Source organism: Ovis canadensis, chromosome 14, assembly GCF_042477335.2.
Source record: "Ovis canadensis isolate MfBH-ARS-UI-01 breed Bighorn chromosome 14, ARS-UI_OviCan_v2, whole genome shotgun sequence".
NCBI classification, from domain to species: domain Eukaryota; kingdom Metazoa; phylum Chordata; class Mammalia; order Artiodactyla; family Bovidae; genus Ovis; species Ovis canadensis.
In genome coordinates this window covers 57334711-57793174 of record NC_091258.1, presented here as the reverse complement: position 1 = coordinate 57793174, position 458464 = coordinate 57334711, and the positions used below count along the sequence as shown (strand labels likewise).

Genomic DNA, 458464 nt, shown 5'->3' with positions numbered 1-458464 from the left:
TCCCCCAACCCTTCAGCCAAAAAACAAGTGACCTTAGCTAGCAGGATCACAAAGGTGGTTTTCCCAGGGTGAGGCTTTTCTGGATGTGCTACTCCTGTGATTTCCCCAAATGTGGGAAAGTCCACTGAATAATTTGTGGTAGTATGTGTATGTGTTGGGGGGAAGACAGGGAGTGGCAGGGAGAATAGAAAAAAAGCTAAAGTCGAACCCTGAGGAACACTACTATTTCAAAATGGGGTGACTGTAGAATCAGAATTAGGCAGACTGAGGAGCAGCAGCTAGAGGGGTGGAAAGAAAACCAGGTGAGTATGGCAGCCAGGAAGACAAGAGTATTTTCAGAAGAAAGAGGTGGATGGTATGGAATGGTTCTGCAAAGCAAGTAAGAGAGGAAAACCTCGAAAGGCTCACTGGAGATCATTAGTGACCTTACCAAGAACTGTTTTAGTGGTGCACCGGAGTGGAACAAGGTGGGTTAAGAAGTGAAAGGGAGATGAGGTGTCAGACAGTTAAGAGCTCTAAGTAGGAACTGGTAGGATGTAGGATTCAAGGATAATTTTCTTAACAAAGAAGCTTGTAACATAAATGCTACATAGTTACTATATGTATACTTTGTTTTATTGTTTTGCAGATATTGCCTTTTCTACAAATTGAAAGTTCTGTGGCAATCTTGCACCTAGAGAATCTATCAGGGCCATTTTTCCAACTCTTTTAAAAATAAAGGTAATGTACATTGTTTTTTAGGCACAATGCTATTACCGCACGTTTCATAGACAAAAGTACAGTGTAAATCTAACTTTATATATACTAGGAAAGAACAAATATTTGTCTATCTCACTTTATTGTAATATTTGCTTTACTGGGGTGTCCATCTGAGCCCATATCTCCATTATGCCTGTATATAGAATAGGGCTTCCCTGGTGGCTCAGACGGTCTACAATGCTCTGTCTACAATGCGGGAGACCCGGGTTCGATCCCTGGGTCGGGAAGATCTGCTGGAGAAGGAAATGGCAGTCCACTCCAGTACTATTGCCTGGACAATCCCATGGACAGAGGAGCCTGGTGGGCTACAGTCCATGGGGTCGCCAAGAGTCGGACACGACTGAGCCATTTCACTTGCTTATGCCACAGAATATGCTGGCATAATTATTAAATGTGAGTGGGAAGGATCCTTAAGGAAGAAGTTGAATACAGGCAGAGAGGTAACTCAATAATATTAAGTCTGGGAATGGGAATGGTGGGAGTTAGGGAGACAGAACATGAGCAGTTTTTTGATCCGTGGTCTTTTCTGTTTTTACAGGACAACCAGGATAAGGCTGGGTGCACATGAGCTTAGCATATAGCATGGTTTAAGTGCCTGAGGCAGTTTCCTTCCAGTGTCTTCTAGTTTTTTGAAATGCATAACAGGGCCATTTGCAGAGTAGCAGTATGTTTTACTGGCAGTGTTGAGGGCCCAGGAGAGAGCAGTCAGGTTTATAGCGGTACTAACACATTCACCTGCGATTCTCTTCCACAGGACACAACCCTCTCAGTGAATACTGACCATGTGGGCTGGTGGCTGTTTTCGGGGTTGAAGTTTCTCTAGGCAGGAACACAGAAAGTTCAGAAGAGCACAAGGGTTTAAGGTTTTTAAGAGAATGATGGTTCAAGGAGTCTAGGCTAGATGGAAATGGGAAACGGGAAAGCAAAAGATGGAAGCAAGGTAGAAAGATTCCGGACCTGGAGGTCTGCACCAATCAAGCTGAAAGCAGTTACTGAGCAAAGGAGTGGTTAGGTCACTCTGTGTGTAATTATTATTTCTTAAGCAAGTCAGTTGGAAGAGCCAAGTGTGAGGTGTCTAAATCCATGATTCAGAGATTGATGCAGTTGAGGCTGATGGACAAGGTCCAGGTGTGTGTACAGGTTTCGATGGGAGGAGATGAGAAGAAAAGGTCACGGGATAAGGAACAGGAACTAGGGTGTGGGGTGGCTCCACAAGAATTAACACAGCAAAGCTGACTACTTTCCTTTATAAAGACAGCTTATAAGTTCGGCCCTGGCTGACACTTGGAAACTTAGGATTTGAGGAGGGTTTCCATCGTTCCCAACACTTAAGATAAGAGTGGCTCTTATTTCCAGAATTCTAGGAGGTGGATCATAGAGGATCCTGCTGTGATTTATGTCTGAGAGTGTTTTGCCTATGTTCTCCTCTAGGAGTTTTATAGTTTCTGATCTTACATTTAGATCTTTAATCCATTTTGAGTTTATTTTTGTGTGCGGTGTTAGAAAGTGATCTAGTTTCATTCTTTTACAAGTGGTTGACCAGTTTTCCCAGCACCACTTGTTAAAGAGATTGTCTTTACTCCATTGTATATTCTTGCCTCCTTTGTCAAAGATAAGGTGTCCATATGTGTGTGGATTTATCTCTGGGCTTTCTATTTTGTTCCATTGATCTATATGTCTGTCTTTGTGCCAGTACCATACTGTCTTGATGACTGTGGCTTTGTAGTAGAGCCTGAAGTCAGGCAAGTTGATTCCTCCAGTTCTTTCTTTCTCAAGATTGCTTTGGCTATTCGAGGTTTTTTGTATTTCCATACAAATTTTGAAATTATTTGTTCTAGTTCTGTGAAAAATGTGGCTGGTAGCTTGATAGGGATTGCATTGAATTGAATAAATCACAGCAGGATCCTCTATGATCCACCTCCCAGAATTCTGGAAATAAAAGCAAAAATAAACAAATGGGATCTAATTAAAATTAAAAGCTTCTGCACAACAAAGGAAAATATAAGCAAGGTGAAAAGACAGCCTTCAGAATGGGAGAAAATAATAGCAAATGAAGCAACTGACAAACAACTAATCTCAAAAATATACAAGCAACTTATGCAGCTCAATTCCAGAAAAATAAACGACCCAATCAAAAAATGGGCCAAAGAACTAAATAGACATTTCTCCAAAGAAGACATACGGATGGCTAACAAACACATGAAAAGATGCTCAACATCACTCATTATTAGAGAAATGCAAATCAAAACCACAATGAGGTACCACTTCACACCAGTCAGAATGGCTGCGATCCAAAAATCTGCAAGCAATAAATGCTGGAGAGGGTGTGGAGAAAAGGGAACCCTCCTACACTGTTGGTGGGAATGCAAACTAGTACAGCCACCATGGAGAACAGTGTGGAGATTCCTTAAAAAATTGCAAATAGAACTACCTTATGACCCAGCAATCCCACTGCTGGGCATACACACCGAGGAAACCAGAATTGAAAGAGACACATGTACCCCAATGTTCATCGCAGCACTGTTTATAATAGCCAGGACATGGAAACAACCTAGATGTCCATCAGCAGATGAATGGATAAGAAAGCTGTGGTACATATACACAATGGAGTGTTACTCAGCTGTAAAAAAGAATTCATTTGAATCAGTTCTGATGAGATGGATGAAACTGGAGCCGATTATACAGAGTGAAGTAAGCCAGAAAGAAAAACACCAATACAGTATACTAACACATATATATGGAATTTAGGAAGAGGGCAATGACGACCCTGTATGCAAGACAGGGAAAGAGACACAGATGTGTATAACGGACCTTTGGACTCAGAGGGAGAGGGAGAGGGTGGGATGATTTGGGAGAATGACATTCTAACATGTATACTATCATGTAAGAATTGAATCGCCAGTCTATGTCTGACGCAGGATACAGCATGCTTGGGGCTGGTGCATGGGGATGACCCAGAGAGATGTTATGGGGAGGGAGGTGGGAGGGGGGTTCATGTTTGGGAATGCATGTAAGAATTAAAGATATTAAAATTTAAAAAATAAAAAACTAAAAAAAAAAAAAAAAGAGTGGCTCAAGATGCCTAAACTGTTTGCACAATCAAGGTGGTTTACTTATGCTTTCGAGTCTTGGATTTTAGTATGTGCCACACAGAAGGTGCCTACATAACCAGACCCCAGTCAAAACCCTGGGCCCTCAGTTGCTGAGGGGGTTTCCTTGATAAAAAAACATTCCATCCAGGTTTGTTGCTTGGGGAATCAAGTATTGATACATCCTTTGTGACACCCTCCGAAAGCCTGAGCCTGGTTTGCTCTAGACTTTGCCCACATAACTTTTCCTTTTCTTAATTTTGCGTTGCACCTTTTAAATTTTGCCCTAAGAATGACAGTCCTTGAGTAGGATGATCCTGGGGACTCCCAACATAGATGGGTAAACCACACAGATGAATTCACTTGGAAGGATGCAAGTGTAGAGGAAGAGAAAGACAGGAATAATTTTTTTTTTTAGATGGTAGTTATCAGGTAACCAGGAGAGTGAGAGGATCACATAAACCACAACAGAGTAAGTAGGGGTTTTGCCAGGAAGGGAGGGAGGAAGGACATGGAGCCCACGTCCTGAACACTGGTTTGCAGGGCAAGGAATACTCTGGTGCTGCCACTGGGAAGGGTGGTGGGTAGAGCAGTGTCCTTGGGGAACAAAGGCTAGGCCCGTAGAGGAGTAACCCTCCATCTGCTCTAATGGACACACCTATGTCTACAACTGCAGCACACCAGGGTTTCTGGTACTTTATTCTTAAGTTACAAACAGGAGGGCACTTGTGGAGCAGCACCATAGCTGGGCACTACTATCCTTCACAGCAGTCCAAGTCCTTAAGTGGTGTAAGTCAGTGTTCCTCTCACCCACTCCAACTTCAGCTTCTCTTGAGGAGGAAAAAAACAGTGCCAGCATTATTTTAACATCCAAAAGCTAGAAATGACCCAAATATGGTATCAACAGTAGAATGGATAAAACCATTGTTCTGTAACACAATGGAATATTATATTGCAACGAAAATGAAGCGTGCACAGCCAAACACAACCTGGACGAATGTCACAAATACAATGTTGAGCTAAGGATAAGAGTATATGCTGTATAATTCCATTTTTATAAATAACAGGCACAAGTAAAAGCAATCTATGTTGTTAAAATTTAGGTTAGTGGTTACCCTTGAGGGGGTGGGAGCTACTGGAAGGGAGTTGTAATGCGCTTCTGGGTAGTGTTTACATAGGTAATTATGACATGTGTACTTGTCTGTGTACATACCATACTTTAAAACAAAGCAGTGCTACTTAATACACCACGTTAAAAAAAACAAGTATCACAATAGTATGTATACTATGAATCTATTTTTGCTGAGAAGTACATGCCTGCATAGAACAATGCCACCTGGAATATATAGCCAAATAGTGTTATCAATGGTCAGCACTGAATGATGGAACTGTAGATTTTCTTTCTTCTATCTTTTTATAAACCATCTTCCATACGCCCCACATCCTTCTTACAATGTATTACTTTTACAAAAATGAAACACCTCATTCTTTTGTAGACCGCAATCTGCAAAGCTCCAATACCATTTGGGGACAAAGAAATGCTATTTACTTAAACACTGGGGAACGAAGAAAGGGATAACTGCCACCCAACTAACCCATTAAAATTTTTTTTCAAAACAATTTCAGCACAAGCAAAATCCTGGACTGCAATGCAGGGATTTGCATTCTCATCAACAATCCTGTGTAGGGCTAGCTCCGGAGGATTATCAGGATTAAATGAGAACCAGGATTACAGAAGCGCACTCCAGACATCCAGTAAACATGTTTCTGTCCTCTGTCCTGCAGTGACTGTAAATCATTCATTGGAATTCCTTTCAATCTCGCCTGAGCCCCGGCTTCTCCCACTTCCTCAAGCTGGAATTCTCTCCTCTGCCCTTCCACTCCCAAACTGCTCTTCAAGTCTGGAGGCGAACGCAAGACTTTCTGGGACATGAGCTCCTTGCTGGCCGCTCTCAGTTGTTTCTGTGTGCCTAGGCTATGAGTCACTCTAAGAAAGCCTTATTATTGAACTGAAATGTGCTTTGGCCTCACAGGGCTGCTTTCTTTACAAACCACAATATGCACACCAGTGTGTTCAGGTTGATTTTGATATGTTTACGAGCTAAACCTGAAATCATTTTCATCAGTCAGCCAAATGTGTTAAATATGAACCAAGCTGGAATTTAAAGAACACCCATATCACTGGCTCATAGCTCAGCACCATCATGGAGAACAGAAACCACATTAGATCCATAGTCTCACTACATGCTCTTGGGGTCAGATTTATGAATGTCTCAAAACCCACAAACTTGCTTTTACCAACCCTGGCCCTGAAAAACAGGATACAAACCTCTGCATCACTCCTCCTCAGGAGGCTGGGAAGCCCCAAGAGCAGGGCCTGGGTCCTCCATCTGTAGCTTCCCAGTGTACACAGGAGCTGACCGACTGGTGGCTGCTGGTCTCTGAGACTGCCACTCAGAGGTACACTCTCCTTTGGGTCTCCTGCCTGACTAGTTCCTAGGCCAAGTTGTCCCAGTGTCTATCCTGGGAGAAGCTAAGGCAGCCTGCTCTGTGCAAAGCCCCATTGGCACATCCAGATTCAGAGATTAATGGTGCTACTTTACTTCCCTAAGTTGGATTCTCATTGTATTAATACCTGTCATCTTCTAAAATCAGTCAAAACAGGTAAATTAAGCAAATTTGTGGCATTTGAGCTCCTCTAAAAGTTCACTCACATTCATTACTTTATACTGTGACACTCTCTCCACTGTCACGGTTTAAACCAGCTTACAGTCTCCAAACTAACAGGGCAGAGAGATCCCGCAACACTGAATCCAGACACGATTAGATAGATGTGAGCTGCAACTGCAGGCTTTTGCGCAAAGAGCAGCTTTTCTTTCAGCTGGACAATCCATGGAGACAGGGATGAAAGCCATGTAAAATTTGACACACAAGACCACCACCACACACTCATTTCCTACATGCTGGGAACTGAGCCTCAGTACTCAAAGCAGCTGAACAATGGAGGAAACAAGTCTCCATCTTTGTTTCCCCCTAGATTCTGTCCTGCAGACATGCATCCCCTCTACCACTTACTTCTTTCCCATTCTTCAGGATGGAGCCACAATTCAGATATACTGAATCTGGAACGGTAGAGAAATTTAAAAAAAAATAGTTCTATGTGGAAACCTCACCAAGGCCCCTAACATGGAGGGGGCTAGATGAGCCAGCTGTGATGTTTTAAAATTGGCTTTCTAAACCTGGCTCATCAGAAGTACCGTGGGATTTAAGGTTGCCAGTTTTCACAGCAGAACTTTACAATCAGACACACTAAGTGTGGGGCATGGGAATTTGCACTTTAAAAAATGCTCCTCAGCTGATTCTGGTAAGCGATTTATGAACAACTGATGGAGAACAGGATGAATCGCTAATTCCTATGTGATAATCAGTTTCCAACATGCCGGCAGTATTCCTGGAAGTAAGGTTCTTTTCCTTTCACATACCATATAGCTTCTTTAGTGAAGCTTTTTTTTTTTTAAATCCTGGGGGCGGGGGGATTCCCCACTCATCGCCTTTCCATGCAGAGGGACTTTAGTATTTCTCTAAATGGAAGGGACACTGCTGCACTTTGGACTGGATAATTAAGGGGCACTGTTCAGCAGAGCACAGGACATTTACCATCCTAGCCCTTACTCTTTAATGTCAGTGGTGTCTCAAATCATTCAAATCATTGTGATAACCAGAACATCTGCTTTCACATTTCTAAATGCTCCCCAATGTCAGATCACCCCTGATTTAAGAGCCAGTGAGCTGAATGAACATTCCTGACCTCTCTTGCTAGCCCTCACACCAAGTTGTGCTTTTGGAGGGAGAAATGGTCTCTCCAAAGACAAGTTTGGAGGAATCAGCCCTCCCCTTTTCCCTCTTTTGCACCTGCCTGTCTGTAGAGCATGCATTCTAGCCTGAGGTTGCCAGTTTGGCCTGTATCTGGCTGGCTTAATCTCCTCATGTCATGGATTGTAACTAAGAAGCTGGCTGCATGCTAGGAGCGGGGAGAAAGGGTTTCTAGCTTTACCTAAACACCTACAACAATATATAAATCCTAGGAAAAGAGAAATTAATTTTGCTAATTTTAAGGAATATAAACCCTTACGTATTAAAGAGGCCTTGTACTGTATTTCTTTCTATTGTAAGGAGAATATTAGTGTTTAAAGAGAAAGAACTTTGACGAACATTTTTTATTGAATCATTTTATTCTGTCTCATAATAAAAATCTGCTTTAATATTGTAAGGTGCACTGGAGGTATGTCATGCTGCCAGTTATTGGGGTACCAAATGCCCTAGTCAATGACCCAGAGGGCTTGGGAAAATGCATGAATTCATACTTTCAGAGCATGTAGAATTGGTATTTACAGTTTTTCTTTTTTCTTCAAAGTAGCCCAGGATATCTCCAACAGTCTACACAGGTATTGTCATAGCACTTGATGTTCCGAATGTCTCAGAAATGTGTTCAATATCATGATTTGTGGGTCCTCCAAAAGATTTTGTCATTAACATGCAAGGAAACAGTATTAAACAATATCATCTAAACTATGGCTGCCAAGTACTGGACCTCAATACTGAAACTGAATTACAAAACATTTTCTTGTAGAGCCATACAAAAGATATAAAATTAAAATTATCAACCACCTTTAAATATTTCAATTCTCCTACAGTGCAGTTTTTTGTACCTTTACCACTACTGATTATTTTAAGGAGAAAGTTAACAAAAATCAAAATAGATAAAAATGTTTAAATCTTTGGATCCCTTTATTCCACGGCCTTCATAAAAACACGAAAGTGGCCAGATTTCCTCCCCCCCCACCACTACAGCTTAAAATAGCAAAAAGATTCACTAATAATTTATCATTAGCAAAGAACTCTATACTGAGTCATCTGTGGGTCACAGGCCTAAGGACCAGTGTTATGGTATTTCATAGGCTGCCAAAATAATTTCTAACACTCTGAATCCTCTTGAAATATAATGGAATGAGTCAAGGTATCACAACAAAATTCCAGGCATATCAGGAAGAACAGGTTAACTGACACCTAGTTTTATTGTCTTAAAAAAGGGGGGATACTTATTTGAAAATACAGCTAATACATTCTTATCTATGATTATTTACACTTGTATACTGAAAATATCTATTATTTGGATAAATCCTGTGATATGCCATTTGCTACAAAATAAAGTTCTTACAACAAGCATGAGTAATTTATCCTTTTTAGATAATGAATGTATCAAATCTTCATTTATGTTCCAAACATTAAAAAAAAAAAAGTCAAATCAACAATCTTAAGCCTGAAAAGCTACGAAAAAAAGACCCACCCACAGTTCTTCTTCTCAACACATCAACTTCTGCAAGGACACAGTATGTTTGCTGACTTTAAAATGTTTATTCTTTAAAAAATTAGTTGCTTTTTATACAGCTATACAAAGTTCTTAATGTTTCTTTGGCAATGGAATATAATGGAATTTTACAACTATATAAAAAAGTTACCTTTGCCTAAGAAACAGTATTTACTGTGTGTACATAGTTGACTGACAAAATTCTCTACCATCCAGCACCCTAATTAATTGACTAAATAAGCTATCTCAAAAAGGATATTACAGGATTTCCAAAAAAGAAAGAAAGAAAAAAAGAAAAAAGGAAAGAAAAGATATAGACAGACAGACAGACACACACACACATACACACACACACCCTTCTGTGGCTCAAAACACAGTATCACGGCCCTATCTGCAGGTAACTTGCAGGAATTGCCAAATACAATTTAGTGATAAGAAAAATCATTTCAGTGATGAAAAAATACTTATAAGTTTCACTGGAGTACTGCTTTAGTTTAACTATACATAAGAAATTACTTAACCTTCTGCTATTCCAAATATAATTAATGCTCATTTTTTAAGATGAGCCTTCCCCCCACCCCCAAAAGTAACTGCATTGTATCTGAAATTAAGCAGAAAAACAAACAAACAAAATCCCAGTGCTGGTGACAAATATACAGCAAAGTCACGTCTTCATTCTTCCAAAGACTGAGACCAATTCTCAGGACCACGAAGAACTAGGAACCCATCTATTTCCAAAGACTTGTTTGTAGACTATGCAGCAACTTTGTTGTCTTTCTAAAAAGTAAAAAAAAAAAATTAGTTGTTTCAAACTACTGGGGTTTATTAATAAGTATTTCTAATTTGCTTAAGTATATTTTTTATTACCTTTAAATTCACCCTCCTCTTAACTTTCATATATAAATTTGTTTCACTGATTTCCAGGAAACACTTTTTATACCTTACACACTCAGCAGTAGCTCATTATTGTAACTGTATTTTCCAGTTAATAGAGGTTAAAGCAGTGGCAAGAAGGCTCCCCAGTTAAAACAGAGGTATGCCCTACTACCTTTGGTGCTGTCCTAATAATTTCAAAAAATAATTAAGCCTTGAACATAGTGATCAAACTCATCAAATACCACTGACAACATATATTGGAAGAAGATTAATAAAATCCCTAAGTCTCTGATATCTTTACTAAGCAATAAAATATCAGGTGGCAAAATAACATTTCTCTTCAAAGTTTCATGCCAGGAGAAAGCAATGATTTGAAAAATTCATTTTAAAAGGACAACTTTTATGAAAATATGAAATATTAAATATGATTAAAATAAATATTAATGATTTAAAATATGAAATCAAGTTATGAAAACCAGAGCACTGTTTGTGAATTAAAAAAAAAAGAAAAACTAACCAGGGAGAAGAAAGCAATAAAAATCTCAAGGAGCCTCTAGTTTTCCAGTGAGATTAATTCTAAACCAAAGGCCTGTACACAGAGCCAAGTGAAGGGCTTCTCTTTTCCTCAGGAATAGCTGCTACCACGTGTCTGATTTTTACTGCCGATTCTTACCCTGACAGTTAGAAACACACACTTTGTGAAAAACTTTATCTGCATATACAAAAATCATTTGTACAATGTTATTAAGTTAGAATACAAACAGCATGGCATTAGTTGATGCAGAAAGCAAGCTGCTAAAGACGATCCTGTTGTCCCCACCAAAGCCAAATTTCACATGCCCCCCCCCCCTTTTTTTTTTACCTTTCAGAAAGCTGTATGATCAATCCAGACCTTTTAGGGTTGAAATGCTGTGGTCTTCTGAAAGGTAAAAAAAAAAAAAGAAAGAAAGAAAGAGAAGAAAAAAAAGAGGGAGGGAGGAGGCAGAAGGAGGGGGAGACAGAGAGGTAGCAGGAAGGAAAGGAGAAAATAAAAGGGGCAAGGGAGAGAGAAAGTACTATGCTGAGTCATTTCAGATACTTGTCTCTGGACCCTCTGTGAAGAACATAAGACTCAAGTGGAAGGCAACCTATCTCACCCACCATGGCAGCTCAACCTCCCTAGCAGCAGCATATAAAATAATAGTGGGCTACTCTCTCATTATGCCCAGCCTCATCTTCCATTCCCAAAAAATAAAGAAAAGAAAAAGCACTACAGGACCAAGCTCACCATAAGTTTATGTTTCTAACACTATCCTTAAGGAAAACTCAGAAGTCAAGGAGTGAATTTTGGCTTGCTTAGCTTGCATTTAGATCAAGGAAGCTAACTCCTCCGGGTTCCTGGCTTCCTAACTATCTACTGGGAGGAGGGTGGGAGAGAGGTTCTAGTTTGACTGATATTTCTGAGGAATCCTTAAAAAACAAAAAACCTACGATTCCATCTTTATCCATGTTTGCATTAAACAACCAGACCTACTTATAACGTTTATGTCAGTGAAGCATAAAGAGAAAAGCTAACCCATTACATGAAGGCTGCCGCAAATGTCACTGCACTTCATCTCTGAGAAGTACTAGACATTTCAGAACAAGTTTAATCCTTTGAAGATAAGTCTCCTTTATGTAATACTGGTCTCTCACTATTTTCACTTTTAAAGGTGCCAGATGGTATGATTTGGAATGAATACGCTGCTGAGAAGGTCTAGGATCTAGTGGTAGACAGAAGAAGGATCATTTAACTTTGGAACAATCAATCAATGGGAACCCACACTGATGGACCTTCAGCCTCACTGAAAGCTGGTGTAACTTATTCCTAATAAAGGAATCACACTAATCACGCTAAGTACTTACTTCAAGCTCACTATGGCTCCACGCTGGCATAGGTGTTCTGGTGGAAAGAAAAGTAAAATACATATTCACTAATGCCAAGAGGTCCCATCTACCTGGTGATGCAGAACGAAACAAAACACCTGAAACAGGGAATATGGGTATATATAAAATGTGTGGTGATGAAAGCAGATGCCACAGGAGGTCAGAAAAGAAAGAAATCAGAGGTGGAGGGAAGATAAATTTCTAGGGAGACAGCAAACCTTGGGCAAGCCTGAAAAGAAACCCTTGACTTTCAGCTATGTCTGTCTTTCCACTGGAATATAATATCAAGAAGGCTCCAAGTGTTTTGTTACCACCAATGTCTAGCACAGAGCTTGGCATATACTAGAAATTCAAAATATTTGGTCAATGAAAGAAGTTTAGTTGTAATCAAGCAACTGTTTAAGAGATGATCAAGGTTCAACCTATTTGAATTAGATAGTTTAAAGGGTAATAAGAAATGGAGCTGGATATATCAAGTGGGACTCTCATAGGGTAAAAAGAGAAAGCTGTGCAACGTCATGTTAGAACCTTCTAATCATCAGCCTAAGGTCCACTCAGGTTTCACTCCTTGAAACACCTAAGCAGAGGTTGAACTATCCGTCAGGGATATCCTGGCATGGATAAAGACAAATGCAGGACTTCCCTGGTGGCCCAGTGGTTAAGAATATGTCTGCCAATGCAGGGGACAAGGGTCCAGTCCCTGTCTGGGAAGACCCCACATGCTGCGGGACAACTAAGTCTGTGAGCTGCAACTACTGCAGTCCGTGAGCTCTATAGTCTGGGTTCTGCAGCAGGAGAAACCACGGCGATGAGAAACCTGCACAGCACAGCACCACAACTAGTGAGCAGCCCCCTCCTTGCCCCAACTGGAGAAGGCCCATGTGCGGCAACCAAGACCCAGCAGAGCCAAAAAAAGAAGACTGATGCAGACAACCCCTATAATGCATTCTAATTCTGCAATATATATGACAGAAGTTTAACTAAAGCTCAAGAGAGCTGAACAGTGAGACTCGGCCTTAAAAAGAAGGTTGGCATCAGTAAACCATGCACACAGTTGTTACTGTTCAGATAAAGGGAAGTAATGGTCCAGTCTTAAAGATAACATGACAGCTATTTTATTTCAAATATATGAAAAATCATCATGAAGAAGAGTATATATTGTGTGTATAGAATTAAACTAATACGTTGACGATAGAGGGAAAAAGATTTTCATTCAAATTCCATGTGTCTGTGAAATTCTAATAATTAAGAGCACCTTTGGGGTGGAATGGATGCTCTGAGAAACAGTAGTAAGTTCCCAGTCCCTACAGGGGATACCAACAGAAGAGGCGTTTGGGTTGGCCAGGAGGTCACATCTCTCAGATGTTTTCCAACTCTTGAGACTTTAATGGTCTTTAAAAAGCCTATCTAAAATAAATCTGTTCAACTCTCTACCCACAAATGTCAAAAGTGAGGGCCTGATAGGGTTAACAGCTTAAATTGATGCCATACTGGCAAAGATTACAAAAATTCTCATCAGGATCACAGTATGATTTAAATGCATTTTTTTCTCAAACCATGGACTTCCCTGGTGGCTCAGACGGTAAAGCACCTTGCTTACAATGCGGGAGACCTGGGTTCGATCCCTGGGTCAGAAAGATCCTCTGGAGAAGGAAATGGCAATACACTCCAGTACTCTTGCCTGGAAAATCCCATGGACAGAGGAACATGGTGGGCTATAGTCCACTGGGTCGCAAAGAGTCGGACACGACTGAGCGACTTCACTTTCATTTTTCTCAAACCAAGCTGACTCAATGTGGTCTTCGACAAGGAGCTGCCACAGGTTCTTCAACAGGTAGCTGATATGCTTCAAGTGAGGTAAAGACAGACTGAAGGTCTGAAGAGCCATCAGTGGGTTACTATGGTAACTGGCAGAAATATCTCAAAGGAATGAATATGGTGACGTGGACAGGGATACTCCACCACCAGGGTGACCAAAAGAATACCAAACTGATATGGGAAAGTGAGAAGATGATGAGGTCATTCTGAGGAAGGTTAAGTTTAAGCTGATCACAGGACAATGCAAGTAAACACAGAAATATGTAGGCCAAGGTCCAAGTTGAAAAACTGATTAGAAGCTATGAATAGATCAGCTCAGAGAGGGGAGGGGGAAATCTCTGCAGGAGAGGAGAGAGGGACGAAGACAGACAGAGAGGAAGATCAAACCTACACAAGAGTACAAATAAGAACACAACAGAGCAAACTGAACACTGCAGGCAGAAGGAATGGGTAAAAAGGTTGTGAGGCAGGAACAAGCTTGGCGTTAAGCAAGAACAAGGTCTCTGTATCTGTAGCGGAATGGATGACAGAAACGGCTTGCAGTCCCACTAGCAATAAGATCTAGAGAAAGTACTAGATTTCTGACGTGGAGAAGCAAGCAGATCATGAAGTACCTTATAGGCTGTGGTGAGGAACATACTTAATTTGTATAATGAGAAAAATATCAAAAGTATTTATGGAAGGAAAAAAAACCCAGGAAGAAGAATCCAGGTTGGGTGAGTAGTTATTAGTGTCAAATATTGCAGAGTAATGAAAGGCAAATATTTGCAAAAAAGCTATTGAATTTGGTAAGCAAAAGGTCACTGACAACCTCAAGAGGAGGAACAGTGGCAAGTAAGAAGCATTCCATGGTTCCTAAGACAGTCTCCAAGTTGGAATGGCTATTTTGGAAGTCAAAAGTCCTGCAGATGTATCAGGCTATGTCTACCATGGCTGGATATCTTGACCTAATGATCTGAGGCTAATTTTCAGCAGTTTTGGCTGTGATGACACAGTATCAAAGGCATTAAAAATAACAGAACAGATCCAAAGGCCACAATTAATGATCCTTCAAGAGGGATCTCAACAATGACCAGTTTTAAATATAGAAGAGTGAAATTCCTGATAGTGGATCTTTACGTTTCTAGCTGCTTTCTGTAATTCCTAATAGACTTCTTTATGATGGGATTTTGATCCTTTCTTTGATTATATACTTTCCTTTCCACTATCCCTAAAGTCAATAACTAGGATAGTAACATTGATTTAAAGACTCCTTTAAATACATTATACATATATTTTTTTATACAAGGTCCTACTGTATAGCACAGGAAACTATATTCAATGTTCTATAATAAACCATAATGGAAAATATGAAAAAGACTGTATATGTGTGTGTGTGTGTAACTGAATGACTTTGCTATACACCAGAAACTAAGATTGTAAATTGGAAATTGCAAGCAGCAGTTTCCATATGCCAATATGATATTTTTAAGACCATGGTAAAATAAAAAACCAGGGAAAATGTAGTTGAGTTTTCCACAAAACTAATTAAGACCATGGACTGAGGAACAAATGTACTAGGTTCAAGATCCAGCATCATCACTTACTAGCTAACCTTGGGCAAGTTATCTAATATTTCTTTACCCATTTCCTCACTTGTACACAAAATACTGCATCAGCTATATTAAATGCACAGGCTTGCCCTCCATTCTGGAATATGTTCTTCCTAGATTCTTCTGGCATTAAAGCACACTTTGTAACATGGAATAAAGCTGAAATAATATGGTCCTTTTTTGTATTGTGTAGTATCTTTCAGTGATTCCCTGTGCCTCCAATGACAAAACTTTTTAAGAAAAAGAAATTAAGTCCGTCTCGAATAGTTTTTTAGAAGAAATTTTACCAGTCCATGAAATCTGAAACAATGGTTCTATAACAGAAGATAGAAATATATTTCTCTCACTTCCTCCAATTGTAAAAGAAAATAGTTTAAAAAATTAGATACCTTAGCCAAGAAGTTACTGCTCCTTAAAATTATATAAATATCATAATCAAGTATGTCCTCCATTGAAGTCAAACGGAAGTTACACAGATGTCCTAGAAATACTCACTCCCAACAGATAAAAAATTTAAAACATTTTGAGTTTCATACAACTGCAAGCCAACCCCAAAACAAGTAATAACACTTACCCTATACTCAAAATCTGCAAACTCCCTGCCCCCACGACCTCCTCTGAATCCACCACGAAATCCTCGAGGAGTGGTGAAGGCACTGCCTCGGCCACTGCCACGCCCTCGGCCACCACGGAAACCAAGACCCCCTCTGCCTCTGTACCCTCCACGGCCACGGTTTGGACGAAGCGGGATTCCAAATGTTTCTGCATTTAATCTTCTCTCTTCAGCCCAGGTTGGTCTCCGCTCTCTATTATGAGGACAAATAATCTTTAGTGTATCAAGTTTTTTTTTTTTTTGGTAGTGTATCAACTTTTAAAGAACATTTGCCAGCAAGACTATGAGGCACTTAATTTCCAAACTGAGGCTAAATAATTCCTAAGCATCAAAAAAAATCACAAAAAACAACAAAAAAACCTACAAAAGTACCTCATCTAAGTCATCACAAGCTATCCATGGCAATATGTTCCTACTATATTCTGTTACACTGCATGTGAAAGTCTGACTGGTACTGTTTATTGCAAATGCAGCTGATGATACAAAGAAACTGGATAGCTTCAATAAATGGGATTGGTAGTTGACTCTACCCTCCAATCAGCCTCAAAGGAAGAAAGGGAAAGGAAACCCTGCCTCAGGATGGGAGGGGATAAAGGGTTGATTCCCTAGATCCTACTAGGCTCCTGGTCCAACCTCTGGACCTGATGCCTAAAGCTTCTGAATCACTGCTGCTGGCCGACAGCCCAATCAGATTCAGCACCATCGCCATCCATGTTTAAACTGAAGCAGACAACCACCACTGGGTGGCACCAAAATGCAACAGAAGGCAGGCCTGAGCCAGGCAGCAGAAACTGCAACTTCGTTATGCTGAGTCCTCTAATCAACCAGTTTTCTGGATTCATATTTACTGCAATAGAGCAGAGTTTTACTACATCAGCAAACTTCAACTGACCTACACTGTAGAGGGGTAAAGTAAAAGGTATTTAGATGTTAGACGAATGCTTCTATTTTTTTAATTACTAATTTTCGAATGTGAATGCACCCCCAAACAAAAATAGATGATTATTTCTTCTTTTCCAAAAGTAATATCATTTAAAATTTTAGTATTAGTTATCTTCTTTTATCAAAATATTAAAAAATTGTAGTCATTAGATTTTTTTGGGGGGTTGCACCACACAGCAAGTGGGATCTTATCCAGGGATCAAATCCATGCCCACTGGGAAGCATGGATCCTTAACCACTGGACCATCAGGGAAGTCCCTAGGGACTTTTAAGTATTCATTACACTTTGTGAATTTATCAGGAATCACTTCACACTTCAACCTCCTAATTGCATAAGAGCAGCTTAAAAGACTGTACCTATTATCATCACAAGAAATATTATCAAAGAAGGATTTAGTTTTGTCATAATAGCAATTAGGTCCAAGTGGATCTTCTTCATCTGCATTTCCTTCACTGTTCTGGGTATCAACTCCTGAGTCTCCTTTATCTTCACCATTGACAGGCTTCTCCTGCTTCTCAAGTTTATCTTCTAATGAAAAAAAAAAAAAGGTACATACCATATAAGTCAAGATTTGGCCTAAATATCCATAATTCACATGGTCAGAAAAGAGTATTCTCTGAGGAGAAAAATAAAAACTCACCTTTCAATTTAAGTTTATTATGAAACTCTCTGTCAATTTCCTCCTTGTTAAATTGTGCATTTGCACTTTCAAAGTCAAAATCTTTCTCAAATTTCATTGGACCATCTCGTCGAATACCAAATCTTCCTCTGCCACCTCGATGACCCCCACGCCCTCTCCTTGGAGCTGAAGGAGCACCTGGAACTATATTAATAAAGAATAAGCTGGTTTAAAGCAGAAGCTATTATTATGGTCTTTATGGTCAACAACAGAAATGCTTATAAGTCTCTATATACCTGACTATATTTGTATTTTTTTAATATAAAAAAGAGATGAAGTTTCACAAATAATTAATACGTAGTAGACTGAGAAGAAAGTGAAAGTCGCTCACTCGCAGCCAACACTGTAGACTATACTGTCATGGAATTCTCCAGGCCAGAATAATGGAGCGGGTAGTCGCTCCCTTCTCCAGGGGATCTTCCCAACCCAAGGATCAAACACAGGTCTCCCGCACTGCAGGCGAATTCTTTACCAGCTGAGCTACCAGGGAAGCCCAAGAATACTGGAGTGGGAAGCCTATCCCTTCTCCAGGGGATTTTCCCGATCCAGGAATCAAACCGGGGTCTCCTACACTGCTGGCGGATTCTTTACCAGCTGAGCTACCAGGGGAGCCTCCCGAGACTGAAAAAAGTGCACATAAAATTTATAAATATGAAATTTATAAATGTCCTTAATGAAATTTATTCCTATGGGGTCTGTATTCAAACATGCTGCTGATACAGTATGGTAGTAGTGGTTTAGTTGCTAAGTCGTGTCCGGCTCCTGCGACCCCATGGACTGTAGTCCGCCAGGCTCCTCTGTCCATGGGGTTCTCAAGGCAAGAATACTGGAGTGGGTTGACATTTCCTTCTTGAGAGGATCTTCCCAACCCAGTGATTGAACCTGTGTCTCCCTCATTATAGGTAGATTCCCCACCAATTAAGTTAGGGCTGATACTGTATACAATCAAACAATTTGGGAGATTTCTGCACTACATTACTTTGTTCTGCTTATATCCCTAATACCTATGAAGTGTCAAATGTATACTGGGTTCTCAAAATTTAAGAAGCCTTTTATGGAAAAAAATCATAGAAACCAAGATTTACAGGGAGAAAAATAAATGAGCACATTAGCACAAACTGCAAGAGACCTCAAAAGACAAGAAGCACCAGATCTCAACCCCTCCAACCACTTCCTGCTTCACCTTTACGGTCTCTCTCTAAATAGATCCATATTATTCAAGTCTTCCTGTATCTATCCTTTCTTTACAATTTAATACAATAACAAGATTTATGAGGCATGGTAAAGCAATACCAAAGTAGCATAAATTACAGTAAAAACCTGAGACTCCAAATAAGAGGAACAGTTAAGAAAACAAAATTATAAGAGAAACATGGAATAGTATTTGACGAGTTGACAGAAAAATATGGGCTCCCCTGGTGGCTTAGAAGGTAAAGACTCTGCCTGCAGTGCAGAAAACCTGGGTTTGATCCCTGGGTTGGGAAGATCCCCTGGAGAAGGGAATGACTACCCATTTCAGTATTCTTGCCTGGAAAATACCGAGGACAGAGGAGTCTGGTGGGCTACAGTCCACGGTGCCACAAAGAGTTGGACAGGGCTGAGTGACTTTTTTTCACTTTCAACAGAAAACTATAAAAGCAGGATGAATTCAATGATTATAATTATGTGAAATGTATAACACATAAAGACTGCACAGTAATAGACATCTCTGTGCTCACTAGTCTCTAAATAAAACTTTGCAATTGTCCAAGTTTGAGAAAACAAACCACAAATATCCTCAGCAGTATAGCCAGACACTTAAATGTGGACAGGCAGGATGCTTAAATATTCAGCTTTACTACTGAAAATGTCTTGGCCACAAGCCAGCAAGTACAGCATGATATTTATGTTTTAAATTTTGAAAGGCAGCGAAAGATACTTTTATTTATTGTTTGACATGATTTATTTATTTGCTTGCTTATTTGGCTGTGCTGCATAGCTTGTGGGACCAGTCCCCTGAGCAGGGATTGAACCTGCGTCTGTGGCGGTCAGAGTGCAGAGTCCTAACCACTGGACTGCCAGGGAACTCCCTATTTATTTTTGTAACTGAAGTATAGTTGATTCACAATGTTGTTAGTTTCTGGTATATAGCAAAGTGATTCAGATAGACACACACATTCCTTTTATATTAAAATATGAAATTTTCATGATTTATCATGCATGTTATCCTTGTGCAGAAGCCATGCTAATTGTTCCAATATTAGTATATGTGTTCCCAAAGTGAACACTACTTTACATGATTTTTGAATGATGGAAGCATAGCAATTATTTTATCTTGAGAAGAGAGGAGTTCTTTCATTTTTTGCAAATTAAAAAAAAAAGTGAAACACAGTAAAACCAAACCCTAACTTCCGTTAATTCTATGGCACACAGCATAAATAAAAACACATATGAAAATGTACAGAAGAAATAGTGTTTTCTAGCTTTCTAAACTTGAAGATCATCTCCCAACTATTATGTAATTAAGTTGATTACACACTGCCTTTCTTTTTTAACTTGGAAGAGTTTTAAATCATAATTTATTCTCTGCTAATGAATATGAAAATAATAAAATAGATGGATTTGGGGTATGTTACAGATTACCAAAAAGATCAAGTATACAAGTATTAAGTCAATAATTATGAAAGAAAGTTAAACTTCTTGAACAATTACTTCAAAAAAAAAAAAGGACTTAATTTTAATGAGAAAACTCAAATTTTTAAGGTACAGATAATTTCATTTTTTAAAAAATGTATTTTATTGAAGTATAGTTGATTTACAATGCTATGTTCACTTCTGCTAGTGATTCAGAGATATATATATAAAATATATATAGTCTTTTTCATATCCTTTTCCATTATGGTTTACCACAGGATATTGAACACAGTTTCCAATGATTCCATTCTTTTCTCTTTTCTTTTTGGCTGCACCATGTGGCTTGTAGGATTTTAGTTCCCAGAAGAGGGACTGAATCTAGGCCATGGCAGTGAAAGCGCCAAGTCCTAACCCATGGACCACCAGTGAATTCTCGATTCCATTTTTAAAAACACAGAAAACAAAGAAAGCAATTTTATAATGCTAACATGACACAAAAACATAAAAAAATACAAAAGACAGTACAAAAGAGAAAGCCATTAAACAATATAAAATATAAAAATAAAAGTACACCAATCTCACTAGCAAATATTTAAGATTAAAAGACAATTGCTTACCAACAAGCAGGTTTTATTCCAGACATATAATGATGATTAAAAATATATATTTTGAAACAATTAGATTAAAAAATGAAAAAAGTAGTACAGTGTCCATCACCCAGCTTCCCCTCCAACAGTAACACCTTGATTATCTATTGTACATTATTAAAAACTGGGAAAAATGAGGACATGGGCACAATATAATTAACTACACTAAGATCTCATAGTCAGATCTCAACAGTTTTGCATGTACTCATTTTCTGGTATGTCTTTATGTACAGTTTTATGACCTTTTGCTACATACACAGATCCACAGCATCAGCACCATAATCAAGATAACACAATGAAACTCTCCTGTGCTACTCCTGTATAGCTACCAAACCCTGCTGTTCTTTTTTAAAAATAGTAACTACACATCATACATTTCAAATGTTTAATTGATAAGCATAGGATTAGACTTTCAGATCCAAGTAACTACTTACCTATTTGTCTCTTGCTATCATTTCTGAGTTGCTCATTTTCTGGTCTTGAGACTTTATGTACTTCAGCTATAGAATATACAGAAAGTGACAGTCAACTTGGGACACATAATCAAAAACTTCTGGAAAGTCAGAAATGGAAAAACAAACAAACCCAGAACAAAACCAAAAATCCATATAACCCCACCACCATCACTACTTTGTAGAATTTGAAAGACTGAATGAACATTCTCTCAAGTTCAGTTTAAACCTTCTAGGATCATTTCACATAAAGTAAATCTTTTTAATGAAAATAAGTTGAATGGAAGATGCTGACCGGTCAATCAAGAAATAGTAAACAGCTAAAGTTCTACCTCGCCTGTGCTCTTGATTCTCTATTGGTTTTTGGCTGGTAGATGGTAAAGGCCTGGTTGATACAGGGCTCCTTCTCCCAACAGGTGCTGGAGCAGGTAAGTGAGCCGAGGCGGTCTGTACTGCTTGTTCCATGGTTGGGCTTTTTCTCAAAGGGTCTAACTGAGGGCTTGAACGACCTAAAACGTAACCAAAAGATAAGAAACTACCCTAACCTTTGGGCGTTTCAAAATAATCTAGACCCTAAAAAACCATCTAGAGCTTTATTTCCATCAATTCAAATCCTTTGCATACTTTGGATCCATCTACTCATTAGACCAGAGCTTAAAATTGTTTATCTTTTAGTGGGCTGGTCACTTAACAACTGTAAAAAAAAAAAGAAGAAAAAAAAAGTAAAAATAAATCCCACCCAAACAAACAAAAAACTGTGAAAACTGAATCTGTATTTCTACTTAGTAGAATAAGGTTTAACTTTTGGGGATGGAACAAAATTCCCCATGTATATTATCAAAGAGCATTTAGGCAGATCAGATGTAGGCTTTCCCCAACAACCACAATCACAAGATTATATTGACACTTTAGTCATTATTTTCAGAGGCTTTAACATTTTTAGTGTTTTCTGAAGATGTATCTAAAGTGATACACTTTAAGTATTATAAAGGAAGTAAAGAAGTAGAAAGTGCAGCGAAGTTCTTCAATACCTTAGGGGCTTGGGTAATCAATACTAAACGACCAGCAACAAATAAAACCTTCAGATAATTATACAATAACTATACTCAATCTTCACTATTTGAATGATCTCTAGGCAAGTTTTTGCTTAATATAGGTTTTGTACTTACAAATTCCATTTTTCCTTTTATGAGGTCAGAGCTTGGTCACAGTACGAATAGAAGAATGTAACACTGGGTGCTCCCATCATGCTTTTTGTCCCCTATGTTTGCTGTAAATCTCTGCTCAAGGTGCTCTCACATTCCATGATATTGTACCAAAATAGCTTTTGCTTTAAAAAATTATGCTCACTTTTATGTAAAAGAAAAAAAACCAAAACATCCCAAATGTGCTGCAAATGTTACTATCCACCTGTGCTATATGCACAGGCTCCAAACTGGGGACCTGGCTGAGTGCTGATAGCACACTGGCTGCTGTGCACCAGGTGCTTCAGGTATTATTTATCAGTACCCTCCCCTGGTTTATGGTTACCTAAAGTATGCAACGACAAATGTGTGTCACTATTTCCAGCATGACATTAATGTCACAGTTCAGTCTGCCGTTAACAGAAACACTGTAATTTTCCCATTAATTATAATGGGAAATCATGGTACAAGTTTATGTAAGTTTGGACCTAAGAGGAAAATTTCTGTAATTATTTATCACCTTATAGAAGTATTTATTTGTTAAAATAAAGGTGATTTATTTATTGAACAAATGTTATGTTTTTGAAAAGCTTGTTATTTAGGTAATTCTATCTTTAATCTCTATTTGTTTACTTAGTCACATCAGGTCTTAGCTGCGACATGCAGGATCTTCAACGTGTCACGTGGGACCTTGTGGCACAGACTCTTGTAGCGCACGGGCTTAGCTGCTCCACAGCATGCGGGATCCTAGTTTCCTGACCAGGGATTGAACCTGTGTGCCCTGCAATGTTATATGGATCCTTAACCACTGGACCACCAGGGAAGTCCCTGTTTATAGGTAATTTTATGACAGTACATTAAATGATCTTATATAGAGGCTTCTCAGGTGGTGCTAGTGATAAAGGACCCACCTGCCAATGCAGGAGATGTAAGAGACATAGGGTTCAATCCCTAGGTTGGGAAGATCCCCTAAGGAAGGACATGGCAATCCAGTCTAGTATCATTATCTGGAGAATCCCATAGACACAGGAGCCTGGCAGGCTATACAGTCCATAGGGTCGCAGACTTAGATACAACTGAAGTGACTTAGCATACATGCAAACATAAAACTCAAAAGCTCTTATTATAAACACACTCTCTCAAGTTACCTTCATTCTTATCTTCCCAGTTACAAGAAAATTCTAGGTGTTAAAATTTGATAAATTTCAGAAATTTAGTTGGTGAAATTAAAATGCAGAACCCCAGGCCTCCTTTCTCATTGTTTCTTGTAAAAATTTTTTAAAAAAACATTTTAACCTATTTAAGACCTATTTTAGGCTGAAGTATGAGGGAAGAATTCTGGAGTTAACATTCCAAATGATCGGACAGTTATCTGCTAACAACATCATTTACGGGACAACAAGTCTTTCTCTACTAATTTAAAAACAGCATCCTTATCATATATTAATTACTTATTTATACTTGGATCTATTTCTGACTTTTGCTCCATTCATCTCTAAATTTATTCCTGCACTGCTTTATTTTATGTATACTTTATTAAGAGGTAAGCCCTATCTCATTACTTTTAAAACATGTCTAGGTATATTTGCATGCTTTTAAGACAGTCTGTGTATGTGTTTTATTAGGTTCTCTTACAAAGTACAGTAAAGTTATTACGCGAAGTAAAGTCTTCCTAAGACTAAATCTTTGTATTTAGAGATAAGATATGCTTTTCTGATTATAGGCAACTTCTTTTATGTCCCTCTATTACATTTTCTTTCATCAGAGGCTGGTCATATTTATTATATATTTTCTATATAATTTCTATTTCTCATCATTGTGAACATCTTCTTTTATCCCCATTAATAATCAGTGGGTTAGGTTTTAGGACATCTATTGATTTTTGCACTTATTCTCTACATTTTAGCTCTAATTTAAGTCCCTTATTAGTTTTAGGTTTTTCAGTGAATCTCAATTCCAAGAAGAAAGTTAGCATTGACAAATAATGCTAATTCTAGTATTCATTCTTCTTTTTTCTGACATAGCTAAAAATTCCGGAACAATGCTGAGTAGCAATGAGATCCAGAGTTCTTTATTATGATTTTAATAAGAATCTTTCTGGTGCTTCAATATTAAGGTTAATGCTAGTTATTAATTAAGACAGCTAACATCTACTGAGCATGTTCCCTGTCAGGTACTATGCGAAGGGCACTACACACATTTTAAAAAAATTAACCCTTACAATAAGTCTGTTAGTTTATCAGTAAGGTCCTATTTTATAGTACAGAAAATTAATGCTTAAAAAAATTAAGTATTCTCTCTCAGAAGGAAATCTTATGTTAAAATCTGCAAATAAATATGTTATTCCTGGGTAGTGAAATTGAGTATTTTAATTTTCTTCCTATGCTGAGTGTACTTCTTTCTTTAAAGATTTATTTTATTGAAGTACTCGCAAAGTTGTGTAATTTCTACTGTAAAGCAAAATGATTCAGTTATATACATACACACACACACACATTCTTTTCTCATGCTTTTTTCCTATTATGGTTTATCACGGGATATTAAATATAGTTCCCTGTGGTATACAGTACACTTAGTCTATTTCTAATTTATTAATACTTACAAGAAATCTTCAGATTGTTAACAAATTAAAAATTAAGTTATTTTAAGTTAATATGAATAAAAGTACCTACAACTATTTCAAAATATCTAAAGTGAGATACACAGGACTATGTTTAGCACTGGCTTGATTTTACCCTGAAGAGTTCTTGAAAATATTGTCCTGATTACAGCATATTTCTGAAATGACTTTATACTGTTTTATTTGAAAGTAAATATCCATATAAAGCTATGGGCCAGTATCAGCTATTTTAGCAGATAAAGAAAAGGAATCTTAGAATCACTGAAGGTTATGAGACTGGCTGGTAGAAAAACAAAATTAAAAACAAACGAAACAGGATCCTCTAAGAAGTTTATTAAAATGCACATCTCCAAGCTCCCAGGATTCTTATGTAGCAGTTCTCAGGATCTACACTTTAAAGAAGCATTCCAGATGAGATGATTTGGTTCTAGGTGGCCACACTGAGAGCCACTGCTCTAGATTACGAGGACGACAGGAAAGATGCCACAGCCTAAGGAAGAGCTTGTTTCCTCAGCTACTATTTCAGATTCACAGAGAATTCATCCTCAGTGGTGAGTCTGAGACTAACCTATAATATTTAAGTATTATATACAAGTACATATTATATATGGCTCAGCCAGTAAAGAATCTGCCTGCTATGCAGGAGACTCGGGTTAGACCCTGGGTCAGGAGGATCCCATAAAGAAGGAAATGGCAACCCATTCCAGTATTCATGCCTGGAAAATCCCATGGATAGAGTCTGGTGGGTTACAGTCCATGGGATCACAAGAGTCAGACATGACTTAGTGACTCAACCACCATATACAAACAATATAATTGCTTCGTTAGGAAAAAAAAAAATTCAAACAGTGTTCACCATTTTCATTTTATGATCTAAGAATTATGAAAAGTCTAGGCAGTGGAAGTCATTCAATAATATACTTATTGGGATAACAATTTTAAAAGAGCTAAATAGAAATTATACACATGATTTACAAGCTGCAAAAGCTCTTCCATTCAAAGAAAGACAAAAACCACCACAGAAACTTAGAATGGAAATTTTTGAAGGAAAAACCAGCTTACCTTGAGATAGCTGTGTTTTTAGAGCTCTTGTATCCTGTGTAAAGGCAGAACCAACTGCACTGCTTTGGGAGAGGGCACTGCTGCTTGATGCTTCTGTTCCAAAGGATGTCAAGGAGCTTCCAGCTTTAAGAAAAAAAAATTTTAATGACAATAAAAAAATTTTTTAAACCTTTCTATTATATAAAGTAATATACCATGTTAGTGATGATAACTGTCCTTCCCCATAACACTTGAGCAAATTAATAACACTAGAAATCAATGAAACTCAATCAAAAAATAATTTTGAGAAAATTTTGGCAGTATATACAAATAAAAGCAGGACCATATGTACTCCAGCTTCTCTGGAAGCAAATGATTTTGGTAACATGCAATACTGTCTTGAGCAGTTATGCAGGTAGCACAGCAGAATGCACATCAGATAGAGAACCTTCAACACTAACATGAAGGTTCAATTCTTTTAAAACCAAGTATCTGTATAAACAGCCAAATCAGCAGACAGGTCTACAAAGAGCTTTTCCAGCATTTCCAATGGGAGTCCATTTTAATGCTTCTCCTCAGGACAGCATTGTGGGGCTATGTTCTGCCTAAAGCAACCACAAAAAGTTCTGACAATGGGAAGAAAAAAATCCCTCAAAAGGACTCAATTCTTTGCTATATTAGGTTATGTCAATCTTCTCTACATTTCTTCAGAATTTATGAATCAATCACTTTCCACATGCTGTGATCTCTTAATATTTAATCTACATAGGTTTCCAACAGTCTTCCTTCCCCACCTCTAAATTAAATCTAAAAGTGGTACTCAGAATAATCTTTTATGAAATAGAAACATCATCACATCACTACAGTGCTTAGGACCCTCTGGTGGCTTCCCACCATCCTCAAGATAAAAAGTTCAAATTATCTGCCTTAGTTTATAAGCAATCACCCCCACCCCCCGCCAATCTGCCTACCTCTTCCCTCATTATTTTCATGTCTACTCCACAACAGTTTAACCATCTGCTTTTAAATTACTTGAACATTATGAACATGTCCCTCACATCTTATTTTCAAGCTAAGCAACTCTAGTTCCTTCAACCATTACTTACCTTCACATATTCTTTAAGCCTTGCCTCTTTGACTTCTCCCTAATTTAATGAATTCTAGTTGTTCAAATCCCTCTTAAAATGGGGCTGCAGAATTTATCACAGCACCTCAGATGGTAACAATGAATGGATTCCTTAAGAGTTGTAATCCATTCAGGCTGTGGTCGCAGTCAGCTAAGGAGAGGCCTAACATAATCTCCCACATGCCCAGAAATGTTGAGACGAGTGCTCTCGATAATTCTGTAGAACGCTGAACCCATTTTTATTACCCCTAGTATCTCTAGGTACTGACCAAGATATAGACTACTCTGATGATGCGTATTCAACCTCTATCCAGCTCTGTGTTTTCTCACCTGACTCAACCTCCCACTGCTTGCCCTCTGGTTAGAAAACTCTTCTATATTTTCCATCTCTTTTCTGAGTTCTTGGTCATATAACACCCACCTCCTTCATGCCAATTTTGCTACTGATTTATCTCTAATTACCTTTTATGTATAGGGTGAGGGAGGGATCAATGTTAATTTTTTCCAAATAGATACCCAGCTGCTGCAACATTATTTGCTGGAAAACTTTCCTCCTTTCCACTGAACTGTATTGGCATCTTTGTCTTAAGTCAGCACTTAAACAGGTCTATTTCTAAATCCTCTATTCTCTACCTGTGTTTGTCTATTGTTGTGTTATCACTCCCTGTCCTCAATCTTGAAACAGCATATACTTCAATCTTCCTCTTTCTTCAAGAGTGTATCGGTTATTATAGAGTTTGTATTTTCATACAAATATTAGGATCAATGTGTTAATTTCTATTTTTTAAAGTGTGATGGGATTTTTACTAAGATTATGTTCAACCTGTAAATTTGTAATTTGGGGGAAAAGTGTCACCATAAAAATACTGAATCTTTTAACCCATAAGCATGTATTTATGTAGATTTTTAATCTCTCTCAGCAATGTTTTGTCATTTTTATTGAAGAGCAGTTTTCCCAGCGTCAGCACTACTGACACGGTGGGCTAGACAATTCTTTGTTTTGAGGGGTGGTCCCATGCATTGTAGGATGTTAAGTAGTAACCCTGGCCTCTATCTACTACCTAGTACTAGTACCCAAGTTGTGACAGAAAAAAATGTCATCAAACATTATCAAACGTCCCCTGAGGGAGGGGGATGAAATGATCTTCCCTCTTCTCAGAACCACTATTACAGAGGCTTTTAAATATCTTTTAAAATATTCATTCCTAGGTATCTGATGTTACTGATGCTATTATAAGCTGCAATGCATTTTATATTTCATTTACCAATAATCTGTTCTCGATCAGCAAATTTTATAATTTGTCAGATGGTAAATAAAATATTCTAGGCTTTTCAGGCCACATGATCTGTTACAACTATACAACTCTGCACCTGTAGTGTAAAAGTAGCCACAACATGCAAATAAATGGGTATGGCTGTAGTCTAATAAAACAGGAGGCTGGCAAGATTTGGTCCACAGGCCACAGTTTGTCAACCTGCCTATTCCGAATATAAAAATTTGGTTGATTTTTGTGTGTTTACCGTGTGTCCCTTACCATGTTAAATTCACTTATTCATTCTAGTGGTTTTAATATTCCTTCGCATTTTCTCTACATACAATCATGTCACCTTCAGATAATGACACTTCTAGTTCTGCCTTTCCAATCTCTGAATCTTTTTTCTTGCCTTGTTGGACTGACTAGGACCTCTAGAAGAATACTACATGAAATGAGATACAATTCTGCTTTCACTTTATTCCTTACCTTAAGGGAACAGCCTTCATTATCCCACCATTACGTATGCAAGCTTTTCATTTCACTGATCAAATTAGGAAATTCCTTCCTATTCCTTAGTTGTTGATAAAATGAGTATCAAATTTTATTGAACACTTCCTCTATATCTTTTGGGATTGCAGCTTTTCTGCTTCATTCTGTTAATGTGGTAAATTACCAATGATTTTCAAATGTTATAACATCTTTGCATTCCGGAGATAAACTTTGTCATTATGTACTAACCTTCTTATGAACTGCTGACTTCCACTGATAAGACTACGTTGAGGATTTTTATATGTATGTTCATGGAAATTAGCTGTAATTTTATTTTCCTGTAATAATTTCACTTACATTTTGGTATCTTATCTTGCCTTCATAACCTGGTGAGGAAGTGTTCTTCTCCTTTATTCTCTCAAAGAGTTTGTGAGATTGGTAAAATTATTTCTTCCCTAAATGGTAGAATTTACCAGTAAAGCAAACAGTCTAGAATTTTCTTTATGGAAGATTTTAAATTGCAGTTTCAACTTCTTTTAACTTTATGAAATTTTTTTAAAAGCCAATTTCTGGCTTTATTGATATTATATATATAGGATTAGTTTCTATTTCCTTTCTGTTTTACATTTTTTCTTCTTTCTAGTACTTTTCGGCTAATTTTCTTTCCTTTTTTTTTTACCTTTAATAAACTGGTAGCTTAGAGCACTGATTTTAAAATATTTTTGTTTTCTTATATATGTGTTTAAAGGTATAAGCTAAGCAATGCTTAAGCTCCACTCAAAAATTTTGATATGTTGTGGTTTATGATCATTATATTTTAAAATATCTTCTAATTTCTCCTATGATTTCTGCTTTAATTCATTAATGATTTTTGTAAGTTTGTTCAACTTCTAATTGTTTGTACATTTTTTCAAGTTATCTTTATTACTAATTCCAAACTTAACTTCTTGGTGGTTTGAGAAAATATCATGATTTCAATCTTTCTGAATTTAATGTAACTTCTTTTATAGACCAAGACTTGATCTATCCCATTGATTGATCCATATTTACTTTAAAAGAATCTGCTGCTGCTGCTAAGTTGCTTCAGTCGTGTCCAACTCTGCGATCCCATAGACAGCAGCCCACCAGGATCCTCCATCCCTGGGATCCTCCAGGCAAGAATACTGGAGTGGGTTGCCATTTCCTTTTCCATGAAAAGAATCTATATTCGGCAAGTGTTGGTGTTGGTGTACTATTTTATAAAAGTTACATTCACATTTAGGATTGTTACAGCTTTCTGATGAACTGCCCGCTGTACTGTTATAAAGAATCCTTCTGTATCTTTGGCAGTACTTCTGACTTTTAAGCAGTGTTGTCTGACGTTAACTTTTCTAACATAGTTTTCTTGTTACTAGTGTTTATATAGTATGCCATGCCTTTTTCTATTCTTTTACTTTCTTTTAATTCCTCTTTTATAAATATCATATAACTGGGTCTTTTAAAAAATTTTTATTTTAATTCGAGGCTAATTACTTTATAATATTGTGGTGGGTTTTGCCATACATTCACACGAATCAGCTATGGGTGTACAGGGGTTCCCCATCCTGACCCTCCCTCTCCCCATCCCATCCTTTAGGGTCGTCCCAGTGCACCAGCCCTGAGCACCCTGTCTCATGCATCGAACCTGGACTGGCGATCTATTTCACATATGGTAATATACATGTTTCAATGCTATTCTCTCAAATCATCCCACCCTTGCCTTCTCCCCCAGAGTCCAAAAGTCTGTTCTTTACATCTGTGTCTCTTTTGCTATCTCGCATAGGGTCATTGTTACTATCTTTCTAAATTCCATATATATTCGTTAATATACTGTACTGGTGTTTTTCTTTCTGACTTACTTCGCTCTGTATAATAGGCTCCAGTTTCATCTACCTCATTAAAACATAACATGGTCTTTTTTAAAAAATTCAGTTTGATGATCTCTGCCTTTTAACCAGAATGTTCAACTCCTTTACACATTACTGAAGTAGGTCTTTTATTTATTTTTGGCCACATCACATGTCATGTGGGATCTTAGTTTCCCCCAACCATGGGCACCCTGCAGTAGAAACACAAAGTCCTAACTACTGGACTGCCAGGGAATTCCAAAGTAGATCTTTAATAATCCTTAGTCTGTCATTCTTAATGCATGAAACACTCTCCTGGTTTATACTAACTTTATAAAGTTCATAAGCAAGTTAAGTGTTCATTAAACTCAGTGATTAAAAATTAATCTGTACAAAACACTAGAGACCTAAGAGAATCACTGTCTAATATGATTTGATTATTTAAGCAGCTAAAATGTATTCATTTGCCTGACTGTTCAGGCAATATACCTCCTCTTGCCCACAAGAGTAGTATGAGAGAGAGCATGCCATGGCTGTTTGCTGCTTCAGTTTATTGAGATAATTAATTTTTCCTAAAGGCCTATGAATTAAAGGCAGTAGTGACCTAATCTTTGCACATAAGAACTATCTGAGTGTCAGCTTAAAAAAACAACGTTTTAATTCTACACACTGTATCATTCCATTCAAAGTATGAGTATCTGTTTCCTCACAGTGGTGACAAAACAGAATATATTCAAACTTCTGGGTTTCTGTCAAATTGATAACGAGAAATGGTGTTGTGGTGCTGATTTAATTATCTCACCATAAGCAAGATTTAAGCATCTTTCCGTGTGTAAGGGCCATCTGTATTTTTTTTCTGAAAAAGGCAAAGTTAGTTTCTAACCTTAATCTATTTTTCAGTTGGGTTGTAGATCTTTATTTTCAGAAGCTCTTTAGATATTAAAGATACTAATCCTTCATGATACAAACTGCAAATAAAACTATAAAAAGATAATATATGAAAATTAAAATGGAAAAAATTCCCCCAAACAGCAGTAGAGTAATCCCAATTTATTTAAACCTCCTCTTTACATCAGAATACTAGGCACAGAAAATGAAAACAAGAGGCTTAGATTAAAATCTGGCTTAATTTGTATAAACACAAACTGTATCTGAGTTAATTCTGTTTCTAAAGAACATCTGCCACCTTAATCAATGCTACAGTTTTCCTCGTCCTCATTTAACTACTTCTAAATACTATATATAGTTCTTTAATTAGCCCCTCCACAAATTATTCTACCAGTATTGAAATCAAACAATCAAAAATAATTTGCTATTGCAAAAACTAGTCTACTCATATGGAAAACACAAGTAAAACCTACATTTTGACATTCAAAGAACACTAAACCAGCAAACCCCAATATAAAAATTAGATTAAAGTATTTATAAGGAATATATTAATGTATGTCACCACCACAAAATACTCTGATCAGAGGAGCAGGATGTGAGCAAGAGCAAAAGCAGCATTTGCTATGCAGACATTTTGTGCTAGACTCTGTTTCAAACACTTTTATAAATACTGTCAAGCAACTTCACAGTAATGTAGAAGGTAAGTACAATAATCCAGATGTTGGCTAACTATTCAACTTAGTGAAAGGAATCTCAAAAGGATAAAATAATTTGCAGCTGTCTCTTATTCTGAATCCTCAGAATAGGATTCTAATAGTCGTAACTAAAATAGGGTATACCTTGATTTAACATGGATAAGTTAACATTGATCTTTCCTTGAGTAGGATTAGGAGGTACATGGACCAAAGTTATTTCACCTATCCAAGAAGTAATTAAATATTTAAATTTTGATTAGAGATGAAAGAACTACCACCCCCAACAAAAATATATAAATTTGAAAAATGTCAATATTGTGTCAAAAAAAGGGAGTAGACTGAATATCAATATATTCCTCACCTAGCTCACCAACTAACTTCTCAACCACGCCTATCCCATTTTTTCATTTCTTCATATTGTGATATACAGACTTCTCTTTTCACCTACATATGCCATAATCAATCTGACTCTTCACCCTTCAGTACTAAAGTCATCTCCCTAAAACATATTCTCCTATATGGTTAACCACAATACCATTACCACATCTAAGAAAATGAACATCATCCTACATTTAGTCCTTACTCAAAGTTCCTCAATAGTCCCTAAAACATTCTTTATTATCAGCTTTTCCTAAAACTTGGGATCTGATCATACATTACATTTGGATGCTATGTTTCTTCAGTCTTCCCAAGTCTATAACAGCCCTGCTCCCTCTCCTCTTCACAACAGTGAATCCTTTGAAAAACTTGACCTTCTGAAAATATGTCAGTTTCTTCAAGGTTAGAATCTGCAGTTTTAGCAAGAATGCCCAGAAGTGAAGTTGTTTACACCTCTCCCCTGTATCATCACACCAGAAGACATATAATCAATAATTATGGCAATACCAAGCTTGATGAATTAATTAAGATGGTGATTAACCATCAGATTTCTCCACTATAAAGGTACATCTTATCCCTTTGTAATTAACAAGTAAACTGTGCTATGATACTTTAAGATTATTTTAACATCCTGTTTCAACCTCATTCACCCAATGATTTTAGCATCCACTGCTAATCCCTGCTAATTATTTCACTAGAGATTAACAATGGTGATTTTCTATGTTCACCATTCCTTATATTTCTTAACTAGCGTTATTTTACTTAAAAAAAAAAAAGTTTCCTTTTCCTTCTTTTTAAAAGGGGCCTAGATTCTGTTTAGTGGGGAAAAGTATTTAGAAAGCAAGAACTGGGTCTACACGTGTCCTTTGCTACTGGGTATCATTGCTTCTAAGCCTTTTCTATGAACAGAATCAGGAAATCATCAGTTTTTAAAAAATGAGTTCACACCTATACCTTCAATTCACATTTACTACCACAACACTGTTCTTTACCTTTCCCCATTCAATATGTGTATCTCCCTTCTCCAAGATAAAAATACCGTTTATCAACATCAATATATTATTCATATGCCTTATCCTATTATACATACAAAAAATAGTTTCGAGATGAACACCACCAATACCACTACCAATTATAAATCCTAAATCACATTTTCTAAGAGTTGTATTTCTTCTTGTAAGAGTGTAAAATATCAGTTAAAAGTTTACTTAATTAACAAAACTATTAACATACTAATGAGTTTCAAGATAAACTTGAAAACTGGATTTGTGATTCAGTGAAATAAACTGATAAGTGATTATATCAATGAAATCAATAAAGGTATACTTAAAAGGTAAAATGCACAGCTACAAAAAAACAAAAAAGTTAATCTAACTATATCTGGTTGTACAGGAGAGCCTTTGTCTTCTAGTCACAAGCAGGACTGTTATTAGCCTGTCTGCATTTTCTTATAGTGTTGTGTACGTTAGTTGCTCAGTTGTGTTCAACTCTATGCAAAGGACTGTTGCCCGCCAGGCTCTTCTGTCCATGAAATCCTCTAGGCAAGAATACTGGAGTGGGTATTCCAGGGGATCTTCCCAATCCAGGGATTGAACCCGCGTGTCCTGCACTGCAGGCGGACTCTTTTACTACTAAGCCACCAGGGAAGCCCACAGTGTTGTTTACTATTCCTTAACAATAGGATTATCTCCATTTCCCTTTTTGAAAACCCATCCTATTGGAAAAAAATGTTTATTTTAAATGGCTATATCTTGTGTAAATTTAAAATAATGCTCAATAAAATTTGGTAATTGGATATACCTAGATTTTAAAAAGCTACAATTCTAAGAGATGGCCTTTATGGAACCACTAATCATTAAGGACTGAAGTCTTCAAAATAACAGGTTACAAAAGGAAGATCAAACAATGTCTGAAAACTTGTGGAAGGTTTTATATATCTTTATGATAAAGACAGGAAAATTACGAAAAAGAAAGAAAGGAAAAAAGCACAACATACCAACACCAACAGCCCCAAACTGCTGGCCAACTAATGAGCTTGGACTGAACTGACTGTACGTTGGCATCCTGCCAAAAGGTCCATAGGAGCCCACTGACTGGAATGAAGAAGTAGATGAACCTAGTGAAGACTGAAGAAAAGATTATGGGTTAATTTATCAGGCTCTGAACAATACGTACATAATGGAAATAAATCTGCATATTTATATTTTAAAGAAAACTATTAAATTATAATTACTAGACAGAAGCAATTACAACTACTTGCAACATGCCTTTAATGTTATAACAGCTAAATAATCTGACTGCAATATTTGATTATATTTGTCAATTATACTGTGATTTATAAACACTTTTTTCTACAATGAACTCCTCTTTTAGGTTTCATTTTAGAGCAGATTTAGGAAAGAACCAAAGAAAAGTTACCTGCGTAAATAAACTGTTTAAAGAAAAATCAAATTTGGTTATATCAACAGTACTAAGTTTCAGTCTTGTGCTGACACACGTAAGATATCTCACTTTTGATTTTACTCTTTTCAATCGTTAGAGGTATACTATTACATTTACAGGCAAGAGATGCAGAAACAAACTATCCCATACAAAATCATTTACTATCTATACTTTAAATATAGTTATCGTTATGCTGGGGCTTCCCTGGTGGCTCAGACAGTAAAGAACCTGCCTGCAACGCAGGAGACCCAGACTTGATCCCTGAGTTGGGAAGAGCGCCTGGAGAAGATCCCCTGTTCAGTGCAGGCAACTATTTCTACGAGAACGTGTCTTTTCTCCCTTCATTTAAGAAGTGTACATTTTCTCAGGGATCCTCAGTTGTGGCATGCGGGATCTTTAATTGCGATATGTAGGATCTAGTTCCCTGACCAGGGATCGAACTCAAGCTCCCTGCACTGGGAGTGTGAAGTCTCAGCCACTGGACCACCATGGGAGTCCCAGCCATTTCTTAATAAAAAGCTTATCTTGTATTCAGAAGAAACAGTAAATAAACGTTAAAAGGTACTTTTTCTCCTCCTCCCCCAACCATTTTAATTTTACACAGCACTTCATATTTTCTTTAGGAGCGTTCATTAGGTATTTCCTTTTAAAAGCTGGAAGGCACATTCTATGCAAGATAATGCCTATATATTCTGCGTATTTTTAACAATCAGTTTTGTGAGAAACTAAGACTTTTATCACTCACAGCATAAAAGAGTAAGTTAAAAAAGACAACAAGCGTAATTTAGTGCAAATTACCAAAGACTTCTGATAAGAAAAAAAGTTGGTAAGAAAATGGATTCAGGAGGAAAGTCACATGGGGGCAACAAAGCTTTTAATCAGTTATGCCCTATATAAAATGCCCATGAAATACTCTTATGTTAACCTGTCTCCTGTGCTGCTGCTATAGTAGAAATCCAGAGTTTCTATGTATTTCCAGTTAACATATAAACGGGTACTATAATGAACATCCTCTTTAACTCATAATTTGCAATCTATTAGACATCACATGTTTCTGTTTTTAATAAAATACACAAATTTTCAAATTTCTCTTAATAAGAAGCCTTAGGCTCTTCTTTTTAATACTTTATTAAAGAATCAAATAATATATCTGTATATGTTAAAATCTTTTTGTGTTTGTGCTGACTATATAACACTCCATGTACACTATACAAACATATAACGTGATTCAGCATTTTTCTCATTAAACCTAGTAATCATACCTAAGAGTAGCCACCATCATCCTGGTTTGTAAAATGAACCATGTGTGAATAAAATAATAATAGAATATACGTGAATAATATAGTGGAATGGATCTTGGATTCTGGAGCCAAAATGCCTGGGTCGGTTCAAATTATGGCTCTATTTCAATTTCCTCACTTATAAAAAAGAATAACTATAGTACCAAGCTCAGAGAGTGTTGTGAGGTTTGCCTTATTATATGTGCAGTGCTTTTGACAGCGCTTCTCATAAACTCAGAACTCAATACACACTAGCTACTTTGTTGCTGCAATCAGAAAATTCTTATGATAAAAATTAATTCCTGGTTTTCTCTGGTGATCCAATGGTTAAGATTTCAGGCTTCCACATGGGAACTAAGATTCCACATGCTGTGTGGCGGAGCCAAAGGAAAAAAAAAAATCCCTCAGCTATTTCTTACTCTATTTAGTTCTGATTTATCATCTAAAGAGAGAAACCTGGATGAGAACATTACCCAGTTATTCTGGGTATCTAGGTAACTAGAAAATGGTAATAAGTTCCATGAATATTCAATAGAGAAAATTTAAAAGACTAAAACAAGGAGGTAAAATCCAAGGCTAGTTATGTGTATGAAATTTATTTGTACTCCAAGACAGATTTACAACGTTACCTGAACAATAGCTGGGTCCTGAGGCAAAGAACATTGTGGTTTTGGTGGCTCACAAACAGTAAGGTCTTTAATATCACTCCCACGGAATATTATGTATTCAAAGACTTCATCTCGAGGTGGTATTGGACGATCTGTTGGTCTGTCTTCTGTACCAAAGGACCGAACTGGTAAGAAAACAGAGGATATGAGCCAGGCGTCTACTCACTGTATTCAGATAGTGCCTTTTACAGTGCACTGTTTCAATAATACTAAGGGGCACTTAAATGCCCTCCATGAGAAAGCATTCATTAATTTGTAGCTAAAGTAAATCTTTTTTAAAGTGGAAAAGAAAGTGGGTTTTGCATAGAGTTACATGTGTTCAATTTAAAAGACTATCAGTATTATGAATACTGTATTAGAAAGTATTGTGTTCTTTCTACATTGTCACTTACTTACATCTTTGGTGGTTGTGGTAAGAGGTGCTAAAAAAAGCCCTTTCATTATTGATTTATTTTTAATGTTCCCATTCAGCAAAATAAAAAACTGGCAACTCGTATGAGTGAGTGAGTGAGTGAGTGAGTGAGTGAGTGAGTGAGAGAGTGTGTGTGTGTGTGTGTCTGTGGTGAAGATTTTCCCAATCTACAAAAATCCCAAAGTCGGGAAATTGAGCTTCAGGTTTAAGATAAGACAATGAAAAGAATATCTTCCTTGGTTAGTAGTACATCCTCTAGAAACCAAGTAAAGCCTCTGTGAGTTACTCGGCTCCATGGGACAGCCTGAAATGCCCTAGTTACCTAAAATATCTACCTCGTAATTAAATCTGACTATTCTAACACTCAGGATGGCATTATTCAAAGTTGAACTGTGACCAGCTGTTTCAGAGTAAACTAGCTAAAAAAAAAGATTCTGGAATCCACTGACTCAGATTTTCTGTGAAGAGGATACAGAAATCTATATCTATATTTTAAATCAATTCCTCAAGAGTTTCTTATTAATACTAAAGCTTCAGGTTCACTATCTTAGGAGACTTCTGAAAATGTTGACATCCCCATAGACACTCCAAATAAGAAAGCCTGCCATATCAGATATTATTCATTTAAAGAGTACCCTAGAGGAAGCAAATCCCTTAACACTGTGCAAAGTTTTATATTTTTCTGCAGAACTTATCCACAGCTAGACTGAAGATAATATTTCAGCTTAAATGCCTTTTTCTTAATCCTAAAAATTTTTTGAGGTACTTATGAGACTTTCAGGAAAAGATAATGGCATAGTTGTAGGTTTGCAGATGACTATTCCACCCTATAACTAAAGAAAATTAAAAAGTTAAAATACCCCTAAACCAAGAAAATACCTCAAACCTATACCATAAAACTTTATTAAAAAGCATCATGCAGATATTTTTTGAGTTAGTCCACTCTGGAAGGCCAACTCCAGAATCCACATATAGCATGCTAAGAATTTCCCAGGCATACTCCAGCTTGATGGATGGGGACACAGATGTGATAAAGGAAAAGATGTAGAATGTCAGAGCTGAAGCTCCTCTCTCTCTCTGGTGGCCAAACAATACTGTATCAGGGCAGAAGTAACAGACATGGTTTTATGTTTTGTCCTTTAACCAAAAAGCAAGCTAGGAAAATTACAAATGGATCAATCCCACTCCTAAACTCAGCACCAGCACTATTACCACCATACAAAGTTTTATTAAGTTCCAGACCTCCAAAGGAACAAATCAGCTCATCCTGAAGCTGCGGGCAGGTGGGGTGGGGTTAAAGGTCTTCCATCTATAAAACCAAAGAGAAGCTCTATTAGGCTATCCAAGGCATAACAAAACCATTCAAATGATATCCATGTATCCAAAAGAAGGATGAAACAAGAAAATTTCAGAAAGAACTGCTTTATATTCTCAAGAAAAGTAAAACTCACATACTGAAAACACAGAGTTAAAGAAAGAAAAAAAAGAGGTAAGACAAACATAGCTGCAGAATAAACATAATAAGAATAGTTTCTCAGAAAGACAACAGAACAAGTAAGACAAAATGCAACTAAAGATATAACAAATTTCCTGACATAAGGACCTAAATATGATCAGAAGGTTTCACTGTATTTCCAGGAAAAAAAAAAAAATAAAGAACTTTAGTGCAATATAAGCCATACAGACTTATCCTTTGCTACATCAAAATAAAGAACTCACAGAGACAATGGCATTGAAAAATAAGAGATGGACAATAAAATCATTTAAACACATTAATGTATGTGACAATTTACCCAGGTGCAAGTGTGCATGCATGTTCACTCACTCAGTCGTGTCCAACACTTTGTGACCCCATGCCTCCCAGGCTCCTCTGTCCATGGAATTTTCCAAGAAAGAATACTGGAGTGGCTGGCATTTCCTACTGCATTCCCCACCCAGGGACTGAACCCATGACTCCTGCATAGGCAGGCGGATTCTTTACCATTGAAGGTGCTAGGATAGGATGCAAATTTAATAGTTCTGAAAGACTACAAAGTTACCAAGTGTTAGAAAAGTGAAGTGAAGCTGCTCAGTCCTGTCTGACTCTTTGCGACGCCATGGACTGTAGACTACCAGGCTTCTCCAACTGTGGGCTGTTAAGATGGTATCTATTTCACACTCTATTCTCAGAAAAGTTGGGAGATGAAAATAAGAAGCAAAGGAAACATGAAAGGAAATTCATAAATGAATACTCCCAGCTTTTACAGTGAGGAGTTACCTAATAAAAGTTTGGGGGAAGTTGATAAATTCACATACATTGGCTTAAAAATTTGTTATCTTCGGTCGTAAAGATAACCCACAGTAGAGCTGAAAATTAAAAGCATACTTTCCAACATATGGTATGAAGAAAATCTCTATCATCAGCAAGAGAGTCAAAGTAAAAAATCATGGCAACAGACACCATGAAGAATCATTTGCACACACTAAGAGTTTGAGAAACAGGTTCTAATGATAGAGACTATTTGACCAGATTTAATGCTTTCAGGACAGTTCTTCTAGTATTATAAAAAATAACTTAATTAGAACAGCAATAAGAAGGGTATAAATGTCCGGAAGATAACAGAACAAATGAGAGGTAGTGAAGGCTGGAACCTGGATGCTAACAGCAGAAAGAGAAAGCAGGACAAGAACAGACAAAGTAGAAAATTACCAGTACTATTCTGCTACAAATAATTTTAATACATGAATTAGCTCATGTGCAACTGGCTAATAAGGGAATTATGTCAGTACAGTCAGAAATCACATTGTTTCATCCCTAATTTATTTTAACCTGCTATTTTATTTTATTTATTGTATTTTAGGGAGCAGTGGCTAAACATAGAAAACCGTGTAGGAACAGTGTATGATTCCCACTCACCCCAAGTTTCCTCCTGGCTCAGTAACCAGTCCTTACTGTGTGGTTCTTCCTGATCCTGATGCACTCTGTCCTTGCCTCCAAGTAGCAGACTAGCTCTGTTATACTTTCTTCCATCATGCTACCTTACTTTTTTTCCCTTTCAAGCTGGCAGACAACTCCATTGTTAGGTATACTTCACCAGCGATTTTGTTACTGTTATCTATTAATGCTTTTTCTTTTTGGTCACATCACCCGGCTTGCAGCAACTTAGTTCTCTACCCAGTGTTGAACGCAGGCCTCAGCATTGAAAGCGCCAAGTCCTAACCACTGGACTACCAGAGAATTCTTGATTTTTCTTAATTGCATTGTTGTTGTTTAGTTGCTAAGTCATGTCTGACTCTTTTGCAACCCCGTAAACTCTCGCCCATCAGATTCACTGTTGTAAGAATACACCACATGAGATCTACCCTCTTAACAAAATTTTAAATGTACATCACAGTATTGTTAATTACAAACAAAATTACAGCAGAGCTCTACAACTTTATCACCTTGCTTAAATGAAACTTTCTGCCCACCGAACGACCATGCATCTTTTTCCCCTACCCCTAGCAACTACTATTCTCCAGTATTTTTTCTTCTGTGACTTGGAAGATACAATGAAAAAGGAAGCAGAGGGTCAGTTTGGAAGTTACTGGACAAGTGATGGTGAAAAGGTACTTAAAGAGGTCAAAATATAATATGATTTATTAAATGTAATTTCTTACTCAGAATCTACAACTCTGTCCACATTTTTCTTCCCCAAAATAGACTGCTATATTATTTGTAACATCAAAAAGTTAGGTGAACATACAACAACATTAAACATACTATGCATGAGGCAGATTATAAAACTATTAATTTCAGAAGATTACAACTATTTAAAATAAATACATAGGTGTAAGGGGCATCATGCAAGATGGTGGAGTAAGAAGATCCAGGAATGGTCCCTCCACCCAAACAACTACTGGGCTGGCAAATGATCTGAAGAAACCATTTTGGCATTATGGAGTCTAACCAGATGCCTGTAGAATCCAAGTGAGCATCTAACGAAGAAAGAGGTTGCTAACTTTTGGTGAATTCTGGCATTTTGCACAGCGGCTGGCTATTACCATTCATCATCTCCCATCTCTGTAAAAGGCAGCTATGGGGACAGTAGCCCATGTTTCTGGCTAGCTTGCTGGTGCCATGTGGGGAACAGGGATAGTGTCCTACAAAAATTTAGGGTTGTATGCTATGATCTACCTAAAAATTCACTGAGAAGCCAGCCAGAGAGGCTGACCATTGTTTTAACCCTCAAGGGCAGGGCAAAACTGGCTTCCTCAGTAGTACTGGAGAAAGCATTTAGAAGATTTAGAATATCTTTTCTCCCCCTCAACAACAGCAGAATGCACATTACATTACGCATAGAACATTCTTCACAACAGACCAAATTTTAGGCCAAACCAACCCTCAATAAATGAAAAAAATTGAATTTTATCAAGTATCCTCTCTGACTAAAATGGAAATGAGGCTAGAACTCAGTAATAGAAGAGACCTTAGAAAATCACAAGTATTTGGCAATTAAACAACTGACTCATAAAGAGCCAATAAGACAAAAAAGATACCGCTAGGGAAAGTAAGAAAAATTTTGTATGGCTGATTCATGTTGAGGTTTGACAGAAAACAACAAAATTCTGTAAAGGAATCAACCTTCAACTAAAAAAATAAATTTTTTTAAAAAATAAAGAAAAAACTTGAAGACAAATGAAAAAGAAAACACCACCTGCCAATATTAGGGGATATAAAGAATGCCATACTCAAGAAAGAAATTTATAATTATAAATGCTATATTTTAAAAATCTCAAATCATCTATTAAGAAACTAGAGGAATCTGCCTGTGGTCCAGTGGCTAAGACTCTGTGCCCTCAACGCAGGGGGCCCAGGTCTGATCCCTGGTCAGGGAACTAGAACCCACAGGCCACCACAACTAATAGTCTGCACGCCGCAACTAATGAGCGAAGAAACCGAGGGTTGCAACTAAACCCGGTGCACTCCAAGAAAGAGAGAACAAAAAGATGAAAGAAATCAGAAAAAGAGCAGACTAAGCCCAAACTCAGCAGAAGGAAGGAAGGAAATAATAAGACTGAATTCAAGCCAAGATAAACAACACAGCAAACAGAGACACAGAACCATTAAAACCACAAGTTGGTTCTTTGAAAAGATCAACAAAATAGACAAACTTTCGCTAGTCTGCTGCTGCTAAGTCGCTTCAGTCGTGTCCGACTCTGTGCGACCCCAAAGACGGCAGCCCACCAGGCTCCCCCATCCCTGGGGTTCTAGTCTAGACTACAGAAAAAGATGGGGAAATGTAAACAACTAAAGTCAAATGAAAGCAAGAACATTCCTACCAACCTTACACAGATTAAAAAACTTACAGGAGAATACTACTAACAATTGTATGCCAACAAAATAGATAATCTAGACAAAAAAGAAAAATTTCCAGAAATATACAAATAACCAAAACTGACTCAAGAAGAAACAGAAAATCTCAACAGATCTTTAACAAGTCCAACAAAAGACTGGGCTGGTAGTCAAACCCTCCAAAGAACCAGGACCAGACTTCACTGGTGATATCAAATTTCACTGGTGAATTTTACTAAACATTTTAAGAATTAACATCAATCCTATTCAAACTCCTCCAAAAAAAAACAGAAGAAAAAGGAATATTTCCTAACACATTCTATGAGGCCAGCATTATCTTGATACCAAAGCCAGACAAAGTTACCATAAGAAAACTACATGAAAATCTCTTAAGAATACAGACACAAAAATCCTCAACAAAATACTGGCAGGCTGAATCAAAGAGTACATCAAAGGGACTATACTTCATGACAGTACAGTCCCTCTGACTAACTGTGCTGGCTAGGCCTTCTAATACACTGCTGTGTAACAGTGCTGGATGTGGACAACCTTGTCCTGTTTCTGTTCCTAGGGGAATGTTTTCTGTCTTTCACCACTGAATATGATGCTGGCTATCATGGAGTAAACTTCTGAAAGTCCCTTGGACTGCAAGGAGATCAAACCTCTATCCATGCAATTCTCCAGGCAAGAATTTACTGGAGTGGGTAGCCATTCTCTTCTCCAGGGAACCTTCCCAACCCAGGGATTGAAGCTGGGTCTCCTGCACTGCAGGCAGATTTTTAACCATCTGAGCCACCAGAGTGAAAGTGAAAGTGAAGTCACTCAGTCGTGTCCGACTCTTAGTGACCCCAGGGACTATAGCCTACCAGGCTCCTCTGTCCATGGGATTTTCCAGGCAAGACTACTGGAGTGGGCTGCCATTTCTTTCTCCAGGGGGGTCTTCCCAACCCAGGGATCAAACCCAGGTCTCCCACATTGCAGACATGTGCTTTACCATCTGACCCACCAAGGAAGCCCATATAAATAGGTTCTCATCTCTAGCTTCTGACCAGAGCTCCAAAACTTCTGTTAATTTTTTAAAAGATAAATGTTCTAATGTTTGGTCTTTGACCCTGGTTTGTGACACACAGCTCCTAGGTGATATCAGAGCATCACCCAGGAACTATGGATGGAGGTTTGTAACACTGTACAGGAGGCGGTGACCAAAACCGTCCCCAAGAAGAAGAAATGCAAAAAGGTAAAATGATTGTCTGAAGAGGCCTTACAAATAGCTGAGAAAAGAAAAGCGAAAGGCAAAGGAGAAAAGGAAAGATAGAACCATCTGAATACAGATTTCCAAAGAACAGCAAGGAGAGATAACAAAGGCTTCCTCAGCAATCAATGCAAAGAAATAGAGGAAAATACTTCAGATCTCTTCAAGAAAATAAGGGATAACAAGGCAACATTTAATGCAAAGATGGGCACAATAAAGGACAGAAATGGTATGGATCTAACAGAAACAGAAGATATTAAGAGGTGGCAAGAATACACAGAGTGTGTTAGTCGCTCAGTTGTGTCCAACACTTTGTGACCACAGGGACTGTCGACCACCAGGTTCCTCTGTCCATGGACATCTCCAGGCTAGAATACTGGAGTGGGTTGCCATATCCTTCTCCAGGGGACCTACCCGACGCAGGGGTTGAACCCAGCTCTCCTGCATTGCAGGCACATTCTATACCATCTGAGCCACCAGGGAAGCCCCCAATGTATCTGGTATAATGGAAGACTATTTAGCCATAAAAAGGAATTAAATTCTGAAATATACTACAATATGATGAATTTTAAAAGCACACTAAGTGAAAGAAGTCCATCACAAAAGATCTCATATTAGGATTCCATTTATCTGGAGTCAGAAAATCTACTGAAATAGAAAGCAGATTAGTAGCCACCAGGGGCTGGGGAAGGGGAAATGAGAAATTAAAGTAAGTGTCCTTCAAACTGTGGGCAGCACACAGAAGAAGTACACAAAAAGATCTTCATGAGCCAGATAACCAAGATGGAGTGATCACTCACCTAGAGCCAGACATCCTGGAATGTGAAGTCAAGTGGGCCTTAGGAAGCATTCCTACGAACAAAGCTAGTGGGAGTGATGGAATTCCAGCTGAGCTATTTCAAATTCTAAAAGATGATGTTGTGAAGGTACTGCACTCAATTTGCCAGCAAATTTGGAAAATTCAGCAGTGGCCACAGGACTGGAAAAGGTCAGTTTTCACTCCAATCCCAAAGAAAGGCAATGTCAAAGAGTGCTCAAACTATAGTATAATGAACTTTCAGATGTTCAAGCTGGATTTAGAAAAGGGAGAGGAAAAGGCCAACATCCGTTGGATCAGAGAAAAAGCAAGAGAATTCCAGAAAAATATCTACTCCTGCTTTATTGACTACGCCAAAGCCTTTGACTATGTGGATCACAACAAACTGTGGAAAATTCTTAAAGAGATGGGAACACCAAACCACCTGACCTGCTTCCTGAGAAATCTGTATGCAGGTCAAGAAGCAACAGTTAGAACTGGATGTGAAACAATGGACTGGTTCCAAATTAGGAAAGGAGTCTGTTAAGGTTGTATACTGTCACCTTGTTTATTTAACTTATATGCAGAGTACATCATGAGAAACACTGGACTGGATGAAGCACATGCTGGAATCAAGACTGTAGGGAAAAATAATCAATAACCTCAGATATACAGATTACACCACCCTTATAGCAGAAAGTGAAGAGGAACTAAAGAGCCTCTAAATCAAAGTGAAAGAGTAAGTGAAAAAGCTGGCTTAAAACTCAACATTCAAAAAATGAAGATCATGGCATCCAGTCCCATCACTTCACGGCAAATAGATGGGGAAACAGTGACAGAGTTTATTTTCTTGGGCTCCAAAATCACTGCAGATGGTGACTGCAGCCATGAAATTAAAAGATGCTTGCTCCTTGGAAGAAAAGCATGATCAACCTAGTCAGCATACTAAAAAATAGAGACATTACTTTGCCAACAAAGGTCCATCTAGTCAAAGGTATTATTTTTCCAGTAGTCACATATGGATGTGAGAGTTGGACCATAAAGAAAGCTGAGCACCGAAGAATTGATGCTTTTGAACTATGGGGTTGGAGAAGACTCCTGAGAGTCCCCTGGACAGCAAGAAGATCAAACTATTCAATCCTAAAGGAAATCAGCCCTCAATATTCATTAGAAGAACTGATGTTGAAGCTCCAATACTTTGGCCACCTGATGAGAAGAGCTGACTTGTCTTCTGGAAAAGACCCTGATGCTGGGAAAGACTGAAGGCAGGAGAAGGGGATGACAGAGGATGAGATGGTTGGATGTCATCACTGACTCAATGGACATGAGTTTGAGTAAACTCTGGGAGTTGGCAATGGACAGGGAGGCCTGGTGTGCTGCAGTCCATTGGGTCTCAAAGAGTCGGACACAACTGAGCGACTCAACTGATGGTTACACAACACTGTGACTAGATTAACTCATACATTTTATGGTGGCTAATTTTATGTTATTTGAATTTTACTTCAATAACACACACAGGGACTTCCTTGGCAGTCCTGCCCTTCCACTGCAGGGGTGTAGGTTCCATTCCTGGTCTCCTAGGTAGAGGAACTAAGGTCCCACATGCCTTGAGGTGAGGCAAAAAACAAAAATGAAACACACAGACACACCCCTACAAATATAGCAGTAAGAAAATACACAAAATGACAGTAATAGTTGGAATAGAATGCTGAAACTAGGAGAAGTTGTCCTCTATATGCTTAACTTCACGTTGTTACACTGCTTTAGTAAGTAGTCTAGTTTTTATTTCCCAAAATAGAAAAGTACACATTTTAAGCTAATGTTAAAAAGAGTGGGAAGTAGGGAAAGTATTTTTTTCCTGCATTAATTTTTAAAGAATATAATCAATTCCCTACTTCTGGCTACAAATAGCAAAGATTTATTAATAGAAATGTATCCCATGATACTTTTTTTTAAATAAAGAAATAGGGTCAAAGTTCTGGCAAAATCATTTATCTAAAATATCTCTATCTCTGAAGCTGAAGTGAATTTGCTCAGTCGTGTCCGACTCTTTGCAACCCCATGGACTATAGCCTACCAGGCTCCTCCATCCATGGGATTTTTCAGGCGAGAATACTGGAGTGGGTAGCCATTTCCTTCTTCAGGGGATCTTCCCGACCCAGTGATTGAACCCAGGTCTCCCACATTGTAGGCAGACTCTTTACCGTCTGAGCCACTCTATCTCTAGATCATGGCAAACTCAAACATACACTAATGTCAAACTTGGTTCACAGTGTATTAATACCCACGTGTGTGCATACTCAGTCGCTGAATCGTGTCCCCATGGACTGCAGCTGGCCAGGCTCCTTTGTCCACGGGATTTCCTAGGCAAGAATTCTAGAATGGGATGCCATATTCCTTTTCCAGGGGATCTTCCAGACGCAAAGATAGAACTCACTTCTCCTGCATTAGTAGGCGGGTTCTTTACCACTTGGCCACCAGGGGAAGACCCTTAATACCTATACATATAGTCAAAGTACACAACAAGAGGGAAGAGCTGTAGTGACCAAATTCCCAATACAGTATCTCCGTTATAAAATACCAAAGCTTTGTTAAGTTTAAATACAATAAATATATCCACAGTTAAATGTAGTTGGCACCATCAAAATGACATTAATATTTTCCAAAAGCCTTAACTTTTGGACACAAACTAAAAATTATAAATTAGGCTCTGATACTGATTGATAAACAAGAAAAACAAGTCTCCTGAATACTAAAAGGTGAGAGCAATAAACAAAAGGTTGATTACTCAAGAAATGTCCAAAAGTAAGTTGGAAAACTAAGTTCAAGTGGAAATCCATAATAACATTTATGAAGCAATCTTAAAATTAAAACTCCTCTCAAGTATCAATTGCAAGACCTGGTCCCAATCACTTATCCGAACGTAAGTTCGAACCAAGCTCATCATTCTCCATACACAGACCAAGTTTTCTGTCCTCCACCAAAGCGCCTCTCTACACGTGACCTATCCTAAAGTTCAGTTTAGATACTACTTATATTCATCATAGTTCTGTAGAGAAACAGAACCAACAGAATGCACATATATAGACACAGAGAGATTTAAGAAATTGGCTCATCTGAAAATCCAAAATGTGCAGAGTAGGCCAGCAGGCTGGAGACCTGAAGAAGAGTTGCAGTTTGAGTCCAAAGGTGGTTTCCTGGTAGCATTCTTTCCTTCTGGCTCAGAAGAGGTCAGTCTTTGTTCTATTACCTTCAACCTGACTGGATGAGGCCCACCCACATCCCACATCATGGGGGAGCAAATATGCTTTACTTAAAAGTACAATAATTTAAATATTAATCTGGTTAAAAAAAAAAAAAAACCCTTCAGAAACATCCAAAATATCTGACCAAATATCTGGGCACTGTGGCCTGGCTATGAGTGGGCATCCCTCATGGCTCAGAGGGTAAAGAATCCATCTGCAATGCGGGAGACCTGGGTTCAATCCCTGGGTTGGGAAGATCCCCTGGAGGAGGGCATGGCAACCCACTCTAGTATTCTTGCCTGGAGAATCCCCATGGACAGAGGAGCCTGGCAGGCTATAGTCCATGAGGTTGCAAAAAGTTGGACATGACTGCACAACTAAGCTCACAATGGCCCAGGCAAAGTGCCATAACAGTAGCCATCATCCAACTCTACCAGTAATATTCCCAGATGCTGGTAACATATTCTTCCTTTAAAAATCATATAGCATTCTACCACTGTATATAGTGACCTTTTTTAAAATCGAAAGATCTTCAGGACAAAGATTTGTATCCTTGCAATTAACACAAGTAGCTAACACAGTGCCCTAAATAGTGCTGACATTTGAATATTTCTTGAATAAATTTCACAGTGGAAAAAGCTATTAAGTAAGCTATTTCCAAAATTACTGAGCACTGTTTAATACCAAAGGAACTGAATTAAACTACACAATAAACCTACTTAGAATAAAATGGGAAAATGACTATTTACAGCAAAAAGAAATAACAGCTGGACATCAACAGAATGGGAAAACAGAAAGTATAGCACATGGATTAAAAAAAAAAAAAACAGCATATAAGCATCAAGTGGGGGTTAGGGAGAAGTGCTGAAAAGCTACATTTGGGGGCTTTGCTTGTGGTCCAGTGGTTATGAATCTGCCTTACAATGCAAGGGACACCGGTTCAATCCCTGATCCGGGAAGATCCCACATGCCGTGGAACAACTAAGCCCACATGCCCAGAGTCCATGCTCCACAAGAGAGTAGCCTTTGCTCTTCGGAACTAGAGAAAGTCCATGAGCAACAACAAAGACCCATCACGACAGCTAAGGTAAAATAAATAAATCTAAAAACAAACAAAAAGCTCCACTTGGTATTTTTATTTTCCTTACATTTATCTTTAAGTACAGTTCTTAGTGCATATCCAGTATGCTATACAAACTCTTGCTGAAACTATTTGAGATTCTACATATTTGGAATAAGCTGTTATATAGGGTTTAACACAAGGTTTAATTAAATACTAAAAGATCTTCATTTATCAACTCTCTCTTCTACAACACAGTATCCACAGACCCTGAGAGCAGGATAGTGGTAAGTGGGCTCCAGATTTTTTTTTACTTGGGTGGGGAGATTTAAAACATAAGATTCCACAGGGCTGCTCTTTGAAATCACATCCCAGCTTTTAACTGCAAACCTCTACTTCTGGCACACCTTGTACGCCCTGCTTTGGTCCATTCTTCACCCTTATCCACATTGCTTTCTGTTAGGGTCTAATACTGCGCTAAATAAAACCATCTGTCTCCAGCCTCCGTAATCCTTTCCTGTACGTACCTCAGACCTGTCCTCCCCAACAGTGACTTTACTACTGACCTCTCTGCAGTATTCTCAATCTCCTCAAGTCACAGGCCAGTCACTGGTGACTCTACGATAACAGAGTTCATGGCCCAGATAACTTTCTCTCACCTTTTCAAACATATTCTTAAAACCAACTCTTTATCACTTAATTCTAAAAGTGAAAGTAAACTCCTCTTTGACTAGAAAGACTTCAAATGATCTCGTCCTTCTCATTAATACATTTCATATCTTCACTCATTTTCTCCCCTCTTCCTCACAGTTTTGGGGGAAGAAAGACTTCTACATTTCTTTCAGCCCAAAGTCATCTTCCATGATTATAGACTTAAGACCCTGCAACTTCACTTGCTTCCTCCCAGTGGATTATTAATATGTGCAGATTTACTCAAGACATACCTTTCTTTGTTCAACCATTAGCATTTCAGATTGAGTAAAAGGAAATAATGACTAGCCTAAGAATTTAGAAAGAGTGCCAAGAAGAGAGAATTATAAAACCAAAAGGCACTTTGATAATTTAGACGGTGATACAAAACAGCAGCAGCGGTAATGCAAAACACAAAAACTAGGGCTTTTCTGAAATGGCAAACAGGAGAGATCCTGAAACAGTTCTGTGAAGCACAGGACAGCAACAGTAAATGCTTACTTACTAATTGTTAATGCTTATTATCACTTCCTAATCTGAGAGAATAAAATATCCTCAATACCATCTTCATTTATCATAGTGTCCTTTCCTATAAAATGTCAAGTTCAACCACTCATTTTCTGATGAAGAAGACTTTTCAGAAATAATAATCCTGCATGTTATCAACAGTTAATTTGTTAAGCACAAAGGACACAAGGAGGGAAAGATGTTGAAAACTAGTCTATAGTGAAAAATAAGAAAAGGTTGCTAAGCACAAAAAGAAAACAGAAGATAAACTGCAAACACAGAAGATGCAACATACAGTTTCTGACCAGGGTAACTGGGGAAGGCTTTGAAGGGGTGAGGATGCTCAAGTAGCATCTAGAAGGATAAACCTGATTCCCTCTTGCTCCTTTCCTAATTTTGGTGGATAGGAATCATTATAGGTACTATCATTCAATACTGTCAGCTCCAATTGTCCCTCACTCGCAATTTTTGCACAATGCTGTCAGCATAAATATCCTACAGCTGGACTCTGACAAATCACTTCATTGGCTAAAAACTTTCCAGGGATCCTTACAATCCACCTGATAGCTCAGTTGGTAAAGAATCCACCTGCAATGCAGGAGACATGGGTTTGATCCTTGGGTTGGGAAGATCCCCTGGAGGAGGGAACAGCTACCCGCTCCAGTATTCTGGCCTGGAGAATTTCATGGACTATACAGTCCATGGGGTCACAGAGCTGGACATGCCTGAGCGACTTTCACGTTCACTTTACAACCCACCAAGAAAACTGACTTGTTAGTGTGCTATTCAAATGACAAACTGAATGAACTAAGATAAATGTAGCAGGGGAAGAAAAATAAAAGGGGAGGAAGGGGCCTGCGTCTGTTATTTGATACATTTTCATTGGGACCTTCCAGAGCTGTTGGTTCTCTTTCCTTTGTGACTTTGTGTTCACTTTCCTGACAGACTGCAAAACTCCCCGTGACCTAGGACTGGACACTTCTTCCTAGACATCCTCTTCCTGCGGCTAACTGTGACTATCTGTCAGGCCCTACCTCAGCTGCTGGGTCCTCAAGAACCCTGTCTCTGGCTCTTTGGTTTCCTAGAATATAGCACAGTGTCTAACACAGAGTCATAAAAGGTGCTCAGCAATTCTCCTGAATGGATGTAATAAGCCCCAGGCATGTACAAGCTGCTCTTATGCTCCCTGTGCTCCGTGCTGTCTTTGGTGTGGTAGGTACCTCTGCTCCTAAATGTGCTGAGGTTTCTCCAGAATCTCTAGTTTAACCTCACCAGAGTACCAGGATCGGAGAGAAGTAGCTATCCACCTAGATGTGGGAAATGCAAAGGGGGCTTTGGAAATCTGGCCACTGTTGAAACAAATTTCAAGTTAATCTTCCAGTTCTGACCTCTATCTTCACCCAATTACTACAGCCCTTGTTTTCATTGCATATGATGATGCCAATTCCTGAGACTTTTAGGAGTTTGGGTACAAATCAGGTTTACTTCTTGGCTTTACCCACTGCCTCCTTAGTCTGCAGCTAAATTCTGCTAAGAAGACATTTAAACTCAAAAGACAAAAACTTTTTTTTCACCCTTCAAAATTTTGTTGCTGTTGTCCCCTTTCCAATTCTACTTTCTCTTTTATGGATTTATGTGTTTTTTAAAAAATGCCTTCTCATGTAGTTTGAGTTAAGACTTATAAACAGGAAGAAAAAGGAAAAGCAAGTCCAATTTGCAGTCTAAATTTAGCCTCAACCCTCTAAGCTGCTTTGTTGGGTATTCTTTCTTATGGTTGGATTTTTATTTTAATCTCCCAAAGATATAACCAATAGGGATATAAAAATATTTTTAAAAGCAAATTGATTAATTAAAAATAACTTTATCCAATAGGAGTTAAAAAATAAAACAAAAAACACCGGCGTGAAAGAGAAACTAATCTGAGAGTTGGACAAAGACAGCAAATTTACTAGGTTAAAGAAACCTGAGTCTTCAGATTTACAAGACCCACTGAAATCACTCAGGAAAAACACACTCCAGTGTGGCAATATTTCAAAACTCCAAGAACTTCAAAACTCCAAGAGAGAAAAGTGAGAATCAAATTGGTATCAGCAACACCAGAATGTTAGAATACAATAATCCAATAATTTAAAATGTCCATATGAAAAAACAATCTGATTCATAATAATATAGCCAGTCAATCAAGCAATCAAGAAAAACATAGATTCACCAAGAAAATCTGCCACCCACACATGCCACCTTTTTTTTTTTAATGACAAAGATGTACTTATGCAAAACTGAGGGGAAAAGAACCAGCTAAGAAGTCAACATGGTAAACAAGAAACAGGAACCCCTGCATGTCTCTGAACAGACTGGACAGAGATAATGCAAAGTAGTAAAGTAGCAGAGGTGGTAAGAAGTAAAATTCTGCATATATCTTGGAATTAGTTGACGAGATCCGAAACACGTACTGTGAGAGAAATTTAAGGATGACTCAAAGATTTTTTTATCTTAACCAACTAAAAGAATAAATTGTCTTCAATTAGAAGGAAACAACTAGATGAAGAAATAGGTTTGGGACATATTGAACGGGAGGTGCCTAGCAGACATCCTTCCAGGTGGAAATATCAAGGAAGCCGATGGATACACAAATCAGGAGTCTGCGGGGCGGGGGGCGGGGGGCGGGGGGGCAGGTGGTGCAGGATGGAGACAATAATCTATAGACAGCATCTGAAGTCATGAAATTCAGAATGAAATCAAGAGAAGAGTGCACATGATAAAACAAGGAAATAATCTGTAACCAACATGAAAGAAAAAAGAGAAAGAGAAAAAGACAGTGAAGATGTGAACTAAGCCCTGGTCCCCTCCAACAATGGGAGGAGTAGGAGTTGAATCACAAAGGAGACAGTGAGGTCTAAGAGAAAACTAGGATGACATCAAGTGAAAAAACAGCCAGAAGCAGAAGAGACAGATTGTGCAGTACACTGCTGATCAGTCAAGTAGACTGAGGATAAGAACCAGCCACTGAATTTGGCAACATGGAAATCTTTGGCAACCTTCATATAGACAACTTCTTCAACGAGTTTTGGTGTAAAGGGAAGGAGAGAGATGGGGCAGTAGATAGAAAAGAGTAACTGCATTAAGAATAACAGTGTTTTTGTTGTTGCTGCTGCTGCTGTTTTTAAGATGGATGAAATAACAGCATATCTGTGAGTAGACAGGAAAGGTCTGGTAGAGAAGGAGAAACTGAATATGCAGGAGAGGCTGTTGGGGCAATGTCCTTGAATCATCAAGAGGGGATGAAACCTACTGCACAAATGCATGGGTGACCTTAGGAGAGAACAGTTTACCTAAACAGAGAAAAGGAGAGGTTTGGGACAGATGCAGGTTACTGGGTACATGTGGGATGAGTTGAGCAAAATTCTCTTCTGTTTGCTATTCTCTCCTCAAATAAAGAAGCAGCAAGGTTCACAGGCTGAAAGTGAAGATGCGGGAAGAGATGACAGAAGTCTGAGGAAAACAAGGAATGGAATGGTCATGTACAAAACCGGAATGAATGGAGTAAGGACATACAATATATACAATATATGGGAAGTAACCATGACTTCTGGGCTCAGTGAACATAAAGGCACAGTGAAACTGGCCAGCATGTCTGTGCTGATATAATCAGGGCTGTGAGGTTTGTACAAGAAAGTGGGAGGGGGAAGGGGGTTGACAGTATAAGCTCTGTTCTGACTGTAACAACTCCTCATGGAATTAAAACAGGTGGCAAAGTTATAAGGAGAGTGCGGGTCAATGAAAGGTAGTAGGATCAACAGGCTGTAGGCTACAGTGGATCTGAATGACTGACGGAGATGGGTTACCTAGACAAAGATGGAGACAGTGGTTGGAAATAACAATGAGAAAGCTACTCTATTAAGCACTGTAACAAACTAGTTCACTTCTGGTATTATCTCATTTAATTCTGAGAATGACTCTGAAAGATGCACGTCACTATCCTTACTTAAAATATAAAGTTAAAGCTGAGATTAAATTACTTGTCCAAGGACACTACTAAGTTTTCCAACTGGCCTTTTAGGTCACATTTGCTTAGAAAAGCAAACACTGCACAACACTAGAATAAATCTTTGTGAGTAAAATACTTTACAGACTAACTCACACTTGATCCATTAAAAATTTTACTTCACTGATATCCAGTTCTTAAAATAGCTAACTGAAGTACTACTTTAAAGTATTACAGAGAAAATAAAAGGTAAATTGCTTCCATAGAGATCACCTTTTATCATGGAGTAATAAATTCAAGTTAAACCATCTACAGTTACTGCTATTACTACTTCAGCACTGAGTTAAATACAAAACTCTTGCTATGTGTCACACAGGTAAGATCTCTTTACTATTATTTTCCTCAGGCTTTATGCTGTTTTCTTTACTTCCAATTCAGACAGTCATGTCTTGGGACATCCCTGATGGTCCAGTGGCTTCCCTGAGCGCCCAATGCAGGGGGCCTGGGTTTGACTCCTGGTTAGGGAACCAGATCCCACATGCCACACCTAAAGACCCCCACCGACCGCAAAGAAGACTGAAGATCCTGGTGGTGCAACCAAACAAAAGAAATAAATATTTAAAAAAAGAAAGAAAGAAAAAGAAAGCCATGGCTTTTCTTACTGTATTGGAAAATGTACAGTTAATTTCTGGCACCTGACCTGAGACTCTCAGAATTACCAAGAATTTCTGTGGACTATGCAACAACAACAAACTGTTTCCAAGGCTCCAACTTCTGGCAATCTCACTAAATAGGGCAACCAAAAGAAACTGCAGCACTAAGTTTCACTAGATCTTTGTTGTTCCTAAGTAGTGATTTTGTGAATTGCTAGATTCAGATCCCCCAAATCAGAGAGAAGGCTAGAAATCAATAAAGCACATCACAGGCATTTCACCCAATAAAAGCTCTCCCACTCTCTCTGGAGTTTATGACTATGTGGATAATTAACAATCAAGAGGTGAGTAAGCTATGCCAATGGGCAATATCATTACCCACTTACCCACCAATTTACCCACTTTTATATTCCTCCACCAATCACCTGATTCTTTAAGAACAAACTGTTTGTTTTAAAAGCAGCTGGCTTATATAATCATTCTTCCTCACAAAGTCTCTCTTACTAATTCAATGGCAACATGATTTTCATTTTAAGGGTTTATTAACCAGGTACAGTTAACTAAATGCATGTTAGATAAGAATTTTGCTCACTTTTGTCTATTTAGTTTATTTTGGCCACTTGATTCGAAGAACTGACTCATTGGAAAAGACCCTGACGCTGGGAAAGACTGAAGGCAGGAGAAGGGGACGACAGAGGATGAGATGGTTGGATGGCATCACCAACTCAATGGACATTAGTCTGAGCAAGCTCCAGGAGTGGGTGATGGACAGGGAACTGGCATGCTGCAGTCCATGGGGTCGCAGAGTCACGACTGAGTGACTGAATTGAGTCTATTTTACTTAAATACTTTTAAAATCCACACATATAATGCTTATAGGATATGTGAGTTTCCTCCAACTTTGAGATTCCCACAATGAGAAACCTTCAAAAGCTAGGTTTCCTTTCATTTATTCAAATATTTACCAAGGGTCTACTCTGTGCCTGGCACTATTCCAGCTGCTAAGGACAGAGCAATGAATGAGACAAAACCCTTGCCTCTACAAAGTTTCCATTCTGTGGGGAATCTCTTGGTATCCAGGATCTATTATGTGTTTGGGTGTCATATTCACAAATACAAGTGCATATACAATTGGAAGTATCCTACAAACTACATCATCACTTTGCAGCTCCCTCAAACATTCTGAATTGATTCTTCCTTTCAATTTTAAATGAAAATTATAACTAAGCTTGAGCCATAAGGTGAAAAACTCTGTCTCCCCAACAATGTCATTTATATCACGCATGTCTTAAGATTTTATCCTGGACTTCTCTGGTGGTACAGGGGATAAGAATCTGCCTGGTGTGGGAAGACTGCACATGTCACAGAGCAACCAAGCCCATATGCCACAACTGCTGAGCCTGTGCTCTGGAGCCTGTGAGCTGCAGCTACTGAAGCCCAGGCACCGAGAGCCTGTGCTCTGCAGCAAGAGAAGCTACTGCAATGAGAAGCCCGTGCAGTACAGTTCGCAGTAACTAGAGAAAGCCTGTGCACAGAAAGACCCAGCACAGCCAAAAAAAAAAAAAAAGATTTTATTCTCTTATATTCCCATTCTCCAAAATTTCTTACTCTTGGTGGAGGGAACATACTTTAAGTATTTTAATTTTAAAGAGATACAACTGCAAACATTTGGAGATATCCCCAAGAGACTTCTATAAGATTAATAAACTAAAATGCTAAATAATTCTCATTTATTCTTCATTTAATAAATATCTGTTCGTCCCAGGAGCTCAGACAATAAACACATGCAAATAAAGATGATTACATGTAGGTCATGAGCAGTACTAGAAGAAAAAAAACTCAGACCCGTGATAAAGACCTCAAGAAACAAACAACAATCCAGATTATCTATTAACATACTTATACTGACATTAAATTCTTCCTTACTTCCCCTTAAAACTTCCTGACATTGATTTAGAAGATTCCAATGTATCAAAGTTCATCAAACTTACCTCAATTTCACTTTTACAGAACTAAAGCTAGTCTGTGAAATCTCTAGCAGAAAATAAAAGATAACACCTATTTGGCAGTACCTCTGGCATTGGGCTTTTGACTACATACAGTGGGACCATACAATTTATTATCCAAACTGCAAGATTTTCAAGAGAGAAAAAGGATGTTTCAACAATTTCACCAAAATAACAGGCACAAACAAGGACTTTTCACCAGGGCGAAACAGGCCATATGGTCACCCTAATTATATACTACATCAAACAGAGCTAGCCCCCAATATTAAGAGTATTCTATAGTTTCAGATGGATTTAAATTTTAAGTAATATCCAAGTAAAGAAACTAAATTATAACCTGGACCATATAAGCCAAGGGACTTCCTTACTAAATGTAAATATTTACATACCTCACAACATACACAAAATCAATTACAGGGGCATCATAGTTGAAAAGATAATCAAAGTAAGTCCATGACCCTTGGGTAGGGAAAAGCTCCTTTAAAAAAAAAAAGGACAAGAAACACTAGTCACAATTGAAAAGAGTGGTAACATATTTACAATAAAAGCAAGAACTTCTATTCACCAAAAGAAACCATTAAATGGGAAAAGATACTTGCAACAGATATATCCAGCAAAGGATTCATATTCTGATACTGAACTCAAGAAAAACAACGACAACAACAACAACATGCATTTCAACAGGAAAATGGGCAAAAGATTTCAAAGGCACTTCATGGAAGATGAAATCCAAATGACCAAGATATGAAAAGGTGTTTACCTCACTAGTAATCAGGAAGATTAAAAACCAGGTACAAATACACACCCACCAGATTGGACAGAACTAAAACACCTGATACTAACTAAAATACCTGATTGGATAGAACTAAAATACCTGATAAAAGTGGTGGTTACAAGTATTACTGTTGGTGAGAGATGTGGAACAACTGTAACTCTCATATACTTTACTAATAACTAAAATAAAAATTAGTAAACAACTACTTCGGAAAACAGTTTTTCATGATCTAATAAAGACATACTCCCCAGGATCCTGCAATTCAAAGTACACAGCATAAAGAAAATTATATAAACATGTATCAGTAAACTCAAAGTTATTGTTCATAATTGCTCAAAACTAAACAATTTGAATAGCTTCAGAATATCCAAAGCAACTGTAGAAATAAACAAGTTATATGCATGAGGGAATGCTATGTCACAACAAAAGCCAAAATAAGTATATGCAACATGATTCCATTTATATAAAGTTCAAAAAGGAACAAAACTCTTATCATTCAGAGATGTAACTTAAGTGATAAAATGATCAATGTCAGAATAATATTTATATCTAGCTTAAGAAGGCAGCAGTTGTTGATGAGAAGATACAGGAGTGGGAGACTTGTGGGATGTTGGCAAAGCCTGTCTTTCCCTGGGTGGTAGTTACAAGGACCTTTGTTTAAAAATATTTCATTTTTATCCACATATCTTTACAACGTATGTGGTTATATTTCACACTGAGGGGAAAAAAAAACACCTCTCTCTAAAGGGGAAAAGAATTAAGGTCCTAAATAGAATTTTAAGAATGTTAAAGAGATAACTCAATTCATAGTTTAAAAAGAGTTAGCAAGGATCTCTAAATCCAAATACATACTGTATTCTAAATACACTGTATTCTAAAATCCATGAATGAACTTTTGGCTTCATCAGGTAGACTGCCACTCTTCATCCAAATTTTGAAAAAGGTGGAATTTCAGATTATCAAATTACTCAACAAATCATGTAAATTCTAAAATCTTAACACCAAACATCCCACTTCTAATTCTGAAATCTGAAATAAGTACCTGGTTGTTGACTGCACAGTTACAAAGCAGTTTTAGATTAGAAACTGCCAAGTAGAATAATATCCACATTTGGTAACTCCAATTTTTGCAAACACAATTCCCAAACCTCTGTTATACATTCAACAACTCAAATTTCTTTAGAAGAAAAGAATATATTATGTACGTGGGATTACATATCAAAGCCATGAGAACAGACATAAAGTAAATCAATGATTAAAAAAGACTTCATTGCTATATAGATGTTTTTAGGTTCTTGCATAAAAGAATATATTTATAGGTTTTTGTTTTTAAAAAGACAAATGAATACATTAGAAACCTTAAAAATGCACAGGTTCTTTTCTTTGTAAGAAGTAAAGGTACCACAGGAAACTCACTGATAAGTCACTAACCTGGCAAGAAACCTTCAAAGTCAGATTGGCCCAAACAATGCTTTTAAAAAAAAAAGAAAAAACTATTAAACCACTTTAATGAGAAATACTATTTTCAGCTTGTATGTGGCTCTCATCAAAAACTTTAGAGGGCCCTTTTCACAATTCCACAGAACTATAAAAATTAAAACTATACAGCTAAATATGCACGCGGGTGGGGGGAGGGACGGGTGGGAGAGGAAAGAAAATTTAGAGAAAATAATTTTAAGACTCCCTACCTAGATAGAAAATTTGTCCCAACAAGAGTGTTTTAAAAAGGATGTACGAGGGAATCCAAAAAGTATCTTTAAATATTTGCGTGATACCGTGAAATGACTCTCCTATCGGTCAAAGACTAATCTTTTTCTTAAGAAAGATTTAGAAAATTTTCTTCCTATCGCCGGACTTCTCTCCTTACCATGCTATTCTTTCTGTAACTCTTCCAGATGTGCTGCGAAAATGACCTTAGTTATCTTGCTTCCCTCTCCTATATGTTCCCAAAACTTGTGAGGCTTCTTTTAAGATCAGGAGCTAAAGTTTATATTTTTCCTGGTTTCCTGGCGGAACAAAAACCCAGACTTGTGAACGGAAACAAAACCCACAAGACTGGGCAATGGTATGTACTTTGGGGTGGACACCTTCCTCCCCGACCCCAGAACTCTCGGACCCAGAGAGCCTCCACCGGGGTCGGTCAGCGCCCACTGACCACTTAGATCTGCCCTGGGAAAAAGGGACACGGAAAAAGCTGGCACCCTTCTTCCCACCGGATTTCCAAAAACAAGGCCGAAAGGAGAGCAGCAAACATCTGAAAGAGATGGTTGCACAACAGGTTTGGAGAAGGATTCCGGTTTAACAGGTAAATACCACACAGGAGACAAGTGGGATGTGATCTGCTCCAGGTACCAATGGCATTTCGAGGCCGTCTGCGTCGCAGGGGAAACCCAAAGTTTGGGTACATTACTTAAAGTTCACCTGAGGAATATGCAACGAATTGAAATTAAAAACGCGAGAAGACGGGTGCTGGAAAATCAGCAAATCAGCGCTTTAAACTCAAGCTGGGCGGAAAAATTCTTTGAATACTCAGGCTTTGTTTGGTGATTAAGAAGACAGAACCACCGAATTTCGGAGTTGGAAGACGCGTATCTCCGTGTTCTTCGGCCCGTTCTCGGACTTCAGGGCTGCCCCGCCCGGCCCGGCCGCGGTCCTTAGTCCCCGGATCGAAGGCGGAAGCCTGGGAGCCCCGGGGAGGCCGCGGCCCGGCCCGGCCCGCGACGCTGGGGCCCGGACGGAGGGAAGGGAGCGGCCCCCCAAGGAGGACGGTGGAGCGGGGAGGGAGCGAGGAGGTCGCGAGCCGAGAGCTCGGCGCAGCCCCGAGCGCTCGGCCCGGCTTCCCACCCCGAGGCCCGCCCCGGCATACCTTTGGCGAGAGCTACGGTAGAGTTCTCGGTGTCGATGGTGTAGAGGATGCCCTCGTAGCGGATCTCCGCCTTGGAGATAAGGCTGATCTTGCTGCCGATGTAAGGGGTGCCCCCGCTCATGGCGCCGCCGCCGCCGCCGCTCGCGGCCGCTCGCAGAGAGGCAGATCCCACGCCGCTGTGGCCGTTCTGCTCGCCCACTTGCTCGGTCGGCGCCTACAGCAGCCGCCTCAGACCCAACATGGCGGCGGCGCCGGCTGCGCTACCCTCCCCCAGCCTCCCGCCCTCAAGCCGCGGCGCGGCGGCGGCGGCGGCGGCAGCAGCGGCGGCGGCGCGGGGCATGCTGGACGGGGAGGCCGAGGTCTCGCGAGACTCGCCTGGCGGCCGGTGGCACAGGGCTCCTTCGCTGCCTCGGAAGTCCTAGCAGTGCCGCTTGGCCTGGTCTGTCGCTGTCGTTCCCCGAGGCCTGAGAGGAGATCCAGGGAGAGGCCAGGAGCCTCGGAATGTAAGGATACTGTGGGCTGGCGTGGCGCCGCGCGCGGTCCTCTTGCTCTCCGCTGTGGCCCACGCCATTTCCAGACCCTTTGTAACCTGTCCTGAGTCCAGTTTCATTGCAAAGGCGGATCCCTCTAGCTAGAAAGTTCCAACGTGCCTCGAAGCTCTTGGTGAGCACCTCTGAGACCTGGTCATTTTCCTTTGGAAGCAACTGCGCCCCTCATGGAGCCATCATTACAGCATCTGTCACCGAGCGAGTCTCCCCTCTACTCCCCTTCGCTGCTTCTAGACGTGGGATTCTGTCCAAAGCTTTCAAATGGTTCTCCTTGCTTTCAGTGCCATTGCACACAGGCCAAACCCTACTGTCTGCAGTTTTGTTCAGTTCTGTGAACTCCGGATTCATTTAAGCCATAGCATTGTCAACTTAAGAAAAAAGCTCAACTTAAGCTTGAGAATTGTGCTTTCTTCCGGTGTGGGGGGTGGGGGGTCGTTTGCTGAGGACTTAAGTCTGGAGATAGCCTCTCAGCTCTGAGGGACTGCTCGGAAGAAGTAAGGGAGGAGCACAGGATATATAGGAGTTTTTGAAAAACAGCAAAAACAACAAACCCAGGTAGTTTAACATCAAAAGATTACTCTTAAACCATACATCTCAAGCTAATAAATTCAACACTTTTCTGGGTATGGGAAGAAGTTAGAGTCTGGGCTCATTGAAATCATTTCCTTAACTATCTAACGTTAGTAAACCGTTTCTCCATCCTGAATCCCCTCAGGGTTCACAGTTGGGTGTGACTACAGTGGCTGATGGCTTGATAGCTGCCAAATCGTTTGTTTACTTATATGTCAGGGAACATCCACAGCCTCTTCAGCATCTTTAGTTGAATTTCTAATTGGCAAGGTTGTGTGTCTGAAGATTTCACCTCTAAACCTAATGTTGCCACTCAACTGTTCATCCTTATAATAGTGGGACTTCTCACTCAGGCCTGTATCTGTTCTGACTGCAAAATTCTGTCCTTTTCAAGTATAGACTGTATCCTGAATCTCATCATTTCTCACCATCTCCACCCCTGCCCTTCAACAAACCACCCAGAATTATTGAAACATCCTCCTAGAAGACCCTTCTACCTCTGCTTTTGTCCCCCTAATTCTCAACACAGCCAGAGGGATCTTGTTAAGATCGAAGTTAGATTGTATCCCTCCTCTACTCAATACTCCTCTCCCCAGTGAACTCATGTCACACAGAATGAAAGCTAGCTAGACTCCTTACTTTGCCCTATAGAGACATACATGATTTAGTCCCTTGTTTCCTTGCTTCACCATTCTGTTCTAGCCATCCCCTTTTCACCTCAAACTTGCCCACTTCATTCAGATCTCTACTCAGATGTTGCTTCTGCAGATGACTCTTTATTGTCCTGTTTATTGTGATACCACCTGAATCACTCTACATACCCTTGCTCTGCTTTATTTTTATTCATAGCGTTTATCTTCCTCTAATTGTTTAGTCGCTCAGTGTGTCTGATCTTTTGTGTCCCTGTGAACTATAGCTCACCAGGCTCCTCTGTCCATGAAATTTCCCAGGCAAGAATAATGGAGTCAGTTGCCATTTTCTTCTTCAAAGGATCTTCCTGACCCAGGGATTGAACCCATGTCTCCTGCATTGCAGATGGGTTCTTTACGGCTGAGCCACCAGGCAAGTCCCATCTCTCTCGAGTATGTTTAATTGGGTCTCTCTATCCCCTTCACTAGAATCTAAACATTTTGAGATAGGGATGTTACTCTGGTCACTACTATATGATCAGAACCTAGAACAGAGCCTAGAACAGAGCAGCTTTTCAGTAAGTTGGATGAAGGTGGATGAAGGCAGAGCATAGGTCGATGTGTGGGGAGCTGAGTGAACAAATGGTGAGAAGTCTGGCAAGGAACAGAGAGGGAAGCAGTGCAGAAGACTAACAGCTGTGTTGGGTCTGGTTCACAGTAGCTTCAAGGAAGACTGAAATACCTGCTTCAGTACAAGATTCCTCCCAAGGAGCTGAACTCTTATTTCCTCCCGCTTCCAGGCCTGGGACCTAGATTATCTTCCATGCGTCCTGAGTGATCTCATCCTTTTTCATATAGTAATGAATTCCCAAATTTACATCTTCATTCCAGATCTCTTGACTTCCAGGGTCACACTAGTACCTACTTACTGGACACAGTTGCTTGGGTGTCCCTCAGGCACTTCCAACTCCACATGTTCAAAAATATATGCATCTACTCCACTCCCCCAAATAAACCTGCCCTTTATCCATGCTCTCTGTCCATATCACCGGCCCCAGGACTCACTCAGGTGTCCAGTCTTGAAATCAGAATCCTTATCTGACTGTACCCAGTCAATCACCAATCTTGCTGATTCTATTTTATGTTTGCAGTTCATGGCTTCCTGCACCCTAGGGCACCAGGAACTGTGCATAAGTGCAGCTGATCAGTGTGATAGCCCATAGTGTATTACGCATGTGAATCTCTAACTTAGGTACAAGAAAAAGACTGAGAAAGTAGCACCTTTCACTACCATTGTTTCTGAAAACCCAAGTCCCATGTCGCTCCCCTGCTTAAGAGCCATCAATTATGTCTGCTGGCCTATGGGAAATAAATAAATAAATAACTACCTCTCCATTGAATGTTTTCAACAATAGAAAGTCTAGAATTTCTGCATTGGAGAGGCAGTCAGTTTGGAAGAGGAGATGAAAAGCATGGGAGGCTTGTCCAAAGTTATGTTTCTAGGTGGCACACTGTTTTTTTAACTTATATTTGTGTTTGCTTTGTGATGCTGGGGATTGGGTAATGGAGAATATGGGAGAAACAAGGTTCCTGCACCTCACTGTCTTTGGGTGTGCCCACGGTTATTCTTTGCACCTCCCAACATATTCTCTGTGTGCCTTAGGCTCTGGCCATGCTGAATTCAGTGCTTCTCAGAATATACGTGTCACTCTCCCACCTCTAAGCATTCCTTTGTCTCCTGTTTGACACGAAAGCATCTTTATTCCATCTCCATGTGACAAACAAGACTCAAAATCACTTTCACAGTATATATAAAAATTAGAATAAATCAAAGACCTAAATGTAAGAGCTAAAACTATAAAATTCTTAAAACAGGGGTCCCCAACCTCTGGATTGTGGACGGGTACATCCTGTCAGATCAGTGGCAGCATTAGATTGGAAATAAGAGCACAATAAATGTAATGCACTCGAACCATCCCCAAACCATCTCTTCCCCCCACCCTGGTCTATGAAAAGTCGTCTTCCAGGAACTAATCCATGGTGCCAAAAGGGTTGAAGACGACTGTCATAGAAGAAAACATTGGGGTAAATCTTCTTGACCTGGATTAGGCAGTGATTTCTTGGCTATGCCATAAAAAGCTCAAACTGTTAAAGAAAAATAGGTAAATTAGATTTCATAAAAATTAACTTTTGTGCTTTAAAGGACATTATCAAGAAAGTGAAGAGACAGCTCACAGAATGGGAGAGACTTTGCAAATCATAGATCTGATAAGAGATTCAGGATATATAAAGAATATGTAAACAGCTCTTACAACTAACAGAAATTATAACACATTCAATTGAAAAACAAATTTCCAGATTAAACTTTGTAAACTATCATGGAATACAATATTAAAAAGAATGTATATATATGTATGTATTACTTGGCTATACAGCTGAAATTAGCACAACATTGTAAATCAACTATACTTCAATAAAAAGTAAATTTTAAAAAATGGGTAAAGGATTTGTATAGACATTTCTCCAAAGAAGATATACAAATGGGCAAAAAAAAAAGAAAAAGCACAGAAAAAGATGTTTAACATCATTGATCTTTCAGTTCAGTTCAGTTCAGTTCATTCGCTCTGTCGTGTACGACTCTTTGCGACCCCATGAATCACAGCATGCCAGGCCTCCCTGTCCTGGAGTTCACTCAGACTTGCTTCCGTCAAGTCAGTGATGCCATCCAGCCATCTCATCCTCTGTCGTCCCCTTCTCCTCCTGCCTCCAATCCCTCCCAGCATCAGAGTCTTTTCCAATGAGTCAGCTCTTTGCATGAGGTGGCCAAAGTACTGGAGTTTCAGCTTTAGCATCATTCCTTCCAAAGAAATCCCAGGGCTGATCTCCTTCAGAATGGACTGGTTGGATTTCCTTGCAGTCCAAGGGACTCTCAAGAGTCTTCTCCAACACCACAGTTCAAAAGCATCAATTCTTTGGTGCTCAGCTTTCTTCACAGTCCAACTCTCACATCCATACATGACTACTGGAAAAACCATAGCCTTGACTAGCCAGACCTTAGTCGGCAAAGTAATGTCTCTGCTTTCGAATATGCTATCTAGGTTGGTCATAACTTTTAGGGAAATGCAAATCAAAGCCGCAATGAGATGCCAATTCATACCTTCTAGGATGGCTAGTGATTATAAAGGTAGACAAGAACAAATGTTAGTGAGGTTGTGGAAAAATTAAACCCCTCATACAGTGCTGATGGGAATGTTAAGTAGTGCATCCTGTTTGGGAAAGTTTGACAGTACCTCAAAAAGTTGAACAGAAAGTTACCATATGATGCCACTGTTCCAATCCTGGGTATATAACCATGATAATTGAAAATACCTATCCCACAAAAAACTTATATGTAGATGTTTATAGTAGTGTTATTTATAATAGAGTGAAAACAACCTAAATGTCTATTAGCTAATAAGTGGGCAAACAAAATATATATACCCATTCAATAGGATATTATAGCCATAAAAAGGAATGAAGTACTGCTACATGCTACAACATGGGTGAACGTTGAAACTGTTATGCTAAATGAAAGAAATCAGACACAAAAGCTACATATCATATGATTCCATTGATGTGAAATGTTCAGAGTAGGAAAACCCATAGAGACATAAAACAGATTAATGGATTAGTGGTTGCCAGGGGCTGGGGGTTATGGCTGGGCTCTAGGAATGGGGAGTGACTGCTAATAGTTTCTCTTTGGGGTGATGAAAATGTCTGGAATTATTAGACAGTGGTGGTAGTTACACTACATTGTGAAGATTCTAACTTATACACTTGAAAAAGTGAATTTTATGGTATGTGAATTGTATCATAATAAAACGTATATCTCCTCATTTTATGACTCTAAAGTTACATGGCAAATGGGCACAGGTGTATAAGAGAATATATATATATATAATTCCATATAGTTGATTTGCAAAACTAACCTGTTAGTTTCAGGTATACAGTAAAGTGAATCAGTTACACATAAGAGGATATTTAAGATAAAAAGCTAGATACAAACTTGTATGAAGACTTCTTTAAAAGAAAAACACCAGGCAGCGTGTTAAAGCAAGAGAGTAACAATTTCCAGATGCTACTGTGTCAAGGTATTACATATAAGATTTTATGGTAATTTTTTCCCCTCTATTAGTTAGGCGATTCAGAGGAGGCAATGGCAACCCACTCCAGTACTCTTGCCTGGAAAATCCCATGAACGGAGGAGCCTGGTAGGCTACAGTGCACGGGGTTGCTAAGAGTCAAACACAACTGAGCGACTTCAATTTCACATTTCACTTTCATGCATTGGAGAAGGAAATGGCAACCCACTCCAGTGTTCTTGCCTGGAGAATCCCAGGGACAGCGGAGCCTGGTGGGCTGCTGTCTATGGGGTCTCACAGAGCCGGACACAACTGAAGTGACAGCAACAGCAGCAGCAGTTAGGAGATGTGCTCTGGCTATCTATTGCTATATAACAAACCACTCTAAAATTCAGTAATTTAAAACAATTTACCTTTTGTTATGTTTCACAAGTTTTTGGAAGAGGCATGACTAAATAATTCTGTTTCATGTAGCATCATCTAGGGTTATTGAGTGGCCACTTGCCTGGTCTAGCCGGTCCAAGATTGTTTCATTCACTTGATTGGCAGGAATGCCTAGAAGGCTGGGACTTTCATGACACTGTGGAGCCACTTTACCAACTTGGCCTGTCAATTATCTTACTTGTGTCAGACTTATTTTAAGTCTCTCTTAACTAGCAGTCAAATGCATTTCCTGAATGATGCAAAAAGACAAATGCCTGGGGCAGTCATTTGACATCCTTTGGAGGAGCCGCATCTTAGGAGTTCTAAACTCAGCGTGTGTGTCACTTCATCCCTCTCAGAAATAGATATTGAGTCAGGAGCGAAAGAGGTTTATTGGAGGTAATTCCTGTGAAAGGTAAAAGGGAGTGGAAGCAGGATGGAGCAAGTAGAATTTGCAGATCTGACCAAGTCTCAAGTCAGTTTAACAGGAGGCCTGGAGCAAAGATTACTTTTTAGAATAGACCCACATCAGACAGAAACTGTCAGGCCTTAGGACGCCTGCTGTCACTGGCCTTGGCTACCCAGGAAAAGCATGGACTTCAGAGCATGGACTTGGGTTGAAAGCTGTCCACTAAACACACTCTTTGAAGCAGTCTTGTAAATCCTTTCTTTCTTTCCTTTTAAAATTTTTATTGGATTACAGTTGTTTTACAATGTTATGTTAGTTTCTGCTGTACAGCAAAGCGAATCAGCTATATGTATATGTATATCCCCCCTTTTTTGGGTTTTCTTCCTATTTAGGCCATCCCAGAGCATTGAGTTGGGAGAAGGCAATGGCACCCCACTCCAGTACTCTTGCCTGGAAAATTCCATGGACAGAGGAGCCTGGTAGGCTGCAGTCCATGGGGTCACGAAGAGTCGGACACGACTGAGTGACTTCACTTTCACTTCTCACTTTCATGCATTGGAGAAGGAAATGGCAACCCACTCCAGTGTTCTTGCCTGGAGAATCCCAGAGCCTGGTGGACTGCCGTCTATGGGGTCGCACAGAGTCTGACACGACTGAAGCGACTTAGCAGCAGCAGCAAAGCATTGAGTAGAGCCCCCTGTGCTACACAGTAGGTTCTCATATGTTGTTGTTCAGTCACCAAGTCATGTCCAGCTCTTTGCAGCCCCATGGACTGTAGCATGCCAGGCTTCCCTGTTCTTCACTATCTCCTGGAGTTTGCTCAAATTCATGTCCATGGAGTTGGTCATGCTATCTAATCATCTCATCCTCTGCTGCCCTTGCCTCCTTTTGCCTTCAATGTTTCCCAGCATCATGGTCTTTTCTAATGAGTCAGCTCTTTGCATCAGGTGGCCAAAGTGTTGGAGCTTCAGTTTCAGTATCAGTCCTTCCAATGAATAATCAGGGTTGATTTCCTTTAGGATTGACTGGTTTGATCTTGCCATCAAAGGAACTCCCCAGAGTCCTCTCCAGCACCACAGTTTGAAAGCATCAGTTCTGGGTGCTCAGCCTTCTTTATGGTCCCACTCTCATATACATACATGACTACTGGAAAAACAGTAGCCTTGATTATATGAATCTTTGTCAGCAAAATGGTGCCTCTGCTTTTTAATATACTGTCTAGGTTTGTCATAGCTTTTCTTCCAAGGAGCAAGGAGCTTTTCTTTCATGGCTGCAGTTGCCATCCTGCAGTGATTTTGGAGCCCCCCAAATAAAATCTGTCACTGCTTCTTCTTTTCCCTTTCTATTATCCATGAAATGGTGGCACCAGATGCCATGATCTTAGTTTTTTGAATGTTGAGTTTTAAGCCAGCATTTTTTCTTTCCTCATTCATCCTCATCAAAAAGCTCTTTTTTAGTTCCTCTTCACTTTCTACCTTTAAAGTGGTATCATCTTCATACTTAAGACTGTTGATATTTCTCCTGGCAATCTTGATTCCGCCTTGTGGTTTATCCAGCCTGGCATTTCGTGTGGTATACTCTGCATATAAGTTAAATCAGCAGGATGACAATTTACAGCCTTGTTGTACTCCTTTCAAAATTTTGAACTAATTAGTTGCTCCATGTAAGGTTCTAACTGTTGCTTCTCCACCTATGTTCAGATTTCTCAGGAGGCAGGTAAGGTGGTCTGGTATTCCTATCTGTTTAAGAATTCTCCACAGTTTGTTGTGATCCACACAGTCAAAGTCTTTGGCACAGTCAGTGAAGAGAAGTAGATGTTTTTCTGAAATTCCCTTGCTTTCTCTGTGATCCAACAGATGTCAGCAATTTGATCTCTGGTTCCTCTGCTTTTTCTAAACCCAGCTTGTACATCTGGTTCTCATTAGTTATCTGTTTTATACATAGATCTGTAAATATGTCATTCCCAATCTCCACAAATCCTTTCTTGAAGCAAGTAAAAAATTAGGTAGAGTCAACAGTTCCCTGGGCTGCCCTGGTGGCTCAGCAGTAAAGAATCCACCTGTATTGCAGGAGACTCAGGAGACGTAGGCTCAGTCCCTGGGTGGGGAAGATTCCCTGGAGGAGGGCATGGCAACCTACTCCAGTATTCTTGCCTGACTAATCCCATGAACAGAACATGGGGTCTCAAAGAGTCACATACGATTGAAAGGAGTGAGCACGAGCAAGCTGAAACAATTTCCTGAAGCCTTTTTCTGTGATCACATCTTACTTTAGCAAGTGTTAGTGAATTTGATCCCCATTTAATAAGTTTCTCTTCTATAAAACTTTATATTTATACAGTAGAACTTCTGAGATTTTGTATTCTATCAATTTCCCTGTTTTTTTAAAAAAGAAATGTGATCTAACTTGTGGAATGTATTGGCATTAACTTATTCATAATATCCTGTTAACAAACTTTTAACGTTTGTAGGCTCTGTAGTGATGTTTTCCCTATAATTTGAGTCTTCTTTCTTTTTTCCCCTCTATCAGTCTTGCTAGAGGTTTATTAGTTTTATTAATCTTTTACAAAGAACCAGATTGGGTTTTGTTAATTTTATCTATTGTTTGTTTTGCATTTTATTGACTTGTTATCTTCATTATTTCTTTCCTTCTAGTTATTTTGGTTTTAATTTGCTGTTATTTTCTCAGCTTTTTAAGGTAGAAGCTTAAATTATGGGTGTTAAAGAATTCTTCTTTTCTAGCATAAGCATTTAAACCTGTAAGTTTCCTTCTAACAACTACCTTGGCTGTATCCCACATGATTGATATATATTGTTTTTATTACTGTTCAGTTAGAAATGTTTTCTAATTTCCCATTATCATTTCTTCTTTGACCCATAAATTATTTCCAAGTGTGTGGGATAATTTCCAGACATTGGAGAATATCTTAGTTGTCTTTTGATAATAATTTCTCATTTATTCCCATCATGGTCAGAGATTATGCTCTGCATGCAGTCCTTTTAATTTATTGACACTTGTTTTACAGCTCGACTTCTTAATGAATGTTCTATAGGCACTTAAAAAGAATGTGTATTCTGCAGTTATTGAGTGTAGTATTTTATAAATGTTAAATTGGTTGAGAATGTTCTTCAAATATTTTGATTTTTTTTTGTCTGCTTGTTCTATCAATTACTGAGAAGGGTATGTTAAAAACCTCTATGAGTATATATTTATCTATTTTTCTGTTATATCTATTGGTTTTGTTATTTAGTGAATGCAGTTTGGATTGTTACTCTCTGCTGATGAAGCAACCCTTTTGAAATGTCTATGAAAACAATCACTATGAAATACTTTCAGGTGATTTACCTGATACTAATAGAGCTTTCTCATGACTAGTGTTGCTTGGCATATCTTTTTAATCTTTTGACTTTCATCTATCTGTATCCTTTTATTTATAATGTGTGCATTGTAATAGCATACTAAATGTTCTATTTATATTTGATTTGACAAGTCCTAACTTTTACTTGGAATATTTAGTCCATTTATATTTAATGTAATTATTGATATGATTGCATTTAAGTTTGCTATTTGTTTTCTTTTGTTTTGTTCTACTTTTTGTCTATTTGTTCTTTTCTGCTTTCTTTGGTATTAATCAGATAATTTTTATTGTTCATTTTTACCTCCTCTACTGGAAATCTAGCTCTACTTTTTTGCATTTATATTAGTGGTTGCCCTGGAAATTATAAAATGCATCCATAACTTACTATAGTCTAGGCTGAATTATCTTTTTTACTTTATAAACAATGTAAGGACCTTAATATAATTCTATTTACATCCTCTCTTTGTATTATTATTGTCATGTATTTTACTTCTATGTGTATGCTCCCACAAGACATTATTGCTTTTGCTTTAAAGAACCAATGTATTTTAAAACTTAATTTAGTCTAATTAAATTGATTAATTAATTTTTGGATGTCTTTGTTGGTATCTTGGGCTTTCTTAGTTGTGGCAAGCAGGGTCTGCTCTCTAGCTGCCATGCAAGGGCTTCTGACTGCGATGGCTTCTCTTATTGCAAAGCATGGGCTCGAGGCCCCCAGGCTTCAGTAGTTGCAGCACAGGCTTAGTTGCCCCATGGCATATGGGATCTTAGTTCCCCTTCCAGGGATCAAACCCGTGCCCCCTGCATTGGAAGGCAGATTCTTAACCACTGGATGACCAAGGAAGTCCTTAGCTCTGTGCTTTAAGTTCTTTTATGTATTCTTCTCTGCTTCTCTAGCCCACAGAGATGTTTAATCTATCAGCGGTGTCTTCTTAGCCAAGCAGAGACTTCTGACTATGGCAGTTCCCATCATCTGCCAGGCTGTGCCCAGATTTGGCCAATGCCCTGCCATGGCCACTAATCCCTTCTCATCTCTGAAGTCTTGTCCTCCTTCTCTGGCATTTACATCCTTTAGACTAATTTGTAATAACTGTAAAGTACTTTATCAATTTTTTCCCCTATATTTACAGTAGAAGAGATACTCTGTTGTGACTTTATACAGCTTAACTGGAAGTAGAATTTGGAAGATTCGTGAAAATGAAAAGTGTTACTGGCTCAATCGTGTCTGATGCTTTGCGACCTCATAGACTGTAGCCTGCCAGGCTCCTCTGTCCATGGAATTCTCCAGGCAAGAATATTGGAGTGGGTTGCCATTTCCTTCTGCAGGGGATCATTCTGACCCAGGGAATGAACCCAGGTCTCCTGCATTGCAGTCTGATTCTTTACTATCAGAGCCACCAGGGAAGCCCTTGAAAGATTTGGGGGCCATATTTATATCCATTAGGAATATGTCTATTATATCCTCATAGCAGTTTTTGCTCCAGAACTGGGATGGGCTGCTAGGCCTTCAGTTAACATATGGCATTTTTGACTGGCCTTTAAGGGCTACGATTTTCTTTCAAAATATGTCCCTTCAAATACCTGAGCCACTTTCAGCACAGTGAGATGCTCATTTTACGAGAAATGCACTGAAACTGAGACTAATTAATGCTGATGCGGAGGATGGTTTCCATCCCATACTTGCTCTGGGTGCATGGACATGAGTGGGATTGTTGCTGATACCTGTCTTTATAGCTATCTCTTTTCAGAGCATGTTTTTAAACTCATATAGCTAAATGCACAGAAGACATGATTTCATTGTTTCAATTTATAGTAGCCCTCTGAGTTATGTATCTCCCATTACACAAGGTCAGAGTGATAAGATCAGGACCAAATTTCCATCTATAACCTAAGTATATGCAGTGGCAGTACATATGGTAAAGCACTTTATAAACTTAATAACACTCTAGACTGTATAGCACAGGGAACTCTACTCAACGCTCTGTGGTGGCCTACATGGCAAGGAAATCCACCCCCCGTGAAAAAAGAGAGGATATGTGTATATGTATAGCTGGCTTACTATGCTGTGCAGCAGAAACTAACACAATATTGTAAAGCAGCAATACTCCAATAAAATCTTAAAAAATTGAGTACTCTAGAGTTAATTACATGTTCTTAGCATTATTCAAATGATTATCCCTTGATCTTAACAACAAGCAATAGAAATGGGTAAGAAGTGGGTTTGATTGGAAAGTCTTATCTTTCCAAAATAATGAAAATTAATTTATAATGAGTTTATCTGAGGAAAATGTTTCTAAAATGCAAATCTGATGATGCCAGAACTGGCCTGCAAGCCTCTCCCCTCAACCTTACTTATTCTTAGAGTAAGCCATTATGTTGTTTACAAAACCCTGTAGAAGTTGGCTCCTGCTTAACTCTCCCATCTCACTGTCCCCGTTCTCTCCACTTCTCAGACTTTGTCCTCTGTTCCACAAGCCATGTTAAACTTCTATCAGATTCTCTCCCTGAGCCTTCCCACTGCAGCTTTCAGCCTAGGTACCATGTCAGTTCAGCAGCTCCCTCACTGATATCCTGAGAGCAGCATCTGAAACAGTTGCTCCTCTCACACGATCCTATCCAACCTGTACTAAGGCCTTTATGCTAATCACATGGTGGTGAAATTGCTTGTTTCCATATGCACATTCTACCCTAGTCTGTAAGTTGTGCCTGGTTCAGTTCAGTTCAGTTCACTCACTCAGTCGTGTCCGACTCTTTGCGACCCCATGAACCACAGCACGCCAGGCCTCCCTGTCCATCACCAACTCCCAGAGTCCACCCAAATCCATGCCTATTGTGTCGGTGATTCCATTCACAGGGACTATATGTGCTTTTCCACCATTGCATTCTTAGCACCAACTCAGAGCCTTGCATAGAGCAGACATGCAAAATATCTGTCAAATGAATTAATAGTTGTTGTTTCCCCCTGCCCCTACCCTACCCCCCCTTTCCCCCGCCGCCCCTCCATGGGGCTTCCTCTGTGGCTCAGACAGCAGAAATTTGGCTGCAGTGCAGGAGACCTGGGATCAATCCCTGGGTTGGGAAGATACCCTGAAGAAGGGAATGGCTACCCACTCCAGTATTCTTGCCTGGAGAATTCTATGGACAGAGGAGCCTGGTGGGCTACAGCCCATAGTTTCTCTCTCTTTTTTTTTTCTTATATTTTGTGAATTTACAACAAAGATACTCACAGTGGGATGTGACCTTTAAAAAAAAAAACCCAAAAGATATAGAAGGAACTACTTGTAGTTTTGAAGATTGTGTTCATACATGAAGGCTTAAATGAGTTGTGTGGGACATCCATTACTGCACCTATGTTCTAAGTTTGGCTTTTAAAATAAAATGTTTTGCCCCAAATCCAAGCATTTTTATTCATTTCTTGTTGGGTACTAAGTTAACATGCAAATTTCAATTGCCAGTTGAGTGGTTCTCTATGGCAGACACCCACAGCTTTCTCATTCACCCCATCTGGGCCTCCAGTGTGGTCTAATTATCCTGAAAAGCCAAGATGTGTTAGAGCCGAGCTTGATTACTCTAATGGCGCACGATGTTTTTACAAATCTCCCAGTTTCCAGAATAATTATCATTATCATATGTATGTGTTTAGCCAAAAGCTTAATTGGAAAATTCCAGAACGAAACAATACTACATGAGAAAAAAAATCTTCTAGTCATTTTCTTTGAAAAAAATTTAAAAAAATCAAAGTGCCGCTAGTACATGCATAAGGTTAAACCATCATATCGTGCAGAAGGGCTTATGAAGCATAGCGATTATTCCTAGCCTACCTCTCCCCAGCCATGGACCTATGGAGGCCACCACTTCTAATTCTTTTTAGCTGCTTATCCTGGTAGTTATCTGCATCTCTAAATAATATGCTTATAGCATCAGTTCTTGATTCATCCATTGTAGACATTCACTATTAATTTCCAGCTATAATATAAATGAAGATTTATCTCACAGAACAAATACTTAGAGATATTTAAAAATCATTTTCCTGAATTGATTTTATTTCCTTCATGAAGGACAGAAGTCCAAGGCTATATGCATTGTAAGGTAGGCCTGACGTGTCCTGGTGGTGTCTATTTTTGACTGTATATTCTTTGCTGTATTAACAGTTCCCCTTGCTTCTTGAGGACTTCCCGTGGGCTTCCCTGCTGGCTCAAATGGTAAAGAATCTGCTGGGAATATAGGAGGCCTGGGTTTGATTCTTGAGTCAGGAAGATCCCCTGGAGAAGGAAATAGCTACCCATTCTAGCATTCTTGCCTGGAGAATTCCATGGACAGAGGAGCCTGGTAGGCTACAGTCCACAGGGTCCCAAAGAGTCAGACACAACTGAGGGACTAACACTTGCTTCTTGGCCGTGATTTTGTATGCTTATTTTAGAGTGAGTCTTTCATGTTGGAGGCTTTCACTGAAGTCTGGTGACCACTGGAGCATATGTAAGAATGAGATCATGAATCATCCTTGTGATTGGGCCTTTGTGTTTGTACTGGACTCACTGATGGAAGGACTTCACTGCTGATGATCAGGTGGGAAGCCACTCTTTTATTTAGTTAAAATTTTTAAAAAATGAAAAAAAGTTTTAAAGGTTAGTTTTCCGCTTACAGTTATTACAGAATATTGGCTATGTGCCCCATGTTGCACGATACATCCTTGAGCCTATCTTACAGCCATTGGTTTCTGCCTCCTTTGCCCTCCCCTTATGTTGCCCCTCCCCCTCCCCCACTGGCAACCACTAGTTTGTTCTCTTTATCGGTGAGTCTGCTTCTCTACGGTTTTATTCACCAGTTTTTTATTTTATTGTTTTAGATTCCTCATAACAATGTTGTGATAGTTTCAGGTGGGCAGTGAAGGGACTCAGCCACACACACACACACACAAGTATCCATTCTCCCCCAAACCCCTCTCCCATCCAGTCTCCCACTCAACGCTGAGCAGAGTTCCTTGTGCTATACAGTAGGTTCTGTTGAGTCCTGCCCCAAGGCCACAGGTATGAGACATTGTACCAAGGCCACAGAAGGGCCCAGAAACCTGGTCACCTCTGGAGCTGACTGAGCCCCTTTGTAAACCATTGCCAAAAGGCCCCCTGATCATCACCAGGAGGCTTCCTGACTGCAATCTGTTGAAAGTTCTTTTCTCTCGGTGGATTCCTTGCTCACTGTGAATGGTCATTTCCCATCCCTTGTTGCACCTATTACCTCCTTTACAATTAATTTAGTGGGGCATGGGGAGGGCATGAGGATAAAAGTGTGGGTTAAATAGTCATCTTTAGGGACTTCCCTGGTGGTCCAGTGGCTGCAACTCCAAACACCTAATGCAGGGGGCAGGGATTCAATCCTTGGTCAAGCAACTAGATTCCACATGCCACAACTAAAGATCCCACCTGCCACAAGGAAAATCAAAGATCCCCTGTACTGTAACTAAGATTTGGTGTGGTCAAATCAATCAATCAGTCAATAGGAAAAACAAACAAAAGATCCCAGCTATCTTTAACCAGGAGTTCACTCATTTTGAAAAGGAAGTGTTCTAACAAAAGGACAAATACTGTATGATACCATTTGTATGAAGAACTAGAACAGTCAAATTCATGGAGACAGAAAGTAGAATGGTGGTTACTAGGAGCTGGGGGCAGGCAGGGGTTTCTGTGGTTGTTGTTTAGCTGCTAAGTCATGTTGTACTCTTTAGTGACCTCATGGACTGTAGCCCACCAGGCTCCTCTTTCCATGGGATTTCTCAGGCAAGAATACTGGCATGGATTGCCATTTCCTTCTCCAGGGCAATCTTCTCAACTCAGGGATTAACCCATGTCACATGTATTTCAAACAGATTCTTTGCTGGTGAGCCACTGGGGAAGCCCTAGGCAGACAGGGTTTCCTATTTTGTTTCAAGGATATGGAATTTCATTTTGGGATGATGAAAAAGTGCTGGAGGTGGATGATGGTGATGGTTATACAGCAATATAAGTATATTTAATACCACTTTAAAATGGTGAAAACAGTAAATTTCTCAGTTATGTATATTTTACACAATAAAGACTAGAAAGATTTATCTTCACTGTATATAATTTTACTACAATTAAGTATCTAAGGAAGAATCAGTTCAGTTCAGTTGCTCAGTTGTGTCTGACTCTTTGCGACCCCATGAATCGCGGCACGCCAGGCTTCCCTGTCCATCACCAACTCCCGGAGTTCACTCAGACTCATGTCCATCAAGTCAATGATGCCGTCCAGCCATCTCATCCTCTGTCGTCCCCTTCTCCTCCTGCCCCTGATCCCTCCCAACATCAGAGTCTTTTCCAATGAGTCAGCTCTTCGCATGAGGTGGCCAAAGTACTGGAGTTTCAGCTTTAGCATCATTCCTTCCAAAGAAATCCCAGGGCTGATCTCCTTCAGAATGGACTGGTTGGATCTCCTTGCAGTCCAAGGGACTCTCAAGAGTCTTCTCCAACACCACAGTTCAAAAGCATCAATTCTTCGGTGCTCAGCTTTCTTCACAGTCCAGTTCTCACATCCATACACGACCATTGGAAAAACCATAACCTTGACTAGACAGACCTTTGTTGGCAAAGTAATGTCTCTGCTTTTGAATATGCTATCTAGGTTGGTCATAACTTTCCTTCCAAGGAGTAAGCGTCTTTTAATTTCATGGCTGCAATCACCATCTGCAGTGATTTTGGAGACCCCCATAATAAAGTCTGACACTGTTTCCACTGTTTCCCCATCTATTTCCCATGAAGTGATGGGACCGGATGCCATGATCTTCGTTTTCTGAATGTTGAGCTTTAAGCCAACTTTTTCACTCTCCACTTTCACTTTCATCAAGAGGTTTTTAGTTCCTCTTCACTTTCTGCCATGAGGGTGGTATCATCTGCATATTGAGGTTATTGATATTTCTCCCGGCAATCTTGATTCCAGCCTATGCTTCTTCCAGCCCAGCGTTTCTCATGATGTATTCTGCATAGAAGTTAAATAAGCAGGGTGACAATATACAGCCTTGGTGTTCTCCTTTTCCTATTTGGAACCAGTCTGTTGTTCCATGTCCAGTTCTAACTGCTGCTTCCTGACCTGCATATAGGTTTCTCAAGAGGCAGATCAGGTGGTCTGGTATTCCCATCTCTTTCAGAATTTTCCACAGTTCATTGTGATCCACACAGTCAAAGGCTTTGGCATAGTCAATAAAGCAGAAAGAGATGTTTTGCTGTAACTCTGTTGCTTTTTTGATGATCCAGCGCATGTTGGCAATTCGATCTCTGGTTCCTCTGCATTTTCTAAAACAAGCTTGAACATTTGGAAGTTCGCGGTTCATGTATTGCTGAAGCCTGGCTTGGAGAATTTTGAGCATTACTTTACTAGTGTGTGAGATGAGTGGAATTGTGTGGTAGTCTGAGCATTCTTTGGCATTGCCTTTCTTTGGGACTGGAATGAAAACTGACCTTGTCCAGTCCTGTGGCCACTGCTGAGTTTTCCAAATTTGCTGGCATATTGAGTGCAGCACTTTCACAGCATCATCTTTCAGGATTTGAAATAGCTCAACTGGAATTCCATCACCTCCACTAGCTTTGTTCATAGTGATGCTTTCTAAGGCCCACTTGACTTCACATTCCAGGATGTCTGGCTCTAGGTGAGTGATCACACCATTGTGATTATCTTGGTCGTGAAGATCTTTTTTTGTATAGTTCTTCTGTGTATTCTTGCCACCTTTTCTTAATATCTTCTGCTTCTGTTAGGTCCATACCATTTCTGTCCTTTATCAAGCCATATACAGGAGACAGGGCTCAAGACCATCCCCAATGAAAGGAAATGCAAAAAAGCAAAATGGCTCTCTGGGGTGGCCTTACAAATAGCTGTTAAAAGAAGAGAAGTGAAAAGCAAAGGAGAAAAGGAAAGATAACCATCTGAATGCAGAGTTCCAAAGAATAGCAAGGAGAGATAAGAAAGCCTTCCTCAGCGATCAATGCAAAGAAATAGAGGAAAACGACAGAATGGGAAAGACTAGAGATCTCTCCAAGAAAATTAGAGATACCAAGGGAACTCAATATCTTATAGTATCTATAATGGAAAAGAATCTAAAACAATAACTGAATCACTTTCACACCTGAAACTAACACAGCAGTATAAATCAGCTATATTTCAATAAAAATTATTATTATTATTTCATTTTTTAACCTTTTAAAAAAATTTTTATTTTTACTTTATTTTACTTTACAATACTGCATTGGTTTTGCCATACATTAACATGAATCCACCACGGGTGTACATGAGTTCCCAAACATGAACCCCGCTCCCACCTGCCTCCCCATACCATCTCTCTCGGTCATCCCAGTGCACCAGCCCCAAGCATCCTGTATCCTGCATCGAACATAGACTGGCGAGTTGTTTCTTACATGATAGTACACATGTTTCAATGCCATTCTCCTGAATCATCCCACCCTCTCCCTCTCCCACAGAGTCCAAAAGTCTGCTCTACACATCTGTGTCTCTTTTGCTGTCTCGCATACAAGGTCATCATTACCATCTTTCTAAATTCCATATATATGTGTTAGTATACTGTATTGGTGTTTTTCTTTCTGGCTTACTTCATTCTGTATAATAGGCTCCAGTTTCATCCATCTCATTAGAACTGATTCCAATGTATTCTTTTTAATGGCTGAGTAATACTCCATTGTGTATATGTACCACAGCTTTCTGATCCATTCATCTGCTGATGGACATCTAGGTTGTTTCCATGTCCTGGTTATTATAAACAGTGCTGTGATGAACATTGGGGTACATGTGTCTCTTTCTATTCTGGTTTCCTTGGTGTGTATGCCCAGCAGTGGGATTTCTGGGTCATAAGGCAGTTCTATTTACAATTTTTTAAGGAATCTCCATACTGTTCTCCATAGTGGCTGTACTAGTTTGCATTCCCACCAATAGTGTAAGAGGGTTCCCTTTTCTCCACACCCTCTCTAGCATTTATTGCTTGCAGACTTTTGGATCACAGCCATTCTGACTGGTGTGAAGTGGTACCTCATTGTGGTCTTGATTTGCATTTCTCTAATAATGAGTGATGTTGAGCATCTTTTCATGTGTTTGTTAGCCATCGTATGTCTTCTTTGGAGAAATGTCTATTTAGTTCTTTGGCCCATTTTTTGACTGGGTCATTTATTTTTCTGGAATTGAGCTGCATAAGTTGCTTGTATATTTTTGAGATTAGTTGTCAGTTGCTTCATTTGCTATTATTTTCTCCCATTCTGAAGGCTGTCTTTTCACCTTGCTTATATTTTCCTTTGTTGTGCAGAAGCTTTTAATTTTAATTAGATCCCATTTGTTTATTTTTGCTTTTATTTCCAGAATTCTGGGAGGTGGCTCATAGAGGATCCTGCTGTGATTTATGTCAGAGAGTGTTTTGCCAATGTCCTCCTCTAGGAGTTTTATAGTTTCTGGTCTTACGTTTAGATCTTTAATCCATTTTGAGTTTATTTTTGTGTGTGGTGTTAGAAAGTGATCTTCCCAGCACCACTTGTTAAAGAGATTGTCTTTACTCCATTGTATATTCTTGCCTCCTTTGTCAATAAGAATTATTTTTTGAAGTGGTGGTCTTACTAGCTGAAGACTGAGATGAGATTTTAGGACTGTCAAAACTGCCCTAAAATTGAAAACTGATGGAGGACATCCTAGAAGGGAGTGAGTCATGGAGAATAACTGCAAAATGTGCATATAAATTCCCCTCAAAGCTCTGGTTGACTTCTAACAGGAATACATGCAGGGCGAGACGTCAGGGAACCCAGCTGAAAGTTTTAGCTATTAACAGAATTTTAGGCAGAAATTTCTGTACTAATTTTGAAGTTTGGTTCTTGCAACTAAGATGGGCTTGTGGAACTTGTAAAGTTTTCTTGTTGTTGTTCATTCATTCAGTCATGTCTGACTCCATGACCCCATGGACTGCAGCACGACAGGTTACCCTGTCCTTCACTATCTCCTGCAGTTTGCTCAAACTCATGTCCTTTGAGTTAGTGATGCCATCCAACCATCTCATCCTCTGTTGCCCTCTTCTCCAGCTTTCAATCTTCCCCAGCATCAGGGGAACTCATGTTCCAATGAGTCAGCTCTTCACATCAGGTGGCCAAAGTATTGGAGATTCAGCTTCAGCCTCAGTCCTTCCAATGAATATCCAGAGTTGATTTCCTTTAGGATTGACTGGTTTGATGTCCTTGCTGTCCAAGGGGCTCTCAGAGTCTTCTCCAGCACCACAGTTCAAAAGCATCTATTCTTTGGTGCTCTGCCTTCTTTATGGTCCAACTCTCACATCCATACACAACTACTGGAAAAACCATAAATAAGTATAGCTTTCTATTAAAATCCAAAATAAATAAATAAAGCTTTCTGTTGAAATCCAAAAGGGCATGGCCATGTCTTACAAATAAGCTCAGGATTAAGGATTATCAAATGCATCCATGGATCCATGGTTTAGACCTAATGCAGAATGGAGCTGCAGAACACAGGAGAGTCAAATTGAAGACAGGTTGGTGGAAATTATTCAAACGAAGTACAGGGAGAAAATGGTTAAAGATGAACAGAATCTCAGTGACTTGTGAAACAATATCAAGTTGTATAATATATGTGTAGTTGGAGTTCCAAAAATGGAGGAAAAATATATCAAAGACCAGTGGTCCAGAATCCCCCAAATTTGGGGGGATACTTGAACCCACAAGTTCAAAGTTCCAAAGAGAATCTACAGCAGAGGTTCACGAGTGCTCTTACACTTTTTTCCCCCTGAAATGTATGTGCAGATGTAAAGTTTGCAGAGAGCAAAAACTTAAGACAAGATGGGACATTAAGTTAAAATTCAATGACTTTGAGGCCCACACTGTGAGCCCAATACAGAGGATCGCAGGGGAATGTAGACGGTCAGTCCCTCGAGGATGGAACTTCAGCACCAGGGCACACTAGACCAGGAAACAATTACACTGGCTTATTCCTACAGCTGCAGGCTTTGGGTCTCCCTCCAAGGAATCAGGGCCAGGGCTGGTGTGAGACAAGGTAGGCATCAAGGTAGGGTGCAAAATTTAAGGAGGTAGTTATTCTCAATGTACAATTTAAGTAAAGAGAGAGGACCCCTCCTGCAGGCTGCCACACCACTGCAGCATGAGGGATCATGATCCAATGAACAGACTTTGCACGCTGTGGGATGATCACAAATAGCACATTAATATACTGTTAACAAAGAATTTTATCAGTCAATCTTCATATGACTTCATGTGTGGTAGAGCAGAGAATCAGTATTAGCACACTCCTCTCTTTACACTGGGAAAATCAAGGGCCAGAGTAGGTTTTGACCTCAGGTGGACGATGGTGGAGTCAAGACTTGTTCTCACGTATTTTCAGTCCAAACCTCAGTTCTTTCTATTACAGCACCCAGCTAGAAGAGAAAGTGGCCTACTTAGGAACTGGTTCTGCTTTACTTCTTTGAGGGAAAAATTCCTGGTTTTGCTCTATTGTGTATCTTAACTGATCTTGTGTTCTGATAGTTGACCAGGGTTATTGAAGATATAAATAAGTAAATTGTGGTAAGTAACAGGAATAACTATTGGCAAATAAAAATGATGGAGTAACTAATCAATGCATTGTTGCAAAACACTTTCATAAAAATTCCTTTTTTCTGGAGATTCAAAGCATCATAAAAAGAAACAAATTACAACGGAACAACTTTTAGAGTTTATGTGGATATAACCTGGCTTCCCAGATGGCTCAGTGTGAAGAATCCACTTGACAATGCAGGAGCTGCAGGAGATGGCGATTCAATCCCTGGGCAGGGATGATCCCCTGGAGGAGGAAATGGCAACTCACCCCAATACTCAAAATTCCATGGACAGAGGAGCCTGGAAGGCTACAGCCTATGGGGTCACAAAGAGTCAGACATGACTGAGCAACTGAGCGTGCGTGAATATATATAACACACACAGACACACACACACACACACTGGCCATACCGCAGCAGTCTGTGGGATCTTAGTTCCCCAACCAGGGACTGAACTTGGGCCCACATCAGTGAAAGCACCGAGTCCTAACTATTGGGCTGCCAGGGAACTCCTTAGAGTTTATATGATATTTATAGAAAGTAATTTTAGGACAAAAGTTAAAAAAAACTGAGCAAAATAATGAAAAAAAAAGTAAATTACATAACAATAAATTATATATTCCTATATTATGAGAAGGAAATGGCAACCCACTCCAGTAATCTTGCCTGGAGAATTCCAGGGACAGAGGAGCCTGGCAGGCTACAGTCCATGGGGTTGCAAAGAGTCAGGCATGACTGAGCAACTATCACTCACTCATATTATTAGTAACTGTGTAAAACATGTGGCAGTAATTACATTTGGATGTTTTTGGCTGTCTTACTGAAAGTATTACATTATCGAAAGTGACATTTACACACTTACCTCTAAACAACATTAAAAGTTAGAGGTACTTCATGGGGTAATATTTTATTTTTTTAATTTAAATTTATTTATTTTAATTGGAGGCTAATTACTTTACAACATTGTATTGGTTTTGCCATACATCAACATGAATCTGCCACGGGTGTGCACGTGTTCCCCATGCTGAACCCCCCTCCCACCTCCCTCCCCGTACCACCCTTCTGGGTCATCCCAGTAATATTTTAAAGAATTGCTCATTTTTCCAGATACACCTCACTTCTAAGATCTGGGCACCATATTGGTGTTATTTACTTAGTTGAAATTCCGAAGTATCTTGGACTTGAGTGTACATTAGTGTTGGTAAGATGCACCCCTTACAATATCTTTTGGATTTAGAGTGTTCTGGAAAAAGAAAATGAGCCTTAGGACCCTGTGCTGACCAGGGGCAGTTGTGGCAGTGTGGATGCGGTGTTGAAACAGAGCAGGACTGCATGGTCCTTGGCCCGCCACCCCCATCATGTTCTCTGCCTTCCTTTTGCCTGTGGAAAACTTCAATCAAAGGAAAAGTTTAATCAGAGAAGTGAAAAATGCTGAAACAAAGCAAAACAGTCTAAGGAGACTAAATAATAATAATGTAGTCATTAAGAACAGCCAAGGACGTTCAGTTCTTTTTCAAGGGCTATAGATAATATTCTGAGCCGTGTCTTGTGAGCTGTTTTGTAGATACCAAAACACCAGGTGGAGGAGTTAACTCCATGATGACCAGACTGTACCTGGACTTGAGCTGCCACAATTCTGAGAACTGACTGCAAAGAAATGGGAACAAATGCACCCCCGAACTGAAGATTAACTGTACCTAGAACAAGCAACATCATGCTAGTCAGACCACTGATGACCGATTGAAGATGACTGTCAGAGATGACTGTACTGTTTCTGCATGTGACCCCAATCCCCACTCTTACCCTCTCTTACCCTCTGCTTGTCAGCAGGGGGAATAAGCCTTTGGACAGATGTCCACCCTACCACCCCCCGCCAGTTGCCAGCATCTGAAATAAAGCAAACTTTCCTTTCCACCAACCTGGCCTGCTTTTTGACTTTTGAGAGGTGAGCATCCAGACCCCCCCATGCATACCTTTCAGTAACAGTAGCTGTGGTGGTGGTAGTAGTGTGTTAAATAAATAAGAGGGAGAAAAACTTCCAAGGACTCTTCCCTGGCAGTCCACTGGTTAAGACTCTGAGCTTTCACTGCATGAGGTGAAGGGTTGATCTCTGATGGGGGAACTAAGATCCCATATGCTGTGTGGTGTGGCCAAAAAAAAAAAAAAAAAAGAAAGAAACGTCTGGAGGTCTTAAGTCCATCAGAGGGGATTTTTTGGTCAAATATCAAGCTGTTCAAAGAAATTAGATAAACTAGAAAGAAAAGATATTCCAGAGGTAGAGAGTGGATAGAATGAGGAACTGGCCAGTTTGGATTCTGCACTGTTGTTGTTGAAAATGCTGAGCACTAAGCCTGGGGCTTGTCACCAAACTGAGTGGTTGCAGGCAAGGGAGGCTGGGAGGCATTGCCACTGACATTCCTGATTCTCCCAGGGGCAATGTGGAGACAGGAGTCAGCTTTCAGATTACCTTCTCAGGTGAACACCTGTGGGGACCAGTTCACCCTAAGACCATTCTGAGATATGTTTGTTCTTTTACACAGGGTATTCCATGGTGGAGCAGGGTCAAATTACAAATGGGTCATGTATCATATGTCGAAATGTTTAACAGTTATAATCCAAGCAATAAGAGGTGAAATAAAATGTTACTTTATTTTTCTAGATAAACTGGATAACAGCACCAATTCAGTGGACATGAATCTGCGCAAACTCTGGGAGATGGGGAAGGACAGGGAAGCCTGGCGTGCTGCAGTCCATGGAGTTGCAGAGTCAGACATGACCTAGAAACTGAACAATGGCAGCAGATAAACTGCACCTTCAAACTGACTGGTCAAATGTAGACTTCCCTGACTCCTTGGAGTTCCATGTCAGAACATGGCGAAGGGGGAGAACCATCCCTGACCATGACCCAGGCCCTCTTCTCTTCCCACTCTCACCTCTTTCCAGCAGTGTGAAGGCCCCATCTGTGCCTCTTGAAGTCACACTCAAGCCTAAGGAAAAACATCCTGTAAGTGGCAATCTGTCATGCTTCAAGATGGTGGACATAGGAAGAGAGGCCTATGGAGGCCTATTTAGAAACAGGCTTGAGGTGGGACTCCCCTGGTGGTCCACTGGCTAAGACTTTGTGCTTCCAGTGCAGAGGACCCAGGTTTGATCCCTCGTCAGGGAACATGTCACAGCTAAAGATCTTACGTGCCAAATAAGTAAATAAATATTAAAAGAAGAAGAAATAGGCCGGAGGCTCTTTGGGCATGGAATTCTGGGCCACTGGGATCTACGGAAATTTTCATAGGTCTGTTAATTAGGTAATAGCATTGTATTGATATTAATTTCCAGCTTGAAAATTGTACCACAATTATGCACATAGATTTTTTTAAAAAATATGGACTATTTTTAAAGTCATTATTAACTTTGTTACATTATTGTTTCTATTTTATGTTTTGAGTGGGATCTTAGTTCCCAGGCCAGGGATCAAAACAGCACCCCCTACATTGGAAGGTGAAGTCTTAACTACTGGACCACTGGGGAAATCTTCATAGATGTTTTGTTTTTAGGAAGTACACAATAAAATAATTAAGAATAAAGGGGTATGATGGCTGCAACTTACTCTCAAATAAAAATAATGATAATAAATATATATATATATATGTAGAGAGAGAAAAAACATAAAGCAATGTGGTGAAATGTTAACAATTAGTCAATCTTCCGTGAATCTTTCTAGAAGTTCTTTATATTCTTTTTGCAACTTTTCTATGTTTAAATATAGAAAATATGCTTTTCATAATAAAAAGTGAAACAGTAAGACATAGGGACACGGCATCCCTTCCCCTAGTCACCACTGGACTCCTCTCCCTCCCCTCAGCATTATGCTGACTGTAATTCAACAAATTATAACAAATAACAAATGAAAAGGAAATGAATATAGTTACAGAAAACAAAAGGGAAAAAAAAAGTCATTTTGGGCAGCTGATGTAAGTACCTATGCAAGGCCTACTAGTGGTCTCTTAGACTTATTTAGGAGTTCAATCTTTGGGTCAGAAAGATCCCCTTGGAGAAGGGAATGGTTACCCACTCTAGTCTTATTATCTGGAGAATTCCTTGGACAGAGGAGCCTGGTGGGCTACAGTCCATAGGGTTGCAGAGTCAGACACTACTGAGCGACTAACAGTTTCACTTTCAGGCTTATTTAGACTCACAAGATGACCGCAAGCCACACTCAGTCTGTTTAGAGGGAGATAGGTTAGGGGAGCTTCAGACATTCTTTGCCACAGTTCACTGGGTAGGTACAAAGATGCTAGATGCACATTGGACCTCAATGAGAGCTGCTTTGGTTTAAATGTCTCATGCCTCATGGCAACCCACTCCAGTATCCTTGCCTGGAAAATTCCACGGACAGAAGAGCCTGGCAGGCTACAGTCCATGGGGTCTCAAAGGGTCAGACACGACTGAGTGACTTCACCTCACTTCACTCTCTGCCTCACAAGAGACAATCTCATAATTCCACAGGCACAGTTTCCAGGGTTTCTGCAAGGGATATGCCTAGTTATAAGAGTCCAGTACTCACAAAGCCCCAAACAACGGCTTCCCCGTTAGGTAGTTGCAGATCTGTCAGTCCAGTTTACCAATGATGAAAAATTTTTTTTTAATTAAAAATTTTTTTGGCTATACCGTGCAGCATGTGGGATCTTAGTTGCCAAACCAGGGACTGAACTGGCACTCCTTACATTGGAAGTGTGGAGTCTTACCATTGGACCATCAGGGAAGTCTCATCAATGATCATTTTAGGATTAGCTTTTTAAAAAAATTTATTTGTTTTAATTGGAGGTTAATTATAAGATTGTACTGGTTTTGCCATACATCAACATGAATCCGCCACAGGTATACACATGTTCCCCATCCTGAACCCCCCTCCCTCCTCCCTCCCCGTACCATCCCTCCGGGTTGTCTCATTTAGTTTTTATTTTTGACTGCACTGGGTCTTCATTGCTGTGTGCAGCCTTTCTCTAGTTGTGGCGCCTGGGGCCTACTCTGTTGTGGTACATGGACTTCTCATTGAGGTGGCTTCACTTGTTGCAGAGCACAGGTTCTAGCCAAGACGGCTTCAGAACTTGGGCTCACTCTTTGAGGCTTTTGGGCTTAGTTGCTCTGCAGCATGTGGAATTCTCCCAGATCAGGGATTGAACCCAGGCCCCCTGCATTGGCAGGTGGATTCTTAACCACTGGACCACTAGGGAAGTCTCTACCAATGATCATTTTTACTGTAAGCAATGCAGCCTTTCTTTCCTGGTGGCTCAGTAGTAAAGAATCCACCTGCAGTGCAGGAGACACAAGTTTGGTCCCTGGATCGGGAAGATCCCCTTGAGAAGAAATGGCGATCCACTCCAGTATCCTTGCCTGGAAAACCTTGCGGGCAGAGGAACCTGATGGGCTAGACGGAAGAACATGGGGTCGCAAAGAGTCAGACACAACTTAGCAACTGAATGACAGTAACAACAATAGCCTAGCAAAATACTTGACATAATTTTAGGGAAATAAACCTAAGGTTAGGTTATCATGCAGAAGTGTTTTTTTTTTTTTTAATCTTTGCCATGGCTTTGATTAGAACTTTAAAAAAAATTAATTTATTTGTTTTAATTGGAGGCTAATTACTTTACAATATTGTAGTGGCTTTAGCCACCTCATCGACACAAATCAGCCATGGGTGTACATGTGTCCACCATCCTGAACCCCCTTCCCACCTCCCTCCCCATCCCACCCCTCAGGTCATCCCAGTGCATTAGCCCTGAACGCCCTGTCTCATGCATCAAACCTGGACTGGTGATCTATTTCACATATGCTAATATACATGTTTCAATGTTATTCTCTCAAATCATCCCACCCTCGCCGTCTCCCACAGAGTCCAAAAGTCTGTTCTTTACATCTGTGTCTCTTTTGCTGTCTCACATATAGGGTTATCGCTACCATCTTTCTAAATTCCATATATATGCATTAGTATACTAATGCATTAGTATTGGTGTTTTTCTGACTTACTTCACTCTGTATGATAGGCTCCAGTTTCATCCACCTCATTAGAATTGATTCAAATGCACTCTTTTTAATAGCTGAGTAATATTCCATTGTGTATATGTACCACAGCTTTCTTATCCGTTCATCTGCCGAGGGACATCTAGACTGCTTCCATGTCTTAGCTATTGTAAACAGTGCTTCAGTGAACACTGGGGTACATGTGTCTCTTTCTATTCTGATTTCCTCAGTGTGTATGCCCAGCAGTGGGATTGCTGGGTTGTATGGCAGTTCTATTTCCAGTTTTTTAAAGGAATCTCCACACTGTTCTCCATAGTGGCTGTACTAGTTTGCATTCTCACCAACAGTGCAAGAGGGTTCCCTTTTTTCCGCACCCTCTCCAGCACTTATTGTCTGTAGACTATTTGATAGCAGCCATTCTGACTGGCGTGAAATGGTACCTCTTGGTGGTTTTGATTTGCATTTCTCTGATAATGAGTGATGTTGAGCATTTTTTCATGTGTTTGTTAGCCATCTGTATGCCTTCTTTGGAGAAATGTCTGTTTAGTTCTTTGGTCCATTTTTTGATTGGGTAGTTTATTTTTCTGGAATTGAGTTGCAGGAGGTGCTTGTATATTTTTGAGATTAATTCTTTGTCAGTTGCTTCGTTTGCTATTATTTTCTCCTATTCTGAAGGCTGTCTTTTCACCTTGCTTATAGTTTCCTTCGTTGTGAAAAATCTTTTAAGTTTAATTAGGTCCCATTTGTTTATTTTTGCTTTTATTTCTGTTACTCTGGGAGGTTTGTCATAGAGGATCCTGCTGTGATTTATGTCAGAGAGTGTTTTGCCCATGTTTTCCTCTAGGAGTTTTATAATTTCTGGTTTTACATTTAGATCTTTAATCCATTTTGAGTTTAGTTTTGTGTATGGTATTGGAAAGTGTTCTAGTTTCATTCTTTTACAAGTGGTTAGCCAGTTTTTCCAGCACCACTTGTTAAAGAGATTGTCTTTTCTCCATTGTATATTCTTGCCTCCTTTGTCAAAGATAAAGTGTCCATAGGTGCGTGGATTTATCTCTGGGCTTTCTATTTTGTTCCATTGTTCTATATTTCTTTCTTTGTGCCAGTACCATACTTTCTTGATGACTGCAACTTTGTAGTATAGTCTGAAGTCAGGCAGGTTGATTCCTCCAGTTCCATTCTTCTTTCCCAAGATTGTGATTATCACTTTTAACATAAAGGACAAGATTGAATATTTTGCCATCACCAGGATTTGTATTACAGTAAGGATGTTCCCTTCATATCCTATGAATCTAGAATGATCTGATCATCTGTATTTATAGTGCCTACAATACCTTCTTTATTTTGGGATTTCTAGGTATTTTACAGCTAACAATGGAGCTTCCCTGGTGGCTCAGACGGTAAAGCATCTGTCTACAATGCGGGAGACCCGGGTTCGATCTCTGGGCTTGGAAGATCCCCTGAAGAAGGAAATGGCAACCCACTCCAGGACTATTGCCTGGAAAATCCCATGGATGGAGGAGCCTGGTAGGCTACAGTCCATGGGGTCGCAAAGAGTCGGACACGACTGAGTGACTTCACTTTCACTACAGCTAACAATATTACCTGATTAGTTTTTAGCAGACAGAACATACTACACTGAAATTTAACTTTTTAAGAAAAATAATCTGTTCTCCCTATATACCATTTGTATATCAAAGGTTTTATCCAGTCTGAAAGTGTACAGTGCAGGCCTTTAAAATAACCAATTATTGCTTTAACAACCTCTTCTCACTTTAGAAAGTGTTTGCATTCCCACCAAGTCTTCACTAGATGGCAGCAGAGGCCATTGGTCAGGCTCTTGTGTAGCCTTAAGTGGCCTCAAGCATTCTCAGTCCACAGCTTTTTATCAGAATTATGGAAGATGTTTAGGGCTGAGCCAGGGCTATCCCTTAGCATTTTCTTTAATCTTTTATTGGTGACCCCACATGCTATTATACTGTTGTAGCTCTGCTTGGACCTGATGGCCATCATGCAGCCTGCTGTCTGCTTTTGCCTTCCACTCTCTTGGGCACTCTCAAACATCTCTCTGTAGATTCAAGTTTGCATGCAATCAGTCTACCTGGCAGTCACGCCTGCTTTATCAGGTGGCAGTCCCATCACAGGCATGGTGTCTTGTGAATCATTCTTTTGTCTTTGCCACCCCTGTCCAACACCCAACCAACCAATGTTTGTTAATAAGTTTCTGTGGCCCAGATGCAGTGGGTCCCACAGTGAACAGTGAGAAATTTCTTCTTTCAGTGTGCAGTTGGTTTTACTTCAACCCAAATCTGCTCCCCACAAGGGGATTATTTATCATCTTTTATATAAAGCAGAGTTTTCAACATCAGAGAATGGGTAGATGGCTTCTCTCTCACATTTAGTAACTTGTCAGCAGTTTCTTCCTCATTCCCTTATCTCACAGTCCATTGGTCAAATTGAATGGAGGGTCTAAAAGTCTAGCCTACTGCTGCTGCCACTCTGCAATGCCCATGAGGCTCTTTCTTAGATTAGACTAAATATCTTCAGACTCACAAGACTATTGCACGCCACACATGATATAGGACAGGCCTATGCAAGGCGGGAGACACCGATTTGATCCTTGGGTCAGGAAGATCCCTTGGAGAAGGAAATGGCAAACTACCTAGGTATTCTTGCTGGGGAAATTTCATGGACAGAAGAGCATGGTGGGCTGCACTCCATGGAGTCACAAACGAGTCAGACACGACTGAGCAACTAAACAACGGCAACAATGTTCAGGGCGTAGGACAGGAACCACACATGCAACCAAGCACTGCCAGATATTCCTAGCAGTGGGAATCTTTGCATCAGTCCACTCAGCAGATGGCCAAGTGTCCCTACAAGGTACTTGCAGTTAAAAATGAACTACAGTGACTCCAAAGATGGAGAAGCTCTATATGGTCAGCAAAAACAAGACTGGGCGCTGACTTGCTCAGATCATGAACTCCTTATTGCCAAACTCAGACTTAAACTGAAGAAAGTAGGGAAAACCACTAGACTATTCAGCTATGACCTAAATCAAATCCCTTACAATTATACAGTGGAAGTGACAAATAGATTCAAGGGATTAGATCCGACAGAGTGCCTGAAGAACTATGGATGGAGGTTCATGACATTGTACAGGAGGCAGTGATCAAGGCCATCCCAAGAAAAAGAAATGCAAAAAGGCACAATGGTTGTCTGACAAGCTCTTAAAAATAGCTGTGAAAAGAAGAGAAGCTAAAGGCAAAGGAGAAAAGGAAAGATATACACATTTGAATGCAGAGTTCCAAATAGTAGCAAGGAGAGATAAGAAAGCCTTCCTCAGCGATCAATGCAAAGAAATGGAGGAAAAGAATAGAATGGGAAAGACTAGAGAGCTCTTCAAGAAAATTTGAGATACCAAGGGAAACTTTCATGCAAAGATGGGCTCAATAAAGGGCAGAAATGGTATGGACCTAACAGAAGCAGAAGATATTAAGAAGAGGTGGCAAGAATACACAGAAGAACTGTACAAAAAAGATCTTCATGACCCAGATAACCACAATGGTGTGATCACTCACCTAAAGCCAGACATCCTAGAATACAAAGTCAAGTGGGCCTTAGGAAGCATCACTATGAACAAGGCTAGGGGAGATGATGGAATTCCAGTTGAGCTATTTCAAATCCTGAAAGATGATGCTGTGAAAGTGCTGCACTCAATATGCCAGCAAATTTGGAAAACTCAGCAGTGGCCACAGGACTGGACAAGGTCAATTTTCATTCCAATCTCAAAGAAAGGCAATGCCAAAGAATGCTCAACCTACTGCACAATTGCACTCATCTCACATGCTAGTAAAGTAATGATCAAAATTCTCCAAGCCAGGCTTTAACAGTACATGAATCGTGAACTTCCAGATGTTCAAGCTGGTTTTAGAAAATCCAGAGGAACCAGAGATCAAATTGCCAACATCTGCTGGATCATAGAAAAAGCAAGGGAGTTTCAGAAAAGCATATACTTCTACTTTAATAAATACACCAAAGCCTTTGACTGTGTGGATCACAACAAACTGTGGAAAATTCTTGAAGAGATGGGAATACTAGACCACCTGACCTGCCTCCTGAGAAATCTGCCTGCAGGTCAAGAAGCAATAATTAGAACTGGACATGGAACAACAGACTGGTCCCAAATTGGGAAAGGAGTACATCAAGGCAGTATATTGTCACCCTGCTTATTTAACTTCTATGCAGAATACATCATGAGAAACGCTGGGCTGGATGAAGCACAAGCTGGAATCAAGATTGCTGGGAGAAATATCAATAACCTCAATATGCAGATGACAACACCCTTATGGCAGAAAGCAAAGAACTAAAGAGCATCTTGATGAAAGTGAAAGAAGAGAGTGAAAAAGTTGGGTTAAAACTCAACATTCAGAATACTAAGATCATGGTATCTTGTCCCATCACTTCATGGTAAATAGATGGGGAAACAACGGAAACAGTGACAGACTTTATTTTTCTGGGCTCCAAAATCACTGCAGATGGTGACTGTAGTCATGAAATGAAAAGATGCTTGCTCCTTGGAAGAAAAGTTATGACCAACCTAGTTCAGTTCCGTCGCTCAGTCGTTTCCGACTCTGCGACCCCATGAATTGCGGCACGCCAGGCCTCCCTGTCCATCACCAACTCCCGGAGTTCACTCAAACTCATGTCCATCGAGTCGGTGATGCCATCCAGCCGTCTCATCCTCTGTTGTCCCCTTCTCCTCCTGCCCCCAGTCCCTCCCAGCATCAGAGTCTTTTCCAATGAGTCAACTCTTCGCATGAGGTGGCCAAAGTATTGGAGTTTCAGCTTCAGCATCAGTCCTTCCAATGAACACCCAGGACTGATCTCCTTTAGGATGGACTGGTTGGATCTCCTTGGAGTCCAGGGACTCTCAAGTGTCTTCTTCAACACCAGAGTTCAAAAGCGTCAATTCTTCAGCACTCAGCTTTCTTCACAGTTCAACTCTCACATCCATACATGACCACTGGAAAAACCATAGTCTTGACTAGATGGACCTTTGTTGGCAAAGTAATATCTCTGCTTTTCAATATGCTATCTAGGTTGGTCATAACTTTCCTTCCAATGAGTAAGCATCTTTTAATTTCATGGCTGCAATCACCATCTGCAGTGATTTTGGAGCCCCCCAAAATAAACTCTGACACTGTTTCCTAGACAGCATATTAGAAAGCAGAGACATTACTTTGCCAACCAAGGTCTGTTTAGTCAAAGCTGTTTTTTCCAGTAGGCATGTATGGATGTGAGAATTGGACTACAAATAAAGCTGAGCACTGAAGAATTGATGCTTTTGAACTGTGGTGATGAAGAAGACTCTTGATAATCCCTTGGACTGCAAGGAGAACCAACCTAAGGGAGATCAGTCTTTGGATGTTCATTGGAAGCACTGATGCTGAAGCTGAAACTCCAATACCTTGGCCACCTGATGCGAAGAACTGACTCACTGGAAAAGACCCTGATGCTCGGAGGGATTGGGGGCAGGAGGAGAAGGGGACAACAGAGGATGAGATGGTTGGATGGCATCACCGACTCCATAGACATGAGTTTGAGTTATGAGTTGGTTATAGACATGGAAGCCTGGTGTGCTGCAGTCCATGGGGTTGCAAAAAATCCAACAGGACTGAGGGACTGAACTATCTAACTAATGGTGTGATTCCCAGTCCAGGTAAAAGTTACAAACCATGGGCATCATTGTTACTATAAACAATGTTGCCTAGTGGGCACTTACCATCTTCATCTATTTCCAGGAAAATATTGTTAGAAAATTAACAAAAAGTCAGATCCTCATACAAAGGGGAAAAAGTTTTAACATTTTACACATGACCTAGAAATGAAAATAATCAAATGAAAAACTACTAAAATGAATGAAGGAGTTCAATAAGGTGGCCAGATATTTTAAAAAAAGAAAATAGCTTTTTAATATACCAACAGTGATTACAGAATGTAATGAGATAGATATTTCTTTATAATATAATAGAAATCATAATTATGTAATTATATCATATACATATATACCAAAAAAATGTTCAAGTCCTACAAGTCAACCTTAAAAGTTGATTGAAAATTCCATGAATTTTCGATTGAATGGAGTCAATATTGTAGAAAGGGTTCCCAGGTGGCACTAGTGGTAAAGAATCCACCTGCCAGTGCAGGAGATGTAAGAGACATGGGTTCGATCCCTGGGTTGGAAAGATGCCCTGGTGGATGGCATGGCAACACACTCCAGTATTCTTGCTCATGGACAGAGGAGCCTGGTGGGTTAGAGTCCACAGGGTCTCAAAGAGTTGGAAATGAATGAATGCACACACACACAGTATTGTAGAAATGTAATTGCTTTACAAATTAACTATATAACACAATCCCAATTAAAATCACAATAGAAAATTTCTAAGGAATTTGAAAAATTGATCCTAAAATTCACTTGAAAACATACATTTGCAAGAAATTTTTTAAAGAAAAGAGCTAAACTTATTTTGTAGATATCAAACTTACTAGAAAGTTATAGTGATCAAAAGAGCAGTTTTGGCCCAGAAATAGGCATACATATCAGAAGAATTGAATAATTATGTTCAGAAACAGACACTTTAGTTTTCCTTTATGTTGATATAACTTGCATACATAAGATGCATACATTATACATGTAGAGAATAGCGAATTTTTACATGTGTGTATGTAGCAGCTTAGACACTACTCAGACCAAGATATAGAGCATTTCTGGTACCCCAGTAGGTTTGTCTGTACTCTCTTCCATTCACTATCACTTCCTCCAACAAAAGTAACTTTTTGGTGGGTTAGTTTTGCCTGTTTATGAACTTCACACAAATAGAATCATACAGATGTAATCTTTTGTACTCAGCTTATTTTGGTCAATGTTATATTCGTGACGCTTTCCAGGTGGTGCTAGTGGTAATGGGCCGGCTTGCCAATGTAGGAGATACAAGCGATGAGGGTTCGATCCCTGAGTTGGGAAGATCCCCTGGAGAAGGGCATGGCAACCATTCCAGTATTCTTACCTGGAGAATCCCATGGACAGAGGAGCCTGATAGGCTATGGTCCATAGGGTCACACAGAGTTGGACCCAACCGAAACAACTCAGCACACAGCATGTATTTGTGATATTCATTCGCATGCTTGCACATAGCAGTGATTTGTTCTTTTTCACCATTGTAGTATTCCATTCCATACAGTAGCATTCCACCATGTGAATATAATACAATATAGCCAGTTATCCATCCTACTGGTGATGGACATTTGAGTTATTCCCAGATTTTGGTCATTATGAATAAAACTACTATGAACATTCTTGTACATGTCTTTTGGTGGACCAGAAGCATTCATTTATGTTGGCTATACCCAGAGATGTAACTGCTGGGTCACAGGATGAACATGTACGTTTAGCTTTTGTAGATACTGCCAGTTCTCCAAAGTGGGTGCAGCATGGTGGAGGTTAGTATGTTGGTTTGTAGTGATATCCCAATTGTGGTTTTAATTTGCATGTTCTTGCATGACTATTGATGTTGAATGCTTTTTCATCTGCTTATTGGCCATTTGGATATCTTCTTTTGTAAATATCAGTGCAAGTCTTCTGTCCCTCTGCTCTCTTAAAGTTGATTCAGATTTAAAAAAAAAATCAATTTATAGGAGTCCCCTGTCAGATACATGTTTTGCAAATCTCTTTTCCTGGCCTGTCACTAACCTTTCCGCTTTCTTCATGGCAACTTTTTTTTAAAAATAAACATTTCATACCTTTTTTTAAAAAAGAAAGTTTATCTGAGGCAGGTCTTAATTGTGGCATATAGAATCTTTAGTTGCATTATGTGGGATCTTTAACTGAGACATGCAAACTGTTAGCTGCAGCATTTGGGATCCAGTTCCCTGACCAGGGATCGAATCCAGGCCCCTGTGTTGGGAGTACAGAGTCTTAGCCAGTGGTCCACCAGAGAAGTCCCCTTCATGACATCTTTTGATGAACAGAAGTTTTAGTAATTAAGTTAATATGTAAATTAAACTTATTTAATTCATACATTAAATGGAATTAATTTATTAATCTTTTTTTGTCCCATTTAATAAATTTTTGCCTGCTCTTAGCCCTTAACATAATCTCTTATGTTTTCTTTAATAGTATTATTCTCTTACCTTTCAAACTTAGCTCTATAATACTTCTCCAATTAATTTTTGTGTGTTGTTTGAGGTAGGGGTCAAGTTTCATGTTTTCTTACATGATTATCCAGTTGACCCAGCTTCACTTATTGAAAAGACAATCCATTTCTCATTGAACTATACTGGAGGTTATAGCCAGTGCAATAGGTAAGAAAAAGAAGTCATCCAGATTGAAAAAAAAAAGAAATTCATCTTTATTTACTGATAACTGATACTATGATTGTATCTATAGAAAATCCTATAGAATTTATAAAAAGCTACTCAGACTATTGAGGTTAGCAAGTTTTCAGGATATAAGATATATATATATATAAATCCATTATATTTCTATTTATTAGCAATAAATTATTAAAAATGTAGAAACAGGGCTCCCCTAGTGGTCCAGTGGTTAAGAATCTGCCTGCCAATGCACAGGACACAGGTTTAATCCCTATCTGGGAAGATCCCGTGGGGCAATTGAGCCCACAATCTAGAGCCCAACTACTGATTCCACATGCAGCAACCACTAAAGCCCACGAGCCCTAGAGCCCGTGGTCCATGACAAGAGAAGCCACTGCAATGAGAAGCTGCTGCTGCTAAGTTGCTTCAGTCGTGTCCGACTCCGTGCGACCCCATAAATGGCAGCCCACCAGGCTCCCCCGTCCCTGGGATTTTCCAGGCAAGAACACTGGAGTGTGTTGCCATTTCCTTCTCCAATGCATGAAAGTGAAAAGTGAAAGTGAAGTTGTGCCCTGTAATAAAGAGTAGCCTATGCTTTACACAACTAGAGAAAGCCCTCATACACCAACGAAGATCCAGTGCAACCAATGAAGACCTGGTGCAGCCAAAAATGAATCAATGAAAAAGTCTTTTAAAAATGTAGAAACAATAGTGTTTATACTAGCATACAAAATATGAAATAGGCATAAATCTGACAAAACACTTGCAAAGTGTGTACACTGAAAACTACAAAACAATTCTGAGAGAAATTATAGAATACTTCAGTATTATAGAATACTTAACTATTAAATGGAGATATGTACCATATTCATAGACTAGAAGACTCATTATTTTTAAGTCATCAATGTGCCATAGATTAATCTACAGATTTACTGAAAGACTAATCTAAACCCCAGCAGGCTCTTTTTTGTTGTTGAAATTGATAAATTGATTCTAACATTCATTTAGAAATGCAAAGGATATAGAATAGCCAAGACAATTTTGAGACCAAAAAACAAAGTTGGAAGATGTAAATAACCTGATTTCAAGGTTTTTTACAAAGTTATGGTAACCAAGGGCTTCCCTGGTAGCTCAGCTGGTAAAGAATCACCTGCAATGCAGGAGACCCTGGTTCGATTCCTGGGTTGGGAAGTTCCCCTGGAGAGGGGATAGGCTCCCTACTCCGATATTCTTGAGTTTCCCTGGTGGCTCAGAGGGCAAAGAATCCACTTGTAATGAGGGAAACCTGGTTTCGATCCCTGGGTTGGGATGATACCTTAGAGGAGAGCATGGCAACCCACTCCAGTATTCTTGCCTGGAGAATCCCCATGGACAGAGGAGCCTGGCCATCTACAGTCCATAGGGTAGCAAAGAGTGGAACACGACTGAGTCACTAAGACCACACATGGTAATCAACTTCAAGACAGAAAATAGATCAATGAATGGAATAGTTTCCATAATTAAACCCACATTCATTTGATCAGTTGCTTCTTAATGAAGTGGCAAATACAATTCAATGGAGAAAGGATAATCTTTTCAACAAATAATTGAAACAACTAGACTTCTATATGTGAAAAAATTAACTTCAACTCATATCTTTTGCTGTATATTAAAATTAATATAGCATAAGAGAAAAAAGGTGAAAGGTGCATAGTCATGTCCGACTCTTTGTGACCTCATGGACTGTTCAGCCTGCCAGGCTCCTCTGTCAATGGAATTCTCCAGGCAAGAATACTGGAGTGGATAGCCATTCCCTTCTCCAACAGATCTTCCCCACCCAGGGATCAAACCCCAGTCTCCTGCGTTGCAGGCAGGTTCTTTACTGTCTGAGCCACCAGGGAAGCCCATAATGCACTACTACTCAGGAGTAAAAAGGAATGAACTGTAGATATACTCAACAACATTGATTAACCTCAAAATAATTAAGGCTGACTCACCCCCAACCTCTCCCAAAGCTCGTAGCATATAATTCCATTTATGGTCAATTCTATAAAATGTAAACTAATCTACAGTGACCAAAAGCAGTTCTCTGAGGAGTAAGTATAGTAAGTTGTGACTGGCAATACAGATTACAAACGAGCAGAAGGAGATTTTGGGGGATGATGTGTATGCTTACTCTCTTGACTTTGATTATGGTCTCAGGGGTGTATACATACACATGTAAAAATAAAATTGTACACTTCAACTATGTGCAGATTTTAAGTATCACCTCAATAAAGTCGTTTAAAAAAACTATGGAGAAACACAGAGGCCACGTGTGACCCAGATTGTGTGACCAAAATTGGGCTGGTGTCCCTTGGCCGGTCACTCAAGAATCCTCAGCTGTAGAGATAATACCGCCCTTGTGGCGCTTGAGAGACAGTGAAAACTTATATGATGCATATGACCCTTGGCTAGACATTCTGTTGTTCTGCCATTCAAAGTGGAAGGGTAGTAGGCAGTCTGTAATCTATTTGACGTTCTAGTACATCTTGGATCTCTGACTTTAAGCAAGTTCTTTAATTGTTTCAGTGTCAGTTGCAGAGGGTATTAAAATGACATAATACATGGAACTGGAGAAGACAATGGCAACCCACTCCAGTACTCTTGCCTGGAAAATCCTATGGATGGAGGAGACTGGTAGGCTGCAGTCCATGGGGTCGCTAAGTCGGACACGACTGAGCGACTTCCCTTTCACTTTTCGCTTTCACGCATTGGAGAAGGAAATGGCAACCCACTCCAGTGTTCTTGCCTGGAGGATCCCAGGGACGGGGGAGCCTGTTGGGCTGCAGTCTATGGGGCCACACAGAGTCGGACACGACTGAAGTGACATAGCAATACATGGAATTAGTGTAGTGCCAGCTGTACAGGTGGGGAGGAGGTGTCAGTAGCTTTAGACCCTGGCTGGTTGCTGGGATCTCGGCGTGGGTCGCGCGGAAGTAACTTTCTGGGTGAGGGGTTGGTAAGCCTGGGAGGTAAAGACGGCTGGGACAGTAGCAGTGGCAAAAGCGATACCCAGAGGCCGCGGCGAACACCTGAGCAGAGGAACAGGTAACCAACCTACGCACCATACAACAAGCCACAGACACCTCCCAGCCTGCCTCGCGCCTTCGGGCGCAGGCGCAGTGAGATAGGCGGTGGTGGGGGCCCAGTGAGGTCCGGCCCCGAGGTTGGGTGGGCGTGGCTTGGACCCTCGCCCCGCCTCTCGACCTGGGCGGTGGTCGGAGGCGCGGCTGCGGGTCTCTGAGCTACAGTACCCCCTCAGGTGAGAGCGGCGGGGCGATTGCGGGAGCGCGGGGTTATTCGCACCAGCTGGGTTGCTGAAGGGAGGGCAGGATGTTGCCGCTGCTAAGTGGGATGATATTTCCCAGTTCCGTCACCTCACTTGGGACCGAGCCCCTGAGTCCGGAGGCAAGTGGGACCAGCTGTCCAGGAGACGCTCTCCTCGTCCTCGAGCCGGCTTCAAGAGCGCTTTTGAAAAAGAGACGAAGCATTTGGGTGGTTTGTTTCTTCCTAGGTGGGGAGTTTTAGGCTTAAATATAGTTGTTCCTTCCCATGCTGATATAGTATGAGAGTGCATGAGGAAACTGAGGTACGGAGAAGCAAAGTTGCCGCCCAAAGATTTCACACCTGTTAGTGTGAGATCTTGACTGCAAGGTCGAAATCTCCACATACTGGCCTCAGAAATTATGCTCTTCTTGACTATTCAGTATTGCCTCCAGGTTAATTCCTTGTCAGACTGTTAGACGTTTACTTAAATTTATTTAAAAAAAAGAGAGAAAGAATAAAATGGCTGAATTCTGGATACTAATTTGCTTCACTCATAGATGAAGCAAAAGTTACCCAGGGTAACCTGATGTGTTCCATTCATACTTGAATTAAAAACACATGGTTTAGGAAGTTGTTATTTTACATACCATCAAGTTAGCAAAAAAGTTCAGGTGGCCCAGTGGTAAAAAGAACCTGCCTGCCAATGCAGGAGACATAAGGGAGTGGGTTGGATCCTTGGGTTGGGCAGATCCTCTGGAGGAGGAAATGGCAACCCACTTCAGTATTCTTGCCTGGGAGAATTCCTTGGACAGAGGAGCCTAGTGGGCTACAGGGGTCGCAAAGAGTGGCAACAAGTCATGTCCACAGCGTTGCAGAGTCGAACATGACTGTGTGACTGTCATACATAAGGAGTCTGTGGTGGTTTTAAGATATGTCCACAAATTATTTCATACTCCTCTCTTTAAGAGATGGAGCCTAATTCCTCTCTTTTTGAATGTGGGCAAGACTTGGCTACTTACTTCTCACAAATAGAATAAAGTGGGGGTAATATACTTTGGCCACCGCATGCAAAGAGTTGACTCATTGGAAAAAACTCTGATGCTGGGAGGGATTGAGGGGAGGAGGAGAAGGGGACGACAGAGGATGAGATGGCTGGATGGCATCACTGACTCGATGGACATGAGTCTGAGTGAATTCTGGGAGTTGGTGATGGACAGGGAGGCCTGGTGTGCTGCGATTCATGGGGTCGCAGAGTCAGACATGACTGAGCGACTGAACTGAACTGAATGTACATTTCAGAAACTAGGTCATAAGAGGCACAGACTGTCTTCCTTGTTCTTTTTCTTGACTTGCTTGCTTTGGAGGAAGTCAGCTAAGGAGTCATGAGGAAACGCAAGTGACAGATTAAGATATCCTTGAGATGAGAAACTGAGGCTTTGTATCAACAATCACATGAGTGAACTTGGAAACTGGTCTTTCACCCCAAGTCAGATCTTAGATAACTATGGCCACATCTGATATCTTTTATTGTGTGTGTGTGTGTTTTGGTTGTGAGGTATTGGTTGGAAGGAGGCTCATTTTATTTATATAGGCAACTTTAAAGAAAATTGTTTTGATGTACAGATAAAAGAAGGGCATGATGGAAGAATAAGGAAAAACAGTAAATTAAAAGTAGAGTTTGAAATACTGATCACCAAAAGGTGTTCTAGAATGAGAAATTCAAAGATAATGGTTAAACAGGGATCAGCAAACCATGGCCTGTGGGGTGACAGTCTGGTTTTTTTCTTTAAATAACTTCAGATATTGTGATTTTATTACAGTGGTATAATTTTTGATTTACAGCTCTTGGAGATATATTTCATGTACCATGCAATTCACCCATTAAAAGTATAAAGTACAGTGATTTTTTAGCATATTTACAGAGTTGTAAACCATCACTACAGTTTAATATTTCCAATACCCCAAAATAAAACTGCATACATATTAGCAGTCACTCTCCATTCCTGCTCTATTGTTTTTCGTTTCTAGGGGTTTACCTATTCCAGATCTCTGCTCACTGAGTTCTGCAAATCTTCCAAATGTTGGCATATTTCATTATACAAAAACAAAACAAAAAAGCCTCATAATGATTACTTCTACCACTAACCTATCAGTGAAGAGTCTTTCTTTTAAAAAAATATTTGTTTGGCTGTGTCTGGTCTTGGTTGCCGCATGCGGGCTCAGTAGTTGCTTGCGCCAGCTTGTGTGCCCCATGGCATGTGGGATCTTAGTTCCCCTACCAGAGATGGAACCCGTGTCCCCTGGATTGGAAGGTGGATTCTTAACCACAGGAGCATCAGGGAAGCCCCCAAGAAGAGTCTTAAGTAGTGTGAAATTGTCAAGCTCTTTGTGTCAGGTATAAGTTTTCCAAAATAATTTTTGTTGAAAGCTTGAATTTTTTTTATTGCCAACAAATACTAAGTTGTTTTCCTTGAAGTAATAGGCTCAGTTACAATAGTTCATTTTAGAGGAAATGTGTGCCAGATACTCAAGACTGAATAGCCTCAGCTTGTCAATCATTCTTTTAAGTAAAAATGACATTCTATCAAAAGAATGGCTATATCAGTTTACAACTCAAATTTTCACACAAGTGCTTTTCTTCATGACAACCATTGGACTTAAGTATGGGACAGAAGTGCCTCATGTATACTTCCCATTTCATCACATATTATACATTATATTAAAGTATTAAAAAGATGTATGTTGAAAAGCAAGATTTAATAAAGTTAATGATATTTACTGTTCATCAAGAACATTGTTTATTGAAGCAGGCTTTTTTTTTCCCTTTCTCAACTTGAGGGCATGGCTGTGAAGAATACAGTGACTAATAGTTTAGTGCCAGTGCTTTGATTTGTGTTAAGGCATCGACTCCCTTCCAGTCGTATCTGCTCCCCCCAACCTGGGGGCTGAGAACCCTTATCCTAATGTCTTTTTTGTTTTTAATTACTTATTTATCTGGCTGCACTAGGTCTCAGTTGCAGCATGTGAGATCTTCCATCTTGGTTGTGGCATATGGGATCTTCAGTTGTGGCATGCAAACTCTTAGTTGCAGCATACATGCAGCATACATCAGGATCTAGTTCCCTGACCAGGGACCAAAGCGGGGCCACCTGCATTGGGAGCTCAGAGTCTTAGCCACTGAATGACCAGGAAAGTTCCCCTAACTTCCTTTTTTAAAAATACTTCTTTCAAAAAGTCTGTTTGTTGGGCTGTGCTGGGTCTTTGTTGTTGTTTGAAGGGTTTTCTCTAGTTGCAGTGCATGGGCTTCTTGTTGCAGTGTCTTCTCTTGTTGCAGAGGCTTCTCTTGTTGTGGAGCGTGGGCTCTAGGCATGCGGGCTTCAGTGGATGTGGTGAATGGGCCCAGTAGTTGTGGCTAGAGGGCTCTAGAGTGCAGGCTTAGTAGTTGTGGTACACGGGCTTAGTTGCTCTGTGGTATGTGGTATCCGCCCGTCCTAGAGATTGAACTGGTGTCCCCTGTGTTGCAAGGCAGATTCTTAACCACTGGACCACCAGGTAAACCCCTCTTCCTAATTTCTAATATGTAGGTTTTGAGCTTCATGTAAATGGAATCATAGAGTCTGTACTTTTTCGTGCCCAGCTTCTTCACTCAGCATTGTGTTAGTAAGATTCACACGTATATGTGTTGTTGTAGTTTGTTTATTCTCATTGCAATTTTATATTTTCTGTGTATATATATTTTATTTTCTGTTATAGATAGACATTTGGGTTATGACCTTTTTTTTTGTTGTTGGTTTTTGGCTTGTGTAGGTTGTGCTACTGTGAATATTGAACTTGTCTTTTGATGAACTTTTGTACATGTTCCTGTTGGCATTTACTAAGAGTAGAATTTCTAGGCTGTGTTGATCTTTAGGGTAAAACAGCCAGTATTTTACAAGCAAAATGGGTTTATTAATATTTGAGAATAGTAGAGGAATTGCAATTCAGGATGCACAAGCTGTGGCAAAACCATAGGCAAGTCTGGCGAAAGGAGAGGAATGTTACTTTCTAGAGAAGAAAGAAGTTGGAGGGGGCTGTTTTGAAAGAAAGTCCATTGGAGGAAAGAGAGAGTTCAGGGTGATGATGGTTTCTTTTGGCTGAATAGTTTTTCAGCCTGAGGCTGTTGCTGGGCAAGGAGAAATCTTTCTTTTTTGGAGTAAGGAAAGTAATAATCTTCCTGTTGGAGATCCAAGTTAGATCTCTTCCTGTTTGGGATCTGCAGACAGTAGTGAGGGATAGTGCAGGAGATCTTCCCCCTTCATGACTTCTGCCTTCTTTTTATTTATTTATGTATCTTTTGGCCACGCTGCATGGCATATGGGATCCTAGTTCCCCCACCAGGGATTAAACCTGCTCTCCCTGCATTGGCAGTGTAGAGTCTTAACCACTGAACCATCAGAGATGTCCCTCGGCTTTGTTTTAAATGGGATTTTCCTTCTACTTTTCAGTCATAGAATATGTGTATATTCAGGTTAGGCAACTACTAATAACAGAAATCAATAGATTTTCTATGATTGTTTTGAAATAATGAAATTATTGAATTAATGAAACCACTTTGATTTATAATCATGCCCCAGTATTCATGGGGGATTGGTTCCAGGACCCCCTGCTGCTGCTGCTGCTAAGTCGCTTCAGTCATGTCCGACTCTGTGCAACCCCATAGACAGCAGCCCACCAGGCTCCCCCATCCCTGGGATTCTCTAGGCAAGAACACTGGAGTGGGTTGCCATTTCCTTCTCCAGTGCATGAAAGTGAAAAGTCAAAGTGAAGTCGTTCAGTCATGTCCGACTCTTAGTGACCCCATGGACTGCAGCCTACCAGGCTCCTCCATCCATGGGATTTTCCAGGCAAGAGTACCAGGACCCCCTTCTGATACTCAAATCCATGCTACTGAAGTCCCTTATATAAAATGATGTAGTATTTGCATATGGAGAAGGCAATGGCACCCCACTCCAGGACTCTTACCTGGAAAATCCTATGGACAGAGGAGACTGGTGGGCCGCAGTCCATGGGGTCGCTAAGAGTCAGACACAACTGAGCGACTTCACTTTCACTTTTCACTTTCATGCATTGGAGAAGGAAATGGCAACCCACTCCAGTGTTCTTGTCTGGAGAATCCCAGGGACGGGGGAGCCTGGTGGGCTGCCGTCTATGGGGTCGCACAGAATTGGACCCGACTGAAGCGACTTAGCAGCAGCAGCAGCAGTATTTGCATATAACCTATATTCATCCTCCTGAGTACTTTAAATCATCTCTAGATTACTTGAAATACCTAATATAGTATATATACTACGTGGTGTGGTGTGGTGTTTAGTCACTAAGTCGTGTCTGACTCTTTGTGATCCTATGGACTGTAGCCCGCTAGGCTCCTCTGTCCATGGGATTCTCCAGGCAAGAATACTGGAGTGAGTTGCCATTCCCTTCTCCAGGGGATCTTCCTGACCCAGGGATTGAACCTGTGTCTTCTGCTTGGCAGGTGGGTTCTTTACCCCTGAACCACCAGGGAAGGCCCAAATACTATGTAAATAGTTGCAAATACAATGTAAATACTGTGTAAATAGTACTAACATGCAGCAGGTTCTCGTTTTGCCTCTTGGAACATTCTGGAATTTTTTATGTGTTCTTGAATGTTTTCAGTCTGTAGTTGATTGAATCTGTGGATTTGGAACCCGTGGATACAGAAGGCTAACTGTATATATACAAAATAAAAGATGTAAACATTTTGCTAGACTGGAGAGGCAGTTTGGAGCTATACTGTTAAGGGCCTGAATGCCATGTGAAGGTAAGGTAGGCTGTGTAGTACAGTGAAGATGAGGCTAGGTGACTCTTGCACTCACTACTTACATTCTGTGTTACCTTGGCTAAGTCACTTCACATTCTTTTATTTTTTTTAATATATTAAAAAAATTTATTTATATATGGCTGCACTAGGTCCTCATTGCTGATCACAGGCTTTCTCTAGTTGTGGTGAATGGGGGCCACTCTTTGTTGTGGGGCATGGGCTTCTCATTGTGGTGGCTTCTCTTGTTGTGGAGCACAGCCTCTAGGGGGCATGGGCTTCAGTAGTTGCAGCATGTAGGCTCAGTAGGTGCTGTGTTCAGGCTTAGTTGCCCCAGATCTTAGTTCCCCAACCAGGACTGAACCTGGGCCCCCTGCCTCGGGAGTGCAGAGACTCAGCCACTGGACCACCAGGGAGGGGCCTGTGACTTTTCTCCTTTAGCTTTATCATAAAGTAGAGCTTGAAGATTGGAGTTGGAAATGGAAACCCACTCCAGTATTCTTGCCTAGAAAATTCCATGAATAGAGGAGCCTGATGGGCTACAGTCCATGGTGGTCACAAAGAGTCGAACATGACTTTGCAATTAAACAGCAACAGCAGCAGAGCTTGAAGGTGTCAGCCTGTGATGTGGTTATTTGTGATCTCTTCCAAATACTGTGTTTGCAGCAGTGAACATCCTGGAAATGTTCATCCAGAAACTGTTTTTTGGGGGATAACTGTTCTCAAAGCTGGAGTGAATAAAAAGGAAAGCTCCTTACAGAGAGGCCAAGTAGATTAGTGACAACTTCCTCTCATCCATCTGTCTCACTCCATGTCAGAATAATTTTCCTAAAATACCACATTGATCATGGGAAAGTCCTACATTAAACTGTTAAGTGGCTCTCATTGCCTATAAATTTCAGACTTCTCATCCTGGCATTAATGGTCTTTACTTGAATTGGTCTCATTCTTTCGTGAGCTTTTTTCTGATTACCTTCTAAACCATACTGTCTTCTTTAGCAAAGCAAGTTTCCTTGAGTTTTCATGATGTTTTCAGTCTTTGTACTTTTATAAATCCTACTTGTCCTTCAAGGGCTAATTAAAATTCATTCCCTGTCTTTCTTGAAGTTTTTTCTTTGCGGTTCAGCTTCAGGTATCCTTCCTGTGAATTTCCGTAGCAAGTAATTTGTTCATATTTAATTTGGCAACTAATCTTATGCCACTCTATCATGATATTTTATATTAATGTTATTTATATCTTTTTCTCTTTGCTTCAGTTCAATTCAGTTCAGTCGCTCAGTCATGTCCGACGCTGCGACCCCATGAATTGCAGCACGCCAGGCCTTCCTGTCTATCACCAACTCCCGGAGTTCACTCAAACTCACGTCCATTGAGTCGGTGATGCCATCCAGCCATCTCATCCTCTGTCGTCCCCTTCTCCTCCTGCCCCCAATCCCTCCCAGCATCAGCTTACCTCTTCAGTTTTTCTTTTTTACTCCAGCCAATTTGTGAACTCCTTAAACCAGATCCCTGCTATCTAGTTACTATTTTTAAAAAGTCAACTTACTTTTTTTGTGTAATTATATCAAGCTAATGATTTGCAAGTAATAGACCCATAATAAGAGTATGTATATGTGTTAATTTGACAGTAGAAATAAAGATAAGTAAAACTATATGCCAGAAAACATGAAGGATATCTTACAAAACTAGATTTTCATAAGAAATGAGAACTAAATATTCCTGGAGCCAGACATGGTGTGATGATGCATAGAATAGAGGATGCCATGTATCCTGGAAGATGAGTCTTACTGGAAGACAGTCACATTGGGTGGATTCTTAATCCAGCCAGGAGTCTCAAAAGTGTATTACTTTATAACACTCCACGTGACTGTAAGTCCTAGGCATGCTGTAGATTTTAAGACTGTTGGATAAGTCTTTTTGCCCCAGAAATACTTCACTATTCATTTATTTATTTCATTTTTATTGCTACCTGCTATGTTTCAGGTACTGCTGTAGGTGTTGGTGATTCAGCAGTGAAGAAGACGGACAAAGTCCCCACTTTGTTGGAACACATGTTCTAGAGGATATGTTCAAAATGAGGGAGGAAGAAAGAGACAGACAATATATAAAATACTTTTGGAAGTGTTACTGAATCAAACTGGGGTCTGCTTGCCTGTGTGCAGTGAAGCCAATTAAATGACACTGGGTTGTGATGAAGGAAAGTGCAGCATTTACTGTAAAGGTTCTCATACAAGGAGAATGAGTGGCTTGTGCTTTAAACCCCAAGCTGCCCAAAGAGTTTTAGCAAAGCATTTGTAAAGGCCAGGTAAATGGGGAGTGGTCCCAGAGTGTATGATCAACTCGTGTATAGTTCTCTGATTGGTTGATGGTGAGGTAACAAGATGGTGTCACAGGGGTTAACATTATCAATCCTTAGGTGCCAGTATGTCTGGAGGTTCATAATCATCAAGTAATTAATTTCATCCAATTGATGGTGGTCTTAGCATCTGTATAACCACCCAGTCAGTGTGCATCAGACACTATGATCTAGGTACTTCAGAAAGCTGCCATAGCAGAGAATATAAGGGAGGAGTCTGTCCCAGGAAGGCCTCACAGGGTCCTCCTTGGTTATAGAAGTAAAAACTAGGGTGATTGAATAGTAACTGGGTGGGGTGGAATAGGGAGTGGCTATGGGTCTACTTTAGGGATAGGGTGATCAACTGCTTTTGTCAAATATTGTGAAGGGAAGAGCCACCTGAATTTAGAGCTAAGAAGACTTGGACTCTATTCAGCTCTGCCAGTGTGAGCTCAGGTAATATACTTAGTATCTATGAACTTTAGTGCCTCATATGTAGCATGAAGATATTGATAATTGCGTTACAATATTGTGAAAATTAAATGAGCTGATGCATATGAAAGGATATTTTTTTTTGCTGCTCTGCTTCTTGTTGGATCTTAGTTCTCCAACCAGGGATCAAACCCATGTCCTCAGTAGTGAGAGCTCAGAGTCCTAACTGCTGGCAAGCATGAGTGCTAAGTCACTTCAGTCATGTCCAACTCTTTGCAACCCTATGGACTGTAGCCCACCCGGCTCCTCTGACCATGGGATTCTCCAGGCAAGAATATTGGAGTGGGTTGCCATCCTGTCCTCCAGAGGATCTTCTCAACCCAAGGATCGAACCCACATCTTCTGCATTGTAGGTGGATTCTTTACTAGTGGGCCACTGAGGAAGCCGCATTAACCACTGGATTGTTAGGGAATTCCCTGAAAGGAAATGTCTGTTAACTAAAAAGAACTATAGAAATACGATGTTATTTCATTTCTCTGTTGACTCTGTGAATTTCATGCAGCAATGATGATTGTTGACCGGCCCTTTGGTGGGACTTTGAAACAAAGACCTGAGCTTCTGGATCACTGGTATTCTCAGGAGAGCACAGGGTATATGCTCCTGAGAATGTGGCTGCCTGCCTGGCTGCAGGAAAACAGAGGTCAAGGCTAGGGGGACTGCCACAGTAGGAACAGAGTAGCCACCAACTTTTTATTTACTGTCTGCATCCTGCCCTGGATCCTTGTGGGAACCATACTGGTTTTAATAAAAATCCTTTTGACCTTGTGGATCTTTTTCTTCACTCATACTAAATAAGTATAGCTGTTAAGAGGTCATGAACTTGAACTTGTTTTAGGCAAACTGAGTAGTAAGAAAAATATACGGATGTTTAGGCTGTTTGGAATTTATAAACAAAATTAAACTAACAATTCATAGAATTTCTGTTTTGATTCCTAATTATTTTTGATGTTAAAAGATGACAGCAGTGTGACTGCCATTTGTGTCCTAAAAAGGCAGGCAAGTGCTGCCATCTAGTTTTATATGTTTGATTGTTGTTGTTCAGTTGCTCAATTGTGTCTGACTCTTTGTGACCCCATGGACTGCAGCAGGCCAGGCTTCCCTGTCCTTCACCATCTCCCAGAGCTTGTTCAAACTCATGTCCATTGAGTCGGTGATCCCATCCAACCATCTTGTCCTCTGTCTCCTGCCTTCAATCTTTCCCAGCATCAGGGTCTTTTCTCATGAATCACCTCTTCGCATCAGGTGGCCAAAGTATTGGAGCTTCAGCTTCAGCATCAGTCTTTTCAATGAATATTCAGGGTTGATTTCCTTTAGGATTGACTGGTTTGATCTCCTTGCAGTCCAAGAGACTATTATCTTTGCTGACATTTGGAATGAAGTTGCTGGAGAAACTTTGAAATACTAAACAGAGTTTTATGTATAAGGACCAAGCTGATTTTTCATTTGCAGCTTGTTGGAGTTGATTTAGCACTATTTTAATTATGAGACATATTTAATATCTTTTGTGTGATGTTTTTACTAAAACTATCCTAGAACATAAGGAGAGCTTTTTTTTGTTAATAGGATGGAAAGGTAATGTAACTGACTGACGGACAAAGTTGTCTGTGAAGTTCACTGCTTTGACCATGGTGGTGTGCAGACGACTCTGAACACTTAATTTTTTGGCATTTATTCATTTTACAAAAAACTTCAAAAAATTTATTTATTTACTTTTTGGTTGTGCTTGGTCCTTGTTGCTGCAAGTGAGCTTTCCCCAGTTGCAGTGAGCAGGGTCTGCTTTTCATTGCAGTGCACAGGCGTCTTAGTAGTGCAGTGGCTTCTTGTGTTATGGAGCACAGGCTCTAGGCACGCAGGCTTCAGTAGCTGCATCATGTGGGCTCAGTAGTTGTGGCTCCTGGGCCCTAGAGCTCTCTTGTTGTGGGCCTCGTTACCTTGAGGCATGTGGAATCTTCCCCAACCAGGGATCGAATCCATGTCCCCTGCATTGGCAGGTGGATTCCCATCCACTGTACCACCAGGCAAGTCCAATTTTTCAGTATTTAAAAACTATTTTTAGTTGTGGGCTGAGAGTGGAAAGTGAGGTTTTTGGAATAGATTAAATTTTGATCAGCGGCAAGCTTTTGTATGACTTTCTGAGTCTCCTGTGTGGCCTGCAAGCTCTGCTGGTGGTTTTCCCACCCATCTGCCTCACCATGTGTGACTTTCTTTTCCACACGGTCCTGTTCTTAGTTCCTGGATGATACCATCTCCTTCTTCTTCTAACTAGGTTCATGGCAGTTCTTTCACCAGGAAGTTTTTTGTCTCTGCTCCTATTTATTTACTTGTTAATTTTTAGAAATTAAAAGATGCACAGCAAAGAAGAAAGCAATCATCCATGTTCCTTCCACTTAGGACAACACCACTGCTAACATCTTTGCATATTTGCTTTAAATCTTTTTTTTTTTTTTAAAGAAAAATCACCCATCAGTTTGTGAAATACTGTGATTGGTAAGAAATATATATTTTGTCATTCAGATGATCAAATGGTGTCTGTGGTTCCTGGCTCACAGCTCCCCAAACCCTTGGAGTGTCCCAGGTGGTGAGAATTTAAAGGTATTTCTTATGTTAATCAACTGGTTTTTGGAGAGCCCTAGAATGAAGATTGGTTACTAGGAGAACCAACCTGGTGATTAGACAGTTGGAACCTTTAGCCCCACCCTCCAACCGCCTCTGCTATGCCTTCCTGCTAGCATTGAGGATTATGTAAGAATTCAACAGAGAAATGGCAGAAAGAGCTTTACTACTGTCAAGGGATTGCTGATGATTATGATAAAGAGGAACTAGTGAAGGTGTTTAAGAAAGAAGTTTGCCTGCACTGGTACTGCAATTGAACAGCCAGAATATGGAGGAGTAATTCAGCTGCAGGGTGACCAGCACAAGGACACATGCCAGTTCTTCACAGAGACTGGCTAGCACGACCAGATCAAAGTGCATGGGTTTTAAATGCTTTGGGTTCACTGAAGCTTAAATGAGGATTTTTTTTTTTTTTTTGCAATGAGTAGAATTTCCTTTCTGTCCCTTGTCACAAGTTTAAAAACCTCACAGCTTGTATAATGTAACCATTTGGGGTCTGCTTTTAACTTGAACTAGTCCCATGGACAGAGGAGCCTGGTAGGCTGCAGTCCATGGGGTCGCCAAGAGTCGGACACTACTGAGCGACTTCCCTTTCACTTTTCACTTTTATGCATTGGAGAAGGAAATGGCAACCCACTCCAGTGTTCTTGCCTGGAGAATCCCAGTTGCACAGAGTTGGACACGACTGAAGTGACTTAGCAGCAGCAGCAGCAGCAGCAGTGTAACTCTTTCATGCAATAAACTGAAAAGAGGCCCCCCCCCCCAAAAAAAAAAAAGAAAAGAGAGAGAAAAGGAGAATGGCTGGAAAAAGAGGAGAGAGGAGAGCTGGAGGATGAGACAGTAGCTAAAGATCATTGATCTAAGCAATCATACTTATGTAATGAAACTTTCGTAAAAATCCAAGAGGATGGAGTTCAGAGAGCTTTTAGGTTGGCTGACGTGGAGATTTGGAGAGAGGCACTCCTGGAGCAGGTATAAGTTCTGTGCTCCTTTCTCCCCATTTTGCCTGATGCTTCCCTTCCATCTGACTCTTCCTGAGTTACATCTTTTTATAGTAAACAGGTAATCTAGTAAGTAAAATATTTCTTTGAGTTCTGTGAGCTGCTTTAGGACATTAATCCAACCTAAGGCAGGGGTCATTGGAACTCTAGTCTATAGCTGGTTGGTCAGAAACCAGGTGATAATTTGTGCTTGTGACTGGCATCTGAAGTAAGGCAAGGAGACAGAGTGCTGCTGGACTGAGCCCTTAACTTGTGGATCTGGTGCTGTCTCCAGGCAGAGAGCATCAGAATTGAGTTGATTTGTAGGCCATTTTGCTGGTGTCCTGAGAATTGGTGCTGTGGGGAATCTTTGCTCTACCTCACCACCTGTACTGTTGCAGGAAGGGGGACCCCTTCCAGGGCCCAAAAGTGGGCTCCTGTCTAACACTCTTAAATGAATTATCTGAGGGGACACACCTGCTGACAAAGCAAGAAAGGGTATTTTATTGGCCAAGGTACCCGGGTGAAGAGTAGTAGGGTAAGGGAACCCAGGAGAACTGCTCTGCCATGTGGCTCGCAGTCTTGGGTTTTGTGGTGATGGGATTAGTTTCCAGGTTCTTTGGCCAATCATTCTGACTCAGTCCTTCCTGGTGGCACATGCATTGCTTAGCCAAGATAGAAGCCAGCGAGAAGGATTCTGGGAGGTGATCGAACATGTGGTGTCTTCTTTTGACCTTTGGTTGGTGGTGGCCTATTAGTTCTGTGTTCCTTACCAGGACCTCCTGCTGTAAACCAGCTCATGCAAATGGTTTCTGTGGTGCCTGGCTAGGGTGGGCAGTTTCAGTCAGTGTGCTTCCCTTAACAGTACCACAATGAAAACTGGGATCCAGAGTCCTTTTAGTTTGATAACAGTGATATTTGTTTATTCTAAAGAGTTCAAATAATGCGTTAAAAAAAACCCATCCTAAATCCCACCACCTGGAAATAACATTAAATGGACATCATAATGGCACACACACAGAACTATCACATATTCGTTGCTGCAGCACACATTTCTGTGTGGTCTTCTGGCTTTTTTTAAAATTTTTTTAATGGTGCAATCATTTTTAAAAATTTTCAAAATATTTATATACTCGTTTGACTGCACCTAGTCTTAGTTGCAGCATGTGGGATCTTTAGTTGTGTCATACAGACTGTTAGCTGTGGCCTGTGGGCTCTAGATCCTGAACCAGAAATCGAACCTAGGACCCCTGTGTTGGAAGCATGGAGCCTTAGCCACTAGACCACCAGGGAAATCCCCATCTTCTGGCTTTGAATGCTGCCATGGGGCATTCAGCATTCATCTGAATGCTGAGGCCATCTAGATTCTGCTACCTGGTGCTGAAGAAATCGTTATGATGGAAGTTTGGTGGCTTTGATAGGAAGATGAGCTTTTTGTATCCAATTTCTTGTCATGTAGTGTGGATAAAATTTGTTGCTTGCCATTCTAGTAAACAGCGAGTGTTGCCTACTGTCAACTGCTGTAGCCACCCTGATGGTGTGTCCTGAGGGGAATTCAGGATGGTGAAAAAAAAAAAAGGATTACTGGCCCTAGATAGTTAAGATGTATATCAAAGGAATAATTTCAGTGAACCCAGACTCTTACATCTTCCCCAATACAGAAAAGCACTAAAATCATTAACATGAGACGTCTGTTTTTTTTGTTTACCAGTAATCTTTTGATGTTCTTTTGATTTTTTTTTTTGTTTTAGCAAAATCTCCTATACACACTGGCTCTTCTATTACCTCTTTGGGACAGTTTCTCGGCAGTATCTGAGAAGCTTATTCCTGGGCTAGAGTCCTCAAGTAATAGCCCCTGAGTAAAATATAATTCTCAACTTTCAGATTGACAGTGATATGACCTTTCAATTTCCAGACTTCCCCCTCTCCCCAGTTCAGGGAATCAAGATTGCTGGGAGAAATATCAACCTCAGATATACAGATAATACCACCCTAATGGCAGAAAGTGAAGAGGAACTAAACAGCCTCTTGATGAGGCTGGGAGAGGAGAGTGAAATAGATGGCTTAAAACTCAACATTCAAAAACCTAAGATCATGGCATCTGGTCCCATCACTTCATGGCAAGTAGAAGGGGGAAAAGTGGGAATAATGACAGATTTTCTTTTTTGGGACTCCAAAATCACTGCGGATGGTGACTGCATCCATGAAATTAAAAGATGCTTGCTCCTTGGAAGAAAGCTATGACAAGCCTAGACAGCACGTTAAAAAGCAGATACATCACTTTGCTGACAAAGGTTCATATAGTCAAAACTGTGGTTTTTCCAGTAGTCATGTATGGATTTGAGAGTCAGACCATAAAGAAGCCTGAGCATTGAAGAATCGATGCTTTCAAATTGTGGAGCTGGAGAAGACTCTTGAGAGTCCTTTGGACAGCAAGATCAAACCAGTCAATCCTAAAAGAAATCTGTCCTGAATATTCATTGGAAGGTCTGATGTGAAGCTGAACTGCCAATACTTTGGCCACCTGATACAAAGAGCTGACTCATTGGAAAAGACCCCGATGCTAGGAAAGATTGAGGGCAGAGGAGAAGAATGAGACAGAGGATGAGTTGGTTGGTTGGTATCACCGACTCAGTGGACAAGAGCAAACTCCAGGAGATAGTGAAGGGCAGGGAAGGCTGACATGCTGCAGTCCATGGGGTCGCAAAGAGTCGGACCCAACTTAGCAACTGAACAAAAACTCAGGGAAATTATCCTGTGTTTCATCATTGAAAATTTCTATTCTACTTGTTGGTTTTTTCACTATAGGCACACCAATCATTGTAATACAGAATCATCTTCACCTGACCTCCATAGCAATGTTTCCCTCCAGTTGCTTTAATTTTTTTGACTTTTGAATCTTTGTTCACTGCCATTTCTGTAACGCCCTTTCCCCCATCTGTCTTTAATTTAATCATCAGCTGTGGTAGAGTCTGTTTCTTGCCATTTCCAACATGCTGATTTGTTTTGTAATGTTTTGATCCTCAGTTTCATTAAGTCTGCAGTCTTCCTTTTCATACCATTTTGTTGTTTTCCATCTTGTCCTTGAGCTTTATTGAATTCACGTTCTTTTTGACTTGTTATCATGAAAAGTCACTGTAGGGAAGTGTTCCTCTGTTTTTTGAGTTAATTATCTTCAGGGTTAGTTTTGTGTGCTAAATTCTTGGGAGGTGTTTGCATAGTGCATGCTTTTTCCCTTGAACCTGCTCATGCTTGGGTGGCTCTGCATGTATGTTAACCTCCCTGTCTGCTCAGTGAGGTGCCTCAGTGGGGTGACTTCTTGGCAGTCTTTCTATAATACCTGGGAAATTTATTTTCCTTCAGGAGCCACAGAGTGAGGAATGGATATTTTTCTGTGTTATCCATTTCTCTGTGCCCTGAAGTAGTGGCAGATGAGGGTGGTGTGGAAATGTGAGTTGGAACGATTGCTCAGTTAAACAAGGTCAGCTGCACAATTTCTGGGACCCAGTGCAAAAGAAGATATGACACATAGGTCAATGGAACAGAATAGATAACCCAGAAATAGACCTCACAGATATACCCAGCTTAATATTGACAAAGCGTAAAGGCAATTCAATGGAGGAAGCATAGCTTTGTAACAAGCAGCGTTGGAACAATTGGGCATCCATAGACAAAAAAGTTAATCTTGACCTATAACTCAAAATGTAAGATACAAGAACTATAAATCTTTTATGAAAAAACCAAAGGGGAAAATCTTCATAATCTGCTGCTGCTGCTGCTAAGTCACTTCAGTCGTGTCTGACTCTGTGCGACCCCATAGACAGCAGCCCACCAGGCTCCCCTGTCCCTGGGATTCTCCAGGCAAGAACATTGGAGTGGGTTGCCATTTCCTTCTCCAACACATGAAAGTGAAAAGTGAAAGTGAAGTCCCTCAGTCATGTCTGACTCTTCACGACCCCATGGACTGCAGCCTACCAGGCTCCTCCACCCATGGGATTTCCCAGGCAAGAGTACTGGAGTGGGGTGCCATTGCTTTCTCTGCTTTATAATCTAGAACTATGCAAAGTGTTCTTAGCCTTGATATCAAAAGCATGATCCGCAGCTGGAAAAACTGATAAACTGGATCTCATCAGAATTAAAAACATCTGCTCTTCTAAAGCCCATGTGAATAGGATAAAAAATAAGTTATAGACTGGGGAGAAAGTATTTGCAAACTATATATTCAACAAAAAACTAGTATTTATAATATATAAAGAACCTTCTAAACTGAACTTTAAGGAAGACATCTCTGTTATTTTTTGTAACTACATGTAAGTCTATAATTACCTCAAAATAAAAAAGTTAATTAAAAAACCCCACATCTTCAGAATATCCTTTTTTCTGGCCCTCCAGACTAACATTCTTGTTGAACTCTGAGCTTTTCCTTTGGAACATTTGTCATGATTTTGTTATTAGTTGAGTGGTTGTTAGTTTAATGTCCATCTCACCTACTATGCTGCAAGTTTTCTCCTACTGTATCTTCAGTGCTGAAACAATGCCCAATAAATATTTATTGAATGTGTTATATGGAAGAGCCAATATTGACTCCATGTTGGATCTGATTCTTTGACTTTTAACATTTGCTTTTCATTGCTTTTGCTATTATAGTTATATATAATGGCCTGCCTCAGGGAACCCTGACCCTCTGCCTGAATGTTAAACCAAAATACCTTTGCTCAGGACCCTGTCCATCTCTGGATGCCTACAGGAAGGAAGAAATTAACACATCTCTTCTGGTCATTCCAGAAGATATTTGTAAGATTAATGGCCTTTTTTTACTTTACTTCTTCACCTCCCCTTCTATAAACAAACTGGATATCCAAACCCTGATAGGATGGTTATTTTGAGACATTAGTCTGCCATCTTCTCTGTCAGCTGGCTTTCTAAATAAAGTCATATTCCTTGCCTCAACATCTCATCTCTTGGTTAACTGGTTGTTACGTGGTAAGCAGAGTAAGCTTGGACTTGGTAACAAATGTATAAAAGTTAGTACCTTGAAGAATTATTGAAGTGTTTGAAATTTATATTTGGTAAATACTTTCAATCCTCCTCCACTTTAATGCCTCCTCCACTTTAAAAACATTTAAATTTATGTTTAGCTGTGCTGGGTCTTCATTGCTGCACGTGGTCTTTCTCTAGTTGCAGTGCATGGGCTTCTCATTGCGGTGGCTTCTCTTGTTGCAGAGCACAGGCTGGCTCTAGGGTGTGTGGGTTTCAGAAGTTGTGGCACATGGGCTCAGTAGTTGTGGTTCCTGGGCTCTGGAGCACAGGCACAGTAGTTGTGTTGCACAGGCTTAGTTGTTGAGTGGCATGTGGGATCATCCTGCACTGGGGATGAAACCTGTGTCCCCTGCATTGGCAGTAGGATTCCTAACCACTGGACTACCAGTCCACTTTCTTTTTTTGAACAAATGAGCACCTCATCCTCTTCCCAGGATGCCCCTCATCCTTTGATCCTCTTGGCTGAGCCTCACATCATCAGCAGCCTCTGTACAACATCTGCTGTTTCTCCAGACTCCAACTTGGACAGCTGCCGAGAATATCTGCCCCCTTGGCCTCCTCAGGGCTGAGTTTACCCAGTAATTAGTCTCATTATTCTGTGTTGGAATTTTAGAAAGACAGCATGGTGCTGTTATTATTCAGTGAATAATAGCATTTAAATTGATCCAATGCTCAGTGAAAATGACATTTCTAGGTCTGTTTATAAACAACCTGTTCAAACATTTTGACTTATTACTAAAAGCAATTCAAATGCCTTCAAATTCTCAAATGACAAATTATTTTCAGAAAATATATGGAGGGGAATCCCTGTGATGGGTAAGATCTTGTAACATAATGATTTGACAGGAAAAGTTAGTTTTAGAATTCTGTGTGAATTTCAAGCAGTGTTTGCATGAGAAAGAAGAGATGGTTTGGGAGGTTACAGGTGGCCAGCATTTGTGTTTGCTGTTTTGAACCAATCTGGTTGTCAAAGAAATCAGTATGCTTCTCTTAGGCAGGCTGACTTTGCACAGCATTATTATTATTATTTAGTATTTATTTTATTTGACCATGTCAGGTCTTCTTAGTTGCGGCACATAGGATCTTCACTGTGGCAAGTGAAATCTTTAGTAGCGGCATGTGGGATCCAGTTCCCTGACCAGAGATCAAACACAGGTCCCCTGCATTGGGAGTATGGAGTCTTAGCCACTTGAACTCTAGGGAAGTCCCTTGCACAGCATTATTGAAGAATATATATATATAATCTCTTTGTATATCTTGAGAATATAAAACATTATATTAAGACAAGACAACAGAAAAATCCCACTTTATGATTACAGAAATATTAATCAATGCAGAGGACCTATAAAATAGTAAAAAAACAAATCCCCCCAAATATTAACACCAAGAGATAATCACTGTTTTAAATTTAAAATGTTGAACTAATTTTAGTCTTTGAGAAAAGTTGCAAATATAGTTGTGATAGGAAAATGGTCCCCCAAAGATATCCATGCCCTAATCTCAGATGCCGCTGAATATATTATGTTGGATGGCAAGGAGACTTTGCAGATGTAGTTAATGGTGCAAATAAAATAGGGAGACTAGCCTGGAATATCCAGGTGGGTTCAATCTAATCACGTGAGCCTTTAACAGAAGAAAATTTTTTTCTGGCTGAAGTCAGAGAGATTCAAAGCATGAGGACTCAACACACTTCTGCTAACTGTAAGATTCAGAGGGCCAAGGGCAGGGACTAGAAAGAAGCCTATAGGAGATAAGGATGGCCCCCAGCTGACAACCAGCTAGGAAGTGCAACCTTCTTCCTGTGACTTTGAGGAACTGAATCCTGTCAACAACCTGAGTGAGTTTGCAAGAGGACCCTGTGTCCCATATGAGAAACCAGCCTCTATGGATTCCTTGATTTTGAGCTGGTGAGACCCTCAGCAGAGAATCTAACCATGCATGCCAGACTTCTGACCTATGGAACTGTGAGATAATAACTGGGTATTGTTTTAAGCAGCTAAATGTGTGATTATTTGTTATGTAGCAGTAGAAAATTAATATAACAGTACAAAGAGGTTCTGTATAGCTTTCCCTCAGCTTCCCCTAATGTTAACATTTGTCTTGCCATTATACAGTGAACAAAACCAGGACATTACATCAATAAATGGATGGATAAGGAAGCTGTGGTATATATTAATATATGCAATGGAATACTATGATGAAATAATGCCACTGGCAGCAAATGGATGCAACTAGAGATTATCATACTGAGTGAAGTAAGACAGAAAGAGGAAGCAAATACTATATGATCTCACTGATATGTGAAATATAAAATAGAACAGGAATGAACAGAAACAGACTCACAGACATAGAGAATAGACTTGTGGTTACCAAGGGAGAGGGATGGTGGGGTAGTTTGGGGTTAGCAGATGCAAACTATTATATATAGGATGGATAAACAACAAGGTCCTGCTGTATAGCACAGGGAACTTTGTTTATTGTGATAAAACATAGTAGAAAATATATTAAAAATATATATGTGTATAACTGAACTTAAAAATATATATGTGTATAACTGTCATGGAGGTTCATGACATTGTATGGGAGACAGGGATCAAGACCATACCCAAAAAAGAAATGCAAAAAAGCAAAATGGCTGTCTGAGGAGGCCTTACAAATAGCTGTGAAAAGAATAGAGGCGAAAAGCAAAGGAGAAAAAGAAAGATATACCCATTTGAATGCAGAGTTCCAAAGAATAGCAAGGAGAGATAGAAAGCCTTTCTCAATGATCAATGCAAAGAAATAGAGGAAAACAATAGAATGGGAAAGACTAGAGATTGCTTCTGGAGAAGGCAGTGGCACCCCACTCCACTACTCTTGCCTGGAAAATCCCATGGACGGAGGAGACTGGTAGGCTGCAGTCCATGGGGTTGCTAGGAGTCGGACATGACTGAGCGACTTCACTTTCATTTTTCACTTTCATGTATTGGAGAAGGAAATGGCAACCCACTCCAGTGTTCTTGCCTGGAGAATCCCAGGGATGGGGGAGCCTGGTGGGCTGCCATCTCTGGGGTCGCACAGAGTCGGACACGACTGAAGTGACTTGGCAGCAGCAGAGATCTCTTAAAGAAAATTAGAGATCCCAAGGAAACATTTCATGCAAAGATGGGTACAATAAAGGACAGAAATGGTATGGACCTAACAGAATCAGAAGATATTAAGAAGAAGTGGCAAGAATACACAGAAGAACTATACAAAAAAGATCTTCATGACCCAGATAACCACAATGGTGTGATCACTCACCTAGAGCCAGACACCCTGGAATGTGAAGTCAAGTGAGCCTTAGGAAGCATCACTACGAACAAGACTAGGGGAGGTGATGGAATTCCAGTTGAGCTATTTCAAATCCTGAAAGATGATGCTGTGAAAGAGGTGCACTCAATATGCCAGCTAATTTGGAAACTCAGCAGTGGCCACAGGACTGGAAAAGGTTAGTTTTCATTCCAATCACAAAGAAAGGCAATACCAAAGAATGCTCAAACTATCACACAGTTGCACTCATCTCACATGCTAGTAAAGTAATGCTCAAAATTCTCGAAGCCAGGCAATAGTACATGAACCATGAACTTCCAGATTTCAAGTTGGATTTAGAAAAGGCAGAGGAACCAGAGATCAAATTGCCAACATCCACTGGATCATAGAAAAAGCAAAAGAGTTTCAGAAAAACATCTCTTCACTGACTATGCCAAAGCCTTTGATTGTGTGAACCACAACAAACTGTGGGAAATTCTTCAAGAGATGGGAATTCCAGACCACTTGACCTGTCTCTTGAGAAATCTGTATGCAGGTCAGGAAGCAACAGTTAGAACTGGACATGGAACAACAGACTGGTTCCAAATAGGGAAAGGCTATATATTGTCACCCTGCTTATTTAACTTACATGAGAGTACATCATGAGAAACCCTGGGCTGGATGAAGCACAAACTAGAATCAAGATTGCCGGGAGAAATATCAATAACCTCAGACATGCAGATGACACTACCCTTATGGCAGAAAGCAAAGAAGAACTAAAGAGCCTGTTGATGAAAGTGAAAGAGGAGAGTGAAAAAGTTGGCCTAAAGCTCAACATTCAGAAAGCTAAGATCATGGCATCTGGTCCCATCACTTCATGGCAAATAGATGGGGTAACAGTGGAAACAGTGACAGACTTTGCTTTTTGGGCCTCCAAAATCAATGCAGATGGTGACTGCAGCCATGAAATTAAAAGATGCTTACTCCTTGGAAGGAAAGTTATGCCCAATCTAGACAGCATATTAAAAAGCAGAGACATTACTTTGCTAACAAAGATCTGTCTGGTCAAAGCTACGGTTTTTCCAGTACTCATGTGTGGATGTGAGAGTTGGACTATAAAGAAAGCTGAGTGTGGAAGAATTAATGCTTTTAAACTGTGGTGTTGAAGAAGACTCTTGAGAGTCCCTTGGACTGCAAGGAAATAAAATCAGTCAATCCTTTAAGGGATTTCCTTAAATCCTTAAAGGAAATTAACTAATCCTTAAGGAAATTAGTCCTGAATGTTTGTTGGAAGGACTGATGCTGAAGCTGAAACTCCAATACTTTGGCCACCTGTTGCAAAGAATTGACTCATTTGAAAAGATCCTGATGCTGCGAAAGATTGAAGGCAGGAGAAAAAGGGGACAATAGAGGATGAGGTGGTTGGATGGCATCACCAACTCTATGGACATGAGTTTGAGTAAGCTCCAGGAGTTGGTGATAGACAGGGCATCTGGTATGCTGCAGTCCATAGGGTCGCAAAGAATCGGACACGACTAAGCGACTGAACTGAACTGAACTGATAAATGAACCACTTTTCTGTAAAGCAGAAATTATAGCAATTATAGAAATTATAGCAGAAATATAGCAAACACAGCATTGTAAATCAACTATACTTTAATAAAAAATACTGTAAAACTCAACATATAAGAAATTAAACATCAAAGTAAAAACAGATGAAACAACAACATCTACAAAACCTCCCAGGACACTGGCATTGGTACAATGGTACTAACTAAACTACAGACTTTAATTGATTTTTACCAGTGTTTCTAATTTTTTTTTTTTTTGCTGTTCTAGGATCCAGTCTCAGATTGAACAGTGCATTTAAGCATCATGTCTCCTCAGTCACTTTCAATCTGTGACTTTCAATCTCCACTTTCATGGCCGTGAGACTACTGGAGTACTGACTAGTTATTTTGTGGAATATAAGTTCATTTGAGTTTATTAGATGTTCCTCAGTTCAGTTGTCACTCAGTCGTGTCTGACTCTTTGTGACCCCATGGACTGCAGCACTCCAGGCCTCCCTGTCCATCACCAACTCCTGGAGTTTACCCAAACTCTTGTCTGTTGAGTTGGTGATGCCATCCAACCATCTCATCCTGTTGTCCCCTTCTCCTCCTGCCTTCAATCTTTCACAGCATCAGAGTCTTTTCAAATGAGTCAATTCTTTGCATCAGGTGGCCAAAGTATTGGAGTTTTAGCTTCAGCATCAATCCTTCCAATGAACATTCAGGACTAATTTCCTTGAAGATTGACTGATTTTATCTCCTTGCAGTCCAAGGGACTCTCAAGAGTCTTCTCCAACACCACAGTTTAAAGCATTAATTCTTCCACACTCAGCTTTCTTTATAGTCCAACTCTCACATCCACATATGACTACTGGAAAAACCGTAGCTTTGACCAGATGGACCTTTGTTGGCAATGTCTCTGCTTTTTAATATGCTGTCTAGATTGGGCATAACTTTCCTTCCAAGGAGTGAGTGTCTTAATTTCATGGCTACAGTCACCATCTGCAGTGATTTTGGAGCCCCCCCAAAATAAAATCAGCCACTGTTTCCCCATCTATTTGTCATGAAGTGATGGGACCAAATGCCATGATCTTAGCTTTCTGAATGTTGAGCTTTAGGCCAACTTTTCCATTATACTCTTTCACTTTCATCAAGAGGCCCTTTAGTTCCTCTTTGCTTTCTACCATTAGGGTGGTGTCATCTGCATATCTGAGGTTATTGATATTTCTCCCAGCAATCTTGATTCCAGCTTGTGCTTCATCCAGCCCAGCATTTCTCATGATGTACTCTACATATAAGTTAAATAAGCAGGTTGACAATATACAGCCTTGACATACTCCTTTTCCTGTAGGTGTTCCTACTTGATTGCGATAAAGGTAAGTACTGTTGGCAGAAGTACCTCAGAAGTATGGTTTTCTCAGTGCATCATATCCAAGGGTTAATGGTCTTTGTGTATCTTATTAATGACTTTGTTAACCTTGGTCACTTGGTTATGGTGGTATCTGCTGGGCTTTTCCACTATAAAATTACTGTCTTTCCTTTTGTATTAATAATTATCTTTGAATCTGTGCAAATTCTTGTTTCTCTTTAAACATCTATCTGCTAATTTTAGCATCCATTGATGGATTTTGTCAGTAATGAGAGGAGGGTGGAAGGACTCTTAATAGTTTAATTAGAATCCTTCTATCTCCCTCCCATGTTTGGTGAATATGTGTTTGTATCATATGTTGTTCAGTCATTTATTTCTGTCCAGCTCTTTGCGACCCCATGGTCTGCAGCATGCTGGGCTCCTCTGTCCTCTGCTATCTCCTGGAGTTTGCTCAAATTCATTGAGCCGGTGATGTTATTTAACCATCTCTTCCTCTGCCACCCCCATCTCCTTTTGCCTTCAGTCTTTCTCAGCATTCGGGTCTTTCAATGAGTTAGCTCTTCGAACCAGGTGGCCGAAGTACTGGAGCTTCAGCTTCAACATCAGACCTTCTAATGAATATTCAGGGTTGATTTCCTTTAGGATTGACTGGTTTGATCTCTGCTGTTCAAGAGATTCTCAAGTCTTCTCTAGCACCACAATTTGAAAGCATCAGTTCTTCAGTGCTCAACCTTCTTTATGGTTCAACTCTCACATCCATATGTGACTACTGGAAAAACCATAACTTTGACTATACGGACCTTTGTTGCCAGAGTCTAAGTTTGTCATAGCTTTCCTTCCAAGTAGCAAACATCTTTTAGTAAAATGGCTGCAGTCACTATCTGCAGTGATTTTGGAGCCCAAGAAAATAAAACTCGTCACTATTTCTGTTGTAGGAAGGGGGATCCTTCCCAGGGCCCAGATGGGGCTCTTGTCTAACACTCAGAAATGAATTTTCTGAGGAGACACATGTGCTGACAAAGCAAGAGATTTTATTGGGAAGGGGCTCTGGGGCAGAGAACAATAGGGTAAGGAAACCTAGGAGAACTGCCTGGCCACATGGGTCAGTCTTGGGTTTTATGGTGATGGGATTAGTTTCCGGGTTGTCTTTGGCCAGTCATTCTGACTCACAGTCCTTCCTGGTGGTGTACGCATTGCTCACCCAATATGGATGCCAGTAAGAACAATTCTGGGAGTTGGTCAGACACGTGGTGTCTCCTTTTGACCTTTCCTGAACTCTTCCGGTTGGTGGTGGCTTATTAGTTCCATGTTCCTTACCAGGACCTGGCCAGGCACCATAGTAACTACAATAAAAGTAAAACATGAGTAAAACATGAGTTGTAAAACAACTCATGCAGATGGTTACTATGGTGCCTGGTCAGGGTGGGCAGTATTAGTCAGTGTGCTTCCCCTAACACTTCCCCCTTTTTCGCCTTCTGTTTGCCATGGGGTGATGCGACCAGATACGATGACCTTAGTGTTTTGATTGTTGAGTTTCAAGCCAGCTTTTTCACTCTTCTCTTTCACTCTCATCAAGAAGCTTTTTAATTCTTCACTTTCTGCCATTAGAGTGGTATCATCTGAGTATCTGAAGTTGTTGATATTTCTCCTGGGAATCTTGATTCCAGCTTGTGATTCATCTATCCTGGTGTTTCACATGATGTACTTACTCTGCATATAAGTTAAATAGCAGGATAGAATTTTGTTGTATTCCTTTCCCAATTTTGAACCAGTCAGTTGTTCCATGTCAAGTTCTAACTGTTGCTTCTTGACCTGGATGCAGGTTTCTCAGGAGCCAGGTAAGGTGGTCTGATATTGCCATCTCTTTAAGAATTTTTCCACAGTTTGTTGTGATCCACACAGTCAAAGGCTTTATTGTAGTCAATGAAGTAGAAGTAGATGTTTTTCTGGAACTCCCTTGCTTTCTCCATGATCCAACAAATATTGGCAATTTGATCTCTGGTTCCCCTGCCTCTTTGAAACTCAGCTTGTACATCTGCAAGTTCTCAGTTCATGTATTGCTGAAGCATACCTTTAAGGATTTTGAGCAAAATCTTGCTAGCATGTGAAATAAGTTCAATTGTACGGTAGTTAAAAAAATTTTTTTTTAAATTTTTGATATGGTAGTTTGAAACTTCTTTGGCATTACCCTTCTTTGGGATTGAAATGAAAACTGATCTTTTCCATCCTGTGGCCACTGTTGAGTTTTCCAAATTTGCTGACACATTGAGTGCAGCCCTTTAACAGCATTATCTTTTAGGATCTTAAATAGCTCAGCTGAAACTCCATCATCTCCACTAGCTTTGTTTGTAGTAATGCTTCCTAAGGCTTACTTGACTTCACACTGCAGGATGTCTGGCTCTAGGTGAGTGACCACACTATCGTGGTTTTCCAGCTCATTAAGATCTTTCTTGTATATTTCTTCTATATATATAAAATAGACAGGGTATGCTGAAGATATGTGGAGAAAAAGGAAACATCCTACATTATTGTATGTAAATTGGGAATGTAATTTGGTGTAGCCACTATGGAGAACAGTTTGTTTGAGATTCCTTAAAAATAAAGTTACCACATGAGTCTGCAGTCCTGCTGCTGCTGCTGCTAAGTCGCTTCAGTCATGTCCGACTCTGTGTGACCCCATAGATGGCAGCCCACCAGGCTCTGCCAACCCTGGGATTCTCCAGGCAAGGACACTGGAGTGGGTTGCCATTTCCTTCTCTGGTGCATGAACGTGAAAAGTGAAAGTGAAGTCGCTCAGTCGTGTCTGACTCTCAGCAACCCCATGGACTGCAGCCTACCAGTCTCCTCTGTCCATGGGATTTTCCAGGCAAGAGTACTGGAGTGGGTTGCCACTGCCTTTTCCATCTGCAGTCCTACTCCTGAGCATATATTTGGAGAAAACTCTTAACTCAAAAAGATACATGCACACCACTGTTTATTGCAGCACTATCCACAATAGCCAAGACATGGAAGCAGTCTAAATGCCCACTGACTGATGAATGGATAAAGAAGACATGGTGTATATATAATGGCATGTTACTCAGCCATGAAATAGAATGAAATATTACTCCACCATAAAAAAGAATGAAATAATGCTTTTTGCAGCAATGTGGGTGGACCTAGAAATTATCATATTAAGTAAAGTATGTTAAGGTAAATTTCATATGATGACTTATACAAATGAACTTATTTAAAAAGCAGAAATAGACTCACAGACAAAAAGAAACAAGCTTATGGTTACCAAAGGGGATAGAGGAGGTGGGGAGCATGGAGAGATAAATTAGGAGTTTGAGATTAACATATACACACTACTATAAAATAGGTAAACAACAAGGATCTACTGTATAGCATAGGAAACTATCTTCAATAACTTAGAATAACCTATAGTGGAAAAAATCTGAAAAACAATGTGCGTGTATATAATTGAATCACTTTGCTGTACCTTTGAAACTAACCATATTATAAATTAACTACTCTTAAATAAATAGGATATATTTGTTAGATATAATAATAGCTCCATTTTGTGACTAGCTGTTTACCAAGCAATGTATCATGAACATTTTATTTATCACTGAATATTTTTTTTTATATAACCAACATATTTTCAAGTGCAGTGCCATTTACCAAGAGAGAGATCTTCTACTTAGCCATCAATAGCCTCAATAAACTTTAGACTGAAAAAAATATAGAGGGTGATTACAGAGAAGAAAGCATTTAAGTGAGAAATTAGTATCAAAATGAGAAACTAATATTAAAGTTACTTTAAACAAAATCCCATGTATTTGGAAATTAAATGTCCACTTTTGAATGGTGGGTGTATCTAAGAAGCCATATCAAGGAAAATTAGAAAATATTTGTAATAGAAATAAAATTGAAGAGAGAATTTACCAAAATTTATTTCATGCAGCTGATGCTACTCAATGCAATTAAATGCACTATGGAGTCTTGAATAAGGTATGAAAACAAATAATGGACACTAGCATAAAATTTTGTGAAATTTGAACAAAATCTGTACTTTAGTTAATAATACTATATCACTTGTTAATTTCCATTTTTTTTAAAAAAATAACACGGTATTTCCTTATATCCTCAGAATTAGATGGGAAATTTCAAGCCTTGTTCAAAAATTTTTTAAAAATCACCAAGATAATACATTTTCTAGACTTTTAGCAGTAATACTAGATGTCAAAATACATAGAACCGTATAAAAGTTTTGAGTGAACATAAATTAGAAATCTAGCTTTCTATTCATACTAAGTCAAACAAGTGGAATCAAAATGTCATAGTATTTTTAGCTATAAAATTAATCAACTTTATAATATATATATTATATTATGCATGCTATATGTATACAAAAACTTTTCTACTATGCTTGATAAAGGCTTGATAAAGAACAACAACAACAAAAAAGAGGGAAATTTGAAAACATAAACAAAGTGGGAGCACTGAATATGAACTAGAAAGTGTATCACTGAACATTTTTTAGAACATCAGTTCTAAAAGAGTTAATAGCACTAGTTAGTAGCATTTTATGATTTCATTATTTTTCTAGCCAGTTTATGATTTTTGGATGATTGGTTTGAATTATTTTCTGTTATATATGGGGCACAGTGAATATCTCTATACATACATGTTTGCACTTGCCTTTGTTTTTCCTAAAGGATAGTTTTCTTGAAGCCAAACTGCTCGCTCAAAAGGTTTGCACATTTTAAAAACATTTGAAAAAAAAAAAACATTTGATACACACTGTAAACTTCCCTCTCTCTGACCAAAAATGCAGATGAATGGCATATTTTCCCATTTACCCTGCTTTTGGCAGTGTTTTATGTCAGGATTTACAGCATTTTTGCTTGTAGTATAAGCATTTAATAATAATTATATTCCCACAAAGTCAGCTCCTCATTTTCAGAATCAGTGACTGTGGGTGGAGATAAAGGTCACTGCACACATCAGCCTGTGGACTACATGAAGTGCTGGAGGTGAGCTGGTGAGGCTCAGTTTAGTCTGAAGTTAGTATTAGGAGTCTTTCCTGGTGGCTCAGATGGTAAAGAATCTGCCTGTAATATGGGAGACATGGATTTGATCCCTGTGTGGGAAAGATCCCCTGGAGAAGGGAATGGCAACCCATGCCAGTATTCTTGCATGAAAAATCCCACGGACAGAGGAGCCACAGTTCATGGGATTGCAAAGAGCTGGATATGACTGAGTGACTGACACTTTCACACTTTTACTTTCACTGAGTACACTGGAGCTCACCATCAGTGGACTACCTGTTGGGAAAGGCTGGCCTGGTCCCCAGTATCTGGTTCAGAATCACCTGGGAGCCTTATTAAAACATAGACATGTGGGTTCAAATCCAGATCTAAAGATCAGAATCCTCTGGGTAGGGTCCCAGGATCCCATCAGTGATGTCAAAAGAAGGTGATCCTGCACAACAAAGGAAACTATAAGCAAGGTGAAAAGACAGCCTTCAGAACGGGAGAAAATAATAGCAAATGAAGAAACTGACAAAGAATTAATCTCAAAAATATATAAGCAACTCCTGCAACTCAATTCCAGAAAAATAAACGATCCAATCAAAAAATGGGTCAAAGAACTAAACAGGCATTTCTCCAAAGAAGACATACAGATGGCTAACAAACACATGAAAAGATGCTTAACATCACTCATTATCAGAGAAACGCAAATCAAAACCACAATGAGGTACCATTTCACACCAGTCAGAATGGCTGCTATCCAAAAGTCTACAAGCAATAAATGCTAGAGGGTGTGGAGAAAAGGGAACCCTCTTACACTCTTGGTGGGAATGCAAACTAGTACAGCCTTTATGGAGAACAGTGTGGAGATGCCTTAAAAATCTGGAAATAGAACTGCCATATGACGCAACAATCCCACTGCTGGGCATACCCACTGAGGAAACCAGAATTGAAAGAAACACGTGTACCCCAATGTTCATCACAGCACTGTTTATGATAGCCAGGACATAGAAGCAACCTAGATGTCCATCAGCAGACGAATGGATAAGAAAGCTGTGGTACATATACACAATGGAGTATTACTCAGCCATTAGAAAGAATAATTTGAATTAGTTCTAATGAGGTGGATGAAACTGAAGCCTATTATACAGAGTGAAGTAAGTCAGGAAGAAAAACACCAATACAGTGTACTAATGCATATATATGGAATTTAGAAAGATGGTAACGATAACCCTGTATGCGAGACAGCAAAAGAGACACAGATGTATAGAACAGTCTTATGGATTCTGTGGGAGAGGGCGAGGGTGGGATGATTTGGGAGAATGGGATTTAAACATGTATAATATCATATGTGAAACAAATCACCAGTCCAGGTTTGATGCATGATACAGGATGCTCGGGGCTAGTGTACTGGGATGACCCAGAGGGATGGTATGGGGAGGGAAGTGGGAGGGGAGTTCAGGATGGGGAACATGTGTATACCTGTGGTGGATTCATGTTGATATATGGCAAAACCAATACAATATTGTAAAGTAATTAGCCTCCAATTAACATAACTAAATTTATATTAAAAAATAAAATTAAAAAAAAGAAAAAGTAAAAAAAAAAAAAAGCTTCAGGGTCAAAAACAAACAACAAAAGAAGATGATCCTTGGGGCCATACTTTGAGAAACACTACTTTTGGCTAAAAGCAACCTTAAGAGATTATTCTTTGGAGACTCTAAGAAAAATAAACAACATATGAATTTATGCCTTCATTTTCACCATGTGCTAGGGCATGCCTTCTCTAGACTTCCTTTCATAAATATCCACTTTTCAGTTAGTCTTCTTTTCTGTTTTTTTTGGTCCAGGCTTTTTTTTTTTTTTTTGAGACAGTATACTTTCCCCAAATAGAAACAATTTCTTTGTTTCAAATAAATAATCATATTACTCCTACCATTTCATTTCTCCTTCAGCCTGTTCTGCTTTGATGCTCATATTTCTTCTGTGTGATTCCACGGGATGCTCACAGTGGCCCTTCAGGCTACGGGGAACTGATCTAGTTACCCATTGCATTTGCAAAGATGAGGAAACAGGCTAAGACAGATGAAGGAATAATAATAATTACATTCGCTGAGCCTCTGTTGTGTCCTAGCACCCCTGCAGAGTGGAAATTAATATCCTTAGGCCTCAAAAGTTCATGAGACTGACCTAAGTGAGCTGATTAGAAACTGAGCTGAAGTTAATATCATAGCCTGGTTCAGACTGGATTCTCACTGTAGTTTATCAAGCCCACTGCTCCTTGATGGCAGAACTGGGATGAAAGCTCAGGGTGCTGCTTTTGGTTGCTGAACCACAGCTCCTTCAAGTATACTTAACATGATCCTAGGGTGTGAGTGTGTGTAGTGGGGGTCAGGATCCTCAGAGTTCTGGATTCTTGACTCTTGGTCTGGTGTAGTGTCTACTGAATCTACTTACAATCTTGCTACTGCTAAAGCTGCTAAATCACTCCAGTCGTGTCCAACTCTGTGCGATCCCATAGACGGCAGCCCGCCAGGCTCCCCCGTCCCTGGGATTCTCCAGGCAAAAACACTGGGGTGGGTTGCCATTTCCTTCTCCAGGGCATAAAGTGAAAAGTGAAGGTGAAGTCGCTCAGTCATATCCGACTCTTAGGGACCCCATAGACTGCAGCCTACCAGGCTCCTCCATCCATGGGATTCTCCAGGCAAGAGTACTGGAGTGGGGTGCCATTGCTTCTCCACTTACAATCTTAGTGTATATATATTTGGTGAAGGAGGATTTGTTGCAAAACTCAGGCTTAAATTGAAGAAAGTAGGGAAAACCACTAAGTCATTCAGGTATGACCTAAATCAAATCCCTTATGATTATACAGTGGAGTTGTTGAACAGATTCAAGGGATTAGATCTGGTAGACAGAGTACCTGAAGAATATGGACAAGAGGCAGTGACCAAAACCATCCCAAAGAAAACAAAATGCAAGAAGACAAAGTGGTTGTCTGAGGAGGCTTTACAAATAGTTGAGAAAAGAAGAGAAGCGAAGGGCAAGAGAGAAAGGGAAGGATATACCCAACTGAATGCAGAGTTCCAGAGAATAGCAGGGAGAGATAAGAAGGGCTTCTTAAATGAACAATGCAAACAAATAGAGGAAAACAACAGAACAGGAAAGACTAGAGATCGCCTCAGGAAAATTGGAGATATCAAGGGACCATTTCATGCAAAGATGGGCTCGATAAAGGACAGAAATGTCGAGGACCTAACAGAAGCAGAAGAGATTTTAAAAAGGTGGCAAAAATACACAGAACTATACGAAAAAGGTCTTAATGAGCCAGATAACCATGATGGTGTCATCACTCATCTAGAGTTGGCCATCCTGGAGTGTGACGTCAAGTGGACCTTAGGAAGCATTACTATGAAGAAAGCCTTTGATTATTTATATACTTATATATTTTTGGCTGTGCTGGGTCTTCATTGCTTTGCTCAGACTTTCTCTAGTTGCAGGAAGCAGAGGCTACCCTTCGTTGCAGTGAGCAGGCTCCTCATTGCAGTAGCTTCTCTTGTTGTGGGGCATAGGCTCTAGGCCCATGGAGTTCAGTAATAGCAGCATGTGGGCTGAGTAGTTGTGGCACATGGGCTTAGTTGTCCATAGCGTGTGGAATATTCTCAGACCAAGGATTGAATTTATGTCTCCTGCACAGGCAGGCAGATTCTTTTTTACTGTTCCACCAGGTACATCTCTTCCTTGGATTTTAGAATGCCTTGGTTCCCTAACCGCAACACCATCCAGGAAGGAGAAAATCTACTCAGTACATCCAGTTTATGAAAGCTGTTCTTACCTCATACATGGGTGGGCTATAGAGCCCAGGCTGGTGTGGAGGAAATGAACCTTCATGAGTGATGGTGAAACCTGCATTCCTGCTCCTGAATCTGCAGGCTGTTACATAATTTTAAAAGTGAACATGAAGCATTTTAAGGTATAATATCTAAAATGTACTTGGCATTAAATCATAGTTCTGTGTTTAATGTACTTTATGGAGAATATGGAACATGCTTTCATTCATAGGTTATTAGGCTCAGTTTCCTAAGAGACTAGCTTAAAGTAATGGGTTTGATGTATACAAGGATCATTTGTAACTACCTCCTACATTGTGCAGCTGAGAGCAGGGAGAGTGAGAACTATGTTGAACTTACTTTATGTAAAGGATGTGCATCCTTCTTTTATCTCAAGGTGAAGGTTATGTGTCTGTGTTAAGTTTAACAGAACACATAAGAACCCTTTTCCTTAGATAGTGTCCTGAGAGCAGCAGATCCTCAGAATAGCTCACTTTCTCTGGCTACAGAGTTGAGGAAAGAAAGCATTTGATTTCTTTTAGATGACTGACAACTTCTCTCTTTTCCTGAAACTTCATATACCTTCTCTCTCATTCTCACTTTTGAAAATTTTTTAAAAATTTATTTTAAATTTTTTAGCTGTGCTGGGTCTTCGTTGTGGCCTGTGGGCTCTTTGTTGCTGTGTGCGGGGGTTTCTCTATTTGCGACTAGGCTTCTCTTGTTGTGGATTGTGGTCCTCTGTTTAGTTTGTTAGTTGCCCCTCAGCATGTGGGCTTCCCTATAGCTCAGATGGTAAAGAATTTGCCTGCATTGCAAGAGATCCAGGTTTGATCCCTGGGTCAGGAAGATACTCTGGAGAAGGAAATGGCAATCCACTCCAGTGTTCTTGCCTGGAGAATCCCTTGGACAGAGGAGCCTGGCGGGCTACAGTCCATGGGGTCACAGAGTTGGATGCAACTAAGTGACTAACACACACAGTGTGTGAGATCTTAGTTCTCGGATCAGGGATCAAACCCACGTCTCTTGCATTGGCAGGCGGATTCTTTACCACTGAGCCATTGGGGAAGTCTGTCATATTCTTTCTTGAAGAGGAAGATTTGTGCTCCTCTGTCCATGGGATTTTTTAGGCAAGAATACTGGAGTGGGTTGCCATTTCTTTTTCCGAGGGATTTTCCCCACCCAGGGATTGAACCTGAGTCTTCTGTCTCTTGCATTGCAGGTGGAATCTTTTTCTGTAGAGCCATTGGGGAAGCATCTTTCTTGACTAGAAGCCAAGTCAGATCACTCCTGTATTCAAAAACCCACCAGTGATTTCCTGTTTTTGAATAAAGCCAGTCTCTACAAGATCCTACATGATCTGTCTGTCTCTCCTATTTCTCTGAACCTCATCTCTTCTCCCTTTTTCTTACATCAGAACTGATCTTGGGCTTAGTAAAATGAATATGGTCTTATGGTGGTGTACTGCCATGGAGTGGGAAGGTGAAGGCAGGGGCTGAAGATCTCTAGCCAAGTTGCTAATGGTCTTGTTTCATCACTGCTCATCCCTGTAAGCCCCAGCATTGCATGGTGTGAAGCATTAAAAAAAACCCAACCCAACACTGTTTGCTTTTCCCCCTCAATTGTAATTTCTAGGTAATATCTTGTAGAAACCTAGGGTCCCACAAATCCCTAGTTGAGAAACCTGATTTACCCTTCCTTTCTTGTCTTCTTTGGATTAATCAATTTCTTAATTATTTGTTCCTCTGTTGTCTTTAGAGATAAACATTCTTGTAGTAATCTTTTCATGGTTACTTTAGAAATTACTGTGTGCATGCTTACTTACTATGGTTATTGTAGATTTCTTTAAATTAGTGCTTTTACCACTTTATAAACAATACAAGACCCTTTCCTCAGTTTTTAAAACCTTCTGGCCTTTTTGCTTTTGCTGTTGTTGTCATATGTTTTACCTCTGCATGTATTACACATTATATAAAACATTATCCTTATTGTTTTTAAAATAAGAAATGTGCCTTTATATTTATGCCATATTTGTTCTGTCTGGTGCTTTTCATTCTTTCCTGCAGTGTTGCTTCCATCTGAGGCCATTTTCCTTTAGCCTGAGGAATTCCCTTTATTTCAGTTCTGTTTTTGAAGGATCTCTTTACTAGATGAATAATATGTTTCAATTTTTTTCCCCCACCTCTATAAAGATGTTATCCATTGTCTTTGCTTCCTTAGTTTCTGTTGAAAAACAAGCAGTCATCCCAGGGATTTCTATGTATTGGATATTGGCCTGACCTGTGTCAAGTGGTCACTTTGGTGTCAAGGCTGGGAACTCAAGTATGTGTATATACCTAGCCTCTACTGCAGAGCAAGATAAGGGAGAAGCGAGTTGGATTTGGTATTGTTGAAGTAAATGACAATATGTGAGTATTGTACTAGGTGGTAACAAAAGGGATGTAGTCAAGAGGTGTTGGGATACTTCCCTGGTGAAAAGCGAAAGTGGAAGTTGCTCAATGTGTCTGACTGTTTGTGATTCCATGGACTGTAGCCCTCTAGGCTCCTCTGTCCATGGAATTCTTAGTGCAAGAATATTGGAGTGGGTTGCCATTTCTTACTCCAGGGGATCTTCCCAACCCAGGGATCAAACCTGTGTCTTTCGAGTCTTTTGCATTGACAGATGGCTTCTTTACCACTAGCGCCACCTGGGAAACTCTCCCTTATAGCTCAGTGGTTAAGAATCCACCTGTCAATGCAGAGGATGTGGGTTCAATCCCTAGTCAGGGAACTAAGATCCCACATGGCATGGGGAAACTATAGAGCCTGTGTACCGCAACTAGAAAAAGCCCACATACCACAACACAGACCCAGCACAGCCAAAATTAAAAAAAAAAAAAGAGGCATTATTGGGAATAATTCATAAAATATGGTGGCTGTTTGGATGTGGAAGGAAAATTACAGGATAACTTTAAGATGTGTGGACTGAGTAACTAAGTGCATGCTCAGTCACTTCAGTTGTGTCCAACTCTTGTGAGCCCATGGACTGTAGCTCGATGCACTCCCTTGTCCATGAGATTTTTCAGGCAAGAATACTGGATTGGGTTGCCATTTTCTCCTCCAAGGGATCTTCCTGACCCAGAGATCAAACCCATGTCTCCTGCATTGCAGGTGGATTCTTTATTCCTGAGTCACCAGAGAAGCCTAACTAAGAGAGTAATGATAAAATTCACGGAAATAGAAATATCTACAATATTGCCTTCTTTTTGTATCTAAAAGATGAGTTTGGTTGAAACCTATTGAGTTTGTGAAGTTGGCAGGTATAAAATAGCTACTGATGTTTTTATGTTGATGTTGTATCCAGACATCTTACTAGTTCTTTTGGTTAGTTTTTCAGTTACTTGTATGGGTTTTTTTTTTTTCAGGTAAGACGATCATAGGATCTTCAAATAGTAATAGTTTTTTCGCTTTCATGTCAATATTTTCATATTAAAATTTTTTAAGGCATTTCTTTTTCTACTTTATAGTATTGTGGTAAGAAGTCATTTTGATCCTTAATCCTTTTGTATGTTATTTTTGCCTCTCTGCAATTCATTATAATTTTTTCTTTATCCATGGAAGTCTAAAATTATATGACAGTGTGCGTTTTTAAATTATTCATTGAGGTGAGTACTCAGATGGGGCCTTTCAATTTAGAGATTTACGTTTCCTGATTAATGAATTCCTTCTTCAGCTTTCTCTAAGTTCATTGTCTGGAACTTTTCTTATTTGAATGCTAAACCTCATGAGTTAATTTTCAGCCTTTTGCTAATTCTCAGTGTCTGTCTTCCTATTTGTCTGTCTCTCTCTTCCGTCTTCTGAAAAGTTTTCTCTAGCTTATGTTTTTAAAAATCTCTTCTACTGAGTCTTTGGATTGTTGATTTCCAGAAACTATTCTTATTTTTTTTCAGTGTCTTTTCTCTAGAGTCCCTTGTCTTCTCTCCCAGGTTAAATATCATTTCTGTCTAAGGACATTAATTATAATAATTTTTTTTCCTCCTCCATGGGTTTTCTCTTTTTCCTGGGTTTCATTTTTTACAATTTTTATTCAGAGTTTATAATCCCTCCCTAACTGTAAGGCCAGATACCATAAAACTCTTAGAGGAAAACATAGGCAGGATACTCTCTGACATAAGCTGCAGCAATATCTTTTTTGATCTACCTCCTAGAGTATGAAAATGAAAACAAAAATAAACAAATTATTTATTAATTTGGACCTAATTAAACAGAAAAGCTTTTGCACAGCAAAGGAAACAATAAACAAAAAGACAACCCAAGGAATGGGAGAAAATATTTGCAAATGAAGCCAATGACAAGGGATTAATCTCCAAAATATACAAACAGCTCTTGCAGCTTAATATCAAAGCAAGAAACAACCTAACCAAAAAACGGGTGGCAGATCTAAACAGATGCTTCTTCAAAGAAGACATACAGATAGCCAAGAGGCACATGAAAAGATTCTCAATATTTCTAATTATTAGAGAAATACAAATCAAAACTACAATGAGGTATTATCTCACACTGGTCAGAATGGCTATTATCAAAAAAATGTACAAACAACTGTCCCCAAATTACATATTCCTTTCCAGTTGTATCAGGGATTCTATTTACTTGAAGACTTCCATTTTGCCTTACCACTTTCTTTAACGTAAGTAGGATCCACTATTCCCTGCCAAAGACCTCTGGTTAAACTAGTGCAAAATAGGGAAGACAAAAAATACACTTTAGTTGAAACCTTCTCCCCATCCCCAAAGATAATGGTTAAAATACATGAAGGTCGTTATTTCATTATATCTTCTAAAAGAGATGGAAGAAAAGGAATGCTTTCAGAAAATTGCCATTCTATGGGGATTTGATAATGATGGACACGTGAGTGATCATTGATCAGCTTCCGGAGTCCATGGGTCTGACTTGATATACCTGTTGCAGTTTTAGACTCAGCTTGGTGATATTTTTAAAAAGGCCATGCTGCTAACTGAAATTCCTGAGTATGTAGCGGTGATTTTATCTGGATTTCTCATGACAATTGACCCTCTGCTGCCATGCCTTTTGGTTTAGCTGTCCTTGAAATCCTAGCTAAATCAGATGCATGGGTTCCCCTGACTGTGAGAAATATAGGAAGTCGTTGCCTACATTGAGTGTGTTTCTCAGGATGTTCTTAGGATGCATCAGGAAGGTTCACTTTCACGAGCCTGCCCAGGTTAGTTTACTTCTGACCACTAATTGCACTTTGTCTAGATCTTTCAAATCAGTAGATCAACAAACCACAATACCTCCTAGGTCCTGCAGTACTTGATTTGAGCTATAGGTTCTTAGCTTTTCCTAATGGTGGTGGCTATGGTATATTGAGTTCAAGTTACTATATTTACTCTCCTGGTTTTAAGTGTACTTTCATGACCTCTCAATAAGGCATAACCATGGAGAAGGCAATGGCACCCCACTCAAGTACTCTTGGCTGGAAACTCCCATGGAGGGAGGAGCCTGGTAGGCTGCTGTCCATGGGGTCTCCAAGAGTCGGACACAACTGAGCGACTTTACTTTCACTTTTCACTTTCATGCACTGGAGAAGAAAATGGCAACCCACTCCAGTGTTCTTGCCTGGAGAATCCCAGGGATGGGGGAGCCTGGTGGGCTGCCGTCTATGGGGTCACACAGAGTTGGACACAACTGAAGAGACTTAGCAGCAGCAGCATGCTCAGATTGCATATGTTAATATATATATATTATATATATTTCATAGAATCAAGCCTTAAAAACCACATACTCAGCAAACTAACCAAATACATTTGGTATAGTTTGTATTTAGAAATAATATGGTTAATGTTTAGTCCAGTAATTATGTAGTAGTCATGGTTCTTATTTCAGGAGACTGAAATGACAACAAAGATAATATTGATGTTTGTTAAAACAGTGGAAATATTTGAAATGTATATGTGTTTATTTGACCTTTAGAGGTTTTTTCTTATCTTTAAAGGTGGTTAAATGTTTCTATTTTATTTCTTTTTTAATGGCATTATAGAATTTTTTAATGAAACAAAATTTAGTTGAAATAAATGTTTTCACCTCAAAAAAGAAAATCTACAAACAATAAATGCTGGAGAGGGTGTGGAGAAAAGGGAGCCCTCCTACACCATTGGTGGGAATGTAAACTGGTACAGCCACCAAGGAGAACAGTATGGAGGTTCCTTAAAAAACTAAAAGTAGAGCTACCATATGATCCAGCAATCCCACTCCTGGGCATATATCCACAGAAAGCCATAATTTGAAAGATACATGCACCGAAGTGTTCATTGCAGCACTATTTACAATAGCCAGAACATGAAAGCAACCTAAATGTCCATCAATAGAAGAATGATAAAGAAGCTGTGATACAATGGCATATTACTCAGCCATAAAAAATAACGAATTCATTTGCAGTGACATGGATAGACCTAGAGATTATCATACTGAGTAAGGTAAGTCAGATAAAGACAAATATCAAATGATATTGCTTGTATGTCTAGAAAAACAGAAATAGAGTCACAGATGTAGAAAAGAAACATGGTTACCAAGAGGGAGGGTGGGTGGGGATAAATTGGGAGATTGGGACTGGCATGTACCCACTGTGTGCATGCTGAGTCACTTCAGTTGTGTCTGACTTTTTGTGACCCCATGGACTGTAGGCCCACCAGGGTCCCTTGTCCATGGGATTGTCCAGGCAAGAATACTGGAGTGTGTTGCTATGCCCTTCTTTAGTGATCCTCCCAACCCAGGGATCTAGCCCACATCTTTTATGTCTCCTGCTTTGGCAGGCAGGTTTTTTACCACTAGCACCACCCGGGAAGCCCAACATATACCCACTAAGAAGTGAGACACAGGGAAAAGTGTCAGAAGACTGTTTTCTACAAAGAGCCCACAGGAATTATTAACTTCATTTTTTTTCTTTCTTTTTTCCAATGAATTTTTATTGGAGTATAGTTGATTTATAATGTTGTGTTAGTTTCAGGTGTACAGCAAAGTGAATCAACTATACATAAATGTATATCCACTTTTTAAGATTCTTTTCCCATATAGATCATTACAGAGAATTGAGTAGAAGTCCCTGTGCTATACAGTGAAATAGATAACTAATAAGGACCTACGTATATGCTTCCCCAGTGGCTCAGATGGTAAAGAATCTACCTGCAATGCAGGAGGCCTGGGTTCGATCCCTGGGTTGGGAAGATCCCCTGTAGAAGAGAATGGCAATTCCCTTCAGTATTCCCTTCTCACTCCAGTATTCTTGCCTGGAAAATCCCTTGGACAAAGGAGCTTGGTAAGGTACAGTCTGTGGGGTCGCAAAGAGTCAGACATGACTGAGCAATGAACACTTTTACTTTCCTTCTATGCCTTCTGGAAAACCAAATTATTAATTCCGATAAGTACTGCTCCCAATAAGACCAACTGAAAGCAGCACTCCACAAAAAGTGTCTGGAGTTAGTTAACAGAAAACACAGTCTTCCATCAGGATATCACAAGACTGAGTATTTCTTTGATGAGCAGACAACAATTGTTACAGCTTGGCTGGGAAGTTCTGACTCACCTGCTATATTCACCAGACATTGTTCCTTTGGATTTCCATTTATTTTGATCTTTACAAAATTCTCTTAATGGAAAAAAATTTCCGTTACCTGGATGACTGCAAAAAGCACCTGTAACAAGGAAGATGGAAAATTATGAAGTTGCCTGGAAAATGGCAGAAGGCAGTGGAACAAAAGGGTGAATACATTGTTCAATAAAGTTCTTGGTGAAAAGGAAAAATGTGTCTGTTATATTTACTTAAAAAACTGAAGGAATTAGCTATACCTCAATACAAAATAAAAAGTTAAAAGAAGGGGGAAAAAACCCCCAAAGGAATGTCAATCCCAGTCTCCCAGTTCATCCCACCCCAACCACCTTCCCTCCTTTGTAACCATAAATTTGTTTTCTACGTCTGTGACTCTATTTCTGCTTTGCGAATGAGTGCATCTGTGCCATTATTTTTTTGATTCCACTAGTTGGTTTCTTTTTTAAAAACTGTATTCTGGATTTGGTTTGCTAGTTTTTTATAAAGTTGACCTATGAATATAATTTTCCTTTCTCTTATTGCCTTCTTTTGTGTTGGTATCCAGTTTTATTATTACAGTTTCAGAAAATGAGTTGAGTGGTTCCTCAGTTTTTATTTTTTAACTGAAGAGGTATATAAAGTTGGAATAATTAATCCCTTGACTGGTAGGATTTACCTTCAAAACTATTTTGGACAATGTTTTCTTTTTCTTTGTCCTTTATGGGCTTGATTTTAATAACTGATTAAATTTCTGCAATAGTTACAGGGCTATTATAAAAACTTTTTCCTGGGTAAATTATATTTCCCTGTGAAGTTATCTATTTCATGTAATTTCCAGATATATTGGTATTCAATTGTAGAAAATAGTTTCTTTGGATTTTTTGAATTTCTACTTTTTTCTTAATATTATTTGTGCACTTTTTTTTGTTGTTCTTAGCTGTTAGAATTTTACCCATTTTATCAGCATGTGACAGAACCAAGTTAAGGCCTCCATATAAACTTTTAAGATTACGATGAATGAGTGTGGGGTTCTATTGATCTTGCGGCTGCTCAAGACAAATCTTGTATGTAAGTTCCCTTGCTTGTTAAATCTGCCACCTACCAGTCTGAAGTGGCCTACCTCTTTTTCTTGTTTCTCCTTGCCCTCCATGTACAGGGACCAACTTGTGAACCTACACTATTTAATTCTCTTGCCCATCTTTTTTTAAAATTGGGTTTTGCCTTTTTATTATTATTTTAAAAAATATTTATTTATTTGGCTGCATCAGGTCTTAGTGTAGATGTAGGGTCTTTCATTGTGGCACATAGACTCCAGAGAGCTCAGGCTTCAGTAGTTGTGGTGTGTGGGTTTAGTTGCTCCATGGCATGTGAGATCTTCCCTGACCAGTGATTAAACCTGTGTCCCCTGTACTGCAAGGCATATTCTTAGCCACTGGACCACCATAGAAGTCCATGCCTTTTATTATTGATTTGTTGTTTCATATATCTCCTGGTAATGAGTCCTTTGTCAGGTATTATGTGCTGTGAAATTTTTATTCTAATCTGTGGCTTGCCTTTTCTTTCTTTTAATGATGACTTTTGAAGAGCAGAAGTTATTAATTTTAATGATATCCAGTTTATCAGTTATTTTATGTTCACTGTTTTCTGTGGCCTTTTAAGAAATCTTTGCCTATACCAAGTTTCCCCAATATTCTATTTCTCCTAAAAGCTATATAGTTATAACTTAAATTTTGCTCTATAGTCAACCCATTTTATCTTAAAAAATCTTTATTTCAACTATATTCTTTAAGGACATTTTCTCTGGATATTAAATTCTGGGTTGGCAGGGTTTTTTCCCCTTTCTTTCAGCACTTTAAAGGTGTTATCTCTCTGTCTTCTGAGCTCTGTAGTTTCTGATGAGAAGTGAGTGGTAATTTGAATTATTGTTCCACTCTTTTTCTAGCTGCTTTCAAGATTCTTTCTTATTAGTGGTTTCACCAGTTTGACCATAATATGTGTAAGGGTGTTTTTTTTGTTTTGTTTTGTATTTACTCTACTTTTGAGCTCTTTGAATATGTGAATTTATCTCCTTTACTAAATTTGGGAGCTTCAACCATTATTTCTTCAAATATTTATTCTGACTCTTTCTCTCTACCTCTGGTACTCCAGTTACATATACACTAGACATTTTTTAATTGTTCCACAGACTGTTAGGCCCCACACGTGTGCCTCAGAGAGTACGTCTGGCAGTTTTTCTGTCCTGTCTCACATATACTTAATAAATGCCCAAGAAGCAAAGTTGGCCAGATGTACAGACTCTGCATACGATTGCTGTTAGGGATTCTAAACTGTCATGCTAACTTTTGTTTAACTTCTAGAAATTCATTAAAAGGTCAGTGCATTTCTTACCCATCTGTGGCAGTCTCCTCTGCATCCCTCTGCTGTACCAAAGATGAAGGCAGCCATGTTTATTTGTTTTGGATTTTACTTGATTAGGCTTCATTGCATCCTCAGCTCTCTGATGGACCTAAAAAGACTGTGAACTCTACTCAGTGCTCTCTGGTGACCTAAATGGAAAGGAAATCTAAAAGATAGGGGATATACATACATGTGTAACTGATTCACTTTGCTGCAGAGCAGAAGCTAACACAACATTGTAAAGCAATTAAAGTTCAATAAAATTTTTTAAAAAGATTGATTTTGTGGTTAACCACCTTTTGTTGTTATAGTAGGAGCAGCATTCTCTTGCAGTTCTTTACATCCTAAGTGGAAGTAGAATTATCCTATTGGTTTGACATGCTATATTTAAAGTAAGAAGATTATTTTTTCATCCTAAGCACATTCTAATTTCTATGATTTTTTTCTCTGACTATTCTGGTATCTTTACATTTGCAAATATACAGTTTTAAAAACGTTCATTTTTTATTATTAACGCCTAACTTAATTACATTTGATTAGATAAAGCCAGGTATGCTTTGGAATGTTTAATATTTATTATGATTTGCTTTATATCTTTGAATGGTCAGTTTTTGTAAATATTGCATGTGAATGAAAATAGTAAGTATTCTTTAGTTATTAGTTCATTTACTCAAGCTGTTGTTCAAACTTCTTTCTAAACTTTATTAATTTTTGTCCTCTTGATTATACATTGCTGAGAGAGGCATGTTAAAATCTCCTACATGAATGTGGATTCACCAGTTGATCCTTGTAATTCTTTAATTTTTGTCTTAGATCTTTTAAGCCACATAATTAGGTGTGTACAACTTTAAAATGGCACTTTATTTTGTTGCATGGTGTTTATTTTGTTGCATGGTGTAATGTCATAGTGTTTCCTGCCTTCAAGGTTGTTTAACTTTAGTTCGTGCTCCTCATTCTGGTTTCCTCTGTTTCTGGAATGTAGGAATTTCCCTTTATTTTCTGTCAAATTTGATTATATGTTTTAAATTTCCCTACTTCCATTTTGTCTAGTATGTCAGTGTGTGTGTGTGTGTGTGTGTGTGTGTGTTTGTGTGTGTGTGTGTGGTTGCTGCATTAAGTGTTTTTACTCTTTAGCCCCACTCTCCATCAGGGCCTCTCCAGCCTCTTTGTTGGTCATAATATTTAACCTTCTCCTATCTGGAAATGTTTTGTTTTCATGTCCCCATTCACATCCCCCAGCAACAGACTCTGATTGGCCTAGCTTTTTCTTATCCTTTTCCTCCAGGTCTACCATAGGAGGCCTGGTCCACTTATAAGTTAACAGCCCTTGGGACATATGTCCGTCCCCAGTCCAACTGGGTCTGTTAACTGGGCAGTTTCAGGTACAGAGGGCTGTGGAATGGCACACTGGCCAGTTTGGCCCTTCTGCCTGTGTGCTGTGTGTGAACTGGGCTTCCTTTGGTTGTCAGCCTCAGCTTCTTTTTAAAAAAACTTTATTTATTTATTTTTGGCCTCGCCATGCAGCATGCAGGATCTTAGCTCCCTGACCAGGATCTGAACCTGTGCCTCTTGGAGTGGAAGTTCAGAGTCCTAGCCACTGGACTGCTGGGGAGTTCCCCTAGTCTCAGCTTCTGTAGCAAGGATTGTTCTGTCTAGGACACTGAAATTCAATCTTTTGCCACCCTGAAGATTGAATTGTACAGCTCTATCTTGAAGCCAGGGCCTTCTGAGAGGCCCTGAGGAAGGCTGGAGATATATATCTAGAGATACGATTAGTGTCCTTGCCCCTCAAGCCAGCTTAATGTTCATTGTCAGTCCTTCTCCCCACTCACTCCAGTCCTCTGCCCCAAAGTCCCTTTTATCAGAGATAAAAGGTCATGTTGGGAGAACAGTTCTGAAACTGGCTGCTGGGCAAAGTCTTATAAAACAGAGCATGGAAAACAACCTCTTATGATTTTTACATGGAAGAGTAGTTTAACCTATCTGGGATCAGTCTTTGGTTATGGCTATTCTGATCTTGAGGACCTGTCCAAGTATGGGAAATTTTCTTCATTGAAGTAATAAGAACTAGTATTTATTTCAACTCTAAGACCCTCTGGGAGGTAGCCTTGTATATTCAGCTCCTTGGCCTGTTCATCAACTTCCTTGGTGAGTGATACAGGAGAATCACTGACCTCACAGAGCACCAGGTTGAGCTCCCTGTGTTATATGGCAGCTTCCCACTAGTTATCTATTTCACACATAAAATTCAATGCTACTCTCAATTTGTCCCACCCTCTCCTTCTCCGGCTGTGTCCATAAGTCTATTCTCTGTGTCTGAGTCTCTACTTCTGCCATGCAAATAGGTTCAGCGGTACCATTTTTTTCTAGATTCCGTATATATGCATTAATAATGCTTGTAGTTTTAATATTTTGACAGAATTGACTTAGAATCTGCAGTGACAGGAATGTTCAGAAATTAAGGCATAGGCAGAGCTGTGGTCCCTTGATGTGTAACTGTATGTGGGGGTAAATGAGAGAGTGGTGGTGTCGGGGGGAAGGTTTGTGAGTCTGCACACAGGGCCTGTGGGCTGTGCAAGAAATTATAAATGCTGCTGAAAGCCTTGTGTTGTGTCACACTGCTCAGAGGAGAGACAGTGTTATCCCTCATCTTGTTTTCAGTGTTCTGAGTTTCCCCCTTTCCTTCTTTTTTTTAATCCATTCCTGCCTTCCTCTCTTCTTCCACCGCTTTCTTATATACCATTAACCCCTCGTTTCTGTAATCTTTGTTTCTTTCTCTACTAACCTCTGACATAAAGTATTAATTTTTGGCATTTTTTTCCCCTTTCTTTGAAGTGCTCCTTCTGGCTACAAAAACTTCCAATTAAGTTTTTTAAATAAAAGATAGAAGTTAAAAGCAACTGCTGCCTGGGGTTAGCAGGATGGAAACTTGTAGTTGCTTGAAGCTGCACTTCAAAAAGAGAAAACTCAATTTTTAAAGTGTAGAATTTTATTCATATAATACATTGTGCTCAAAAAAATGACTCTTGTGAATACTATAGGCTGTAGAGGAGTCAGGCAGGCAGGTCAACTTGTTATGTTGTGTTTATTTACAGGATATTCTTTTTCTGTGTAATGTTTTCCTTCTAAATAAAGGGAAATTTTTGAGCATTTGGATGGATTCTTGTTTATTATGTTCTCAGTACCATTAATTAATGTAATATTGAGATTCTCATCTTTATTAACTAAAGAACTTTCACAGAGTTCTTACATAAATTTCCTTTTATGTGCTGTTGCATACATACAAAGAATGTATGAATGTATTTCAAACTTCTTTAGCAATTTTTCAATTAGTCTTATAATAGACTCCCTAGAAAGTATAGGTATATTTTGAAAGAAATCACAGGAATGAGGAGTCAGTTTTTCAGTTTTACGAGGGCAGCTTCCCTCATGGGCAGGTGTCCAGGGTGCTGTGCACACTCCTGGTTGCCAGGAGGAAACACCCATCCAGGCCTCTCTTTCCCTCTGGCTCAGGGCTATTCTAGTTAGAAAGTTCTAGCTATGCCTTTAATTCAGCATTCAGAGGCCCCAGCAAATCAAAGTGCAGCTTCTGAGAAAAACTGGTGCTGACCAGCAACATGGACAAAAGGGAAACTTCTGAGAAAGCACTTTACCTGCCGCCCCGCCCCCCCCAATCTTCATCCTAAATCCAAGGAAGGTGAGAGAAGAGAAAAATAAACAATCATCACTGAATGTAGTGGTTTTCAAACTGCAGTCTGTTTTCTGTTGATGGGTCATGAAATCAATTTAAAGGCTCATGACATGCATTTGAAAAAAAAGAAGAGTGAATAGAAAATAAAAATACCTGGCACAGTGAAGGTAAGTATTGTTTCAATGAATCTTTACATATGTGTTTCTGTGGCCACAGACACACAGACAGTCACACAGGAACATGATACAGAATGTATTTTATAAAATTAATTTATTTTTTAATTGAAGGATAATTGCTTTACAGAATTTTGTTGTTTTCTGTCAAACCTCAACATGAATCAGCCATAGGTAAACATATATCCCTTCCCTTTTAAACCAAAAAAATATATATATATATATATTTCTTTTGGCTTTTCTGGGTCTTTGTTGTGATGGTGGAATGTGGGATCTTTGTTTCCCGAGGGATCAAATCTATGTCCCCTGCATTGGAAGGTGGATTCTTAACCAGTGGATGGCCAGGGAAGCCCCCACAAAATGTATTTCTTACCAGAAGTTGACAGGAAACAAGCTGAGAAAACAGACTGGCTTCCTCAGGAGTGCAGAATTTCTCCTGTGTGCCAAGCCTTCCCTCTGGGCAGAAGTCCATATTTTCCATGGAAACCCCATTTTTCACCTGTGATCTCTGGTCCTACTGACATTGTGCTTTTTGAGGGTTACTAACATCTTTTCCTTCCTTACCATTACCAATGGTGTCGCCATTACCATTCTTCCCTAGATCTTGGCTTTGGAGCTCCAAGTCCACCCACCTTTTTCCACATCCCATATCCACCCTCTCTAGTCTAGCCTTTGTTGTTTGTCATCTGGGAGACTGCCTCCTATAGGGGACTGGGCGCTGTGGGGGCCTAATCAAGGAAAATGATATGACAGTGAGGTCACAGTAGCACACCTAAGTTTTATTGGGTGATGCTTTGACAGTTCTCTGCTGAGGAAGTCCCTCTCAGTGAAAATCTGTCCAGAGGCTACAGCATGGGAGTTGCTGCTCAGAAGGGGCGAGGGCAAGGGGCCTGTTGGCAGGGAGAGGGCATTTCTGTGTCCAGGTGGTGTCCCTCTGCAGCACAGTGGGAGTCTCTGGGTTAGGGTGCTCCAAAGGACTTGTAACCACAAGTCTTTGCTTTAGCAATGGACTTCAGATGCTGGGTGTGGTTTTGTGGACTGTGCAAGGCAAGGAAGCCCTGAATAGCTAAAAATTTGCTTCTTTGGGCTATTTCCACACAATTCATATGTAAAAATTTGAGTTTGGTGTCTGTGAGCTCTTGAGCTAACAGTGAAGAAACAGAAGTAGACAACCTGCAGTTAAGAAATAGATAACCAAGGGGCCAGTATACAGAGGCCGTTTCTCGCTTGTTTATGGAACACTCCCTCAGTTCATTCTCCTCACAGATATTGGAGCCATCTTTTAAAAATGCAGATCAAGCCTTGACACTTCACTGCTTACTTATTGTTTCCATTTGCCTGTTAACCTTTGCTGATCCCTTTATTTTCACCCTTTCTTAATCATTTATGTTCAGTGTGTCTCTTGTATCAGCATATAGGTGAGTCTTGCTTTATGAGCCAAATTGGAAATCTTGTTTTAATAAACTAGTTAATCCTCTGAATGGGCTTAATCGCATCCACATCAATTATCAGTCTCCACTCTGTCATTTTATAATTACCGTAAATTATATTTGCTATATTTCCTTCTCTACTTTATATTTTCTTTGTTTACTTTTATTTGGATATTAAGTAAGGTTTATATTTTTGTTCTAGTAATTACCTCTGTACTTAATCTTATTTAACCTAATATCAGGTTTGTTAGTTTTTAAAAAGTTTTATTGATGTGCAGTTTACATGCCATAAGATCCATTCATTTAACATGTATAATATCATATATGAAATGAATCGCCAGTATCCAGGTTCGATGCATGATACTGGATGCTTGGGGCTGGTGCACTGGGATGACTCAGAGGGATGGTACAGAGAGGGAGGAGGGAGGGGGGTTCAGGATGGGGAACACGTGTATACCTGTGGCGTATTCATGTTGATGTATGGCAAAACCAGTACAATAATGTAAAGTAATTAACCTCCAATTAAATAAATAAATGTATATTTAAAAAATAAAGTATGTAATCCATGGATTCTTATATATATTTACAGATATGTGCAACCATCACCACAGTCCATTTTATATTTTGTAATAAAAATTTTTTAAAAAGACTTTTTTGATGTGGACCATTTTAAAAGTCTTTATTGAATGTGTTACAATATTGTTTCAGCTGTTTATGTTCTGGTTTTCTGGCTGCGAGGCATGTGGGATCTTAGCTCCCTGCCCAGGAATTGAACTTGCACCTTCTGTATTGGAAGGTGGAGTCTTAACCACTAGGGTTGCCAGGGAAGTCCCACCACAGTCCGTTTTAAAACATTTCCAGCATCTCAACTCTCACATCCATACATGACTACTGGAAAAACCATAGCCTTGACTAGACCTTTGTTAGCAAAGTAATGTCTCTGCTTTTTAATATGCTGTCATAGCCTTTCTTCCAAGGAGCAAGCATCTTTTGATTTCATGTCCACAGTCACCACCTACAGTGATTCTGGAGCCCAAGAAAATAAAGTTGGCCACTGTTTCCACTGTTTCCCCATCTATTTGCCATGAAGTGATGGGACCAGATGCCATGATCTTAGTTTTCTGAATGTTGAGTTTTAAGCCAACTTTTTCACTCTCCTTTTTCACTTTCATCAAGAGACTCTTTAGTTCTTTGCTTTCTGCCATAAGGGTGGTATTTCTCCCAGCAATCTTGATTCCAGCTAGTGCTTCATTCAGCCCAACGTTTCTCATGATGTATTCTGCATGTAAGTTAAATAAGCAAGGTGACAATATACAGCCTTGACGTACTCCTTTCCCTATTTGGAACCAGTCCGTTGTTCCATGTCTGTTCTAACTATTGCTTCCTGACCTGCATACAGATTTCTCAAAAGGCAGATCAGGTGGCCTGATATTCCCATCTCTTTAAGAACTTTCCACAGTTTGTGGTAATCTACACAGTCAAAGGAGAGTTGGACTATAAGGAAGGCTGAATGTCGAAGAACTGATGCTTTTGAACTGTGTTGTTGGAGAAGACTCTTGAGAGTCCCTTGGACTGCAAGGAGATCAAACCAGACCATCCTAAAGGAAATCAGTCCTGAATATTCATTGGAAGGACTGATATTGAAGCTGAAACTCCAATACTTTGGCCACCTGATGCGAAGAACTGACTCACTGGAAAAGACCCTGATGCTGGGAAAGATTGAAGGTGGGAGGAGAAGGGGATGACAGAGGATGAAATGGTTGGATGGCATCACCACCTCAATGGACATGAGTTTGAGTAAACTCCGGGAGTTGGTGATGGACAGGGAGGCCTGCAGTCCATGGGGTTGCAAAGAGTCAGACATGACTGAGCAATTGAACTCAGCTGAACTGATCATCTCAAAAATGAAGCCCCATATCCTTTACCTATCACCTCTACCCCTTCAGCCTTCTCTCCCAGTCACAGGTAACCCCTAATCTACTTTCTGTCTCTATAGATTTTTCTTCTCCATTCACATGAATGGAATCATAGAAAATGTAGTCCTTGTAACACTGACTTCTTTCACTTAACATAATGTTTTTGATGTTTATCCATGTTATAGCATGTGTCATTATGTCCTTCCCATTTGTGGTCAAATAATATTCTATTGTATGGATACAGGATATTTTATTTGTCAGTTGATGGAAATTTGGGTTATTTCTACCTTTTGGCTATTATGAATAATTCTGTTATAAGCATTCATGTACAAGTTTTTGTGATATATATTTTCTTTTCTTTTGAGTGTGTGCTCAGGAATTGCTAGGTCATGTGATGGGTGGGTGATCTAACATTAAATGCTTTGAGAATTAGCAACCACTGTTTGCCAAGGTGGCTGCACCATTTTACATTCCCACCAGCAGTGTAAGAAGGTTCTGATTTCCTCATATCTTCACAAATGCTTGGTTTTATTGAATGTCTTTTCCCCCCGCTTTGGCTGTGCTGCATGGCATGTGGGATCTTAGTCCTCTGACCAGGGATCAAACCTGCACCCCCTGCAGTGGAAGCATGAGCTTTCAACCCCTGGACCACTATGGAAGACCTTTGGATGCCTTTTTGATTACAGTCATCCTAGTGAGTGTAAAGTGGTATTTTACTGAGGTTTTGATTTGCGTTTTCCTGATTGCTAATGATGTTAAGCATTTTTTCTTGTGCTTATTAGTCATTTATATATCTTTTTTGAACAAATTACAATATAAGTCTGCTCATTTTTAAATTTGCTTGTCCCCTTATTGTTGAGTTTTAAGAGTTCTTTATATATTCTGGATGCAAGTCCTTTATCAGGTTTTCAAATATTTTTTCCTATTTCATGGGTAAGTGGTCTTTTTACTTTCCTGATTGTGTTCTTTGAAACATAAAAGTTTAAAATTTTTATGAAATTCAGTTTATCTATTTCCTCCACTTGTTTGCTTATAGTTTTTATATCATATTTAAGTAAGATTTGCCTAACCTTAAATAATGAAGGTTTATGCTTATGGTTTCTCCTGGGAATTTTATAGTTTTAGCTTTTATATTTTGGTCAATGATGCATTTAATTAATTAATTTATTTGGCTGTGCCAGGTCTTAGTTCTAGCACTCCAGATCTTCAGTCTTCATTGCAGCATGTGGGATCTTTAGCTGAGGCATGTGGGATCTAGTTCTCTGACCAGGGATTGAATCCAGGCCCCCTGCATTGGGAGCTTGGAGTCTTAGTCATTGGACCACCAGAAAGTTCTCAATGATGCATTTTAAATTAATTGTTGTGTATGGTGTAAAGGAAGGGGACAATCCCTATGCATTTGTTGAAAATAATGTTTTTTCCCTTTTAACTGACTTGGCACCTTTGTCAAATATCAATTGACTACAAATATGAGGATTTATTTCTGGACTCTCAGTTGGTCTATATGTCTATCCTAGGTCAACATCCCACTGTCCTGATTATTCTAGATTACAGTAAATTTTGAAATGGCAAAATGTGAGTATTCTAACTTTGTTATTTTTCAAGATTTTTTTGGGTATTTTAGATCTTTCCACTTCCACATGTGGATACTTTAGGATAGCTAGTGAATTTCTGCAAAAAGACAGCAGCTGGAGTTTTGATAGGGATTGCATTGAATCTGTAGACTGATTTGAGAAGTATTGCCATCTTAACAATCTTAAGTTTTCTGATTCATGAACATGGGTGTCTTTTCATTTATTTTAGGCCTTCTTTAATTTCTTTCAATGTGTTTTATATTTATATTTTTATGTATCGATCTTTTCAGAATAAGAATATTAAACATCTTTTGTTAAATTTATTCCTAAACACTTTATTATTTTGATGGTATTATAAATGAAGTTATTTTCTTAATTTCAATTTTAGATTACTGGTTAATAGTGCAGAGAAATATGCTTAATTTTCTATATTGATCTTATATCCTGCAACCTTGCTATATATGTGTATTAGTTCTAGTAGTTTTTTAGTAGATTTTAAAGGATTTTTCTATATGTATTATCATGTCATCTGTCAATAGAGACAGTTTTACTTCTTCCTTTCCAGTCTGGTTATTTATTTCCTTTTCTTTTCTAATTGCCCTGGCACACCCTCCAGTACAACGTAGAATAGTAGTGGTAAGAATAGACATTCTTGTCTTGGTCTCAATTTTAGGGGGAAAGCATTTTGTTTTTCACCATGTTAGCTATGGGTTTTTCATAGATACCTTTCATCAGTTAAAGAAAGTTACTTTCTATTCCTACTTTTTTAATGTTTTTAATTATGAAAAGGTATTATATTTTGTTAAATAAAGTTTATGCATTTATCAAGATGATCATGTATATGTTCTTTGTTCAATTGATAAGGTATATTACATTGATTGATTCTGAATGTTAAACCAACCTTTCATTCCTGGGATACATTGGATTTTGACTGGTAGTATTTTTTGAGGATTTGTGTATATATATTTATAAGAGATTTTTCTTTTTTTTGTGATGTCTTTCTCTGGGTTTGATATAAGTGTAATACTGGCATCATATAATGAGTTGGAAAGGATTTTCCTTTCTGCTATTTGTTTTGAATAGTTATGAAGAATTTATATTAATTCTTTAGATCTTGGGTAGAATTCATCAGTGAAGTGTTCTAATCCTAGGCTTTTCTTTGTGGAAAGTTTAAAACTGCTAATTCAGCCTTTTTTTTCCTCAATAATTAGATTTAATGTATATGCTATAAAAGTGAAAGTATTAGTTTCTCAGTCATGTCTGACTCTTTGTGATCCCATGGACTGTAGTCTGCCAAGCTCCTCTGTCCGTGGAATTCTCCAAGCAAGAAGAATATTGGAGTGGATAGCCATTCCCTCCTCCAGGGGATCTTCCCGACCCACGGATCAAACCTGGGTCTACCGAATTGCAGGCAGATTCTTTACTGTCTGAGCCACCAGGGAAGCCCATATCGGATATATGCACCATAATTAAAAGGCAGAGATTTTCAGATTAGATAAAAAGTAAAACTGAACTATATATTGTCTACAATAAACACATTTTAAATTTAAAGACATAAATAGGTTATAAGTAAAATGATGGGGAAAGATATTCCATGTGACACCAGTCAAAAGAAAGCTAAAATGGTTCTATCACATGATTCCATGCAGGCCTCCTGCTTTTCACACCATGCTGTGAGTTGATACATGGCAGACCTGAACCTGTCATTGAACTCTTTGGTTCAAAATGCCTCTTGTTGATTCAGTGGACTTTTTCCCTTTCCTAGAGCTGTTTTAGATGGTCAACACCGAAATCAGATTGATTATATTCTTTGCAGCCAAGGATGGAGAAGCTCTATACAGTCAGCAAAAACAAGACTGGGAGCTGACTGTGGCTCAGATCATGAACTCCTTATTGCCAAATTCAGACTTAAATTGAAGAAAGTAGGGAAAACTGCTAAACCATTCAGGTATGACCTAAATCAAATCCCGTATGATTATACAGTGGAAGTGAGAAATAGATTTAAGGGCCTAGATCTGATAGATAGAGTGCCTGATAAACTATGGAATGAGGCTCGTGACATTGTACAGGAGACAGGGATCAAGACCATCCCCAAGGAAAAGAAATGCAAAAAAGCAAAATGGCTGTCTAAGGAGGCCTTACAAATAGCTGTGAAAAGAAGAGAAGCAAAAAAACAAAGGAGAAAAGGAAAGATATAAGCATCTGAATGCAGAGTTACAAAGAATAGCAAGGAGAGATAAGAAAGCCTTCCTCAGCGATCAATGCCAAGAAACAGGAAAATAACAGAATGGGAAAGATTAGCGATCTCTTCAAGAAAATTAGAGATACCAAGGGAACATTTCATGCAAAGATGGGCTCAATAAAGGACAGAAATGCTCTGGACCTAACAGAAGCAGAAGATATTAAGAAGAGGTGGCAAGAATACACAGAAGAAGTGTACAAAAAAGATCTTCATGACCCAGATAACCACAATGGTGTGATCACTCACCTAGAGCCAGACACCCTGGAATGTGAAGTCAAGTGGGCCTTAGAAAGCATCACTGCGAACAAAGCTAGTGGAGGTGATGGAATTCCAGTTGAGCTATTTCAAATCCTGAAAGATGATTCTGTGAAAGTGCTGCACTCAATATACCAGCAAATTTGGAAAACTCAGCAGTGGCCACAGGACTGGAAAAGGTCAGTTTTCATTCCAACCCCAAAGAAAGGCAATGCCAAAGAATGCTCAAACTACCACACAATTGCACTCATCTCACACACTAGTAATACTCAAATTCTCCAAGCCAGGCTTCAGCAATACGTGAACCGTGAACTTCCTGATGTTCAAGCTGGATTTAGAAAAGGCAGAGGAACCGGAGATCAAATTGCCAACATCCGCTGGATCATTGAAAAAGCAAGAGAGTTCCAGAAGAACATCTATTTCTGCTCTATTGACTATGCCAAAGCCTTTGACTGTGTGGATCACAACAAACTGTGGAAAATTCTGAAAGAGATGGGAATACCAGACCACCTGACCTGCCTCTTGAGAAACCTATATGCAGGTCAAGAAGCAACAGTTAGAACTAGACATGAAACAACAGACTGGTTCCAAATAGGAAAAGGAGTACATCAAGGCTGTATATTGTCATCCTGCTTATTTAACTTATATGCAGAATGCATCATGAGAAACGCTGGGCTGGAAGAAACACAAGCTGGAATCAAGACTGCCAGGAGAAATATCAATAACCTCAGATATGCAGATGACACCACCCTTATGGCAGAAAGTGAAGAGGAACGAAAAAGCCTCTTGATGAAAGTGAAAGTGGAGAGTGAAAAAGTTGGCTTAAAGCTCAACATTCAGAAAACGAAGATCATGGCATCTGGTCCCATCACTTCATGGGAAATAGATGGGGAAACAATGTAAACAGTGTCAGATTTTATTTTTGGGGGCTCCAAAATCACTGCAGATGGTGATTGCAACCATGAATTAAAAGACGGTTACTCCTTGGAAGGAAAGTTACGACCAACTTAGATAGCATATTCAAAAGCAGAGACATTACTTTGCCAACAAAGGTCCGTCTAGTCAAGGCTATGGTTTTTCCAGTGGTCATGTATGGATGTGAGAGTTGGACTGTGAAGAAAGCTGAGTGCCGAAGAATTGATGCTTTTGAAGTGTGATATTGGAGAAGACTCTTGAGAGTCCCTTGGACTGCAAGGAGATCCAACCAGTCCATCCCAAAGGAGATCAGTCGTGGGTGTTGATTGGAAGGACTGATGCTAAAGCTGAAACTTCAATTCTTTGACCACCTCATGAGAAGAGTTGACTCATTGGAAAAGACTCTGATGCTGGGAGGGATTGGGGGCAGGAGGAAAAGGGGACGACAGAGGATGAGATGGCTGGATGGCGTCACCGACTCGATGGATATGAGTTTGAGTAAACTCCGGGAGCTGGTGATGGACATGGAGGCCTGGCGTGCTGCGATTCATGGGGTCGCAAAGAGTCAGACACGACTGAGTGACTGAACTGAACTGAGAGCTGTTTTAATGGATATTGACTCTCAGTCACTGATATATGATTTTCAAGTTTATTCTCAAACTATTAATCAGGATCACGTGATAACAGAACTGAATTTTTAGAATATCTGCAGCTAGATGTGTATATGAGTATATTTTTAGCAAATATTTTTTCTCTTTAGATGTAACTGGATTCTTAGGAGTTATTAATATTTGGTAGTTTTGGCTCACAAAATTTCAAAATTAATTTTTAAACATTTGTTCTTCAAATATGAACTGGGGACATGTTACATGCTGGGCAATGTGTTCAGGCTTTGGGTCACAGAGATGTGAATTCAAATTCTGATTCTTCATTTGCCAGCTATTGTGCCTTTGGGCAAATCACTTAACCATTCTGAGTCATGGTATATAAAATAGGCTTCATAATATGTAGCTTGTATGATGTTGTAAGGGTTAAGTAAAACACTACACATAAAACAGTGCTGGATTTGAGACACTTCGTAAATGTTAGTTTTTCCTTCCACTGAAGGATTTCAAACTTTACAAATGACTCATTTTAGAAATTTAAAAGAGACTAGTTAGTAGTATTTTAAGAAATTAGTTATGTAAAATTAGTTAGCTCTGAAGAATTCCCTGGTGTTTCAGTGGTTAAGATGCCATACTTTGACTGCTGAGGGCCGAGGTTCAATCTCTGATTGGGGAACTAAGGTCACACATACACATGTGGTGCATAGCATAACTGAGATTTTCTAATTGATTCTAATTTAGAAAATCCCTTGGATATAAAAAATATGGTTGCAGGTATTCATTCTTCTAAATATACGTTGTGTTTGTGACGTGTAAGTATAATATAAAGTGCAGATTAGGCAATATTTACTTAGTATGTGAAAGGAAAAACTGTCCTTTGACCTTAGAAACAATTGAGAATTAGACTACAAGGTGTCAGGTTTAATATTCCAGTAAGCTTAACACAGGCCTCACTAGGAATTTTGTTGTCATTTTCAATTGTAGCACAGGGGAGATCTTGACAAAATGATGACAAACTTCATGGTTTTTGCAATTGTTGCCTGAGAAGACAGGATTTCTCCTACCTTCATCACCATTTCATACTTTCTAATTTACCAAACCTGCCCTCTTTCTGTAAATCCATGTAAATGTCATGTGATACATTCCTGATAAACTCTATATTTGCTTACTTATTAATTGAGCCACCTGAGTCCCTCTTTTCTTTCTGCAATTAAAAAAAAAAAAGCCCTCTTTTTTTGTGTTTATCTCTTACCTTCCTTCTGTGGATGACCTCTCCAGATGCTGAAGTCTGGATGCTGTCCAAGGGGATTCCTGCAGTTCTGGAAGTCCCCAGGAAGCTTTTTGAGAGCTTGGAGGTGCTGTGTGCTGTGCAATTCCTGATAAAATGGAAGTCTAATTCAGGTAGTGTCTTTCAGTCTGGAGAGGGAGGAGACTCTAAGCAAGTGAGACACTGAGTTAGGAGTTTTTACTTCAGGCTAATGCTAAATTAGAAACCCAACAGTTAGGTCTAAACATGGAATATCCTTGATAATTCTCTATGTGAGTTGCTTTTGAGACATTTTTCTTTTGCCCAAAGGAAGGACTTACAATTTCATAATTTCACTCAAAGTTACATGAAGTATAACTTGGAATATTTTTCAGTATGTCACAGTTCAGGACAGGAAGCTGGTAAACAATGGAAAAATAAGAACATTATGGGCTTTGTTTGGAAGCCTACTTCAGAATTAAAGCTTTTGGGGGAAAAGTATACAAATCATATATTTTGAAGCTATGTTGACAGGTACTTACAAGATCGTGATATTTTCCCTGGTGAATTGTAAAGTAATGACTATCTTTATTGTTAGTAATGCTTTTTGCCTTAAGCATTTTTTTGCCTCCCATTTTATCTTATGTTATACTAGCTCTAAGTGGGTGAATATTTGTTTGGCATTTGTTTTTCTGTCTCTACTTTCATTCTCTCTTTATCGCTCTCTCTCTTTTTTAAAAAATAACCTTTGTCTTTTTTTTAGTGCAGCTTTAGATGTACAGAAAAACTTCAAAGAGAGTTGCCAAATACTTTGTACCCAGTTTCCCCTAATAACATCTTACATTAGTATGCTACCTTTGTTATAATTAGCAAACCAATGTTGATACATTATTATTAACCAAAGTTAATTCTTTGGTTATTTAACTCTTCTCAGTTTTTTAAAAAGTATTATTTAGTTTATTTATTTAGCTGTGCAGAGTCTTAGCTGCAGCATGTGTGATCTTCGATCTTCATTGCATCTTGAAGAATCTTCAGGTGGGAATGTGAGATCTACCTCCCTGACCAGGGATCAAACCTGGGCCCCCTGCGTTGGGAGTGCAGAGTTTCAGCCACTGGACTACCAGGGAAGTCCCTAGCTTTCCCCAGTTTTTGCCTGATACCCTTTTTCTGTCTCAGAATCTGATCTAGGATACCACATTAGACTTAGCTGTCATGTCGTCTTGCTTTTATTGGTTGTGACAGTGTCTCAGACTTTCCTTTTTTAAAAATGACTTTGGCAGTTTTGAGTAGCTCTGGTCAGGTTTTTTGTAGACTACCCATTAATTGGGGTTTTCCTGATATTTATCTCATTATTAGAGATAATTGTGGGATTTAGGGAGAAAGATCACACTGGTGAAGTGTCATTTTCATCACCTTCTATCAAAGGTATGTACTACCAATATGACTTATCACTGTTGATGCTGACCTTGATCACCTGCAGAGGTACTGTTTGTCAGGATTCTTCACTACCCCACCCCTCCATCCTTCTCATACTTGGAAGTATGTCCCAATGTTCTGTCCACACCTAAGTAGTGGAGTTATGCTCCACCTCCTTGAGGGTGTAGTATCTACATAAATTATTTTAACTTCTAATGTCTGGATATTTGTCTCTTCTCCCCCATCTATTTATTTAATCTTTTATCTATTCAGGGGACTTCCCAGGTGATGCAGTGGTAAAGAATACACTTGCCAATGCAGAAGATGAAAGAGATGCAGGTTTGACCCCTGGGTCAAGAAAATCCCTGGAGTAGGAAATGTCAACCCACTCCAGTATTCTTGCCTGGAAAACTCCATGAACATAGGTACCTGGCGGGCTATAGTCCATGGGGTTGCCAGGAGTCAGTTATGACTGAGACTGAACCCACATACACATACACATGGACTCCTGGATATTTACTTTATACTTTAGGTTATAATACAATCTACTTCATTTTTTCCCTCAAATTGTTCCAGCTTTGGACATCGGCAGCTCTCTTCAGTTGTCTCCTGTGCTTTTTTGACATACTTTCTTTAATGTGGGATTTTTTTCCTGCCCAGCCCTTGGTACCTTTTGTTGGAGGATGGTATTAGAAACCAAGATCTGGGTGCTAGGAGTGCTATTTACTACAGCAATATCATTGCTTCTAAGTCCTCTCAGAGCAAGGAAATATGTAAGTATAATATATGCCTCCTTTTAAATAGCATATATATGTGATTTTCTTCTTTTAAAAATCCAATCTTAAAAAAAATCCAATCTGAGGACTCTGCTTTTGTAGGCAATTTAAATGATTTAGTTTATTATGTACACTGCTTACATTGGAAGCTCTGGGATCCCCTGCTTCATCATAGGTATCTATCAGTTCAATTCAGTTGCTCAGTCATGTCCGACTCTTTGTGACCCCATGGACTGCAGTACGCCAGGTTTCTCTGTCCATCACCAGCTCCCAGAGCTTGCTCAGACTCATGTCCATCGAGTCAGCGATGGCATCCAACCATCTCTTTCTCTGTCATCCCCTTCTCCCATTTTCAATCTTTCCCAACATCAGGGTCTTTTCCAATGAGTCAGTTCTTCAATCAGGTCCCCAAAGCACTGGAGTTTCAGCTTCAGCATCAGTCTTTCCAATGAATGTCTAGGGATGATTTCCTTTAGGATTGACTGGTTTGATCTCCTTGCAGTCCAAGGGACTCTCAAGAGTCTTCTCCAACATCATAGTTCAAAAGCATCAGTTCAGTGCTCAGCTTTCTTTATGGTCCAACTCTCATATTCATACATGGCTACTGGAAAGCTTTGACTAGACAGATCTTTATTGACAAAGTAATGCCTCTGCTTTTTAAGATGCTGTCTAGGTTGGTCATAGCTTTTCTTCCACGGAGCAAGCATCTTTTAATTTCATGGCTGCAGTCACCATCTGCAGTGATTTTGAAACCCAAGAAAATAAAGTCTGGCATTGTTTCCATTTTTTCCCCCATCTATTTGTCATGAAGTGATGGGACCAGATGCCATGATCTTAGTTTTCTGAATGTTGAATTTTAAGCCAGCTTTTTTGCTCTCCTCTTTCACTTTTATCAAGAGGCTCTTTAGTTTTTCTTTACTTTCTGCCATAAGGGTGGTGTCATCTGCATGTCTGAGGTTATTGATATTTCTCCTGGCAATCTTGATTTCAGCTTGTGCTTCATCCTGCCTGGCATTTCGCCTGATGCACTCTGCATAGAAGTTAAATAAGCAGGGTGACAATATACCGCTGTAACGTACTCCTTTCCCAATTTGGAATCAGTCCATTTTTCCAGGTCTAGTTCTAACTGTTGCTTCTTGACCTGCATACAGATTTCTCAGGAGGCAGATCAGGTGGTCTGGTATTCCCAACTCTGCAAGAATTTTCCACAGTTTGTTTTGATCTACACAGTCAAAGGCTTTAATGTCATCAATGAAGCAGAAGTAGATGTTTTTCTGGAATTCTCTTGCTTTTTCTATGATCCGGTGGATGTTGGCAATTTGATCTCTGGTTCCTCTGCCTTTTCTAAGTCCAGCTTGAACAGTTTTAAGTTCTCAGTTCATGTACTGTTGAAGCCTGGCTTGGAGAAGTTTCAGCATTGCTTTGCTAGCGTGTGAGATGAGTTGCAACTGTGCAGTAGTTTGAACATTCTTTGGCATTGCCTTTCTTTGAGATTGGAATGAAAACTGACCTTTTCCAGTCCTGTGGCCACTGCTGAGTTTTCCAGATTTGCTGGCATATTGAGTGTGTACATAGCTATCCATGAGAGCATCTATATCTCCTTGCCTGAAATTTTCCCTAACTGCTGGAGTCTGAGCTTCCCTGGTGGCTCAGGAGACCCAGGTTCGACCCCTGGGTTGGGAAGTTCCCCTGGAGATGGGAATGGTAACCGACTCCACTATTCTTGCCCAGAGAATGCCTTTGACAGAGGAGCCTGGTGGGCTACATTCCATGGGGTTGCAAAGAGTTGGACATGATTCACGACTAAAGTAGCAGCTGGAGTCTACTCAGCCACAAGCAGTCTAGGGTGAAAATGTCTGAGAGCTTATATGCAGCAGCATCTCTCAACCACTGACTGATAAATATACACCCCAACCTCTTCTCCCCTTTTCACTCTGGGCTCGTTCTGCAGGGACTTGATGCAGTGCTCAAAAATCTCCAATAGGACTACGCTGCAGTTATCCACAATGAGAACGTGTTTCATAACATAGCCTTTTGTGACTGCCTTCCCTTCCTTGTCTCACTTTTCCATTCCCCAACCATTGCTTCTGGGGATCACTTCCCAAATAAACGATTTGCACTTGGATCTTTGTTTCAGGTTGTGCTTCTGGGGAACCTAACTTAATACACTGACATATGTGAATACTGACTTCCCTGGTGGCTCAGACGGTAAAGCATCTGCTTGCAATGCAGGAGCCCCAGGTTTGATCCCTGGGTTGGGAAGATCCCCTGGAGAAGGGACTGGCATGAGGTAATGCTTTTTCTATATAACTATGATTCTCCTACTCCTTCTCCTTTCCTGTCTTCTCTTCCTATTCTTTATTTTCTCTTGACTCTGCAATAGTTTAGAAGTTTTACACTCTATTTCTCTTCTTTTTGAGGTTACTTTTATGTTTTTAATATGCTTAGTGAGCAATATCTCCACTTTCCTACAGAATAATGGAAGGACTTTAGGAAACTTTTAAGTTGATCTGTCTTATCATTCAGACCATCAATGAGTAGTTTTAAATTCCACCTTTTTCTTCTCTCTGGCCAGGCTGCATGGCTTGAGGGATCTTATTTCCCCCAATCAGGGACTGAACCCAGGACTTTGACAGTGAACGAGTAGAGTCCCAACCACTGGATCACCAGGGAATTCCCAAATTCTGCCTTCTTCTAATTACTTGTTCTTCCTGTCAGTTGGACATTACTTTTTAGAAATATGTTTTTTAGTAGTCAGTACTTATTTAAATACATTTATGAATTTCTATGCTGTTTTTCTTGCTTATACCTGCAAGCAAGAGTGTTCTTTTCTTCTCAAAGTATAACCATTTGTAATTCTTCAGCAACATTTGTCTGTCAGTAATATACCCTCTCAATATTAAAAAAAAATCCATTCATTTTTGGCTGCGCTGGGTCTTTGCTACTGCTCAAGGGCTTTCTCTAGTTGCAATGAGTGGGGGCTACTGTCTAGTTTTGGTGTGTGGGCTTCTCGTTGTGATGGCTTCTCTTGTTGTAGACCACGGGCTCTAGGGTGTGTGGCTTCAGAAGCTGCAGCACATGGATTTCAGTCGTTGTGACTCACGGGCTCAGTAGTTGCAGGGCACAGGCTCTGGAATCTGGGATCAGTAGTATTGATGTGAGGACCTAGTTGCTCCACGGCATGTGGGATCTTCCTGGACCAGGGATCAAACCCGTGTCCACTGCATTGGCAGGTGAACGCTTAACCATTGGACACCAGGAAAATCCTCACAATATGTATTTTTTAATGTCTGTATTTCATTCTTACTCTTGATAATTTCACAATTATCTCACTGATTATTTAGTATAGAGTTCTAGATTGACAATTTCCCTAAATTCTGTATACTACTGTCCTTTAATTTTTATATCCAGAGTTTTTGATAAGAAATGTGCTGGCAGGCAAATCTCATTATGTGTGTGTGTGTATTAGGCAATCTGACTTTTCTTTCTGGTAGCTTTAAAGATTACATTCTTACATTTCATATGTTTTTGTATTTTACTAGGTCGGACATGACTGAATGAGTGAACTGAACTGAACTGAACTGAACTGAGGGTTTCTTTGATGGTTTTTTTTTAACTTATCCTACTCAGCAGTGAGGATCCCTAATTTCATAATTTCAGCTATTGTATCTTAAAATATTACCTTCTCCTATCTCTGTGAATTCTTAATTTGTGATCTTATGATATATAATATCATGTCATCTGCAAATAGTAACAGTTTTACTTATTCCTTTTCAATTTAGATGCTTTTATTTCTTTTTTTTTTAATGCCTAATTACTCTGGCTAGGATTTCCAACACTGTTAAATAAAAGTGGTGAGAGCGATCCTCTTTGTCTTGTGTCTGATCTTAGAGGAACAGTTTTCAGCTTTTAACTATTGAATATGGTATTAGCTCTGGGTTTGTCACATGTGGCGTTTATTATGTTGAGATACGTTCCCTCTTATAACATTCTCTTTTATACCCACTTGTTGAGAGCTTTTACCACAAATGGATGTCGATTTCTGTCAAATGCTTTTTCTACATCTATTGAGAAGGTCATATGATTTTTATCCTTCATTTTGTTAGTGCGATGTATCACTTTGATTGATTTGTGGGTGTTGAATACTTTGTTCATCCATGGAATAAATCCCACTTGATCATGGTGTATGATCCTTTAAATGTATTGTTGAATTTGGTTTGCTAATATTTTGTTGAGGATTTTTGCATCTATGTTCATTGGGGGTATTGGACTCTAATATTCTTTCCTTGTGATGTCTAGTTTTGGAGTCAGGAATGCTGGCCTCATGAAATGAGTTTGGAAGTGTTCCCTTCTCCTCTGTTATTTTTTAAGAGTTTGAGAAGGATTGGTATTAGTATTTTGAATGTTTGATAGAGTTTGCCAGTGAAGTCATCTGGTCCTGGACTTCTTTTTTTGTTGGGAGGTTTTTCATTACTGATTCAATATCCTTATTTTTTAATTGATCTGCTCAGATTTTCTGTTTCTTTGTGATTCAGTCTTGGTTGTTTATGTTTCTAGAAATTTATCCATTTCTTCTAGGTTGTCCAATTTGTTGATGTGTAATGTTCACAGTAGTCTCTTAAGATCCTTTGCATTTCGTAGCATCAGTTGTAATGTTTTCTCTTCCTGATTTTATTTGTGTCCTCTGTCTTGTTTTTCTTGAGGAGTCTAGCTAAAAGTTTGTCAGTTTTATCTTTTCAAAGAATGATCTCTTAGTTTCAGTGATCTTTTCTATTTTATTTTGTTTGTTTCTAATTTATTTTCACATTCCTTCTACTAACTTTGGGCCTCATTTATTCTTCTTTTCCTAGTTCCTTAAGGTGTAAAGTAAGATTGTTTGAGATTTTTTTTGTTTATTGATGTAGGCATTTATTACTATGAACTTCTCTCTCACAACTGCTTTTGCTGCATCCCATAAGTTTTGTTATATCATATTTCTATTTGTATTTATCTCAAGGCATTTTTAAATTTCTCTTTTGGTTTATTCTTTGACCCACTGGTTATACATGAATCCATGGTTAGATAAATGTTGAATCTTATTTTATTTTTTATGTGTTCTAATTACCTTTCTTCGGAGAGGGCAATGGCACCCCACTCCAGTACTCTTGCCTGGAAAATCCCATGGATGGAGGGGCCTGGTAGGCTCCAGTCCATGCGGTCGCTAAGTCGGACATGACTAAGTGACTTCACTTTCACCTTTCACTTTCGTGCATTGGAGAAGGAAATGGCAACCCACTCCAGTGTTCTTGCCTGGAGAATCCCAGGGATAGGGGAGCCTGGTGGGCTGCCGTCTATGGGGTTGCACAGAGTCGGACACGACTGAAGTGACTTAGCAAGAGCAATTACTTTTCTTACTCTCTGTATCTTTATCTCCATCTACCATATTCTAGATGAGTTTTTTTGGTATAGTTTCCAGTTTGTTTATTCTTTCTTCAGCTTTGTCTAATCAGTTTAATCTAATTATCAACTTAAAATTTTTTAATGACTATATTTATTATATATAGAAATTCTGTTAAAAATATCTCATTTTGTTAAAAAATGGATTTCTCTTTTAAAGAATCTCCTTAAATATGTTTAAACATATTTATTTTTATAGGATCTACTTATTTTCCCTTTTGGTGACTGGTTTTCTTGTATAGTATGTAATTTTTTACTGTGAGTTCATCTTATTCAACACTATGAATTCCAGTAATTTTTCAGTTTATATCTCTCTGGTAGCTGTTTTTCTCCCCCCCCCCCCACCGCCCCCGCAAGAACCTTTTCTTTGCCCTACCTGTGATGTCTTTTTCTATGTCTGCATGGCTTGCAATTCAGTCAAAATTTCAAGATGACCAGTTTGCAGATATCTGGAGGTCTTTCTCTGTATAACTCCTTCCTCTTTGGACATGACTGAGCAACTAACAAGTCTCTGGTACTCTGCCCCATAAATTCCAGCGACCATATGCTTTCCAAACTGGTATCGTTCTCTACAGTTCATCAGAGTTGCTATAAGCTATTAAGGATCTCCCTACTTGTGCCAGGGTGTTGGTAAATGTCTCTGCACAGAAAATTGAGGTAATTGTAAGGCTCTCTTTGTTGCATTTCTCTCTGGGGTCATAGTTTTGTCTTGTCTATTGCTCAGTGTCTGAAAACAATTGGTTTACATATTTTGTCCAATTTTTTAGTTATTTATAGTGGGAGGGCAAGTCTAATTCTAGTTACTCTGTTGTGTCTATATGTGGAACTCCCATGTTGCTTTTTTCTATTTTGAAGAAAAAAGTCATTTGGCCAGAGAATTTGGTACTTTAAATAATCTTCCAGGAAGTTTTTATTGTTAAGAAAGGTTTTTAGTAATGTATGGATAAAAATAACTTTAAAACATGTATAATATTTAAGTATTCTAGAGCTTGTCCTTTATAGAAATCACTCATATATATATGTGTGTATGTATTTATTGATGTATACCTATGTATTGAGCTTCCCAGGTGGCACTAGTGGTAAAGAACCCACCTGCGAGTGTAGGAGACATTAGAGTTATGTGTTAGATACCTGGTCAGGAAGATCCCCTGGAGGAGGGCATGGCAGCCCACTCCAGTATTCTTGCCTAGAAAATCCCCACGGACAGAGGAGCCTGGGGACCCACAGTCCATAGGGTTGCACAGAGTTGGTAAGTGACTTAGTATGCACACATGCACTTATGTATTATATATATGCAAACATATTTAAATTTATATGTTTGAGATCTATAAACACACACAACACACACAGAGCCCACTGGTGGAAGTCTGGATTGAATTGTGTCCTCCCAAAAGGTATGGTTAAGTCCTAACCCCTGATACCTGTGAATGTGACCTTATTTGAAAATAGCGTCTTTGCTAATGTAATTAAATTAAGATGAAGTCATACTGGATTAAGGTGGGCCCTGATCAGTGGCTAGTGTCCTAATAAGACGGAAATTTGGATTCAGACAGACAGGTAGAGTGAAGAAAGCTATGTATGGATGGAAGCAGAAAGTGGAGTGTGCTGTTCCCACCAAAGACCCCCAGGGATTGCCAGCAACCACCAAGGTGGTGCCACTGGTAAAGAACCTGCCTGCCAATGCAGAAGACTTACGAGATGCGGGTTTGATCCTAGGAAGACCCCCTGGAACACAGCAACCCACTCCAGTATTCTTGTCTGGAGAATCCCATGGACAGAGGAGCCTGATGGGCTACAGTCCATAGGGTCTCAGAGAGTTGGACACGAATGAAGCAACTTAGCACCCACACACGTGCTAGAAGATACAAGAGACAAAGGACTCTTCTCAAGACTTTGGTGGAATATGGCCCTGCTGACACCTTGAATTTGAACTTCTCACCCTCAGAACTATGACAGAATAAAAACTTATGTTGATTTTAGCTACCCAGTTTGTGATACTGTGTTATAGAAGCCCTCAGAAATTAGTATAGACACCTTACACAAGTCGTTGGCCCCTGTACCAAAGATATTCAAGTAGAGAAAGTCAGTAGAAAAGAGAATGTAGACACTTGGAATTTAGGGGACAGGTAAAGACAAGTAATGTATATTTGATAACTGCATAATTTTTCCTTATTTTTCTAATGGATTGTGTTTCACATTTATTTGTAGGAACTCTACAAATTTTGGATATTAATCTTTGGTTATGATAAGTATAGACAGTTACCCCATTTTGTTTTGTATCTACACTAGGATAACCAGTTTGTACTGGTACATTCCCTAGTGACCAGTGTAGTAGTAGATTAAGATCATGGCTTCTGGAGTCAGAATCCCTGTGTATTAATGTCACTTTTTAACTGTATGATCTTGGAAAAATTATTAGAGTGACCTCTGTAAATGTCACTTTCCTCTGCTATAAAATAAAGATATACCTACCTTATGGACTCTGGGATAATTAAATGGGATAATTCTGGCAAAGTACTTGTTAGTGCCTGATACAAATTATACATTAGATAAATGTTGCCTATAATTAAAATTGCTCTAATTTCTCTCACAAATTTATGGTAAATATTCTTTTGGTAAAATATTATTGGTAAATAGTATTCTTTGTTAATTTCAGTAAGTATTTTGTTTGTTAAACATTAAAAAGTTGTAAATTAAAAATAAGTAATTTTTTAACTTATTTTAACCGTCCAGTGGTTAGGACTCTGTGCTTCTATTGCAGAGGACCATGTTCCATCCCTAGTAGGAGCTAAGATCCCACAAGCTGCACAGTGTGGACAAAAAAAAAAGAGAGTAGAATACAGGAACAATTTGTGAAAAAGCTCCTTCAAAAATGAGGAAATTTAGGTAAATTGTAAGTATTACAATACCTATAAATTCTAAGTCTCAGATATGACAAATATCATAGCTATTGGAACATATATATATATATATTTCAGACTGAGAAGTGTGCAGTGTAAACTCTGTTCATGTGAGAAAACATTATTTCCCTCTTTCAGATTTTGTTTTTAGCTCAGTGGTAACACATTCTGATGACTTTGCACCTGTAATTCCTATATTTGTAACCATCAGAGCTTCCTTCCCAAATTTTTTCCTTGAAGTAACTTTTGTATGGATAAGGTGATCACTATATAAGGAAGTTATTGCCAGCTTCTTAGTTAATGTTGCCATTTGTTATTCATAAAAATCATCTCAGATTTTTAAAGATGTATATAATATATAGCATATGTAGTATCATTCCTACTTTTTTCTTCTTATCAAAACTAATAGAAATTTTCCTGTGAAAAAATCTTTGGTTTATTTTACCAGAAACCCCTTTTCAGCAAAACTCTTTAAAATCTTATTTATTTATACATTTTTTCAGAGACTGTTGACTGCAGTTCCTGAAGAGGTCCTGTGGCAGGAATTGGCTAAGACAGCTTTTAATAACATTACTTAGTATTTTTCTAGCATAGTAGGAAAGGGGTCCACAACATATTCCTGTGAAATCCTGTGGGATTTTATGTTCAGATTTTTGCAAGCCAGAAGCACAAGTCCCTGAAGGTAGTGGTTTTTACGCTCAAGAAAGGCTTTTCTTTTTGTGTGTCATATTAATAAATATGGAACGACCTCAACACCAGAGGGCAGTGTTTTATAGTAGTTGCCAAAACGTCCTCATAGTCTGTGTAATTATCTAATGGATTAAAAAAGATGTCTTATGTATATTTAGTGTTTTTCTCCATTTTGCTATAAAATGCACTGGTTCTGAGAGTCATAATTAATATAGAATTTCATAAACTGCATGCTTAAAAAAAACAACATTCTGTTTTGAGGAGTTAAACCTCTCAGAATTAATTTTCACATTAAGCTGTGGGGCTTCCCGGGGTTAGTCTGGTTGGCAGGGCTGAGTGGCTTTCTCACAACACCACATGCCCCCAGCCCATGCCCACAGGAGCTCCTGCCCTTTTAGGGAGAAAAAGTCAGATTCATTTGCAGCTAGCAGAGTTGGTTTGGCTTAAGAGGTGATCAGAATTTGTAAATTTATTTCCAGAAGAGTATCCTGATCTTATCGCGAAGAAAATAAGCTTTAAATAAATGTGGAAGTTAGTTAACTCAGTCATTTCCAACTCTGCGATCCCGTGGACTGTAGTCCACCAGGCTTCTCTGTCCATGGAATTGTCTAGGCAAGAATACTGGAGTGGATAGCTATTTCCTTCTGTGGGGGATCTTCCCAACCCAGGGATTGAACCTGGGTCTCCTGCATTGCACACAGATTCTTTACCATCTGAGCCAACATAGAAACCCTTAATAAATGTATTTAATGCATATTTGTACTTTTTTTTACATTTAACTTTTTTATTATTCGTTTTTAAGTGGTTGGTATGACGTTTTAAAAAAATAACACTAATTCTCAACTTTGTTTCTTTATAGACTAATGATTGTAATTTTTGGCTGCGCTGGGTCTTTGTTGAGGCTCACAGGCTTTCTCTAGTTGCTCTGCGTGGGCTTCTTGTTGCAGTGGTTTATCTTGTTGTGGAGCATGGGCTCTAGAGTTCGTGGACTTCAGTTGTTGCCATGTGCAGAGTTGGTGCTCCACGCCATGCGGGATCTCAGTCTCTGGTCCAGGGATTGGCAGGAGAATGCTTAACCACTGGACCGCCAGGGAAGTCCTTAACTTTTATTTTATATAGGAAAGCATTTCTAGTACTACAGGCCTCAATATATTAATATTTAAAAGGTATCAAAATTTGGTGCTTAGCAACTCTGGATCATAGAAGCCTTTATTCTTGAGGGCAGCAGAGCAACCCCAAAAAGGTCTTACAAGGGGATCACTTTCAAGAACCCCATATGAGGCAGCTATACCAGTGGCTAGAAGGTGGAAGCAAGTCTGACCAGCTGTCTGTAACTTCATCTCAAGAGGGGCCAGGCCCTCAAAGCTTCCGAAAGAAGCTGTGGGCTTCCAGCTTAGGCCCTGAAGCACATTTCACTATCTACCGTCTGTGACACAAAACTCAGTTTCAGAGAAAAACACATTTATACTTTTTGCAGTTTAAAAACAATGAACGGTAATGGGAACATTTCAGTATACTATGATTGGTTCCCCGTCTCTTTTTGTTTTCTAGTTTCCATTTAGTATAACCAAATATTGAATCTTAAAGTACTTAGTCTTCTAGTATCCTTGCTAAAACAGGGAAGCATATTCGCAATGAGCAGGTAATTCCTATTTTCACTCTTTAAAAAAAGATTTTCCCTGCTTGCTATACATTATTATAGAAAATAAATATAGCAAAAAAAGAAAGTGAAAAAATAATCTCATCTCATAAATAAGATTTTGTTGTATATATTCTCTGCTGTTTTCAGTTTTTTTCTTAAAAATATAGAAGAAATCCATACATGCTATCTTATAATTTGTATTTTTACCACATGACAATGCAGTAGGCGTCTTCACTTATCATGATTATTTAGTATTTTATAGGTGAATATATATGATTCGTTAAATCACTTTACCCTCCTATCAGCAGTATATGTGAGAGTCTGGGTTATTCACACTCTCGCCTACTGTGAATATTCTTACTATTTATAAACCCCCCAGGGAACTTCCCTGGCAGTCTAGTGGTTAAGACTCCTCACTTCCACTTCATGGTGGGGGGTTTGAGGCCTGGTGGGGCTTCCCTGGTGGCTCAGCGATAAAGAATCTGCCTGCAGTGCAGGAGAAGCAGGAGACATGCGTTGGATCCCTGGGTCAGAAAGATCCCCTGGAGCAGGAAATAGCAACCCACTCCAGTATTCTTGCCTGGGAAATCCTGGGGACAGAGGAACCTGGCAGGCTACAGTCCATGGGGTCGTAAGAGTCAGATACGACTTAGTGACTAAACCACCGCAACCACCACCAAGGCTAAATATTCTTTCATATGTTGATTTTTATGTGCATGGTGTGTTCATGTCCTGTGCTCATTTTTCTGATTGGGATGTTAGTTTTTTTTGTTGTGATTTTAAAGAAAAATGTTTCTTTTGGAAATAATTTCATACTTTAAAAAAGTTGCAAAGAGCTAGTATAAAGAACACCTATATACGCTTTACCCAGATGTACATACTATTAACATTTTGTCCATTTTTCTTTATTACCAATTCTCCATATACCTAATTTTTTCTTCTGAGCCATTTGAGAGTAAAGTAGCATATATCATGGCATCTTACCTCTAAATACTTTTATGTATATTTCCTAAGAATAAAAATGTCCTTTTATAGTATCATAGTGCAATAATCAACTTCAGTACATTTGCATAATATTGTACTTTAATATAATGTCAGCATTCCACTTTTGTCAACTGACCCAATAACCTTGTTTTCCTCCAAAACAAGATCCAGTTTAGATCAGGTCTTGCATTTGGTTGTTCTGTTTCTTTAAGCCCTGGAGGAGTAAACGACAATCCACTCCAGTATTCTTGCCTGGAAAATCCTATGGACAGAGGAGCCTCGGTGGGCAGGCAATAGTTCATGGGGTCACAAAGAGTTGGACATGACTAAGTGACTGAACACACGCACACACAAGCTCCTCTAACCTGGGAAATTCACAGCTTTTGTTTTTTATAAGATTGACATTTAAAAAAGAATATTATTGGGACTGCCTTGCCAAGACTCTATACTTCCAATGCAGGGGGGCTGGGTTCAATCTATGACTGGGGAACTAGATCCCATATACCACAACTAAGTGTTCACATTTCACAGTGAAGACAGAACATCTCACATGCTGCAACTAAGACCTGGTGCAGTCAAATAAATAAAAATATTTTTTAAAAGGATATTATTGTCTTAGTCCATTTGGGCTGCTATGACAAAATACCGTAGACTGGATGCTTATAAACAACAGAAATTTATTTCTCACAGTTCTGGAGATTGCAAATCCAATCCCAGGGTGCCAGCATGGTTGGATTCAGATGAAGGCTCTCTTCTGAGTTGCTGATTGAAGACTTCTTTGCTGGCTCCTCACCTAGCAAGAGGGTAGGATAGTATCGGTTCTCTTTTATAAGGACACCAATTCCATTCATGAGAGCTCTGCCCTCATAACCTAGTCACTTCCCAAAGGCCCTACCTCCTTATTCCTAACACAGGAATTTGGTGGGGGGCATAAACATTCAGACCATAGCACATATGATCCCTAGTTTTTAAAATTAGAATGTCCCTCATTTGGGGTATCTCTGATGTTTTTTTCATGACTAGATTTAGGAAATGCATTCTTGGCTGGAATACCATTTATATGGTGTGTGTCCTTAGCACATCCAACTTGAGGCTCTCCATATCCATCTGTCCCACATGGTGGCATTCATTCAACTCATTCAGTCTGATCATCTAATCAAGTTCTATTTCTCCAGTGGATAGTGACTATTTCTCCCTTAAAAATAATACCCCATCTATTATGAGGAGGTACTTTAAGTCTCTGCAAGTATCCTATCCCTTATCAAAATTTCCCTCTAGGTTTTGTACCCATTGGTGATCCTTGCCTACAGTCTTTACTGTAGTTGCTGTAGGGAAGGAAGAGTTTTCCTTGATCCTCTTAGGGTTCGTGGCTGGATCTGAAAATTAAACTGACAGAAACAGAGGAGAAAAACATGCAAATTGTATTGAATTTTTTCTTCCAGTTCTCCTCCCATTCTCTTATGAAACCATTCCAGTCAGCTGTTCATCTTCACCACTACCACTCATGGCAAGGTCACCAGTGTCCAGGAACCTCTGTTTAGCTAGATCCAGTGGTCAGTTCACACCCTGATATTACTTGACCAGCCAACAGCATCTGATGGCTCATTACTTTCCTGATGCTCTTTCTTCATTGGCTTCTGGAACACCACTCACTTGGTTTTCCTTCTGCCTTATCAGCTACTTCTCAGAGTCCTTTGCTGCTTTCCCTTTTCTTCCCCCCATCTCTGAGTGCTAGAGTCTCCCAAGACTTAAACCTTGGCCAGTTCTTTATCTGGTCTTACTCCTTTGGTGATCACATCATTCATTCTTAAGATTAACATATTGTCTCTTTAATTGGAACTCTAAGTTTATATCCCGTTTAGATTTCTCCTCTGAGCTCTAAACTTGTGTATCTACCTGCTTCCTTACATCTAATTCACTTCCAGCTAACATACCCCGTTATTATTATTATTGCCTATTTCATATTTGCTTTTTTCCACTAGTCTGCAAGTTTCATAAAGGCAGATTTTTTTAAATTGCAGTCAAGGTTGTTTACACAGCTCCTGGAACAGTGCCTAGTGCATAGCAATTACAGCTTAAATATTTGTTGAATGAATGAATGAATGAATAAATGTCAAGTATTCAAATTGATATTTTTGATGTTTCTCCAATTTCTTACAATGAGTTTATTTAAAACGGAGTAATTGCCCTTATGTCATGGTATTGAATTTCTTATTCTCTGACATTTTTTTGGCTCATCCCTATAGAGGGAATCATGTTTGGCCAATGCTTTAATACTAATAGATTTGATCAGTTATTTATTATGGGTTTCTGTTTCAGTTATTTCAGATCAAGGTGAGAGGAGAAGAGAATAGTTTGGATTTGCTGGGGGTTTATTTTTTCAGATAGAGTTACAATTGCCTGTGTAGAGTAAAAAGAGCTCACCTGGAAGCAGCCAAGGGCTGGAAACTTCCCTGTGGTGCTGAAGAGGTTTTTTTGGCTTTGTTTTCCCCTTTAGTTACAGTTATGGAAGTAGCAGCAATAGGAATAACAGCAGTGAAACAATGAGGTTGATGACAATTGCTGGCATTTATAGAGTGTTTCACTACAACGCTGGAGATGCAGGAGACTCCGTTTGATTCCTGGGTGGGGAAGATCCCCTGGAGGAGGAAATGGCAACCCACTCCAGTGTTCTTGCTTGGAAAATCGCATGGACAGAGAAGCCTGGCGGGCTACAGTCTGTGGGGTTGCAATGAATTGGACACGACTGAGCACGTATGCCTTCACTGAGTACCAAGCACTGTGATGAGGTTTTACATGCAGTCTTTCACTTAAACCTCATAATGACCTTCTGAACCAAGTACTATTATGACTCCAACTTTGTACATGATAGATCTGAAACTTGGATAAATTAGGTAATGCAATAGCCACCCTCCAAGGTGGTTCCGAATGATCCTGACCTCCTGATCTTTGCATTCTTGTGTGTCCTCTCCCACATTGTACCAGGGCTGGCTGGTCTGTGGGACCAATAGCACACAGAAGAAATGAGGATATGTTTCTTCTGAGATTAGGTCAGAAAAGACAGTGGACGTTGTTTTGTTCTCTTTTTCTCTCTCATTCTAATCACTTGTTATAGGGAAGGTGTTGTAGGGATGTCAGGCAGCCTCTAGGGAGGCCTGTGGGATAAAGAATACTGCCAAACAAGTAACAAGGAATTGAGACCTGGCAACAACCACAGGACTGAGCTTGAAAGTGGATTCTCCAGCCCATTCAAGCTTTCAGATGGCTATATCCCTGGCTGGCAGCTTGCCTGCAACCCCGTGAGGGCTCTAGAACCCAAACCACCTAGCTAAGGGGCTTCTGGATTCCTGGTCTTCAGAAACTGTTTGATATAATGAATGATAATTATCTTAAGCTGCCAAGTTTTGGCATAACATGTTATGCAACAGTAGATAATCAATATATATAAACTTGATCAAGAACACACTATTGGTAAGTAGTAGAACAAGAACTTGGGTCTGTCAAACTTTAGAGCCTGAGTTCTAAACCACTGGGCTCCATTGCTGTGGGGATAGCTATGGTATGTATCTAGCCCTCTTATCCTGGGCCTATTGTGAACCACAACTGAGTCTTTGGATTTGCTGTGGCCTGTGAGACTAAGAACTGACCCTATGACTTCTAAGAGCATCTTTCCCTCATTCCTAGTATGGATTAAGCTTTCAACTTAGTTAAAATTCCATCAATGATTTCCATAAGCACTTATAGAGAGCACGTTTAAGATAACCTCTACTTAAATTGAATGCCCAGACTTCCTACTTAGACCAGGAGTCAGGAAACTTTTCTGTAAATGGGCACATAGCAAACATTTTAGGCTTTGTGGGAACAGTGGAGTTTAGAAAAATGTTGTATTGACTGATTTTGAGGCTCTGGCTAGGGGCTGGTCAGCTCCTCTTCTTCAGTAGCCATTTAAATCCATGTCCCCCATTTACCTCTTTGAAGAGGCTCTCATACTCTGCTGCTAAGTCACTTCAGTCGTGTCCAACTCTGTGCAACCCCATAGATGGCAGCCCACCAGGCTCCTCCGTCCCTGGGATTCTCCAGGCAAGAACACTGCAGTAGGTTGCCATTTCCTTCTCCAATATGTACTCTGAGTGACTACATATTCACCTAGGGCTGGATACTTGACAACCAAGGATAGCCCCAATGCCCCAGAGCCCCCTGAAATGATTCAGATTAGCAAACCTTAAACCTGCCTACCCTGTATCATCCTTTCCTTTCTGTGGAAACTCTATTAAAGATGCTTGATCACAGTTCCCTGTGAAATTAAATATTTCCTGGTGTATCTCTAAACAAGAATGTCACAGCTATAAAGGATTCAAATCTTTCAAATGGGGCAGGGTTTGAGCATGAACGTGCAAGAGGCAGCCATCTGCTACATCCACCACTGCTTATGGTAAACGAGAATTTAAGAATGTGAACAATCAAAAGTAGGAGGTCAAGTGGGCCTTAGGAAGCATAACTGTGACCAAAGCTAGCGGAGGTGATGGAATTCCAGCTGAGCTATTTCAAATCCTAAAAGATGATGCTGTTAAAGTGCTGCACGCAATATGTCAGCAAATTTGGAAAACTCAGGAGTACCCGCAGGACTGGAAGAGGTCAGTTTTCATTCCAATACCAAGGAAGGCAATGCCAAATAATGTTCAAACTGCCACCCAGTTGTGCTCATGTCACATGCTAGCAAAGTAATGCTCAAAATCCTTTAAGCTAGACTTCAACAGTATGTGAACTGAGAACTTCCAGATGTACAAGCTGGATTTAGAAAAGGCAGAGGAACCAGAGATCAAATTGCCAACATCTGTTGGATCATAGAAAAAGCAAGAGAATTCCAGAGAAACATCTACTTCTGCTTCTTTGACCACATTAAAGACTCTGACTATGTGGATCACAACAAACTGTGGAAAATTCTTAAAGAGATGGGAATACCAGGCCATCTTAGCTGTCTCCTGAGAAACCTGTATGCAGGTCAAGAAGCAACAGTTAGAAGTGGACATGGAACTGGTTCCAAATTGGGAAAGGAGTATGTAAATGCTGTATATTGTCACTCTGCTTATTTAACTTCTGTGCAGAGTACATCATGTGAAATGCCCTACTGCATGAAATCAAGATTGCTGAGAGAAATGTCAATAACGTCAGTTATACAGATGATACCACCCTTACAGCAGAAAGTGAAGAGGAACTAAAGAGCCTCTTGATGAAAGTGAAAGAGGAGAGTGAAAAAACTGGTTTAGTTTTAGCTTAGATGCATAAGCCTAAGATCATGGCATCCGATCCCATCACTTCATGGCTAATAGATGGGGCAAAATAGAAATAGTGACAGACTATTTTCTTGGGCTCCAAAATCACTGCAGATGGTAACTCCAGCCATGAAATTAAAAGATGCTTGCTCTGTGGAAGAAAAGCTATGACCAACCTAGATAGCATATTAAAAAGCAGAGATACCACTTTGCTGATGACAAAAATGCATATGGTCAAAGCTATGGTTTTTCCAGTAGTCATGTCTAGGTATGAGAGTTGGACCATAAAGAAGGCTCAGTCAGTCAGTCAGTCAGTCAGTTCAGTTGCTCAGGCCTGTCTGACTCTGCAACACCATGAATCTCAGCACCCCAGGCCTCCCTGTCCATCACCAATTCCTGGAGTTCACCCAGACTCATGTCCATCGAGTCAGTGATGCCATCCAGCCATCTCATCCTCTGTTGTCCCCTTCTCCTCCTGCCCCCAATAGCTCCCAGCCTCAGGGTCTTTTCCAATGAATCAACTCCTCGCATGAGGTGGCCAAAGTACTGGAGTTTCAGCTTCAGCATCATTCCCTGCAGAGAAATCCCAGGGCTGATCTTCAGAATGGACTGGTTGGATCTCCTTGCAGTCCAAGGGACTCTTAAGAGTCTTCTCCAACACCACAGTTCAAAAGCATCAATTCTTCAGTGCTCAGCTTTCTTCACAGTCCAACTCTCACATCCATACATGACCACTGGAAAAACCATAGCCTTGACTAGACGGACCTTTGTTGGCAAAGTAATGTCTCTGCTTTTGAATCTGCTATCTAGGTTGGTCATAACTTTACTTCCAAGGAGTAAGCGTCTTTTAATTTCATGGCTGCAGTCACCATCTGCAGTGATTTTGGAGCCCCCCGAAATAAAGTCTGACACTGTTTCCACTGTTTCCCCATCTACTTCCCATGAAGTGATGGGACTGGATGCCATGATCTTCATTTTCTGAATGTTGAGTTTAAGCCAGCTTTTTCACTCTCCACTTTCACTTTCATCAAGAGGCTTTTTAGTTCCTCTTCACTTTCTGCCATAAGGGTGGTGTCATCTGCATATCTGAGGTTATTGATATTTCTCCTGGCAATCTTGATTCCAGCTTGTGCTTCTTCCAGCCCAGCGTTTCTCATGATGTACTCTGCATTTAAGTTAAATAAGCAAGGTGACAATATACAGCCTTGATATACTCCGTTTCCTATTTGGAACCAGTCTGTTGTTTCATGTCCAGTTCTAACTGTTGCTTCTTGACCTGCATATAGGTTTCTCAAGAGGCAGGTCAGGTGGTCTGATATTCCCATCTCTTTCAGAATTTTCCACAGTTTATTGTGATCCACACAGTCAAAGGCTTTGGCATAGTCAATAAGCACCAAAGAATTGATGCTTTCTAACTATGGTGTTGGAGAAGACTCTTGAGAGTTCCTTGGACTACAAGAAGATCAAACCAGTCAACACTAAAGGAAATCAACCCTGAATGTTCATTGGAAGGACTGATGCTGACGCTGAAGCTCCTATATTCTGGCCACCTTTTGTGAAGAGCCGACTCATTGGGAAAGACCCTGATGCTGGGAAAGATTGAGGGCAGGAGGAGAAAGGGCGACAAAGGATGAGATGGTTGGATGAGATTACTGACTCAATGGACATGAGTTTGAGCAAATTGCGGGAGATAGTGAAAGACAGGGAAGCCTGGCTTGTTGCAGTCCGTGGGATCACAAAAAGTCGGACATGACTTGAGTGACTGAAAGGCAACAACGATAATAATCAAGAAGAAGGATTTGGTCCCAGGTAGCTGAGATGCATATAAAAGGAATGAATTCAGTGAGTTCAGACACTTGCATCTTCCCCTACATAGAAGAATGTTCGATTCCTTGAGATCTGGTTTTCTTTAATGAAGAGACTGCCTGCCCCTTCTTGATACAAACTTCTATATATCCTGACTCCTTTCCCCACCTCCTCGGAGCAGTCTCTCAGGTCCCTTCAGATGCTGTCTCCCAGGCTGGAAGTCCTCATAATTACCATCAATTAAGATAACTCTCTACTTTCAGGTTTGACTACTTTTTTTAGTTGACATCCCTTAGTCCCTCTGCCTTGCAGCTGACCCTGGTGCTTCTCCTGAGTGACTTTACGTGGTGTGCTGTGTCCCGCCTAGGGAACTATGAGTAACAAAGTTGTAAAACTCTTTTCAGTTTCTCTCTTGATCTGCATCTGGCTTCACCACCTCAACAAAGATAACTTGGTTAAAACAGCAAGACATTCGGTTTTAGTCACAGGTAATGTGTCAGGTGCCAAAATAGCTGGGACAATATATAAATGATGAGTGTGATTGTGTTCCAGTAAAACTTTATTTATAAAAATAGGTTGTGGGCCAGATTTGGCCCCCTGGCTGTGGTTTGCTGATCCCTTCTTTAAAGCATCCTTATGGATGTTAATTTTTCTGATCAATGGGTAACACTAAATAAAGTTTCATATATAAGTTAATTAGTAAAGCTTTTTAAACTGTCGGTTAGATGACACTGAATGACTCCTGCAGAAACTTGAAGGCCTGTGTACTGTTTTAGTTCTGATGCTTATCTGTGTTGAGGTCTATTTGTGTGTGTGTGTGAGTTAAATAGTTTTTGGCTGCACTGGGTCTTTGTTGTTGTGCTCGTGCTTGTCTAGTTGTGGCATGTGGGCCTATGCACAGTGTTAGTTAAGGTCACGGATCTCGCCGAGGCAGCAGAGTGCGGTGGCCTGAAGTGAGATCTTAATTCCCTGCCCAGGAAGTGAACCTGGGAAGCCTGGATGAGAATCAGGAATCCTAGCCACCAGACAAGCAAGCACGTGAGGCAAGAAGCTATTTTTCCCTGGATCTTTGCTCCCTGCAAAAAATGCATCTATCACGGAGGCAGAAACTGTAAATGCAGATACAAGGTTTATTATTAGAGACAGAGCACACAACAAGTGGGAGAGCACGTAGAAAAACAATTTGTTAATACAGAAGCAAGGCAGAGATGCGCACCCTGAGAGGAAAGGTATGGGCATGCCTGCTAGTGAGGAGGAGCACAGTAAAGAGACAGTCAAGTCATTTTTATAGGTCAGTTCTTGCGGGTCTTTGTCTTCCTTCAGGCCAAGTGTTTGGTTTCTTTTTCCACACCTCACCTACCCTGAGACCCTCCCCTGGGGTGTGCAAAAGTCCCACAGCCAAGAGGGATCTCGAAGTGAAGTCTTCTGAGAGGAGCAGGGGTCATGATGGCCTTGAATTAGCTCCTGACTTTTGAGCCACAAGGAGTTTTCTGTGCATGTGTAGTGTCTCCCTTCTCCCAAAAGAGGGGAGAAGGGAGATCCCTTAATCCTTTATTCAAACAGGTTTTGCCCCTCTTTGTCCTTGCCATAACTATTACCTCAAGGCATTTACAAGAGACAAACACTGGCTGTTTACCCTGTTTCTGTTGTTACTTCCACTTCCTAGAGCAGACAGGAGGCTGATTGTGAATATCTAACCTGGAGCCCATCTCTCTCCTACATCACCATGACTGTGGGATCTTAGTTCCCTGAGCAAGGACCATACCCATGTCCCTTGCCTTAGAAGGCAGATTCTTAACCACTGGGCCGCCAGGGAAGTCCCAAGTCTATTGCTGACTTAAATAAAAACACACAATATAAGAGCTGTGAATTTAAGTTTTGTTCAGGGTCTTACTGAGGACTATAGCCTGGGAGATAGCTCGGAGGAACTGCTTTGGAGAATTAGGGGAGAAACCAGTCTAATAATGTGTAGTCAGGCATTCATCTTGGTAAAAGATTACTGCTAATCATGAAGAACAGATATCTCAGGTTAATGATTTTAGTACCTTTTTAGATATGGGAAGATGCTAGAATCTGGAGTCACTGAAATTCTTCCTGAAATGTACATCTGACTGTCTAGGGGCCCCTTTGTCCCAAGCATAGAGTGCCTCATCCTGTTTTATCATCCTGAATTCTTTTCAGGGTTCACTGTTACTGGGAGACTGCAGTGGGTTGCAGTTTAACCCTTGCATAACTGATGACTGATGCTCTTTGTTCCTTTTTTGTTCACATGATCATCATAGTATTATACTTCATATGCTTTTAGAATGACAATAATAAAAATGGAATCACTTCACAGAAAGCTGATTGTATGCCAGCTACTGTGCCAAATGCATTTATATTCATTATCATTATTCATTTTCCTAAGGAAAACGGTTCAGTTCAGTTTAGTTGCTCAGTTGTGTCCGACTTTTTGTGACCCCATGGACTGCAGCACACCAGTCTTCCCTGTCCATCACCAGCTCCTGGAACTTGCTCCTATTCATGTCCATCAAGTTGGTGATGCCATCCAACCACCTCATCCTCTGTTGTCCCCTTCTCCTCCTGCCTTCAATCTTTCCCAGCATCAGGGTCTTTCCCAATGAGTCAGTTCTTCGCATCAGGTGGCCAAAGTATTGGAGTTTCAGCTTCAGCATCAGTCCTTCCAATAAATATTCATGATTTCCTTTAGGATTGACTGGTTTTATCTCCTTGCAGTCCAAGAGACTCTCAAGAGTCTTCTCCAACATCACGGTTCAAAAGCATCAATTCTTCGGTGCTCAGCTTTCTTTATGGTCCAACTCTCACATCCATACGTGACTACTGGAAATGCCATAGCTTTGACTAGATGGACTTTTGTTGACAAAGTAATGTCTCTGCTTTTTAATATGCTGTCTAGGTTGGTCATAGCTTTTCTTCCAAGGAGTAAACATCTTTTAATTTCATGTCTGCAGTCACCATCTGCAGTGATTTTGGAACCCAGGAAAATAAAGTCTGCCACTGTTTCTATTGTTTCCCCATCTATTTGCCATGAAGTGATGGGACTGGATGCCATGATCTTAGTTTTTTGAATATTGAGTTTATGGGGACAACTGTGTCTCCCCCATTTTTCAGGGGACAAAACTGAAGTTTAGAGAAGCCCAGGAGATTGTTTCTACTAAATGGTAGACGGAGCAGTCAATTCAGGTAGTCTGACTTTAAAAAATCATGTTCTTGACCCAGTCATGCAATTACATTTCTGAGATTCCCTCATCTCCTTTAAAGCATGTCAAAGCCATCCTTTAAAAATGTCAATTGGCTTCAATTATGATTATTTAATATATTATTTCTTTCATTAAATAACTTTTAATTTTAGGTATCCCCCAAAGGATAGACATACTTTTTTCATAATTGGATGTTGTACAAAGTGACAGGATTGATTCTTGCGTTCATTTTAGTTCATAATAGAATATATTAGTTTAGTTGGAATTGTTAATATTCCCTCGGGGAGAATCCAGTGCCCAAGGCACTGATTGATAAATCAAAATCTTTAGTGAGTCTAGTAAATCAACTGTCACACATATGTCAACCTTTTCTCCAGAGTATAGATTTTATCCAGGACAAGGGTGTTTATTCCTTTCTATTGTTTTCTCCTTCAAAATTGTATTATACTGAGGTATTTAAACAAATCCCTGAGACTGCAAGCTTTTTTCCCTTAAAAAAATCGCAATAGGGATCTTGCTTTTTCCAGCTATTTTAGGGAAAGAACTCAGTTGTTTGCATATTTGCATTTTAACCCCTAACCTCTCCTGAGGACAAATAGCTGTCTGACTATTAAGCCCACAGGCACAGCACTGGGACTGTGGATTAAGCCTCTGAATGCTGACTAGTTTTCTGCAGCATCCCCAGCATGTGTGAAGAATGTGTTTGTAGCTGGGAGGCAAACAGAACATCCAAAGCTGAGCAAGAATTTTGAAAAATAGTTGTCTTATGTATAAATTTATTTTGCTTGTGGTGTTTTATTCTTGTTGGTTTCATTATTCCTTATTTCTACTTTCTTTTAAAATAGCTTGGTTTTGTTTGATATTCTCATGACTGAAGTTTTGGTCACTTGTTGTGGAATGCTGCAGTCTTGATTGTTAAATGTTCTTTGTTTCTTTATCATTTAAATACCAAGCCATTGATGGGTGGCTCAGAAATTTTACCCCCTGGTAGAGAAGGCCTGGTGACTTCCAATAGGATGTCTGTGTGGCCTTCCCTCTAAACAAATAAGGGCCCATTTGGAAGTGTTGGCAGGTACTGTACTGGAAGGCAATAGCTTAGGTTTGTAGTGCACATAATAGAAGAGCACGACTTTGGGCTGTGGATTTATTTCTCTAGGTTTAAGTTATTATTGTGCTTGCTTTCAGGTTAAAAACCCAAATGTAGTCTCTCAACTGGCTCTTTATTCTTTAACATGCATAGAAGTGTGAATTATATTTGGGTAGAACAACCAAACTAAACTGATGAATTGGCACATTAATCTAGAGTCACTGACAGTGATTTATAGAGTCTCTTTTGGCAAGGCATGGAGGGCTTGAGGGTGGAGTGGGCCAGGTGAAGTCTGATCCAGGATGAAGTAAAATCTAGCCTCTGCCCTCAGGAGCTCAAGATACAGGACAGAGTAAAGAGAATGCCAGAGAGTTTACCCATCAGAGAAAGAATCCTGTTTGAGAGGCTGTGGACAATGGAGCATTGGAGGTGAACTTTGAAAGACTGATGGTATTTCAACAATGTAGCTACATTTATCCTGACGGTAAAAGCACAGGGGAGAGGGGGGTGGGGTGAGGAGAGACTCTGTGTGTGTGTGTGTGTGTGTGTGTGTGTGTGTGTGTGTCTTGTCTCTTTGGAGAATGGCTCTTCACTTCAGTTGGCACAAGTGTAAAGGAGCAATGGGATATAAGTCTCATCAGCAATGTATATTTTCCTTTCATATACAGTAAAATTGCATCCTTATCTGTAGGGATGATGATTCTATTTACTATATAGTCAAATGCTAAATCCATTGTTAGCTATTTTGTAAATCATAATGTTACTGACACATGATGAGCTGTATGTACTAATTCTTAAAAATAGTTATAATAATGCTGCCTCCTGGCTCAGGGTCATGGTGTAAATTCTATCACACAGCCTGTGCTTTCTGGATATCTTTATTGATTATCTGCCTGTATGTTTAAACTGGGAATTGATCCCTAACCTAGGCCAGATGTTAGGATGAGCAGCAACTGTTATGCCCAAGTCACGAAATCTCCCAATGACCACCAGGGAGCCGATATCCGATGCAAAAGCAAGAGAGTTTTTATTACCAAGCTCGAGCTGGGGCTCCCACCAATACCGACGCAGCAGCTATAGGGAGGAGCCCTGAGCTCTCAATTACATTGCTTATATAGGGTATTACCGTTGGAAAAATTCAAAAAACGGGAGTCTCCGGGTCTGATTGGTCACCTTCTGGTGAAGGGTTAGGTGTTGAGTTCTGATTGGTTCTCCTTTCCCCGGCTTGCCTCGAATTTCCCGGGCTGGTCAAGGGTTCTGATTGGTTCGCAGGTGGTGGGGTGAGGTCAGGGGATTTCCAAAGGCTCTTTTCCCGGAACCTTACAAAATGGAGTAGCTTTGATTCTTCACAACTGAGCGACTTCACTTTCACTTTTCACTTTCATACACTGGAGAAGGAAATGGCAACCCACTCCAGTGTTCTTGCCTGGAGAATCCCAGGGACGGGGGAGCCTGGTGGGCTGCCGTCTATGGGGTCGCACATAACTGAAGAGTCGGACACGACTGAAGTGACGCAGCAGCAGCAGCAGCAGTTTTAACTATATTGTGGTTTTTGAGGGGCAACCTTCACTTTACTGTTGGGATGAGCTAAAATATTTCACTTATTGAATAAGAGATGATATTAAATTGCCCTTCTACTAAAACTATACTGTTCATTGGAATTTCTTTTTGTTATGTTATTGTTGGGGGAGTTTGTAATTTCCTCGGTTCTGTCTTGCCGCAGCAAAAATTTGAAGCGACGGACAAATTGGTGTTACAGCCCTGTGTAATTTCCTCAGACAGACCAATGTTACAGCTCTATGTTACAGCTTGGTTTTATTTAGAAAGCGGCCAACCCAAAAAATGCAAAGAGAAGAGAAGCCCCCAGCTCAATTTTGGCTCCTCTTTTTATATGTTTTTTCTCCTCCCACTGAGTCTGTTCTATGTAAATTGGGCTAGCCAGGAGAGCTGTTTGTTTTACCTGGGGTCCTCACTCTGGTCCTCAGACTTTCCTTTGTTCTGTTTTTGAGGGGTTTTCCCTTCTTTGTCTTTTAGCCACTGCAATTTTGGACTCCTTTTTCCTGTTCTAACTACCTAACATTATATTATTAGAAAACACAATAAACTACATTGCATACTCTATTTTTTGTATGTTTTGAGGTTGTTTTTGTTTAGTTGCTAAGTCATGTGCGACTCTTTGCGACCCCATGGACTGCAGTATGCCAGGCTTCCGTGTCCTACACTCTCTACTGGAGTTTGCTCAAACTCTTGTCTGTTGAGTCGGTGATGCCATCGGTGATTGGTCAGTGATTGGCACCTCATCCTGTGTCACCCCCTTTTCCTCCTGCCCTCAATCTTTCCCAGCATGAGGGTCTTTTCCAATGAACTGGCTCTTCACATCAGGTGGCCAAAGTATAGGAGCTTCACCTTCAGTATCAGTTCTCCCAATGAATATTCAGGGTTGATCTCCCTTAGGATTGACTGGTTTAATCTCCTTGCTGTCCAAGGGACTCGTAAGTCTTCTCCAGCACCAAAGTTCGAAAGCATCAGTTCTTTGGTGCTCAGCCTTCTTTATGGTCCAGCTCTCACAACCGTACATGACTACTGGTAAAACCATAGCTTTGACCACACAGCCCTTTGTGTACAAAGTGATGTCTCTACTTTTTAATATGCTGTCTAGATTTGTCATAGCTTTCCTTTCAAGGAACAAGTGTCTTTTTCTTTTAATTTCATGACTTGCAGTCACCATCTGCAGTGATTTTGGAGCCCAATAATATAAAATCTGTCACTGTTTCCACTTTTCCCCTTTCTAGGAAGTAATGGAACCGGATGCCATCATGATCTTTGTTCTTTGAATGTTGAGTTTTAAGCCAGCTTTCTCACTCTCCTCTTTCACTCTCATCAAGAGGTTCTTTGGTTCCTCTACATTTTCTGTCATTAGAGTGGTATCATCTGCATATCTGAGATTGTTGCTGTTTCTCCCAGCAATCTTGATTCCAGCTTGTGATTTGTTCAGCCCAGTATTTCACGTGGTGTTCAGTTCAGTTCAGTTCAGTCGCTCAATCATGTCCAACCATGAATTGCAGCACGCCAGGCCTCCCTGCCCATCACCAACTCCTGGAATTCACTCAAACTCACGTCCATTGAGTTGGTGATGCCATCCAGCCTGCAATCCTCTGTCGTCCCCTTTCCTCCTGCCCTCAATCCCTCCCAACATCAGAGTCTTTTTCAATGAGTCAACTCTTCACATGAGGTGGCCAAAGTATTGGAGTTTCAGCTTTAGAATTATTCCTTCCAAAGAACACCCAGGACTGATCTCCTTTAGAATGGACTGGTTAGATCTCCTTGCAGTCATATGGTGTACTCTGCATGTAAGTTAAATAAGCAGGGTGACAATATACAGCCTTGACATACTCCTTTCCCATTTTGAACCAGTCTGTTGTTATTTGTCTGGTTCTAACTGTTGCTTCTGGATCTACATATAGGTTTCTCAGGAGACAGGTAAGGTGGTCTGGTATTCCCATCTCTTTAAGAATTTTCTACAGTTTGTCGTGATCCACACAGTCAAAGACTTTGGCCTAGTCAGTAAAGCAGAAGTAAATGTTTGTCTGGAATTCACTTGCTTTCTCTATGGTCCAACAGATGTTGGCAATTTGCTCTCTGGTTCCTCTGCCTTTTCTAAATCTAGCTTGTACATCAGAAAGTTCTTGAAGCCTAACTTGAGGGATTTTGAGCATTACCTTGCTAACATGTGAAATGAGTGCAATTGTGCAGTAGTTTGAGCATTCTTTGGCATTGTCTCTCTTTGGGATTGGAATAAAACTGATCTTTTCCATCCTGTGGCCTCTGCTAAGTTTTCCAAATTTGCTGACCTACAGAGTGCAACACTTTAGCAGCATTATCTTTTAGGATTTGAAAGAGCTCAGCATCATCTTTTAAGATTTGAAATGTCTTCTACTAGGTTTGTTCTTGGTAAAGCTTCCTATGGCCCAGTTCACTTCACACTCCAGGATGTCTGGCTCTAGGTCACTGACCACACCATCATGGTTATCCAGGTCATTATGATCTTTTTTGTATAATTTTTCTCTTTGGAGGTAAGAAACTAGTATTTTTTTTAACATACACTTTGTAGACATTCTGCTGTGATAACATGAGAGGGGCCAGGGCAATTAACTGAACAAGAAGGAAATTTCAAAATTGATGGATTAAAATATGCTATTTGTAAATGAAATCGCTTAGGGTTTGAAGGAAGGATCTTACTGGGTTATAACTGACCAATTTTTAGTAGCATTCCTAGGAAATTAGTAGTAACAGGATTGTAGCACACCTCTGAAATCCACTGTAATGGTTTAGTATACAAATGAATCACTTGGAAAATTTAAAGAGTAAAGACTCCCAGGTCTAAACTGTAGATGTTTTGATTCCATAACTCTGGGGTGGGACCCATAAATCTGCTTTTAATCATTGTCTCAGGCGATTGAGAAATGCTTCACTGCAACACAGGTGCTTTAACAAAAACCCATGTTTAGTGTTGGGGACCTGCTCAACGAACATGTGAAAGTGAAAGTGTTAGCTGCTCAGTCGTGTCTGACTTTTTGTGACCACATGGACTGTAGCCTGCCAGACTCCTCTGCCCATGGAGTTCTCCAGGCAAGAATACTGGAGTGGGTTGCACTTCCCTTCTCCAGGAGATCTTCCCTACTCAGGCATTGAACCCAGGTCTCCTGCATTGTAGGCAAATTCTTTACCATCTGGACCACTGGAGAAGCCCCAAGGAACATGTATAGAGCTTAAAATTAACAATGGTGATGGGCAGTGTCAAGTGACGGTATAAACTGCCGTAGAGCTAGAAGCTAAAATTCTTGATGTTCATGCTTTTGAATGAAATATAGATCATCTGTGATTAATGATGATTTTGTTTTTTTCCTTTCAACTCTTTGTTACTCCCCTCAACCCCTTTTCTCTGCCGGATAGAGTACAGTACTGAGCAGCACTGGTAATAATGGACACCAATGATTTATTCTCTCTTTTTTTTCAATTTTTTTGATGTGGACCATTTAAAAAGCTTTTATGGAATTTGTTACAATATTCTGCTTTACATTTTGGTTTTTTGGCCATGAGGCATGTGGAATTTTTACCTCCCTGGCCATGGATTTTTCCTGTACCTCCTGTATTGGAAGGCAAAGTTTTAACCACGGTACCATCAGGGAAGTCCCTTTCTTTCAGTTTTATTGAGCTATAGTTGATATACATCACTGTCTAAAGTGTGCTTGCATGTATTGATTTGACTTATATATTTTGTAAAATAATTACCACATAAGTTTAGTTAGTATTCATTATCTGAGATAGATATGATAAAAAGTTTTCAATTTTTCACTGTTGAGTATGATAACTGTGGATTTTTCACATATGTCCTTTATTATTTTGAGAAAAATTCCTTTTATCCCTAGTTTGTTGACTATTTTTATTACAAAAGAATGTTGAATTTTGTCAAATGCTTTTCTGCATCAAGATGGTCGTGTATTTTTTCCTTCATTCTGTTAATACTGTGTATTATATTGATTTGCATATGTTAAATCATCTGTGTATGCTGAGAATAAACCTTACTTGGTCATAATCCTTTCTTATAGTTCATATAATCCACTTGTATAATTCTTTTAATATGCTGCTGAATTCAGTTTACTATATTTTGTTGAGGATTTTTGCATCAATACACATAAGGAATATTGGTTGGTAGTTTTCTTGTAGTGTCTTTTTTTAGAATTACAAAGTGTTCCTTCTTCTTTAATTTTTTTTTGAAGAATTTAGAAGGATTGATGTTATTTTTCTCATCTGTAAGAGTCCTTTATATATTAAGAATATTATTCCTTTATCTGTGATATATTGCAAGTGTTCTTACCCCCAACCCAGTTTGTTTTCTTGACTTTCTTGATGATAAAACTATGCAGTAGTTTTTAAAATTTTTCCTTATGTAGTCAAATTTATCAATTTCTTTTCTTCCATGGATTCTGAATTTGGGGCCATAGTTAGAAAGCCTTTTCCTAAACTCAAGTTCAAGCAAAATTCACCTTCATTTTTTCTAGTACTTGCATGGTTTCACTTTTATATTTAGATGCCTGATTCATTCAGAGTTTATTCTTATGTATTGTGTAGGGCATAGATCTAATTTAATTTTTCCAAAGTGGTTAATTAAAAAACCAAGGTCCTAGCATGAGGTCTCATCACTTCATGGACAATAGGTGGGGGAAAAATGGAAGCACTGACAGATTTTATTTTTGGGGGCCCCCAAAATCACTGTGGACAGTGATTGCAGCCATGAAATTAAAAGATGCTTTCTCATTGCAAGAAAAGCTATGAGAAACCTAGACAGTGTATTAAGAAGAAGAGATATCATTTTACTGACAAAGGTCCATCTAGTCAAAGCTATGGTTTTTCCAGTAGTCATGTATGGACGTGAGATTTGGACCATAAAAAAAAACTGGGGACCAAAGTATTGATACTTTTGAACTGTGGAGTTGGGAAAGACTCTTGTGAGTCCCTTGGACAGCAAGGAGATCAAACCAGTCAATCCTAAAGGAAATCAACCCTGAATATTCATTGGAAGGACCGATGTTGCAGCTGAAGCTCTGATACTTTGGCCACCTGATGGGAAGAGCCAACTATTTGGAAAAGACCCTGATGCTGGGAAAGATTGAGGGCAAGAGGAGAAGGGGGTGACAGAGGATGACATGGTTAGATAGCATCACTGACTCAGTGGACATGAATTTGAGCAAACTCTGGGAGGTAGGAAGATGTGATAGAATTTACACCATGACCCTGACCTAGGAGTCAGCATTATCATAACTATTTTTAAGGTAAGTACAGGGAAGCCTGGTGTGCTGTAGTCCATGGGGTCCCAAAGAGTTGGATACGACTTAGTGACTGAAAATAACAAGTGGTTAATCAGTTGTCTCAGCACCATTTATTAAAAACTCTATTTACTCCCCTGTGACTTGAAATTCAATCCTTATTATATAAAAATTTTTTGTTGTACCTGGGTCTCTTTCCAAACTATTCTGTTATGCTGGTCTGTCTCTTCATATGTACCATATTGTTTTAAGTACAGAATTGTTATACTATGTATTTTTTAAAGTTTTTAATTAATTAATTTATTTTTGGCTGTGCTGGGCCTTCATTGCTACATAAGCTTTTTGCTAGTTGTGGTGAGTGGGGGCTACTCTCTAGTTGCAGTGCATGGGCTTCTCACTGTGGTGGCTTCTCTTGTTGCAGAGCACAGGCTCTAAGATGCAGGCTTCAGTAATTGCGGCTCTTGGGCTCTAGAGCACAAGCTCAATAGTTGTGGCGCATGGGCTTAGTTGCTGTGCAGCATGTGGGATCTTCCTGAATCAGGGATAGATCCTGTGTCTCCTGCATTGGCAGGTGGATTCTTTACCATTGAGCCACCAGGGAAACCCAACAACAAGACTAATCCTTGTAGCATTTTGTTCCTCCTTGCTTCCTTCTCCCTCTTTTTTTCTTTTTCTCTCTTTACATATTTTTAAAGACTTAATTTTTTTTTTAAGAGCAGTTTTAGGTTCACAGCAAAATGGAGAGGAAGTGCAGAGATTTCCTTTATATCCCGTGGTCTCACACTTGTACAGCCTGCCTTATTACCAACATCCCTCACCCGAGAAGTTGTATATTTGTTATAATTCATGAATCTACGCTGACATATTATAGTCAACCAAAGTCCACAGTTTACATTAGGGTTCACTCTTGGTGTTGCATAGTCTGTAAATTTGGATACAATGTACATATTGTATTCTTTATTATTGTATCATACAGAATATTTTCACTGTCTTGAAAATATTTTTTTACCTATAGCATTTTTTTTAGTATTTTTGTAATCTTTTTACATTTTTATTTTTTCATATCAAGTTTAGTGTCATCTTGCTTAGTTCCATAAAAAAAATCTTGTTGGTTTTTTAGAATTGAGACTAGTTTAATTTTAAATTAACTTAGGGGAGAACTGACATCTTTATGAATGTATCCATCTTTTCCAAGAACAAGGGATATTGCTAGAAAGAATATCTTTCCATCTGTTCTAGTCTCCTTTTACATCTTTCAGGAGTGTTTTTTTATAAATTTCCTTACATAGGCTTTACCTATTTCTTGTTTAATATATTCCTAAGTATTTTATTTTTGTTATTGCTGTAAATGGAGTTTTCTCTACTGCTCACTTTTACTCTTTTTAAAAATTATTTACTTTTACTTACCTTTATTCTTAAAGGCTATTTTCTTTTGCTGGGTATAAACAAAGGCAATATATGAAGATATCATGGCTTTATACCATTGTTGTAAGTTGTTATTTTCCTTCAGCATGTTGATGATATTTTATAATATCCTAGTATTTTCTAGCATCCATATTTTCTCTTGAGATATTAGCAGTCAGGCTAGCTGTGGCTCCTTTGAAGATCATGTCTCTTTTTCTGTGACTCCTTTTCAGATTTTCTCCTGTTTGATTCCCTGTAGTTTCACTGTGATGTGTCTAGGTGTGGATTAAAAAAATTGTTTATCCTCTTTGGGATTTGTTAAGCTTTGTGAAGCTGTGGGTTGGTGCATTTTGTAAGTTCTGGAAAATTCTCATTCATTATATCTTTATGTATAGCCTCTGTTTATTCTCTTATCTGGAATTCTGATTAAATGTATATTAGACTTTTTCACTGTGTTCTCTGGCCTTGTTCTTTTTCATCTATATTTTATGTATATTTTCTTCACGCTCCATTCTGGATAGCTGCTTCTGACTTTTCTCTTGGTTTGTCAGTGACCTCTTCAACTGTGTCTGATTTGCTATTAAATCTGTCCATTGAACTTTTTATTTACTGTTTTTTTAGATGTACAACTGCTATTTGACTCCTTTTCACTTCTGCAATGCCGCATTTAAAAGTATACAGTTCTCTGATGACATTTGCAACTTTTTCGTTTATTTCTTTGATCATAGTGAAAATAGTGATTTTATAATCTGGATCAGAAAAGTCTAATATCTAAGGTGTTGAAGTCTTTCTGTTGTATCTTTTCCCCTGCTGGTTCTTGATGAAAGAGTACCCCCTCTGTGCCCCCACCTTGAATGCTTAGTTCTCTTTGACTGTATTCTGGTCATTGTACTTGAAAACATATTTGTGGGAAAAAATTGAGACATAGGACAATTGAACCTTCTTTCAGAGAGAATTTTTGCTTGCTTTACCAGTTGTTTGCAGCTGCTTCTAGTTTAGGGCTATCTTATAGTGAGTTCAAGTCTGATGTTCTCAGAATTATCCAGAAAGAGCAAAGTCTTGGAGTCTTCAGTTCACTCAGTTCAGTTGCTCAGTTGTGTCCGACTCTTTGCGACCCCATGGACTGCAGCACATGAGGCCTCCTTGTTTATCAACAACCCAGAGTCCACCCAAACCCATGGCCATTGAGTCGGTGATGTCATCCAACCACCTCATCCTCTGTCGTCCCCTTCTCCTCCTGCCTTCAGTCTTTCCCAGTATCAGGGTCTTTTCCAATAAGTCAGCTGTTCCCATCAGGTGGCCAAAATATTGGAGTTTCAGCTTCAGCATCAGTCCTTCTAATGAACACCCAGGACTGATTTCCTTTAGGATGGACTGGTTATATCTCTTTGTAGTCCAAGGGACTCTCAAGAGTCTTCTCCAACACCACAGTTCAAAAGCATCAATTCTTCAGCGCTCAGCTTTCTTCACAGTCCAACTCTCCCATCCATACATGACCACTGGAAAAACTATAGCCTTGACTAGATGGACCTTTGTTGTCAAAGTAATGTCTATGCTTTTTAATATGCTGTCTAGGTTGGTCATACAGAGAAGGCAATGGCAGCCCACTCCAATACTCTTGCCTGGAAGATCCCATGGACTGAGGAGCCTGGTAGGCTGCAGGCCATGGGGTTGATAGGAGTTGGACACGATTGAGCGACTTCACTTTCACTTTTCACTTTCATGCATTGGAAAAGGCAATGGCAACCCACTCCAGTATTCTTGCCTGGAAAATCCTAGGGATGGGGGAGCCTGGTGGGCTGCTGTCTCTGGAGTCGCACAGAGTCGGACACGACTGAAGCGACTTAGCAACAGCAGCAGCAGCAGCAGGTTGGTCATAACTTTTCTTCCAAGGAGCAAGCATCTTTTCATTTCATGGCTGCAGTCACCATCTGCAGTGATTTTGGAGCCCCCCCCCCAAAATAAAGTCTGTTGCTGTTTCTGTTTCCCCATCTATTTCCCATGAAGTGATGGGACCAGATGCCATGATCTTAGTTTTCTGAATGTTGAACTTTAAGCCAACTTTTTCACTCTCCTCTATTCACTTTCATCAAGAGGCTCTTTAGTTCTTCTTCACTTTCTGCCATAAGGGTGGTGTCATCTGCATATCTGAGGTTATTGATATTTCTCCTGGCAACTTGATTCCAGCTGTGCTTCATCCAGCCCAGTGTTTCTCATGATGTACTCTGCATTTAAGTTAAATAAGCAGGGTGACAATATACAGCCTTGACGTACTCCTTTTCCTATTTGGAAACAGTCTGTTGTTCCATGTCCAGTTATAACTGTTGCTTCCTGACTTGCATACAGATTTCTCAAGAGGCAGGTCACGTGGTCTGGTATTCCCATCGCTTTCAGAATTTTCCACACTTTGTTGTGATCCACACAGTCAAAGGCTTTGGCATAGTCAATAAAGCAGAAATAGATATTTTTCTGGAACTCTCTTGATTTTTCAGTGATCCAACGGATATTGGCAATTTGATCTCTGGTTCCTCTGCTTTTTCTAAATCCAGCTTGAACATCTGGAAGTTCACAGTTCACGTACTGTTGAAGCCTGGCTTGGAGAATTTTGAGCATTACTTTACTCGCGTGTGAGATGAGTACAATTGTGCAGTAGTTTGAACATTCTTTGGCATTGCCTTTCTTTGGGATTGGAATGAAAACTGACCTTTTCTAGTCCTGGGGCCACTGCCGAGTTTTCCAAATTTGCTGGCATATTGAGTGCAGTACTTTCACAGCATCATCTTTTAGGATTTGAAACAGCTCAACTGGAATTCCATCACCTCCCTAGCTTTGTTCATAGTGATGCTTCCTAAGGCCCACTTGACTTTGCATTCCAGGATGTCTGGCTCTAGGTGGGTGATCACACCATTGTGATTATCTGCATCATGAAGATCTTTTTTGTATAGTTCTTCTGTGTATTCTTGCCACCTCTTCTTTACACCTTCTGCTTCTGTTAGGTCCATACCATTTCTGTCCTTTATTTTGCCCATCTTTGCATGAAATGTTTTCTTGGTATCTCTAATTTTCTTTATGAGATCTCTAGACTTTCCCATTCTATTATTTTCCTCTATTTCTTTGCATTGATCCCGAGGAAGGCTTTCTTATCTCTCCTTGCAATTCTTTGTAACTCTGCATTCAAATGGTTATATCTTTCCTTTTCTCCTTTGCCTTTTGCTTCTCTTCTATTATAAGACTCTCTTCTCTTCTGTATAAGACTCTATACTTGGAGTCTTATCCAAGCTTAAATGGAGGAGTGTTTGTCAGACTTTCTGCTTTGTATGAATCTTGCAGTTTCAGTTTTCTCTCCCTTACTTTGTAATTATAACTCAGTTTTTAAAAAATTTTTGCATTCTGAATTGTTAAATGCCATTCAGATAGAAGGCATATTGAATGCTAGGTTATTTCTCTGTGTTCTAACCGCCTAGATTTTGGTTCAGTAATTGTTCATTCTCTTTTTAGCTGGCCTCTGCTTTTAAGAGGATTTTTAAAAATCATGTTTAATTCAGTGTTATTAGTTGTCCTTAGAGGATTGTTTTGAATTGCCAAACCTATGAGTACTTCATGGGTCACTTTTGGGGACTATCTTTGTGTTGTGAACATCCAATTTTATTGCATTGTGGTTTTGGAATGTTCTTTATATGATATCAATTCGTTTTTCCCTCCTAGCCTTTCTCTGTGAAAACGTATATATTCTTCTTTTTGTTATCTGTTTCATGTTGGTAGAAAATAATGTGTATTCCATAATTGTCATGTGTGGGGATTCTATATTTTTCTATTATTTCAAGCTTTTTATTTATAATATTTAAGTCTTCTGTCATCACAGAATTTTAAGAGATCTTTTTGATCTGCCAGTTTCTGCAAGTGGGGATTTAAATCTTTCACTGTAATATTTTTTATACATGTTATGCATTCATATATGTATTTTGTTAGATATGAATGAATTATGGATTGTTATGCCTTCCTAGTGAAGTTTTCCTTTTATTATTATTTGATACCACTTTATCACTTTTTCTTTTAACATCTGTTTTGTCTGTTTAGAATACTGTTTGTTGTTTTAGGTTTCTTTTGACTTTTCTTTTTTTCTGCTCTATTTTTTTCTTTTTATGTTCTTCTGTTATAGTTATGTCTCTGGGAAACAGAATATAACTGGCTTTTAATTTTTACTATTGTGGTAAAATATAGATAGCTTTAAACCATTTTCAGCATACATTTCAGGGACATTAAATACATTCACATTGTTGTTCAACCATCACCATCACCCATCTTCAAAAATTAATCTTTCCAAATTGCTGTAATGGTTCTCCATTCTTTCCTCCTCCCAGCCCTGACAACCAGTGTTCGACTTTCTGCCTCTATAAGCTGAGTACTCTAGGCTCCTCCTGTAAGTGGAATCACCCAATATTTCTCCTTTTATACTTAGTTAATTTCACTTACCATAATGGCTTCAAGGTTCACCCATGTTTTAGCATGGGTCAGAATTTTGGATTGAAAAAAATTTTTTTCTGGCACTCTAATGAAACAGAAGAACTGAATCGCCAGTCTATGTCTGACGCAGGGTGCAGCATGCTTGGGGCTGGTGCATGGGGATGACCCAGAAAGATGTTATGGGGAGGGAGGTGGGAGGGGGGTTCATGTTTGGGAACGCATGTAAGAATTAAAGATTTTAAGATTTAAAAAATAAAAAACTAAAAAAAAAAAAAGAAAAAAGAAAAATCCTGCAGTCTTCAAAAGAAAACCATTAGCTGGGACCCAGCAAGGGTCAAATGATGTCACAGAGGTCCTACTTTTGTGGGTGAGAGGAATAGGTTAACTGGTCCTTCATGCTGGAGATAGTCTCTCAGTTAGACGTCATGACTAGGGCCTCAGTTCGTGTCATATGAACTGAGAACCACATGGAAGCTCCCAGATCCACCACTTCATCCTTCTGCTGGAATGCCAGACCACCCACTGCATTGGCTTGCTTTTTTAATTAGCTAATTAATCAATTAATGAATTGAATTTTACCCATTCACTTTATGTGCTCAAAAAAGTTTTCAAATTTTCAGATGTCATCCTTTCTGTTTTAATGTTTTATTTAGCTTGTTATTTTCCTTCTATCATAGCCAGAAGAGTATAACATTTCTAGACAGAAAAATGTATGGCTGACTCCCTTCATTGTTTACCTGTCACAATACTGTTAATCGGCTATACCCCAATACAAAATAGAAAGTTTATAAAGACAAAAGAATATATTCATGTGGAATCTAACTCATTATCATGAACCGGGAGTTCCTTTGGGGGTATTTCTATGACTTTTATTTTCTCTTTAAAGTGGTTTAAATTCAGATATTAATTATATAAAAATATTTTTTGTATATCTTTGCTACTTCAGTGATGTGTTCTGAATGTTTATTAGTATTATGAATATTACACAAACACTGTTGATAGAAAATATAAATATTTCTTTTTTCCTCTTCATGAGTGTTTTAAAAATTGTGGTAAAATATACATAACATGAATTTGATGATGTCAGCCATTTTTAAGTGTATGGCTCTGTGGCACTAAGTACATTCACATTGTTCTGCAGTCATCACCGCCATCCTTCTCTGGAACGTTTTTTACATTTATAAATTGAACTGTGTATCCATTAGTACTAATTCCCCATCTTCATGAGTTTTTAGGTGTATACTTTGAGTGCTTTCTTGAATGTACTACAATTTTATATCCTGCCAAACTTAGCCTTATAACTGTGACTTCCCATTTTTAAAATCAAACTAAAGCTAGACAACACTGGGCACAGAGCTTTCAAAGAAATACATACAGGAAGAACTAAAACAAAATAAATAACATTAACTTTACTACACAAAATAAAATCTAATGTTTTCAATCTTAGTATTCAATTTTGCTGAAAAATGCTATTTGTGACCCCTTATATCCATTCCAGTATTCTTGCCTGGAGATTTCCATGGACAGAAGAGCCTGGTGGGCTATAGTCCTTGGGGTCACAAAAAGTTAGACATAACTGAGTGACTAACACATACACATACATTTTCATTTAATATTCTATTCAAAAGGTTACTTCTTGCAAATTAAAAACAGTGCATTACATGATACTGTTGAAAAGGGAAGTTCAGTTCAGTTCAGTTGCTCAGTTGTGTCCGACTCTTTGGGACCCCACCGACTGCAGCATGCCAGGCTTCCCTGTCCATCACCAACTCCTGGAGCTTGCTCAAACTCATGTCCATCGAGTCGGTGATGCCATCCAACCATTTCATCCTTTGTCATCCCCTTCTCCTGCTTTCAATCCTTTCCAGCATCAGGGTCTTTTCCAATAAGTCAGTTCTTTGCATCAGGTGGCCAAGGTATTGGAGTTTCAGCTTCAGCATCAGTCCTTCCAATGCATATTTAGGACTGATTTCCTTTAGGATGGACTGGTTAGGTCTCTTTGCAGTCTAAGGGATTCTCTAGTGTCTTCTCCAACACTACAGTTCAAAAGCATCAATCCATCAGTGCTCAGCTTTCTTTATAGTCCAACTCTCACATCCACACATGACTACTGGAAAAACCAGAGCTTTGACTAGATGGACCTTTGTTGGCAAAGTAATGTCTCTACTTTTTAATATGCTGTCTAGGTTGGTCATAGCTTTTCTTCCAAGGAGCAAGCATCTCTTAATTTAATGGCTGCAGTCATCATCTGCAGTGATTTTGGAGTCCCCCCAATATAAAGTCTGTCATTGTTTCCACTGTTTCCCCATCTATTTCCCATGGAGTGATGGGACCAGATACCATGATCTTAGTTTTGTGAATGTTGAACTTTAAGCCAAGTTTTTCCACTCTCCTCTTTCACTTTCATCAAGAGGCTTTTTAGTTCTTCACTTTCTGCCATAAGGGTGGTGTCATCTGCATATCTGAGGTTATTGATATTTCTCCCGGCAATCTTGATTCCAGCTTGTGCTTCATCCAGCCCAGTGTTTCTCATGATGTACTCTGCATGTAAGTTAAATAAGCAGAGTAACAGCTTTGACGTACTCCTTTTCCTATTTGGAACCAGTCTGTTGTTCCATGTTCAGTTCTGACCGTTGCTTCCTGACTTGCATACAGATTTCTCAAGAGGTAGGTCATGTGGTCTGGTATTCCCATCTCTTTCAGAATTTTCCACAGTTCGTTGTGATCCAACAGTCAAAGGCTTTGGCATAGTCAATAAAGCAGAAATAGATGTTTTTCTGGAACTCTCTTGATTTTTCAATGATCCAACAGATGTTGGCAATTTGATCTCTGTTTCCTCTGCTTTTTCTAAATCCAGCTTGAACATCTGGAAGTTCACAGTTTACATACTGTTGAAGCCTGGCTTGGAGAATTTTGAGCATTACTTTACTCGCGTGTGAGATGAGTACAATTGTGCAGTAGTTTGAACATTCTTTGGCATTGCCTTTCTTTGGGATTGGAATGAAAACTGACCTTTTCTAGTCCTGGGGCCACTGCCGAGTTTTCCAAATTTGCTGGCATATTGAGTGCAGTACTTTCACAGCATCATCTTTTAGGATTTGAAACATCTCAACTGGAATTCCATCACCTCCCTAGCTTTGTTCGTAGTGATGCTTCCTAAGGCCCACTTGACTTTGCATTCCAGGATGTGTGGCTCTAGGTGGATGATCACACCATCGTGATTATCTGGGTCATGAAGATCTTTTTTGTATAGTTCTTCTGTGTATTCTTGCCACCTCTTCTTAATATCTTCTGCTTCTGTTAGGTCCATACCATTTCTGTCCTTTATTTTGCCCATCTTTGCATGAAAGTTTCCCTTGCTATCTCTAATTTTCCTGACGAGATCTCTAGACTTTCCCATTGTGTTATTTTCCTCTATTTCTTTGCATTGATCGCTAAGGAAGGCTTTCTTATCTCTCCTTGTAATTCTTTGTAACTCTGCATTCAAATGGTTATATCTTTCCTTTTCTCCTTTGCTTTTCACTTTTCTTCTTTTCACAGCTATTTGTAAGGCCTCCTCAGAGAGCCATTTTTCTTTTTTGCATTTCTTTTTCTTGGGAATGGTCTTGATCCCTGTCTCCTGTACAGTGTCATGAACCTCCATCCATAGTTCTTCAGGCACTCTATCAGATCTAATCCCTATTTTGTCACTTCCACTGTATAATCGTAAAGGATTTGATTTAGGTCATACCTGAATGGTCTAGTGGTTTTCCCTATTTTTTTCAATTTAAGTCTGAATTTGACTAGATTAACCTTTTTCAGCAAAATAATGTCTTTCTGCTTTTTAATATGCCATCTAGGTTTGTCATAGCTTTTCTTCCAAGAGCAGTGTTTTTTAATTTCAAGGCTATAGTCACCATCTGCAGTGATTTTGGAGCCCAAGAAAATACAGTCTGTTACTGTTTCAATTTTTTCCCCATCTATTTGCCATGAAGTGATGGGACCAGATGCCCTGACCTTTGTTTTTTGTTTTTTATTTTATGTGGAGTTTTTTTTTTAATTCCTATAATTTGAGATTATGGCATATACTGTCAATCCATGACAGGTCTGGTAGGCAGAAGGCCAATATTAAGTTTTAAGCCAGCTTTTTCACTGCCCTCTTTCACTTTCATCAGTAGTGTAAATAAAGGTGAATCTTAGTTGATTTTGTTGGTTGTTGTTGTTCAGTCACTAAGTTGTTTCTGACTCTTTGCAACCCCATGGACTGCAGCATGCCAGGCCTCCTTGTCCCTCACCATCTTCTGGAGTTTGCACAGATTCTTATCCACTGAATCAGTGATGCCATCCAGACATCTCATCTTCTGCCATCCTCTTCTTTTGCTTTTGATCTTTCCCAGCATCAGGTTCTTGAAAGAGGAAGCTCTGAGTTGTGGTGTTTGATGATTTCCATGGGGTAAATAATCCCACCATGGCTAATTCCAATGGCTTAATTAATGGCTAATACCAGTGGCTTAACTTACAAAATTTATGATATTTAACAATCTGCTATTGTGAGTTGGTACAAGCTGGCTCTAGCTCAGTAATGATCCTAAAGCTTTAGTTCTGATGTCAGAGAGTTGTCTCTGAAAGTCTGAGGAATGTCCAAAGATTATTATAACATCTGTACAATAGGAAATACAGCATATAAACCATAAAAGAAGTACCTCAGTTGTCAGGTTATCCTGAATCCTTCAGAATTCAGTATTAACTGTGTTTACACACAGCTGCCTGTTAATATTGCAACTTTCTAAGAGAATCCTTTTATATCTTGGTAATTGAAGCATACTAATTTGTTAGCAATGACAAAATAATCTTTGAGGAAAGATAACTGTTAGATGATTTGTTTTTGCTAAGAAAAACTGCATCAAGTCAAACATTTATCATGAGATATTTTTGTTGTATTAAGATTAATTTTACTTGTTTCTTTAAAGGTTTTAAAAATTTAAAGTCACACATGGGCTCACATTATGTGTCTGTTGGACGACACTGGTCTAAAGGATATAGTTTAGACAGAAGTGATTCCAGATGAAAGTCTGAGATAGAACAAGAAAAAAAGAATGAATAAATATATGGTTAAACGTGGACATATATGATTGCATAAACAACAATAACACAGGTTTGGGGGTCAAAAAACAAGTTAGAATAAAAATATATGGCAGCAATAGCTTGTTAAGTCTGGGGCAGCAGTAATGAGGATTACAGTGATCTGAAGTCCTGCGTTCTTCTGGAGAATAGCCAAATTAGCTTTGGATAAGTAACTTATGCATGTTAAAATGTCTAGACTATAGAGTATACGATTGCCTAAGTGGTAGAGGAAAACAGAATAGAAATTAGAAAGCAGTTCCTTAAAAAAGCCAAGAAGAGAGAGCAAAAGCATGGGACTGATCGCATAAACTAAGGTTTTGGAATTAAATTTATCTCTATAAAAATTATAGAGGGGGACGCTTCCCTGATGGCTTTGCAGATAAAGAATCTGCCTGCAGTACAGGAGACACAGGAGATGTGGGTTCGATCCCTGGGTCGGGAAGATCCACTGGAGAAGGAAATGGCAACCTGCTCCAATATTCTTGCCTGGAGAATTCTTTGGACAGAGGAGCCTGGAGGGCTATAGTCCATGGGGTTGTAAAAAGTTGGACAGTGATGAAGCACGCACACACACACACACACACACACACACACAGAGTAACTATAAATGTTCCAATTGAAAGACAGAGATTATCTGACTAGATTTTTTAAATTATTTAAAAAATTAACCATTTATAAGAGGCACATCTAAAGCCTAAGCATATAGAAAGACTGAAAATGAAAGAATTGCAAAAGATATATTAACATAATGTATACACCTAAAAATTTCAATAGCAGATAAGATAGACTTTAAAACAACAAAAAATTACTAGAAATAGATCAGATTATTACATAAATTAAACAGTATCAATTCTGTCACAACGTTTCTCCCCACCTCAACATTATACTTTCAAGGTTTACCTACTGGTTCATGTTTTATTTGGATACCAAGAATCCCTGCTAGGGGCTTCCTGGTGGCTCAGTGGTTAAGGGTCTGCCTGCCAGTGCAGCAGACAGCTAGCTGTTCGATCCTTGGGTCAGGATGATCCCCTGGTGGAGGGCATGGCAACCCACTCCAGTATTCTTGCTTGGAGAAGCCCATGGACGGAGGAGCCTGGTGGGCTACTCTACTGTCCATAGGGTCCATAGTGTCGCAAAGAGTCAGACACGACTGAAGCAACTTAGCAGGCAGGCAGGCAGGCAATCCTTGCTAGATGCATGGAAGCCCTTCCCTCCCCCTTCAGGAATTTATGGATATTGGGATGCCTACATTGACTTGTAGGTTCTAATGTATATGAGATAGTTACTCATATTGTCAGCCTCAAAAATATTCCCTGAAAGGAAAAAGCTCCTTGACATTGGTCTTGGCAGTGGTTTCCTGGATATGACAACAAGAACACACGGAACAAGAGCAAAAACCAAGTTGGACTGTATAAAACTAAAAGCTTATACACATCATAGGAAACAATGAAATAAAAAGGCGACCTTTGGAAAGGGAGAAACTACTTGCAAATCGTATCTGGTAAGTTAATATCCAAAATGTACTTAGCGAAAAATCACATATTCAATTAAAAAGTGGGCAGAGGAACTGAATAGACATTTTTCCAAAAGAAGATGCACAAATGACCAACAGGTACATGAAAAGATGCTCAACATCACTAATCACCAGGGAAATCCAAATCAAAACCACAATGAGATATCACCTGACAGATATCACCTGTTAGAATGACTGTTACCAGAAAGATAAGAAATAACAAGTGTTGGTGAAGATGTGGAGGAAAGGAAGTCTTTTTGCACTGTTGGGAGTGTAAACTTCTTTAAAAATTAAAAGCAGATCTACCATATGATCCAACAATCCCATTTCTGGGTGTATATCCAAAAGAAATTAGCACAGGATCACAAAAAAGATATCTGTACCCCCATGCTCTTTTCAGCACGATTTATGATAGCTAAGATAGGAAACAATAAAACAAATGGATAAAGATGTAGTGTGTGGGACTTCCCTGGTGGCCCAATGGTTAAGAATCCACCTTGTAATGCAAGGGACACAGGTTTGATCCCTGATGAAGAACCTAGATCCCACTCGCCAAGGAGCAACTAAGCCCACCCACCACAACTGCTGAACCTGTGTACTCCGGAGCCCATGTGCCACAGCTAGAGAGTCCATGTGCTGCAGTGGCAGATCCCACACAGTACAGAGACCCAGTGAAGCCAAACAAATAAATTAATTTGAAAAAGAGAAGATATAGTGTTTATGTATACACACACACACACACGTACACACACACACACACACACACACACACACACTGTGGACTATTATTATTCAGTCAGAAAAAGAAGGAAATCCTGCTATTTCTGACAGCTTGGATAAAGCTAAGTAAAATCAGTCAGAGAAAGACAAATACTGTATGGTATCACTTACATGTGGAATCTAAAAAAGCTGAAACTTGGAAAAACCAAGGGTAGAGTCATGGTCCCAAGTGCTGGAGGTTGGGGGCAATGGGGAGATATTGGATCAAGGGTATAAACATTCAGATTTAGGATGAGTAATGTCTAGGAAGTTAATGTACAGCATGGTGATTATAGCTAACACTCTTGTTTTATATACTTGAAAATTACTAAAAGAGAAATTCTTAAATGTTTTCACCACTAAAAAGAAATGGTAGTTATGTGATAGGATGGAGGTGTTAGCTAAAGCCATGGTGGTAATCATATTGCAATATATAAAGGCATCAAGTCAACACATTGCACACCTTGAACTCATGCAATGTTATATGTCTACTCTATCTTAGTAAAGCTGGGAGAAAAGTAAGACATTGAAATGATAAAAGCAAAACAAAAAATCCCAGCAGGTGAAGAACTTGGATTTCATCTGGAGCAAAAGAGAGTAAAGATAGGGGTGGTGGCTCTGGTCTGTATTATGGTCAGGAAGTGAGATGGTTGGAGTGTTCCACCAAAGGGCCGATTTAAACTTATCTGCCAACACCAAGGGAGAGTGCCTGGACTTTCTTATGGGTTAGCCTAGACGTGGGGCAAAAGGGAAAGGGAGAATAGTGGGACTTGAATACTGTCAGTGGTCAAATATCAAAAATAGTCAAACTCGGAATTCTCAGGTTATCCAGTGGTTAGGACTCAATGCTGTCACTGCCAGGGCCTTGGGTTCCATCCCTGGTCAGGGAACTAAAATCCCATAAGCTGAGGGCCATGGTCAAAAAGAGTCAGACTTCTTATTATGTCCATCAATCTAATTTATTTATTTTAACTAGTATATAGCATTCTGTCGTTGATGTAGTTTTATCATGTCTTGAAGCAGTTAAGTTTGCATTTTGTTCAAAGGGTGAGGGGAGGCCATTAGAAGGCTTAAGTGTGACAGTGATATGATCTGATTAATAGAAAAGTAACTCTGGCTGTTTGTGGGGACTTGGGGGTGGTAAATAAGAGTGGAAACAAGGGGACAGTTATTACTGTAATCATTAGGATGAGAGACATTGGATAGGGTGGTACTGGTGGAGATGCTGATGAATGGTTAGAATTCAGGATATACTCTGGAGACAGAGTTCATAGAATCTATGATGGATTGGATATGGGCTGTGACAGAATGATTCCTAGTTTTTATTCTCACTAATGAAATGGAGAAGATTTGAATATTGGGACTTACCTGGTGGTTCAGGGGTTAAGAATTCACTATCAATGCAGGGACGTGGGTTTGATCCCTGGTCCAGAAAGACTGCATGTGCCTCGGGGTAACTACGCCCCTGCGCCACAACTACTGAATCCTGTGCACCCTAGAGCCCATCCTCCGCAATAAGAGATGCAACTGCCATGAGCAGCTTGAGCACTGCAGCCAGAGAGTAGCCCCTGCTTGCTAAAACTAGAGAAAGCCCAAGCACAGTTAAAAAAAAAAGAAAGAATAATAATAAAACAAATAAATAATTGAAATACCTTTTAGACTTGCAAGTAGACATGTGGAATGTGCAGCTTCTTGTGCATACTGGGAGCTCAGGAAAGAGGTCAGAGCTGGAGAGCTACATTTAGGATCCTATTTAAAGCCACAGGCTGGATGAGATTACCTGGGTATATAGAGAGAGATGAGAAGAAATTTTCAGACCTCCAACAGTTAGATATTGGGAAGAGAAGAGGACCTTGCAAGGGAAACAGAAGTAGTGGAGGCCAATGAAAACATAAGTGACATCAGGAGAGTATGGTGGGTGAGTCAGGAGCCACATGAAAACAATACTTTAAGAAGTAGGGAGCAACTTCCCTGGTGATCCAGTGGTTAACAATCTGCCTGTCAATGCAGAGGACATGGGTTCGATCCCTGGTCCGGGAAGATCCCATATGCAATGGGGCAACTAAACGCACACGTCCCGCTACTAAAGCCCTCATGTGCTCTAGAGCCTGTACTCCACAAGAGAAGCCACTGAAATGAGAAGCCAGCTCATCAGATGAGGAGTATTCCCTGCTCACTGCCAACTAGAGAAAGCCTGAGGAACAACGAAGACCCAGTGCAGCCAGAAAGAATAAACCAATAAATTTTTTTTTAAGTAAGGAAAATCACTATGTCAAATGCTGATAGATTAAGATGAACTCTATGTTTGGTGGTTTCTTACAAAACTAAGTGTACTCTAACCAAATGATCCTATAATTGCACTCCTTAGTGTTTACCCAAAGGACTTGAATTTTTATGTCCAGACAGAAATCTGCACACAGATGTTTGTAGTAGCTTTATTCATAATTGCCAAAATTTGGAGGCAACCAAGATCCCCTTCAGTAGGTGAGAGGATAAATAAACCATGACACATCCAGACGACGGAATATTATTCAGCTCTAAAAAAAAGCAATGAGCTATCAAGCTGTGAAAAGACACGGCAGAAGCTTAAATGCATATTACTAAGTGAAAGATACCAAACCAAGAAGGCTACATACAGTATCATTCCAACTATATGACATTCTGGAAGAGAATACAATGAAAAGACCAGTGGTTGCAATGGGGGAAGAGATGAGTAGGTAGAGCACAGAGGATGTAGGAGGTGGTGAAAATACTCTTATGCGATACTGTAATAGTGGATTCGTGTCATTATACATTTGTCCAAAGCCATAGAATGTGCAAGACCATGAGTGAATCTTAATGTGAAACTATGGACCTGGGCTGATTATGATGTGTCAATGTACATTTGTCAGTTGTAATAAATGTACAACTCTGGTGGGAGATGTTACTAATAGGGGAGGCCGTGCGTGAGTGGGGGCAGACAGCATATGAGAAATCTCTGTCCCTTCTTAATTTTGCTGTGAACCTAAATTGGCCTAAAAAAAACTTTTTAAATGACTACCTTAAAAAAATAAATAAAGCTACTATGAAAACAAACAAGTAAAAAGATTAACTCTGTGAATAGACCAAGATCATTGGAGCCCTTTTGTTACTTTTGAACTTTGATTTTCCTGTATTTTGACACCTTAATTATAGTCCTCAGTATTTGTAAGTATTCTTATGGGGATATCAAAACCCACCCTGCAACTCCCATCCCATTCTAAGTATATCATTAGACGTAGAATGAAAAAGATTAAAGAATTAAAAAGTGCTGGAGGCCTTGTATCTGTTGGTAGCCATTTAACCTACCCCATAGTGGCATCCTGGTGTCAAGCAGCTGTGTATATGTTTTAAAAGCCCATCCGAGAGCTCTCGAGGGCTTTTTATATCATGAGTTAGAACTGCCTGGAAGATCTGATTGGCCCAGTTCTGCAAAGAGGGTTCCAATAGGTTTTAAAGCCTTCTGTCTCATTTCTTTCTGCGTTTGTTATTAGCTCAATAAATAAAAAATAGAGGAATTACCCAGTCACTAATTTCCTTTTTTATCAAGCAGAGTTCGTGTTTTAATAAATTGCCATTTTTTTGTATTATTGAACATGTGCTATAATATGCCTGTAATTCAAACATTAAACTTTTTATTATAGTATTTGTTTCCTTTCCCGTACATAGTTTCTTCAGCTGTAGTTTTTACCAGGATGTTTGATCTTTTATTGCTTCTATATGATGTCTGTTAGTAAAATGTTTCCTTCTTCCTGAATTATTGCATTAAAAATTAATATTTATTTTTCTCTGATCATAGGAGTGATGAATGATGCCCCTAAAAAAATTCCTAAATTTCCTTTAAGGCATAATATTCTTTTTTTGCTACTGTCATGTTTTAGGTTAGTGTTGCCTTTCCTGTATTTTTAGGAAATGTTAGGTTGAGCTATGAAATTGCTGACATTTGACCATTTCTGGCTACAGAAATGGCAATTTCAAAAGGTTCAATCTGATACTTTTGCTTGCTTTAGTAATATTACTTAACAGTCACTCAGCCTTTCAGTGAAATGTCTGACTTTAAGTTGTCCCAGATTAATTTGACTGGAGCTTGGATAGTTTGCTGAAACCTGATCCCACGCGCACTCTTTTCTCAAAGCATTGCTTCCATAGAGAAGGAATTACCGCCCTCTCCTTTAACTCCTCTCCTTTATCTTTACTGGCCTCTCCACTGGCCACATATTATACTTCAGCATTTCTTGCAGTGTGCTCTGTAATCGCTAAGACCTGCACAGAAGTAGCAATGAGACTTCACTTTTAGAAAAAAAGTTGTATTTGGATATGAATGTTGAAGGTGCTCCACTTTATTGCCTTGTGAATATTTGCAGGTTGTTTTCCATTTTATGAAAGCTGCTGCCAGTGTTGGTCTGGGTAAGGGCACCTTGCCCCCTAGCTTTCCTGCTTCCTTCTCACGTACCTTCTCAACCACCTGGAGAAATGTCCTGTGCATTCTGCCCCCTGTTTCCTTCTCCTTGGTGCCTGGCTGGCCCTGGTCCTTTTTTTCTTTTTTTTTTTTTAAACATCAGAATCGCCTTTTATTATTTATTTGCATTATAGTACATGTATATTTCTTTTTTCCTTTTTAATCAACTCTAAGTATAATTTGCATACAATAAAATTAGTACATTGTTAAGAGTTCTGGTGCTGGTCCTTTATTTCAGGCCCCTCCATTCTTCTTAAGGTGTGGGTTATTGGTAATAAAAATGGTTTCTGTTTATGGAGGATTGTGTGCCAAACACTGTGCTTTCTATACGTGTTTGTTCCTTTAGTCTTCCCAGTAACCCTATGGTGCTGCTATTATATCCATTTAGAGGTGAGGCAGAACCCGTTACGTAGTTTGCAGGGCTCGATACAGAACAGAAATGCAGACGTCTTTTTTATTAAGGAGAGCACCAAAAATGATTAAGGATTTCAGGAGAGGGACAGCATTAACCAAGTGTAGAGCCTATCTATGTGTGGTCCTTTCTGCAGCTACACAGGTCACAGGCCAGTGCAGGTAGCCCTGGGGTGAGGCATCTGAGGCAGAAGGTGGGTAAGTGAAAGTCCCACCTTATGACGTGATGAACTTGCATCAAACCGATGTCTGCAGACTCCCCAAGCCAACTTGCCTAACTGCTCTGCTGCACTGCCATCGTCTCTCCATTAGTCTCTCTCTCTGGTCTTGCCCCACTCCATTCAACCAAGGTGTGATCTTTCTGAAACTGAAATCTGACCACATGACTCTTCTGTGGAATGGTCTTCTGTGCCACTGCCTTTGAATAAAGTCTAAACTTCTTGGTACTGAACCTAACACCATGTGGGATCTGGTTTCTGGCCAGTCCTGGTCTCGTTGCCTCCCAACATGTGCCATATACGCTTTGGTCATCCTGTCCTCCTTGGAGATCTGGAAAATACCATGCTTTTTCATGCCTTCTTGGTTTTTCATATGCTAGTCTTTTTAAAAATGTATTTATTTATTTATTATTTTTGGCTGTTCTGGGTCTTCATTGCTATACGCAGGTTTTCGCTAGTTTGCAGCGAGCAGGGGCTAGACCTTGTTGTGGTGCATGGGCTTCTCATTGCTGTGCTTCTCTTGTTTTGGAGCATGGGCTCTAGGTGTGTGGGTTTCAGTAGTTGCAGCACCTGGGTCAGTAGTTGTGGCACCCAGGCTTAGATGTCCCAAGGCATGTGGGATCTTCTCAGTCCTCTGTCCCCTGCATTGGCAGGTAGATTCTTAGCCACTGGACTACCAAGGAAGTCCGCTAGTCTTTTCCTCTGCTATCCCTCCACCTCCAAGTTCCCAGAAAATTCATATTCATTCTTGAACATCCGGTGTAAATATTTCTTTCTGTCTGAAGCTCCAATAGTTGGCACCTTTCTCCTCTGTGGCCCCAGTATCTTTCAATAAGTTCTGTTTAGGTGCTTATGGTGGTATGTGGTTGTCTTTGTTTTTCATGCCTGTCCCTCTGAATAAACTGACCTCTTCATGGGCAGGAACCATGTGTCTTATTTGGTGTTGTGTCCCCTGTGCTTATCACAGGGTTTGACATAAGGTATGTGTTGTGCGTGTACGTGCCAAGTTGCTTCAGTCGTGTTTGACTCTTTGCAACCTTATGGACCCCACCAAGCTCCTCTGTCCATGGGATTCTCCAGGCAAGAATACTGGAGTGGGTTGCCATTCCCTCCTTCGATCTTCCTGACTCAGGGATCACACCCGCATGTCTTAACATCTGCTGCATTACAGGTAAATTCTTTACCGCTGAGCCACTGGGGAAGCCTAAGGGGTTTGTGTTAGATCAATGCTAACTGTGTTGACTTAAATTCAGGACTGGCCTATGTAGGGATATGATGATAGTTTAACAGGACCAAGCAAAGAAGGCTTTGGCTGTTGGTGACAGGCCCAAAGTGTCACTGGATTATCTGTCTGAAAAGATGAGGTTAGATGGATACCTATGTAGTCACAGAAAGTCCCACACTCACCTGGGACCAAGGACAGGTATCAACTGTAAAGTCTCGACCTTTCACTGCTGTGAGGTCACTCCAGATCATGGCGCATGAGCCCATCAGCACCTGGGATGGTCACTTGGAGAGACTGTTGGAAGCTCCTGCCCTTTGAGGTCATCATGGGGAAAGAGAACATATTCACTGCTCAAATGTGGAAGGAAAATTATTTTCCTTTTATTTCTCCCAAGGTAATTGGTTGAGTGCTTCAAAGAGAATTTCAGCTTTATGCAATGATTTATATTAGAGCCTAAACAGAAAATACAAAAGCAGCTGTTGCTGCTGCTAAGTCGCTTTAGTCGTGTCTGACTCTGTGCGACCCCATGGAAAGCAGCGGATTTGCTAAATAAACCTAAGTAATTAGCAGGCTGACCAGTTATTTTTCAGTTTATTATTTTTTGCTTCATAGGTATATGATTCATAGCATCCCATTCTGCTGAGTCTACTGTGTATGTGAGCCCTGATGCTTAAATGAGCATCATCACAACCCTTAGAGCATATTGCCAGTGGGTTGGGAAAAAGTAATACTGTTTCTACTCCAAAACCTTTTATATGGATTGTTTTGTGATTCTGATCACAGGAATGTTCCTTCTCTTTCTATCAGCCTCTTTAACTGAAAGGCATTTTCTTGAAAAGGTGTGTGTTAGTCGCTCAGTCATGTCCTACTCTTTGTGACCCCATGGACTGTAATGTAGTCCCCCAGGTCCTCTGTCCATGGAATTCTCCAGGCAAGAATACTGGAGTGGGTTGCCATTTCCTTCTCCAGGGGATCTTCCTAACCCAGGTATTAAACCTGGCTCTCCTGCATTGCAGGCAGATTCCTTACCGTCTGAGCCACCAGGAAAGCCCCCTTGAAAAGGTGTTTGTTCCCCGAATAGATTGAGGCTATGGAGATACTACTTAGTGAACTTTTTGAAGTTGTAATTCTAAGCTTTGTCTTACTCTGTTTCTAAAAAAGAGATGTGGACTGTTGTCTTTCTCCCTTTACCATGTGGTCACTTGAATTGTTTCCCTGTGTCCCCGGGAAAGCCCACTTAAGCTTTTGCACTCCGCTTCATGCCATCCCAGCTGTTCCCTGCCTCCCCGACACACCCGTTCTCCTCTGTCTACCGCCTGAGTTGGATTCAACTGTTCAGGAAGAGACGGGGGAAGAGGAAAAAATGATATCCAATTATCTTACGTGCTCAGAAGAAACTGATCCATGACTTTATACTCGAAAGTGATTCAGGATGTAATCTTTGCTGGACATTAACTTTCCTTGAGGATCTTAAATATGCTCTTCCTTGGTGTTCTGGCTTTGAGAGTTACTGTTCAGAAGTTTTATGCCAAGCTGTCTTTCTTTTCCTTAAAAGTCATGTTGTCTTTCTGCCTGAACCCTGAAGGCTTTTTTTCCCTTTTTTTCTTTATATTTCCATTGTTTTTCTAGAATGTCTGTCTCAGTATTGACCACTTTGTGTTATAAAATATGAAGGTTCAAGTCTTCTTTTATTTCAGGGAGGGATTTTTGATTATAGTTTTAAAAATTCCTTTCATTTTCTTCCTATGCATGTTAGCTTTCTTTTGCTTATCTTCTGTGTTTATTGTTCTTCCCTTAATGTATTTTATTCCTTTCATTTCTGTTTTATTTCCTTCATTTTTTTCTTATTTCCACACATTTATTCTCTTACTGTCTTTCAGTGGTTTCCAGTTATTCCTTTTAGTTTAGTCTTCATTCTTAAAATGTGTTTTTCTTCTTTAAAATTGTTTCTGAGCTTGTCAACTCTTCATATCTGCCTATTTTCTGGCCACCTCATTTCTGAGCTTTGCTAGTTCTGGCTTATGGTCTTCTTTCATAACTTTTCCTATTTTCTTAATTTTGTTTCTGTTTAAAAAACAATTTTTTTTTTTTTGGTTTCACTATGCAGCATGTAGGATCTTAGTTCCCCAACTGGGAGTCAAACTCATACCTCCTGCATCATAAGTGTGGAGTTTTAACCACTGGATTACTGGGGAAGTCCCTTATTTTTAAATTTTGTTTAACTCATTTTGAAATATTAGCTCACTGTTTTCAAATGCTTTGCAGTCATGTTCTTCTGGTGAATCTGTATATGTGTTATTTGCATCACTTTTTTTACTTTTTGGTATTTTTGAATGTGAGATTGATTATAATCTTTTTCTGTAGCTGAAATGGTATTTTTACAAGGAAGTTCATGTGTAGAGGATGGAGAAGGCCACAATATCTTTCTTTATTTTTTGGTTTTATGATGAAGTATTCAATGGTTCTTATGCGTTCACCTCTTCAGTGCTTTCTACTTGCTTCCTCCTGTCCCCTGCTCCACTGGTATCTGAACACTTCTCTCTGTTATGCCCAGGCGCCCTGCTCTGATCAACTTGCTGTGATTCTGCTGTTCTTCCTCCCTGTGTGTTTCTGCCTGCCTGAAACGGAGCCCACTGGGTGCTCCTGAGTCCTGACGGTCAGCTGCCTTTCAGCCTTCCCGAAGTGACCTTGCTTTGATCGTGAAGCCCCTTCCACCTGTTGTGCCTACATCCACATCTAAGTGGGAGCCCTTCCTTTGGAAGCTAACTACTTGTGGGTAATCTCTCAGTTCTCCAGCACTGAGGACCCAGTTTTCTCCCTTGTTTCTGCCTTGCTGTCATTCTCTTGTGGGTCTTACTGTGGTGAGTGGTTTGGCCTCACCCACTTGTATCATAAGGTTATTGGAGATTCTTTGTGAAATGATTTTGTTGATGATGTCATCCTGGGTTTTGGCTTCTACTATCCTATTTGATTTTGTTTATGAGGGGATTTGGGGAAATTATAAAACCGTGCTGTCTTCACTTCTGCCTTATCTCTCTTTTTGTCCATTTTCACAGTCTAAAGTCCATCCTTTTTTGTGTACTTGAAAAAAAACCCTTCTTCTTATTTTAAAATTTATTTTTGGATGTGGTGGGTCTTCGTTGTTGTGTGCAGGCTTTCTCTAGTTGCACTGAGCAGGGGTTACTCTTTCTTGTGGTGTGTGGGCTTCTCATTGTAGTGGCTTCTCTTGTTGTGGAGCATGAGCTGTAGGGAGTGCTGGCTTCAGCACATGTGGTCTCAGTAATTGCAGCTTGCAGGCCCTACAGTGTGAGCTCAGTAGTTGTGGCACATGGACTTAGTTACTCCATCACTTGTGAGATCTTCCCGGACCAGAGATCGAACCAGTGTCCCCATCATTGGGATGTGGACTCTTAACCACAGGACCACCAGTGAGGTCCCTGTGTACTTTCTGATTTGGGCTTAAAAGAATCCTCTGAAGATTCATTCTACATAGAAATGACTCATTCCATTTTCCAGGGGTAGAGTCTTGGCTCTTATTCATGTTGAAGTATAGGCAGAGCATAATCAGATGTGGGAGCAGTGAGTTCTTAGCTTTCTTACACAGAAAAGGGTAAAGCAAAGAGAATTTTTACAATGTGATAGAAACTGCACGTTAATTTGTGTGTGTGTTTTGTTTTGTTTGGAGGTGATCATTTTGCAATGTTTTACTACTAAAAAGTCTGATTCAGTGCCACATACCTATATTTAAAATAAAGGAAGCATCTTGCTTCTTTATGTTTTTTTCTTTTTTTCTCCCTCTTACACATTGTTTTTATTTTATTTTTGCTTTATTGAGTAACTGATACTTTTAGTAGCATCATGATCTAGAATTTTCTTATATACATGTTTTATTCTGTATTTGAGTTCAGAATTTGCTTTAGAGTTCTATTGGTAATAATTTTTTATTTTGGATAGGACTGTTGTTAGAATCTATTTCAAAAGCCTTGGTTTACTTGTCAACTGCCAACTTATTGACTGTAGAAATAATTACTATTGTTCTCAGATATCTTTGAAAAATTATTAGCATCTTCTGAAGTATGGTAACATATAATTCTTATGCTATCTACTATAAATTATGACTTCTTGTAAAGTATGAGTTTGATTTCCAAAATACTTTATCATGCTTTTTTGCACACTACATAATTCATTACATTTTGATGTATTTCAATTATGTGGGTGGAAAAAATGAACCAGAAAAATATATGAGGCTAAATGGAGTAGGAGAACTAGACGGGGGGAAAAAAAAACACTTAGTCAAATGCATCAGACCAAGTAGGATTAATACCAGGAATGCAAAATTGGTTTACATTAGGAAAACCAATCAATGTATTTCATCATATTGACAGACAAAAGGAGAAAAACCATATGATCATCTCCATAAACACCAGAAACCATTTGAAAAATTTCTAAATCAACTAAAGATTAAAACTCCCAGCCAACTAGGACTAGAAAGTAACTTTAAGAATCTCTTTTTAACAAAGAGTTAGAAATATAAAGAATAAACAGAGATGAAGGTTATAATAACTAAAATGAAAAACAGACTAGAAGAAAAAATAGTAGATTAGATGATGGATCAGTGTAGAGAGAGTAGAGGAAATAAATCACTGAAACTGAACAGAAAAAAAGAGTGAAAAGAATTGAGCACAGTTTAAGAGACCTCTGAGACAACATCAAGTATAATGAGATTTGCACTATAGAGATCTCAGATGGAGAACCGAGAGAGAAAAGGGAAGAGAACATCCTTGAAGACATAATAGCTGAAAACCTCCCTAACTTGGGAAGGGAAACAGACATTCTGGTCCACAGAACACAGAGAGTTCCAAATAGAATCAACCCAAAAATGATCACACCAAGACACTGAATAATTTAAATGGCAAAAATCAAAGATAAACAATATTAAAGGCAACAAGGGAAAAGAAAGAAGTTACTATGAGGGAACTTCCATAAGTCTATCAGCTGAGTTTTTGAGTACAAGCTCTGCAGACCAGAAGAGAATGGAATGGTATATTTAAAGTGATGAAAGGGAAAATCTCATAACCAAGAATACTCTGCCTTCATTAGGATTTGATGGAGAGATCAAAAGTTTTACAGACAAGCAAAAACAAGAAGAGTACAGTACCATCAAACCAGCTTTACAAGAAATGTTAAAGAGACTTCTTTAAGCAAAAAGAAAAGGCTACAACTAGAAATATAAAAATTATGAAAAAAAGTCTCATTGGTAAAGCCAACTATACAGAAAAATAGTAAATCAGCCATGGATCAAGCTAGTAGCGAGCTTTCCTGGTGGTAGAGTGGATGAGACTCTGCCTGCCAATGCAGGGGACATGGGTTCAGTCCCTGGTCTGGGAAGATTCCACATGCCGTGGAACAGCTAAGCCTATGTGCCTCAACTACTGAGGCCACTTGCAAGCTGCAATTACTCAGCCTGTGTGCTGCAACAACTGAAGCCTGTGAGCCTAGAACCTGTGCTGTGCAACAAGAGAAGCCACTGGAATGAGAAGCCCTTGTACCACCGCAAGGAAGAGTAGCCCCTGCTCACTGCAGCTAGAGAAAGCCCACGTGAAGCAATGAAGACCCAGCACAGTCAATAAAATAATAATAATAAATAAACTAAAAAAAAGTTAAGCTAGTAGGAAGGTTACAAAAACAAAAGTAGTAAAATCGTCTATATCTGCCATAAGTAGTTGAGATATAAAACAAAAAGATATTTTTAAAAAATGTCAAAAACAGTAAGCATGGTGAGGGAGAGTAAAAATACAAGATCATTAAAATGCATTTGAACTTGAGATAATCATATATATATTTATTTATTGCTATGTACATTGTGGGGAATATAGTCTATGACTAGGTAATATCTTTGTTGACATATTATAACTAGATTTATCATGGGGATCATTTTGAAATAGAATAGAAAAGTCCAATATCTGATATTAAAAATTCACTAGAGGGGCTCAACAGCACATTTGAGGAAGTAGAAGACTTGGTAAATTTGAAAATAGATAATTGAGATTATCTAGTCTGAGGAACAGAAAGAAAAAAGGATGAATAAATACAAACAAGGCCTTAGAGACCTGTAGGGTACCCAAAACATATGCATAATGGAATTCTAGAGGGAGGAAAAGAAAGAAAAAAAAAGAATATCTGAAGAAATAATGGCAGAAAACTCAAATTTCTACGTATTGAAGGAGCAGAATAAACTTCAAATAAGATAAACTCAAAGAAATACACACCTAGGAACATTATAATCAAACTGTTGCACATAAAAGACGTCTTTCAAAGGGAATCTTGAAAGTGAAAGAAGTATCTCATTTTGTGCAGAGGATTCTTAGTGAGATTAACAGCTCATTTCTCATCAGAAACCATGGAAGCTAGAAGGCAGTGAAATGATATATTAAAAGAGCTGAATGAAAAAGTTATCCAAGAATTCTGTATGCAGCAAAATTATCATCCCAAAGATGCAGAAGTTAATACATTTCCAGATTTAAAAAAACTAAAACTTTACCACTGGCAGATGTGCCCTACAAGAAATACTAAATGTTGTCTTTTAGGCTGACGTGAAAGGACACTAGAAAGTGACTTAAATCCACATGCTGAAATAAAGAGTTCCAGTAAAGGAACTACATAGGTAAACATAAAAGACAGCATAAATATGATTTTTGTTTGTAACTTTTATTTCTCCTATCTGACTCAAAAGATAACTGCATAAAGCAGTGATTATAAATTTGTGTTGATGGGTATGCATTGTATAAAGATGTAACTTTTATGCCAATAACAGCACAAAAACAGAGAGGAATGAAGCTATATAGAAGCAAGGGTTTTAATATTATTGAAATTAAGTTGATCTAAATTAGATTGTTATAAGTTAATATTAACGATAATCTTTAGGAGAAATTATGTAGAAAATAATGGGAAAAAATGAATATAATTAGTAAAAGAAATGATGGGAGACTTGAAATGGTACAATAGAAAGTATCTATTTAACATAAAAGGCTGCAGTAATGGAGAAATACAGAACAAAAAGAACGTGAAACATGTAGACAATTACTGGTAAATATAAATCTTACCTTATCAGTAATTATATTAAATGTAAATGAATTAAATACTTGAAATGGTAAAATATTAATTCTAACTGGACTGTGAAAATTTAGGCAGAAATTAAAACAAGAACAAAAACAAACAACAAAAACTATACAAAAATATATAGTATTAAAACCCCATAGATATTAAAAATATTCACATAAAGCAAAGAAAATAGAAAAGAGGAAGCAGAGAAAATTAAAATGGGAAAAATAGAACACACTTCTCTTGCAAACATATCAATAATTGTCCAAATTTATCAATAATTAAGTTAACTATTTGCACACACTGACTGAAAGTCAGATTTTCAAATTGAACTAAAAAACATGAGCCAACTATGTGGTGTCTAGAAGAACTCACTCTAAGTACAATTATGTAAGTAAATTAAGAATAAGATGTTAGAAAAAATACACTATCAAATCCTAATAAAAGATAACTAGGAAGCTATATTAATATCAAAAATAATTTTGGAAGGTAAATTATAAGAGGTAAAGAAGAACATTACATAACAATAATGGGCCAAGTCACCATGAAGACATAACCATTTTAAATGTGTATGCATCTGACAACAGAGCTTTGAAATACATGAAGTAAAAACCGGGATAGAACTTAAAGAAGAAATCTACAATTATAGTTGGATATTTCAACACCTCTCTCAGTAATTTATATAACAAATAGAAACTAACAAAGATATAGAATAACTGATCAACACTATCAACCAACTGGATCTAATTGACATGTATAGAACACTCCACTTACCAACATGACTTAACATTTTTATCAAACACACATGGGACATTCACCAAGATACAGCACCCCTTGTGTCATAAAACAAATCTTAACAAATTCGAAATTAAAATCATATGAAGTATACTCTCTGAAGCAGAGTGGAATTTCATAGAATATAGGAAGAGAGACATTGTAGACTATGATTAAAATATTGTATTTGCTTTTTAATGCTGAATAACAATATTATGACAAACTCAGTGGTTTAAAACAGCACACGTTTATTATCTTAATTTTCTGTGGGTCAGTAGTTCAAACATGGCTTAGATGAGCCCTGTGCTTGGAGTCTTACAAAGCTGCAATTATGTTGGTCCAACTGGGGAAGGATCCATTTTGTTAACATTTAGTTCCTTGAGGTTGTAGGACTGAGATCTTTTGGTTTTTTTTCTGGCTATTGGCTCAAGGTGTTCTCAGTTTACAGAGGCTCCCTGCAATTGCTTACCACTTAGGATTCTCCAACATGGCCATTTATTTCATAATTTGTTCTTAGTGTGGAAATACCTCTCTATATTTGGTGTCAGATGTGCAAGTAGAGAAACAATTTTCCTTTGGTATTTCTCAGTTCCGCTCTCTGGGGTCTTGGTTCTGCTCTCTGAGTCATTCTTCCCTTTTCATGAAAGGTAGCATGTGTTTGCACCTGAGTTTTATTAGCCTGCTCCCTACCAATAGAATACTGGGAATCCTACAACTTCCTTTCATTTTGTATTCTTTTTCCCTTTCAATCTATTCTCTTAGTTTCTGTTGAAATAATTTTCTCAGGAACTTTCTGGGCCTTCCATGGGTTTCACTTAGATTTACTCCATTCTAACAAAGTCACACACATACAGATCTTTTTGAGATAAACCCTTCTCTACCTGCCCAGAGTGTTGGGGAATATCTTCCTAAGTGCCTACAGGCTATAGGTTTGGTTGAGAGACTCTATGAGGCCCAGTCTTCACTGCTTGAAAGGGCACTTTGAGTGACTGAATACTCCAACTTTTTGGTCTTTCTGAGATTTAAGTAGAAGTTTGTACAGTCACACCCTCAGCTTTTTCAATAGAGCATACTTTCCTGATAATGCTTAGAAATTATTTGTTAGTATATTTGGAAAGTTTGAGAATTTAAAAAATCATCAAGTTCTGGTTCCTTTTGTTTAACAATTCTTCTCTTATTTATCTCTTTCGTTTCTCATTTTACTATAAGCAGCAATAAGAAGCCAGGAAGCACCTTTAATACATTGCTTGGAAATTTCCATAGCTATATAGACAAGTTAATTATGTATAAATTTGGTTTTCCATATAACTGCAGAAGACAGTTTAAGTTTTCTGCCACTGCATAACAAGGATCCCCTTCCTTCATTTTCCAATAACGTGTTTCTTGAGAATTTCCTTTTAACTGTCACTAGCAATATCCTCCAGTTTCACATTTCTTCTAACAGACTGTTTCAGGAAATTTAGGCTTTCTCTATGATGCTTTTCAAAATTCTTCCAGCTTCCGTCCACTGCTTGGTTCCAAAGCCACTCCTTAAATTTTTAGATATTTATTACAGTAGCACCATACTCTCAGGTAATGAAACCTTTATTAGTTACCTTTTGCTGTTCAGTAGGTCTGGGTTGTCAAAACCTTGCCCATCCAAAGGAAGGTTTGGTCCTTGCCTGGCTCCTGGGAATATCCCACCTGTTAAGAGTGGCTTTGTTTAGCTGAGGCCTTGGGCCATGCTAGATAGTTTATGCTAACTGCGATGTGTGTGGGTACCTTGGGGTACACATATGTGTTTGATCTCTGGAAAGGCTGGAGACTGAAGGTCAGCCATACAGGTAGTCAGCTGCGCTGATATAACCAACTCTCAGTGAAAACCCTGAATACTGAGCTTCCTAGGGAATACTCTGTGCGTTGTCACACACCATTTGTGAGAGAATTAAGTAAGTTCTGTCCACATGACTCTACTGGGAAACCTATGCCTGGTTCTTTCCTGCATTCTGCGCTATACATCTTTTTCTTCTGCTGATTTTAATTTGTATTCTTTAACTACAATAAACTTTAACCATGGTTATAATGGTTTTGCTAAATGATATGAATCCTTATGGGCTTCCCAGGTGGCTGAGTGGTAAAGAATCCGCCTGCTAATGCAGAAGACAGAAGAGATGTGGGCTTGATCTCTAGGTTGGGAAGACCCCCTTGGAAAAGGGAATGGCAACCCACTCCAGTATTCCTGTCTGGAAAATTCCATAGACAGAGGAGTCTGGTGGGCCATAGTCCATGGAGTCACAGAGTTGGACATGACTGAGCAACTGAGCATGCACACATGCATGAATCCTTATAGTAAGTTATTGAACCTGATTGCAGTTTTGGGGACCCTTGAACACAGCTCTATAACAATTTATCACAAGCTTAGTGACTTAAAAGAAAGCACATTGGTTGCTCACAAGAGTCTAGGCACAGGTTAGCTGAGTCTCATGAGACTGCAATCAAGGGATTGACTGGAATATGTTCTTATCTGAAGGCTTGACTGGGGAAGAATCTGCTTCAAAGTTCACTAGAGTTGTTGGCAGAACCCATTTTCTTATAGTTGTTTGATGGAGGGCCCTAGCATCTTGCTGGCTATTGGCTGCCTTCAGGCCCTAGAGACCACCTTTAACTTCTCAGCAAGAAAGCCATATGAGCCTCCCATCATGGCTATTCATTTCTTCATAGCCAGCTAGAGAGAGAGTCCTAGAGTGACTTTAATAGGAAGATGGAGTCTTATATAACATAATCATGGGAATGACATTCCATCAATATTGCCCTATACTGTTGATTACAAGTAAATCACAGGTCTATTCACAGTCATGAGGAAGGGATTGATCAAGAGTATGATACCAGTGAGTGAGATTGGGGGTTTGCTTTAGACTATGTCCAATATAACTCTTATGAGGAATTTCATCATAAAGGGAAAGAAAAATAGGGTATTAGCCAGGGGACAAAGTAAGGTCAAAAACTTTATTGAGATGGGAAAAATGTATGCTGATAGGAATGATCCAATACAGAGGAAATAATTGATGAAATGCTGCTTTTTTATATTATATTATATTCTTTTATGTTGTTTTTTAAATGTTTATTTGAGTATAGGAGATTTATGAAATTGTGTTAGTTTCAGGTACAGCAGAATGAATCAATTATACATGTACATATATGTGGAATTGGGGGTTTGCCCTAGACTATGTCCAATATAACTCTTATGAGTAATTTCATCATAAAGGGAAAGAAAAATAGGGTATTAGCCAGAGGATAAAGTAAGTGAACCAGTTATATATATATACATATATCCACTCTTTTTAAAGACCCTTTTCCCATATAGACCATTACAGAACACTACATTGTTATCAGGGATTGCTGAATCATACGGTAGTTCAACTTTTAGTTTTTTAAGGAACCTCCATACTGTTCTCTGTAGTGGCCGTACCAATTTTCATTCCCACCAATAGTGTAGGAGTGTTCCTATGTTCTTTTTAATATAAATGCAATAAAAATTCTTATTTTGTCTCTCTTGGATCACAAAATACATGACTTATGGGTTCTACTTTTGCCAAGTTAGAGTAGGGAATGTATATTCTAGGAAAATTCAAGGAAAGATGATGATTTTTTTCCCATATGGGAGCTTATATTTTAATTTTTTATGGCATCTTTTAACAATTTTTATTTTATGTTTTATACTGTATATGATATATCAGTACAATATTAAGAATAATTTATAAAAAAATGTACTTACATTTGGAAGCATGTTAACATTGTTTTACTGATGTGGGAGTAAATAAAAAAATTTTGCCAAGTGCTTTTCCAATCTTATAAATCTGTTTAATTCTATTTAGGGTTTTTGCAAAGAGATTCATAGAAGTGATCATTTAAAATAGTTTTCTGCTCAGGCCTCACATTTATGAAAAGATATCACTGGATCATGACAGACCACCTGTGACTTCAGCATTCTATTGCTGTTGTTGTTCAGTGACTAAGTCATATCCAACTCTTTGTGACCCCATGGACTGTAGTACCCCCGGCTATCTCCCAGAGTTTGCTCAAACCCATGTCCATTGAGTTGGTGATGCCATCCCACCATCTCATCCTCTGCTGCACCGTTTTCCTGTTGCCTTCAGTCTTTCCCCACTTTAGGGTCTTTTCCAGTGAGTCAGCTCTTTGCATCAGGTGGCCAAAGTATTGAAACTTCAGCTTCAGCATCAGTCTTTCCAATGAATATTCAGGGTGGATTTCCTTTAGGGTTGGCTGGTTTTATCTGCTTGCTGTCCAAGGGACTCTCAAGAGTCTTCTCCAGCACCACAGTTCAAAGACATCAGTTCTTCGGTGCTCAGCCTTCTTTATGGTCCATCTCTCACATCCATACCTGACTACTGGAAAAACCACAGCTTTGGCTAATATGGACCTTTGTCAGCAAAATGATGTCTCTGCTTTTTAATATGCTATCTAGGTTTGTCATAACTTTTCTTCCAAGGTTGCAAGTGTCTTTTAATTTCATGGCTGCAGTCACCATCTGCAGTGATTTTTGGACCCCAAGAAAATAAAATCTGTCACTGTTTCCATTTTTTCTCCTTCTATTTGCCATGAAGTTGTGGGGCTAGATGCCATGATCTTTGTTTTTGGAATGTTGAGTTTTAAGCCAGCTTTTTCACTCTCCTCTTTCACCCTCTTCAAGAGACTCTTTAGTTCCTTTTCACTTTCTGCCATTAAAGTGGTATCATCTGCATATCTAAGACTGTTGGTATTTTTTCCAGCAATCTCAATTCCAGCTTGTGATTCATCCTGCCTGGGATTTTGCATGATGTACTCTGCATAGAAATTAAATAAGAAGGGTGATAGGTTCTTCCATCCATGGAGTTCTCCAGGCAAGAATACTGGAGTGGGTAGCTATTCCTTTCTCTAGAGGATCTCCCTCACCCAGGGACTGAACCTGGGTCTCCTGCATTACAGGCAGATTCTTTATCATCTGAGCCACCAAGGAAGCCCAAGTGATAGTCGGTCAGTCGTGTCCCGTTCTTTGCAACCCCATGGACTGCTGCCCACCAAGATCTTCTGTCCACGGAATTCTTTAGCTAAGAATATTGGAGTGGGTAGCTATTCCATTCTCCAGGAGATCTTCCCAACCTAGGGACTGAACCTGTGTCTCTGGCATTGCAGGCAGATTTTTTTACCATCTGAGTCACCAGGGAAGCCCCCAGGATTCTATACAATTAAAGTTTTTCCTTTTTGTAACATTTTAGTTCAGTTCAGTTGCTCAGTCGTGTCTGACTATTTGCGACCCCATAAATCACAGCACACCAGGCCTCCCTGTCCATCACCAACTCCCGGAGTTCACTCAGACTCATGTCCATTGAGTCAGTGATGCCATCCAGCCACCTCATCCTCTGTCGTCCCCTTCTCCTCCTGCCCCCAATAGCTCCCAGCATCAGATCTTTTCCAATGAGTCAACTCTTTGCATGAGGTGGCCAAAGTGTTGGAGTTTCAGCATCAGTCCTTCCAATGAACACTCAGGGCTGATTTCCTTTAGGATGGACTGGTTGGATCTCCTTGCAGTCCAAGGGACTCTTAAGAGTCTTCTCCAACACCACAGTTCAAAAGCATCAATTCTTCGGTGCTCAGCTTTCTTCACAGTCCAACTCTCACATCCATACATGACCACTGGAAAAACCATAACCTTGACAGGCCTTTGTTGGCAAACTAATATCTCTGCTTTTTGATGTGCTGTCTAGGTTGGTCATAACTTTCCTTCCAAGGAGTAAGCGTCTTTTAATTTCATGGCTGCAATCACCATCTGCAGTGATTTTGGAGCCCCCCAAAATAGAGTCTGACACTGTTTCCACTGTTTCCCCATCTATTTCCCATGAAGTGATGGGACCAGATCCCATGATCTTAGTTTTCTGAATGTTTAAGGTATAAAAATTATTTTTATAAAACAATTTTGCTAATACAAAGCATACTAATGTTGATATTTCAGTAATTACAAGTTTCCCTACACCTAATAATCCTATTTTAGTAATAATAAATGTGACAGTTGATTTAAGTTATTTTGGCTGAATTTGTTTTAAATCCTGATAGTCGGGCCATTTTCTTGCATATTAGGGCAATTTACTGACATAGCTGAGCCTACTTGGGTAATAATTTTGGCCCAATAAGCTATGAACTGAAGAAATCTAATGAGGAAGAGTTTTGTACCCTGTTCCTTATAATGTTCCTGCTCACTGAAAAGATTCCAGAAAGACTTGTTATTTCTCACCTAGCCCCATTTTATTTGTTTATCTAAAAAGGTACACTCCAGGCTTCAGAGTACCCTACAGTGGATATTGTCACTGTAAGCACACATGGGGATACCCTATAGACTGTGTGGCCATCTATTTGTCTAGGATGGTGACACATTTTTCAGTCTCCTGAAATATACACATTTCTCAGTCTTCAGCTTTTGAGTGGTTTTGCCTACAGAAAAACCCAAATTCAGTGCCCCCTGCTGGTGAACGGCAGCTGTGAGTTTGCCTCCTGTCAGTGATGGACAGAGTGGGTCCCTTTGCTGACACTGAGCCGGGGGTGATGCTGAGCCTGCCAGGTCATTTTAGATCAGGTCATTAAAGCAACAGAAGGTCGAGTCAGTATAAAATGAGCAGCTCATGGTTTTCTCTACATTTTTTGGACATGTGAGGATTTGCTATAGTTCAGTTTGGCTGATAAAATATGAACACTTCACAAAAATGTTTGTATTTCAGCCTCTGTCTTAGCTCATATAACAAGCCATTTTGCTCTGATTCGTAGGAGCTGCATTCTTGTTCAGTAGAGAAACCTAACTTGAACCCTGGCAGAGAAAATTTTAAACATGTAATATTTTAGGAATGTTCATTTTGTTAGAAATTAGACAAGCACTTTAAACAAAAAAACCCTTTCTTTTTTATTTCATTGATATGAATTAGTATTCATTTATTCTGGTTTCTAAATGATGATGATTGTGTTAAAGAAAATTAATTAAAACTAAGGACCAGATTAGTGTTTAGATTATCATTTTAACTTTGGCCTCTGGTGAAGGTAATTGTTTTTATAACAAACAACTATCAAGTTATTAATTTTGCTCCTATAGTAGATGAGTTTAATCTCTTTGTATACATCCATGATGGGTATGTTACAGTCCATGGGGTGTCAAAGAGTTGGACACGACTAAGCAACTAAACAATAACAGCAATGACAACAACAAATCCAAGAATGTAGTACACAGTAAGATTTAAATGCCTAAGGTTAATGAATACATGCCTTGTCTACTTAGGTATTTCCAGTGTGGCAGGAGGAAAACCAGGAGAATGTGCGTCCTCAAACCCAAGGGTAGAAAATGTATCAAGACGGAGGGAGTGATCACTGTTGAATGAATACCAAGAACTGATCACTGTGGAGGCCACTGTAACCTTGTCAGGGGAGGTTTTGGTCGAGTGGTGGAACAAAGATCTGATTAGAGTAGGTTTATCAGAGAATGGGCTTTTCTTTGTCCTCATCTTATCCTTTCTCCCCACCTCTTTCTTTTCTTTCACTTCCTGAACAAATCAGTTTAAAAGCTATTAGAGGGACTTCCCTAGTAACTAAAGAATCCACCTGTCAATGCAGGAGACATGGGTTTCATCTCTGGTCCAGCGAGATACCACATGCCGCAGAACAGCTATGACGGTAGGCCACAACTATTGAGCCTGTGCTCTTGAGCCTGGAAACTGCAGCTACTGAAGCCCATGTGCCCTAGAGCCCGTGCTCTGCAAAAAGAGAAGCCACCACAATGAAAAGCCAGCACACTACAACGAAGAGTGGTCCCTATTTGCTGCAACTTCAAAAACAACAAAGAAATAATTAAAAAACTCTGGAAGCCATTGGGCTTCCCTGGTGGCTCAGATGGTAAAGAATCCACCTGCAATGTGGGAGACCCAGATTTAATCACTGGGTAGGGAAGACTCCCTGGAGGAGGGTATGGCAACCCACTCCAGTATTCTTGCCTGGAGAATCCCATGGACAGAGGAGCCTGGTGGGCACAGTCCATGGGTTGCAAAGAGTCGGACACGACTGAGTGACTAACACCCACACATATAAGCTATTAGATATGACCATGCAAGATAGGTATTCATGCAAGGTGGTAGGAAGTCCCAGTACCCTAAAGTAGGTGTTCACTCATGTTCTACAAAGGCGGCTATCCACATAGTGGGGAGATTGCCCAGCATGGGGTCTTGGAGCCAACTAGAGAGAGGTGTGGTGGTCTGATACAGGGCGTTGGAACCTTAATGGGATAAAGTGGATAAAAGATCTAGGTTGGAGTGCAGGACATGGGGTGGGAAGGGCATTCATGTAGAACGATATTGAGAGTGGGATGAGGAAGCTGTCTGCAAAGGAGAGCAGACTGGTGCGTGGTGCTGGAGCCTGAACAGGTGAGAGGGATGTCCATACAGGGTATCAGAATTTGAGCAAGGTGAGGAACATATCCACATAGTGGAGTAAGCCTGGCATGGGGTGTGGGATCCCTAATGGGGTAAGGATGGCATCCATACCAGGTGAGCAGGTTGGTGTGGGGTGTCAGAGTCCAAGCAGAATAAATGAGAGAGTCACAGCATCACTATCGCAGAGATGCATAACCCAAGGTCACTTGGTGGAAAGGTCAGAACTTGAATGGGAGAAAGATGGCTGGGGTAAGAAAGTATAAGATAAACCTGGAACATCAAATGCCAGAAAGTATGCATATAGTTGAAAAATGATGAAGACATATCAAACAGACACAAAAACTATATTGAAGGGCTTCCACTGGCTACTTTTGAGACAACTGAAACATCAGAATATTGAGAGCAATGGAAGGAAGAAAGTAGAAATCCTTGAGTTCACACTAGTATGAATGACTGAATGCACTGAATGTTTGACAAGGAACAGGATATTTGAAAAGTTTCAGAGTACCTTCCTACAAAATACTTGTTAATTATAGAGAGGAATCATAACTTTGCAGTATAGAACTCTGGCAGACTCCTTTAATCAAGTGACCAAATAACATCATTAAGTAATGGGCAAATGAAAATCATGTACTACTTGATAAGATGTAATGAGAGAGTCACAGCATCACTATCGCAGAGATGCATAACCCAGATCTAAAGAGGCAAGCCCAAGTTGATGGACATTTTACAATTTCACTGGCTTATAATCTTCAGAAATGTTCAAGTCATGGGGGCATCCCTGGTGATCCAGTTGTTAAGACTCTGTGCTTCCAACACAGGGGACGCAGGTTTGATCACTGGTCAAGGAACCAAGTTCCCACATGCTGCGTGGTTGAAAAAGGAAAAAAAAACAGAGGAAAAAAAAATTAGGTCATGGAAGTCAAGGAAAGACTATTCAGGAGACTAAAGAGACATGACAGCTGAATGCCATGTGCAATTCTGAACCGAAATACTTTGTTATATGGGATATTATTGGACAGGACTTGAATGACGTCTGAGCATTAAATGGGAGTAATTTATCAGTCTTAATTTCCTTAATTTGACATTTTTCTATGGTTTAATATAAGGATGTCCCTTATTTTGGGAACGGTGGACTAAAGTATTCAAGTGTGATGAAGCACTATATTGGCCATTTTTTACCAACACTTTAAGAAAAATAAGTTCTATTTATTGTTGAGTTTATGTACAGATAAAACAGAGGGTAAGAGTGAGAGAAGAGTATACTATTGTGCTCATTTCACATGCTAGCAAAGTAATGCTCAAAATCATTCAAGCTAGACTTCAGCAGTATGTGAACCAAGAACTTCCAAGTGTACAAACTGGATTTTGAAAAGGTAGAGGAACTAGAGATCACATTGCCAACATCTGTTGGATAATAATAAAAAGCAAGAGAATTCTGAAAAACATCAACTTTTATTTCATTGACTACGCTAAAGTCTTTGACTGTGTGAGTGAAAGTTGCTCAGTTGTATCTGACTCTTTGCGACCTCATGGGCCATACAGTCTTTGGAATACTCCAGGCCAGAATACTGAAGTGGGTAGCTGTTCCCTTCTCCAGGAAATCTTCCCAACCCAGGGATCAAATGCAGGTCTCCGGCATTGCAGGCAGATTCATCACCAGCTGAGCCACCAGGGAAGCCCAAGAACACTGGAGTGGATAGCCTATCCCTTCTCCAGCGGATCTTCCCGACCCAGGAATCGAACTGGGGTCTCCTGCTTTGCAGGTGAATTCTTTACCAGCTGAGCTACCAGGGAAGCCCTTTGCCTGTGTGGATCACAACAAACTGTGGGAAATTCTTAAAGAGATGGGAACACCAGACCATCTTACCTACCTCCTGAGAAACCTGCATGGAGGTCAAGAAACAACATGAATCGGACATGAAACAATAGACTGGTTCAAAATGGGAAAGAAGTGTGTCAAGGCTGTATATTGTCACCCTGCTTATTTAACTTATATGCAGAGTACAGATGCAGAGCTGGATGAATCACAAGCTTGAATCAAGATTGCTGGGAGAAATATCAACAACCTCAGATATGCAGATGATACCACTCTAATGCAGAAAGCAAAGAGGAACTCATGAGTCACTTGATGAAGGTGAAAGAGGAGAGTGAAAAAGCTGGCTTAAAACTCAGCATTCAAAAAACTAAGATCATGGCATCCAGGCCCATCACTTCATGCAAATAGGTGGTGAAAAAGTGGAAACAGTGATGGATTTTATTTTCTTGGGCTCCAAAATCAGCACAGATGGTGACTGCATCCACAAAGTTAAAAGACGCTTGCTCCTTGGAAGGAGAGCTATGATAAATCTAGACAGTTTATTAAAAAGCAGAGACATCACTTTGCCGCCTAAGTTCAGTATAGTCAAAGCTATGGTTTTTCCAGTAGCCAGGTACAGATGTGAGAGTTGGACCATAAAGAAGGCTGAGCACTGAAGAATTGATGCTTTCAAACTGTGGTGCTGGAGAAGATTCTTGAGAGTCTCTTGGACAGCAAGGAGATCAAACCAGTCAATCTTAAAGAAATCAATCCTGAATATTCATTGGAAAGATTGATGCTGAAGCTGAAGTACTGATGCTTTGACCACCTGATGTGAAGAGCTGATTCATTGGAAGAGACTCTGATGCTGCAAGAGATTGAGGGCAGAAGGAGAAGGGGGAGACAGAATGAGATGGTTGGATGGCATCATTGACTCAATGGACATAAGTTTGAGTAAGCTCTGGGAGTTGGTGAGGGACAGGAAAACCTGGCGTACTGCAGCCCATGGGGTCACAAAGAGTCAGACAAGACTGAGTGACTGAACTGAACTGAGGGAGTTAATGAAGGACAGGGGAGCCTGGACGACAAGATAAGGATACCAGACAACCATGGAAGTTTGGATTCGTCATCTAGGGAAAGTGGCAGTTCATACTTCAGTAATTACCAAGATAACAATGTCGGACACCTTTTTATGGATCTATACTTTACAAAATCATCCCTACTTTCAGGAAAAACTTCTTTGTACCTAAGATAGTTTGGAATTGCTGTATTTAGAGCTTATTTTCTCTACTCTGTGATGATAGAGAATAATTTTTACCACATTTGGTGTATATATTTAAAATCAAGCATTATTACTCTTTAGCAATTATTTTGGCTTCATTTATTTATTTGCTTACTTTTTATCTGTTGGCCAAGCTGCAAGGTATGTGGGCTCTTAGTTCCCTGACTAAGGATCAAACATGCATCCCCTGTATTGGAAGCAGGATTCATAGCACTGAATCACCAGAGAAGTCCCTTAGAATTTTCTTTTAAATCCTTAGGCCATTTAGGTCATTTGTCCAAGAAACTTTCACTGAGTTTGACTGTGTGAAGAAAGAGGCTACTTAGTTTGGGTATAAAAACAGACATGTTCCCAGAGCTCCCCAATCTGACAGCCTAGACAGCTTGTATTAAACAAAATAGTCGTGGCATTGTGGTGAGTCATGTGAAAAGAAACTATAGGAATTTAGATAACATACAAAAGGAAGCTTGAATTTAAACTGAAGAGTCAAGGAGTACCTCCTTAAAGAAGTGCCAGTTGAACTGTTGATGTTCAGGGATGTAAAGGGAAGGTCAGAACTGAGCAAAAAGCTGGGATAAGAGCCCTTCTGTAGCAGACCAAGCAGAGGTCCATGGAGCAAAGGAGTGGAAGGAAGGCCAGTGAGGTCCGGGCACAGGTAGCCAGCGTGTGGATGACTGGATGGAGTCAGCGAGAAGAACACCATGAAGCCATTGAAAGGTTTTAATAAAAGGAATGGCATAATTAGATTTGTGCCTGAAGAAATATGGACAGAGGTTTGTGACATTTGTTCAGGAGGCAGTGATCAAGACCATCCATCCATAAGAAAAAGAAATGCAAAAAGGCAAAATGGTTGTCTGAGGAGGCCTTACAAATAGCTGAGAAAAGAAGAAAAGGAGAAAAGGAAAGATATAACCATTTGAATGCAGAGTTCCGAAGAATAGCACAGAGAGATAAAGTTTTTCTCAGTGATCAATGTAAAGAAATAGAGGAAAACAAGAGAATGGGAAAGACCAATTAGTGATACCAAGCGAACATTTAATGCAAAAATGGGCTCAATAAAGGCAGAAATGGTATGGACCTAAGATATTAAGAAGAGGTGGCAAGACTATACAGAAGAACTGTACAAAAAAGATCTTCATGACCCAGATAACCACGATGGTAAGATCACTCACCTAGAGCCAGACATCTAGCCAGAATGTGAAGTCGAGTGGGCCTTAGGAAGCATCACTATGAACAAAGCTAGTGGAGGTGATGGAATACCAGTTGAGCTATTTCAGATCCTAAAAGATGATGCTGTAAAAGTGCTGCGCTCAATATGCCAGCAAATTTGGAAAACTCAGCAAAGGCCACAGGACTGGAAAAGGTCAGTTTTCATTCCAATCCAAAAGAAAGGCAATGCCAAAGAATGCTCAAACTAACGCACAATTGCACTCATCTCACACGCTAGCAAAGTAATGCTCAAAATTCTCCAAGCCAGACTTCAACAGTATGTGAGATGTGAACTTCCAGATGTTCAAGCTGGTTTTAGAAAAGGCAGAGGAACCAGAGATCAAATTGCCAACATCTGCTGGATCATTGAAAAAGCAAGAGAGTTCCAGAAAAACATCTACTTCTGCTTTATTGAGTATGCCAAAGTCTGACTGTGTGTATCACAACAAACTGGGGAAAATTCTTAAAGAGATGGGAATACCAGACCACCTGACCTGCCTCCTGAGAAATCTGTATGCAGGTCAAGGAGCAACAGTTAGAACTGGACATGGAATAACAGACTGTTTCCAAATGGGGAAAGGAGTACGTCAAGGCTGTGTATTGTCACCCTGCTTATTTAACTTATATGTAGAGTACATCATGTGAAATGCCAGGCTGGATGGAGCACAAGCTGAGATCAAGATTTCTGGGAGAAATATCAATAACCTCAGATATGCAGATGACACCACTGTTATTGTAGAAAGTGAAGAAGAACTAAAGAGCCTCTTGATTAAAGTGAAAGAGGAGAGTGGAAAAGTTGGTTTAAAACTCAACATTCAGAAAACGAAGATCATGGCATCTGGTCCTGTCACTTCATGGCAAATAGATGGGGGAACAATGGCAACAGTGACAGACTTTATTTTCTTGGGCTCCAAAATCACTGGAGATGGTGACTGCAGCCATGAAATTAAAAGACACTTGCTCCTTGGAAGAAAAGTTATGACCAACCTAGACAGCATATTAAAAAACAGAGACATTACTTTGCCAACAAAGGTCCATCTAGTCAAAGCTATGGTTTCTCTAGTAGTCATGTATGGATATAAGAGTTGGACTATAAAGAAAGCTGAACACTGAAGAATTGATGCTTTTGAACTGGTGTTGGAGAAGACTCTTGAGAATCCCTTGGGCTGCAAGGAGATCCAACCAGTCCATCGTAAAGGAAATTGGTCCTGAATATTAACTGGAAGGACTGATGGTGAAGCTGAAACTCCAATATTTTGGCTACCTGATGTGAAGAACTAACTCTTAAAAAAACCCTGATGCTGGGAAAGATTGAAGATGGGAGGAGAAGGGGATGAGAGGATGAGCCTGGTGTGCTGCAGTCCATGAGGTCACAAAGAGTCAGACATGACTGAGCGACTGAACTGAACTGAACTAGATGATGTCTTATTTAATCAAGAAGGAATTACATTTTCCTTAAATCATTTATTTGGGCTCGGTATCTGTACATTATAGTGAAAGGGTGTTTTAAAATGTTTTATTTAAATCGATAAGGATTCCACCCTGCTGTGATGTTTAAAGAACAGTTTGGTTATCTTCTTCCCAATGGGGTGGTAACTTTCTGTGAGAGACATAGCTCTGGCGTGGTCTGGCCGGGAGGATGTGTTTGGCTCTGGGCAAATTGCTTCCATGACTGAACACCCTTCAGTTAACTCCATCCGCCGGCCCTGGGGTTGGAGACTGAGGCATCTTGTTTACGCAACAAGAAAAGCACATATCTTTGTGTGTGGGAATGATTATTGTATTATTAGTTTTTGTAATTATAAAAATGTGAAAGTTGCTCAGTCGTGCCCAACTCTTTGTGACCCCATGGACTATATAGTCCATCGAATTTTCCAGGCCAGAATACTGGAGTGGGTAGCTATTCCCTTCTCCAGGGGATCTTCCTAACCCAGGGATTGAACCCAGGTCTCCCGCATTGCTGGTGGATTCTTTACCAACTGAGCCACCAGGGAAGCCCATAAAAATTAAGTCAGTGGTTAAAAAAAAAAAAAAAGGTGGATTCAGCACATGCATTTTCTTATAGTCCTATGCTACGTGCTGGGCTTATTTGCTCAGTCTTGTCCCTCTCTTTGTGACCCCATAGACTGTAGCCCACCAGGCTCCTTTGTGCATGGCGATTCTCCAGACAAGGATCCTGGAGTGGGTTGCCATGCCCTCCTCCAGGGGATCTTCCCCACCCAGGGATCAAACCCAGGTCTCCCTCATTGTAGATCGATTCTTTACCATCTGAGCCACCAGGGAAGCCCCCATGTTCCCTCCTGAAGCCTACTGAAACAAGAGTGAAATGATTTATTTTTCTTATTTTTTAATTTTAGTTTTTTAATTTTATTTTTCCCCATCTTCCATGTAAGTAAGCATTTTCTTTCTTCTTTCTTTTCTATTTTTGGTGCTCTGGGTTTTTGTCGCTGCATGCGGGCTTTTTCTAGTTGTGACGAGCAGGGTCTACTCTCTAGTTGTGGTACATGGGCTTCTCATTGAGGTGGCTTCTCCTGTTGCACAGGAACGTGGGCTTTAGCTCGCAGGCTTAGTTGCACCCATGGTATATGGGATCTTTCTGGACCAGGGATTGAACCTACGTCAGCAGGTGGAGTCACAACCACTGGACCAGCAGGGAAGTTCCAAAATGATTTTTTTTTTTAAAGGAAAAATCCTCTAGGACCAACCCCCTCCCAAGAAAACAAACAAATAAACAAACAACCCCTCCCTCACATTCAACAACAACAATAACAAACAAAAACAAGAAAGTCTTCCAATATTTTGGAAGTTAAAAAGCACACGAATGAGCTAAAAGCCACATAATAAGCAGAGAAAAAGATAGCTGTAGTCTAAGCTGGCAGGGGAAAAGCCAAGAAGCATCCAATTTACATGACAGAATCCTGCCAAGGCTTAGGAATAGGCAGACCAAGGTTGAAGGTGGGCCTAAGAACAGGGGGATTATATGATAAGCCGTCTGAGAGCCCCCGGAAGCTGCAGCTCTCTTTGCCTCTGTGCTCCTAGGAGACTACCCCCACTTCTATGCCAGCAGAGGGCAGCAGTTTTATTATCCAAGGAGGTCAAGGCGTGGAGGACTTGAGCATCTGGTTTGTGGCCGTTCTCTCTTCTGGGTCCTGCAGTTGTCCTGGAGTTCTTCAGGGTGCCCATGTACCTCCCATCCAACACTGTGACCCCGTGGTTCCACTGACCTCCGCTACTCACTTCAGCCATTTCACCTTGAACTTGTCATTGTTGGGTCCTGCTATTTCAGACATTGTATTCTGAGCACATCTATGTCTCCTTCTGGGTCAGCTGCCTCCACCATAGCTGCTCTTTGACCAGATCGGAGGCCATCAACTGCTCTGCTTTTTCTTAGACTTTCAGTCTCGTCCTTTCCTCCCCATCCCCCGCCCTGAAATGTCTTGGAAATAGAAGTTGCTGGCGTTTGACCTTCCATTTTCATATTATATCTTCCTCCTCACTTCTGGCCTCATGGTCAAGCCTTAGTAATGGAAGGGATCTAAGAGGGAAGGGATGAAAGAGAAGAATCAGGGGTGGGGGGCCCAAATCAGAAGGAATCTTGTCTCTGATTTTTGCTTACAAGAACACCCCATCCTCTGCTGCTTTGTTGCTGGTACAGCGGGCGGGGGGCAGGGGTTGTCGCTCTCTCTAAAACACTCTGTCTCATGATGCCATTAACCCTGGCCTCCTCTACTTTCTGTAGCCTTGCCCGTAGCATCAGTGGCTTCCACACTTTCTCACTGAACTCCGTGGTTACACTGCATTCCAGTGTGCACACAAGCACGTACACACACACTTCCCTTACGGGTTTCAGGAAGCAATCCTTATTTGGAAATTCTCTGATATTTTAAATTTTGTTCTGTTTTATTGTATCCATTCAGCTTAATGTTTAAAATACTGGCCAATAAATTGATATTTCAACCATTGGTGGATCCTGGCTCACAATTTGAAAAATACTGCTGCAGATCATCCCTTCCTGCCCCCCTCATATATTCCACTTTTTTTCCTACAAGCTGGATCCTTTCTTTTTCATTTAACAGGCTTAGATCTGTCTGGATTTTTAAAAAACCCTCCTCACCCTTCCCTGCCACATTCCAGAAGGATTTGTCCATGCACAGGGTTCCATGTCCTCTTAGACCCCTTCCCTCTCGGTCCACCCAATCCTGACTACCTTTCAGCACCAGCCTTGCACTGGAACAGCCAGCCTCATTAGCCCCAAATGACTCCCTGTCATTTGTCCTGTGGTTGATGTCTGGGCATCTCCTTACTGGTTCTCAGTAGTATCCAGCTTAGTGGATGCTCCTTTTCCCTGGCTCTGGTGTTCCACCTCCCTCTCAGTGATCACTGAGGCTTCTCTGGTGGCTCAGACGGTAAAGAATCTGCCTGCCATGCAGGAGACTTGGGTTCGATCCCTGGGTTGGGAAGATCCTCTGGAGAAGGGAATGGCAACCCGCTCTAGTATTCTTGCCTGGAGAATCCATGGACAGAAGTCTGGTGGGCTATAGCGCATGGGGTCACAAGAGTCAGACATGACTGGGCAACTAACACACATCCTTACTTTGATCACATGCCCCCTTGAGTGCAGACCACCCACTGAGTGGCAGCTCTAGACCATCGATCTGTCAGCTCTGAATCTGATTCCTGGCCCTGCTTTGTCACCGCTTACATGTTCACTACTTCTGTTTCTGAACACGCGTGGATCTGTTACCTTCCTCATACCACACCAACTGGTTGCTGGTTTTTTAGGTTTTTAAAAAGATATTTTTTAATTTATTTGACTGTGCTGAGTCGTAGTTGTGACCTGCGGTATCTTTACATGTGGTCTGTGGGATGTTTACTTGCAGTATGTGGAATCTAGTTCCCTGCCCAGGAACTGAACCCAGGCTGTCTGCATTGGGAGCGCAGAGTCTTAGCCACTGGACCACCAGGGAAGTCCCTGGTTTTTTAGTTTATGTGACTCTTTGGAATCTGTGCATCCTGAACATTTTCCTCTGTCAGGAGACAAAGCCATGGAAGAAAGAGTCGTCTCCCCCATCCCTCTTTTATTATCTTTGCTCCTTTGATAACATTGAGCTTTCCTCTAACATGTTCCCTCTTCTTTTATGATGTGCTTTGTGCCATTTCCCAAATCTCATTCTAATTTTCCCTGGAGGGCAGCCTTCATTACTGCTGTTGATGAGCACTGAGGAGGGAATGTAGGCGTGCAGTTTCCCTCTTTCTCTGCCATCCTCTTAAAGTGAGCACCGTTAGTGGGTGATCATGCAGCTGCTTAAGGCCACGGGCTGTTTCTTAACAGCATTACTCTTCTCAGGGGATTTCTGTGTTTATTCCTTGCTCTTGCTCTACAGTTTTCTCTCCGATCTGGGAGGGTCCAACACAATAAGGTTCTTGGAAGTCAAGGTAATATTAGGTTGTACATGAAGTAATTTTATTATTTCAAGTAGAGAGAGTCTATTTAAATACAGTAACCAAAAAATAACAGAAGGCTATAGAAGGAATTCCTTTGTTAATGTTCGTTAAAGACATCAATGTTCCTTTGATCTAAAATATATTCTCATATTCTGTTAACCTTTGTGAAGCGCAAAATGGAAAAGCCCTGGAGATCACCTAGCAGGATTACTTTCCCAGAGAAGCTGAGCCCCAGGTGACATGCTCTGACCCATGCCTCATTCCTGGCTGAGTTCTGACGAAGGCCTGTGTCTGCTAGGGCAAGCTTTTTCTGCCGTGCCTCTCACCTCCCCGTCTATCAATGCCTTTCCCCCATTCTCACAAATACTTAAGTGTACATGGACACTCACACCCACATTCTCCTTTAATCATCATTTTGAGGAATGAGGAATTGTCTTGTTTAGTGACATTTTTGGTAACATGATCTCGGCTTTAATGCATATTAGTTTTGTTATCGTTATCCCTATAAAACATTTTCAATTGAATTTTAAAAGTTATTTTAGGGGCTTTCCTGGTAGTCTAGTGGTTGAGAGTCCGCCTGCCAGTTCAGGGGACACGGATTCCATTCCTGATCTGAGAAGAACCCACATGCTGCAGGGCAGCTAAGCCTGTGAGCTGCAACCACTGAGCCCCCTAGTCACTACTATTGAAGCCCGGGTGGCTCAGACGGTAAAGAATCTGCTTGCAGTGCAGGAGACCTGGGTTCAGTGCCTGTGTTGGGAAGATCCTCTGGAGAAGGGAATGGCAACCCACTCCAGTATTCTTGCCTGAAGAATCCGTATGGACAGAGGAGCCTGCCGGGCTGCAGTCCATGGGGTCACAAAGAGTCTGAGGGCTAACACTTTCACTGAAGCCCAAGAGCTCTAGAGCCGGTGCTCCACGACAGGGGAAGCCACCGCAATGAGAAGCCCATGCACTGCAATGAAGGGAAAGCCCAAGTGCAGCGACAAGACCCAGGGCAGTGGAAAATAAATAAATAAAGTTTAAAAAGTTATTTCACATCTATGGATCATGTATGTTTTATTTAACATATGCTTAACAAATAGCATATAGATAACCTCTGAGGTTTTTTGTTTTTTGTTTTTTTTGAATGAGAGAATTTGGTAATGGAATCCCAAATCCTTTGGGAGCCTCAGTTACGTAACCATAGGATTTCACAGATCAGAGTGTGCTCTAGGATCTTTTGAAATACATGGAAAGGGTTACCTTTGAATATGTAGTATCAGTTATTTTCAGATTATTTTCTTTGATAGTTTTTTGAGAATGAACTTAACTTAGGTACCTTGAATTTCTCTGAAGCTTTAGATAAATGATTTTTAGTATAACATATCTGTAGTGCCACCTGTCGCTTTTCCTTTGAATGGTTGGTATTTTAGACCAGGGTCAGCAAACTTTCTCTTTAATGGGGCAGATAGTAAATATTTTAGGCTCTCTGGGCCCTCTGGTCTCTCACACGATCAGTTCTGCTGCTGCAGTGGGCGAGTAGCCACAGACCGTTGTAAATGATTGGCCGTGGCTGTTCATGAAAACTACATTCACAAAAACAGCCTGAGTTTGCCAACCTCTGATCAAACATAACGTTGAGCTTCTTTCCAAGTGCAAGTGGCAGTCTCTGCCAGCAATTCCATCCCCCTCCCCAGAAGGAGTCACCAAGGAACTGAAAGAATGACAAAAGCAGCAGTTGTGTTCCCACTTCTGTGCCTTTTCCAAACTTGGTCTCCCTGCCTGAGATGCTGTCTTTTCCATCTGCCTAAATGTTACCTAGGAGGCCTTTCCAGTCAACTCCTAGTGCTCTCTCCCTGCTTTGAACTCTTTTGGCATGCTGTTTGCATGTCTCACTGGCAGGTCTTGTGGTATTTGTGTGTTCATGGATTTAGGCCTCTTCCAAGTTCCCAGAGCACAGGGTGTTTGACACGATGTTCTGTGTGCAGTGAGGGCCGAGGAGTGGCTGTCAGCACCCAGTACGAGTTCAGCTGCCCTACCCGCCTGGGAGGGACCGTCCTTTGAGGGATCAGTAGGATAGACATGTGTTCAGAGTAGAAAGAACCACAGTTATTGTTTTATGGCTCTACTTTCTCAGATAGGAGACAGAGTTCATTGTGGAAATGGGGATGCTAGAAACCATAAAAAGTTTAGGGAGGAACCAAGACAGCATCAAAGAGAAGCCCAGAGCACTTTGGCAGCTCTGTCTTTCAGCCCTCAGAGAAGAAATGCCCAAAAGACGCTTTACATGTTGGAAATAAAACCACCACTTCCTAGCTGAGGGACCATAGTGAATTAACTTGCTCAATTTCTCACCTGTACAATGGAGATGACAATAGTACCAACCTTAGAGGGTTGATGGGGGCATTAAATGAGTTAAATCTGTAAAGGACATAGGGTGCTATCACCTGGTAAATGTTGGCTCTAGTTGTCATTTGACAGGTGGAACCTGGTGGGAGTCTGCCTCACCCCCCGCCCAGGGATTATGCTTTACGATTTAGTGCAATGATGAAGCAAGCTGAGGACCCCAGACTGTAAAAAGAAGCCTGCCTTCTAGGCTGAGATGAGCACCATAAATATGCAGTTACCAAAAGATGACCATACTTCAGATATTTATTAAACTTAACACCATTTTGGATTTTTAAAAAGTATTTATTTGTTTTTTTAGTTTGACTGCTTCTGCTTTTCGCTGTGGCATGCGGAATCTCCGATCTTTGTTACAGGATTCAGGCTCTTTTGAAAAGCTATGGCACGCAGAATCTTTAGTTGCTGCATGTGGGATCTAGTTCTCTGATCAGGGATTGAACCCAGGCCCCTTGCAGTGGATTCTTAGCCACTGGGCCACCAGGGAAGTTCCTCCATTTCAGTTTCACTAAAATTGATTGAGCCATTCTGTTTGCTATATCCTGGTGGGTGCAGAGGTGCTCAGACATGGCTGCTAACCTGAAGGACTTAAGGGTCAGGGAGATGCATAATTTCATCATGTTACGTAAGTGACAAGATAGATAGTATTGTAAGGAAAACATTATCCTGCTTGAAGAGGATATTAAAGGGTGAAAGGATATTAAAAGCTTACATTAAGCTACAGAAATTCAGTAATGACATTGTTGATTCAAGGATACTGAAAAAAACAGCTCCTGATTGGTTTTTGGGGGAGGCTGGCTATGTGTCCGGGGAGTCTGCTGGTGTTTCATATGTGATGTGGGAAACTTGGGAGGTCCCTGGGTTCTGGTGAGGCTAATGCCATCTAACAAAAAGACTTGCTCTTCATTTGCTTGGCATGGTCAGGGGGCTGGGGGAAGAACTTGGACTGTGTCAGCCTGCATCAGAACTTGCTAAGTGCTCTGAAGTTGGAGAAGACTCTAACAAAAATGCAGATCCCATATGATCTGGGAGAAGTGAATCTCCCATCAGAGCAGGGGCAGGTCTGCTATCTGTGAAGATATTAACTAACGAAGTCTACTTTTGCACTTTTAAAATGTTTATTTATTTGGCTGTGCCAGGTCTTAGTTGCAGCACTGGGGATCTTTGATCTTCGTTGCCCACTTGTGGGATCTTTAGTTGCCACATGAGAACTCTTAGTTTAGGCATGTGGGATCTAGTTCCTTGACCAGGGATGTCCCCTGCATTGGGAGTGCAGAGTCTTAGCCCCTGGACCACCAGGGAAGTTCCTCTTTTACATTTTATATAGCATTTTATGTGTCCTTTATTGCACATGAAATGAATAAAAATCCAATGTTGGCAGACTCTGTAGGTATGCAGAAAGTGACTAATCACATTGTTATGAAAGTTCATCTCATTAAATTTTTCACTGTCACCGTGGCAAGAGCTCCATTGGGTTCCTATATTGGACACTGCCTGTGCGTGTACCTCTTACAATCATCACTGTGGCCACAGCGGCAATCAGTTCTGCACACACAGGTGCAACCAGTCAGCACCTACTGGCAGCTCTTGATTACTGCCCTGAGGCTTCTGATGCTGGTGATGTGCGCTGCTCCTGGGTACCTGTTCAGCACTCACACTTGTGCAACCATCTGAGCAACCTGGAAGTGCAGGGGAGATATTACCCTCAGGGAAACCTTTAATCCTTGGGGCATAGGTGCCATCACTTTTCTTCCTTGAGTAGGGAGAGGCTGGAGGTGGTGGTTCCTAGATATTTTATGAAGATCCTGCAGTGGTCCCGTGGGAGGGAGCCACCACGTCTGACGTGATAGCCAATGTAAGAATACACCCTGAACTGGCTGTTCCTGTTTCGCTCCTCCTGTACCAACAGTCTGCTACTCGTGATCACAAATGAATATACCTCACAGGTTCTGCTCCTGTGGGAACAATGGCAACCCACTCCAGTACTCTTGCCGGGAAGGTCCCATGGATGGAGGAGCCTGGTAGGCTGCAGTCCACGGGATCGCTAGGAGTCGGACACGACTTCACTTTCACTTTCATGCACTGGAGAAGGCAATGGCACCCCACTCCAGTATTCTTGCCTGGAGAATCCCAGGGACGAGAGAGCCGGGTGGGCTGCCGTCTATGGGGTCACACAGAGTTGGACACGACTGAAGCGACTTAGCAGCAGCAGCAGCAGATCAAGATGGATTCCTTCTGAAATTTTCCTTAACCTTTGGTGCTTCTTCATCACAGAAGGCTCTTCCTTACTTGTCCGGTGGGAATATCTCTTCTGTCACAGTTTGATTCTTCTCTACCTCAGGAAGTGGTCTTCCCTAGGATGAGTCCTCTCAGTTTGGATTATAGAGGAACTCTGGAGTTGGAGATAGGAGAAGCTTTTCTTTTTGTTTTTGTTTTTTTTTATTTTATTTATTTATTTTTTTAAATTTTAAAATCTTTAATTCTTACATGCATTCCCAAACATGAACCCCCCTCCCACCTCCCTCCCCATAACATCTTTCTGGGTCATCCCCATGCACCAGCCCCAAGCATGCTGCACCCTGCGTCAGACATAGACTGGCGATTCAATTCACATGATAGTATACATGTTAGAATGGCATTCTCCCAAATCATCCCACCCTCTCCCTCTCCCTCTGAGTCCAAAAGTCCGTTATACACATCTGTGTCTCTTTCCCTGTCTTGCATACAGGGTCGTCATTGCCATCTTCCTAAATTCCATATATATGTGTTAGTATACTGTATTGGTGTTTTTCTTTCTGGCTTACTTCACTCTGTATAATCGGCTCCAGTTTCATCCATCTCAACAGAACTGATTCAAATGAATTCTTTTTAACGGCTGAGTAATACTCCATTGTGTATATGTACCACAGCTTTCTTATCCATTCATCTGCTGATGGACATCTAGGTTGTTTCCATGTCCTGGCTATTATAAACAGTGCAGCGATGAACATTGGGGTACATGTGTCTCTTTCAATTCTGGTTTCCTCGGTGTGTATGCCCAGAAGTGGGAATGGCTGCGATCCAAAAATCAGCAAGAAGCTTTTCTTTTTGAAGAAAACTCAGCCTTCAGGATATTGATCTTTCTGTTACCTTCAAAAAGCTAGTTTTGATATGGAAAGCTGATTGGGACCCATTTGTTTTTGGCTATGCCACTGATTCCTTTCCTGATACATCAAGTCTTAGTTGATGCATTATGACTACAAGGGAATAAAAATTATGTCTTTTTAATATTTTAAAAACACTATACTTTTTTACACAGGCAATGGAATTAAGGCAAAAAGGAGTCATGTGAATCTCTTATAGAGGTGCCAAAACAAATATGCATGACAAAATACACATCATTTTTAAAAAATTAGCAAGACAATTTTTGAGTACCTATTATAATACTTGAGAATTTTAGGTTCATCCCAGTTTCTTGTATTGATATCATAAGCATATCTTGTAGACCCATCCTGGTATCTAGTGTTCATATTAGTGGTTCAGATGATCATGTTAAACGTAAAATAATAATGAGAGATTCTGGGAAGATGGTAACAGTTGTAGTGGGAGAGTTTTCTGATCTCTCTAAATTTACACATAAAAATAGATCCTTGGATGGAAAAACCAAAGCATGGATGACATTGGCAGCAAAACTAGTAACAAGGAATCCCCCATACCCTAAATCTCCAATGGGTGAAGACAAACTAACAACCACAGACCTTTAGAGAATCAGTCTCTCTGTGGAAACATGCAGAGAGAACTCATGGGACATTTGATGGACTTAAGAATAATAGCACCCCCAAAATAGCCACATTCACCAGAAGGTGAGTGGGACAACTTGAGAACAGTAGCAGAGATAGGGGATTCTGCACATTTTGACCTGGGTAGGTCTGCAGTAAGGTCTGGGTTAGACTAGGCTCAATGGACTCTCTCAGCTTGTGCCTTCTTGGGTGTGGTCCCCATACCCAGAAACCACTGGTAGCAGTGGAAATTATGTTGAGCAGAGTCGGACGACAGAGAGAAAGGAAAGAGAAAGTCCAGATAAAAGTGCTGAAGGGGAGCAGAGCCAGGAAATCTCTGAAAGCAGACCTCCATTGAAAAAATTTTATATATTCTTTTACTTGGCTGCACCAGGTCTTAGTTGTGGCACTCGAGATCTCGGATCTTGGTTGCAGCTTGTGGGATCTTTTTTGTTGCAGCATGTGAACTCTTAGTTGCATCATGTAGGATCAAGTTCCCTGACTAGAGTTCTAGGACCTGCATTGGGAGTCTTAGCTGCTGGACCACCAGGGAAATCCCCAAACCTCCATATTTTTTTAACACATGGAGAAAATTACAGGAGCGAGTGCTCTGTGAAATTAAAAAAGCTAACTCCTTCTAAAATTATGGGGAAAAGAATTTTATATAAAAATAAGCAGGAAATTGAGGCCAAATCCTGCACTGTTATTATTATTATTTTAAAGAGAAATTAAAAGACAGAATAACATACTTTCAGACAATGAAACCACACATAAAAATATGCCCATAAAACAAATCCAAACTGTAACCTTCTGTTTCAACATAAGGTAAAAGATACTAAGAAATTATATAAGACCTGAAAGAATAAATCAGAATTAGAAAGATATAAAAAGGTGTCAAAATGCTTTTAAAAATAAAAGTGAAAAACATTTTATTTAATTAATTTATTTAAAAGTTTTTTCCTTTTAACTATTTAAAAATTAGTTTTTTAATATATAAAAATATATTAAAAATGATTCTTGTTTTTTTTTAAATATTTATTTATTTTGCTGTGCTGGGTCGTCATTGCTTTGTGAGGGCTTTTTTCTCTAGTTGTGGTAAGCAGGGGCTACTCTTCGTTGTGGTTCATGGGCTTCTCATTGTGATGGTTTCTCTTGTTTCAGAGCACAGGCTCTAGGCATAGCATGAAGGCTTAGTTGATCCGTGGGACGTGGAATCTTCCCTGTGTTTCCTGCATTGGCAGGTGGATTGTTATCCACTGAGCCACCAGGGAAGTCCAAGAAAATTATTTTAGGAATGAAGACAAGTTAGAAGGAATATAAGCACAAATAAAACAATAGATAATGTCTTTAAATGGTTAAAAGGATGAAAATGTTATATGTAAAAAAAATGAGGAAAGAGATAAAAGTATTTTAGAGAAAGTGACAAATATTGAAGATAGGCAAAGATAGTCCAACATATAAGTAATAAGATACCCTAAAGAAGAGGACTAAGCAAGGGAAGAGAACAAATGCTAAAATCTATAATTTCAGAAAAGTTCTCTCAAATTAAAAAATATTTGAAATTGCATATTGAAAGAACTCACCACATACCTAGAATATTGATTCAGAGTGAATATTAATCCAGAATGACCAATACCAAGACTTATTCTGCTAAAATAACTAGACTTAAAATTCCTCTGACTCTCTAACTGAGAAGAGCAAGTGACGTAGAGAAGGGAAAGTCAATGAAATATTGACTTTTTTTTACAGCAACATTTTATACCAGAAAAAAGGAGTAATATTTAGGTATTCAGAGAAAGAAAATGGGAGCCCAAGATCTTATACCCAAGAAAACTGACTTTCAACTAAAAAGATTACTGTTATCAATTTATAGGAACTCGGAAAATAATGTTTCCATGTACCCTTCTTGAGGAGTCTACTAGAGAAAGAGCTTCAAACTATCCAAATGACTAGAAAGACACCAGTATAAGGACTGCTGGTAAATATAAAAAATTGAGGGCAAAAGGGAGAGACTGTGGTATGTAATGGCTGTATGCTCTGATACTGTCAATATAACTGTAATGGGGGAGAAAGGAGAGAGCATATACAAATTTTTAAAACCTGTTCTCAGTAATTAGATTGGTGGTGATAGTATTAGTATTATAATCTGAGACCACTGTGTGTATAATGTGGGATGAAGTAAATGAATAGTTTTGAGATATTCTATCATCTCTTGTGTTTTAGAGAACTAGGGTTCCCGGTGTGGAAGAAGGGAGACATAGATGTAATAAAGAGAGACTGTATGAAACAGTAGTGGTCTTGAATTTAAATGAGGAGTTATCAGTATGAACCCAAGAGCTATTTTATTAAAAAAATATGATATGTGTGTGTATGTGAATGTATATTTCTAGTTCTGACTAATGAGAAGGCCTATGAGTGAGCATTCTCAGCGCCCAGACTATGTAGCCTTATAATGTCACTTCCCATTAAAAGAAATCAGGGTGTGGGCTTCCCTGGTGGCTCTGTGGTAAAGAATCTGCCTGCCAATGCAGGTGATATAGATTTGATCCCTGGTTGGGGAAGATTCCATATGCTGCAGAGCACCCAAGTCCATGTACCACAACTAATGAGCCTGTGCTCTAGAGCCCAGGAACGGCAACGGTTGAGCCCATGCGCTGCGACTGCTGAAGCCCGTGCACCCTAGAAGCTGTGCTCTGCAACAAGGGAAGCCACAACAGTGAGAAGCCCCAGCAATGAGAAGCCTGCACACTGCGACAAAGAGTAGCCCCTGATTGCTGCAATTAGAGAAAGCCCTCACAGCAACTAGGACCCAGCACAGCCATAAATAAACAAATAAAACTATATATAAGTATATATATAGTTGTATACTATGTATATACACATGTATAAACCAGGGCATTTGGAGAAATGGCTGATTCCAGGTCTGAGACCGAAAATGTGCAAGATGATCTAGCACATCTTAACGAACAGTGAGGAAGCTAGCAGAAACTATAAGGTCATGTCAGAAGGACTCAGGAGATGATTCGAAAAGAATTTTATCAGCCAAATTTGAGACCATTTGATCTACAATAAGAGAAGTATTTGTAATGAATCAAAACTTATCAAAATATGTTTAAATTCATGAATGTGTAATGATTTTTAAAATAAAAGCCCGGTTGGTCACCTTCAGATGATAGGAATCCAATTTATTATCTTGAAATTGATAAACAAAGGGAAAGATTCAAGTCTTTATTTTGACTTTTCTAAATGACCTGAGCCAATGGTAAGAGGGGATGCATCTATTTATAAAAACATTCCAACAAATAAATAAGAAACATCAGAATTAAAATATCATCACCTTAATGGACTCGAGCATTGTGCATTGACAGCTGCTCACATCATAAGAAGAAAGATTCCCAGACTTTATGTGCCTTCTATTGAAAAAACTGAGCACCACTTGTCATATTACCAGGGAGGTTGAATCTGACTCTCATCCAGCCTCTAGATCCAGCTGTCCATTTGCAAGAAATATAGTGGAACATGTTGAATAACACCAACAGTATCAATCAGCAAAACTAACTCTATAGGTCAAATGCACCAGATTTTCAACAGATAAATTCTAAATAAAAAAGGGTTGACGAGGGACCTGTAAAACTGAGAGAGACCCAAGACATATTACTTTTTTCCAAAGGGCAAGACAAGGTACACACTAGGAGTATACAATCAGACACACAGTGACTTCCCTGGTGGTTTAGTGGTTAAGAATCTGCCTTGCAACGCAGAGGATGTGAGTTTGATCGCTGATCAGAGAACTAAGATCCCATATACCTTGGAGCAACTAAGCCCACGTGCTGCGACTGCTGAAGACCACATGCTCCTGAGCCTTTGAGCCATAACTACAGAGTCTGTGTACCACAATAAAGAAGATCCCGCGTGACACCATGAAGATCCAGTGAGCTGCGACTAAGAGCCAACACAGCCAACACATATTAAAAAAGAGAAAGGAGCCAGACATACATGTACATATACACATATAAGCAAAACAGGGTATTTGTTCCTTTGGGGGAGCAGGAGGGGCTTGAGAATGAGTTTATAAGGAAGTTTATTGAGAATGAGTTTATGGAGGGATTTCTGGGATTGTTGGTAGATTTGTATTTCTTTACTTTGGTGAGGGTTACAAGGTTGTTTTTTTTTAATGATAATGTTTATTTTATTTAACAAGGTTAAAAAAGAGAAAAAACATGATGAGTTGTCTAAAATATACCCGTACTTTAGAAAATTTATATAGTGATTTTTGTTTTAATAAGCCCCTCATCTTAGGGATTTTCTTAGATCTAACCGGACTGGCAACCTACTCCAGTATTCTTGCCTGGATAATTCCATGGACAGAAGAGCCTGGTGGGCTACAGTCCATAGGATTACAAAGAGTTGGTCTCAGTTGAAGCGACTTAGCAACCAGACATATAGATCCACAAGACCCAAATCAACCCCACTCAGCACTATTAACTCACTCCAGGTAGCTTAGTCTCTTTGTCAGCCTCCCTCTACCCAGTGACAGCCTGGGAACAAGTTGACATTACACTTTGACCAGGTTTCCAGAGGGGTCAGAGGCAGAATGTTAACCCAAGGTCAAATTTGCCCATAAGGAGGTGAAAGATTTGTCCATAAAGAAGGTGAAAAAATTTTTTTTGCTAGTTCGTTTTTTAAACCCATTACTTACACCTTCTGAGAATCAGGGCACTGTCATTGTTGCATTTTTCCCCACAGCATGCCTTTCAAGGCGCTCGTGTACAGATGAAGGAAGGTATAAATTAGGTGAGTATCAAGGCCTCCTTCAGCTCTGATATTTGGTATTTGAGGTAGAAGTATGTTAACTTCCTTATTCTTCATATGGTGATGATAGAAAAGAAGAGATTTAATGGAATTTTCCAGGTCACACAGGGAGCTGAATGCTCTGTTAGGTCAGCTGACAAAATTTATTGTCAGTGTAATTTTTCTGTTTGTTTCATTTTTAATGCCATAGGTTTTATTTACAATTTTCCATTCCACCGCCCTCCTCCCTTACTCTTTTTGGCAAGGACCGGAGAAGTACATCGTTTCTGAATGGTAGTAATTAAAGGTATATTCATAATGGTCTGTTCTCTGATTTAAATCCCTGAAAAACCAGAAGAGGTTTTGACAGAACTAGGACATGGGAAGCAAAAAGTCAATTAAATCTGATTTTTTTTTTTCAAGAGCCACATAAATGTTATAAAAGTGCCACATACTTGAGCCGTTTTAGCAGTTTTCCATCTGCTTTTGTTATCTCAAAAAGAAGGAAGTTTTCCTGGCACTTCTCTGAATTGTCTTAAGCGACTTTTAGATCATCACAGTGAGTGGGGTGGTCCTAATTCTCAGTGCTCCAATTTGACTCTGAAGTTTAGAGCAGACTGCACTAATTCATTTGGTTAGTTTTGCCCCCTTTTGGCTTGAAAAAGAAAAGGCTGTGAATTCTTTCACTTGGCAGAGAAAGTAGCATTGTGGGTTGTCCTTCCAATACATTTTCCACAGGCACCAATCTCTTCTTGGGTATAAACAGGCTGTTGTTGAACAGACAGACATTCAGGAGATTCTATAAATTGAATCTTCCGTCTTCTGCTAATATGGCTTTTGGCAATAAAGCCATTATCATGAAGTGCCATAAAAGGCATCTTTTTTTTTTCTGTTTTTTTTTTTTTTCATCTGTTGCCTACTCAGCATGGGGTTTATTGCTATTTAGAAGTCTGACTGCTAAATGCTAAACTAGGCAGGTCACCCTGCAGTAAGTGGATAGATGAGTCTCAGATATGCCACCTGCTGTCCTTTGGGACAACAGGCACATTTTTTTGGTGGCAAGACCTAAAATGGCAACAGAGGCATGCTCCCTTGATTTTTGATTGCCAGTTGGACATTGGCTAACTGGTATACTAAAAGAGATCAGTAGGTGTGTATTCTATGAACTAACCCAACTCAGATACTTAATGATTATCGATCTGGAGTCTGGTGCTGTGAAGATTTTGCAGCTAGATAAAACAGAATTTCTCCTTTTAAGGAGTTTATATCCAAATTTTGGAAATAATACTGAACAATAAGAAGCAAATGTCAAAGTCTATTAATTCTTTAAATACTTGGCTCCATACTAGGGCCCTTGGTAAATGCTCCATAGCTTTACTATTATTACTATTATTGTTGTTGTTAGGAGCATAGAAGTAGAATTTTAGAGTGTGTGGAGGATGGGCTCCAATATGAATGTCCACAATAGGAGGCCTTTGGAGAATGGATGAGATTTGTGTACATAGAAGGCATTTGAAAGTAGCATAGTGTAAATTAAATCAGTTCTCAGTTTAGCACCTGACATTCTTTTGTTGTTAAGTCACTCTTTCACCTGCTTTCCACCTCCCAAAAGTTTATTGTTTGTTCTATTATGATTTATTTTCTTTAGGATTATCTCTCTTTTTGAGAAAATAACTTTATTATAATTTTACTGAGGTTTTCAGAGAAAAGGATGTATATGTTCAAATTATCATTTTAACAGACTCTTGGAGAGAAATAACTTTATTTTTAACAAAGATACATACTCATTATTTTAACAAATCAAGCAATATAGAAAAGTACAAAGAAACAAGTAAAAGTCAATGAATATTCTACCATGCAGAAATTATTTTAACAATTTTATTTTATACTCATTATTTTAACAAATCAAGCAATACAGAAAAGTACAAAGAAACAAGTAAAAGTCAATGAATACTCTACCATGCAGAAATTATTTTAACAATTTTATTAAAGTTCATTCCATTTCATTCCATATATGCATATATACACAAACGCAAGAGTAGAAGGGTCATTTGTTTGTTGTTGTTGTGGTTGAGTTATAAAAGTTCTTTATATGTTCTAGATATGAATCCCTTATCATATATATAATTTACAGATATTTTTCCCATTTTTGGTTCATCTTTTTACTTTCCTAGTGGTGTACTTTGCAGATATATTATTAATTTTTATAAAGTCCAGTTTATTTATTTTTTCCTTTTGTTGTTTGTGCTTTTGATGCATGTCCAAGAAACCATTGCTTAGGGTCATGAAAATTTACACCTGTATTTTCTTCTAAGAGTTTCATGGTTTTAGCTCTTAAATATAGGTCTTTGACCCATTTGGAGTCAACTGTTTGCTATGATGGAGATCAGTGGAGAAATAACTCCAGAAAGAATGAAGGGATGGAGCGAAAGCAAAAACAATACCCAGCTGTGGATGTGACTGGTGGTAGAAGCAAGGTCCGATGCTGTAAAGAGCAGTATTGCATAGGAACCTGGAATGTCAGGTCCATGAATCAAGGCAAATTGGAAGTGGTCAAATAAGAGATAGCAAAAGTGAACGTTGACATTCTAGGAATCAGCGAACTAAAATGGACTGGAATGGGTGAATTTAACTCAGATGACCATTATATCTACTACTGCGGGCAGGAATCCCTCAGAAGAAATGGAGTAGCCATCACGGTCAACAAGAGTCTGAAATGCAGTATTTGGGTGCAATCTCAAAAACGACAGAATGATCTCTGTTCCTCTCCAAGGCAAACCATTCAATATCACGGTAATCCAAGTCTATGCCCCAACAAGTAACGCTGAAGAAGCTAAAGATGAACGGTTATATGAAGACCTACAAGACCTTCTAGAACTAACACCCAAAAAAGATGTCCTTTTCATTATAGGGGACTGGATTGCAAAAGTAGGAAGTCAAGAAATACCTGGAGTAACAGGCAAATTTGGCTTAGGAGTACAGAATGAAGCAGGGCAAAGGCTAATAGAGTTTTGCCAAGAAAATGCACTGGTCATAGCAAACACCCTCTTCCAACAACACAAAGAAGGCTCTACACATGGACATCACCAGATGGTCAACACCGAAATTAGATTGATTATATTCTTTGCAGCCAAAGATGGAGAAGCTCTATACAGTCAACAAAAACAAGACCAGGAGCTGACTGTGGCTCAGATAATAAACTCCTTATTGCCAAGTTCATACTTAAATTGAAGAAAGTAGGGAAAACCGCTAGACCATTCAGGTATGACCTAAATCAAATCCCTTATGATTATACAGTGGAAGTGAGAAATAGATTCAAGGACCTAAATCTGATAGATAGAGTGCCTGATGAACTATGGAATGAGGTTCGTGACATTGTACAGGAGACAGGGATCAAGACCATCCCCATGGAAAAGAAATGCAAAAAAGCAAAATGGCTGTCTGGGGAGGCCTTACAAATAGCTGTGAAAAGAAGAGAAGCCAAAAGCAAAGGAGAAAAGGAAAGATATAAGTATCTGAATGCAGAATTACAAAGAATAGCAAGGAGAGAAAAGAAAGCCTTCTTCAGCGATCAGTGCCAAGAAATAGAGGAAAACAAAAGAATGGGAAAGACTAGAGATCTCTTCATGAAAATTAGAGATACCAAGGGAACATTTCATGCAAAGATGGGCTCAATAAAGGACAGAAGTTGTATGGACCTAACAGAAGCAGAAGATATTAAGAAGAGGTGGCAAGAATACACAGAAGAACTGTACAAAAAAGATCTTCACGACCTGGATAATCACGATGGTGTGATCACTCTTCTAGAGCCAGACATCCTGGAATGTGAAGTCAACTGGGCCTTAGAAAGCATCACTACGAACAAAGCTAGCGGAGGTGATGGAATTCCAGTTAAGCTCTTTCAAATCCTGAAAGATGATGCTGTGAAAGTGCTGCACTCAATATGCCAGCAAATTTGGAAAACTCAGCAGTGGCCACAGGACTGGAAAAGGTCAGTTTTCATTCCAATCCCAAAGAAAAGCAAACCAAAGAATGCTCAAACTACCACACAATCGCACTCATCTCACACACTAGTAAAGTAATGCTCAAAATTCTCCAAGCCAGGCTTCAGCAATATGTGAACCATGAAATTCCTGATGTTCAAGTTGGTTTTCAAAAAGGCAGAGGAACCAGAGATCAAATTGCCAACATCTGCTGGATCATGGAAAAAGCAAGAGAGTTCCAGAAAAACATCTATTTCTGCTTTATTGACTATGCCAAAGCCTTTGACTGTGTGGATCACAACAAACTGTGGAAAATTCTGAAAGAGATGGGAATACCAGACCACCTGACCTGCCTCTTGAGAAATCTGTATGCAGGTCAAGAAGCAACAGTTCGAACTGGACATGGAACAACAGACTGGTTCCAAATAGGAAAAGGAGTACATCAAGGCTGTATATTGTCACCCTGCTTATTTAACTTATACACAGAGTACATCATGAGAAACGCTGGACTAGAAGAAACACAAGCTGGAATCAAGATTGCTGGGAGAAATATCAATAATCTCAGATATGCAGATGACACCACCCTTATGGCAGAAAGTGAAGAGGAGCTAAAAGCCTCTTGATGAAAGTGAAAGAGGAGAGTGAAAAAGTTGGCTTAAAGCTCAACATTCAGAAAACGAAGATCATGGCATCTGGTCCCATCACTTCATGGGAAATAGATGGGGAAACAGTATCAGACTTGATTATTTTGGGCTCCAAAATCACTGCAGATGGTGATTGCAGCCATGAAATTAAAAGATGCTTACTCCTTGGAAGAAAAGTTATGACCAACCTAGATAGTATATTCAAAAGCAGAGACATTACTTTGCCAACTAAGGTCCGTCTAGTCAAGGCTATGGTTTTTCCTGTGGTCATGTATGGATGTGAGAGTTGGACTGTGAAGAAGGCTGAGCACCAGAAAATTGATGCTTTTGAACTGTGGTGTTGGAGAAGACTCTTGAGAGTCCTTGGACTGCAAGGAGATCCAACCAGTCCATTCTGAAGGAGATCAGCCCTGGGATTTCTTTGGAAGGAATGATGCTAAAGCTGAAACTCCAGTACTTTGGCCACCTGATGCAAAGAGCTGACTCATTTGAAAAGACTCTGATGCTGGGAGGGATTGTGGGCAGGAGGAGAAGCAGACGACAGAGGATGAGATGGCTGGATGGCATCACTGACTCGATGGACGTGAATCTCAGTGAACTCCGGGAGTTGGTGATGGACAGGGAGGCCTGGAGTGCTGCAATTCATGGGGTCACAAAGAGTCGGACACGATTGAGCGACTGAACTGAACTGAGGTAGGGGTTTCACTTCATTCTTTTACATGTTCAGTTGTCCCTAGAACAACTCATTGAGTCTATTCCTCTCCTATTGGACTGTCCTGGCACCCTTTGAAAATAAATTCACTTTAAATGTGAAGATTTTGATCAATAACCCACCGTCTTGTTTACCATTCCTCTGTCATTAACCTTTGAGGTCAGAAAATGTAAATCCTCCAGCTTTGTTTTTCTTTTCAAGATTGTTTTGGCTATTTTGAGTCCCTTGCATTTCTGCATGAATTTTAAGATTAGCTTACAAATTTCTACAAAGAATCCAGCAAGAATTTGATGAGGATATCATTGAATCTGTAGACCAGTTCGGGAAGTGTTGCTATCTTAATATAGTAAATATTAAACTTATTACCATTTATATATAAAACCTAAATATTAAGTCTTCCAATCCAAAAACATGGGATAGCTTTCCATTTATTTTGATATTTTTATATTTCTTTCAACAATGATTTGTAGTTTTCAGAGTATAGTTTTGTACTTTTTTGTTAAATTTCCTAAGTATTTGCTTCTTTTTTGATGGTGTTGTGAATAGAATATTTTTTAAAGATTTCATTTTTTGATTGTTTGTTGCTAGAGTATAAAAGTACAATTGAATTTGTATGTTGATCTTGTATTCATAACCTTACTGAACTCATTTATTACCTCTAATAGTTTTATGGTAGATTACTTGGGATTTTCCATATGAATTATGTCATCTACAAATAAAACTTATTTCTTCCTTTCCAGTCTGAATGCCTTGTATTTCATTTTCTTTTCTAATGTCCTTGGCTAGAACTTCTTGTATAATGTTGACTAGAAATGGTGAGAGTGGACATCCTTCCCAGTGTTGGGGGAAGTCTTTCACAATTAAGCATGATGGTTGCTTAAAAAGGTTTTTTTCGGTGGGTGCCTTTTTATCAAACATAGGAGGTTCCCTTGTGTTCCAAATTTGTGGAGAGATTTTTCAATAAATGTTTAATGTTGTCAAATGCTTTTTTATATCAATTAAAAATTTTAATTGAAAATTTTATTTATATGGTGATTATGTAGTTTTTCTTTTATAGATGGTTAAAATGGTGGGTTACATTGATTGATTTTCAAATGTTGAACCAGACTTGCATGCCCAGGATAAACCCACTTGATTGTGGTGTTATTATTCTTTTAATATATTTTAATCTTATTTATAATATATTTCATTGTAATAATTCATTGCTAATATTTTATTAAAGATTTTTGTGTCTGTATCCATGAAGGGTACTGGTTTGTAACTTTCACTTCTTATATTGTCTGTGTTAGATTTTGGTATCTAGGTAATGCTGGTTCTCATGAGTTGAAAAATGTTCCTTCTTCTATGTATTGGAAAAGATTATAAAGAATTAGCATAATTTCTTCTTTGAATCTTTGGTAAAATTTACCAGTGAAACCATCTGAGTTTCCTTTTCCTAGAAAAAAAATTAAATTAGGCATTCAATTTCTTTAATACTTATGAGACTATTCAGAATTTCTATTTTACCTAGAGTCAGCTTTGATAATTTGTTTTTCAAAAATTGGCAGATTTTATCTATTGAATTTCTGCATGTAGAGTTGTTCACAGAACTGCTATGTTATCATTTTAATGGCTGTAGGATCTGTAGTGATATCCCCTGTTTCATTCCTAATATTGGTAATTTATATCTTTTTTATTTCCTGGTATATCTTGCTAGAGATTTATCAGTTTTATTGATTGTTTCAAAGACCAGCTTTGATTTCATTGATTTTGCCTACAGTTCTCTTTTCAATTTCATTGATTTCCACCCTAACTTTATTATTTCCTTTCTGCTGTTTGATTTGCTTTTTTCTTTGCTCTTCTAATTTCTTTTTTTTAAATTAATTATTTTATTTTTGGTTGCACTTGGTCTTTGTTGCTTTGTGAGGGCTTTCTCTAGTTGTGGCAAGCAGGGGCTTCACTTCATTGCAGTGTGAAGGCTGCTCATTGCAGTGGCATCTCTTGTTTCAGAACACAGGCTCTAGATGCTTGGGCTTCAGTAGTTGTGGCACATGGGCTTAGTTGCTCCATGGCACATAAGATCTTCTTGGATGACGGATTGAACTGCCCACTGCATTGGCAGGCAGATTATTATCCACTGTACTAGAAGAGGGAAGTCCTTCTTCTAATTTCTTGAAGATAAGATTAGATTATTGATTTAAGAACTTTCTTTTCTAATATAAGCATTTAATGCCATGTTTTCCGCTAAGCACTGCTTTATCTGCACTTCAAAAATTTTGAAACGTTTACTTTCATTTTCTTCCAGTTCAAAATATTTTCTAATTTCCCTTATGATTTTCCCCTTGATTCATGGATTACTGGGAGAAGGCAATGGCAACCCACTCCAGTACTCTTGCATGGGATATCCCATGGACGGAGGAGCCTGGTAGGCTGCAGTCCATGGGGTCGCAAACAGTCGGACATGACTGAGTGACTTCACTTTCACTTTTCACTTTCATGCATTGGAGAAGGAAATGGCAACCCACTCCTGTGTTCTTGCCTGGAGAATCCCAGGGACAGCGGAGCCTGGTGGGCTGCCGTCTATGGGGTTGCACAGAGCCGACTCTGTGCAATGACTGAAGCGACTTAGCAGCAGCAGCAGCATGGATTACTTGAGAATCATATTGTTTAATTTCTAAGGTTTGAGGAGGAGATTTTCCTGTTATTTTTTCATTACTGATTTCTAATTTATTCAATTATAGTCAGAGAATTTGGTTTGTATCATTTTATTCTTTTAAATATGTTAAGATATATTTTATCACCCAGGATATGGCCTAACTTGGTGAATGTTCCCTGTACACTTGAAAAAAATGTGTGTTCTGCTACTCTTAAATGAAGTATTCTATAAATGTATATTTAGGTCAATCAGTTGATGGTATTGATTAGCTCTGGTATAACCTTGCAATTTCTGTTTGCAAGTTCTATCAGTTACTAGAAATGTTGACATTTCTAATGATAATTGAATATTTGTTTACTTTTCCTTTCAGTTTTCTGTTTTTGCTTCATGTATTTAGAGGTTCTGTGGTTAGCTGTATACATATTTAGGATTATTATGCTTTAAATGGATCATTTAATCATTATGCAATGTCTCTTTTTATTTAAGATAATTTTTTGGTCTAAAATATACTTTGTCTAATATAATTATTGTCATTCCAGCCTTCATTTGATTATTGCCATATGTTATATATTTTTCCATCCTTATACTTCCAATCTACTAATATTATTATATTTAAAGTGAATTGCTTGTAAATAACATTTAGTTTCATCATTTTAATTCATTCTAAATATTTATTTATCTTTTAATTGGTTTGTTTAGATGTTTACATTTAATGTAATCATTGATATATTTTAATAGGCTTATCATTTTGTTGTGTTCTATTTCTATTTTTATTTCCTGTTTACCCTTTCTTGCCTTCTTTTGAGTTATTTTTAAATTTTTATTTATTTGTTTATTTTTATTATTAGATCTATGACTAGATCTTTGTTGCTATGAGTGGGCTTTCTTTAGTTGCAGTGTGTGGGCTTCTCATTGCAGTGGTTTCTCTTGTTGTAGAGCACTGACTCTAGGGTGCTTAGGCTTTAGTAGTTGTAGCCCATGGGCTCAGTAGTTGCAACTCATGGGCTCTGGAGCATGGACTGTATAATTGTGGTTCACAGGCTTAGTTGCCCAGTGGCATGTGGAATCTTCCCAGAGCCGGGATCGAACCCATGTTCCCTGCATTGGCAGATGGATTCTTAACCACTGGACCACCAGGGAAGTCCTCTTTTGGGTTATTTAAACATTAAAAAAAAAGCTTACATTGACAATTGTAAGAAATAATGGCAATCCCTTGTTCAGTTTGCTTTGTTTCCTCTAATTATAAACTTTGCAAAACTATAATATTGAATCAGTATATTGACATTAATACAGTCTTATTCAGATTTCCTCAGTTTTACTTGTATCCATTTGTGTGTGTATTAAGTTCTATATAATTTAATCACTTCTTTATGTTTTTGTATCCACCACCCCAGTCAAGGGTCCCTTGGTCTCTTACATTATAACCATATTCATCTTACTTCAGCTCCCTATGCCCTAACCCTTGGCAACTGCAATCTTTCCTGTCTTTCTAAAATTTTCTATCTTAAAATGTTATTTAAATGGAATTGTATAGCATATAACCTTTGGGATTGATCTTTTTCACCCAGCTTAATTTTCTGTGGATTCATCTATATCGTTGCATGGTTAATAGTTTGTTCCTTATTATTGCTGGATAATAATTCGTGGTATACTAGTACCACAGGTTGTTTAACAATTCACCTGTTGAAGAACATTCTAGGCCAATCCCAGTTTTTTAATATTACAAATAAATAAATTTGCTATGGATACTTATGTAATGTTTAAATTTTTTAGTATTCATATTAGTTTATCTTTTTTTTGTATAATCTCTCTTAGAATGGTTTCATTGCTCTGAGGATTACAAAATCAGGTAGAATGTAGAAACTTACCATCATGTAGGGCCTATTATCCTTATCCCCTTTATTTTATGGTTTCTTATTAATTATTTAGTGCAATTTATTTAATATGACTTATTATAGTTGTTCAGTTCAGCTCACTTCAGTCGATCAGTCATGTTCAACTCTTTGCGACCCCATGAACCACAGCACACCAGGCCTCCCTATCTATCACCAACTCCCGGAGTTTACCGAAACTCATATCCATTGAGTCAGTGATGCCATCCAGCCATCTCATCCTCTGTCATCCCCTTCTCCTCCTGCCTTCAATCTTTCCCAACATCAGGGTCTTTTCAAATGAGTCAGCTCTTCTCATCAGGTGGCCAAAGTACTGGAGTTTCAGCTTCAACATCAGTCCTTCCAATGAACACTCAGGGCTGATTTCCTTTAGGATGGACTGGTTGGATCTCCTTGAGAGTCTCCAAGGGACTCTCAAGAGTCTTCTCCAACACCACAGTTCAAAAGCATCAATTCTTCAGCACTCAGCTTTCTTTATAGTCCAACTCTCACATCCATACATGACTACTGGAAAAACCATAGCCTTGACTAGATGGACCTTTGTTGGCAAAGTAATATCTCTGCTTTTTAATGTGCTGTCTAGGTTGGTCATAACTTTTCTTCCAAAGAGTAAGCGTCTTTTAATTTCATGGCTGCAGTCACCATGTGCAGTGATTTTGGAGCCTCCAAAATTAAAGCCAGCCACTGTTTCTACTGTTTCCCTATCTATTTGCCATGAAATGATGGGACCAGATGCCATGGTCCTAGTTTTCTGAATGTTGAGCTTTGAGCCAACTTTTTCACTCTCCTCTTTCACTTTCATCAAGAGGCTCTTTAGCTCTTCTTCACTTTCTGCCATAAGGGTGGTGTCATCTGCATATCTGAGGTTATTGATATATTATAGTTGTATTAAACCTTTATGTACCCAGTTGGCTTCAGGCTACAAGTTCCAACCAGGTCTATGGGTTATGGCTCATTTGCAGAGACTTTGCAGTGCAATTGAATCTATCCCAGGAAGGTACCACTAGCAGTCAGTCTGGGATTTGGGCTGTGGCTTATCCTGTTCCTGTCACAAAGTCTATGGTAGGCAGTTTAGGACTCGGCCCATGCACGCACAGTCCGGGGATTTGTCCACGAGTTCATAAATGGCTCTATGGGGTCACTTTTCCCAGCTTCTGCCTCTTCATACTCTCTCAGATACTTTCATATTTCCTAGGTGTCCTCTTTTTACTCCTCTTGGTCAGAAAGCTGAGGGTTTATTTATCCTCTTCTTCTGCACACTGGGCTGGGAGTGTGAGGAAATGGAGAACAAAAAGGGAGTGATGTTTCTCCTATTTATCCTGAGCATTAGCAGACCCCTTTCCTGCTCTTCAAACCAGAACAAGGACTGTGTTCTGCCCATTCCAGGTTTCAGCTGTGTTGCATCCAGGCTGAGGAAAAATGTGCTTTGATGACTTTGAATTATGTCTCTCCCCCAATCTATCATTTTCATTTGAGTCCTCGAATACCTCATTCTGTCTACAGTTTATAACTGCACTCAGTGGGAGAGACAGGGTGGAGTTTACGTTTTCCTTCTTACTTCACCCATTTTGTCTTTCAAACATTTGTTGACATTTGACACATCCATCTACAGGTGTTTCTTTTTAGTTCTCTTTGTCTTCATGAACTTGTGTTTTCGTTCTTTACCGAAGCTCTTTATAGCTCTGGTAAAGTCTTAAATTAAGAAAAAGAGGAGACGGTCAATCTTCTGTCTTTGTTTTATGGATTCTAACAAAATTGTGTTCTATGCAAACTTTGACTATTTTTTTCTTGCTTTTCTCTGTTAGTATTAGTTGCTGTTTTAGTTCCATTTCAAGCTCTTACTGTTGTTGTTTTCTTTTCTTTTCTTTTATAACAGGTAACAAAGGCATCTATTAGAAAGTTGGAAAAAATTAATTGGAAATCTGCTGTTTTGTTTTTTCCAGCTGGTTAGAATAGAGCCACCCTCTAATTGTAAAATATGAATATATATATGATATATGAAATATATGATAAATAAGACATTCAGATTTTCCTCTTTCTTTTATGTTAACCAAAGGAAAATATTTTAATTTGTTCACTGTTGTTGTTTAGTCACTAAATCATGTAAGACTCTGTGACCCCATGAACTACAGCACGCTAGCTTCCTGTCCTTCACTATCTCCCTGAGTTTGCTCAGATTCATGTCCATTGAGTCAGTGATGCCATCCAACCATTTCATTCCCTGTCACCCCCTTCTCCTCTTGCCCTCAATCTTTCCCAGCATCAGAGTCTTTTCCAAACTATGACAATAAAAACCCTTTACATCTGTATATTGCTCTCATATCTTAACATTAATTCTTTAGTTAGATTTGATAATTACAGGTTTGCATCAACATCTACCGTATTTTTTGAGAAGAATTATTTTTATTTCACTTTCTTTGGGATTTTGCTGCCTGTCTTTACTAATTAAGTACCAAAGTGTCCTCAGAATTGTGAAACCTTTGCTGAGAGAAATATCTATTCTAGTTTAGTTGGTTTTCATTATATTCAACTTTCATTGTTCCTTTTATTTTAAGATTGTCATAAGCATAGACCTTTAACTTTATGTGATAGAGGAGAAACTGGGGTTTGAAACTAGATTTTATCCATAGGTACACTGCTTTTAACTTTCACTTTTTTATTAACGAAGCTAATGTGAAAGCAAAGTGTTTTCTGTTGCCAATTTAACTTCTTTAATTAAAAATGAAAGTTATAAGGTAATAGTGCCATGGGTGAAGTTCTAATGTTATCAGAATGGGGAAAATGGGTTTAAAATTGAAACGGTTGACATGGTGGTGACTATACAGCATCAGGAGTTTTGACACTTTATTTAATGGAAAAAGGATACCAATGCCTTAAACTCTTTTAGTATTAACTTTAAAAAAATTATAAAACTATAAGAGGCATGACTATGAGAAAAGCACTGATGAAAGCCGAGGGTGCCCTGGGAAGGTACGAGTTTGAAAGATTAAAGCATGAATACTCGAGGTTTCAAACTGTAAAAGAATGTGTATCCTGTGCCTAAATGAGGTCAGGCAAACCAGAATTCCTCCTCACTTTTACCAACCTCATAAAGTTGACAGGTGTTTGAAACAAACAATCATTTTGGAATGTGCTGAACCTGATTATAGCAAAATCCCTGTGAAAAAAATCATGGTCTACAGTCTTTGTGCCAGTGGGAGTGGCTTGAGGAGTTAGTTAATTTTCTTGACTACAAAATAAGGTATTCAGAAAAGTATTTTCATTTATGGAGAGTCTTAAGATCCCCCTCTCTCATTTCCATTTATATCAGAAAGTATGTTTTCAAACAATAGTTTCCCATTCATGAGGACCTCAGCCTATTGAGATCAGTGTATCTGTCATGCCTGTGCAGTTCACTCAGTAGAATCTCTAATATTTGGTAGAATTATGTTCTCCACCCCCCACCCACAGAAAAAGCCCAATGTCATACCAGACACATAACTTTACAAAATATTAATGGATTTCCCTCAGTATCAGTATCATACACAGAGGTATTTCAGGCATATAGCATGTTACATCTACAAAGACTTTAACATAAAAATGTCCTTGGCTCAGGACTCACAGTAAAAGTGTAATAGTAAAGCTAAATTAATTTCATGGTAATTTATCATCCCTAAAATTTAAAGTGGGAGAAGGCAAAGGGTCTTTCAGTCAAGTACCTACCCCGTGTCTTCTGACAAGAACTAAAAGCTGAGAATTAGTGAAAACAAACTAAAAGATGGTAAATCTGGGTAAATTTATAAGGAATTTTTTCCCCTGTAAGTCCACATACTTGACAAAGCCAAAAGACATTGAGTCCCAACAACACTGATACTTTTAGAAGATTCAGTTTTTACATGAGCAATTGTGGCTGATGGAGGGGACCTCTTGAAAGCACCAGGCATGTTGGAATGGTTGTCCAGGGTGAGTGGGACAGCCACATCCCACTGGCCTTCAGAGCTCAGAAAGCTGGTACCCCAGAGCCTAGAATGGGTACCCCATTCCCTCCCACATCAGACCTCTGTGCCCAGCCAGCTGTGTGACCAGGAAGAGGCCATGGGGCCCCTGTCCTAGCTTCATGAGGCAGAGGGGACCATACATGTCAGCAGCCATTGCATGGGTTTCTTCATAAGCATCTCCAGCCTTCCCAAAGCTTCCCTCAGCTTCTGTTCTATTATTTCACAGGTGGATCCAGGAGGGAATTTTTCCTCTTTACAGCCCCTTCTCGGGATGGCTGTAAAATTATCTCCAACCGTTTCACCTGGAAATCTCCAAGAGGACATGCTGCTCCTGTTGACATCCCGCTGTGTTTTCAGATTTGCAGATTTGTCTGTGGCGTGTTTTCCAGTCCTGTACTTTTCTTCATTCTCCCCAAGTGATTCATTAGTATGTTTCCTATTGTAGAGGGTTATCATTAATATACAAATTAATAGTCAAGGAAGTATCCAAATTTAGGGCAGCGATTTTTTTATATACATAGAGGAAATTGAGTTAGTTACTTTCTTTCCTAACAAAACCTCATTTTGCTAGATTTTTAGTTTTTAAATTTTTTCTTGAAATAGCTTTATTGTCTTCATGTGTTTATAAAGTGAAATACATACTCTCTGCAAAAGCATAAGAAAATCCTATAAATACAAAGAGTACCTATAATTCCATTTCCTGGAGATGGCCTCTCTTTCCACTTGATTTAAATCCTTCTGGTCCTTTTTCAGTTCAGTTCAGTTGCTCAGTCATGTCTGACTCTTTGCGACCCCATAAACCACAGCACGCCAGTCCTCCCAAAACCAGGTCCATTGAGTCAGTGATGCCATCCAACCATCTCATCCTCTGTCGTCCCCTTCTCCACCTGCCCTCAAACTTTCCCAGCATCAGGGTCTAAATGAGTCAGCTCTTTACATCAGGTGGCCAAAGTATTGGAGTTTCAGCTTCAACATCAGTCCTTCCAATGAACATCCAGGACTGACTTCCTTTAGGATGGACTGGTTGGATCTCCTTGCAGTCCAAGGGACTCTCAAGAGTCTTCTCCAACACCACAGTTCAAAAGCATCAATTCTTCGGCGCTCAGCTTTCTTCACAGTCCAACTCTCACATCCATACATGACTACTGGAAAAACCATAGCCTTGACTAGATGGACCTTTGTTGACAAAGTAATGTCCTGGCCTTTTAATATGCTATCAAGGTTGGTCATAACTTTCCTTCCAAGGAGTAAGCGTCTTTTAATTTCATGGCTGCAGTCACCATCTGCAGTGATTTTGGAGACCCCCAAAATAAAGTCAGCCACTGTTTCCCCATCTATTTGCCTTGAAGTGGTGAGACCGAATGCCATGATCTTAGTTTTCTGAATGTTGAGCTTTAAGCCAACTTTTTCACTCTCCTCTTTCACTTTCATCAAGAGGCTTTTTAGTTCCTCTTCACTTTCTGCCATAAAGGTGGTGTCATCTGCATGTCTGAGGTTATTGATATTTCTCCTAGCAATCTTGATTCCAGCTTGTGTTTCTTCCAGCCCAGCAGTTCTCATGATGTACTCTGCATAGAAGTTAAATAAGCAGGGTGACAATATACAGCCTTGATGTACTCCTTTTCCTATTTGGAACCAGTCTGTTGTTCCATGTCCAGTTCTGTTGCTTCCTGACCTGCATACGGATTTCTCAAGAGGCAGGTCAGGTGGTCTGGTATTCCCATCTCTTTCAGAATTTTCCACAGTTTGTTGTGATCCACACAGTCAAAGGCTTTGGCATAGTCAATAAAGCAGAAATAGATGTTTTTCTGGAACTCTATTGCTTTTTCGATGATCCAGCGGATGTTGGCAATTTGATCTCTGGTTCCTTTGCCTCTTCTAAAACCAGCTTGAACATCTGGAAGTTCACGATTCACGTATTGCTGAAGCCTGGCTTGGAGAATTTTGAGCATTACTTTACTAGTGTATGAGATGAGTGCAATTGTGCAGTAGTTTGAGCATTCTTTGGCATTGCTTTTCTTTGGGATTGGAATGAAAACTGACCTTTTTCAGTCCTGTGGCTACTGCTGAGTTTTCCAAATCTGCTGGCACATTGAGTGCAGCACTTTCACAGCATTATCTGGTCCTTTTTAGGGAACTAGAACTTCCCTGGTGGCTCAGATGGTTAAGCATCTGTCTACAATGTGGGAAACCCGGGTTCAATCCCTGGGTCGGGAAGATCCCCTGGAGAAGGAAATGGCAATCCACTCCAGTACTCTATTACCTGGAAAATCCCATGGACAGAGGAGCCTGGTAGGCTACAGTCCATGGGGATGCAAAGAGTCAAACATGACTGAGCAACTTCACTCACTTATATGTGTGGTGCACAACTACCCTCTCTCCTTAGAACATTTCCAATCCCTTGTCCCTCCTGTTTGCTCAGTAACACCCAAACTTGGTCCAACTTTAATTTTATGACCAAAAACCTCACAGGGACCCTTAGGACAGTGCAGCAATGTGAGTCCACTTCCCCAGTTGGTTCACCCTCCCACTCTCTAAGACCACTGTTCTGTGCTGCCTTTTCTTTCTCCCAATCCTTACCACCCTTTCCTCCCTGCTCATTCAGATGATGACCTTGTTTCTTATTTCAAAGAGAAAAATGAAAGCTGTCTCATTGCCCAGCCATCAGCTCACAGCCACCAGCCTTCTGGCCACTGTTCCCACTCTGACTCTCCTCTTGCTGAGAGCAACCCCCATACAAGCTCTGCATCCCATCCCTTCTCCTAGTCAGGGGTTTTGCTTCTGACGGGGTTTGACCATTCCTTCGTTCTTCCACTCATCAGGTTTCCTCTCAACTCCTTCATTCCCAGTAGCACAGAAGCGTGCTATGCACTCAACCATCTTAAAAACATGTTCTAATGTCTGCATCACCCACAACCACATTTCTCTGCTTGCCTTTATGGTAGAATTTCTCAAGAGTTGGTAGACCATTTTCACTTTATATTGACTATATTTTCTTATTTTTGATATTCTTGATGCTTTGGTGTTTGGGGTCTTGATCTTTGGGAAACTGCCCCTCCCAGAGCTAGCTAATTCCTGGAATTAGCAAAGGACTGCCCTGCAAACACCTTTGATATACAAACTAACAATTCAGAGCTCACACCCCAATCATCTCCTGTATCAAACTCTCACATACCAAACCAGTATTTCCCCTGCCCTAAGTCACCCCAAGGCCAGGTACTGAACAACTAGGGGCCATTCCTTTAGCCCACAGCCTGCTGAAATTATCCAGACAAGATAATCATAAACTTAAACCTACCTACTGTGCCTCACCCACTCCTTCCTTTGAAAATCCCAGTAAAGTTTCTGTTCTGGGCCATGTTCCCCTCTCCCCTTCTGCCTCCTGGCTGACCTCGATTCTTCCCCATGTGGCCCTGCAGGGTATGCCAGGTCTCCCATTTCTGGGGATCCTACTGGATCTTTTTTCCCCACTTTCTCTGTCAAGCAGAAAGAGAGTTGCACTGAGTGTGAGCAAGGACATTCCTTGAGCTGAACACTGCAAGTGAAAGTGCACTGCTCAGTCATGTCCGGCTCTTTGCAACCCGGTGGACTATACAGTCTGGGGAATTCTCCAGGCCAGAATACCGGAGTGGGTAGCCTTTCCCTTCTCCAGGGGACCTTCCGAACCCAGGAATTGAACCAGGGTCTCCTGCATTGCAGGCAGATTCTTTACCAGCTGAGCCACAAGGGAAGCCCATTTCTGGGAATCTGTAGGTATAAATTTCTTCATTCCTGACAGTCATGTCCATGTTTGTGTACCTTACCAGATCTGATTCAAACAAATCCTGGGTACACACTTTAGAATACACTTCTGCCTGGGTTTTCTGTTTAAATGACTGTAATCAGATGTTTGTCCCCAGCATTCCTCTGAAACAGATCTTAGGACACCTGCTTCTTGCCAAACTCAGTGGTTAATTCTTGGTTCTCCTATTGCTTGAGCTCCTAGTAGATCTGATAGATCCTTATTATCTCCTTTTTACTTTTCTAAAAATATTTGGTAACTTACTTGCCTGCCTTGACTCTTAGTTGTGGTATGAGGGGTCTTAGTTGCTGTGCACATGGGCTTCTCTTTTGTGATGGTTGGCAGGCCCAGTAGTTGCAGCAGTCTGATTCAGTTGCCCCGGAGATGTGGGATCTTAGTTCCCTGAACAGGGCTCAAACCTGTGTCACCTGCATTGGAAGGCAGATTCTCAGCCACTGGACCACCAGGGAGAGTCCCTCAGCTGTCTTATCTTTAGCTGCTACCTCTCCCCTGCATTTCTGTCACCTATATACAACTTCCTACTTGATACTGTCTCCTGGCTCTCTGATACAGGAGACTTTGTGTGTCCCAAAACACACTCTTGAGTTACTCCTTATACTCGCCTGATTTTCCCATTTCCGGATATAACACCACCATTCACCTAGTTCCTCACTCCAAAAAAACTAGGAAATATGTGGTTTTTGTTTTCTGCCTTCATTTGTTTCTCACCACTACCCCTCTCCTTTCCTTTTATTTTATTTATTTTCCTTATTTATTTATTTATTTTCCTTTTATTTCTCTTCCTGCCAGCAAGGAGGCTTTGTTGTATGATCTTGTTTGGCAGATCTTGTCGTTACTGGAATTACGGCAGCTCAATGGTAAAGAATCTGCCTGAAATGCAGGAGATGCGGATTCTGTCCTTGGGTCATGAAGATACTCTGGAGGAGGAAATGGCAATCCACTCCAATATTCTTGCCTGGAAAATTCCATGGACAGAGGAGCCTGGCGCTCTATAGTCCGTGGGGTTGCAAAGAGCTGGACATGACTAAGCACGTATACACCTCATTGTAACTGGGAGAATCTGGTGCAGCTTGTCTAAAGAAGGAAAAGCAGGCGGTTTCTACATCAGAAGCTGCGTGAACAGCCGTATGCTTGATGGGGAGGGTCCAACCACTGCAGCCAGGACTGAGACGGGCAGCAGTCATGGAGCAGCCTAGGGCTCCTCTCTTGGGAGAGAGGGTAGTAGTTTAATTGTTCAGTCGTATCCAACTTGCTCAGACTGTAGCCTGCCAGGCTCCTCTGTCCATGGGATTCTCCAGGCAAGAATGTTGAAGTAGGTTGCCATTTCCCTCTCCAGGGGATCTTCCTGACAGAGGAATCAAACCCAGGTCTCCTGCATTGCAGGCAGATTTTTTTCTGACTGAGCTACAAGGAAAGCTCAGACTGGGAGAGAGGGGCTTCCCCATTAGCCCAGCATCAGGAGGCTCTTTCTGCAAACAGTAATGATGTCTCTCCCCTGCCATCACAACTCCTCATTGGTGTCAGTGTCCAAATTCAGGTCCCTCTGATGGTCTCTGCCACTGTTCTCTGTTTAAGTGGGTGTATTTTAGCTTTAGCATGTCATTCTTTTCCTTTTAAAAAATATCTCTATTTATTTGGCTGTACCTGGTCTTAGTTGTTGCATGTGGGATCTAGTTTCCTGACCAGGGATCAAACCTAGGCCCCCTGCATGGGACTGTGGAGTCTTACCCACCGGACCACCAGGGAGGACCTTAGCATGTCATTCTTCATTCTGTCTTTTTCAACTGTTTTGCCAATAAATATTGGATTAGGACCAGGCATATTTTTTTTTTCTTTTGGAATTTCAAATCAAATATTTAAAATTTTTATTTGCTTCTTCACTTTAAGCCCCAAGTATGTCAGCACATGCTAACCAGCATGGAAGGAGGGAATCTTGCCTTATGTTGCTGGCATTTTTCTGTGATAGATGTGCAAAGATCTGTTAGCAATTAAGGATTGATTTCATTGTCCAAGAGATTTGGGGACTGAAAGCTTGGCATCACAGGCTATTTGGGGATCCAGGAAGTAGGACATGTGCATTTCACATACTTTATCTCCTGTGTCGTAGCTACTTCTCCGTCAGATGAGTTGGGCTTCCTGGAAAGAAAAGATTTGGGGGCATAATTGTCTAATTAATGTGGATGGACTTGGTGTACAGCATTTTGAATACCTAAAAAAGAATGGAGACTTATTTTGAAACTTAAGAGTGAGCAATATTATAAGTAAAGTGGGTTGATTTTTTTAAACCTACAGTAGATTTTATTTAAAACTGAATATTTAACAGCTAATTGGGTAAGCCTAAAGGCTTGAAATTACACGTCTATGAATTTAGGCCTTGCGTTTTTGACACCTTGGATCCTCTTCTCCCTCTTTTGCTATTTTTAACTTACCGCAACAGATGAGGGGCTCTTAAACCATCTGTTAACCTTTCTTTCTCCTTTTCTTAACCATGTAGAGTCGCTCAAGGCAAGAAGACCCAGAGACAGTAAGACTGAAACAAAAAGCAAAGGAGGTAGGCATGGCTCGAGATCATTGGGTTTGACATTTCAAGGCTTTTGCCTATTAATTTTTTATGCCTTGCTACTTGTATATCGTTAATAAAAATCTGACGAAAAACTTTTTAGGATGTATTTGTTGCTTTGGCTTTGATCTTAATGTTTGCAAACTAATACATTAATACATGTGAAGCCTTAAGGAGTTTTTCTAAGAGAATATTTCCATACATTATGTTTTCATTTCCATTTTAGGTAGCTGAGCCTCTGTGGGGTTGTTGATGGTGGTGGCATTCGATTTTGGTTGGGAAATGTTATTTCTTTGCCTGCCATTAAATGTGACTTTTGAAGCATGTGAAACCTTGTCATCAATATTTTACCTAAATTCACTTCAGTAAGGTCCTGCACTTCTAAGAAGTGTTGCCATTTCAAATTCTTCATTTTGGAAAGATGTGTGGAACTCCATTCGGTTATTTGTAATAGTAAAACTCATCCCAAATCATCTAATCAAAGGGCTTGCTGTCTGGTTATTAAAATTTCACTTAGGTTAGGCTACAGAGATCAGCTCAACTGAATGTCATTATCTTTGCTCCCTTTAAGGTGCCTGCTTGCTAGAAGTGGCAGCTGTGCCTGGCTAATTGAGTTGCAGTAAAGCCAGTTGTCCAGAAACGTAAGTCACGCCAACTAAAACATGTCATCTTGTTCCTTAACATATGTACAGGTCCCCCAATGCAAAATGTAGTCGTGACATGACAAAATGTCCGATGAAAACTTCGAAAGAGTATTTGAGATTCAAGGATCCGATGAATAATTAGATCACATTTGAACTTTTATTTCATGAAAATAAGTAGATAGGAAACTTGAATGATTACTCATTGGAAAATGATTGCTCACCCCGTTTTGAATGCCTTGCAGTGACACATGGGTGAATAGGCTGTTGAAATGGCCCTTTAAGTTGTGTTTTACTCAAAAGTGACTGTGAAATTCTTTGAATATTTATGATTTATGCTGAGTATCATACAACCTTCAATAGCTTTCAGATTTTTATCCTTGTAAGTAATGTTTGAAATGTCTATCATATTCTGATTTCTGAGTGGTTAATTATTCAGGTAAATGTTAAGTACCTTTCTCTAAGAGGAGAGGGAATGGGAAAAAGCATACTTCACAGGAAAGCAAAATTAATTCACCATGGTGATTAGTAAGATAACCACCGATCAGGGTCATCGTTACAGATATTTCTTTTACTATTGTTCCCTAAAAGATGAAATCGTTAACAACCATGGTTATTTTTTAGATCCACTAGAGGGAGTAATGTTGTACAGATAGGTACTTTTAAAAAGATCTGTTTGTCATTGAGTTGGTAAATAAATTTGTGGTAATAGTATTATCAAAATTTAACAGCCGTGATATTTTAAGTCTCTTTCTATTTGCAAATGTTGCTAGGTGGTTGATTTAAACCCCAAACCAGCTTTTCGGAGACGGAGAAGAATGCTCTATACTTTCACTTGTCCTACTTCTTTCTCTTCCTTCTAATGTAATTCCTTAATTTTCTAATTCTGCTTACTGTCCTGAGGCAATTTTGATATGCAAATAAGCTTTAGCATTAAGAAAACCGGAAGCTTTTGAAATTCTGACTTTCATTTTTTGAGAGATTGTGTGTTTGGTATGGAAGCCCCACAACAGGGAATAAATGATTATCATTTCATTTCTACTGTGGCTTTCAAGAGCACGTGTCTGTTCCTGGATCTCCTGGTGGTCTGCCTGACCAGTGCTTTGGCTTGGTGGGTAAATGACACCCTCCCAGATAGAAGATGCCATCTGGTCTTCTCTTTTCCATGAAGTGATAATAAGATGAAGCCTCAAATGTTATGTTTTATTTTCCAAAACTTACAGAATTTAAAGTAATTAACCCACGATGTTTTACGAACATTTAGAAGTACCGAAGGGCTTGCAATGGAAGTGCAACACTGGGCTCATCTTCCGTTCCTTTCATACCGCTCCTCAGAGCAATCACTTGATAAAACAAAATTTTACTGAGGTAAAATTTACATACACTGAAACTCACACTTGAAAGCCAGTTTTGATTCATTGGTCCAGTTGTGTAACTACCACCACACTCAAGATACAGGTCATTTCTGTCATTCCAGAAAATGCCCTCATGCCCCTTCTTGTCAAAAAAAAATTTTTTTATTTGTCTTTATTGTATTTTTATTTGGTTAAATGTTTTCCAGTGTGTTTATATATATATATATATATATTTTCCTAGCTCTGCTGGGTCTTCATTATAATCCATGGGCTTCTCTAGTTTCGACTCACGGGCTTAGTTGCCCCATGGCGTGTGGGACCTTAGTTCCTAGACCAAGGATCAAACTTGTGTCCCTGTATCAGAAGGCATATTTTTAACTACTGGACCACCAGGGAAGCCCCAAAATTAATTCACCATAGTGGCTGTTAAAATGACCACTGATTAGAGTGATTGCTATAGAAATTTCTTTTACTATTGTTTCAAAAAAGGTGAAATACTTATAAATGTGGTTATATTTTAAATCCACTAGAGGGAGTAATGAAGTTCAATTTATCAATCTTTAAAAAAGTTGTATCTTTTATGCTTTTCATATCATTTCTAAGAAATCATTGCCTAACCATGGTCACTAATAATTACTCCTCTGTTTTCTTCTAAGAGTTTTGTAGTTTTAATTTTTATGTTTAGGTCTTGATGTATTCTGAGTTACATTTTATGTATGGTGTGAAGTAATTGTCCAAATACAACCTTTTGCATATGGCTCTCCAGTTGTGCCAGCACCATTTGTTGAAAAGACTGTTCTTTTCCCCACTGAATTGTCTTGGTAGCCTTGTCGAAAATCACTTGGCCATGAATGTAAGGGCTTATTTCTGGAGTCTCGATTCTCTTCCATTGACCTAAATGTCTATCCTTATGCCAGTACCACACTGTCTTGATTTATGGTAGCTTTATAATAAGTTTTGAAATTGAGATGTATAAGTTCTCCAACTTTGTTCTTTTTCCAGATTATTTTAGCACTTTTGTGTCATTTTGTATTTCCATGTGAATTTTAGAGCAGCTCATCAATTTCTGCCAAAAAAAATAAATAAATAAATAAAAGCCCAGCTGGGACTTTGATAGGGATTATATTGAGGCAGATCTGTTGGCAGAAAATTGCCATGTTAACAATATTGTTTCCCAATCCATGAAGATGTAATTGTCTCTCCATTTGTTTAGATCTACTTTAATTTCTTTCAATAATGTTTTATAGTTTCAGAGTATGTTTTACACTTCTTTTGTTAAATTTATTTCTAAGTCTTTTATTCTTTTTGATACTATTATGAATGGAACTGCTGTCTTAATTTCACTTCAGATGTTCATTGCTGGCACTTAGAAGTACAATTGATTTTTGTTGGTTGATTTTTTTTTTTCTATGTTCATCTTCTATCCTGCTAACCTGCTGTACTCATTATTAAGTTGTAGTCTTCTTTTTTCTTTAAACTTGATTTCATAAGGTTTTCTATATACTTAGATTATATTTTCAGTCTGGATGCCTTTAATTTCATTTTCTTGCCTTATTTCCCTGTCCAGAACCTCCAGTATAGTGTTGAATGAAAATGTTAGGAGTACACATTTTGTCTTGTTCTCAGTTTTAGGAGGAAAGCATTCTGATTTTTGGTTAAAAAAAATAATTAATTTTGATGAAGTGCATGTTATCAATTTTTAAATTTTATAGTTAGTGTGTTTTGTGTTCTGTCTTAGAGATCTTTGCCTATATTTGTCCTGCACCCCAATTCCAATGTTGGTTGGGAGTCTTTCCCACACCAACAAGCAATGTGCCTTCACCAACTAATGTCCTACACTCAACTCAATTCTGACGCTATCCAGAGATAGGGTCAGATTACACAGCTTAATCCCACAAGGTTGCCCTCCACTTCAGGTGCTAATTGTAAGTTCAGATTGTTATCTGTGCTTCTAATTGACCAAACCAGCTACAGACGGAAGGTTCCCACAACCATATCCTTGGGTTTGATTAATCTGTTAAAAGAGTGGCTCACAGAACTCAGAAAACCCATTTATTCTCTAGAGTACTGGTAAACCACTTCAGTATCATTGCCCTGAGAACCCCATGAACAGTATGAAACGGCAAAAATATATGACATGAAAAGATGAACTCCCCAGGTTGCTAGGCACCCAATATGCTACTGGAGAAGAGCAGAGAAATAGTTCCAGAAGGAATGAAGAGGCTGAGCCAAAGTGAAAACAATGCCCAGTTGTAGATGTGTCTGGTGGTGGAAGTAAAGTCTGATGCTGTAAAGAACAATACTGCATAGGAACCGGGAATGTTAGGTCCATGAATCAAGGTAAATTGGAAATGGTCAAACAGGAGATGGCAAGAATGAACTTTGACATTTTAGGAATCAGTGAACTAAAATGGATTGGTATGGGTGAATTTAATTCAAGTGACCATTATATCTACTACTGTGGGCAAGATGTCCTTGCTCTCTAGAGAAGTTTGGTGGTCTATCTTAGAAGTTTATGTCTATGATCTACTTCAAATTAATTTTTGTGTAATTGTTGATTTCTACCTTTATTTTTGTCATTTTTGCTTTATGAACCTTGAAGCTCTGTTACTAGGTACATACACATTTAGGATAATTATATCTTCCTGATGAATTGCTTCTTTATAATTATGAAATTTTCCATTTTTTCTCTAGAAATACTCTTTGTCTTGAAGTCTGCTTTTCTGACATTAAAATGACCATTGAAGCATTCTTATGCTTACTGTTTACATGATATATATGTTCCCACACTTTTACTTTCAACCAGACTTTATTTTATATTTAAAGTGCATTTTTTATTGGTAGCATATAGTTGAATATGGCTTTTATATGTAGTCTGACATTCTTTGCTGTTTAGTTGCAATAAATACTTCATTTATATTTAGAGCAGTTATCGGTGTGGTTTGATTTTAAGTCTGCTGCCTCGTGATTTGTTTTTTATTTTCTTCTTTTGGCCTTCATACTTCCTTTTACAATATCTTGCCTTCCTTTGGAGTAATTTAATGTTTTTGTATGTTATTTCTTCTATCAACTTTTGAATTGCAAATTTGGAAAACTCAGCAGTAGCCACAGGACTGGAAAAGGTCAGTTTTCATTCCAATCCCAAAGAAAGGCAATGCCAAAGAATGCTCAAACTACCCCACAATTACACTCATCTCACACACTAGTAAAGTAATGCTCAAAATTCTCCAAGCCAGGCTTCAGCAATACATGAATTGTGAACTTCCAGATGTTCAAGCTGGTTTTAGAAAAGGCAGAGGAACCAGAAATCAAATTGCCAACATCCGCTGGATCATCGAAAAAGCAAGAGAGTTCCAGAAAAACATCTATTTCTGCTTTATTGACTATGCCAAAGCCTTTGACTGTGTGGCTCACAACAAACTGTGGAAATTCTGAAAGAGATGGGAACACCAGACCACCTGACCTGCCTCTTGAGAAATCTGTATGCAGGTTAGGAAGCAACAGTTAGAACTGGATATGGAACAACAGACTGGTTCCGAATAGGAAAAGGAGTACATCAAGGCTGTATATTGTCACCCTGCTTATTTAACTTCTATGCAGAGTACATCATGAGAACTGCTGGGCTGGAAGAAACACAAGCTGGAATTAAGATTGCTAGGAGAAATATCAATAACCTCAGATATGCAGATGACACCACCCTTATGGCAGAAAGTGAAGAGGAACTAAAAAGCCTCTTGATGAAAGTGAAAGAGGAGAGTGAAAAAGTTGGCTTAAAGCTCAACATTCAGAAAACAAAGATCATGGCATCTGGTCCCATCACTTCAAGGCAAATAGATGGGGAAACAGTGGAAACAGTGTCAGACTTTATTTTGGGGGTCTCCAAAATCACTGCAGATAGTGACTGCAGCCATGAAATTAAAAGATGCTTACTCCTTGGAAGGAAAGTTATGACCAATCTAGACAGCATATCCAAAAGCAGAGACATTACTTTGCCGACTAAGGTCCATCTAGTCAAGGCTATGGTTTTTCCAGTGGTCATGTATGGATGTGAGAGTTGGACTGTGAAGAAAGCTGAGCACCGAAGAATTGATGCTTTTGAACTGTGGTGTTGGAGAAGACTCTTGAGAGTCCCTTGGACTGCAAGGAGATCCAACCAGTCCATCCTAAAGGAGATCAGTCCTGGATGTTCATTGGAAGGACTGATGCTAAAGCTGAAACTCCAATACTTTGGCCACATCATGTGAAGAGTTGATTCACTGGAAAAGACCCTGATGCTGGAAGGGATTGGGGGCAGGTGGAGAAGGGGACGACAGAGGATGAGATGGCTGGATGGCATCACCAACTCGATGGACATGAGTTTACGTGAACTCCGGGAGTTGGTGATGGACAGGGAGACCTGGCGTGCTGTGATTCATGGGGCTGCAGAGTCGGACACGACTGAGCGACTGAATTGAACTGAACTGAACTGGCAACCCACTCCAGTGTTCTTGCCTGGAAAATCTCATGGACAGAGAAGGCTAGTAGGCTACAGTCCATGGGGTTGCAAAGAGTCAGACACGACTGAGCGACTTCACTCACTTTGAAATTATTACATATTAGTGGCTGTTCTAAGGCTAACAATATGTATCCTTGGTGTATCAAAGCCTGTTTAGAATTACATTGTACGATTGTTCACATCTACTGATTCTCCTTTCACACCTTACAGTACTTTCCACATCACAATTTATATTTCACACTTTACAAATTCAATAACCTTAAAATAGAATCATTCCATGTATTCACTCTCTCACCCCATCTTTTATACTATGCTATGCTAAGTCACTTCAGTTGTGTCCGACTCTGTGCGACCCCATAGACAGCAGCCCACCAGGCTCCCCCGTCCCTGGGAGTCTCCAGGCAAGAACACTGGAGTGGGTTGCCATTTCCTTCTCCAATGCATGAAAGTGAAAAGTGAAAGTGAAGTCTCTCAGTCATATCTGACCCTCAGCGACCCTATGGACTGCAGCCTACGAGGGTCCTCTGTCCATGGGACTTTCCAGGCAAGAGTACTGGAGTGGGGTGCCATTGCCTTCTCCGTCTTTTATGCTACTGTTGTTATATATTTTGTTTCTATATATCTTGTAAGACCCAAGTGGCTCACACAGAAAAGCGTCTGCCTGCAATGTGGGAGACGTGGGTTCAATCCCTGGATTGGGAAGATCCCCTGGAGAAGGAAATGGCAACCCATTCCAGTACTCTTGCCTGGAAAATTCCATGGACAGAAGAGCCTGGTAGGCTATAGTCCATGGGGGTCACAAAGAGTTGGACACGACTGAGTGACTTAACTGTAAGTCCCACCTTACAGTGCTTATTATTTTGCTTTAAACAGTCAGTTTTTAAAGTAAATGTGGGAAGAAAAAAGTTTTGTATGTTTACAAAGTTATTTACCATTTCTAGTGTTTATTCTTTCCTGTAAATTCAAGTTCCCATTGGGTATCACTTTCCTTTATCCTGAAGAACTTCCTTTAGCATTTCCTTGTATTAAAAGTCTAATGACAAATTCTTTTAGCTTTGATTCATCTGAAAATATTTTTATTTCATCTCTTTTGGGGAGGTTATTTTCATTAAATATAGAATTCAGTGTTGATAGCATTTTTCTTCATGTTTTCATCTTTAGAAATGTAATTCCATTGTCAGCTGGCAGCCATTATTTCCAATGAGGCATCAGTGAACAGTGTTAATTTTTCAATGATTTTCTGCTCCTCACCGGGTCCTTCTGAAGCTCCAATCACATATGCTTGACCAATTAATATTATCTCAGAGTTCATCGAGACTTTGTTCTTCAGAACGCGTAAGTGTTGACCAAATTCCTCGTACTTGGGAGGATGCTAAGCCCAAACTGTCTTCCTTGCAGTAGATGAAAGCTGAAATCTCTCCTCTTTCAGCAGCTGCCTTTCAGCAGGCTTCTTAGAGTTTCCCTACATATTTGCAGTTCAGGGTGAGCTAAAGATTTGAGGGGAGTTTATATAAAAATTTGGTGACTCCCCACCCTGTGGTTCCTTTTTTTCCCCACCTGACTTTTTCCCTCTGAATTTTTGGCTTTTCTGGCTGCTTCAGATTCTAACACTTCAAGTCAACTCAGACTCTCTGTTTCAGTTCAAGCTGTTCCACCCCATAGAGACTAGGGAGTGCCTTTGGGGAAAATTAATAAGAACATAGATCTCACCTAGTACAATTCCCTTATTTCAAAGCTTGAATCCCTACCTCTTTATGCCTGTTTCAGGTCACTTTCTAGTGCCTTCAAACAGTTTTTCAAAGATTTTGTTCAGAGTTTATAATTATTATCTACAGAAGTGGTAGTCTGATACAATATAGCCTTTCATAGTTTAAACCACAATTTCACAGCAATCATGTTTAACTATTTCTAGTATAAGGTCTTCTGCACTTATTTCCATGCTTAAAATACTATGCTTATGTCTGAATGCCTCAACTTTAGAATTAGCTGGTGGATTTTTGCTGTGTTAGATGAAATTTAACTTAATTTATGTGTCTTTCACCTCCATACTAGTATTGTTCAGTCATATCATACCAATATAGTTACATGACTGTTTTGTTATTTTAATTGTTACCCATGTAACTTTAAATAACCTTCTTAAACCTACATTTCTTATTCATCAACTCTGGAAAGTATCTTAACTATCCACATAGTAATATAAGGATATTAGCACCTTTAACTTTCCTTCTCTCTTATTTTTTTTGCCTTTCCACCCCCACTTCTGTATGCTGTGCCTTCATTTTTGTGTTGCCAAGCATAACATTTAATTTCTATCACATAAACACAACTATGGCTTTTGTGACTTGCCTATGGCTTGATTCAACATTTATGAATGCAGCAAATATTTATTGTAGACCTATCGTGAGCTGGCCCCTGTCCTTGGTCCTGGGGAAACAGAAGTAAGTACAGTAGTGAAGAAAAATCCCTGCCTTTGTGGAACATACTTTCTAGTGGGAGGTCAGGTGGAGACAGAAAACAAACAAGATAAAGAAGTAAATATTTAGTAAGAAGTAAAATATTTAGTAAGATTATTGTGCTTAGAAGAAAAATTAAGCTAGGAAAGGGTACAACGTGTGTGTGTGTTTACATGTGTGTACACATACCTGTGTGTTTTGTAATTTAGATAGAATTGTCAGAAAAGATCTCTAGAAGGTGATATTTGAGTAAAGTTCTGAAGGAAGTAGGCTTCCCTGGTGGCTCAGATGGTAAAGCATCTGCCTGCAATGCGGGAGACTCGGTTTGATCCCTGGGTGGGGAAGATCCCCTGGAGAAGGAAATGGCAACCCACTCCAATACTCTTGCCTGGAAAATTCCATGGACAGAGGAGCCTTGTAGGCTATAGTCCATGGGGTCACAAAGAGTCGGACACGACTGAGTGACTTCACTTCTTCTTCTTCTGAAGGAAGTAAGGGGGTAATCCATGTGGATATTGGGGGAAAGAGTTGTAGGCAGTAAGTACATGTACATTATAAAGAGTAAGTATTGTTTGCCATAGAACTAAGAAGGTATTATGACAACATTCCTTCCCAGTGCTTCCAGGGACCCCACTCTTTGTTACTCACAGAAGAATGTTCAATAGAATTAGTTCTTGTGCTTGGCTAATTGCTCATAGTCACATCATGTTTTTCTTTACATTTATTTATTTAGATGCACTGGGTTTTAGTTACAGCATGCCAACTCTTAGTTGCAGCAAGTGAGATCTAGTTCCCTGACAGGGGTTGAACCTGGGCCCCCTGCATTAGGAGCATGGACTCTTAGCCACTGGACTACCAGGGGAGTGTCCTACATGATATTTGGATCATACTTTTCTTGTGTATTTTACCCACCACCTTTGCTGTTACCTTTCTTTATTCTTGATAAAGAAGAAATCTATTTTATTCATTGTGTGTACCTTCCAGGTTATTTTCTCCATCATTTAGAACTTCAATTCTTTTTTCATATCTATTGACTTCTGCTCAAATCTGCTCTAATTTTACATTATTTTGTTATAACTCTGTGATGCAGTTGTTAATTTTTCCTAGAGTTTTCTACATATCTTTCCCTTTATTTACCTTGTATTCTGTGCATTTTAAAGATTCTCAGTTATTATAAAGTCCCATCATATACGCCTATGGAATTGTCCCACATCTTTTCCTGGTCACCTTCCTTCCAAAGCCTGATATCTTCCTAGTCCAGATAGCGCTGCTGGCATCTTCAACTGCTGTGTAGTTGACACTCTGGTACCTCCCTGTCCTCCCAGTTCCATGTCTTCTTCTGTATCAGACCCCTAAACACACAATTAACTCCTTAAATGACTCCTTCAGAAGAGGTATCAGTTCAGTTCAGTTCAGTCGCTCAGTCGTGTCCGACTCTTTGCGACCCCATGAATCGCAGCACACCAGGCCTCCCTGTCCATCACCAACTCCCGGAGTTCACTCAAACTCATGTCCATCGAGTTGGTGATGCCATCCAGCCATCTCATCCTCTGTCGTCCCCTTCTCCACCTGCCCCCAATCCCTTCCAGCATCAGGGTCTTTTTCAATGAATCAACTCTTCGCATGAGGTGGCCAAAGTATTGGAGTTTCAGCTTTAGCATCAGTCCTTCCAATGAACATCCAGGACTGATCTCCTTTAGGATGGACTGGTTGGATCTCCTTGCAGTCCAAGGGACTCTCAAGAGTCTTCTCCAACACCACAGTTCAAAAGCATCAATTCTTCAGCGCTCAGCTTTCTTCACAGTCCAACTCTCACATCCATACATGACCACAGGAAAAACCATAGCTTTGACTAGATGGACCTTAGTCGGCAAAGTAATGTCTCTGCTTTTGGATATACTGTCTAGGTTGGTCATAACTTTTCTTCCAAGGAGTAAGCGTCTTTTAATTTCATGGCTGCAGTCACTATCTGCAGTGATTTTGGAGCCCCCCAAAATAAAGTCTGACACTGTTTCTACTGTTTCCCCATCTATTTCCCATGAAGTGATGGGACCAGATGCCATGATCTTCGTTTTCTGAATGTTGAGCTTTAAGCTAACTTTTTCACTCTCCTCTTTCACTTTCATCAAGAGGCTTTTTAGCTCCTCTTTACTTTGTGCCATAAGGGTGGTGTCATCTGCATGTCTGAGGTTATTGATATTTCTCCTGGCAATCTTGATTCCAGCTTGTGTTTCTTTCAGTCCAGCATTTCTCATGATGTACTCTGCATAGAATTTAAATAAGCAGGGTGACAATATATAGCCTTGATGGACTCCTTTTCCTATTTGGAACCAGTCTGTTATTCCATGTCCAGTTCTAACTGTTGCCTCCTGACCTCATACAGATTTCTCAAGAGGCAGGTCAGGTGGTCTGATATTCCCATTTCTTTCAGAATTTTCCACAGTTTGTTGTGATCCACACAGTCAAAGGCTTTGGCATAGTCAATAAAGCAGAAATAGATGTTTTTCTGGAACTCTATTGCTTTTTCCATGATCCAGCAGATGTTGGCAATTTGATCTCTGGTTCCTCTGCCTTTTTGAAAACCAACTTGAACATCAGGAATTTCATGGTTCACATATTGCTGAAGCCTGGCTTGGAGAATTTTGAGCATTACTTTACTAGTGTGTGAGATGAGTGCAACTGTGCAGTAGTCTGAGCATTCTTTGGCATTGACTTTCTTTGGAATTGGAATGAAAACTGACCTTTTCCAGTCCTGTGGCCACTGCTGAGTTTTCCAAATTTGCTGGCATATTGAGTGCAGCACTTTCACAGCATCATCTTTCAGGATTTGAAACAGCTTAACTGGAATTCCATCACCTCCACTAGCTTTGTTCGTAGTGATGCTTTCTAAGGCCCACTTGACTTCACATTCCAAGATGTCTGGCTCTAGATTAGTGATCACATCATCATGGTTATCTGGGTCGTGAAGATCTTTTTTGTACAGTTCTTCTGTGTATTCTTGCCACCTCTTCTTAATATCTTCTGCTTCTGTTAGGTCCATACCATTTCTGTCCAAGAGGTATATGGGAGGGAAACTCGAGTGTTCGCATGTTTGAAAAGTGCTTTTGTTCTGTCCTCAAATTTGATTGATAATTTGGGTAGGTATAGAATCCTAGATCTAAATATCTGTCAGCAGTTTGAAGGTCCTGCTCTATTGTCTTCAAGTATCTAGTGTTGCAGATGAGAAATATAATGTGAGTTTGATTCTTTTTTTTTTTTTAATAGTTAACTCTTTGTTTTTTTCAGGAGTCTTTTCAAATCTTTCTTCTTGGTATTCTGAAATTTAACAGGGATATATTTATGTTGTCTTTTACATTCAGCTTCCTGAAACTTTGAGAGATCCTCTTATCTTAAAGGCCCACATTATGTCCATATGCTCAAGGGCAGAATGAACACCTGACTGGTGGCTTTTTTCCATTTGGATTTGAGTAGGCAGACAGCAGATCATTCAGAATACAGATCCTTTAATTAATTTCCTTATTTCCAGCCCCATTGCTGACTCTGTGGGTGTGAAATTTGACTTGTCTGAGTCTAGAACCTCTTTCAGCTGATTTCCTACCCACAGCTCTAGGCCTCCTACCTATGTTCAAACTGCAACTTTCTCTGTCCTACCTCCCCAGCTAACTCACATTGCCCATCCCTTTCAACCAAACCTTTGTTTGGCCCACCAGTAATCCCACCCTGTTCTCTGCATAGTATGGATGAGAAATAAAGGATGGATATTTATAAACACTATCGTAGTATAGTATGGATGAGTGAATCTGTTTTATTTGCCTTCTATCTTTCTTTGGGAGCTCAGGAGGAAGAGTATGTCACATGCCTTCCGTTTACCTCCCCTTACCATCTACTCCTCACCCTCTTCTATCCTGACCTTTGTTCCAGGTGGCTGACCTGTAGAGATACATTGACTACCATCCTTGCCTTCTGTGTCTGATTGGATCCAGCTAATGGGGACCCTAGCAGAGGATCAGAGGAAGGAAAGAATAAGGCCATGATATTTATTCCTTCAGCTCTCTCTGTGGAGTTGTCCCAGGCTGAGCCCCCTATTAAAAGCCACAGCTTTTGCCAGGTGGCCCTTTTCACATAGGCTGTGGTTCCTCTGGCTCCTCTGGCCTCTGTAGTAGCCTTGCTTCTTCAGGCAGATATGGCAAAGGACCCTTCTTTCTGGCCCTAGGGCACCACCCATCCTTTATGGGTTTCCCTATACCCCACCCACAACTTTGTAAATAATCTATTAAACTCTTTTTGATTGATCCCTTTTAAATATTGTTTTATTTCCCCATGGAATTCTCTATAATACAAAAAGAACAAAAATCAGATCTGCCTGGCCTACTATATTGGGTCAGGGAATCTCAGGTAGTTTTGAAAGCATATAACTTGGGACTTTCCTGATGGTCCAGTGTTTAGGACTCTGCACTTCCACTGCAAGGGGCACAGGTTTTATCACTGGTTGAGGATCCAACATGTCACATGGCACAGCCAATAAATAAATAAAAGCACTTATCTTTTCCATGTAGACTGTTTCTATTTATTTATTGCAACCTAACTAAGACTTTTGGATTTCCCTGGTGGCTCAGTGGTAAAGAATCCGCTTGCTAGTGCAGGAGATGTGGCTTCGATCCCTGGGTTGGGAAGATCCCCTGGAGAAGGAAATGGTAACCCAGTCCAGTATTCTTGCCTGGGAAATCCCATGAACAGAGGAGCCTGGCAGGTTATAGTACATGGGGTCATAAAACAGCCAGACACAACTTAACAACTAAACAACAACAACTGCTAAGACTTTAAGGTCCTAATCCTCTATTACCATTCTGGCTCATTGTTTGTTAGGAATCCTGGAATTTTCCTGTAATTTCACAATATTTATTGGTTATTGAGGCCTTTAGAGAGCAGTGTTCTCAGTATGGGATGCTGTGAATTAGCACTGAATTGGACTGAATTTTCTGGGCATACCCTTGAGTCTGTTTCTGGCCTTGAAGCTTTTTAGCTTACAATTTTGGTACCTGCTTCTGGGTGGCAGTGCCTTGTTATTGACCACTGACCAAGCAGAGAATGTCTCCTCAGATGAATGGCGACAAACCAACTCTTGAATTTTGTCTCTTTCACCTACAAGGAGCTCAGGAATCCTTTGTGGGCACATCTGCCTCTTCTTCCAGACTGATGTCCCTAATGGCAGGGTCCATGTCCTCGTTAAGGTTGTGTTGCCAGTAGCTAGTCCAGAGGCTGCTCATAGCAGGAGTGAGAACATTATTTGTGGAATGTAGGAAGCTGTCCTCAGAGAGCTATAAAACCACAGCTCCAGTTGACATCTCTTCTACTCACCCCGTCTAGTTTTGCTCCATAAATAAATGACTAGGGGGCTGTGAAACCTCTATGAAGGGTATTCATCTTAGTCCACAGACCCCCGTGTAAAAGAAATGAAGCTTCCCTTTATTCCCTTTAAATCAAAATAAATTGAATTCTGAATTCCCGCATGGCTGGGTTGAGGGAAATTTGATCACATTCATCCTGGAGAGTGTGAATAAAGTGTCCTTCTTCCCAGGATCTGAGAGGCTTCCTTGGTGCCTGGACAATGAGGAAGGAGACCCATCTTCAGTCTCTCAGTCCCCCAGTGACCTCATTTCCAAGCTCCTTTGAAGGAGGTAGCTCTGCTGCTTCTCCCATGAGCTTGGTCCTGGAAGAATGGCTGGTGCTGGGAGCCTGGGTTTCCATTTCTAGCCCCTGGGGTACACTGAGCTGGGACCTCTCAGTGAGGCCTAGCCCTCCCCACTGGTATGGCACCTGCTGACTCAGTACCCCCCATGTGTTCTTGTCCTCTGTTTGTGCCCTGCTCCATCCCTCCAGTTTTAGCTTTTGCCCCATTGTGTTTTTTTCCCTACTCATAATCTCCATAAGGAACTCAGGCTTCTTGAAGGCCAAAGCCAGAGAGGTAACTTGCATGTAAGAAACTTCTGGTTATGCTTTAAGACAAAGTGTGAGTTCATTTCTCTGTGGATTTCCCCACCACCTGTCTGGGCAGGATTGGTAATTGGCCAGGAGGCTCTCACCAGTCTGTGGTTAAATGTTTTGGGTTCACCCCTGCATCTGGGCATTCGTGTTGAAGTGTTTGTCTTTCGCCTCTGCAAACGTGGACTCCTGACCATAGCCTAATTGTGATGAAATAAATGGCAAATGAGTGATTACTAATAAATGTTCATTCCTTTTCTGTTCTTTGTCATGATTTTATTTTTCCCTACTGCATTGCAAATCCTTTCTTAGGACTCTATTTGTAGCTTCTGTCCCTGGCAAATAGCAAGTAATCAATGTTTGTGGAATCCGACCTGCTTTCTTACCTGGATGTTTGGTCTAACTAAGCCTCTACCCACCCTCCCACCCCTTTATTTTACTTTATTTTATTTTGACAAATGATGACATTTTATTATGGAAGAAGCACCCCAAATATAGGATTTCCTAAACAATGGTAGGTGAGATTTAAATGTAGATATAAAGAGGCAAAAACCTACAAGAATTTTGCTTTAAGAGGAAATGTAACGTTCTCCTACAGTGGTGATCCCACCCAGAGCACGTGGGCTCCATCTCTGTAAAGGCATCAGGTTTGCTTTCTGAACTGTGCCCAATTTAATAATTTCAAAATGATGGCAAGGAGTGACATGGAATAAGTCACTAAGACTGATTCTTAACTTATATTGACTATTACTTGAAAAAGCTCCCAATCACACATTGACCATTTGTAGCCAGTGCTCTGATTGCTTTTACTTACAGAAAGACCCGTGGGAACATTACCCATCCTTCCTGGGGCTTATTCCGCAGCATTTTCATATACCTGTATACATTAGGTATCACATGGAATTTAGTTTAAAATAATATTGGCTACTGCATATCGTGCTGTTATCCAGCTACTTTCTAGCTTCCTCACCTTTTTTTCAGTCATTCTTTTAGTACTTTTTCTCCACTTTGGAAGCTGCCATTTTGACCTCTTAGGCAGAGTGAGGAAAGATCTTCCTCCACTTTGAGTTCTCTGCTTAAAGAAAGAAAAAGAAAAACTTAAATTACTTGCTATTTGCCAGGGACAGAAGCTACAAATAGAGTCCTAAGAAGGGATTTGCAATGCCGTAGGGGTTCTGGATCCTGTCTCAGTGGTGGTTTGGGCTGTCATACTGTCTGGTGGTATGGAGGCGGGGCCTGCTCTTCCTCCTTAAGAAGATTCCTCCAGGCTCCCAGGGAGTCATGTCCTTAACTCACTACTCCCTCTACGAAACTCACATGTATTTCTCAACCTCTTGTGAATTGTTAAGGGGGAAAATCTGCTAACTTAGAAATGAATATGATTCAGAAGTTCTGAATTCAGTAAAATACAGCCAGTGACTTTTTTTTTTTTTTTATGTGGACCTTGTCTAAAGTCTTTACTGAATTTGTTACAATACTGTTTCTATTTTATGTTTTGGTTTTTTTGGCCAAGAGGCATGTGGGATCTTAGCTTCCAGACCAGGGATCTGACCTGCACCCCCTGCACTGAAAGGTGAAATCCTAACCACTGAGACCCCAGAGAAGACCTTAGCCAGTGACTTTTAAGAAATAATAATTTTATTTATTTGTTTTTGGCTGTGCTGGTCTTGCTGCACAGGCTTTTCTCTAGTTGCTGAGAGTGGGGGCCACTCTCCAGTTGCAGTGTGTGGGTTTCTCATTGCAGTGGCTTCTCTTGCTGTGGAGCATGGGCTCTAGCGCAGGCTTAGTTGTTGCGGCTCCTGGGCTCTAGAGTGCTGGCTCAGTAGTAGTTGTGCACGGGCTTAGTTGCTCCATGGCATTTGGGATCTTCCTGGATCAGGGACTGAACCCGTGATTGCTGCATTGGCAGGCAGATTCTTTACCACTGAGCCACCAGGAAAGCCCCACCAGTGACTTTAGAATATCTTATCAGATAAAATAATATAAAAATAGGCTAATTCATTATGGAAAACTTAAAAAATACCGATAGATATGTTTATATGCATGTGCTATTATTTTCTGCTCACTCATCACCTTCACCTGGATGTCTGATAAGCATCAGCCTGAACCACCCTGTGTCCTGTGCCCTGTGCCTCTGCAGGCTTGCCCAGCTCAGGACTCGTCTTCCAGTTGCTCAGTCATCCTGGAATCCACTCCTTCTCACCCACACATCTAATTCAGTAGCAAATTCTGTTGGCTATTCCTTCAAAATCAGCTTAAATCCAAGTGTTTTTCATAGAAACGCTGCCCCCCTCCTACACTCCCCTGTTCCAAACTCTTGTCTGGATCACAGTGGAGCCCCAGAGAATAAACCCCCTACAGTTTATTCTCTGAAAGCAGCCAGAGAATGTCTGTTTCTGATATAAGGAAGATGCAGGACTTGATTTACCACCTTGCCGCAACTAGAAAACCTATCAAAATTCATGAAACAACTGTTTTAAGTACATAAATTCATACTAAATTTGTACATTTGCATGGATTTGATTATGAACTTCCTATTTTCTTCCATGGTTCTGAGTAACCCTCTACCCCTAAAATAATTATTGAAACTATATCATATACATATCAATATTTGGTATAGTAAATCTCACCCCATTACCCTTCTTTTGCAAAATGTTCTTGGCTGAATCAGGTGTGTCTTTTCCCAAGTATAGGAAATTATAGGAATTGTTTTGTATTTGGAGATTTATCTGAGGATTAATGGATTTCTTCCAGTATTAAATACTACACAGCCTTGATTACTATAACTATGTAATAAGTCTTGAAATTGAGTAAACTGATTCATCCCGCCATATACTTGTTTTTTGAATTGTTTTAGCTATTCTAGTTTCTTTACCTTTCCATATAAACTTTAAAGTAAGCTTACATTTATCTACAAGATTTAGTCCTCAGTGAAGTTTTATGGTTTTTCTCACATAACGCCAGCACATTTACTGTTGAGTGCATTCCTAGATATTTTATTTTGTTTATTGTTTCTGTGAATAGGATTATTTTGGTACCATAGTTTATGTGAATGTTGTTATTGCTTTTTATGTATTTATTTTATAACTGACCAATTTATAGATCTTTTATCAGATGTAAAAGTTCTTTTCCCTCTATGGTTTCAATTATTTTAAATTTGTTAAAATTTTTTTCATCGCCATTGATATGGTCTATCTTAGTATATGTTCCATAGACACTTGAAAAGAATGTGGATTTTCCTGTTGTTGGGTGGAATATTCTATAAATGTTGATTAGACTCTGTTGGTTGATGGTATTGTTGGCTATATTCTTACTGATTATCTAATTTCTCTATTGTTAAGAGAGAGATGTTGAGGTCTCCAACTATAACTGTGAGTTTGTCTCTTTCCCCTTCGGTTTCTACCAGGTTTTGCCTTACATATTTTCTAGTTCTCTTATTTGGTGCATGCACAGGATTGCTGTGTCTTACCCTTTCATTATGTAATGAATCTCTGTCTCTGGCAGTTATTTCTTTTGAAGTCTACCTTCAGTTCAGTTCAGTCACTCAGTTGTGTCCAGCTCTTTGCAACCCCATGAATCGCAGCACGCCAGGCCTCCCTGTCCATCACCAACTCCCGGAGTTCACTCAGACTCACGTCCATCGAGTCGGTGATGCCATCCAGCCATCTCATCCTCTCTCGGCCCCTTCTCCTCCTGCCCCCAATCCCTCCCAGCATCAGAGTCTTTTCCAATGAGTCAACTCTTTGCATCAGGTGGCCAAAGTACTGGAGTTTCAGCTTTAGCATCATTCCTTCCAAAGAAATCCCAGGGCTGATCTCCTTCAGAATGGACTGGTTGGATCTCCTTGCAGTCCAAGGGACTCTCAAGAGTCTTCTCCAACACCACAGTTCAAAAGCATCAATTCTTTGGCGCTCGGCCTTCTTCACAGTCCAACTCTCACATCCATACATAACCACAGGAAAAACCATAGCCTTGACTAGACAGACCTTAGTCAGCAAAGTAATGTCTCTGCTTTTGAATATGCTGTCTAGGTTGGTCATAACTTTCCTTCCAAGGAGTAAGCATCTTTTAATTTCATGGCTGCAGTCACCATCTGCAGTGATTTTGGAGCCCCCCAAAAATAAAGTCTGACACTATTTCCACTGTTTCCCCATCTATTTCCCATGAAGTTATGGGACCGGATGCCATGATCTTCATTTTCTGAATGTTGAACTTTAGGCCAACTTTTTACTCTCCTCTTTTACTTTCATCAAGAGGCTCTCTAGTTCTTCTTCGCTTTCTGCCATAAGGGTGGTGTCATCTGCATATCTGAGGTTATTGATATTTCTCCCGGCAATCTTGATTCCAGCTTGTGTTTCATCCAGCCTAGCATTTCTCATGAAAGGGTTTAACCATTAAATCCTTGAATACTTTTTGGCCTCACTCTTTCCTGGGGTTCTAATGACAAAAGTGCTAAATCTTTTGTTATAATCCCATAGGCTCCTGACGGAGAAGGCAATGTCACCCCACTCCAGTCCTCTTGCCTGGAAAATCCCATGGGCAGAGGAGCCTGGTGGGCTGCAGTCCATGGGATCGCTGGGAGTCGGACACGACTGAGCGACTTCACTTTCACTTTTCACTTTCATGCATTGGAGAAGGAAATGGCAACCCACTCCAGTGTTCTTGCCTGGAGAATCCCAGGGACGGAGGAGCCTTGTCTCTGGGGTCGCACAGAGTCGAACACGACTGAAATGACTTAACAGCAGCAGGCTCCTGAGGCTCTGTTCATTGTTTTCTCTCGCTGTTCAGATTGGAAAATTTCTGTTGTTCAAACATCAAGTTTACTGATTCTTTCCTCTGTCCATCCTCATCTGTCCTCTTCAGATTTATCCTTTTCATTGAGTTAAATTTTTTTCAGTTATTGTGCTTTTTCAGTTTTACATTTGTTTCTTTATATCTTTTATTATTTGCTGAGATTTTTAATTTTTTCATTTGTTTCAGACTTGTTCATGATAGCTTGTTGAAGCATTTTGTAATGGCTGCTTTGAAATATTTGTCAGTCCCTTAATTGTCTTTTAAAATTCAGATTGAGATTTCCCAGGTTCTTGGTATGATGAATGATTTTTGATTTTGGAACTTCAACATCTTAGGTATTATATGGTATAAGAATCTGAATCTTATTTAAACTTTCTGTGTTAGTTGGTTTCTTTTGACAGTGCTCCAGCCGGGGAGAAAAGGTTCTACCTCATTACTGCAAGACAGTGTGGGAAATCCAGATTCCTACTTGGCCTCTGTTTTTCTAAAAGATTTATTCATTTATTTATTTATGGCTGCACTGGGTCTTCATTGCTGCATGTGAGCTTTCTCTAGTTGTGGCTCCTCTCTAGCTGCAGTATGTGGGCTTCTCCCTACAATGACTTGAATTGTTGCAGAGTGCACACTCTAGAGCATGGGCTCAGCAGTTGTGGCACACAGACTTAATAGCCCCGAGGCATGTGGAATCTTTCAGGAGCAGGGACTGAATCTGTGTCCCATGCATTGGCAGGCGGATGCTTAACCACTGGACTGCCAGGGAAGTCCTGCCTCTGTTGACCCCTCCCTATGAAGGAAATAAGCTCCTCATTACCAGTGGCTGGGGGTGGGAGTTTTGGCTCCCCACCAGCCCTTTGCTGATACCACAGAAGAAGGAGTGGAGTAGCCTCATTACCGCAGGGCAGTGGTGAAGGTCCTGACCCTTCTTTAGGTCTCTCTAACCCACCACCCTTGTGGGGAGAGTGAAAGTGCCTTGTTCCTTTGGTTGAGGGTGGAAATCTCAGCTCCCTACTCAGCCTTCTCTGACACTATCTTCTCAGGGGGTTTGGGACAACCTCAGTACAGCCTGGTGAGGGTGGAAGTCCAAGCTTCCTGCTAACTGTTTGCAGGCAGTTGGGGCTACAGTTTTTCTGTGTTGTTTGGCTGGAGTAGAACAGTTATTGTCTAAATGTTTTTGTCCTGCTCGTCTCTTTCCTGGTCCTTTGGCTTGAAAATGCAGAATTTTGCTGGGGCTTATTTGAGTGGGGATCTCTGTACAGTTTGATGTTTCTGGGTTACTGCCTCTTTAACTACAAGCCTGGATATTTCAGGCAAAAAGGAAAAATCCAGAGAACTCACTAACGTGATGTTCCTTGATAGTCATCCCCAACCACCCTGGTTAGGTTGCCTTTTTCTCTCCATTTTTTGGATTTTTATGTTCATTATATACATACACATTATATATAGTGTCAAGGGGTTTTAATTGTACTTAGCTGGAGGAATAGAGAAATGTAAATCAATTCCATCTCCCCAGAACTTTATATAGCATTTTGTTACATAATTTTTTCTTACTTAGTGTACTGGCTAGTGTTTCTGCGATAACATAAAATGATAACAGGAATAGCATCTATTCTTTTCTCATTCCTCATTTACGGGGAGTGCCTCTGACATTATCCCATGAAGTATAATGCTCAGTGCCAGTCATTAGTTTGAGATGTTAAATTCAGTTGAACAAATATTTAGTAGTCCCTACTGTATGTAGTCACTGCTCTAAGGCTGCGAATATATCTAGCAGAGAATAAAGAGGTCTTAATTGTTTTATCTTATCTATTTTTCTCTTATATCTTTACAATATCTGTTATATTTCTCATATCTTTTTATCTACAAAAAGACTCACCTTTATATTAACACTGTGTCTCCCATTCCTTCATCTCTTTGAGTGCTTTGTACTGAAGCAGAGGTAGGGAACCATGTGGTTCACAATTAGATAAGAGAAATTTAAGGTATATTAAGTTATATTAAATCTATGGGCCTATCTTGGACTGCAGATGGTGACTGCAGCCATGAAGTTAAAAGACACTTGCTCTTTGGAAGAAAAGTTATGACAAACCTAGACAGCATATTAAAAAGCAAAGACATCATTTTGCCAACAAAAGTCTGTGTAGTCAAAACTATGGTTTTTCCAGTAGTCAGGTATGAATGTGACAGTTGGACCATAAAGAAGGCTGAGTGCCAGAGAACTGATACCTTTAAACTGTGGTGCTGGAGAAGACTCTTGAGAGTCCCTTGGATACCAGGGAGATCAAACCAGTCAAAGGAAATCAACCCAGAATATTCATTGGAAGCACTGATGCTGAAGCTGGAGATCTAATACTTCGGCCACCTGCCAAGAGCTGACTCACTGGAAAAGACCCTGATCCTGGAAAAGATAGAAGGCAGGAGGAGAAGGGGGAAACAGATGAGGTGAGGTTGATAGCCTCATCAATTCAATGGACATAAATTTGAGCAAACTTTGGGAGATAGTGAAGGATAGGGAAGCCTGCCATGCTGCAGTCCATGGGGTTGCAAGGAGCTGGACATGACTTAGCAACTGAATAACAACATCTTGGTTAGGACTCTAAGTGTCAAGTTATAAAGTTCAAGCTAGCAGAATTAAATGGAGGGTACTGCATTCATTGTACAATAGAAGGCCAGAGTCGCAGTTCTCAGGAAGTAGGACATTTTGCTGAGTCTCAGTTCTCAGGAAGAACTGGAACCAGGAACCCCCAGGACCTTTTGGACTCCTGTTCTATCATGTTCTTTCCCTCTCCTTCTGCCTGCTAGGCAATTCCCTCTCCAGGTCTTTTACCTCCACTTCTAGAGTGTTGCCTTCATTCTTCCTTCTCTGCCTCAGAGGCTGTGATAGACACACCCCAGGTTCTAGGTTCATGTCCTGTCATTCGAGGAAATAGTCCAGACAGAACTAGCTCCTCATTCTCAGCATCAGATTGGTTCAACTGGATGCTTGTCCACTCATCGTCTGGCTGTGGCCAGAGAGCATAGTTATGCGGTACAGACATGGCAGCTAAGAGTTCACCTTTATATCAGAGGTGGGAGACACCCCAAAAGATGGAGTTCTTCTCATGCTTTATTATTATGTTGTAATAGCATGACGCTATAGAGACTAAATAAAGAATCATTATATACATGTAACAGTTATAACTGGACAGAATGGCTATCCTTACTTTGGGCTCCAAATTAGGGCTTTTGTAAATTGCCATGAGAATGTATGGCCCGAGGTTGTGCCCGTTCCTGGTTTGGATAGTACAGTTTCATCACTCATGGGTTATTCCTTGCCATGGGTCATGTTATGGCTTATAGTGGACTCCGTGTCTCTAATTTATATTGACCTCCACTTCTTCTTGGGCTTATAAATAAATCCAATACAGAAATTCCCAAATGCTTTCAAATTAATGTCCTAGCCAGCAACATTAAGCCATGAATTCTATTATTACTGGGTGAATCTAATCTCCCAAATCTTTACTCTTTTTCTTGTATTAATATAGTAAAGAAATATTTGGTGTAGTTGAGAATATTAACTGCTTGCTTCCACATCAACTCTGGTTTTCATATACAAATATCTACTTAATTTCTGAGGGAGGCAGCTTGTTGTCATTTTCCTCTCTCTCTCTCTTTTTTATTCCCTCACTGCTGCTTCCCTTTTCCCAAGACTAGTATTAAGTTTAATTAAGTATTAAAATTCCACCATTTTAATCCTGGACTCTTTCTCCATACTGTGCTTCTGACATTTTAGATAGGCAACTTCCTTCCTCTGCTGCCTCTCTGGAGACCTGCTCCTACCTCATCTGGCAGAATTACATTGACATCAATTTCCAGGACTCAAATGGAAGGGTTTGAATCCTTAGGTGGCACCAGCAGGACTCAAATGGAAGGGCTGAATCCTTAGGTGGCACCAGCGGGAATACAAAACAGCTGGGAACAAAAGATATCATGTGTCCACTGGTGAAGTCACCACTCGTGTCAGTGAGAATGGCCTATCTAGCCACACATGTCATTGGTTTAGTATTCCAGAGATCTTCCAGGAAATCAAAGCCAGTCAAGATTGCCAGGAGAAGGACTTCCCTAGTTTCTCCCTGGTGGTTCAGTGGTTAAGACTCCATGTTCCCAGTGCAGGGGACATGGGTTTGATCCCTGGTCAGGGAACTAAGATCATGCATTCTGTGTGGAGTGGCAAAAAGATAATAAATAAATAAATAAAATAGAAAAGAATGTGCATGTTGTTAATACTCAGATAATGATAATATTGGTAGTGATAACATGGACTTTTGTGATGTCTGAACATGAGACATTGAGTAAGTGAAAGTGAAACTGAAAGTCGCTCAGTCATGTCTGACTCTTTGCGATCCCATGGACTATACGGTCCATGGAATTCTCCAGGCCAGAATACTGGAGTGGGTAGCCATTCCCTTCTCCAGGGGATCTTCCCAACCCACGGAACAAATCCAGGTCTCCTGCATTGCAGGCAGATTCTTGATCAGTTGAGCCACAAGGGAGCCCAAGAATACTAGAGTGGGTAGCCTATCCCTTCTCCAGTGGATCTTCCCTACTCAGGAATTGAATCAGGGTCTCCTGCATTGCAGGTGGATTCCTTACCAACTGAGCTATCAGGGAAGCCCCACTGAGTAAAGACTACCCATTAAAAAAAAAAAAAGATTGCTAGGAGACACAGGCAAATTACATATCAAATACCATCAGGAAAAGATTACCAAAAGTTATTGTTGAATAACTTTCATCTATATAGTTCAAGCTGAAAGATTTCCATAAGCCCAGGTGCCATAAATTTTTATTTCTTTGATTTCAAAACTAATTTTAGAAAGCATTAGTACTTTGGCCACCTCATGCGAAGAGTTGACTCATTTGAAAAGACTCTGATTCTGGGAGTGATTGGGGGCAGGAGGAGAAGGGGACGACAGAAGATGAGATGGCTGGATGGCATCACCGACTCGATGGACGTTGAGTTTGAGTGAACTCCAGGAGTTGGTGATGGAAAGGGAGGCCTGGCATGCTTCAATTCATGGGATCTCAAAGAGTCAGACACAACTGAGCAACTGAACTGAACTGAACTGAACTGATGCCTATAAAAATAAAAGAAAGCCCTGGCAAGTTTCATTTGACATATTGACCTTAAAACATTAAAAATGTGGGGGAAATATATCTTAAAATTGAAAAATCACATTAAAATCTCATATGATCTTAAGAATCAGATTACAAAAGTTGGCTCAGTTGAAGTCCAATTGTATGTAAAAACAGAAGTGACTCAACCTTATTGCAATCCTTTAGCGTCTTGTGGTTATTCTATTGCAATATGAGTGCAAATAACTAAAACCCTGGATGTATTATAAGGCCAGAGCTAAAATTCTGATTTAGCATTCTGTGTGGAGTAAACACCACTACAAAGATAAAGAACATTAAAGATTTAAACTTCCGGGGGGGAAAAGTAACCTAATTACTATATTAAAATTTCCCTCTGTCTCAATGAGGAAAATCAACAAATAAAATTCCTAAACTGATGATCAATCCTATTCACTTGTAATTATATAAAATATCCCAATGCCTCCCCTTCATGGATCACAGCCTTGTCATGGCAAAGGGGCTTGCATAAGTCAGTGCAGCTATGAGCCATGCCATGGAGGGCCACCTAAGATGGATGGGTCCTAGTGGGGAGTTCTGACAAAATGTGGTCCCCTGGAGAAAGGAATGGCAAACCACTCTAGTATTCTTGCTGTGAGAACCCCATGGACATAAAGAATATGAAAAAGCAAAGAGATAAAACACCAGAAGATGAGCTCCCCAGGCCAGAAGGTGTCCAGTATGCTACTGGGGAAGAACAGAGGGCAATTACTAATAGCTCCAGATAGGATGAAGTGGCTGGGCTGAAGCAGAAATGATGCTCAGCTGTGGATGTGTCTGTTGGTGAAAGTAAAGTCTGATGCTGTAAAGCACCATATTGCATAGGAAACTGGAATGTTAGATCCATGAATCAAGGTAAATTGGAGGTAGTCAAGCAGGAAACAGCAAGAGTGAACATCAATATTTTTGGAGTCAGTGAATTCAAATGGATGAGAATGGTCAAATTTAATTCTGATGACCATTATATCTACTACTGTGGGCAAGAATACCTTAGAAGAAATGGAGTAGCCTTCATAGTCAACCAAAGAGCTCAAAATGCAGTACTTGGATGCAATCTCAAAAATGACAGAATGATCTCGGTTGTTTCCAAGGAAATCATTCAACATCACAGTAATCCAAGTCTGTGCCCCAACCACAGATGCTGAAGAAGCTGAAGTTGACTGGTTCTATGAAGACCTACAAGATCTTCTGGAACTAACACCAAAAAAAGATATGCTTTTCATCATAGGGGTTTGGAATGCAAAATTAGGAAGTCAAGAGACACCGGGAATAACAGGCAAGTTTGGCCTTCAAAGGGCTTCCCTTGTGGCTCAGCTGGTAAAGAATTCGCCTGCAATGTGGGAGACCTGTGTTCGATCCCTGGGTTGGGAAGATCTCTTGGAGAAGGGAATGGCTACCCATTCCAGTATTCTGGCCTAGAGAATTCCATGGACTGTATAGTCTGTGGGGTTGCAAAGAATTGGACACGACTGAGCAGCTCTCACTTTGGCCTTCAAATGCAAAATGAAGTGGGGCAAAGGCTAACAGAGTTTTGTCAAGAGAATGCACTGGTCATAGCAAACACCCTTTTCCAACAATACAAGAGATGACTCTATACATGAATATTACCTGATGGTCAGTACTGAAATCAGATTAATTATATTCTTTGCAGCCGAAGATGGAGAGACTCTATACAGTCAGCAAAAATAAGACCTGGAGCTGACTGTGCCTCAGATCATGAACTCTTTATTGCAAAATTCAGATTTAAATTGAAGAAAGTAGGGAAAACCACTAGGCCATTCAGGTGTGACCTAAATCAAACCCCTTATGATTATACAGTGGTAGTGACAAATAGATTCAGGTAGACAGACTGCCTGAAGAACTATGGAAAAAAGGTTCGTAACGTTGTACAGGAGGCAGTGGCCAAAATCATCCCAAAGGAAAAAAAATGCAAGAAAGCAAAGTGGTTGTCTGAGAAGGCTTTCAGACAAATAGCTGAGGAAAGAAGTGAAGAGGAAAGCAATGATGATACCACTCTAATGCAGAAAGTGAAGAGGAATCAAAGAGCTTCTTGATAAGGGTGAAAGAGGAGAGTGAAAAAGCTGGCTTAAAACAGAGCATTCAAAAAACTAAGATCATGGCATTCGCTTTATGGCTAATAGATGGGGAAAAAATGGAAACAGTGACAGATTTTATTTTCTTGGGCTCCAAAATCACTGTGGATGGTGACTGAAGCCATGAAATTAAAATTTCCTTGGAAGGAAAGCTATGACAGACCTAGACAGTGCATTAAAAAGCAGAGACATTCATTTGCCGACAAAGGTCCATATAGTCAAAGCTATTGTTTTTCCACTTGTCATGTATAGATGTGAGAGCTGGACCATAAGGAAGGCTGAACACTGAAGAACTGATGCTTTTGAACTGTGGTGCTGGAGAAGACTCTTGAGAATCCCTTGGACTGCAAGGAGATCAAACTAGTCAATCCTAAAGGAAATCAACCTTGAATATTCATTGAAAGGACTGATGCTAAAGCTGAAGCTCCAGTACTTTGGCCACCTGATGTGAAGAGGCAACTCACTGGAAAAGACCCTAATGCTCGGAAAGACTGAAGGCAAAAGGAGAAGAGGGTGGCCAAGGATGAGATGGTTAGACAGCATCACCGACTCAGTGGACATGAATTTGACCAAACTCCGGGAGATAGCGAAGGACAGGGAAGCCTGGCGTGCTGCAGTCCATGGGGTCGCAGTCAGACACGACTTAGCGACTGAACACAACACACAACACACACATCCCAGTGTCATTAGACGGCATTTCCTCATTCTGGCATAGCATTCCTTCTTGTTGAGGTTTGAATGAAAACAAAGGATACCCTTGTTCCCTGCCTGAGTTCAAACCAACTAAGAAGAGAAGTGAGAATTCAGATGGAGACTGAATATTACCTCCGTTATAGCAATGATATATTGAAAAGAATGGCCTGAAATTCAGGCCAGGTGAATTCTCTGACTCCCTGCAGACAGTCTAAACCTTGGAACTGTCCATCTAAAGGCAAGTTTGGGTCTGCAGACTCACTTAACCATGATTTCTGCCATGAACTAGTTCAAATAGAAGAGAACATTCCTACTTGTAAACCTAAATATATTAATTCCATCCAGTAAAGAAATATGGGCCATTTGTTGTCACCCATCATTGTACCCCATTTCTAGCTAAGGCAAGCAGTAAAAGTTGGGACAAGAAGCCAGGAGTATTTAAGAGGAACTCTCCTCATGATAAACAGGGCACAGACGTTTCCTAAAGGACATCTCTATTCATTCCTTTGATGTGGCAACCTGCCTCCAAAGATGGTCTCCAATCATCCCCCACCTCCTCATAGTCATACCCAGATGTAGTCAATGGCTATACTGTACTAGAGTTGGCCTGTATGACCAATAACATGTGGCAGAAGTGAAGATGTCTTACTTCTAATATTAGAAGGCTCTCTCTTGCTTTCTCTGGGGGAAACTCGTTGCCATGCTGTGGGCAGTACTAAGGAGAGCACTATGCAGAAAGTACTAAGGAGAGCACTATGCAGAAAGTACTAAGGAGAGCACTATGCAGAAAGTACTAAGGAGAGCACTATGCAGAAAGTACTAAGGAGAGCACTATGCAGAAAGTAACTAGAGCCCCCAGTCAATAGCCAGTGAAAAACTGAAACCCAATAACAAGCATATGAGTGAGCCTGGGAGTGGATCCCCCAGCTCCAGTCAAGGCCCACGAAGACGGAAACCCTGATAAAAGGCTGACTACAACTTCATGAGACCTTGAGCTAGGACCACCCAGCTAAGCCACTCTCCGATTTCTGATCCTCAGAACCTATATAAGATAATACATGTTTGTTGTTTTTAACCTCCCAAGTCTTGGGGTGATTTGTTAAGCAGAAAAAGATGACTATTAATAGAATCTTTAACTAACATTTATTTCATAATGTTATGAGTTCACATGTATTTATCAGTTTTTATAATATGCCAAGCACTATGGAAGTCCCTGTCCCCAGCATCTGCCATTTAGATGGGGGAATTGTGATGTGGACAGCTCTTTGTGAACTTTCTTATAACTGAGTGAAGCTGATGACCAGATTCTGATTTTACAGATGGGGGAACTATGACTCAGACAGATTAAACACCATGGTTCATCAGTTGTTGTTCAGACACTAAGTCATGTCTGACTGTTTGAGGCCCCATGGACTGCAGCATGCTACGCTTCCCTGTCCTTCACTATCTCCTGGAGTTTGGTCAAACTCATGTCAGCTGAGTCGGTGATGCCATCCGACCGTCTCATCCTCTGTTGCTCCCTTCTCCTCCTGCCCTCAATCTTTCCCCTCATCAGGGTTTTTTCCAATGATGGCTCTTTGCATCAGGTGGCCAAAGTATTGGAGCATCAGCTTTAGCATCAGCCCTTCCAATGAATATTCAAGATTGATTTCCTTTAAGATTGACTGCTTTGACCTCCTTGCTGTTCAAGGCACTCTCAAGAGTCTTTTCCAGCACCACAATTCGAAAGCATCATTTCTTTGGCACTCAGCCTTCCTTATGGTCCAACTCTCACATCCATACATGGCTACTGGAAAAACCGTAGCTTTGACTATATGGACCTTTGCTGGCAAAGTGATGTCTCTGCTTTTTAATATGCTGTCTAGGAGATCAAATTGCCATGATCCACATCCGCTGGATCGTGGAAAAAGCAAGAGAGTTTCAGAAGAACATCTATTTCTGCTTTATTGACTATGCCAAAGCCTTTGACTGTGTGGATCACAATAAACTGTGGAAAATTCTGAAAGAGATGGGAATACCAGACCACCTGACCTGCCTCTTGAGAAACCTGTATACAGGTCAGGAAGTAACAGTTAGAACTGGACATGGAACAACAGACTGGTTCCAAATAGGAAAAGGAGTACATCAAGGCTGTATATTGTCACCCTGCTTATTTAACTTATATGCAGAGTACATCATGAGAAACACTGGACTGGAAGAAGCACAAGCTGGAATCAAGATTGCCGGGAGAAATATCAATAACCTCAGATATGCAGATGATACCACCCTTATGGCAGAAAGTAAAGAGGAACTAAAAAGCCTCTTGATGAAAGTGAAAGAGGAGAGTGAAAAATTTGGCTTAAAGCTCAACATTCAGAAAATGAAGATCATGGCATCCGGTCCCATCACTTCATGGGAAACAGATGGGGAAGCAGTGGAAACTGTGTCAGACTTTATTTTTTGAGCTCCAAAACCACTGCAGATGGTGACTGCTGCCATGAAATTAAAAGATGCTTACTCCTTGGAAGAAAAGTTATGACCAACCTAGATAGCATATTCGAAAGCAGAGACATTACTTTGCCGACTAAGGTCCGTCTAGTCAAGGCTATGGTTTTTCCAGTGGTCATGTATGGATGTGAGAGTTAGACTGTGAAGATGGCTGAGCGCCGCAGAATTGATGGTTTTGAACTGTGGTGTTGGAGAAGACTCTTGAGAGTCCCTTGGACTGCAAGGAGATCCAACCAGTCCATTCTGAAGGAGATCAGCCCTGGGATTTCTTTGGAAGGAATGATGCTAAAGCTGAAACTCCAGTACTTTGGCCACCTCATGCGAAGAGTTGACTCATTGGAAAAGACTCTGATGTTGGGAGGGATCAGGGGCAGGAGGAGAAGGGGACGACAGAGGATGAGATGGCTGGATGGCATCACTGACTTGATGGACGTGAATCTGAGTGAACTCTGGGAGTTGGTGATGGACAGGGAGGCCTGGTGTGCTGCAATTCATGGGGTCACAAAGAGTTGGACATGACTGAGCGACTGAACTGAACTGAACTAGGTTTGTCATAGCTTTTCTTCCAAGGAGCAAGTGTCTTTTAATTTCATGGCTGCAGTCACAGTCCATAGTGATTTTGGAACCCAAGAAAATAAAATCTGTCACTGTTTCCACCTTTTCCTCATCTATTTGCAGTGAAGTGATGGGACTGGATGCCATGATCCTAGGCTTCTGAATGTTGATTTTAAGCCAGCTTTTTCACTCTCCTCTTACACCCTCATCAAGAGGCTCTTTAGTTCCTCTTTGCTTTCTGCCATTAGAGTGGTATCATCTGCGTATCTGAGGTTATTGATATTTCTCCTGGCAAATCTTGATTCCAGCTTGTGCTTCATCCAGCCTGGCATTTCGCATGATGTACTCTACATATAAGTAAAATAAGCAGGGTGACAATATACAGCCTTGACATGCTCCTTTCCCGATTTTGAACCAGTGATACTGAAATAACTAAGAAAAGTTAAGTTTGGTTGCCTGCATTGTGTCTTGAGTTTCTTTAATTTCTAGATATGAAAAAAAGAAAACAAGGCTTATACTGACATTCCATTGGGAATGCAGATGTAGTAAAGTTTCATTGCTACGGGCTTCAGAGTGACAGGCTGGCGTGTGGGCCTTGCCAGGAGCAGGGAACCGAGCCTCTCTCTGCATCTTGGGATGCCCTCTGGAGAACAGTTGTCTTATCCTTGCCTTCATGGGTCATGGGTCTTCTGAAAAGCCTAGGGTAGTATGAAATGTTGGCGGGGAAGTGGGCACCTACTTATAATTCAGAAATCCATTTTAAAGCTGCTTCCATTTAAAGATAGCCTTGGCAACTGGCAGGGGTTGAACTGCCAGATGTCTCGAGGAGATTGGCAAACAGAGTGAATAACTATGATTCAGCATCATTTAGCCTTGATCACACCATTTTATAATGGCCATCACTTGGATGTTGAAGTTGCTTTACTTGTTCTTGGTTTTTAGTGAATAGCAATTTAGAAATTTTAATATGCAAAATTTCATTGAAAATTAAAAAAAATTTTTTTTTGGCAATTTTTTCTTTATTGCAGTGCTCAGGCTTTCTCTAGTTGTGGTGTGTGGGCTTCTCTTGTTGTGAAGCATGGGCTCTAAAGTCCATGGGCTCCTTAGTTGTGGCATGTGGGCTTGGTTGCTCTGTGGCATGTGAGATCTTTGTTCCCCGACTGGGGATCAAACTCAAGTCCCTTGCATTGGAAGGCAGATTCTCAAATATTGGACCAGCAGGGAAGTCCCCTGTATACAAAGTTTTAAATACCATCAAATGTATGGAGATTTGTGGGGATGTTATAGTAGCCACCAGATAAATGTATTAGCCCAATAACTGAATGGTATCATGTATCCTTAATTAATTTTGACCCAACTGTATAGCATGAAAACACACTAATCCATCCCCATATTACCAAATTAAGAATTTTTACCTTCACCAAAATGCAGAAGATACTGTAAGTAAAGAAAGATTCTTTCCAGCCACTGATTACTAATTGCATCTAAGAATTTTCTAAGGTTGGAGGAATTTAAATGTTTAGACAGATGGTTATATCAGGTTTGATTATTCATATTTTTGCTATGAATATATTTATTTATGAATAAATAGGTTGTATCAATTAACAGTATAACAGCTGGAACAATAACAGTGAAAATGAATTCTTTGCATATGATTTTTTGTCTCAGTTGGAATTTTTGTCTTTTGGGGGTTTTAGATTTCAAATTGGACTGTTTTGGTTATCGTGGAGGGTGAAAATGCAGCTGGTAGACAGTTCTCTAAGGGAGGGGGGAAAGTAAGGACAATCACCAGTATTAGTAAAGATTGATGCTACTGACTAAATTAAATTTAGGTCAACTCTTAGTACAAATCAGTCATCATGTATATAAAAAGAACCATATCTCTTCCTACTTCCCCAATTCTATCCCATCCCTCAGCAGCGATTCTTCCTTCATTTTGCTCTGCTCCATGAGACCTGACCTGCTGTGTTTGTTTTTCTAAGCAAGTCAGAAATGGGTAAGTCTGTGCTACTCAGAATTTTGTTAGAAAGATGTAAGCCTATAAAGACAATGCTTCTTCACTTTAACTGCGTTAGGTTTTTCTACAGAAATATTTCAGAATTTATGATTTGTGAGAAAATTTAAGACTTTGAACTTTTTTTGAAAATTAGTGTCAAATTGTGTGTGCATGCTAAGTTGCTTGTCATGTTCAACTCTTTGCAACCCTATAGACTCTAACCTGCCAGGCCCCTCTGTCCTTGGGATTCTCCAGGCAAGAACACTGCAGTGGGTTGCCACGCTCTCCTCCAGGGGATCCTCTGAACCCAGGGACCAAACCCATGTCTCTTACATTTCCTGCATTGGCAGGTGGGTTTTTCCACTAACACCACCTGGGAAGTCCCTAGTATTAGATTGTGTGTGAAGTCGCTTTAATCATGTCTGAGTCTTTGCTACCCTATGGACAGAGGAGCCTGGCGGGCTACTGTATTGGATATTGGAATGGGTTGCCATGCCCTCCTCCAGGGGATCTTCCTGACTTAGGGATCGAACCCTTGTCTCTTACGTTTCCTGCATTGGTAGGTGGGTTCTTTACCACTAGCACCACATGGGAAGCCCCAGTTGGGAAGTATCAGATTAAGGTTATCCAAATATTTTCTAAATTCAAGTCTTACAAAGTATTTAGCTTATATGCAGAGTACATCATGAGAAATGCTGGGCTGGAAGAAACACAAGCTGGAATCAAGATTGCCAGGAGAAATATTAATAACCTCAGATATGCAGATGACACCACCCTTATGGCAGAAAGTGAAGAGGAACTAAAAAGCCTCTTGATGAAAGTGAAAGTGAAGAGTGAAAAAGTTGGCTTAAAGCTCAACATTCAGAAAATGAAGATCATGGCATCCGGTCCCATCACTTCATGGGAAACAGATGGGGAAACAGTGGAAACTGTGTCAGACTTTATTTTTTGAGCTCCAAAATCACTGCAGATGGTGACTGCAGCCATGAAATTAAAAGACGCTTTCTCTTTGGAAGGAAAGTTATGACCAACCTAGATAGCATATTCAAAAGCAGAGACATTACTTTGCCGACTAAGGTCCGTCTAGTCAAGGCTATGGTTTTTCCAGTGGTCATGTATGGATGTGAGAGTTAGACTGTGAAGATGGCTGAGCACCGCAGAATTGATGGTTTTGAACTGTGGTGTTGGAGAAGACTCTTGAGAGTCCCTTGGACTGCAAGGAGATCCAACCAGTCCATTCTGAAGGAGATCAGCCCTGGGATTTCTTTGGAAGGAATGATGCTAAAGCTGAAACTCCAGTACTTTGGCCACCTCATGCAAAGAGTTGATTCACTGGAAAAGACTCTGATGTTGGGAGGGATCAGGGGCAGGAGGAGAAGGGGACAACAGAGGATGAGATGGCTGGATGGCATCACTGACTCGATGGACGTGAGTCTGAGTGAACTCCGGGAGATGGTGATGGACAGGGAGGCCTGGCGTGCTGCGATTCATGGGGTCACAGAGTCGGACACGACTGAGTGACTGAACTGAACTGAACTGAACTGAATGAAGTATTCTGGCTAAAACCTCCTACCCTAATGAAATCTTCTTTGTCCATTCTAACACTCTGTAAACTCTGAACCATAACAATAATGGTTGATTTGTTCATTCATTTAAGAAACGCTTGTTGAATACCTGTTATAGATTAAAGTCTATAATGCTAGAAAAATATGTTCTGTGGTTTCTATTCGTACTGATCTAGCAAACAAATGATTTACAGTACAATGAGGATAAGCATTGTAGTGTTTTTGTGAACAGACTGAGAGCATGTACCAAGACTGGAAAACTGGTGCCTAAGCTGAGAGAAGAGATTACATACAAAAACAGGGAGATGTGAGAATGCTATGGCAGATAGAGAGGTGAGCAGGGGCCAGGTCTTTGAGTATCAAGCTAAGGAGCTTCCATGTGATTGTGAAAGCAGTAGGAAGGCACTAAGGATGTTTAAGGAGTAAAGTGAAATGATCTGGTTGGTGTTTCAGAAACATCAGTCTAGAGGATATCTACAATTAGCAGTGCAATGGATGAGAGACCCTGGCTAACCTTCCTACTGAAAACAACTAGAAATGCTAGATGAAAACAGTTTTTTTTCTTTTTAATTTATTTTTTATTGAAGGATAATTGCTTTACAGAATTTTGTTGTTTTCTGTCAAACCTCAGCATGAATCAGCCATATGTATACATATATCCCCTCCCTTTTGAACCTTGCTCCTGTCTCCCGCCCCATACCATTCCTCTAGATTGATACAGAGCCCCTGTTTGCGTTTCCTGAGCCATACAGAAAATTCCCATTGGCTATCTATTTTACATATGGTAATGTAAGTTTCCATGTTATTCTTTCCATACATCTCACCCTCTGCTCCCCTCTCCCCATGTCCGTAAGTCTATTCTGTATGTCTGTTTCTCCACTGCTGCCCTGTAAATAAATTATTCAATACCATTTTTTCTAGATTCTATATATATGCATTATAATATGATATTTATCTTTCTCTTTCTGACTCAACTTCACTCTGTATAATAAGTTCTAGGGTCATTCACCTCATCAGAACTAACTCAAATGTGTTCCTTTTTATGGCTGAGTAATATTCCATAGTGTATATGTACCACAACTTCTTTATCCATTCATTTGTTGATGGACATCTAGGGTGCTTCCATATTCTAGCTATTGTAAATAGTGCTGCAATGAACAATGGGATACATGTGTCTTTTTCAGTTTTGGTTTCCTCAGGGTATATGCCTAGGAGTGGTGGTTTTATTCCTAGTTTTTTAAGAAATCCCCATAACATTTTCTATAGTGGCTGTATCAATTTATATTCCCACCAACAACGCAACAGTGCAGCAGTGCAAGAGCATTCCCTTTTCTCCACACCCTCTCTAGCATTTATTTTTTGTAGACTTTTTGATGATGGCCATTCTGACCAGTGTGAGGTGATATCTCCTTGTAGTTTTGATTTTCATTTCTCTAATAATGAGTGATGTTGAGCATCTTTTCATGTGTTTTGTAGCCATCTGTATGTCTTTGGAGAAATGTCTATTTAGGTCTTTTTCCCACTTTTTGATTGGGTTGTTTGTTTTTCTGGCATTGAGTTGTATGAGCTGCTTGTATATTTTGAAAATTAATCTTTTGTCAGTTGTTTCATTTGCTATTATTTTTTCCCATTCTGAGGGTTGTCTTTTCACCTTGCTTATACTTTCCTTTGCTGTGCAAAAGCTTTTAAGTTTAATCAGGTCCCACTTGTTTACCTTTGTTTTTATTTCCATTACTCTAGGTCCAGTACTCTTGCCTGGAAAATCCCATGGACGGAGGAGCCTGGTAGGCTGCAGTCCATGGGGTCACTAACAGTCGGATACGACTGAGTGTCTTCACTTTCACTTCTCACTTTCATGCATTGGAGAAGGAAGTGGCAACCCACTCCAGTGTTCTTGCCTGGAGAATTCCAGGGACGGGGGAGCCTGGTGGGCTGCCATCCATGGGGTCGCACAGAGTTGGACACGACTGAAGTGACTTAGCAGCAGCAGCAGCAGGGCCATAGAGGATCTTACTTTGATTTATGTCATTGAGTGTTCTGCCTATGTTTTCCTCTAAGAGTTTTATAGTTTCTGGTCTTACATGTAGGCATTTAATCCATTTTGAATTTATCTTTGTGTATGGTGTTAGGAAGTATTCAAATTTCATTCTTTTACATGTAGCTGTCCAGTTTTCCCAGCACCATTGATTGAAAAGGCTGTCTTTGCCCTATTGTATATTCTTGCCTCCTTTGTCAAAAATAAGGTAACCATAGGTGCATGGGTTTATATCTGGGCTTTCTATCTTGTTCCATTTGTCTATATTTCTGTTTTTGTTCCAGTACCATACTGTCTTGATGACTGTAGCTAATTCCAGGGATGGGGGAGGCTGGTGGGCTGCCGTCTCTGGGGTTGCACAGTTGGACACAACTGAAGTGACTTAGCAATAGCAGCAGCTGAAGTTTTAGGAAGGTTGATTCCTCTGGCTCCATTCTTCTTTCTCAAGACTGCTTTGGCTACTTGGGTCTTTTTTGTTTCCATATTAATTGTGAAATTCCATATTTTTTGTTCTAGTTCTATGAAAAATGCCATTGGTAATTTGATAGGGATCACATTGAATCTGTAGATTGTATTTGGTAGTATCATCATTTTCACAATATTGATTCTTCCTACCTAGGAACATGGAATATCTCTCCATCTGTTTATGTCGTCTTTGATTTCTTTCATTAGTGTCTCATAATTTTCTGCGTACAGTTCTTTTGTCTCGTTAGGTACATTTATTCTTAGATATTTAATTCTTTTTGTTGCAATGGTGAATGGGGTTGATTCCTTAATTTCTCTTTCTGATTTTTCACTGTTAGTATATAGAAGTGCAAGTGATTTCTGTTATTGATTTTGTATCCTGCAACTTTGCTCAATTCACTGATTAGCTCTAGTAATTTTCTGATATCTTTAGGATTTTCTATGTACAGTATCATTGCACCTGCAAACAGTGAGAGCTTTACTTTTTCTTTTCCGATCTGGATTCCTTGTGTTTCTTTTTCTTCTCTGATTGCTGTAGCTAGGACTTCCAGAACTATGTTGAATAATAGTGGTAAAAGTGGACCCCCTTGTCTTGTTCCTGATCTTAGGGGAAATGCTTTCAGTTTTTCACCGATGAGAATAATGTTTGCTGTAGGCTTATCATATATGGCCTTTACTATGCTGAGCTATGTTCCTTCTATGCCCATTTTTTGAAGAGTTTTAATAATAAATGTGTGTTGAATTTTGTCAAAGGCTTTTTCTGCATCTATTGAAATTATCATAAAGGTTTTATCTTTCAATTTGTTAATATGGTGTATCACATTGATTTATTTGCATATATTGAAGAATCGTTGCATTCCTGGAATAAACCCAACTTGATCATGGTCTATGAGCTTTTTGATGTGTTGCTGAATTCTGTTTGCTAAAATTTTGTTGAGGATTTTTGCACCTATGTTCATCAATGAGATTGGCCTATAGTTTTCATTTTTGTGTTGTCTTCTTCTGGTTTTGCTATCAGGGTGATGGTGGCCTCATAGAATGAGTTTGGAAGTGTTCCTTCCTCTGCAATTTTTTGAAAGAGTTTTAGAAGGATAGGCATTAGCTCTTCTCTAAATGTTTGATAGAATTCTGTGAAGCCATCTGGTCCTGGGTTGTTGTTTTTTGGGAGATTTTTGATCACAGCTTCAATTTCAGTGCTTGTAATTGGGTTGTTCATAATTTCTATTTCTTCCTGGTTCAGTCTTGAAAGATGGAACTTTTCTAAGAATCTGTCCGTTTCTTCCAGGTTATCCATTTTATTGCCATATATTTGTTCATAATACTCTCTTATAATCCTTGTATTTCTGCATTGTCTGTTGTAACCTCTCCCTTTTCGCTTCTAATTTTGTTGATTTGATTCTTCTCTCTCTTTTTTTTTTTTTTTTCTTGTGAGTCTGGTTAAAGGTTGGTCAACTTTATATATCTTCTCAAAGAATGAACTTTTAGTCTTATTTACTATTGCTTCTTTCATTTCTTTTTCACTTACTTCTACTCAGATCTTTTCGATTTCTTTCCTTCTACTAATTTTGGGGGTCTTTTTTGTTCTTCTTTTTCCAGTTGTCTTAGGTGTAAAACTAGGTTGTCTATTCAATGTTTTTCTTGTTTTCTGAGGTAGGATTTTATTGCTATAAACTTCCCTCTTAGAACTGCTTTTGCTGCATCCCCATAGGCTTTGAGTTGTCGTGTTTTCATTTTCATTTGTTTCTAGAAATTTTTTAATTTCCCTTTTGATTTATTCAGTAACCTGTTGGTTATTTAGAAACATGTTGTTTAATCTCCATGTGTTTGTGTTTCTTACAGTTTTTTTCTTGTAATTGATATCTAGTCTCATAGCATTGTGGTCAGAGAAGATGCTTGATACAATTTCAATTCTCTTAAATTTACTGAGGTTTGATTTGTGACCCAAGATGTGTTCTATCCTGGAGAATGTTCCATGTGCACTTGAGAAGAAGGTGTATTCTGCATTTGGATGGAATGTCCTGAAGATATCAATGAGATTCACCTCATCTAATGTATCATTTAAGACGTGTTTCTTTATTAATTTTCTGTTCTAATAATCTGTCCATTGGTGTGAGTGGGGTGTTAAAGCATCCTACTATTATTGTGTTACTGTCAATTTCTCCTTTTATGTCTGTTAGTGTTTGTCTTATGTATTGAGGTGCTCGTATGTTGGGTGCATTGGTTCAGTTCAGTTCAGTTGCTCAGTCATGTCCGACTCTTTGTGACCCCATGAATCGCAGCACGCCAGGCCTCCCTGTCCATCAGAGTTCACTTAAACTCATGTCCATCGAGTCGGTGATACCATCCAGCCATCTCATCCTCTATCAGCCCCTTCTCCTCCTGCCCCCAATCCTTCCTAGCATCAGAGTCTTTTCCAATGAGTCAACTCTTCGCATGAGGTGGCCAAAATATTGGAGTTTCAGCTTTAGCATCATTCCTTCCAAAGAAATCCCAGGGCTGATCTCCTTCAGAATGGACTGGTTGGATCTCCTTGCAGTCCAAGGGACTCCCAAGAGTCTTCTCCAACACCACAGTTCAAAAGCATCAATTCTTTGGCGCTCAGCTTTCTTCATAGTCCAACTCTCACATCCATCCATGACCACAGGAAAAACCATAGCCTTGACTAGACGGACCTTAGTCGGCAAAGTAATGTCTCTGCTTTTGAATATGCTGTCTAAGTTGGTCATAACTTTCCTTCCAAGGAGTAAGCATCTTTTAATTTCATGGCTGCAGTCACCATCTGCAGTGATTTTGGAGCCCCCCAAAATAAAGTCAGCCACTGTTTCCACTGTTTCCCCATCTATTTGCCTTGAAGTGACGGGACCAGATACCATGATCTTCGTTTTCTGAATGTTGAGCTTTAAGCCAACCTTTTCACTCTCCCCTTTCACTTTCATCAAGAGGCTCTTCAGTTCCTCTTCACTTTCTGCTGTAAGGGTGGTGTCATCTACATATCTGAGGTTATTGATATTTCTCCCGGCAATCTTGATTCCAGCTTGTGTTTCTTCCAGCCCAGCATTTCTCATGATGTACTCTGCATCTAAGCTAAATAAGCAGGGTGACAATAGATGTTTACAATTATTATGTCTTCCTCTTGGATTGATCCCTTGATCATTATGTACTGTCCTTCCTTATTTCTTGTAATATTGTTTATTTTATGATCTATTTTGTCTAAGAGGATTGCTAGTCTGGCTTTCTTTTGCTTCCCATTTGCATTGAAAATATTTTTCCATCCTCTCACTTTCAGTCTATATGTGTCTTTAGGTCTGAAGTGGGTTTCTTATAGACAGCATATACATGGGTCTTGTTTTTGTATCCATTCAACCAGTCTGTGTCTTTTGGTTAGAGCATTTAATCCATTTACATTTAAAGTAATTATTGATATATATGTTCCTATTGCCATTTTCTTAATTGTTTGGGGTTGATTTTGTAGATCTTTTTCTTCTCTTGTATTTCTTGACTATATAAGTCCTTTTAACATTTGTTGTAAAGCTGGTTCAGTAGTACTGAGTTGTCTTAACTTTCACTTGTCTGAAAAGCTTTTTATTTCTCCATCAATTTTGAATGAGATCCTTGCTGGGTACAGTAATCTTGGCTGTAGATCTTTCCCTTTCAGTACCTTAAATATATCCTGCCATTCCCTTCTGGCCTGCAGAGTTTCTGCAGAAAGATCAGCTGTTAAGCATATGGGGTTTCCCTTGTATGTTACTTGTTGCTTCTCTCTTGCTGCTTCTAATATGCTTTCTTTGTGTTTAGTTTTTGTTAGTTTGATTAGTATGTGTCTTGGCATGTTTCTCTTTGGTTTATCCTGTAGGGGACTCTTTGTGCCTCTTGGACTTGATTGACTATTTCCTTTTCTATGTTGGGGAAATTTCCAACTATAATCTCTTCAAAAATTTTCTCATACCCTTTCTTTTTCTCTTCTTCTGGGACCCCTATAATTTGAATGTTGCTGCATTTGATATTGTCCCAAAAGTCTCTGAGACTATCCTCATTTCTTTTCAATCTTTTAACTTTATTCTGCTCTTCAGAAGTTATTTCCACCATTTTATCTTCCAGCTCACTGATTTGTTCTTCTGCTTCAGATATTTTGCTATTGATTCCTTCTAGAGTATTTTTAATTTCAGTAATTGTGTTGTTTGTCTCTGTATGTTTATTCTTTAATTCTTCTAGGTCTTTGTTAAGTGATTCTAGCATTTTCTCCATTTTGTTTTCAAGGTTTTTGATCATCTTTGCTATAATTATTCTAAATTCTTTTTCAGGTAGTTTGCCTATTTCCTCTTCATTTATTTTGACTTCTGTATTTCTAGTTTGTTTGTTCATTTGTGTAGCATTTCTCTGCCTTTTCATTATTTTATTTTAACTTACTGTGTTTGAGGTCTCTTTTTCCCAGGCTACAAGGTTGAATTCTTTCTTCCTTTTGGTTTCTGCCCTCCTAAGTTTAGTCCAGTGGTTTGTGTAAGCTTTGTTTAGGGTGAAATGTGTGCTGAGTTTTTGTTTCTTTCTTTGTTTTCCTCTGATAGGCAAGGCTGAGGAAGGTGGTAATCCTGTCTACTGATGATTGGGTTTGTATTTTTGTTTTGTTTGTTGTTTAGATGAGGCATCCTGCATAGAGTGCTGCTGGTGGATGGGTGATGCCAGGTCTTGTATTGAAGTGGTTTCCTTTGTGTGAGTTCTCACTAGTTGATACTCTCTAGGGTTATTTCTCTGGTAGTCTAGGGCCTTGGAGTCAGTGCTCCCACTCCAAAGGCTCAGGGTTTGATTTCCAGTCAGGAATGAAAATCCCACAAGTGGTTTGTGAGTGTATTAAGTGAGATTAAAACAAATATCCAAAAACAAGAAGCCAAAGATGAACCCTGGACAAATGGCAGTTACAAAATCAGGCAAATAATAATTAAAATAATGGAATATACACATATACATGTACATCCATATGCAAAATCAAATCAATCCAACAAAAATAAAGTACAATAGATTGACCTGGTGAACAAAGGAAGCAAAAAATTATATCTACCAGTTAAGAACAAAACTAACTAAAGCACAAACTGGAAAACAAAATTAAAGTAAGGTGCCAAGTGGGGAATAAAGCAATGAAAACAAAACTAACAAATATGTTGAGAAGAAAGGAAAGAAAGAATAGATATGCAAAGTTAAATAGAGGTAGATGGAGAAGATTTTAGAGAAGGCAATGGCACCCCACTCCAGTACTCTTGCCTGGAAAATCCCATGGACAGAGGAGACTGGTAGGCTGCAGTCCATGGGGTTGCTAAGAGTCGGGCATGACTGAACGACTTCACTTTCACTTTTCACTTTCATGCGTTGGAGAAGGAAATGGCAACCCACTCCAGTATTCTTGCCTGGAGAATCCCAGGGACAGAGGAGCCTAGTGGGCTGCTGTCTATGGTGTCACACAGTCAGACACGACTGAAGTGACTTAGCAGCAGTAGCAGCAGCAACAACAGCAGCAGAGAAGCTTTATATACATTAAAGATTAACTGCAAGGGAAAAAGAACAGTAGGAAAAGCAAACAAAGAAATAAATGTAGAAAAATAAAATGGGTTTAAAAAAATTCAAATTTAAATTATAAAAAAAGAGAAAAGAAAAAAACTGAAGAAGAAAGAAAAAAGAAAAAAAAAAAGGAAAACTTCACAGAACTGCAAAAGCCCAACATAGAAGCAGGGGTTTATAGCAACAATAAAAAGTGTGACTGAATATACACATAAACATACACACACATAAGCAAAATCAAAACAGTCCAACAAAAATAAAGTACAATGGATTGACCCAGTGAACAAAGGAAACCAAAAATTATATCTATTAGAAGAAAATTAACTAAAGCACAAACTGGAAAAGAAAACTAAAGCAAGATGCCAATTGGGGAATAAAGCAATGAAAACAAAACTAACAAATATGTTGAGAGGAAAGGAAAGAAAGAAAAGAAAGAAAGAATAGACATGCAAAGTTAAATAGAGGTAGATAAAGAAGATTTATATACACTAAAGATTAACTGCAAGGGGAAAAGAACAGTAGGGTAACAAACAAAGAAATAAATGCAGAAAAATAATAATAGGTTTAAAAATTAAAATTAAAAAAGAGAAAAGAAAATTTTAAAAAAAGGAAGACTCCACAGAACTGCAAAAGCCCAACATAGAGGCAGAGGTTTATAACAGTAATAAAAAAATGTGACAGAAAAAAAAGCTCAAAAGCTTAATTAGATTTCACAGTGCCAATAAAATTGACAACTACAACGGGGGAGGGGGAGAAAAAAATCCCAAAGAATCTACAGAACAAGTCAAAACATAAGAATAATAAATGTTTATCTTGAGTCACTGCTGTCAGAGTCCTTTCCCTCACTGGGAGTCACAGTCCACCTCACCCCTAGAATGCCCTCAAACACTGTGCTGATCTCTGGACCTGCTGTGGGGGCAGCTCAGATTCTAATCTGGTCCTATTCCTATGTATTCTTGCCTCCAATGTCCGCAGCTATCAGAACTAGTGCATTTTCTTTTGTGGGAGCTCTCAATGACTTTTTATATACTTCATAGACACAGAGTCTGCCTTGTTGAACGTGTGGATTTAATCTGTAGCTTGTACAGCTGGTGGGAAGGTTTTGGGTCTTATTCCTTAGCCACACTGCCCCTGGGTTTCAATTGTGATTTTATTTCCACCTCTGCATGTGGGTCATCCACTGGTGTTTGCTCGTGAGGCTTCCCTGGAGGATTTGGGTGTGCCTCTGTGAGGGCCAGGTGTGGAGGTGGTGCAACTGCTTAGGTCACAGGGGTTCTGGCAGCACCAGGTACTCAGGGGAGTTGGTAGCTAGGGAAGCAAAAAATAGAGTGTTCTAGAAGGGAATGGCAATCAGTATTGGCCAATATGCTCCAGTATTCTTGCTTGGGGGCTTCTCTGGTGGCTCAGAGGTTAAAGCATCTCCCTGCAATGCGGGAGACCTGGGTTCAATCCTTGGGTTGGGAAGATCCCCTGGAGAAGGAAATGGCAACCCATTCCAGTATTCTTGCCTGGAGAATCCCATGGAGGGAGGAGTCTGGTAGGCTACAGTCCACGGGGTTGCAAAGAGTTGGACACGACTGAGCTACTTCACTTATTCTTGCTTGGAGAACCCCACTCCCTGACAGAGAAGCTTGGCAGGCCATAGTCTATAGGGCTGCAAAGAGTCTGGACACTACCGAAGCAACCCTGCCGTGCGCAGACACAAGTCTTTTTTTTGCCTGTGGCAGCTCTGCCCCAGTGAGAGTTGAGAATGAAGGTGGTGCAGCTGCTTGGCTTGCAGGGACCCTGGTGGCACCAAGTGTGCAGGGACATAGACTGCCTCTGCTGCAGGAGTTATGGCCCTATCAGAGTCTTTTTTCGAGCCTCTGCTAAGTCGCTGTGCGACCCCATAGATGGCAGCCCAACAGGCTTTCCTGTCCCTGGGATTCTCCAGGCAAGAACACTGGAGTGGGTTGTCATTTGCTTCTCCAGTGCATGAAAGTGAAAAGTGAAAGTGAAGTCGCTCAGTTGTGTCCAACTCCTAGCGACCCCATGGACTGCAGCCCACCAGGCTCCTCCATCCATGGGATTTTCCAGGCAAGAGTACTGGAGTGGGGTGCCATCGCCTCTGGTAGCTGGCAAACAGAAGGCCTCTTTGGCCAGTGTTTCTCCATAGCTCCGCCCATTTAGGCACTTAGAGGGCTCCCTTGCCTGGGGTCCTTCTCTGTTATTAGGGTGGTCAGGCACTTAAAGGGGCACCCTGGGTGGGGCCCTACTCTGTAGTTCAGTGCCTCAGGCATTTGATGGGCTAGACTCTCTATTGTTCAGCTGCCAATGCTGGCGTGTGGGGGAGAGAAGCTATAGTGATAGCTCCACCCTCTATGCGTGACTCAGCACTATTACCTTGCTTCCCTGGCTGCCTGGCTTTCCTCCACAAGCATTTCCCACCACAGTCTCGTCCCTTACATCCCCTCAATCCGTCTCTCCACAGTCAACAGCAGCCCTCACCCTGGGATTGCTCCACAATCCCTAAACTCCACCTCTCAGCGGCTGTGCCTTCCAGGGGACCTGCATTGCTGTCTGGGGTATGTATGGCTGCAGCAAAACTGATTATCATTCCATGTAGGCTGCCACAGATCCGCTGTTTCACTCTCAACCTTGAATGTTTCTCCTCTGACTCAGACAATTGCCCTGATGTGGGGATCAGATCCCTGCTTCAGTTCCCCCACCCACCGAGGGCAGGTCCAGTCCTAGTACCACGCCTGTTTTTTCCCCTAGTTCCTTTGTTCTGCCTACAGAGTTTTGCATGGTTCTATGTATTCTTTTCCATTGGTCAGGTACTCCTGTCTGCTCTCAGCTGGTGTTCTGCATGCATTTCTGTGTCTGAAGGTATATTCCTGATATATCCGTGGAGAGAGATGTACTCCACGTCCACCTACTCCTCCACCATCTTGTTCTCGATTGAAAACAATTTTAATATAAAATTTTAAATGAATCAGTGAAGTGGCAAGAAAGTAAGAAGCCCTCAAACCAAAAACCAAGTAAAGAGAGAAACTCAGGAAGGGAAACGTAGATGCTTCCCCCTTTATGTTGAGCATATTTGCTAAATAAGATGAACTTGAATTTTTATTTTTATTTCCTTCTTGGCTGTGGAGTATAGGACACAACTTGCAGCCCATTCAAATGTCGGAAGTCTAATAGGAGTCCTCCACCATAAAACTGAGACCTCAGAGATTACACCCTTAAAATAAGGACAAACTAGAAATAAACATACCCTCCTACCCCAAGGAATTTCAAAGAAAATGACCGATCTTGTAATGATAAAATCACATGGGAAACAATCCTTCCTCAATGTTTGTAACCGCAGACAAGTCAGGTCTTTATACAAATTTTCACCACAAATTCACACTACCAAGATGGTCGAAGAAAATCTCAATCTGAGATTTACTGAAGTTTTAGTGTAGAATGTTCCCATTCTTCAGAGAAGGCAATGGCACCCCACTCCAGTACTCTTGCCTGGAAAATCCCATGGATGGAGGAGCCTGGTAGGCTGCAGTCCATGGGGTTGCAAAGAGTCGGACACGACTGAGCAACTTCACTTTCACTTTTCACTTTCATGCATTGGAGGAAATGACAACCCACTCCAGTGTTCTTGCCTGGAGAATCCCAGGGACAGGGGAGCCTGGTGGGCAGAGTCAGACACAACTGAAGCGACTTAACAGCAGCAGCAGTTCCCATTCTTGAAGTACTCCAGAACAATAGACAGAAACAAGTGAAAATCTCTTTCTGTAGGAACTCACCTTCTTTATGAGCTCAGAGAATTTACCTAGATGATGTTCTAGAAAAATATGAGTGTACAGTAAAACTGAACAAATAAAAACATATTCAAAATATGCACAAATGGAGGCAACATAAGACAGAGCCAGCAGAAGTAATACATAGCCAAGTCAGGTAAGCAAGGTTACAGTTATGTAAATTTATATTAAATGTGTGTGTGTGCATGTGTGCTAAGTCGCTTCAGTCATGTCCAATTCTTTGTGACCCTATGGTTACTCCGTCCATGGGATTCTCCAGGCAAATATTGGAGTTGGTTGCCATGTACTCCTCCAGGGGGTCTTCCTGATCCAGCAATTGAACCCACATCTCTTACATCTCCTGCATTGGCAGGCAGGTTCTTTACCACTAGTGAACCTGGGAAGCCCATTAATACCCACACACACAGTCAAAGTACATAATGAGAGGGGAGAAAATTCTAGTGCCTGATAGAAATTGTAGTTGAGTTGAAATTCTTGAAAGAGCCTGCATATGGTTCATCCAGGACACAGACTTATTGTGGTCCCATGCCAAAGTGATGGAAGTCTCCCATCACTAGTCACTTCCATCACTAGTCTCCCTACTTGGCAGGCCTGAACACCAATCCCTCTCATGCTCAAGGCTGGCAAAATTATAGCTTAATTATTGGCTTCTCAGTTTTTCCATCTCAGAACAAGCAAATACCTCTTGGAGAAAGTGGCCCCAAATGTATGCTCTGCTCACAGAGTCTCCCTTTTTTCCCAGATCCTAATTCTTTTTTTTTTTTTCCTTATCCTGGTAATTCTTTACTATCATGGTAGAGCTCTTTAGTGTGTTCAAGCAGGTTTTATTTTCATTTTCCAGATTTTCTAATTAACTTCTGTGGGTTAGTGGGACCTAGCCCACCATTACCTGAAGCGGGAGTGCTCTGCTTAGTTTTTTCCCTTGAAAATTGGCTTGTCTTGAAAAAATAAAAGTGAACCTCTGCTTCACTTCATATGCAATAATATACTTAACATGAATTAAAGGCCAAAATAAAAGTAAAACCTTAAGACTTTTAGTAGAAAATAGAGGACCCTATCTTGATATTCTTAAAGCAGAAGTATCCAGAAAACATCTTTTAAAAAATAGTTGGTAAATTAAACCAAATAAAATGTAAAGTTCATGAGAACAAAAGTCACCAAAACTAAGGTTAAAATGCAAGTCCATTTCAGAAATAATTTTTAAGCCTCCATAACTGACCAAAGATTTGTATCCAGAATAGATGTTTTTAAAAAAAAATAAAGAAATAAACCCCATAGGGGAAAATGGCAAAAGATATAGACAATTGTCTGAAGAAGACATAGTGACCAGTATATGTGTGAAAGATGCTCAACTCTCCAGGAATCAGGGAACTCAAAATTAGGGCAATGAAGTGTTTCATGCCCATCATATTATCAAAATTTAAAGAAAATCATATGATTCTTTAAAACATATTGGAGAGATAAGAAGTCACTCTGTAAGTCAGAGTACAAATGAGAAGAGCTAATTATAATAGGTAATATCTATTGAAAGTCCAATACATGTACTGTTTTTGAACCAGCCATCCCAAATCTAGTTATAAACTCTCGAGGTATTGAATGTATGCGTAGGGAGACATATCAGGGTCTGCACTGCAACACTGTTATTATGGTAATTAAAAAGGAAAGCAAACTGTGTGTCCCTCAATAGGAAAATGAGATTAAAACTGAGGTATTTTGTATAACAGATTAGTACAAAGCAGTTAAAATTACTCACTAGATCTATGTGCATCAACATGGATAAATCTTAAGAATGTATTTGATGAAAGGAAGACCATGTTGAAAGGTGATGTACAGTATGACATAATGCAAAATATGAAAGTAAGAGAAACAGGGCTTTCCTAGGGGCTCAGTGGTAAAGAATCCGCCTGCCAATGCAGGGGACACGGGTTTGATTCCTGGTCTGGGAAGATCCCACATGCCTTGGAGCAGCTAATCATGCACCACAATTACTGAGCCTGTGCTCTAGAGCCCGGGAGCCGCAACTATTGAGCCGATGAGCCATAACTACTGAAGTCAGGGCACCCTAGCGCCGTGCTCTGCAGAAAGAGAAGCCACTGCAATGAGCAGCCCACACATCACAGCTACAGAGTAGCCCACAACTAGAGAAAAGCCAACTCAGCAACAAAGACCCAGCACAGCCAAAATAAATTAAATTATATAAGAAGACTCTTTTGTTAAATACATAAGGAAATAATACTATAAACTCTTTAAAATATGTTTACGTACACAGAAGTTGTAAAGATGCAACAACACGAACCGAAAGGATGGACACCAACTTCCGATCACCAAGAAGTGGAGGTTGGGCTAGAGGAATAAAACAGGGACTTCATCTCTAGTAGTAATGTTTTATTTCTTACACAACAACAACAACAACAAAAAAAAACAAACAAAAGAAAAAACTTAAAGCAAATAATATGGCATCATGTTAAAATTTTTTCATTAAAAATTAATTAAATAAGAGCTCTAACAGTTCCCAGCACATAAAAAAGTCACTGAAGTAAAAAAGGGAAAGAGGATTGAGGCAGGCAGGAGGGAAGGAATCAGACTCGGGATGTCCCTGGGTATCATAAGCAGCTGCAGGGCTCAAGGTGGTGACACTGACAATGTTTCCTATGGAGGTTTTTAAAAGATTCATCCCAATGAGAGTGGGGATTGATGTCTTGGCATGTAGAAAGCTGGCTAAAAGACACATGAGGATAGAGATGAGCCACCAGGAGCCTTACTGGTGTCAGTTACCTTAAAAAAAAAAACAAAAAACAAAAAACAACTTTATCCATAATCTGGAGATCACAGAGCACAGGGACCTCTGGGTTTGGAAGGAAGCGCTTCCCAGGTGTGAGATTTGAGGTTGGTTTCACTGAGAGGTGGAGTAGACCAAGGAGGGGTAGGTAAGATGGGGTCATGTGAACTCTCCTAGGTGGGCACTCAGTGATGCTGACGTGAAGAATGGTGCAGGCCTAGCTGTCATCAGGTGGTCCATCAAGGACCCCTGAGAGCTCCAGCTGAGCTGGGACGTCAGGACGATCCCCTGGAGGAGGAAATGGCAACCCACTAACAGTCTTCTCAGGAAAAACTCATGGACAGAGAAGCCTTGTGGGCTACAGTCCATGGGATCACAAAGAGTTAGACATGATTGAGCACTCACTCACTTACTCATTCGCTCACTAAAATTAATTAGGATTTCAATGTGGGACTTCTGAAAGTAGTGAAAATATGATAAATCTTTCTATTGATCAGATACTGGTGGTGTTCAAAATGAACTGATAAATTTTAGTATTTTTGTTGACTATTCCTCTGAAAGTCAGTGGTAAGTTATAGATTGTTTATCTTGACTCTGGCTAAAAGAAGATAATTATTGATTAATAAATATTCATTGCTTAAATTTTCTTGATTCTGTATAGATCTAAAGAATAAGTAAGTTGGTAGTCAGTGAAATACAGATTTATTTAGCAAACAAAGATGGGCTGGCATCAAAAGGAAAAATGACCCTCCCTACCGCTGCCCCCACTTTTTTTCCCTTAAGTCTTTTGACTCATTGGAAGCAAAGGGTTCATGGGATCTTTGCATCTTAGAGATGGTAACAGCAGACAAAAAAAAAAAAACTTTAGCTTGTAACAAAGAAGCACATGTGTCTGCCCTGCTGGTGCAGTGGTTAAGCTCCATGCTCCCGGTGCAGAGGGCCTGGGTTCAACCCCTGTTCAAGGAACTAGATCCCACATGCTGCAACTAAAGAACCACATACCACAGTGAAGATGGAAGATCATGCTGCAACTAAGACCCAACAAAGCCTAATGAATGAATTAATTTTTTTAAAAAAGCACATGAAAATCTCAACTGAATATTCACCAAATCTCAGAAGGGAGGACTTTCTAAGCTAAGAAGTATTAGAAGTTATTTGTTAGATTTAGCTGCATACTTCTTTCCTTTACGCTGTTTCATCTCTCTTGTCTTTCTGCCCCTCTTCATCTCTATCCCTGCTATTTACTGCAGGCCACTGTCACCTCCCACAAAAACACAGCAGGGAACTAAAAACAACAACAATGTAACAGACAAATACATCTAAGACTCCAACATATACAGATTTTACTCTGGGCAAACTGGAGTACTGCTGGAGAATTTTGATCAATGGAAGGATTATGGTCTGCCTTATTTGATCCCAGGTACATTCAGGTAGGGCTTCCCTGGTGCCTCAGATGATAAATAATCTGTCTGCAGGGCAAGAAACCCAGGTTCAGTCCCTGAGTTGGGAAGATCCTCTGGAGAAGGGAATGGCTATCCACTCCAGTGTTCTTGCCTTGAGAATTCCATGGACAGAGTAATGTCCATAATTGCCGGTCAGGCTATGCTGAGAATAACCATAATGAGTGTAGGTGGAAGCAGGAGTCTGACTGGGGCCATTGCAGTAGTCCCCAGAGACAAGGTGGGTACCTGCACCAGTGTGGCTGTGGTAAAAGTAGAGAGAGAAATGTTGGATTCTAGATATATTGGGGAAGCAAAGCTTACACAATATATTCATGGACTGGGTATGGAGTTTGAGATAAAGAAGAGTTGAGTAATTCCAGGCTTTTTCACAAAAGTACCAGAAAGAATTGAATTGCCTTTACCTGGGATGGGGAAAATTGTGGCTAGGGCAGATTAGGGGTAGAATTTCAGGAACTCGGCTTCAGACATGTTAAATTTGACTTGGCTATTTAGACATGCAAGTGGAGATGAAAGCTAGGCATGTAGTGTTTATATAACAGAAAGAAGGAATATGTGAAGAGTCAGAGAAGCTGTAAAGACACTGAGGGTTTAAAATGTTCACACAAAGCAAGATCCTGTTGACTTGAGTCCCACAACCATAGGATCGTGACCCCATGGACTGCAGCCTACCAGGCTCCTCTGTCCATGGGATTTTCCAGGCAAGAATACTGGAGTGGGCTGCCCTTTCCTTCTCCAGTGGATCTTCCTGACCCAGGCATCAAACCTAGGTCTCCTGCATTGATATACATATATATTGCAAAATGATTACTATAATAAGTTTAATTAGCGTTAATCACTTCATAGTTATAATTTTTATGATGAGAATTTTTAAGATCTCCTGTCTCAAACTTTCAAATATATAATGCAGTAGTTCTAACTGTAGACACCAGGCTGTACATTCCATCCCCAGAACCTACTTATCTTGTGACTAGAAATTTGTACCTTTTGACCACCTTCACCCAATTCCTCTACCTCCACCTGCTGCCTCTGGCAACCACAAATATGTTCTCTGTTTCTATGGGCTTGATTTTTTTTTAATGTTCCACATATAAGTGAGATCATAGAGTATTTGTCTGTATCTATCTGACTTATTTTACTTAGGATAATGCCCTAAAGGCCCATCCATGTCTCATAAATGGCAGGATTTCCTTCCTTTTTTGGTTGAATAATATTTTGTTATATATACCACATTTTCTTTATCTGTTCATTAATCAATGAACACTTAGGTTGTTTCTATGTCTTGGCTATTGTATTAATAAATAATGCTGCAATGAACATTGGAGTGTAGATATCTCTTTGAGGTAATAATTTCATTTCCTCTGGATATATACCCAGAAGTGAAAACCGCTAGATCATACCATAGCTCTGCTTTTAATTTTTTGAGGAACCTCCATAATGTTTTCCATACTGTTTTGCACCAATTTATATTTCCAACAACAGTAAAAATGGGCCACATCCTTGCCAACACTTGTCATCTTTTGTCTTTTTGTTAATAGTCATTCTGGCAGGTGTGAAACCATTCTCATTATGGTTTTGATTTGCATTTCCCTGGTGATTAGTAATGTCGAACTCATTTTCATATACCCATTTGCCATCTACATGCCTTCTTTGGAAAAATGCCTGTTCAGATTCTCTGTTGCTGTTGTTTAGTTGCTAAGCTGTGTCCAACTCTTGCAATGCCAGGCTTCTCAGTCCATGGGATTTTCCAGGCAAGAATACTGGAGTGGGCTGCCATTTCCTTCTCCAGGGGATCTTCCCAACTCTAGGATCAAACCCACATCTCTTGTGTCTCCCACACTGGCAGACAGTTTCTTTACTGCTGAGCCATCAGAAAAGCCCTTCAGATTCTCTGCCCATCTTTAAATTGGATTATTGGTTTTATGCTATTGAGCTGAGTGAGTTCCTTATATTAACTCTTTATCAGATATATACTTTGTAAATATTTCCCCCCATTCCATAGATTGCTTTTTCATTTTCTTGATTATTTTTTCAGCTGTGCAGGAACGTTTTAGTTTGATGTAGTCCCACTTACTTATTTTTGCTTTTGTGGCTTGTGCTTTCAGTTTCATAACCAAAAAATCATTGCCAAGACCAATACAAGAACTTTTCCCCTATTCTTTCTTCTAGTTTTACAGTTTCAAGTCTTAAATTTAAGCAAAATATATGTCAGCATAATTTTTGTGAATGGTGTAAGATAGGGGTCTGGTTTCATTCCTTTCCATGTGAATATCTAGTTTTTCTAGCACCATTTATTGAAGAGACTACCTTTTCCTTATTAAGTATTGGAACCCTCGTCCAGTATTAGTCGACCATACATGCATGGGCTTATTTCTGGGCTTTCAATTCTGTTTCATTGGTCTGTGGATCTGTTATTGTGTCAGTATCATGCAGTTTGATTATTGTAGCTTTGTAGTATAGTTTGAAATCACAAAATGTGATGCCTCTAGCATTATTCTTATTTCTCAGCATTGCTTTGACTATTCAGGGTCTTTTGTGCTTTCAAACAAATTTTAGAATTGTGTTTTCTATTTCTGTGAAAAGTGTCATTGGAATCTTCATAGGGTTGGCACTGTAGATGGCTTTGGTTTATATGGATATTTTAGCAATATTAATTCTTTTACTCCATGGACACAGAATATCTTTCAATTTATTCATGTATTCAATTTATTTCATCAATATGTTACCGTTTTTAGGGTAGAAATCTTTTACCTACTTAGTTAAATTTATCCATAAGTATTTTATTGTTTTTGATGCTACTGTAAGTGGGTTTGTTTTCCTTATTTCTTTTTCAGATAATTCATTATTAGTGTATAGAAATGATACTGAATATTGTATGTTGATTTTGTGTTCTGCAACTTTACTGAATTCACTGATGAGTTACAACACTTTTTAGTGGTGTTCAAGATTTTCTCTATATGAAACCATAGAAACAATTTTACTTCTTCCTTTATGATTCAGATACTTTTCATTTCTTTCCCTTGACTGACTGCTCTGGCTAGGACTTCTAGTACTATGTCGAGTACGAGGGTGAGAGTGGGCATTCTTGGCTTGTTCCTGATTCTTAGAGGAAAAGCTGTCAACCTTTTACCACTGAATTTGATGTTAGCTCTGGACTTGTCATATATGACCTTTATTATGTTGGCATGCATTCCTTCTGTACTCTGTTCAGAGTTTTTCTTTGAGAAGATTTTGTATTTTGTCAGATGCTTTTGCTGCATCAACTGAGATGATCATATGATTTTTTATCTTTCATTCTATATTAATGTGGTATATCACTTTTACTGATTCATGTATGTTGAACCATCCTTGCAGAGTGGAGATAAATCTCACTTGATCATGGTGTATGAGTCTTTTAATGTGGTGTTAAATTACAGTTCGCCAGTATTTTGTTGAGATTTTTTGCATCTATATTCATCAGAGATATTGGCCTATAGTTTTTATTTGTTGTAGTGTCCTTGTATGGCTTTGTATCAGGTTAATTCTGGTCTCTTATAATGAGTTTGGGAGTATTCTTTCTTCCTTGATTGCTTTTGAGGAAAAGTTTGAGAAAGATTGGTGTTAATTCTTCTTTGACTTTTGATGAAATTCATCTGTGTAACCATCGGGTCCTGGACTTTTCTTAGTTGGGAATTTTGATTACTGATTCAATCCTTGCTTGCTATTGATCTGTTCAGATTTTCTAGTCTTCATGACTTAAATCTTGGCAGGTTGTATGTTTCTAGGAATTTATCCATTTATTCTAGGTTGTCCTAGTAAAGTAATGCTCAAAATTCTCCAAGCCAAGCTTCAGCAATACATGAACTGTGAACTTCCAGATGTTCAAGCTCGTTTTAGAAAAGGCAGAGGAACCAGAGATCAAATTGCCAACATCCGCTGGATCATCGAAAAAGCAAGAGAGTTCCAGAAAAACATCTATTTCTGCTTTATTGACTATGCCAAAGCCTTTGACTGTGTGGCTCACAATAAACTGTGGAAAATTCTGAGAGAGATGGGAATACCAGACCACCTGACCTGCCTCTTGAGAAATCTGTATGCAGGTCAGGAAGCAACAGTTAGAACTGGACATGGAACAACAGACTGGTTCCAAATAGGAAAAGGAGTACATCAAGGCTGTATATTGTCACCCTGCTTATTTAACTTCTATGCAGAGTACATCATGAGAAACGCTGGACTGGAAGAAACACAAGCTGGAATCAAGATTGCCGGGAGAAATATCAATAACCTCAGATATGCAGATGACCCCATCCTTATGGCAGAAAGTGAAGAGGAACTGAAGAGCCTCTTGATGAAAGTGAAAGAGGAGAGTGAAAAAGTTGGCTTAAAGCTCAACATTTAGAAAACGAAGATCATGGCATCTGGTCCCATCACTTCATGGCAAATAGATAGGGAAACAGTGGAAACAGTGTCAGACTTTATTTTGGGGGGCTCCAAAATCACCACAGATGGTGACTACAGCCATGAAATTAAAAGACGCTTACTCCTTGGAAGAAAAGTTATGACCAACCTAGATAGCATATTCAAAAGCAGAGACATTACTTTGCCGACTAAGGTCCGTCTAGTCAAGGCTATGGTTTTTCCAGTGGTCATGTATGGATGTGAGAGTTGGACTGTGAAGAAGGCTGAGCACTGCAGAATTGATGCTTTTGAACTGTGGTGCTGGAGAAGATTCTTGAGAGTCCCTTGGACTGCAAGGAGATCCAACCAGTCCATTCTGAAGGAGATCAGCCCTGGGATTTCTTTGGAAGGACTGATGCTAAAGCTGAAACTCCAGTACTTTGGCCACCTGATGCAAAGAGCTGACTCATTGGAAAAGACTCTGATGCTAGGAGAGATTGGGGGCAGGAGGAGAAGGGGACGACAGAGGATGAGATGGCTGGATGGCATCACTGACTCGATGGACGTGAGTCTGTGTGAACTCCAGGAGTTGGTGATGGACAGGGAGGCCTGGCATGCTGCGATTCATGGGGTCACAAAGAGTCAGACACGACTGAGCAACTGAACTGAACTGATGGTTCTTCATAGTAGTCTCATGATTCATTGTATTTCTGTGGTGTCAGTTGTAATGTCTCCTTTTTCATTTATAATATTTATCTGTCTCTTCTCTCTTCTTTTCTTGATTAGTCTTGCTAAAAGTTTAATAATTTGGGTTATTTTTTCAAAAAACAATTCTTTTTTTGCCTATCTTTTCTATTATTTTCCTGTCCTCTGTTTCTTTTATTTCTGCTCTAATTTTTATTGCTTCCTTCCTTCTGCTAATTTTGGGCTTCAGTCAATGCAGCAGGAGCAGCAGCAGTTCAGTCACTCAGTCATGTCTGATTCTTTGTGATCCCATGCACTGCAGCACGCCAGGCTTCCTCGTCCATCACCAGCTCCCGGAGCTTGCTTAAACTCATGCCCATCGAGTCAGTGACGCTATCCAACCATCTCATCCTCTGTCGTTCCCTTCTCCTCCTGCCTTCAGTCTTTCAGTATCAGGGGCTCTCTCAATGAGTCAGTTCTTTGCATCAGGCGGGCTTAGTTTGTTCTTTTTCTTCATCCTTGAGGTATAAATTTAGGTTGTTAAATGGATTTCCCCCTTTAATGTGTGCATTTATCATTGTAAACTTCCCTCTTAGAACTTTTGCTATATCCTATAATTTTGTTACATGTGTTTCCATTTTCATTTGTCTCAAGATATTTTAAAATTTCTCTTTTGATTTCTTCTTTGATCTATTGGTTGTTCAGGACTCTGTAGTTTAATTTCCATGTATTTGTAAGTTTTCTGGCTTTCCTTCAGCTATTATTTCTAGTTTCATACTCTTGTGATCGGAAAGACAGTTGGTATGATTTCAGTTTTCTTAAATTTGCTAAGATTTTCTTTGTGACCTAACATACTCTAGAAAATGTTCTGTGTGTACTTAAGAAAAATGGGTATTCTGCTGCTGTTGTTGGGAATGTTGTCTGTTGGGTCTGTGCTGCTGCTAAGTCGCTTCAGTCGTGTCCGACTCTGTGCGACCCCAGAGACGGCAGTCCACCAGGCTCCCCCGTCCCTGGGATTCTCCAGGCAAGAACACTGGAGTGGGTTGCCATTTCCTTCTCCAATGCATGAAAGTGAAAAGTGAAAGTGAAGTTGCTCAGTTGTGTCTGACTCTTAGCGACCCCATGGACTGCAGCCTACCAGGCTCCTCTGTCCATGGGATTTTCCAGGCAAGAGTACTGGAGTGGGGTGCCATTGCCTTCTCCAATATAGTGCTGTTAAAATCCAGTTTTCTTATTGATTACCTATCTGGATGATTATTTATTGCTGAGAGTGAGGTATTAAAGTTTCTACCTATAATTATGTTACTGTTTATTTCTCCTTTTAGTTCTGTTAGCTTTTGATTTATACAGATGCTCTGATGTTGGATGCATAAATATGTACAATTGTTATATCTTCTTGATTGGTTTATCTCCTTTAGATCTTGTTTTTTTATTCTATCAGCCATTCTGTGTCTTTCATTGGAGAATTTACTCCATCTATATTTAAAGTAATTATTGGTAGGAAAGGACTTACTGTTGCCTATCTGTTAATTGTTTTCTGGCTGTTTTGTAGATTCTTTGTTCCTCACTTATATTTGTCTTTTTTGTGATTTGATGATATTTTGTAGCTTTCGTCTATCCTACAGAGAAGGCAATGGCAACCCACTCCAGTACTCTTGCCTGGAGAATCCTAGGGACAGGGGAGCCTGGTGGGCTGCCGTCTATGGGGTCGCAGAGTTGGACACAGCTGAAGCGACTTAGCAGCAGCAGCAGCAGCATGCCTATCCTACAACCCAGCTACTCACTGGCTAGGCTATCAACTTGGGTACCACTGCAAGCTGGGTTGAATGGTGGGCCATACAGTCTCCGAGATGCTCTAGTTAACCCTTCTGGTTAGGTGGGACTGTAGGCTATTCTCATGGCAGGGATATGCAATGAACCCGCTTCCCTTTCTGGGTGGGGTGGCAGAACAGGTTCCAAGGATGGCATAGCTTATTGGCTAGGCACTTGAACCAGGCAGAACTGTCCACTGAGTTCTCTGACCAGAGAAGGCCACTGGCTTGGTTTTGCATGTGGACAGAGCTCCTGACTTGGTTCTCTGCTCAGGTACCACTGTAAGTAGGACTGTAGGATGGGCCATGCAACCCTTGGGTACTCCAGCCAGGCCCCTCGCTGGGATAGATTAGGGGTTATATTCAATAATAGATGGGGCTTCAAATCTGCTTTCCTACCTAGGCAGGACAACAGAACAAGTTCCACAACTGGTATGGCCTCAAACGCAGCACTACATGACTCAAAAGCCCCATGTTCTTCATGTCCATGCCTTTTTGTTTGGCATTTCACAGTGCTTTGTCAGTCTCTTCACTGGTGAGATCATACAGATTCTTATTTCCGATTGCCATGGCTTCTTGGTTCTGCATCCTTTGCCTTGGTCATAGAATTTGCCATTTCTCTGGGGCAGGATGAAGGGAATCTTTGTCTGCTATACAGATTCTGCTGTTAAACAGAAACATCATAGACACACTTTAAAATAAATCTTTAAGTATACCAGTATCTGAGGGAGCTTCTTTAAGGTAGTCCTATTTTAAAAATCAGTGATACTTCTATTTTAATGTCTTTTTCATCCTTTTTTTTTTTTTTTTGCCAGAGATTCTATCCAAATGTTGAGCCTCCCAAAAACCTATTCATATCCCCAAATAGTAAGGACAAGAAATCGCTCTTTTGTATGGAGTCCTCCTAATACCTTGAAAATGTGTCAGGCAAGTCAAGTAGGCTGTCGGGAGGTGTCAGAGATATAAATGGGAAATTAGTCTGACTGCAGAGCAGGAATCAGGTGCTAATTATATTCAGCAAGATAGTAAAGATCAAAATGTTCACTCTTATTAAGACCTGGATGAAATAGAAGCTAGATGAAAGGGATCACTTCATATTTAGTAAGAAATTATTTACTTATTTATTTCCATGATCTCAACTAGTCATTTTGACTGCTGATTTTAAAGTGATTTTCTAAGTTAGAGCATGATCATTTCTATGAATACTTGCTTATCCCCAAATTATTATATTTTAATAATTAATAGAGATGTATATTACTGATCTTGGAATAAGACTTCTTTTTATTATTTATTTATAGTTATCTTGTCACTTAGAAAAATGAGCAATCCATTTTTTTTAATACAGTAAGTCCCCTACATACAAATCTTGAGAACTTTCGAAGATGTGGACGTGTGTTCCATCAACATCAGATGTGAGTGAAATTGCAGTCTGCCCTCCATCTCCTATTGCTAATGATCCTTCAACTCGATCATATCACACCTCCTCTTCCTCCTCCAGTCAGTAACTCTTCTTGCTTGTTCACTTAATGCCAGCCCCTGTATGCCAACAGTTGTAATGTACTACTGTACTTTTCAAGGTACTGTACTATAAGATTAAAAATGTCTTCTTTATTTTTTGTGTTTGTTTGTTTTTTATGTATTATTTGTGTTTAAAGTTTTATAAACCTGTTACAGTACAGTACTGTATAACCGATTTTATCAGTTGGGTCCCTAGGCTGACTTTGTTGGACTTAGGAACAAATTGGACTTACAAACATGCTCTTGGAATGGAACTCATTCATGTGTAGGAGACTTACTATATCTCATTTCTTTTTACTTAATTTTTTCCAGCTTTCTTGAGGTATAATTGACATCAGTTATCTATTTGAACATTTTACATGGCACAAGAGAAACTCCAGGCTGTTTTTTTTTTTCAGGAGCTACAAATGCCCCTGGTCCTAAAGAAGAGAATTTTTACAGCACTTCCTTAATTCTTTGGCCGCAACTGAGTCCCCTCCAACTTGGCTTCACATCTCAGCAAAGACCAGCCCCTCCTGGCCATTCACGCATGTGCCAGCTCGGCTCAGAGCCTGCTTGCGTGGATCTTGATGAGCTTGTCTGGTTGGCCCCTATTTGTGAAAGAGAAGAAGCAGACCTTGTCCAAGACGGGCACTGAATAAAATACCACAGTCAGAAGGTTGGGTTCTATTTATTCTTAAAGAGAGAATTAATTAAGGCAAACATTCTCAGGAAGGCTGTGTGTGTGTAGTTGGGGACTATAGTGAGGTACTCCAAGAACTGGGAAATGAAGGAGGAGAGAATGACCTCAGCGCTAAATGATGAAATCTACAGGAATTGAATCAAAGCTGAACTCTTCCGAGTCAGTTTGTCAAAAGGGAAGTTTCCAGGAATATCTCAAAAAAAGAAAAAAAAAAAAGAGTGTCTCTTAGAAGCATGTCTGGTCCACTTGAGGTTAGCAGGGAGAGATTATGAGCGGCCCCTCCAGGCTCTCCCCAGGAATCCTGGCAGCATTCCCCCTGTGAGCAAGACTCCCCTTGAGATGGAGATGGAGACCACGCCATGTTACCTGAAACAGACAGACTCACTCTTTGCACAGTTGCATGTTTGCCTGGAGGAGGAGAATGTGCAGATCATGTAGACCCAGGTGTCAGCCTCCCTGTGAAGGGTCCCTCTCTATCAGTAAATGGGCATGCTGATTTTGTACAACAGTCCTCAGCACTTGCCTCATGGAACACAGCTCCTGAGAGATGGAGCCACTCTCCGCTTGTTGGCAACACTCAGCTTCCCTCCCTGCAGGGCCCATGGGTAGACCTTGCACTGTGGCACTTATGCCAGCTGCCTTCTGGGAGGCCTGGCAAGCGCAGGCCAGCCACACACCTCTGCTCCCTGCCTAGTGACAGCCTTGCTGCTTTGCTGCTGCTAAGTCGCTTCAGTCATGTGTGACTCTGTGTGACCCCATTGATGGCAGCCCACCATGCTCCTGTTATAGGCCCAAACGGTGCCCCACAAAGATGCTGGAGTCCTAACCCCCAGTATCTGTGAATGTGACCCTATTTGGAAATAGGTCTTTGCAGATGATCATGTTAAGATGAGGTGATTAGGGTAGACTCTAATCCAGTTTGACTGGTGTCTTTGTAAAAAAGGGAAATTTGGAGGCAAAAAGATGAGGGACTTCCCTGGCGGTCCAGTGAATAAGACTCCGTGGTCCCAATACAGGGGGCCTGGGTTTGATCCCTGCTCAGGGAATCAGATTCCATATGCTGCAATTAAGAGTTCACATTGCCATAACTAAAGATCCCACATACTACAACTAAAAAATCTTGCACACCACAATTAAGAACCAGCATAGCCAGAATCAATAAATAAAGTTTGTTGTTGTTTTCTTTTTAAGAGAGGAAAAAACAAAGAGAAGATGATGTGAAGATACGAGAAACATGGAAGAGGCTCCCATCCCTTATAGGGAACCGATACTGATGACACCTTGATTTTGAATTTCTAGCCTTGGAATTGGGAGAGAATAAATTTTCATTATTTTAAGCCACCCAGTTTGTGGAACTTTTTAATGGTAGCCTTAGGTAACTAATACACCTAGTACCAGACTCTTTACCAGGGAATTCTGAATTAAAGCTGTTCATTGTTGTTGCTTAGTCCCTAAGTTGTGTCTGACTCTTTGCGACCCCATGAACTATAGCTTGCCAGGCTCCTCTGTCAATGGGATTTCCCAAGCAAGAATACCAGGGTGGGTTGCCATTTCCTCCACCAGGGGATTTTCCCAACCCAGGGATCAAACCCAAGTCTCCTGCTTAGCAGGCAGATTCTTTACCACTGAGCCCCCAGGGAAAGCTGTTCATTATGATTCACCATTGATATCAGAGCCCTGGTCCCTGACATTACCTGTTGCTGGAAAAGCAATGCCCTAAGAATATAAAATACACTCAGGCTAACTTGGTGTGACCCTGGAGAATCTCTGGCTGTGGGGAATTTTTTTTCCAGCTGGTGCAAGTGTTCTGCAGGGCTAAGTATTGTCTAGTGCTTTTTATTTTCATTCTTTTTATTTTAAAATATAAATTTATTTATTTTAATTGGAGGTTAATTACTTTACTATATTGTATTGGTTTTGCCATACATCAACATGAATCCGCCACAGGTGTACACGTGTTCCCCATCCTGAACCTCCTCCCTCCTCCCTTGTGTAGTGGTTTTTAATTTTTCAAAAGTTCATTTCAGATAAGATAAGCATTTTGGCTGTGTATTAGAAGGCATTAGCACCAAAAGATATTCCTAAAGACAAATTATAATTTACTAAATAGGTGTTTCCCATCCTGCCCCAAACATAAGTAAATGTTACTTCAATGCTTTGCAAACCCCTAAAAATCTACTTTGGAATTTTAAACCACATACTAACTTTTTAATAAAAGAGTTCAGACATTTCAAACTATTCTCACATAAAATTTGTTATATTTTTAAGATGAAATTAAAAAATTTCCGTGACTAATTAAAAGCAGCTGTCATGAATTAGCTCAGGTGGCTTACCTGCACAGGTTAAAAGGCAGAAACTTTTAGTACTGAGCAAAAATCGACCATCAAATTTTCACCAGGTAACAACGTAGTATTATAATGAATGTCATAGATGCTTTCATCTATAATATTCACTCCTGTTGAACTAGTTAGCTAAATTTATGAAATAGTCTTTGTTCCATAATTTGATGTACTTTCCCTCCAGACTTATGTTTTCTTTTTTTAATATAAATTTATTTCTTTTAATTGGAGGCTAATTACTTTACAATATTGTATTGGTTTTGCCATACATCAACATGAATCCACCATGGGTATACACATGTTCCCCATCCTGAACCCCTCTCCCACCTCCCTCCCCATACCATCCCTCTGGGTCATCCCAGTGCACCAGCCCCAAGCATCCTGTATCCTGCTTCAAACCTAGACTGGTGATTTGTTTCATATATGATATTATACATGTTTCAGTGCCATTCTCCCAAATCATCCCACCCTTTCCCTCTCCCACAGAGTCCAAAAGACTGTTCTATACATCTGTGTCTCTTTTGCTGTCTTGCATACAGGGTTATCGTTACCATCTTTCTAAATTCCATATATATGCGTTAGCATACTGTATTGGTGTTTTTCTTTCTGGCTTACTTCACTCTGTATAATAGGCTCCAGTTTCATCCACCTCATTAGAACTGATTCAAATGTATTCTTTTTAAAGGCTGAATCAGACTTATGTTTTCTAAACATTAGTTTTGGAAGCAAGCCAGTGAGGTTGACAGATTTTCTCCCATTTTGTAGATTGAAAATGCTGAGACTCAGAAGGGCAAGTGGCTTGTCTAAAGCCATACAGAATAAAAACTGCAACAGGAACATGTATCTAACACACCTCTTCCCTTCTCATTCCTTCCATAAATGTTCATTTATTGAGAGTATTCCTCTTGTTCAAATTCTTTGTCAGGTCCGGGCACACACAAGGTTCTTGCTTCTAAACGACACTTACTGAACGACCCCTGTGCTGAAGGCTCTGGCATCCACTGCTTCATTAAACCACACCTGGGAGTCAGGTATGGTCAACCTTGCATTATGGATGAGGAAACCAAGGCTCAGAGGGGTTTAGTGTCCTGCACAAGGTCACATAGTTTGTTCATGACTGACCTGCCTGGGATTGGTACCAGACATAAATGAAGTTCAAATACACCATTTTAAAGGTAATACCATTTTTAAAACTTCCAAAATGAAAAGAATTTTTCTTAAATTAGTCCTTTCTGCTGCTGCTAAGTTGCTTAGCAGCATTCATGTCCAACTTTTTATGACCCTGCGGATTATAGCTTGCCAGGTTCTTTTGTCCGTGGGGATTCGCCAGGCAAGAATACTGCAGTAGGTTGCCATGCTCCACTCCAGGGGATCTTCCTGACCCAGGGATTGAACCAGGATCTCCTGCATTTCAGGCAGATTCTTTACCACTGAGCCACCAGGGAAGCCCAAATTAGATCTTAACACCTGCTATATGCTAGATAACACATATGCTAGTTCAGCTTTATCTCATTTAATCCTCTGAACACCTCTTCAAGGTTGGAGGGTTATTTCTACTTTTTTTCAGGTAAGGAAATAGAGACTTAAGGATGGAAATAGAGTATCATGGCCTGAAATTAGCAGAGGCAGAACTGGAGCCCAGGTTAGACTGACTGAAAGCATAGTTTTGTCCTGCTGCCTGAGTGACAGTATGGTGTGAAACAGAAGGTGATGGCTCAAAAAGTGCGTCAGGTTCCTATGGAATTCAGAGGAAGGGGCTGTGGTGATGAGGGGAAGTTCAGGGAACAGTGGGTGCAGGAGAGGGGCTCCAAAGTCTTCTGCAGGCAGAGCTGGTGAGGAATGAATGGGAGGGCAGAGAGAAGGAAGGAGCCCTCCCTGCTCCTCAGCCACCACTGTCCTGGGGGCCAGTGTGCACTGGCAACTTTTATTTTGGCCTTGCTAGGCAACTGTACCCCCTTTATGGGAAGCACGGAGTCTTAACCACTAGACCACCAGAAAAGTCCTGCTGCTGCTGCTAAGTCGCTTCAGTCGTGCCCGACTCTGTGCGACCCCATAGACGGCAGCCCACCAGGCTTCCCCATCCCTGAGATTCTCCAGGCAAGAATACTGGAGTGGGTGGCCATTTCCTTCTCCAGTGCATGAAAGTGAAAAGTGAAAGTGAAGTCGCTCAGTTGTGTCCGACTATTAGCGACCCCATGGACTGCACCCTACCAGGCTCCTCTGTCCATGAGATTTTCCAGGCAAGAGTACCAGAGTGGGTTGCCATGTCCTAGAATCTCTTAAATGCTGAGTTTCTACATGAGATGGAGACTATATAGATAAACCTGATCAACAGTGAAGAGTTGAAGAGGGAAAAGAGGGCATGTGGAGGGATGTTTGCTTGGATGCAGAGAAAACCCTGCAGCCTCCCAATTGGCCCAGCTTCCTTTGACTTTTTCTTGACTGCCCCCCACCATGATTGCTTTTCAGATCTTTTTCATTTATATTGCCTGGAAACAATCTTTCACAAAGTTCAGTCTTTCAGGGACAGTGAAATGCAGGGAAGAGGTACCGTTACAAGGATCCCCATATTTCTAAGCTGTCCCTCTTATTTCTCTCCAGACAGACAGGAAGACTATTCTTTGCAAACAACTGTTGAACTGCTCACAGGTCTTAGAGTTTGCTTATGTGGGAAGAGCAGTGAGTTTTATGAAGTGACATCTTTTGGTCTGTGGATCAGAACTTGTGAGTCTTAGTAAGGCGAGGAGGGGAGACTTCAGGTTGGGGTATAAACCCAGAGTTCATCATCTGCTTCCGGCAGCATCTTTCAGCTGAGGGACCCAGGACATCCTCTCTACCCCTCCTGACCATAAATTGTAAACAGTAGCATCAGTGCCTGCTCCAAAGGAAGTGTCCAGCGTGGTGTCTAGATTCAGTAGATGTGTGTTCTATGTCAGGGGTCCCCAACCTCGGGGATATAAAGCCTGATGATCTAAGGTGAAGCTGCTATAATAATAATAGAAATAAAGTGCCCAATAAATGTACTGCACTTGAATCATCCCAAAACCACCCCCCGACACACAGGTCTATGGAAAAATTATCTTCCATAAAACTGGTCCCTGGTGGCAAAAAGTTTGGGAACCACTGTTGTAGCTGAATCTGAGTCTGTATGTTCTCCATCCACAAGACTCTTTTATCAGCTACCTGATAACAAGTCCCTGATGCTGAAAGAAAATACCTTTCGGGAGACGCTGCAAGCAGCTAGAATGGAAAAGACACAGAGGTGGTTCACCATCCTTGGTGAAGCCCAACCTGTCGGGCAGCAAGCCCAGGCCTTGGGAGCCATTGCTTAGGAGGAGAACATGCATGATGGTGTCCCCAGCGACATGCTGCTACGCTGTAGGTGACTGCAGGCTGCACCCACGGAGCTTGGCTCATGCAGAGGGGAGCTGGCCTGACTGCTGCCCTCAAGATAGCAAAGACAGATCAAGATGGCAGACGAGCAAAGACGGTAAACCCAGGGCAATAACCAGGGGAAAAGCCTGTGTCCAGCAGCAGTCTAGGCTCACCTTGAGATAGAGCTGGTAACCAGGTGTGACTCTGCAGGGGCTCTGCCCCTCTTTGGAGGGTGGAGGTGCTAGTAGTCTCTGTCCTGTGGGGGCTCCTTGCAGTGTTTCCCGAGGGACTGAACAGCACTGAGCAAAATCTCCGGAGAGTTTCCCATCAGACATCTCTGAGTTCTGGAAGAAGAAAAAATAAAGATAAATGGCAGATACTGCTTACTAGACTAAAACACACACAAATTGATCATAAATCCCAAACTAAGTTGTTGATTCTTATTTCAAGCAAAAATGCCTGTGTTTTCAGCAATGCTCTGCCTGGAAAGGTTGTACAAAGGGCTGACACAAACCCTGTCTTACCAAGGGAGCTGGTTATCCCTGAGAATGAAGGAAGAATACACATGAAACGTGCGAATGAAAATGAGGTGTTCTCTTCCCCCCAACAGTCTTACTTTTAATAGTTATTTAGAAGAAATCTGCATTTTTTCACTTGAAACGTGCCGAGCCTTTGTGGGCCAGCTATGTGTACCAGTCCGCCTGCCTGTTTCCGCTGGCTTGTCATGCTCACTAATTAGAGAGCTGCCGCCTGATTCACCTTGTTAATTAGAGGGACTTGCACGCGGAGCCCTTCGGGCAGTGTGCGAGACAGCCTCGCACCAGTGCCCCGAGAACGATGCGTCTGTGAAGTCATTCTTCTCATCTACCTTCTATTTTTCATTTGAAATGAATAAATCATTGAGATTTTCCTTGTGGAGTGAGAATGCAAGAATTCACATCTCTGTAAGATGTAAATTACATGTGATCAATAGGAAGGGATGACTCGGGTATTGTACTTACATGATTTCCTAATTTACTTCTTGTCGGTGTATGAAAAATGGCCTGAAATATGTGTCTCCCCGCCATGAATCAGTGTCCTTCATCTGGGAAAGGAGGGTGTTGAGTGAGAAACAGCTGCTTCATTTGAGCTGTCGGAGTCTGGTCTGGTGGTTTGTTGTTCTCTTGCACAGAAGGAGAAAAGCCTCTGAAACACAGTCATCCAAGGAGGGAGTTTGACCAGCTCCTTCTCCTAGGCCTCCCCCGCCCCCTCTCTGCTCAGGAAGAGGCAAGATGCAACAGGTCATTTTGTTGGACATGGTCTTTTGTAATAGAGACCTGCACTTCTTGGAACTGAAATTTTATTTTATTTTTAAATTTTTATTTATTTTTTAAATTAAAAAATGGGTTTTTTTGGCTGTGCTGGGTCTGCATTTCCATGCATAAACTTTCTCTAGTTACGGTGAGTGGGGCCTACTCCTCGCGGTGCATGGGCTTCTTGCTGGGGTGGCTTCTCTTGTTGCAGAGCATGAGCTCCAGAACGCAGGCTCAGTAGTTGCGGCACACGGGCTTAGTTGCCCCGAGGCATATGGAATCTTCCTGGACCAGGGATCAAACTTATGTGCCCTGCGTTGGCAGATGGATTCTTAACCTCTGGACCACCAGGGAAGCCCAAAACCGAGACTTTAAATGTACTGTCTTTTTTTTTTTAAGTGTTTGTTTAAAGTTTATTTCTTCAAAATATTTTCTTGGCTGTGCTGCACAGCATGTAGGTTCTTAGCTCCCCAGCCAGGTATCGAACCCGTGCCACCCCCTGCCTTGCAAGCATGGAATCTAAACCACTGGACTTCATGGGAAATCCCTATCGTGTGTCTTTTAAAAGACCAAAAATTTAAATAGTAGTTTGGCTTAGATGCCATGCCAGAAGCAGTAGTGCCTTCAAGCACCACGTTGCCTCCTATTCCAACCTACAAAACACTTTGGATATAAGTTTCAGTGGCCTTCTCTCCTGCTGCTTGGTTAAAAAGAAGTTTTGTGGTTAAACGAGAATGGAAAAGAGAGTGACCTCTCATTGGGTGAAAGCCGTGGTGGATTCATGTTGATGTATGGCAAAACCAATACAATATTGTAAAGTAAAAAAAAAAAAAACAAAAACATAAAAAATAAAATTTTTTAAAAAACAGAGAGGCAAGGCTCAGCCCTACCAAGTCTGGGTGTCTCTGCTGAGGAGCCTATTCAATGACGCTATTATCAGTCTGGGTGGTTAATGAATATCTTAAACAGGTTCACCTTTCTGCTCATCCAGAGCATTTGCAATCGTTGTGCATGCTCACTTACAGAGATTTTTGGCAAAAGATTTGCAAATGTTTCTTTAGAAAAAGGAAGCATTTTATACCTGCTTTTCCTGGGGAAAACACAGACTGTGTAACTGTTTTTGTAGGTGCTTTCCCCACCATCTTCAACATCCGATCTCGTGCCCATGAGCACGCATTGAGCACTTGTTGCTTGCAGAATATTGCCCCAGTCCTGAGGGAAACCTGAGACACAGAGGTCATCCTTTTCCCAGTTCAGTTCAGTTCAGTTCAGTCCCTCAGTCCGACTCTTTGCGACCCCATGAATCACAGCACGCCAGGCCTCCCTGTCCATCACCAACTCCCAGAGTTCATTCAAACTCATGTCCATCGAGTCGGTGATGCCATCCAGCCATCTCATCCTGTCGTCCACTTCTCCTCCTGCCTCCGATCCCTCCCAGCATCAGAGTCTTTTCCAATGAGTCAACTCTTCGCATGAAGTGGCCAAAGTACTGGAGTTTCAGCTTCAGCATCAGTCCTTCCAATGAACACCCAGGACTGATCTCCTTTAGGATGAACTGGTTGGATCTTCTTGCAGTCCAAAGAACTCTCAGGAGTCCTCTCCAACATCACAGTTCAAAAGCATCAATTCTGCAGCGCTCAGCTTTCTTCACAGTCCAACTCTCACACCCATACATGACCACAGGAAAAACCATAGCCTTGACTAGACAGACCTTTGTTGGCAAAGTAATGTCTCTGCTTTTCAATATGCTATCTAGGTTGGTCGTAACTTTCCTCCCAAGGAGTAAGCATCTTTTATGGACCCCACATATGAGTGGAATAAAGAATCAGAAAAGAAGCAAGTCATTACCCCTGAGTGGTGGGTAGTGGGGAGCCTGCCAGGGGAGGGGACTTGGGACTGAGGCCACAGAGGGAAGGACTCTGTGAGGGCCACTGGGGACCAGGCAGAACTGGCCAAGTGGAGGAGGACTTGCAGGCAGGGAGCATGACACACGCAAAGTTGTGGAAATACTGCCTGTTGCAGGGATGTGAATGGAGGAAAGGCTGGAGGATGAGTCAGTTGGAGGAGAGAGGGCTGCAGGGGAGAGGGGCACACTTCTCAGGTCCCTAAGGCCCACACTCTACCCTGGATGCTAGCTCGGGTGCACAACATTGCTATTGGCTCCGCTATAGCCTCCAGCCCTGGTGGGGAGTCGGGGGTAGAGGGGACGGTATGTGGCCACTGCAGGCCTGGGCTTTGGCTTAGGATGAGCCCATGCAGGTCTGTAGAACTCCATGGGAAGATGCAGGACTGTGCTCAACCCATTCGACTCATCTACCCTCTGCACAGCTCCAGCCCTGGGTGCAGGGCCCATGAAATGTAGGGAGTAGAGGGTGATGGAATGGATACTGACCTGCCAGGAATCTCAGAGGCAAAGGAAGCTGCCTCTGCAAGAGCATCCGCCTGCTTGACCTTGAAAATTTTACTGAGGGTCGCAGGGGGCAGCATGGGTCCTTACACAGCACTTTCCCAAACACCTTGTTCAGTTCCTCAAGTGGGATTTGAGCACCTGGCCTTTGCTGGGTTGAGTGCAAATAAGTGTGAGCCACTCAGTTGTGTCCGACTCTTTGTGACCCCATGGACTGTAGCCCACCAGACTCCTCTGTCCACAGGATACTCCAGGCAAGAATACTGGAGTGGGTTGCCATTTCCTACTTCAGGAGAGCGCGAATAGCTAGGGATGCAAAGATACAAAAGCCCTGTCTCTGCTCTTTAAGAAGCTCATAAGAGATGGCAGAAGTGGTGTGTGTTTGCGGAGAATATAGAGGACGCACTGTTCATTTCAAAGCAGCAGCCTGGTGAGAGAGGCCTCACTGGGGAGGTGACCTGGCCCTGAGTTTTCCAAAATGAGGACAATGTATTAGAATGAAGTAGTGGGGGAGGATTTTCTAAATAAGGGGCAGTAAGTGCAGAGTGAGGAGATGTGAGTGTGCATGGTGGGTTCAGAGGCTGCAAGAATTTATCAGGTTCCAACTTGGAATGAACCTAGAGAGTTTGTAGTAGGGTCTCCCAGTGGGGAGAGGATCAGAGGTTTTAGTGTTAGTCACTCAGTCATGTCTGACTCTTTGCAACCCCATGGTCTGTAGCCCACCAGGTTCCTCTGTCCATGGTATTCTCCAGGCAAGACTGCTGAAGAAGGTAGCCATTCCCTTCTCCAGGGGATCTTCCCAACCCAGCAATTGAACCCAGGTCTCCTGCATTGCAGGTGGATTCTTTACCAAATGAGTCACCTCCCACTGGGAGGTTTTAGGACAAAGTGAAAACAGGATCAGATGTAAATTTATAAAGGAGGCTTTGCCCAATCCCTCCCCGACTCAGTTGTACCACACCAGAGGTGCTTTCCCTGATGTTTCCTCTCCTTGAATGTTTTGTAAGGTGTTGTACAAGGTGAAGGCAGAGACTTTCTGCCCATCCAGGCAGCCAGGGTCTGAACCAGCATGGACTGGAGGAGATTCTGAGGTGCAAAATTAGACTATGGGAGAACAGAGTGCAGGGACCCTCCAGAAGGAGGCTTCCAGCTTTGGGGACAGAGCATGAGAGTGAATTAATAGCCTTCTATTTGTGGAGTCTAGCGGTTGTCTCCTTCAGCTACTTGAGACTTCTCGTTTCACAGCTTACTGGTTTACAGCCACAGAAATGGAAAATCCAGCCATATTCACACCCACCGTCCAGGTGGTGTTGGATTTGATGATGAATTCATCACCCCCAGGACACACTGCTGCTTCTAAATTGGTTGTAAGATGACAGTTGAAAGCTGTACCCACTTTATATGGTGTGCTCCCCACTTTCAAAATCTCTTTTCCCTAGAAAGGTGTGGTCAGCCCGGCACCAGGCAGGAGGGAAAGCCAGGTGGCCCAGACCTGGACCCTCTTTTAATTCAGGAATACCTGGACACAACCTCATCTCCAAGGGGATGAAACCACCTTCTGAAACAAGTCCTGTGTGTGGAGTGAGCTTTCCAGATCACTTTGGGGGGCTCATAATGCTATCTAAATATTGTAGGATTAATGGCATCACCAACTCGATGGGCATGAGTTTGAGCAAGCTCCAGGAGTTGGTGATGGACAGGAAAGCCTGGTGTGTTGCAGTCCATGGGGTCACAAAGAGTCAGACACGACTGAGCGACTGAACTGATTGAAAGTAACCATCAACCAGCATAGTCCCCTCTTCCTTGGGACAGTCCTCAGGCACAATTCTGCTCCTTAATGCTCATAACTGCTACTAGGCTTTGCCACATTCAGGGTTAGAGACGATGCTTGAATTTCATCTGTCATCTTTCAAGATTCAGTCAGTGTCACTGATGGATGCTAGGCTCTGAGCTGGTCTCTGAAATGGCCCCTCCCAGAGCCAGTGCACCTGGGAGAAGCTTCTCAGGGAGGGCAATGGGGTTGGGGCCTGCCTCTCACAAGTGTATCGGTGCTCAGGCACAAACCTCTGTCTCTGTCTTTGAAGAAGACAAGAGGTTGTTCCTTTAGCAAGTCATTTGCTTCAGTACCCTGAAGAGGCGCGCACGCACACACAGAGTGAAGTGAAAGTAGTATTAAAATAGCAACTGAAATCCCCATAAGGCTTCTCCCAGGACTTGAGACTCTCCACCATGGACCTCATTCTGCTGGCCGCCCACCAACCACTCCGCTGTCCTCCGGCCTCTGGGCTGAGTGCCACACGTTGGGGCTCTAGCTTCTTAAGTTCATGACATGTCCCAGGAGAGCAGAGTCTTGCCCACTGCCCGGTGCCCCAGTGGTGCCGAGTCGAGCAGCACAATGGATTCTAGGGGAGCCTCTGCTAACTGATCAGTAGTTTCTCCACACATTTAAAACTTTCATCCTTTGCTTGATTCTAAAGGTAATGTGTGTTAGTGTGTGGTAATGGCAGACAGTTTGGAAAGCGCAAAGTTGTATTGTCCATGGGGTCGCAAAGAGTCAGACACAGCTGAGCAATGTTCATTCACTCACTCACATGAGGACTTTTAATATCAAATATGTTTTATAACATTTCTTTATTTTATTCATTTATTTTGGCTGCATGTGGGATCTTGGTTCCCCAACCAGGGATTGAACCAGTGTCCCTGCATTGGGAGCATGGAGTCTTAACCACTGGACCACCACAGAAGTCCCACCCACAGTAGTATTGATGAGCTGGGAGACAGGGCTTGCAGATGTGTGCAGCGGATGCAGGTATCCCAGCTACAGAAGGCTGCTGAGCGCTTGCAGCAAACGGTGTATAAATCAGGGACTAGTGAATCTGTCCATAAGATGCAGCCAGGGTATCTTTTTTCCTGTCTGTCCTTTGCTAGAATAGACCAAACAATCTTGAATTCTAAATCGAAGGACTCATTTTGATACAACTTTAACCCATATTTATATTTCAAAACTTGGTGATTTGGGGGCTCTGCTCAGAAAATGAAACGTGTGATGCTTTCCTAAGCTTGAGGTGGTGGTTCTGTCACTCAGTCGTGTCTGACTCAGTGACCTCATGAACTGCAGCACGCCAGGCTTCCCTGTCCTTCACCCTCTCCCAGGGTTTTTTCAAACTCATGTCCATTGAGTCGGTGACGCCATCCAACCATCTCATCCTCTGTCGTCCCCTTCTCCTCCTGCCTTCAATCTTTCCTAGCATTAGGGTCTTTTCCAATGAATCAGGCTTTTCAAATCAGGTGGCCAAAGTATTGGAGCTTCAGCTTCAGCATCAGTCCTTCCAGTGAGTATTCAGGGTTGATTTCCTCAAGGACAAGGGCATATTCGTTATTCTACAGTTATCTACTGAGCACTTCCCTGTTAGCTTCAACCCTGAGACACTGGTTTCTAACTTCTACCCCAGAACTGTAAAGAACACATTTGTGTCATTTTAACCCCATCCCATCCCCCCACCCTTTGTGCCCAGGGTTTGTGGTGACTCAGGGTTGATTTCCTTCAAACTCATGTCCATTGAGTTGGTGATGCCATCCAGCCGTCTCATCCCCTGTCGTCCCCTTCTCCTCCTGCCTTCAATCTTTCCCACCATTAGGGTCTTTTCCAATGAATCAGCTTTTCAAATCAGCTCTTCAACCTTGTTACAGCGGCCACAGGAAACTAACACAGAGTCAGAGGGACTTAGGAGCAGAATGCACCAGGCTGGGGACTGAGTGGATGTATTCGTTGCAGGGATGGGAGACACCTAGGAGGTACCCAAGCTGGCTCCTGCCAAAAGCAAGCCTGAGACTCAGAGATGTAGGAGCAGGCCCGGGAAGCAGAGGAAGGACCCAGGGAAGGAAGAGACTCCTGTGAAGGTGTGTGACTGAGCTGGTGACTGCAGCAGGCAGAGAAACCGCATGGAATACTCACCTGAATCGTCCCTCAGGAGGACAGGGAGCTGGGGCATTTATCCACTAGCTCCCATGTCCCAGTGGTTGACGGTTGCCTGTATTAGGGTTTTCTAGAACCAATGGACTATGTAAATATTCATTATATTTAATATGCTGCTGCTGCTAAGTCACTTCAGTTGTGTCCGACTCTGTGCAACCCCATAGACGGCAGCCCACCAGGGTCCCCCGTCCCTGGGATTCTCCAGGCAAGAACACAAGAGTGGGAAATATGTTAAATATTCATTATAATTAATCTATCATATACATCTCTCATATATGATAAATATCTATGTTTGTAACATGTAACAAAAATAAGAATAAATATATATATGTATATATAGGTCTTCCCTGGTGGCTCAAGGGTAAAGAATCCACCTGCCAATGCAGGAGACCCTGGGTTGGGAAGATGCCCTGGAGTAGGAAATAGCAACTCACTCCAATATTCTTGCCTGGGAAATCCCATGGACAGAGGAGCCTGGCAGGCTACAGACCATGCAGTCACCAAAGAGTTGGATATGACTTAGCGACTAAACAACAACAGCAACTCTGTGTGTGTGTGTGTGTGTATCGAGACAGAGAGATTTTGTGATGAACTGATTCATATGATTATGGAGGCTCATATGATTATCACAAGATCGGCAGTCAGCCAGCTGGAGCCAGGACAGCCAGGGGGGGTAGAAGACCACTGAAAACCAGCAGGCTCAAGCCCCAGGAGAAGCCGATGTTTCAATTAAAATCCAAAGGCAGGAACAAAAACCCCGTGTTCCCAGCTCAAACAGGCAAGAAGAATTCCTCTCACTCTCAAGAGTGTCAGCCTTTTTGTTCCATTCCGACCTTCGAAAAACTGGACGAGGGCTGCCCGCATTGGGGAGGGCCATCTGCTTTACTCGGTCTACCAATCCAAGTGTTAACGTCACCCAGAAACACCCCACAGATACACCCAGGGTAATGTGTGACCAAGTTTCTGGGTACTTCATGGCCCAGTCAGTTTGACACACGGGATGAGCTGTCACACAGGCCCTAGGGCGTTGTCCCTCCGTCCCCTGCTGAGTGTTCCCTGTGACCACTGAAAAATCGAGTGAGTACTGAGGGGTGCCTTGGAGGTGGGACTGCTGTGCTGAAATCAGGTGTGTCTGGGGGACGCAGCTAGGGCACAGAAAGCATCCGGCTCAGGTTCCTGACCTTCTGGCTTGGGCAAGGAGGGGAGTGGGGAGCCCAGTAGGAGGAACCAGGGCTGGGGAGGGGGCACCAATTCTAGTAGCAGTGCGCTGGGTTTTCATATGCCAGGGCCTGCAGGCAGCTTGGGCTGGGGTGTGGCTGAAGCTCTAGGGCCCTAGAGTGGGTGAGGGGTCCTGGTGAGACCAGCTGCAGGAGAGCAGAGGGGCAGAGTCTAACAGCAGTGGGGTGTGTGTGAGAGGGCAGGGGTGGCGTGAAGCCCGCAGCCAGGGACAGTCCCTTCAAGGAGAACCATAGGACAGAGGTTGAGTGAGAGTCGGAGTAAAAGGAGGATTTAAGCTGAGAAAAAGATTATTCCATCAGTCAGTCAACAAGCATTATTGAGCCCCTAATCTATGATCGTCCCTGGGGATACCACCATTATCAACACACACTAAGCTTCTCTCCTTGGAGCGTAAATGTGTATAGAAAACACAACAATTTCAGATAAAACGTAAAACGTAAAACAAAAATAAAATAACTGCAGGGAATTCCCTGTCAGTCCAGTGGTCATTGTCCCTGTCACTGCCCTGGCTCAGGTTCAATCCCTGGTCAGGGAATGAAGATCCTGCCCCTCAAAAAAGTAAATAAAGAGAAGATAGATAAAATCATTTCAGATATTGATAAGAAGCACAAAGAGATAAATCAGGGTGATGTGCAAGTGAGTGACAGGGCTACTTCAACTGTTAGGACTAGTTAGGGAAGGTCTCTCTGAGGCAGGGATGACTGCTGTGGCTGTGGGGAATGAGAAGGACCCGGCTGGGCAGAGGGTGTGCCAGTGCAAAGAGCCTGGGGTGGGTGTTTGAGGGAGACGGGGAAGCCATGGGCTGGAGCGGGTCAAGGACAGGAGGCTGCTGGCTGGCACCACGCAGGGCACTGTAATGGGGGCTTGAGGTGAGGCTAGTTGTCGTGTGAAGCTGTTGGAGCCTCTGAAGCAGGGAATGATTTACATGTGGAATGCTTTACATATCTGAAAGGTCACTTTGGGGACTTCCCTGGTGGTCCAGTGGCTAAGACTACATGCTGCCAATGCAGGGGGCCTGGGTTTGATCCCTGGTCAGGGAACGAGGTCCCACATGCCACAGCTGAACAACCTGCATGCCCCAATGAAGATGGAAAACCCTCGTACCACAACTAAGACCTGGAACAGCCGAACAAACAAATACATGAATATCAATTTTTAAAAAGGTCACTCTGGCTTTAGGGAGAATGGACTCAAAGAGGGCAAGAGTGAAAGCAGGGAGGGTGGTGAAGAGGCCCCATGGTTGTCCGAGCTGGGGATGATGGGAGGTTTTTGGTTTTGTTTTTTTTCAAGTTCACGCTCAGTCATGTCTGGCTCTTTGTGATCCCACGGACTGTAGCCCGCAAGGCTCCTCAGTCCATGGAATTTCCCAGGCAAGAATACTGGAGTGGGTTGCCATTTCCTCTCCAGGGGATCTTCCAGACCCAGGGACCGAGCCTGCATCTCTTATGTCTCCTGCATTGCCAAGGGGGTTCTTTACCACTAGTGCCACCTGGGAAGCCTGGGTGATGGTGGGCGAGGTTTGGGCAAAGACGGGCATTGCAGGAACAGACCTGTCTGGGTGTGCTGGGATCAAGGTGAAATACACAGAAGGACAAAAATTACCATTTTCTAAGTCACTACTGTGACTGTGCCACCGTAGTGATGTAATGTGTTGTCTTAAATAGAGAAAAACTTGATAATTGCCTAGCATCAGTTCACAGGTAATGTGTTCTACGAGGTGTGTGTTGTTAGCAGGAATTAGACTTGTTTAGAAGGACTCCATCAGCTACTGAACTGTTGTGATTGGGTCATGCAAAGTGTGCCTCTATCTTTTTTATAATCATAGTATAGTTGCTATACAATATTATATATGTTACAGGTGTACAGTATAATGATTCACAATTTTCAAAGGTTGTACTCCATTTACAGTTGTTATAAAATGTTGGCTATAACTCCAATGTGGTACAGTATGTCACTGTAGCCTATTTTATGCATGATAGTTTGTGCCTTTTACTCTCCTGCCCCTACGTTGCCCCTCTCCCTTCCCTCTCCCCACTGGTAGCCACTGGTTTGTTCTCTATATCTGTGAGTCTGTTTATTTTTTGTTATATTCACTAGTTTGTTATAGTTTTTAGATTCCACATAGAAGTGATATACAGTATTTGTCTTTCTCTGAGTTGTTTCACTGAGCATAATTCTCTCCAAGTGCATCTAGGTTTCTGAAAATGGCAAAATTTCATTCTTTTTGTGGCTGAGCAGTATTCCATTTTGTGTGCGTGTGTGTGTATCATATATATATGTATGTATATCTTTTTAAGAAGTTTCTAACATTTATTTTTGGTTACCTTTGGCTGTGCTGAGTCCTCATTGCTGCGCGTGGGCCTTCTCTGGTTGTGGTAGTGGGGGCTCCTTTTTGTTGCGGTGCGCAGGCTTCTCTTTGCTCTGGCTTCTCTTGTTGCGGAGCACCTGCTTTAGGCGCGCAGGCTTCACTAGTTGTGGCGCATGGACTTATTTGCCTCAAGGCACGTAGAATCTTCCCAGACTGCGAACTGAACCCATGTCCGCTGCATGGGCAGGCGGATTCTCAGCCACTGGACCACCAGGGAAGTCCGAGCCACATCTTCTTTATTCATACATCTCTTGATGGACACAGGTTGCTTCCATATCTTGGCTGTTGTAAATAATGCTGCTGTGAACATAGGCATGCATGTATCTTTCGAATTAGGGTTTGTTTTTGCTTTGTATATATATCTAGGAGTGGAATTGCTAGATCATATGGTACTATTTTTAGTTTTTCAAGAAACCTCCATACTGGAAAATGTACCCTTAGTAGGGGTAGGCTTTTCACAATCCACTTGTGGCTGGAATGGAACTTTCAGAGTGAGAATGCTTCTCAGGGCAGAAGCAAAAGGTCAGCATTAGGAGAAGACCTGTTCTGGGGACAGTTAGACCCTGCTGCCCCAGCTCTCTCCACATCCCCCCGTGAGGATGCGTCTGGAAGGAGGATGTAAGAAGGCTCTTGACAAGGCTGCACTCAGGCTGCTTACCCAGCCAAGAGATGCTGCAGGGGGAGGGCAGCAGGTGGGGTGGGTGGTGGGCTGGTTGTGGGCAAGGGTGTCTGCTCACTTATGCCCACAGGTGGGGAGGAAGGTTGGAGAGCCAGGGTGCAAAGCTGTGCTTTGGGAACCGTCGGGCTAAGGACCCACTGCCCAGAAAGAATGGGATTCTTATGCCAGACCCTACTGACCTCAACAAAGTGTTTTTTGGGTTGCAGGAGGCAGACTTCCCTGGTGGTCCAGCGGTTAAGAATCCACCTTGCTGTGCAGGGGATGCAGGGTCAATCCCTGGTTGGGGATGTTAAGATCTCACATACCACAGAGCGACTAAGCCCATGATCCGCAAGCAGAGAGTCCATGTGCTGTAATGTAAGACCCCAGGTGCTGCAGCTAAGGCCCAACACAGCCGAATGAGTAAATTTTTTTTAAAAAAGAAAGCTTTTGGTTGAAATGCACCTTTTATTCTCTGGTTTTGGTGAGGGAGATGCTTAGTCACTTAATTTTAGCATAGATAAGCACGGCAAAGAGGCTAGATCAATACTTGTTGTCTGACTCTGGACCACTGATGGCTGACAGCAAGGGATGGACTCAGTCAACCCAAGGAAAAGTCCCTGCTCTACCCTTGTGAGCCTCTGTTTTTTCGGTTTGAAATGGGAACAACCCTGTCCATCCTAAGTTCAATGAAAATGGAGGTAAAAGTAGGGTGGGTGTGTCAATTTGGACAAACCTTGAAGACATATCAAGCTAAGTGAAATAAGACAGACAGTAAGGGATGAACATTGAGGTGCCTAGAATAGGCAAATCCATAGAGATAGAAAGTAGAATAGCAATTCCCAGGGGCTAGGAGGAGGGAAGAATAGAGAGTCATTATTCAATGGGTTATTGTTGTTCAGTCGCTAAGTTGTGCCCAACTCTTTGTGACCCCATGGACTGCAGCATGCCAGGCTTCCCTGTCCTTCACTACCTCCTGAAGTTTGCTCCAACTCATGTCCGTTGAGTCAGTGATACTATCCAACCGTCTCATCCTCTGTCTCCCCATTCTCCTTTTGCCCTCAGTCTTTCCCAGCATCAGGGTCTTTTCCAATGAGTCAGTTCCTCGCATCAGGTAGCCCAAGTGTTGGAGCTTCAGCTTCACCACCAGTCCTTCCAGTGAATATTCAGGGTTGATTTCTTTTAGGATTGGCTGGTTTGATCTCCTTGCTGTCCAAGGGATTCTCAGGAGTTCTCCAGCACCACAGTTCGAAAGGATCAATTCTTCAGTGCTCAGCCTTCTTCATGGTCCATCTCTCATATCCGTTCTGATGCACCCAAATTGGATTTCCTGAGCTGCTGTGGCCTGGCTGGACCCTGGCCCAGGCCCCCAGCCACCTTGGAGGATAATAACTAAATGTAGACAACTCTGAAAAGAACTAGAGTATCTGAAAGCTGCACCATGTCGCCTGTAATCCTCATAGTTATTTATGAATTTTTCCTTACAAAGTTTTCTACAATTTGATACCTGGGTTTTTATTGCTGTGACTGTTCAGCACTCTTTTATAAAAATTTCCCTATATCACTGGAAGCTCTGTATAAAGCTCTATAAAGGCCATATGGAATTGCTGTAATTCACCTTTTAATTATTCATCTGCGTTGGGTCTTGGTTTCAGCGCGTGTGATCTTTTGTTATGGTGTGCAGGCTCAGTAGTTGTGGTGCATGGGCTTCGTTGCTACTCTGCATGTGGAATCTTCCTGGACCAGGGATTGAACCTGTGTCCCCTGCATTAGCAGCTGGATTCTTATCCACTGTACCACCAGCAAAGTCCCACAGTTTTTCACACTACGTAGAACGCTAGGATCAAGGTCTCTGGGCATAAATCTCTGTCTACCCCTTGGTTATTTCCCTGAGATAGATTTTTAGAAGTAGAATGACTTGGGTATGATATCGAACACTTATAGAAGTTTGCTCCATGGTGGCAGGTTGATTTCAGAAAGGCTGTACCTTTGGCACTTCCTCTGGCTGAAGCCCAGCCCACCACCTGTGTCCTGGTGCTGTTGACTCCACTTGGAGAAAGGTTATCATGGCTTAACACACATCACTCCTGAAAGAGGCCCTGCCCATCCCTCTGGGCAGCTGTCACAGAGCTCCTGGGATGCCAAGGCGCTGTGCACACCAACCTTAGAAGGAAGGATTGACGAGAAGGTGCCAATGTTAGAGACCATCCTCAGCAGAATTGACCTCTCCAGACTGTTACAACCTTGCTTCTTCTTTTTTTAAAAAAAAATTTTTTTTTTAGTTTTTTATTTTTTAAATTTTAAAATCTTTAATTCTTACATGCGTTCCCAAACATGAACCCCCCTCCCATCTCCCTCCCCATAACATCTCTCTGGGTCATCCCCATGCACCAGCCCCAAGCATGCTGTATCCTGCGTCAGACATAGACTGGCGATTCAATTCTTACATGATAGTATACATGTTAGAATGCCATTCTCCCAAATCATCCCACCCTCTCCCTCTCCCTCTGAGTCCAAAAGTCCGCTATACACATCTGTGTCTTTTTTCCTGTCTTGCATACAGGGTCGTCATTGCCATCTTCCTAAATTCCATATATATGTGTTAGTATACTGTATTGGTGTTTTTCTTTCTGGCTTACTTCACTCTGTATAATCGGCTCCAGTTTCATCCATCTCATCAGAACTGATTCAAATGAATTCTTTTTAACGGCTAGGTAGACTCAGCTCAGGAGAAAGACAGAACCTACCCCCACCCTGCCGCCACCACCAGTTCTTGTGGGGAATATTTGCTGTCCAGCTAGTATCTTTCACAGGGAGCTCAGCCTGGTGCTCTGTGACAACCTAGAGGGGGTGGTATGAGGATGGGTGGGAAGAAGGTTTAAGAGGGAGGGGATATATGTATACTTATGGATGATTCATGTTGTTATATAGCAGAAACTAACACAACATTGTAAAGCAATCATCATCCGATTAAAAATGAAATTTAAAAAGTCACACAATACAAAACATACTATTTTTAAAAAATACCATTTTAACTGCCTTTAACTATACAGTTCAGTGGCGCTACATACATTCACATCGTCCTGCAGCTCTCACTACCAATCCTTCCAAGTGTTTCACTTTCCTAAACGGAAACTCGGGCTTCCCAGGTGGCACTAGGGGCAAAGAACCTGCCTGCCAACACAGGAGACATAAGAGACGCAGGTTCCATCCTTGGGTCAGGAAGATCCCCTGGAGGAGGGCCTGGAAACCCAAATCCAGTATCCTTGCCTGGAGAATCCTATGGACAGAGGAGGCTGGTGGGCTACAGTCCACAGGGTCGCAAAGAGATGGACACCGCTGAGTGACTTAGCGTGCACACATGCAGCCTCTGTCTCCATTAAACATTAACTCTCCCTCCCCCCAGCCCCTGGCATCTACCAGTGCGCTTTCTGACTCTATGAATTTGACTGGTCTCTGTGCTTCATGTAAGTGGGACCAAACAGAATTTGCCTGCACCTCCGCCAGTATCATTTTTTGCCTGGTCCTTGTAGGTTTCTAGAGAGGCCGAGGGAGCGATGCTCCAGGTGTGCAGGAGAGGCAGAGGCAGGTGTGGAGAGGGGTTTGCAGGTTTGCCACCAGCCCCTGCCCTCAGCTTTTCCAGAGATGCTGGTGTGGAAGCATCTTGCTTGGCTGGAGCGGAATGAGTCACCCGGACACCCTCGTCTCCTCCAGCTGACTCTGAACCCGCTCTGCTACTTACCTCCCTGTGACCTTGGCCACCTTTCTGATCCTTACTGTGCTTCCATCTTCCCATCAGTAAAGGGCACTAATGGGCTTCGCTGGTGGCTCAGATAGTAAGGGGTTCACCTGTGATGTGGGAGACCTGGGTTCAATCCCTGGGTCGAAAAGAGCCCCTGGAGAAGGGAATGGCTACCCACTCCAATATTCTTGCCTGGAGAATCCTGTGGACAGAGGAGCCTGGCAGGCTACAGTCCATGGGTTTGCAAAGAGTTGAACTTTCTTTCTCTCAAAGGGAGCTAATAATACTTACTTCTGGGGGTTGTAGTGAAGGTTAAGGTTATGGGTGTCAAAGTGCCAGGCCCAGCCCTGTGTAACCAAGCAGCTCAGAATGTGCCAACCTTCACTCCCCCGCTGCCATTCACAGGATGGCAGACCCTCCTCCGTCCGGATGGCTTTCTCCCAGTCATCAGTAGGGTGGGCCTGGGGCTGGTGTTTGCAGTGCCCACTGCGAAGGGCATCTCAGACATGAGTTGGTGCTGGTTTCCCTACTACTGTGTCCCTCAGTAAGTGTCCCCTTCTTTGTCCCCTGAACCCACCCAGCTCCCAGCATCAGCACTCCAGGGTCCCCACTGCCTGGTGAGGCCTTAGCTTTCTTGGTGATCATTTTTAGCAAGTAGACCCTCATCTTCATATATTCAGCAGACAACTGACAATTGTGATAACCTTGATGGGTGGTGAGCAGGGCAAATTAGCCAAAAGATGATTGATATTTTTTTTATGCGCAATTTTATCTTCAACCTTTCCTAGCAACGTGCTCTACCAGAGTAATAATTTCTTCTCCCAGGTATTTGCCAGTATCGAGATTGCACATCTATTTAGGGTTGCCTGGAAGCCCCATAATTACAATACAGTCCAAGTGCCCATTTTCTTTCCTTGACTACAAATAGGGATCAATCGAATTTTAAATGACTGCTCCGGGGCTGGTTCCCGATCGTGACCTTTGTAAATGATTAGCGCTCACCACTGTTGCTGTCTGCCCAGAAAGAGCAAGCGGCCAGAGCTTTCTAACTGGCATTTAATCTGGACGTGGGCCAAAGATATTCCAGGTGAAAACCGGCCCTGAGCTGCCTGTAGAGAAAGGGCTTGTGGATTTCGTCTCCGCCCGAAGGACACTACCAGTGTGTCCCCCACACCCGCTTTCTTTGGATCAAGTCTCGGGTTCTAAGAATATCTGGATGGAGCTGCAGTAAGCACCCTTGGGGCCTGAATTCAGAACATCCCTGGAAGTTTGAAACCTGCACATAAAATTGTTATTTGCTAGGAAGAAGTTTCTTTCCTCTTCTTTTTCTTAAATCACTGGATTTGATCTCCATGCTAAGCTTTAGATTGTGAAGCTCAAGCTTCAGTGTAAATAGTTCTTACTGAAGAAGCTTCATCCAGGCCTTGCATTGAGCTCCCAGGTAACGTCCCAGCTGTCCTCAGGGCCAGGCTTTCTGATTCAGGCTGAAGCCAGCTACAGCATGTTTGAGCTGCCCGCCCAAGGTCCCTGGGGGTGCTGCCTGAGGGCAGATGGCTGAAGTTCAGCCACAGAAACCTGGAACACGATCCTCCTGCATTTCCTGGAGGTGGGATGTCAGGAAGGCTGCTTCCCACCTGCCCCCCTTGATGGCAATGTTGGGGCCACAGGGAGGGCAAGACAGGCTCCTATTTGAATGCCAGCCCCCTCCTCAGTTTCTTGAACCACTGCTATTAAGAATAATTTGCTACCTTAGTCTGTGGTCAGGCTGTAGCTGTGTCATTGAAATAGAGTCTTGACGGCCTTGCTTTACCAGAGTCTTGTTTTATGTAATAGCAACCTGTTTCCTTCTGGACAGTGGTCTTTAGGCTGTCTGCTACTAGGTTGCTCTGAGCATACCTAAGACCAGCCTTGTCACCCACTGGTTCTCTCTACACCCTCCATCCCCTCTGCAGACAGGCCAGCTCTCCTGGGACTGACCCTCCTGGGTATCTGCATGTCAGCTGCTATCCATGCAGTGCCCCATGACACCCATCATCACCCCGCACCTCCCCTGTCCACTGCACACAGCCTCCCTGAGCTGGCTCAGTGTTGGCTCCTCTGAGCATTCTGGGCAGCAGGGCTGTACCTGCTCAGGAAGCAGATACTGGTTTCCCCCGTCTCTGGCTAAGCACTTGAGTGTAACCTTACTGTAACTCCTCATCTCGCCAGTCCCCAGGAAAGCCTATCTCCTCTACCAACACATGAGAGTCCCCCTGAGCTGCCAGGAATAGAGGACACCAGGGAAGGGGATAAGCTGAGATGAGTCAGCAAACAAAGCTTGATCCCACGGCTGGCTGCTGGCATGTCTCTGTGATTCAACCTCTAACAGAATTCTCATAAAAGCACCAGTGTTCCTCAAAGTGAAAGCCATCACCAAGAGTTACAGTCTGCGAGGGCTCCCCTGCTGGCTCAGTAGTAAAGAATCTGCCTGCCGATGCAGGAGACACGGGTTTGACCCCTGATCTAGGAAGATCTCACAGGTCACAGAGCAACTGAGCCTGTGCGAGTGTGCGTGCTCAGTCCTTTCTGCCTGATTTGTGACCCCATGGACTGTAACTCTCTAGGCTCCTCTGTCCAGGGGCTTTCCCAGGCAAGAGTACTGGAATGGGTTTTCATTTCCTACTCCAGGGGATCTTCCTGACCCTGGGATCAAACCCACGTCTCCTACATTGGCAGGCAGATTTTTTACTACTGTGCCACCTGAAAGTGAAGTCCCTCAGTCGTGTCCGACTCTTTGCGACCCCATGGACTGTAGCTTACCAGTCTCCTCAGTCCATGGAATTTTACAGGCAAGAATAATGGAGTGGGTTGCCATTTCCTTCTCCAGGGGATCTTCCCGACCCAGGGATCAAACCCGGGTCTCCCACATTGTGGGCAGACGCTTTACCGTCTGAGCCACCAGGGAAGCCCAACTCACACCAGGCACCACAACTATTGAGCCTGTGCTTTAGAACCTGGAAATGCAACCACTAAACCCACACTGTACAGCCTGTGCTCCGTGACAAGAGAAACCACCACAATGAGAAGCCTGCGCAATACTCTCGGAGCCCCTGCTCACCGTAATAGAGAAAACGCCAGTGCAGCAACGAGGACCCTGCACAGCCAAAAATAAAGAATTGTTTTTAAAAAGAGTCATGATCTGTGTCTGTTTCTATTTCTGCTTTGCCAATAAGATCACCCATACCATTTTTCTGGATTCCATGTATATGTATTGATATACGATATTTGTTTTTCTCCATCTGACTTACTTCACTCTGTATGACGGTCTCTAGGTCTATTCACGTCTCTTCAAATGACTCAATGTTTTTCCTTCATTTGGCTAAATCATGTTTTCTTGTATGGATACCAAGGGGGAAAGGCAAGGTGTGGGATGAGTCAGGAAATTGGGAATGACCGCTATACACTACTGATACTATTAATATGTGTAAAAGAGATAACTAATGAGAACCTACTGTGTAGCGCAGGGAACCCTACTCAATGCTCTGTGGTTACCTAAATGGGAAGGAAATCCAAAGAGGAGGGGATATGTGTATGTGTGTGGCTGATTCTCTTTGCTGTACAGTAGAAATTGGCAAACATTTTAAAGCAACTATATGCCAATAAAAATTAACTTAAAAAAAGTTATGATCTAAAAATCCCATGAGAAGTCTCAAGTAAAGCACTGTTTGTCCTGCTGCAGAAGTCTCAGGCAGGTACGTGCTGTGGCTGTGTTTCCCCGTGCGTCACGAGTACACCTATGTTCTTAGAAACTTGGACTGTACAGGACAACTTTCTTTCTTTGTCATGGAGATAGATCCAAGCTAGCTCAGTGGAGGCAAAGGCAGAGAACCAAACAGCATCAATAGCTTCCAGCTCTTGAGAGGCAACCAGGTAAACTCACCTGAGCTTTTTCCCCAGCTGGAGAGGCGAGCATCTATCTAGGTGACTATGCATGATTTCTTCTATATCTCATGGGTAAGCATTTCCTTCTGTTTGACCTTTGAAATGCATCAGAAACCAAACACCATGTGTCTCCTTGGTCCTGTTCCTTTATTTATAGAACAAGAGAGTGTAATCTGACAGGTTGGGGTTGAAATCTGTGGGCTTTCCCAGTTGTCATCATCATTTTTTAAAAAGATTTAATTGTAAAATATTATTTTAATTTTGGCTATCCTGGGTGTCCGTGGCTGCGAGTGGGCTTTCTCTAGTTTCGACGAGTGGGGACCACTCTTTGTTGTGATGCTCAGGCTTCTCATTGTGGTGGCTTCTCTTGTGTGGGAGCATGGGCTCAGTAGTTGTGGCATGTGGGCTTAGTTGCTCTGAGGCACATGGGATCTTAGTTCCTAGACCAGGAATCAAATCTGTGTCCCCTGCATTGGCAGGCGGGTTCCTAACTACTGGACCACCAGGGAAGTCCCATTGTCGAGTTTTCATTTAAATTTCTTTCTTCTTTTTTTTCGTCAAGTTTTAATGTATACATTCTAGCAGGCCCCCGTGATGTGAGCACAGCATATTTCAAGATATTTCTATTATGGTACATCCAAGGATTACAGTTGGAAGCAATTGATTTAATTCCCCAATACCATGGCAATCTGGAAGCATGAGATGTGTTTTGTGTGCAGTCAGGATGGGCTCTAAAGTGCATCCTCGGGCTCAGCAGCAGATCTGAGCCTGGGGCCTGAGCCCATGGAACCATCATCCTGGGAGCACCTGGCATCCTCAGGCGTCGGTCCCAGCACAGTGTGGGGCGGGAAAGCGTCCTGACTGTGGAAGATGCTGCTGCGTCTTTATGTGTTGGTACCTTTTGTTCACTCCCTGAAGAGCAGCAACTTTGCTGATTTCAGTTTAGTTTATTTTCCCACTATTAACATGTGTACATGTAAGTGTTTTCAAAGATGCTTACATTAGTGTCATGTTTTGCAGATAATGTATAACAGTAGGACTGAGGTGAGAATCTTTAGTGCAAAAGCTATTGCTCCTGGGAACGAAGGAAGTGCACGGCAGTGAGGTATGATAATTGATCCCACCACAGGCAACTTGTATCTCTGGAATTTCACCTTTGTCTTGGCACATATACTATTAGTAATTATTCTGATTAGAATAATGCCCTGCATTTTTAAAGTGTGTAATTTGCACTCAGAGTCACTGCTTAACCTTCGTGGGAATGTTACTTTTGCAGAGCTCTGCTGATGCTGCAGACCTCCAAAAGACCTGAGTGCAGGGGCATTCATTGGAAACCTGTATCAATAAATGATGAATGTTTGAGTTGAGGGCTGGGTAGTTTTCTAAATTCTTTTTTGAATCTGTATGTTAAAAAATTCAGAAGAAGCTGTGCATCACTGCCCCCAAGATTCTGGAATAATCGGCTTGTGTAGTCAAGTAAATATAGTATAATTTCACACCCAGACCAGCTGGCAGGGGCAAAACCAGCAGAGAAGATGGCGTTCATGAATTTAGCTGAAATAGGCAGAGCAGACAGCCATGCATTCCGACGTGTGTTCCAGGGAACATCCAAGCTGCTGGGATAGGTGAAAAGGGGCTACAGGAGAAAAGGGTTCCACTGTCCAGGCAGTTTGGGAAGTACTAGGTTCAACCAGGTGAAACAGGTTTCTTTACCAATTGCACTGCTGTTCTAACTCAGTCCTCCATCCCTGCTCACATGAAAAATATGACCACTTCCACTAGTGCCCTGTCCTTTTGAGGGATCTTAGTTCCTCAGCCAGGGATCAAACCCGTGCCTCCTGCAAGAAAGCTCAGATTCTTAACCACTGGACCAGCAGGGAAGCCCCTCCATTACTTTTTTAAAAACTCACCTACCCATCAACCATTTATGACAATGATCACTAATGGCAACATACAATTGGGGGGCAGGGGTGGGAAGGCTGCACCATGGGGCATGTGGGAACTTAGTTCCCCAACTAGGGATCGAACCTGCACCCCCTGCATTGCAAGTGCAGTTTTAACCACTGGACTGCCAGGAAAGTCCCCAGAGGGGACTTTTGGAAAGATGATTTGGGGACTTCCCTGGTGGTCCAGTGGTTAGGACTCAGCGCTTTTACTGCCATGGCCTGAGTTCAATCCTGGTTGGGGAACTAAGATCCTGCAAGCCGCCCAACACAGCCAATAGATAAATAAAAGATGATTTGGCATGCCATGCCCCAACCGCAAACCCTCCAAGGGTTTCCTGCCCCCGGAGTAGACTCCAGCTATAATCATGGCCTGAGGCTGGCCTGCCCTTGCATGGCCTCTCCTCTCCACTTTCTCTGCTCTACTCTCCTTCCTAGAGGCGTCAGCCACCCTGGCCTCTTCAGTCTTTGGAAGGGCTCAAGCCCTTTCCTGCCTCAGGGCCTTTGCACTTGCTATTTCTCTGCCTGGCTACGTCATCCCTCTGATCTTCTTGGTTAACTTCTCCTTGTCATTCAGATCACAGCTCAAAACCACCTTTCTTCCTTTAATATTTATTTATTTGGCTGTGCCAGATCTTAGTTGTGACACACAGGATCTTTAGTTGCAGCATTTGAACTCTCAGTTGTGGCATGTATGATCTAGTTCCCTGAGCAGGGATCAAATCCAGGCCCCGTGCACTGGGAGTGTGGAGTCTCAGCCACTGGACTGCAAGGGAAGTTCCAAAACCACTTTGTGAGAGGTGTTTTCCCATCACCAGGTCTGTTCCACCTCGCATCCCGCTGTTACTTTATATACCATGAAAGAAAATGGTGAAAGTCATTCAGTCATGTCCGACTCTTACGACCCCATGGACAATACAGTCCATGGAATTCTCCAGGCCAGAATACTGGAGTGGATAGCCTTTCCCTTCTCCAAGGGATCTTCCCAACCCAGGGATCAAATCCAGGTCTCCCGCACTGCAGGGGGATTCTTTGCCAGGTGAGCCACAAGGGAAGCCCAAGAATACTGGAGTGAGTAGCCTATCCCTTCTCCGGCAGATCTCCCTGACCCAGGAATCGAACCGGGGTCTCCTGCATTGCAAGTGGATTCTTTACCAACTGAGATATCAAGGAAGTCCCTATATACCATGAACATGTATTATTTTCTTTATAGTACTCATTGTTCTCTGACATTATCTTATTAATTTATTGTTTTATTATCTCTCCCTGCCTGAATGTGAATCTCATGAGGACAGACTGGTCAGTGTCTTGGTCTGTCCCATTTACACTGACCCTTTGGATTTGGAACCACACCAAAGGGAAGACTTGGTGAATACTTGGAAGACTCTTTGTGAATACTTGTTGAGAAGCAGAATGAACTGCGGGCCCGTGTCTATTAGCACCTCGGGAGCTGGCCATAGTCATTCACTGAAATGTGATGTGCCCTTATACCATGTGCAGCGCCTGGCCCAGGTGAAAACCTCACCATTTGAGCATGTTCAGTATATGGAAAATTGATTAGAACCTGAGGGCTCAAAGCTGGCTCTGAATGTCTCACCTCACATCCCCAGATCTGGATATCTCAGGCGTGGGTGTTCGAGTCAGGGGGGACCCCTGTGTCCAGTCGCCTGGACTTGATAAATGTAGGTGCCCTTTTCTGCAGTCTGTGCTGCAGGCAGAGCCCTTTTTGGGTAACAGGCCCCCGTGTGGCTCTCTCACCCCACTGCTATTCCTGTCTCTGGGATTTTGCTCCCCCTTCTGCTTCTGGCCCCACCTCTGTAGGCAGGAAGGAACTCTCATTTCACCTACATAGCTCAAGAGGATTAGGCATCCTTGAGAGGGAGTGCTGGCTGAGCAGTGCAGGCTCAGGGACCCTGGCTTGGTACCAGTTTTCCTGAGCTGCTGTCTCACTGAGCCTGGAAATGTCTTCTAGTTTAAGGCATCCCCTTCATCTGATGAATGGTATCAGCAAGATTGACGTGGTGTCAGAGTCTGAGGGTTCCCCACCATGGAGGGTCCGAAAGGGCGGCAACCTTCTGACCAAAGGCTGGATGGACCCTGCTTGTCAGACAATGTGACCTCAGAGGGTTGACCTCTCACCTCATCCAAGGACACAAGCCTGCCTCCTGGACACCCGCGGTGCACTGCACACCTGCTCAGACCCTCGTTCCCATCTCTGCCCTCCCCTCTTCTGTCCCGCTGCTCTGGCTTCCCCGCAGCCTTCCTCTTTCAGACTTCCATAGTGATCCTTCCCTAATAAAGGATTGCTGCTCTTGTTCATTCTCGTTTTTTGCCTCCTATGCCAAGTCCCAAGCCTTCTGGTTGTCCTTCCCTCATCCATCTCCCTGTCATCCGTCTCTTCAGTCTTGCTTGGCTGACTCCCCCACGGCAGCCGGAGAGACAGTGGTGTGTTATGGATAAAGTCAGACTATTCTGTGAGTCTAAAGAAGGGAAGATAAATCAGCATAGTAAAGACTTTCCCTTCGAGTCACACTCCTTCAGAGCATGGTTTTCTAATTGTTTACAACTTCAAGACTGTGAAACAGGAACATGGACAGTGCCAGCAAAATCTGTGAAGCAGCCCCTATTTGCCTTTATAGTGGCAGAGGCATGTCTTTAGCTTGGAAGGAATATTGATGGATGAAAGTGTTGATTGGCCAACAACCCTGACAGGAGGAAGCAAAAGATATGAAATGGGAATGTTCTCATTCATGGAGAGGAACATCTTTCAGGACAGGCACCAATGCCTTGTGCACGAGTTGTTATTCAGTTGCTAAGTTGTGTCCAACTCTTTGCAACCCCATGGACTGCAGCATGCCAGGCTTACCTGTCCTTCATTATCTCCCAGAGTTTGCTCAAAATCATGTCCATTGAGTTGGTGATGCCATCCACCCATCTCATCCTCTGTTGCCTCCTTCTCCTTCTGCCTTCAATCTTTCTGAGCATCAGGCTCTTTTTCAATGCGTTGGCTCTTCACATCAGTTCAGGAGAGATGACTTCAAAAACACATGTGGTCACCTGTGGCATGCAACACTCTGAGACAGACATCTGTAGTGATTGCTTTACTGGGTCCTGAGAGCAGCTCAGGTCAGGAATAAGAGCAGAGCCTCAAGGTCTTGGAGGGGAGGCTCACACCACTTCTATGTCACAACACTTTACGTTGCTTTTGCAATGAAGGCAAACAAGACTCCAAAAGAAACCCCTACTGAAGTTGAGTTCACAATAATAAATTACAAACCACTACAACAGAGAGTCTGCTCCAACAGAGAAATTGGCATTTTCAAGAAGTGGAAATAATAGAACAAACTGAAAGACATTCAAAAATATGTTTAAAATATTTATAGATCATTGAATGTGGATCATTTTGCTTTTCTGTATGTTTGAAACCAATTATAATTTTAAAAAGGAATCAAGGAGGGCAGTCAACAGTTTAAGTGAAAAAGTGAGCGGAATTTTAATTAGGAATTAAAGCCTCCAGGTATTTCCTTGGTGATCCATTGTTTAAGAATCCGCCCGCCAGTGCAGGAGACTCAGGTTCAATCCCTGTTCTGGGAACTAATATCCCACATGCTGAGGGGCAACTAAGCATGTTCACTGCAACTACTGAGCCCAGCAGCCACAACCAGAGAGAAGCCTGCATGCTGCAACGAAGACTGTGTGCCACAACTAACACCCGACACAGCCACATATAAAATAAAATCGATCCATGAAATAAAGGTTTTAAAAAGAAATCAGAACCTCCACCTATGAACACCCCTTTCATCCTATGCCCCTTTCTTCTTGGTGATCCAGGCTATAGAAAGCCAGCTTGCAATCTAGGTCAGCAATCAGAGTGGTATGTTACAATCTTTATTCAAAACTCCTGAAACAATACAGCATATGTCTTGTCAAACAAAAATATAAGACTATATCTCTCATGAATAGATAAAACAGGTAGGAATTTTCTTTTGCTCAATTGGAAGATAAATGGATACATATGACTTCACGTGCATTTCTGTTCTATAGCAGCCAGACATTTACTTTCCCTAGGATGTAATTCTTAAACAGAAGTTGCTTGTTGCCATGGATTTCTGCTCTCAAGTTTTTTTTTTTTCTTTTGCCTTTTCCAAGACTTGAGCAAAGCCAGCCTAGCTAAGAAATAAGCGAATTATTTTTAGTTTTTTCATGAACCCTTTCTTTCCTTTGGCCCAAGGCCTATTGGAACTCAAAGCAATTTTCATTCTAATGTTGGTGTTTGCTGGACCACTTATCTCCATGCTTGCCCTGACCGGCTAGGCACTCCCAGGGACCAGGAAGCCCCCTCGGTCTCAGATACTGGGGCTTTAGCAGGAACACATTACTTTTCAGACGTCCTCAAGTACTTCAGACTTGGCACATTTCAACAGAGAGCTCTGGAATCTTTTCCTTGGAGAGGGTTATCTGAGCCAGAACTCCACAGGCCTCCCTGATTCCTCCTTCCATTTGTCCCTCCCCCTGTCACTCACCCACCCTTTCATTTCTACTTCTCAGTCGTATATTCCAAATGGACCGTGTCCTTTTCACTGAATAGGTTTGGGGCTGTCTTGGAGATCAGAAGATCCAACCCTGTCCTGGGACATCTTTGCTCAAGCCTCACACACACAAGAAAACTTCCCTTGCAAACCTCCAGTCTCCATTGGCAGCCTCCTCAGCACCCCTTTCCTGGTCTCACCTCCAAGCAAAGTAATCCTGCAGGGATACGGAAGTGTGACCTTTCCAGAGCCCCTCCTTGGAGTCTGTCCTTTTCTTGGAAGCAGAAAGAAAAAAAAATTAACCCAAAACAAGTAATAATTTGAAATTCTTTTTAAATTTAATTAATTAATTTATTTATTTTTTACTGCACTGAACTTCTCTTGTTGCTGAGCATGAACTCTAGAGTTGTGGCACCATGAGCTTAGTTGCTCTGCAGCATGTCGAATCTTCCCTGACCAGGGATCAAATCTGTGTCCCCTACATTGGCAGGCAGGTTCTTAACCATTGGGCCACCAGGGAAGTCCCAATTCGAAATTCTTGTTCACTCTTTCTTTTTCCCTTCGCTCCCCATCATCTGAGCAGGAGGATGGTTTTCCCTTCTCTTTTCCTGCCCCTCCTATGCAGTGTGAGTGACATTGAGGATGGGTACAGAAACTCACAGAAGCTTGTAACCACTCCAGAACCTCTCCTTGGAGTCTGTCCTTTTCTTGGAAGTAGATGCAAAGAAATAACAGTGCAGCAGAAAAAAAATATTAACCAAAAACTAGTGATAATTCAAAATTCTTTTTTTTTTAAATTGAGGATGGGGACCCTCAGGGCACAAGCAGGACTATTTCTATCCCTGCCTCTCTCTCTCTGCTAAGATTAACTCCTCTTGTGGCTGAAAAAGAGTCAGGAAACATGAAGGAGAAGCAGCATATCCTTGGGAGACATATCTCTGGCATCTCTGTCTGAAAGAATAACTTTCCTTCTCTCCAGGAGGATTAGATCTCACCTGCCACACTTGTCATGGGTGTTTTCAACTGCAACTTGGCCTTCAGTGACGATTATTTTCACTTGAGGTGTTCCAAGTGTTGATGTGGTTCCATCCCTTGGGGTTTTCAATTCAAACCAGGTCTTCATAAACCTAAATGTAAAAAGCAAAACTGTAAAACTCTTAGAAGATATCCTCGGAGAAAATCTGCATGCCCTTTGGGTTTGGCAATGTCTTTTTAGATGTAGCACCAAAAGCACAGTCCGTGAAAGCAAGAGTTGGTAAGTTGGAGTTCATTAAAATTAAAAATGTCTGCTCTGGGAAAGAAACTGTTAAGAGAGTGAAAACAAACCGCAGACTATAAGGTCTTTGCAAAACACGTATCTGATGGAAGATTGCTCCCCAAAATCTACAAAGAACTCTTTAAAATCAACAATAAGAAAATAAACAACTCAATTTAAAAATGGACAAAAGCTCTTACCAGACACCTCACAAAAATATAGCAAAATAAAATAGGAAAATATGCTCACCAGGGAGCTGCAAATTAAACCAACAATAAGATACCACTACACACCTATTAGAAAGGCTAGGATCTAAAAAACTGACAATGTCAAATGATGGTGATATGTGGAGCAACAGGAATGCTCATTCATTGCTGGTGGGAATGCAAGCTAGTACCTGCAGCCACTTTGGAAGACAGTTTGGCAGCTTCTTACAAAACTAAACATACTCTTCCCATGTGATTCAGCAATTATGCTGTTTGGTACTTACTCAAATGAGTTGAAATCTTATGTCCACCCACAAATGTTGATAGCATTTTATTCATAATCACCAACACTTGGAACCAACCAAGATATCCTTCAATAGGTGACTGGATAAACAGACTGTGGAACATCCATGCAGTGGAATTTATAGAGCACTGTTAAAAACAATGGGGCCGTGAAAAGGCAAGGAAGAACCTAAAATGCATATTTTTAGGCATAATCTAAAAGGCCACACACATTATATCATTCCAACTCAATGACGTTTTGGAAAAGACAAAACTAGGAAAAAGTAAAAAAAAGACGTGATTTTCAGGGTTCAGGGAAGAACAGGTGGGAAAGGAATGAAGGGACAGAGCACAGGGGCTTTTGAGGGGCAGTGGAACTATTCTATATGACACTGTAAGGGTGGAGACATGTGGCAATCCATAGAAGGACTGAACCTTACTGTAACAGTTGATAGTTGATAATAATAACACTTATTAGTTAACCATGTATCAATATTGGCTTATCAGTTGTAACAAATGTACCACATGAATGCATTTGTTATAACTGATAAGCCAAACACACACCCACTACATTAATGCAGTGTTAATAGGGGAAACTGTGGGAGAGAGGGAGTATATGAGAACCCTCTGTACTTTCTATTCAAGTTTTCTGTAAACCAAAAACTGCTTCCTAAAAAATAGACTTTATTTTTAAAAAATATTTATTGATTTATTTGGCTGTGCTGGGTCTTAGTTTCGACATGCCAGATTTTTAGTTCCCTCACTGTGGACTGAACTCAGGCCCCCTGCATCGGAAGCACAGAGCCTTAGTCCACTGGCCCACCAGGGAAGTCCCCAAAATAAAGCTTATTAATTGTAAAAATTTTTTTCTTAAGGACCAAGGGCCTCCCAAAGTTCTCCTTGTTGTACCTAAGGTCCAAAGCAACTTTGGAATATTTCAAATGGACTCCGGGCATCCATCAATCTCAACCACAAGTTTATCAGGTGTTCTAGTATGCTTGGAGAAGGCAATGGCACCCCACTCCAGTCCTCTTGCCTGGAAAATCCCATGGGTGGAGGAGCCTGGTAGGCTGCAGTCCATGGGGTTGCTAAGAGTCGGACATGACTGAGCGACTTCACTTTCACCTTTCACTTTCATGCATTGGAGAAGGAAATGGCAACCCACTCCAGAGTTCTTGCCTGGAGAATCCCAGGGACGGGGGAGCCTGGTGGGCTGCCGTCTATGGGGTCGCATAGAGTTGGACACGACTGGAGCGACTTAGCAGCAGCAGCAGCAGCAGCAGCAGTATGCTTGCCCAAATGATTTTCAATTCTAGAGATAAAGAATATAAAATTTCTATTGATCCATCTGTCTGGCAATACGCTTGACTAGTTAAAAACCTGAATAGAAGACAGTGTCACCATCACGTTTCCTGCATGCTGTCTGAAGTGCCCAGCTGGAGGCAGCTCTCAGACTGCTCCTGATCTCACACAGTGATGATCCCGGGTGCGGATGTCTGTCTTTGGAAGCCTTGTTAGATACACCCTCATCTCTCAAGCTGATGAGATCAGGCAGCCTGTGCCTGTCATTGAGATGTCACATCCATAGCTCCCGCTCTCTGACAGTGGACAATCTGTCTGCTCTCCTGACCTCAACCTGCGCCTCTGAAAGAAGGGGATGTCAGCCTTGGCCAGTTCCCAGGAGGACCGCTGTGCAACTAAAGTCACTTCTCTGAGCACACTTGAAACCACTGCAGTCTCCCTAGTAAAGCTAAGAGGGGACCTTCCACCTCTCTATCTGGATGCACCAGAGATAGAAGTTTTGCTTTGCTCACTTTCCTTCCATTAGATTACCACCCTTTTGAAGAAGTCCAGGATGGGACAGGAACCAGCCTACCTTCCATCCCTCCCTTCTTCCTGCCTTTGTTTAAAATTCATTAATTTTTAAAATGGTTTATTCTGGCTGTGCTGGGTCTTCATTGCTGCACACATGCTTTCTCTAGTTGCACCAAGTAGGGGCTACTCTCTAGTTGCGATGTGTGGCCTTCTTATTGCAGTGGCTTCTCTTGTTGTAGGTTTCCCAGGTGGCGCTAGTGGTAAAGAATCTGCCTGCCAGTGCAGGAGACCCAGGTTCAATCCCTGGGTTGGAAAGATCCCCTGGAGGAGGGCATGGCAACCCACTCCAGTATTTTCGCTTGGAAAATTTCATGGACGGAGGAGCCTGGCAGGCTTCAGTACATGGTGTCACACGGAGTTGGACACAACTGAGTGACTAACATTTTCTCTTGTTGTGGAGCACAGGCTCGGTAGTTGTGGCACACGGGCTTAGTTGCTCTGCAGCACGTGGAATCTTCCCATACCAGGGATTCAACCTGTGTCCCCTGCATCGGCAGGCAGATTCTTAACCACTGGACAACCAGGGAAGTCTCTTTCCTGTCTTTCTTTCTCTCTCTTACTATGACTTGGAACTTTTTCCACTGACAATCCACAGTACCCAAGCCGCACTGGGCCCACGCAGGAGCTCCGGTCTGAGACAAGCATGGATGTTGTGGTCTGCCTTGCTCTGGATTTCCTCAAGAAAAACATAGGTTGCATAGGTTTATTCATTTTTAAACTCAGAGATGACTTTATTACTTTAAAAGCCAATGACATTGATGGATTGTCATCTTTCTGGATCCATGGTTTAAAGGGACAGCATTTTCAGAGATGATTGTGTAAAGCAGCAAGTGTGTGCAAAAGTATCGGAAAAACTATGTAAATGAGAACAGCACTCGTAAAGTCTACCTCTGAGGCACTCAGAAGACATGGTTAAGGCATTGCGCAAGTCTTGAAGGTTGCTTCAGGGGCACTGCACCTTTGCAATGACTGGATCTCCACATTCAGGGACGGAGGAACAGACTGAATCTGTCTCTTGGTCAGGGACCAGTGGGGAGGAAAGGTCGGTTAATGACTAAGGGACAGCAGCACCAGCAGCACGGCCCTGACCGGCAGAGTTCCCAAGTATATCTCAATCCCCACACAGCCTCTGTCCAGGAAGAGCCTCTAACTAGTGTTGCACACACACAGCAGAGTGACCACAGGAACTGAGGCCCGATTAATGTGTGTTTCTCCATAGTAACATCGAACTTTTAAAAGTTGTAAAAATAGTTTTTAAAATATTTAATTTTTATTATTGGGCTGCATCAAGCCTCAGTTGTGGCACACAGGATCCTTGTTGCATCGTGCAGATCCTTCAGTGTGGCACGGGCTCCAGTGGGAGCTTTTCAGTTGGTTCCCTATGTCTCTGACGTACCTCCATAACTCTCCCTTTATGGAGCACGTCCTTACTTTCTAGCACTGTAAGATGCTCCAGGTTCATTTTGTATACCCCAGTCCTAGAATCAGCTGTTTCTCCATAGAGCCCTAGTTTCTTCTCATTGGAGTGTGATAATAGAAGCCAAGATCTGGGCAATAGATGTGTTCATTTGCTGCTGCTGCTGCTGCTGCCAAGTCGCTTCAGTCGTGTCCGACTCTGTGCGACCCCATAGACGGCAGCCCACCAGGCTCCCCCATCCCTGGGATTTTCCAGGCGAGAGTACTGGAGTGGGGTGCCATTGCCTTCTAAATATGTCTAAATGTAGCCATATTTATTTATATTAAGTTAAACATGAGGGGAAACAGTGGAAACAGTGTCAGACTTTATTTTGGGGGGCTCCAAAATCACTGCAGATGGTCATTGCAGCCAAGAAATTAAAAGACACTTACTCCTTGGAAGAAAAGTTATGACCAACCTAGATAGCATATTAAAAAGCAGAGACTTACTTTGCCAACAAAGGTCCATCTAGTCAAAGCTATGGTTTTTCCAGTAGTCACGTATGGATGTGAGAGTTGGACTGTGAAGAAAGCGGAACGCTGAAGAACTGATGCTTTTGAACTGTGGTGTTGGAGAAGACTCTTGAGAGTCCCTTGGACTGCAAGGAGATCCAACTAGTCCACTCTAAAGGAGATCAGTCCTGAGTGTTGATTGGAAGGACTGATGCTGGAGCTGAAACTCCAATACTTTGGCCACCTCATGCAAAGAGTTGACTTATTAGAAAAGACTCTGAAGCTGGGAGGGATTGGGGGCAGGAGGAGAAGGGGACGACAGAGGATGAGATGGCTGGATGGCATCGCTGACTCAATGGACATGAGTTTGAGTGAACTCCGGGAGTTGGTGATGGACAGGGAGGCCTGGCACGCTGGGATTCGTGAGGTCACAAAGAGTCGGACACGACTGAGCGACTGAACTGAACTGAAACATGAGTGCATACTGATGTCTCCAACTCTAATCTATTACTGCATGTATCATTCTAGTATCCTCCCATTGCTTATGTGTAAACCAACACTCCATTAATAAGAAACCTGGCTCCAATGATCCACCATCCATTTATGTAATTATTATATATATTGAGTAGTTTTACAGTTGTTAACCCTTACCCCTATGAGACATGGAACAATGGACTGGTTCAAACTTGGGAAAGGAGTATATTGGGAAAGGCTGTATATTGTCATTCTGCTTATTTAACTTATACGCAGAGTACATCATGTGAAATGCCAGCATGGATGAAGAACAAGCTGGAATCGAGATTGTGGGAGAAATATCAATAACCTCAGATATGCAGATGACACCACCCTAATGGCAGAAAGCAAAGAGGAACTAATGAGCCTCTTGATGAAGGTGAAAGAGGAGAGTGAAAAAGTTGGCTTAAAACTCAACATTCAGAAAACGAAGTTCATGGCATCCGGTCCCATCACTTCATGGCAAATAGATGGGGAAACAATGGAAACAGTGACAGACTTTATTTTCTTGGGCTCCAAAATCACTGTGGACGGTGACTGCAACCATGAAATTAAAAGACATTTGCTCCTTGGAAAGAAAGCTATACACTCCTAGACAGTGTATTAAAAAGTGGAGACATCACTTTGTCAGCAAAGGTGCATATAGTCAAAGCTCTGGTTTTTCCGGTAGTCATGTATGGATGTGAGAGCTGAACTAAGAAGAAGAAGGCTAAGTGCCGAAAATTGATGCTTTTGAACTGTGGTGTTGGAGAAGACTCTTGAGAGTCCCTTGGACTGCAAGGAAATCCAACCAGTCAATCCTAAAAGAAATAAACCCTGAATATTCACTGGTAGGACTGATGATGTAGCTGAAACTCCAGTACTTTGGCCACCTAATGCAGAGTTGACTCATTGGAAAAGACTCTGATGCTGGGAAAGATTGAGGGCAAGAAGGGGGCTACGAAGGATGAAATGGTTGGATGGCATCACTGACTCAGTGGACATGAGTTTGAGCAAACTCTGGGAGACAGTGAAGGACACGGAAGTCTGGCATGCTGCAGTCCTTGGGGTCATAAGAGTTGGACACAGAGTGACTGAATAACATCAACCCCCAAGGGAAACACTGTATCGACTAGAGTTCAGTATGTATGTAGTTCCCTTTGCCTTTAGTCCTAAGTCTTCTCTCTGCTGCTGCTGCTTTTTTTTTTTTTTTAATTGTGCTGTGAAGCATGTGGGATCTTATAGTTTCCTGACTGTAAGGAATTGAACCTGTGTCCCCTGCATTGGAAGCATGGACTCTTAACCACTGGATTGGCAGCGAAGTCCCTCCACTCATTTCTTAAGTTACTGTCCCAATCCCTTCAGTGAAGTTACTTCATCCATTTCTAATACAGTTCAATTCTCTTATCATCTGCATTCCATCCTGGGGTTCTCCAGCCTCTTAAATGATTTCTTTAAATTTACGCAACTTAAATTCTTCTTTGCTCTGTAAAGTTCTATGGGTTTGATAAATGCATAGTGGCATGTAGCCACCATTACAGCATCATATAGTTTCTCTGCCTTAAAAACAAAAATCACCTGTGTTTTGCTCAAATAAGCCTTCTTTTCCAAACCTCTGGCAACCACTGATCTGTTTACCATCTCTACAGTTTTGCCTTTCCTAAAATGTCATATAAATGAAATCATAAAATATGTTATCATAAAAAATAAAAAAAGCCTTCTCAGACTGGGTTCTTTCATTTTGGCAATATATATTTAATATTCACCCATATTTACAGTCCATGGGGTCACAAGAGTTAGACGTGACTTAGTGACTAAACAACGTAACTTAAAAAATTTTATTTTTCTAATTTAATTGATGTAATTGATTTTTAACCTTTTGGACTTCCCAGGTGGCTCAGCGGTAAAGAGTCTGCCTGCCAAGCAGGAGACACTGGTTTAAACTCTGGGTTGGGAAGATCCCCTGGAAAAGGAAATGGTAACCTGCTCCAGTATTCTTTCCTGGGAAACCCCAAGGACAGAGGAGCCTGATGGGCTAAACAGCAACAACTCCTTTTTATCACTAAATAGTATTCCACTGAATGGATTTATCACTGCTTATCCCTTAACTCCTTGAAAGGAAAGTTATGACCAACCTAGATAGCATATTGAAAAGCAGAGACATTACTTTGCCAACAAAGGTCCGTCTAGTCAAAGCTATGGTTTTTCCAGTGGTCATGTATGGATGTGAGAGTTGGACTGTGAAGAAAGCGGAACGCTGAAGAACTGATGCTTTTGAACTGTGGTGTTGGAGAAGACTCTTGAGAGTCCCTTGGACTGCAAGAAGATCCAACCAGTCCATCCTAAAGGAGATCAGTCCTGGGTGTTCATTGGAAGGACTGATGCTAAAGCTGAAACTCCAATACTTTGGCCACTTCATGCGAAGAGTTGACTCATTGGAAAAGACCCTGATGCTGGGAGGGATTGGGGGCAGGAGGGGAAGGGGACAACAGAGGATGAGATGGCTGGATGGCATCACTGACTCAATGGACATGAGTTTGAGTGAACTCCAGGAGTCGGTAATGGACAGGGAGGCCTGGTGTGCTGTGATTCATGGGGTTGCAAAGAGTCAGACATGACTGAGTGACTGAACTGAACTGATCCTTTAACTTGGGGCTTCCCAGGTGGCAGGTGGCTTCCCAGTGGTAAAGAACCTGCCTGCTAATGCAGGAGACATAAGAGACATGGGTTTGACCCCTGGGTCAGGAAGATCCTCTGGAGGAGGGCAGGGCAACCTACTCAGTATTCTTGCCTGGAGAATCCCCATGGACAGAGGAACCTGGTGGGCTACAAGTCCATAGGGTCGCACAGAGTCGGACACAACTGAAGCGACTTAGTGTGCACGCACACACTGTTTCACTTACTGAAGAATATCTTGGTTGCTTCCAATTTGGGATAATTATGAATAAAATTACAAAAGTATTAATGGACAGACTTTTGTGTGGACATAGTTTTCAATCCAGTTAGATAAATGCCTAGGAGTATGACTGGGTTGTTTGGTAAGACTGGGTTGCACTTTGTAAGAAACTGCCGTATGATCTTCCAAAGTGGCTGCTCTATTTTGCATTCCCATCAGCAATATGAGTTCCTGTTGCTTCACATTTCCTCATCAGCAATTGGTATTGTCAGTTTTTTGGATTTTAGCCATTCTAATATGTGTGTAGCAGTATTGCATTGCCATTTTGATCTGCATTTCCCTAATGACAAATGATGTTAAACATCTTTTCATTTGCTTATTTGCCATCTGTATATCTTCTATGGATAATTTTTATCTGTAAATAATTTCAAATCTACAGAAGAATAACAAATACAGTATGAAGAACTTCACTGTTCTTGAACAACATGAACATAAGTTGCTGGCTTGATGCCCTGTCCATCCCTAAAACTTGAATGCGTATTTCCTACAAAGACATTCTCCTAAATAAGCACAGTGCACAGCTACAATTGTGAAATTAACATTGACACGTTACTCACATCTACTCCTCAGACCTTATTCAAGTTTCACTAGTTGTTTCAGTCACATCCTTTGTAGCTGAAGGATTGGGTTTAGAATCACATGACGCATTTAATTGTCATGTCTTCTAGTCTCCTTCAGCCTGAAATATTCCCACTGTTCCTGACTTTCCTTGACTTTTATAACTTCAATATTTTTGAAGGTGTTTGAATACAGACCAGGTATTTTGTAACTGTCCCTCAGTTTGGTTTGACTGATGTCCCCTCATGTTTAGATTCAGATTTGTAGGAGTGGGAAGGTCACAGGTTGCTCTTCTAGGTATACCTTATTAGGTAGCATCAATTTTCAATTTATCCCATTACTGATGATGGTAACTTGATTAAGCTGGATTTGTATCTACTAAGCTGCTTTACTACAAAATTACTTTTTATCTTTGTAATTAGTAATCATTTTGTGGGGAAAGTGTTTTGAAAATACTATCTCATTCCTCATCAAACTTCCTCCTATTAGTTCTAACACCCACCGATGATTCTTAGATGAATTCTTAGTTGTGACATGATGCTTTTCTGACTCCACTGTTCCTTATACAGCTGGCATTCTGCCATAGGGAAGCATTCTACTGTTCTTCCCATTTAATCATGAGTATCAGTACAGATAGCTTCCCTGGTGGCTCAGATGGTAAAGCGTCTGCCTGCAATGCGGGAGACCTGGGTTCAATCCCTGGGTAGGGAAGATCCCCCGGAGAAGGAAATGGCAACCCACGCCAGTACTCTTGCCTGGAAAATTCCATGGACAGAGGAGCCTAGTAGGCTACAGTCCATGGGGTTGCAAAGAGTCAGTAACTTCACTTTCACTTATCAGTACAGATTCATGGGTTTTCATTCAGTTGCCCCAGACGTGGCCAGGGGGAACTCCTTCTGTGTGTTTGACATGTCCGTATCATTCTTTGGGCACTTCTTTATTTTCTGGCACCACAAGATGTTCCAGGCTCATCTTGTTCTTTCTCTACTTTGCCTTTTTAGTGGAGAATGGTATTTAGAAAGCAAGATCTGGACACTAGGGAACTTGTGCCTTTGGGGATGTCATTGCTCCCAGGGACTCTCAGTGATCAGGGATGGGCACAGAAATAGGAAACACATGAATGCATATACATACATGCAAACATACATACACCTATTTATATAATACACACACATTTACACCTGCATCTATTTTTATATCTATTTTAAGGTACATTGGAAACCATGTACTTGCACTGAGAACTCAAATTTTCATCTAATCCTAAAGTGTTCTGTGTGTGTTTGCTAGGGCTACCATAACAAAACCCCACAGACCAAGTGGCTTACACAACAGATATTCAATTTCTCACAGTCCTGGAGGCCTGCAGATGAACAGATATGTGATAAAGCAAGTATTGTAAATATTAATTGTATCATGTAGGTGGAACATGCATAAGTGTTTGCTGCACAATTCTTTGAATTTTTCTGTATATTTGACATTTTTTACAACAGAATGTTGGTAAGGGAAAGCGTAGGAACCACTGTGAATAAAAGAAAAAGCACTAGTTCACATTTATCATGTATTACAATGTGCTGGGCCTGTACCAAGCACTGTTATAATCATCTCACTTAATTTTCTAACAGCCCCATATTATTATTATTTTCTGGTGCTATTATTTTCCCCATTCGATAGCTAAGCAGTCTGAGGCTCAGAGAGGTTAAGTCACTTATCTGAAGTAACAATGCTTGTAAATAGAGGTGGGACTCTAATTCAGAAATGTGTGATTCCATAATTGATGCTCTTAACTCTCTTAGATCTAGAACATCAGCATTCCTGTCCACCCTCCATCCATCTCTGTGATTAAAACAAAAAAAAAGTTAAAACCCAATAAATGGCTTCTAATGACTCCTTGATTTTTTAGGTTTCTCCAGGATGGAGTTATACTTTTGCAGAAGGAAAAATAAAGTTCTTTTTTTAAGTTCTCTTCCTTCAGGGATGGTATCATCTCCCTCCCAGAAGTCTTGGCAGTTGCGCACTCTTTTCCAGGGGGTAAGGAAACTGGTAGCAGCCAGTTGTCATGTCTGCTGTCTCCTGCTGTACTCTGAAGTAGGGCAGGCTCTTTTTATGCATGAGAACACTGTGAGGCTCAGAGACTGACTGTACATACATTGACCAAGTCACACAGGATTATGGGACTGGGCAGCTCTGACGCTCAAGTCTCCTGATGCCCAGTTTGGGGGCTTTGGTCTTGGCACTTCTCTCTTAACTGGTTTCCAGACTGGTTTCCGTCTAAACCCAGCTTGACAATTAAGCAGCACTTGTTCTAAAAGGCCAATGGTTACTGTGGGTATTTTCCAAACAGTCGTACTTGCCGATCTGCCCGCCTCGCCTGGCATAAATTCCCAGAGAGATCTGACATGCTTTTGGTCTCTTGGTCACCTGCGCGTCTTCCCTGAAAGGGCTGTTCTGAAAGGGCTGTTTTCTGTCTAGTTTTCCGTTCTCACAGAGGGCGTGGAAAACGCCTGGATGCCCGGCCTCGTGCGTCACTCTGTCCCTAGGGGAGCTGTAGCAGAAACGGGGGTGGGGGGCGGGGGGCGGGACAGGGGGGTGGGTAGCGGGGAAGGGGGCGATCTTACCCAACAGTAAAGGCAGAGACGAGGCCCCTGAGGAGGCCGTGCTTTGTCCCGGCTCAGCAGGGCCGCAGCCTGAACAAGCGCCGGCCTCGCTCGTGCCCTGACGCCCCTGGGGCGAAGCTGGAGGCCCTGGGTGCGCCAGCTGACCAGATGGCCTGAGCTGCAAACCCCAGAGACCCCGGGCGGGTTCTGGCTGCCCCCAGACTCGGGCTTGGGTCTCGCCGCCTTAAGGCTCAGCTCAGCCCGAGCGCCCCATTAGGAGGTGCGGGCCACGGAGGTGGCGTGACTGGGCCGGCCGGATGGCCCCACCCGGAGCCCAGAGGCGCGGCGCCCGCGGCCCACGCGGGGCGGGCGGGTGGGGGGTCGTCCGCTGGCGTGCCCGCGGGCTTTCAGCCGCAAAGCAGCCGTCCGGGGTTCCGGTCTCCGCCTGGGGTCGCCTGAGCACTGCGGCTACCAGGGCTTCTCCGGAGGGCGTGGGGGAAGGGGGAAGAAGCAGCTGCGCCACGGCTGCTCGCGGCCTGTGCCCAAGGCGGGGTCGGTTTCTAGGCAACGAGGCCCCTGCACGGGTCGCGCCCTCCCTCTTCTGGGTCGGTCTCCCCTCCCCCATTGAAGCTCTGCAGTCAGAGCCCCGGGACCCAAGGCGGAGCCCAGGTGTGGCCTGGGGTGCTGGGGGGGTGGGGGTGAAGCCCGACGGGCGTGGGAGTGGGTGACCCGAGGGCTGTCCAGCTGCCGGCCGGCGTTTCTCCGACTTCATTGGGGCTGCGCTGGGGGCTGGGGACCCGGACGGCCCGAGGCGGGGGCGACAAGTCTGTTTCCTCCCGGTCTCCGCCTGCGCCGGCTGAAACGAGTCTTTCCGGTGGGGCTGCCCAGCCGGGTCCGCCCCACCCGGCCTCCCGGAACCCGTTCGGAGACGTGCATGACCCCGCCCGGGCCGAGGACGCGAGCAGGAGGGTGGGTGGAGCGGCTGGAGAGGCGGGAGAGCCCGGATCCTGGGTTCCAGCGCGGGCTGCGAGCTCTGGAGCCCCTTTCCGATCCGGTGGCTCCCAAGGGCACCCTGACCGAAGGTTTATGTTGAAGCTTCCTGGGTGATTCTGCGAATCAAGGCTGCGAATAAAGTAACCTTATTACTTTACAACTGGGGAAGCTGAGGCACACACTGTGCCAAGGCCTCACCGTAAGTTAGCCAACCACAAGGAAGCCAAGGGAAAGCCTGCAAGGAGAGACCCCCACGAAGGCCAGGATTTTTTCCCAGGGCCTGAGTCCTGGGGGTTTGGAGTAGAAGACAGGGGCTAGGGACGCAGGAAGGTCTGGGCACGCTGCCCTGACAGCTTCGCAGTATCACCGCTGCAGTCCCCAGCCTCACGAAATTAACGAGGAAGAGGCCTTTCTTTCCTCAGCCGAGGAGTAGAGATTCCGTTTAACCTCTGCAGACAGTAAGACAGCGACCACTCTCCCTCCCTGCCTGGCGCCAGCATGAACCCGAGGGCATGTCAGCAGGAGCCAGGAACTGGAGGCGAAGCATCCTTCATTTCCTCTGCGGCAGTGGAACGAGTGAGGTCTCTGATTGCCAGAGTCTTGTTTTTTTCAAAATCGCAGCATGCTGAGACCGAAAGCGGGGTACCCTGGAGGATTCTTTTATATGCTCAACCTTGAGTCAGACTTGCAATCAGCATTTGATCAAGAAACTTGGTCAGTTTCTCAAAATGCAGAATCAATCGCCGGTTTTACTTTTTTGCTTGGCATTTCCTTGGGTTAGTCTCGGTTCTGAGGATGAAAGATTATAAACTATTGTCTTAAATTCTATCCTGATTAGCATCTTTCCGCCATCCAGGATTTCCCTGGAGCCAGATATTTGCAGCTTCAGGATTATGACTTTTTTAAAATATAAGTTTGATGAATTTTTATCCATTCCCCAAATTAGAAACTCCCTTAATTATAGGAGAAAACATTTTCAAAGAGAAAAGGTAGACCTTTAGAGCAAGCCTAGGAGCAATGCTTCTAAAGAAAATCTCAGGGCAGGCAGGTCCTCAGAACCAAGTGAGATGGTCTTTCTGCAGCTGTCAGGCCCACCGTCTTTCAGTTAGTTCTTGACTAAAAAATAAAGAATAAATGAAGGTTTCCTTGAAGCTGTTCATCCTCCTGCAGAGGATTCTACTTTGAGAGAAAGCATGGTCTTGGTTCAAATTCTTTTAAAATTGGGCTTGGGTGGCCAGATGGTAGATGGAGGGGGGGGGTGCGGGGCGGAGATTTCTCTTTGTGAAAGTATTTCCAGCTAATAAATGAAGAAAGAATTATAGACAGAACATCACCATTTTGTATTCTTAATGAATGATTGGATCTAGGCATGATCAGCTATGACTACTAAGTCTTGAAAAGAGAGAACCCACATGATGTGCTAATGAAAAAACTCATCACCAGCTATGAAGCCATCTTGATACTCCTTACATCCCTGCCCTCACACAAATCAAAGCAGCATCTGATCAAGAGTCATCTAGCTCAACAGCACTGTGGAACATAATCAAAACAGTCTACATTTTGTGAAACTTTAAATGGCCCAGTTCTTTAATAATAATTGTATAGAAAGTATTGCATTTAGATTCTAAATTGAATAAATGAAAGGAAAAATTGACATTCATAGGACACTTGTAAATTTGAACACTACTAGGTACTGGATATTTTAAAAGTATTATTATATTATTTCAGATGGGTAATATCATGGTTATATTTTTAAGTATTAACAAACATTTGAACATTTTCAATGTATGTTGAAATTTGGAAATGCAGTACTAAAATACAGATGAAATGATATGAAATCTGGAATTTATTTCTGAATAATTTTATGTAGAAATAAGAAAAAGTAAGTGTTGGAAACAGGGTTGAACATTAGTAATGAGTATATGGTGGTTCGTTTTATTATTCTTTTTTTTTTATGTTTTACTTTTTGCAAGGTATTCTCAAACTTGGGAACCAGCCTTGAAGCCTGACAAAATTACCTGGGATGGAGCTCAGGACGACTGGCCCTTGTCTTGCTCTGTGACTGTACATGTCACTTCTCACTTGTCCATTCAACAAAAACTCTGGAGAATCTCCTGTCTGCTTGGGCTTCTAAATCATGGCGCTGACACTTTAGATTAGAAAATAACAAAGAAGGAAGCTGCCAAATAGAAGCATGGAAGGCTTTGCAAAAGAATTGACATTTGATATGGATTCTGACAGATGAAAAGGAGTTCCCTGGGTGGCATCAGTTCATCTTCTATAAGGTAAGGTGGTTAGACTAGGTCTACATCCATTTAATCCTAATAGATTCTGGAGTTGTAACGTGCCGGTAACCATTCTCTGTGTATCCCTCCAGGGAGTTGAGCGACACCCCTCCCTACCCCCTTGCACTGTGTACTTCCTGTCATCGTCCTTTATGTTGTTAGCTGAGACAATCCAAACGTGAGTCCCCCAGTTGTATTTGAAGGCCAAAGCATCATCATATTAACCAGTCTATAACCTTCTTTGGGAATGGTTTCTTGGACTCCTAGATTTATATCTGTCTATCTGGTTCCCAAGGCATTTCACTTAGTAACTTAAGCTATACCAAGACTCAGCCTTGGTGGTAAAGCCCATTTGCTCCTCAAAAGATGGGTGCCTATAGTGTATACTCTCAGCCTTCCCAACTGTTCTTAACCTCCCTCTCTTCATGTAGGATATGCAGTTTAATATACAGCATGCAGCCTGGCCTTCAGGTTAATTGTTCATGCTGATACTCGGCCAAAACAGGTCAAACTTTGTGCTTTGATGGCCTTTTCACCCATGTGACATGAACCATCTGTTGGGGCAAAGCTTAAAACACTAGTTGTCATTTAGCAAGTAGTTGGAAATCACATCTTTACTCTGTTATAGAGAATTATTCTCTTTTCATCTTCTTGGTTTTTGTGGATGTTTGTACTTTAAAAGGACAATTTCTGAAACTGTTGGAGAAGTAAGATATGACTATTTAAATTCGGTTGCTCTGTGTTTGTTGAATGAGTTTGCCTGGGCTATGATGCTGAGTCAAATGTGCTGTTTTTTTAGGACCTGGCAGCATCTAGCAGTGTGATCCAGAGCCTGGTGGAGGGCTGGGAATGCTAGCAGCTCCTCTAATTTTTACTGCTGTAAACCAAAGGTATACTTCACTGTGGGAAAATATTGGGAAATTAGCTATGATATATTGTATGTTTCCAGTGACTGCTCAAAAGCTTCTTATACTAATTTAATTAGAATAATTTACCTTAATAGGAAACTATAATTTTCTACTTTTTCCAATTGGTTGAACCAATTTGTATTTTTTTACCCACCCAGATGGAATTTATTACACTAAAGCTAATAAGCTAAACCTTAATTTTTGTGCTAGCCATCATTATAACAGGAATTATGCTATAAGAATAGTTGAGACCTCTGCTTCTGGCTCTGGAACACCAGGCTAGATCAAACTAAACTTCCTACCTCAAACAAGTAAAACAGCTGGATAATTTAATGAATATATCTGACAGTGAGAACCTGAGAGGGCAAGATCCTGGAGAGAATGGAAACATAGGAAGGTGAGCCTGACATTTGACATTTGTCTAAGCTTGGGCTGCTGTAAAATATGCCATAGTCTGGGTGGTTTAAACAATAGACATTTCTTTCTCACAGTTATAGAGGCTGAAAGTCCAAGATCAAGGTGTCAGCAGATTTGGTTCTTGGTGAAGGCTGCCTGGCAGATTGCCACCTTCTCTCTGTGTCTGTCTTCACATGGCAGAGAGGGAGCTCTGGTGTCTCTTCCTCCTCCAACAAGAGCACTAATCCCATCACAGAGGCTACACCCTACACCTGACCTGACCTAAACCTGATTACCTTCCCAAGGCTTCACTTCCTTATATGAGCACTTTGAGGGCCAGGGCTTCAGTATATGAATGGGGGAGGCACAAATATTCAGTACATAACAGCACTCTTATTCCCCTTAAGGCATCTCTAAGAACAGTGATTTCAATGCTAAGAAGTTGAGAAAAGCTTTGGCAGTCTCGGAGAGACCCTGGTAATATCCTGGGCTTTTGGTTAGGACCTCTGAAAGGTCTCTTCCCTGGTGGCTCAGACAGTAACGCGTCTGCTTACAATGCAGGAGACCCAGGTTCAATCCCTGGGCCAGGAAGATCTCCTGGAGAAGGAAATGGCAACCCACTCCAGTACTCTTGCCTGGAAAATCCCATGGATGGTGGAACCTGGTAGGCTACAGTCCATGGGTTGCAAAGAGTCAGACACAACTGAGCGACCTCACTTCACTCTGAAAGGTTACACCAGTAGGAAGGGCAAATCAAAAAAGGACCAACTCAACTCTCACAAAGGTTCAGCTTTGACTCAAATGAGGTTAAGATGGTCTGCCTCTACACTAACTGCATTACAAAAGCAAAAGAAAATCTCTGGAGAAAGATAGCATTATCTACAATACTACATTTGTCCTACAACTTTTCATATACAACATGTTGCAGTTGATCAAAATTTACTAGGCATACTAGGAGATAAGACCAAGTCACCTTTTTTTTTTTAATTTTTATTTTAACTTTATTTTACTTTACAATACTCTATTGGTTTTGCCATACATTGTCATGAATCCACCACGGGTGTACATGCAATCCCAAACATGAACCCCCCTCCCACCTCCCTCCCCACAACATCCCTCTGGGTCATCCCCGTGCACCAGCCCCAAGCATGCTGTATCCTGCATCGGACATAGACTGGTGATTCAATTCTTACATGATAGTATACATGTTTCAATGCCATTCTCCCAAATCATCCCACCCTCTCTCTCTCCCTCTGAGTCCAAAAGTCCGCTATACACATCTGTGTCTTTTTTGCTGTCTTGCATACAGGAGACCAAGTCACCTTCAACCAAGAGGAGAAAGATAATATAAACTGATTCACAGAAATCCAGTTATTGGAGTTATCAGATATAGACACATATTGATAGAATAACCTCTGATCAATACATTTCAGGAGATAAAGACAAAATGGAAAATTCCAACAGGTTATATATATATATACACATATATATATATACATATATATATATATACACAAAGAATCAATGGAAATTTTACAAGTGAGAGAATGTAATTAAAAATAAGAACATATTCAGTTCAGTTCAGTTCACTCAGTCATATCCGACTCTTTGTGACCCCATGAATTGCAGCACGCCAGGCCTCCCTGTCCATCACCAACTCCCGGAGTTCACTCAAACTCACGTCTGTTGAGTCGGTGATGCCATCCAGCCATCTCATCCTCTGTCATCCCCTTTTCCTCCTGCCCCCATTCCTCCCAGCATCAGTCTTTTCCAATGAGTCAACTCTTCTCATGAGGTGGCCAAAGTACTGGAGTTTCAGCTTTAGCATCATTCCTTCCAAAGAACACCCAAGGCTGTTTTCCTTAGAATGGACTGGTTGGATCTCCTTGCAGTCCAAGGGACTCTCAAGAGTCTTCTCCAACACCACAGTTCAAAAGCATCAGTTCTTTGGCACTCAGCTTTCTTCACAGTCCAACTCTCACATCCATACGTGACTATTGGAAAAACCATAGCCTTGACTAGAAGAACATGTTAGATGAGTTCAAAGTAGATTAGACAGATGAGAGACATGAATTGGAAGAAAGAAAATAATCTGAAATGAATCACCAAGAGATAAAAGAATGGAAAATACAGAAAGAGTGTATCATATTTTGGACATAGTAAAATGTTTTAGCAAAATTGTAACTGAAGTCCCAGAAAATGACAGGGAGGGAGAGAATTGAATGGAGCAATTTTTGAATGGATAATGGCCAGAAATTTTCTAAAATTGATGAAATACGTAAATCCACAGATTTAAGAATCCCTTTAGAGCCCTGTGAGTGAGTGAAAGTCACTTAGTCACATCTAGCTCTTTGCGACCCCATGGACTGTTGTCCTTGGAATTCTCCAGACCAGAATACTGGAAGGGGTAGCTGTTCTCTTCTGCAGGGGATCTTCCCAACCCAGGGATCAAACCTAGGTCTCCCACACTGCAGGCAGATTCTTTACCAGCTGAGCCACAAGAGAAGCCCAAGAATACTGGAGTGGGTACCCTAACTTCTCCAGCAGATCTTCCCGACCCAGGAATCAAACCAGAGTCTCCTGCATTGCAGGTGGATTCTTCACCAGCTGAACTACCAGAGAAGCCTTTAGAGCCCTAAGCAGTGTAAATTCAAAGGAAAAAAAAAAATCACATCTAGACATATCCGAGTCAAACTACCAAAAATCAAAGAACAACACACTACGCAAACAAGGACTAAAGAGATTGTTGAGAGGCAGAAAGATAAATATTTCTGTGACCACACAAATTTGGCACTGTCAATAATAATTCATAGAAAATGTATTTTTCTGATTTTTATTGGATCCAGTTGATTGTTTTCATGTCTTTGAAGCTAGCATTTTCTTAAAGAAGGATCACACTCTGTTTTACCCACATGCCACCCATACTCCCAAGAGTCAGGTGCCAAGAGCTTCCTGCTAGCCTGAAAACCATGCCATTGAGTCTGGCAGTCTGCATGTATGTAGTGTATAAACACTCACAGCTCTCTTTCTGTTCACCCCAAGTTTGCTGAGCTTTGCCAAATGTCAGGTTCAGTGTTGGGTAGTGCTTGTCCTCAGTTTAGTTCAGTTCAGTCGGTCAGTCACGTCCGACTCTTTGTAACCCCATGAATCGCAGCACACCAGGCCTCCCTGTCCATCACCAACTCCCAGAGTTCACTCAAACTCATGTCCATTGAGTCGGTGATGCCATCCAGCCATCTCATCTTCTGCCGTCCCCTTCTCCTGCCCTCAATCCCTCCCAGCATCAGAGTCTTTTCCAATGAGTCAGCTCTTTGCATGAGGTGGTCAAAGTACTGGAGTTTCAGCTTTAGCATCAGTCCTTCCAATCAACACCCAGGACTGATCTCCTTTAGGATGGACTGGTTGGATCTCCTTGCAGTCCAAGGGACTCTCAAGAGTCTTCTCCAACACCACAGTTCAAAAGCATCAATTCTTCGGCGCTCAGCTTTCTTCACAGTCCAACTCTCACATCCATACATGACCACTGGAAAAACCATAGCCTTGACTACATGGACCTTTGTTGGCAAAGTAATGTCTCTGCTTTTCAATATGCTCTCTAGGTTGGTCATAACTTTCCTTCCAAGGAGTAAGCGTCTTTTAATTTCATGGCTACAATCCTGCCTAGTGGAGCTCAAAACTTGAGAGAGAGAGGCAAGCATGGATGGGACCCCCACATCTCTGAGTGAGCACTGTAGTTAAGACACAGGAGCCCAATGAGAGAGGGACTCATTCTTTCTGCAGAGTTCCTTTCTCAAATATTCACTGAGCACCTACTATGTGCCAGACTCATTAACGTTTTTTTTTTCCCCCTAGTCTTGTTTTTTTCTGAACTAAGAGCCATAGTCTTTCCAAAAACACCATGACTTCTTTTTTGGCTGTGCCATGTGGCATGCAGGATCGAACCTATGCTGGGATTGAACCTGTGCCCCTTCCTTTGAAAGCACAAAGCCCTAGCCCCTGGATGGACATCATTTTTTTTTTAAAGGGGAAGAGTTTTCTCCCCAGTCAGTGAGTTTTGTGAAATACCTATAAAATTAACAGCAAACAGGTAAACACAAGAGGCCAAGGTAGGGAAAAAGGGAAGAGGAAGGAAAATAACCCTTACAGAACCTCCATTGTTTATTCTCTCATTGATCCCCATAATAACCAAATGTGCGATGTGTGGATACAATTTATAGGTTGGAAATTCAGGCACAGAGAGGTTGAGTAACTTGCCCCAAGGCCCCAGCTTACAAATTGAGTAGCTGGTCTGTAGACGCTAAGCCTTTTGACACTTGGTCCAATGTTCTTCCTACACAAAGCAACTGAGTAGTAGATGTCCTGGAGACCTTTTTTTTAATTCATGGATCCCCTGGGTTGGGGGCTGGTATTTGTGAAGCAATGTGAGGAGTCTGAGGGAACACATTTCAGCCTCCTTGTCTGCTCTGCTGATGGGTTGAAATGCCCAGAAGTCCCAGATGGGGTTGGAGTCTGCTGCCTCCTCCACCCACCGCTCACCCCGTTGGCCTTCCTGTCTTTGGGACTTGGCGTCAGCATGTCACCTTCTGACAGGTAGTGAGATAGAGCGACTGACGGTGAATGAAGGCCTTTGTCCTTGTGGATGATCCTCTCATCATCAGGGTCCTAGCGTTTTTGTGACAGTTTCTAGAGGGTCCTTTACTCATTTAGAACTGGCAGCTGCATCTGGCTCTTGTGCAAGATGTTCACCTAGTCCTTTTGGCCAACAGTTTAGCTTCAAAACCAGACGGGAGAAAAATGAAGAAAAGACCATGCACAGGTGTCATAGTCTTCTCTGGCTGCCTTAATAAAGTACCATGGATTGGATGGCTTAATCAATAGAAGCAGATTTTCTCAACACTTTGAAGGGTGGAAGTCTGAGATCAAGATGCCAGTATGGACAGGTTCTGAGCTCTCTTTCTGGCTTGCAGAGGACTGCCTTCTAACTGTGTCCTCACATGGCAGAAAGAGTGAGCTCACTGGTATTGTAATAAGACCACTAATCCCATCATGGGAGCCCCACCCTCATGATGTCATCTAACCTAGTTACCTCTCAAAGCCTCCATCTCTGAGTACTATCTCATGAGAGGTTAGAGCTTCAACATATAAATTTCTGTGTGCACACTGAGTCGCTGCAGTTGTACCTGACTCTGTGTGACCCCATGGGCTGTAGCCCATCAGGCTCCTCCACCCATGGGATTCTCCAGGCAAGAATACTGGAGTGGGTTGCCATGTGTAAATTTGGAGGGGACACAATTCAGTCCCTAGACATTGGTTTTTCCTTCAGGCAAATCTCTTCATCTCTTACCAGTGTAATGGGCATATTATGATTCCAAAGGGGTAGCAAGTAAGAGCCACTGCCCTGATGTCTGTTCTTTCACATTTGTCTTTTCAGGGGTCCCTTTGGCAGTTTCATAGTCAGGTTTCAGGAGAGGCCAGTTTCCCATACTGAGAAAAAAGACCCCAAGGAGGCTATATGCAGGTTCTCTGAGTGAGTTTCGGCAGGGGGAGGGTGGGAACCAGATGTCCCAGGTAGTATTGAGCATGTGTCTAGACACCTGGAAACCTAAGGGAGGTGACTGCTGTTCCCATCTGAAGGTCAGGTCATTAAACGGCCTTTATATATTTTATAGCTTTCCCAATTAACTTGTTTTTAAATCTCTGAAGTTTGAACCTTGTAGGTTCAGCTGCTGAAAACAAAGATGCTGTAGAGGCTGTTGCCCTGTTTTTCTTTGGATGGTCTGTCTCTGTGCCCCAACCTCACTCCCGCTGATCCTCAGGAGAATCTAGTTACTAGGGCTTTCTTTTGGGGACCTGGTCCCCTTGTTTCTGGTAGGACCTCATGCTGTGTGCTCTCGGTTCTGAGTGAAGGTTCTGACACCCAGCCCAGCCCTCTTTCAGGTGCTGGGCCTGCACCACAAGTCTGAGTGGGGTGTCCAAGCCTCGGTGCTCCTACCAGGCTGAGGATTCCTGCTGCTTGGCCTATGACCACTTCTGACCAGCCTGGACCTACACTTTTCCCTGGACTGGACTCTGGTCTCAGCTTCTGATTGGTGACACCCTCTCCTGGTTTCCTGGAGCCTGTGAATCACTGCTGACGCTTCATGGCTTCCCTGGTGACCCTTCTGCTCACACACCCCTGTCCCTAGCACGTGAGCAACTGTCCTGGGTCTTCCTGGGCCATGTTCCCTCCCTCCTCGCCCCTTGAGGGTGCCCCTGACCATACTTGCCAAGTGGCTTGTCAGGAGGCTCGTGACACCTCCAGGGAGGACAGTCTGGGGGCAGCGGGGAGGGGACTTCAGCAAAGCTGATGCGTCTGGATTGCTCTGCTGTGACCTAGAAACGGCTTTACAGAATTGCCCCGTACTACATGTTCTCCACACCCCTGGAAGTTTGGCAGTGGGAGGATGGATTCATGCACAGCTTAGTATCAAAAACCAGCACTTCCCATTTTGACTGCTCAGGGTTGACAAAGTGGAAGCAAAACACCTGGATCAAGCTGGCCCGTGTCAGGAGGCACTCTGGCGCAAGAACAAGGACTTCACGTGTGCTCTCTTATTTAGCTCTCACAACTACCCCTGCGGGATATAGTTTCTCTGAAAACATAAGACTCAGAGAAGTTAGGTACCTTGGCCACGGTCACACAGCACATCTATGGCAGGGTATGATTTTAAACCATACCCACTGAGGCCAAGGCTCACAAGCCTCGAGGCTGGAATGAGCACCTTCTGTTGCTCCACAGAGCAGCCTCAGATAGGGGTGGGGAACTGATATTTCCAAAGATATTTAGTCTTTTCTTCTTTGAAAAAATACATCACTGTGCAAGTCTTCAAATATGACTATGCTTCACAACTTGGTAGACAGACCCGGATAAATGCAGAGTGTGCAGGATAAAGGGCCGCAGCAGGGATGCCTTGGCGGCTAATAAACCAGTTGGGAGGTGCAGTTCTTACCCTGCTCCGTGCCTGGTGCTGCCCAGAGCTCCACTCCAGAGGGCAAGACTCTGCCTTGATGCTCGTCGGGGCTGTGCCCACGCACAGCTCTGGGTAAACCTTTGCCCTCACCCAAGTGACCATGTGTCCCAAGGGATACATTTATGCTAAACAGCACCTTCTGAGACCCTGCTCCCTCCCGAAGGGATGATACCCAGTTTCAGAGAATCCGGAGGAGGGCCTTGTGGCCAGGCCCTTACTGGGACAGAGTAGAAATCTCCACTCAGCTGCTACTGGATCCAACTCGCCCCTCCCTCCCTTGACAGCCCCAAAGCTCTTTTCTGCAGAGAGGGCCCCACATCCCAAGCCCTCTGACCACTGGCAACCACATCTAACCAGCCACCAATCCCAGCTTCCTAGTCACCCCCACAATGGGAGTCGGGCCAGGCTTGCAGGCAGCGTCTGGCCTGACGAGGTGGTGGCCGGGGGTGGTGGCTGTGTCTGATTGAAGTCCCCATTTCCCTCCTACAAAGGCAGCATAATTAATCAGGCAGTAATGAATTCAGGTACCCCCGGCTTGTCACCTCAAGAGATAGGCTCTCTGAGAGCGCTGGAATTCACAAGAGGCAAACAGGTCACCACTATGATTTTTTATTTTTTATTTTTTATTTATTTATTTATTACGCTACAGTTTTTTAGTATTAAATGTTAAGAGGAAGATGTGTTGGAATTTGACCAAATTTTGTCTGTTTACCTTCAAGAACCCCTAGCCCATTTTCTCTCTTCCTATTATTTATAATTTACTTTCGGCCATTCTGGGTCTTTGCTGCTGTGTGTAGGCTTTCTCTAGTCGCGGTGAGTGGGAGCTGCTCTTCTTCATCGCAGTGCACGGGCTCCTCATTGCAGGGGCTTCTCTTGTTGAGGAGCATGGACTCTAGGCTCGAGGGCTTCAGAAGTTGTGGTGCACTGGATTCGTTGCCCCACAGTATGTGGGATCTTAGTTCCCAGATCAGGGATCAAACCTGTGTCCTCAGCATTGGCAGGCAGGTTCTTAACCACTGGACCATCCAGGAAGTCCCCTGTCCCATTTTCTTTCTCTCTTCCTTTGGCTCACAGGGCTGGGGCACTTGGGGTGGGTGGTCCTCTGGCTGACTCTGATCCTCCACCCGAGGTTTTCTCAGTTCAAGGATGACTGTCCCCTTGTGTCCCTGTTATTCAGCATCCTCTCATGTAAGGCCTTGGGAAAGGGGAGGCAGGTGTTCCCCTCACTGAGAATTCAGGCTCCCCAGTGCTCTGCCACCAGGGCTCTGGAGATGGACCAGGTGGGCAAAGGTGTTGGGAGGGCTGTGGGATGCTGTGACTGGGCCCTGATTGCACTGACCTGTACTCTTCAGCTTCCAGGAGCAGCCAGCCCAGGAGCACAGCAGGGCTATCAGCAAGGCAGGGATGCTGATCCAAGTTCAAATCCCAGTCTTCCCAGGGCCACACTGGGAGCTTTGGAGAAAAGTGCAGAACTTGGAGTTGGCATCCGTCAACATAGTGGGATGAAACAAAATGGCAGTCGTGGGCCACCTTGAGTATGGCATGCACACAGTAGGCCCTCAACTGGTGAAGGCTTCTACAGGTGGGGCCCATGGAGCCCCAGGCTTTGGGCTGAGGCAGGCCCAGGACTAGCCCATTAGAGGCTGCTGAGCTCCACATGGAAACCCCAGCTGGCTGTGGGGCCCAAGGTGCAGTGTGTGCCAGAGTCCCCTGATTTTAAGTGGCTTCTGGTCAGTGTCAGCGCATGTCCCTACCAGCTTCAGGACCAGTGGCCCCCCAGTGCCGTGAGAATACTGTGAAAGCTTCCCAGAAGAGGTGCTATTTGATCCCCTTTAAAGGAATACATCAAAGCCCTACTGGTTGGCCCAAAGCTGCTGTGTCCCCGTAGAGAGTGGATAAGTAGCTTGAAATTCCCTGTGTCCCAAGCACCTCCTGTGTGCTCAATCAGGAAAGCAAGTGATAAGGCGAAAAGACAAGCTGCTCAAATGGGCAAAGAATATGAGTAGGTATGAATAGGTATATGAATATGAATAGGGTCACAAAAGAGGCATGGAAAATGGCTCAGAAATTGATTTTTAAAAAGAATGCTCAATCCTGCCAAACCTTAAGGGAAATGCAACTTAAATGAGGTAGTATTTATATATATACTGGAATAGTACTCAGCCAGAAAAAAAGAATGAAGTAGGGGTTCCCTGGTGGCTCAGTGGTAAAGAATCTGTCTGCCAATGTAGGAGACATGGGTTTGATCCCTAATCTGGGAAGATTCCACCTGCCAAGAAGCAACCAAGCCCCATGAGCCACAGCTATTGAATCTGTGCTCTAGAGCCTGGGAACCACAACTACTGAACCCGTGTGCCTCATCTACTAAAGCCCATGCACCCTAGAGCCCACATTCAGCCACAGGAGAAGCCACTGCAATGAGAAGCCTGCACACCACCACTGCAGAAAAGCCCTATAGCAATGAAGACCCAGCACAGCCAGAAGTGAATAAATAGAATTATTTTTTAAATAAAATGAAGTAACACTTTCTGCAGCAACATGGATGGACCTAGAGATTATCATAGTAAGTGAAGTAAGCTAAGAGAAAGATAAATATCATATGATATCATTTATATGTGGAAACTAAAGAAATGATGCAAATGAACTTATTTACAAAACAGGAACAGCCTCACAGACTTGAAAAACAAACTTATGGTTACCTAAGGGGCAAGACGGGCAGGGGAGGAATAAATTAGGAATTTGGGATTAACACACTACTACTATGTAAAATAGATAATCAACAAGGACCTACTGTCTAGAACAGGGAACTATACTTATTCTGTAGTAACCTATATGAAAGAATATTGAAATCTGAATAAGAATGAATATATGTATAAATGAATCACTTTGCTGTACACCTGAAACTAACCCAACATTGTAAATCAACTGTTGTTGTTTAGTCACTCATTTGTGTCCGACTCTTCTTCGGCCCCATGGACTGTATCCTGCCAGGCTGCTCTGTCCATGAGGTTTTCCAGGCAAGAATACTGGGGTGGTTGCCATTCCCTTCTCTAGGGAAACTTCCCAACCCAGAGATCAAACCTGAGTCACGTGTATTGCAGGCAGATCCTTTACCGCTGAGCCACTGGGGAAGTCCAAAACAACTGCACTCTAACAAAAAATTAAATTTGAAAAATGAGGTAGCATTTCTCACTCATCAAATGGATAAAAATTTACAAGTCTGATAGTATCAGGTACTAGTGAGAATGTCAGGATAGTGCTCTCAGAGCTACCTATTGGTGCAACTGTTTTGGAGGGCCTAGCCGTGTCCTTTAGAACTAGAAATGTGTATACCCTGAAACCCAGCAATTTCCTTTCTGCTTTACCTGCCCCCAAGAAACATATATATGCACGCACAGAGAAATGATCATACCAGTCTCTGTAATTGTAGAAACTCAAATGCCCACCAGTATTGGAAAGCCCAAATAGATTAAGGCATCTCACAGTGTGGAGTTTTATATAGCAATTTTAAAAAATTGAGTTGAACCTATATGTATGCAAATAGATCTCTAAGATGTATTATTGAGCAAAAAAAAAAAAAAAAAATCTGCCCGAACAATATATGTATTTTTCATGTAAAAAAAACCCTTCATCAATAACAACAAATACTGCATAGTTTTAACGGAGTCCTACGTGTGTTGCAAAGGCACAGAACAAAAATCAGAAAGAATATGTACAGACTCATGTACAGTGGCTACCTTTTAGAAGGTTGAGGGTTAGCCATGGATTATAGGAGTTTGGCAAGGGTGGAATGGCTTGAGTTTTCTCTACAATGCTATAGGTTTTGGGGAGACAAATGGGTTACTGTACCTTATGTAGAATATAGACTAATTTTGAAAAGAGTATGCTAGGGGAAACAGGCTGCGTCTAGGGACAGTTGGCAGAATACAACATGAAAAGCTGAGAGAATGGCTAAGAAGGAACGGGAGTGAGCGCACTGTGTGCAACAGCCCTCTGGGGCTTGCCAAGGGGAGGAAAGGGAAGAGCAGAGTGAGAAAGTCAGGGAGCCTGGACACGCAGAAGGAAACCCCAGGGAGGGAAGGTGAAGAGCCAGGCTTCTGATTGCTTTGTCCTTGACTGGAGAGGGAGCATGACACAGAGATGCCCTTCCTGATGCTGAAGTTTCCAGCTGTGACAGCTAAGGTTCCTCCCCACACTCCTCCTCTCTTCCTTTCAAGCTGGAAATCTATTTCTCTTGCTGGCTTAGAGAGGAAGTCTTGATTCGTTTTGCATAAGGACCCTGAATTACAACTCAGTACTCCGGGACTTCCCTGGTGGTCCAGTGGTTAAGAATCTGCCTGCCAGTGCAGAGAGCATGGGTTCGATACCTGGTCTGGGAAGAGTCCACGTGCTGTGGAGCAACTAAGCCTATGTGCCACAACTGCTGAGGCCTGCCTGCCTCGAGACTGTGCTCTACAACAGAAGAAGACACTGCAACGAGAAGCCCCGCACACCACAACAAAGAGGAGCCCCCACTTGCTGCACGTAGAGGAAGTCCATGTGCAGCGACAAAGACCCGGTGCAGCCACAAATAAATAAAAGTTTTAAAAAGTCAGTACTCCTGGGACTTCCCTGGTGGTCCAGTGGTTATGAATGTGCCTTGCAATGCAGGGGGCACAGGTTCGATCCCTGGCCGGGGAACTAAGATCCCACATGCTGTGTAGCAACTAAGCCCCCACACTGGAGCCTATGAGTCAGAACTAGAGAGCCCGCATGCCTGCAACTGCTGAGCCCACCCAAACGCTGCAACGAAAGATCCTGTATGATACAAGAAGATCTCATGTGCTGCAACTAAGACTGATGCAGCCAAATAAAACATAAATAAATTTAAAAATCAGTACTGCTGCTGACCCCTCTGAGAGCATCATCCGCAGGAATGGACGCTGATCCTGGACACACCTTTGCTATAAAGGGCTGCCCAATAGGTCTAGAAACCTGCTTCTGCCCATGTCTGTGTGGATGGGGAACCTGCTTCTCCTGGGTCATGCTCAGGGGTCCTTAGGTTTACAAGGTGAGGGTGGTGTGGGAGCCTCAATTGCACCAACTGGGCAACCTTCAGCCCTGGGCTCAGCATCCTGGCACAGAGCTAGGCCAGAAAAATGTGCAAAAAGAGTAAAACTTATCTCCAAAGCTCCATAGTATGGGGGCTTTGGAGTCCAATATGAATTCATGTGCCAGCTCATTCCCACAGCTGGTACGTGTAACTGTGCAACCTCAGATACACCAGCAGCCTTTCTGGGAACTAAATAAATAAGATGTTATCAAGCTCTCAGCTCCATAAATGTCACCCAGAGGTGGTTGAAAATAATGATGCTAACATACATCTCCTGTCTCTTCAAGCCCTTAATCAGAACAGCAGACCTTGATGTACTGTGAATGTGGTTTCTGATGTATTGGGTTGGTCAAAAAGTTTATTCAGGTTTTTGCGTAAGATCTTACAGAAATGCCTGAATGAACTTTTTGGCCAAAGCAATACTTAGAATAGTTTATTCTAGTGTGATGTTCAAGAAAACTCTTATTTTAATCCAGTAACTCTTTCCTATCCTGCATTTCTTAAAATTAGAGGCTTATAGTTTCGGAAATCTTTATGAAGGAATGAGACCTAAGAAAAGAGATCCCAATGAGCCTGGATTGGGAAGGGCCAGTAAAGAAATTGCTTCCAGCCATCCGGAGGCAAGGCTTTGAGAGAAATGGCCCCTCCTCTGCCATGCTGGCTGGTCCTTGTGGGACCCCAGTCAGCTAGTGAGACATCCATCATTCCCACCAACAAAGCCAGGACCAGGGAGAGGTAAGCGAGGCACCTGCCTGGGGGCAAAATTTAAGACGGTGTCAAAACTGGGCTTCCCAGATGGCACTAGTGGTAAAGAGCCCACCTGCCAATATAGGAGACATAGGAGACGCAGGTCCAATCCCTGGGTTGGGAAGATCCCCTGGAGGAGGAAATGATAATGCACTCCAGCATTTTTGCCTGGAGAATTCCATGGACAGAGAGCCTGTGGGCTACAGTCCATAGGGTCACAAAAAGCCAGACACGACTGAAGCAACTTAGCATGCACAGCATACCAAAGCACTCAGTAATCAAGATAAATAATATTTTAATGCAATATATGTTTAATAAAAATTAATGCAAAAAAAATCTATGATGAACAAAATGCCACCACTTTACACCCTGGCTTCCAGTCTCATCTTACTGACCCCATAAGCTGCTTTCTAGCTCTTTACACCCTCCTTGCTGGGCTGTCTTGAGCATCGCTTGGTCTGCCTAGGTCTAGGAGAAAGGGGCTGGGGAATGGACTCTGTAACTTGTCTTGTATCAGCATGGGGAGGAGCAAGGAAACCTTTCTGGACAATTATCTTTTGAGTGTGTGTGTGTGATTTTTTTTTTTTTAAGCACAGCATACACTGGCTTTTTAAAAAATAAAAATTATTTGGCTGTGCTGGGTCTTAGTTGCAGCATGTGGGATCTAGTTCCCCGACCAGGGATGAATCGTGCCCCCTGCATTGGGAATGCAGCGTCTTAGCCAGTGGACCACCAGGGAAGTTCCTATATGATTTTTTAAAATATTCATTTTTTGGTGACCCTGTAGAGGAAATAGATTTTAACAAAATAAAACCTAAAAACAAGGGATAGGAACATGAGAATTTAGAGAAAGCAGATTTGAAAACAGTTTTCAGAAAGCCTTCTACTGTCTGTCATCTGATTTTTCAGAAAATAGCCAAGGATTTGCAAAAGCAATTTTTCAGTTTTAAGTGCCTTTATTTCCCCTCAGCGATGCTGCTGCAGTAAATACAGGTTCAAATGCACATCCCATTTGCCCCTCTAGAATCTGAGCATTCTGTACACCTGGCTTGAAAGCTCAGCTGATTTGCCCTCAGACACCACCCATCTCAATCCTAGGCTCATCTCTCTATGCCTGGCTGAGGGGGCTGGATGCCCAGCCAGTATGGAAGCTTCTATCCAGGAAGAGACAGGACAGCTACAGTGTAAAAGATGTTGGCTTGATGAGACAATCCCTTAGTTGGTTAAACACCCTCCCAAAAGAAATGTGCTGTGTGCTAAGTCGCTCAGTCGTGTCCGACTCTTTGCAACCCCATGGACTGTAGCCCGCCAGGCTCCTCTGTCCATGGGATTCTTCAGGCAAGAATACTGGAGTGGATTGCTGTGCCCTCCTCTAAGGAATCTTCCCAACCCAGGGAATGGGGTTGGGGGTGGGGGAAACGCCTTTTTTCTTTAAGTTGGAAATCATGTAACAAACCATTTTTGTTGCGATACAGTATTTAAATCAAACTAGATTAATAATAATGTAATCATATGCATTTATTCTGCTATTCTACATATTTAAAAAGAAACTAATTTGAGACTATTTAGAAATAAGGACTTCCCTGGTAGCTCAGTGGTAAAGAGTCTCCTGCAATGCAGGAGATCCAGGTTTGATCCCTGGGTCAGAAAGATCACCTAGAGAAGGAAATGGAAACCCACTCCAGTATTCTTGCCTAGAGAATCCCTTGGACAGAGGAGCCTGGTGGGATATAGTCCATGGGGTCTCAAAAGAGTCAGACATGACTGAGAGCTGTTGGTGGCAATTATTTGTGGTGTGTGTTCTTCACTCGCTGCTGAGGGGGCTGCTATTCTGTCAGGAGGGATGTTGGGAGACTAGGTTGGGGGAGCTGGAGGAAATCTAGGGAGAGGAAGACCCCACTTCCGAAAGAGACAGCAATGGAGGCAGGCAGTTGAGTTTTAAGTTTTCAAGCAAATACTGCTTTTGAAAAAACTGGATTCTATAATTTTTTATATTAATGATATACTTTAAATTATTACTAAAAATGCCATCCAAGGGGATGGGAAAATGGAATCCGTTTTGTCCTTCCCTTTATCTGTGGACTTCATTTTAAAATCACTTTATTTTCAGCACCTTGGTTTTGTTGTCTTTGCCAGAAAGTAACTTTTCTGTTCAACAGTATATTAATGCAGAATAGAAATAAAGATGCTTTAAAAAAATTCTTTCAAGCACAAAAGGAGATGGTTTTCAACAGATAATTTTACATATTTACATATTTTACCTTAAGCATTTTGTAGTCTCTGCCTACTGGTGAATGGATCAGATTTTTGCACTCTTCAAAATGAACCAGTTTGGCTTCTAAGCCTTTGCGAAGGACGGAAATGAATTCTAACTTTTTTTTTTTCCACTTCATTTTCGCATCTTCACATTTCCTTATTTCACATGGTTTAAAATAAAATGCCTCCAGCATTATTTTTCCTTTCTCAAGAGCAAAGTGAATGTGACTTTTCGGAGGGGTCACAGGATGCCCTGGAGGCCTGTGGGTGTTGTTGGACTGCTGCCTGCTTTCAGCTTGACTGAAGGGCTTGTCAGAGTTTTCATCTCCTAAGAAACGCGCCGCCGGCGATGGCCAGAAGCAGGGGAAGGCAGCAGTATGAGTCCCACGCTGGTTTCTTTCCCACTGACATCAAATCCTGAGGTTTTAAAATTAATCCCACACAAAGACAGCCCTTCATTGTGGTGCCTGTTTGAAATTAGATAAGCAATAATGACCTTTCTAAGATGTCTCCTTGTTAAGATAGCCCCCTGTTGAAATTGAAAGGCTGCCGAGGGGGCCCCCCGACCAGAGTGGGTGAGATGCCTCAGCAGTTAGCCGGGTCAAGGTAACCGCCTGGCCTGGCCGGAGGTGCTGCCGGGTGGCAGGAAGTGGCCGCTAGCCCAGATGGCCGCGGTTCTCGGGCTACTACAACCTGGAGCCACTGATGCTCCCCGGGTCTGAGCTGCTGACTGGCCCCAGCTGAGAACGGCTCCCACCTCCAGGTCAAACAGATTCCTTGAGTTCTAACAAGCATTTTTTGTTAAAGGAACCTGGAGATTTAAAGGGACTCGACCAGAACATTAACAAAGAATGCAGTTGTCTTCCAAGAAGGAGGAGCACAGAGTGGGGACTGGTCCTCCGCAGAACCCTGCTGTACCCCCACTTAATCTTACTTCTCTTGCACAATGGCTTTCTTCCCCACATCATGTGGCTTCCACACCAAACCGCCTTACCCGGGATCCAGGTGCAGCCAAGCGGGCAAGCCCCGTTCAGGCGGCTAACTGTGCCGTCCGAATCCAGGGCAGCGCGGCCACCTCTCTGCTGGGCCCTGGGCACCCATCCATCATCTCCGTGGTACCTATGGGCTCTTCACACAGTGGCCACTAAGAAAACTTCTCAGGGAGAACAGGTTTGAATGGCGATGTCCCTGCACATTAACAGAAACAGAGGAGCATTTAGAGCTTATGTAGTTTGAATGTGACCTTCTTACCAGACTAGACCGGAATAACAATTTAGTTATTTTCGATAACTGCTATGCTTCTAAATAATTAGATATTGTAATCATTTCCATCAGTGACTCCGTTCAGAGCCCTGTTTCAGTTAACACGGTCATGGTGCCACTGTGGCCTGCGTGAAGGGCTCGGTCTTTGGAAATAGAAAGTGTGTGTTAAGCATCCTGTTATTTTTACTGCCCACCACAAGCTCGGCTATATTTTTCCTATTGTTCCTATTTGGAGAAGGCTTCTATGCTGTTGAATTTTGAGATTCCTACTGTCCTCTGCAAAGGTTGCATCTCATTTGAGTTGCTTCTTTTAACCCTTGGCAGTGGTTTTGAAGAGAAGAGGCACAGGGAGGCAGTGTGAGTATTTTGTAAACAACCAAAGCTGATTTATCAAAAGAGCACTTTTTTTTTTTTTCCCCTAGCATCATGGTCTCTGTCAAACTTCTTTCTGTATTCTGAGTGCTGGAGAATGTGCATTTGGAAAGTTAGAACGACAGCCTCCTTCTCTGTTTTAATATATTTCACCTCTCTGAGGCAGACGGATCAGAAGCTCACAAGGAAAACCGATGCCCTTTCCCGCAGCGAAATTAACCAGAATCACGTGGAAAACAATCCAAGCCTTGTAGGGAAGGGGAGCCATTAAAATGTGCCCTGAGCGATGGGCTGCACCCAATCTCGCAGCCTGGCTCACTCGGCGGCAGCAGACAGGAGGCTGCTCCCCGGGATGGAGGGAGCCTTGTTGTAGTGCCACAATTAAAATCAGCTCCTCTGCCAAAAAATAAAAGGGAGGAGGGGAGAAGGAGAACATCAAAGACAGATTGAAATGTGTAGTTAGTAATAAGAGTGGTCTCCTCTTGAACCAAAGCCTGCAGCGATTCACGGCCCCCTTGTTAATGAGAAATTTTGACCTCTGGTTTGTAAGTTAAACTTGTAATCCCAGCTAATGAAGTAAATCACTTCCAACTTGAGTCTGTTGTTCCCCCGTCTGCTTTGCACACTGGGTGTGAGAGTGAAGAGCCAGGTCCACACACACACACACACACACACACACACACACAGATCGAGGGGAAATATAATTATTCGGTGACTGCAGTTTCTTGCTTGTTGAGGACGTGCTCACAGTGACGCCGCAGGCACGGACTGTGGACCTATCCGTTATTTTATGGTACCCTGTGTGTTGATAAGAGAGAAACCCTCTTAGACTCTGAGTTGAACAGCAGGATTGAATGACACTGCAGGGAGGTAAGCCGGGGACCCTACACACCGCATTTCTTCATTTCTTAAGCAAATGGAAATACATCTTACTCAGTTCCCGGCCAGCGACTGAGCAGTCTAGTCCTTTGCATAGGGAAGATGTCGATGGAGATTTACTGAAGAAATGTTGCTGAATGAAGGAAAGACTGGTTAGGTGATGTGGAACTTGGAGGGTAGAAAGCATAGCTCAGGAATGTGTGTCCAGGAAAGGCAGGGCTGAGGAGTCTGTGCACTGCCTGACTTCCGGCTGCGCTGAAGCTCAGTGGGGAGAAGAGCCATTGTGTTCACTGGATACAGCTGGGATGCTCAGGGGCTTTCTCCTTCGAGTGACAGATTGTAGCGAAGACAAACAGGCTAAAAAATTACCCGGTTTTAATTGCGTGAGGCCAAACATAAGTATTAGGCTGTTTCATCTCAAAAGGATTTCATTCAGAGAACTGTTGACATTCAATTCCATGATGCATCGTGTTCTATTCCTCCCAACGAGTCTAGAGTCTCTAAAAATTTCCAGATCCCTCTCTAAAAATTATCAATGATCTTAGTTTTTGATCGGGCAACAATCTTCTTAATTTTTGGCCCGGAGACAACTCAGCCACACAGACTGGTGCCATCCTTGGCATAGTGACCTTGGGGCATGAGCTGTCAGAGGTGAGACTTCTGGTCTTTGGGAGATGTTAGCCTACCCCAAAGTTCAGGCCACCACCCTTTAATCAAGGCTGACTTTACCACTGGAGGTGGCAGCCCCCAGAACCTGCTGGGACCACGAATCACGGGGGAGCCCCAGTGGCGCAGGGGTGTCCCTGCCCACCCTCTCTGTAGGCAGGATCTGTGTAACAAAATCCCGCAGTGGAAAATGGCTCCTGTTTGGCAAATCTAGGGAGGCAGACCCCTTTTTCATCATCTCCCATATTGGACGTCCTTGTCCCTCTCCTGTCCCTTGGCATATGTTGGCCTAAAAGGTTTATGAAAACTTCAAACTCTCTGGGCGTAAGGAAGGAGTTGGGGAGGGAAGATCTTTTTAAAGCACTGATTCCTGTTATTTCCGTTGAAGGGCATTCAGACCTAGTCTCCTCTGGTTTTTCATTAGACAAAGCAAAGCATCTGGGCATTTGTCCTGTTTGTATGACCCTGCAGAGAGCTCTGGGGTGAGTCCCCAGGCAGGAAAAGTCACTGACCGGGTGTGTGAAATCTGAGGACGTCTGGGGCCTGAGGCTGGGCATTTAGATCTGCTATAAACAACAGTGTGTTTTACGTCAAGTGATTTGAATAATCTCATCTTTCCTCTGAATTTGAGCATGTATAAAATATTAATTTTGTCAACAAGTGGAAAAAATGCCACAGTGAATTTGTTCTCTGATGGGGTACCTGGTATGTGGAGGAGCCAGTCGAGAAGGGGCCATGATGAACATAATCATGGTTTATTAGCTGCACGGGCTTTTTCCTTTGTTTCTTTTCATTTAATTCAAAGTGAAACAACTCAGCATGCAAAACTAAAATTAGCTGGAAAAAAAGGTGTAAGTGAATAAACAGGCAGATCCATTAGAGTCGATGGGTTATCGGATCCCTTGCCACTCCTCAGACAGCGGCCTATTAAAAGTGGTAATGTTCGCTGCTGGCAGTGCCCCTGGCAAAGAAAGAAGGCCAAGGCAGGCCTATTTCACATGCATCAGACACAGGAATTAAATAGACCAATGTTCCCTAAAAGACTGAAGTACATCTCTTTCTGACGTTCATCTCAGGCAAAAATTCATTGATCTCAGTATGTCCCTTGGCAATTATAAAATATTAAATCCAAGTCACACTTTTCTAGTTGGCTTAATTTTTTCTCTTTTCACAGCTTTCTATTTGATCAATTTTAACAAGTTAGGAATAGCATCTAATAATAAAAAGTGCAGAGTTTAAAAGTTTGTTCTTTTGACATTCTTTCCTTTCTTTATTTTGTTTGGGGTTGGCATTAACTTTGCATCATATAAATGATTTGAATGCTATTTTAACAGAAAGAACATTAGTAAGCCAGAAGGTTCTTTATTGAGAATGATATTCATTAGTCAATATCCAGTGATAACGATAACCTGATTTAAGGCTTTTTTTTTTTTAGCACATGCCCAAATAGCCTTCTTTTTGTTTTGTAGTCATTAATGCTCCCCTCTTCCAAAATTACCATGTGGTTTCAGCTGGGAGTATCTGGTAGGGCTAGAGGTTTGACTATGTTCCCACTGAGACTTACAAAAGATGTAAATTCCTTTCCCCATTTTTATGCATATGTAATTTTTTAGCGTTTGATGTTTGTTAATTCAGAATATAACATAAATGCTAGCACAGACACACATGAGAAAAATGCAGAATTTTGGGAACCCATTTTCATTAGACTATCGGTATGGGAATTATTGAAGGGAAAAACATTGCATAATAGTAACTGTACTCTCCAGTTCTCCTTGCCATAAACTATGAGAACATTCTCTCCAAATTTATAATGTGTAGAATCATTTTATGTAAAATAATAAATTCTTCTGAAACAAAATCTACTATGTTCTCCCTACCTTTAAGTTTTCATGTGGGGGACGTTATTCATCAGTTGCCCACCATATACCAATTACTTTATGAAAAGCTTTATTTAAATAATTTGATTCTTACCACAAACTCATGAGGTCATGCTATTGTCTCCATTTTTCAGATAGGTGCAAGGGCCTCACCATCATGCAGCAACTTCCCTCTCTGGGCAAGCAGGCCAGTCCCTTGGGGGTTTTGACAGCAGGATCAGAAAGAAAAGAGAGGGAGAGAAGGTCAGGCTAGAGAGCGAGAGGCCCGGGGGATAGTGTTGAGGAGGGTAGGAAAGATGGGGCCACCGCAGTACTCCAGGGAGAAAGCAGGAGAGAAGAGACAGGTTCCCAAGTGGTGCTGTAATCTGTTATCTCCTTCAGACTGTTAGACAAGTGTGAGGGTTGAACTTGGCTTATTTTGAAATTACCTTTAGGTTGGTCGATGGTGTTTCATCTGAGACTCTTCCCTGAGACTGGACCACGTGGATGATGGCTTTATAATTACTAGGGTTGTTTCAAATGGCCAGTTATAGTGTTTCAAAGAGAATTCAAAATAGAGCCGGAGCATGAGGATAAGAGTCTGTAAGTCTGGTGGCTTCTGGGCTCCGAATAGGCTCAACCTGGGTCTCTAAAGGGGCCCTGCATGCAGAATTTCTGCAGAGTCTTTTTGTGGCTGCCATTGTCATCCCCCTCCTGTACCTGTTTCCCTTCCTGCCCATGCCTCCTCTCTCTCACTGTGCAAGGATGGTGTACATTTTTCCTCTCTGAGACAGCAAGAAGAGACCTCTCAAGGAGATGATTAGTGCCTTAGGGTTCAAACTGTGCCGTGAGCCATCTTTTATCATGGTCCAAGCAACATAGGGCCCGCTGTGAAACCCCATGCCCAGGGCCAACAGTGTGTGCAGTCGTAGTGGGCTCACCCATCTCTGCATCTCCCACAGTGGTGTCCCCTTTCTGAGTCATTAGCCCCCTTTAAGATTTGCTCCCTCCTCTGCATACTGAGACCTCTTTCTATCGCTCCAGCACCTAGAACATGGCTTGACACAGAACAGGTGTTCAAGAAAGATCCGCTGAGCAGAAGGATGGATGGCTGGATTGGTGACGGATGGATGGATGGACAGATTGGAGGATGGTTGAGAGTATCTCATAAACTCATGTCAGGAACTGAATAAGCTACCCCTCCCCAGAGCATAAGCGTTTTTTGAAAGACCTAGTATGGACTAAAAGAATCAATAAACAATCTATGATAGGAATAGAAAAGAGTTTATTTGAGTCAAACTGACTATCATCTAGAAGCCGGCCTCTCAGCTAACTCTGAGGGACTGCTCCGGAGAAGCATGGTTTTCAGCACAGTTTTGTATCTCGTCAGAACAAAGAACATTAAACAAGGCAGGGATACATTCCTTCAAGGTGTCCAAAAAATAGATCAGCAGTACACAGCTAGTCAGTATGGCCTCGGCACCTGGGGAGGGAGTCTTATTGTGGAAGGAGGACCAGCACTGGTGTCCCAGGAAGGAAGGCTTTTTCATCTTTATTTTTAATATGGACATTCTTTATTTCTGGCCAATGTACCCTTTCCTTAATACTGAAAGCAGATGTATAATGTATGTTTGATAGGCCATAAACAGGCTGTTTTAGTTAGCATACAGGGCAAGTTAATTCATATATAAGCCAGAATGACTTCCCCCTACCTCAGTACATGAACAGTTCTTTTATCACTAGGTAGGTTCTTGTGCACTCCAGTGGGCTTTCCCAGGTACTGGCAGTGGTAAAGAGCCTGCCTGCCAATGCAGGAGACAGAAGAGAGCGAGTTCAATCCCTGGGTCGGGAAGATCCCCTGGAGGAGGGCATGGCAACCCACTCCAATATTCTCTTCTGGAGAAGCCCATGGGTAGAGGAACCTGGTGGGCTGCAGTCCGCGGGGTTGCAACGAGTGGGACGTGATTGAGTGACTTGGCAGGCACGCATGTGCCCTCCTGCATTTGAGCACTCCTGCTGTCCTAAAGGTAGGATTTCAGCAGTCCGGAGGCTGATCTGAAAAAGGTGGAGTGGAGACTCTTTCCTGGTGTCAGCAGCTGTTGCTGCTGCTGCTGCTAAGTCGCTTCAGTCGTGTCTGACTCTGTGCGACCCCATAGACGGCAGCCCACCAGGCTCCGCCGTCCCTGGGATTCTCCAGGCAAGAACACTGGAGCGGGTTGCCATTTCCTTCTCCAATGCATGGAAGTGAAAAGTGAAAGTGAAAACGCTCAGTTGTGTCCAACTCTTCGTGACCCCATGGACTGCAGCCTACCAGGCTCCTCCATCCACGGGATTTTCCAGGCAAGAGTACTGGAGTGGGGCGCCATTGCCTTCTCCGGTGTCAGCAGCTAGAACCTCCTTTCTGCACCACCTACTGTTTACTAGCTGGGCCCAGGCAGCCTGAGGATCCAGCCCAGCCTCCTGAACACGAGGGGCCCTGCCAGTCACAAGGCAGAGGCTATGTTCCCATAATCCTCATCCCATCTCTGTCAGCAGCAGGCACCTTCCTCACTTCCTGGGATCAGGGTGGACCTCTGTAGCTTTGCCCTGCCCCCATGCTGCCCACATTAAGCTCCTTGGGTCCCAGGGACCCTGTGTAGTGAGGGGTCCCAGGCTCTTTGGGTCAGTGGTTTGCTACAAGCTTGTCCAGCCAGTTCTCCTAAAGGAGGGAGCCTATACCTTCCTTCTGGGATTCAGGGAGGAGTTCCTGAGATAGAGCATTGTTGGGGTGCTAACTAAGCTGCTGCTTCTTGGGCAGAGCCTCAGTCATCTCATCTGTTAACTGGGGGTAAGAAGAACAACCTCCATGCTTAGTTGCTTCAGACATCTTGTGAAGGTGAGAGGCCTTGGCAAGCCTTAGTGTAAACAAAGGCTGTGTGCATATGTGCCCATTTGAACCAAGAGTCCTGAAGTGCATCTGGGATGATTTCTTTCCTCCATGGTGGAGCTGGGGCAGGGCTGTCCTCCTCCCTGGATCTGAACTTCTGCATGCCTTGTGGGGTGGAGGGTGGGGTGGGAAGGACAAGGGCCCCTTGAAGTTCTGTGTGCAGTGAGACTTTGCACAGACTTGGAGGGTCTCAGCCTCTCCTCCAACCCCCTTTTCCAGATTAAATATTTCCATTCTTGTTATATTAGGAATTTGATCTCCTTGTGAGCATTACACCCAAGTACCTCTAAAATGCTTCCCTGGTGGCTCAGACAATAAAGAATCCACCTGCAATGCAGAAGACCCAGGTTCAATCCCTAGGTCTGGAAGATCCCCTGGAGAAGGGAACAGCTACCCACTCTGGTATTCTTGCCTGGAGAATTCCATGGACAGAGGAGCCTGGTTGGCTACAGTCCATAGGGTCGCAAAGAGTCGAACACAGTTGAGCAACTAACACTTTCACTTTTCACCTGTAGAATACAGCCGTGGCTAGTATCTATGAATTGGCTGTTTTTGGTGTGCATGCGTACCTCCGTGTATGTGTGCATGTGTGTGTGTGCGCATGTGTGTGTGTGTGTGTGTGTAATGTATATTTGAGACAGGCAAAACGGTTTACATATTCCCAACCCATGTTAACATGATGTTCTTTCCTGAACATAACATGTTTCTGAAAATTCCCAAATCTTTCACTCTGAAACTCAACAATATTGTTATTAACATGGTTCTGTTTAAAGAACACTTGGCTGAACTTGGTTGCCTTTTAACGACACCCTCATTTGAAAAGGTCAGGGTATAGTGTTGCCGGAGCTGTGACCTAAGCATAACCCTTTGCTGCTACCTGGGTTTCTGATCTGTGGTGTTAGCATTCGGAAACGCTCTTTCCCTTCGAGTTTCAGCAGCTAAATAAGTTGCAGCCCCTTCAGCTATACTCATAAAAATTTGCTTCCAGACAACATGGTCTGTTTATTGTGTAATAATCGAAATGGCACTAAATTGCAGTGATTGCCGAACACTTAGGAATTGTGTTAACCTCTTAAGTGCTAAGCGGTTTGCTGCCTGTCTCCCTGCTCAGATGTGCAGTCCCAATGTGTTTCTCTTCCTCTGCTTCCCTCAGTCAGTGGGGGAGGCCAGTGTCCTTGACCCCAAGTCCTGCTTTGGGAACAGGCCGGAGGCTGCTGGCACCACACTCACCAGAAGACAGTCCTGCCCGGCTGGTGGCAGAGACAGTGAGCTGTTCCTACCCAGGGTCCCTAGAGGCTGGATCAGCCAGTCTTGGCCCACAAAGTCCCACTTCTGTCCCCTGGCTTCAGCCGTGTTGTGTTTCATGACAGCTGCTTTATAGCTTAGTTCGAAGATCGATTCTCCAAAGAGCAAAGGGAATAACTGGCCTTTCTGCCAGAGCTGCCACCTTTGAGAAGCGGCTCCGGTTTGGGCGAGTCCCTGGCTGCCCTGCAGGAGGCCGAGTAGCCATGGCCTTGGCGTCCCTGGGCCTTGACCGCCCGCCGCCAGCCCTGTCCACACTGCTCCTGCGAGCGGCGGGCCCGGGAAGGAAGAGTTAACCAGAAATGGAGCGGCGCAGCTCCGGGGCAGGCAGCCTCGCTGCAGAACCGAGCAGCGTTCGTGCAAAGGCAAGTCATTTCCCGAAACACTGCAGACACACGGCCTCGGGCAGCCTAAAACCTTTGGAGACCAAAATGGCTCGCAGGGGTTGGAAGTAATAAGGTGTTTTTCCCTTCTTTCTCCTTCACTGAAATTCTACGAGGTTGCTCTGCCTTGCTGGGGAACAATGGTGCTGTTTTTGTGTTTTCTGTGGGTATTAAGATCCATTACGCTGTGACATTTTTAAGATTGGTTATCCTGTAGTTTGGTGTTAAATTGAAGTTGTTTGTTTTGAATTTAATTCTTTCATTTTTCAAATGGAAAAAGGCGACTCGGCGGGGCGGTGATGCTGGCTCGCTGAAGTGTGCCCGTACTTGTTCTAGGGCAGAGATCTCTGCTGTCCCCGGACCTCGGCAGAATTAGCCCCAAAAGAACATGACCTATTTCTCAATCAGAAAGTCTAAGAATCCTGGGAGACGACTTTCAAAACTAGGAACCAGGGGTCGTTTCCATTGTATGTCGAGAAACAGGATACGAGCTGGCTTTTAGCAGAATGTTATACATCCAATCTGTTATGCCTAATGCAGCCTGCATATAATTATTACCACTCTCTGTTTACGACAGCAGCAAAATCAGCTTCCATCCACCAAATGACCCAGCAGCAGCGGGCCAGCCGCCTCTGAAATGACATCTGTTAACTCTTTGTCAAATGCCCTCTCATTGTCCCTTTCTCCCAAGCAGCGCTGTGGTTAATTATGACCTGAGCATATGACACAGCCTTTCTGGTAGAGAGAACCACTTAGGGGCAAGGAGAAATCTAGCCCCAAGAAATTCTGTTCTCTCACCCTCTTAAAAAAAAAAAAAGCCATAGTAAATTGTTTTAAAATAACATTCATTTATTGACCAGAATATGATGTTGAAATATGTTTTGACTGAGGCCCAAGATTATAGGGTTACTATATAGCATTGTGTCGAGAGGCCCAGCCCTTCACAGGAAAAAGAATCACATCAAATTCTTGTCAAGCCCTAAGAAAGTTTCTACCAGAGGAACCTGGGTGGCCTTGATGTCTGTGAGCAGGGAGCACATTTGTATCGCTGTCACCAACTTTGTTAATGGTGAAAGGTGGTTTCCTTCCAATAAAGATTGGTCACTGGACCTGGGAAAGACCAATCTGATAAACCAACATTTCAGCACAGCCGCAATAAGGAAGTAAAGGGCGTGAAAGTGTTAGTTGCTCCGTCATGTTCAACACTTCATGATTCCGCGGAATGTAGCCCCCACAAGGCTCCTCTGTCCTTGGAATTCTCCAGCCAAAAATGCTGGAGTGGGTTGCCATTCCCTTCTCCAGGGAATCTTCCCGACCCAGGGATTGAACCAGGATCTCCTGAACAACAAGCAAATTCTTTACTGTCTGAGGCACCAATAAGGAAGTAAAGTGCCGTTTGTATCCGGGTGCCCGGAGTTCACGAGGGGCCAGGTTTTCTCCTTGGAGTCTAAGTGGGTGGCTTGTTTCTGGTACTAGATCTGATGTTGCGTCTGGGGGCCTCCTTGCCTTTACCCCCCAGGTGGTGAGCTCACAGCTGCGCGCATGGACCTTCACTTTGGATCCATCCAGCAGCGCAGGGCTGAATGTGTGCTGGTCTAGCCTCTGGGTCTGTGCCCTCTGCCTGCTCTTGACCCTGGGTTCTTGCTAAATGTCTCCCACCGTGGTAGCCCACTAGCTCCTTTGTGTGAAGATCATCAAAGAATTGGCCAAGAATTGGGCTAAGTCACCCCTACAGGGCCACAGGCTCGAGCCTGCCCTGGACACCAGTCCTTGAGAAATCCAGAATGATGTCCCTCACCTTGCCCATCTAGGGAGGGGCGCTTGGGGTCCTGCCATGCTCAGGAAGGTCTCCTAGACCCTTCCATCCTAAAGGAGGCTCCTGATAGCAGCCTCCGGGCTGCATCCGGACCCCTGTCTTCAGATTGAGAGGTGTAGTCGGTGGCCAGGAGCTTTCAAAACTTTCAGTCTAAGACCCCAAGGAGCCCTGTTGGCAGAGGGGACCCTGCTGAGACAGCCTGGTCAGAGACATGAACAAGGACTGTTCTCCAGTCTGTGGACAGTAAATGGAAACCCATTCCATGCTGATGTTCTCACATACTGGTTTCATTTCCTCTGCTGCTTCTGATGGAATGCATTTTAGTATAATTCCAAAAAATTCATTAGCTGTCCAAATCCCATCTTCCCAGCCACGTCCTCTAAGTTGCCACCCACACGGGTTCTGAGGGCAGGTCCTGGCCCTTCCTCGCTAAAGGGTGGGCCCAACTCTTGGAAACCACGTGTGAAAGGGGTCCCAGGTGTAAGCTTGTGTGAATGTTCCCGTGCTGCCTCAGACATCAGTTTCTTTACGTACAGGTGTCTAAATGTGCCTTTGCTCGGAATCCAAGGCCAGACCAAGTAGACAGTAAGTTTTGGAGTAGAGGGAACAACTCCAGAGGTGGCCGACTTGGGGAAGGAGGAGCAGCGTTTCTGTGTGGATTCATTCATTCACTGAGACCCTGACGCAGAAGCCACCCAAAGGGCCTAGACTGTGAGTAGAAGTCAGACGCTTAGGCTCTGTCCTCCTATGCTGTGTCTCCTGTCCCAGTCAGGAGTAAACATCTGTGTGCGAGAGGTCCTGTTTCCTGATTTGTGACAACGGGTTCCTCCAAATAATTATATTCAAAATAAGTTCTGTGACGGAAGCAGAATTTGAAGGCAGCATTGAAATGAGTGCCCTGGCTTTGTTCCCTGCTGGCTTCCTGCCAGCGAGGTGGGGCTGCGAGACCAGTTTCTGAAACCATGGCCCACAACACACAGCCAGGTGTTGGCACAGATTTCATGTGTTCTTGCTCTTTTTTTAAAAAAAAAATTGAAATATAATTGATTTGCAGCGTTGTGTTCCTTCAGGTGTACAGCAGTGATTCAGTTATACGTGTATATATTTATGTATTCTTCATTTAAAAATTAACAAATAATTACCTATTTTGGCCGTACTGGGTATTCACTGCTGCACGCGAGCTTTCTCTAGTTGCAGTGTCTGGGGTTACTTTCAAGTTGCGGTGCACGGGCTTCTCATTTTGGTGGCTCTTTGGTGCGGAGCACAGGCTCTAGGGCTTGAGGGCTCTAGAGCATGGGCTCAGGATTGTGGCCACAGACTTAGTTGTCCTGTACTATATGGGATCTTTCCCGCCCAGGGATCGAACTGGTGTCCCCCGCTTTGCAACGTAGGTTCTTTACCACCGGACCACCAGGGAAGCCCTATATAGTCTTTTTTTAGATTCTTTTCCATTACAAGAGATTGAGTATAGTTTCCTGTGCTATAGTTATCTACTTTATGTACATAAATGTATAAATTTTAATCCCAAACTCCTAATTTATCCCTCCCCACTTTCACCTTTGATAACCATAAGTCTGTTTTTTATGTCTGTGAGTCTGCTTCTGTTTTGTAAGTAAGTTCACCTGTATCACGTTTTTAGATAACGTATATATCACCTGTGTTCTTCTGCCACATCATAGAGCCCGGGCCCGGGTCCATCCTGCAGACAGCATCTCCCCTGAGCAATGGGGTAAATTACCTCATGTCACCTCTGCTTGACTTTTGAGACCTTGTTCCTGGGGAAGGGAGAAGAAGAAGGTGATGGGAAGTCAAACCTCTCATGCCCAGTCCCTCTGCCCGCTCTGTCCTACAGGGTACAAGCCATAGAGGCTTCCTTGCAAGCCTGCTTTCCCATGACACGCCTCTCCTACTTGCTCAGGACACAGCAGGGTACAGACTCGCTCAGGGGGACCCTGAAAGGTGAGTGTGGGTCAGTCCCAAGGCCACAACCCTTCCCTGCCACATCCACAGGGCTGGAGCTTTGGGCCTGAGACTCAGGACCTGAAGTTTCCTTTTAGAGTCTGTCCTGGGGATGCACATGTGGATTAAATTAGAGCAATATGTTTTTCTAACAGCATCTTGGCTGAAAAGCCAAGCAGATAAATGGAAACAAACACAGCTTTATGTGAATGAAAAGGGGCTGACGAGGCAGCCACTTCTGCCTGAAGCGCCACAGCCAGCAGGGTTGCCCTCCTGGGGTCTCCCCCTCCCCCCCACCTCCCCCTCCAGCTCTGACCCTGGAAGCACTCACCAGAGGGCTCCTCAGCGCCCCTCACCCAGCCTCTGCCCTGGCTGAACTGGCTTCCTGCCCATCTCCAAACCCGCTTTGTGCTGCCCACTCCTGACCACAGTCGTCACCTATGCTGTGCTCTCTGCGCAGGTATGTGTGTGTGTGTTCAGTTGCTTCAGTCTTGTCCACCTCTGTGCGACCCCACGGACTGCAGCCCGCCAGGCTCCTCTGTCCGTGGAATTCTCCAGGCGAGAATACTGGAGTGGGTTACCATGCCCTCCTCCAAGAGTCTTCCCAGGCCAGGGATCGAACCCATGCCTCCTGCATTGCAGGTAGGTTCTTTACCTACGAAGCCAGCTGGGAAGCCCTCAAGTCCACATGGCACTGGTGTGAAGAGTACACACCCCAGAGTCACCTCAGGCAGGTAACTTGCCTGTTTCATTTCAGTTTCCTCAGTGTCTCCCCTGCAGATTTCAGAGAGGACTGAGGGACAGATTCACACAAAGCCCTTAGCCCAGCACCTGAGCCACAGCTACTGATGATTAGCTGTGATGCGCCGATCATCATCATGATTATGCTTCCTATTACTACCACCTCTCCAAACTCCACCTGGCCTTGGGGCGCCATTCTTTCTCCACCCCACTGATCCCCTCCATTGAAGGGGTCACCTCCTCCTTGTGGAGTTCCTTCTGCACCTCTGACAGATGGTTTCATGCTGGGCTGAAGGCAGGGGACCTGCAGGGCAGGGACTTGGTCTGGGGGGTAACATTCATTGGTAGATTGGTTTGTGACTACTGGTTTTGCTGTTGGGCTGAATGAAAAGGAAGAGTGGGCCACGCTCTCCCAAGAAGGCCGCCCGTATGCATCACTCGTGGGTCCACTTACAGGTGTTTCTTACGGAGCTGGTCCCGAGGCTCCTGGGGAACCAGGTGGTAATGTCCTAGCCATTGAATACTAGTTAGAAATGGGTTGGGCTTCCCTGGTGGCTCAGTGGTAAAGAACCTGCTACCAATGCAGGAGACACAGGTTCGATCCCTGGGTCAGGAAGATCCCCTAGAGAAGGAAATGGCAACCCTCTCCAGTATTCTTGCCTGGGAAATCTCATGGATGGAGGAGCCTGGCGGGCTGCAGCCCATGGGGTCGCAAAGAGTCGTACATGCTGAGCAAACACACGCATGTAGGAGCTGATTAGTCTCCGGGTGACTCAAGAGTTCAGGAGCAGTGTTTCGTATTATTTGAAGCCACTCTATTTTGTAAACACTTTCAAGGCCTTTCACTAAAGGAGCCCCTTCCTGGTGTGATAGAGCATTAGAGGACTCCCTCCTTCCCCACTCTCCCCTGTGCCAACAGGCTGCTTCCCCACCAGAAATCCTTCCTCATCAGACAGCCCCACTCAGCCGACATTCCCCTGTAGTGGTGGTGGTTTAGTCCCTAAGTCGTGTCTGACGCTTGTAATCCCATGATCTGTAGCCTACCAGGCTCCTCTGTCCATGGGATTCTCCAGGCAAGAATACTGGAGTGGGTTCCTTCTCCAGGGAATCTTCCTGATTCAGGGATCAAACTGGGGTCTCCTGCATTGCAGGCAGATTCTTTACCCACTGAGCCCCCAGGGAAGCCCACATACCCCCTCGTAGACCGTAATCTTCAACAGGGAAGGGAAGAGGTTGTTTTCCAACTTGTACACCTGCCTCCAGTGCCGAGGCACTTGTAGAAGTTGCGGGTGAGGCAACTGCTCTGAATCTCAGGTGCCTGAAATTACTACCTAGGAATGCCCAACCCTGCTCTCCTTGTGACCATCCCAGCTCTGTACCTGCACTTCTCTCCCAGACACATCACGTTCTAAGGAAGGCAGGAACTGCATCCAGCTCCTCCTTGTCAGCCTCCCAATGCTGAGAACATGATGGGTGTTGCATAAATAGATGCTGTAAATGAATGAGTGGAAGGAGACAGAGAGTGTGAGATAACAGAAAATATGTTTTGGTCTTTGCCTTTGGTTCCTGTCATGAGGTTCCTGAAGCCCTGGTAATTTTCTGGGTGATAGGAGTGTCTTTGGTTCTAATGAAGTGACTCTGGGCGGGGCTGGGGGTGGGAGGCGGTGCTCCTGGATGACAACTGGCCACCAGAGAGACCAAGCCATGATTAGAAGCTTGGAATTTTTAGCCCCGCCCCTGATTCTCTTGAAAAGGAAGAAAATGAAGTTAATGATAGATCATGTCTGTCTGATGAAGCCACCACAAAAAATCCCAAAAGTACAGGGTTCAGAGAACTTCCAGGTCGGTGAACACATCCACATACCAGGAGGGTGAAGCACCCTAATTCTACGGACACAGGAGCTCCTGGACTTGGGACCCTCCTGGATCTTGCCCCGCGTGTCTCTATATCTGGCTGCTCATCATATTTATCATATCCTTTTATAACCTGGTAAATGTAAGTAACCACTTCCCTGAGTTTTGTGAGCTGCTCTAGCAAATTAATTGAGCCCAAAGAGAGGGTTGTGGATTATTGGAGCTGAAGCTCCAATACTCTGGCCCCCTAATTGAAAGAGCTGTCTCACTGAAAAAGACCCCAGTGCTGGGAGAGATTGAAGGCAAAAAGAGAAGGGGGTGGCAGAGGATGAGGTAGTACCTAACACGAATGGACTCAATGGACATGAATTTGAGCAAACTCTGGGAGATAGTGAAGCCTGGAGTGCTGCAGTCCATGGGGTCACAAATTTGGGCACAAATTAGTGACTGAACAACAGTAACAACAAAGAGAGGGTCGTGGGAGCTTCTGATTTATAGCTGATCCGTCAGAAGCACAGGTGGCAACCCGGACTTGTAACTGGCATCTGAAGGTAGGGTGGGGGGTGGGGCAGCCTTGTGAGACTGAGCCCTTAACCGTGGGATCTGACAATATCTTCAGGTTGATTGTGGCAGAACTGAGTTAAATGGTAGGACATCCAGCTGGTGGTGCAGACTTGCTTGCTGTGGGAACCACCACCCCCCACCCCACGGCCCCCACCACACACACACATCTGGTGACCAGAAGCGTGAGAAGTGTTCCATGTGAAAGTAAAGGAGAAAGATGCAGGAGGAGGAAGGACCAAGTTTTCTTCTTAATGGAGAGAGATTGCTAAAACGATGACAATGAAGGTTTATTTCACTGTTAGGATATTGTCACAAGAAGCTGGTTGTGAGTGGGCTTGTGTGAAGCTCCTCTGGGCAGTAACCTTTAGCAAGGGTGGCCCCATAGGGGATAAATGCCCTCTCTCTTTCCAATCTTGAGCCGGAGAATCCCTGGGGGCTGAACCCCCACTAAAAGCCAGAGGCAAAGGAGCCCATTAATGCGGACCACCTGGGCCAGCCCTGAGGGTGGAGAGCCAGGTAAAGAGGATGTGGAAGGCCAAAAGGAGCAGGCTTGGCTCTCCAGAGAAGGGGAAGTGGGTCTCATTTCTCAGTAGTGTTCTCTGATGGGTACAAAAAAGGGCCTTCATCTGCTTTGCCCATCCTGTTGCTTGGGCAAACAGATTCTGTTGCTTTTTATATTCCCCACAGAAGACAGACAAAGACTCAGGTAGGGTCCTGTTCAGAGACAAACTGCAGTCATCCCCATGCCCCACCTTCCTACACCCCAGCCTCAGAAGGGGGATCAGAAGTCACATGTTTAAAATCACAACGAGGCTCCATCCACAAACTCATTTGGGATTATTGAGGTCAGAGTGCATGGGAAGGAAAAGAAGCAGATTTCTCTTTGAGTTAAAAGTTTTCAATATACAAGCTACTCTTCTATGCATGTCGTTTTTGGAGACAAAGGGCAGTTGGGAAACTAGGAAGTAGCTTTTTATTTTTTCTTTTTCTTCCTATTTGATGCTAGTGTCTTAAGAATCTGAATTTATATTAAAAACGTGAAAGTGTCAAACCTCAAAGCAAGTCTGTGGAGCCTAAGTAAGGGGAATGGGAGTGGAGAAGAAACACGGAGGCGAGGTTGTGATGTGGTGTGGCGCAGGAGGCCCTGTGGGCCTGCTCATCTGGAATTCTGCAGCGCGGGTTGTGTGGGATCACAACGCTTTCCGGCACTTGTTCATGTCTTATTGCCATGGGTGAGACGGGAGGCCAGCAGCAGCATCCCACACATTCAAAAGACCTGCATTGCTGGTGAACAGCTTGGACCAGGTCTCTGTTGGGAAGTCCCAGTCTGGGGGAATGCCTTATCGCCCAGCAGGTCCCCCTTTTATCTCTATAAAGTGGGGACGCCCCTCTCAGGGTCCTGCTAAGCACCTCCCTTTCTGGGGCAGGTTTTGTAGCTTGCTTTTCCACCATCTCTCTCTCTATATATAAAATGTATAGCGTGGTGATGTGTCCAGATCTAGGTTATTCATTTTAATTGCTGAATATATTTCATCATATGATTGTACTACATTTTTTCATTGGAATATAATTGCTTTATAATGTGTTAGTTTCTGCTGTACAATAATGTGGATCAGCCATGTGTATACATGTACTACATTTTATTTATCCATTGCTCAGTTAATGAAAGTTTAGGGTAGTCCCAGTTTGGGGCTAATAGACAATGCTGCAGGTAACACATTTTAGAATTTCCTTGTGCACCCAGCCTTGGGCACTCTGGGGAATGTAGCTTCAGCTTGCTGAGTTCTTGCCCAATTCACCTCCAAATTCTGCTGTGAAGGTACACTCCCACAGGGAACACAGAACTGGTCCCATTTCTAACATCCTTCCAACAGCTGATGTCATTTTGCCATTCTTATTTATGTTGCCCTATTTAATAGTAAGCTTGAATATCTTTTCACATATTTATGGACTTTCTTCTTTTTTTTCTCACCTATGATTTGCCTGATGATATCCTGACTTGTTTCTATTAGATTATTCATATTTTTCTTATTTATAACAGTTTGTGAAATACTCTGGATATGATTGTTGTTGTTGTTGTTGTTATAGGGTTGTAAATATCTCCTCCAAGCTTGTGGACTTGGGTTTTCTTTTGACTGGACTGTGGCTTTTTTTGTTTATTTTGGTTTGGTTTTTAACATTGCTAGTGGTGTCTTTTGATGTGCAGAACTTTAAAATTTTAATGTGGTAAAAGTCTCTCTTTCTTTTGTGGTTTGTAATTTTTCTATTTTATTCCAAAAAATCCTTCTGTAACCTCAATGACAAAATTATTTTCCTATACTTCTTAATTCAAATGGATTGAGACATAATTTACACACAATAAAATGCACCCATTTGAAGTGTAGTGCCTGCCGTATTTTGACAAATGTATACAACCATGTAACCCTGCCCCCAAAAGAAAACACAGAATGTTACCTCATACGTGCCCAGACAAACTGCCTTCCTACTCTCCAGCCCTAGGCAATGACTCATCAACTTTCTGTCACTATAAATGAGCTTAACTTTTCCAGATTTCATATCAATAAAATATATGGCACATAGATAGACTTCTGGCATCTTCTTGTTCAGCATCATGGTTTTGACTTTCATCCATGCTGTCACAGGTACATCATTTTTATTGCTGAGTAGTATTCCATTGTATGGATATAACACAATTTATTTTTCCAGGAAATCTGTTACACGTTTATTTCCAATAGGGCTATTATGAATAAAGCTGCTGTGAACATTTGTGTGCCCATATTTGTTATGTATATGCATTTTGCAGTTTCTTAGGTAAATCTATAGGTGTGGAATCACTGATTTATGTATAAGTATATGTTTAACACTATTATGAAAACTGCTAGGCTGTTTGCAAACAAATTGAACCATTTTATACTTCTGAAATATAAAAGAGTTCTACTTGCTCTACCAAAACTTGGTATGGTCAGTCTTTTTAATTTTAACCCATTTTAGTGGGTGTTTGCTGCTGCTGCTGCTAAGTTGCTTCAGTCGTGTCCGACTCTGTGCGACCCCATAGATGGCAGGCCACCAGGCTCCCCCATCCCTGGGATTCTCCAGGCAAGAACACTGGAGTGGATTGCCATTTCCTTCTCCAATGCGTGAAAGTGAAGTCGCTCAGTTTTGTCCTACCCTCAGCAACACCATGAACTGCAGCCCACCAGGCTCCCTCGTCCCTGGGATTCTCCAGGCAAGAACACTGGAGTGGGTTGCCATTTCCTTCTCCAATGCATGAAGGTGAAAAGTGAAAGTGAAGTCACTCAGTCGTGTCTGACTCCTAGCGACCCCATGGACCGCAGCCTACCAGGCTCCTCCGTCCTTGGGGTTTTCCAGGCAAGAGTACTGGAGTGGGGTGCCATTGCCTTCTCCTAGTGGGTGTTTAGTGATATCTTATTGTGGTCTTAATTGATATTTCCCTAGTGATGAATAATGTTGAACATCTGTTCATGTGTTTCTTGGCCTGTGAAATGTCTGTTCATATCTTTTTCCCATTTTCATTTTGGGTTGTCTTATTGAACCATTTGTAGATATTATGAAGTCCTTTGTAAGACGTGTTAAGAACATTTACTGTCCACTTATGTCTTGAATTTTTATTTTTTGACAGTGTCTTTCAGAAAGCAGAAGTTTTTTTATTCATTTTGATAAAATCTAGTTTGTCAGAACTGTCTTTTATGAAAAGAAAATATGTCTTATTCAACTCATCTTTGCTTACTACCAGCTTACAAAGATTTTCTCCTAAGTTTACTACTGTAGATTTTATCATTTTATATTTTACATTTAGGTCTATGAATCTATTTCAAGTTAATTTTTGTGTAAGTTGTGAGATAAGGGTTGAGCTGATTTTTTTCCCCTGCTGCTGCTAAGTCACTTCAGTCATGTCCAACTCTGTGTGACCCAATAGATGGCAGCCCACCAGGCTCCTCCGTCCATGGGATTTTCCAGGCAAGAGTACTGGAGTGGGGTGCCATTTTTTTCCCCTACACATGTCCAATTGGTCTGGTACCATTTTCTGTAAAGACTATCATTTTCCCAATCAAATAACCTTAGAACTTGTGTCAAAAATCAAGTAACTGAAAGGAAAAAAAAAAAATCAAGTAACTATTTAAGTGTGGGTCTATTTCTGGACTTCTGATCTGTTTTTCAGAATCTATATCCAGTTATCTATACGTCTATCCTGACACCAATTGTCCTTTTTAAAGAAAGTTATTTATTTATTCCTTTTTGGCTGGGCTGGGTCTTTGTTGCTACACAGGCTTTTCTCTAGTCGGGGCAAGTTCGGGGCTACTCTTTAGTTTGGTGCTTGGGCTTCTCATTACAGTGGCTTCTCCTGTCACGGTACGTGGACTCTGGGTACGTGGACTCTGGGTACGTGGACTCTGGGTATGAGAGCTCAGCAGTTGTAACACATGGGCTCAGTAGCTGTGGCTCTGGGCCTAGCTGCTCCACAGCATGTGGAATCCTCCCGGATGAGGGACTGAACTCACGTCTCTTGCACTGGCAGTCAGATTCTTCACCACTGAGTCACCAAGGAAACCCCGTGCTGTCTTCGTTACTATCGTTTTACCAAAAGTCTTGAAGTCAGTTAGCACAAGTCCTCCAACTTTTCTCTTCCTTTTTTTTTCAAAATTGTTTTGGATGTTCTAGACCTTTACATTTCCATATAAATTTTAGAATAAATTTGTCCCATTCAACCCAAACATAAAAGCCCACTGACATTTTTAATTGGGATTGTTTTGAATCTGTAGATCCACTTGGAAGGAGTTGACATTTTAACTATATTGAATCTTCAATCAATAAACATGGAATATTTCTCCACTTATTTAGGTCTTCTTTAGTCTATCTCAAGTGTTTTATAGTGTTAAATATAAAAGTCTTGAAAATCTATTGTTACATTTGATGTTGTTTAGGCTTCCCAATGATACAGTGGGTAAAGAATCCACCAGCAATGCGGGAGACACAAGATATGCTGGTTCAATCCTCTGGAGAAGGGCATTGCAACCTACTCCGGTATTCTTGACTGGAGAATCCCACAGTCAAAGCATCTCAAAGAGTTGGACACAACTGAGTGACTAAACTCACAGACACACAGACACACACACTTACAGTCACTAAATTGTATCCAACTCTTTGCAGTTTCATGAGCTGTAGCCCACCAGGCTCCTCTGTCCATGGGACTTCCCAGGCAAGAATGCTGGAGTGGGTTGCCATTTCCTTCTGCAGGGGACCTTCCTGACTCAGGGATCGAACGTGAGTCCCTTGTATTGGCAGGTGGATTCTTTACCACTGAGTCACCAGAGAAGCCCCCATTGTTAAAATTAGTCCTATATAATTACATGGTTTTAGGTGCTATTGTCAATTTTTAAAAACTTAACTTTTCAATTGTTTGTTGCTAATATGCAAAAAAGCTGGGTTTTTAATACTGAATTTAACTCTGAGGCTTTACTAAATTCATTTATTATTTCTAGTAGGCTTTTGAACATTTCTTAGGATTTTCCTGTATGATATTATGTCATCTTTGAAGGAAAAAATTCTTCCTAAACAAGATGTCTGTGTTAAAATTTTCTTACTTTATTGCATTGACTAGGATATTCAAAACAATGTTAAATAGAAGTGGGGTGAGAGTGGAAATCTTGTTATTCCTGACCTCAGAATGAAAACATTCAGTATGATGTTAGGTGTAGCCCAGTACTCAAGATGTTCCTTTCTAGTCCTTGTTTGCTGAGTTTTTTCTTTTTCATAAATGAATGATGAATTTTGTCAAAAGCTTCTTTTTGCATCTATTGAGATGGTCATATGAATTTTTCTCCTTTATTCCATTAACAAAATGAATTGCATTGATTTTTAAAATGTTAAACCAATCTAACATTCCTCAGGAAAACCACATTTGGTCATCTGCTGTTGGAATTAATTTGCTCGTATTTTGTTGAAGACGTATACACCAATGTTAATGAAGTATATCAGCCTGGAGTATTCTTTTCTTATAATGTATGTGTTTGGTTTCAGTTCAGTTCAGTCACTCAGTCATGTCCGACCTCGCGACCCTATGGACCACAGCACGCCAGGCCTCCCTGTCCATCACCAACTCCCAGAGTTTACTCAAACTCACCTCCATTGAGTCGGTGATGCCATCCAACCATCTCATCCTCTGTCGTCCCCTTCTCCTTCTGCCTTCAATCTTTCCCAGCATCAGGGTCTTTTCAAATGAGTCAGCTCTTCTCATCAGGTGGCCAAAGTACTGGAGTTTCAGCTTCAACATCAGTCCTTCCAATGAACACTCAGGACTGATCTCCTTTAGGATGGACTGGTTGGATCTCCTTGCAGTCCAAGGGACTCTCAAGAGCCTTCTCCAACACCACAGTTCAAAAGCATCAGTTCTTTGGCACTCAGCTTTCTTTATAGTCCAACTCTCACATCCATACATAACTACTGGAAAAACCATAGCTTTGACTAGACAGACCTTTGTTGGTAAAGTAATGTCTCTGCTTTTTAACATGCTGTCTATGTTGGTCATAACTTTCCTTCTAAGGAGTAAGTGTCTTTTAATTTCATGGCTGCATTATCAGGTGCAATTATAATATTGCCAATTATAATATTGGCTTCATAAAATGAGTTGGGAAGTAGTTCCTTTCTTCTGTATTTTCTGGAAAAAATTTATGTATCCTGACTGCAAGGAGATCCAACCAGCATTCTGAAGGAGATCAGCCCTGGGATTTCTTTGGAAGGAATGATGCTAAAGCTGAAACTCCAATACTTTGGCCACCTCATGTGAAGAGTTGACTCATTGGAAAAGACTCTGATGCTGGGAGGGATTGGGGGCAGGAGGAGAAGGGGATGACAGAGGATGAGATGGCCGGATGGCATCACCGACTCGTTGGACGTGAGTCTGAGTGAACTCCAGGAGTTGGTGATGGACAGGGAGGCCTGGCGTGCTGCAATTCATGGGGTCACAAAGAGTCGGATACGACTGAGCAACTGAAGTGAACTGATGAATGATTTCTTAAGTGTTTCACAGAAATAATCAGTGAAGCCACCTAGGCCCAGTAATTTTGTCAGTTTTAAATGTTGTTGTTCTGTTGCTAATCATATCAGACTGCGACTCCATGGACTGAAGCACACCAGGTTTCTCTGTTCTTCACTATCTCCTAAAATCTGCTCAAATTCACGTCCACTTAGTAGGTGATGCTTTCAAGCAACCTCATCCTCTGCTGCCCTCTTGTCTTTTTGCCTTCAATCTTTTCCAGCATCGGTCTTTTCCAATGAGTTGGCTTTTGCATAAGATGGCCAAAGTATTGGAGCTTCAGCTTTAGCATCAGCCCTTCCAATGAATATTCAAAGTTGATTTCCTTTCGGATTGACTGGTTTGATTTCCTTGCAGTCCAAGGGTCTTAAGAGTCTTCTCCAGCACCACAATTCACAAGCATCAATCTTTCAGCACTTAGCCTTCTTTATGGTTCAGCTCTCACATCCGTACGTGACTATTGGAAAAACCTTGAAAGTGAAAGTCTCTCAGTCATGTCTGACTCTTTGTGAGTCCATGGCCTAGAGCCTGTCAGGCCCTTCTGTCCAGGGAATTCTCCAGGCCAGAATACTGGAGTGGGTAGCCTATCCCTTCTCCAGGGGATCTTCCTGACCCAGAAATGGAACTGAGGTCTCCTGTATTGCAGGCAGATTCTTTACCGGCTGAGCTACCAGGGAAGCCCCCATAGTTGTGATTCTATGGACCTTTGTCAGCAAAGTGACATCTCTGCTTTTTAATATGCTGTCTAGATTTGGAGGACTATTTAGAATCTCTGTTTCTTACTGAGTCAGTTTTGTTTCTTTGTATCTTTCAAGCAACTTGTCCAGTTTTCTGCATCATAAAATTTATTGTCATAAAGATGTTTATAATATTCCTCATTATTCTTTTAATGTTTGTATATTATTTAGTATGACTTTTCTTTTGCATGTGGTGTTGGTAATTATCTTCACTTTTTTGTGATCAATTTAATCAGAAGTTTTTAGATCTTATTGATTTTTTTAAAAATCATGTTTTAATGTCATTGATTTTTCTCTATTGCTTTTTATCTTCAATTTGTTTATGTTTTATCTTATTTATACTATTTCCTATATTCTATTTTCTTTTGGTTTGATTTGTTCTTCTTTTTCTAGTTTCTTAATATGGTATCATAGATTATTAACTTTAGACTTTTATTTTCTAAATATATGCATTGAAAGACCTTAGTTTTCAGCTAAGCACTATTTAACTACACTTAAGTCCACATTAGCTGTGTACCAATAATTTAGCTTGTTTCATTTAATTAACTGTGATTTCTTCTTCTGTTGTTCAGTTGCTAAGCTGTATGTGACTCTTTGCAACCCATGAACAGCATGCCAGGCTTCCCTGTTCTTCACTGTCTCCCTGAGGTTGCTCAAACTCATGTCCATTGACTCAGTGATGTCATCCAACCATCTCATCCTCTGTCGTCCCCTTCTCCTCTTGCCCTCAATCTTTCCCAGCATCAGGGTCTTTTCAAATGAATCAGCTCCTCCCATCAGGTGGCCAAAGTATTGGAGCTTCAGCTTCAGCACCAGTCCTTCCAATGAATATTCGGGGTTGATTTCCTTTATGATTGACTGGTTTGATCTCCTTGCTGTCCAAGGCTCCAACACCACAATTCGAAAGCATCAATTCTTCGATGCTCAGCTTTCTTTATGGTCCAACTCTCACATACACACATGACTACTGGAAAAGTCATAGCTTTGACTATATGGACCTTTGTAGGCAAAGTGATATCTCTGGTTTTGAATATGCTGTCTAGTTTTGTCGTAGCTATTAAAAGGAACAAGTGTCTTTTAATTTTGTGCTTGCAATCACTGTCTGTGTAGATTTTGGAGCCCAAGAAAATGGAATCTGACACTGTTTCCACATTTTCCCTGTCTGTTTGCCATGAAGTGATAAAACCAATGCCATGATCTTTGGTTTTTAAATGTTAGTTTTCAGCCAGCTTTTTCACTCTCCTCTTTCATCTTCATCAAGAGGCTCTTAGTTCCTCTTCACTTTCTGCCATTAAAGTGGTATCATCTGCATATCTGAGGTGGTTGATATTTCTCCCAGCAATCTTGATTCCAGCTTGGGATTCATCCAGCCCAGCATTGCACGTGATGTACTCTGCATATAAGTTAAATAAGCAGGGTGATTTCTTCTTTACTCATTGAGTATTTAAAACTGTATTATTTAATTTACAAATATTCAGGTATTTAATAGATGTCTTATTGTTACTGATTTTTAATTTAACATTGTATGATCAGAAAAGCCTATTATTTCAATCCTTTTAGATTTATTGAGGCTTGTGTTATATAACAGCCAATAGTCTATTTTGGTGACTGATTAAAGTGCACTTGAAATGAATGTGTATTCTTCCACTGTTAAGTGTAGTGTTCTATAAATGTCAGTTATGTCAAGATGGTCGATCATGTTCAATTTTCTATGCTGCTTGATATTGTTCTACAGATCACTGAAACTGTTCATTTTTAAAAGTTTTTTTCTTTCTGCTTAAATTTATTTCTATGCTTTCAAATTCTGTCTTCATGTTTGCTGGTTTTTATCTTCTTCAGTGTCTATTCTGATATTAATCCCATCCAGTGAAATTTTCCTTTCAGAAGATAACTTCATCTCTAGAAGTTCAGTTTGGCCTTTCTCTTTATACATTCCATTAGTCTCACTATATTCCCTTTAAATCTTGCAATTAAAAAAATAGCTGATTAAATTTTTGCCTGATAATGTTATCATCTCTATTATTTCTGGTAGATTGTATTACCTCATTTTTTTCATGGTTATAGGTCACATTTTCACATACCTAATAATTTTTACTGGATGCTAAACATTGTTTCGGAGAAGGCAATGGCATCCCACTCCAGTACTGTTGCCTGGAAAATCCCATGGATGGAGGAGCCTGGTGGGCTGCAGTCCATGGGGTTGCTAAGAGTCGGACAGGACTGAGTGACTTCACTTTCACTTTTCACTTTCATGCATTGGAGAAGGCAACAGCACCCTACTCCAGTACTCTTGCCTGGAAAATCCCATGGACGGAGGAGCCTGGTGGGCTGCATGGGGTCGCACAGAGTCGGACATGACTGAAGCAACTTAGCAGTAGCAGACATTGTTTAGTGACTGGATTTTGTTGTCTTCCTTTTAAGAAAGTGAAGTTTTATTTTGACAACCAACCAAGTTACCTGTGGATCATTTGAAGCTTTTTTTTTTTTTTTAACGTTTGTTGGGTCTAGAGTTGTCTTTCTGCTAGGCCTAGTTTGGCTCCGATACTGCACTGTGTTCCTTCTAGGGTATTTACAGAATGGTCTATGTGTTCAATGAATTCTCTCCACTCTGCCTGTTAGAATTCTAACATCTTCCAGCTCTGCGTGAGCTCTGGGAATTTTCCCACTTATTGCTTCTTGATAACTATTCTTTTCAGGATAAGTTGCTCCTTATCCAGCCTCTTTGAGTCTCGCATACAGTTTAATTGCAACTAAAGAATCAAGGGAATGCCTATACATATTTCTAGAGATTGTACTGTACATAGCTCTTCTTTCTCTATTGCATCCTGAAAATTCCAGTCTCCTTCGCTTCTCTGAACTCTGTCTCTGTATTCTCAATTGAATAGGAGTGCCTTGCTCTGTTTGAATAATTCCTTCCCCTGTGGCACAGTCCAAAGGTGCCGGCAAGCAGAAAGCCAAAGTGATTCACAGTCCTGCACTGCCTAATTGTTTGGTGTTAGAAAATAGGTGATTTGGGGGATTCCCAAGTTGCTCAGTGGTAAAGAATCTGCCTGTTGACATGGGTCGGGAAGATTCCCTGGAGAAGGAAATGGCAACCCACTCTAGTTTCTTGCTGGGAAATCCCATGGACAGAAGAACCTGGCAGGCTCAGTCCATGGGGTCACAAAGAGTGAGACGTGGCTTAGCGACCAAACAGCAACAGCATATTAACTATATCTCGATAAAACTGGCTGAGAAAAAAAATAGAAAAAAGTTGCTTTAAAAAACAAAAAAGAAAATGGTGGATTTGTATATTTTGTCCAATTTTCTAATTGTTTGTGGTATATGATGACCAGATGCCGAAATGTACCTGTGTTATTTAAGTGTTTACATCTTGCTTTTCACATTTAGGATTTTATTTTCATATATACTGTGAAATGGTGGGGGAGATGATTTTATTTTTTTCTATATGTAGTCAGTAGTCCCAACAGTACTTATTGAGTAATTCCTTTGTCCACTCATTTTAAAGTCACCTCTCTCATATGTCAAGCTTCTATATTTGCATTCAGCACTTAATTCTATTTTGTTTCTTTGGTTATCACTGTATTCTTTTTCAAATTGTTTTGGTCAAGCTAGGGCCTATATCTTCCCATATAAATTTTAGAGTAAGTTTGACTTCACCTACAAAAAATCTTGCTGAGAATTTGATAGAAGTTGCATTAAACCTGTAGATCATTTTAGGGAGACGTCACATCTTTACTATGTTGTGTCTTCCAATTAATGAACATAGTATGTCTCTTCAGGTATTTTGGTCTCTGATTTCTTTCATCAGCATTTTGTCATTTTCATCAAATAGACCTTTTACATGTTTCGTTGGATGTATACCGAAGTATTTAATTTTATTTGGTACAATTTTAAATGCTATTGCATTCTTTATTTTAGTTTTAACTTGTTCATGTGAATATATAGAAATACAGTTGATTTTTGTCTGTTGATGGTGTCTCCTGCAACTGTGCTGAACTCATTTATAAGCTCTAGGAGGTGTTTTTGTTGTTTTTCTGTAAATTTCTTGTGATTTTACTCATCAACAACATGTCTTATGCAAATAAGAGAATGTTTTATTTGTTCCATCCCAATCTATATGCTTTTAACTTCTTTCTCTGGGCTTCTCTGGTGCCTCAGACAGTAAACAATCTGCTTGCAATGCAGGAGACGTGGGTTCGATCCCTAGGTCAGGAAGATCCCCTGGAGAAAGGAATGGCTACCAACTCCAGTGTTCTTGCCTGGAGAATTCCATGGAGAGAGGTGGGCTTTTCTTTTCTTTTTTTTTTTTTTTTGGTATGCTTTTAATTTCTTTTTCTAGATTCTTGAGATGGGAGTGTAGATGATTTATTTGAGACTTTTCCTTTTTTTCGAATGTAAGCATTTAGTTGTATAAATTTCCTTCTCATCACTTCTTTAGCTGCATCTCACAAATTTTGATACGTTGTGTCTTCATTGTTTTCATTTTCACAAAGTGATATATTTTTAAAATTTCTTTTGAGGCTTCTCCTTTGATCCATGGACTGTTTAAAAGTGAGTTGTTTAGTTTCAAAGCATCCAGAGATTTTCTTGTTGTCTTTCTGTTATTGATTTCTAGTTTGAGTCCCTTATGGTCAGAGAACACACTCTGTATGATTTCAGTCCTTTTAAATTTGTTAAGATTTGTTGTATAACCCAGGACATGGTCTCTGTTGGCTGAGCCCATTTGCTCCAGCAAAAATCCCATGGGCCACAATTAAGACCTGACACAGCCAAAATTAATTGATTAATTAAAAAAAAAATCTATTCTCTTAGCAATTTTAAAATATATATAGTACAATATTATTAATTGTGGTCACCATACTTTATATTACCTCTCCCAGGACTGATTTTTTTATCACTAGAACTTTATATCTTTTGACAGCCTTCACGCATTTTCTCCACCCCCAGCTCCTGCCTCTGGCAACCACCAGTCTGTTCTCTGTATCTGTGAGTTTAGTTTGCTTTTGTGTGTTTATATCAGTTTTGTTTTTTAGATTCCACATATAAGTGAAACAGTGTTTTTCTTTCTCTGACTTATCTTACTTAGCATAGTGCCCTCAAGTTTCATCCATATTGTTCCACATGGCAAGACTTCATGCTTTTTCTGGTTGAATAAGACCCCAGTGTATAAATATACCAAATATTCTGTATCCATTATCCATCAGTGAACACTTACGTTGTTTCCATGTTTGGCTAGTATATGAACATGGGTGCAATGAACATTTTGGGGACATGTTTGAGTTAGCGCTTTCGTTTTATGCGGATAAATATCCAGGGGTAGAATTGTTGGTTCATATGGTAGTTCTATGTTTAATGTTTTGAGGAGCCTCCATACTATTTTCCATAGTGGCTGTACCACTTTACATCCAACCACCCACACCCAATGGTTCCCTTTCTCCACATCCTCGTCAATATTTATGATCTCTTGTCTTGTTGCTAATAGTCATTCTAACAGATACGAGGTGATATTTCATTATGGTTTTGATTTGCATTTCCCTGATGATTAGTGATGTTAAGTACCTGTTGGCCATCTGTATGTCTTCTTTGGAAAAGCATCTATTTAGATCCTCTGCCCATTTAAAATTTTTAAATATATACTGAGGTTGCTATATATTTTGGATATTAACCCTTTATCAGATATATGATTTGCAAGTATTTTCTCCCATTTTGTCGGAGAAGGCAATGGCACCCCACTCCAGTACTCTTGCCTTGAAAATCCCATGGATGGAGGAGCCTGGTAGCTGCAGTCCATGAGGTCCGCAAAGAGTCGGACACGACTGAGCGACTTCACTTTCATGTTTCACTTTCATGCATTGGCGAAGGAAATGGCAACCCACTCCAGTGTTATTGCCTGCAGAATCCCAGGGGCGGCAGAGCCTGGTGAGCTTCCATCTATGGGGTCGCACAGAGTCGGACACGACTGAAGCGACTTAGCAGCAGCAGTAGCAGTCTCCCATTTTGTAGGCTGCCTTTTCACTTTTGTTGATGTTTTCTTTTGCCGTGCAGAAGCTTTTTAGTTTGATATAGTCCCACTTATTTATTTTTGCATTTGTTGCCTTTGCTTTTGGTGTCAAATCTAAAAAGTCACTGCCAATTTAAAAAAAAATTAATGTTTGCATGATGTGTCTTTTCCATCCTTTTATTTTTAACCTCTCTCTGTTGCTATGTTTGAAGTGAGTTTTTCGTAGGCAGCATATCCTTGGGTTGTGCTTTTCTACATGCTCTGTCAATCTCTGTCTTTTAATTTGTGAATTTAGAGCATTCATTTTTAAAGCACTTATTGATATGTTTAAGTCTGCCATTTTATTATTTGTTTTCTGTTCATTGTCTCTGATTCTCATTGCTCTGTTTCTTCTTTTCTTACCTTCCCATGGGCTATTTGAGCATTTTTAGAGCTTCGTTTTGAACTCTTTATGATATGTTTGAGTATATCGCTTTGTATAGTTTTCTAAGTATTGCTCTAGGTATTACCATATACATATATAGCATCACAGTCTATTGGTGTCAGTGTTTGACCACTTCAAGTGAAGGGTAGAAACCAAACTTCCATTTAGATCCTTTTACCATCTCCACATTTTAAACATAATGGACTTGAGTTTCCTCTCTATATTCCAGTTGGTGTTATAACCTTTGCTTCAACCACAAAATATGATCAAACAGATTCATGAGGTGGAGGGTAGTCTATTGTATTGACTTCTATTTTTTACCCATTCCATTGCTTTTCTTTCTTTTCTGAATCACTCCGTCTTCTACTTTTACCGTTTTCTTTCTGTTTGAAGAGCTTCCTGTTAGGATGGATCTGCAAGCAACAAATTATCTTAGTTTTTCTTTATCTGAAAAGGACTTTCTTTTCTCTTATTCCTGAAAGAATAGTTTCACTGGTTAGAAGATTCATAGTTAATGGTTCTTCAGCACTTGAAAAACTGCTGTGCCACTTCCTTCTAACCTCCATGGTTCCCAATGAGAAATTCATTGTTATTTAAATTGATCTTTCTTTACAGGTAATGTGTTATTACTCACTGACTGGTTTTATGATTTTTTTTTCCATCATTTTTAGTTTTCAGAGGTTTGATGAAGCTATATCTTGGTATAGATTTCTTCTAGAATTTCTTCTCATATTTTTCTGTCCCACATTCTTTTCTCCTCTCCTTCTTGAACTTGGATCATATTAATGTTACATCTTTTGTTACTGTCTACAGAATTCTGAAGCTCTGTAAATTCTTAATCTGCTTTCTGTTTATTTAGATTGAGTAAATTCTATTGACCTGTTTTCAAGTTCATCATTTCTATCCTCTATCATCTCCATTTTACTGTTGAATCCATCTAGCAAGTTTTTTTTTCCAGTTGTTGTATTTTTTAGTTTTATAATTTCCATTTGGTTGTCTTTTATTACAGTTATTTTTTGCTAAGATTTTTGATTTTTAAATTTGTTCCTAGAGAATTTGTGTTTGTTGAAGAATTTTTATGGCATGGCTTTAAAATTGTCAGGTGGTTCTGACATCTAATTCATCTAGTTATTACAGTCAGTTTTCTCATTTACACTGTTGTTCTTTGGAATGATGAGTGATTTTTCAGTTGTATCCTAGATGCTTTTGTCTTTATGTTATGATACTCTTGACTTTTGTATGCAGGTCAGGAAGCAACAGTTAGAACTAGACATGGAACACCAGACTGGTTCCAAATAGGGAAAGAAGTACATCAAGGCTGTATATTGTCACCCTGCTTGTTTAACTTACATGCAGAGTGTGTGTGTGTGCATGTGCGTGCATGAGTGCGTGCTTACTTGCTTAGTTGTGTCTGACTCTTTGCAACCCCATGGACTATAACCCACCAGGCTCCTCTGTCCATGGGAATTCTCCAGGCAAGAATACTGGAGTGGGTTGCCATGCCCTCCTCCAGGGTATCTTCCCAACCCAGGGATCAAACCCAGGTCTCCAGCATTGCAAGCAGATTCTTCACCATCTGAGCCAAGCAGAGAAACCCTATATGCAGAGTATATCATGCGAAATGCTGATCTGGATGAAGCACAAACTGGAATCAAGATTGCCAGGAGAAATATCAATAACCTCAGATATACAGATGACATCATCCTTACGGCAGAAAGTTAAGAGGAACTAAAGATCCTCTTGATGAACATGAAAGGGGAGAGTGAAAAAGCTGGGTTAAAACTCAACATTCAAATAGTAAGATCATGGCATCCGGTCCTATCACCTCATGGCAAATAGATGGGAAAAAAATGGCAATAAAGTATCAGACTTTATTTTATTGGACTCCAAAATCACTGCAGATGGTGACTGCAGCCATGAAATTAAAAGATACTTGCTCCTTGGAAGAAAAGCTATGACCAACCTAGACAGCATTTTAAAAAAACAGAGACATAACTTTGCCAACAAAGGTCTGTCTAGTCAAAGCTAAGGTTTTTCCAGTAGTCGTGTATGGATGTGAGAGTTGGACGATAAAGAAAGCTGAGTGCCGAAGAATTGATGCTTTTGAACTGTGGCAAAGACTCTTGAGAGTCCTTTGGATTGCAAGGAGATCAAAGCAGTCAATCCTAAAGGAAATCAGTCCTGAATATTCACTGGAAGGACTGATGCTGAAGCTCAAGCTCCAATACTTTGGCCACCTGATGGGAAAACTGACTCACTGGGAAAGATTGCTCTGATGCTGGGGAAGATTGAAGGCAGGAGGAGAAGGGGATGACAGAGGATGAGATGGTTGGGTGGCATCACTGACTCGATGGACATGAGTTTGCACAAGCTTCAGGAGTTGGTGATGGACAGGGAAGCCTGGTGTACCGCAGTCCATGGAGTTGCAAAGAGTCAGACACAACTGAGTGACTGAACTAAACTGAACTCTTATTTAAATCTGTTTTAGCATGTAGGTGCTGGTATCTACATCATATGTAGATGTGTATGTATACCGGAACCTACATGTGTTAGTCACAGTGCTGGTTTGCTTATGGAACCCTCTCGGTGTGATTCTGGTTTTCCAGCTTCATTCTTCTAGTGCTGCTGGCGCTACTGCTCAGTCTCTGTTGATGTCATTTGTTGGTGCCGTTCCCCAGGCTGCCTGGTATTGCTGCAACATCTTCTTCAGCGGAGGGTTAGGGGTGGGGGACAAAAGCTGCTGGGCCTGGGTCTTTTTATGCCTCTAGCTGCTGCTGCCCCTTGCAGGTTGACCAATTCACCAACCTCTACTCTGGTTGGTCAACTCTTGCAGGTGGACGAGACCACCTGCCAGTGCCTCCATCACAGAGGCTCCCCGATAAGTCTCTTTGAGTCTTTTTTTTTGTCCTTTGTCCAGAAAGAGCAGAGCTTCCTTGTCTTTAATTTTTTTTTAACGTCTGTCAGTGGTTCTGAGTTGTAGGAATCTTTGACACCTACTTCTTGATATATGTAAGATAAAAAAGAAAACGGGAAATTCACTGTGTTGTTGTTCCTCAAGTCCTGAAGCCCCTAGCTAGTCCGCCTTCTGCTTTCTGACTTTAAGAGTCTTTTAACTGTTGTCTGTTCAATAATTTCCAAGATATTTAGTTATCATTAGAGGGCAGTGTTTTAACACCTTTTCTTTACTCCACTGGTGAGGGAGGTCTTCCTGCCCTAGGTTTGTGGGGGAATATACAACTGCTGAGATGGGCAAATGAGCTCCCCAGGTTTTTAATAGTCACATATAGTCATAGCCTGAGGCAGGACACCACATGCCACATAGGGTCACATGGGGGTTGCACTTGGGAACAGAGGGAACAAACAGGGGCTGTAGGAGGCAGGCCACATAGTATCAAGACGATGGGGTGCCCCCTGATTCCCACAGGAGAATGTGGGAATAATTATCAACTTGTTTGAATAATTCCATGGACTGATAGAGTACGGAAACCTGATACTCAGGATGCAAAGGGACCAGGGTCCCTTTGATAAGGAGGTTGTTTGGCTAGGGGATCGTATCTGTGGGAGCAGAGTGAGGAGGGAACTTGCAGTTACGCCATTTGAGGGCCTCCTGATTGTACCAGATGTCAAGACAGCACACCGTACTGAGTCTTACAACATAGAAGCAGAAAAAAGTATCATCTTTTGCCAGAACTGATATTCAAGTTTTATTTTAAAAATTCCTAAGAATTGAATTTTTATCAAATTGTTGTATTCTGATCCAGGTTTGTTTTGATATTAAACCTGCTTTTCTCCAGACCTTCTATTAAAATTGTGGGTATCTTCTTGGGCCATCAGCATGAATCCTGAGCACACTGAATACAGCTTGCAATGATTTAGAAAGTGTTATTTGGAACTTCCCTTCTGGTCCAGTGAGCAAGACTCTGTGCTCCCAATGTAGAGGGCCCAGGTTCAATCCCTGGTCAGGGAACTAGATCCCACGTGCCCAACTAGGAGTTTGCATGCTACAACTAAAGATCCCATGCGCCACAATTAACAATCCTGTGTGCCAGCACAACCAAATAAATAAATATTTTTTTAAAAAAGAAAGTGCTATTTTAGTTATGCTTTTAATTGCAAAGTAACATAACCATATTACAGATAATTTGGGAAATATGGAAAAGGAAAAAACCTCTACAATCATACTGATTATCATTTTAGTGTAATTTCTGCAGTCTTTTTTTTCACCCAAAATTTATTTTATTTTTTTCCAAAATTTAAAACTGTAAATATAGACTGCATAGAGTTTGTTCATCTACTTTTTATGCCTGGTGTTTTACCAGAGTTCTTCTATCTCTTTTTCTTTCCTTAACAATTCAAGAAAACATTTATTAGGTGGGGCTGAACAAGGCAAGAAGCTGAAGTCATCCAAGGTACACCTTGCATCCTGAGAGTTGAGCAAGACATCTGCAGAAAAGAGTGTTTCAATGCACGATGAGAGTGTCAGAACCCATGCTGGATGAGAACACCTGTGCAAGGGTGTGACCTAGCACAGATGTCAGAGCTGAAGGGGGATGAGGAAGGCATCTGAGGATTTGGGAAGAGGGCAGTGACTGGATACTTGAAGCCTCTGGCAACTGTGTTTCTCATAGTTGGAAAAGGGAGAATACTAGATTGGAATTATTGGTAAGAACTCATAATTTTCTATATATATAGAAGTATATGAAAGTGAAAGTGTTAGCCATTCAATAGTGCCTGACTCTGCAAACCTACGGCCTGTAGCCTTCCAGGCTCCTCTATTCACGGAATTCTCCAGGCAAGAATACTGGAGAGGGTAGCCATTCCCTTCTCCGGTGGATCTTCCTGACCCAGGGATCAAACCCATGTCTCCTGCATTGCAAGTGGATTCTTTACCATCTGAGCCACCAGGGAAGCTCATGGAAGTATATAAATATGTATAAAAGCACGAGATGTACACACACACTTATATTCCCTGGCATTGTCCACTGAGAATGTCTGGGAGAAATGATACCCAGTAGCAAAGAGTATGCTTAGCCCTATATCTTGGCTTCTAAATACTAGTCTCCATTATAAAGAAATAGAATCCCTTTAGGAACTCTAGGATCAGAGCAGGAAAAATACAAGATGACCTTGTTATGCCAGGAAGCAAGGAGGTATTAAAAATAATGAGGACATGTCAAAAGAATATGAAAGTCAGCATAAAGAAGCTCTTACTGGACAAATCTGGGGTAATTGAAGCACCAAAGCAAATACGGTAATAGATTATAACCCAATGAATAGAATAGAAATGGATAACTATGAAGTCATTGACATAAACAGATAAACAAATAGATGGAAAATTCCACAAAGAACCAAGTATTGCATAACTTCACAGTACTGTTCATTACAAAGAGGAAAGGAGTAACTTTGAGGAGGAGAAACCTGGTAGACACCACCTTGATCTGATGATCAAAGCGATCATCGTCAGTAAGGGAACAAATAGAAATCACGTGCAACCTGGTAGACTGCAATAAGCAAAACAAGAATACCTGTCTGGGATCGTCTGGCCAAAGATGCGAAACCTGAATCTTTATTGTTTAAATTAAGGTAAAATTCAAGTAACGTAAACATCACCATTTTAAAGCGAATGATTCTGTGAAATTTAGTTCATTCACAATGTTATGGAACTGCCACCTCCATCTAGTTCAAAAGTGTTACTCAAAACAAACAAACAAACAAAACAAACCCCACCCTACTCATTAAGCAGTAACTCCCTATTACCACCTACCTCCAGTCCCTGGAAACCACTAACCTGCTTTCTGCCTCTGTGGATTTACCTGTTCTGGATATTGCATATAAATGGACTCATATAATATGTAACCTTTTGTGTCTGCTTTCTTTCACCTTAGATAATGCTTTTGAAATTCATCCATGAAGCATACATCAACACCTTTTTATGGCTGAATAGTATTCCATTGTATAGATATGCCACCCTTTTATTAAAATTAACTTGTATTGAAGTATAGGCTTCCCTGATAGCGCAGTTGGTGAAGAATCTGCCTGCAATGCAGGAGACCCTGGTTTGATTCTTGGGTCTGGAAGATCCCCTGGAGAAGGGATAGGCTACCCATTCCAGTATTCTTGGGCTTCCCTGTGGCTCAGCTGGTAAAAGAGTCCGCCTGCAGTGCAGGAGACCTGGGTTCAATCCTTGGGTTGGGAAGATCTCCTGGAGAAGGGAAAGGCTACCCACTCTAGTATTCTGGTCTGGAGAATTCCATGGCCTGTATAGTCTATGGGGTTGCATAGTTGGACACGACTGAGCAACTTTCACTTCACTTTATTGGAGTATAGTTGATTTACAATGTTGTGTTAGCGCCTGCTTTACAGATAAGTAAATCTGTTATACATACAGATTATACATGTTATATACCCACTCTTTAAAAAATTCCTTTCGCATATAGATCATTACAGAATATTGAGTAGAGTCCCCTGTGCTATACAGTAGGTTCTTATTAGTTATCTATTTTATATACAGTGTTCTCGCCTGGAGAATCCCAGGGACAGGGGAGCCTGGTGGGAGGCCATCTATGGGGTCGCACAGAGTTGGACACGACTGAAGCGACTTAGCAGCAGCAGGAGCAGTATGTATATACAAATCCCTATCTCCCAATTTATCCTTCTCCCTTTTCCCCCTTGGTAACCACAAGGCTTTTTTCTGTTTTGTGAATAGGTTCATTTACACCATTTTCCTTCACTTTCACCTTCTGTTTCACACCATGTTTTTAAGATTCCACATATATATACCAGGGCTTTTCAGGTGATGCTAGTGGTAAAGAACCCACCTGCCAATGAAGGAGATGTAAAGAGATGTGGGCTCAATCCCTGGGTCAGGAAGATCCCCTGGAGGAGGGCATGGGAACCCACTCCAGTGTCTTGCCTGGAGAATCCCCTGGACAGAGGAGCCTGGCGGGCTACAGTCCATAGGGTCGCAAAGAGGCAGACATGACTGACGCTGCTTAGCACTGCACACATATATACCATCTTTTGTTTGTCTATTCAACCACTGCTGGACATTTGGGTTGTTTCTACTTATCAGCTGTTGTGAGTAGTGCTGTGCAAGTATTTATTTGGCCATCTGTTTGTAATTCTTTTGAGGATGTACCTAAGAGTAGCATTGCTGGGTCATATATCCTGCTCTTATCATGAGAAAATACCAGTGAGCCAAAATGGAGGGACATTCTGTAAAATAACTGGCTTGTAATCATCAAAGATGTTAAGAATATGAAAGTTAGGGAAAGACAGGGGAAATCTCCCAGATGGAGATCCTAAAACCACATGGCCATGACTACTAAATGCAACACGTGATTCTGGACTGGCTACCTTGCTATTAAAGCTATCAGAAGAGGCAGTGACCCAGTGGGCCAGAGGAGTAGAGGTTGATAACGTGCCAGTGTACTTGCCTGATGTTTGAGATTGTTTGGTGGCTATAGGAGAGAATGTCCCTGTTTGTGAAAAACACACATCAGTTTTTGGGGGTGATGGAAGGAACATCATGTCAGTGAGTTACTATGAAATGGCTCATCAAAACAAAAATTGTTTTACATGGGGCTTGCAACATCTGTATGGATTTGGGATTGTTTCAAAATGAAAATTAATTTAAAATATTTGATACATTTTCCTTCAAGGTTGTCCATACTTGTTTCCAATTTTCTCCGATTCTGTCTAGAATATTTAGATTCTTGCCTCCTCATTCCACTTGATGGGGTGAGTACTGAAGTCATCAATGCGCTCTATGCTCCTGAATCCAGCAGCAAGCCCCAGGCTGGGCCTCATACCTGCCTCATCAGTGGCATCTGGCAGGTTGATCTCATCTTCCTCATTCAGCCTCCTGGCCTTCCTCCCACTTTGCTGGCTGCTCCTTCTCAGACTCCTCTGCTAATCCCTTCTTATCTCTCCTAACTTTTAGACCTTGGGTGCCAAGGCTCAGTCCTGGGGCCTCTTCCCTATTCTTTCTCCCCTCACTCCCTTGGAGACCTCACCCAGTCTTTATCTACTACTTCTCAACCGATGATCCTCCAACTTCTGCCTGCAGCCTGTCCTCCCACCAAGTTCCCCACTTGTGTACCCGACTATCTGCCTGCTCACCATCTCCACTCATATGTCTAGCAGGCATCTCAACTAAGCATGTCTAAACCTGAGCTCCCAACCTTCTGTATTTTACTCTCCCCCCAATAGTCTTCCTCATCTCAGTAAAATGTAACTCCATCCTTGCTTTGCTCAGGGCAAAAACTTGAAATCGCCCTAGACAGTTTAGTGTCTTTTATATCCCATATCAAACAGACAGCAAATCATCTTGACTCTTCTTTTCAAAGTGTGTTCCCAAATCTTACCACCTCCACTGCTTCTACCCTGCTGCAAGCCATCTTCATCTCTCCTCCAGACTATTACTGTAGCATCTAACTGGTCTCTCTTCCTTTCCCTTTGCTCCCTTCAGTCCATGTCATTCCTCTAATGACCATTCTGCAGCGAATGCTCATCTCAGTCTCTTAAAAGTCCAACTCCTAGTAATGGCCCACAGGCTACCTTAGATTAGGATGCTCTAGAGGCTGATGCTGAGACAAGAGCTTGAGTACAAGAAGTTCATTTGGGAGGTCCCCAGGAGCAGAGAGAGAGAGAGAAATGGGGAAGTAAGACAGGGAAAGGAAAGATGCCAATACAAGGTGTGTTAATAAGTGATTTATCGCTGCGGGCACCAGAGCTCCGTGCTTCTGGGGACCTCTCGGAGGCTGCCTAGGGCATGCTTCACAAGTGCTAAGGCATTTGGGTATTTATTCACTAACTCCACATTGTCTGAGACCTACTTCCAAGGATAATAACTCCCTGACATGCCTTGCTGTATTCCTGTGGCCAGAAAAGACCCTCAGACAGAGAGCTGCAGGGGCGGTAGGAAGCCAGAGGGTCTTCACGCATCAGTGGGCAGTGCTGAGGGGATACAGGTGGGGCACTAGCAGCACTTTCTTCAAAGGCCCTACATGATCTGACTTCTGTCCTATACCAAGTACCCCTGTGACCTCACCTCCTATCACTCCTTTACTTACTCCAGCCACATAAGCTTCCTTCTGGCTTATGTGTCTCAAACACATCATGCATGATTTTACCTACCCCAGGACCTTTGCACTTGCAGCCACCATGCCCAAAGTGCTTTTCCACCAGATATCTGCATGTCTCCCACCTTACCTTCTTTAGGGGTTTTATCTAAATGTTACCAGCTCAGCAAGGCTTCCTGGGAAAACAGATGGCACCCTCCAGCTGGAACAAGCTAAAGAGAGCTTAATAAAATACTATTACAAAAAGTGGACAGGGTTTAGGGAAACCAGAAATGGTGATGAGTCACCCTGGGACTAATAAAGGCAGCCATAGTTACCATCCCTAGGCTTGAAAGGGCAAGGAAAGGAAGATGTTCTTGTAGCTGGGTGGGCTGCATGAAAAGACTCCTAATAGGGGGTGAGGCCTTTGGATGAGGGATGCTGACCTCAGTTGTATTCTGCCCTCAGGTCTCCTGAAGGTGTTTCTCATCAGCCATGACCAAAAGGAAGGCAGAGGGTAAGAGAACCATGCTGTTCACAGATGTTAGCCCACCAGGAGCAGGGTGGGAATAGAGGGACAAATGGTAGATGTCCGGTACATTGGCTGAAATAGCAGTGCACACGTAACTGCCTATCCCTTTCTCTGCTTTTTTCTCCTTGACTTAGCACCATCTAACCTATGATATGTTTTGCTCATTTATTTGTTTATTTTTACTGTGCATCCCCCTCTGCTGGAGCATAAGCGCCACAAGGTCAGGGATTTGCCCTCTTCTTTCACTGTTGTACCTCAGCAGCACCTGCACTGGGCTTCCCAGGTGGCGCTGGGGGTGGAGAACCTGCCTGCAATACAGGAGACACCAGAGGTGCAGATTTGGTCCCTGGGTTGGGAAGATCCCCTGGAGGAGGGCATGGCAACCCACTCTAGTATTCTTGCCTGGAGAATCCCGTGGACAGAGGAGCCTGGCGGGCTACAGCCCATAAGGCTGCACAGAGTCAGACATGACTAACGCAACTTAGCACACACATGCACAGCACCTACACTAGTGCTAGGCATACAGCTGAAAGAAAGTGAAAGTGTTAGCCGCTCAGTCATGTCTGACTCTTTGTGACCCCATGGACTAAGCCCTGGAGGCTCCTCTGTCCATGGGATTCTCTAGGCAAGAACACTGGAGTGGGTAGTCATTCCCTTCTCCAGGGGGTCTTCCTGACCCAGGGATCAAACCCGGGTCTCCTGCATTGCAGGCGGATTCTTTACCATCTGAGCCACCAGGGAAGCCCATAGGCATATAGTTGGTGCTCAATAAAAAGTCTCTGATTGGTTAAGGTTGCTACTTAGCTCTGGCAGACAGAATAATGCCCCCAAATATGTCCACATCCTAAACCTAGGAATCTGTGAATGTATTAGGTGTTATGGCAAAGAACAAGTAAGGCTGCAAATAGAATTAAGGTTAATCAGTTGATCTTGAAATAGTGAGATTATCCTGGATTATCTGGGTGAAAGTGAAAGTCACTCAGTTGTGTCCGGCACTTTGCTACCCCATTGCCTATAGAGTCCATGGAATTCTCCAGGCCAGAATACTGGAGTGGGTAGCCATTCCCTTCTCCAGGGGATCTTTCCAACCCAGGGATTGAACCCAGGTCTCCCGCATTGCAGGCAGATTCTTTACCAGCTGAGCCACAAAGGAAGCCCATATTATCTGGGTGGGCCCAATGTAATCATGAGTCCAGAAGAGTCAGAGTCAGAGATATTTAAGGATATTACAGCACTGGCTTTGAAGATGGAGGCAGCCATGAGCCAAAGAATACGGGCAGCCTCTAGAAACTGGAAAAGTCAAGGAAACATATTTTTCCCTAGAGCCACCAGTCAGCTCCATGGACACCTTGATTTTAGCCTGGCAAACCCATGTCAGAATTCCGATCTCTAGAACTGCATCATGATAAATTTATGTTTTATGACACTAAGTTTGTGGTAATGTGTCACAGCAGCAATGTGAAGCTAACACAATAGTTGCTTTCAGTGGCAGGAGCGTGGACACCGGGATTGCTCCTCTAGCCCTCGTTAGCTGTGGGATCTCACACCTTTCATTTTCTCTATAAATGTGACTTGATCGCTCCTTCATCCCAGCTGTGGTTGAAGGATTTGGTGAGTTAATGTGTGAAACACTCATGGCTCAGAGCCTGGCCTCCAGAAGCCCCTCTGCTTGAACCCAGGCCCTACAAGGGCCTGGCAGACTGGAGACAATAAGTCTTTATAGAAGGATAAATACATTTTATCAAATGATGTTCCATAATAGATTTCATCTTCTCTCTGTTTTTAGGACACATTCTCCCATTTAAACACATTTTTTACTGGAGTGTAGTTGCTTTACAAAGTTGTGTTAGTTTCTGCGATACAGCAAAGTGAATCAGCACACATACACATATATCCCCTCCTTTGGAGATTTCCTTCCCACTTAGGTGACCATAGTGCATTGAGTAGAGTGCTCTGTTATACAGTAGGTTCTTATTAGTTATCTATTTTATACATGGTATCAAGAGTGTATATATGCCAGTCCCAATCTCCCAATTCATCCCACCACCCCTCTTTCCCCCTTGGTATCCATACATTTGTTCTCTTTAGTTGTGTCTCTGTTTCTGCTTTGTACATAAGATCGTCTACAGCCATACTACCCTGAATGTGCCCTGTCTTGTCTGATCTCTGAACCCCTATTTTCATTTTTACTATTGTAAATAAAATTTGAGAATCTTTGTGCACAGCTTTTTTTTCCTGAAATTTAAGTTTTCTACTTCTTCCAAACAAGAGGTCTAGTTGGCTGCAAGGCTGGTGCTCATCACACCAAGCGGGTGACTGCCTTCAGCGCAGAGTGGGCAGGTGACCACCCCCCTCCCATCCCCTGGGGACAGTGAGCCCCCCACGTGGTCAGCCCAGCTGGAGATGGCAGGTGGGGAGGGGAGAGAAGGCAGACAAGAGGCTGTGTCTGAAGGCACTTTGACAAATTCCATTCCTGGGCTGGGCTTCCAATGGGGCATGGGAGGTAGGGGAGGCTGAGGGAATGGAGAGCATGAGAGTGAGTGTTGGTGCCTCAGTCATCTGAGCCAAGGGAGCCTCTTCGTGATGCAAGAGAAGCATCAGGGGCCAGTTGAGCAGCTCTAGGCGGTGCCAGCCAGGGTGAGCACATTCAAACCACCCTCCCTCCTGGTACTCCTCCAGGATTGAGCTCTGAAGGCTGCACACCCACTACCTGTGCAGGAGGTGGGGGTTTCCCCAGATGTCTGGGGTGGTGAGAGAGCCTGAGCTCTGAGAGCAGGGGACAGAGGAATGGAGGTGCCAGCCTTCTGCAACGCCAGACCACTTTCCATCTGCCACCTCTGTGCTGCTGATAGTCAGTGCCCCCCAAACCCTCAGAACCTGCGTCTGCAACCCAGAGGGGAGGAAAGGGTTGTGAAGTGAAGCCAGCAGAAGAACAAAGGAGGCTTTGCTGCAGAGGGAGGCACCTTCAACGGAGGCCTCCAGGGCCTGGGGAAGTGACTCACAGGGCCCCCAGGAGGGACCCACCCATGGGGGCTCTGTGGGCCTGAGAATGCAGCCCAGCTGCCCTCGGGCTGGGAAAGGGGGTGTCAGTCTCCTACTTTTGTTGGGTGGGGCCTCGCCCGGCGCTCCCCCTACTGCCCTCCCTCAGGATCTGGTATGCATCCAGCCTAGGGGCTTTGGGGCTGGCCCTGTGCTCATTGGACACTGCCAGGCCCGGCTGTCGCCGCTGCCTTGGCTGCAGGCGCGGGCCCCTCTGCCCAAGCTTCACTCCCATTGGCCCAGCAGGGACCTGGGCTCCCCAACTCTCGCCAGGGCCACACTGCTCCCCTGACGGAGCGAGGCCATCAGTGCCACCCAAAGGTGGCAATGTTGGTGTCTGACTCTGTCCCAGGCTCCCTGGATCCCTGCGATGAGAACTTGGACAGCCCTGGCCGCGCACCCCGGCTCCTCCGGCAGTTGCACAACCTCCGCCGCCACCCACCGACCGCCCGCCCCGCCCCAGTTATGCTCCTTATATTGTGCGGCAACCAGGCGAGAATTCCAGGACCTTGTGCGTACTCGTACAAATCTGCTTGGTGCTGTTTGGCTGCAGGGAGAGGCGTGTCCCGTGAGCCCCGGGAAATGGGGGTGTGTTCGCGTCCAAGGGGGCGTGGCCCGCGTCCGGAGTGGGAGCAGCCGCCCCGCCCTGCTGGTGCAGACTGTTCGCCCCAGACCGCAGCTTCCGCGGGAGCCCTGGCCGGAGTCCAGGACACTGAAGAGGAAGCTCTGGTGACATTCTAGACATGGGCTTCGAGCAGCAAGCTTGGCTCCCAGCCGCTTAAACCCGTGGCAGGTGGCGCACCTCCCACCCCGTCCAGCCAGGGATGTGGGGACCCGTGTTCTCCTGGGGGCTGGGCGGGCATCCTTCCAGGCGCTTGGCTTAGGCATCCTAGCGCTTCCCGGGCTCCGCCCCTGCTCTTCTACGGATTTTTCGCGGTTTGTGATGGCTATGTGAAGAGGTCCTGGGAGTCAGGGCCGGGGTGACCCAGCTGTTGTCATCCTAGAGCCATGGCTCTGGGTCAAGGAGATGATTGTCCGGCTTGCTGTCAGGCCCAGAGACGGCTGTCAGGACTGGCTGTTTAGTGTAATGGAAACTAAGACGAAAATCCAAATGCCACTGACCTCTAGCCCTCTCCTTTGTGTTCCTCCTGCGGAGTGTGCCTGCTTCAGTCCCTGGATGTCTCATTAGAATTTCAAGGACGCCTCGTTCACTATAGAGGTACCAGTCATTGGGGCTGGAGAGGTGGTTGACTCTACTTGCAAACCGAGGAATTTGGGGGTAATCTATGTTCGATGTTGTGACCAACTTGAAAACTGTCATATGGAAAGTTCTCTTCCAGATAAGTTCACAGAGCCTCCAACAATTCTTGTGGATAAATGGACATCTTCTCTTAGCCTTGTGGGCTGTCTTGTTCTTCAAGCACCTGCAGTGACTGGCACATGTGACCCTCAGTCAATGGCATTCATCGGGTGAGCAGGAAGATAAAGATCTTTGCAGTGAGGACCCATTTGCTGACTGAGGTCCAAAGCCGCTGCAGCCACATTAGCCCACTGTTCAAGTCAAAGTTACATGATCCCAAAATAGAACAAATACTGTCCCAAGACAACCTTCCACTGGGGGTGGGAGGGAGAGATTGGAAACGTAGAGTGCTTCTTCCCTGTGAATAGTCAACTGCTTACAGGCAGCAGTGCCTGGATACGTATCCTAGAAGTGGCTCCCACTCTCCCTGAGCCTCTGAGGTTTGAAGAGCTCCCTGTGGATCATTCAGGTGCCTTGTTTTTTCAACTCTGGGGCTTGGGAGCAGAGAGCTGCCATCTGGCATTCCCAAACAAGACCAGCCGGGGAGCAGGGGGTACGATTGGGGAGTTTTCCTAGGGGCTGGGCTCTCCTTGCATTAAAAGCTCTCAGGGCAGTGCCCCTGGACTTACAGAGGATGTGTGGCAGGGCAGATGCAGGGGCTGTGAGATCCTATTCTGACCTTCGAACCACACTGGGGTTGGGTTCCATCTGGGTCAATCTGCGGCTCCTGAGAGAACTGCACTGCTAGCCTGACCCCTGGCAGGAAGCTGCCCCTAGCTGCCACCCATTCTTCTTTACCTCCGTCCCCAAAAGGCTGCCCCGAGAGCCTTTGTCTCCAGGTGGGGCAAGGCTTCTCTCTACATGGAGTTGCCCACTTTGGGTGGAGAGTGGGTGAGCAGAATGGGGGCCAGCCACGTTCTCATCACCTCTGAGACAAGACCAGCATTATGTAGCTGTCAGTTTGTGGCTGAAAACATCTGCCTACCCACCTTAAAGTCAACCGAAGTCAAACTTTGGTCTGATGACCATCAGTCTGTGACATCACAGTTCTTTCAACATTCCTTGTCAACCTAGATGTCAGGCTCAAGGCCAGCATGTGTCCTCTGACCAACAGCTGGCCCTCCAGCTTGATCTAGAACTGCCCAGTGGCTTGAGTCAAGTGCTCTGCCTCCAACTGGAGATTCTCTGGCGGCTCCTGCATCTGTATGTCCCACTTTGTCATCCCCTTAGGGGACACTCCGATCTTATGGGTCCTACAGTGTCCTCCAGGGCCACTGCAGCTGACCTCTTGTGTCTGGAAGTCAGGAGGGTAGGAAGGGCCCAGTGGGATGGGGCCATCTTAACAGACAGCATTCTCCAGAGATCACAGGACTGCCTCCTGGATGGGGAGCAGGGTAGCCCCCAATCCTGTGGTCTAATTTAGGCTCAGCTAAATTGATCTTCCCTTGGTCAGGAGCCATTTCTCACATCCTTGCTTCTCTACCAGTTGGTCAGCTGGTTTGGTTGGGTTTGGTTTATCTATGTGCGTGTATGCCTGCTCAGTCGTGTCCGACTCTGCAATCCCATGAACTGCAGCCTGCCAGGTTCCTCTGTCCATGGGATTTTCCAGGCAAGAATACTGGAGTGGGTTGCCCTTTCCTCCTCCAGAGGATCTTCCTAACGCAGTGATCTAATCTGAGTCTCATCCATTGGCAAGCAGTTTCTTTACCACTGAGCCACCTGGGAAGTCCCTGGTTTACATATGCTTGCTAAGTCACTTCAGTCGTGTCCAACTCTTTGCAACCCTATGGATTACTGCCCATCAAGCTCCTCTGTCTATGGGATTTTCCAGGGTTGCCATTTCCTCCTCCCAGGGGATCTTCCCAACCCATAGAACCAGTGTCTCCTGCACTGGCAGGTGGATTCTTTACCACTGGCTACCTGGGAAGCCCCTGGTTCACATATACTCATGAGCAAAATGAAGACAGTGTAAAAGGGCCCAACCCTCCACAGCAACTCTTCACCTAGACCAAGAAGGCTCCGTATGTGGGACTAGGGCTACTCAAGGTCCTTATTCAGTGGTCAAGCCAAGTCACAAGTGTGGGGGCAGTGGCTCCAGAGAAATCCACGCCAGAGTACCTTTTTGTGGCTGCCTCAATGGGTGAGAAACAAAGCGCTAGAGCTGGGTGTATAATTTATAAAATATCCTTTATTTATTCTATGGAACAGAGTCAAGAGGGAGCTTTGGGGGGAAAAAAAAAACTTAAAGATAATAGTGTTGTGACCTGGTTTTGAGCCCCATTGATCAGGACAGTGGCCAACATCTCCTGCTGTGGCTTTGACAAATTCTCTCCTGCACAGGCAGAGAGGCCTGGTGGGAAACAGGGAAGTATTGGCACAGTCAGCTGTCCAGTTGCTTATAATCAAGAATAATTTATGAAGAGCAGAAGTAACATTTATACTGCTGGCTTGTGATCAAGAGATTACTTACAATATAGTGTATTCATTCCAGGAAGTATAAAAATGTTTTTACTTATTGTTTATGGGGACTATCTTAGAATTTTAGCATTACTTTGGGAACATAGTATTTCTCTACAAATTTAGAAATTCCCTAGATTATATAAAATCAAACTTCCTGGTTTGACTTAATTGTAAGGAAATAATTAAGAGAAACATTCAGTAAGGTAGTTACTCTTTTTATGGTTTTTTTTTTTTTTTTTTAGTACAATGGTTTAATCAAAGATGTTTGCTTGAAAATGTTAGGGGATCTCCACCAACGGGCAACTATGCTGGCTATCATGCCAGAAAAATCCATAAACGCACACGCCACTAAGCTGTTTTCACCAGACTTCCTTTCTAATAAACACAACACTTTCTCCTCCTCTCAGATGTGAACCTCAGAAGCCAAAATGCCCATGTGCCAACTGTAGGCATGTTGCTGAGCAAAGAAGGCTGGCAAGTCTGTCCAGCAAATTCACTGTATGGTGGGATGGCAACAGCTTTGTGGCCTCAGAGGAGTGGCTGTGCATGACCTCCAGGCAGGGCGAGGTTGGTGGCCCCTAGCAGCAGGGGAAAAGGCTCTTGCTCAGTTAGAACATAAGGACTTTGAGGGAAAATACAAACAGGCTCATTAAAAGTGGACCTCTGGTGAATACATTCCAACTCCTCCCCCTGCAACCCACCCCCCCGACCTAGGGGGACCGGCAGCTCCCCATGCTTTCGCCGGCTGCATGTCTCCAGGCTGACCTGGGCCGGGGACTGCCACCTTCTCCTACCGCTCTGTGGTGCTCCAAAGAGGACCTCAGCCTCTCAACCCTCAACCAAAAAAACCAGAGGGAAAAATCACAAACACTGAAAACTGGGGTCAAAAGCTCCCCTGGACACCTTTGGTCTGCCATCCCTCAGCTTGTATCTGGTTAGGGGCTGTGAATCAGAATTCAGAAACTGTGCTGCCCAGGTACAGCCGTGAGGAAACACCCCAAAGCAATAAATAGCCAGCTCAGGACCCTCGTCCCTGCCCCTCCCCCAACTACCGCCGCTGGTTTTTCCTCCCTGGAACCCAAGGAATCTCATCCCCAAAGCTCCCTGCAGGGCACGGAATGCTGGAATCTGGATTCCCGCTTGGGCACAGGACGGAGCCTCAGTCTTTCGCTTTATAGCATCATTTATGGCATGAACTAGGAACATAATGTGTTCACACAAACACACGACAATTGTACATCAGCATCTTTACAATATTAAAGGAATCATATACAAGTCTACAGGCATCGTACAAGGGGTGGGGCCGGCCGGGACGCCCCACCCGCCCAGCAGTTCTCTGCAGTTTCTCCAGCCCCTGGGGAAGAGCCATCTGGGGAGGGGAAGTGTGACAAGACAGAGGGTGTCCATCTTTGGGCCTGTCATCTGGGAGGCAGCAGGTCTGCAAGGACTCTAACAGGCAGTCCTCGTTGGAATCTGGGGCCAAGAACCCAAGGCCTGACTGTGTCCCGGTCTTACTGGCAGACTAGTGTAACCATAGTTTAATTAAAAATTCAGTAATGCAGGTGACTGTGGGAAAATCAGAGTGCAGGACGGCTTCCTGAGCTGGGGACCCAGAGGATGCTGCTGAGAGATGGGCTCCTTCACCGTGGGGCCCATTCCTGAGGTAAGGATGCAGCGTGGCCCCGGTGCTGATCCCGACGGGGAGTGACTTCTCTCGGAGCCCGTGTGGGTGTACACAGATAGAAACCAAAGCCCCTGGGCATGAGTAGGTCAAGTGACGCTCAAGTGTGGCCTGTGCCCCAAGCGGCAGCAAAGACAGGCTCTCGAATGGTCCCAGAGAGGTCCCTCCCCGACGCCCACACCACCCTCCTCCCAGCGGCCCCACCCCATGGGGGCCGTTTCAGCCCCAACGGCACTGCCATGCCTGCCCTCTGTCCCTAGAGCAGGGACCAGGAGTCTCCAAGTCCTGTTCTGCAGGAACTTGGGCAGAGGGTCCCGCAGCTCTTCCACCGCCCCCACACAGACATGCTGCCGCGTCCCACTGAGCTGAGCACCAGATAAAGAAGCAGGGGTCCTTGTCGGCCTCTCTGACTTGTGCATTGACAGTTACTTCCGTCTTAAATACTGTAGAAAAATAAGCCATTTCTGACGCAAGGAGACCCACTGGAGTCTGCCGCATGGAGAAAGACGGACAGCTCCTCTGGAGTGGACCAGGGCGGCCTCTGCTGACCCTGCCTCTGCACGTGCAGAGCCTCAAGGGTGCTGTACCAGGCTGGGAGCCCAGGGGCCCAGAAGACTGGCGGCGAGTTCCCCCCTCGGCATCTTTGGGTCACATCCACGGTCCTCTGGTGGGCATGCCTCCAGCATCCCACGTTCTGTTATGACGCCCTGGGCCTTGGGGCTCCCCAGGCGGGCTCTGGACCCTCCGGCCCCACCCTCAGTCTCATGCCCACTGCTAAGAAGGCGTAGGCAGAACTCCCCAGCACTGTTTCCAGGTCCCTGGGGGTGTCCCTAGGGCCAAGGGGCCTCAGGTGGACACTGAGGCAGGGCCTAGTCCAGGGGCTCCTGCTTTATTCGGACAGCAGTGGGGTTGGGCTGTGGTCGCCGCTCCTCCCGGCAAAGCACATACTCGCTGAATTGGGAGGAGTCCACGCCCCCCCCGCAGGATGCGGCCACGCTGAAACCCCTCTGGAAGAGCCTCTCCAGGACCTGCCGGGGAAGAAACAGGGGTCAGCAAAGCCCAGACGCAAGAGTCTGCCCCCCTGGGCCAGGTGGGCACTTGGCAGGGTGAGTTACCTTCTCCTGACAGGGGTCTGGGCACAACCACCAGCGGGGCAGCCACAGAAGGGTCAGGGCCCCTTAAGAGATAAAACCTGGATGGGTGCCATCCCACTGCCCTCGGGGGTCCACAACCTTGACTGGGCCCCTCTCTCCCAGACACATGGTCCTGGGTCCCCCTCCCTCACTGAGGCCCCAGCAGCAGAGACCCGGCCCCTGGCCTCAGGGCAGCCACCTGCTTCCCTGAGCTAGGAATCCCAGATGGTTTGAGGCCTGGGGCCTGATCAGCTCAAGGGAGCTCGTGGTGGAGAGGAGTTCTCTCCCGTTTCTGCAGGTCTCCGTGTCCACGTGGGTTTGTGCCTCTGTGAGAGGGAGGCCCAGTCAGTGTGTCTGACACCTGTGTCCGGCAACTCACTAGCAAGTTCTGAAGGACAGCCTACAGAGTTCTTCCTACCAAGTGCGCTCTGCCCCAACCAAGCCTGAAGCAGGAGTCTGCTCTTGGGTCTGGAAGAGCAGGTGGAAAATAGGCCCCCACTCCATCAGGGGCTTCCCAACTTTTAGACCCATGTGGGGAAAACCAGTCTAGAAATGCTCTGGGAAGCTGTGCCGTGGATGCTGGTGGCCCCAGGTCAGCATGATGAGGAAGGGGGCTCCAAACCGCCCCCACTCTCAGCCTCTGACCTGCTGCTCCTATTGCCTGGGTTTAATTTGAATCCAAAGTCAGACTCTGGGTGTCAAATGAAGCACACTTTGTTGAAAATACTCTAGGCCATTTTTATAGAACATCCTTTTGGAAAAAAAAAAAGCACAGATCAATTTTTTTAAGTCCATCCCCCAGGCGCCATCATTTAATTATGAGCGGGACATAAATTATGCATCGACACATTGTTGCCTTTTCTGTAAGATGGCACGGAGGGCCTCGCCATCCTAGGGACCCGGCCTCCCCCTTACTACTCTCCCTCTGCCGCAGCCCCAGGGCTTCGGGGAGGCAGAGCGGGAGGAGGCAGGAGCGGCCGGCCCTCACCTGCACCGAGTTGAGCCGGCAGTAGCCGTTGAGCGGGAAGCGGATGACGTGCGTGGGGTCCTGGTTCCAACCAGCGTTGACCGAGTTGCACATGACGTCCCCGGTCTCGGGGAAGACCTCCTCGATGAGGGCCTTCTCGCCGCTGAGCGCGATCCGCTCGCCCAGGTCAGGCGTGACCCGCACCACCAGGCAGTCGCAGGCCCGGCTGCGGCGCCGCTGCTCCTGCTCGTGCTGCCAGCGCTCCAGCTCGCGCACCATGGGCTGTAGCTGGTAATAGCGCGCCTCCTCGTACAGCAGGCTGAAGTCCTGCAGGCATGCGCATACGGTGGGGGCGGTGGGGGTCCGCCCTTCTGGCTCCAGAGCTCCAGGACCCCGCCCGCTCAAAGTCCGGGGGAATTTTGCCCCCACCCCCACCCCCAGCACAGTGTGGGCTGGGATGGTTGTCCCCATTGTACAGATCCGGAAAGTGAGGCTCCGGTGAGAGTGTGCCCCCCAAAACGTCTGGCCTCCGCCCAAGGGCAGTGGCTGGTGTGCACCTGTCCCAGACCCTGTAAGCCCTTCCATCGGGCCCTAAGCCACAGGAGAAGCTTCATCCCCCTCTCCCGAAGCAGAGAGAAGTTTCTAGAAGGACCTGGAAGCTAGACTAGAAGAGCCTGAGGCTATGTGGATGGTTGGGGACCTGCTGCCTTCTCTGAGAGGACAGGCTGGGGTGGGCACAGGACAGCCCTGCCTCCCTCCCTGGAGATGCTCACTGTCCTCCAGGGAGGTGAAAGGGACCTGCCTGGGTTGGATTTTCAGCAGCAGCAGCATCTACCAGACCTTTTCTGAGCCTTAGTTTCCTCATCTATAAAATGGATGTTATCACGCAGCTCAGAGTGGGTGAAGCTTAAAGGTCAGCAGCAAGGTTGGTCCCTGCCTTGGCCAGCAGTGTGAGGAGGTGTCTGAGGGGGGCCACCCACCTCTCAACAGCAGCTCAAACCCAGGCTGGCGGGCTCACACCGACCTCCCCTCAAGGCCCTGACATTGGTCCCCTGCCCCCTCAAACACATGTCCACCCACACCCACCCCAGCCCTGAGCAGCTGATGACCCATGACCAAACCACTCAGCTCAAGTCCCACTGGTGAGCCCGAGGACCCCTGGGAGCAGGCAAGGAAGCCCAATCCCTAAAGCTGGGCCCACACCGCTGGCCCTAGGTCACTCTGCCTGCTGACTGACCCTAGCCTTCAGCGTCACCCCACACCTGCCATCAGTCAAGAACCTATCCTGTCAAGAACCACAAGAGTTCATCACAGCTTCATGCGGGGACCCTGTTCTCATCCACTAGAGGTTTTAAATGATATCTGCAAACCAGCAACCCCCACATCCTTCCTTAAAGCCCAGAGTGCCTCCCCCAGACGCCCCACAAGTTCTTCCACACAGGCATGGGCTGCTTCGGCCTGTTCTACCCCGGGCCTCCACGCATCCACTCAGGACTCAAGCTGCAGGTCAGGGGAACCCTCAAGAGCCCCCTGACCCCCACTGTCCACACTGTGGCTTTTGCATCTTTTCCCCAAATGTGAATCGAATCTACCACTTCATTCCACCTTCGCTGCCTCCGCCTTCCTGCTCCCTCCACATCCTTCACACAACAGATCGGAGGGTCCTGCCCCTACTCACCCTCCCTCTGCATTCAGGGACCAGACGCAATCTGCAGCCTCTTCCTGCTTTTCCCCTCCCAGTTCATACAGCCCCAGGCTGCCACCTATCTAGCTCCTTACCCTCGCTGCTCCTCACCCCCAAGGCCCTCATACCCTTCTGCCTCTGTTTCTCCATCATCACCCAGAGAAACACTCTTCCCTCCAAACCCACCCAGGCCAGGTTCCCCGTGGTTCCCTCTCACAGTACTTCCTGCTTCTCTGCCCCTGTGGAATTTAAGTGGTTTTCTGTTCAACATCTATCACCCCATAAACTATAACCACTGTGAGCACAGGACCTATATCTGCCTTCTCCCACTGCATTTTTAGCCTGAGTTCAGTTGCTGGCACCCAGAAACTGAATTCAATGAAGGATAAAACGGCCCTAGGACCAATGGGTCCTCTGGGTGCTGGAAGGAAGGAAGGACATTTGCTGGTTGGAGCTGGGGTAGTCCCAGCCCGGATTTCCTGCCTCTGGGATCCCTAAGCCACAGAGGAGTCCAACCCTGGAGGCAGGACTCTCAGAACCAGGCTGGCTGCTGCAGACAGGCTCATCCCAGGACCGGGGAGTGAGAACTTTTGTTTAAAGTTCTTTTCGGTGTGGATCAGGGTGTTCCCTCTGCCAAGTGCCGACAAGGACCAGCTTTGGGAACCTCTAACTCCTGTAACTCCAGCACATGACGGTCCTTCAGCATACAACTGGGGTAAGTGCTTGCTGTCGCTGCTTAATTGTTGTTACACCCTGATAAATAAGCTAAAAATGTGAGAAAACAAAATTAGTTTAGAAAAACTGATTTAGCCCTCGGCTTCATCGTTTAAGTTTTTATGGTTGCCATGACAACCGTGGGTCCGCTTATTAAGTCACAGCGTCCCCTGTGTAATGCCACCGCACAGGCTGTGCCGGGGAGCCGCCGGCTGCGGACTTACCTTGAAGTCATCAGGAAGCAGCAGTTTGGATGTCCGCAGGAAGCTCAGGACGTAGCGGAAAATCTCCCCATCCCGGTCGATGAAATAGTGTTGCTTCAAACTGTCCAGGACAATGGGCTCAGTGCCATTGAAGAGGCGGCTTATTCTGGGAGAGATGGAAGGTGGGATGTGGGATGGTAGGGCTGGTCTACTGCCCCGCCCCCTACTCCTTAGAGCCCACCCTGCTGGATGGGTGAGGGGCATTACATGAGTGATTCTGGGACTATACCACGCCTGAAAAGGACGTGTGCACACACCAGTGGCAGCCAGGACACCAGCGTGGCAACCAGCACATGCAAACGCCCCATCTACACTCACCAGCTATAGCCAGAGAGAGTCACACCCAGCTCTATACCCCTGCCCGCTGACACAGGTGACAGGCCTGGAAAACTACAATGAGACAGACACCTTGTCCCATGCACACAAACCCTTGCCTGACAGACTCGCCCAGAAAGCCCCCACCAACCATCAGATACCCCAGCCCACAGCCACACGCCTGGTGAACACGTGTAAGCCAGCCAAGACACTCCTGGGTCACACGCCTCACCCAACCTGCATGAACAAGCATTGGACACAACACACCCAGCAACAGGCACAGGGTCACACGGGCTCCGCCCTCGAAGCACACCGACCACAGGCAGAACCAGACACATCCTGGTGAGGGACACACTGACAACACGAGTCCACCAGAGAGACAGCTACGCACACTCAACAAACTTACAAACGATCCACCCAGAGCTTCGGCTCAGGGCAGACCACAGGGACAGCACACGTGGGTGCAGTCACAGGGCAGACACCCAGTGTCCAGTGTGTGCACACACACAGGAACGTAAGTGTGCACACCTGCCACAGAGTGTGCACACCAGTGAGGGGGGGCTGGGAGGGAGGCAGCTCCCAGCACCCCATCCTCTGAAGGGCGGTGGTTCTGACCTGAAGGACGCTCTTGGGGAGCCCCGATGCCCGGCCCCCTCCACTTCCGGGCGGAGGAACCAGGCCTCCCCACTGCCCAGGGCGGCAGGCTCTGCACATCCCCTGCAGACCCTAGACCCCAGTGGGGAGGGTTAGGATCCCCTGAAGAGGGGTGGGGGACATCAAGAGCTTGACTCAGGAACAGGAGGGAGGGCAGCAGGGTCTCCCCAGGGACACCACCTTGGCAGGCAGGCCGCACACGCGTCCCCAGCTGGACTCAGTACAGCCTGGGAGAAGGGTGGCTGGATCCCGGCCCCAGGCCTCCCAGCTCAGTCTGTACAAGTCGAGGCTCAGCCCCCCCCCTCTCTACCTGCAGCGGCAAGGACCTCCAGGAAAGTTCCCGTCTCCCTCGGCAGCCCACCCCACCCTCCGCTCCAAGTCACCGCTCCCAGGCTGTCTCACCCCTGCCACCCAGGGCAACGGGCCGGGTAGAAGCTGAGGGGTCACAGCACCCACAGCCTCTCTAGGGGCCCCGCACCAGCACTGTCTGCTCTGCTGGCCTGGCACACTCATCAGCCAGGAGGGTGAGTGACTAACCCCGTTTCCCTTGGGACATGGCCCAGTAGGGCTGTATATAAGTCAAGGCTGCCTCAGAAATGAGTGTGAGCGGGTCAGAACCCATGGGGAGGTGTGGAGCAGCCTGAGTCTGTGAAACCAGTGCTGCGGTCACCCAGATACAACTCATCTCAGAGTTCCGAAAGCCACAGAGCCCTCTTGACCTCCAGGCCTGGTGACAATAGCGCTGGGGGACATCACCCTGCTGGCAAGCTCTGTGGGCTCCATGCCTATTCTAGGTGTTAAATTCCCCCAGACCTAACCTCAGCAGAGCACGGGCACCCAGATATCAGAATGAAGGCCACCCAGCTTGCCTGGAGACAGACAGGACTGACTGAGGCCGTCAGGCACCACGGGCAGTCATCAGCAGAACACCAAGGGCCCCCATGTGGCACCGGCAAGAAGATGAAAGAGCCACGTCTGCAGGTCAGCCTCCCCACGGAACTTTCTCCAGCCTTCCTGGTTGAGCTCAAGCGTTCTGTGCAGCAAGCAATATTTCCAGGCCCTCTGTGTTGCAAACCCCTCAGACCATCCTGGTGGTCTAGGGGACTCCCAGTCCACCACATTCCAGGGCTGCCTGGGTTCTAGGTCGTCTTAAGGGTCTGAGGCTAGAAGGCTCTCATTCTGTCTTATCTTGGGACTGGCTGGTTCTAGGTCTTTCCATGGTTCAGCATCTCTTCCCAGCCTAAGGCTTCTTGTGCCCTCAGGGTCTGAAGCTATTAAAGAGGTGTGCAGCTTGAGGGAAGGTTAGGGCAGTCACCTCAAAGGCACCCACTGACACTTGTGAAGTCTTAGAGAGCCTGTTCCTACCCCGGGCCACCCTCCAAGGGAGGCTGTAAGTTTGGGGTACTGACTTCAGAAGGTGTATAAGGAATAATCTGGCCAGTTCTGACCCCAGCTGATGGGGGTCACCTTCTTTTTACTTCTTTTGTTTTTTAACTTTTGGCTCTAATTTCCTGGATGTTTCAGTGGTTACACCCAGGTTTACTTCCGAGGTTCCTGGACATTGGTGGCCTCCCACAGCCAGGATGGACACCAGCATGGGGCTGTGATGCAGGAGCTAAGTGATGTCCAGCAAGCGTGGAGGCAGACACAGGAGTCCACTCCCAGTCCTGGGCAGCTGGGCTGGGCAGGTTCCAGGCAAGGACCAATGGCCATCCTGGGCTGACTAGCACCAATGGGGGCTCCCTGCTATGGAGCCACCCTGACCAACCAAGAACGAGAGCCCAGACCTAGCTCTGTGGGCACAGGGTCCGAAGGGGTGAAGGCACAAGCCCCCTTATCTCACAGCATTGCCCAGGGTGGGACTTGACATCCAGAACGAGCCCCCTTCCCCGGTGACCTTAACACAATCCTCTATTTCCAGGTGACTTATACCTCAGTGACCCTGGGTGAGCCACTGATCATTCTTTCCAGAATTAGTGAAAAACTGTTTTTTGTTTTTTTTTTTAATTTTAACATTCACTCAAAGAAGGAAGAGAGAGATGTGAAGGGCTCCAGCCAGCACAGCTGCCCAACGCACATGTCAGGCCTGGCCTGACCCACCGTCCTGACTGTCCTCCAAGTCATTCCACCTCCATGGCCTCTAGGCCAGAGCTTCCATCTCGGGAGCACCTCTCCTGCGGGCCAGGCCAGGCAGAGCCATCCAGGCAGAACAGCAGATTTATCCTGAGGTTCAGCCCCGGGGAAGAATGCAGACTGCCATCCCCCTGGGCCCATCTTGGTGGCCCGAGGGTCCCACAGGTCATGGGACCACTGAGGCAGCCTGGCCAGGGGGCCTGCCCCAAAGCAGGATGTGTGTGGGGGGGTGCAGTTTGGATGGCTGGGAGGGGAGGACCACCCCCGCCCGCCACGCTCCAGGCAGCAGCCGGGAGGCAGAATGAGGAAGCTGGCCCTCCCAGGCCTGGGTTGTGATTACTCCAGAAAGGCAAGTGTCTGATTTCAAAAAACACTCTTCAGAGAGGTGGTGGGCAAGGGTTTTATGAATGTCACTCGCAAATGTCAGCTGATTAAGGGATGATCTATCTCAAACAACGTGTGAATGCCGCAGAAGGCAAAATTGAAATGAAATAAGCAGAATCCATCTCCCATCCTAGACAGGGCCCTGCCGGTTAGTGCCAGGCCAACATCGCCAACGTGGCCTCCTGGCTGCTGCCCCCCAAGGTCCCCAGGTCACGAGCGCCCCAGGCCTAGCCTCTGTCTGAGGAGGCAGAGAGCTCCAACCACACCTGCACCCCACACCCCAAATTCTGAACCAGACGCTGCATCGGCCTCCAGCGGTCCCTCCTCCAGGGCACCCCCTTGGCCTCCAGTGCGCTCTCTATGCAGCCACCTCCACACGCTATGAATCCCTCCATAAGCAACCACACCAGCAACAAGGCGGCTAGATCAGAAAGCTTCCCAGAGACATCCCTTGGCGTCTGGGGGATTAATTATCTCCTCTTTTTATTTTAAATGTCTAAAACAGAGGTGATGCCTGCAGGGGTGGCCCTCCTGCTGCCAGCCCTTGGCGGTGGCCACCCTGCGGTACCCGGAACAGGCGGTCCTGGGATCAGCCAGCAGCATGCAGCATCACCGCCCAGAGCTGCTCAGAGACCCATCCCACCTCCGGTCAGCCCTGCTGTTACATACCAATGAAGAAACCTAGGAGAAAATGCCCGACAGGCAAGAGCAGGGGAGTAGGCAATGCCTGGAGCCCCCACAGGCTCAGGAGTCAGGGTCACCAGGGAGCTGGGCAGAGGGTAAAGCTCCCTGGTCAGAGATCCTTCATCTGCTGATGGTGGTATGTGGCTCATGCTCGTCCATAGCTGTGGATATCCCCGGACATCCTGGAATTCTTAGCCAGTCACTGCCACCCACCCCCTCCCAACTCCAAAGGAGCCTGCTGCTAGCCCTGGGGGTCCAGCAGTGGCCACTCAAACAAAGATGACAAATCGCAGCTGTGCCCCCGCCCCCTCCCCCGCCACCATCCTTGAACTTATGCACTATCCCAGTCGTTAAGACTTGGAAATAGGATGAACTACTTCTCTCCCAAATGACCCCAAGAAGTACACAGCATGGCTCACAACCAGTCTCCTGCAAAGGCCAGGCGTGAGTCACACACAAGAGGAACCTGAAGGAACATGAGGTTCTCCAGCCAGCTGCTGGCCAGCTTCAGATGGGGCTGGCTCTGAAAAGTGGCCTCTGCCAGTGGGTCAGGAGCTCCACCAGTGCCACCAGCTCACGGTCACAAGTCCCTGTGCTGAGCAGCCATGGGCAGGCGGGTCTGAGAGCAGAGGGACCCTGGGGAGCCCTGTGTGTCGGCTGGCAGCAGATTTCGCATGCTCCCTGTGGCCACCACAGGCCCGGTGCCGTGAGGGGCTTGGCTCTTACCTGGAATCTGGGTACTTGGTGAGCGTGGCCAGACTGCTGGTGTACATGTGGCCGCCCACGTCGATGTGCACAGGCGCATTGGACTTTGTGAGCTGGGCTGGCAGCGGGATCCCCTGGGCGGCCAGGGGAGACACAGGCGACCGGGTGAGAGACAGCCGAGACATGCTTCCTCCCTCCTGGAGATGGAAACAAGGGACACAACAACGGTTTCTCCACAACAGAGCTAGGCACTCCCTTGATTGCCAGTGTGATCACAGATCTAATCAGATCACTTCTGCTTGTGCCTGATCACATATTCGCCTGACAAATTATGGTCACCACTGTAATTAAGTGTATTTGCATCATTTTCTTCAAAGTACCAGAGGGGGAAGAAAAAGAAAGATGCTTATTAGCAATAAGAAATCAAGAAAAAAAAATTTTTTTTCAAGGTGTCAGCCTCCAGGGGCATAAAACAAACTGCAAAATTCTAATTAAAGGTCGCAGGCTTATGTGTTAGATGTGAAATATCCCCTGACAAACGAATCACCAATTTGTGAATTGGGATTCAGGGGTTTTTGCAAGTTTGTCTCAGTAACGAGACACCTCTAAATTAGTGACTTCCTCAGCACCTAAGGCGTTGAGTTTTATACATGTAGTAAATTTCACATCAAATTAAGAGCATTTTTGTTTCGAGAAAATACATAATTGTACAGCCAGTCAACAGCCATCTCTTGAGCACCACGGCTATGGCTGCGAGGAAGGGCAGCCAGTGAGCAGGTGCTCAGGAAGAGGGCATAAAGGGGGCCACCAGCCCCTGACCCAGCCCACCCTGCCAGCTCTCACCGCCGTGCCGGTGCTGCCGTGGGCGTGAAGCGAGGACCCGCTCGGCCGCTCCTTGCGGTGAGGCATCTAGGCTTCCATCGCTGCCCAGAACATCTGTGGGGAGCACCGACAAAACCAAACACGACTTACTCCTCAGTGGTCTGGGGTGCCAAGTCTCCCAGTCAAAGATGCTTATAATTGTCCTCTGAACATGCTTCCCAAGACCCCATGCCCTACCACACAGATGGCAACTAGCCTGTCCCCACACCCCAAGGCAATCCTCTGGGCCACAGGAGATTAGTTATACACACATGCACACACACACATTCACTCACACACGTGTTCTCAGGGCAGCTCCATGTCTGCTAATTCAGCTAATGACAGTACTGAAACATATGCTCACCATTATTGCCCCCAAAATGTTTCAGAACAAATCCAATTTGCTTGGTATTTTGGTTTCGAGCCACGTTACCAAGCGTGTCTCCTCTTGCTTCAGAGAGCACCCTGGGAACCACAGCTCAGAGAGGATCCCCCACCCTCCAGGGGCTGGGGAGCCCCATTACCTCTTTAAACACGGTCTCTGCAGTGTTAACATGCAGCCTGAGACTGGCTGGACCCAGAGAAGCCTCTTCCAGCAGAAGCCAGGGAAGAGCAAAAGTCACCGAGGAAGCCGCCACTCCCCCTATGGCTCCTTAGAGAGGAAAACTTGTCTTTGTTTGCCCAGCCTGCACCTCTGCAGCTTCTCCCCAGGCCCCCAGAAAGGTCTTGACTGTGCCTGATATATTCTAGATCCCCTGGGAATCAAGCCCCAAGGCGTTACAGAGATGGCCAGAAGGAGAGAGCAGCTCAGCTAATGAACCCTGCCTCTCCCTATAGTCACTCAGCGACTCTCCTCCGTGCCCTGGCCACCTGAAATAAGATTGTCCCACAGCCTCCAGAAGCTGCCTGAAGACATTCTGCACACCCTACGCAGGAGGGCTGGAGAAGATCAGTTTTAAGCAGACCCTTCCACTGACCTGGGGCTGGGGAAGGTGGACACCGAGTATCACCCCCTCCCCTCCCCCCACTGGCTTCCCCACACCTAAAGCTGTACTTATCTCTTGCAGGTTTAACCCCACCCTCCCTCAAGGATTGACTTTGTGCCTTGAAAGTCAACATCCAGTTTTCATACATGGACCAAGGTCGAATGAGAATCAAAGCCTGCAAATTTCACTCAGGTCATTCTCCTAGGATTTGTTCTGCCCTCCGTGTGCTGGCAAGTTCTCTGACAGGAAACTGGGGTGGGGGTTGCCATTAGCAGACAGTGATGTTTAATTTACAGCCGTCCAGGCTCGGCTGCTTTTGGCATTCCTGAGTTCCCTCAAGTTTCAAGAAAGAAAACCAGGTCACTTATCTCAAGTTCTGAGAAACCAAAACACATCTCAGGAATGGGTTCCCCTGCCCTGGGAGGCTCTGCTGGGGGGAGGAGTCAGAAGGAAAGCCACACTGAGGGTAAACTGAGCTGGAAGGAATTCCAGTGGAAATTCTATCAAAGCGGACAGCACAATATTTGCCCAACTACCAGGACACTGCTCGGAAGTGACATTTCACACCAAGTACCCATCAAAAAGCTGCTCCATCCTGTTCTCACCCAGCCTCTTCTCCATCACAAGCACAACCTGATGTTCACGGCAAACCCGACACTCACCATTGGAAGCCCCAGGCTGTACGCCTTGACGCGAACCTCCACTGCTCCCTCCGACAAACACATCTGTGCTGGACAAGGACCCTTTCCCCGACACCACTGCTGAGATCAGAAGCACAAAGTGGGTGCAGGAAGAGACGCAAGTTCATTCTGCCAGCACCCGCATCAAACCCACGACCCAGCCCGCGCGCGCCACGGCCCTCCCGAGGTCGGCCAAGACCGCCTGTTGCAGGGGCCTCGGCGGTACCGGGCTCCGCGGCCCGGCCCCGCGGGTTTCCAAACTGGCTGGGTATTGACCCGTTTCTCCGAGCTGAGGCGGGAGCCCCGGGTCCCACGCCCGCCCGCTGCCAAGCCCCGCCCGCCAGAGCAGAGGGAAGCGAGCAGAATGCCACGCTCATTTACACACAAAATGATTTTGTGTCCCATTGTGCTCGCAGTTGTTCAGCTCTCTGGGGGTGATTAAACTGGCTGAGCTGCGGCAGCTTGAGACGATTTCACTAAATCGCTTCTTCGTGAAGTCGCTTCTTTGCTAAGCTGTTATTTTAACCATAAAAGGTAAACAGAAGGCGCCTGGAGAACTCTCTTCAGCTCTGCGCCCAGGGCGCCAGCCCCGGGGCCAGAGAGCCGGGGGCCTGCCGAGTTGTCCAGGAGGTGGGCCAGAAGGGAGGCAGGCGGGCCACCTGGCGCGCGCCTGCCCTGCCGCGGAGCCCGCCGGCCGGTGTGAACTTCGGGGCGGCCGGAGCCGGCTGGGCCCAGGCTGGCGGCGCCGCGGGGCTGGGGTGGCCGCGGAACCCAAACCGCCTGGCAGGACCGGGAGGGTGTGCGGCAGGGGCGGGGCGGAAGACGAAGTTAAATCAGGAGGCAGACACTTAGAGACCACAGATGGGAAGCTCGCCTAATTAAGGACGTAAAAGCGCTTTTGTTCTCAAAGTTTATTGTTGCCAGGGTTTAAAAAAAAATTAATTGAAACTAATGCTGTTATTCATTCGTGCAGTTAAATTCCTCCATGCACATTTGAGACACGGAGTGAAAACTTGAAGCTTATCTTTTTGCAGTCGGGGGTGGGGGGCAACAGGAGGACGGAAACGCGCTCCAGCTGCGGGGGAGGGGGGAGGCATTTGCGAGTGTGAGCGGTGCCCGCGACCAGGTCAGGGGCTACCGCCGGGCAGCAGGGATCCGGACGCGGCGATCGCGTCTCCGCGCGGCCCGCCTGGGGGCTCCAGACCCCGAGCGCTTGGAACGACCACCAGCGCGCCAGCCCCTCCCGCTCCGTTTCGGACTCGCGGGTGGGCGTCACAGGACGCACGTCCGTCCCGTTGGAGACTTTTCCTCGCTCTGATTTGGACACCAAGCCGGGCCCAGTCAGCCTGAAGCCCAGGCTGCGTGAGCCGGGTTCTGACCTCGGAAACTCGCCGGCCCTGCAGGGCGGTCGGCCCTGCACCGAGGCCCGAGTGCCGAGACCTGAGGAAACCCCCACCCCGCGCGGCAGGAAGCTCGCTGACCGCCCGCGAGGGGAGGGTCCACCCGGGGCGAGGGCCGGCCCACGTGGGCAATCCCCCACTCCCGCGCCAGGCCTTTGTGCTGGGTGCCCCCTCGCCGTCAGCCCCCGCCACCCTGCACCCGGACAAAGCAGCCGCCCCCGCCCAGGTCCGAATCCCGGCCGGGCGACTTTCCGGGTATCGCAGCCACTTCGGGGACAAGGGGTGCGCGTCGCTGAGTGGTGGCCGCCCGCGCGGTGCTTACCTCGGAGCCGGAGCGGCGGATCGGGCTCGGGTGCAGCCCCCGCCCCCCGCAGCCGCCGGTCTTGGGAGCCGGGCTCAGCCTCGCAGCCTGTGCTCGCTGCGCGGGTCGCTCCGGTCTCGTCCTGGAGTTACTTTCTCTCTCGCCCCCAACCCTCCCCCCACCCACCCCTCCCGCCCCGGCCCCCGCTTCGCGCGGCCCCTCGCGGCGCGGCGCGCCGGGGCCTCCCCTCCCCGCCCTCCCCTCGCCTCCTCCCCTCCTCGCGGCCGCCGCCGCCGCCTCCTCTTCGCGCCGCTCTCCGGCTGCCCTCCCGCCGCTCCCACCTCCTTTCCTCCCTCCTCTCTTCTCCAGCGGCCTTCTCCGATTGCTGGCGAGAAAACCAGCCCCCCACCTTAGCCTGTAGCCCGCGCCCCGTCTCGGCCGAGCCCGGACGCAAAGGGCAGCGATCCGGCTCAAAATTAACCCAGCGCGGCGAGCGCGAGCGGGAGCGCGCGGCGACTCCTGGCTCGGGGCTCGGCTGTGCCGCGGGGCAGAGGATTAGAGTCGCAATTAGCTCCGCGCGCCCGCGCCTGCCGCGCTCGGCGACAAAAATGCGCTGTTTCCCTTCCTTTAGCCGGGCGAGCACACCCGCCTCCCCCGGAGCCCGCGCCTTCCCGCCGGGGCCTCCGCCAGGACCCTCCCGGGAGCGGTGCGCCCAGGCCCCCGCGCCCTCCGCCGCCCAGCCCCCCGCCCCCCGCCGGCCAGCCACGCGGCGCCCAGGCTTCCTCCGGGCTCGAGAGGGGGCGGGGGAGAAGCTGATTTTAATCATTGTCATTTCATCTGATGTAATATTTCCCCGGGCGCTTTCAGCTGGGCATAAATTTTCGGCTCCCAAATAAGTAACACAGGGCACGTTTCTCACATTTCTTGACTCCTCGGTTACAAAGAGGAGAGCAGCCGCCGCCGCGGCGCCCGGGGGTAGGGGCGGGACTTGGGAAGAAAGTAGGCTGCGAGGCGGCCCGGGCAGGAGAGGAGCTGGGGGCCAGGGCCACCCCTCCCCCTTCCCGGCCGTCCTCCTGGGGCCCTGCCCCGACTGCCCCTCTACCGGGGCGCCGCGCCGCGCGTGACGTCCGCGGGCGCGCGGTCTGCCACCGCCGGGGAGGGGAGCACGGGGGGCGCCCGGCCGGCCGCCCGCGGCCAGACGCGCCATTTCCTTTCCGCGCGCGGCGCGATGGAGACGTCTACCGCCAAGACTCTTCGCGGCACCGAGGCCTGCGCTCCGGGCGTCCCCTCGGTCCCCGGGTCGGCTGCCCCTTCCTCCTTCTCTCCTACCTCCTCCTCCTCCCCTTCCTCTTTCTCCTGTTTCCCTTGCGCCCCGTCCGTCCCCCCCGCCCCCCCTCCTCCTGGACCATTTCCCGGCTCCTAGGAAACGGAGCGCGGAGCCTCCGGTGCAGTCCGCCCCGCCTGCACTGCGCCCCCGTCCGGCTCTCCGGGGACGCCCGGGCCAGAGCCAGGCTCGAGCTGGAGGACCGGTGCGCTCCGGCCCGGAGCGGCGCTGGGGCCCCCACCCCGAGCTCCAGCCGGATCTGGACGCCCTCTAGCGGCCTCACTCACAGGGGCGCTCGGGGCGGCTCCGAACCCGGGCGGGGGAAGGTGGTGAGAGGAGGACCCGGTGGGAGCCTGCCTGCATTGACCAGGGGACCTCGCGCGTGGAAAGAGCTCCAGTAACTTCTCCACGCGGGAATAAGCAGAAACTTCCCTCCGAGGGAAGGTTTTATTTATTTATTTATTTTAGAGCTCGAACTACAGGAGAAGGGGGAAATTTTCTCATTAAAGTTACATCCCTGCAGTTAGTTCAATTACTTGATATATGCAGAAGATGTTGTAAATTTATAGATTTAAATAGCTTACAAAGATGCCGCAGGCCCCATCAGTTAATTTCCTTAATTTATGGATTTTTAGCTGCTCCTAGAACAGAAAGGGGCCGTGGAAGTAGGTCAGGGATCTGTGCAGCGGCTGCAGCACGGCCCAGGGGCTGCCCACCCTGCTCCCCACACCCTGGCGCCCCCCAGACTTCTGGCTCCCAGCTCGGGCCTGACAGCACCACTCTCTGCTCTTTACATCTGGGCCAGGCCCTGCAGGCCTGCTTTGCTCCCTGGTGACTGCCCCAGTCTCTCCAGGGCTGCTCAAGGCTAAGGAGCAGCAAAGCCCCCATCTACACCCTTCCGTTCCAGCGCTGAGGGACAGACCCAAATAAGAAGTGAAGCAAGTATCCAAATACTTGGACCTCCAGGTTCTTCACTTCAGTGCTGGCTGGGATCACAAATGGAGAAGGGCATGTGTAGATAAAACAAACCTTTTCAGCCTTTGAGAGCTTAGGGGGAAGGAGGAAGCATGAGGAAGAATGCTTTAGGCTCCCTTTTCAGGAGCACCCGGGTGCAGGCTCAGTCGTGTCCCACTCATTGCAACCCTATGGACTGCAGCCTGCCAGGCTCCTCTGTCCATGGGACTTTCCAGGCAAGAATACTGGAGTGAGTTGCCATTTCCTCCTCCAAGGGATGTTCCCCACCCAAGGGTTGAACCCCAGCCTCCTGCATCTCCTGCATTACTGGAAGATTCTTTACTGCTGAGGCATCCCGGAAGGCCCGTTGAGAAACACAGACCCACTGAAAACCTGCTTGTCATGGGGCCCTCCCTGTGGTTCCCATCACCCTTCACCACTCTCCCCTCACCCCCAGGTGTCTGCTAGAGCTTCTTTGTTTTGTGTTCAATATGGATGAATATATACATATAAATTAATACTTAAAAGATGGGTATAAACTAAACTGTTTTAGGAAGCCACATGGCGATGTGATTAGTATTGGTATTCATGATTTAACATTTCTTTTCCCACTAGATGAAGTTTCTAAGATTTGCAAGGTACATGTCAAGGACGGGTGTATAAATGGATTTTTATTTATTCACAACTCCAAGACTAATTGCTTCTCTTTGCCTCAAGGCCACGAGATTGGTTTTAATATGACACTTCAAAAGTATTCATGGGACTACAGAGATAGTAAGTGTCATTGTTTAAGAGACAAATCTCACTGTGGTACTGGTGACCCTGCAAAGAGGAGGTTCCGTTTCATTTTAAATTCCTCTATGTTTTTTTAAGAGTTTCACTTTATACCAACTGTATTAAAAATGCACAATTTAATCGAAATAAGAACTGACCATTTTGGAAGACCTTTATTTCGTTAATATTGCTGGGAACTTTGTTTTCATATTCCTGAATCCTTTTATTAAAGAGCTGAACTTTATACGTGTCATTAAGAAGAGTAAGTTTGGGCCATAATTTATTCTCAAGTGTTTTAAAAGTTCCCGGCTAAATGTCAACCATCTTTTACACTGAGAGACTTGGACATGGGCTATGATAGGCACTTAATGATCTGTGGTGTATAACGTAATGGTGAGGGTTTTTCTTTTTTAATTGAAGATGTATAATTAGAACTGAAAACATACTGAAACATCTTGTGAAATACATCTCGTTTCATTACTATAGTCCAAGAAATTGGATGTGAGTGATTGGATGAAATTGGATGTGAGTCTAATCAGAATGGAACTTGCTTTATCAGTAGATTTGACTAGCCCTTGAGCCCTTATGGTTTACATATTTTAAAAAGTGGGTTCAAACCTGAGCTTGCTTTGAGGTTGGTGTCCGTGGGTTCACACCAAACTGATGCAGGTCGGGCCCTGCATCTAGGTGCTGTGGATAAGACAGTCTCTGGACATTTCAAAGTGGTTTCCAGTGTAATTTTGTATTTTGTTGCTGCTGTTTGTAGACTATATTTTAAGATGAAGACCTAAATAAGAAAATGAGGTCCCAGGGTCTGCTGAACTCAGCCTTTTCAGAAAATCCGTGACCAGATAGCAGATGAACAGGCTGTATGTAACACAGCGGCTGCTGTCTGAGAGGGGCGAGTGTGGGGTCGGGGGTATGGGGAGAAGCTGAGGTGTTGTGGCAAGGCTGTCTGCTTCCCCACCCCAGGCTCCCTGGGGTGAAAGCCAGACCCCTGTAGTTCTGTGCCCACCTCCAGGCTAGAATGGAGCCAGCCTGTCCCAGAGATCACAGTCTGACATCTACTTGACCTCTGCCTCCACACCAGGAATCCCCCAGTCTTCTCTCTAGGATCCCAGTGAACCTGGAGAATAAAGGGGGTAGTGAAATGGGGGTTGGTTACTACTGCCCCCTGCAAACGGAGCTCCTGACTGTCAGCCAGTTGGCCTAGTCCCTGGAGAGTTGCAGTCCAACCATGACTGAGAGATGGAAGGTAATAAAACAGGACCACCCAGCTCTCAGGGAGTTCTGCCCAGTCCCCAGCACCATGCTTTGAGGGACTTAGGCTTCTGATGGAGCGAAAGTAGAGCCTGTCTGCAGGGGCTATAGACCATCCCCTCCTTCTTGCCTTCTGCCTGCAGCCCAGATATGCTGCTCAAAGCCAAGCCACCTGCCCTCTCCAGGAGCCAGCATCAGGGTGGCAGTGAGACAAGACCAGGAACCCTAACATGGTGGCAGCTTGTGGATGACCTCTGGGGGATCAAAACCCCACCACTGATCAATATTCGGCATTTGAACCTTCTTCCCAAGAGAAGTTTCAGCATGTTTACCAGATTCTGAGTCTCTGTGAATTTGTGTGCAAGTAATAAAACTCTCTTGGAAGAAAATTTATGACAAACCTAGACAGCAAATTAAAAAGCAGAGACATCACTTAGCCGACAAAGGTCCAGCTAGTCAAAGCTATGGTTTTTCCAGTAGTCCATGTACTGGTGTGATAGTTGGACCATAAAGAAGGCTGAGTGATGAAAAATTGATGCTTTCCAACTGCGGTGCTGGAGAAGACTCTTGAGTTCCTTGGACTGCAAGGAGGTCAATCAGTCCTAAAGGAAATCAACCCTGAATATTCATTGGAAGGACTGATGCTGAAGCTGCAGCTCCAATACTTTGGCCACCTGATGCGAAGAGCCAACTCACTGGAAAAGATCCTGATGCTGGGAAAGATTGAGGGCAGGAGGAGAAGGGGGTGACAGAGGATGACATAGTTGGATGGCATCACTGACTCAGGGAACATGAGTTTGAGCAAGCTCCAAGAGATGGTGAAGGACAGGGAAGCCTGACATGCTGCAGTCCATGAGGTCACAAAGAGTTGGACATGACTAGTGACTGAACAACAAAACCCTCACAATGGCTTCATGATAAGGAAAGCAGATTCTTTTTGGTATAATGGCCAGTGGAGATGAGTGGCCCTAAAGTCCACTCGGAGACTCAGCAGAGTGTCCAGGGACCCAGGCTCCCTCCACTTTCCCCTGCTGTCCTCTGCACACCCTCCTGTTCTTATGCCATGTCCTCCCTGGTTTCAGAATAATGTAGTTCAAAGTTCCCTGCACAGAGAACAAGGAAGTGCTCCTGAAACTGTTCGGTGGTGTTTCAGGGCCTCCAAAGAGCTCCAGTACCGTAGTCCTTTATGTCATACCCTGGGAACTTACTGGGCTACAGTTTTATAATCAAAGGAAAAGTGGGGAGGGAGAGAAGAATTTCTTTCCCTTTCTTGAGTAGATATCATGCCTCCATCATCAGCTCCTCCTCCAGGTTAAGCAGGAGAGTTTTCTTGTCCCTGTACGAACAAGGTAAAGAAAGAAAGTGAAGTCCCTCAGTCGCGTCCGACTCTTTGTGATCCCTTGGATTGTAGACTACCAGGCTCCTCTGTCCATGAAATTTTCCATGCAAGAGTACTGGAGTGGGTTGCCATTTCCTTCTCCAGGGACTCTTCCCAACCCAGGGACCGAACCTGGGTCTCCCGCATTGCAGGCAGACGCTTTACCATCTGAGTCACCAGGGAAGCCTGGTGTACAAGCTAGGTCCACAAATTATCCTTTTTCATGTATGCAGAGAGCATGTCCTAGGGATCATTAACTTACTGAGCTCACTGGGCAGGATGTGGGTCTCATGCCAACATTGTTATATTGTTTGGGGGCACATTCCGTGCTTCTGTTGCCTGGTTTTGTTAAGCAAGCCTGTTGGTTTTGTGGTTAAGTAAACCTGCTCTCCTGAGTAATCATTAACTTACAGGGGTCTCCGATATTTTTTCTACTTACAATCCCCTAATAGGATTAACAAATCTATTAATTAATCACCTATTTTGTCCCTTTACCCTGTCCCTATCAATCCAGTGGCCCTCACAGCTCTCTCTGGCACATCCCACTGGCCAACCTGCAAGCCAGGGAAAACGTGAACCAATCAGGCTTAGTCCTGGCCTGCAGGGGGCTGGAGGTACTGTGTGGGGAGGAAGGTAGACGCCGCCGAGCACAGTCAGGATCTGCCTGGGGAAAAGAGGAGAGGATGGGTTTTGTGTTGGGGACCCCAAAGGTGAAGAGCTATTGACCAGAACCCTGAGCTGGAAGGAAGGGACAAGTGTTAGTCTATCAGTCGTTTCCAACTCTTTATAACCCCGTGGACTGTAACCCGCCAGACTCCTCTGTCCATGGAATTCTCCAGGCAAGAATACTGGAGTCGATAGCCTTTCCTTTGCCTAGGGATCGAACCCAGGTCTCCAGTGTTACAGGCAGATTCTTTTACCATCTGAGCCACGAGGGCAGACCCACCTGGAAGGAAGGCAGAGCCCCAAAGGGCACCTGCAGAGAGGCTGCCACACAAATGATGCTCCAGATCCTTCTAGAGTCCCAGGAGACAGCTGACCTGCCGAAATATGGCTGCCCCCAGGCAACCAAGCCAGGCCACTGGCCCCAGGCCCTCCGCCCTCCTCACCTCTGGCTTCGTCTCAGGTCTCTTTCTCTGGAGCTACATCCGTGAAGTCATGAGGTCCTCCCAGAAATCCCTCAAGGTCTGAAGACGAGGCTGTTCCCTGTCAACAGCGCCTGGTGTTCATCAGGGCATTTGACATGTGTCTCTCCCCATGACACACACAGAAAAGAATTCCAGAAATATGAGGCTGCTGCAGTCACTGGGGGCCGCGAGGCCCTCTCTAAGGTCCTGCACGTCTCTCAGTCAGTGTCAGGCTGGCCTGGACTCCTGGGAAGCACCAAATCCTGCCCCTAAATGACTTTGTGTGGCTGCCACTCGGGCTCCAGGCAACCACTGAAGTGGCCCTGGGTCACAGGACCCCAGGGGCCCTGCGTAGGCATTGACACGGGCCTCAAGGAAAAATAGAGTTGAGACAGGGAGACAGCCTTTGATCAGTCAGCAACCTGCCCAGGGTTCCTTCCTCCGGCCAAAGCTCGGTACACCCACCGTCTCCCTTGTCCCAGGCAATTCATTCTCCCGGGGCCTATTCTGTAGCAGCAGTCCCCAACCTTTTTGGCACCAGGAACT

General features: G+C 42.0%; 3 protein-coding genes, 1 long non-coding RNA gene and 1 pseudogene across 27 annotated transcripts; 2 read left to right on the top strand and 3 right to left on the bottom strand.

The window, feature by feature from the left end:
- Window positions 1-8904: 8904 nt before the first annotated feature.
- Window positions 8905-61777, bottom strand: LSM14A (LSM14A mRNA processing body assembly factor). 8 transcript variants are annotated; one of them, XR_011248693.1, is made up of 12 exons: window positions 60845-61777; window positions 37248-37411; window positions 34893-35022; window positions 26221-26343; window positions 21687-21863; window positions 21337-21402; window positions 17604-17786; window positions 17320-17491; window positions 15982-16213; window positions 11977-12013; window positions 10955-11011; window positions 8905-9993 (listed from the first exon to the last, which is right to left on the bottom strand). XR_011248693.1 is itself a non-coding variant. In XM_069550320.1 (11 exons), exons 1-10 carry the CDS (start codon window positions 60963-60965, stop codon window positions 11987-11989), a joined length of 1395 nt encoding a protein of 464 aa, XP_069406421.1. In that variant the 5' UTR covers window positions 60966-61777; the 3' UTR covers window positions 8905-9993; window positions 11977-11986. The 8 variants fall into 8 exon arrangements, 6 of the variants coding, with proteins under 6 accessions (XP_069406421.1, XP_069406423.1, XP_069406422.1 ...); XR_011248694.1 differs by lacking the exon at window positions 21687-21863; XM_069550320.1 differs by lacking the exon at window positions 10955-11011.
- On the bottom strand, window positions 19813-19909 carry LOC138419902 (U6 spliceosomal RNA; annotated as a pseudogene).
- LOC138418696 (transcription factor Sp5-like) lies at window positions 60876-90887 on the top strand. 2 transcript variants are annotated; one of them, XM_069550327.1, is made up of 5 exons: window positions 60876-61347; window positions 75323-75468; window positions 84326-84443; window positions 85158-85502; window positions 89877-90887. In XM_069550327.1, the coding sequence occupies exon 1, from the start codon at window positions 60964-60966 to the stop codon at window positions 61264-61266; it is 303 nt and encodes a 100-aa protein (XP_069406428.1). In that variant the 5' UTR covers window positions 60876-60963; the 3' UTR covers window positions 61267-61347; window positions 75323-75468; window positions 84326-84443; window positions 85158-85502; window positions 89877-90887. The 2 variants fall into 2 exon arrangements, with proteins under 2 accessions (XP_069406428.1, XP_069406427.1); XM_069550326.1 differs by lacking the exon at window positions 89877-90887 and having other exon boundaries at window positions 85158-86097.
- A 9142-nt stretch (window positions 90888-100029) lies between these two features.
- Window positions 100030-433190, top strand: LOC138418694 (uncharacterized). 12 transcript variants are annotated; one of them, XR_011248688.1, is made up of 10 exons: window positions 100116-100178; window positions 265269-265325; window positions 265906-265975; window positions 328026-328131; window positions 371643-371954; window positions 372754-372844; window positions 423521-423825; window positions 425675-425780; window positions 428694-428742; window positions 432149-433190. It is a non-coding gene; the product is annotated as an uncharacterized lncRNA (long non-coding RNA). The 12 variants fall into 12 exon arrangements; XR_011248681.1 differs by lacking the exons at window positions 328026-328131; window positions 371643-371954; window positions 372754-372844; ... (2 more) ...; window positions 428694-428742; window positions 432149-433190 and adding exons at window positions 151194-151251; window positions 272987-273160; window positions 323907-323973; window positions 324478-324737; window positions 325953-326103 and having other exon boundaries at window positions 100030-100178; XR_011248686.1 differs by lacking the exons at window positions 423521-423825; window positions 425675-425780; window positions 428694-428742; window positions 432149-433190 and adding exons at window positions 151194-151251; window positions 381621-383210 and having other exon boundaries at window positions 100117-100178.
- Window positions 433191-436721: 3531 nt separating this feature from the next.
- On the bottom strand, window positions 436722-451361 carry KCTD15 (potassium channel tetramerization domain containing 15). 5 transcript variants are annotated; one of them, XM_069550319.1, is made up of 8 exons: window positions 451123-451354; window positions 449383-449481; window positions 448259-448386; window positions 447717-447809; window positions 446895-447070; window positions 441960-442104; window positions 439359-439664; window positions 436722-438265 (listed from the first exon to the last, which is right to left on the bottom strand). In XM_069550319.1, exons 4-8 carry the CDS (start codon window positions 447780-447782, stop codon window positions 438107-438109), a joined length of 852 nt encoding a protein of 283 aa, XP_069406420.1. In that variant the 5' UTR covers window positions 447783-447809; window positions 448259-448386; window positions 449383-449481; window positions 451123-451354; the 3' UTR covers window positions 436722-438106. The 5 variants fall into 5 exon arrangements, with proteins under 5 accessions (XP_069406420.1, XP_069406419.1, XP_069406417.1 ...); XM_069550318.1 differs by having other exon boundaries at window positions 449383-449478; window positions 451123-451315; XM_069550316.1 differs by lacking the exon at window positions 448259-448386 and having other exon boundaries at window positions 451123-451361.
- Between the last annotated feature and the right edge of the window lie 7103 nt (window positions 451362-458464).

Bases quoted from the DNA above. Each gene is read 5' to 3' on its own strand.
- KCTD15 (XM_069550316.1), bottom strand. From the start codon at position 447,782: ATGCCTCACCGCAAGGAGCGGCCGAGCGGGTCCTCGCTTCACGCCCAC. The intron at 442,105-446,894 runs GTAAGAGCCAAG...CATCTCTCCCAG, and splicing joins ACCAAGTACCCAGATTCCAG to AATAAGCCGCCTCTTCAATG. The intron at 439,665-441,959 runs GTAAGTCCGCAG...GCATGCCTGCAG, and splicing joins TGCTTCCTGATGACTTCAAG to GACTTCAGCCTGCTGTACGA.
- LOC138418696 (XM_069550327.1), top strand. From the start codon at position 60,964: ATGGCGCCGCCGCCGCCGCCGCTCGCGGCCGCTCGCAGAGAGGCAGAT.
- LSM14A (XM_069550320.1), bottom strand. From the start codon at position 60,965: ATGAGCGGGGGCACCCCTTACATCGGCAGCAAGATCAGCCTTATCTCC. The intron at 26,344-34,892 runs GTATGTTGTGCT...TTTTTCTTAAAG, and splicing joins GTTTGGGGCTGTTGGTGTTG to CTGGAAGCTCCTTGACATCC. The intron at 12,014-15,981 runs GTAAGTGTTATT...TCTTTCCACCAG, and splicing joins TTGCAGATTTTGAGTATAGG to AACACCTATGCCAGCGTGGA.